Source organism: Pseudophryne corroboree, chromosome 4 (assembly GCF_028390025.1).
Source record: "Pseudophryne corroboree isolate aPseCor3 chromosome 4, aPseCor3.hap2, whole genome shotgun sequence".
In the NCBI taxonomy this organism is placed as follows: Eukaryota; Metazoa; Chordata; class Amphibia; order Anura; family Myobatrachidae; genus Pseudophryne; species Pseudophryne corroboree.
Window position 1 is genome coordinate 602,564,211 of NC_086447.1, and position 576,716 is coordinate 603,140,926.

The 576,716-nt window shown below is 45.8% G+C and overlaps 2 protein-coding genes and 1 long non-coding RNA gene across 5 annotated transcripts in view; 1 reads left to right on the forward strand and 2 right to left on the reverse strand.

Moving 5' to 3' along the window:
- The first annotated feature begins 103,549 nt into the window (after positions 1-103,549).
- On the forward strand, positions 103,550-195,197 carry LOC134910030 (uncharacterized). The gene is made up of 4 exons (XR_010176097.1): positions 103,550-103,676; positions 162,569-162,722; positions 163,569-163,666; positions 194,910-195,197. It is a non-coding gene; the product is annotated as an uncharacterized LOC134910030 (long non-coding RNA).
- On the reverse strand, positions 122,922-400,840 carry QPCT (glutaminyl-peptide cyclotransferase). Of its 2 annotated transcripts, XM_063917570.1 has the most exons (8): positions 400,648-400,840; positions 397,957-398,304; positions 335,070-335,216; positions 306,022-306,303; positions 293,389-293,565; positions 216,235-216,334; positions 162,368-162,484; positions 122,922-123,168 (listed from the first exon to the last, which is right to left on the reverse strand). In XM_063917570.1, exons 2-8 carry the CDS (start codon positions 398,077-398,079, stop codon positions 123,023-123,025), a joined length of 1,092 nt encoding a protein of 363 aa, XP_063773640.1. In that variant the 5' UTR covers positions 398,080-398,304; positions 400,648-400,840; the 3' UTR covers positions 122,922-123,022. The 2 variants fall into 2 exon arrangements, with proteins under 2 accessions (XP_063773640.1, XP_063773641.1); XM_063917571.1 differs by lacking the exon at positions 306,022-306,303 and having other exon boundaries at positions 400,648-400,838.
- Positions 400,841-516,556: 115,716 nt separating this feature from the next.
- Positions 516,557-576,716, reverse strand: part of MOCS3 (molybdenum cofactor synthesis 3) — a 279,116-nt gene continuing 218,956 nt past the window's right edge. For both annotated transcript variants that reach the window (XM_063917574.1, XM_063917573.1), the window contains 3 exons: positions 556,972-557,068; positions 556,490-556,594; positions 516,557-516,786 (listed from right to left, as the gene is read on the reverse strand). In XM_063917574.1, the coding sequence (XP_063773644.1) occupies positions 516,629-516,786; positions 556,490-556,594; positions 556,972-557,068 (360 nt within the window). In that variant the 3' untranslated portion in view covers positions 516,557-516,628. The remainder of the gene's footprint in view (positions 516,787-556,489; positions 556,595-556,971; positions 557,069-576,716) is intronic.

The window sequence follows — 576,716 nt, forward strand, 5'->3', positions numbered from 1 at the left end:
GGTAACAGGGCCAGCATAAGGGTGACAGGGCCAGGATAAGGGTGAAAGGGCCAGGATAAGGGTGAAAGGGCCAGAATAAGGGTGGCAGGGCAAGGCCAGGGGTGACAGGGACATGACAGAACACAGGGCACGGGGGAGAGATTGGTATTAGGGACAAAACAGTGGTGACAGACAGATGTGTCTTACCGGAGTCACTGCTGCTGGCTGCTGCTGTTCCATTCCAACCTGTTGGGATCTGCTGCTGCTGGAGACTTGGCATGGCTGACTCTCTCAGGCTGGAGTCCTGCTTTCTCTGCCAGTCCGCATCCCTCCCCCCCTCCTCAGTCACACACCGCAGACCTCGCGCAGCTGCCGGGCACTGTGGTAAGGTGAGACTGGAAATGACTGGTTAGCCCCCAGGAGATGCTGCGGCTGGAGGGAGGAGGGGGTCATAGCATGCACGTGGCGCGGACCTCACGGCTTCCGGGCACTGTGGTAAGGGGAGACTGGGAGTGACTGGTTAGCTCCCAGGAGACGCTGTGGCTGGAGGGAGGAGTGGGTCAGAGCCTGCAAGCAGCTCGGATTTCTGCAGCGCTACCCGCCAGCTAAAGTGTGTGAATGAGCTGGGCGCACTCCACTGCGGGTGGCAGCGCTGCAGCTAGCGGTAGGGTTGCAGGGGCTGGAGATAACAGAGGCAGTATGGAACCTGCACAGCGGCAGGTGCCCCACTAAACTGCAGCTAAGAAGCGTGGAGTGTGTCAGAAAGTGACGCTCCTCCGCACCAGAGAGACCCTGCTGAGTATGCCGATGTGGGGGGTCAAGCACACAGTGAGCCGGTGCCCGTCTGTCTGTATGACATACCCCTCACACACCCCCATACCTCCCAAATGTCCCGATTTTCGCGGGACAGTCCCATTTTTTGGGGTCTGTCCCGCTGTCCCACCCGCGGGTCGCAGTGTCCGGCGGTGGGGGGGGGGGGCAGTTGGAAAGCTCCTGTACTCGCTGTTCTGCTTAGCAGAGCAGCGGTGAATAGTGGAGACAGAGGGAGAGGGGGCATCAGGGGGTACGGATTACGGGGGGGTTTCCAGCAGCAGAGCCGGATTAAGGGGGGGGGGGGTGGCCAGGGGATACGTACCGTTGGCCCCACAGTTTTAGGGGGCCCCCCGGCTGGAGTAGCTCTGTCCCAGCTCAGAAGCTCCCCCCGTCCTGCCAGCAACAGCGGCAGCATTGTGCTACAGTCAGCACACGCTGCTGCATATTGGCAGGTCTGTGGTGTTGCAGGGAGGCAGCAGTCTCCCTGCTTTCTTCTGCCTGTGCGGGTGTGTAGGGGGAGCGACCACGTCCTCTGGATTTAGCCCTAGCTGAGGGGCCAAAATCCCATAAAAAAAATAAAAATAAAAATCGGAATTTGCATAAGGGGGCGTGGCCGCGCGGGCCGCGATTAGGCCACGCCCCCAACCCACAGCAGGCACAGCAATAAGATAGGGCTCCCCTGTCTCAAGTGCCCTGTGCCCCCCGGACTCATAATCAGCCCCTGGGGGCATGCCAGCAGCTCACAGAGCGCTGGGCAAGCCCCCTCACTGACGAAAACGGGGGCCCTCCCGTGAAGCCATGCCCCCTTTTCGCCGAGTGTGTTTCCCTCCTTCTGCCTGGAGAAAGCTCCTGCAGAAAGCTGGGAGGTATGCAGCCCTGTCTGTGACATGCCCAATGTCCATGCTATCTGCTTCTGCTCCTAGTCTCCTGTAGATTTGGCCAGATCTCTGTGACTCATTTGAATAACTCCGCCCACTGTTGTGACTCCGCCCAGCGTTAGCAAATGAATCACAAGGTCACAGAATAGGGCTATTATATAGGAGATTGGCGTCACCTGTGTTAAACTATTTAATTGATAAGAAAGGTATTTCAACACAGGTGATTGCAATCATAAATTAAGAAGGAATTCCAGGTAGAGAGTATTCTGTCCCTCCTGGAATGGGTCATGGTGGGAGGTATAGATTGTGTATATTACATTTAAACCAATGGTGTAGATTAGTTTTAACTAATAGTTTAATAATGCGTGGGAACTGTTTATAGCTCCACCTAATTGAAAGACAACTATTTTATAAACTTTTCTTGTAGTGGAACATAGACAACTTAACATAAAATACACATAGAAAAATAAAATAATTTATTATGCAAGAATAGCAGCAGCCTCTGTACTACTTACACACTGGGACAGGACTCAGGAGGATTCCCTGTGTATATCTCTATCTCTAGACCCAAGTGGTTTAGTAGCATAACAGTTTACACCGGACTCAGAAACCCAGGTGGGGAGGAGGAGAAGCTGGGATCCCTGTGTCACTTACAGCTCTCGCCACTATTCTCTCTCTCCTCTGGTCAGAAATCTCCATCGGTAGCTCATGAAACATGTTATTCCTGTGTCTGTGCCTGCACTACATACTGTCCTGCTCGCATTATGGCTGCTGGTTTTGTTACTGCTTAAGAGGGAAAGCTAGTGATGTTAGTGTGCTCTGGCCGGGGGCCTCCTGATAAAGGGGGGGGCCCGGGGTACAGTATGCCCTGCATCCCCCCCTTAATCTGGCTATGCTGGGGCTGGACCTCTCCCCTTCTGTGGGCAACATACCCCTCTGCCATGGGTAGAAAGCAGATAGCACCCAACAAGTTTTAGGCTGCTTCTGCAGAACTTCTGCAACATGAGTCTACTGTTGCACCTTTGTATAATGCCCACATAAACCATCAGGTTCATATAAGCATATGTAAATCATACTTGCCTACCTTGTAACTTTCCTCTCCGAGAGACTCCTGGAGAGGAGATGCAGTTGGGAGGTGATGGGGGTGGGCAAATCTTGTCATTAGGTCCTGCCCCTCACAGCAAAAGTGCAGTGATTGGTGTGAATTTGCATAGGGGCGGGATCAGAATTACGCACTTCGAGTGAGACACGTCACTAAACCCCACCCCCTCCCCGAGTACACAGGTAGTCTCTATATTAATCTCCGCATTCTGCCCACTTGACCAGGAAGTGGATGGGATGCGAAAGGGTTGCCCACTCTTCTGGGGATGCAGTGGGACTACCCGAAAAATCGTGTGTTTCCTGTAGATTCCAGGAGAGTAGGCAAGTAAATCTGGCTCAGTGTCTACTCAGCCATTAACCTCACCGCACGGCATTGCAATGGAGTGCAGTTTGTAAGTGCTAGATCTTGGTGGCCAGGGTAGTGCGGTGCAGTAGTGAGGGATTGTAGCCTGAGAGAGTGGAGTTAGAAGTAAGTTGGCTAATAGTTAACTTTAAACTGAGGTCAGAGAGTTCAGACAGAAGTCAATAAACATGGCCATGGTCTGCAGTAGTATCCAAAGTTCTAAGTAAAGTTTAACCTATAATAGGTACTTAGTAGCACAAACCTGAACTCATATAAGTGCTATGTCATGTTACAGAGGCTGGACCTTACAAATGCACTCCATGATGACAAGAGCATAAATGACGACAGTGGAGGCATGTCCCCTGTGCCCGACACTCTCTGTTTGCTGTCAACTTTTCCTGGACCAGGCTACCCAGTTGCCTAACAACTTTGTTACACTGTACACTAAGCTAATGACATGCATACTTTATTTTACCATATGCTGAGTTCTCCAAAGCAAACAATAGCTTTAAATAAGTGATATACTTTATTTTGATATTTGAACTTCTTGGTTTTATATTTTTATTTAGTTAATGGTAACTTTTGTAGAGTTTTTCTCCAAAGAATTAGGCCCTCATTTAGAGTTGAAAGTATGCCAGTTTTGTTGCATAAGAAACACATTTCTGTGCTGTTCCCAGGGGCAGAGCCTAGGGGGCGACACTGTCACTGCCCCCCAGCACCTGCTTCCAGGTTGTGGGGTGCCTGGGGTTGCATCCTTCAGAAAGTAGAGCTAACCAGGGCGTCCAGACAGTGTTGATGGTCCTGCACCCCACCCCCTCCTGTCATGACATTACATGTACGGGGTTATCTATATATTAATAGCAGAAGGACTTCTATTATCAGTGGCATATTTCTATGATGCTGTTGTGTGAGCAACATATACCAAAATAAAGGCATTGGTCAGTAGTTTGGCATTGTGATTGGTTGCTACGTTTTGGAGTTATGCGGCAAAACATCCACCTGCCATTTGCAATGCATCACCATTGTGCTCTGGAAAATGTGACAGTTCGTGAACTCTCCCTGTGCATCTGCTGGGTGACCTGGAACATGTGACCTGCTTGGTTGTCCAGAATTTGTGACAATTATTTGCAGCTACCCACTAAGCAGGGATTTTTCGAAACTAGATTCCTAAGGGAGTAAAAATAAGATTTTACTTACCGGTAAATCTATTTCTCGTAGTCCGTAGTGGATGCTGGGGACTCCGTAAGGACCATGGGGAATAGACGGGCTCCGCAGGAGACAGGGCACTTTAAGAAAGAATTAGGAATACTGGTGTGCACTGGCTCCTCCCTCTATGTCCCTCCTCCAGACCTCAGTTAAGGAAACTGTGCCCGGAAGAGCTGACAGTACAAGGAAAGGATTTGGAATCCAGGGTAAGACTCATACCAGCCACACCAATCACACCGTATAACTCGTGATAAACATACCCAGTTAACAGTATGAACAACAACAGAACATCAGCCAAACCTGATGTAACCATAACATTACCCTTATTTAAGCAATAACTATATACAAGTATTGCAGAAAAAGTCTGCACTTGGGACGGGCGCCCAGCATCCACTACGGACTACGAGAAATAGATTTACCGGTAAGTAAAATCTTATTTTCTCTAACGTCCTAGTGGATGCTGGGGACTCCGTAAGGACCATGGGGATTATACCAAAGCTCCCAAACGGGCGGGAGAGTGCGGATGACTCTGCAGCACCGAATGAGCAAACACAAGGTCCTCCTCAGCCAGGGTATCAAACTTGTAGAATTTTGCAAAAGTGTTTGAACCTGACCAAGTAGCTGCTCGGCAAAGCTGTAACGCCGAGACCCCTTGGGCAGCCGCCCAAGAAGAGCCCACCTTCCTTGTGGAATGGGCTTTTACTGATTTTGGATGCGGCAATCCAGCCGCAGAATGAGCCTGCTCGATTGTATTACAGATCCAGCGAGCAATAGTTTGCTTTGAAGCAGGAGCACCCAACTTGTTGGATGCATACAGGATAAACAGCGAGTCAGTTTTCCTGACTCTAGCCGTTCTGGCTACATAAACCTTCAAAGCCCTGACTACATCCAGTAACTCGGAATCCTCCAAGTCACGAGTAGCCACAGGCACCACAATAGGTTGGTTCATAAGAAAAGATGACACCACATCTGGCAGATATTGCAGACAAGTCTGCAATTCTGCCCTGTCCATATGGAAAACCAAATAGGGGCTTTTATGTGACAAAGCCGCCAATTCTGACACACGCCTAGCGGAAGCCAAGGCTAATAGCATGACCACCTTCCACGTGAGATATTTTAACTCCACGGTTTTAAGCGGCTCAAACCAGTGTGATTTCAGGAAACTCAACACCACGTAAAGATCCCAAGGTGCCACTGGAGGCACAAACGGGGGCTGAATATGCAGCACTCCCTTTACAGACGTCTGAACTTCAGGTAGAGAAGCTAGTTCTTTTTTTTTTTTGAAAGAAAATGGATAGGGCCGAAATCTGGACCTTAATGGACCCCAATTTTAGGCCGAAAGTCACTCCCGACTGTAGGAAGTGAAGAAAACGGCCCAGCTGGAATTCCTCTGTAGGGGCATTCCTGGCCTCACACCAAGCAACATATTTTCGCCGAATACGGTGATAATGTTTAGCCGTCACGTCCTTCCTAGCCTTTAGTAGCGTAGGAATAACCTCATCCGGAATCCCTTTTTCTACTAGGATCCGGCGTACAACCTCCATGCCGTCAAACGCAGCCGCGGTAAGTCTTGGAACAGACAAGGTCCCTGCTGCAACAGATCCTGCCCTAGAGGCAGAGGCATGGGTCCTCTGTGAGCATTTCTTGCAGCTCTGGATACCAAGTCCTTCTTGGCCAATCCGGAACAATGAGTATTGTTCTCACTCCTCTTTTTCTTACGATTCTCAGCACCTTGGGTATGAGAGGAAGAGGAGGAAACACATAAAACCGACTGGAACATCCACGGTGTCACCAGTGCGTCTACAGCTATCGCCTGAGGGTCTCTTGACCTGGCGCAATACCTCTGTAGCTTTTTGTTGAGGCGGGACGCCATCATGTCCACCTGTGGCAGTTCCCACCGACCTACAATCTGCGCGAAGACTTCTTGATGAAGTCCCTACTCTCCCGGGTGGAGGTCGTGCCTGCTGAGGAAGTCTGCTTCCCAGTTGTCCACTCCCGGAATGAACACTGCTGACAGTGCTCATACGCGATTCTCCGCCCTTCGAAGAATTCTGGTGGCTTCCGCCATCGCCACCCTGCTCCTTGTGCCGCCTTGGCGGTTTACATGAGCCCCTGCAGTGATGTTGTCTGATTGAATCAGCACCGATTGGTTGCGAAGCAGGGTCTCCGCTTGACTTAGGGCGTTGTATATGGCCCTTAGTTCCAGGATATTGATGTGAAGGCAAGTCTTCTGACTTGACCACAGCCCTTGGAAACTTCTTCCCTGAGTGACTGCCCCCCACCCTCGGAGGCTTGCATCCGTGGTCACCAGGACCTAGTCCTGACTGCCGAACCTGCGGCCCTCGAGAAGGGGAGTACTCTGTATCCACGACAGAAGAGACACCCTGGCCTTGGGGGATAGGGTGATCAGCCGATGCATCTGTAGATGCGATCCGGACCACTTGTCCAACAGATCCCATTGAAAAGGTCCTCGCATGGAACCTGCCGAAGGGAATGGCCTCGTATGACGCCACCATCTTTCCCAGGACTCTCGTGCAGTGATGCACCGACACCTGTTTTGGTTTTAAGAGGTCTCTGACCAGTGTCATGAGTTCCTGAGCCTTCTTCGTCGGGAGAAAAACCTTCTTCTGGTCTGTGTCCAGAATCATGCCCAGGAAGGGCAGACGCGTCGTAGGAATCAGCTGCGACTTTGGAATATTCAGAATCCAGCCGTGCTGTTGTAACACTTCCCGAGAGCGTGCTACACTAATCAGCAACTGCTCTCTGGACCTCGCCTTTATGAGGAGATCGTCCAAGTATGGGATAATTGTGACTCCTTGCTTTCGCAGGAGCACCATCATTACTGCCATTACCTTGGTAAATATTCTCGGTGCTGTGGACAGACCAAACGGCAACGTCTGGAATTGGTAATGACAATCCTGTACCACAAATCTGAGGTACTCCTGATGAGGTGGATAAACGGGGACATGAAGGTAAGCATCCTTTATGTCCAGAGACACCATAAAATCCCCTTCCCTTGCGATGACCGCTCTGAGCGATTCCATCTTGAACTTGAACTTTTCAAGTATATGTTCAGGGATTTTAAATTCAATATGGGTCTGACCGAACCATCTGGTTTCGAGACTACAACATGGTCGATTAATAACCCCCTCCTTGTTGAAGGAGGGGAACCTTGACCACCACCTGTTGAAGATACAATTTGTGAATTGCAGTTAACCTTGTTTCCCTCTCGGGGGGGGGGGGAAGCCGGCAGGGCCGTCAGTGAGGAGGCATCTTCTCAAAGTCCAGCTTGTATCCCTGAGACACAATATCTATTGCCCAGGGATCTAACAGGGAGTGAACCCACTTGTGGCTGAACTTACGAAAACGTGCCCCCACCGGGCCTAGCTCCGCTTGTGGAGACCCAGCGACATGCGGTGGATTTTCGTAGAAGCCGGGGAGGACTTCTGTTCCTGGGAACTAGATGTGTTGTGCAGCTGGTTTCCTCTGCCCCCCCCTCTGGCAAGAAAGGACGCACCTCGGACTTTCTTGTTTCTTTGTTCGAAAGGCTGCATTTGATAATGACGCGCTTTCCTAGGCTGTGCAGGAATATAAGGCAAAATATCAGAATTACCAGCTATAGCTGTGGAGACCAGGTCCCAGAACCCTTCTCCACACAATCCTCAGCCTTCCATATGCCACTTAAGTTGGCATCATCTGTCCATTGCATATTCTACAGGATATGTCAAGCAGAAATCGACATAGCTTTGCCTCTAGGACCCAGTATACTCATGTCTCTCTGGGCATGTTTTATGATATATATCTTTTAAGACAGCATCTTAATATATATATATATATATATATATACATACTAGGGTTTCAATTTCTGCTGATAAGGTACCTGTCCACGCCGCCACAGCGCTATAAACCCATGCCGACACAATCGCCGGTCTGAGTAGTGTATCAAAATGTGCACGCTATCTGCAGGATCCCTGAGAATAGCTAGGGCTACCTTTTGGGCAAACGTGACACCCTAGGGGAAGATTCCCATCACATCCTGGCCCTAGTGGGGAAAGGATACTGCCTGAGAATTCTTTGTGGGAAGCTGCAGTCTCTTGTCTGGAGATTCCCGCTCTTTTTCCTCATGAGAGGAGGGAAATTTACCTCAGCTTTCTTCCCCTTAAAATGTGTACCCTTGTGTCAGGGACAGATGAGTCATCAGTGATATGCAAATCATCTTTATTACAATAATCATATATTGAATACTTTTCTGCCATTTTGGCTGTAACTTTGCATTATCGTAGTCGACACAGGAGTCAAACTCCGTGTCGATATCAGTGTCTATTATTTTGGATGGTGCGCATTGTGAGACTCTAAAGGTCTCTGCGCCATAGGGACAGACATGGGTAGATTTCCTGTCTGTTCTCTAATCTTTTGTGCAATAAATTCACCTTAGCACTTACACATATCCAAACAGGTGTCGGCGTTGTCGACGGAGACACCCTCTCACACACATATTAGTTCCATCTCCTCCTTAGGGGAGCCTTTTACCTCAGACATGTCGACACACACGTACCGACACACCACACACACAGGGGATGCTCTATTTGAAGACAGTTCCCCCACAAGGCCCTTTGGAGAGACAGAGAGAGAGTATGCCAGCACACACCCCAGCGCTATATGACCCAGGAATCACACAGTAACGTAGTGTAAACCCAGTAGCTGCTGTATACATTGTTTTTACGCCAAATTTATGTGCCCCCCTCTCTTTTACACCCTCTTCTATCGTGCTTCTGCAGGGGAGAGCCTGGGGAGCTTCCTCTCAGCGGAGCTGTGGAGAGAAAATGGTGCTGGTGAGTGCTGAGGAAGAAGCCCCGCCCCCTCAGCGGCGGGCTTCTGTCCTGCGATTTTGTGTAAAATAATGGCGGGGGCTCATGCATATATACAGTGCCCAACTGTATATATGCCCACTTTGCCAAGAGGTCTCTAATTGCTGCCCAGGGCGCCCCCCCCCCCCCCCCCTGCGCCCTGCACCCTACAGTGACCGGAGTGTGTGGGTGTAATGTGGGAGCAATGGCGCACAGCTGCAGTGCTGTGCGCTACCTCATATGAAGACTGGAGTCTTCTGCCGCCGCTTTCGAAGTCTTCTTGCTTCTCACGCCGGCTTCTGGCTCTGCGAGGGGGACGGCGGCGCGGCTCTGGGATCGGACGACCAAGGGTGCGTTCCTGTGTTCGATCCCTCTGGAGCTAATGGTGTCCAGTAGCCTAAGAAGCACGACCTATCCGCAGTTAGTAGGTCTGCTTCTCTCCCCTCAGTCCCACGTAGCAGAGAGTCTGTTGCCAGCAGATCTCTCTGAAAATAAAAAATCCTAACAAAATACTTTCTTATTAGCAAGCTCAGGAGAGCTCACTAAAGTGCACCCAGCTCTGTCCGGGCACAGATTCTAACTGAGGTCTGGAGGAGGGACATTGAGGGAGGAGCCAGTGCACACCAGTATTCCTAATTCTTTCTTAAAGTGCCCTGTCTCCTGCGGAGCCCGTCTATTCCCCATGGTCCTTACGGAGTCCCCAGCATCCACTAGGACGTTAGAGAAAAGGTGTAAAATGTTCCGCCCAGCAAACCTTTGCCCAGTTGAAACCAGGCAGATCAGCTAGTATTCATCCGTGTCCATCTATAATCATTACTAATTCTTTATTTCATTATTCTTTATTTCTATTTCCATTGCAAAATGGTTCCCACTGGATATTTATAGTGGTAAACAATGGGATTGTGTATATTTGTATTTAAATACATTTTATATAGAAAATTGGACTTTTTAAATTAACAGTTAAAACACAATTGTTTCTACTGTATATGGCGCTTCATGATATTATCATATTATGTATAAATGTAGTAATTCATCTTGAATAAACCACTCTTTGCTATCTTGGGTAAAGAGTTACCAATCTACAGTATCTGTAATGTTTCTTATTTACTGAAATGGAATATTTTGGAATATAGCAGATAGGCCAGATGATTAAAACTAATCTACTGTACATCTGATATTGTATTCTGTCCTATTTATCTGATATGTTTGTATGTCTGAAAGCAGAAAGTGCAAAGGTTTAAATGATGGGAGCAGTGGTGAGTAAGACAGATTACTATTGTTCTGGTGTAATATGATGACCCAGATCTTCTTCCCATAAAGTTATGCCTATATGACACTTCTATAGGCTGTCTGCAATGGAGACAAGCATACAGCCAAAGGTGGTTATTATTTTATTTATATTTATTTAGGGATGTGCTATAATAGATAGACAGTGTCTAGTTAGACAGTCAATAGACAGACACCCCATGTTAGACAGTCAAAAAGGTCGACAGGGTGAAAAGGTAGACATGAAAAAAGTAGACTGTACAAAAGTTCGACAGGGTCAAGAGGGAGACAGGGTTAAAAGGTCGACATGAAAAAGGTAGACACCTTTTTTTCTCTTACATCTAAGGCAGTGGTGGGATTCAGCCGGTTCGCACCGGTTCTTCAGAACCGATACCTAAAGTTAGGTATGGTTCTTAGAACCGGTTGCTAATTGCGTGGGTGCTCCCGGGCCCGAGCACCCATGGACCGCGAGGAGCACCCATGGAATCCGCCGCTGCCCCAGTAGCGCTAGCCGCCGCTGCCCCCGCAGTAGATCGAGACACGCTGGGGGCTGCGGAAGTGCTTCTGTACCATAGCAATGTAAAAAAAAACAACCAAAAATGGCCGCCGCCAAGGAGGAGACAGATGCTAGAGGTCACATTTGACCTCTAGCACCTGTCTGCTCGGCGGCGGGCATTTTAAGAGGGTGTTTTTTTTACACTGCTGTGACTGCTATGGTACAGAAGCGCTTCCGCAGCCCCCAGCGCATCTCAATCTACTGCGGGGGCTAGCAGTAACCACTGAAGTCCGCCTCCACCCTTCTCAACTTTACTGGGGCAGCGGCCAGGAGATACCTGGCAACGCGCAGGAAACCCCTGACAACGCACAGGAGACCCCTGGCAACGCACCTGAGACCCCTAGCAACATGCATGAAACCCCTGGCAACGCACAGGAGAACCCTAGCAACGCGCATGAAACCCCTGGCAACGCACAGGAGACCCCTAGCAACGCGCATGAAACCCCTGGCAACGCACAGGAGACCCCAGGCAAAGTAAGTGGCATTATTGTGTGTGGGCATAAAATGGTGTCAGGACCATAACTGTGTGTATCATAATATGTAATTTGCATTACAGTCTGTGGCATAATGCATAATGGGTGTTATTTGAGTATTAAATGCATGAATTATTAAACTACCTTTCGGTATACTTAAAATGGTCATTAGGACATAGAACCGGTTGTTAATTTATTTGAATCCCACCACTGGTCTTAGGTGATAATGGGAATCCATTGAGTACCATGGGGTATAGACGGGTCCACTAGGAGCCATGGGCACTTTAAGAAATTGATAGTGTGCACTGGCTCCTCCCTCTATGCCCCTCCTACCAGACTCAGTTTAGAAAATGTGCCCGGAGGAGACGGTCACGTCTCTTGAAGATCCTAAAAAGTTTTCTGCATTTATTTTCTGTGTTTGTTGTTTTCAGGCAGGACTGGATGGCAGCAGCCTGCCTGCTTCGTGGGACTTAGGAAGTGGGGGGAACGGTCCAACCCCTTGAAGGGTTAATGGTCCCGTTCCCCGCTGACAGGACACTAGCTCCTGAGGGAAATATTTGCAAGCCCCACCACGGCGAGCGTACATTCCCGCAGTGTGCCGCCACCCCTAACAGAGCCAGAAGAAAGAAGAGTAGTGAGTACTAAGCAGGCGCCCTGGTTAGCGGGTTGCCGGCCATTATGACGGCATGAGGGTATGGAGACACACGGCTTCTAAACGGGGTGGACTGCGTCTCTGACTGTGTAAGGAACAGACGCTAAACAGCGGACACAGGGCCTCATTCCGAGTTGAGCACACGCTGCCAATTTTCGCAGCGCAGCGATCAGGTTACTACTGAGCATGCGTATGTCCCGCAATGCGCAGGCACGTCGTATGGGTACAAACAGCATTGTTGCTGTATAATGCTTCTAGCGACGATTCCATTCGCACAGCCGTTCGCAAGGAGATTGACAGAAAGAGGGCGTTTACGGGTGTCAACTGACCGTTTTCTGGGAGTGGTAGGGAAAACGCAGGCGTGTCCAGGAGTTTGCAGGGCGGGTGTCTGACGTCAATTCTGGGGACCGGACAGGCTGAAGTGATCGCAAGGGCTGAGTAAGTTCAGACCTGCTCAGAAACTGCACAAAACTTTTTTCTCCCGCTCGGCTGTACATGTGATCGCACACTTGCAAAGCGAAAATACACTCCCCCGTGGGCGGCGTCTATACATTTGCACAGCTGCAAAAAGTAGCTAGCGGAATGAGGGACAGACATTAGGTCGACAGGGTCAAAAGGTCAACATGAAAAAGGTAGACATTACAAAAGGTCGACAGGGTCAAAAGGTCGACATGAAAATGGTCGACATAAAAAAGATAGACATATTTTAAAAACATTTTTTGCATGTTTTTGGACTATTTCATACCTTCTCTATCCATGTCGGCACAGAGTTGGTCATAAACCTTGTGGCGAGCGCAGCGAGCCACCGTGCCTTTCTACAATTGGGGGTCCCAGATGACAAAACTATCCACACAAAACAAAAAATGCAAAAAACATGGTGTCTACCTTTTTGTGTCGACCATTTTCATGTCGACCATTTGACCCTTTTCCATGTCGACCCTTTGATCTGTCGACCTTTTGACCCTGTCGACCTAATGTCTGTGTAACATATGGTGTCTATCTATTGACTGTCTAACTAGATACTGTCTATCTATCAACCCACACCCATTCCTACAGCATATACAGGACTCTGCAAATTTTATAATGGAAGCCATAAAAGAAATAAGCTTGCTTAATGCACGCACTACGGCTGTGGCAGTGTCTGCACGCAGGGGTCTATGACTACGCTAGTGGACTGTGGATGCGGACTCCAGGAAAGGCGTGGAAGGCCTACCTTTCACAGGTGAGGCCTTATTTAGAGATGAACTAGACAAATGGATCTCCAAAGCTACTGCGGGTAAGTCCACATACCTTCCTTCTGCAGCTTCCCCAGCTAGGAAGGCCTACTTAGGTCCCAATTTACATTCTTTTCGGACTGACAAGTTTAGGGGAAAACCCAGAGGTCCTTCTACAGCCACCAGAGGCACTAGAGGTAAACCACACAAACCAGCAAGTGCTGGTTCACAGGAACAGGGCTCAAAAAACCTTCAGCATGACGGTGGACCATGATGCCTGGAAGACTGGCAGGTGGGAGCCCGGCTAAAATTCTTCAGTCACATCTGGACAAGTTCGTGCCAGGATCCCTGGGTCATAGATTTTATTTCCCAGGGCTACAGACTGGAGTTCCAGGAGCTCCCACCTCACAGATTCTTCAAATCATGCTTACCAGTTTCACAAGAGGCAAGTATAACTTTACGGGATGCCATTCAAAAACTGGTACAGACCCAGGTGATTGTTCCAGTTCCACCTCATCTGCAAAACAAGGGGTACTATTCCAACTTGTTTGTAGTACCAAAACCGGATGGTTCAGTAAGACCAATTCTGAACCTCAAGTGGTTGACTCGTACTTACAAGTGTTCAAATTCAAGATGGAGTCTCTGAGAGCGGTGATCTCAGGTCTGGAGGAGGGGGAATTCCTAGTGTCTCTGGATATCAAGGAAGCGTACCTTCACATTCCGATCTGGCCGCCTCATCAGGCTTATCTACAGTTTGCACTGCAGGACTGTCACTACCAATTCCAGGCCCTGCCATTTGGTCTCTCCACGGCCCCGAGGGCGTTCACCAAAGGGATGGCAGAGATGATGTTTCTACTCCACAAACAGGGAGTGAACATAATTCCGTATCTGGATGATCTTCTGATAAAGGCACCGACCAGGGAGCGGTTATTGGACAGCATTGGCCTCTCAACCAGACTACTCCTGGATCACGGGTGGATTCTGAACTTACCAAAATCTCATCTAGAACCAACATAGAGGCTTCCTTTCCTGGGAATGATACTGGACAGAGAGTTTCAGAAAGTGTTCCTTCCCTTGGAAAAGGCAATGGTAATCCAGTCGATGGTTCGTGCTGTCCTGAAGCCAACCCGGATCTCGGTGCATCTGTGCATTCACCTTCTGGGAAAAATGGTGACCTCTTATGAGGCAATTCAGTATGGAAGATTTCATGCGAGGCCCTTCCAGCTGGAACTGTTGGACAAATGGTCGGGATCGCATCTTCACATGCACCAGAGGATCCGTCTGTGCCAAAAGCCAGGATCTCCCTCCTGCGGTGGCTACAGGGTCGGAGGTTCGGGATTCAAAATTGGATTCTGCTAACCACAGACACAAGCCTCAGGGGTTTGGGGCGCAGTCACTCACGGGGTGCAGTTTCAAGGAAGATGGTCAAGTCAGGAAGTCGTCCTTCCAATAAACATCCTGGAACTCAGGGCTATATACAACGCCCTTCTGCAGGCTTCATCTCTTCTTCAGGATCAAGCCATTCAGGTCTAGTCGGACAATGTGACGGCAGTGACGTATATAAACCGACAGGGCGGAACGAAAAAGCAGAGCCGCAATGTCATAGGTGTCAATAATTCTCCTCTGGGCGGATAAACATGCCGTGGCATTGTCAGCGGTCTTCATTCATGGAGTAGACAACTGGGAAGCAGACACGACTTGCACCCGGGGGAGTAGGGCCTTCACCCTAAGGTGTTTTCCGGTGGTTGACACGTCGGTGGGGATATCCACAAATCGACATGATTGCCTCTCGACTCAACAAGAAGTTCAAGCGGTATTGTTCCAGGTCGAAGTACCAGTTGGTGTACGTTTCCTCCACTTCCGCTAATCCCAAGAATTCTAAAAAGAATAAAAAGGGAAAATGTTCAAGCAATCCTCACTGCCCTGGACTGGCCACGAAGGGCCTGGTATGCGGATCTTCTCGAGATGCTGCTTGAAGATCCATGGCCTCTACCTCTTCGCGAGGATCTTCTGCAACAGGGCCCGTTCGTCTATCAAGACTTACCGCGGCTACGTTTAACGGCATGGAAGTTGAACGGCTGATTCTAGCCAGGAGAGGGATTCCTGACAAGGTTATCCCGACTATGATCCAAGCCAGGAAGAGGGTAACGTCTAAACATTACCACTGTACTTAGAAGAAATATGTCTCTTAGTGTGAGAGCAAACAATATTCTGCAGTGGAATTTCATCTGGGACGTTTCCTGCAGTAGGCAGTGGATGTGGGCCTACGTCTAGGTTCCATAAAAGTACAGATTTTGGCTTTGTCTATTTTCTTTCAGTAATAATTGGCTTCTCTCCCTGAGGTCCAGACGTTCTTGAAGGGTGTTCTACACATCTAACCTCCCTTTGTGCCTCCCACGGCACCTTGGGATCTCAATTTGGTGCTGTATTTCCTCCAATCGGACTGGTTTGAACCATTACAGGAGGTTGACTTATAGTACCTTACGTGAAAGACTGTCACACTATTGGCCTTGGCTATGGGCCTTGTCTCACAAGAGCACCTACCTAATTTTCCATGAGGACACCTCTGCTACTTCAAAGTTTTGGATGTTGTGAGGGCTTTGAAGGTGTATGTAAAGAGAACAGCTCGTCACAGGAAATCAGACTCACTGTTCGTTCTTTATGATCCCAATAAAATTGGGTGTCCTGCTTCAAAGCAGTCAATTGCATGCTGGATCAGGCACACTATCCAGCATGCTTATTCCACGACAGGCTTGCCGGTTCCAAAATCTGTTCAGGCACACTCTACTAGGTCGGTGGGTTCTTCTTGGGCGCCTGCCCGGGGTGTCTCAGCTTTACAGCTCTGCCGAGCAGATACTTGGTCAGGTTTGAACACGTTTTACAAGTTCGATACTTTGACCTCTGAGGACCTTCAGTTTGGTCAATCAGTTCTGCAGGAACCTCAGTACTCTCCCACCCGATTTGGGAGCTTTGGTACTTCCCCATAGTACTATTTGGATTTCCAGTATACCCTAGAACGTAAGAGAAAATAGGATTTTAATTATCTACCGGTAAATCCTTTTCTCGTAGTCCGTAGGGGATACTGGGCGCCCGTCCGGTGCTTCATTCTTCCTGCACTGTTACTTGGTTAAGTATTCTGGTTTGTTCAGCTGTTGCTGTTCCTGTTTCAAGTTTGGTTAGCATGGCTTTCTTCTTGTTCTGTGTGTGCTGGTTCGTAATCTCACCACTTTCCTTATCTATCCTTCTCTCAAAGTATGTCCGTCTCCTCGGGCACAGTTTCCTAGACTGAATCTGGTAGGAGGGCATAGAGGGAGGAGTCAGCGCACACTATCAATTTCTTAAAGTGCCCATGGCTCCTAGTGGACCTGACTATACCCCATGGTACTAAATGGATTCCCAGTATCCCCTATGGACTATGAGAAAAGGATTTACTGGTAGGTAATTAAAATCCTTTTTTTTTTTTTGCATTTTTGGGTTTTGTGTGGATAGTTTTGTCATCTGGACCCCTAATTGTAGAAAGGCATCCCCTCGCGGGGCTCGCTTTGCTTGCCACACTTTGGGCTTGGTGGCTTGCTGCGCTCGCCATAAGGTTTATAACCAACTCTATGCCAACATGGATAGAGAAGGTATGAAAAAGTCCAAAACATGTAAAATTTGTAAAAAACAAAAACCCTGTTTTTTATGTTGACCATTTTCATGTCGACCTTTTGACCCTGTCGGCCTTTTGAACATGTCGACCTAATGTCTGTCTAACATGTGGTATTTATCTACTGACTGTCTAGCTAGACACTGTCTATCTATCATCCGGATACCTTTATTTAGAGAGCACAAATAATATATGTAATGCTTTACAACTGGGGATAAACACAGGGGGGAAAAACAGATTGTGATAAGAAAGAGATAAAGCGGTAAGAGGGCCCTGCATGAAAGCTTACAATTTCTATTCAAAATCAGTTGAAAAAAACAACAACACAAATAACACTTCAAATGCATTGAAAGGACTTAATTGTGCTCACTTTGGGCATACCTCCCAACTTTTGTCTTCTGTGAAGAGGGACATATGCGCGGCGAAGCCGCGCGCGTTCCCGAAAAGGGGAGTGGCCTGTGAAAAGGGGTGTGGCCTGTGAAAAGGGGGCGTGGCTTCGCGGAGGACCCGCGATCGCGAGCCATGCCCCCTGTTTTCGTCACTGAAGGGGCATGCCCAGCGCTCTGTGAGCCGCTGGCATGCCCCCTCTCCCTCTGTCTCCAATGAATAGACGCTGTGCGCATGCGCACAGCGTCTATTCTCCGCTGCTCTGCTAAGCAGGGCAGCGAGAGACAGAGACTCCCAACTGCCCCCCCCCCCCCACCGCGGGACACTGCGGCCCGCGGGTGGGACAGCGGGACAGTCCCCAAAAAACGTGACTGTCCCGCGAAAATCGGGACAGTTGGGAGGTATGCTTTGGGGGTAATTCCAAGTTGATCGCAGCAGGAATTTAGTTAGCAATTGGGCAAAACTATGTGCACTACAGGGGAGGCAGATTTAACATGTGCAGAGGGAGTTAGATTTGGGTGGGGTGTGTTCAATCTGCAATCTAAATTGCAGTGTAAAAATAAAGCAGCCAGTATTTACCCTGCACTGAAATAAAATAACCCACCCAAATCTAACTCTCTCTACTCGTTATATCTGCCTCCCCTGCAGTGCACATGGTTTTTCCCAATTGCTAACTAAATTCCTGCTGCGATCAACTTGGAATTACCTCCTTTATCTGGTCATGGGTACATAAAGTGATTTATGTGCTGGAACTGCCAAATCTGTAGACTGATCCAGCCCTTTCTATTTCGGTGCAAGAATTCCCTTTTGTATTTGGCTTACAAATGCTAATGCCGTCAATGCCAATGGGTCTCCCACCTGTACACTCCAGAGGGGAGATGTATCAAACTTTTGCCATAGCCAGGGTCAAACACAGGATTTGTGGAGGGGGCTTTCCAAATGTTTGATTTTAGAGCGATTGTCACCAGCCCATGAAGGATGCATAATTCGCGTGCAACAAGCTATAGTCTGGCCCAATTCACAGTGTACTTTATGTAATACAGTATATTAGATACAGGGGTGTAGCGAGGGTGACTTCGGTGGAGTGCAAGCTCCGGGCGCCGAAAAAATTAGAGGGCACATCCCCACCCTCCCTCCTCACACTGCACTGTAGACTGCTGTATACTGCACACTGAGTCAAACTCAGAAAATACAGGGCAGGCCAGAGGCACTGACAGCTGTCACATGCCAGAGCTCTGTCTCACTGCCTGCAGCACCATTCTCTGCCCCTGTTTCTGTAGCCCCTCTCTCTCTCTCTCTGCCACACCTTCTGCATCATCTCTCTCTTTTCTGGAAGCTGCTGCACATGTATCTATTTCAGATGCTGCAGCACCTCTTTCTGCCCACTCTCTGCCCCGGCAGCTGCAGCACCACTCTCTGTCCTCAGGGATAGATTTAGGTTTGAGTGCACCCCTAGTCACAACAGTAATGGCCACCCCCACCTGCGTAATTGTATTATTTGTATTGATTGGTTAAAGCCTTAATTTGATGATAGTCAATTTATTTGAAGAATAAAAAAAAAAACACCAACTAACATTTTAATTATGTATGCATATTTACTAAGTAGGACAGTTTACAGGGACAGTATGTACATGTCCTAGCCATTTACACTCCATTCAAGATGTCATATGGTACAGTACACTGGATATAATTTGCAGTTACTGGTATTTTTTGGGCTGACAGTACCAACACATGCATCCAAGTGCCGCCCCCCCAAAAGGTGCCGCCCCTATGCACGTGCCTCACATACCTAATGAGAAATTCGCCACTGTCTGTCCTGTGTATAAGTGGCTGTACTGTGGTGTGATGTGTATAAGGGCCTCTACTGTGTGGTGCAACATGTATAAGGGGCTTTTCTGTGTGGTGTATTATAAATAAGGGTCTCTACTATGTAGCATAACGTATATAAGGGATACTACTGTGTGGTGTAATGTGAATAATGGACACTACTGTGCTGTGGAATGTGAATTGGTACTATTCTGTGGCCACACGCCATCCCCACTCCTATATTTTTGATGTACCCTGAGTTCTACAAGGCCTAGAACTGGCCCTATCACCAATTTAGGATTTTAAAATATTTTTTTTATTTCAAATGTAACATACCACCACATGTTGGCTAAGCTCTTAATTCAGTACAGGGGTGGGGGCGCTAAAACATACCCTTGCTCCGGGCACCATGGCACCTAGCTACACCTCTGATTAGATATACACAGGCCAGCCAAATGATCACGGTATGCCACTTACCAGATTTTTTCTCTGGTGCGATGATTGAACATTGCGATCCACAGACACACACACAGCAGTCTTGGTAGGAAAATCTGCTGCAACTGGGTATGTGCAGAAGCTCCATTCCGCCCTTCATACTGCATGTAGTAGTCGCTGGCAATGCTGTAGGGAATGGGGTTTCAAGACAACAGGAAACCCCTTTGCGTAGGGGCGGCACTCTGTTGGTGGGAGGCACAGCAGGCTGATGGTAAATATTTTATTTAACAAATGAAAGGAGTGGGACAATGGGCAGCAAATTGTGGTCCAGGAGGTGATATAAGGGTGAGGTTGTGGCAGGGTCAGACTGGCCCGCAGAGGCACAGGGGCAACCCCCCCGATGAGCCCCACTCTAGTGATCGGGTTCCAGACTATGTTCCTGAATTATACATTATACATATGTTACCTTGTACTGTACTGTATTTTCTACAGTGTATTGCCAATATTTATCTGGTACATTATCATGTATGCACTAACAGTATTTATATATTTGTCAAGGGGCCCAACCCATGCACTCACTAATGGTTAAGCAAACCAATGTGGTGGCTGGCCACACCCCCTCTGGAGACTGACCACACCCATAAACACGGACCCAGTAGCGTCACAAGGGGGCGTGGGGGGTGCGGCCTGCTCCCGGGTGTCACCCTCCGAGGGGTGACACCAAAATGCCGGCTCCTGCACAGTGACAAGAGCCGAGTGCTGCACTGTTATATTATATTATGTGCAGCACTCGGCTCCTGTTACTGTGTAGGAGCCAGCACTGCAGGGACAGCATTTCCCGGGAGTCAGCCCTCACCCCCCACCCGCCCCAAGTGACAAAAAAAATGGGTATCGGGACACGAAGCCGCGCCCCTTCCTGCAAAGCCCCGCCCCCTTTTCAGTCCTTCAATGGCCTAAAACGGGTGCCACCCGCGAAGCCCCGTCCCTCTAATTAAGCCCCGCCCATTCCAACAAAGCCCCACCCCCTTTTCCCCACCGCCGCACCGGGTGTTAATGAGGTGAGTGACGCCTCTGCATGGACCCTTACCACGGCATTCCTCGGTGGGCCTTTCATGCCCCAGTCCGACACTGGGTTGTGGCTGCTTTGGCGGTCTCAAGGCATCCATACTGGGCCTGAAATGAAGGGGGCAATGACGTGATTGTGTGTGTGTGGGGGGCGGGGAAACGGCATCCAATAATGTGCCTAGCCATACTCTGGTAGCTATACAGTAAGGTCCTTATTGGCACCTTCAGTTAGTCAGAAAATTTACTGAATTCTCCTGAAAGCCCTTAAATTTAAGTTTTGGGTCTTGGGTTGGATAGCCGGCAACGCATGCAGTCACACGCTCAGGATATTTTTCATGAAACATGCGGTGACAGGATTCGCAGGGACATAGCTTTTTCGCAAGTTCTGTCCCTTCATGCATTATTTCATATATCTTTGCGATGTATTCGAATATTACAAAGTGAATTTGGCCAAATTTATCACATCCCGTCCGCATGCCAGATGTGGATTGTGATTCTTCCAGATGTAGATTGGGAGGTAGAGTCCTGCATTTGCCCTGCAAACACCTGTGTGACATTCCTATATAACTGCTTTCATTTAGGTCATTCTTTTAATTTACCTCTTTGTAGATAAAATAATATTTAATTTGCTGTACTCTAACGTCAATGTGCTGTGGTCTCCTCTCTCACTCTCAATCAGACGTCTAAAATATTTTTTGGGTGCCAGTAATTTATAGTTCAAATGTGATTTTACCCAATTTTAGCAGAATCTAGGACATCTTGGAATTAACATTGGTGGTCATTCCGAGTTGTTCGCTCGGTAATTTTTTTCGCATTGCAGCGATTTTCCGTTAACTGCGCATGCGCAATGTTCGCACTGCGACTGCGCCAAGTAAATTTGCTATGCAGTTAGGTATTTTACTCACGGCATTACAAGGTTTTTTCTTCGTTCTGGTGTTCGTAATGTGATTGACAGGAAGTGGGTGTTTCTGGGCGGAAACAGGCCGTTTTATGGGAGTGTGTGAAAAAACGCTACCGTTTCTGGGAAAAACGCGGGAGTGGCTGGAGAAACGGAGGAGGTTCTGGGCGAACGCTGGGTGTGTTTGTGACGTCAAACCAGGAACGACAAGCACTGAACTGATCGCACTGGAAGAGTAAGTCTCGAGCTACTCAGAAACTGCAAAGAAATGTCTATTCGCAATTTTGAGAACCTTTCGTTCGCAATTTTGATAAGCTAAGATTCACTCCCAGTAGGCGGCGGCTTAGCGTGTGCAATGCTGCTAAAAGCAGCTTGCGAGCGAACAACTCGGAATCACCCCCATTATACCTAAAGAAAGCATAATAATTATTGTCTATTGCCCCCATATGGCCAGTTATGAGAATTGCAAGTTAATACTCAAAATATATTTTAAAATATGAAACACTAGTGCTGTTTAACAATAGTCATTTGATGTTTACTAATTTCAGGACTGTATTAATCTGTACATCTCTGTCTGGCTGTGGGGTGGTGTCGGTGTATATCTTCACGCAGCTACATCTGGAGATGATTTGATCTAAGGGAAAGGTAAATGTATGATTGCTGCTGGCTTTCAATAGAGCAATATTATTTATAAATTATGTAAAAGGAATAATATTAATAAATTGTTCACTAGTTTTTAAAAATGTTTTTATGACAGAGGCAGCATTTATTATTTTATGTCAGTACCATTTTTTTAGCCATAAATTAATAAATATTGCTCCTGTCATAAAAGCATTTTTAAACACAAATTAACAATTTATATTTCACCCTTTACATAGTAAATAGTATTGCTCTGTTAATAAAATGATACAATTTTCTTTCCTAATGTATTAATAAATTAGTATTCTCCCATAAGATAATTATCAATGTTATCTCTCTCCTTATTGAACACATAATAAATGTATTGTAGAATGCCGCATGCTTTTTGAGGTATCCTGTCTGTAACAACTACCTGATGTTTTTCACCAGGCTAATGGCGGATTCTAAATTGCCATTTAGTAAATTTGGGTGTTTTTTATACCTGTAATGGTAAAAACATTGATATTCTATTCTTTTCTAAAAAGTGGCTTTTAGTCAGATTTTAGTAAATCTGCAGGATATATGGGGGATCTTGAACTGCACACCCTAATTACACATATAGTAGGAGGTGCAACTACCATGCTGGGACTTGTAGTTCTGCAAAGAAAGAGAAAACAATTGGCCAAAAAGAATACCAAGAACCTCAAATTTGCTGTATGTGAGATTGCAGAGTTGATTATAATTATTCTTACTAGCAATTCTTGGTATTGTGGAGTGTGCAATGATACTAGGGGGGTAATTCCAAGTTGATCGCAGCAGGAAATTTTTTAGCAGTTGGGCAAAACCATGTGCACTGCAGGGAAGGCAGATATAACATGTGCAGAGAGAGTTAGATTTGGGTGTGGTGTGTTCAATCTGCAATCTAAATTGCAGTGTAAAAATAAAGCAGCCAGTATTTACCCTGCACAGAAACAAAATAACCCACCCAAATCTAACTCTCTCTGCAAGTGTTATATCTGCCTCCCCTGCAGTGCACATGGTTTTGCCCATCTGCTAAAAAATTTCCTGCTGCGATCAACTTGGAATTACCCCCTATATTCTCTTTCTTTCTGGAACTATAAGTTCCAGCATGGTAGCACCTCCTACTATACATGTAATTAGGGTGTACAGTCCAAGATCCCAGTAAGAATACTGATGCATATCACAAGGCAGAGCCGTAACAGGGCTCAAATGTGTCCTTTGCGACTCTGCTACTTGAGCGCGTGACATCATGGCGTTGCTCATATAGCGGTATGATATCGCGCAAATGGGGGAAGGTCAGCAGCATTGATAAGTGCAGTACTGAAAGGGGGAACCTTATGATGCTCCATCCTGCTGCACAAACTGCAGGGTGCAGGATACCCCAGAGACACTGCAGCAGTGATTGCTGCTAGCCAGAAGCAAGGGTCGTGGGACAGTGATGGTGCCGCCCTATTCCTCTGCAATGGTACCGGCAGTATAACCCTAATTACGGCCCTGTCATAAGGGTTCAGATGTCAGTATCTATATTAGATCTCTTCCCCAACGTGATTGGTAGAACAAATCAGTTACAGTGGTGTATCTATAATGGGTGCAGGGTGTGCAGTGCACATGGGCCTCTGTTTCCAGAGGGGCCCAGACCGCACACCCTGCACCCATGTTTTCTAATACTTACCTCTCTGGAGTCCCGCTTTGGCAGGGGCAGCACTGCACAAATCACCAGCAAAATGCAGTGGGCGTTGGCTATATCCCTGTAATCTGTGCATGCACATTAGACTCTTGCACAGCACCAGAGTCTACTCACTTTCGTCACTAGCTAGAGAGGATGGGTCTGGGTGTGTGGTCTGGACTCCCCTCTGGACCAGGGACTGTACAGGACCCCTGATAAGCTGCCTGTTTCTGGATCATGTTATTACTTTTGAAGAATTATATGCCTTTAGAAAAGCTGCAACTAATTGAAGGTAAAGGAAGGAACTCATGTATAGTTGGATGGAATTTGCATCTACATCACAAGTGTAAAATATGCCATAAAAAAAATAGTTTTTTGATACTAAAATGAAATCTCTTTGTCGGAATCCATTTGGGGGACACTGCTACATTGGGTGTAGGGGGTGCATTCTGGGAGCAGGGTCACATCTTCAAACTCAAAGTATTTGTGGTGTTGGCTCAGCATAGAATCTTACTCCAACTGCCAGTTTGAACTACATTAAGACCAGAGAAGCATAGAAGCAACACTCAACCTAGAACAGTAAACCAAACAAAATCAACTTTAACAGTAATAACAATAGCACAAAAGAGGAGGGGGCGTGGCCTGGCAAGCTGTGAGGAGGACGTGCGGTGTCTGTGCTCTCCCGCTTCAACACCTAAATTGTGCTCCCAGCCTAAGTTTTTGGGCATCTCCCTGACGCTGCACATCTCCTGTGGTGTTCCTGTCTGCCCCTGCATCGGGTGACCCGGTGTCGCGGAGCCGGGGGACACGGACGATTGTCCCTGCAGGTTGCGGCCTAGTCACTCGCTGGGAGCCAGGACCCGACGTGATCGCTGTGGTCGGGCGGCGGGATCCGAGGCGCGGACGCCGCCACAGTTACCCGCAGCCAACTGTGATCGTTCACTCAGAGCCTTCCTGCTATCAACCGGGACCCGAAGCGAAACAGGTGAAGCGCTGTGCTGCGGCTGCCCGTGACCCGACTTTCAGAGGCCACCGCTACAGCTGAAGACGGGTCCTGGATCTGACGTCCCGTCGGAGCTGTGCGGGCGGCGCACTTCCTCCTCTCCCTGCGGCTGAATCTCCCTGTTGCCCTGGTGACCGGCGGGGGCTCCCGCTGACTCGGATGCCGGGGAACACCTCAGCCTGCACTGAACGGAGCTAGGAGTTGTCTGCTGTGGAAATACGCTCCGGATACGATCTTCTCTGCTAGGGACTGGTGGAGAGGTGAGACCCTTTCTGCTATAATTAAATTACCCCCCCCCCCCGCTAAATTCAGCCCCTGCTGCTGTAATAACCCCTGAAGGGGCTGTAAACCACCAAGGCCCCCACTATTATTATTACTACGCCTGACCCCCTATACCACTCCACGTGCCGGGTGGCTTTTTTAGACAAGACCCAGCTCACGCCGCCCACTGCTGCTCATCATCAGCCCACCCGCTCTGTTGCGGTGCCCAGTGGGGAACTCTGGCCATCAGCCTTTCAGAAAGCTGGGGGTTCCTACCTCTTGGGTCCTCCTGTGTGTCCAGCTGCGGTGACGCCTAGGTACGCTGGACTGCCTGGTGGTCACTGCTTTTCCCCCTCTTACGCAGCTCAATCACTACGCAGCCCCAACATTTTACCAGCTGTTGTTTAGGGCTTTTCATCCCGCAAAGGGGGCACCGGGCTCTCATCCTGCGGCCAACACTGCCAAATTATATTGACGGACCTGGCGGAGATCCAACGCAGTCCTGGCAGTCCTTCCGAGGCTTTGATATACTGTTATCTTATGATGTCCTAAATACCTCCGTCCGAGGCCCTCATATTTCTATTTGCATTGCACGGATCCTTCCTCAAGCTTTTAAGGTCATGCCGTCTTCTTATTATGCCCTACAAAGTGAAAAAAGGCTCCACTGCTACAACTCCCGCCATGTTCACCCCCAAGAACAAAAGTTCCTCACAAATGGTCGATAGGATCAACCCGTCTTCTCCGGAGTCCCCACCCGACCTATCGGTCGATCCAAGTATTCAGGCCATGCTTTCCACTCTTGTGGAAGGGATCAAAACAACGTTTCAGCAGGAACTCAAGAAGGCCGTGGACGACTTTAAGGTTGAAATGACCTCTCTTGGTTCACGGACCGATGCCTTGGAATCCAAAACTGATGATTTATGCAGATATCAAGGAGTAGTGGACAGAGAACTCTCTCTCCTACGATCAGAAGTCAACGATCTCAAGGAAAAACAAGAAGATTTAAAAAATAGATTGAGGAGAAACAATTTGCGAATCAGAAGTGTCCCAGAGTCAATTTCTCCGTCCACCCTCGATTCTTTTCTTCGAGATCTCTTCAAACACATTGCTCCTAACCTTCAGGATAACGAATTGCTCTTGGATAGAGCTCATCGGGCTCTCCGGGCGAAACCTACATTTGGTCAGCAGCCGAGAGATATCATTGCTAGACTACACTATTATCGCACTAAAGAGAAATTGATGTCGGCAATTAGAGACACCCCGGATATCCTATACAAGGGTATGAATATTCAAATTTTCCAGGACCTGGCCCCGTCGACTATACAAAAGAGGAGAGACTTGCAACCGATCACAAGAGTACTCCGTCAAAACAATATCAAATATCGCTGGAACTTTCCCTTTCAACTTCAGGTCCTTGCGAATACCACCATTTGCACGGCTAAAACCTTGGAACAAGGACAGAAGCTGCTTACGGACTTGAATATTCTTCCGGACCCTGCCACGTCTGCCTCCTCACAAGGGTTGCCTAGGCCTCAGCGTCCCCACCCGCCGCAACCACAATGGTCTACAGTCCGTCGAGGCAGACTGGATGACGCCAATCCTCCTTGAACTACTGTTATGGTATTGCTTGGGAAGTAATTTTTCTCATAGTCTCGCTCTCCCTTTGTGATGTTTGGAACTGTTTGAGTTTATTGGTTTCCTACTATTATTGCTTAGGGTTTACTGTAGATCTGCACCTCTTACTGCGGATCCGTTGATTCTTTTATGTTTCTAGTATTGACTTGAGGGCCTCGCACAGGTTTGTAATCTGTGATATACACCACCCTCTACCCTGATATATGCTTATGTTACTTCTAATGTTTGTTCTGGTTAGGCCCCTCCATTGGGGTCTCTTTTCTTACAGGGTTTTGGCCTCTTTAGGCCGCCTTTTGCTGTTTCTCTTTGTTCCCTTCTCTTCTCTTACTCTTTCCCTGACTCTTCTGCTTTTCTTCCCTTTCCCTGAATCCGACTGGTCTCCCCTGCTGGGGCCTAGACTGGTATCTGAGTCTTACTTAGAATACTCATATTCTACGCAACATGGGGTTTAAAATACTTTCCATAAATGTTAATGGTCTGAATTCACCTAAACGTCACACTCTAGTCTTGGGAGCATGCCGGCGTGAGAACGCGGATATCGTATTGTTGCAAGAGACACATCTCACGGGTGAACACTCTCAATTACGGAGTAGGCGCTTCCCCCACACTTTTTTTGCCTCCGCTCCATGTAAAAAGAGGGGAGTGGCGATCCTGATTTCTAATAAAGTACCCTTTGTCCTTTCAAATTGCATGTCAGATGATGATGGACGGTATCTTATACTGGTGGGTTCCATAGGGGCGGAACGAGTTACTCTGGTTAGTCTCTATGCGCCCAACACAGGTCAGAGCATGTTTTTCTCCAAATTATTCAAACGGATAGAAAAGCTTATACTCGGAAATTTGATACTAGGTGGAGATTTTAATTCTGTGTTAGACCCCACCTTAGACAAATCTACTTCACGGAACTTAAAACATTCTCCTGAAGTCATTCGTACCTCATTTAATCTTTGCAAGGGACTGACGAGGCTAGAAGTTTTAGATACTTGGCGTCTTAAAAATTCGACAGCTAGAGACTACACTCATTATTCTGGCCCCCACCAACTGTACTCTCGCATTGACATGATCTTTGTATCAAGGCCGCTTGCTTCTAGGATAGCGTCAGCAGGTATTACACCCTTCTCATTTTCCTAGATACATTCTCATCCCTACGCAGATCCCGCTCGTGGCGTTTGGATAATAACATGTTATTAGACCCCTCCTTTTTTGAGGAAGTTGGGTCTGCCATTTCGGAGTACTTTGATCTTAATTTGTCTGATGAGGTGTCGACGGGGATTATATGGGAAGCATACAAAGCAACACTCCGGGGTAAATTTATTAGCAGGGCAACGTTTCAATAGAAGCAAGCCCAAAGAGAAATTTTTCAACTCGAAAATGAAATTTCCGCTCTTCTTACTCAACATAAGCAAAATCCCACGGCACCTCTGCTAATTCAGATCAATTCTCTGAGGGGTAGACTTAATACCATTCTCTCCCGCAAATCTGCTTATATTTTAAAACGGCTCCAACAAAAATATTATGATAAAGCAGACAAGGCTGACTCTGTTCTAGCTAGCAAACTTAGACAAAAGAGGGCTTCTGGTCTGATTGTAAAACTTGAGGAATGCAGTTCCGGAATGATTACTTACGACCCGATGCGCATAGTTACAGAATTTCAAACATATTATGAGAAATTATATAATTTATCTTGCTCCTCCCCTCCTCTAGACCTATCACCTACTCCCTCTCTGTCCACCTTTTTCTCTGACAAATTGCTCCCCCTCTTAAGCGACCAACAAGCTTTAGACTTGAATGCAAATATAACGGAAGAGGAGATTCTGTCGGCCATTAAGGGACTTAAGTCTTCTGCTGCTCCAGGCCTGGATGGCTTCACATCTCAATACTATAAGAAATTTGCTCCTGTTCTCATTCCCTTCTTACATTTTTTTTACAATGATCTTCTTAATGGTGCTTCCACTGACCCTTTAACCTCCTTGGCCAGCATAGTTGTAATCCCTAAATCGGGCAGAGACCTAGAATTGGCCTCTAACTATAGACCTATCTCCCTGTTAAATGTGGATATGAAAATCTATGCAAAAGTACTGGCGAATAGACTGGGTCCCCTCCTACCCCTCCTGGTCCATCCGGACCAGGTCGGTTTTATATCCGGTCGACAGGCATTTGACAATACCCGTCGCACGATAGACATAATACACGCAATTCATAAACAAAAATTACCGGCTCTAGTCCTGGGATTAGATGCTGAAAAGGCTTTCGACCGGATTCAATGGTCCTTTATGTTTCGTACTCTACAATCCATTGGGATACACGGTCAGTTTCTACAAGGTATCAAGGCGTTATATATCAAACCTAGGGCAACAGTACTTGCCAACGGGGTTGCATCCCCCCCTTTTCCCATATCTAATGGGACCCGTCAGGGATGCCCTCTGTCCCCTCTTATTTTTGCACTATCTATTGAACCTTTGGCCGCGCGCATTCGGGCTAACCCAAATATAAAGGGTATCACAATAGGGACTAAAGAATATAAGATCGCTCTCTACGAGGACGACGTCTAGCTAACCATTTCAGACCCACTTCATTCCCTTCCCCACCTCTTCCGTGAAATTGAGGAATATGGTGCCCTCTCGGGTTATAAGATCAATACAGGAAAGACTGAGGTGCTAGATTTCTATATTCCTCAAGCTGTTAAAGACTTATTAAAACACTCTTTCAATTTTCATTGGAATAGTCGACACCTTTCTTATTTAGGGGTTTCCATAACCAAGAATTATTCCCAACTTTACCAGGCTAACTATCCAAAGTTGCTGACTCAACTTCAGACGGATCTTGAGGACTGGGGAAAGTACCATATTTCTTGGATTGGGAGAATTACTGCTATTAAAATGAATTTATTGCCAAGGCTTCTTTACCTATTTCAAGCGTTACCAGTCCGAGTTCCCCCCTGTGTCTTCAAAGGTCTCCAACATAATATAATGTCATTCATTTGGTCAAAGAAGAAACCCAGAGTGAAACGCTCAGTGATTCAAAGACGCACTTCCGAGGGTGGTCTGGGTGTCCCTAATCTAAACTCCTATTATTTAGCAGCCAGACTAGCACAAGGCATCCTCTGGAATAGGCCTAATTCAGAGAGAGTATGGGTTGAGATAAAATCAAATGACCTCAATCTCCGCACCATATCCTCTCTTTTGTGGATACCTAGATCGTCCCGACCTAAAACGATTATTGGTCACCCTATTGTTTCACACACATTAGATGTGTGGGATACGGCAAATAGGCAATTTCACTTAGCCCCTGCTCCTAGTCCTCTGATTCCGCTGTTTGATAATCCTAGTTTTCGACCGGGATGTTTTGGCTCTTCTTTCAATTGTTGGTTGAATAGCGGAGTCAGACTACTTAATGATATTACCCAAAATGTATCTTTCCCCACATTCGCGGACCTGCAAACTAAACATTCTATCCCTCATAAATTCTTTTATCAATACTTACGGATTAGACACTTTCACTCTGTGGCCTCTTCTCAGCTGTGTGCTAGACCTCTCTCCTCAGTGGAAAATTTAGTGTCTTGTAGAGCTTCCACTAAAGGGCTTATATCCACCCTAGTTTCTTTATTATCTCCCTTATCCCTGGGGTCTAAAGATTCTCATGAACGGGCATGGGAATCCGATTTAGGGGAAACACTAGATGAGGATGACTGGTCTACAATTTATTCCAGAGTGGCCTCTAGCTCTCTGTGCGTAAGATTAAAGGAGAACGCCTATAAACTTTTCTACAGGTGGTATTATATTCCAACTAGACCTAACAAAATGAATCCTGAGATTTCCCTACTGTGTTGGAGATGTAGAAAAATGGACGGCACGTTCCTACATATTTGGTGGACTTGTCCAGCTCTGGTTCCCTTGTGGAGGGAGATGGCGGCCTAGGCTTCTGCGATTTTATCCATCCCTATTCCTTTCAGGGCCGGCTATTTCCTTCTATCAATGGATATTCCTGAGTTTACGCGTCACCAAAATAAGTTGTTCACTCATATGGTCCTGGCAGCCAGATGTTGTATAGCAGCACAATGGCGGTCCCCAGAACTTCCCAAATTAGACGCGATCATAGCTAAAATATGGCATATCTACTCAATGGAACATGTCACTAGTATACTGAAGAACTCTTCTCTGTCATTCATTAAAGTTTGGAGTCCATGGACTTCCTTTTATAACATCCCACTGGCTTTTACTTTAGGTGATGGCTCACCCTTTAATATATACTAGACTAGTTTAAAACCCTATAGCTGTCCGGACTTACTGTCTGGACTTTAGGCTGACCAGTCGGATTGATTCCCCCCCTCTCTTCTCTCTTCTTTACCTTTCATTCTCCTCCGTCTTCTCTCTTTCTTCTCTCCTCTTTTTTGTTCTCGATATGGTACTGTCATAAGAGCTTTAGTAGCTCTAGTGACTCCTTGTTTTTTAATTGTTTTTGTTTTGTTTTGTTGTTGTTACATTTCGGAAAAAAGGAAAAAAGTGTTGACGACTTAATGGAGTTGCAACATCTATTTTATTATTTACAAGTGTAGATATACTGTATTTTCTGATCTGTGTTCAGTAGGCCCAGATGTTTATTCTATATATACTTTGTTATGGGCTGTTAGTTCACACTGTAGATGACCTCTGCGTAGGTGGTTTGTGATCCCACTCTTGTCCAAATCGTCTCACTAATAAAATTTCTATTTAAAAAACAATAGCACAAAAGAAGGGTATGATTACAGTCTTCCCCAGGTGGATTCAGAGAAAGAGATTTAAGGATAAGTACCAAAACTATATCCTCTTTTATAGGCAAACGTGGGGTGGGGGGCAAAGTGGAGTTGCTGCATATGCCTAGTGTAGCAGCTTCTTCTGCCACGTTTGCTGTGCGCGTAGATCTGAGTGCTCAATCACTGCACTATACCAGAAAGTAACTACCAGGAAGAAGAAACAGGCACCTTACCTGAGGTGGGAGAATGTGTGCTTATTATGTTTTATTATGTTTATTTATTATGGAAAATGTAACCTTTTCCTGACCACACATGTTTATATTATATATTGGACCAGTATGGCTTGGCACAATAGATCCAGATTGGACCGGAGTGGCTTGGCGCAATGGAACTGGACTAGAACGGAATGGCTTGGCACAATGACACTGGTCTTGAACCGATATGGCTTAGAATAATGTGTTCGGGCTGGACTGGATTGGCTTGGCACAGTGTACCCTGAAAGGACTGGAATAGCTTGGCACAATGGTTCCAGGCTGGACTGGAATAACTTGGCAAAATGGATCTGGGTCAGACTGGAAAAGCTTAGCAGAATGGATCCAGGCTGGACCGGAATAACAAGGCACAAAGGATCTGGGCTTGAACAGGTATAATTTAGCACAATGGATCCGAGCTTGACCGGAATAGCTTAACACAATGGAAATGGGCTTGAAGCAGTATGGCTTGGAACAAGTCACAGCCACACTAGCTGGACAGTGAGCTGAGACTGAAATTCAGGTACACAGGGAGACCTGGTGACTGGAACCACAGAATGCCTAAAGGCAAACGTTGCTCTGGTGCCTTCTGAGTGTCAGAAGGTGCCTTTTATCAGGAGGATATGCTTGCATCCTATTGGTGGACATGGTCAGCTGGTCAGAGTTTAGAATCCGATTGGTTCATCCGCAGTCAGCTGACTGGGACCAAGATGGTGGTGTCCAGCAGTCAGAGCTTGCAGGAGAACACACGATCAGACGCTGTAGAAGCGTTGGAGAGAAGACTGGCAGACACTCCCAGAGCACAGCAGTGATGCAGACCATGGGACAATATGCTGGGAACCAGATCCCAGCACCCGCAACCAGCGGGTTGGTAAGTGTTTAAAATGCTGAATCCTGACAAGCTCCTTATGGGTGGGTACTTACAGCCCCAGCTACCTGCAACACCTTGCATCTATTTATGGCTTCCTAGCCATAAACACATTAAAGTGATAAAACTTTGTAAAGGTGTGAATGGAAGACTAGGTTTCTGCTTTGCATAACTGTTCCACCGAAGCCACATGCTATGCCGCTTAGGAGGCTCCCACCAATCTGGTCGAATGTGCAACCAAGCGCTCAGAAACTGGAATTCCCTCCAAAATGTACTGTATGCTTGACAAATCAAAGAAGTAGTCCCTCTAGCCTACTTTAAAGCTGCCAACCTCTTTTTTGAGCATTATAGAGGGTTAACAAACTGTCCGTTTTCGTTACAGTAGTTGATCTATTCACATATATAATGCACAATGGGTGTGCAGTAAGAGTAAACACAATCTGGTTGTCTCTTCTGAACTGTAATCTTTGACTAAAATTCCAGTGAAATGTCAAGGCGCAGAACCCTATATGAGCAGCACTGCACACTGAAGAAGTCAGCATGTTCACTTCTTTCTCAAACTCATTATGGAGGTCAACAGTGGCGGTCACCCAAACTCTGTCTGGGAGATCATCAGTGCTGGGTTGGGTCAGTATACAGACCGTGGCATCCCACTGTTTAGAATCTTGACAGGGGTCAGGAAGAAAGCTACCCCTCACCCCCTTACCCTAACCCTCCTAAATTGCAGCCTAACCCTAACCCTCCCCACCCCCCTGCAGCCTAACCCTCCCCTGTATGTGGTCCCCAGCGCTTGACTGAAGTCCGCGGTGTATGTGCAGAGGGAGGGCGCTGCTCTATGCATTGTCCATGAGCCATACAATTGATCCGGTATTAAAAACTTTCAATTACCGGATCAATTGCATATCATAGAGCTGCACCCTCCCTCTGCACCTACACCGCGAACTTCCGTCTAGCGCTGGGGACCACATACAGTACCAACGAAAGTGTGCATAATTACTGGATTCCGACAGTTACCACACACGTTGATTTCCAGCACAACGGGGAGCCCTATACATCATCAAGCAGTGAGAACATCTTCTTTTGGTGTGAGGTAGTAGCATAGCGCAGGACCCTCTTTGCTGAGCTATTATAAAATACGTAACTCTTTACTGTGATTCTTATTATAAGCTAACCAGCTGGAACTGAATTCTGCCTAATGAATTTATACCTTGCAAATTAGCTTTACATTTTTTATATAAAATTAAATGTGTTTCTATTTTTCCTATTTGCACTCTCTTTCTTCTATTGTATTGGCAAACTTATTGATAATTGTAGATTATCTATTGGGAGCTGCATATTAATTGTCCAAAAAGGTGTCCTTACCTTTTTTTTATTATTTTGTTTTTATGTGATTATTTTGTGTTTGCGCCCGAATAGTATACCTAATTACAGTTAGGAACACTACTTTTGTCTCATTTTCTTGTGCTAAGAACTCGCGCTCCTGGTGCTCTTCTCCATCATGACAATGCACCTGCCCACAAATCCAGGAAAGAGGTGGATTTTCTGTCCCATGCATCCAGGAGCTTGGTTGTCCACTGTACAGTCCAGAACTGACTCCCGGCAACTTTTTCGTGTACCCATAAATCAAGTGCAAAATGCGTGGCTCATTTTGAATCACCGGAAGCTGCAGCAGAGACCTTCATTCAGCATGTAAAAACATACCTTCTTCAGACTGGTCCAGCTGCTTCACCATGTTGTTTGACACTCCTCTGATGGATACTTTGAGACTCTGAGACTGCTCTGATGAATACTTTCAAAAAAAGGTAATGTTCACTTTGTTTTTAAACATAATACTGTACTTTTTGTGCAAATTAAACTTATTGCACACTCCTCGTACTGCATCCAATGAGGAGAAATCCTTAGCATTTAGTCTGATTAGAAGAAAATGCTGGAATAACTATGTCCTGATTTGGAATCAGAATGAGATCCCACCGCCCGGGATGCTGAACGTCAGGGTCCTGACATTGGCATCCCGAGTGGCGGAATGCCGTCAGGGTGGTGAACGCAATGAAGCCCCTTGCGGGCTCACTGCGCTTGCCACGCTGCGGGCTCGGTGGTGAGCTATGCTTACCACAGCTTCTGTTCTCCCTCTATGGGTGTCGTGGACACCCATAGAGAGACGAATCACTTACCTTGCCGGTATACCGGTGGCTGTATGGTGGCCCTGTCGGGATCCAGTATTGTGACAGCCAGGATCCCGATTATCGGTATACTGACTGCATACCCCTGATTTAAATAAAAAATAGACACAACCATTTGGAATAAATTTATGTATACTTTTTTGTGGATTGCTTTATACTTATTATTATTGAACTCTAATTATAGGCTTGCTTATTTAAGCACTTCCATATGCATTTTTTGCAGTTCTTAAGTACTATGTTTTGTACAGTATATACAACTGCTATAAGTAGTGTGGCAGCGGTGGCCAGTCTTGCGAGACATAGAAAGCTGGGATAAAAAAAAAACATTATTTTCAGCACATTTAAAGCTACATTTTTGTCATATAACTATTTCCCTACCTCACTTCCTTATGACTGAAATGTAAGGTCAGTTAATCTCAGACAAGATAGATAACTCAAAATTTGTTTGGCAAATATTTGAGTATATAACTATTCCCCAAAAAATTACAGCTCTGAAATTGTATTCCTTCCCACTGAAATGCAATCCAAAAAACAGACTTTTTAAAAAAAAAATCTGACAATTAACTTTGGCCTTAAATTTCAGTCATAAGGAAGTTGACATATTTTTATACATTTTTATCAATTCCTTTACTGTGTTGAAAGTTGTTTCTTTCCACAGCTAGGCTACAGTATCATATTGTACTGCATAGTCTGCATTGTTGTATTGTGTTGCATTTTTTCTAAAGGTAACAGGGAGTTAGAGGTTTTTGTTTTTTTCAAAATGGGTGGGCCGTGATCGAGAATTTCACTCAGTGCATGTCGTGCAAGATGTATGTACACCTGGAGCAACCATCCCAGTGTGAATACATCTGCGTGAGGTGTGTGCGAATGGTTGCCCTGGAAGCCCAGGTAACTGATCTAGCGCAAACCGATACATGACTGAGAGATATTCACAATCTCGAGCAGAACTTAGATAGAATGGTGGAGAAGTTGCAGGGGGGGACACCGGTAGAAGAGGATGAGGACAATCGGGTAGCTAGCTGTGTCACGGTTAGAAGGAAGAAGAAGCGGGGGCGACAGAACATCTCCGATCTACCAAACCCCAATAAATTTGCCTGATTGGACGAAGATTCTGGGGATGGCAGTGAGGAAATGACGGAGCTGGAGGATACCGTTCCCTCTAGCAACCGGAGGATTGGTCCCTCCAGGACAAAGAGAACAAGAGAAAGCGAGGTACCTTGTCAGATTGTGGTGGTAGGGGATTCTATTATCAGGAAGACAGACAGCGCAATCTGCTACCGGGGCCGTGATCGCCATACAGTCTTGTCTCCCGGGTGCTCGGGTATGGCACATTGCGGACCGGGTAGAAAGATTGTTGGGAGGGGCCGGGAATGACCCGATGATCTTTGTGCATGTTGGCACCAATGACAAAGTTAGTGGTAGGTGGGATGTCTTTAAGAAAGACTATAGGGACCTAGGCCAAAAACTAAAGGCAAGGACATCTAAGGTAATATTCTCCGAAATATTACCTGTGCCACGCGCTAGTCCAGGGAGGCAGAGGAAGATTAGGGAGGTAAATGTGCAGCTCAGAGACTGGTGTAGGAAAGAAGGGTTTGTGTTCCTGGAACAATGGGCGGACTTCTCAGTCAGGTGCCGTCTTTTTTGTCACAATGGATTGCACCTGAATGAGGAGGGGGCAGCGGTACTGGGGGGAAGGATGGTTAGAAGGTTGTAGGAGATTTTAAACTAGGTGCCTGGGGGGAGGGATTAGTAACAACTTGAGGGACATCTAAAGAGTGAAGAAAAGAGGGATGTGTAAAGTATAATGGGGTGGAGAGGGGGGAAGGAGAAAAATAGTCAGCGATAGTAATGTGCACCGGACATTTTTCGGGTTTTGTGTTTTGGTTTTGGATTCTGTTCCGCGGCCGTGTTTTGGATTCGGACGCGTTTTGGAAAAACCTCACCGAAAATTTTTTGTCGGATTCGGGTGTGTTTTAGATTCGGGTGTTTTTTTCAAAAAAAACTAAAAAACAGCTTAAATCATAGAATTTGGGGGTCATTTTGATCCCATAGTATTATTAACCTCAATTACCATAATTTCCGCTCATTTCCAGTCTATTCTAAACACCTCACACCTCACAATATTATTTTTAGTCCTACAATTTGCACCAAGGTCGCTGGATGGCTAAGCTAAGCGACACAAGTGGCCGACACAAACACCTGGCCCATCTAGGAGTGGCACTGCAGTGTCAGGCAGGATGGCACTTCAAAAAATTGTCCCCAAACAGCACATGATGCAAAGAAAAAAAGAAGCGCACCAAGCTCGCTGTGTGACTAAGCTAAGCGACACAAGTGGCCGACGCAAACACCTGGCCCATCTAGGAGTGGCACTGCAGTGTCAGGCAGGATGGCACTTCAAAAAAATTGTCCCCAAACAGCACATGATGCAAAGAAAAAAAGAGGCGCACCAAGGTCGCTGTGTGACTAAGCTAAGCGACACAAGTGGCCGACATAAACACCTGGCCCATCTAGGAGTGGCACTGCAGTGTCAGGCAGGATGGCACTTCAAAAAAATTGTCCCCAAACAGCACATGATGCAAAGAAAAAAAGAGGCGCACCAAGGTCGCTGTGTGACTAAGCTAAGCGATACAAGTGGCCGACACAAACACCTGGCCCATCTAGGAGTGGCACTGCAGTGTCAGGCAGGATGGCACTTCAAAAAAATAGTCCCCAAGCAGCACATGATGCAAAGAAAAAAAGAGGCGCACCAAGGTCGCTGGATGGCTAAGCTAAGCGACACAAGTGGCCGACACAAACACCTGGCCCATCTAGGAGTGGCACTGCAGTGTCAGGCAGGATGGCACTTCAAAAAAATTGTCCCCAAACAGCACATGATGCAAAGAAAAAAAGAGGCGCACCAAGGTCGCTGTGTGACTAAGCTAAGCGACACAAGTGGCCGACACAAACACCTGGCCCATCTAGGAGTGGCACTGCAGTGTCAGGCAGGATGGCACTTCAAAAAAATTGTCCCCAAACAGCACATGATGCAAAGAAAAATGAAAGAAAAAAGAGGTGCAAGATGGAATTGTCCTTGGGCCCTTATGTTGTATAAACAGGACATGCACACTTTAACGAACCCATCATTTCAGTGACAGGGTCTGCCACATGACTGTGACTGAAATGACGGGTTGGTTTGGGCCCCCACCAAAAAAGAAGCAATCAATCTCTCCTTGCACAAACTGGCTCTACAGAGGCAAGATGTCCACCTCATCATCATCCTCCGATTCCTCACCCCTTTCACTGTGTACATCCCCCTCCTCACAGATTATTAATTCGTCCCCACTGGAATCCACCATCTCAGGTCCCCGTGTACTTTCTGGAGGCAATTGCTGCTGGTGAATGTCTCCACGGAGGAATTGATTATAATTCATTTTGTTGAACATCATCTTCTCCACATTTTCTGGAAGTAACCTCGTACGCCGATTGCTGACAAGGTGAGCGGCTGCACTATACACTCTTTCGGAGTACACACTGGAGGGAGGGCAACTTAGGTAGAATAAAGCCAGTTTGTGCAAGGGCCTCCAAATTGCCTCTTTTTCCTGCCAGTATACGTACGGACTGTCTGACGTGCCTACTTGGATGCGGTCACTCATATAATCCTCCACCATTCTTTCAATGGTAGCAGAATCATATGCAGTGACAGTAGACGACATGTCAGTAATCGTTGGCAGGTCCTTCAGTCCGGACCAGATGTCAGCACTCGCTCCAGACTGCCCTGCATCACCGCCAGCGGGTGGGCTCGGAATTCTTAGCCTTTTCCTCGCACCCCCAGTTGCGGGAGAATGTGAAGGAGGAGATGTTGATGGGTCACGTTCCGCTTGACTTGACAATTTTCTCACCAGCAGGACTTTGAACCTCTGCAGACTTGTGTCTGCCGGAAAGAGAGATACAACGTAGGTTTTAAATCTAGGATCGAGCACGGTGGCCAAAATGTAGTGCTCTGATTTCAACGGATTGACCACCCGTGAATCCTGGTTAAGCGAATTAAGGGCTCCATCCACAAGTCCCACATGCCTAGCGGAATTGCTCTATTTTAGCTCCTCCTTCAATGTCTCCAGCTTCTTCTGCAAAAGCCTGATGAGGGGAATGACCTGACTCAGGCTGGCAGTGTCTGAACTGACTTCACGTGTGGCAAGTTCAAAGGGTTGCAGAACCTTGCACAACGTTGAAATCATTCTCCACTGCGCTTGAGTCAGGTGCATTCCCCCTCCTTTGCCTATATCGTGGGCAGATGTATAGGCTTGAATGGCCTTTTGCTGCTCCTCCATCCTCTGAAGCATATAGAGGGTTGAATTCCACCTCGTTACCACCTCTTGCTTCAGATGATGGCAGGGCAGGTTCAGGAATGTTTGGTGGTGCTCCAGTCTTTTGTACGCGGTGCCTGAATGCCGAAAGTGGCCCACAATTCTTCGGGCCACCGACAGCATCTCTTGCACGCCCCTGTCGTTTTTTAAATAATTCTGCACCACCAAATTCAATGTATGTGCAAAACATGGGACGTGCTGGAATTTGCCCAGATGTAATGCACGCACAATATTGCTGGCATTGTCCGATGTCACAAATCCACAGGAGAGTCCAATTGGGGTAAGCCATTCTGCGATGATCTTCCTCAGTTCCCGTAAGAGGTTGTCAGCTGTGTGCCTCTTATGGAAAGCGGTGATACAAAGCGTAGCCTGCCTAGGAACGAGTTAGCGTTTGCGAGATGCTGCTACTGGTGCCGCCGCTGCTGTTCTTGCTGCGGGAGGCAATACATCTACCCAGTGGGCTGTCACAGTCATATAGTCCTGAGTCTGCCCTGCTCCACTTGTCCACATGTCCGTGGTTAAGTGGACATTGGGTACAACTGCATTTTTTAGGACACTGGTGACTCTTTTTCTGAGGTCTGTGTACATTTTCGGTATCGCCTGCCTAGAGAAATGGAACCTAGATGGTATTTGGTACCGGGGACACAGTACCTCAATCAAGTCTATAGTTGCCTCTGAATTAACGATGGATACCGGAACCACGTTTCTCACCGCCCAGGCTGCCAAGGCCGAGTTATCTGCTTTGCAGCAGGATGACTGCTGTGATATTTCATCTTCCTCGCAAAGGACTGTTGGACAGTCAATTGCTTACTGGAAGTAGTACAAGTGGTCTTCCGACTTCCCCTCTGGGATGACCATCGACTCCCAGCAGCAACAACAGCAGCGCCAGCAGCAGTAGGCGTTACACTCAAGGATGCATCGGAGCAATCCCAGGCAGGAGAGGACTCGTCAGACTTGACAGTGACATGGCCTGCAGGACTATTGGCTTTCCTGGGTAAGGAGGAAATTGACACTGAGGGAGTTGGTGGTGTGGTTTGCAGGAGCTTGGTTACAAGAGGAAGGGATTTAGTGGTCAGTGGACTGCTTCCGCTGTCATCCAAAGTTTTTGAACTTGTCACTGCCTTATGATGAATGCAATGCAGGTGACGTATAAGGGAGGATGTTCCGAGGTGGTTAACGTCCTTACCCCTACTTATTACAGCTTGACAAAGGCAACACACGGCTTGACACCTGTTGTCCGCATTTGTGTTGAAATAATTCCACACCGAAGAGCTGATTTTTTTTGTATTTTGACCAGGCATGTCAATGGCCATATTCGTCCCACGGACAACAGGTGTCTCCCCGGGTGCCTGACTTAAACAAACCACCTCACCATCAGAATCCTCCTTGTCAATTTCCTCCCCAGCGCCAGCAACACCCATATCCTCATCCTGGTGTACTTCAACACTGACATCTTCAATTTGACTATCAGGAACTGGACTGCGGGTGCTCCTTCCAGTACTTGCAGGGGGCGTGCAAATGGTGGAAGGCGCAAGCTCTTCCCGTCCAGTGTTGGGAAGGTCAGGCATCGCAACCGACACAATTGGACTCTCCTTGGGGATTTGTGATTTAGAAGAACGCACAGTTCTTTGCTGTGCTTTTGCCAGCTTAAGTCTTTTCATTTTTCTAGCGAGAGGATGAGTGCTTCCATCCTCATGTGAAGCTGAACCACTAGCCATGAACATAGGCCAGAGCCTCAGCCGTTCCTTGCCACTCCGTGTCGTAAATGGCATATTGGCAAGTTTACGCTTCTCCTCAGACGCTTTCAATTTAGATTTTTGGGTCATTTTACTGAACTTTTGTTTTTTGGATTTTACATGCTCTCTACTATGACATTGGGCATCGGCCTTGGCAGACGACGTTGATGGCATTTCATCATCTCGGCCATGACTAGTGGCAGCAGCTTCAGCACGAGGTGGAAGTGGATCTTGATCTTTCCCTATTTTACTCTCCACATTTTTGTTCTCCATTTTTTAATGTGTGGAATTATATGCCAGTATCAATAGCAATGGCCTACTACTATATATGCTGCGCACAACTAAAATGCACCACAGGTATAGAATGTAGATGGATAGTATACTTAATGACGACACAGAGGTAGGCACAGCAGTGGCCTTCCGTATCGTACTGCTATATATAGTATACTGGTGGTCACTGTGTCAGCAAACTGCAAAACTAAAATGCACCACAGGTATAGAATGTAGATGGATAGTATACTTAATGACGACACAGAGGTAGGCACAGCAGTGGCCTTCCGCATCGTACTGCTATATATAGTATACTGGTGGTCACTGTGTCAGCAAACTGCAAAACTAAAATGCACCACAGGTATAGAATGTAGATGGATAGTATACTTAATGACGACACAGAGGTAGGCACAGCAGTGGCCTTCCGTATCGTACTGCTATATATAGTATACTGGTGGTCACTGTGTCAGCAAACTGCAAAACTAAAATGCACCACAGGTAGAGAATGTAGGTGGATAGTATACTTAATGACGACACAGAGGTAGGCACAGCAGTGGCGTTCCGTATCGTACTGCTATATATAGTATACTGGTGGTCACTGTGTCAGCAAACTGCAAAACTAAAATGCACCACAGGTATAGAATGTAGATGGATAGTATACTTAATGACGACACAGAGGTAGGCACAGCAGTGGCCTTCCGTATCGTACTGCTATATATAGTATACTGGTGGTCACTGTGTCAGCAAACTGCAAAACTAAAATGCACCACAGGTATAGAATGTAGATGGATAGTATACTTAATGACGACACAGAGGTAGGCACAGCAGTGGCCTTCCGTATCGTACTGCTATATATAGTATACTGGTGGTCACTGTGTCAGCAAACTGCAAAACTAAAATGCACCACAGGTATAGAATGTAGATGGATAGTATACTTAATGACGACACAGAGGTAGGCACAGCAGTGGCCTTCCGTATCGTACTGCTATATATAGTATACTGTATAGTATACTGGTGGTCACTGTGTCAGCAAACTGCAAAACTAAAATGCACCACAGGTATAGAATGTAGATGGATAGTATACTTAATGACGACACAGAGGTAGGCACAGCAGTGGCCTTCCGTATCGTACTGCTATATATAGTATACTGGTGGTCACTGTGTCAGCAAACTGCAAAACTAAAATGCACCACAGGTATAGAATGTAGATGGATAGTATACTTAATGACGACACAGAGGTAGGCACAGCAGTGGCCTTCCGTATCGTACTGCTATATATAGTATACTGGTGGTCACTGTGTCAGCAAACTGCAAAACTAAAATGCACCACAGGTATAGAATGTAGATGGATAGTATACTTAATGACGACACAGAGGTAGGCACAGCAGTGGCCTTCCGTATCGTACTGCTATATATAGTATACTGGTGGTCACTGTGTCAGCAAACTGCAAAACTAAAATGCACCACAGGTATAGAATGTAGATGGATAGTATACTTAATGACGACACAGAGGTAGGCACAGCCAGTGGCCTTCCGTATCGTACTGCTATATATAGTATACTGGTGGTCACTGTGTCAGCAAACTGCAAAACTAAAATGCACCACAGGTATAGAATGTAGATGGATAGTATACTTAATGACGACACAGAGATAGGCACAGCAGTGGCCTTCCATATCGTACTGATATATATAGTATACTGGTGGTCACTGGTCAGCAAAACTCTGCACTGTACTCCTCCTATATAATATTAATTATACTGGTGGTCCCCAGTCCCCACAATAAAGCAGCACACTGAGCACAGATATGGAGTGTTTTTCAGGCAGACAACGTATACTGGTGGTCACTGTCAGCAAAACTCTGCACTGTACTCCTGCTACATAATACAGCTGCTCCCCAGTCCCCACAATTAAGCAGTGTGAGCACAGATATATTATGCAGCACACTGAGCACAGATATGGAGCGTTTTTTTTCAGGCAGAGAACGGATAAAACTGGTGGTCACTGATCAGCAAAACTCTGCACTGTACTCCTCCTAACAGCTGCTCCCCAGTCCTCCCCACAATTAAGCAATAAAGCAATCAAGTTCAACAATAAACGGAGAGGACGCCAGCCACGTCCTCTCCAGTGGCATAACTACTGCCCCCGCAGTCCTCGCGGTGGCTTGGGGGTGAGGGGCTGCGGGGGCGCCACTGACTTTGCACAGATTGACATGCGGACGAGCGTCCGCATGTCTATCTGCGGTCTCCCTCCCTGCTGTAAGGACTTGGAGGGACACGGAGCGCATAGCGCGTCTCTCCTGTGTCCCTCCTGGCTCTCCCCCGACCGGTCTAAGTGCCGTTCGTGAGCTCTGATTGGCTCACGAACTGGCACTTCCTTTATTAGACTTGTCGGGGGAGAGCCAGGAGGGACACAGGAGAGACGCGCTATGCGCTCATTGTCCCTCCAACACAAAGGTGCGGGGGGGGGGGGGGAGAGGAGAGCAGGCACTGGGCACATATACCTGGCACTGGGGGCATATACCTGGCACTGTGGGGGAAGATCTAGCACTGGGGGGCATATACCTGGCACTGGGGGCATATACCTGGCACTGTGGGGGTAGATCTGGCACTGGGGGCATATACCTGGCACTGTGGGGGTAGATCTGGCACTGGGGGCATATACCTGGCACTGGGGGCATATACCTGGCACTGTGGGGGAAGATCTGGCACTGGGGGCATATACCTGGCACTGTGGGGGAATATCTGGCACTGGGGGCATATACTTGGCACTGTGGGGGAATATCTGGCACTGGGGGCATATACCTGGCACTGTGGGGGAATATTTGGCACTGGGGGGAGCAGGCACTGAGGGGGCATATGTGGCACTGTGGGGGAAGATCTGGCACTGGGGGCATATACCTGGCACTGGGGGCATATACCTGGCACTGTGGGGGAAGATCTGGCACTGGGGGCATATACCTGGCACTGGGGGCATATACCTGGCACTGTGGGGGAAGATCTGGCACTGGGGGCATATACCTGGCACTGTGGGGGAAGATCTGGCGCTGGGGGCATATACCTGGCACTGTGGGGGAGCAGGCACTGAGGGGGCATATGTGGCACTGTGGAGGAATATTTGGCACTGGGGGTAGCAGGCACTGAGGGGGCATATGTGGCACTGGGGGAGGGGTATATTTGGCACTGGGGGCATGTACCTGGCACTGGGGGCATATACCTGGCACTGTGGGGGAATATCTGGCACTGGGGGCATATGTGGCACTGGGAGCACGGCACTAGCAACAAGCACTACCCCCTAGCAACGAGCATGACACCCAGTGCATGAAACCCTTGGCAACGAGCATGACACCCAGTGCATGAAACCCCTGGCAACGAGCATGACACCCTGAGCATGAAAACCCCTGGCACCATGCATGGAACCAAGAGCATGAAACCCCTGGCAACGAGCAGGTAATTTAAAAGTAATTATAAGCCTTACTGTAGAACTTAATGTGTAATGGGCATTACGGTGTGTGGCATAATGTATCACGGACATTGCGGTGTGTGTCATAATGTGTCGGGCATTACGGTGTGTTGTATACTATATCACGGGCATTGTGGTATGTGGTATAATGTCTCAGGATCATTGTGGTGTGTGTCATACTGTGTCACAGACATTGTATGTGCTATAATGTATCAGGGGCATTGCAGTGTGTAGCATAATGTATAACGGGCATTGCGATTCCTGTCATAATGTGTCACAGGCATTACGGTGTGTGGCATAATGTGTCGGGGGCATTACAGTGTGTGCATATTGTGTCATGTGCATTGTTGTGTGTGGCATAATGTCTAAGGGCCATTGCAGTATGTGGAATAATGTATACTGGGCATTACTATAAGGAGGAAAAATGACAAATAATGTAAGGGGCATGAATCAGGATTATTTTTCTTTCCTGTGGTAGCTAACGTCTGGGCGTGCAGGTTGCAAAACTGGGGTATAAGGTAGTTTTTTCCTGCAATACCACGCCCCTTTACGCGAAGCCACGCCCATTTTAACAAAGCCACACACCCTTTTTGGCGGCGCGCGCCTACGGCGCGCACATATTTGTCCCTTTGCTAATGCCAATTATGGGGGGTATGGGGGGGGGGGGGGGCGCCGAAGGATCTTTTGGCTTGGGGGAGGAAAATTTCTAGTTACGCCACTGGTCCTCTCCCTATCATCTCCAAAGCACGAGTGAAAATGGCGGCGACGCGCGGCTGCTTATATAGAATCCGAATCTCGCGAGAATCCGACAGCGGGATGATGACGTTCGGGCGCGCTCGGGTTAGCCGAGCAAGGCGGGAAGGTTCGAACCTGCCTCGGACCCGTGTAAAATGGGTGAAGTTCGGGGGGGTTCTTTTTCCGAGAAACCGAACCCACTCATCACTAATTATCTACAACAAAACTTGCGAATCAGGGAATTAAGTGGACAAAAACAAATGTTTCCGCACAGGTACAGTACGACTAGATCCCCGTCTAGTATAATAACCTCAAAAACTGGGTATATGTGGGGGGATGTGCTACCAGCTACCTAAGAGACATGTATTTTACCAAAAAGAAAAAGGGAGGTGGCCCTATGGTGCACTCAGTCGATAGGTTAACAATTATTTATTAAATGTGTACCAAAGAAGCCGTCAGCGCCAACAGATGCAGTATCTCTAATTTCAACACTAGTATCAGGACCAAAAAAAGTAGTAAAATGACCAAATAACTTAAAGGTATATAAAAATACGAAAACTGCTTTAGTGGGCACTCCCTATATTTCGTTAGGGCGTCAGCCTAGTTACCTCAAGTAGAATAAGGCACCGGTATAAGTGCCTTGAGAAAAGGTGTGTGGACAGGGAATGAGGTAATGAAGGCGACCACTGGTGCCAAATAATATTAAAAAAGGTCAGGCAGTTTAAATTTAAAAAAGGAACAACATTTATTTATAAGATACTAATAAAAAACTCAGTACTAAAAAGGTGGGGGTCAATATAGGAGAAAACATACACAACAAACGTGAAAAAATGCTCATAAAAAGGCTTCAATAAAAAGGAGCATAAAAAATAGGACATAAAATCTATGGGAATAAAAGCAATTGAATTTAAAAGTAAAGAGGAGTAGATATCTTAACTTAGTGTTTGAGGTTAGATCAAGGTAGCACCCAACGCGTTTCATCCTATGTGGACTTCATCAAGGGGTCCCTTGAAGCCTTTTTATGAGCATTTTTTCACGTTTGTTGTGTATGTTTTCTCCTATATTGACCCCCACCTTTTTAGTACTGAGTTTTTTATTAGTATCTTATAAATAAATGTTGTTCCTTTTTTAAATTTAAACTGCCTGACCTTTTTTAATATTATTTGGCACCAGTGGTCGCCTTCATTACCTCATTCCCTGTCCACACAATTATTTATTAAAACATAACTTTTAATAGTATAATAAAATATAATAAACTCCCCACCTATCTATAAAAAGCGAAATATTAAAATATAGAGATAGAAAGAGATGAAATAATAAAATCAGGCGTTGGAGCACCCGATATGACTCCTGTTATTATTAAATAATCGATCCAAACATCGATAGTAATGTTGTGTCTGAAACGTGATATTCTGTTAAATCTTAATCACTGAATATATTGTCAAGTGATCCACTAATAATGTCCAAAATCACTCCTCCTGTTTTCTAACAATCTAATTTTGTAGTTATGGAGTGATTAGCAAATAAAGATGGGGGGAAAAAAAGGATATATGTATATCACTGAATAATTAGATAGGACAGTATACAGTCTTATATTAATTACAGTTCAACTGTCCACTCAGTTAAATAGTGTATTTCCCCATACGATATTGTAAGACTGAGACAATGTATTCATATTATGCTCAGTCCTACACTGTTATAACAGTGTAATTTACACACTAACACTTTTTTTTAAAACTTTAATAAAAAAATGGTCAAGTAACCAGGGCTGTACCTCTCCACATGGATTGACCCTAGTCTGCCCCGCATGTCAGGTCCTACCCCCTACCACCCCCCAACTTCCCCCCACGGCAGCAATGCTTTTGTACCTGGCTTTTGTACCTGCGCACTGGCAGGCCGCTACTCGCCAGGTCCCGAGTCGCAGCGGCTGCGTGTGGTCATGCAGCCACCGCGTCCCCCAATGGTCCAGATACGCCTCCGTTGTCCGGATCGCACCCCACCAACTGCGTTATAACGCCATTGGCACGACCCCTCCCGCCCCGCAACTGCCTCTGCCTGTCAATCAGGCAGAGGCGATCGCACCAGCGGAATCCTGTTAGCATCTCACTGGGCTCCTGGGGTGCGCGGACGTACGCCACAAAGTGATTCAGACTGTGAACACTGCCACTGCAGCATTGCAGTCTGAATTACCCCCTCACTCTGTGTTTGAAAACTGACAGTTATTAGCTGATTGGTTGGTACATTATCTCTCTCCACTTTATAACTCTCAAAGACTTACAGTATAGTAAATAGGCCCCTAAGTCTTTTGACAGTGAATACATAAGATTATACTTCAGTCAATCAGATTATGTATATTTACCTTTTGACACTACATAGCTGGCATTATGCCAGTGCCACAACTTATTAAGCACTTATAACACACTAGTGTTAAAAATGTGGTAAATTTATAGAGCTGTAAATTTGAGACATTTTAGTGTAAGTAAATGTTAATCCATGGTTGTTGGCGTTACCCAAGGAGCACCCGTAGCAGATATGGTAAAAAGTGACAGGACCATTTCTGTAGTTTATTAAATTCTACACACTGGAGGTGCATCCAAATTTTGTGTCAGGAATCAGCGTTCAGCGGTATCTCACTTACCAGTGCGCTGGTGCGCGGGCCACCGGAGGTCAAGCTCCCAGCTTGATGCTGTGTGTGTACCCTGTCCGCGATGCACAGAATCCACTACCCCTATGCATCCCTGAATTCCATCTGACATGTACCTTGCTAGGTACTGGTGGTCAGCTGATTCAGTAATATCCAATCCTGCGCTGTGTCTGCACACATGACTCAATCATCCAATGGCTGCTGACCAGGGGGTATAAAGCCAGAACACCGGCTCAGTATCATTGCCTTGAATGTGTCACATCTGGTGCACAGCGTCTCCTGGCTCCAGTCTCCTGTCTCCTGAGACTGCCTTGTGTCAACTCTTCCGTGAAACTACAGGCACCAGCCATCCAGTTCGTCATCAGCTTCAGCTACACTCTGGGCCTAATTCAGACCTGATCGCTAGGCTGCATTTTTGTACAGCCAGTGATCAGGTCTGAACTGTGCATGCGTATGCACCGCAATGCACAGGCTCGTCGGTCCACAGTGACGGGGAGCGCCTGGCAGCGACGGAATGGTACGAGAAAAGCGATCACATGGGCGATCACAGGATGACTGACAGGAAGAGGCCGTTTGTGGGTGGCAACTGACTATTTTTAAGGAGTGTCCGGAGAAATGCAGGAGGTATCAGGCGTTTGAAGGGAGGGTTTCTGATGTCAGCTCTGGCCCCGATCATCGCACTGGAAGAGTAAGTCCTGGGGGGAAATTTACTAAGCTCCCGATTTTGACCGAGATGCCGTTTTTTCATCAAAGTGTCATCTCGGTAATTTACTAAGCAATAATCACGGCAGTGATGAGGGCATTCGTAATTTTTTGCAAGTCCAAGAAAAAAATTACGAATGAATACACCATCGGTCAAAACGCGGCTGTTTAAGTATGAATCTCGGTAATTTACTAAGAAGTGCAAAGCAAAAAACAAACAAACACTGCCGTGAAAAATTACAACTCGTAAAAAAGTGCTAAAAAAAAACAGACCTACTTTTTTTTTCCGTGATTGGATAGGCATGCAGGGATCCATGAGATCCGTGCATGTATATCAGTGGGAAGGGGTGGGAAAGTTGTTATTTTATTAAAAAAAATTGCGTGGGGTCCCCCCTCCTAAGCATAACCAGCCTCGGGCTCTTTGAGCCGATCCTGGTTGCAGAAATATGGGGAAAAAATTGACAGGGGTTCCCCCATATTTAAGCAACCAGCATCGGGCTCTGCGCCTGGTCCTGGTTCCAAAAATACGGGGGACAAAAAGAGTAGGGGTCCCCCGTATTTTTAAAACCAGCACCGGGCTCCACTAGCTGGACAGATAATGCCACAGCCGGGGGTCACTTTTATATAGTGCCCTGCGGCCGTGGCATCAAAAATCCAACTAGTCACCCCTGGCCGGGGTACCCTGGGGGAGTGGGGACCCCTTCAATCAAGGGGTCCCCCCCCCCAGCCACCCAAGGGCCAGGGGTGAAGCCCGAGGCTGTCCCCCCCCATCCAATGGGCTGCGGATGGGGAGGCTGATAGCCTTTTGTGATAATGAAAAGATATTGTTTTTAGTAGCAGTACTACAAGGCCCAGCAAGCCTCCCCCGCATGCTGGTACTTGGAGAACCACAAGTACCTGCATGCGACGGAAAAACGGGCCCACTGGTACCTGTAGTACTACTACTAAAAAAATACCCAAAAAAACACAAGACACACACACCGTGAAAGTATAATTTTATTACATACATACACACATACATACATACTTACCTTATGTTCCCACGCAGGTCGGTCCTCTTCTCCAGTAGAATCCAAGGGGTACCTGTTGAAGAAATTATACTCACGAGATCCAGGGGTCCAGGGTCCTCGGGGAATCCAGGTGTAATCCACGTACTTGAAAAAAATAACAAAACGGACACCCGAGCCACGCACTAAAAGGGGACCCATGTTTGCACATGGATCCCCTTTTCCCGACTGCCAGAAACCCACTCTGACTGATGTCTAAGTGGGTTTCTTCAGCCAATCAGGGAGTGCCACGTTGTAGCACTCTCCTGATCGGCTGTGTGCTCCTGTACTGAGTGACAGGCGGCACACGGCAGTGTTACAATGTAGCGCCTATGCGCTCCATTGTAACCAATGGTGGGAACTTTCTGCCCTGCGGTTGACCTAAAGTGACGTCACCGCTGAGCAGAAAGTTCCCACCATTGGTTACAACGGAGCGCATAGGCGCTACATTGTAACACTGCCGTGTGCCGCCTGTCACTCAGTACAGGAGCACACAGCCGATCAGGAGAGTGCTACAACGTGGCACTCCCTGATTGGCTGAAGAAACCCACTTAGACATCAGTCAGAGTGGGTTTCTGGCAGTCGGGAAAAGGGGATCCATGTGCAAACATGGGTCCCCTTTTAGTGCGTGGCTCGGGTGTCCGTTGTGTTATTTTTTTCAAGTACGTGGATTACACCTGGATTCCCCGAGGACCCTGGACCCCTGGATCTCGTGAGTATAATTTCTTCAACAGGTACCCCTTGGATTCTGCTGGAGAAGAGGACCGACCTGCGTGGGAACATAAGGTAAGTATGTATGTATGTGTGTATGTATGTAATAAAATTATACTTTCACGGTGTGTGTGTCTTGTGTGTTTTTGGGTATTTTTTTAGTAGTAGTACTACAGGTACCAGCGGGCCCGTTTTTCCGTCGCATGCTGGTACTTGTGGTTCTCCAAGTACCAGCATGCGGGGGAGGCTTGCTGGGCCTTGTAGTACTGCTACTAAAAACAATGGCCCTCATTCCGAGTTGATCGGTCGCAAGGCGAATTTAGCAGAGTTACACACGCTAAGCCGCCGCCTACTGGGAGTGTATCTTAGCATCTTAAAATTGCGACCGATGTATTCGCAATATTGCGCTCACAAACTACTTAGCAGTTTTAGAGTAGCTCCAGACTTACTCTGCCTGTGCGATCAGTTCAGTGCTTGTCGTTCCTGGTTTGACGTCACAAACACACCCAGCGTTCGCCCAACCACTCCCCCGTTTCTCCGGCCACTCCTGCGTTTTTTCCGGAAACGGTAGCGTTTTCAGCCACACTCCCATAAAACGGCCTGTTTCCGCCCAGTAACACCCATTTCCTGTCAATCACATTACGATCGCCGGAGCGATGAAAAAGCCGTGAGTAAAAATACTATCTTCATAGCAAAGATACTTGGCGCAGTCGCAGTGCGAATATTGCGCATGCGTACTAAGCGGAATTTCACTGCGATGCGATGAAAAATACCGAGCGAACGACTCGGAATGAGGGCCAATATCTTTTCTTTTACAACAAAGGCTATCAGCCCCCCCATCTGCAGCCCATTGGATGGGGGGGGACAGCCTCGGCTTCACCCCTGGCCCTTGGGTGGCTGGGGGGGGGGACCCCTTGATTGAAGGGGTCCCCACTCCCCCAGGGTACCCCGGCCAGGGGTGACTAGTTGGATTTTTGATGCCACGGCCGCAGGGCACTATATAAAAGTGACCCCCGGCTGTGGCATTATCTGTCCAGCTAGTGGAGCCCGGTGCTGGTTTTAAAAATACGGGGGACCCCTACTCTTTTTGTCCCCCGTATTTTTGGAACCAGGACCAGGCGCAGAGCCCGATGCTGGTTGCTTAAATATGGGGGAACCCCTGTCATTTTTTTCCCCATATTTCGGCAACCAGGATCGGCTCAAAGAGCCCGAGGCTGGTTATGCTTAGGAGGGGGGACCCCACGCAATTTTTTTTTAAATATTTGACAGTGTTTAATTTAAAATAAACAAAAAAAATGAACCCCAGCACGGATCACACAGATCCGGCCGAGATTCATTATAAAAAAGTCGGCAGTGTTTTGCTAATCACTGCCGTAAAAATAGAAAAAAAACCACGAATGACATCGACATCGGAACAAAAGAAAAACCCGAATACGACAGCTTAGTAAATTAGTCGTAATCAATTCAAAAAGTTGCAGTTTTACACTTTCGATGTCATTCGTGATTGAACTTTGACCTGAAACGGGAAAATACGAATCTTAGTAAATTTACCCCCTGGTCTGTGCAGAGACTGCACAAACTTCTGTTTATGCAGCTCTCCTGAACATGCGATCACATCCCTGCACAGCGATTTCCCCCTCCCCCTGTAGGCGGCAACTACCTGATCGCAGGGATGCAAAAAACACACCCTAGTGATCAGGTCTGAATTAGGCCCTCTGCTCCTACAATCACTTGCAGTAAGAGACTCTCTCAAGGTGCTGCATATCATACTCACCTGTCTGTTACTACTCTGCATCAGCAATGTGCTATTCAACCTGCACTAAAGCATCCTGCTTAAAGTTCAGCTGTCTCCTGCAATAACCAAACCTGGTTCTGTTGTTGTATGCAAGCATTGCCTATTGACTGTGTAGCTCTGTTGCAATTTCTTGTTGGTTTTCAGGCCGATCATCTGTATTACCAATTGCCTGTACAATCCGGTTTCAATTCACTATCGATTTCCAGGCCGATCATCGGTGTTACCAACTGCCTATACAAAACCTGTTTCAAGTTACCATCAGTTTCCAGGACGATCATCGATATTGCCAAGTATTTGTGTTAAGCTCTGTTTCAAGTCATCATCGGCTTCTAGGCCGACCATCATTTATTCCATGTTGTAACCGGTTTCTAGACCGACGTATAGTATGTGACTGTATTTGCTTATAGAGACTCTATCAGTTTCTATCGCTGAACTGCAGTTGTATTTACCATTGCTCCAGTTATATTTATATATTTTTTGTGTGCTTCAATAAACATCATTGCGCGCAGGAACTTACTCTAGCCTCCTCATTTCCTCCACCGCACCATTACTGACCCACTAGTGCCCCCTCCAGGAACAGACACAGACCTGACAGTTTGTTCAAGGCCCATGGACTCAGACAGCGGTCAAGGGGCAGGGGCCCTTCAAAGTTTAATGACACGACTTGATGGTCAAGAGGCTGCACAACAGCAAATTATACAGTTCCTGCAAGGGATATCTTCCCGAATGGACACTCTACCACAGTCCCTTCCAAGTTCTGTCTCTCTAGCTTCAGCTTCCAGTTCCACAGCTTCAGTTTCTCTAGTTGCTACCGTTCCAGTATCTCGCCTCCATCTTCCTATGCCAAGTAAATTTGATGGCAACCCCAAAATGTGTCACTGTGTTAGGATCTCCTGCTCTGTGCTGCCACGTCGCCATGGCAACCGGGAGGCAAGTGTTAGCGAAGTAACCTGAGCGCAGCTGATACTCCGGTCCGGGTTTTTACTGTGTAGTGGTTACAGGCTCTGTGCACGGCAGGGAATCCGGCGCTGGTTTTGTGCTCACAGTCTGTGAGGTCTGAGTGGGGCGTGGACAGCACCTGCTATATAAACCATCCTCTCAGGATAGGCAAATGCTGCTGAATCTTTGTTTGTTAGTCAGTTCCAGAGAGTTAGCTAGTACTGTGTGACTTTGTATTTACTTGTTGCTTACTGCGAATAGGCCTTGGGATTCGGTACTTCATTCTGCCAATCCGGACCTAGCAGTAAGACTGGAGTCAGTTGTTTGACCTGCTGGGGTTCTTTTGCTATTCTGTGAACCCAGCAGGTTTGCGGCTGTACTCTCAGACCTGCTTGCTTAATCCTCCCTCACTGTGCAGGGCGTCCAGGTGTCAGTTTAGTGGCAGTAAGCTGAACCTGTGCCCTGCAAGTGGGGGTTAGGATTGTGGATACTCTCCTTGTGTCTATATTTCTATCTCTGACCAAGGAGTTTATTCCCACACCCGTTGGTAACCCTTTGGGGGTTTTTCTGTTGCTCTTAGCAACATCATTTCAGGTGCTCCACATGTTAAATCACTACACATCGCTTCATTGTCCGCTCTATTCCATCTGAGCATTCCTGACACTAGGGAGACACCCAATTCCTGAGCCTTTGGGCTTCTCCGTTCACTTTGTGTTTATTAGTTATTCCATCACCTCCTGTGTATGTTATGTTATACTGTCTGTGAGTTCGTTTGCTTCGCTTCCCTCTCCGTTCATACACCGGTATACTCCTGTTAGCACTGGTGTGCGTAACATATTCAGCAGCCCTACTCCTGTTGAAATTTTGTGGGAATATGGAGCATACCCCTCAAAATACTTTGCAACAGGTGGTCGATCAGGTGCAGGTCCTGACTCGACAATTTAATGAGATGTTTATTAAAATGAACACCCCGCAGGCCGCTAGCGGAGCTCCCGCAGCAGCAGCAGCAAGTTCAGGGGTTAAGGAACCGAAAGTAAATCTCCTGGATAGTTTTTCTGGAGATCGCTCGCAGTTCTTTTGTTTCAAGGAGAGCTGTAAGCTATATTTCAGGCTTAGGCCCCAGTCTTCTGGGTCGGAGATTCAGCGGGTGGGCATGGTGATTTCCTTGCTACAAGGAGACCCACAGGTCTGGGAATATGGGTTACAGCCTGACTGTCCGTCGCTTAAAAGTGTTGATGCTTTTTTTACGGCACTGGGCATTTTGTATGATGACCCTGACAAGATGGCTTCAGCCGAGGCTCAGATTACGGTTCTTAAGCAAGGGCGACGGCCAGCTGAGGTTTATAGTACGGAGTTTCGGAGGTTGGCTCATGATACCCAGTGGAATGACCCAGCCCTGAGAAACCAGTACCTAAGGGGCCTTTCTGACCAGATAAAGGACCAACTGGTACAATATCCCTCGCCTGATAGCTTAGATCAGCTCATGCAGTTATCCATCCGGGTGGATAGATGGCTGAGAGAGCGTAGGCTTGAAAGGGAGACCGCAGTTTCCTTTTTTCCCAAGGGAACCTCAGACTCTGAGGAATATTCCGAGGAGCCTATGCAGATTGGGGCTACCCGCCTCTTCTCGCGTGAGAAGACGCGGAGGAGACAGCAGGGTTTGTGTTTATACTGTGGGAATAAAGGTCATGTTGTAGTATCATGCCCAGAAAAACCGGAAAACTTCAGGGTCTGAGGGTGATGGGAAATATCCTGTCAGGCCAGAAGTCAGAATTTCCTAAAAAGACTTTTCTCATTCCGGTGACTTTGGAGATCCTCGGTCAAACTGTCAAGACTGAGGCCTTTGTTGACAGTGGGGCCGATGGGGTTTTCATGGACCGTCAATTCGCCCTGGAACACTCTGTTCCCTCAGTACCTTTGGCATCAGAGATTGAGATCTGTGGGTTAAACGGGGAACCACTGTCCCAGGGTAAAATTACCTCCTGCACCAGCCAAATTCCTTTGTTTATTGGAGCCACACACTCTGAAAAATTGTCTTTTTATGTGCCTGTCTGTTCTTTTGCCCCATTGGTTTTGGGGTTACCCTGGTTAAGGGCCCATAACCCTCAATTTGACTGGGTCTCTGGGGAGATTCTTAGTTGGGGTAGTGATTGTTTCAGGAGTTGCTTGAGCCTTCCAGTCAGGCTCTCGCAGCTAAGTTTGCCAGGATTGCCAGGATGTTATGCAGATTTTGCGGATGTGTTCTCCAAAAAAGTTGCGGAGGTACTACCTCCCCATCGCCCCTATGACTGTGCCATTGATTTGTTGCCGGATGCTAAGCTTCCCAAGAGCAGGTTGTACTCCCTGTCACGTCCTGAGACTCAGGCTATGGCAGAGTACATTCAGGAGAACTTGGCTAAGGGATTTATCAGACCCTCACAGTCCCCAGTTGGGTCGGGGTTCTTTTTCGTGGGTAAAAAGGATGGTTCGTTGCGACCCTGCATCGACTTCAGGGAATTGAACCGTATCACGATTAAAAACTCGTACCCACTGCCTCTCATTTCGGTTTTGTTTGACCAGCTTCGTACTGCCACCATTTTTTCTAAGATTGACCTACGCGGTGCTTACAATCTAATCCGAATAAGAGAGGGGGATGAATGGAAGACTGCCTTTAATACCCACTCAGGGCATTATGAATATTTGGTGATGCCTTTTGGGCTCTCTAATGCCCCGGCAGTCTTCCAGGAATTCATGAACGATGTGCTCAGGGAATATTTGGATAGATTCTTAGTTGTTTATCTAGATGACATCCTAATCTTCTCTCATTCCCTGGAGGAAAATCAGAAGCAGGTACGCTTAGTCCTCCAGAAAATCCGAGACCACCAGCTTGGGGCGAAGCTGGAGAAGTGCGAGTTTGAAGTCCAGCAAATCGCATTTCTAGGGTATATTATCTCCTCAGAAGGTTTAAAAAATGGAGGGTTCTAAGGAACAGGTAGTCCTGGATTGGGTGCAGCCCACTAGTTTGAAGGCGCTTCAGCGTTTTCTGGGCTTTGCAAATTTTTATAGACGGTTTATCGCTGGATTTTCGTCTATAGTGGCCCCCTTGGTGGCACTCACTAAGAAAGGGGCGGATGTTGCTCACTGGTCTTGTGAGGCCAAAGCGGCCTTTGCCCGTCTCAAAAGGGCATTTGTCTCGGCCAAGGTGCTGCGACACCCAGATCCAGAGCGTCCTTTTGTGGTAGAAGTGGATGCCTCTGAGATAAGTATTGGGGCAGTGCTCTCTCAGATGGGGGTGTCTGATAATCGCCTTCATCCCTGTGCTTACTTTTCCCGTAAATTTTCGTCTGCCGAGATGAATTATGATGTGGGTAACCGGGAATTGTTGGCTATAAAGGATGCACTCGGGGAGTGGAGACACTGGCTTGAGGGGGCTAAGTTTGTGGTCTCAATTCTCACGACCATAAGAATCTGGCATATTTAGAGTCAGCGAAGCGGCTCAATGCCAAGCAGGCACGATGGGCTTTGTTTTTTGCTCGCTTTAATTTTTTGATAACATATCGCCCTGGGTCAAAAAACATCAAGGCTGATGCGCTCTCGCAGAGTTTTGCTCCAGTTCAAGAGACCACCGAGGAGCCATTGCCCATTGTGTCCCCATCATGTATTAAAGTGGGCATTACCCAGGACCTCTTGTCATTAGTCCTTAGAGCACAGGAGCAGGCTCCTCCAGACCTTCCGGTAGGTCTCTTGTTTGTGCCTCCTAGGTTAAGACAGCGAGTGTTCCTGGAATTCCATGCCAAGAGGTCGGCAGGGCATCCGGGTATTGCCAGAACTCGGGAGTTGCTGTCTAGGGCGGTGTGGTGGCCCTCGGTGGCTAGGGATGTGGATCAGTGGGTTCGGGCATGTGACGTTTGTGCCCGAAATAAAACTCCTAGAGGGGTTCCTGTCGGCCCATTACATCCACTCTCTATTCCGTCTAAGCCATGGACCAACATTTCCATGGATTTTGTGGTGGACTTGCCCAAATCCTCGGGGATGACAGCCATTTGGGTTGTCGTTGACAGGTTTTCGAAGATGGCGCATTTCGTTCCACTGGTTGGGTTGCCATCGGCCAGACGCCTGTCTGAGTTATTTATGCAGCATGTTGTGCGCCTCCACGGGTTGCCACTTGATGTGGTCTCTGACCGTGGATCCCAGTTTGTGGCCAAATTCTGGAGGGCATTTTGTTCTGATCTCCAGATTTCTGTGAGCTTGTCGTCAGGCTACCATCCACAGTCTAATGGGCAGACTGAGAGGGTGAACCAGTCCTAGGAGCAGTTCCTCAGGTGTTATGTCTCCAAGTGTCATACTGACTGGGTTGCTCATCTGTCCATGGCGGAGTTTGCCTATAACAACGCGGCTCACTCTGCTACAGTGATCTCTCCCTTCCACTATGTGTATGGGCATCATCCTAAGGCCAATTCTTTTGACCCCCTGGATTCCACGTCTGGTGGTTCCTCTGTTGTTTCGGTCCTTAGGGGTATTTGGAGGAAAGTGAAGAAAGCCCTTGTGTCTGTGTCATTAGTGACCAAAAGGGGTTTTGATAAGCAGAGAAGACCCTGCAGCTTCAAATTAGGAGACTTCGTCTGGTTGTCCACCAAGAATTTGAAGTTGAGACAGCCATCTCATAAGTTTGTCCCCCGGTTCATCGGCCCTTATAAGATCACCAGGGTTATCAATCCGGTGGCATTTCAGTTAGATCTGCCCCGTTCATTGGGTATCAATAAAACATTTCATTGTTCCCTTTTAAAACTGGCGGTTAGTAATCCTTCTTCCAGTGGAAGACCTTCTCCTCTTCTGATACGGGGTCAGAGGGAGTTTGTGGTTGAAAGGGTTCTTGACTCCAAGATGGTTCGGGGTCGGCTGTCATTTTTGGTGCACTGGAAGGGGTATGGCCCGGAGGAGCGGTCGTGGGTGCGCAGTTGTGATCTTCATGCCCCCAGACTGATACGCTCTTTCTTCTCGCAGTTCCCCGATAAACCCGGTGGGAGGGGTTCTTTGACCCCTCGTCAGAGGGGGGGTACTGTTAGGATCTCCTGCTCTGTGCTGCCACATCGCCATGGCAACCGGGAGGCAAGTGTTAGCGAAGTAACCTGAGCGCAGCTGATACTCCGGTCCGGGTTTTTACTGTGTAGTGGTTAAAGGCTCTGTGCACGGCAGGGAATATGGCGCTGGTTTTGTGCTCACAGTCTGTGAGGTCTGAGTGGGGCGTGGACAGCACCTGCTATATAAACCATCCTCTCAGGCTAGGCAAATGCTGCTGAATCTTTGTTTGTTAGTCAGTTCCAGAGAGTTAGCTAGTACTGTGTGACTTTGTATTTACTTGTTGCTTACTGCGAATAGGCCTTGGGATTCGGTACTTCATTCTGCCAATCCGGACCTAGCAGTAAGACTGGAGTCAGTTGTTTGACCTGCTGGGGTTCTTTTGCTATTCTGTGAACCCAGCAGGTTTGCGGCTGTACTCTCAGACCTGCTTGCTTAATCCTCCCTCACTGTGCAGGGCGTCCAGGTGTCAGTTTAGTGGCAGTAAGCTGAACCTGTGCCCTGCAAGTGGGGGTTAGGATTGTGGATACTCTCCTTGTGTCTATATTTCTATCTCTGACCAAGGAGTTTATTCCCACACCCGTTGGTAACCCTTTGGGGGTTTTTCTGTTGCTCTTAGCAACATCATTTCAGGTGCTCCACATGTTAAATCACTACACATCGCTTCATTGTCCGCTCTATTCCATCTGAGCATTCCTGACACGAGGGAGACACCCAATTCCTGAGCCTTTGGGCTTCTCCGTTCACTTTGTGTTTATTAGTTATTCCATCACCTCCTGTGTATGTTATGTTATACTGTCTGTGAGTTCGTTTGCTTCGCTTCCCTCTCTGTTCATACACCGGTATACTCCTGTTAGCACTGGTGTGCGTAACACACTGATTTTTGAACCAGTGCAAAATCCACTTTGAATTGCTGCCTCATAACTTCCTGACACCCAGAGCAAAGGTCACGTACATTGTGTCTCTCCTGACTGGTCCTGCATTGAATTGGGTCTCCCTGTTGTGGGAGCAAGCAGATTCTCTTCTAAACAACTATACGACATTCTGACGCATCTTTGATGAACCTGGGCGTACAACATCTGCTTTCTCAGACATCCTCCAGATTCGCAAGGGAACACCGTAGGACAATATGTCATCCAGTTCCAGACATTGGCATCAGAGGTTAAGTGGAATAATCAGGCATTGGTTGCTGCATTCTGGCATGGACTATCCGATCGTATAAAGGATGAGTTGGCTACTCGAGATCTACCAGAGCAACTGGAAGCTTTGATTTCTTTGTGTAAAATTGGATTTGCGTTTACGTGAACATACCAATGAATGCTCCCGAAGTGACTTTCACAAGTATCGAGTTATGCCTCAAGTACAGTTCCAGTCTATCGCTTCTGATGAGCCTATGCAAGTGAATAGGTCCCGCTTAACCCATGAGGAGCGGTCAAAAAGGTTTATATTTGTTATGATTCCAATACTCTGGTCTGGGGAGATCTTATAGCAAGAACCCGAGTACTGGAACGTAATGCTGGGAGATGGAAGTGGGAACGGGAATAGCCCCGGGCGCCCTATCTCCGTTGTCTCGCCCGTGTTGTCAGAAATCTCTTGCGAGACTATGGTTGCTTGAGCCCATGGCAGCCGTGTTTGAAGGGCGGATTACGTCTGCCCAACTCCGATGCTCCCTCAGGTCTTAATGGGAGACAAAGAGAAATCCAAGACAGGGTGATAACAAGGGGCCCTCTAACTAAACAACAAAGCCAGGGGCTATACACTAACTTTAAACTAGAGTATGTGCGGAAAAACCGCCAGGGAAAAGGACAACCAAAATACCCACTTGTCCACTCTCCTACTCGGCACCGCCGAGTTCCGGAGAGGACTGTGGGAGCGGAAACCTCCGCAAATGCTCCAAAACAGAATACGAGATGAAGCGACCTAGGCCGCAGCACGCGGCAGAGCCACCACTCACGAAAACCACTCAAGATCCTCTAGCGACTGTGGCGGGTAATAGAGGACCGGAAGGCTCCTTGGGATGAGATGACAACTCCAAGATTCAGGAACTCTGAGGACAGGAATGACCGGACACAGCCGAACTGGAACAGACGTTCAGCAAACCAAAGCAGCATGCAGGAAGCTATAACCGGCGTCTGTGTGAAGCACTGAGAAGGCTTTAAGCACTGCATCCTCCAATCAGGGATCAGAGGCCCATTAACATAAATGTCGTGCAGTTGCCTTGCTGCACGACCAGAAGACCAGTGTGTTTAATTACTTGATTGACCCTGCAACGGGGAACGCGGTCCGCCCGTGGCGTCCCCGTTGCTAGGGTCCTGGCGGCTGAGCGCGCCCGGCGTCCTAGCGTTGCTAGGGACCCGGCGGCTCAGCACGCACGGCGTCCCAGCGTTGCTAGGGACCCGGCGGCTCAGCACGCTCAGCGTCCCTAGTTGCTAGGCGCCGGGCCGCGAAGGGAACCCGGACCGCGGCGCCTAACAGTACCCCCCCCCATTGAGGAGGGGTCAATGAACCCCTAAAGCCAGGTTTCTGAGGAAATTCCAGAAAAAATTATCTCTTGAGTTTAGGGGCATGAAGATCCTTTTCCAGGACCCAAGACCTTTCCTCCGGACCATAGCCTTTCCAGTGGACCAAAAAATAAAGCCGCCCCGGGACACTTTAGAATCAAGAACCTTCTCCACCAAGAACTCCTGTTGTCCCTGTACATCCACCGGAGATCTACCCTGAGAGGTCCTCCGAGGAAATCTACTGGAAGAAACATATTGTTTCAACAGGGAACAGTGAAAGGTATTTCCAATTCTGAGAGATCTAGGTAAACGTAGCCGAAAGGCAACTGGGTTGACCTTCTTAATGATAAGAAACGGTCCAATAAATTTGGGTCCCAGTCTAGCAGAGGATTGTCGAAGCTTGATGTTGCGAGTTGACAACCACACCTTATCTCCCACCTTAAAAGTGCAAGGACGTCGGAGCCTATCAGAAAATTTCTTTTCTCGGAAGGCCGCTTTTCTGAGAGCAAAACGCACTTTTCTCCAAATTGCTCTGAGATGGGAGGTTAAGGTCAACGAGGAGACTGGAGAATGATGAAAAAAAGAATTGGCTCTAGGGTGAAAACCAAAAACTGAAAAGAATGGAGACTCTTTGGTGGAGGAATGACAAGAGTTATTATAAGCAAATTCATCCAAAGGAAGAAACTCGGACCAATCATTCTGGAGTTTGGCTGAATACAAACGTAAGTACTGTTTTAATGACTGATTGACTCGTTCGGTTTGCCCGTTAGATTGTGGGTGGTAACCAGACGCTAAAGACAGTTTCATCTTCAATGAGGCACAAAAACGTTTCCAGAATTGTGCGATGAATTGTGTACCCCCCGATCAGAAACAATATCAGTGGGCAAACCATGAAGCCTGAACACATGGCGGAGGAACAAAACCGCCAACCCTTGAGCAGAAGGCAAACGAGGAAGAGCAATAAAATGAGCCATTTTACTAAAACGGTCCACTACCACCCAAATGACTCGGAATCCGGCTGAAAGGGGAAGGTCAACCACAAAATCCATGGAAATATGAGACCATGGCCTAAGAGGAACAGTTAAAGGCATGAGTTGCCCGATAGGCAAGGACCGAGGAACCTTATGCTGTGCACAAACCTGACAGGAATGGACGAATTCCTTAACGTCTTTAGAAAGACTAGGCCACCACACTGAGCGAGAGACTAACTCCAAGGTCTTAGTGATACCCGGATGCCCTGAGACTTTGTTGTCATGAAACTCAGTTAAAACAGTGCCTCTCAAAAATTCAGGAACATAAAGACGACCAGCAGGAGTAAGTCTAGGAGCTTGGTGTAGAAGGTGGTTTAACTGGGTAAATAAATCCTGTGTGAGGCCTGCCCGGATGACCGAAGATGGAACTATGGATGGATGTAACAACAGGATTGCTATTGTGAACCGGAAGAAAGCTACGAGACAGGGCATCAGCTTTAGTATTTTTGGAACCAGGCCTGAAGGTGATTATAAATCTGAAACGAGTAAAAAATAATGCCCAACGTGCCTGCCGAGCATTAAGCCGTTTAGCAGATTCAATATATTGCAGGTTCTTATGGTCAGTAAAAACCGAAATAGTATGTCTAGCTCCATCCAGCCAATGCCTCCATTCCTCGAAAGCCCATTTTACTGCCAGTAACTCCCGATTACCAACGTCATATTTGGATTCAGCGGAGGAGAATTTCCTGGACATGAAGGCACAAGGATGTAACTCCAGAGACTCCGGATCTTCCAGAGAAGGGATAGCCCCCACTCCAACCTCTGAGGCATCAACCTCCACAATAAAGGGCAGTTCCGGATTAGGATGTCTGAGGACAGGAGCCGAGACAAAGGCTTGTTTCAAGGCCCGGAAGGACAACTCAGCTTCATGCGACCAATTGGAGGGATCCGCTCCTTTTTTAGTCAGAGCTACTATGGGAGCGACCAGGTCAGAAAATGAATGAATGAACCGCCTATAATAATTCGCAAACCCTAAAAAGCGCTGAATTGCTTTTAAATTAGTGGGTTGCGCCCAATTAAGGATGGCCTGGAGCTTCTTCGGTTCCATGGAAAACCCCTGGGGAGAAATTATGTACCCTAAAAAAGATACCTCTGTGATATGAAAATCACACTTCTCCAGCTTGGCATATAAATGATTCTCACGTAACTTTTGAAGAACCAGACACACCTACATGTTGTTCAATCGACTCAGAATAAATCAAGATGTCGTCTAAATAAACGACCACGAATTTCCCTAGGAAGTCACGGAGGACATCGTTAATGAGGTCTTGAAAAACCGCCGGAGCTTTTGACAGGCCGAACGGCATCACCAGGTATTCATAGTGACCCGACTGAGTGCTGAAAGCCGTCTTCCACTCATCCCCAGATTTAATTCGGATGAGGTTGTAAGCTCCCCTAAGGTCAATTTTAGAGAAAATCACGGCGGAACGTAACTGATCAAAAAGCACAGAAATTAACGGCAAAGGATAGGTGTTTTTAACAGAGATCTTATTCAGAGCCCTAAAATCAATGCATGGTCTAAGCGAACCATCTTTTTTCTCCACAAAGAAAAAACCAGCACTCAAGGGAGATTTTGATGGTCTAATAAATCCCTTCTTTAGGCTTTCCTGAATATAATTATTCATGGCCGTGGTTTCTGGCCCGGACAAGGCATATAATCTTCCCTTAGGCAAATTGGCACCTGGAACTAGTTCAATTGCACAATCATAGGACCGATGGGGAGGCAGAATGTCCGCATTGCCTTTAGAGAACACATCAGCAAAATCCTGGTATTCCACAGGAATGAGCTCTGGGACAACTGCTGCAACCCTGACTGGATAAGAAATACATTCTTTAGCACAAAAAGAACCCCATTGGGAAATCTCCCCGGACCGCCAATCAATGGTGGGATTATGAAAAGTAAGCCAAGGGTGACCCAAAACTACAGGAACTGCCGGGCAATGTGTAAGGTAGAATTCAATATCTTCAGAATGTAAGGCTCCTACTGTAAGTACTACTGGAGGTGTACAGCGAGTAATTACCCCATTGGAAAGCGGACCCCCATCTAAGCCGTGCAAGGTGATACATCTATCTAACGGTAAATGTGGAATGCCTAAGGCCTTAGCCCAAGTTAAGTCCATAAAGTTTCCTGCAGCTCCACTATCGACAAAGGCAGACACCAATAAACTGAGGCTGCCAAAGGAAACCTTAACAGGGACTAATAGAGAATTGTTTGAGGAGATAAGCTGCAGACCTAAGTGAACCCCCTCACAATTCACCTGGTCAGAGCGTTTCCCGACTTGTTCGGGCAGTTACGAGCAAAGTGTCCCTTACCATCACAGTACAGACAAAGACCGGAATTTTGTCTTCTGGTTCTTTCCTCAGGAGACAGCCGCGAGAGACCCATCTGCATGGGCTCCTCGACGTCCTCTGGGAAGGTATAAACACAAGGACTAGGCCTTACAGTTGTTCCTCTTTCAGCCCTCCGCTCTCGGAGATGACGATCAATCTTTATAGCAAGCTCCATGAGTTTATCGAGAGTCTCAGGAGCGGGGTACTGGAGGAGACTGTCTTTAATAAATTCAGATAAACCGATGCGAAACTGACTGCGCAGGGCCGGGTCATTCCAGCCACAGTCGTTCGACCAACGGCGAAACTCGGTACAATAAACTTCCGCTGGATTTCTACCTTGTTTGAGAGCGCGCAGATGACTCTCAGCTGACGCCTCTCTATCAGGGTCATCATACAAGAGCCCTAATGACTTAAAAAAGGCATCTACAGATAACAACGCAGGATCCTCAGCTTTTAAACCAAACGCCCAGGTCTGAGGATCCCCCTGGAGTAATGAAATAATAATCCCAACCCGCTGAGATTCAGTACCAGAGGATGTAGGTCTTAAACGAAAATATAGCTTACAAGCTAAACGGTCGGGTAAATGCATCTTTGGTTCAGGGACAACCCTCTGGGAGGCTCGCAAAAGATCTTCCTGCGATCTCACCCGAAGAGAAAGATCCTGGACCATCTGAGTAAGTTCCTGAATCTGGTTAACTAAAACCTGACCGGGATTAGGTCCTAAACCTGTCGGATTCATGAGGCCGATAAACTCTCACAAAAACAGAATGAGAAAAAATTAAACCCCCTTTAATTTTAAGTTTTGGTGTGGCCGGTTATTATGTTATGATTCCAATACTCTGGTCTGGGGAGATCTTATAGCAAGAACCCGAGTACTGGAACGTAATGCTGGGAGATGGAAGTGGGAACTGGAATAGCCCCTGGCGCCCTATCTCCGTTGTCTCGCCCGTGTTGTCAGAAATCTCTTGCGAGACTATGGTTGCTTGAGCCCATGGCAGCCGCGTTTGAAGGGCGGATTACGTCTGGCCAACTCCGATGCACCCTCAGGTCTTAATGGGAGACAAAGAGAAATCCGAGACAGGGTGATAACAAGGGGCCCTCTAACTAAACAACAAAGCCAGGGGCTATACACTAACTTTAAACTAGAGTATGTGCGGAAAAACCGCCAGGGAAAAGGACAACCAAAATACTCACTTGTCCACTCTCCTACTCGGCACCGCCTAGTTCCAGAGAGGACCGTGGGAGCGGAAACCTCCGCTAATGCTCCAAAACAGAATACGAGATGAAGCGACCTAGGCCGCAGCACGCTGCAGAGCCGCCACTCACGAAAACCACTCGAGATCCTCTAGCGACTGTGGCGGGTAATAGAGGACCGGAAGGCTCCTTGGGATGAGATGACAACTCCAAGATTCAGGAACTCTGAGGACAGGAATGACCGGACACAGCCGAACTGGAACAGACGTTCAGCAAACCAAAGCAGCATGCAGGAAGCTATAACCGGCGTCTGTGTGAAGCACTGAGAAGGCTTTAAGCACTGCATCCTCCAATCAGGGTTCAGAGGCCGATTAACATAAATGTCGTGCAGCTGCCTTGCTGCACCACCAGAAGACCAGTGTGTTTAATTACTTGATTGACCCTGCAACGGGGAACGCGGTCCGCCCGTGGCGTCCCCGTTGCTAGGGTCCTGGCGGCTGAGCGCGCCCGGCGTCCTAGCGTTGCTAGGGACCCGGCGGCTCAGCGCGCACGGCGTCCCAGCGTTGCTAGGGACCCGGCGGCTCAGCACGCTCGGCGTCCCTAGTTGCTAGGCGCCGGGCCGCGAAGGGAATCCGGACCGCGGCGCCTAACAATATTGTGCTGCTGCCGGTTACTTGATTAGTTCCTATCCTACTCGTTCGGGAAAAGCCAGGTCCTAACTTGTAAAGGAGGAGTCAAGTCAGGAACTTCGACCAAAGTTCCTTCTTCCTGAGATCTCCTTTTTCCTGCTACCTTGGATACACAGAGTGGTCTTCAGTCTTTTTCTGCTCTAGTGGACTGTGGTGCTGCCAGGAACTTTATTACGCAGGATGCAGTTAACAAAATCCATGTTCCTGTTTCAAAGTTGTCTCGTCCAGTCTATCTCACTGCCATGGATGGCAGTCATATTGCTGAGGGCTCCATCGTTAGGCAAACTAAGCCAGTGGTCCTGGGAGTGGGCTTTCTCCATTCTGAGCTCATTGAATTCCTGGTCATCCCTAAAGCCACTTATGAGATTGTGCTAGGAATGCCCTGGCTTCAGTTACACAATCCGCAAATGACTGCTCCACGTTACAGCTTTCAGCATGGGGTTCCTCATGTTTCCATTCCTGTCTAGTTCAAGTCCATCCTATGAGATCTTCAGTGTTAAAGCCCCAGTACAATCTTCCTGAGGCATATAAAGACTTTGCTGACATCTTCAGTGAAAAGGCAGCTGATGTTTTGCCTCCCCATCGGGAATGGGATTGTCCCATCAACCTCATCCCAGGGAAAAAGCCACCCAGAGGGTGCACGTATCCTCTTTCTGTTCCTGAGACTCAAGCTATGATTGAGTACATAAGGAGAATCTACAGAAAGGGTTCGTCCATCCTTCTTCATCTCCAGCAGGGGCGGGGTTTTCCTTTGTTAAGAAAAATGACGGAAGATTATACCCTTGCATTGACTATTGAGGTTTAAATGACATCCCTATTTAAAACAGCTAGCCCTTGCCATTAATTACGGATCTGTTTGACAGAGTCAAAAGTGCCAGTATCTTTACCAAACTGGATCTCTGTGGGGCATACAATCTCATCAGAATCCGAAGTGGCGATGAGTGGAAGACAGCTTTTAACACCCGCAATGGCCACTATGAATATCTAGTGATGCCCTTCAGATTGAGTAATGCTCCAGCTGTGTTCCAGAACTTTGTCAATTAAATATTTACGAGATGTTCTGTACAAGTATGTGGTAGTCTACCTCGATGACATCCTGATCTTCTCCCGAGATTTGGTTTCCCATCACCAACAGGTAAAAGAGGTTCTCTGACATCTTCGACAGAATCATCTTTATGGAAAATCATCAAGTGTCCTTTTGAAGCTTCATCAATGCCCTTCCTAGGGTATATAATTTCCAGTTCCGATCTTCAAGTGGATTCAGTCAAACTAGAAACAATAAAGAACTGGTCTCTTCCCACTACACTTAAGTCTGTTCAGTGTTTTTTTGGTTTTGCCAACTATTATAGAAAGTTCATCAAAGAATTTTCTACATTGATAGCCCCAATTACTTGCCTCACATGTAAAGGGGCAAATCCTTCTCAGTGGTCTGAGGAAGCACTTTCTGCCTTTCAAAAAATTAAGCAAGCTTTTGTTTCAGCTCCTGTGTTACAGCAACCAGATGTCAACAGAGCCTTCGATCTGGAGGTGGATGACTCGACAGTTGGCGTTGGCGCAGTGTTGTCCCAAACTGGTTCGGATGGTAAGACTCAACCTTGTGGGTGTTTTTCTCATAGATTTCTACCTGCTGAGATGAACTACCCCCATCAGTGACCAGGAGCCCCTGGCAATTAACTGGCCCTCGAAGAATGGAGGTATCTTTTGGAGGGGTTCCTATCACCATCTAAACTGACCATAAAAACTTTATTTACTTAAAGGCAGCGTCGTATCTAACTCCACGTCAAGCAAGGTGGGCTTTATTTTTCTCTCGTTTTAATTTCAAGTTGCAGTTCCGTCCTGGTTCTCAGAATGTTAAAGCGGATGCTGTATCATGCTCCATGAGTTCCATTGAAGAATCTTCAGGACAAGTCTCTTGTCCAGTTCTCAATCCTGTAGTCTTTGTTTCCATTCAAGTGTCTCCTGCCCCACCCCCTGGCAAGATGTTTGTTTCTCCTGAGCTCCGCCCAAATCTACTCATACAATCCATTCTACTCATACTGGACATTCTGGGGTCCTAAAGACTTATAAGCTCTTATCTCAGTCCTACCGGTGGCCTCAAATGAAATCTGATATCCAAGAATTTGTGGCTTCATGTCCCAAGTGTGACCAGTATAAAGTTCCTCATCAGGCTCCTGCAGTTCAACTGCTGCCGAATTCTATACCAAGTCGTCCCTGGTCTCATCTGACGATGGATTTTATTTCTGTCCAATCTCCCTCTAAAGGGTACGACACCATCTGGGTAGCGGTCGATAGGTTTTTTGAAGATGTCCCATTTTGTTCCACTCATTGGCTTGCCTTCCACTCCAAAGCTTGCACAAATCTTTTTACGTGAAATCTTCAGGTTACATGGACTTCCAACTGAATTTATATCTGACCGCGGAGTTCAGTTTGTTGCAAGATTCTGGAGGGCTTTATGCTCCGCGTTGCAAGTCAAACTCAAGTTCTCCACAGCATGTCATCCTCAAATGAATGGGCAGACAGAGAGGGTAAACCAGGAGCTTGAGACCTTTTTAAGACTCTATATCTCTTCGTCACAGGATGACTGGGTAGATTTATTGCCTTGGGCAGAATTTGCTCATAACTTTCATTATCATATAGCCATCAATACTACTTCTTTCTTTGCAGTTTATGGTCAACATCCCAGAGTTCAAGATTTCCAAGATCTTCCAGTTGTTGATGTGCCTGCAGCCACTTCAGTTCTTCAGCAATTCTCCCAGGTTTGGAAAAAGATTCATCTTTCTCTCAAGAAAGCATCTTGACAGTACAAGGTCTTCGCTGATTGGAAAAGGTGAGCAGTTCCTAGTTTAAAACCAGTTGATAAAGTCTGGTTATTTACCCGTACTCTCCGTCTCAGAGTTCCTTCAATGAAGTTCGCTCCCTGATTCATCAGTCCATTTCCAGTAGAGCGTGTCATCAATCCGGTGGCCTACAAATTGAAATTGCCTCCATATTTAAAAATCCCCAACTCATTTCATATTTCTCTTTTTCGACCCTTGATTTTAACCGTTTTCAGAAATCTTTTCCAGCGGCTCCAAGGTTTAAACTGATTGGGGCGTAGAGTTTGAGGTTGAGAAAATCCCAGATTCCCGTTGTCGGTATGGCCATCTACAGTATCTGATTGGTCCGGATATGGGGGGTAATTTCGAGTTGATCACTCGCTGGCTAGTTTTAGCAGCCGTGCAAACGCTATGCCGCCGCCCACTGGGGAGTGTATTTTAGCTTAGCATAAGTGCGAACACATGTGCAGCCGAGGTCTGCAAAAACAATTTGTGCAGGTTCTGAGTAACTCTGAACCTACTCAGCGCTAGCGATCACTTCAGCCTATTCGTGTCCGGATTTGACGTCATACACCCGCCCAGCGAATGCCCAGCCATGCCTGCGTTTTTACAGACACGCCTGTGTTTTTGCAAACCCTCCCTGAAAACGGTCAGTTGACACCCAAAAACGCCCACTTCCTGTCAATCTTCTTGCGGCCGTCAGTGTGACTGAAAACTTTGCTAGAACCTGTGCAAAACAACAACGGGCTTTGTACCCGTACGTTGCGCATGCGCATTGAGGGGCATACGCATGTGCAGAAATGCAGTTTTTTAGCCTGATCGCTGCGCTGCTAACAACGGCAGCTAGTGATCAACTCGGAATGACCCCCATGGTCCTGAAGAGTGGCTGAATGCCACAGATGTTTATTTTTATATATATTTTCGTGTGCTTCAATAAACATCATTGCGCACATGCACAGGAACTTACTCCAGCCTCCATATATCCTCCACCACACCACCACTGACCCACTAGTGCCCCCTCCGGGAACAGACACAGACCTGACATTTTGATCCTATTTTCTATTTGGGCGTTATCTTTCCCGCAATGCAAGCCACGCATTGGTAATGATGTCATTATGTTAACCCCCTTTTTATCCTCTTAGGGAAGGTTTTTTTAAATAGTTTTCCTATTTCCCACCTGCAGAATACCTATGTTAAATTTCATCTTCCTAACATATTGGGAAGCGAATTAGTGATGAGTGAGTGAGTGAGTGAGTGAGTGAGTGAGTGAGTGAGTGGGTGAGTGAGGGTTTTCACATTTTTTTAGTTTATTAAATTCTACACACTGGAGGTGCAATCCAAATGTTTATCTGATTGTCCATTTGGGCGTTATCGGTCCCGCAATGCAAGCCATGCATCTGTAATGAATCATTATGTTAACCCCCTTTTCATACCTTAGAGGATATTTATTAAAATTATGATTACGTAGTTTTCCTATTTCCCACCTGAAGAATACCTATGTTAAATTTCATCTTCCTAACATATCTGGAAGTTAGAGAATTAGATATGAATATACACAGCTGTATTTACTAATATCCAGAGATATGTAACATATAACATAATGCAGATCTGCTCTAAAACTGGGCACAGCTGACCTCTGTCACCTTAGAGCATTTCAGCACAGAGAGAATGGGATGGATTAACATCAACACCAGAATTCACCTCAAATCCTCATCTGGCTACATATCACAGGGGGCAGGCGCTCTGCTTATATATATATATATATATATATAAATGTAGTATATAATGCACAATTCAAGGGACTTGAAAATGTAAATCAATGCAGTGTGATGTGCGTCTTTGCTTTTTGGCACAACTGACACCAACCTACAGGTCAGCTATTTAAACCCCAAGTCAGACAGCACCCCCATCCAGTATCTATTCAGAGCTGCCCTTTGCTCTCCAACCAGTTAATTCATACACATATAGCAGAACCTGCAGCATCAGCCCGCAGACAAACCACTGAGTACTTACATGGATCACACACATCCCCACCACACACCCCAATTTCCAACAGTCCTCACTCAGCTCAGTAACGTTACAGCAATTCTTCTCTCTGCAGTGATTATCAACCAGTAAGCAATACATATGTACAGTTTAAGTACAAAACTAGAGATGAGCGCCGGAAATTTTTCGGGTTTTGTGTTTTGGTTTTGGGTTCGGTTCCGCGGCCGTGTTTTGGGTTCGACCGCGTTTTGGCAAAACCTAACCGAATTTTTTTTGTCGGATTCGGGTGTGTTTTGGATTCGGGTGTTTTTTTCCAAAAAACCTAAAAAACAGCTTAAATCATAGAATTTGGGGGTCATTTTGATCCCAAAGTATTATTAACCTAAAAAACCATCATTTCCACTCATTTTCAGTCTATTCTGAATACCTCACACCTCACAATATTATTTTTAGTCCTAAAATTTGCACCGAGGTCGCTGGATGACTAAGCTAAGCGACCCTAGTGGCCGACACAAACACCTGGCCCATCTAGGAGTGGCACTGCAGTGTCACGCAGGATGTCCCTTCCAAAAAACCCTCCCCAAACAGCACATGACGCAAAGAAAAAAAGAGGCGCAATGAGGTAGCTGTGTGAGTAAGATAAGCGACCCTAGTGGCCGACACAAACACCGGGCCCATCTAGGAGTGTCACTGCAGTGTCACGCAGGATGTCCCTTCCAAAAAACCCTCCCCAAACAGCACATGACGCAAAGAAAAAAAGAGGCGCAATGAGGTAGCTGTGTGAGTAAGATAAGCGACCCTAGTGGCCGACACAAACACCGGGCCCATCTAGGAGTGGCACTGCAGTGTCACGCAGGATGTCCCTTCCAAAAAACCCTCCCCAAACAGCACATGACGCAAAGAAAAAAAGAGGCGCAATGAGGTAGCTGTGTGAGTAAGATAAGCAACCCTAGTGGCCGACACAAACACCGGGCCCATCTAGGAGTGTCACTGCAGTGTCACGCAGGATGTCCCTTCCAAAAAACCCTCCCCAAACAGCACATGACGCAAAGAAAAATTAAAGAAAAAAGAGGTGCAAGATGGAATTGTCCTTGGGCCCTCCCACCCACCCTTATGTTGTATAAACAGGACATGCACACTTTAACCAACCCATCATTTCAGTGACAGGGTCTGCCACACGACTGTGACTGATATGACGGGTTGGTTTGGACCCCCACCAAAAAAGAAGCAATTAATCTCTCCTTGCACAAACTGGCTCTACAGAGGCAAGATGTCCACCTCATCATCATCCTCCGATATATCACCGTGTACATCCCCCTCCTCACAGATTATCAATTCGTCCCCACTGGAATCCACCATCTCAGCTCCCTGTGTACTTTGTGGAGGCAATTGCTGCTGGTCAATGTCTCCGCGGAGGAATTGATTATAATTCATTTTTATGAACATCATCTTCTCCACATTTTCTGGATGTAACCTCGTACGCCGATTGCTGACAAGGTGAGCGGCGGCACTAAACACTCTTTCGGAGTACACACTTGTGGGAGGGCAACTTAGGTAGAATAAAGCCAGTTTGTGCAAGGGCCTCCAAATTGCCTCTTTTTCTTGCCAGTATAAGTACGGACTGTGTGACGTGCCTACTTGGATGCGGTCACTCATATAATCCTCCACCATTCTTTCAATGTTGAGAGAATCATATGCAGTGACAGTAGACGACATGTCCGTAATCGTTGTCAGGTCCTTCAGTCCGGACCAGATGTCAGCATCAGCAGTCGCTCCAGACTGCCCTGCATCACCGCCAGCGGGTGGGCTCGGAATTCTGAGCCTTTTCCTCGCACCCCCAGTTGCGGGAGAATGTGAAGGAGGAGATGTTGACAGGTCGCGTTCCGCTTGACTTGACAATTTTCTCACTAGCAGGTCTTTCAACCCCAGCAGACTTGTGTCTGCCGGAAAGAGAGATCCAAGGTAGGCTTTAAATCTAGGATCGAGCACGGTGGCCAAAATGTAGTGCTCTGATTTCAACAGATTGACCACCCGTGAATCCTTGTTAAGCGAATTAAGGGCTCTATCCACAAGTCCCACATGCCTAGCGGAATCGCTCCGTGTTAGCTCCTCCTTCAATGTCTCCAGCTTCTTCTGCAAAAGCCTGATGAGGGGAATGACCTGACTCAGGCTGGCAGTGTCTGAACTGACTTCACGTGTGGCAAGTTCAAAGGGCATCAGAACCTTGCACAACGTTGAAATCATTCTCCACTGCGCTTGAGACAGGTGCATTCCACCTCCTATATCGTGCTCAATTGTATAGGCTTGAATGGCCTTTTGCTGCTCCTCCAACCTCTGAAGCATATAGAGGGTTGAATTCCACCTCGTTACCACTTCTTGCTTCAGATGATGGCAGGGCAGGTTCAGTAGTTTTTGGTGGTGCTCCAGTCTTCTGTACGTGGTGCCTGTACGCCGAAAGTGTCCCGCAATTCTTCTGGCCACCGACAGCATCTCTTGCACGCCCCTGTCGTTTTTTAAAAAATTCTGCACCACCAAATTCAAGGTATGTGCAAAACATGGGACGTGCTGGAATTTGCCCATATTTAATGCACACACAATATTGCTGGCGTTGTCCGATGCCACAAATCCACAGGAGAGTCCAATTGGGGTAAGCCATTCCGCGATGATCTTCCTCAGTTGCCGTAAGAGGTTTTCAGCTGTGTGCGTATTCTGGAAACCGGTGATACAAAGCGTAGCCTGCCTAGGAAAGAGTTGGCGTTTGCGAGATGCTGCTACTGGTGCCGCCGCTGCTGTTTTTGCGGCGGGAGTCCATACATCTACCCAGTGGGCTGTCACAGTCATATAGTCCTGACCCTGCCCTGCTCCACTTGTCCACATGTCCGTGGTTAAGTGGACATTGGGTACAACTGCATTTTTTAGGACACTGGTGAGTCTTTTTCTGACGTCCGTGTACATTCTCGGTATCGCCTGCCTAGAGAAGTGGAACCTAGATGGTATTTCTTAACGGGGGCACACTGCCTCAATAAATTGTCTAGTTCCCTGTGAACTAACGGCGGATACCGGACGCACGTCTAACACCAACATAGTTGTCAAGGCCTCAGTTATCCGCTTTGCAGCAGGATGACTGCTGTGATATTTCATCTTCCTCGCAAAGGACTGTTGAACAGTCAATTGCTTACTGGAAGTAGTACAAGTGGGCTTACGACTTCCCCTCTGGGATGACCATCGACTCCCAGCAGCAACAACAGCAGCGCCAGCAGCAGTAGGCGTTATACGCAAGGATGCATCGGAGGAATCCCAGGCAGGAGAGGACTCGTCAGAATTGCCAGTGACATGGCCTGCAGGACTATTGGCATTCCTGGGGAAGGAGGAAATTGACACTGAGGGAGTTGGTGGGGTGGTTTGCGTGAGCTTGGTTACAAGAGGAAGGGATTTACTGGTCAGTGGACTGCTTCCGCTGTCGCCCAAAGTTTTTGAACTTGTCACTGACTTATTATGAATGCGCTGCAGGTGACGTATAAGGGAGGATGTTCCGAGGTGGTTAACGTCCTTACCCCTACTTATTACAGCTTGACAAAGGCAACACATGGCTTGACACCTGTTGTCCGCATTTCTGTTGAAATACTTCCACACCGAAGAGCTGATTTTTTGGTATTTTCACCAGGCATGTCAGTGGCCATATTCCTCCCACGGACAACAGGTGTCTCCCCGGGTGCCTGACTTAAACAAACCACCTCACCATCAGAATCCTCCTGGTCAATTTCCTCCCCAGCGCCAGCAACACCCATATCCTCCTCATCCTGGTGTACTTCAACACTGACATCTTCAATCTGACTATCAGGAACTGGACTGCGGGTGCTCCTTCCAGCACTTGCAGGGGGCGTGCAAATGGTGGAAGGCGCATGCTCTTCACGTCCAGTGTTGGGAAGGTCAGGCATCGCAACCGACACAATTGGACTCTCCTTGTGGATTTGGGATTTCGAAGAACGCACAGTTCTTTGCGGTGCTATTGCCAGCTTGAGTCTTTTCAGTTTTCTAGCGAGAGGCTGAGTGCTTCCATCCTCATGTGAAGCTGAACCACTAGCCATGAACATAGGCCAGGGCCTCAGCCGTTCCTTGCCACTCCGTGTGGTAAATGGCATATTGGCAAGTTTACGCTTCTCCTCCGACAATTTTATTTTAGGTTTTGGAGTCCTTTTTTTACTGATATTTGGTGTTTTGGATTTGACATGCTCTGTACTATGACATTGGGCATCGGCCTTGGCAGACGACGTTGCTGGCATTTCATCGTCTCGGCCATGACTAGTGGCAGCAGCTTCAGCACGAGGTGGAAGTGGATCTTGATCTTTCCCTAATTTTGGAACCTCAACATTTTTGTTCTCCATATTTTAATAGGCACAACTAAAAGGCACCTCAGGTAAACAATGGAGATGGATGGATACTAGTATACAATTGTGGATGGACTGCCGAGTGCCGACACAGAGGTAGCTACAGCCGTGGACTACCGTACTGTACTGTGTCTGCTGCTAATATAGACTGGTTGATAATGAGATGTAGTATGTATAAAGAAGAAAAAAAAAAACCACGGGTAGGTGCTATACAATTATGGATGGACTGCCGAGTGCCGACACAGAGGTAGCTACAGCCGTGGACTACCGTACTGTACTGTGTCTGCTGCTAATATAGACTGGATGATAATGAGATGTAGTATGTATAAAGAAGAAAGAAAAAAAAACCACGGGTAGGACTAGGTGGTATACAATTATGGATGGACTGCCGAGTGCCGACACAGAGGTAGCTACAGCCGTGGACTACCGTACTGTACTGTGTCTGCTGCTAATATAGACTGGATGATAATGAGATGTAGTATGTATAAAGAAGAAAGAAAGAAAAAACCACGGGTAGGTGGTATACAATTATGGATGGACTGCCGAGTGCCGACACAGAGGTAGCTACAGCCGTGGACTACCGTACTGTACTGTGTCTGCTGCTAATATAGACTGGATGATAATGAGATGTAGTATGTATAAAGAAGAAAGAAAAAAAAACCACGGGTAGGTGGTATACAATTATGGATGGACTGCCGAGTGCCGACACAGAGGTAGCTACAGCCGTGGACTACCGTACTGTACTGTGTCTGCTGCTAATATAGACTGGATGATAATGAGATGTAGTATGTATAAAGAAGAAAGAAAAAAAAAACCACGGGTAGGTGGTATACAATTATGGATGGACTGCCGAGTGCCGACACAGAGGTAGCTACAGCCATGGACTACCGTACTGTACTGTGTCTGCTGCTAATATAGACTGGTTGATAATGAGATGTAGTATGTATAAAGAAGAAAGAAAAAAAAACCACGGGTAGGTGGTATACAATTATGGATGGACTGCCGAGTGCCGACACAGAGGTAGCTACATCCGTGGACTACCGTACTGTACTGTGTCTGCTGCTAATATAGACTGGATGATAATGAGATGTAGTATGTATAAAGAAGAAAGAAAAAAAAACCACGGGTAGGTGGTATACAATTATGGATGGACTGCCGAGTGCCGACACAGAGGTAGCTACAGCCGTGGACTACCGTACTGTACTGTGTCTGCTGCTAATATAGACTGGATGATAATGAGATGTAGTATGTATAAAGAAGAAAGAAAAAAAAAACCACGGGTAGGTGGTATACAATTATGGATGGACTGCCGAGTGCCGACACAGAGGTAGCTACAGCCGTGAACTACCGTACTGTGTCTGCTGCTAATATAGACTGGTTGATAATGAGATGTAGTATGTATAAAGAAGAAAGAAAAAAAAACCACGGGTAGGTGGTATACAATTATGGATGGACTGCCGAGTGCCGACACAGAGGTAGCTACAGCCGTGGACTACCGTACTGTACTGTGTCTGCTGCTAATATAGACTGGTTGATAATGAGATGTAGTATGTATAAAGAAGAAAGAAAAAAAAAACCACGGGTAGGTGGTATACAATTATGGATGGACTGCCGAGTGCCGACACAGAGGTAGCTACAGCCGTGGACTACCGTACTGTACTGTGTCTGCTGCTAATATAGACTGGATGATAATGAGATGTAGTATGTATAAAGAAGAAAGAAAAAAAAAACCACGGGTAGGTGGTATACAATTATGGATGGACTGCCGAGTGCCGACACAGAGGTAGCTACAGCCGTGAACTACCGTACTGTGTCTGCTGCTAGTATAGACTGGATGATAAATAATGATATAAAAAATATATATATATCACTACTGCAGCCGGACAGGTATATATTATATAATGACGGACCTGCTGGACACTGTCTGTCAGCAGAATGAGTTTTTTAACTTTTATAGAATAAAAAAACACCACACAAGTCACACGACGAGTGTACTTTTTCAGGCAGACATTCAATCACAATATACTATACTGGTGGTCAGTGTGGTCAGGTCACTGGTCACAGTGGTCAGTGGTCAGTCACACTGGCAGTGACACTCTGGCAGCAAAAGTGTGCACTGTTTAATATGTACTCCTGGCTCCTGCTATAACCTATAACTGCTCCCCAGTCTCCCCCACAATTAAGCTGTGTGAGCACAGTCAGATATTATACATAGATGATGCAGCACACTGGGCTGAGCACAGATATGGTATGTGAGTGTGACTGAGTCACTGTGTATCGTTTTTTTCAGGCAGAGAACAAGAACAGAACGGATTATTAAATAATAATAAATTATAAAACTGCACTGGTGGTCAGGTCACTGGTCATCAGTCACTAGTATAACTCCTCCTAAGCTCCAGTAAGTAAATGAAGTGTCTCACTCTCACTCTCCTATCTATTTTAATTTCTAAACGGAGAGGACGCCAGCCACGTCCTCTCCCTATCAATCTCAATGCACGTGTGAAAATGGCCGCGACGCGCGGCTCCTTATATAGAATCCGAGTCTCGCGATAGAATCCGAGCCTCGCGAGAATCCGACAGCGTGATGATGACGTTCGGGCGCGCTCGGGTTAACCGAGCAAGGCGGGAAGATCCGAGTCGCTCGGACCCGTGTAAAAAAACATGAAGTTCGGGCGGGTTCGGATTCAGAGAAACCGAACCCGCTCATCTCTATACAAAACATCTCAAACACACAATTATATATTGTATACATAGCCAGATCAAGGGGGGGATGCAGGGCATACTGTACCCCGGGCTCCCCTTTGTCAGCCCCCCCCCCCCGACCATAGCACACTGACATCACTAGCTTTCCCTCTTAAGCAGCAGCAGAGCCAGCAGCCAGAATGCGAGCAGGACAGAGACAGAGCTCCGATGGAGCTTTCTGATCAGAGGAGAGAGAGAATAGTGGAGAGAGCTGTAAGTGACACAGGGATCCCCGCTTCTCCTCCCTGCCTGGGTGTCTGAGTCCTGTGTAAGCTGTTTTGCAACTAAACCATTTGGGTCTAGAAATAGAGACACACACAGAGAGTCCTCCTGAGTCCTGTCCCAGTGTGTAAGTAGTACAGAGGCTGCTGCTATTCTTGGCATGTGACAAGATAAATTATTTTATTTTTCTATGTGTATTTTAAGGTTAAGTTGTCTTTGTTCCACTACAAGAAAAGTTTATAAAATAGTTGTCTTTCAATTAGGTGGAGCTATAAACAGTACACGGGCATTATTAAACTATTAGTTAAAACAAATATACACCATTGGTTTAAATGTAATATACACAATCTATACATCCCACCATGACTCATTCCAGGAGGGACAGAATACTCTCTACCTGGACTTCTTAATTTATGATTGCAATCACCTGTGTTGAAGTACCTTTTTTAATCAATTAAATAGTTCAACACAGGTGACACCAATCATATAGTAAGTGGGATGTCCAGGTAGAGAGCATTTTGTCCCTCCTGGAATGGAACATGTAGGGAGGTATGCAAAATTTAATATACATCCCCTACCTTCCATCGGGGACCCATGTCTTAAGTACCCCGGGCACCTCCAAGGCTTAATCCGGCCCTGGCAATCATTTATACTGCCACACAAAATACTTATTTAACTGACTTTATGTGCAGTTTATATGTACCTCTGTGGTGTTGTCTAAACAACATAGTTTTATGTTTTAACAATTTAATGATTTTAGTTGTAAAAAAAAGCCTGGAAAGTAAAAGCTCATACAAAAGCTAATATCCTTATTTATGGTAGGAAATTCAGGTAAATGTATTGACTTTTATACTCCTCAGGAGAACAAATCAAAACAACTTAAAACAAATGCACAGCAACATTTTTCCTGTCAGCTCTAGAAAAATGGATGGGCCTCTTTAGGATTAACAGTAAATCCATTTTAGTAGTTGTCATTAGCACTACCTTATACCATACATCTTTGAATCTTCTTCTGCAAATCTGGCCACCAGTACAGCATTCTTTGATGAAATTCTATGTTACGCCATTGTGTTATGATATTGTGAGGGTTTGGAGATAGTTCTTCCTTTTTTTCTTCATGAGGGCTTTTTCCTCTTCTTGAGCATAGGTACCATAACCTGTCTGCCTCCTGTGGGGACAACTATTTCTCCTTAGAGTGGATCTTTAGGACATTATGGGGCTTATTCAGAGTTGTAGAATATATATATATATATATATATAAATGGTATCTATAGTGAGCGCTATTCTTTTTGAGGGAGATTGCAGTCTGAATTAATGAGTCTGATTTGTATTGGAACAAAATGACATATATTTTATTTGGACAAACTACCATGAGTATAAAGTGACACAGTGCACATAATCATGGATATGACATTAATACATTTAAAATATAAAGATAAAAAATAAAGTCTTGCACAGACCCTTTAGTAAACAATAGCATGTAAACATTTGAAGGCAGTCTTAGTGCTCAGAATTTTGAAAGAAAAAAATATATATTCTGAATACCTTGGTCCCAAATGGCTTGAATTCAGACTTCGAGTTGAAATGGTTTATGATGTGATGTTTTAAAATTTAGTATTCTTCTAATCTGTTTTTTTTTCTTTTATGGACAAAATGGAAAATCATCATTATACAACGTTGCCGTTAGGGATGGACTTCATGGGAATACTAAGTACCATGTAGGTATTGAGGCAACTTGTAACTGGCGCTAAACGGTATCTCCAATAACAAAGCTCACACCATACACAAAAAACATGTCGGCTAACATGGCCTTTAACATAACTCATGCCAACCAGCATGTATAACGCAACAGCAACAGATGTCAACATCTAAACACATGTGTGCAAAAGGATAAACGTAATTTGCAGAAAAAAAAGCACTGGGCGGGCGCCCAGCATCCTCTACGGACTACGAGAAAAGGATTTACCGGTAGGTTATTAAAATCTTATTTTCTCTTTCGTCCTAGAGGATGCTGGGGTCCATTTTAGTACCATGGGGATGTACCAAAGCTCCCAGTACGGGCGGTAAGGTGCTAATGTTCTTGCGGACTGACTGACCAAAATTTAGGTCGTCAGCAGCCAAGGTGTCAAACTTATAAAACTTAGCAAATTTGTTTGCACCTGACCAAGTAGCAGCTCGGCAGATTTGCAAAGCCGAGACACCCCGGGCAGCCGCCCAGGATGAACCCACTTTCCTTGTAGAGTGGGCTTTTACCGAAGTCGGTAATGGCAATCCTGCCGTGGAATGAGCATGCTGAATGGTACCCATGATCCAACGCGCAATAGTCTGCTTAGAAGCAGGACCCCCAATCTTGTTGGGGTCATAGAGAACAAACAAAGATTCTGTTTTCCTTATCCTAGCCGTTCTTGCAACATAAGTCCTCAACGCTCTGACGACATCCAAGGACTTTGAGACGGCTGAGGTGTCAGAAGTCACTGGCACCGCCACTGGTTGGTTGATATGAAAAGAAGACACAACCTTTGGAAGAAAGTCCTGATGTGTTCTCAGTTCAGCCCTATCTTCATGAAATATTAAATAAGGACTCTTGTGTGACAGAGATCCTAACTCAGACACTCGTCTGCCTGAGGCCAAGGCCAACAGCATGACCACTTTCCAAGTGAGAAACTTCAACTCTACCTCTTGTAGAGGCTCAAACCAGTCTGATTTAAGGAACTGCAACACCACATTAAGATCCCATGGCGCCGCAGGAGGCACAAAGGGAGGTTGGATGCGCAGAACCCCCTTCACAAACGTCTGGACCTCAACTGTTTCTGAAAGAAAACTGACAAGGCCGAAATCTGAACCTTGATAGATCCTAATCTCAATCCAGCATCCACACCCGCCTGTAGAAATAGGAGAAGTCGTCCTAATTGAAACTCCACCGCAGGAGACTTCTTGGATTCACACCAAGATACATATTTTCTCCAAATATGATGGTAATGTTTGGAAGTTACCCCTTTCCTGGCCAGAATAAGTGTGGGAATTACTTCATTGGGAATATCCTTACGGGCTAGGATCTGGAGCTCAACATGCATGCCGTCAAACGCAGCCGCGGTAAATCCTGATAAACTAACGGCTCCTGCTGAAGCAGGTCCTCACAAAGAGGAAGAGGTTGAGGATCTTCCAGTAATAACTCTTGAAGATCTGTATACCAAGCCCTCCTTGGTCAGTCTGGAGCAATGAGTATTGCTCAAACTCTTGTTCTTCTGATGATCTTGAGAACTTTTGGAATAAGTGGAAGTGGAGGGAACAGATACACCAACTGAAACACCCACTGGGTCACCAGTGCATCTATCGCTATTGCTTGTGGGTCTCTTGACCTGGAACAATATTTCTGAAGCTTCTTGTTGAGGCATGATGCCATCATATCCACTTGAGGAATGCCCCAATGACTTGCCACCTCCGCAAAGACTTCTGGGTGGAGGCCCCATTCTCCTGGATGGAGATCATGTCTGCTGAGGAAGTCTGCTTCCCAGTTGTCCACTCCCAAAATTAAAATTGCCGACAGAGCTTTTGCATGTCTTTCTGCCCAGAGGAGTATCTTTGTCACCTCTGCCATTGCCGCTCTGCTTTTTGTTCTGCCTTGACAGTTTATGTAAGCTACTGCCGTTACATTGTCTGACTGGATCTGTATGGGACGACCTTGAAGAAGGTGTACCGCATGATGAAGACTGTTGTACACAGCTCTCAACTCCAGAATGTTTATGTGAAGGCAAGTTTCTTGACTTGACCATCTTCCTTGGAAGCTTTCGCCTTACGTGACTGCTCCCCATCCTCGGAGACCTGCGTCCCTTCAGGAGGTGAGACATTTGTAGCCACCACAGGGGCGAAATTCTGGCTTTTGGTGACAAGATTATCTTTTGATGCATGTGGAGATGCGACCCGGACCACTTGTCAAGTAGGTCCCACTGGAAGACCCTGGCATGGAATCGGCCATATTGTAGCACCTCATAAGCCGCTACCATTTTCCCCAACAGGCGAATGCACTGATGAATTGATACTGTTCTTGGTCTCAAAAGTTGTTTGACCATGCTCTGGATCTCCTGAGCCTTTTCCACTAATAGAAATACTCTCTGTACCTCAGTGTCAGTATCATTCCCAAAAATGATAACCTCATCGTCAGTTCCAACTGAGATTTTGGAAAGTTGATGATCCAACCGTGCTGTTGAAGTACCGTCAGGGATAACGCTATGTTTTGGATTAGCTTGTCCCTGGATCTTGCTTTTATGAGGAGATCGTCCAAGTATGGAATTATGTTGACTCCTTGTTTGCGATGGAGAACCATCATCTCCGCCATCACCTTGGTGAATATTCTCAGAGCCGTGGAGAGCCTGAATGGTAATGTCTGGAATTGGTAGTGGCAATCCTGAACTGCAAACCTCAGGTATGCTTGATGTGGCGGGTAAATGGGGACATGCAAGTAAGCATCCTTGATGTCCACTGACATCAGAAATTCCTTTTCTTCCAAGCTGGAAATCGCCGCTCTAGAATAACCTTTTTCCTCAGGTGGAGGTGTTGTGTCAGGAAATTCCAACACCTCTTTTATAGCGACTATCATACATTGAATGCTCTTAGCCAGTTTGGGGTCTACCCCCCTCATATCCCCAGTGTCGACGTCAGTGACGGAATCTGTGTCAGTGTCCCTTTGCATAATTTGGGCCTGGGACCTTTTCCAGTCTGTTCTTCAGACTCAGAGAATTTCTTTGCTAGTTTAGACATATTACTCTGCAGCTTTCTCACCCACACAGGCTCAGAACACTCTTGTGCCTCCAAAATGGGTTCCTCTGGGGAAGAGCTTTCTCTAGACATGGTACAAACATGTACAGTGACACCACTCACACACAGGGGAGCTAATGGGGACAGACCTACACTAATGTCTGTCAGAAGGACCCAGAGGGAATTGCCAGTCCACACCCCCTGCACCCTATATGTATTGCATACAATGAATATATATATATATATATATATAGATAGATAGATAGATACAAACACAGCGCTTTATATCCAACATGAAGCCCGCAGACTTCACTAAATTATGTGCTCCCCTCCCCTCTATAACACCCTGGTACTTGTATCAGCGATGTGTGAGGAGAAGCAGTGTGCAGGAGCAGCGCTCCGGCGTCTCTGTGAGGAGAAAATGGCGCCATGGAGTATTACCAGCAATTCTGAGGAGAAGCCCCGCCCTCTGTAATGGTGCGGTTCAGCCACAGTAATATAATATTTATACTGGCAGGGGTATGTACACCAGCGGCTCCCTTGTGTGTACTTTAATGCCAGTGAGAGTAAGAATTTTATCATGTCCCTCAGAGCGCGCCCCGCGCGCTCTGAACCCTGCGCTGAGAGACATGTTTTTGTGCAGCGTCCCGCACTGTGCTGGTACCTTTATGCCGCCATGATGACTGGAGGGCCCCTCTCTGCAGGTCTCCGGTAAATACTCACCAGCCTTCAGACTTCTGGCTCTGTTAGGAGGTGGCGGCAGTGCTGTGGGAGTGAGCAGCAGCCAGGCAAGGGCTACGTTCAGTACCCTTCAGGAGCTAATGGTGTCCTGTCAGCAGAAGCAGAGCCATTGAACTAATGAAGAAGTTGGTTCCTACTTCCCCCCTAAGTCCCACGAAGCAGGGAAGCTGTTGCCAGCAGCTTCCCTGTAAAATAAAAAACCTAACAAAGTATTTTCCAGCAGAACTCTGTAGAGCTCCACTGGTGTGCATCCAGTCTCCCGGGCACATTTTCTAAACTGAGGTCTGGAGGAGGGGCAAAGAGGGAGGAGCCAGTTCACTTTGTTAAAAAGTCTTAAATTGCCGAAGGCTCCTGCGGAACCATCTATACCCCATGGTACTAAAATGGACCCCAGTATCTTCTAGGACGTAAGAGAAATCAGATTTTTTTCCAATAAGTGTGAAAGCAGTAATATTGAAGCCTTCTATCGTATTACACTAGAGGACTTCAAAGAACTGTGCTATAAATACTATGAGGGAAACCACTCTTCCAATTTGGGTAAAAAAGAAAGAAAAGCACTTAAAGCGCTGACGGATGATACATCCATTATTATTGAAGATGCGGATAAAGGGGGGGGGGGGTTTGTCATCCTTAATTGGGTGTACTATATTTCTGAATCGCATAGACAATTGAAAAATGTAGACTACTATCGTGTACTCAAGGGTGACCCAACGAGAACATTCCAAACAGAACTAAAAAGTTTATTAGATGGGGTGTTGGATTTGGGGGTCATATCCAGGGAGATCTATCAGTTTCTTTTTTCCACACACCCCACCACCCCAGTTTTTAATTATCTTCCTAAAATGCACAAATCCATCACTACACCACCTGGGCGCCCTATTATTACTGGCATTAGCTCTTTAACTTCTAATCTTTCATTCTATGTAGACTCTTATTTTACAATCTAGAGTATCCACGCTGAGGTCTTACATTAATGATACAACTCATTTTCTCAACCTAGTAGAATCAGTTGTTTGGAAGGAATCTTATGCATTCCTCACATTAGATGTTTATGCCCTTTATACACATATTCTGCATACATTAGGTAGTGATGTAATCAAAAGATGATTGATTAGTGATGATGACCTCAGCGAGGAACAAATATCTTTTCTTCATTCTATCTCACAATTATTTTCTTTTTCTGGGTGATTATTATCTTCAGGTGATGGGCATGGCCATGGGAACCAGGTTTGCACCCAGCTATGCCAACCTCTACATGGGGGAATTTGAACAAACCCATGTGTGGGGGTGGCTGGGCGTCGAACCTGGTCCTCTATGGCCTTTACATTGATGATCTGTTTATTATTTGGGATGGGGATTTATCTTCTGCCACTGCTTTTGTTCACTCGCTTAACACTAGTATTTATAATTTAACTTTTATTTCCACCTTTAACACTACACAAATAGATCTTCTGGGTGTGACCCTTGAGGTCATCAATAACACGATAGTTACATCTACATTTAATAAAGAAACAAATACAAATTCCTATCTCCATTTCACCAGCTCTCATTTTAAACCATGGAAACAAAACATTCCAAAGGGCCAACTTATACCCCTGAGGCGAAATTGTTCTAATGTCGACACTTTTTTAGAACAGGCGAATACCCTATTAACATTTTTTAGACAATGCGGGTACCCTGAAAATATCCTATGAGAGCCACTTTCAGATGTGTCAGATATGGATAGAAATTAGAGACTGAAGGTGATACACATTTTTCTTTTGTCTTTAAATATAATAGCTGTGCCTGGCAAATTAAGAATATAATAACTAAAAATGATTGGATACTCAGAGGTATTCTCCCTGTAGTTCCACAAGTAATCTATAGAAAATAGATTACTCCCTGTAGTTCCACAAGTAATCTATAGAAAAAATAGATCGCTAAAAACCATATTAGCACCAAGCTTACTGAAACAGGTTGAGAACCCTAGGGACGATAACAAAAATAATAGCAATCACAATAATAATAATAAAAAAAATAGGTGTAGGCCTTGAGTGGTTGGCAAAAAAAACCTACTGGTTTCTTTCATTGTGGTAAAAACAAATGCCAAATGTGCTTACACATGGCCAGAAAAACTGTGTCAATTGAATTACCCATAACAATGAAAAGGGATACCCACCATATCAAGTCCTTTATCAACTGCGACTCTTCATATGTCATCTATCTTTTAAAATGCAGTTGTAATCTATATTATGTTGGGCGTACAACTAGGAAACTGTGGACGAGATTTATGGAACATAGACGAAACATTAGTAAGGGATATCTTAAACATAGTTTTTCCCGTCACTTTTACGATATACATCAGGGTGACCCTAAACATCTTTCTATTCTAATGTATGGAAAAAGTAGTTCTCTACTTGCGCCAACCAAAGACTGCAGCCAGGTTTTGTTTCAGAGCTCACCTAGCTCACATACAATCAATAAAAACAACAAAGAAACAAAACCACGGCGCCGTCAACATATACTGTTGTTCCTCTTGTTTGCAGCGACTGACATCCAAACAAATTCAGTTCAGGAACGTTGATTTAGGATCACACAACCATGAGGTATCTTCACTCCACCGTTAGGGAAAGTGTACCCAAAGAGAGGAAGATATGAAGTAAGTGAGGTACAATCCTTCCCACCAATATATGATGAGATATAAGTACCCCTTCAGGCACTGACCTTAAAATAGTGCCCTATGTGCACCAAAAGGTTTCTTTATAGGTTTGTCCCACACTCCTCCTCCTCTCCTATTACTTCGTATGGAATAAAGGATCAAGGACAGAGATAACCTGTCAAGCACTGACCTTCAATAAATGCCCTATATGCATTGAAAGGTATCTTTGTCCGTAGTTTTCAAAGATTCTCTTTTATCTCCAGACATGTACAGCCAATATATAGTCACACACGATAAACTGACCTTCAGATAATCCCCATATATTCACATAAAGGTTTCTTTTGTGCTGGGGTCAGTAATTCATGCGGAGAAGATATACTCAAAAAGACTTTTAATAATCGCAGTTCTCAATTGATATATAAGGCCATATAGTATCCCAAAAATGATTTAAAAAATATATTTTATTGGTACAAAGACCATAAAAACAAACATTAAAAAAATATATATCAACCTTTGACCAGAGACCACCGCCACTGGCTGAGCAGGCAAGAAATGATAGATGACAATACTCCTAGGTCCGGAATCATAGGAGAAACTTATATACCATAAGAATCATACTATACCCAACAGCCAATGGAGATGTCCTCAGTCAAAAGGCCACAGCACACTAACGCGTTTCGGATAACTGTCCTTTTTCAAAGTGTGCTGAGATATCCCCCGGAAGTCATATTTATACCTCCTCAATCCCGGTCACATGATATATAATTAACAAATAAATCAAAATCTTTATCCTATATAAAAACTATTATATAAATCTATAAGAAGATCAAGCAACATTTAAAAGTCGCTGTTAATATAGTATATTATAATTATACATTCTGTTCATAACTGACCGCTGTATGACAATAATAGTGTGACGTCATCAAAAGGCACACGTCACACTTAACCCCTATCCGGACCATATATTATCAAAAAGATCTTATGCCATTATTCAGAGCACCAATATGTATAAGTCCAACTTTATATAACTCCGGAGAAAAGTCCATAACATATGTTAAAGTTTAACATCCGGTATTTGGCACGCACTCCATTAGGATAGCCGGGACGCTTCGTCCGTGATCACTTCCGGTTAGAAGCCGCTGACTCAGGCAGTGATTCAACTTTACGTCACGGTTCAGTCTGTCGAGGATGCGTTGCTAGGCAATCTCAAAGCGTCCTGTTACGCTCTCCTTATTGGTGACTCGTGAATATGTAAAGATGCTCTTATTGGTCCAAATAGAAACATTAAAGACACCGTCAGATCCACTTCTCCCAGGTCCCATATTATAATATACTATATTAACAGCGACTTTTAAATGTTGCTTGATCTTCTTATAGATTTATATAATAGTTTTTATATAGGATAAAGATTTTGATTTATTTGTTAATTATATATCATGTGACCGGGATTGAGGAGGTATAAATATGACTTCCGGGGGATATCTCAGCACACTTTGAAAAAGGACAGTGATCCGAAACGCCTATTTGGTATCCTAATAGTCTGCAGCAAAATTCTCTTTAAATGCGCACTACTCCATCTAAAAATAATTCCATAGAGTATTCAGAGTTGTTAGCAAATCAAAAAAGTTAGCAATTGGGCAAAACCATGCTACGCTGCAGGCGGGGCAGGTGTAACATGTGCCGAGAGATTTCAGTGGGATGTGTTCAAAGTGAAATTGAATTTGCAGTGTAAAAATAATGCAGCCAGTATTTACCTTTCACAGAATCAATATCACCCACCCAAATTTAAATCTCTCTGCACATATTACGGGTGTAATATGGCTGACCGCCGGTCAGCTTACCGACGCCGGGATCCCAGCAGCATACCGACGCCGGGATCCCGGCGGGGAGGGGCGAGTGCAGCAAGCCCCTTGCGGGTTCGCTGCGCTCACCACGCTGCGGGCTCGGTGGCGACCTGCGGTCGCCACGGGTTCTATTCCCACTCTATGGGTGTCGTGGACACCCACGAGTGGAAATAGTCCCTGTTGGTCGGCATGCCGACCATCGGGATACTGAGCCGGCGGGATGGTGTCGGTCAGCAGACCATATTACTTGTGCCCCACCTGCAGTTCCCCATGGTTTTTCCTAATTGCTAACAACTCTGAATAACTCCGTATGTTTAACATTTTGGGAAAAACTGTTTTTCTATAGTCTGGAACATATAGATCTCCAGTGTTTCTAGTTGCTGTTCATTCTTAGAGGAAGAAAGTATCATACCTTCAATAGATAAAGTGGAGAATCTGCCCATAGAAAGCCAGTGGCAAACGCAGGATTTCTAGACGGGGGGGGGGGGGGGGGGGGGGTTCAAAATTAAGTCTACAATCTACTACCCATTGGTCTTTTAATACACTGGATACAGTATTAATATTTGACACTATAGATGGTCTCTAGCATAGGTTGGTGGTCAGGAAAAGTTAAACATACCATAATAAATTAATGCACAAACATAATAGAACCAGTACTGCACTTTCTAAACACACATTCTCCCACCTCATGATAAGGCTCCTGTCTCTTCTTCTTGGCAGCTACTCTCTGGTCAAGTGCACTTATTGAGGACTCATATCCACACACACAGCAAGCCTGGTGGTGGAAAAAGAAGCTGCTACCACTGGGCATGTGCAGCAGCTCTGATCTGCATGTTGTGGTGGCAGCTCTAGTAATCGTATTTTATACCATTTCTATTGTCATAATTTGAGTCACTTGCCAAGAAGAGGGAGGTTTCTGGGCAACAAGAACCCCCCCCCCCTGCGTTTGCCTATGAAAGCAATCACCTTTTCACTCTCATGTATGTAGCACAGTCTATAAAATGACATTTACAAGTTGATTTGTTACTATGGGCACTTTTCTCTCTCAAAGGTTGACAGTTTGCATGATGTTTTGGGCATACTAGCTGCCCTTGAAAATTAGGGCTGAAGAAGTGAGGTAGTACCCTGAATGGAGGCTAAGTTGTTTTTGAATTTCTGTTACTTTATGCAGGCAACATTAAACCATTTATTTCTGAAAACCAAGAGAAGCTGTATGGTGACCCAAATACTGCATCACTGACCACTCTACTGAGCAAAATACCTCAGAATGTTACTATATATTTATACATATACTTAAACTGTAAGGGTTGTGTCTGTAGAAATATTCATTAACGGACGGTTAATGAACTATGAGATGAAAAAAATCTGATATTCTGGCATCATGCAAAAACTACTGGATGAATTTTGATTGCGTTTTCACTGTTGTATAGCTAAGTGACCTAGAAAGAAATTGAAGTATGTACAGTATGATCTCGATATGACATCAGGGAGAGGAGCAAGAAACCAGACGCTTGACACTCGGTGCATGCAGTGCGCAGTATCCTCAAGTCCAAAATTACTATATATATATTAATGTATTGCACACCCTGTAAAATGCTCAGGGCTGCAGGCGTAGATCTCAGGACCATCTGCTTCTCCCATGGGCAGCTTTATGTGACTTGCTCACAAGTTAGTAGTGCAAAGTATATTTTTTTGTAAATCCCTGAAGGAAAAACTGCAAATATTGTTTAAAAATAAATTTTGTGTTCAAGGGGGTATATTTACTAAAATTCGTATTTTTCCGAATGAGGTTAAAGTTCAAACACGAATGACATCAAAAGTGTAAATTTGCAACTTTTTGAATTTATTACGACTAATTTACTAAGCTGTCGTATTCTGCATTTTCGTATTTACCGATGTCGATGTCATTCGTATTTTTTGGCAGTGTTTTACGGGAGTGAATTGTAAAACACTGCCGACTTTAACACAATGAATCTCGGCCGGATCTGTGAGATCCGTGCTGGGCTTCATTGTGCACCTTTCGTAAAAAATAAAACATTGTTAAAATTTTTAAAAACAAATGCGTGGGGTCCCCCCTCCTAAGCAAAACCAGCCTCGGGCTCTTTGAGCCGGTCCTGGTTGAAAAAATATGGGGGAAAAAGTGACAGGGGTTCCCCCATATTTAATCAACCAGCACCGGGCTCTGCGCCTTGTCCTGGTTCCAAAAATACGGGGGACAAAAAGCGTAGGGGTCCCCCGTATTTCTGAAACCAGCACCGGGCTCCACTAGCCAGATACATAATGCCACAGCCGGGGGACACTTTTATATAGGTCCCGGCGGCCCTGGCATTACATACCCAACTAGTCACCCCTGGCCGGGGTACCCTGGAGGAGTGGGGACCCCTTCAATCAAGGGGTCCCCCCTCCAGCCACCCAAGGGCCAGGGGTGAAGCCCGAGGCTGTCCCCCCCATCCAAGGGCGGCGGATGGGGGGCTGTTAGCCTTTTTGTCAAAATGTGGATATTGTTTTTAATAGCAGTACTACAAGTCCCAGCAAGCCTCCCCCCGCAAGCTGGTACTTGGAGAACCACAAGTACCAGCATGCGGAGGAAAACCGGGCCCGCTGGTACCTGTAGTACTATTACTAAAAAAATACCCCAATAAAAACAGGACACACACACATTGAAAGTAAAAGTTTATTACATACATCCACACCTCCAAACATACATACTTACCTATGTTCACACGAGGGTCGGTCCTCTTCTCCATGTAGAATCCATGGGGTACCTGTTGGAAATATTATACTCACATAATCCAGTGTAGATCGGTCCTCTTCTGTTCTATTTGTAATCCACGTACTTTGCAAAATAAAAAAACGGACACCCGACCACGCACTGAAGGGGGCCCCATGTTTTCACATGGGACCCCTTTCCCCGACTGCCAGGAACCCCCCCCTGACTTCTGTCTAAGAGGGTTCCTTCAGCCAATCAGGGAGTGCCACGTCGTGGCACCCTCCTGATTGGCTGTGTGCTCCTGTAGTGTCTGTCAGGCAGCACACGGCAGTGATACAATGTAGCACCTATGCGCTACATTGTAACCAATGGTGGGAACTTTGAGGTCAGCAGTGAGGTTACTTTCGGTCAACCGCTGACCGCAAAGTTCCCACCATTGGTTACAATGTAGCGCATAGGCGCTACATTGTATCACTGCCGTGTGCTGCTTGACAGACACTACAGGAGCACACAGCCAATCAGGAGGGTGCCACGACGTGGCGCTCCCTGATTGGCTGAAGGAACCCTCTTAGAAAGAAGTCAGGGGGGGGTTCCTGGCAGTCGGGGAAAGGGATCCCATGTGAAAACATGGGGCCCCTTTCAGTGCGTGGTCGGGTGTCCATTTTTTTATTGTGCAAAGTACGTGGATTACAAATAGAACAGAAGAGGACCGATCTACACTGGATTATGTGAGTATAATTTTTCCAACAGGTACCCCATGGATTCTACATGGAGAAGAGGACCGACCCTCGTGTGAACATAGGTAAGTATGTATGTTTGGAGGTGTGGATGTATGTAATAAACTTTTACTTTCAAGGTGTGTGTGTCCTGTTTTTATTGGGGTATTTTTTTAGTAGTAGTACTACAGGTACCAGCGGGCCCGGTTTTCCTCTGCATGCTGGTACTTGTGGTTCTCCAAGTACCAGCTTGCGGGGGAGGCTTGCTGGGACTTGTAGTACTGCTACTAAAAACAATATCCACATTTTGACAAAAAGGCTATCAGCCCCCCATCCGCCGCCCTTGGATGGGGGGGACAGCCTCGGGCTTCATCCCTGGCCCTTGGGTGGCTGGAGGGGGGGGACCCCTTGATTGAAGGGGTCCCCACTCCTCCAGGGTACCCTGGCCAGGGGTGACTAGTTGGGTATGTAATGCCAGGGCCGCAGGGACTAATATAAAAGTGTCCCCCGGCTGTGGCATTATGTATCTGGCTAGTGGAGCCCGGTGCTGGTTTCAGAAATACGGGGGACCCCTACGCTTTTTGTCCCCCGTATTTTTGGAACCAGGACCAGGCTCTGCGCCTGGTGCTGGTTGATAAATATGGGGGAACCCCTGTCACTTATTTTCCCATATTTTTTCAACCAGGACCGGCTCAAAGAGCCCGAGGCTGGTTTTGCTTAGGAGGGGGGACCCTACGTATTTTTTAACAAAAAATTTAACACTTTCCCACCCCTTCCCACTGATAAACATGCACGGATCTCATGGATCCGTGCATGCCTATCAGAACACGGTAAAAAAAAGCAGGTCTGTTTTATTTTAGCACTTTTTTACGATTTGTATTTTTTCACGGCAGTGTTTGGCTATTGCCGGCAGTGTTTGTGAATTACACTTTTTAGTAAATGACCGAGTTCTACCAAATTACAGGCGTATTTGACCGATGGTGTATTCATTCGTATTTTTTTTCTTTGAGTTCCAAAAAAATACGAATGCCCTCATCACTGCCGTGATTTGAGTTTAGTAAATTCCCGAGATGACACTTTGAAGAAAAAACACCATCTCAGGCAAAATCGGGACCTTAGTAAATATACCCCAATGTGTACAATATAAAACATACATCACAATATTAGATGGCACTACTGTCTTTGTCAAATTAGTTCTGCTGAGCAATAACAGACATCCACGCAACCAAAGCTAGTAAATACAGAGAGATTATTGACAGACAAGTAGTAGATCACTACCACACTGATAAAAATACAGATTTCTGAGAGAAAAATTTCTTCTAGTTTAGTCACTTACACTGTTATCCAGTTAAATATTTATTTATTAAAAATAATTCAAATTAAACAGCCAATTCAGAACTATTTTTTCTTCCTATTCTGTATCTTTTTCATCCTATTTTGCCACAAGAGGGGCCACTTTATAAGAAAGACATGCTATCCTTGAGCGTGTGGTTGCGCTCTGAAATACGTAGACCTTGGGTGGTTAAACGCAGTTGGCCTTCAGCCTTGTGGATGGTAACGCACACCAACTATTCTTATCACTAAATGGTGCTGTGTTTTATAAATGAAGGATAATAATAATAATAATAATAATAATAATAGTAGTAGTTGTAGTAATAATTAGAGATGTGCACCGGAAATTTTTTCGGGTTTTGTGTTTTGGTTTTGGATTCGGTTCCGCGGCTGTGTTTTGGATTCGGACGCGTTTTGGCAAAACCTCCCTGAAAATTTTTTGTCGGATTCGGGTGTGTTTTGGATTCTGGTGTTTTTTTTCCAAAAACCCCTCAAAAACAGCTTAAATCATAGAATTTGGGGGTAATTTTCATCCCATAGTATTATTAACCTCAATAATCACAATTTACACTCATTTCCAGTCTATTCTGAACACCTCACACCTCACAATACTATTTTTAGTCCTAAAATTTGCACCAAGGTCGCTGAATGACTAAGCAAAGCGACCCAAGAGGGCGGCACAAACACCTGGCCCATCTAGGAGTGGCACTGCAGTGTCAGACAGGATGGCACTTAAAAAAATTGGCCCCAAACAGCACACAATGCAAAGAAAAGAGAAAAAGAGGTGCACTGTGGTCGCTGGACGGCTAAGCTAAACGACACAAAGACCTCAATATCACAGGAATTATTTGTTCTAATCAATGGTATTATTGGTCCAAATCAATGGAAGAAAATGACAAAATCACTGGAATTATTCGTTCTAATCAATGGTATTATTGGTCCAAATCACTGGAATTATTTGTTCTAATCAATGGTATTATTGGTCCAAATCACTGGGAAAAAATGACAAAATCACTGGAATTATTCGTTCTAATCAATGGTATTATTGGTCCAAATTACTGGAAGAAATTACAAAATCACTGGAATTATTTGTTCTAATCAATAGTATTATTGGTCCAAATCACTGGAAAAAAATGACAAAATCACTGGAATTATTGGTATTATTGGTCCAAATCACTGGAAGAAAATGACAAAATCACTGGAATTATTCGTAAACATTTGTAGAAAGTCGCTGCTTTCTGACTACAGAAATGCTCAGATATTCCTGCGAATCCACAATCCCTTCCCAGAGGAAAAAGAAATTGAGAAACCGTTGTTTGAGAACATTTGTTCTCTTTCCCTTACAAAGGAACAAACCACTTTCCAAGAAGACTGACGTTTTGGGGATTATGGAGACATAATGTTTTTGAATATAAATCCTAAAGCAGGTGGTGTATTAGAGCAAAAGAGTGCAAGAGACCAGCCATGCAGTTTCTGAAATATTGTGACAAAATGTTACTGTATTTCTTAAGCACTCATTCCTAACTCTGCTAAGTACTGTTTGGTATACTGTATCTGGCTTCCATGAGGTAGTTGTCCATTATTTCAGCTTCCATTGACCTTTTTGAAAGCGGTAGAAGTTATCGATTCTTTTTATTTTTATTTTCCCCTATTTTTTATTTTCTCCTGCATAGCCCAGTAAAATGTTGCAATGTTAAGTATTGACTTGTGCCTTCTGGGGGTCCACTTCTTCACCAAACCCAGCCAAATCTCATCCTAACCCTCTGTTCCACGTTCTCTATGTACCCCATCTGTGTCACCCATGTCTGTCTACCCCTCCCCTTTAGATTGTAAGCTCTCACCTCGTGTGCTTATCCTTTGTCTTACTTTAATAATCTTCAACTGTACCACATCCAGCAGTCTTCTGCCACCTGATACTTATTCCAGTGTCATCTGCTGATGTAACTATGTGTATTTACCCTGTACTTGTCCTATACTGTCATCACCTGTAAGTTGCTGTTTTCCTGTTTGACTATTTATGTACTCTGTAATTGGGCGCTGTAGAACCCTTGTGGCGCCATATAAATAAAGGATAATAATAATAATAATAATAATAATAATAATAATAATATAGGGTGTATAATCCCCAGGTGTAACTCACACATCACACAGTACAGTATATAGGGTGTATAATCCCCAGGTGTATCTCACACATCGCTCAGTACAGATTACAGGATGTATAATCACCAGGTGTATAACACACGTCGCACAGTACAGTATACATACTGGTCACAACAATGCAGCAGATATTGAGCACTGATCAGGATACTAGAAGTGACACAGAGCTGCAAGATACAGCAATGGCCTACTGTACTGTACTATATATGTATACTGCTGGTCACCAAAATGCTGCACTGTCCTACTATTTACTGCTCACAAAAATGCAGCACAGATATGGAATGGAAACTTGCAGTGACACTGAGCTGCAAGATACTACAGCAATGGCCTAATGTACTGTACAACTATATACTGTTGGTCACCAAAATGCTGCACTGTAATACTATATATACTGCTCACAAAATGCAGCACAGATATGGAATGGATACTTGCAGTGACACTGAGCTGCAAGATACTACAGCAATGGCCTAATGTACTGTACAACTATATACTGTTGGTCACCAAAATGCTGCACTGTAATACTATATATACTGCTCACAAAATGCAGCACAGATATGGAATGGATACTTGCAGTGACACTGAGCTGCATTATACTACAGCAATGGCCTACTGTACTGTACAACTATATACTGTTGGTCACCAAAATGAAGCACTGTAATACTATATAATTATACTGCTCACACAAATGCAGCACAGATATGGAATGGGTACTTGCAGTGACACTGAGCTGCAAGATACTACAGCAATGGCCTAATGTACTGTACAACTATATACTGTTGGTCACCAAAATGCTGCACTGTAATACTATATATACTGCTCACAAAAATGCAGCACAGATATGGAATGGATACTTGCAGTGACACAGAGCTGCAAGATACAGCAATGGCCTACTGTACTGTACAACTATATACTGTTGGTCACCAAAATGAAGCACACTGAGCACAGATATTTGCAGCACACTGAGCACAGATTACGGAGCTTTTCAGGGAGAGAACGCAGCCACGTCCTCTCCATTTAATCTCCAATGCACGAGTGAAAATGGCGGCGACGCGCGGCTCTTTATATAGAATACGAATCTCGCGAGAATCCGACAGCGGGATGATGACGTTCGGGCACGTTCGGGTTAACCGAGCAAGGCGGGAAGATCTGAGGCTGCCTCGGAACCGTGTAAAATAGGTGAAGTTCGGGGGGGTTCGGATCTCGAGGAACCGAACCCGCTCATCTCTAGTAATAATAATAATAATCATAATAATAACAACCTGTTGCCTTTGGAAGGCAAGTAGGATTTCTATGCAAGGTATCGCTATTAACTTGATTTCTTACTGGACAATATTGGTTTGTGAAGTTAAATAGATGAGCTACTGTAGACCTCTATAGTGCTGAGTATAGCTGATTCCAAATCAATCAGGATGTTGTTATCAATCACAACTTCATAGGTAACAGCCATTACGTAGTCAGCAATCGTCTCAGCCACTCTCAAAAACTTCAACTAAAAGAAAAAATAATTCTCCAAATTCTATTCAGTTGTTTGACAAGTTTATCTTTTTTATGTTGTTGTACCAGTAAAGTGCCGAGACCACTTTTGACTTCATCAGTATAAACAAAATATAGTTTCTTGTAGTCAGCATAAGCTACAGGGCACAATTATTCATAAGATGGTAAAGGCGGCAGCCTAGAGCCTGATGAGCCCTAGGGAGCCCGCCTGACAACCACCACCTTCATGTATTTCAATCCGTTTTTTATTAAGTTTCCAACTACAGGTTCGTCGCATATATAAAACTAATCAGCGCACTCTCCTTGTGTGTCCTAGTTGCACTGCATTGTGACTAAGAAGTATTTTTGGCAAAAAAAAAAAGAAGTTAAAAAGATGTCCGACGCTAGAAGATTCTCACGTGACCTGGCGTGCCAAGATGGGCTGATTGGCATGACTGCATCAAAGATAAAAAAACATAGACACAAAGAATTTGACGGCAGATAAGAAGCACTTGGCCCATCTAGTCTGCCCCTTTTTTTAAATTCTTTAGGCAATCTCAAACCCTTTTGAACCTTAGTTCTTTGTAAGGATATTCATATGCCTAACCTATGCATGTTTAAATTGCTCTAATGACTTACCTCTACCACCTCTGATGGGAGGATATTCCACTTGTCCACTACCCTCTCTGTGAAGTAATTTTTCCTTAAATTTCCCCTAAACCTGCCTCCCTTCATTATCAAGATGTATGAGAAAATATCCGTACCCTCTGATGTAAACAAGTGTGAGCTTTTCTTGGGATGTTGTCACCATCTTTTCCAATGAATGTTGTGAGAAGGATAACGTCTTCATAAAAAAATGTGGCTGTGGATGCTGCAGGTATGAAAGCATGGAATTTCTAGGTCACAGGAATTGGAACTGTATTTTTAAAGATATTAGTAAGAAATATTGCTATCTTAATATGTTGTTCTTGTGCTGAAGTTGCTGTGGTGTAAAAATCTGATTATCATATGGACATTGCAGGCTTGCCTGGGCTGATAACCTCTTCACTCTGCCACCTACACCATTGCAAGGCCCTTTGCCATGAGCAGTCGCTGAAAAACGCCAATCTGCTTCTATACCAAAATCATCTTAATGAGAGCATAAGTTGGCCAAATTTTTTCTTGTTCTTAAATTGTGCAGCTGACCCATCGGAAAAGTAGAAAATCTTTTTTGGTCTTATCTCAAATGTTGTCTTCAAGAAGTTTATGAGTTTCCTCTGTAAGCAGTAGACTGCAACTGTGTTGTGTTCCTGAAAGTCTGAAATAACAACGTAGCTATGATGCTCAGTTTTTGTTTCTACTTGTAATACACCACCATTTGGAGAATTATAGCTTGAACACTGGTCCAGTGATAGCTCTGGGCTTCATCCTGCGTGACAAAAGAGTAGTTCTTGGCAAAATCAAAATCTGAAATGGCAATACTAAAAAAAAAATGAAGCCTTCTGCCAGTTCCAACCCATCAAGTAGCCCCACCTAGAGTAGCAGCAACAAATGGTGATGATCTATAGTAATCTATCTTAAAATATGTGAAAGACATAACATTATCTTAAACTTTTAAATATTTTAGTATTAACATACTGTGTCATTGACCATGCGGGAGAATATATTCTTTTGGATGTCTATAGGACTCACCGTGGGGCGATCAAGTGGCGCATCGATGACTCCCTTTTGTTGCCTCCCTCGACTCTCTCAGCCACCAAGTTAACTTTGATGCATTAATTTTCTCCTGTAGTTCTCTGGGAAGCACAAAAGGCCGCTATTCGAGGCCATCTTATAGCTAAAGCATCCGTAACACGAAAAAAGGCAACTCAGGAAATTTTGGGGAAGATGTATTAAGTCTAGAGAAGGGATAATGAAGTGATAAAGCAGTGATAAGTGCAAGGTAATAACGCACCAGCCAATCTTCACGGATTTGAAAAATGACAGTTATGAGCTGTTTGGCTGGTGCATTATCACCCTCCATTTATCACTGCTTTATCACTTCTTTATCCCTTCTCCAAGCTTAATACATCTGCCCATTGTCCTTAGACTATAAAATATCTGCCTCATTAGCTCAAGATAAAAGTTCCCCCACTGCATGTCTTCTGACCGAGATAGAACACCTTAAAGGTCAGTTGAGCACCCTCCTGTCTCGCCGGGAAGCAGCCATTTTGCAGGAGTTACGTCAGTGGTTCTATGATAAAGCTGACAAAATAGATACCCATTTAGCAAATAAATTGTGACTTAAATAAGCCTCGGGTATGATAAGTTGTATTCCCGTAAACTAGGTACTACCTTCTATGATCCTTAAGTAATGGTTGAGGAGTTCAGGTACTTTTATAATTCTCTTTATGATTTACAAGAGTACATTCATATTTATAATTTACAAGAGTACATTCATACTTATCGACCCCTTCTTGGCTATGTGTATTGGAATTCCATCTTTCTCTGCTTAATTAAGACATCTAGGTAGAGTGTCAGATCCGAACGGCTTTGTGGATCCGGATCGTGGTTTTTAGAAGATGGCTGGACTGTTTCTTTAAACAAGAGTTGAGCAGGACGAATAATAGTCTTTTTAATAGGTTTATTCAAACAAGGAAAAATCACCCTGTACAGCAAGCATAAGACAGAGTGGGTTATCCAGAAGAATGAGCCCTCGGGAAGTCACTACCATAATCAGGTTGAAAGAATCACTCTGGGAGGGTTGATAACTGTGGAGATCTTGAGCAATGAGAGGTTTTAAGCAGACTGTGGTGCATTCACTAAGGTAGACTAACTGGGTTGTCTGATGCCGCAGAGAGACCGGGCTTGTATCACTGGAATGGTCAGACAACTGAGACTGGAACTGAGACTGAGAAAGCACTGGCCGATTACCGACTACAGAAAAGTCCCAACGCCCCCCAGAGCACTGGTCCCTGGAGGATGACATAGAGATGACTGCTGCTATAAAATCTATGTGATCCTCAGCTGCTCCGGGTCTGGCATGCCCTCCAAATGTGATTCCAAATAGCACTACAGGAACTAGCATGCCCTCCCAGGGGTGGCTGCTAGGCTCTCAATTTGGGTGTATTTCTGTATGTGCCAATATCATGAGGCCTTACAATAGACAATTACATCGCCCAGAGTGGGACCTGTTATTATGCAGTGTAGGGACCATCAGAGGCGTCACTAGGGTTGGTGTCACCCGGTGTGGTAACTCATGGTGTCACACCCCACGTACTTCCTCCCATATTATAGCACACGGAATCTTGGCGGGGGGTGGTGACGGGGCGTCGATGCACCGTTTCAGGGGCGTGGTCCGGACAACGCAGACGTTTCTGGACCATATGTGGGGCGGGCTGCAGCGGCTGCATGACAGCACACGCAGCTGCTGCGACCCAAAAGATGGCGGCCAGGCGACTGCCTTCACAGCTAGGCTGCGGAGGGAGAGGGCCACCCTTAAAATGCGAGCGCATCTATGTATAGCAAATGCAATGTGCTCGCATATCAGCGGGGGGGGGGGGCGGACTTGGCATGTGGGGTGCCCTTAACCTGTGCTGGGGAGCCCCCCCACATGCTAGAGAAAGCAGTTGTAGTTTTGCTACTTTTAGCAAAACTACTACTGATGCTGAATTAGGCCCAAAATCCATTGATATGTCAACAGTCATGGATGAGTGCATACACACGCACCCGCTAGCGACCCAAATATTAAAGCAAAAATTACGGGTAGCTGGAGCACTGCTTCCCACTACCCCTTATTATTCCCCCTTACTGCTCTGGGCAGTGGGAGCATCACTCTCCCGCTGTCTGCGTCCACAATTGAGGCGTTCTATTTCTGTCTGTGTAGTGGGAGCGTGCTACGGTACGCTCTGCTGCTCCAAACTGGCAGCTGAAACGACTGACAGCCAGCCAGGGAGTGACAGCAGCAGCCAGCAGGAGACTCCAAGTTCAATGAACTGCACACTGCATTACAGGTCCTCCCTATTGTAACGCAGCGGCAGCACTACATAATGCAGTCTCCTCCCACTTCTCCCTCCCAGTATTGCTAGCGGCGCTGGTGGGCATGGTAACATCACGAAGACTGATGTCATAGCCAGTGCCAGATTAAGGTTCACATGGGCCTGGAGCTGAAATTCATGAAAGGCCTATTGTGTGCTGCCGCAGGGGATGTGACTAGTGATGTGGGGGGCATGACCAGTGGTGTGGTGGTGTGACCTGCATCATGGGTTGTATCAAGAGCCTTCCTTTAATTGCCCTGCCCCTACACATTATCATCCCTCAGCTTGGCATATTTGCGTCAATCACGACTAGGGTGCACGTGTGCGTCTAAGTACAAGCACCCATAGGAATACATGAGCAGCGTACTAAACCGCAGCTCAGCTGGTGAAATGTGGTGTCATGTGGTGACATGTGGGGATATGGGGTATCATGTATTGAAATGTGGTGTCATGTGGTGACATGTGGGGATATGGGGTATCACGTATTGAAATGTGGTGTCATGTGGTGACATGTGGGGATATGGGGTATCATGTATTGAAATGTGCTGTCATGTGGTGACATGTGGGGATATGGGGTATCATGTATTGAAATGTGCTGTCATGTGGTGACATGTGGGGATATGGGGGTATCATGTATTGAAATGTGGTGTCATGTGGTGACATGTGGGGATATGGGGTATCATGTATTGAAATGTGGTGTCATGTGGTGACATGTGGGGATATGGGGTATCATGTATTGAAATGTGGTGTCATGTGGTGACATGTGGGGATATGGGGTATCATGTATTGAAATGTGGTGTCATGTGGTGACATGTGGGGATATGGGGTATCATGTATTGAAATGTGGTGTCATGTGGTGACATGTGGGGATATGGGGTATCATGTATTGAAATGTGGTGTCATGTGGTGACATGTGGGGATATGGGGTATCATGTATTGAAATGTGGTGTCATGTGGTGACATGTGGGGATATGGGGTATCATGTATTGAAATGTGGTGTCATGTGGTGACATGTGGGGATATGGGGGAATCATGTATTGAAATGTGGTGTCATGTGGTGACATGTGGGGATATGGGGTATCATGTATTGAAATGTGGTGTCATGTGGTGACATGTGGGGATATGGGGTATCATGTATTGAAATGTGGTGTCATGTGGTGAATTGTGGTGTTGTGGTGAAATGTGGCATCTTGGTGGTGACATGTGGGGATATGGGGTATCATGTGGTGTCTTAGAGGTGGCATTAGATGTACTTGGTGGTGGCACTGATTAATCTCCCCTACACAGCAACCGCAAACATATCCCTGTCCAAGAACCCATTACTGAAGCACCCCATCCACGTACATCCATTACCCCATCTCTCCCCAATTCATTATCAATCCCTCCTCCCAACACCCATTAGCACATTCATCCACCCACTCTTTCAGCTCCCATAAAGCTACCCTCACAGCAGCACCCACACTACACACACAGCACCCATACTACGCTCACACAGCAGCACCCATACTACGCTCACACAGCACCCATACTACGCTCACACAGCAGCACCCATACTACGCTCACACAGCACCCATACTACGCTCACACAGCAGCACCCACTCTATGCTCACACAGCACCCATACTACGCTCACACAGCAGCACCCATACTACGCTCACACAGCAGCACCCATACTACGCTCACACAGCACCCATACTACGCTCACACAGCAGCACCCACTCTATGCTCACACAGCACCCATACTACGCTCACACAGCAGCACCCACTCTACGCTCACACAGCAGCACCCACTCTACGCTCACACAGCAGCACCCACTCTACGCTCACACAGCAGCACTCATACTTCACTCACACAGCAGCACCCATACTACTCTCACACAGCAGCACCCATACTACACTCACACAGCACCCATACTACGCTCACACAGCAGCACCCACTCTACACTCACACAGCAGCACTCATACTACGCTCACACAGCAGCACCCACTCTACGCTCACACAGCAGCACTCATACTTCACTCACACAGCACCCATACTACGCTCACACAGCAGCACCCACTCTAATCTCACACAGCAGCACTCATACTACGCTCACACAGCAGCACCCACTCTACGCTCACACAGCAGCACTCATACTTCACTCACACAGCAGCACCCATACTACTCTCACACAGCAGCACCCATACTACGCTCACACAGCAGCACCCATACTACGCTCACACAGCAGCACCCATACTACGCTCACACGGCAGCACCCATACTACGCTCACACGGCAGCACCCATACTACGCTCACACAGCAGCACCCATACTACTCTCACAAAGCGGCACCCATACTACGCTCACACACCGGCACCCATACTACGCTCACACACCAGCACCCATACTACGCTCACACACCAGCACCCATACTACACTCACACAGCGGCACCCATACTACTCTCACACAGCGGCACCCATACTACACAGCACCCATACTACACTCACACAGCGGCACCCATACTACACTCACACATGGGCACCCATACTACAAAGCACCCATACTACACTCACACAGCTGCACCCATACTACACAGCACCCATACTACACTCACACATCAGCACCCATACTACACAGCACCCATACTACACTCACACAGCGGCACCCATACTACGCTCACACAGCACCCATACTACACAGCACCCATACTACTCTCACACAGCACCTACACTACATTCACACAGCACCCATACTACTCTCACACAGCACCCATACTACATTCACACAGTGGCACCCATACTATGCTCACACAGCACTCATACTACAGTCACAAGTGGCACCCATACTACATTCACACAGCCCCAATTAGCTCTCCCCCCCACCTAACACTCAGTAACCCAACAATTTCTACATCCCAATGCCCATTAACAAATTCAGCCTCATACACACACACGCACACCTCATAAATCGATTCTGCTAATCATGGAGCATTTATAGAAGTTACCTGGCTGGCATCATGCAGCACATCACCAGCAGCTCCTTCCTCCTGTAGTATAGTGTGGGAGGCGGAGCTTGTGTGTGTCAGGCTCAGGACCCGAGTGAGGAGAGAGTGTCCGGACTCTGGAGGAAAGGGGAGGGTCGGCCACTGCACTGCCTGCACGGCTCTGTACTGCGCTGCCTGCTGATCTCACTAAACAGGTGAGAGTGTCGGACTTTAGGAGGCGGGGCCTGGAAGGAGGGGGTATGGTCTCAGCCGTGGACCAGTGTTTCTCATGTCAGGGGATGGGGGTGCGTGTGAGTGCGCGGCTCGTTTTGGTGTCACCCTATTGAAGGGTGACACCCGGGTGCGGGCCGCACCCCCCGCACCCACCTCATGACGCCACTGGGGACCATCGGTATCAGAGAAGCATTGAAGTTGGCCCGGTGGCTTACTATGTATTTGCAAATGCATGCAACAAATATCTCTAAATTTCTATTACTAAATAGTTTTTCAAGTATTGTTGCAGGTAATATTTAGTGTGTGGGGGACAATCCCCCTTTCTGTTTACTGTTTGGTATGAACCCTCCCTTACATGCTCCTGAAGAGTACTGCCAGATTGATTTGAGCAGCTTCCACTGTGTTTGGTTGCTGTTATGAGAGTTATGGATGGAATCAGCATTTAAAGGGCATGCTGGTTCCTGTAGTGCTCTTTGGAGATCCCAGGGGTGGCTCCTAGGTAAGCTAGCTCTCAATTTGGGTGTATTTCTGTATGCGCCTTTATCATGAGGCCTGACAATAGACAGTTACATGGCCCAGAGTGGGTACGGTTATTTTGAAGTTGACCTTGTGGCTAACCATGTATGCATGCAACAAATCTCTGAATATCTATTACCATATAGTTTTTCAAGGATTGTTGCAGGTACTATTTAGTGTGTCTGGGGGTACAACCCCCGTTTCTGTTTTCACTACTGGGGCTGCCCAAGGGACAGGGTCGGACTGGCCCACAGGGCTACCAGGGAAACCATCGGTAGGCCCCATGGCCTGAGGACCCAATCCTTCCTCTAGGGATCAGGTTCAAGACTGTGCACTTGTATTATACATTGTATATATGTTGCATTACACTGCACTAAACTATTGTGTATTTCAAGCCTCTGTGGAGGCTGGCCACACCCCCTTGGTAGGCTGACCACACCCCTAAGTATGGGTCCTATCACAGCATTCCTCCGGGGGGCCAATCATGCCCCAGTCCGACACTGTCAAGGGATGGCACTTTCATGTATCATTTCATTCTTTAACATTTGTTGAAGCTCAAATATCTTGCAGTAGTTTTTTTAATCTCTTTTCTGCTTCTGGTAACTGGTGAAATATCACCAAACCAAGCCTCCCACATTTCCTATACATGTGCATGTGAGGGTAATATACAGAGTGGGTGTAGCTCAATGTCCTGTAATCGTGAAAGGGGGCAGTTAATGAGTGTGGATGAGTGAGGCACAGTTTGCTGAGAAAATTGTATTTATTTGTGTAAATCTTCACGTGTGCCATAATACTGTTCTTACAAAGTTTAAATCATCTGTACTAAGGGGGTAATTCAGATCCAACATACAGTGACAGATCACAACAAAGAGTCAGAGGAAACAGGTGGGTGGGTAGGTAGGCATAATGGAGAAAGGTGTCAATTAAAGAACCAGGCCTCTGTCATACAGGACAGGGGGCAAGGCAGAGTGGAGCCACAGGGTGGTTGTAAGTCCCAGCCAATGGGAATACCAATATGGTGACAGGGGAGATCAGTGAAGCAAAGTATAGGGCAGGCACTCACTGGCAATGCACAGTTGCAGTGGAGGTCCCCATTGCTGTATCATCATATAGGCTACACTGCATCCTCAGACAGAAAGAACCAGCAGAGAGGGACACTCTGCGGGAGCACCGTGAAGTATGGAAATGCAAGAAGCCTCAAATGCGTTATGTATTCAATTGTCAATAAATTTGATGCTGATGGCTGGAATTTACTGAATCTGATAAGTATAAAAATATATGCAATGGTAGTTAGTTATCAGATTCAGCATGTTCTCCTTGACTTTCTCCTCTAACGCTGGAGCGCCCCTTAAACTAAATTATCAGTTTTCCTCTCTTGGGTTGGGTCTTGGTTGCCTTGTACCCACCCTACAAATCCCCTTGGATCTTTCCCACACCCCTCCATGTTTTACCCTGTTATCATTCTTCTCTGCTTTGTTTATCATTATAATCCAACTAGGTGATTCATTGCGCCCTACGGGCGCTCTTCACACCGTCGTGAGGGGCTACGCCCCCTTAACCCTTGCACACCCTTGTGGTGTGCAATATTTTTATTATATGGAGTATTACATCCAATCATAATTGTGTGAGTGGTTAAAAATTGCACGGACAAAGGGCGTGCAATGGTTAAGGGGTGGAAGCCCCTTGCAACGGCATGAACAGCGCACGCAGGACCTGGTGAATCACCTAGTAGGTGCTTTGGTTGGGGGAGTAGGGGGTGTAAGGAAGAGGCGGATGGGATCCTGGGGCGTCGCGGGAGGGGTGGTTGCGGTTGTGCCGCAGGTGGGGGAGGGGCTGGTGCCGCAGGTGGGGGAGGGTGCACGGGTGCCGTGGGTGGTGATCCGGAGCCACTGCGGGTGGGTGAGGAGCAGTTGCGGGGTGGGGCAGGGGTGGATGCGGTGGGAGGTACGGGTGCGGGGTCGCTGCGGGTGGGGGAGGGGGTCCGGAGCTACCGCGGGTGCTGGAGTGGGTGTGGGGGGGTGCCGCGGATGGGGCCTGGAGGTAATGTGAGTGGGGAAGGGGCGGTAATGCTTATCCTGCTCCTCCTCCTGTCAGCAGCTAAGCTGCTGTCCTCCCTTTGGCAGTGGCTCTCCCGGAGACTCACACAGCAGCCAGTCAGTTAGCGCCGGTGTCCCAACGCGCCGCATTACAGGGAAGAAGATGCATGCAATAAACTACAGCTCCCAGCAGCCCTAAGGGCCGGAATGCTTCGGCAGTAAGGACTGCTGGGAGCTGTAGTTTATTTAGTGCGTCTACTTCCCTGTAATGCGGCACGTTGGGACACTGGTGCTAACAATAGTGACTGGCTGGCAGAACTGAGTGACTGGCTGAATCAATGTAAAAGGTGAGAGTGCTGTGCAGTGTCAGTGACACTGCACACAGGTCCGGCGCTAGCCGTTCAGCAAAGGGATGCAGTGCAGGGAGGCACCAGGAAGGAGAGGCATTCTCCCTGCTCTGTATCCCTGTGCTGAGCTGCTGCTGCTATCCCTGCTGCTGCTGTCACACATGCAGCGGCGCCGGCAGCACAAAACCTCCTCTCCCCCTCGGCGCCTGCAGCACAAATCCTCTTCTCCCCCTCCCCTCCTCTGTGTGAAATTCAGTGGCCAGGCAGGAGCCAAAGGGGGCGGAGCTAGACGGGACCATGCTGCGGCAGGAGGATGAGCTGCTACAGCTTCGGCCAGCCAGACTTCATTAGGTGTCTGGAAAGAGAGTGAGTGTGTGTGTGTGTGTGTGTGTGTGTGTGTGTGTGTGTGTGTGTGTGTGTGTGTGTGTATACAGTGTCTGTGTATACTGTATATATGTGTATGTGTGTAATGTATGTACAGTATGTATGTGTGTGAGTTTGTATATATATATATGTGTCTGTTGTGTGTGTGTATGTGTGACTGCTGCATAATGTGTGTAAGCATCACTGGTACAGGAGGCGTTACGTGTGTAAGCGGCACTGGTACAGGGGGCGTTACGTGTTTTTGTCACTGGTACAGGGGGCGTGACGTGTCTAACTGTCACTGATACAGGGGGCGTTACGTGACTAAGCATCACTGCTACAACAGGGGGCGTTACGTGTGTAAGCGACACTGGTACAGGGGGCGTTACGTCTCTAAGCGTCACTGGTACAGAGGGCGTTACGTGTGTAAGCGTCACTGGTACAGAGGGCGTTACGTGTCTAAGCGTCACTGCTACAACAGGGGGCATTACGTGTGTAAGCGGCACTGGTATAGGGGGCGTTACGCGTGTAAGCGGCACTGGTACAGGGGGCGTTACGTGTGTAATCAGCACTGCTACAGGGGGTGTTACGTGTGTAAGCGGCACTGCTACAGGGGGCGTTACGTGTGTAAGCGGCACTGGTAGAGGGGGCGCTACGTGTGTAAGCGGCACTGGTACAGGGAGCGTTATGTGTGTAAGCGGCACCGGTACAGGGTTCGTTACGTGTGTAAGCGGCACTGGTACAGGGCGCGTTACGTGTGTAACTGGAACTGCTACAGGGGGCGTTATGTGTGTAAGCGGCACTGCTACAGGGGGGCGTTACGTGTGTAAGCGGCACTGGTAGAGGGGGTGCTTTGTGTGTAAGTGTCACTGGTACAGGGGGGCGTTACGTCTGTAAGCATCACTACTACAGGGGGTGTTACGTGTGTAAGTGTCACTGGTACAGGGGGGGCATTACGTGTCTAAGTGGCACTGCTACAGGGGGCATTACGTGTGTAAGCGTCACTGGTACAGGGGGCGTTACGTGTGTAAGCGTCACTGCTACAGGGGGCATTACGTGTGTAAGTGGCACTGGTACAGGGGGTGTTACGTTTGTAAGCGGCACTGGTATAGAGGGCGTTATGTGTGTAAGCGTCACTGCTACATGGGGCATTACGTGTGTAAGCGTCACTGGTACAGGGGGGCGTTACGTGTGTAAGTATCACAGGTACAGGGGGCATTGTGTGTAAGCAGCACTGGTATAGGGGGCGTTACGTGTGTAAGCGTTACTGGTACAGGGGGGGTTACGTGTGTAAGCGTCACTGGTACGGGGGGCGTTACGTGTCTACGCGTCACTGGTACAGAGGGCGTTACGTGTGTAAGCGTCACTGCTACAGGGGGCATTACGTGTAAAAGTGGCACTGGTACAGGGGGTGTTACATTTGTAAGCATCTCTGCTACATGGGGCGTTATGTGTGTAAGCGGCACTGGTACAGGGGGCGTTACTTGTGTAAGCGGCAGTGGTACAGAGGGCGTTATGTGTGTAAGCGTCACTGCTACATGGGGCATTACGTGTGTAAGCGTCACTGGTATAGGGGGCGTTATGTGTGTAAGCGACACTGCTACACGGGGTGTTACGTGCGTAAGCGGCACTGGTACAGGGGGGCGTTACGTGTGTAAGCGTCACTGCTACAAGGGGGAATTACGTATGTAGGCGTCAATGGTATAGGGGGGCGTTACGTGTGTCAGCGTCACCAGTACAGGGGGGAATTACGTATGTAGGCATCAATGGTATAGGGGGGCGTTACGTGTGTAAGCGGCACAGGTACAGGGGGTGTTACGTATGTAAGCGTCACTGGTACAGGGAGCGTTACGTGTGTAAGCGTCACTGTTACAGGGGGGAATTACGTATGTAGGCGTCAATGGTATAGGGGGGCGTTACGTGTGTAAGCGGCACAGGTACAGGGGGTGTTACGTATGTAAGCGTCACTGGTACAGGGAGCGTTACGTGTGTCAGCGTCACCGGTACAGGAGGCGTTACGTGTGTAAGCATCACTGTGAGTGCCGCGGGTGGTGATCCAGAGCCACTGCGGGTGGGTGAGGAGCAGTTGCAAGGTTGCCCCGGGTGGGGCAGGGGCGGATGCGGTGGGAGGTACGGGTGCGGGGTCGCTGCGGGTGGGGGAGGGGGTCCGGAGCTACTGCGGGTGCTGGAGGGCGTGTGGGGGGGTGCCACGGATGGGGCCCGGAAGTAATGTGAGTGGGGAAGGGGCGGTAATGCTTATCCTGCTCCTCCTCCTGTCAGCAAGCTGCTGTCCTCCCTTTGGCAGTGGCTCTCCCGGAGACTCACACAGCAGCCAGTCAGTTAGCGCCGATGTCCCAAAGCGCCGCATTACAGGGAAGATGCACGCAATAAACTACAGCTCCCAGCAGCCCTAAGGGGAGCCGGAATGCTTCGGCGCTAAGGGCTGCTGGGAGCTGTAGTTTATTTAGTGTGTCTACTTCCCTGTAATGCGGCACGTTGGGACACTGGTGCTAACAATAGTGACTGGCTGGCAGAACTGAGTGACTGGCTGAATCAATGTAAAAGATGAGAGTGCTGTGCAGTGTCAGCGACACTGCACACAGGTCCGGCGCTAGCCGCTCAACAAAGGGATGCAGTCCAGGGAAGCACCAGGAAGGAGAGGCATTCTCCCTGCTCTGTATCCCTGTACTGAGCTGCTGCTGCTATCCCTGCTGCTGCTGTCACACATGCAGCGGCGCCGGCAGCACAAAACCTCCTCTCCCCCTCGGTGCCTGCAGCACAAGGCCTCCTCTCCCCCTCCCCTCCTCTGTGTGAAATTCAGTGGCCAGGCAGGAGCCAAAGGGGGTGGTGCTAGACGGGACCATGCTGCGGCAGGAGGATGAGATTCTACAGCTTCGGCCAGTCAGACTTCATTAGGTAAGTGTCTGGAAAGAGAGTGAGTGTGTGTGTGTGTGTGTGTGTGTGTGTGTGTGTGTGTGTGTGTGTGTGTGTGTGTGTATATACAGTGTCTGTGTATACTGTATATATGTGTGACTGTGTATGTGTGTAATGTATGTACAGTATGTATGTGTGTGAGTTTGTATATATATGTGTGTCTGGTGTGTGTGTGTGTGTGTGTGTGTGTGTGTGTGTGTCTGCTGCATAATGTGTGTAAGCGTCACTGGTACAGGAGGCGTTACGTGTGTAAGCGGCACTGGTACAGGGGGCGTTACGTGTTTTTGTCACTGGTACAGGGGGCGTGATGTGTCTAAACGTCACTGCTACAGGGGGCGTTACGTGTCTAAGTGTCACTGCTATAGGGGGCATTACGTGTGTAAGTGGCACTGGTACAGGAGGCGTTATGTCTCTAAACGTCACTGGTACAGAGGGCGTTACGTGTGTAAGCGTCACTGGTACAGGGGGCGTTACGTGTCTAAGCGTCACTGCTACAACAGGTGGCGTTACGTGTGTAAGTGGCACTGGTACAGGGGGCGTTACGCGTGTCAGCAGCACTGGTACAGGGGGTGTTACGTGTGTAATCGGCACTGCTACAGAGGGTGTTACGTGTGTAAGTGGCACTGCTACAGGGGGCGTTACGTGTGTAAGCGGCACTGGTAGAGGGGGCGCTACGTGTGTAAGCAGCACTGGTACAGGGGGGCGTTATGTGTCTAAGCGGCACTGCTACAGAGGGCATTACGTGTGTTAGCGTCACTGGTACAGGGGGGGCATTACGTGTGTAAGCGTCACTGCTACAGGGGGCATTACGTGTGTAAGCGTCACTGCTACAGGGGGCATTACGTGTGTAAGCGGCACTGCTACAGGGGGCATTACGTGTGTAAACGGCACTGGTACAGGGGGCCTTACGTGTGTAAGCGGCAGTGGTACAGAGGGCGTTACGTGTGTAAGCATCACTAGTACAGGGAGGGCGTTACGTGTGTAAGCAGCACTGTTACGGGGGGCGTTACGTGTCTAAGTGGCACTGGTACAGGGAGCGTTACGTGTGTAAACGGCACTGGTACATGGGGAGTTACGTGTGTAAGCGGCACTGGTACAGTGGGCGTTACGTGTGTAAGCGGCACTGCTACAGGGGGTGTTACGTGTGTAAGTGGAACTGCTACAGGGGGTGTTACGTGTGTAAGCGGCACTGGTAGAGGGGGGCGTTACGTGTGTAAGCGGCACTGGTACAGGGGGCGTTACGTGTGTAAGCGTCACTGGTACAGGGGGCGTTACGTGTATAAGCGTCACTGCTACGGGGGTGTTACGTGTGTAAGCGTCACTGGTACAGGGGGCGTTACGTGTGTAAGCGTCACTGGTACAGGGGGTGTTACGTGTGTAAGCGTAACTGGTACAGGGAGCGTTACGTGTTTAATCGGCACTGGTACAGGGGGCGTTACGTGTGTAAGCGGCACTGGTACAGGGGGCGTTACTTGTGTAAGCGGCACTGAACAGGGGGCGTTACGTGTGTAAGCGGCACTGAACAGGGGGCGTTACGTGTGTAAGCGGCATTGGTAAAGGGGGCGCTACGTGTGTAAGCGTCACTGGTACAGGGGGGCGTTACGTGTCTAAGCAGCACTGCTACAGGGGGCATTACGTGTGTAAGTGTCACTGGTACAGGGGGGCGTTACGTGTGTAAGCATCACTGTAACAGGGGGCATTACATGTATAAGCGTCACTGCTAAAGGGGGCATTACGTGTGTAAGCAGCACTGGTATAGGGGGCTTTACGTGTGTAAGCGTCACTGGTACAGGGGGCGTTATGTGTGTAAGCGGCACTGGTACAGGGGGCGTTACGTGTGTAAGCGGCACTGGTACAGAGGGCGTTTACGTGTCTAAGCGTCACTGCTACAGGGGGCATTACGTGTGTAAGCGTCACTGGTACAGGGGACGTTACGTGTCTAAGCGTCACTGCTACAGGGGGTGTTACGTGTGTAAGCGGCACTGCTACAGGGGGTGTTACGTGTGTAAGCGTCACTGTTACAGGGAGCATTATGTGTGTAAGCGGCACCGGTACAGGGGGCGTTACGTGTGTAAGCGGCACTGGTACAGGGGGTGTTACGTGTGTAAGCGGCACTGCTACAGGGGGCGTTACGTGTGTAAGTGGCACTGCTACAGGGGGTGTTACGTGTGTAAGCGGCACTGATACAGGGGGCGTTACGTGTCTAAGCGTCACTGCTACAGGGGGCAATACGTGTGTGAGCGTCACTGGTACAGGGGGGCGTTACGCATGTAAGCATCACTGCTACAGTGTGTGTTACGTGTGTAAGCGGCACTGGTACAGGGGGCGTTACGTGTGTAAGCGTCACTGCTACAGGGGGCATTACGTGTGTAAGCAGCACTTGTATAGGGGGCGTTACGTGTGTAAGCGGCACTGGTACAGGGGGCGTTACGTGTCTAAGCATTACTGGTAATGGGGGCGTTACGTGTGTAAGCGTCACTGGTACAGGGGACGTTACGTGTCTAAGCGTCACTGCTACAGGGGGCGTTACGTGTGTAAGCGGCACTGCTACAGGGGGTGTTACGTGTGTAAGCGTCACTGTTACAGGGAGCATTATGTGTGTAAGCGGCACCGGTACAGGGGGCGTTACGTGTGTAAGCGGCACTGGTACAGGGGGCGTTACGTGTGTAAGCGGCACTGCTACAGGGGGCGTTACGTGTGTAAGCGGCACTGCTACAGGGAGCGTTACGTGTGTAAGCGGCACTGCTACAGGGGGCATTACGTGTGTAAGCGGCACTGGTAGAGGGGGTGCTACGTGTGTAAGCGTCACTGGTACGGGGGCATTACGTGTGTAAGCGGCACCGGTACAGGGGGCGTTACGTGTGTAAGCGGCACTGGTACAGGGGGCGTTACGTGTGTAAGCGGCACTGCTACAGGGGGCGTTACGTGTGTAAGCGGCACTGGTACAGAGAGCGTTACTTGTGTAAGCGGCACTGCTACAGGGGGCGTTATGTGTGTAAGCGGCATTGGAAAAGGGGGCGCTACGTGTGTAAGCGGCACTACTACAGGGGGATTACGTGTGTAAGCGTCACTGGTACAGGGGGGCGTTACGTGTGTAAGCATCACTGAAACAGGGGGCATTACATGTATAAGCGGCACTGCTACAGGGGGCATTACGTGTGTAAGCAGCACTGGTATAGGGGCGTTACGTGTGTAAGCGTCACTGGTACAGGGGGGCGTTACGTGTGTAAGCGTCACTGGTACGGGGGGGCATTACGTGTGTAAGCGGCACCGGTACAGGGGGCGTTACGTGTGTAAGCGGCACTGGTACAGGGGGCGTTACGTGTGTAAGCGGCACTGCTACAGGGGGCGTTACGTGTGTAAGCGGCACTGGTACAGAGAGCGTTACTTGTGTAAGCGGCACTGCTACAGGGGGCGTTATGTGTGTAAGCGGCATTGGAAAAGGGGGCGCTACGTGTGTAAGCGGCACTACTACAGGGGGATTACGTGTGTAAGCGTCACTGGTACAGGGGGGCGTTACGTGTGTAAGCATCACTGAAACAGGGGGCATTACATGTATAAGCGGCACTGCTACAGGGGGCATTACGTGTGTAAGCAGCACTGGTATAGGGGCGTTACGTGTGTAAGCGTCACTGGTACAGGGGGGCGTTACGTGTGTAAGCGGCACTGGTACAGGGGGCGTTACGTGTCTAAGCGGCACTGGTACAGAGGGCATTACGTGTCTTAGCGTCACTGCTACAGGGGGCATTACGTGTGTAAGCGTCACTGGTACAGGGGGGCGTCACACGTGTAAGCATCACTGCTACAGGGGGTGTTACGTGTGTAAGTGGCACTGGTACAGGGGGCGTTACGTGTGTAAGCGTCACTGCTACAGGGGGCATTACGTGTGTAAGCAGCACTGGTATAGGGGGCGTTACGTGTGTAAGCGGCACTGGTACAGGGGGCGTTACGTGTCTAAGCATTACTGGTACGGGGGGCGTTACGTGTGTAAGCGTCACTGGTACAAGGGACGTTACGTGTCTAAACGTCACTGCTACAGGGGGCGTTACGTGTGTAAGCGGTACTGCTACAGGGGGTGTTACGTGTGTAAGCGTCACTGTTACAGGGAGCATTATGTGTGTAAGCGGCACCGGTACAGGGGGCGTTACGTGTGTAAGCGGCACCGGTACAGGGGGCGTTACGTGTGTAAGCGGCACTGCTACAGGGGGCGTTACATGTGTAAGCGGCACTGGTAGAGGGGGTGCTACGTGTGTAAGCGTAACTGGTACGGTGGGGGCGTTACGTGTGTAAGCATCACTGCTACAGGGGGTGTTACGTGTGTAAGCTTCACTGGTACAGGGGGGCGTTACGTGTCTAAGTGGCACTGCTACAGGGAGCATTACGTGTGTAATCGTCACTGGTACAGGGGGCGTTACGTGTGTTAGCGTCACTGCTACAGGGGGCATTACGTGTGTAAGTGGCACTGGTACAGGGGGTGTTACACGTGTAAGCATCACTGCTACAGGGGTGTTACGTGTGTAAGTGGCACTGGTACAGGGGGCGTTACGTGTGTAAACGTCACTGCTACAGGGGGCATTACGTGTGTAAGCAGCACTGGTATAGGGGGCGTTACGTGTGTAAGCGGCACCGGTACAGGGGGCGTTACATGTGTAAGCGGCACTGGTACAGGGGGCGTTACGTGTGTAAGCGGCACTGCTACAGGGGGCGTTACGTGTGTAAGCGGCACTGCTACAGGGGGCGTTACATGTGTAAGCGGCACAGGTAGAGGGGGTGCTACGTGTGTAAGCAGCACTGGTACGGTGGGGGCGGTACGTGTGTAAGCATCACTGCTACAGGGGGCATTACGTGTGTAAGCAGCACTGGTATAGGGGGCGTTACGTGTGTAAGCGGCACTGGTACAGGGGGCGTTACGTGTCTAAGCATTACTGGTACGGGGGGCGTTACGTGTGTAAGCGTCACTGGTAGAGGGGACATTACGTGTCTAAACGTCACTGCTACAGGGGGCGTTACGTGTGAAAGCGGCACTGCTACAGGGGGCGTTACGTGTGTAAGCGTCACTGTTACAGGGAGCATTATGTGTGTAAGCGGCACCGGTACAGGGGGCGTTACGTGTGTAAGCGGCACCGGTACAGGGGGCGTTACGTGTGTAAGCGGCACTGCTACAGGGGGCGTTACATGTGTAAGCGGCACAGGTAGAGGGGGTGCTACGTGTGTAAGCGTCACGGGTACGGTGGGAGCGTTACGTGTGTAAGCATCACTGCTACAGGGGGTGTTACGTGTGTAAGCGTCACTGGTACAGGGGGGCGTTACGTGTCTAAGTGGCACTGCTACAGGGAGCATTACGTGTGTAAGCGTCACTGGTACAGGGGGCGTTACGTGTGTAAGCGTCAGTGCTACAGGGGGCATTACGTGTGTAATACCCCTTTTCCACTAGCTTAAAAAACACGGGTAAATGCACGGGGGCGCGCATTTACCCGTGTTTTTTGCAAGTGGAAAAGGGTAAACCCGGATCAAGTGACCCGTGAATCCTACCCGGCTATTTACCTGGGTAGGACACGGGACTGATCCGGGTAGGGTTGTAGTGTAAACGGGAGCCGTGTCGATGCGACACGGCTCCCATTTACACTGTATGGAAGGGCGGCGCTGGGAGATCATGTGATCTCCCTGCGCCGCCCCTGCCGCGTCACTAGAAGCGTCACCAACCCGGCATATGCCGGGTTGTGACTGCTGATGGGAAAGGGGCCGAGCACGGGTCGCAGCAGGGGGCAGCTCCCGTGTCAGGCTCCCGGCTGCGACCCGTGCTCGTAAGTGGAAAAGGGGTGTAAGTGGCACTGGTATAGGGGGGCGTTACGTGTGTAAGCATTACTGGTATAGGGGGGCGTTACGTGTGTAAGCGGCACTGGTACAGGGGGCGTTACGTGTCTAAGCATTACTGGTACGGGGGCGTTACGTGTGTAAGCGTCACTGGTACAAGGGACGTTACGTGTCTAAACGTCACTGCTACAGGGAGCGTTAAGTGTGTAAGCGGTACTGCTACAGGGGGTGTTACGTGTGTAAGCGTCACTGTTACAGGGAGCATTATGTGTGTAAGCGGCACCGGTACAGGGGGCGTTACGTGTGTAAGCGGCACCGGTACAGGGGGCGTTACGTGTGTAAGCGGCACTGCTACAGGGGGCGTTACATGTGTAAGCGGCACTGGTAGAGGGGGTGCTACGTGTGTAAGCGTAACTGGTACGGTGGGGGGCGTTACGTGTGTAAGCATCACTGCTACAGGGGGTGTTACGTGTGTAAGCTTCACTGGTACAGGGGGGCGTTACGTGTCTAAGTGGCACTGCTACAGGGAGCATTACGTGTGTAAGCGTCACTGGTACAGGGGGCGTTACGTGTGTTAGCGTCACTGCTACAGGGGGCATTACGTGTGTAAGTGGCACTGGTACAGGGGGTGTTACACGTGTAAGCATCACTGCTACAGGGGTGTTACGTGTGTAAGTGGCACTGGTACAGGGGGCGTTACGTGTGTAAACGTCACTGCTACAGGGGGCATTACGTGTGTAAGCAGCACTGGTATAGGGGGCGTTACGTGTGTAAGCGGCACCGGTACAGGGGGCGTTACATGTGTAAGCGGCACTGGTACAGGGGGCGTTACGTGTGTAAGCGGCACTGCTACAGGCTGCGTTACGTGTGTAAGCGGCACTGCTACAGGGGGCGTTACATGTGTAAGCGGCACAGGTAGAGGGGGTGCTACGTGTGTAAGCAGCACTGGTACGGTGGGGGCGTTACGTGTGTAAGCATCACTGCTACAGGGGGCATTACGTGTGTAAGCAGCACTGGTATAGGGGGCGTTACGTGTCTAAGCGGCACTGGTACAGGGGGCGTTACGTGTCTAAGCATTACTGGTACGGGGGGCGTTACGTGTGTAAGCGTCACTGGTAGAGGGGACGTTACGTGTCTAAACGTCACTGCTACAGGGGGCGTTACGTGTGAAAGCGGCACTGCTACAGGGGGCGTTACGTGTGTAAGCGTCACTGTTACAGGGAGCATTATGTGTGTAAGCGGCACCGGTACAGGGGGCGTTACGTGTGTAAGCGGCACCGGTACAGGGGGCGTTACGTGTGTAAGCGGCACCGGTACAGGGGGCGTTACATGTGTAAGCGGCACAGGTAGAGGGGGTGCTACGTGTGTAAGCGTCACGGGTACGGTGGGGGCGTTACGTGTGTAAGCATCACTGCTACAGGGGGTGTTACGTGTGTAAGCGTCACTGGTACAGGGGGGGCGTTACGTGTCTAAGTGGCACTGCTACAGGGAGCATTACGTGTGTAAGCGTCACTGGTACAGGGGGCGTTACGTGTGTAAGCGTCAGTGCTACAGGGGGCATTACGTGTGTAATACCCCTTTTCCACTAGCTTAAAAAACACGGGTAAATGCACGGGGGCGCGCATTTACCCGTGTTTTTTGCAAGTGGAAAAGGGTAAACCCGGATCAAGTGACCCGTGAATCCTACCCGGCTATTTACCTGGGTAGGACACGGGACTGATCCGGGTAGGGTTGTAGTGTAAACGGGAGCCGTGTCGATGCGACACGGCTCCTATTTACACTGTGTGGAAGGGCGGCGCTGGGAGATCATGTGATCTCCCTGCGCCGCCCCTGCCGCGTCACTAGAAGCGTCACCAACCCGGCATATGCCGGGTTGTGACTGCTGATGGGAAAGGGGCCGAGCACGGGTCGCAGCAGGGGGCAGCTCCCGTGTCAGGCTCCCGGCTGCGACCCGTGCTCGTAAGTGGAAAAAGTGGCACTGCTACAGGGAGCATTACGTGTGTAAGCGTCACTGGTACAGGGGGCGTTACGTGTGTAAGCGTCAGTGCTACAGGGGGCATTACGTGTGTAAGTGGCACTGGTATAGGGGGGCGTTACGTGTGTAAGCATTACTGGTATAGGGGGGTGTTACGTGTGTAAGCGGCACTGGTACGGGGGGCGTTACGTGTCTACGCGTCACTGGTACAGAGGGCGTTACGTGTTTAAGCGTCACTGCTACATTTGTAAGTGGCACTGGTACAGGGGGTGTTACGTTTGTAAGCATCTCTGCTACAGGGGGCGTTACGTGTGTAAGCGGCACTGGTACAGGAGGCATTACTTGTGTAAGCAGCAGTGGTACAGGGGGGCGTTACGTGTGTAAGCATCACTGTTACAGGGGGACGTTAAGTATGTAGGCGTCAATGGTACAGGGGGCGTTACGTGTGTAAGCGGCACTGCTACAGGGGGCGTTACATGTGTAAGCGGCACAGGTAGAGGGGGTGCTACGTGTGTAAGCGTCACGGGTACGGTGGGGGCGTTACGTGTGTAAGCATCACTGCTACAGGGGGTGTTACGTGTGTAAGTCACTGGTACAGGGGGGCGTTACGTGTCTAAGTGGCACTGCTACAGGGAGCATTACGTGTGTAAGCGTCACTGGTACAGGGGGCGTTACGTGTGTAAGCGTCAGTGCTACAGGGGGCATTACGTGTGTAAGTGGCACTGGTATAGGGGGGCGTTACGTGTGTAAGCATTACTGGTATAGGGGGGCGTTACGTGTGTAAGCGGCACTGGTACGGGGGCGTTACGTGTCTACGCGTCACTGGTACAGAGGGCGTTACGTGTTTAAGCGTCACTGCTACATTTGTAAGTGGCACTGGTACAGGGGGTGTTACGTTTGTAAGCATCTCTGCTACAGGGGGCGTTACGTGTGTAAGCGGCACTGGTACAGGAGGCATTACTTGTGTAAGCAGCAGTGGTACAGGGGGGCGTTACGTGTGTAAGCATCACTGTTACAGGGGGACGTTACGTATGTAGGCGTCAATGGTACAGGGGGCGTTACGTGTGTAAGCAGCACTGCTACAGGGGGCGTTACATGTGTAAGCGGCACAGGTAGAGGGGGTGCTACGTGTGTAAGCGTCACGGGTACGGTGGGGGCGTTACGTGTGTAAGCATCACTGCTACAGGGGGTGTTACGTGTGTAAGCGTCACTGGTACAGGGGGGCGTTACGTGTCTAAGTGGCACTGCTACAGGGAGCATTACGTGTGTAAGCGTCACTGGTACAGGGGGCGTTACGTGTGTAAGCGTCAGTGCTACAGGGGGCATTACGTGTGTAAGTGGCACTGGTATAGGGGGGCGTTACGTGTGTAAGCATTACTGGTATAGGGGGGCGTTACGTGTGTAAGCGGCACTGGTACGGGGGGCGTTACGTGTCTACGCGTCACTGGTACAGAGGGCGTTACGTGTTTAAGCGTCACTGCTACATTTGTAAGTGGCACTGGTACAGGGGGTGTTACGTTTGTAAGCATCTCTGCTACAGGGGGCGTTACGTGTGTAAGCGGCACTGGTACAGGAGGCATTACTTGTGTAAGCAGCAGTGGTACAGGGGGGCGTTACGTGTGTAAGCATCACTGTTACAGGGGGACGTTACGTATGTAGGCGTCAATGGTACAGGGGGGCGTTACGTGTGTAAGCGGCACAGGTACAGGGGGTGTTACATGTGTAAGCATCACTGGTACAGGGGGTGTTACTTGTGTAAGCGTCACTGGTTCAGGGGGTGTTACATGTGTAAGCGTCTCTGCTACAGGGGGCATTACATGTGTAAGTGTCTCTACTATAGGTGGTATTATGTGCGCTGTTCGTTTGTAAAGTATGCAAGGGTGCAAATTTATAGTCTGTAGGGGGGCGCCGAACACTGTAGCACCAGCCCTGACTGCACACCCACCGCACTGTACAGCACTGTCACCTTTTACATTGATTCAGCGTCTATACATCACCCTCCGCGATACCACCCACTCTATCCGTTACATTAGTCATCTCGGGGCTTCCAGGCCGGCAGCCCAGGTGCTATGTTGCAGAGTCAGGGCCTCTGGGGATCTGGGTGCGGATGTGGCGGGGAGGCACTTCTGTGACTTCACACAGAGAAGGCTCCGGGGCTCAGAGAGTATGCGGCGCAGGGAGGGCTATGAAAGCCTTCCGCTGCGCCGTTTTCATACACATCTATGCCGGTGGCCGCAGCAGCTTTTGTTCCACCTGCGCTGCGGCTAGGGAGTGGGGATGGTTGATGGCGGAGGGGGCAGGCGGACTGGCAGCAGGACATTGGTGGTCATTCAGAGTTGTTCGCTAGCTGCTTTTGTTCGATGCGCAGCGATCAGGCAAAAAAACGGCACTTCTGCGCATGCGTATGCGGCGCAATGCGCACGCGCGTTGTACTATTACGAAAGATGTAGTTTCACACAGGGTCTAGCGAAGCTTTTCAGTCGCACTGCTGGCCGCAGAGTGATTGACATGAAGTGGGCGTTTCTGGGTGTCAACTGACCGTTTTCAGGGAGTGTTCGAAAAAACGCAGGCGTGCCAGAAAAAACGCAGGCGTGGCTGGCCGAAGGCAGGGCGTGTTCGTGACGTCAAAACAGGAACTGAACAGTCTGCAGTGATCGCAAGAGCTGAGTAGGTCTGAAGGTACACTGAAACTGCACAAAATTATTTTGTAGCTGCTCTGCGATCCTTTCGTTCGCACTTCTGCTAAGCTAAAATACACTTCCAGTGGGAGGCGGCATAGCGTTTGCACGGCTGCTAAAAACTGCTAGCGAGCGAACAACTCGGAATGACCACCATAGGACGCTGCAGTAAAATTGTTTTGTTTTCTCTATCTACAGCGCAGAGACTTGCTGCAGATGCAGTGGCATACTCTCCAGCTGCAGCTTTTTGGCAGGTACAGTCCCTTTTTTTTATGGTCTGTACCGTTTTTTGACTCTCCAAGCTTCCATTGAAAGTATAGGGAAAGGGGCGTGGCCACGCCACTGTATCTGTGACCACGCCCCCTTTTCGGATGTGCATCAATGTTTAGGTGTAACTTGTTGGAGGGTGTGTTGCTGCAGATGCAGGTGGTCTATTTTGGGGTGTGGAACTGGAGCTGCAGCTCTATCAGTCCCATTGATAATCCTGCTCTGTGAAAACACAGCAGGCAAAGGGCAGAGCCTCCCATTGGATGTAACCTGTGTGGGAGGGCGTTTCTCACCCAATCAGCTGTGGACTGGGTGTGATAGACCTGCCACTATCCCAATGAGAGCTCCTAGCCACGCCCAGCGGTCCAGGCAGAGTCGCAGGGCTATTATATAGGAGATGGCAAATCAGAGTGCATGGCCTAATGCTGTTTTATATATATTGCTATTTTGATCCTTTCACTTCACCGTATTTCAGTCTCCGTAACCGCTGAGCTCTATACAAGTATGCCCAAATGACCCAGAAACAGGTGCTGTTTATGACATAGTCAGTCTGTATTCCCCAACTTATGTCTGCCTGTCCTTTGTCTCCATTTATTTGGATGCATTTTTGTCTTTAAACCAAATAGAACCAGAATGCAAAGAAAAAAATGAAAGAGCAGGGATTGCTGAAATTCTTTAATACAGATAATGGAGCAGATTTAACAAGTGATATTCTTGTTATCATTCGTTACTAATCTTAAATGGTGCACCAAACAATCAGCTCCTGTCATGTGTTTGAAAAATGACAGGAGCTGATTGGTTGAAGGACCATTAGTAATGAATCACTCGTTGTTAAATCTGCCCCAATGTCTTAAAGAATCACGTAAATGTGCTTTATTTCCATGTGAAAGTGTCAGAGAATCAACAAAAAACACAATTTTAAGTTTCTCCTATTACCAACCTCCATAGCATTTGTAATTGTAGGCTTATCTTTAGAGTGCTATTGATTTCCATTCTGTACATTAATCATACTAAATATGTGTTTCTGTTTACCTAGCATAAATATTTAATTAGGAAAATATAAAAAAATAAGTTTATGTAAGGCAGCAACAGTTTTTATTCTTTTAAAACTAACAACATGCACACATTACATGACAATTGTAGATATAAAAATGTAGTATTAGACAACATTTTCTGTATTCATATTGAGTAGTATATACAAAAAGCACAGTACAAAGGTTTACTGCAGTATTCAAACATCAGAAGAATTTACTAATGCGTAGTCATGTAGTAACATGATGCAAACCTGAAAGATTTTAAAATATACAAATAAAGACTGGATTAAAATAGTGTCGATAAACAGAAATTCTAGTATTACATTTTATTCATATTGCAACAATAAGTTACATAGGGGTCTATTTACTGATTCTTGGACAGAAATAAAGCACCAGCCAATCAGCTCCTGTCATTTTTCAAACATAGCCTGTGACATGGCAGTTAGGAAGTTGATTGGCTGGTACTTATCTCCGTGTAAAACTATAGCTCTAAGGTTATACATGTTAAAGCTGACCACACACTTTGAGATCTTGTTGACTGCCCATATGTGGCTGTTACCAGGCCATGGTGCCTTATGTCAGGTGGATTATTGACTGTGGCTACTTCAGTCACTACAATCTGCCTTGTTCTGCATGGCCAATGACACCATACATGCTAATGTGACTCAATACATTCATTCTCTCTTCATTGGATTTATATTGTGGAGGAAGGGTCACATATGATACTTTACAGCGGTATGCTGTTAACATGCCGCAGCACGGGATCCCGCAATGCAGTACAATGCCAGCGCCACAGACTTTTCTCCCTCTATGTGTGTCCATGACACGAGCGCAGCGAGCCCACAAGGGGCTTACAAGCGCTCGCCACTCTGCCAGCATCCTGGTGGCCGGGACGCCTGCGTCGGTATAATGACGGACGACATCCCGGCTATTGGTAACTCATACCGATCCCTTTTCAGATCATAAGTTTAGTAAATTTAAGGTTAGCAGAATGTGGATTATAATTTTGGAATAAAATAATGAATTCCCTCACTTTTACTGACTTGCTGTGACGTGATTTAGCTGTTATTGCAAGCAAGACCGAAAACATCACGGATAAAGCTATTTGATAAATAGCACAGGAAATGTACATATTCATATGATATGGCGAATGAATGGCTTCAGGTAACTAAAGTTACTGAACTTAAAGGTCTACATGCTTTTTCTAACAAACACTGTGAATATGACATTAATGTGCTAAATAAAATAAAGGCATAAATAGGTGCATTATATTTACCTGTCATTATGAAATAGACTTAATATTTAGGGGTTCACAAACTTTTTTTTAACGCTACTTCCCATTTTGTAGCCTCTTCCAGTAGCATCATATATTAAGGTATTCAAGAACAAACACTTGTACAATTTTATTGATATTGTTTATAGTTGAAGAATCAAGATTTTCTTCAGTATCTTCCATTGTGTGCCAAACATCAGGAAAGGGGGAAGGAATAAGGTGTAGGACTGGAACACCTGCAATAGAACATGTTTATTGTATGCATAATAATTAGTAGTACATAATTATTTAAAATGTTCCATTAACAACCTTATATATCTGATCAGTATAAAGTAATTGCTAATTCCATTTATTCAGTGCAAAGTGTTTTTACTTAAGGGGTCTATTAACATTATTTTTACTAAAATAATGTGAAAAAGGGTGTTTTCACACCCTTTTCACATTATTTTAGTATCACCTGAATGTATTAAAGGGCATTTGGAGCACCTTCTAATTCACTTTTTTTTTAGTAACCCACATCGCATTCTCCATACTTATAATGGGAAATGTGATGTGGCCAAATTTACTAAAAAAAATGTGAAAAAATACAGAAGTGTGCCCTGTGATAATCCAAGTTCACAGGGCAGCACTGCGATGTGTCATTTGCCCAGCTACCCCGATGATGCTGCGGAGTATCATCGCAGGGACAGAGCTTGACCGCAAGCTCTGTCCCTGCACGTGATAATTGATACAGCCCTGCAATGTAATCAATTATCGCAGTGCGAGTTTGGGCGATTTAATCACCTGTCATCCGCATCCTGGATGCGGATGGTGATAAATAGGCCCCTAAAAGCCGTAAATGCCACAATGTACAGCACTTAAATTTGCGGCTGCATCTTTCTGGTGTGGCGACGCCGGGAGCGTTTTTGGGGTGGCTATGTGATGTTCTGGTTAAAAAAATGGCGATGGACCGTCTGACAGCGCAACCAGAGTTCAACCTTAATTTGATGCGTCCGCAATTCATTGTGAGGCGGGACCACACATGATGGATGCAGATCTTGCTGCGTATGGAGCTATCTGTGTCCTTCTCTGAATCAGGTCTTATGTGCGCACGAGTGTGTACATGCACACACACACGCACACACATATATATATATATATATATATATATAGATATACTGTATATATATATATATATATATATATATATATATATATATACACACGTTACATAGGACACATACACACAAACGCACACAAGAACACACAAACATACATATAAACAGTACACACACTCATAGAACACATAAATACATACATATACATACACAGAACACAAACACATAAATACAGTGTATACACTCATGAAATATACATATACACACAGATGCATAGAACACAAACACACATACATACAGTACACTTACTGTTGGAGACTGCCCTGCCCTGAGGGAAGAGGAAGCCGCAGGGGTCATTAATGCAGGGCTGGGGCACTTTTAATCACTAAGCCCCCCGTGGCATACCTAGTCCAGCAGCTGTAGCCCCCCCCCCCCTTCCTCGCAGCTATATGCCGTGATTTGTGGGACAGCAGGAGGGGGCGGAGCTGATATGATATGCTTATATGAGAATATCATATTGGCTCCGCCCCCTCTCCTGACACGCAATTCGCGGCATATTGCCGTGAGGGGGCAGGGCTACAATTGCCAGCCGTCAGACCATGGCTGAGATTTTTTTTAAATAGGTCCATCAGAGGGGGTTTCTTGGTACTCAGAAACCCCCCTGCATGCACCACTGTGGCAGCATCTTATACTTGCAACTCCTTTTAGAAACAGAAAGGGGGGTGGGGAAGTTATGGGTGAGCATAAGCCTAGGCAGAGTGCAGTTAAGTTGTGTTCTTGTAAATGCAAGCGTGCATATTACAAGATATATATAAGTGTCAGGAGACTATTGCACAGTGTTGCAGCCAGAATCAGGATTTGACAGACTGAGCTGGGTATATTATAACAGACCCCCACTAGGAAAATCCAGCCCTGTGTGGATATCTCCGGGATTCAACTCAACTCCCTTCGGCAGTGAGTGTTGCAGTGATTATTGTTAAAAGTAAAAATACAGTATTTTAATATTTGGTATTCTTTCTTGGTATGCTGACTTGTGTAGAACTACAAGTGACAGAATACCAATTACCCATCAGAGCATATTGGTTCTTATAGAAGTACAAACATCAGTATGTCCTGGCATTCAGGACCTGTTGTGACAAATAGTAAAATCTGTTTTAATAAAAACAACCAAAGAAAAAAACAAACACTTAAAATGCATTAAAATTCCCTTAATTTAAATAGACACTCCCCTGACCCTTAGTAACCCCTTTCCCCCAATACTAAGGGATGTTCTTCTTTCTTTTCTTTTCCATCTTTTTTCTGAAACACAAATGCAAGGGATGTCCAAAAGTAACCAATCTAGACCTGCTTCAGTAGGCCACTCTGATTTACTACTTGTGTGCAGGCCTAAAGTGGGCTATGAATGAACGTCTTTGAGGTTCATTCATGAACTGTATCATTGAGGTTCATTAATACAATGAAATCATTGATACAATTCAAGTTAATTTCTTTATATTCTAAAGCAAAATGCTGTTGTATGTTTCTTAATATATGTGCAGTACAACATATCCCTGTAAGAACACAATTTTTGGTGCCTGCATCTGTGAATATATTTGAGACACAAATTGTGCTCAATTCGAAATGAGAGCGAGAGAGAGAGCGCAACATATGCCAACTGAAACATGATGAAAGGAGTTTATTTACTAAACATTGGTTTGGTGTTTTTAAGCAGTTTTCCAGTTTACTAAAGCCCAAACCAACAGAACACCACTGAAAAGCCAGACAATCAACTCACCATCTATATTTTTAACATTAGAAGTATAGTCTACAGTGGCGGCTTCAGGAATTGACGAGCAACTTCAGCTAAACCTATGGATTCCCTTATGTCTGTTTGAAATTAGGTTTTTCGTTTATTATTTTATTATTATTCATTTTTATTATTAGCCCCTGGATGCCTACATGGACCGAAGAGGACCGATCTACACAGGAAATAGGTGAGAATGTTTTTTGTTTTTTTACAGATTACGTATGGATTTCTAAAGGACAAGGGGACCAAAGGGCTACAGGAGATTGTAGGTAAGTAGGTGTGTGAGTGTGTGTGTGTGTGTGTGTGTGTGTGTGTGTGTGTGTGTGTGTGTGTGTAAGTAAGTGTGACTGTGTGTGTGCAAGAGTGTTTTATTAAAGTTCTACTTTGAACGGTGTGTGTGCAGTGTCTTTATTGTAATATTAGTTTTTTTCTAGTGGGACTATAAGTACCAGTGGGCCCTTTAATGCCCCGCATCCTGGTACTTATGGTTCTCAAAGTACCAGCATGCAGGGAAGGCTTGCTGGGGCCTGTATTTCCACCAGTAAAACACAATATTACATTTTACTTTTACACTTAATTGCTATGAACTCATCACCCACAGCCTACAGGTGGCGGACATAGCCCTGGCCATTGGGTGCCCTGGGGGGGATGACCTTTATTGAGGGGGTCCCCACTCCTCCAGAGAACCCCGGCCAGGCTGACTAGTTGGGGATGTAATGCAGGGACCAGCATAAATGTGTTATACGGCTGTGGCATTACCTCCTTGGCTAGAGGAGCCATGTGCTGGTTTTAAAAAGACAGGGGTCTCCTACATCCTTTTTTTCCATGTAGTCAAAGAGCCCGGGGCTGATTCTTTAAATACACAGGAATCGCACGATCCACCCCTTGTATTTTTAGAACCAGGACCAGCTCATAGAGCCCGGGGCTGGTTATGCTTAGAAGGGAGGACCACAGTTTTTTTATTTAACATTTAGACAGAGAAGCACTGCACTGATTTCACTGGTCTGTGCAGGCTTCAGTTCGGGAGTGTTTGGCTGCAGCAAACCCGGCAGCCAAACATGATTGCATACACCATCGGAAAACACAATTCCATAAAACACAGGAGCTTAGTAAATGACTGAGATTTCTTTAACAAAGTACACCTGTGTACGACCGTAACCACCAAAGTCTGAACTTTGGCAAAACTTAAATCTTAGTAAATTTACCTGGCAGCCAAACAAGACTGCATACACCATCGGAAAACACAATTCCATAAAACACAGCAACTTAGTAAATTACTGAGATTTCTGTAAGAAAGTACACCTGCGTATGACCGTAACCAGGCACGGCGCTACCCGCTCAGCAAAGGGATGCAAAGCAGGTAGGCGCCAGGGTGGAGAGGCGCTCTCCCTGCTCTGCATCCACGCTGCTGCACCTGGGCCCCCTGCTGCTGCTGCCAGCTGCTGTGCCTGTCACACAGTTTAACAGGCAGCGGCGCCGGCAGCTTGAAGCTTTCCCCTACCGGCCCTGCAGTGGCCAAAAAGGGGGCAGAGCTACACAGCACAGAGGAATGGAGCTACACGGAACCAGGCTGAAGAGGACAGAAACTGCTACAAATTTAGCCAATCAGATGGTATGCTGAAGGAGCGTGAGTGAGAATGTGTGTGTATCTGTGTGTATATCTATCTATGTGTATCTACAGTATGTGTGTGTGTGTGTGTGTGTGTGTGTGTGTGTGGAAGGCAGTGTATCTGGCACTGTGGGGCAATGTGTATCTGGCACTGTGGGGCACTGTGTATCTGGCACTGTGGAGCATGTCTGGCACTGTGGGGCATATGTGTATCTGGCACAGTGGGGGCGTATCTGGCACTGTGGGGGCATAGATGGCATTGCTGGGGGCATTTGTGTATCTGGCACTGTGGGACATTCGTGTATCTGGCACTGTGGGGGCATATCAGGCACTGTAGGAGCATATCTGGCCCACCATATGTGTATCCTGCCCCCGTTTTCATTGGCCACACCCCATGTGTCATTTGGCCACACCCATTTTTTTGGCACCTGCGCCTTCGGCGCGAGCACACATTACCACTATCACATTTTTTATATTTGCACCACTGGTGGGAGGGGGAAAAAAAATAATTTGTATAAATGGCACTTCTGAGGGCATTATATATAACCGGCGCTACTGTGTATAACTGGTGCTACTACAGGGGCTATTATGAATATAACCGGTGCCACTACTGGGGACATTATGTGTATAAACAGCACTACTATGCGCAGGGTAATGTAAATAAGATTGTGCTATTGTGTGGCGTAATTGGAAATGGGGGTACTATTGTCTGGTCACACCCCTTCCTTGTGAGACTACACCCCTTTTGCTGCACACTGTCCCTTTGTAAAATATGGGAAGGCACAAATTTATCATTTGCAGGGGGGCACCGAACACCCTAACACCGGCCCTGACCATAACCACCAGAGTCTGAACTCAGGCAAAACAAGAATTTGAGTATATTTACCCCTAAGAGTGTTGTATTCAGCAGGGATATTAGTTTATTATCAAAGCAAGACAAATGACATCTTTGAATTGCCAGGTAACTTTGAAAATACAACATTTATAGAATTCTCATATTCAGCTTTATCCACCAATCAGCACTGTGGAAGACAACAAAAAACTCCCTCCATGTGACTAAAATATATTCAGGAACCATTGAAAAGTGGTGCCCAGCAAAATGTTGTTGGGTAGTCTGCTTTATGCATCGTGGACTTCAGATGTTACTGCAGGCACAGGAAGTCAGGTATTTACAATCTATGGGATGACAGTCAGGTGTGAGTGGACAACCTGTCTTTTTAATAGATATGGGATCTATCAAAGTCTGATGTTCACCACATATGTTTGTAGTAGTGTATCATGCCACTAATAAAGGAGATTTCTGAGGACCGCAGAAGAAGAGTTGCTGATACTTATCAGGCTGGATAGGTTAAAAAAACATATCTTAAGAGTTTGGACTCCACCAATCAACAGTTATATTGTATAAATAATAGAGGAAATTCCAGACCATTAGTACCCTCCCCAGGAGTGGTTGATCAACATAGATCACGCCAAAAACAAGGTGCCTAATAGTTTGAAAGGTCACAAAGGAACCCAAGGTAACCGCTAAGCAACTGAAAGCCTCTCTCATATTTGCTAATGCTAATGTTCATGAGTCCACCATCAGGAGAACACTGAACAAAAATGGTGTGCATGGTAGGATTGTAAGGAGAAAGCTGTTGCTCTTCAAATAGAACATTTCTACCCATCTGCAGTTTGCTAAAGATCACATGGACAAGCCAAAAGGTTATTGGTACAATGTTTTGTGGAAAGAGGAGTCCATAATAGAGCTCTTTGGATTAATGAGAAGCATTATGCTTGGAGAATAGAGAACGCTGCATTTCAGCATAAAACCGTCATACCATCCGTGAAACACAATGTTGGTGGTATCATGGTTTGGGCATGTTTTGTTGCATCTGGCGCTGGACAATTTGCCATTATTGATTAGACAATGAATTCTGAATCATACCAGAAGATTCTAAAGGAAGATGTCAGGACATCTGTCCATGAGCTGCATCTCAAGAGAACATGGGTCATGCAGTAAGACAATGACCCAAAGCACACGAGTCATTCACACAAAGAATGGTTAAAGAAAAATACATTTTTAGTTTTTGAATGGCCAAGTGAAAGTCCTGACCTTAATCCAATTGAAATGTTGTGGACGGACCTGAAGTGAGCAGTTCATGGGAGGAAATCCACCAACATAACAGAGTTGAAGCTGTTTTGTACGGAGGAATGCAGCGTGCGATCAGTGCGATTTCCCCTTCCTCCCGCACAGGTACAGGAGACTGCATGTGCAGTGCTGGGGAGAAATTCTGAAGACAAGAGGGAGAGGAGGCAGCAAGTAATTTGTATCCGCTCCCCCCTCCTCGTCGGCCATGTACAGTGGTGCTTGAAAGTTTGTGAACCCTTAAGAATTTTCTATATTTCTGCTGAAATTTGGCCTAAAACTTCCTCAGTTTCACAAAAGTCCTAAAAGTAGATAAAGAGAACCAAATCAAGCAAATGAGACAAAAAAAGTAGGGTATTCAATGTCTCAGCAAAGGTCTTGATCTCTGAAGGGGCAACCGATGTCCTGACTCCTGAAGGGGACTCCGATGGTCAGGCTTCAGAAGGAATGCATGGCGCATTGATTCCAGGAAGAGTGTACAATGTGCAGACCCCGGGAGGGGAGTCTGAGGTACTCACCCCAGGTGAGGGGTACAATGTTCGGACCCCAGAAGGGGCATCCAAATCTCCAGTGCTAAGAGGGACATCTGGTAATGCAGCCTCAGGAGGGGCATATGATCCTTCTACCCAAAGAGGAGTAATTCTTGCTGAGAGCTCTGGAGAGGTATTATCACCTACGATCCCTGAAGGAGAAATTCCAGTAGAGGCCCTAGGAGGGGTAGATGCTGCCGAGCCCCCAGAGGGGAAGATTCCATCTGGGACTCCAGAAGGGAAAATTCCAGCTGAGACCCCAGATGGGGTAGATCTTGCCGTGTACGCAGAAGGGAACATTCCAGCTGTGACCTAGGGAGAGTTTGTTCATGTCATGTCCATTAAAGAGACTCATGTTTCTGTAGCCCTTGGTGGGGCATCTGACCCTGTGATTCCTGAGAAGTCCCAACCAATTATTTCAGCAGGGAAATCACAACCTCCTCTTAAAGACAAAGATCCAGACTCTTATTTCCAGTTCCAGTCAAGATCTTCCTGCTACAACCCCTAAAACCATTCTGACTGTTCTTGCCTGTCCCACAAGAGGGACTCATGCCCTGCTGGTTCTAAAGAAGAACCTCATGTCCTCCCGCTCCCAGAAAAGAACCTTCAATCCTGTCAATCCCAGGGAGGGAGTTCACGCCCTGTTGGTCCTGAGGACCAAGATCCAGGTCCTGTCATCTTTTACAGAAAGCTGGAACAGTTTCATGATTTAATGTTGCAGTCCTTAGATGTGGCTCTACTTTGTTCTCCAGTGGAGATTGTTACGCTTCTTCTTATTTCCTTCAGAGGGGAGGCTACGAAGTGGGCTGACAAGTTAATTGCGTCCAGCGATCCGATTCTGCAGGACTTGGGGGCCTTTAGCCAAGCTGTGGTCATGAGGTTTGGTGGACCGGAGATCGTTCCATCTGCAGCTCCTGAGGGTTCTGTTTTACTAGCCAAGGACTTGGTTACTAACAAAAAGAATCAAGTTCGCAGGAACCGAGATGCTAAGGGTCTTCAGTATATTCACCAAAACCTCATCTCAGAAATGTAACTGTTGGGTATGCCTCACTGTCCTCATCTTGCAAAGGAATTGTGAACAAGTCTGAGCCACTGTATCCAGTACCTGTCCAGTCTGTCAAATATCCTGCCTGTGTCCACTCAAAAAATGTTTCTGCCGAGCCGGTACCATCTGTCTCTAAGAAGAATACCATAATTCTTCCTTTGGACGTAGACTCCTACTCAGATTATGATATTGAAGCCGGTGAAATCCCTTTGATGGAGAGCACCATCAGTACAGAAAATGGTGTGATTCAGACCTGATAGGCGATCAGGTACTAACTGCGCATGCGTATGCACCACAATGCACACGCACATTGGATAGCAGCAAAGGGCATCGCTGGTCAGCGACGGGATGGTGCAAAAAATCCGATCGCACGGGCGTTTGCAAGGTGATTGACAGAAGGAAACCCTTTGTGGATGTTAACTCACCATTTATTGGGAATGTCCGGAAAATGCGAAGGCGTTCCCAAGCATTTTTAGGGAGGGTGTGTGACATCAACCTGTTGTGATCGCACTGTAGGAGTTAGTCCTGGGCTGCACAGAGACTGCACAAAGTGGATTTTAACAGATCATTGTACACATAGGATCGCACACTTGCCTGGTGAATATACAGTCCCGCTGGAGGCTGCAACTATCTGAACACAGGACAGCAAAGTTTGCAGTCCAGCAATCAGGTCTGAATTACCCCCAATGTATTTGGGCATACCTTGGTCAGACCCCTGAAACATCGCAGACAAAAAAAGAAGTCTCGTTGAAAATTCTGAAACCTGCCTTGTTTATGTGTCTGGTCATGTCAAGTCCCCAGATCCACCTTGGACTTACAATAGTGTTTGGGGTCCACCCTCAGAGGAGGAGGGGGGGGGGGGGGGTTAGGGAGTCTGCTGCAGCTCATTTCTGTTTGTATATTTGTCTGTCTCCTAGCAACTAGGATGCTGCACACCTGTTAGGAATGCCTCGTTACATGATGCCAGCCTGAGGACTCCTGTGATTGGTCGCTCTCCCTTTCATTAGCGAATCTGCCCAGTTCCTGTTGCCATTTATATTCCCTAGTTCCTGCACCTACTGAGCTTGTCACATGGTTGCTGTACCCTGTACAGTTTCCAGCCTGCTTGTCTGTTCCTGCGTCCTGGTACCCAGCCATTGTGTTCCTGCATCCTTGTATCCTGCCTCAGTCTGCTGTGTGTTGTCCCTACTAGTCCTGCACCCGTGCCCTGTTGAATTCTGCCCTGCACTTGCTATCCTGTGTTCATACCTGCTACGTATCCTAGTCTTGTCGTGGCCCTCCAGTTATGATCCATATCACAGCGCCTGTCAAGTCTCTGTGAACATACTCTGCCAGCCCTGGTTCTGTGTGCTTCCAGCTTATTTGTCCGTGGTTACCACCAGCAGAGTTTATTCACTCCAGCCATGCCTGTAGTCACAAGCATGCAGCATTCCAGCATACCTGACTCCATACTCAAGCTACATCTTAGCCATTGTGTGTTATTACAGACTGCAGCTTAGTCACTATTCATCTAGCAAGTCTCTCTGCTACTAGGTTCAAGCTGCCAGCACTCTGCTTTCAATCACAGTACACACCCAGCACCTGTGTGCTTCCCACCAGTTAACCCTCACCTGGTTGTTTTCACCTGCAACACTTTGTTACTTCAGTTTTCATTCTTCAGTTATCAGTGCAAATTCAGTCCTGCAGTTTTCAGTCAACATATCCTGTCAAGCCTGTCTGCATTTACCATTCCAGTATCCAGTCTATCTGCTCTTAACCCTTGCCTTGCCAGTCATCCTGCAGCTACACTCCAGGTTTATTACCTTGTGGTCTCCAGCCTATTTGTGAGCACCTATTGCTAGAGGTTTAAGACCAGATGGCATCTCAAGTACCGGTGAGTGCATACACCTCTGTGTGAACAGGAGCTACTGTTATTGGTAGAAGACCCTATCACCGTCTCGAGGGGTCTCACACATATAGTGCTGGAGTTTCCTAACACACCTGAGGAGGTTGAATAACTATTTTCATGCACCAATTATCAAGATGTACAGTACCTCTCTGGTCCATTATTCTGGCTTCCTCCTAGGTAATACCAGTAGCATTACGTGCCAGGCTTCAATTTTCTAAACCTCTCCATTGTGTGCTGTATTGCAGTGTCCTTATCTTACTCCTGTGTGCTGTTCTTCTCTACCACAACATTGTATGCTCTGTGTTGTGCTCCAGTGTTCCAGTTATATAAATGTGTGTTGTGCTCCAGTGTTCTAAGCATAGCCACTGTGTGTGGTGCTCCATTGTTCTATTTCCCTCCCGTGTAGTCTCGAGTACACGGTTTCTAGGGGATCAGTACGTAATCCCGCTGGATGGGATCCCGGCGGTCGAAATACCGATGCCGGAATCCTGACTACACAATCCCGACAGGGGTGTCGAGCGGAACGCAGCCCCTTGCGGGCTCGCTTCGCTCGCCACACTATTATATTCTCCCTCTATGGGTGTCGTGGAGACCCACGGAGGGAGAATATGTCGGGATTGTGGCGGTCGGGATTCCGGCGTCGGTATTTCGACCGCCGGGATCCCGTCCAGCGGGATGTTGACCGCATCCCGTTTCTAGGGGTCTAGTCATTCTCTAGACTTTAGAGCTTATGTCTTGTTACTATGCATCTACTATTTAGGGCCCCATTTAGGAATGTGTCTTAATACCAGTGGCATACGTTTAGCATCGTATTGAAACAATATACTATTGGTATTTAACATTACTTATTTTGCTGATGAGGTCCAATGTCCATCTTTACAGTGGCATCCACCTTTCTGCAGCTGGAAGGCTATCACTGCTAGCAATGGGCTTCTGTGTCATTCACATGTGAGACGGCCAGTCTGCGCAAGTGCATGACTGTTTCACCCAGTGAGGACTCCCTGTGCCTGAAGGCTTTGCTGAAACCAGAAAGGCAGCCCCGTGCCCCCATTGCCGGCAATGGGGACTGTATCGATCTCAACATCTATTGATGGCGAGAGCGATACAGTGACAAACAGCTGTAAAATTAGTTTACCACTGTTTGTTAAATTCTAAAAGGATGACATGACCCATTTAGCGATAGGTTATGTCTCATACTTATATGGGGCCCTTAGTCACTTCTTACAACGTTCACACAGCTGTACCTTAGTACCTTCTTCCACTCCTACTGTGTCTCTATTCCATTCTCCCTACAGTCCCATCTGATGCTCGTCCGGAGTGCCATGACATGTGGGATATCTATAGCGGAGCCAAAACCCCCTTGTGGGGATCCCAGGTGAAGACCAGTGCCCTGACTCTGTACCTCTGAGAAATCATCATAATAGAAATGAAAGCACATTCCAGTGCCATGCTGAAACTAATATATATATATTCAGAATGTATGCTTGATTACATTGCTAAAAAAAAACCACCTAATTTTCTGTTGTAGAGCTGCAGGGTTTGCACTAAAAGGTTTCTGTTTGCCACTGCCTTTAGAATAGAACAAACTCCTTGTTCTTCAGTCTCTACAAATGCAGGGTTTGTACTTTCCCATTGCATCACTCAAACTTCTGTAATGGTTTTAAGACATAAACAACAAAGCATCGTAAGCCTCATACACACGGGGAGAGATGTGTGCTGAGCGATCTATCACAGACCGCTCAGCACACATCTCTTCCCCGCTCAGCACAGTGCGATGTGTGCTGAGCGAGGGGGGTGGATGGGGGGCCGCTCATTCACCCAGCGGTGAAATGAGCAACCTGCTAGAGTGGGCCTGCATGCAGGCCAATCTAGCACCGGCGATAGTATCGCTGTGGGGCATACACACGGAGAGGTCCGTGCTTAACTTCTAAGCAATCTGGTCAGATTGCTAGAATTTAAGCACAGATCTCTCCATGTGTACCCCCCTTTACTTAACATTGCAAGCTGGGGTGTAATTACCTTTAGTTTGTATAGCGTGATTAAATGTAATTAGATAAAGACAGGGCACAAAGTTCCTGAATGAGCCTGGACTACAAAGAAACCGTCCATGGATGTCTTCACTCTGTTATCTTATCTTACTGATAATAGTAGAGCTATAGAGTTGGATCTGCACATTGTTTCTTTTTGTAAGATTGTGAAATCCACAGATGTGTAGAATATTTATGTTTTACTTTTATGTTTTTAGTGACCTTTGGCCACCAAAAGTGTTCAAAACAACTACTCCAAGTACAAAACAGAAAATCCCTTTGTCATTGACACTTATCTTGAATGAAAGAAGATAAAATATACAGTGCTATTGATCTCATTATTAAAATAAATACAGTCTGTGACAGTTGAAAGATGTTTTGAATCAGGTCCTCTGGTCCCTAGTGAGGGGCCACCCACCAGAATGCAAACTAATTCTTGGGCCCATGGCCAGGCCCTGATTAGTGCATGGTCACGTCATTGAAAAATAAATATATCATCCGGAAAAAGAAAGTTTAAAAAAATAAAAGTGAGTGTTCCAGGGGGTGGACCCAGGAACATGGGTGCATTCTCCTAAAGCTCCCCGCTGACCTCCACAACCTTACCATCTGTTGCTGGAGTGAGGCAGGTTACCCACACCATCCCGGCACCTGCAGAAGACTCCGGCTGTGTGCAGCGGCTGCTGCTGGCCCCCAACGCATCTTCTTAACCCTTGGAGTCCGGATCTGTGTGTATCGGGTGCTGCTGCTGCCATCTTTGATTTGTCCTGGCGCTACTGCACAGCCCCCTCAACAGTGTTAATGGACTGGTGCTGCTTCCCTCTCCGTCCTCTGGACAATGGACCATGGGAGGATCTTCACTACATCAGGTAAATTCTCCTTTACCCAAGGCTGGCTGGCCAGCCACTCTGTCTTCTTTCTCACTCTGTGGCTCTGCTCCTTCTCCTCCACAGCTGCTTGCTTCCTGGCTGTTTAAAGTGTAGCTGGATAACCGCAGACCTTGCTATTAACTGCTCCCTCTGTTTAAAGATTTAGGACCATGGTTAAATTTGTGGCCGAGTAGGCCAAAGTTCTCAAGGGAAACCAGGCGGGTAGGGGATATGGGAAACAGAACTCGGTGACACCACCCTCTCCTGCATCTGCTTCCAGTGGCAGCCCCCAGCAGCATGTTTTTAATATTAACTCCTGCCTGCCTCTTGCTCAGCCCAAGAAATTACCAATATCATATCTAATTTATTGGACCAAAACTGGCCCCTTTAAGAGATCATTTGGACACTGCCCTCATCCATTTTAACCAACACTCCCAATGTATCTTGGAGGCTAGGCAACAGATCTCTGACCTAGAGGTCACTGCAGTGCAATAAGTGATTCGTACCCAGGAGACTCCCCTCACCTTCATGCAAGACAAACTAGAGGACCTAAAAAATAGGAACACTAAACAATGTTTGCATTATTGGCTTATCCAAGTGCGTCAAGTCTAAGGATTCAATGGAACTGGTCTCTTCCATGAATTGGGGTGCTCACTTCCCAGTGGATCTTTGCTTGTGGAGCGTGTTCACCAGGCCCAGACTGCCCTAATCAACGGGTGTCCCACTTGGTCATCATGCAAATCCTTCATTATGCGGACAAAGTTTTGCTACTGGAGGCTTACCGGAAACATCTGGGATTCTCACACAGTGATGATCAGCTCCTTTTGTTACAGGACTTCTCCTAAATCAGTGGTTTCCAAACTTTTTTGAATCACGGCGCCATAGTGTATAATAATTTTTTTCACGGCACCCCTAGGCCAAAAGTTTCTTATTGAGAAATTTGGAAAGAAATATTAAATTAAGTAAATTGTGTTTATATGTCATCCTTATGTTCAACTGTGTTGAGGGGAAAGATTTGCTTCTGTCTGTCTACATATTTTATGACTGGCAGCCACCAGCACTGGTTTTGCCTATTATATTGACCATGAATAATTTGAATTGGTCCTGGACCACAAATCCAAGGCACCCCTGCAAGTGTCCTGAGGCACCCCAGGGAGCCACAGCACACAGTTTGGGAACCACTGTCCTAAATGTTATCAATGAAACAATGTGAACTCTTTGAAAAAGGTCTTCGTTTCGCCCTTCTATAACTGGCTAAATTGTGGCTCTCTCATGCTGGAAAGCCTTACATTTTGGATACCTCCCTTTCCACCAAGAACTTCATGAATTCACTTCCTGCGGATACCACTACGGGGATAGATGCTGCTGACTAAACAGCTACGAAGGTTCCACATATCCATACTATTGGCATTTTCATGTTTTCTTATGCTTTATTTTTGTTTTTCTTAGGCATTTCCACGATTTGCACTGCATTATTGTGTTTTGCTATTGTTTCCCCTCCCCTTCTTTTTCCCCCCATTCACTACTCTTGTTACCCTCATTTCCCTCAACCCTGTTCCTTTTTTATTTTCTCTCCTGTCCTTGCTGCCTTTCTTGCGCTCCCTCTTGACTCCGGAGGTCCCGCTGTTCCCTCTCTCTTTCCACTTTCTTCTACCTAATTCGAGCCAGTATTACTTTTGCCTCTGTTTTGAGCAGCCAATTGGGCTCCGAGACTTGGTTCTTATAATTTACATAAAAAGTTATACATAGTAATTTTTGTTGTTTTTGTTGTTCTTTACACATTGTTTCACCCTAAATTGTTTCTCCCGCACACTGTTATCTCCTCACCCGCTCTCTGAGACTGGTGAGGACCCTAGGTTATTTCTATATCTGGTGGTTTTGTGGTCTAGAGTGGCAGCGGGTTAAATATGAGTACACATCCATTACGTCCCACTAGGCCTAAGACTACCCTTAAATTTATTAGAAAGAATGCTGAGGGACTCATTACCCCATTTAAATGTTAACGTGCTACAGCATCTTAGGCAATTTAAGCCTGATATAGCCTTGTTACCGGAAACTCAATGGTGTAGGTCTGACCCAAATGTTCTACGTCCCACCTGCCTCCTTTACTTCTAAACATAGGTGGTGATTTTGTTTAACAGGCACCATTAGCATCAAATTAAGGATAGTTTTGTAGACCCCGATGGGAGGTTCCTTTTAATAAACTGTCTTTATTTGGTAAATTATTTGCAATTGCCACAGGTTATACTCCCCAAGGCCCTAACTCATAATCTTATGAGGAAACTGCAACATGGTTCAGTGCTCTGGCCTCAACCGTTCTGCAGGAGAGGTGGGAATTAGGGAACACCACTTTCCTTAAGCTTTTTGACTAGCACGCTGTGGCTATGTGACCCATGGTGATGCCAACAGCCCACATCTCATGAATATACATTTTCCCACACCCACCACACCTAATCTCATATTGAATTGTCAAAGTCGAAAAATATAGCGACCTATGATGCCTTGTACTAACCCCATGCGCTTGCCCGCTGCACATGCACATTCTCTCCCGTGCATGCGGATATTCGCAGTTGCGTGACGGCGCCTCCACGGTCGTGCGCTCAGGCGCGTGGTATGCGCATTTACGGTAGAGTTTGTGTGCGTCTGGCGGGCGACTCGATCCTTACATAGTTAATCCAAATAGTATATTTTATAGGTTATGGTCCCCTTAATAATATCAGTAAGTTTGTTTAGTGTAACTGGTTCATGGACAGAGAGATCCCTCTTTACATGATACGAAGGGTCAGACAGGTTTTGAGCAGTGGTGTTTAGTATGCAACGGAAGAGTATATTATTAGTAACATTCCGGTGTTGGTTAGAAAGAGATTAATCGCTCCTCCGTATAGTTATGTTTATGGACATTTACTGTATTTGCAGTTCATTATCCATGCGGCGGGAAACTTGAGATTCCCTCCCACCTGAGCAGTTTGAAATAGTCACAGCCCACCTGTTCGAACCAACCTATGACCTTTTGTTATAATGTGAAGACAGATTCCTGTGTCCAATGAACAATGAGATTGTAGGGCCCTTTGTAGTGTACTGTATGTTGTGTATATAAGAACAGCCAGGCTGGGCCAGCTCAGTCTTCTCTCCACAAAGGTTTTCATCATTGACTAACTAGAGAGCTGGTTTCCAGGACTGCGCAGCGATCATTCCCCACGTGTGTAAGTTCTCTGTGGCCATTTCATTCTCCTTCTGTGTTAGCCTTTTACTCTCTCTCATTGTATGTTATTGTTTGCTACTATACCGCCATTGTATATTTAGTATAGTTATCCTGTTTAGGTATTAATGTTAGTTTTGTAGTGTATAAGCTGTACTGTATATTCTTTACATTGAACGTCTCTCTCTCTTAAAGGTTTTGGAACCTAACTAGGTATTGTGTGTTTATTACATTGCTAAGGGTATTCGGAGCGTCTTAATCGCTCACACAGGTTTTATATTACTAAGGTCAATAAGCGTTACATTATTACGGTGTTACAGGACTAAGGTATACAGTGTAAGCATATTCTGTGTTTAAAGTTTATAAAGGTTACTGTCTGTGTGTACGCTCGCTGTGTGTATTCCGTACACCCAGCGCAGCGTGTGTACGTAATTTGCGTACCACGTGCGAGGTCTTCATACGCAAATAGCGCACGGAGTGCGTAGCACGTGCACGTGGTTTAGCGGCCATTACGGCTATACAGTGTTAGGAAATAGCTTGTGTTATACGATAAATAATTAGCTTTATCAATTGGGGGCTCGTCCTTCCTCCACATATCCGCACTAGCGAACACAAGCAGACTTTATCTGTCAGCAAAGGGCGGGAAGGTAGTATCCCTTCGTATCCGTGTTGGTGGTTGGGGATACGGTAGTGCTGACTAGATAAGCGTCTGCATCGCTACGTTGTAGGAGTGCTGGTGGAATCCGGAACCGGAAGGTAAGAACAGTACGCTATTGTCCTTTAAAACTGTTTATTTCTGCTTGATACACATTGCGTACGCAACACACGCACACACCTGCATTTTTCATTTGCGTAATTTCACATCTCGCCTTCCTGTTTGCCATTTATCATTGATAACGTGCTGAGAAAGATTTGTTGCCATTGGTAGTTAAATGTAAAATTAATACGTAAGGGAGTAATTTGTAAAGCACGCACACGGCTTTGCCTAAGATACAAGGAAGATCTGTGTGGTGCTCGGTAGATGATTACAGTTAAAGATCATTTGCATTGATATTAACGTGTTAGTTGTGTTACTGTGGACATATCTGGCCTGCGTACACGTGTCTCTAACAAGGGGCGGGACAAGCGTACGCGACGCAAAGGCCGACTATATGTATATATGTATGTATATATATGTATATATGACTATATGTATATTACGCAACGAAGCGTACGGATACGCCCACGTGATACAAATCACACGATAGTATTGTTTTAGTAGGCGATACGGAGGCAACGCGATAATAACGCAAGTCAATCTCAGTGTCCTAAATTTTAGCGTAATAAATCCTTCTCTAGTTGTAACTCCTCTGGGACTAGACTGCGATACTGAATGAAAGGGATTCTGTACAGAAACGAAAGTAAAGAGTATATGAGGTGAAAGAGTGTGTGCATATATATATATATATATAAGTTTCTCATTTTGGTTGGAACCTAGAAATCGAGTTCTCGTAGAGGTACATCCGTGAAAGTGACAGCGCGTGTGTCACAACTGAGGGCCTGAGCTGACGGGAGGCAGCCTCAGTTGTAGGGGCTGAGATGTACCGGAACCTGGGAGGTTGTATCAGACCCCTGGACATGTAAGTAACATGAATAATAACTGCCCGAAGGCGTGACCACGACAACTTGGATAAAAGTCAATGATGTTTATTATGACAACTCCGCAACACAGCAGCAGTAAAAGAAAACGTAAAAGTCAGCAAAGAATAAATACAGTTCCTGGGTACTACAGGATGGCAGGAGCCACAGGGCACTGGTAGTGTGAGATAGTTCTTATGATCTTCTAGATGGAAAGTCCTTACCAGGCCCGACTGTAGCAATGGAGATAACCCAGGATTGTGCCAGCTGGTGTTCCAGGAAAAGCTGGGTTGCTGAAGATAAAACAGCTGCTGTGGATACTGGCTGGAACCAGACTGTTGTTAGCACGGAGTGGATACTGGCTGGAACCAGTTAAATAATAAATGAACTTGGGAGCGATGAAATATGAACTGAAATGTAGAACTTGAGAGCGGAGAAATAATAATACCGGTGGAGAGTGGTAAAGTGTAGAAAGGACACCGGCCCTTTAAGGGAAGCTGTACTCTGCTGGAAGCTGAGCTGGAAGCAGGTAATGTTGTAGCTGGAAACAGATGAATCCACAATGGATTGGAGAGTCAGGCTACACCGCAGGTGGAATGCTGGTGCGGGTCTCTATGGAGGAAGTCTTGAGACAGGAGCTGGAACCTGGAAGACAATCACAGGAGAGAGACAAACAGGAACTAGGTTTGACAACCAAAGCACTGACGCCTTCCTTACTCAGGCACAGTGTATTTATACCTGCAGCAAGGAAGGGATTGGCTAGGCAATTATGCAGATTATCAATACTGAGAACAGATTGGTGGAAATGATCAGCTGACAGAATCCAAGATGGCTGCGCCCATGCAGACACTTGGAGGGAAGTTTGGTTTGTAATCCATGTGGTAATGAAAACAGTAATGGCGGCGCCGGCCACCGGAGACAGGAGGCGCCAGGCTGACAGATGCACATCCAACCACGCGGACACAGCGGAGGCCGCGGCTGACGTAATCGCCACTCAGACACTCTGCATGCAGAAGTTCAGGGACGGCGGCGGAGGCCGCGGGAGACGCCATGCCAGGTGTAATATGGCGTTTACTGTGACAGCGTCCCAGAGTGACAGGAGAGGATACAGGAATGTACACATCAGGATAACAGATGGGATCCGGTCCTGGAGCGCTGAGCCAGCCTTAGGAGGCATCTGATGGGTAAGAAATGGCGTCCAGATACCCGGATCGTGACAGCACCCCCCCCTTTAGGAGTGGCCCCAGGACACTTCTTTGGCTTTTGAGGAAACTTGGAATGGAATCTCCGGACCAAGGCAGGAGCATGGACATCAGAAGCATTGGTCCATGAACGTTCCTCAGGACCATAACCCTTCCAGTCAATAAGATATTGTAGTTGACCGTAACGGTGACGTGAGTCCAGGATCTTGGCCACTTCATACTCAACGCCTCGTTGAGTTTGGACTTTCGGAGTTGGAGGAAGTGAGGAATGAAACCGATTCAAGATCAGCGGTTTCAACAGGGAAACATGGAATGTCCTGGGTATTTTTAAGAAGGGAGGCAACTGGAGTCTGTAAGCAACAGGATTGATGACTTGTTCAATCTTGAAAGGACCGATATAGCGAGGTGCAAACTTCATACTGGGAACTCTTAACCTCAAATTCTTCGTGGATAACCATACCCGATCACCCACCTTGAGAGCAGGAACTGCTCGACGCTTCTTATCCGCAAACTTCTTGTACCTGAACGATGCCTTGAGCAGAGCTGATCGTACGCTCTTCCAGATATTGGCAAACTGATGCAAGGTGATATCCACTGCGGGAACAGAAGTTGCTGGAAGCGGTTGGAACTCAGGGACTTTAGGGTGGAATCCAAAGTTAGTGAAGAATGGTGTTGAAGCAGATGAAGAATGATACTGGTTGTTATGACAGAACTCGGCCCAGGGAAGTAATTGAACCCAGTCATCTTGAGAGGAGGACACATAGATGCGGAGGAAGGCCTCCAAGTCCTGATTCACCCTCTCGGTTTGACCATTGGTCTGAGGATGGTAAGCCGTGGAAAACTTTAGCTTGACTTGGAGGACTTGACATAAACTTCGCCAGAATTTGGCTGTGAATTGAACTCCTCGATCTGAGATAATTTCTTCAGGAAGACCGTGGAGTCGGAAGATCTCTTGTATGAATACTTGAGCCAACTTGGAAGCTGACGGAAGACCGGTGAGAGGAATGAAGTGTGCCATCTTGGTGAACCGGTCAACTACCACCCAGATGGTATTGAACTTGTTGCACATGGGTAAGTCTGTAATGAAATCCATCGACAAGTGGGTCCATGGTCGACGGGGAACGGATAGTGGAACCAGTTGCCCCGCAGGCGACTGGCGGGATACTTTATGTTGGGCACACTTTGGGCAAGATGCAATAAACTCCAAGACGTCCTTTTTCAGAGTTGGCCACCAATAGGACCTAGAGATAAACTCCAGGGTTTTTTGGATACCTGTATGTCCGGCAAAACGGGAAGCATGGGCCCAATGCATGAGCTTCTTCCTTAGCATCGGCTTCACAAAACTTTTCCCTGATGGGGGCGTAGAGTCCATCCCTACCGTGGAGAATGCCAACGGATTTATAATAGGATGCTTGTCTGAAGACTCTGACTCATTTTCTTGCTCCCATGAGCGGGAAAGGGCATCGGCCTTGCGATTCTGAGAGCCCGGACAGAACTGGAGTTTAAAGTCGAACCTGGAAAAGAAAAGTGCCCATCTGGCCTGACGAGGGTTGAGACATTGTGCGCCCTTCAGGTATAAAAGGTTCTTGTGGTCTGTAAGTATGGTGATTGAATGAGAAGCTCCCTCCAACAGATACCTCCACTCTTCTAGAGCGAGCTTGATGGCTAGCAACTCCTGGTCGCCAATGGCATAGTTGCGCTCAGCTGGGGAGAACTTCCGGGAGAAGAAACTGCAAGGGTGTAAATGGCCATCTTTAGCCCTCTGAGATAACACCGCTCCTACTCCAACGGAGGAGGCATCCACCTCTAAGATGAAAGGAGAGTCGATGTCAGGCTGTTTCAGAACAGGCGCAGAGATGAACCTTTGTTTTAAAAGATGAAATGCTTGCATGGCTTCTTCAGACCACTTGGACGGGTTAGCACCCTTCTTAGTGAAAGCAGTAATAGGCGCCACAATGGTGGAAAAGTCTCGTATAAACTTTCGGTAATAGTTGGCGAACCCTAAGAACCTCTGGACCCCTTTGAGGGTTAAGGGTACCGGCCAATTTTGGATTGCTTGTAGTTTCTCAGGATCCATCTCTAGTCCGGAACCGGACACAATGTACCCTAGAAACGGAATGGACTAGACTTCAAAGACGCATTTTTCTAATTTGCAATAGAGATGATTGACACAGAGACGGGACAGAACCTCTTTAACCCAAAAACGATGTTCCTCTAAATCGTTGGCAAAAATGAGGATATCGTCTAGATAGACCACGACATGACGGTATAGAATGTCTCTGAAGATCTCATTGACAAAATGCTGGAAGACAGCTGGAGCATTGCTCAATCCGAAGGGCATGACGAGGTACTCATAATGTCCGTCACGGGTGTTAAAGGCGGTCTTCCACTCGTCACCCTCACGAATCCGGATGAGATTGTATGCACCTCGCAAGTCCAGCTTTGTAAAGATGGTAGCTCCGCTAACTCTGTCAAAGAGCTCAGTAATCAGGGGTAAAGGATAACGGTTCTTGATGGTAATGTCGTTCAAACCTCTGTAGTCGATGCACGGCCGCAGACCACCATCTTTCTTTTTTACAAAAAAGAAGCCTGCGCCGGCTGGAGAAGAAGAAGGTCGAATGAACCCCTTTGCTAGGTTCTCTTTAATATATTCCTCCATAGAATGCGTCTCAGGCAGAGACAACGGATAAGTTCGGCCTCGAGGTGGAACCTTCCCTGGAACGAGATCAATCGGACAGTCCCATTCTCTATGAGGAGGAAGGATATCAGCAGAAGCTTTACTGAACACATCCGTGAAATCTTGATATGGAGGAGGTGGAACATCAGACGACCTGGGGGAGGAAGAACAGACAGGCAATACTTTAAACAAACATGTCTCAGCACAGGAGGAACCCCATGCCAGGATTTGCGTAGTCGTCCAATCAATTGTAGGATTGTGAAGACGGAGCCATGGAAGGCCCAGGACCACAGGATGTGTGGCTCTTGGAATCACTAAAAAAGAAATAAGTTCGGAATGAAGAACTCCCACTCTCAGACGAACTGGTAGAGTCCTTAAAGAAATAACTGCATCAAAAATTTTGCTGCCATCCACGGCAGTTAAAGAAATGGACGAAGGAAGTCTCTCGGTGGGTAGGGACCACCGTTTAACATAGGCTTCGGTAATAAAGTTCCCAGCTGCTCCGGAATCAAGGAGGGCAATGACGTTCCGATAACGTTGAGCAACTTGAAGCGAGACTGGGAGATTACAATCTTGAGGAGATGGAGAGGAGATCATTACTCCTAGCCGGCCCTCTCCTTGGCGAGCTAGGATTTGGAGTTTCCCGGACGTTTGGGACAGGCATTAATGGTGTGAGACGGAGCTGCACAATAGAGACAGAGAAACTCGGAGAGACGTCTTCGGCGCTCAGCAGGAGTTAAACGGGAACGGCCAAGTTGCATGGGCTCATCTTTAGATGGTGACAGTTGACGAGGAGGAGGAGCAGAAGATTTTGGAGCGGATGATCTTCCACGCTCAGTTGCTCTCTCTCTGAAACGTAAATCAACTTTCGTGCAGAGTGAGATTAGCTCATCTAACTTAGAAGGTAAGTCTCTGGTAGCTAACTCATCTTTAATACGCTCAGATAAGCCATGCCAGAATGCAGCATACAGGGCCTCGTCGTTCCATGCCAGTTCGGATGCCAGGATCTGGAACTGTATCAGATATTGTCCTACAGTACGTGACCCCTGGCGTAAACGGAGAATCTCGGATGAAGCTGAGGTTACCCGGCCTGGCTCGTCGAAGATGCGTCTGAATGTTGACACGAAGGCAGTGTAGGAAGATAGCAGGGTGTCGGACCTCTCCCATAACGGTGATGCCCAATCAAGGGCTGAGCCACTGAGAAGAGAAATAATGTAGGCAATTTTTGTACGGTCACTGGGAAAATTGCCAGGTTGTAGCTCAAACTGAATCTCACACTGGTTGAGAAATCCCCTGCAGAATCTTGGAGATCCGTCAAATTTTGCTGGCGTTGGAAGATGAAGACGTGGAGCAGAAATGGGTAAGGTGGGTGGGGTTATAGCTGGAGTCACTGTGGTTGACGCACCAGACGCGCCTGATCCACGGAGAGTTGTCTGAATCCCATCCAGCCGAGTAGAGAGATCCTGGAGACAGCGGATGATGTGGCCCTGTACAGCCTCCTGATGTTCTAGTCGGGCTGCCAGTTCTTGCATCGGCCTGGCCGCTTGATCCTGGTCTCCGGCTGGATTCATTAGGTCAGTGCTTACTGTCACAACTGAGGGCCTGAGCTGACGGGAGGCAGCCTCAGTTGTAGGGGCTGAGATGTACCGGAACCTGGGAGGTTGTATCAGACCCCTGGACATGTAAGTAACATGAATAATAACTGCCCGAAGGCGTGACCACGACAACTTGGATAAAAGTCAATGATGTTTATTATGACAACTCCGCAACACAGCAGCAGTAAAAGAAAACGTAAAAGTCAGCAAAGAATAAATACAGTTCCTGGGTACTACAGGATGGCAGGAGCCACAGGGCACTGGTAGTGTGAGATAGTTCTTATGATCTTCTAGATGGAAAGTCCTTACCAGGCCCGATTGTAGCAATGGAGATAACCCAGGATTGTGCCAGCTGGTGTTCCAGGAAAAGCTGGGTTGCTGAAGATAAAACAGCTGCTGTGGATACTGGCTGGAACCAGACTGTTGTTAGCACGGAGTGGATACTGGCTGGAACCAGTTAAATAATAAATGAACTTGGGAGCGATGAAATATGAACTGAAATGTAGAACTTGAGAGCGGAGAAATAATAATACCGGTGGAGAGTGGTAAAGTGTAGAAAGGACACCGGCCCTTTAAGGGAAGCTGTACTCTGCTGGAAGCTGAGCTGGAAGCAGGTAATGTTGTAGCTGGAAACAGATGAATCCACAATGGATTGGAGAGTCAGGCTACACCGCAGGTGGAATGCTGGTGCGGGTCTCTATGGAGGAAGTCTTGAGACAGGAGCTGGAACCTGGAAGACAATCACAGGAGAGAGACAAACAGGAACTAGGTTTGACAACCAAAGCACTGACGCCTTCCTTGCTCAGGCACAGTGTATTTATACCTGCAGCAAGGAAGGGATTGGCTAGGCAATTATGCAGATTATCAATACTGAGAACAGATTGGTGGAAATGATCAGCTGACAGAATCCAAGATGGCTGCGCCCATGCAGACACTTGGAGGGAAGTTTGGTTTGTAATCCATGTGGTAATGAAAACAGTAATGGCGGCGCCGGCCACCGGAGACAGGAGGCGCCAGGCTGACAGATGCACATCCAACCACGCGGACACAGCGGAGGCCGCGGCTGACGTAATCGCCACTCAGACACTCTGCATGCAGAAGTTCAGGGACGGCGGCGGAGGCCGTGGGAGACGCCATGCCAGGTGTAATATGGCGTTTACTGTGACAGCGTCCCAGAGTGACAGGAGAGGATACAGGAATGTACACATCAGGATAACAGATGGGATCCGGTCCTGGAGCGCTGAGCCAGCCTTAGGAGGCATCTGATGGGTAAGAAATGGCGTCCAGATACCCGGATCGTGACAGCGTGGTGGCTTGGGAGGCATCCCTTGTTAGTATTGAAATAAGAGCATTAGAGTATAGCAGACCAGGAGGTCACGGACCAGGAGGTCCAGAGAGACAGACCAGGAGGTCTAGGTACAGCAGACTAGGAAGTCCGCTATAGATAGTACAAAAAGGAGCACAACCACAGGAGGGTTGGTGCGGTACCCATATAGGCCATCAAGCTCTGGCTGAAGGAATTCGCAGCCGTAATTTTCGATTCCGTTGGTCGTTCCGCACATAAGATTAGTTGCTTATGTGCAGTACGATTGTACCGCATGTAATTATGTGCATTAGTTTGTAACTTGACCCAGTACCGTTTGCGTACGCTAGAGGGGTCATAAACGCTATTTGTACATTCTAACGTGATTTGTGTAAATTTTTTTATTTTAAGGGAGGTTCGCTGGTCACTCAGGAATTCTCTAACAACCGATACTTGCTGGGGATGGGTAACCTACTCCCACACGCCCCAGTAAATAAAGGTTTATAGGGGCCCTAGGTTGGGTACAGCAGCTCTGAGTCAGTGATTGAAGTACTGGCCAACGTGGGCGAAGAGTGGGTGAAAGCACTCGGTCGATTTTTCACCGTCGGCCTACCCCGGACATCTTGGTTTTTGTAAGGGTTCGCTGAAGACCCTGATTTGAAGGTCAGAGGTAGTGAAAGCAACACCTGCAAAGATGGGGGCCAGTTGTTCAGGTAAGGGACGATCAACCCTGGTTCAGGTTGATTTAGTAAACCGGCCAATAGGGTCGGCAAGGTATATCATGTGTGAGAAATACGGTTCACACACAGAGGTTTTGTGCGATGAATGGGAAAGAATGACTGTGCATGACGTGGAAAAGTTCCCACGGGTAGGCAGTTTTAGCCCTGAGGTGTTACAAAATCTAAGGAGAAGGATATGTCTCATTAAATCTGCGAAGAGACGGATCAAACATTATGATTATTTACAATTATGGCAACAGGAAAGTGAAATACAAAGAGGATTGGCTCAAGCGGCTGGATCTAACCCTATCAGGAAACTGATAGCCACCGCTCCCCCACCACCATACATAACAGGAGAGAAATTGGCTACAGAGAATGGCACACTGGTGTATGATAAACATGCACTTAATAAATGTATAGAGGTTAAGAATAATGTAACTAAAATCATTGATGTTAATGCTAACCCATGCAAGCTGTACCCTGTTTTAAACTTTCCCCAGGATTGCGACCAAGAGGATGAGCCCACCACAATATCGGTACTCTCTCTAGCAGCCACCATAGCAGAAACGACAGTGGGCACGGCCCAACCCGCAAGAGTAGTATCAAAGGCCCCTAGTGGAGGGACAGGTGAGGTCGTATCAACTGGTAAGTACGGCACTGTACACTATGCAGAAACCATTACACCACATGTTGTAGAATCTACTCAGAATGATGTTATTGAACTTAATCCCGTTAGGGTAATTGCAGTGCCAAATGGGAAAACTGACACTTCAGGAGTCACTCCTGTCAGAAACATCGCCATGCACTGCCCTTTTTCCCGAACGGAATTAAGATCAATGATGTCTGAATTCCCTGATCCTAGGAAAGATCTAGCTGCAAGCCAGAGATACATTAGAGAGCTAGGTAACTCTGCAGAGCCCACTAACAAAGATTGGCGGACATTGCTGAGGGCATGTTTACCCTCCAATGTCGACTCAGTGAAATTTATCGCTGACTGTAAATTAGACGAAGAGGTACCCCTTACGGATGCGTACAACCAAGATAATGTAAAAAGAATCAATTTACAGTTAGGAGAATATTTCCCAGCTGTTGTCAAATGGAACAAAATTTTCTCCATCAAGCAAAAAGAGGGAGAAGTAGCTGCTGATTATTTCCATCGGGCACTGCAGGAAATGGCTAAGTATACAGGGATAGAAGACATTAAAACAAATGTGAATCATAGAGAAGTAGCAGTATCCGTGTTAATGGATGGTTTAAAGGAAGTATTGAGGACGAGGGTACAGACCACCCAACCATGTTGGCGAGGTTTGTCGGTGGCTACTTTGAGAGAGGCCGCCATTGATCATGATCGGAACATCACCAGACACAGGGAGTCGCAGAGTGATAAGCTGATGGCCGTAAGTATACAGGCCCTTACCACAAGACCAACTCAGCATAAGTCTCAGACCCCTGTGGGTAAGTCAAATGTGGTAGTTTGTTATAATTGTCACAAAGAGGGACATTTTGCACGAGACTGTAGAGTGAAAAATATACAAAAATCATACCAAACCCCTAGACAACGACATGACACACGAAATTGGGATCAAGGACCGCAGAGACGGAGTTATGAGCCACACGCAGGGGAAACAAGAAGGTATCCCCCAAGAAGAGACTGGCAAGTCTCTGATAGTTCCCATTTACCCCCTTCACAGGTAATAGCTGCCAGTGCGATACAGGGAGGGCACCACACACCATAGGGGTGGGGCCATACCTGTAATCTGCAGCCAGTGAAATTAATTGCGAGCCTTGGAAGTGAACCCGAGGTCACAATTGATGTAGCTGGTAAATCACTAAATTTCCTTGTAGATACGGGGGCGGCCAAGTCAGTGATAAATTTGACCGTGGGCATGAGAACCACTGGTAAAACAATTCCAGCCATGGGAGTAACAGGAGTAGTACAGCACTATCCTTTAAGCAAACCAGCAGAGATTACGATAGGGCCCTTGCATACCAAGCATTCCTTTTTGCTAGCTGCATCGGCTCCGACTAATCTCCTAGGGAGAGATTTACTGTGCAAAATGGGATGTGTCATATATTGTACTCCTGAAGGTGTGTTCTTGGACATACCCGAAAACCACGCTCAGGAAGTGCAGGATATGCTAAACTCCCCAACAAGATTAATGTCACACACTGTTGTTGTAAATAGGTGTCCGTCCAAGGTAGAGGAAATGATTTCCCAGATACCGGAATCACTTTGGACCAAGGATGGACAAGACACTGGATTAATGGCAAATGTAGCCCCAGTAGTTGTACAAGTAAAAGATGGTAGGATAGCTCCAAAAATCCCACAATACCCTCTGAAACCAGAGGTGGAGTTAGGAGTTTACCCTGTAATAGAGTGCTTGCTACAACAGGGCATTCTGGTAAGGACGTCCAGCACTGCCAATAGTCCCATCTTCCCTGTTAAAAAGAGTGGGGGGAGGGGTTACAGACTAGTGCAGGATCTAAGAGGGATCAACAAAATAGTTGAGAGTCAATTCCCCGTAGTGCCAAATCCAGCTGTCATCCTTATGCAAATCCCTCCCACTGCCAAATTTTTCACTGTGATTGACCTCTGCTCCGCTTTCTTCTCTGTACCTCTGCACCCTGACAGTCAATACTTATTCGCATTCACATACAGAGGAGTTCAGTACACCTGGACTCGGTTACCACAAGGTTTCATTGACAGTCCAAGTATTTTCTCACAGGCCTTGCATGATTGTTTACAGTCTTTTCAACCTGAGAGCGGATCAATATTAATACAGTACGTAGATGACCTACTGCTGTGTTCAGATTCGCTTGAATCGTCCCTGAGAGATACGAAACAACTCCTGTTTCATCTTTCAGACACCGGACACAAGGTTTCCAAAGATAAGTTACAATTATGCCAGACCAGGGTGAAGTATTTGGGACACTGTCTGACACAAGGACTGAGACACCTCACCGCTGATAGAATTCAAGCAATTCATGACATGACTCTGCCACAAACCCAGCAACAGATTAGAACGTTTTTAGGAATGTGTGGGTGTTGCCGTAACTGGATCCCAGGTTTTTCCATACTGGCCTTGCCTTTGCAGGAGATGGTCTGCTCAAACAAACCTGATCGGATTTCGCACACAGACGAGTCTGAGATGGCATTTGAGAGACTTAAACAGTGCCTAACGCAGGCACCAGCATTAGGTATGCCAGACTATGGGAAACCCTTTGAGCTGTACGGAACAGAGAGTGCTGGGTGTGCGGCAGGTGTCTTAACCCAGAAGCATGGTGATGCCAGCAGGCCGGTAGCCTACTATGCTGCTCAGCTAGACACGGTAGCGCGATCCCTCCCCACATGCTTGCGAAGTGTTGCAGCGATAGCATTGCTAGTAAGTAAAAGCGAAGATGTAGTGCTAGGACACAACCTCACAATTCATACACCACATGCAGTGTCATCCTTACTGAATTCTGCCCAAACCAGACACGTCTCATCAGCACGGTTTACAAGATAGGAATTGGCATTAATGGCTCCGGTAAACATTACTATAAAGAGATGCAGCGCACTAAATCCTGCAACGTATCTCCCAGGTGTGCCTGGGCAGGCACAAAGGGTGGAGGATGAGAGTGATGGTGAAGGAGGATTTAGTAAAGACAATGACACACATGATTGTATGGAATATTTGACCCAAAATTTCACGGCAAGGCCTGACATCAGTGACAACTTACTAGAAGATGTAGATTTTACGTTCTACACTGACGGTAGTTGTCACAGACAGACGGACTCGGGAGACTTGTGTACTGGATACGCAGTCGTAGATAACCAAGGTACCATAGAAGCGGAACCCTTAGGCCCACCACACTCAGCACAAGTTGCTGAGCTGGTTGCCCTAACCAGAGCATGCGAATTGGCTAAAGGCAAGTCAGCCAATATCTACACTGATTCTAGGTACGCCTTCGGAGTAGTCCATGATTTCGGGGCCCTATGGCGCCTTAGAAATTTCATGATGGCAGCTGGCACACCCGTAGCGCATGCAGCCCACATCAAAAGACTTCTAACAGCGATACAGGAACCCAACAGAGTGGCTGTTATCAAGTGTAAAGCTCACACGTATAGCCAAGACCCGGTATCACTTGGTAACAGCCAAGCAGACGAAGCTGCCAAATCAGCAGCCGGCACCCCCATACAGACAGACATCACACAACTGATGGTATCTAATACTGTCAACACACAGAAATTGTGTGAAATGCAACATTTGTGTTCACCATAAGAGAAGGCAGTCTGGAGGTCAAAAGGATATGGCAAGGAGTCCTCAGGACTCTGGACAGATGGACAGGGTAAGCCAGTGGCACCAAGAGCATACCTTCCAAGTCTAGCGGAAGCGGCACATGGGCTGACTCATCTAGGCAAAGAAGGAATGTGTAAGTTGGTAAGAGCTTATTGGTGCGCCCCAGGATTTTCTTCCCATGCGGGTAAATGAGCGATGACATGTCTCACCTGCTTGAGGAAGAATATCGGAAAGACAATACCAACAGAGCCATCCCATATCCCTCCTACAGATGGCCCTTTCCAGGTAATACAAATTGATTTCATACAATTGCCACCGTGTAGAAATTTAAAGTATGTATTGGTTTGTATTGACGTGTTCTCAAATTGGGTTGAAGCATTTCCCGCGGCCACAAATACCGCTGTGTTTACTGCAAAGAAAATTGTGCAGGAATTTGTGTGTAGGTACGGTATCCCTAGAATCATTGAGAGTGATAGGGGTACCCATTTTACAGGTGAAGTTTTTCAAGTAATGTGTAAGTTGATGGGAATTAATAGTAAGCTGCACACTCCGTACCGCCCCCATGCGAGTGCGAAAGTGGAAAGAGTAAACAGCACTATTAAAAACAAATTAAGCAAGGTAATGGCTGAAACAGGATTGCCATGGCCAGAAGCTTTGCCCCTCGTATTATACAGCATCAGAACCACTCCCAGGTCCCCTCTTAATCTGTCTCCTTTTGAAATTCTGTTTGGTCGACAACCCCATGTTATGATTAACCCCCAGGATGATTTGAAGTGTAACAATGAAGTAACCGTAAAGTACTTGGTTAAGATGAGTAAACAATTGAGGAATCAGAATGATAATCTGAAGTTGGTGATTCCTGATCTGCCAGACAGTAATTGTCATGACATTGAACCTGGGGATTATGTAATGATACGGAATTTTCTACGCTCAGGTTGCCTTATTGACAGATGGGAAGGACCATACCAAGTCTTATTAACCAGCACAACAGCATTGATGGTTGCCGAGAGGGAGACTTGGGTCCATTCGTCTCATTGTAAAAAGGTTGCTGACCGAGAGAAGTCCCGTGACAAAGAACAGACGGTAGAGGTTGTATCACTAGAGTGTCTGTTACGGGAAGGTTGAGACGACACCTGAGCGCTGAGAATAATAAGACCGGAGGCGTTTGTCGAGCCAGATTTCTTTTTCCCTTTTGTTATTTTCTCCAGTTCCCATCTCCCTCTTATTTTCCTCCCCCCTTCTCATTCTTCTCCTTTTCCTCCTATAAGATGGACTTACCCCAAGAGACTGTGATACGGATTTTCCTGTTGACCCTGTTGTTGACCAGAGCAGTCTGTTTCGGAGAGAGTACCATGGAGGTCGAGAAAGGATCTGGAATGGGTTCTGATGACCAGGATGGAGGCGTAGTTTTCCAAGAGCAGCACAATCACCGAGTAAAGGCGAGTATCAGAAAACGATCTGGTAGCATTGACAATAGAAGGAATTGTGAAGGATTGTTAGCTGAAGAGAACTGCATCTGTAGGCATTGTGACAATATAGTTGAGGATGGGTGCATCAAGAAATGTCAGTCCAGTTTTAATATCCACATGGACCGGCATCCATTGAGTGACTATCACTCCTTAGTGGGTAAAGTGTTAAACCAGACAGACTGTTGGGTATGCTCTCAAGTACCTCAAGGTCATAGCAAATCAGGACTAGTACCATTCCCTTTAACTATAGGAGAGGTACTTGAGTTAAGTGGTGGGAGGCCGGTGGACAAGAGGTTTAATATCTCTAGTCCTCCTAGTTTGAAGCTCCACCAATATCATGTGGATAGGTCCTTATTATGCTTTAACATTTCCAATCCCCGAAAGCCGGGAAATTGGGAAGTGTCATGGAGTAATCAAACCATGACATTTTCACATAGAGCCGATAGAATGCCCATAGATCCAAAGCTTATACGCCAGATAGCCGACAGTGGAAAATTTTTCCGGTTTAGATATACTCTAGGAAGTAGGACCATGCGAGTTGGAGAAGTATCACCAGGATACTGTGCACATATCGTACAACCAGATACGTGTACTAGACAGATGGGAGAATTAGGGTTAGGAGATTTCACATGGAAAGTTTGTAACATGGTTATGTCATACTCCGTCCCATATGTTCTCCCCGATGATGCATATTTCATATGCGGGAGGAAGGCGTATAAGTGGCTTGCCCCAAACTCAGAGGGATTGTGTTACATTGGAAAAGTACTGCCTGAAGTAATGACTGTATCCCATATCAAAATGAAAGACATTCACCGCGGTGCCTAACTCCTTTTACTCACACTCATTACGAGCACGTCGTTAAACGGCACCTGATAGAGAGGACAGAGCATCCGGCCTCTGATTTGATCCATGAATCCACCGGGATTCAATTCCTACTCGCGTTAGATATCACTCGTGCCGCCAGAGGAGTGATAAATTATAGGTATATATCTGCGCTAGCAAACTTGTTAGACAATATCACCGAAATGTATGACGACACGTTCAGGTACACTGGGAGAGAGTTACAAGCCTACAAAACAGAGCTGGTTCAGCATAGGATGATTCTCAATTACCTCACGGCAGTGACAGGTGGGTATTGTGTTACCCTAGCAACTCAATATGGTGTAAAGTGCTGCACGTATATTACAAACAGCACTGAGGACCCGGCCGAGGTCATAGACCAAAAGATGGATGACATTTTGCAATTGAAGTGGGAGTTTCGAAGGAGGCATAACCTCACTCTCGCTGCTGTGGGTAATGAGCTGACCGGTTGGGTGTCATGGTTGAACCCACGAAATTGGTTCTCTGGTTTAGGAGAATGGGCCCAAGGCATTATCATGGATGTAGGGAAATTTCTCTTGTGTATTTTGGGAGTCGTCATATTGGTTGGTCTGATATTTAGATGCGTTCGGACTTTAACGAAGTGTAAAGATAATACCAGAGTGATGAGTCTGAGGAGCGAGGACACTGTAATAACAACTACTAATTTAATTTATGACCCAACGATAGAGACAATGTTGTGATGAAAATGTGATTCCACGGTCCGTTTCTTTCACCCGTTTCTCCTTTGTTTTCCTCCAAGGTACAAAGACATCCGCTTGGAAGAAGAATTTGACAATCTCTTTTATACAGACCATTGATGAACTGTGTCACAGACACCCAATACTTTTAGTGACTTTAACTTTCTACTGGAAACCCAATACTTTAGAGACTGTAAATTTATGGACACTGGAACAGCTTTTGTTCGCCACTCACAGCAAAAGCACCGAGAGACATCAGACAACATGTACATCAAGACAAGACATCAACAAGACCTCAATCGGCGACTGTACGTTAAAACTCACATAGTTTATGACTGCATTTATAACGATTGTTTCTTATCTTCATCCCTACAACCCCCAGGTAGTATCTCACATAGTCGACAGGTGATTCTCACATATTAGCATCCACATATTCTCCCCCTTCATGTATCATCAACTAATGTGCACCCCATTTGTTACAACCAAAAGCCGATAAGAGCTCGGTAGAGTTTGACAGCCCATCCACAGACCCGTAATACGGGATAAGAAGGATTCAAATGTATACTTCGCAATACCTCGAAGCTTGATTTAAAACACGTACGGCACGATGATACATGACCCCTCAGACACGGATTCATACACACATGCTTTACTATCTCACTAGGTCACATCTTTCCCACCTTCTCCTCTCCTCCCTTTACCCAATCATAAAAAGGTATTTACATGATGACATATATTTTTCTGTTTGAACTGTTTAGGAAGTGGCAGTTATTGGTGACTGCTAAAGGGTGGACTGTCAAAGTCGAAAATATAGCGACCTATGATGCCTTGTACTAACCCCATGCGCTTGCCCGCTGCACGTGCACATTCTCTCCCGTGCGTGCGCATATTCGCAGTTGCGTGACGGCGCCTCCACGGTCGTGCTCTCAGGCGCGTGGTATGCGCATTTACGGTAGAGTTTGTGTGCGTCTGGCGGGCGACTCGATCGTTACATAGTTAATCCAAATAGTATATTTTATAGGTTATGGTCCCCTTAATAATATCAGTAAGTTTGTTTAGTGTAACTGGTTCATGGACAGAGAGATCCCTCTTTACATGATACGAAGGGTCAGACAGGTTTTGAGTAGTGGTGTTTAGTATGCAACGGAAGAGTATATTATTAGTAACATTCCGGTGTTGGTTAGAAAGAGATTAATCGCTCCTGCGTATAGTTATGTATATAAGAAGTTTATGGACATTTACTGTATTTGCAGTTCATTATCCATGCGGCGGGAAACCGGAGATTCCCTCCCACCTGAGCAGTTTGAAATAGTCACAGCCCACCTGTTCGAACCAACCTATGACCTTTTGTTATAATGTGAAGACAGATTCCTGTGTCCAATGAACAATGAGATTGTAGGGCCCTTTGTAGTGTACTGTATGTTGTGTATATAAGAACAGCCAGGCTGGGCCAGCTCAGTCTTCTCTCCACAAAGGTTTTCATCATTGACTAACTAGAGAGCTGGTTTCCAGGACTGCGCAGCGATCATTCCCCACGTGTGTAAGTTCTCTGTGGCCATTTCATTCTCCTTCTGTGTTAGCCTTTTACTCTCTCTCATTGTATGTTATTGTTTGCTACTATGCCGCCATTGTATATTTACGTATAGTTATCCTGTTTAGGTATTAATGTTAGTTTTGTAGTGTATAAGCTGTACTGTATATTCTTTACATTGAACGTCTCTCTCTCTTAAAGGTTTTGGAACCTAACTAGGTATTGTGTGTTTATTACATTGCTAAGGGTATTCGGAGCGTCTTAATCGCTCACACAGGTTTTATATTACTAAGGTCAATAAGCGTTACATTATTACGGTGTTACAGGACTAAGGTATACAGTGTAAGCATATTCTGTGTTTAAAGTTTATAAAGGTTACTGTCTGTGTGTACGCTCGCTGTGTGTATTCCGTACACCCAGCGCAGCGTGTGTACGTAATTTGCGTACCACGTGCGAGGTCTTCATATGCAAATAGCGTACGGAGTGCGTAGCACGTGCACGTGGTTTAGCGGCCATTACGGCTATACAGTGTTAGGAAATAGCTTGTGTTATACGATAAATAATTAGCTTTATCAGACTTTTGGCTGATTTCTCCCACTCTCCTTTCTCGTGTAGTGGGATCTGGAGTTCAGTTGATAGCTGTTTCAGATAACACCCCTGTTTGGTTTTCTCTGGCTTTGAGTTACCCCCTTGCCAAGTCTTATAATTGCCATTTTCCTGCTTACCCGGCAACATTGGCTGATATTGGGACTCAGTTGGAACATGCATGGAGCATGTCTCCAATATTAATTTGTTCTGGACAGCCACTAAATCTGCATTATTGTGTTTTGTTGTTTTTTAGAATACACGGCCATGAAACATAAATCTTTATCCTTTTGGGCTGATTAACTTAGTCTGGCTTTGTCAGACATCTATGATGCAGTCCATTTACCATGACTCTCCAACCACTAGACAATACTATATGGATGCTAAGAAAAATTCTGATACACTGTGCACTGAGCGAGCCCAGTTTAATTTAGATCATCGGCAAAATAGATACTTCCGCTTCGGCAATAAGTCTGGTAGGCTGTTAGCTCATTTGGTGGGTTATTCAGAGATGGACGCAGATCTTGCTTCCCACAGCAAGATATGCGTCCATCTACTCACATGCTGGGGGCCGCCCAGCACAGGGCAAGTCTGCCCAGTATGTGTGTGGTGTCGCCCTGTGATGCGTTTGCAATTTAATTGCGAACACATCTATAAGAGGTTGACCCCTGCCTGCACTGGAAGGTAGTCCGGCACCTTTTTTCCTGAAGCAGCTGCGTGTGACGTCACACAGCCACCCCGAAAACACTCCCGACATGCCCCTGTTTTGCCTGCCACGCTGCGTTGATGCCTCCCCACCGAATGCTGCCACTGTCAATCACCTTGCTGCCACATCCGCCACATGGTTAAGGGTCACGCACGTGCACTATAGATGCTGCACGTGTGCAGAACCCTGGATGTGGCCGCTGCATGCAAACATGTGTCTGCGTCCAGGTCTGAATAGACCCCTTAGTTTGGTCCCATTCTCATCATCTCCTATTCTCCAATTTATGATGGCATCTTCTAATGTTACTGACCCAACAGACATTTATGAGGCCTTCATCCACTATTATCATTCATTATACAAATCCCCACCCAATGCTCCTGCGCTTGGAATGCAATTCCTCAGAGAAACGCTCCTGCCGACCCTCACTGAGAATTATAGAACTTCTCTGACAACCTCCAAACTGATTTAGAGCACCTTTCCTTGCTTATATCTTTATGAAAAGGAAAGTCTCCGGGAACAGATGGTTTTGGAGCAGAGAATTTCCAAATGTTGGCCCCTCATCTCCTTTATTATTTAACCTCTCTCTTTAATTCTATTCTGGAAGGCAATGAGCCTCCGATAATTTTAATGAGGCCCGCATTATTGTATTGCCTAAACCAGGAAGGCTCCTGCCCTAATACAATTTTACAGACCTATTTCCCTTTTGAATCAAGATTTGAGGTTGTTTACAAAGCTTATTGCACTCCACTTGCTATGGCTGCTGCCCTCACTGTTGCATTCTGCACAGAATGGGTTTGTCCAGGGTCACATCTGCAATATTTGTACATTGTTTGAGCCATTAGCTCAATCTCAATTACAGGGTAATCAATCTGATATTATGGTTAGCTGTGATGCTGATAAGGCTTTTGATCGGGTTTCCTGGTCGTATATTGTATGGGTCCTTCATTGGCAACGGTTTTTATACGCATTTTCCGATTATTGAACCACAAGCCGATGACCTTTTTAAACGATTGACTTAAATACTTCCTCTTTTCTGCTCCAACGGGGAACCAGACAGGGCTGTCATTATTCACACTGCTCTTCAACTTAGCTTTGGATCCCGTTATTAGGCACTTTGTAATGGACTCATGGTGGAAGGGCATCCCGGTGGTACACACAACATCAAAGTATTGCTTTTGCAGATGATTTGTGGTTATATTTTAGTGATCCCCACAGAGTTGTTCCCTTCTTATTAGATGTTCTTTGTGACTTTAATTTGATTTCTGTTTTTCACATTAAACCTGGCAAAAACTGAGACTCTAGCATTTCAGCCAAGTGCAATGTAGGGATGGAGTGATCCCTTTCCCTTCCAGTGGTGTGAAAATCATATCACCTATTTAGGACTGCACATCCCGCCCTCTCAATTATACTCTGCAGTTTTCCGAAATGTATACGCTGTATGCTTGTTGATTTCTAGAAAGGGTACATCTTCCCTTCTCTTACGTAGGTCACGGTCACCTGTTTAAAATAATTTAAGGGTGGTATGGCTAAATGGCAAAACGTCTTTTCGGGGGTAACTTGCAAACTATTGTTAATTCCTGTGCAGGGACGGATCCAGAAAAAAATGACAGGGGGGGCACCATCAGTAGTAGGGCTACAGAGGAGGGGTGGAGTTAGAAGTGGAGTATGCGTGACCAAGTTTGAGTGGGTGCGAGTACAGAATTGATATAGCAAAATCAATTAAAAGAGAATGTCAAATTTATAACACAAAATATGTTACTCTATTAAATCGGGTATCCGGTCTTTAGGTCGACAGCACTTAGGTCGACACTCATTAGGACGACCACTATTGGTCGACATGCATTAGGTTGACATGGTCATTAGGTCGACATGGCAAAGGTCTACACATGAAAAGGTTGACATGAGTTTTTCACATTTATTTTATTTTTTGAACTTTTTCATACTTTATGAGCCATGTGGAAAACGATTGAGAATAGTAACCTGTGCCGAGTGCAGCGATAGCAGAGCGAGGCACCTTGCCCGAAGCATGGCGAGCGTGCACGGTGTACTAATTGGGGTTCCCGGTCACTTTACGAAGAAAACGGCACCAAAAATATCTAAAAAACTCATATTGAACTTTTTCCATGTCGACCCAATGATTGTCGACCTAGTCACTGTCGACCCTTTGATCCACACCCATTAAATGGCATAACAGTACATAAAAGACAATACGTCTGTATGAAATGAGAGTCAATGAAGTTGATCATACCATGTGTAATAACTTAACATATTCTTTTATTTGATTTTGCTAAATTAATACTGTACTCCATCAGCTCACTCACCTAGTATTTTGGTTCCCTACTGGTTAACACCCAATACGGACACTACTTTTATATAGCAGCACAGCTAATCAGCTCACCACCCTCCCCAGCAGCAGCCAGCCTCCGTCCTCGCCCACTCCGGACTACCCTCCCCCAGCAGTATCCAGCCTCCATCCTCACCCACTCTAGACTCTCCTACTCAACAGCAGCCTCCTAACTCCTGGACCTTCTCCCCTTATCTAGCAGCACCGCTACTCACCGACCACTGCATCCTCCTCTGGCTTGCTCTGCGCCTGGACCGTGTTATCGGCGTCCTCGGGGGCAACATCGGCTGGACTGGCTGGGAGTCCCTGCGGCATGTTGTCCCTCGGCGGCACTATATTTGATTTAGTCCGCTGGGCTGGATTGTCAGCGGAGATCACTATGATGGCGTCAGCGTGGTGGCTGCTGGGTTCCTGTGCGCAGCAACACTGCATGTCACGTAGTGCAGGGTGCCAATAGCCCAGCAATCCTAATAATGGAGGTGGAACTGCTGACAGGGGAGGGCTGACAGCGGCTGACTGGCAGCCAGCAGCCATCATCGTGTCAGGTGGACGGGTGTTATTTCTTAATGCTGTTAGCTTTACTCAGGGTTAAATAAAAGTTCCTAAATGACAGGGGGGGCATGTGCCTTGGTGCCCCCCCCACCCCCCCGAATCCGCCACTGTTCCTGTGTACGACTTAACAAGCAACTTGTATCCTCTTTATACACTGGAATTCACTGCAAATTGCTCCCTAGGGCCTATTACACACCAAATTTAAGATGCCTGAAAGGGGTCTCATCTAACTCCAAGTGCTTTTAGTGCTCTCTACCAGATGTGAATTTACTGCACTGTAAGTGGTCCTGTGTTAAAGTGCACAACTTTTGATTAAAGGTACAGAATTACATAATAAGTGATTTAGGTATAACTTTTGCTATGAGTATAGAATGGGCACTGTGGGATATCCGATCTTCCTCTGCTTCTTGCCACTTTAAATTCACTTCAATGCTTTTGTCCCACATAGCGGCTGCAGCAAGGAAGACAATTCTCTCTGAGGAGGTGTTCCTTAATGTTTCTAGATTGTCATTCCTTTACCAAATGGATTGGGTAAAATACTCACTTGACGTAGAAGCTAGAGCGGCTTTTTTTTTTGCCATTTAGCTTCCCTACTTTATCACTGTACTCCCCTCTACAAAAGAATACACATGACAAGTGGTCAAATTGACTTCTTGGTACAATTTAGAAACTTTGTCAAGGAGGGTCACCACCATTTTAGGGCCCTGGAGAAGAAGGTTATTGATTTTGGTGTCATGCTCTTCCCCCAACAAACATTATTATTATCATAGTTCATGCATCACAACAGTGTTTATTCTTTATATATTCTGTACATCCATGTATTTTAGCTGTTTGCACTTTCCCACTCTTACTCTTTTTATATCTGTATTTTGTGTGACTTTTCTAATAAACACATTTTCCAAGGGAAAAAAAAAACAGTTGGCAACCCTATAACCAATTGGACCGCCAGGAATACTCCTGATGAGTTATGGCCAATTTGCCCATGAAGGATGTTCTTTTTTACAGATTTCTGTTTCACTTTTTATTTAGTGCTATATTCATTAACATTTATTTTTTATTTATTTTTTTACCAAAAAATTCTGCAGAATCATCACTACAGATATGCAGGTTATTTTGCTTACCCCTTTGTAAAAATGGAACATGGTCATCATCAACTTGTCTAGCTCGCAAACTGCTTAGAAAATATAAGGTTTCAGTAGAATGATCTTTGAGTAAACCAAGATCATGGAGTCTTCTCTCTAAGCAGAAACAAAATACAATCACATTAATAGTTTTCATTCACTAGGAAGTTGTATGAACATTAACTTTTTGTGTTGTTACAGGTTATACAGTAGCTTACTACAGGGACGTGTGGTGAGCTAAATGGCTCAGGAGGCACTGGCAGGCCCCAGAGACAGATTTACATGCAATATACGAGCCAAAGGGTACATCTGGGCATTATACACAGGTGCAGCCGTATAAACTCCTGGAAATTTGGTGAGTTTTGATCAGAGATGTACGGAAAAGATAGACAGGTGAGGCACTGCCGCACCTGCCATAGACTTTTTACTCCAGAGATTTGGCTATAAAAATCAATAGAATAATGCAAAGACGATATTTCAAACACATTCTTTGTATTTTTCATATACTTTATACAGTCAAAACTCTGGCACAAACGATATTAAGACAGGAAAGGCTCTGCCTCACCCCACCACACGTCACTGGCTTACTAGTGTAATGCTGTGCAGAGCCAGCCCTAGGCATAGGCATTATAGGCAAATGCCAAGGTGCATCTGAAAAGCCTTAGGGGGGGTGGAATTTACTGTGGCTAATTGACTCCCCCCCCCCCTCCAGGGCTATCCAAATAGCCCCCACACCGTCACTGATCCTGGATTTTTCTTTTCACCCTCCAAAAATTCACTGATAAACAGCCCCATTTTCGCGATTGCAGTCGCGTAAACACATAGGTCTGGGAACTTATCTTGGGTCCTATGTGATTTCACGCAAAAATGGGTAATTTTTAGGAGAGGAAAAAAAGGGCTACAATTGAATTGCCCCAAAAATACATAGGAAAAAAATCACGGTAAAAGCCCGTTTTTCCTCCTGAAGAAAATTCAGGGTTAACTGAATCCCCTCCTTCGTGAACATTCATTTTCTATTTTAGCTTGTGTGGAGTTGTCTTTAAAGAGACTTTTCACCTCTATAATGTACAAATCTACTAAAAGAAGAAGCTGAAGAATATTGGATGTGTTGTGGTTACTGTTTCAGCAGTTGTAGTGGCATTCATCTGGGTTTACACATTGAAAATTTTACATTTGTCTCAAAGAAAAATTACTGTTGCAGGAGTTCAGTATGGAAAGTATCTGACATTGAAAATCCAGAACATTAGACACTATTTTCTGCTGGAACAAAGGAAGTTTACTGTACCATGAAGGGTCAAGGTAAATGCTTGCAAAATAAAACATTGCTTTTAAATTAATGTTAAGAAACTTCTGCGGAAAATTAATACAGCTTCACTGCAGTGTTACATTGGTGCTTACGTTATATATAGGTGGGGATCATTAGGTCGACCCTAATTAGGTCGACAGTCAATAGGTTGACCCCATATGGTCGACATGATCAAAAGGTCAACAGGGTCATTAGGTTGACATATAAAAGGTTGACACATGAAAAGGTCAACACAACAATCGTAGTCCACGTGGATAGTTAAGTATGAAAAGGTGTAAAAAATGAAGGAAAAAGTAAAGAATTGCGTCGACCATATGTGTGTCGACCATTGTCATGTTGATCATGTGAACCTGTTGACCAGAAGCACTGTTGACCTTTTACATTTCGACCTCTTGACCATGATGATCATTAGTGTGGTCTGGACAATGGAGGCGTGTCCGGACCATTGCTGGGGAAGGTCACACGCAGCCGCTGCAGCCAAAACCATGGCGGGTAGCCGTTTGCCTTCGCAGCCTAGGTTGCGTAGGCAGAGAGCTACTCAGCATATGGGAATGTAATAGGGTGTGAGAATCAGGAAGTGAGAGATTTTGGTCAAATTCTCCTGTTTTTTTTTTAAAGTGGCAATCATTTACATGGCAAAACCAGGTTGATTTTACCATTTAAATGATTGCCACTATAAAAAAAAAATTAGGATTTTAATACCTACCGGTAAATCCTTTTCTCCTAGTCCGTAGAGGATGCTGGGGACTCCAAAAGGACCATGGGGTATAGACGGGATCCGCAGGAGACATGGGCACACTAAAAGACTTTGACTGGGTGTGAACTGGCTCCTCCCTCTATGCCCCTCCTCCAGACCTCAGTTATAGGAACTGTGCCCAGGGGAGACGGACATTTCGAGGAAAAGGATTTTTGTTAAACGAAGGGTGAGAAACAAACCAGCTCACACCACTAACACACTGTACAACTGGATTAGCAAGAATACCAGATAACAGTATGAACGAAAAAACAGCAACAAGCTGAACATAACCGATACACAACTATTGTGTAACCGAAAACAACAACCAATAATACAACTGCAAGTAACAGTACGCACTGGGATGGGCGCCCAGCATCCTCTACGGACTAGGATAAAAGGATTTACCGGTAGGTATTAAAATCCTATTTTCTCTTACGTCCTAGAGAATGCTGGGGACTCCAAAAGGACCATGGGGTCTATACCAAAGCTCCAGACCGGGCGGGAGAGTGCGGACGACTCTGCAGCACCGATTGAGCAAACATGAGGTCCTCCTCAGCCAGGGTATCAAACTTATAAAACTTAGCAAAAGTGTTTGAACCCGACCATGTAGCTGCTCGGCAAAGTTGAAGTGCCGAGACCCCTCGGGCAGCCGCCCAAGACGAGCCTACCTTCCTGGTAGAATGGGCCATTACTGACTTCGGCAATGGCAACCCAGCCGAAGAGGGAGCATGCTGAATCGTATTACAAATCCAGCGTGCAATAGTCTGCTTGGAAGCAAGATTTCCAATCTTGTTGGACGCATACAGGACAAACAGTGTTTCCGTTTTCCTAACAAGAGCTGTTCTGGCAACATAAATTTTTAAAGCTCTTATGACATCAAGAGACTTTGGGACTGCGACAGCCTCCGTAGCCACAGGTACCACAATAGGTTGATTTATGTGAAACAACGAATCCACCTTCAACAGATATTGTTGACGAGTCCTCAATTCCGCTCTATCCACATGAAAAATCAAATATGGGCTCTTGTGAGACAAAGCCGCCAATTCAGACACTCGTCTGGCAGACGCCAAGGCCAAAAGCATGACCACTTTCCAAGTGAGAAATTTCAACTCAACCTTTCGCAAAGGTTCAAACCAGTGAGACATAAGAAACTGTAACACCACTTCAAGATCCCACTGGGCCACGGGTGCAACAAACGGAGGATGGATATGCAGCACTCCGTTCACGAAAGTTTGAACTTCAGGAAGGGCGGCCAATTCTTTCTGAAAGAAAATAGATAAAGCCGAAATCTGCACTTTGATGGAACCTAATTTCAGGCCTGCATCCACGCCTGCCTGCAAAAAATGGAGGAACCGACCCAAGTGAAACTCCTCCGCAGGAGATGCTTTGGTTTCACACCACGACACATATTTTCTCCAAATACGGTGATAATGTTTTGCCGTGACCTCCTTTCTAGCCTTAAGGAAAGTGGGGATGACTTCCCCGGGAATACCTTTCCGAGCTAGGATTTGGCGTTCAACCTCCACGCCGTTAAACGCAGCCGCGGTAAGTCCGGAAACACGCATGGCCCCTGCAGTAACAGGTCCTCTCTTAGAGGAAGCTGCTGACAATGTTAAATTCCTTTGTCGTATAAACTAGAGATGAGCGCCTGAAATTTTTCGGGTTTTGTGTTTTGGTTTTGGGTTCGGTTCCACGGCCGTGTTTTGGGTTCGAACGCGTTTTGGCAAAACCTCACCGAATTTTTTTTGTCGGATTCGGGTGTGTTTTGGATTCGGGTGTTTTTTTCCAAAAACACTAAAAAAACAGCTTAAATCATAGAATTTGGGGGTCATTTTGATCCCAAAGTATTATTAACCTCAAAAACCATAATTTACACTCATTTTCAGTCTATTCTGAATACCTCACACCTCACAATATTATTTTTAGTCCTAAAATTTGCACCGAGGTCGCTGTGTGAGTAAGATAAGCGACCCTAGTGGCCGACACAAACACCGGGCCCATCTAGGAGTGGCACTGCAGTGTCACGCAGGATGTCCCTTCCAAAAAACCCTCCCCAAACAGCACATGACGCAAAGAAAAAAAGAGGCGCAATGAGGTAGCTGTGTGAGTAAGATTAGCGACCCTAGTGGCCGACACAAACACCGGGCCCATCTAGGAGTGGCACTGCAGTGTCACGCAGGATGTCCCTTCCAAAAAACCCTCCCTAAACAGCACATGACGCAAAGAAAAAAAGAGGCGCAATGAGGTAGCTGTGTGAGTAAGATTAGCGACCCTAGTGGCCGACACAAACACCGGGCCCATCTAGGAGTGGCACTGCAGTGTCACGCAGGATGGCCCTTCCAAAAAACCCTCCCCAAACAGCACATGACGCAAAGAAAAAAAGAGGCGCAATGAGGTAGCTGACTGTGTGAGTAAGATTAGCGACCCTAGTGGCCGACACAAACACCGGGCCCATCTAGGAGTGGCACTGCAGTGTCACGCAGGATGTCCCTTCCAAAAAACCCTCCCCAAACAGCACATGACGCAAAGAAAAAAAGAGGCGCAATGAGGTAGCTGTGTGAGTAAGATTAGCGACCCTAGTGGCCGACACAAACACCGGGCCCATCTAGGAGTGGCACTGCAGTGTCACGCAGGATGGCCCTTCCAAAAAACCCTCCCCAAACAGCACATGACGCAAAGAAAAAAAGAGGCGCAATGAGGTAGCTGTGTGAGTAAGATTAGCGACCCTAGTGGCCGACACAAACACCGGGCACATCTAGGAGTGGCACTGCAGTGTCACGCAGGATGTCCCTTCCAAAAAACCCTCCCCAAACAGCACATGACGCAAAGAAAAAAAGAGGCGCAATGAGGTAGCTGACTGTGTGAGTAAGATTAGCGACCCTAGTGGCCGACACAAACACCGGGCCCATCTAGGAGTGGCACTGCAGTGTCACGCAGGATGTCCCTTCCAAAAAACCCTCCCCAATCAGCACATGACGCAAAGAAAAAAAGAGGCGCAATGAGGTAGCTGTGTGAGTAAGATTAGCGACCCTAGTGGCCGACACAAACACCGGGCCCATCTAGGAGTGGCACTGCAGTGTCACGCAGGATGTCCCTTCCAAAAAACCCTCCCCAAACAGCACATGACGCAAAGAAAAAAAGAGGCTTTTTACTGATATTTGGTGTTTTGGATTTGACATGCTCTGTACTATGACATTGGGCATCGGCCTTGGCAGACGACGTTGCTGGCATTTCATCGTCTCGGCCATGACTAGTGGCAGCAGCTTCAGCACGAGGTGGAAGTGGATCTTGATCTTTCCCTAATTTTGGAACCTCAACATTTTTGTTCTCCATATTTTAATAGGCACAACTAAAAGGCACCTCAGGTAAACAATGGAGATGGATGGATTGGATACTAGTATACAATTATGGACGGGCTGCCGAGTGCCGACACAGAGGTAGCCACAGCCGTGAACTACCGCACTGTACTGTGTCTGCTGCTAATATATAGACTGGTTGATAAAGAGATAGTATACTCGTAACTAGTATGTATGTATAAAGAAAGAAAAAAAAACCACGGTTAGGTGGTATATACAATTATGGACGGGCTGCCGAGTGCCGACACAGAGGTAGCCACAGCCGTGAACTACCGCACTGTACTGTGTCTGCTGCTAATATATAGACTGGTTGATAAAGAGATAGTATACTCGTAACTAGTATGTATGTATAAAGAAAGAAAAAAAAACCACGGTTAGGTGGTATATACAATTATGGACGGGCTGCCGAGTGCCGACACAGAGGTAGCCACAGCCGTGAACTACCGCACTGTACTGTGTCTGCTGCTAATATATAGACTGGTTGATAAAGAGATAGTATACTCGTAACTAGTATGTATGTATAAAGAAAGAAAAAAAAACCACGGTTAGGTGGTATATACAATTATGGACGGGCTGCCGAGTGCCGACACAGAGGTAGCCACAGCCGTGAACTACCGCACTGTACTGTGTCTGCTGCTAATATATAGACTGGTTGATAAAGAGATAGTATACTCGTAACTAGTATGTATGTATAAAGAAAGAAAAAAAAACCACGGTTAGGTCACTGGTATATACAATTATGGACGGGCTGCCGAGTGCCGACACAGAGGTAGCCACAGCCGTGAACTACCGCACTGTACTGTGTCTGCTGCTAATATAGACTGGTTGATAAAGAGATAGTATACTACTAATATTATATACTGGTGGTCAGGTCACTGGTCACTAGTCACACTGGCAGTGGCACTCCTGCAGCAAAAGTGTGCACTGTTTAATTTTAATATAATATTATGTACTCCTGGCTCCTGCTATAACCTATAACTGGCACTGCAGTAGTGCTCCCCAGTCTCCCCCACAATTATAAGCTGTGTGAGCTGAGCAGTCAGACAGATATATAATATATATAGATGATGCAGCACACTGGCCTGAGCCTGAGCAGTGCACACAGATATGGTATGTGACTGAGTCACTGTGTGCTGTGTATCGCTTTTTTCAGGCAGAGAACGGATTATAAATAAAAGTGGTGGTCACTGGTCACTATCAGCAAAACTCTGCACTGTACACTACTGAGTACTCCTAATGCTCCCCAAAATTAGTAAATCAAGTGTCTCTCTAATCTATTCTAATTCTAAACGGAGAGGACGCCAGCCACGTCCTCTCCCTATCAATCTCAATGCACGTGTGAAAATGGCGGCGACGCGCGGCTCCTTATATAGAATCCGAGTCTCGCGATAGAATCCGAGCCTCGCGAGAATCCGACAGCGTCATGATGACGTTCGGGCGCGCTCGGGTTAACCGAGCAAGGCGGGAAGATCCGAGTCGCTCGGACCCGTGAAAAAAAACATGAAGTTCTGGCGGGTTCGGATTCAGAGAAACCGAACCCGCTCATCTCTAGTATAAACAACCCTTAATGAAGTCTAAGAACACAGTACGCTGTTTACTTAAGAAGTCCCGTAAGGGTACGCTAGTTGCGTAACGATCGCTTAGCCGTAGGCGAGACGCTCAAGCGTCACGTTCGCTCACGGCCCAGTGATCACAGGACAGCAAGTTATTGGTGATGACTAGAGTAATGATTCGCTATGGCGTAGCGGACGCTCGAGACCACGAGGAGATCACCAGCGGCGCAGACGCTCACAACGCTATACCTTTATGTCTAAACCTTTTATCAATGAAATACACAGAATACCTTAATGTGAATACAGGGTGTAAGTGCAACCTTGTGTAACCTGACTAACCACAAAGCTGCTTGAGCGTCACCGACGCTCAAGTGAACACTTAAAACTATAGGAAATACACAGATACTGGTTTAGGGTCCAAAGCCTATTATCTGTATTATAACTATTATACTTGCAAAAAGAATCACAGTACAAATGATACACTACAATATAACAGAGACTTCCTAACCGAATAACTATACAAGAAATACAATACAATACTATGCTGATCTAATACAATACAATATTAGTCAATGGGAGATACGAGAGAAAGAGAAGGGAGAGAGAGAGAGAGAGAGAGAGAGAGACGGAGAGAGAGAGAGATTGGCTCACAGTAAGACAATATGATTACGGAGAAAAACTTACGCACAAAGGGTATGATCGCATGCGCCTCTGGACATCCAGCTTCCCGATTATCAGCAATGAGAACCGTTTGATGAGAAGTGCAAGCTGGATGCCACAGGCCCGTCTTTTATGCTACTCACACAATGCAATCTAATGGTCCCTACAACCTCATTGTCCATTGGACGCAGGAATTCGGCTTCGCACTATAACAAAAGGTCATAGGGTGATTCATACAGGTGGGCTGTGACGATTTCAAACAGCTCAGGTGGGTGGGAAACTAGGTTTCCCGCCGCATACCTGAGTATGAGTAAATAATAGAAATGGACATAAACTTCTTATGTCCATAACTATCCGCACGAGCGATTAATACGCTCCAAACCAACACCGGAATATTGCTATTTAAATACTCTTCCGATGGGTACCAAACACTGCTGTATGATTCCTGTTAGACCCTTAGCACAATACAAAGAGGGATTCCTCCGTTCAGGGACATTCCATATTAACCAAACTTTCAGAATCTATCAAAGGGACCATGGTCTACAAACTACATTAATTGTGAAAATATGTAACGATTGGGTCGCACACTACGACTACATACTCTTTACCGTAAATACGCATACCGATGCGAGCGGGTGCACGCATCAGCGGGTATGCGCTATCACGGGAAAGCGCACGCATGCGCAGCGCGGACCAGCGTGAGGTGCAAATATGGCAGCGTGTATAGGGATATTTTTCTGACTTTGACAGTCCACCCTTTGGCAGTCAATAATAACTGCCACCTTCAAAACAAAAAAAGGAGAAAAATATAAGTCAGGGGTTAATTCATTGCATGGTTGGGTAAGGAAGAAGAGAGGAGTAGGTGTGAAGAAGGTATGACCTAGTGAGAAAGCAGAAGCATGTGTGTATGAGTCCATGTTTGGAGGGTCATGTATCATCGTGCCGTACGTGTGGTAAATCAAGCTTCGAGGTATTGCGAAGTATACATTTGAATTCCTTCTTATCCCGTGGTACAGGTCTGTGGATGGGCTGTCAAACTTTACCGAGCTCTTTTCGGCTTTTGAACAAAATGGGGAGCACATTTTAGTTGATGATACATGAATGGGGGAATATGTGATTGCTGATATCTGTGTCTGTATTCCCTATACTATGTGTGTTATTACCTGAGGGTTGTAGAGATGAGGATGAAGAACACTTATGGAAAATGCAATGATATTCTATGTCAGGTAAATGTACATCTGTCGTTGAAGTTTTGTTCGGTATCTGTTGAGAGTCGTCTTCTTTGCGCTGTATTGCTCCTTGGGCATGAGCAAATAGCTTTGTCAGTGCCATCAGATTTACAAAAATGTTGGGCTAGCGTGAGTTTAAAAATACTAGGGAAACTGGGGATCCATGGCAAAGTTCATCAAATGTCCATTTCTCAAGTGGTCAAAACTTCATCTTTGGTGCTTGTCTGTTGTCTGTATAGCGTCTCGTCAACTTCCTCGTCCAAGGGGGTCTTTGTATCTTGGAAAAAAGCAGAAAAACAGGTGAAAGAAACGGACCGTATAATCACATTTTTCATCACATCCTGGTTTCTATCATTGGGTCATAAATCAAATCCAGGTTAATTACAGTTTCCTCACTCCTCAAACTCATCACTCTTGTACTTTGTTTGCACCTCATTAAAGCCTGCCCGCATCTAAATATCAATCCAATAAATATAACAACACCTAAGATACATAGTAGAAACTTTCCAACATCCATTATGACTCCTTGAGCCCAGTCTCCCAAACCGGAGAACCAATTTCGCGGGTTCAACCATGACACCCAACTAGTCAGCTCATTACCTACAGCAGCAAGGGTGAGATTGTGTTTTCGGCGAAATTCCCACTTTAATTGGAGAATATCGTCCATCTTTTGGTCTATGACCTCTACCGGATCCTCGGTGCTATTTGTGATATACGTGCAACACTTTATACCGTACTGTGTTGCCAATGTAACACAATATCCGCCTGTTACTGCTGTAAGATAATTAAGAACCATCCTATGCTGAACTAGTTCTGTTTTGTAGGCTTGAAGTTCTCTTCCAGTGTATCTAAACGTGTCATCATACATTTCAGTGATATTATCTAACAAATTTGCAAGCGCAGAGATGTATCTATAATTCATCACTCCTCGAGCGGTACGAGTGAAATCTAACGCCACCAGAACCTGAATCCCGGTGGATTCATGGATTAGATCAGAGGCCGGATGCTCTAACCTTTCTGACAGGTGTCTTTTAACTCGGTGCTCGTAATGAGTGTGAGTATAAGGAGTTTGGGCACCACGGTGTATGTCTTTCATTTTGTCATGTGTTACAGTCATCACTTCAGGCAATACTTTTCCAATATAACACAATCCTTCAGAGTTTGGGGCAAGCCACTTGTACGCCTTTCTCCCGCATATGAAATATGCATCATCGGGGAGAACATATGGGACGGAGAAGGACATGACCATATTACAAACCTTCCAGGTGAAATCTCCTGACCCTAATTCTTCCATCTGCTTAATGCACGTATCAGACTGTACGATATGTGCACAGTATCCTGGTGATACTTCTCCAACTCTAGTAATTCTATTTCCTAGGGTGTATCTATACCGGAAAGATTTTCCTCTACTGGCTATGTGGCGTACAAGCTCTGTATCTGTAGGCATTCTATCTGCTCTATGCGAGAAGGTCATGGTTAAGTTGCTCCATGACACTTCCCAATTTCCCGGCTTTCGGGGATTGGAGATGTTGAAACATAAGAGGGACCTATCCACATGGTATTGGTGGAGCTTCAAACTAGGAGGGCTGGAGATATTAAACCTCCTGTCCACCGGTCTCCCACCACTTAGCTCAAGTACCTCCCCTAACGTTAAAGGAAATGGTACTAGCCCTGATTTGCTATGACCCTGAGGTACTTGAGAGCATACCCAACAATCTGTTTGGTTTAATACGTTACCCACTAAGGAGTGATAGTCACTCAATGGATGCCGGTCCATATGGATATTAAAACTGGATTGGCATTTCTTTATGCACCCATCCTCAATCAAATTGTCACAGAGCCTACAGATACAGTTTTCTTCAGCTAACAATCCATCACAATTTCTTCTATCGGATCGTTTTCTGATACTCGCCTTTGCTTGTTGGTTTGGTTGATCTTGGAAAACTACGCCTCCATCATCATAATCGGAACCCATTCCAGAACCTCTCTCGACCTCTATGGTACTCTCGCCGGAACAGACTGCTCTGGTCAACATCATGGTTAACATCAAAATCCGGATCACAGTCTCTTGGGGCAAGTCCATCTTCGAGGAGGAAATAGAGAAGAATGAGAAGGGGGAAAAAGAAATTTTAAGGGAGAGGGGATGGGAAGTGGAGAAAAACAATAAAAGGGGGAAGGGAGTCAACAACTGCTTTCGGTCTTCAAGGCTCAGGTGCCGCCTCAGTCCCCCTGGAACAGACACTCCAGTGATACAACCTCTACCGTCTGTTCCTTATCATGGGACCTCTCTGGATCAGCAACCTTTTTGCAGTGGGATGAATGGACCCAAGTCTCTCTCTCAGCAACCTTCAATGCTGTGGTGCTAGTCAATAAGACCTGGTATGGTCCTTCCCATCTATCAATAAGACAACCTGAGCGTAGAAAATTTCGTATCATTACATAATCCCCAGGTTCAATGTCATGACAATTACTATCTGGTAAATCAGGAATCACCAACTTCAGATTATCATTTTGATTCCTCAACTGCTTACTCATGTTAATCAAGTATTTTACAGTTACTTCATTGTTACATTTCAAATCATCCTGAGGGTTAATCATGACATGCGGTTGTCGACCAAACAGAATTTCAAAAGGGGACAGGTTAAGAGGGGACCTGGGAGTGGTTCTGATGCTATACAAAACAATGGGTAAAGCTTCTGGCCACGTCAATCCTGTCTCTGCCATTACTTTACTCAATTTATTTTTAATAGTGCTGTTCACTCTTTCGACCTTCGCACTCGCCTGTGGACGGTACGGAGTGTGCAGCTTGCTATCAATACCCATTAATTTACACATTCCTTGAAAGACATCACCGGAAAAATGGGTACCCCTATCACTTTCAATGATTCTAGGGATACCATATCTACATACAAATTCCTGCACAATTTTCTTAGCTGTAAACATAGCGGTATTTGTAGCTGCTGGAAATGCTTCGACCCAATTCGAGAAAACATCTATACAAACAAGTACATATTTCAAATTTCGACATGGGGGTAATTGAATGAAGTCAATTTGTATTACCTGGAAAGGGCCGCCGGCAGGTGGGATATGGGATGGTTCTGTAGGTATTGCTTTTCCAATATTCTTTCTCAGACAGGTAAGGCATGACATTGCTCTTTTACCCGCATGAGAGGAGAATCCTGGGGCGCACCAGTATGCTCTTACCAATTTGCACATTCCCTCCTTGCCTAGATGAGTCAACCCATGAGCTGCTTCAGCCAGACATGGAAGATATGCTCTGGGGGCCACTGGTTTACCATGTCCATCCGTCCAGAGCCCTGAGGACTCCTGGCCATATCCCTTTGCCTTCCAGACTGCTCTTTCCTGTGTGGAACACAAATTCTGCATCTCACACAACTTCTGTGTGTTGATGGTATTAAATACCATCAGTTGTGTGGTGTCTGTCTGTATGGGGGTAGCAGCTGCAAGCTTAGCTGCTTCGTCTGCTCGGCTGTTACCAAGTGACACTGGGTCTTGACTATATGTATGTGCTTTACATTTGATAACAGCCACTCTGTCGGGTTCCTGTATCGCTGTTAGAAGCCTTTTTATATAAGCTGCATGCGCTATCGGTGTACCAGCTGCCGTCATGAAATTTCTGAGGCGCCATAGGGCTCCGAAATCATGTACTACCCCGAAGGCGTATCTAGAATCGGTGTAGATATTGGCTGACTTACCCTTAGCCAATTCACATGCTCTGGTTAGGGCGACCAGTTCAGCAACCTGGGCTGAGTGAGGTGGACCTAGCGGTTCCGCTTCTATGGTGTCTTGGTCATCTACGACTGCGTATCCAGTACACAAGTCTCCCGAGTCTGACTGTCTATGACAACTACCGTCAGTGTAGAACGTGAGTTCTGCATCTTCCAGTGGATTGTCACTGATGTCAGGCCTTGCGGTAAAATTTTGGGTCAAATATTCCATACAATCATGTGTGTCTTCCTTTGTATTAAATTCTCCTTCCCCACCACTCTCACCTTCCACCCTTTGTGTCTGACCAGGCACACCTGGGAGAAATGTTGCAGGATTTAATGCGCTGCATCTCCTTATGGTGATGTTTACTGGGGCCATTAATGCCAATTCCCATCCTGTAAACCTTGCTGATGAGACGTGTCTGGTTTGGGCAGAATTCAATAAGGCAGATACTGCATGTGGTGTATGGATTGTGAGGTTGTGGCCTAGCACGACATCTTCGCTTTTTGTCACTAGCAATGCTATCGCCGCAACGCTACGCAAGCATGTGGGGAGGGATCGCGCTACCGTGTCTAGCTGAGCGCTGTAATATGCAACTGGCCTGCTGGCATCACCGTGTTTTTGGGTTAGTACACCTGCTGCGCAACCAGCACTTTCTGTTCCGTATAGTTCAAAGGGTTTCCCATAGTCTGGCATACCTAGTGCTGGTGCCTGCGTTAGGCACTGTTTGAGTCTCTCAAATGCTGTTTCGGATTCGTCTGTATGCGAGATCCTATCAGGTTTGTTTGAGGAGACCATTTCCTGCAAAGGTAACGCCAATATGGAAAACCCTGGGATCCAATTACGGCAATACCCACACATTCCTAAAAACGTCCTGATCTGTTGCTGGGTTTGTGGCAGTGTCATGTCTCTAATGGCTTGGATTCTATCAGCGGTCAGGTGTCTCAGTCCTTGTGTTAGACAGTGTCCCAAATATTTTACCTTAGGTTGGCATAATTGCAACTTGTCTTTGGAAACCTTATGTCCTGTGTCTGAAAGATGAAACAGGAGCTGTTTCGTATCCTTCAGGGAAGTTTCCAGCGAATCTGAACACAGTAGTAAATCATCTACATACTGTATCAATACTGATCCACCCTTTGGTTGGAAAGACTGTAAACAATCATGCAAAGCCTGAGAAAATATACTTGGACTGTCTATGAAACCTTGGGGTAACCGAGTCCACGTGTATTGGACTCCTCTGTATGTGAATGCAAACAAATATTGGCTGTCAGGGTGCAGAGGTACCGAAAAGAATGCGGAGCAGAGGTCAATAACAGTGAAAAATTTGGCAGTGGGAGGAATTTGCATTAGGATGACAGCTGGATTTGGCACTACGGGGAACTGACTCTCAACTATTTTGTTAATCCCCCTTAGATCCTGCACTAGCCTGTAACCCCTCCCCCCACTCTTTTTAACAGGGAAGATGGGACTATTTGCTGTGCTGGACGTTCTCACTAGAATGCCCTGTTGTAGCAAGCGCTCTATTACTGGGAAAACTCCTAACTCCACCTCTGGCTTCAGAGGATACTGTGGGATTTTTGGAGCTATCCTACCATCTTTTACTTGTACAACTACTGGAGCTACGTTTGCCATTAATCCAGTGTCCTGTCCATCTTTTGTCCAAAGTGACTCTGGTGTCTGAGATGTCATCTCTTCTATTTGGGATGGATTCCTATTTGTCATAATGGGATGTGACATTAATTTTGATGGGGAGTCTAACATGTCTCGTACTTCCTGAGCGTGATTCTCAGGAATGTCCAAGAATACACCTTCAGGAGTACAATAAATGACGCAACCCATTTTACATAGTAAGTCTCTTCCCAGGAGATTGGTTGGTGCCGATGCAGCTAGCAAAAATGAATGCTTGGTATGCAAAGGCCCTATTGTAATCTCGGCTGGTTTGCTAACAGGGTAGTGCTGGACTACTCCTGTTACTCCCATGGCTGGAACTGTCCTACCAGTGGTTCTCATGCCCACTGTCGAATTTATCACTGACTTGGCCGCCCCTGTGTCTACAAGAAAGTTTAAGGTTTTACCAGCTACATTGATTGCAATCTCTGGTTCACTTCCAAGACTGGCAATCAATTTCACTGGCTGCAGATTACAGGTATGGCCACACCCCTATTGGGTATGCTGACCTCCCTGAATCCCGTTGGCAGCAACTACTTGTGGGGGAGTTAGCTGGGAACTACCAGAGGCATGCCAATCTCTGTTCGGGGGGTATCTTTTTGTTTCCCCTGTATGTGGCTCAAAACTCCGCCTCTGTGGACCCTGATCCCAATGTCGTGTGTCGTGTCGTTGTCTAGGGGGTTGAAAAGATCTTTGTACACTCTTTGTTCTACAGTCTCGTGCATAGTGTCCCTGTTTGTTACAAGAAAAACATGTTATTACACTTGACTTACCCACAGGATTCGGTGGTACATACACAGGCTGCCTTGTGGTCAGCGCCTATATACTTACTGCCATCAACTTATCACTTTGCGACTCCCTGTGTCTAGTGATGTTTCTGTCGTGATCAATAGCAGCCTCTCTCAATGTGGACACCGACAGACCTCGCCAACATGGTTGCGTGGTCTGAACCCTAGTCTTTAATGTTTCCTTTAAACCATCCATCAGTACAGATACTGCTACTTCTTGGTGGTTTGGGTTGGTCCTAATGTCTTCTATTCCAGTGTACTTTGCCATTTCTAATAGTGCCTGATGAAAATATTCTGTTGCCGTTTCGGACTCTTTTTGTCTAATGGAGAATATTTTGTTCCATTTAACAACGGCTGGGAAATACTCCTTTAGCTGTAAATTTATCCTTTTTACGTTATCTTTGTTGTACACATCTGAAAGTGGTACATCTTTATCTAGTCCACAATCAGCTAAGAATTGAACTGAGTCGACATTTGAAGGTAAACAAGCTCTTAGCAGTATCTTGCCAATCCTTGTTGTTGGGTTCTACAGTGTTACCTAGATCCCTGATGTATTTTTGGCTAGCAACTAAGTCTTTCCTGGGGTCAGGAAATTCAGACACTATTGTTCTTAATTCCATTCGGGAAAATGGAGTGTACATGGCAATGTTCCTTATGGGAGTGGCTCCTGATACATCTGTTTTCCCATTGGGAACTGCTATTACTCTAACAGGGTTAACTCTAACAACCTCATTCTGTGTAGATTCTACAACTTGTGGTGAAATTGTTTCAGTATAATGCATGGTGCCGTACTTACCCGTTGACACGACCTCACCTATCCCTCCGCTAGGGGCCTTCGCTAATCTCGTGGGTGTTGCTGTGCCTACTGTGGTCTCTGCTATGGTGGCCGCTAGAGAGAGAGCTGAAATTGTTGCTGGATCGTCTTCTTGATCACACTCCTGAGGAAAGTTCAAAACAGGGTACAACTTGCACGGGTTAATACTTGCATGAGTTACTTGGTTAACATCATTAACATTTACAGGGTTACTAAGTGTTTGTGTTTTACAACCCAGTGCGTTTCTCTCCGTAACCAACTTCTCTCCTGCTATGTATGGTGGTGGTGGGGCTGTGGCTATCAGTTTCCTGACTGCCCCAGATCCCGCCGCCAGAGCCAAACCTCTCTGTATCTCACCTTCCTGTTGCCACAACTGTAAATAATCATGATGCTGAATTCGTCTCTTTGTTGATTTTATGAGACATATCCTCCTCCTTAAATTTTGTAACACTTCTGGACTGAAGCTACCTATTCTTGGGAATTTCTCCCTGTCTTGTACAGTCATTCTCTCCCATTCATCACATAAAACCTCTGTGTGACTTCCGTATTTTTCACACATGATGTATCTTGCCGACCCGACTGGTCGGTTCTCTGAATCAACCCGAACCGAGGTTGATCGCCCCCTACCTGAACAATTGGCCCCCATAATCTGCAGGTGTTGCTTATTCCTCCTTGGATCTTTATATCAAGGTTTTCAGCGAACCCTTACAAACAAACCAAGATGTCCTGGGCAGGCTGGCGGTGGCGGTTTACCAAGTACCCCACTCACTTCTCGCCCACGTTGGCCAGTACTGCAATCACTGTATCCAGAGCTGTTGTACCCAACTCAGGGCCCCTGTGAACCTTTATTTACTGGAACATATGAGGGTTACCCGCAGGACACTTACTCTTTCCAGTAAAGGTGAGGTTGTTAGATAGTTCCTGAGTGACCAGCGAACTTCCCTTTAAAAATAAAAAATTACACAAATCACGTCAGAATGTACAAATAGCGTTTGTGACCACTTTACTCTAATGGTATTAGGTCAGATTACTAACTACTGCACACAATTACGTGCGGTACAATCGTTCAGTACATAAGCACTACCTGTTATGTACTGAGAGATCAATGGAATCGAAAATTGCGGCTGCGAATTCCTTCAGCCAGAGCTTCCAATGGCCTATATGGGTTTTAGCACCAACCCCCGGGGTTGTGCTTCTTGTACCTTTATAGCGGACCTTCTTGTACCTTATGACCTCCTGGTCTTGTTACCTTGTGACCTCCTGGCCTTGTTACCTTGTGACCTCCTGGTCTTGTTACCTTGTGACCCGCTATACTCTAATGCTCATATTTTATTTAACCAAGGATGCCTCCTTAGCCACCGTATATGTCACTTACACGTATGTCCTACCCGATTTCTTTTTGGTTCAACCTCTAAGTTATATAAACTTATGTAATAAAAACACACTCACTCAACACATGTACACTTTCGTTTCTATATCTATTTCTGCGCAGAAATTTTCTTTAGCCCAGCTGTGTTACCAATTAGGAGCAGGATCTGTTAAACTAAATTTCAAATTTTTCAAAAATAGATTTGCGTTATTTACCGCGTCGCGTTATCTACCGCTTTGCGCTAATTATCGCTTATCGTGACTTGAGCTACGTGGGCGTAACCGGACGCTACGTTGCGTAATGAACGCTGCGTGCGTCGGCCTTTGGATTGCGTACGCTAGTCTTTGTTAGAGACACGTGTACGCAAAACAAAGATCCACCGTAACACAATATACTTTTATCAATGTAAATGATCCCTGATCATCTACCGCGTACCCCACTGGCTTTGCCTTATCTCCCAGGCAAACCTGTGTGTTTGTCTACACTTTTAACTATTACCTCTATTATGAAATAACAGCAAATCTTTTTTTTTTGCACTTTCTATCAACTATAAAAATTGGCAAACAGGAATAGTGATATACGAAATTTAGAAAGAAATGCAGATATATATGTATGCGTGCGTGTATACGCAAGACAGTTTTAAAAGACACAAGCGTTTTGTTCTTACCTCCGGTTCCCGGATTCCTTCAGCACTCTTTATCTAAGTGAAGCAGACGCTTATCCCGTCAGCACTGCGAGACAACCTCCCACCCTTTGCTGGGGGATAATGTCTGCTGATCTACCTAGTGCAGATATGAGAGGGCAGGACGAGTCCCCCAATTGACAATGTTAAATTCCTTTGTCGTATAAACAACCCTTAATGAAGTCTAAGAACACAGTACGCTGTTTACTTAAGAAGTCCCGTAAGGGTACGCTAGTTGCGTAACGATCGCTTAGCCGTAGGCGAGACGCTCAAGCGTCACGTTCGCTCACGGCCCAGTGATCACAGGACAGCAAGTTATTGGTGATGACTAGAGTAATGATTCGCTATGGCGTAGCGGACGCTCGAGACCACGAGGAGATCACCAGCGGCGCAGACGCTCACAACGCTATACCTTTATGTCTAAACCTTTTATCAATGAAATACACAGAATACCTTAATGTGAATACAGGGTGTAAGTGCAACCTTGTGTAACCTGACTAACCACAAAGCTGCTTGAGCGTCACCGACGCTCAAGTGAACACTTAAAACTATAGGAAATACACAGATACTGGTTTAGGGTCCAAAGCCTATTATCTGTATTATAACTATTATACTTGCAAAAAGAATCACAGTACAAATGATACACTACAATATAACAGAGACTTCCTAACCGAATAACTATACAAGAAATACAATACAATACTATGCTGATCTAATACAATACAATATTAGTCAATGGGAGATACGAGAGAAAGAGAAGGGAGAGAGAGAGAGAGAGAGAGAGAGAGAGACGGAGAGAGAGAGAGATTGGCTCACAGTAAGACAATATGATTACGGAGAAAAACTTACGCACAAAGGGTATGATCGCATGCGCCTCTGGACATCCAGCTTCCCGATTATCAGCAATGAGAACCGTTTGATGAGAAGTGCAAGCTGGATGCCACAGGCCCGTCTTTTATGCTACTCACACAATGCAATCTAATGGTCCCTACAACCTCATTGTCCATTGGACGCAGGAATTCGGCTTCGCACTATAACAAAAGGTCATAGGGTGATTCATACAGGTGGGCTGTGACGATTTCAAACAGCTCAGGTGGGTGGGAAACTAGGTTTCCCGCCGCATACCTGAGTATGAGTAAATAATAGAAATGGACATAAACTTCTTATGTCCATAACTATCCGCACGAGCGATTAATACGCTCCAAACCAACACCGGAATATTGCTATTTAAATACTCTTCCGATGGGTACCAAACACTGCTGTATGATTCCTGTTAGACCCTTAGCACAATACAAAGAGGGATTCCTCCGTTCAGGGACATTCCATATTAACCAAACTTTCAGAATCTATCAAAGGGACCATGGTCAACAAACTACATTAATTGTGAAAATATGTAACGATTGGGTCGCACGCTACGACTACATACTCTTTACCGTAAATACGCATACCGATGCGAGCGGGTGCACGCATCAGCGGGTATGCGCTATCACGGGAAAGCGCACGCATGCGCAGCGCGGACCAGCGTGAGGTGCAAATATGGCAGCGTGTATAGGGATATTTTTCTGACTTTGACACTGCCAAGGATCTTCTACGAGTAATTCCTGAAGATCCGGATACCAGGCCCTCCGTGGCCAATCTGGAACGACAAGTATTGCCTGAACCCTTGTTCATCTTATAATCCTCAACACTCTTGGAATGAGAGGAAGTGGAGGGAACACATACACCAACTGAAACACCCACGGAGTTACCAGGGCGTCCACTGCACTGGCTTGGGGGTCCCTCGACCTGGAACAATACCTCGGAAGCTTCTTGTTGAGGCGAGACGCCATCATGTCTATTTGAGAAATTCCCCAACGCCTTGTCACTTCTGCAAATACCTCTTGATGAAGGGCCCACTCTCCTTGTTGGAGATCGTGTCTGCTGAGGAAATCTGTTTCCCAGTTGTCCACGCCCGGAAGGAAGACTGCTGACAGAGCGCTCATGTGCTGTTCCGCCCAGCGGAGAACTCTTGTGGCCTCCGCCATTGCCGCCCTGCTCCTTGTTCTGCCCTGGCGGATTACGTACGCCACCGCTGTTATGTTGTCCGACTGGATCAGGACAGGTTCTTTGCTTGCAGGAGGCCGTTGTAAATGGCTCTTAACTCGAGAACATTTATGTGGAGACAAGATTCCTGGTTTGACCATTTCCCCTGGAAACTTCTTCCTTGTGTGACTGCACCCCAGCCTCGGAGACTTGCAACTGTGGTCAGTAGGACCCAATCCTAGATTCCGAATCGGCGTCCCTCTAGAAGGTGAAATTCTGGTCCTGGAAGATAGACTTATTTTCCGGTGCATGTGCAGGTGAGACCTGGACCATTTGTTCAGCAGATCCCACTGAAACACCCGGGCATGAAACCTGCCAAATGGAATGGCTTCGTAAGCCGCAACCATCTTCCCTAGCACTCGAGTGCATTGATGAATCGACACTCTTGACGGTTTCAGAATCTCCTTGACCATGGTCTGGATTTCCAGAACTTTTTCCACCGGAAGAAACACCCTCCGCAGTTCTGTGTCTAGAATCATGCCCAAGAAGGGCAGCCGATTTGTCGGAATCAAGTGAGACTTTGGCAAATTTAGAATCCAACCATGATGTTGCAGAACAGTCAGGGAGAGTTCCACATTTCTTAGCAACTGCTCTTTTGATCTCGCCTTTATCAGGAGATCGTCCAAGTACGGGATAATTGTGACCCCCTGCTTACGAAGGAGTACCATAATTTCCGCCATCACCTTGGTGAAGATCCTCGGGGCCGTGGAAAGCCCAAACAGCAACGTCTGAAATTGGTAATGACAATCCTGTACCGCAAATCTTAGGAAGGCCTGATGAGGAGGATATATTGGGACGTGTAAGTAGGCATCCTTTATGTCGACTGACGCCATAAAATCCCCCCCTTCTAGGCTGGAGTTCACAGCTCGAAGAGATTCCATCTTGAACTTGAAAGTTTTCAAGTACGGATTGAGGGATTTTAGGTTCAGAATTGGTCTGACCGAGCCGTCCGGCTTCGACGCGACGAAGAGGCTTCCCCCCGTTGGGACGGGGGAACCGGGACAATGACCCTCTGTTGACACAGCTTTTGTATCGCAGCATTTACCACTTCTCTTTCTGGAAGAGAAACTGGCAAGGCCGACTTGAAAAAGCGGCAGGGGGGGGGGGGGGGGGGGGCGCATCTCCTGAAACTCCAGTTTGTACCCTTGGGACACTATGTCTAAGACCCAAGGATCCAGGGCAGATTGAAACCAGACCTGACTGAAGATTCGGAGATGGCCCCCCACCGTCACGGACTCCCGCAAGGGAGCCTCAGCGTCATGCGGTGGACTTGGTAGAGGCTGGGGAGGACTTTTGGTCCTGGGCGCCAGACACAGCAGGCGACCTTTTTCCCCTTCCTCTACCCTTTGAAGCGAGGAAGGACGAGCCCTTTCCTTTCTTGTATTTATTAGGCCGAAAGGACTGCATCTGATAAGGGGGCGCCTTTTTCTGCTGTGTGGGAACATAAGGAAGAAAAGATGACTTACCCGCAGTAGCGGTAGACACCAGGTCAGCAAGGCCGTCACCAAACAAGACACTACCTTTAAAAGGGAGAGCTTCCATAGCTTTCTTGGAGTCGGCATCAGCATTCCATTGATGAATCCATAGCGTGCTCCTGGCCGAGACCGCCATGGCATTGGCCCTTGATCCCAAGAGGCCAATATCCCTCGCCGCATCCTTTAGGTAATCTGCAGCGTCCTTGATATAACCAAGAGTCAAAAGAATGTTATCCTTATCAAGGGTATCCATATCAGAAGCTAAATTATCAGCCCACTTAGCAATAGCACTACTCACCCACGCTGACGCTACAGCAGGCCTGAGTAGTACACCAGTACTATCGAAAATGGCCTTCAATGTCGTCTCCTGCTTGCGATCTGCCGGATCCATGAGGGCAGCCGTGTCAGGAGACGGAAGCGCCACCTTTTTGGACAGTCAGGACAGAGCCTTGTCCACATTTGGGGACGACTCCCATTTCTCCCTGTCATCAGAGGGGAAAGGATATGCCATAAAAATTCTCTTGGAAATCTGCCACCTTTTGTCAGGCGACTCCCAAGCCTTTTCACAAAGAGCGTTCAGTTCATGAGAGGGGGGAAAAGTCTCCTCAGGCTTTTTTCCGTTATATAAACAAACCCTCTTATCTGGAACAGGAGGCTCTTCAGAAATATGTAAAACATCTTTAATAGCCACAATCATGTACTGAATACGCTTAACCACTTTCGGATGTAAACTGGCCTCATTGAAGTCGACACTGGAATCAGAGTCTGTGTCGGTATCTGTATCTGCCATCTGGGTAAATGAACGTTTTTGTAACCCTGAGGGGGTCTGTACCTGAGACAAAGCGTCCTCCATGGATTTCCTCCATGTTTGTGTCTGAGAATCAGATTTATCTAGCCTCTTAGACAATAATGCCACATTTGCATTCAACGTACTCAACATATTTACCCAATCAGCAGTCGGCTGTGCAGACAGAGTCATTCCCAAATCTTTCTCCGCGCCCCCAGTAACCTCCTCCGGGGAGGAACACTCAGCCTCAGACATGTCGACACGCAGTACCGACACACCCACACTCACTCCGGCCAAAAGGGGACAGACCCACAGGGAAGCCTGTAGAGAGAACACAGAGGGAGTATGCCAGCTCACACCCCAGCACCCATATACTACTAAATAAATAATATATGATGGCAGCGCTGTAAAATATTCACATATATAGCACCAAATTGTCTGTCCCCCCCCCCCCCCCGTTTTGCTCCCTTGTACTTGAAAGGAGAGTGGAGGTCCGGGCCAGCATCTCTGCAGCGGCTGTGATGAGATAAAATGGCGCTGGTAAGCTGTGCAGCTAAGCCCCGCCCCTTCCCGGCACGCTGCAGTCCCGCTTAAATTTGAATTTTTTTATACTGGCGGGGGTATCGTACACGGTGCCCGGGCACCGAATATGCCTCTTTTGGCAGTTAAAAGTCCCTCAGTAACTTGCTGCCCAGGGCGCTCCCCCCCCCAGCGCCCTGCACCCTGTGAGTGCCGTTGGTGTGTGGGAGCATGGAGCGCAGCGCGACCGCTGCGCTGTACCTCCATTACTGAAGTCTTCTGCCGTCACTGAAGTCTTCTGTTCTTCTAATACTCACCCGGCTTCTTACTTCTGGCTTCTGTGAGGGGGGTGACGGCGCGGCTCCGGGAACAAGCAGCTAGGCGCACCAAGTGATCGAACCCTCTGGAGCTAATGGTGTCCAGTAGCCTAAGAAGCAGAGCCCTTAACTCAGAAGAAGTAGGTCTGACTTCTCTCCCCTCAGTCCCACGATGCAAGGAGCATGTAGCCAGCAGGTCTCCCTGAAAATAAAAAAGCCTAACAAAGTCTTTCCAGAGAAACTCAGTAGAGCTCCCCTAGTGTGTGTCCAGTCACTCCTGGGCACAGAATCTAACTGAGGTCTGGAGGAGGGGCATAGAGGGAGGAGCCAGTTCACACCCAGTCAAAGTCTTTTAGTGTGCCCATGTCTCCTGCGGATCCCGTCTATACCCCATGGACCTTTTGGAGTCCCCAGCATCCTCTAGGACGTAAGAGAAAGAGGAGAATTTGACCAAAATCTCTCACTTTCTGATTCTCACACCCTATTACATTTCCCCCCAAGATGTTTTTTGTCCAAAGTAGGCAACATCCAGCTAATGGATCATTATCTCAAACTTATAGATAAAATGTTTTATATTTCATAGGGCCCGAATATAAAGAAAATAAGAATTGTCCTATGACAGTAAGTATAATTGGAGTGGAACCCTAATAGACCTCAAATAGATTGTTGGTCCTTTTCCTGCGTAGATGCAGCAAAGCTGTGTGCTGGTCTCCAGCTCCAAAGTAAGATTACTTTGGAGATGGAGACCATTACACAGGTGTGGTATGTTTTTAGCTGCATCCAGTTGTTAGGCCTGCCATTCTGTCCTGTAACTTTGGAAATAATGTTCCACACACCATGCACATTCGTGCGGCATACCGTCTGTCACTCAACGGGTACTGTAACACATAATATACAAAAGATACACATAAAAGGGACTTCTGGTGGCCAGACCTACCTGACTGGCAGCATCTTAAGTGAGCTCTCCGTCCTGTCGGTAAAATAGCCCCTTACCATCGGCTGTACCAGGACCCCAGCTTTAACATTGGCAGAATCTAGAGATATTGCTGGGCAAAGAGGCTCTGCTTTCCGGCTCACCCCTGCACAACGCACACCACCGAAGTCCGCACACGCTGTGTGCAGTGGACGGCGGCATCCATTTTGGATCCCGGCCGTGCCTGAGCTCCAGCAGCGGGAGGACGCGCTGTTCAAGCGGGTATTGCTCTGGTCGCTACCCGCTTCATGGATAAGCAGGATCAGAGTTCTGAGGACTTCCTGCCTTCCTCCCCCGCTATAAACAGGTTCCTATCTTCTGAGCAGACAGACACACTACACACTGTCTTTGCATATTGGCAGCATACAACTTGCTGCTGTTGGAGTGAGTGTCCCTGCACATTTTTTGCTCCTCTCTCCCTAAGTGAGGCACAGCTATCCACTTCAGCCTCAAACCCTGCAGCAACCACGATACCTAAGTACTTAAGTAATATCATTCTCTGGTACTTCTTACCTATTTTGTGTCATACTACTACTATACTATAGTCTCTCTGCCATGGGCAATCAACCATGGAGTGTTACGTGGCAAAGACGCCCAGGACCACTAAAGGTTCCTAGAATAAATATAAAGCCGGAAACAAAGATAAAGACGTCTACTCAGATCACTCACTTTGCCCTGCCTCACCCAGAGGGTGAGAATCCATGGACGTACTGGCTGAAGCTGATAAATTCAGCCCTTTATCTGTTCAGAAAGCCAAGGAAATCTCGGCCATTATTTTGCCTCTTTTGGATACAAAGCTAGCCCTGTTAATGGAGGCCATTCATTCAGCTACAACTCAAACAGTGCAACACACTAAACGTCTCGTAGAAGCGGAAGACCACATCTCCACATTAGAGGACGACCAGCATGAGGCTAAATCACAGTTGCAGTCACAAGACGCCACTCTTGTCGCTCTAAATGATAAAATCGAAGATTTGGAAAACCGCAAACGGCTAAATAATCTGTGCTTCATTAGCCTTCTGGAAACGGTTCAACCCAAAGATCTTCTGGCTCTGGTTTCCCAATGGCTCCCTGACACTCTGGGGCTGTCTTCAACACCCACTTCCTACATGGTGGAAAGGGTGCACTGACCCTGAGAAACAGTCTTCTCCACACCGCCCCAGACCGGTAATCTTTAAACTCCTAAATTACCTGGACAAGGTGAAAATTATGGAGGCCTACTGCAAAACCAACAATCTCTGCTATGAGGGGTCCAAGTTACTCCTCTTCCAAGACTTTTCATTTCAAGTTTCTTCATGGCAACGGGAGTTTTCCCTGGTCTGCAAGGAACTTTTCTCTAAGGACATCCGATTTTCACTTCTCTACTCCACAAGGAGGTGGGATCTTCTACGTGGGAAAACCGCATTATTTCAAACAAGAAAGGTTCATTTTAGCGTGCATTTACGCTCCCACAGGGCCAAACACCGTATTTTTTTCAGACCTTTTTGTTAACCTACAGGGTTAGATGGAAGGCTCCTTGATTGTGGGGGGTGATTTGAATGTAGTCCTTGACCCCTCCCTAGAACCGCTCCACCCACCTTATCACTGCTGATGCATTCCTTACAAATAATGGATCCTCGGCGGTTCTTATATCCTTACTTTAGGGAATACTCTTTTTCTCATCCCAATAAAATATTCTCACGTTAAGACTATTGGTTGCTATCAGGTTCATTAATTCATAGAGTGGAGGATTCGACCATAGCCAACATTCTTTTGTCTGACCATGCCCCCATCACCCTCACACTTATCTTGACGACATCTCGCCTGTATTCCTGTAATTGGCGTTTACCAGACTACCTAGCTTCCTCTGAAGACTTTAAACTTAATTTAACGCAGTCCTTTTATAATTACGCCCCAGACAATAGTGCCCATTCTGATTACATCAATCTTTTTTGGCAGGCCGCCAAACCAGAAGAAACAGTTTCAGGAGAGGCTATCCCATGCAACCCAAAAAGTGACCTCATCATACTCTCAACTGCTAGCTGACCCTCCCAAATCTAATAGGCCACTATACAAAGATGCCAAATCGATCTATGGCGCCCTTTGTTCCGAGCAGGCTAAATTATTTTTGTGCTTTCAATCTAATAAATACTTTAGAGATGGAGTAATTGCCCTGGGAAATTACTAGCAAACTTAGTGAAAGCTTCATCAGCTTCTAAACATATCCCATCTATTCAAACTAGTCGGGGTACATTAACACTGGCTCAGGATAAAATTAGTGATATCTTTCTCAAATTTTTGAAAATCTATATACAGCGCCTCCTGACCAACCCGCTAAGGGTCTTGACTTTCTGACTCAGTCAGGCCTTCCTACTCTTTCTGCTGACGATAAGGAGGTTCTCAGTTCCCCCATCACTGATATGGAGCTAGAAGAGGTCATTAAATCCTTACCCAATGGGAAAACTCCAGGTCCAGATGGCCTGTCAGCCACGTACTACAAACTCCTCTCCCCACAAATAAGACCACATCTCTCCAAATTTTACAATTCCGTTCTTACAGGTCACTCGGCCCCACCTGATTTTAACACTGCTAGGGTAATTGTCCTGCCAAAACCAAATGAGGACACCACATTGGTTTCCTCTTATAGACCAATATCTCTATTGAATCAGGACTTCAAGATTTTTACTAAAATTCTGGCTTCCCATCTTTAATTGGTTTTACCTAAATTGTTGCACCCAGCTCAAATGGGTTTTCTGTGTAACAGACATTTCGTTCATAACGTCCGCTCAGGGGTGTATTTAGGGGTCCGAGCGCCCCTGGCAAAGTAAAGGACTGGTGTCACCCCCCCATATTTGAAATAGGGAAGGCACGCGTGACAAAAAAAGGGACACCACAATAGTGTGCCTTACATTACACAGCACAGTAATGTACAGTACAATATTCACGTTATGCTACACAGTAGTACCAGGGGCATCTCTAGAGAGGAGGGGACCCGTGTGCAGACTCCATGTTTGGGCCCCCTCCTCTCTCGTAGCAGTCACCACTGCTGCTAGTGCTTTGAGTGCCAGAGTCTACAGCGCATGCGCAGGACTCAGAAAAATGGCCACTGCACACTTTTTCCGAAGTCCTACGCATGCGCTGTAGACTCTGGCACTGTGCCAGAGTTTCTAGTGCTCAGTTCAATAGCAGCGGCGGTGACGGCTACAAGAGAGGAGGGGGCCCACACACAGTCAGCGATGGACTCTGGAAAGGTAAGTATAGGAGAAATGGGTGCAGTGTGTGTGTACACACTGCACCCATTATACTGTAGATACGCCACTGAGTACTACCCCTTATACACATTATGCCACACAGTAGTGCCCATATATATGAGAAGGCGTGCAGGATCCTGGGAAAATGGGCATGGCCTCACAATTTTTTTTATTATATCAAACTATAAATATACAGTACTGTATAATCACACCCCCTACACACACACAATTAGCAGCCTTACACACAATACCCACAGTAGTTCTCCATACACATAATATCCCAAGTACACTGTAGTGTCAGATGCTCATACAGTAATATCCCCCAGTATAGTGCCAGTTACACATAATGACCCCAGTAGTGCAGTGCCAGATACACATACTGTAATGAATCCAAGTATAGTGCCAAATACACATACTGTATGCCCCCACAGTGCCAGATACACATACAGTATGCTCCCACAGTACCAGACACTTGTATGCTCCCACAGTACCAGATATACATATGCCCCCAAAGTGCCAGATACACATATGCCCCCAAAGTGCCAGATACACATATGCCACCACAGTGCCAGACACGCATACAGTATTCCCCCATGTTGATTTTACTATTAAAGGCAGCACTTTTAGGTACTGTAGAGTCACTTTTAGAGGTGGCAGCTACTGTATCCCCCCACCCCCATGTAGCTCCTCAACAGCAGGGATGCCCATTAATGATCAAAGAATGCAGCAACAGCCACTGTAATTGGCGCCGGGGTCCAGCACCACACCACAATACAGACAAGAAACTCTATATACTGTACACTACACCTCCCAGCAGCTGCTGCTGCATGCTGTGATCGTTACTGGGCATCCATGCTGGTGAGGAACTACACGGGGGTGGGGGTATAGCTGCTGCCTCTAAAAGTGAATCTACAGTACCTACTGCCCATGGGTGGCACCTCTGGATGGCGCTCCTCCTCGATTGGCGCCCCTGGCAAGTGCCATCCTGGCCAATAGGAAGATACACCCCTGAGTCCGCTCATTATTGGTGGCCATGATCAAAACACATAACTCTCTGGAGGAGGGAAATTTAGTTGCGATGCCGATAAGGCTTTTGATAGAGTCTCCTGGGCCCATCTAAGCAGGATTCTTCAGTACCAAGAATTTGGTCCTGAATTTTTGCATGTATTTCAAACCCTGTATCAACAGCCACTAGCTTACGTAACAATTAATGCCCATAATACTTGTTACTTTGCTTTACATCATGGCACAAGACAAGGATGCACCCTATCCCCGCTACTGTTCATTGAGGTGTTATACCCCCTCTTTAGGCATTTTCTAAAAGAAGATAGATGGCATGGAATCAAGTTAGCCCATTTGGAACTTAAGTTTTCAACATTTGCTGTCATACACTGCTTTATTTTAATAACCCGCACACGGCACTGCCACATTTACTCTCCATTTTGAACTCATTTGAATTAGTGTCTGGTTTTAAAGTTAACCATTCGTAGACTGAATCCTTGGCTTTCTTTTCTTCTGCCAAATCTGGCTGGGGCACCTTGTTTCCATTCCATTGGGCAACTGGTGATTGTATAATTTATCTAGGGATTAAAATCCCTAATCATCCTTCAAAACTATTTACCTCAAATTATTCTCCACTAAATGGGCTCATCTCCCTTTGACATATACTGGCCCTTGTCATTTATACAAAATGATTAGTTTTCCACGTTTCTTATATATATTGAAAATGTTCCCGATAATCCCACCCAAAAGTGCATTTATAAAACTCAATACAACATTGACCAAATTTATTTGGGCAGATAAATGGCCGAGGGTTTCCCTATTTAAACTGCAACAACCAAGGACTCTGGGAGGATTAAACCTACCATGCCTGTGCACTTATGCTTTGGCCGCAAACTATAGAGTAGCTTTAGATTGGATTAATGGTCGTGATGTTTATGCTAACCAACACTTAGAACAAACCTTTGCACCAAACTGGGAGCTAGTTTCTCTCTTGCACACTACACCACACTCCTTGCCTAATACTGTGAATGATAATGTCTTATTATCATCTGCCTGTATGGCGTGGAGGGTGGTGCATTCTAAACTGAAAATGTCACGGAATACCTCTCTATTTTTACCCTTATGGGGTAATCCTAACTTCGCCCCACACAAAACTTCTCAGATATTTCACACATGGTATAAAGGGGGCCTTAAGTATGTCTATCACTTTTTACGCAAGGATGACTTAGTCCTACTCACACAATGAAGGATAATAGAAAGATTCCCATCCTTGGTGATCCCCCTATTCCCGTTTTTGCAAGCGAATAGGTATGTACAAAGGGTTGTGTCCTCTTTGACAGCGACGGATAGGGTTAATGTCTTAGATAGAGCAATCTGACATGATTCGGGAGGCCATTTCTCCAGCGCTTTCATACACACCCATTCACGACACTTGCTTAATCTAGATTCTGGTAATACAGGTTTGTTGCGATGGAAACTGGGGTTTCCTGACCTCACACTGAAATCTTTCTAGATGCTACTATGCACCTGGATAAATTATTGGTCTCGATCTCATATACCGAGATGCACCAGAAAATCTTACACAGGGCCTACTATACGCCTAAATTTAAATTTCTCACTAGACACGCCGATACTTTTGACTGTTTTAAATGAGGTTCACCCGAGGCAGACATTGTTCACTGCTTGTGGTCTTGCCCGAAGTTGCAAGTCTTGTGGCAGGAGCTCCAAACATATATTATAAATGACTTAAAAATTCCGTTCACTATTGATAAAAGCTGGGCATTTTGGGCCATTTACCCTAAATCTCCTTCCAATACATTATCTAAAGGGAACAAGTATCTTACTTATCAAACTGGCTGCAGCCGCAAAAAAAACGATACTTTCACAATGGGTTTCCTCTGAATCTGTTCCCATTTCACTGCTACACAGCAGACTCTCATATTTGTTCTATTTAGATTGGACCAATACCACATAGAAACATAGAAACATAGAATTTGTCGGCAGATAAGAACCACTTGGCCCATCTAGTCTGCCCCTTTTTTTTTTTTTTATATTATTTTTTATCTCTAACCTTATTTGATCCTTATTTCTTTGTAAGGATATCCTTATGTCTATCCCATGCATGTTTAAATTGCTCTACTGTCTTAGCCTCTACCACCTCTGATGGGAGGCTATTCCACTTGTCCACTACCCTTTCTGTGAAATAATTTTTCCGCAAATTTCCCCTGAACCTCCCCCCCTCCAGTCTCAGTGCATGTCCTCGTGTCCTTTTGCTTCTCTTCATTTGGAGAATGTTTCCCTCCTGGACTTTGTTGAAACCCTTGATATATTTGAAAGTTTCTATCATGTCCCCCCTTTCCCTTCTCTGCTCCAAACTATACATATTGAGATTTCTTAGTCTTTCTGGGTATGTTTTGTGATGTAGGCCATGCACCATTTTAGTTGCCCTCCTTTGTACAGTTTCTAATGTATTAATATCCTTTTGAAGATATGGCCTCCAGAACTGAATACAGTATTCTAGATGAGGCCGTACCAATGACCTATACAGTGGCATTATTACTTCTTTCTTTCTGCTGCTGATTCCTCTCCCAATGCAGCCAAGCATCTGACTAGCTTTCCTCATTGCCTTGTTGCATTGCTTACCTGCCTTTAAGTCATCCACAATTCAGAAAAAAAAGTTGATTGGGCCATATTTTGATACGTGGCTTCCATATGTTCATATTTATCCCCGTTAGCTAGGGAGGCCTTACGGAAATGCTTCCAATCTACAACTTGGAAGTGTTAGACTCTGGTGTTCCGATATGAAATATCCCGGGCGAGATATGGAACTTTATTTACCTACTGTATGTTGTGATTATTACATATTGTAATCCATATTTGTCATTTACTGTTTACCACCTTGAATGCATTTTCATCTTCTGTATGGTTACTGTTATTTATACTGCCGATGTGATCTAATGCAGATTCACTCTGTTTCTTGTAACATGTATCTGTACCGTATGTGTGTATTGCTTAACATATTGTTATCACTTGTCAATAAAAATACTAAAAAAAAAAAGATACACATACAAGTTTCAGTTACCTTTTTTAAACACCCTGTACAAACAAATAATAGGGATGATAAATGCAGGGTAAAAACAGTCTGCTTTTGCTTGTAGCCTACATATGCAGAACATGCCTCTCTTACATTTACATCTTTCTGCACATGGTTTTACCAAGGTTCAAAGTTACTTTTTGTTTTGCACCCAACTCTGAATCATCCCCAGTATTATAATTTGGAGATGAATTAGTCAGATATCAGATATCATCCCACAAAGTCCCAAATTCTATGATGCTTGTCAGATCATCATTATTTAGCACAAAATGATAGTACATGATCAATAGCCATTAGAAATGTTGTAGATCAATAGTTCCCCATTATGCAGTGCAGGGAGAATTTCAGCAACACTGTCACAGATAATTAGAAATACAGTACATCAGACTTCCTCATACTTCAACAGAATATCACCAGCTCAGAAGAGTGTGACCAAGTTTTAAGAGGTTTGATAGCCTCACCTGGCTCACTCCCATGATTTACACAATCAGCTGATCACTGAGTGTTCACCAATGGCTGTGTCTATAACAAAAGTTCCTGGTAACCATGGCATTACAAACAATGCACTCCCCAAAGAGGATGTACAGCACATAGTACTGTACCTGATGATTATTTCAGTGCCGCAGTGTCCTGAATTATATAGCCCCTCCCGCAGGTTCTAACACAGTCACAATCCGTGGGATGTTTCAATTACTATATTTCAACCAGCTGGTGTTCCTGGAAAAAGTGACGTACTCTACTATGTTGTTTCTCATGGTGGTTAGAAGACTTTAAGAAGGAATCAAGCAGAGGTTGAAAAGGCCAGTTAAGATCACCACCCACCACCAGGATTAACACCTTCACTGAGGAAACTTGCTGCAAAATTTGGTCTACAAATGAGGGCTGGTTTTGATTTGGGGCATAAATGTTGACAAAAGTAAAAGCCTGATTAAAAATAATACATGGAACGAAGGAGAAGAGAAAAGTATCTGATTCTGGTGCACTAACTAAGAAAGTGGATTTTAAAACCTACCTTTCATTTCATAATCTAAGAAAGAAGACAAATTTTCTTATATGTATATACTGTGTATCCTCTTAAAATGTGTCTTATATGCTATTTATTCAATATATTGCCGCCAATACATACAAGTTTATAATAATATATATTTCTCCAACAATGTTGTTTTTATTCAGGATTATTAGATCGAGGTAAACTCCTGTGGAGATTCCAAGCATGTTCATAAAGATGTCTTTCCTCAGCTCGCATTTAGACTGCTTTCCTGAAAACTGTGGTGATCTCAGTGAAGAGCAAGGAGAGCGGTTCATCACGACATTCGAGTGATGGACGAGAGGTACCAGGTCCGCTGGGATAGACTATTTCTGGTACCTCAAGAGAAGTGTTCTAGGTGCAAAACACACGCACAAGTCTTTTTTTTCCCAGAATAACTGCATTTGTGTACCATTTCATATATACTGTACAACTGATCCGAATGTAAGTTTGCTTTGAAAACAATAAACATTATAATTTACAAACTATTAAATATTCTTTTTATGAAATATTAACTTTTTTAAGCTTGAGAGAGCAAAAAAACCTGACCTAATTGAGCAAAATAAGTTATATTTTTGAATTCACCAGGCTCTAAATATAAAAGAAAACCTTAACCTCAAAAATTATGCAGACCAATGTAATAGTTTAAATATATGTAATGGTAAGGACTTACCATTGATAATGGTATTTCTCCTAAGGCCACAGGATAACATTGGGATATGATGAAGCAACTGAGGATTTGCACCAATCGGTCAAAGCTTTTTCGGCCTCCCAGCATGCAACGGGCCCGTCCATATATCCCCGCCTCCTGGCTCAGACAAATCAGTTGTTTTTCCAAAGCTTAAGGCAGGAGCATCATAGATAGCCCTAATCAGGCGAGAAGAACACACATGCACACCCTTCCGTACAAGAAGGAAGAGATTAGGGAGTAAAAGGATCCTCAAATCAGGTGTGTCAGGGTGGACTTAGGAGAAATGCCATTATCAACGGTAAGTTTTTACCATAACGTATATTTCTCCGGCATGGTCCACAGGTGATCCACAGGATACCATTGGGATTTCCCAAACCAATTTAGTGGTGGGGATGCTTCTGACTGGACAGGAGAATCCTTCGCCCGAATTCAGCGTCCTGAGAGGCAAATGTATCCACGGCATAATGTCTAATGAATGTGTTAATGGAAAACCATGTGGCTGCCTTACATATCTGTTTTGCTGAAGCACCACGTTGTGCTGCCCATGATGGACCTACCTTACGAGTACGAGACATTAGCCGGAACAGGGCAATCAGTGTGTTTCTGAATTAGTCATCCGAAGGAACCTTGCCAGTGTCTGCTTATGAGCAGGCCATCCTCTCAAGTGAAATCCGTAGAGAATGAAGAGAGAATCTGTCTTTCTGATGGCACTGGTACAATCTACGTAGATCCTTAAGGCACAGACCACGTCCAGCGATGCATCTCCCACAGAAAGGCCTGGTTCCTGGAAAGCCGGGACTACAATTTCTTCGTTAAGGTTAAGACACCACCTTGAGAAGATACCCAGATTTAGTTATGAGAATCCCTCTATCTGGATAAAAGATCAGAAATGGAGGACAACATAACAATGCCCCTAAATCTGATACTCTTCTAGCTGACGACATGGACAGTAGAAAGAGAACTTTAGCTGTCAACCATGTAAGATCCGCTTTAGTAAGTGATTCAAATGGGGCAACTTAGGACTAGACTTAAGTCCCAAGGCACTCTAGGAGGAAAAAAAGGAGGTGGAATGCGCAGCATTCCCTGGAAAAAAGTATGCACATCCTGTAAGTTGGCAATTTTCTTTTGGAACCATACAGTCAATGCTGACACTTGCACTCTCAAGGAAGCCACCTTCAAACCTTTATCCATTCCTGCCTGAAGGAATGCTAAGATCCTGGAAACTCTAAAAGACCTAGGGTCCATTTTCCATTCACTGCACCAATAAATATAGGTTTGCCATATTCGGTGATAAATTCGAGCTGAAGAAAGTGTCCTTGCTCTGAGCATTGTTTGAATTACCTGTTGTGAAAATCCTCTTGACTTCAGGATAGAGGTCTCAAGAGTCACGCCGTCAAAGACAGTCGATCCAGATGTCAGTAGATCTGGACATTGAGGGAGCAGGAATGCAGCATCCATCGACATTCTCTGCAGATCTGTGTACCAATGTCTTCTGGGCAAAGCCGGAGCTATTAGTATCACGGGACCCTTTCCTTGCTTTATTTTTCCCACCACCATGGGTAATAAGGTGATTGGAGGAAACACAAAGACCAGATGAAAGTCCCATCTCACCGACAGGGCATCTACATAGATCGCTCTCTGATCCTTTGTTCTTGACCTGTATGCGAAAACTTTGTTGTTCTGACGGGACGCCATAAGATCTATCTCTGGCAACCCCCACTTGTCGACTAGAGTCTGGAAGACCTCCGGGTGTAGAGCCCATTCACTTGCCTGAATGGCATGTTGACTGAGAAAATCCGCTTCCCAGTTTAGGACTCCCAAAACGAACACTGTGGACAAGGATGGATGATGAAGTTCTGCCCACTTTAATGTGTGACTTACCTCCTTCATAGCTTTTTGGCTGCGAGTTCCTCCCTGCTGGTTGAGGTACGCTACTGCCGTCGCATTGTCCGAGCGGATCTGAACTGGTTTTCCCTGAACGATGTCCTTTGCCTGAATCAGTGCCATGTATATGGCCCGAAGTTCCAATATATTTATTAGCAGTCAACCTTCTTCCTTGGTCCATTGCCCCTGGAAACAAAACCTTCCTGACACTGCTCCCCAGCCCTGGAGATTGGCATGTGTTGTCAGAATTTCCCAATCTGATATCCAAAAAGGGTCTCCCTTTGTCCAGATGAGATGTCTGTAGCCACCAGGCTAACGAACTCCATACTTCCACCGTAAGGACCATAGTCTGCGTTTTTATTATCTGATGAAATCCATTCCATTTTGCAAGGATCAGATACTGTAGAGGCCTCAAGAGGAACTGAGCATACTCCACCATGTCGAATGTTGACACCATCAATCCCATCACACGCATTGCTGCGTGAATGGATACCCTTTGACTGTGTAGCAGCTCCTGAATCCTTGACTGAACTTGTTCAGAGGTAAAAATACTCTTTGGAGGCTTGAATCCAGTAGAGCTCCCAAGTGAGTCATCCGCTGTGACGGAACCAGAGACAATTTTGCCCAATTTATGAGCCACCCGTGCTTCTGCAGGCACGTTATTGTCTGTTGCAGATGACACAGGAGCAATTCCTGAGACTATGCCAGGATTAAAAGATAGTCGAGGTATAGAAAAATTCTTATCCCCTACTGGCGGAGATAAGCTGCCATTACCACCATAATCTTTGTAAATACTCTGCGGGCTGTGGTTAACCCAAAAGGTAGGGCCTGGAACTGAAAATGCTGTTGGGGGATAGTGAACCTGAGATAGCACAGTGCTATAGGAACATGGAGGTAAGCATCCTGGATATCCAGGTATACCATATAATCCCCTGGCTCCATGGCCAAAATGATGGAACGTAAAGTCTCCATATGAAACCGAGATACCCAAATGTACTTGTTCAGCACTTTGAGACTAAGTATATATATATATATATATATATTTATTTATTTTTTTCCCACCCATTTACCTCACCCATACTATGTCCAGGTTTACATAAACCCTCCCCATCACCCCTTGTCTACCTAATTCTTGCTTCTGTACCTTCCTTCCACAGCTATCCCTCCCCCCTAGTCTCCTACATCTCCTACTCTCTCCCCTCCTCTGTTTCCCATCCACCCCTCTCCCTCCCTTCCTTCTCTCTTCCTGTCACCCCACTTTCAGTCACTTCTGCCTCACCATGGTCCAACTACCCCACCACTCAGCCCAGTTCCCTCCCTCCATTCTCTGTCACCTCACCTCATCTACATCACACTGCATTCCCTCCCTGTCCTCCTCCTGCAGTTTCCCCTCTTAGCTCAGAAGCCCGCACTAACACTATGCCCGCTTTATCCCGTCCATCTAAATCAATATCACCTCAACGCTACAGCAACCATGATAATCTCATTTGCATCTCTCCCTCAAACTCACACCCCAAATCCTGTGCTCTATGGAATGCCAGATCTGTTTATAACAAACTGGTCCCCACCCATGACCTTTTCATCTCCAACTCCCTGCATCTCCTGGCCATTACAGAAACCTGGATTACCCCCACTGACACAGTTTCTCCTGCTGCTCCCTCTGCTGGGGGACTCACATTCTCACATACACCCCGACCTGGGGGTCGCCTAGGTGGTGGTGTTGGGATCCTTTTACTTTCTAGCTACTCCTACTAACTCATCCCCCCAGAACCATCTCTTACATTCTCTACATTTGAGGTCCATGCTATACGACTCTTTCAAACTGTCCATCTACGAGTAGCTGTCATTTACTGCCCCCTTGGCATGCCCTCCAAATTCCTGGACAGCTTTGCTTTTTGGCTTCCTCACTTCTGATATTCACTCCATTATCTTAGGATCCCAATTGATATCCCTACAAAATCCTCTGCCTCTAAACTCCTTAACCTTACATCTTCACTTGGTCTCTCCCAGTGGACCTCCTCCCCCTCCCATGTGAATGGGAGCTCACTGGATGTGGTCTTCACTCACCGCTGTGATATTTCTGATTTCTCCAACTCTCCATTTCCCCTCTCAGACCACCACCTGCTCTCCTTTAACTTATCTCTCTCTGCTACTCCATCTCTACCTCCTAAGGCTACCATCACTAAGCACAACATTGAGGCTATCGACACCACTTCCCTATCCTCTCTACTCAACTCACTTCTCTCTCCTATACTGTCTCTCTCATGCCCTGAACAAGCCACATCCCTATACAATGCTTCCCTTACTTCTGCTCTTGACTCTGTCGCTCCACCAACCACTATTCACCCTCGCAGATCAACACACCTCAACCCTGGCACATGAAATGCACCAGATATTTGCAAAATGCTCACATACTGCTGAGCAACACTGGAGGAAATCACGCTCTAAGGCAGACTTCCTCCATTTCAAGCTTATGCTCTCATCTTTCAGTGCTGCCCTTTCCCTCGCTAATCAGTCATACTTCAAGAACCTCATATCCTCCCAGTCTTCCAACCGCCGGTGCCTCTTTGCCTCTCTCAACTCCCTCCTCTTCCCATCCCCACCTTGTCTCCCCTCCTCACTCTCTGCTCTTGACTTTCCCACTTACTTCACATCCAAAATTGACTCCATGACATCATATCCCACCAAAAAATCAGCAACCAGCCACCTCCTATCCCTTACCACCCCTCTCCTTCCCTCTTACCAGCTCTGACATCTTTCTCCCATGTATCTGGTGAGGAAGTCATAGCCCTCATTCCTTCCTCACCCTCCTCCACCTCCCCACTTGACCCTATCCCCTCCCACCTCCTCTGCTACCTCTCTCTCTCTGCCTGCTCCAATCTTCCCCACCTTCTTGTTAGGCACTGTCCCCTCTTCCTTCATGCATGCACTCATTTCCCCTATTCTTAAAAAACCTACCTTGGCACTGCGGATAACATGTGGCGCCATATAAAGGATAATAATAATAATAATAATGTCTTCCGGCCTAAATTTCTCAGATTTATATACTGGGAGTGAGGCTTGCCCATTAATCTTCACAGATTTGCTCCAGGTTATACACATTGGTTGAATGACACTTGTGGACTATAATCTGTAATCCAGAATCTCAATTGGACTCAGATCTGGAATTTGACTTGGCCATTATAGAACATTCACTTTTTCATACCTCCCAATATTGGGAGATTGTAAAGAGGGACTCCCTGTCGTGGCGAAGCCACACCCATCCAAAAGGAGGCATTTCTTATAGAAAAAGTGGTGTGGCTTCATGAGAGTGCAGTGAACGCGAGCCATGCCCCCGTTTTCCTTCAATGTGCGGGCATGCCCAGCACTCTTTGAGCTGCTGGCATGCCACCAGTCCCTCTGTCTCCCATGAATAGACGCCATGTGCTTGTGCACAGCGTCTATTCACTGCTGACGGGAGATCCCAACTGCCCCCCACCGCGGGACACTGCGGCCCATGGGTGGAACAGCAGGACAGTTAAAATAAAACTGAACTGAACTTTCACGGGACAGTTGGAAGGTATGCTTTTTTGTTATTCAACCATGCAAATGCTGTTTTGGGTATCTGGTCTCTAGGTCGACAGTAACTAGGTCGACACTATCTAGGTTGACCACTATTGGTCAATAGTAACTAGGTCGACAGGGTTTCTAGGTAGACAGGGTCTCTAGGTCGACATGTTCTAGGTCGACAGGTCAAAAGGTCGACATGAGTTTTTCACAATTTATTTCTTTTTTTTAACCTTTTCATACTTACCGATTCACGTGGACTACGATTGGAATGGTAATCTGTGCCAAGCGAAGCGGTAGTGGAGCGAGGCACCTTGCCCGAAGCTCGCGAGCCATGCAAGGGACACGGTGCACTAACTGGAATTCCCGGTCACTCTACGAAGATAACGACACCAAAAAAACATAAAAAACTCATGTCGACCTTTTGACCTGTCGACCTAGACCCTTTCGACCTAGTTACTGTCTACCAATAGTGCTCGACCTAGACACTGTCGACCTAGTTACTATCTACCTTCCATACCACACCCGCTGCTTTGGTCTTTGGCTCATTTAAAAACATCTGCAAACCACTGTATATACACTGTATTATTACAAATTCATCCAGAAGCCTTAAATAGAAGCATGGCACATTTTTTGTCCTTTCTTAAAATTTGCAATATAAAAATGCAGAATGCATGATATGGTCAATAATGCTGCATATATTCATGCAGGAGAAAATTATTTTTAAGAAATAAAGGTGACAATATAAAAAGAGATTAGAATTTAACAATACAAAAGCATCATAGGAGACGTAATCTCTGAAAGTGGCATTGTGCCTCAGAAAAAAATAAAACGGCTTGAAATGTGACACTGATGTGTCATGTCATATGAACATTAAACTATAGTTTGTTGACACAATCAATGTTTTCGTGTCAAAACCATCTAGTTTCAAAAATGAGGCATACCATGATAAGTTACAGCAGTGGCTGTACTTTACTCTAACCGTATTCTGCATATCCAACGCTTATCAAGTATTTTATATATACGTTTATGAACACTTATTTGTATAGCACCCGCTATCCCATTGTCCTTTACAAGTAGATATATTTTACACAACACTTATGCACAAACATATGCACGCAACATATTTCAGAGAGCTTATTAAAATGTAAAAATTTATTTTGTGAGCCACACATTAATTTTTACTAACAAGAACAGAGTAATAACTGACTGACCAGGGGCGTTTCTACAGAGGAGGGGGCCCGTGTGCACCTCCCGGTGGGCCCCCTCCTCTGCACGGCGCTGTAGACTCCGGCATTGTGCCAGAGTCTACTGCATATGCGCAGGTCTCCGGAAACATGGTGCCGGCCATGATACGGAGACCAATTTGGCTACCGCGCATGTGCGGCGGCCATTTTGGCTGCGTTTTCCGGCGCGATCACAGCTCCCAGCGCTGGACTCCGTAAAGGTAAGTATTAAAATGGGTGTGGTGTGGGCCCCCCCTGGACCCAGGGACCCGTGTGCACCGCACCCATTGCACCCATTATAGAAATGCCAATTTCACTGACCAATAAATACGTAAGAAATCTGATTTATTATCATTGCAAAATTTATCAAGCTGCTTAATTTGATGGGGACAGGAAATCTGAAGTCTTGCCAAATATTATCATGGGAACTGAGATTCGAACTGGGCCACTTAATGACATCTGTTTTCTTCATTTGATCTACTCCAGTGTTTCTGCTGCAGTGTGCTCTGGATCACTCTACGTCACAGTTGCCTACCTTAATGAATTTCTCTCTGGTAGATGCCTGGAGAGGAGAAGAAGGTGGGAGGTGACAGGGAGGGACTAATCATGTCATTATGTGATTAGTATAAAATCTCAACATTAGGCCCCGTCCCCTCCACCGGGACCGCAGTTTCACTGTATTTATCTCCGCATTCTGCCCACTTCACTAGGAAGTTAGCAAAATGTGGGAGGGGTGCCCACTCTTCTGATGTTGCGGGGGACTAACCAAAAAACTGTGTGTCTCCCCCAGGATCTGGGAGAACTACCTCCACAAAAAAATTTTTTGCAGAGAACCAAAGAATTTTCTTCAAGATTTGATTGTAATGTAGTGCACAATTTAACCTCTCATGAATTATGACAAGATTGATATTACTTTCCACGAAAATCATACGTTTATATATCTATACTAATAGCTCGTCAAAATGATGAACACCAAATCCGGATTATAGGGTGGGGAGTCGCTATTCACACAGGAGCTGCTGGGTTTCTGGAAATCCTGCTGTTGGGAGCCGTGGATCTATTAGTGAGCAGGTGTGTGTGTGTGTGTGTGTGTGTGTGTGTGTGTGTGTGTGTGTGTGTGTGTGTGTGTGTGTGTGTGTGCCGTCGGTACACCATAGAGGTGAGGCGCAGCATTAGCTTTTTATTATACAGAATAGATGGTGTATATCTGTAATGGGCAGGCTATAAAGATCAGAGCCGACCCTAACCAATATGATGCCCTACGCAAGATTCTGGCTGGTGCCCCTAGCACCGCCGCTAATTCCGCCTCTGACCCTGCACATTTTTCCCGACACCGTTACCCCTCACCCACAGCAGTCCTCATTTTGGTGCTCCTACCCCCTATATTTTAAATAGGAACAGTGCGTACATTTGGCGCACAGCCCCAAAAGGGGCGTGTCCTTGCTGGGAAGGGGCATGGCCACACAATAGTACCCTAATTCACGTTACATCACACAGTAGTACCACTTTACCTTATATAAGTTACTCCTTACAGTAGTGCTCCTTATTCACATTACATCACACTGAAGGCTCCTTAATTACATTACGCCACACCATATTGCTCTATATTCACAACATTAGACCACACAGTAGTGCCCTTTCTATACATAACACCACACAGTAGAGAACCTTGTACACATAATGCCGCACATTAGTAATGCCTTTATACACATAATACGACACAGTAATGTCCTTTACACATATGACACACATTATTAATGTCCTTAAAAACATAATATGCCTTACACATTATAGCAGCCTTTATTAATGCCATTACACACATAATGACACACATAATGCCCCTTACACATATGCTGCACATTATTAATGCCCTTATACACATAATGACACATTGTGCCCCTTACACAATTTGCTTTCAAATTCGGTATGTTGACCTATCATCCGGATACCTTATAACATCAAGAGTGCCATGCAATTGTAGCCATAGATACAATATATAATCTATGTGAAGTACATAACATTGAAATGGTGTGGTCCCAAGTAGTGATGAGCGGGTTCGGTTCCTCGGAAACCGAACCCCCCCGAACTTCACCCATTTTACACGGGTCCGAGGCATACTCGGATTCTCCCGTATGGCTCGGTTAACCCGAGCACGCCAGAATGTCATCATCATGCTGTCGGATTCTCGCGAGATTCGGATTCTATATAAGCAGCCGCGCGTCGCCGCCATTTTCACTCGTGCATTGGAAATGTTAGGGAGAGGACGTGGCTGGCGTCCTCTCCGTTTATTAATGTTGATGCAAATATTTGTGCTTATTGCTTAATTGTGGGGACTGGGGAGCAGCTGTATTATATAGGAGGAGTACAGTGCAGAGTTTTGCTGACAGTGACCACCAGTATACGTTGTCTGCCTGAAAAACACTCCATATCTGTGCTCAGTGTGCTGCATATATCTGTGCTCACACTGCTTAATTGTGGGGACTGGGGAGCAGCTGTATTATATAGGAGGAGTACAGTGCAGAGTTTTGCTGACAGTGACCACCAGTATACGTTGTCTGCCTGAAAAACACTCCATATCTGTGCTCAGTGTGCTGCATATATCTGTGCTCACACTGCTTTATTGTGGGGACTGGGGACCACCAGTATATTATATAGGAGGAGTATAGTGCAGAGTTTTGCTGACAGTGACCACCAGTATACGTTGTCTGCCTGAAAAACACTCCATATCTGTGCTCAGTGTGCTGCATATATCTGTGCTCACACTGCTTTATTGTGGGGACTGGGGACCGCCAGTATATTATATAGGAGGAGTACACAGTGCAGAGTTTTGCTGACAGTGACCACCAGTATACGTTGTCTGCCTGAAAAACACTCCATATCTGTGCTCAGTGTGCTGCATATATCTGTGCTCACACTGCTTTATTGTGGGGACTGGGGACCACCAGTATATTATATAGGAGGAGTACAGTGCAGAGTTTTGCTGACCAGTGACCACCACTATACGTTATCTGCCTGAAAAACACTCCATATCTGTGCCCAGTGTGCTGCATATATCTGTGCTCACACTGCTTTATTGTGGGGACTGGGGACCAGCAGTATTATATAGGAGGAGTACAGTGCAGAGTTTTGCTGACAGTGACCACCAGTATACGTTGTCTGCCTGAAAAACACTCCATATCTGTGCTCAGTGTGCTGCATATATCTGTGCTCACACTGCTTTATTGTGGGGACTGGGGACCACCAGTATAATATATAGGAGGAGTACAGTGCAGAGTTTTGCTGACAGTGACCACCAGTATACGTTGTCTGCCTGAAAAACACTCCATATCTGTGCTCTGTGTGCTGCATATATCTGTGCTCACACTGCTTAATTGTGGGGACTGGGGACCAGCAGTATTATATAGGAGGAGTACAGTGCAGAGTTTTGCTGACAGTGACCACCAGTATACGTTGCCTGCCTGAAAAACACTCCATATCTGTGCTCAGTGTGCTGCATATATCTGTGCTCACACTGCTTTATTGTGGGGACTGGGGACCACCAGTATATTATATAGGAGGAGTACAGTGCAGAGTTTTGCTGACCAGTGACCACCAGTATACGTTGTCTGCCTGAAAAACACTCCATATCTGTGCTCAGTGTGCTGCATGTATCTGTGCTCACACTGCTTTATTGTGGGGACTGGGGGCCACCAGTATATTATATAGGAGGAGTACAGTGCAGAGTTTTGCTGACAGTGACCACCGGTATACGTTGTCTGCCTGAAAAACACTCCATATCTGTGCTCAGTGTGCTGCATATATCTGTGCTCACACTGCTTAATTGTGGGGGCTGGGGACCAGCAGTATTATATAGGAGGAGTACAGTGCAGAGTTTTGCTGACAGTGACCACCAGTATACGTTGTCTGCCTGAAAAACACTCCATATCTGTGCTCAGTGTGCTGCATATATCTGTGCTCACACTGCTTTATTGTGGGGACTGGGGACCGCCAGTATATTATATAGGAGGAGTACACAGTGCAGAGTTTTGCTGACAGTGACCACCAGTATACGTTGTCTGCCTGAAAAACACTCCATATCTGTGCTCAGTGTGCTGCATATATCTGTGCTCACACTGCTTTATTGTGGGGACTGGGGACCACCAGTATATTATATAGGAGGAGTACAGTGCAGAGTTTTGCTGACCAGTGACCACCACTATACGTTATCTGCCTGAAAAACACTCCATATCTGTGCTCAGTGTGCTGCATATATCTGTGCTCACACTGCTTTATTGTGGGGACTGGGGACCAGCAGTATTATATAGGAGGAGTACAGTGCAGAGTTTTGCTGACAGTGACCACCAGTATATATAGCAGTACGGTACGGAAGGCCACTGTTCTACCTACCTCTGTGACGTCAAGTATACTATCCATCTAGATTCTATACCTGTGGTGCATTTTAGTTTTGCAGTTTGCTGACAGTGACCACCAGTATATATAGCAGTACGGTACGGAAGGCCACTGCTCTACCTACCTCTGTGTCGTCAAGTATACTATCCATCTAGATTCTATACCTGTGGTGCATTTTAGTTTTGCAGTTTGCTGACAGTGACCACCAGTATATATAGCAGTACGGTACGGAAGGCCACTGCTCTACCTACCTCGGTGTCGTCAAGTATACTATCCATCTAGATTCTATACCTGTGGTGCATTTTAGTTTTGCAGTTTGCTGACAGTGACCACCAGTATATATAGCAGTACGGTACGGAAGGCCACTGCTCTACCTACCTCTGTGTCGTCAAGTATACTATCCATCCATACCTGTGGTGCATTTCAGTTGTGCGCAGTATATATAGTAGTAGGCCATTGCTATTGATACTGGCATATAATTCCACACATTAAAAAATGGAGAACAAAAATGTGGAGGTTAAAATAGGGAAAGATCAAGATCCACTTCCACCTCGTGCTGAAGCTGCTGCCACTAGTCATGGCCGAGACGATGAAATGCCATCAACGTCGTCTGCCAAGGCCGATGTCCAATGTCATAGTAGAGAGCATGTAAAATCCAAAAAACAAAAGTTCAGTAAAATGACCCAAAAATCAAAATTGAAAGCGTCTGATGAGAAGCGTAAACTTGCCAATATGCCATTTACGACACGGAGTGGCAAGGAACGGCTGAGGCCCTGGCCTATGTTCATGGCTAGTGGTTCAGATTCACACGAGGATGAAAGCACTCATCCTCTCGCTAGAAAAATGAAAAGACTTAAGCTGGCAAAAGCACAGCAAAGAACTGTGCGTTCTTCTAAATCACAAATCCCCAAGGAGAGTCCAATTGTGTCGGTTGCGATGCCTGACCTTCCCAACACTGGACGGGAAGAGCTTGCGCCTTCCACCATTTGCACGCCCCCTGCAAGTGCTGGAAGGAGCACCCGCAGTCCAGTTCCTGATAGTCAAATTGAAGATGTCACTGTTGAAGTACACCAGGATGAGGATATGGGTGTTGCTGGCGCTGGGGAGGAAATTGACAAGGAGGATTCTGATGGTGAGGTGGTTTGTTTAAGTCAGGCACCCAGGGAGACACCTGTTGTCCGTGGGACGAATATGGCCATTGACATGCCTGGTCAAAATACAAAAAAAATCACCTCTTCGGTGTGGAATTATTTCAACACAATGCGGACAACAGGTGTCAAGCCGTGTGTTGCCTTTGTCAAGCTGTAATAAGTAGGGGTAAGGACGTTAACCCCCTAGGAACATCCTCCCTTATACGTCACCTGGTCCGTATTCATCAGAAGTTAGTGACAAGTTCAAAAACTTTGGATGACACCGGAAGCAGTCCACTGACCACTAAATCCCTTCCTCTTGTAACCAAGCTCCTGCAAACCACACCACCAACTCCCTCAGTGTCAATTTCCACCTTACACAGGAAAGCCAATAGTCCTGCAGGCCATGTCACTGGCAAGTCTGACGAGTCCTCTCCTGCCTGGGATTCCTCCGATGCATCCTTGAGTGTAACGCCTACTGCTGCTGGCGCTGCTGTTGCTGCTGCTGGGAGTCGATCGTCATCCCAGAGGGGAAGTCGGAAGACCACTTGTACTACTTCCAGTAAGCAATTGACTGTCCAACAGTCCTTTGCGAGGAAGATGAAATATCACAGCAGTCATCCTGCTGCAAAGCGGATAACTCAGGTCTCGTCAGCCTGGGTGGTGAGAAATGTGGTTCCGGTATCCACCGTTAATTCACAGGCAACTAGAGACTTGTTTGAGGTACTGTGTCCCGGTACCAAATACCATCTAGGTTCCATTTCTCTAGGCAGGCGATACCGAAAATGTACACAGACGTCAGAAAAAGAGTCACCAGTGTCCTAAAAAATGCAGTTGTACCCAATGTCCACTTAACCACGGACATGTGGACAAGTGGGGCAGGGCAGACTCAGGACTATATGACTGTGACAGCCCACTGGGTAGATGTATTGCCTCCCGCAGCAAGAACAGCAGCAGCGGCACCAGTAGCAGCATCTCGCAAACGCCAACTCGTTCCTAGGCAGGCTACGCTTTGTATCACCGCTTTCCATAAGAGGCACACAGCTGACAACCTCTTACGGAAACTGAGGAACATCATCTCAGAATGGCTTACCCCAATTGGACTCTCCTGGGGATTTGTGACATCGGACAACGCCACCAATATTGTACGTGCATTACATCTGGGCAAATTCCAGCACGTCCCATGTTTTGCACATACATTGAATTTGGTGGTGCAGAATTATTTAAAAAACGACAGGGGCATGCAAGAGATGCTGTCGGTGGCCCGAAGAATTGCGGGTCACTTTCAGCATTCAGCCACCGCGTGCCGAAGACTGGAGCACCAGCAAACAATGTTGAGAAGATGATGTTCATCAAAATGAATTATAATCAATTCCTCCGTGGAGACATTCACCAGCAATTGCCTCCAGAAAGCACACAGGGATCTGAGATGGTGTATTCCAGTGGGGACGAATTAATGATCTGTGAGGAGGGGGATGTACACAGTGAAAGGGGTGAGGAATCGGACGATGAGGAGGAGGTGGACATCTTGCCTCTGTAGAGCCAGTTTGTGCAAGGAGAGATTGATTGCTTCTTTTTTGGTGGGGGCCCAAACCAACCAGTCATTTCAGTCACAGTCGTGTGGCAGACCCTGTTGCTGAAATGATGGGTTCGTTAAAGTGTGCATGTCCTGTTTATACAACATAAGGGTGGGTGGGAGGGCCCAAGGACAATTCCATCTTGCACCTCTTTTTTCTTTCATTTTTCTTTGCATCATGTGCTGTTTGGGGACAATTTTTTTGAAGTGCCATCCTGCCTGACACTGCAGTGCCACTCCTAGATGGGCCAGGTGTTTGTGTCGGCCACTTGTGTCGCTTAGCTTAGCCATCCAGCGACCTCGGTGCAAATTTTAGGACTAAAAATAATATTGTGAGGTGTGAGGTGTTCAGAATAGACTGAAAATGAGTGGAAATTATGGTTATTGAGGTTGGTTATTGAGGTTAATAATACTATGGGATCAAAATGACCCCCAAATTCTATGATTTAAGCTGTTTTTGAGGGTTTTTTGTAAAAAAAACACCCGAATCCAAAACACACCCGAATCCGACAAAAAAATTTCAGGGAGGTTTTGCCAAAACGCGTCCGAATCCAAAACACGGCCGCGGAACCGAATCCAAAACCAAAACACAAAACCCGAAAAATTTCCGGTGCACATCACTAGTCCCAAGCAGTGTAGCGTAAGCTTGCACACAATTAAGATGCAATGTATATTAAATGTAGTTATGGGCCCTACACACTGGCAGATAACAGTGAACGTCGGGTCGCCTGCCGGCCATATCAGCCTTCGGCACCTCTGCAGCACATCGCCGTGTGTGTAGGACCCTTTACACTTCTGAAAATTCTACCAAATTGTAGAACCAAACTGTATTAGGTTTTAGATGAAAGATAGAAGCAAAATCACTGAGTATGTCAGCTAACCACAGCAGCTGTTCTAATGAAACCTGTACTCAAAAAACATATAGTGCAAAAAGAAAAGCATCAGTTCTACTGGAAGCTGTGCAAATTAATGATATATCTCTGGATGTAGAATCACTACAATATTATGTTTTCCAAAGAAATAATACATACATGTTAAACCCATGAAAACAAGACTATTTGATTAATAAGGGTACCTGCAATTCATACTGAACTGGTGGCTACATTGTACCCATTCCAGCTACTGCCATGTCCCTGATAGCATTGTGATTGCCACCAGTTTGTTTTTTTAACCATGAGTATATATTCACAGCTGCATGTTTACGTTGGAAAGATAATTTGCCATGCAGTATATATTGCTATAGCTAAGATGATTGCTACATATCAAATAAAAACTGTCCAAAACAGAAGGATAATTATCCTCATTGTGCAGTAGGATGTACAATGCAAGTATACTCATGCGCATATCTTTAGTGGGTGAAGGGGGTACCATTTTTATAGGGCCCAAAGACTTAGGGGGCCCACCTGGAGGGCCTGGATCCCCTGAACACAGGTCATAAAGTTGTCCTTCAAACTAAGCAACTGAGTTAGTTCCATTTCCTGGCCTGAAAAGGGTGACTCAATGGCGGTCACATAGGTGGTATTCTCTGTCACTCCCTTTCAGTAAAGCACCACATTGATATGATCCATCTCCCAGTGAACTAATTGGTGAAGTTCTCCTTGATTACAGCATTTGTGAAGTTAACTGGGGCTAGGAATTGAGCTCTGAGATTAGCACTTTCCCAGAAAGGGACAGTGTGCCAAAATTAAGATCTCCACTCAGAGTGGAATTGCCTACATTAGGAAGTATTTCCCTCAGGTAGGAGCTGCCCCCTCCTTCCCTGTCTTTAAACTCAAAGGAAACTGCCTTTGGGCTCTGCAGATGTGGGGCTGCCATGAAAGATTCAAAAGCAGCCAATAAGGATGGAGCACTTGAATCATCGCCATTGACAAATAAGGTGAGATAACATAAGGGTCAATAGAATATATTATTTTACCAGACTTCTATGTAGGATAAGGCTGGCTAGTGTGGTGACATGCCATCTTCAGTGAGTAGTGTGAAGTGGAAGTTAGAATGGTGCAGTAAGGATGGTGTGTGTAATGGATGTTATGCTGATAAGATAGGTGTGCATAGTGGCTGTTATAATGTACTGGAGGTACTGTCATTTGGCATAATATGAACAGGAAGCACTGTAGCATGGCATAATCTGAATCTACAATGTTGAATAATATGAACTAGGGCACTATTATGGGTCATAAAATTAACTAGCACACTACTTTTCAATGTGTTCAATTGTAAAGCGCAACGGAATTTGCTGAGCTATATAAGAAACTGTTAATAAATAAATAAATAAATACATCTAGGGCATTATTGTGGCTTATAAATGAACTACTATGAACTAGGTGTTACCATAGGGTTACTTATTTCATTTCTACATAAGCATACATGTTGTAATACAGGGTCAGATAAGACATCAATTGAAAGACTTACTTCTACCTGCCATTGGCATTAGATGTATAGTGGGTTTCTAAGAAGTATTAACTTATATGGTGTTAGCAGGAGACAGTGAGCCACATTCCAAGAATGAGCATTAGTGAAGCAAAGTATTATGGGTCAATTCTAGACAAAAGAGCTTTGAAACCGATGGTAGCTTCAGACATCTGTGTCTTGGTTATGTATGTAAAGGCCCGTATTAGTCAGATTGCTTAGATTATCACTCCGTGAGTACCCCCCTTTAGAGCTTGCTGCGCATGTGTTACAGATAAGTCCATGCTATGTTGTACTAGCCAGTGACTGGTACATCTGAATATGGGTTAATAACCGGCAGCAGAGCCCAGCTTTTGGTATATAATGCAAGATCCAAAGAAAAGCCCTTCATCTTCTAGCAGCACCTAAAGAACTGCAGTAAATGGCGTCTGCATGTATATGGACTGATTCGAGCATCGACAGATGATGGGGCTTCTCGGATATGAACTACATCTTATGTTAAGAAGATGAATAACCAGTGTTGTCTGATAACTTAGACGAAAGTTGAGTATTACTCTGGTTTGTTTGTTACTTTTGTAAGTTGTGTAAGTTTAATTTTTACCCACTCATTTGGTCACCTGAAGTACTATTTCATTTTGATATGAAAACGACAGCCACACAGTACACCAGGGCACTAACATAACAGGAGCATAAAAATTACTTGGTCACTACTATGGGGCAGAAAGAGGTGTCTCTCAAGAAGCATTGGATTGGAGTGTTATTCCAGATATAAGGATCTTTGTTTGAAGACTAATAATAACACTACAGTGCATCCGGAAAGTATTCACAGCGCTTCACTTTTTCCACATTTTGTTATGTTACAGCCTTATTTCAAAATGGAATAAATTAATTTTTTCCCCTCAACATTCTACACACAATAGCCCATAATGACAATTTGAAAAAAGTTTTTTTGAGATTTTTGCAAACTTATTTAAAAAAAAAAAAACTAAGAAATCACATGTACATACGTATTCACAGCCTTTGCCATGAAGCTCAAAATTGAGCTCAGGTGCATCCTGTTTCCACTGATCATCCTTGAGATGTTCCTACAACTCAATTGGAGTCCACATGTGGTAAATTCAGTTGATTGGACATGATTTGGAAAGGCACACACCTGTCTATAAAAGGTCCCACACTTGACAGTGCACGTCTGAGCACAAGCCAAGCATGAAGTCAAAGGACAAATCTGGGGAAGGGTACAGAAAAATATCTGCTGCTTTGAAGGTCCCAATGAGCACAGTGGCCTCCATCATCCGTAAATGGAAGAAGTTCGGAACCACCAAGACTCTTACTAGAGCTGGCCGGACGTCTAAACTGAGCGATCAGGGGAGAAGGAACCTAGTCAGGGAGGTGACCAAGTACCTGATGGTCACTCTGTCAGGGCTACAGAATTCTTCTGTGTAGAGAGAAGAACCATCCAGAAGGAGAACCATCTCTGCAGCAATCAACTATTCAGGCCTGTATGGTAGAGTGGCCAGACGGAAGCTACTCCTTAGTAAAAAGCACATGGAAGCCCGCCTGGAGTTTGCCAAAATGCACCTGAAGGACTCTCAGACCATGAGAAACAAAATTCTCTGGTCTGATGAGCAAAGAATGGATTCTTTGGTGTAAATGTCATACTTCATGTTTACAGGAAACCAGGCTCCGCTCATCACCAGGCCAATACCATCCCAAAAGTGAAGCATGGTGGTGGCAGCATCATGCTGTGGGGATGTTTTTCAGCGGCAAGGACTGGGAGACTATTCAGGATAGAGGGAAAGATGAATGCAGCAATGTACAGAGACACCCTGGATGAAAACCTGCTCCAGTGCGCTCTTGACCTCAGACTGGGGTGACAGTTCATCTTTCAGCAGGACAATGACCCTAAGCACACAGCCAAGATATCAAAGGAGTGGCTTCAGGACAACTCTGTGAATGTCCTTAAGTGGTCCAGCCAGAGCCCAGACTTGGATCTGATTGAAGATCTCTGGAGAGATCTGAAAATGGCTGTGCGCCAAACGTTTCCCATCCAACCTGATGGAGCTTGAGAGGTGCAAAGAGAAATAGGCTAACTGTCCAAAGATAGGTGTGCCAAGCTTGTGGCATCATATTCAAAAAGACCTGAGGCTGTAATTGCTGCCAGAGGTGCATCAATAAAGTATTGAGCAAAGGCTGTAAATACTTATGTACATGAGATTTATTTTTTTATTTTTAATAAATTAGCAAAAACACTTTTTTCACATTGTCATTATGGAGTATTGTGTTTAGAATTTTGGAGGAATACATGAATTTATTCCATTTTAGAATAAGGCTGTAACATAACAAAATGTGGAAAAAGTGAAGCGCTGTGAATACTTTCTGGATGCACTGTATATCATGGAGCAATTCAATTATGCAGGATGATGGCCTGCCACATGAGAGGAATAGTTATTACTAACTTGGGGGTAGCTAACAGCCTATCAGTAAGTGTATCATAAAGCCCAGATTGGAATTTATTCCATGGGCCACACTGAAGAGTGAAGAAATTACTATGTTATCATCCTCTTTGTATGCAAAGGAATTGTGCCAACCTCCTATATCATGGGTCTTCAACCTGCAGCCCTCCAGCTGCTGTGGAACTACCCATCTAAGCATGCCATTCCTCAGTTTTAGTATGACTTAACAGGAAAACTGTGTCAGGGCATGCTGGGATGTGAATTTCCACAGAAGCTGGAGGGCTGCAGATTGAAGATCCATGTCCTATATGATAGCTACCTGAATCTAGTGTATAGATTTACAGTCAGGAGTAGATGTACCTGTATGACTAGGCATTATGGAGGAGAAGCGGTATCAGCCTGCATTATGTGTGCTATACCAATTCTCTCCAATGTAATAAAGCAGTTTTTAACGGCAAATGCCAGGGGTGCTGTGCACCCCTGTCATTATTGGCACTGCTATCTACAAGATAGCACACCAATATGGCAGGCAATGTATGAATGGTCATTGGCACTGACTGTTCTGACAACTGCAGCTATCGATTCGACAGCTGCAGCTGTCATTGCCTGGCGCACAGCTCTGTGCCTAGCTGTCAGCTCTGACAGGTAGGGACTGTGCGCATACAAAACAATAAAGTTTTTTTTCTTCAATAACCCCAGTTGCTGCTGGCTGTGAAAAAATATGACCAGCGTATGCGCACAGAGGTAGAAAAGCTGGCAATAGAGATGATAGTGGGAGAGCATTAATCACTAGGCAGGTGATTTAATGCTCTCCCACAGCAGCTAGAACTGGTAAAATACTGTACATTCCACCGATATATGATAGACAAGACTTGAGGTGAGTTATCAGATTTATTAATACATTTTTTTGATAGAAATTCGCTCACACAATAAAACACAGGACACAGGTACACTATAAGTAACTTGAGTTCTAATAAGGAATGAGGCAAAGAATAAACTGTTATACAGTAAGTATGAAATGATCTTCATTACCTACTTTACCTAGAAATTGTTAAGATTGTCTAATGTACAGTATGTTAGTGAATTTGTAAAATTAATTGGCAACTTTGCCTATAAAATGTAGGACAATTGAAATGTCTACTTTGTGTGGGAGCCACCTGGTCTACCAGAACCACCCTACAAAGCTAACATGAAACGGAATCTGCTAGAAATGTCAGAGCGCCATTCATGATCCAGTCAGTAAATGGAGCTTGCAAAGAGCATTTTCCAAGTTGCCTAAAACCTTCAGTAATTCGGTGCAATATATATATATATATATTTTTTTAGAAAATCAGGTTGTGGAAAGAGAAGAAAAGAGGCCAGAATATGATCCACTCTCCAGTGAGAGTCTATGAAGAAGATGACATCAGTTATGATGTCTACATTGTTAAACTTTTGCCAGGCAATGTGCTAACATTCTCAGCCAGTCAACGTGAAATGTCAATATTGTCAGAATGTCGAAATTAGTGTTAGGCTGCGGGCGATGGGAGCGTAGGGTAAGTCTATGGGGAGATGTTAGGATTTTGCATTAAAGGGCGGGTTAGGTATAGGGATTAGGCTTAGGGGAGGAATACTCACCCAAACGCTGGAGGATTGGATCTGTTCCGGAAGTGATGGTCACATGACCACTGGTACACAGAAGATGCCGCTGAAGCCACTGCAGCTGTCGGGAGCATGTAGTCACTGCTGGGCCTCCATGGATGATATGTTGACATTTCATCACTGTCTATATGATGAATGTCAACATGGTCAATGTCGACATGATGACTGTCAACATTATGACTGTCGATATATCATACCCAACCAGAATACATGCAAAAGATGCCCCATTGAAACTACAGAACACCTCCCGATTACTGAACATTTACACCAAATATAGATTAATAAATGAACCCTATATTGTATTTTTTTTTCAATTATGGGAAATTGTCCAAATACACTATTTTAGATTGCTGCATTCACTCATATCTTTTTTTTTTTTTTTTTAAAGGAGATCTGAGAAACCAGGGAGTCACTTACAGAATGTTACTTATGTGCCACTAAATTGAAAGACCTTTTTAGGGCATTCACAAAGTTCCTAACAAGCTCAATGAACACTTCACTTTAACATTTTCTAGTACAAAACACTTACCAATAGATTGTAGCCTGTTATACCATCGATTGGTGTTTTGAAAGTAGTTTGGAAAAGTAGCATTTGCAGCTCCAATTAAATCAAGTAAAATAAGTAAATCCTAAAAGAAATAACAAAAGTCAATGTTAAAACAGAATGTTCATTTTATTGTTAATATTAGCATACACAGCAATATCAAGATGAGTCAATATTACATAAAAAAAACACTGTACCTAGAACATTATAATCAAATAAAGACTTTCATTTTCTGTAGCGTAATGCCGGAAATCAATGACATTAATTTATCTTAATTTGTTTAATTGATTTAACTATAGACTTAACATTACCTTGTTTAAATCACTCATTTTCTTTACATATTTTTTCCACAAAATTGCTATACTTTCTCATCTATACAGTGGATAACACAATGCCAGCATTCTCCTAGTAATCTGCATAAAATGTAATTGAAATTAACTTCAATTAATTCCTTTAAAGAACGAACAAAAATAGCTCTGATACTAAATTGTCTTCTTGGAAAAAAGTCTTGGATAATGTCCATATATTGATATTGGTAATACTCACAGTTACATCACTTCCAAAGGGCAAGATGTACTAAGCCATGGAGAGTAATAAAGTGGAAACAAAGCACCAGCCAGTAAGCTACTAACTGTCATGTTACAGGCCCTGTTTGAAAAATGACAGGAGCTGGTTGTCTGGTACTTTACCTCTCTCCACTCTACAAGGCTTAGTATATCTGAACCTTTCTGGTACCCAGTTCTATTCACTCACTTGCAAAATTCTTATTTCTGGAAACATAAAAAAAAGTAATCTTTCCAGTAGAAGATGAATAAAAGAAGTAGAACTCTCCATGCTTCTAAATAAAATACATCCTAGTGTCTGCTTGTATTGTGGCTTTGAGGGTACACTCATTCAGCAACACAATGGGGAAATAAAGGCTGTCCAAAGGCATCTAGGTGGCTCTGCCAAGTTTAGCACTACACAAAAGTACAAATACAATAAATAAATAAATAAATAAATAAATGAGAAAAAAAGGAGTTGAGCGGGTACATTTTTAAAAAGACCAGTTTTAGCAAGGCCACGTAAAAAATCTGTGTGTATATCTTGGGAAGTTTAAAAGTGCTATAAGAACAGGGGATACACGTCATGCCAACAAACAGAGGGGGGAATTCAGTAGTTTTCTGGGCGGACCATTAGCAATGGGTGCCCGATGAAGCAATTCAATTCATTCTGCATGTCTGCATGAGCGCCGCAACCAGTACTTCAAACAGGTTTAGCAACTCTCTGCACCTAAACACAGTACTTTTGTGCACGACAAGAAAGATAATTAATGGGCACCCAAAAATATTAAATTGCTCTTTCAGGCAGCCATTATTTATTGCCATCCTAAAAAACAATTAAATCACCTTCAGAATGCTATTGTACCACTCTTTTCTCTTTATTTCCCATATCACACAGAACCCTATGATTGATGCAAGTCTAAAACTGCACATAATCTCAACCATAAAGAATGCTTGTGGTAACATAGGGGCAGATGTATTAACCTGGAGATGGCATAAGGAAGTGATAAACCAGTGATAAATGGAAGGTGATACATGCACCAGCCAATCAGCTCCTAACTGCTAATTTACATATTGGAGCTGATTGGCTGGTGAGTGTATCACCTTGCATTTATCACTGGTTTATCACTTCCTTATGTCTTATCCGGGTTAATACATCTGCCCCATAATGCTTTGGGAAAGCTTCTTTGTTTCAGTGACTGGGAAATTAGTGAAAATACTGTATAGGGTAAAATGAATTGTGCAAGATACAAATCAGTTGTGTTAATCTAATAAATACATTCCCTGGATTGGGCCAGTCAAATCCTAGACCTCAATGCATCTAACCTGATGGAACTCAGACAAGACTGCTAAGTAGAATGGGCGGTATTGACAGTGGCCCTCATTCCGAGTCGTTCGCTCGGTATTTCTCTATCGTCCTAGTGGATGCTGGGGTTCCTGAAAGGACCATGGGGGGATAGCGGCTCCGCAGGAGACAGGGCACAAAAAGTAAAGCTTTAGGATCAGGTGGTGTGCACTGGCTCCTCCCCCTATGACCCTCCTCCAAGCCAGTTAGATTTTGTGCCCGGCCGAGAAGGGTGCAATCTAGGTGGCTCTCCTAAAGAGCTGCTTAGGAAAGTTTAGCTTAGGTTTTTTATTTTACAGTGAGTCCTGCTGGCAACAGGATCACTGCAACGAGGGACTTAGGGGAGAAGAAGTGAACTCACCTGCGTGCAGGATGGATTGGCTTCTTGGCTACTGGACATCAGCTCCAGAGGGACGATCACAGGTACAGCCTGGATGGTCACCGGAGCCTTGCCGCCGGCCCCCTTGCAGATGCTGAAGTAAGAAGAGGTCCAGAATCGGCGGCAGAAGACTCCTCAGTCTTCTAAAGGTAGCGCACAGCACTGCAGCTGTGCGCCATTTTCCTCTCAGCACACTTCACACGGCAGTCACTGAGGGTGCAGGGCGCTGGGAGGGGGGCGCCCTGGGAGGCAAATGAATACCTATTTTGGCTAAAAATACCTCACATATAGCCTCCGGAGGCTATATGGAGATATTTAACCCCTGCCAGAATCCGTTAAGAGCGGGAGACGAGGCCGCCCGAAAAAGGGGCGGGGCCTATCTCCTCAGCACACAGCGCCATTTTCCCTCACAGAAAGGCTGGAGGGAAGGCTCCCAGGCTCTCCCCTGCACTGCACTACAGAAACAGGGTTAAAACAGAGAGGGGGGGCACTAATTTGGCGATATCCTTATATATATATTAAGATGCTATAAGGGAAAACACTTATATAAGGTTGTCCCTATATAATTATAGCGTTTTTGGTGTGTGCTGGCAAACTCTCCCTCTGTCTCTCCAAAGGGCTAGTGGGTCCTGTCCTCTATCAGAGCATTCCCTGTGTGTGTGCTGTGTGTCGGTACGTGTGTGTCGACAGGTAGGAGGACGATGTTGGTGAGGAGGCGGAGCAATTGCCTGTAATGGTGATGTCACTCTCTAGGGAGTCGACACCGGAATGGATGGCTTATTTAGGAAATTACGTGATAATGTCAACACGCTGCAAGGTCGGTTGACGACATGAGACGGCCGACAAACAATTAGTACGGTCCAGACGTCTCAAAAACACCGTCAAGGGTTTTTAAAACGCCCGTTTACTTTAGTCGGTCGACACAGACACAGACAGGGACACTGAATCCAGTGTCGACGGTGAATAAACAAACGTATTCCTTATTAGGGCCACACGTTAAAGGCAATGAAGGAGGTGTTACGTATTTCTGATACTACAAGTACCACAAAAGAGGGTATTATGTGGGATGTGAAAAAACTACCATAGTTTTTCCTGAATCAGATAAATTAAATAAAGTGTGTGATGATGCGTGGGTTCCCCCCGATAGAAAATTATGGGCGGTATACCCTTTCCCGCCAGAAGTTAGGGCGCGTTGGGAAACACCCCTTAAGGTGGATAAGGCGCTCACACGCTTATCAAAACAAGTGGCGGTACCGTCTATAGATAGGGCCGTCCTCAAGGACCAGCTGACAAGGCTGGAAAATATAATAAAAAGTATATACACACATACTGGTGTTATACTGCGGCCAGCGATCGCCTCAGCCTGGATGTGCAGAGCTAGGGTGGCTTGGTCGGATTCCCTGACTAAAAATATTGATACCCTTGACAGGGACAGTATTTTATTGACTATAGAGCATTTCTATATATGCGAGATGCACAGAGGGATATTTGCACTCTGGCATCATGAATAAACGCGATGTCCATAACTGCCAGAAGATGTTATGGACACGACAGTGGTCAGGTGATGCAGATTCCAAACGGCACAGTATGGCCGTATAAAGGAAGAGGACTTGTTTGGGGTCGGTCCATCGGACCTGGTGGTCACGGCAACTGCTGGAAAATCCACCGTTTTTTACCCTAAGTCACATCTCTGCAGAAAAAGACACCGTCTTTTCAGCCTCAGTCCTCTCGTCCCTATAAGATCATATCTGCCCAGGGATAGAGGAAAGGGAAGAAGACTGCAACAGGCAGCCTATTCCCAGGAACAGAAGCGTTCCACCGCGTCTGACAAGTTCTCAGCATGGCGCTGAGACCGTACAGGACCCCTGGATCCTACATGTAGTATCCCGGGGGTACAGATGGGAATGTCGAGACGTTTCCCCTTCGCAGGCTCCTGAAGTCTGCTTTACCAAGTCTCCCTCCGACAAGGAGGTAGTATGGGAAAAAATTCACAAGCTGTGTTCCCAGCAGGTGACAATTAAATTACCCCTCCTACTACAGAAAAGGGGTATTATTCCACACTATATTGTGGTACTGAAGCCAGAAGGCTAGGTGAGACTTATTCTAAAAAATTTTTTTTGAACACTTACAAAGGTTCAAATTAAGATGAAGTCACTCAGAGCAGTGATAACGAACCAGGAAGAAGGGGACTATATAGTGTCCCGGGACATCAGGGATGCTTACCTCTATGTCCCAAATTTGCCCTTCTCACTAAGGGTACCTCAGGTTCGTGGTGCAGAACTGTCACTATCAGTTTCAGACGCTGCCGTTTGGATTGTCCACGGCACCCCGGGGTCTTTACCAAGGTAATGGCCGAATTGATGATTCTTCTTCGAAGAAAAGGCGTCTTAATTATCCCTTACTTGGACGATCTCCTGATAGGGGCATAGTCCAGGGAACAGTTGGAGGTCGGAGTAGCACTATCTCGGATACTGCTACAATCAGCACGGGTGGATTCTAAATATTCCAAAATCGCAGCTGATCCCGACGACACGTCTGCTGTGCCTAGGGATGATTCTGGACACAGTCCAGAAAAAGGTGTTTCTCCCGGAAGAGAAAGCCAGGGAGTTATCCGAGCAAGTCAGGAACCTCCTAAAAACAGTGCATCATTGCACAAGGGTCCTGGTAAAAATGGTGGCTTCCTACGAAGCAATTCCATTCGGCAGATTTCACGTAAGAACTTTTCAGTGGGATCTGCTGGACAAATGGTCCGGATCGCATCTTCAGATGCATCAGCGGATAACCCAATATCCAAGGACAAGGGTGTCTCTCCTGTGGTGGTTATAGAGTGCTCATCTTCTAGAGGGCCGCAGATTCGGCATTCAGGATTGGATGCTGGTAACCACGGAGCCCAGCCTGAGAGGCTGGGGAGCAGTCACACAAGGGAAAAATTTCCAGGGAGTGTGATCAAGTATGGAGACTTTTCTCCACATAAATATACTGGAGCTAAGGGTAAATTTATAATGCTCTAAGCTTAGCAAGACCTCTGCTTCAAGGTCAGCCGGTATTGATCCAGTGGGAAAAACATCACGGCAGTCGCCCACGTAAACAGACAGGGCGACACAAGAAGCAGGAGGGCAATGGCAGAAACTGCAAGGACTTTTCGCTGGGCGGAAAATCATGTGATAACACTGTCAGCAGTTTTTCATCCCGGGAATGGAAACTGGGAAGCAGACTTCCTCAGCACGACCTCCACCCGGGAGAGTGGAAACTTCATTGAGAAGTTTTTTCCACATGATTGTAAACCGTTGGGAAATACCAAAGGTGGACATGATGGCGTCCCGTCTGAACAAAAAACGGGACAGGTATTGCGCCAGGTCAAGGGACCCTCAGGCAATAGATGTGGACGTTCTGGTAACAACGTGGGTGTACCAGTCGGTGTATGTGTTCCCTCCTCTGCTTCTCATACCTAAGGTGCTGAGAATTATAAGACGTAGAGGAGTAAGAACTATACTCATGGCTCCGGATTGGCCAAGAAGGACTTGGTACCCGGAACTTCAAGAGATGCTTACAGAGGTCTTATGGCCTCTGCCGCTAAGAAGGGACTTGCTTCAGCAAGTACCATGTCTGTTCCAAGACTTACCGCAGCTGCGTTTGTCGGCATGGCGATGGAAAGCCGGATCCTAAGGGAAAAAAGGCATTCCGGAAGAGGTCATTCCTACCCTGGTCAAAGCCAGAAAGGAGGTGACCGCACAACATTATCACCACGTGTGGCGAAAATTTGTTGCGTGGTGTGAGGCCAGGAAGGCCCCACAAAGAAATTTCAACTCGGTCGTTCCTGCATTTCCTGCAAACAGGAGTGTCTATGGGCCTCAAATTGGGGTCCATTAAGGTTCAAATTCGGCCCTGTAAATTTTCTTCCAGAAAGAATTGGCTTCAGTTCCTGAAGTCCAGAAGTTTGTCAAGGGAGTATTGCATATACAAACCCCTTTTTTGTGCCTCCAGTGGCACTGTGGGATCTCAACGTAGTTCTGGGATTTCTCAAATCACATTGGTTTAAAACCAGTCAAATATGTGGATTTGCAGCATCTCACATAAAAAGTGACCATGCTCTTGGCCCTGGCCTGGACCAGGCGAGTGTCAAATTGGTGGTTTTTTCTCAAAAAAGCCCATATCTGTTTGTCCATTCGGACAGGGCAGAGCTGCGGACTCGTCCCCAGTTCTCTCCCTAAGGTGGTGTCAGTGTTTCACCTGAACCAGCTTATTGTGGTGCCTTGCACCTACTAGGGACTTGGAGGACTCCAGGTTGCTAGAAGTTGTCAGGGCCCTGAAAATATATTCCAGGACAGCTGGAGTCAGAAAATCTGACTCGCTGTTTATACTGTATGCACCCAACAAGTTGGGTGCGCCTGCTTCTAAGCAGTCGATTGCTCGTTGGATTTGTAACACAATTCAACTTGCACATTCTGAGGCAGGCCTGCCACAGTCTAAATCGGTTAAGGCCCATTCCACAAGGAAGGTGGGCTCATCTTGGGCGGCTGCCCGAGAGGTCTCGGCATTACAACTCTGCCGAGCAGCTACGTGGTCAGGGGAGAACACGTTTGTAAAATTCTACAAATTTGATATCCTGGCAAAAGAGGACCTGGAGTTCTCTCATTCGGCGCTGCAGAGTCATCCGCACTCTCCCGCCCGTTTGGGAGCTTTGGTATAATCCCCATGGTCCTTTCAGGAACCCCAGCATCCACTAGGACGATAGAGAAAATAAGAATTTACTTACCGATAATTCTATTTCTCGGAGTCCGTAGTGGATGCTGGGCGCCCATCCCAAGTGCGGATTATCTGCAATACTTGTACATAGTTACAAAAATCGGGTTATTATTGTTGTGAGCCATCTTTTCAGAGGCTCCGCTGTTATCATACTGTTAACTGGGTTTAGATCACAAGTTGTACGGTGTGATTGGTGTGGCTGGTATGAGTCTTACCCGGGATTCAAAATTCCTCCCTTATTGTGTACGCTCGTCCGGGCACAGTACCTAACTGGCTTGGAGGAGGGTCATAGGGGGAGGAGCCAGTGCACACCACCTGATCCTAAAGCTTTACTTTTTGTGCCCTGTCTCCTGCGGAGCCGCTATCCCCCCATGGTCCTTTCAGGAACCCCAGCATCCACTACGGACTCCGAGAAATAGAATTATCGGTAAGTAAATTCTTATTTTTTCATCGCATCGCAGTGAAATTCCGCTTAGTGCGCATGCGCAATATTCGCACTGCGACTGCGCCAAGTATCTTTGCTATGAAGAAAGTATTTTTACTCACGGCTTTTTCATCGCTCCGGCGATCGTAATGTGATTGACAGGAAATGGGTGTTACTGGGCGGAAACACGGCGTTTTATGGGCGTGTGGCTGAAAACGCTACCGTTTCCGGAAAAAACGCAGGAGTGGCCGGAGAAACGGGGGAGTGGTTGGGCGAACGCTGGGTGTGTTTGTGACGTCAAACCAGGAACGACAAGCACTGAACTGATCGCACAGGCAGAGTAAGTGTGGAGCTACTCTAAAACTGCTAAGTAGTTTGTGATCGCAATATTGCGAATACATCGGTCGCAATTTTAAGATGCTAAGATACACTCCCAGTAGGCGGCGGCTTAGCGTGTGTAACTCTGCTAAATTCGCCTTGCGACCGATCAACTCGGAATGAGGGCCAGTGTGCAGATGTGCAAAGCTCATATAGAGTAACAGCTGCATTAAAACAAGTGGTGAAATATTATTATTAAATCAATTAGTCTCTTTTTTACTGCTGCCTTAATTTGCTGTTACTTAAATATAATGATAGCTAACAAAACTAAGTATAGAAAATAAAAAAAACACCAAAGCGAAAAGGGTCATTTTACATGATTTCAAATAACTAGAAAAATAATACCTAATCATGGTCAAATTTCCATGTACAGTAAGTAGGAAAAAACAAAACCTGTGTGAAGCTGTCGGGAATTGGGATGGGTGAGAACCAATCAGAAGGTGAAATCACAGAGTTTATTGCATATCATGACTGGTGCACCCACTCAAACCATCCACAACCACCTACTGTACCTAATGCTTAAATGGAAATGCTGCTTTAAAAGAATCTTGCAACATCATATACTGTAATAGATGCACACAGTAATAACTGCAACAGAACTAATGAGGTGCATGACTATATAATCAGACGCAAAATAGCTGCATTGAAATTATTATATTCCTCATATAGGGAACTATTCATAAAGCAGTGAAACAGTGGAGAAACAGACCAGTGGAGAAGTTGCCAATGGCAACCAATCAGCACCTCCCTTACATTTGTTAAAATGTACTTTATAAAGGTATCTTTCAAAGCTGATTGGCTGCCATGGGAAACTTCTCCACGCGTCCTTTTCTCCACTCTTTTCACTGCTTCGAGAGCAGACCCCATATTCACATAATATTTTTTACATTTTGTACTCCTATATCCCTCCCACAGGGTGGTATTCATGTGACCGGCGGTCTGCTGACCGACAGTCACATGACCTCCTCCACCATCCCGCCGGCTCAGTATCCCGATGGTCGGCATGCCGACCAACAGGGACTATTTCCACTTGTGGGTGTCCACGACACCCATAGAGTGGGAATAGAACCCGTGGCCACCGCAGGTCGCCACTGAGCCCGCAGCGTGGCGAGCGCATCGAGCCCGCAAGGGGCTTGCTGCACTCGCACCTCCCCGCCGGGATCCCGGTGTCGGTATGTTGCCGGGATCCCGGCGTCGGTAAGCTGACCGGCGGTCAGGAGACCGCCGGTCAGCCATACTACACCCCTCCCACATACCTCTTTATTTTGACTGTGAAAAAAACAAAGAGTGGAAATTAAGGTCCAAAAAAATATTCTGATCTACAACAGAACGCAATCATTTTGTTTATAAGAAAATCATGCAACCACTTTGAGTACATGTAGCAAATATAAGAATTATCGTGTACAGTTTAGATACTGTATGCCAATTACTGCTGTGAGCCAGAGGTCCACGGACTAAATGCATACTTGTATAATCTCTATGGCAACAGTGTGGTTTGAAAATGTAGGTCATGTTAGAGTATGAAACAGTCAAAGAAAATGCACACATGTTACTGAATGTGTTATTTTACAGTTACTTAATGCTGGAAATTCACACTTTAGACTAACACTTAATGCTTCAGTGACTAGAAAACTGCTGGCAGGCATAAAGCTTACATTAAATAGTGTCAAACAACATACTTTTATTTGATCCTATAATTTAATGCTATAGATAATGTAATATAAGGTTTCTTTATCTCCTGAATAAGAATACTTTTGGGGGAATTCAATTGAGGGTGAATAGATTTGCCTGGGTGAATTAGCGCAACAACAGTTGCACTCTATGGCAACATGATCTCTCCCAAAAGTGTCCGCTGCCCCATAAAGGCACCAAGCACTTTTGAGTGAATAGGGGTGCGAATCGGCGAGGCAAAGGGGGCGGCAATGGCAGCCCAACTCGCATCCTTCGCCACGGCCGATGCGAGTTGAATTCCCCGGCTTATTGGGTTTTCCACTTTATAAAACAATTTTACTAAATCCCCTCCTTTGAAATAATAGTACATTGGTAGCTGTCCTTCCGGACAGCCAATGCTACCAATTTTTTTACAGAAGCCTGCACTTCCATCAAAATGTAGATGCTAGAATCAAGTGGCCTAAAGGGACTATGATGACAGGGGGAGGGGCCACGTCACCAGGGGGAGGAGCTATGCCAGCGGGATAGTTCTTCTACTATCCACACCACCAACTACTACCTTTAGTAACCCAGTGGCGACCGAAGCCTGAAGCTTGGCGAGCGAAGCGAGCCCGCGAGGGCATGGCTCCTCCCCCTGGTGACGTGGCTCTTCTCTCTGGTGACGTCAGAGGTCCCTTACCCAACTTGGATTTAGAACTAACCATGCCTAGAATGCCCGGGTTTTGGAAGGGCTTCTGTTTTAAAGGTACCTAGTGTGTTAACTCTGGCAGATTGCTGCTGAACCCTCTATACCTGGGAAATCTTAAGAGAAGTCCTTGAAGTGCCTACATTTTTTACTTTATATTCAGCATTACTTTGTTATTGATGTGCATTGTGCACCCAGGCTTGATATGTTTGGTGTGCCGTTCTTTTTTATATTTATTATCTATATCACTATCTATCATCTCCAAGTTATATAGTAGTTATAATTAGAGATGTGCGTCGGAACATTTTTGCTGCATTGGTATTTGGATTTGGCTCTGATTCGTCATCCAGATTTGGATTTACTAAACCTCTGTGACTGGTTTTGGATTTGGATTTGGATATGCATTTTTTTGAAAAATGAACAAAAAAAGCAAAATTCACATAAATTGGGCTTTTTTTGTTCCTAGAAAATTATTAATCTCAATAACACCTCACAGCTCACAATAATGTTTTCACTACTATTAGCCAAAGGCTACAGCGAGCTGGCTGGTTTCTAAGCAACAAAGCAGTGGCACAAACACACGGCAGTTTATAGCACATTGCCACAGCGTACTGCAGGGCAGAAACTAGGATTTTCGGCACCCGGGGTAAAGCAATAATTTGTTGCCCCCCCTCAACACACACACAAAATCAAATAATTTTACACTACGTTATATCACACATTAGAGTCCCTTTTCACTATATGCCACACAGTAGTAATGCCCTTTGACTCAAGTTCATAACATGGGACCATGGGAGAAAGATGGGGGGAGAGAGATAGGAGAGAGAGAGGGGTGTGGTAGAGACGGGGGGGGGGGGGAGCAAGCACAGTCTTGGAATGGAAATAAAGGTAAACAACCAATTACCACACTGCGTCACTGATGAAGATGCAGGCTGCCACCAGTCACAACATACAGCACCTCACTCACGCCAACAGTAGCAGGCAGAATCCAGGAGCAGATCCCCCCACACAGCAACCCACAGCCCCTACAGGCTCATGTTTTTTGTTTATCAATCGATTCATTCAGACTGTGGCACACTTTACAGTCAATCTAAAATCCTGATTGTCATGCCAGACGAGGTCTCATTGCCCCCTCAAATCATCCCACCCCACCTAGTTGTGGCCCTGTGTACTGGGGTACAATGCAAGGAGCAGTACAAACAATAGATGTATATATTTTATTTGTATTTTTTAAACTGGCAGCTCGGTCCAAAACTGTGTGGAGTCTCAAGGCTTGAACAAAGGGAACTAGGGTAAAGCACATCAAACAGTACAAACAATATATATATATATATATATATATATATATATATATATATATTTATTTGAACTTGCAGCTCTGTTCAAACTACATGGATCACTGGGCTTATAGATGCACGTGAACAAAGCACACCAATGCCACCAACCAGTACAAACAATACATATTTATTTTTTATTTTTCTATTTTTAAACTTGCAGCTCCGTAGAAACTGCATGGATCACAGGGCTTGTAGATGCACGTGAACAATGCACACAAAGGTACAGCACACCAAACAGTATAATTTACAGGAGAGTACAGCGCAACATACAGTAGCATGCAGCATGCTCCCTATACACAGTCACTTTGTACAGCACAGCCACTTGTGAGTTCAGATTCTCAGCAAAGCTAATTCAGCAGAGTATAGAATAGCAATCAGCAGCGTGCATTAGTGTTAAATACCGGCAAGTCCCGGCCGCGGCGCCTTATACAGAATCCAAACCTGTGAGTAATCGACAACGGGAGGATAGAAGTTGTCCTTGACATGGGAGTCTGGCGGGGACTCGGATCCACAATGTTCGGAGCAGTCTGGATTCCAAGGAATCTGTTCACACGCAGTCCTTGAACATCGGCCAAATGCAGTAAGGATCGTTTTATGCGATCCTTACTGAATTAGTCTCAGAGTTTGCTGTATTGGAAAGACCCTCATTTCTAAGTGAATTGTATCTGTTGAGAGACAATACCATCCCTTCACTAGTTGCATCCTCTTTGCATGCAACTGTGAACAACTGACTCTGATATCATCCAGGTTTACACCTTTCATTTGTGTCCCAATTCCCCAATTACATAATGTGGCACAGCAGACTTCTACCTGAGCTACAACATTAATTGCCAGTGATTTACGCACCTTGGCTAGGTAAAGCTAAAAAGTTAGTATTGATTATTGCTAATTGCATTTTTTATCACTCTCCTCATCACCACATAATATGATTCCAATATATTTGATGCCAGTATTTGTGATTCTAATTAATATGTTCATCTGTGATTTTAATATTCTGCTATTCTCATATGATTCCAATTAAGTGTCTTTTGCATATTCAATGCTTCTTTGAGGTGTGAACTGTAGCCAACTGTCTTCTCTTTTTTCATCTTTTGCAAACCAAATTCTTCTTTTTTGTGATTAATCCAAATTTAGTGCCATTTAATCATCAGCTACAATCCAGAGATCATTGCAGCTCAATAAAAGACATCCTATTTCTAATTGCTGACTCACGTTTTCATATCAATCTATCCTACTTCTCTGAACATGGTACTGCAGGACAAGGTACGGGGAGCAACATTTCAGTGGAAAGGTCCCTCACATAGCCACCCAACACCTGTGATACCTCTCTCAACCACTTAAACATACAGTACCTGCCAATCCAGGGGTGTAACACATTCAATGTGGCTCCATCAATCACAACATCAAAGTGTTCCTGCGAGTCTCGACCCTGTCACTCTCAATATATTAGCCACCTAGCTAGTCACTGGCCAGCTGGTCCAGCATTTGTCCCCCTGACCCAAACCCAAGACAGTCCATTTAAGCCTCCTCCCCAACCACTAACCTTTAATTACTCATAACCAAGTGATGCACCTGTGTGTGTGCTGTGTGTGTAGACTAATTGGAATCTTAACCCTGTAGCCTGCCAGAGAAGGCATTAGTCTCTTTCACAAGAGACCAGGACAAACTACCTTTTTGTCACATACCCCCCCACCACCACCCTTCACCAACCCAGGTGAGACGGACAATGCGGGGAGCGCACACTTACAGTAGAAAGTGTCTGCATTTTTACTTATGTCTCCTGGTCTCCTGATGTATGTTCCCCACCTAGTGGAAACATATTTCCAAATTCATGCTTCACTCTAGCTCTGGGTATATGGTAGGGCTGTTGTTTAACTATTTACTACAGGGAATGAGACTGTATCGTGCTCTTTATGAGTAGTACACCAAGGAGTAGGGAAAAAAATCGCTCCTGTTTCGAGTCACCATTTTTTCCACCTCTTGCCTCAGGGGCAGCATCCAAAAGGAATTCATTTGGAGATATTTGCTGACATAATGGGTATGTCCCATAAACAGTACCCTTTTACTGCCATACATATTCCTGGCCAATTAAATCACAGTAACTGACGTACCTGCTGTATGGTATCAATAGTTGACCAATATTTTTCCCTTGAACAATCACTGCACAAAATTTCTCTTAACAAAAAAACATGGTTCACCTTCTACCGACCTGGCAGCTCTCACTACATTATTAACTGTAACAACTGCTTTAAATGCATATTTTAGGGTAACATCATTAAATTGATCCCTCACACATTCTTATAATGAAACAAGTCTTGTAATTGGGGACCAGTTCTCAGTACCATCTGGTGGCACCAAAGTTTCCAAAACAGTATTCGCAACAGTGTTCCTGGCCCAGGCTTGTCTTCTTGGCCAAGACTTGAGATGCGTAACAGTTGTGGACCTATATCCAGAATCCATACAGTAAATTACAGTTCTGTTGGCTCTTTTCCAAATCTAGAGAGAGTTGTAGCGGTTCCTTTAAGGTTGGATGCTGCTGTATCAGTTGCCGCCATGTCCGGCTGGATCCAATCAGCAATAATTTCCAGGATTAACCGAATGTCTTGACCCAGAATAAGAAGGTATTGTAATTTTAGGTCTACAGCAGTAACTACCGTACATGTTGCCCTTTTACTGTAAGGCAGGGGTGGGGAACCTTTGGCCCTCCAGCTTTTGAACTACACATCCCATCATGCCTTGCAACAGTATTAGCAAGGCCAAATGCCAAAACTGTAGCAGGGCATGCTGGTTCAACAACAACTGAAGGACCAAAGGTTCCACACCCCTGCTGTAAGGGGTAAACAAACTTGCTCATATTCCTTGGTAGTTCCATGAATGCATAGCACTTTCACCTTAGGGAACCTTGCTGACATTTCTTTTGGAACAACATAACTAGAGACTAATGTCAGCTCACTCACACAGTCCACCAAGACTAACACAGCCTGTTGGTTTATTTGAACAGTCACCCAAAACTGTAAAGGCCTCCTTGTAGAAGGGAACATAGTGCAGCAACTAGGAAAGGAGGAACCTAGCCGAGCAACTGTACAGTCCATGGGTTCCTCACTGTTGGCAGAGTCACTCTTTTTCCAGGCATCAGCTTTGGATTCCCCTCAGGAGCCCTTGACATGTGTTGCAGTGCCAAATATCAGTCTATCATCATGGCAAGTCCCTCATCATAAGACACTTGCAGCACCCACCACTGTAAGCTTTGGTCAAACCCATGGATACACTGATCAATGTCTAGATTCTCCATCATACTGTATGGTCAGGTGTATTCATTTCTGGATGAAACCAGCTCTTTAGCACTTTAGAGAGTTCTGCCAGCTATGAACAAATTGCTTTACCCCTAAATAAAATGCCATTCATGAAAGCACAGGGCTTTCTCTGGTCCCGTCACTCCTATCTGGGCCAGTATTGCAAATTTAACCTGCTGATAATTAGACATCTCAAATACGGTGCCAGCTTTTCTGCCCAGACTTCTGGTAGTCATTTAAGCCTTGTAACAGTTCTCTCAAAAGCTAAGAGATTTGCCTCCACATCATCTGAGGAGCTAATTTTCTGAGACCTCATGTCCCTGCCTTGCTTGAACCAGCTCCACACCCAGCGTTTCAGGGCATTCTTTTCAAGTTGCTCTACAGTGAACCATGTTCACTGCATAGCACCTTGAAAATAAATGCCCTGCGTGGCGTTGCTGTTCAACTAGTGCTCAACTATACACACACACATATAGTACTGTGCAAAAGTTATAGGCAAGTGTGGAAGTATTGGCATGGCCCCCACAGAGCCATGATCTCAACATAATTTAGTCAGTCTAGGATTACATGAAGAGAAAAGGATTTGAACAAGCCAACATCCACAGAAGATCTGTGGTTTGTTCTGCAAGATGATTGGAACAACCTCCTTGCTGAGTTCCTTCAAAAACTGCATGCAAGTGTACCTAGAAGAATTTAGGATATTGATTTGATTTAGATTTCTCTTCTGTTCATTCACTTTGCATTTTGTTAATTGATAAAAATAAAACTATTAACACTATTTTGAAAGCAATCTCACTTTGCAGCATTTTTCTCTTACGTCCAAGAGGATGCTGGGGACTCCGTAAGGACCATGGGGATAGATGGGCTCCGCAGGAGACATGGGCACTTTAAGAAAGACTTTAGGATTTGGGTGTGCACTGGCTCCTCCCTCTATGCTCCTCCTCCAGACCTCAGTTGATTACTGTGCCCAGAGGAGACTGGGTGCTTTTCAGAAGCTCTCCTGAGTTTCTGACAGAAAGTATTTTGTTAGGTTTTTTATTTTCAGGGAGCCTGCTGGCAACAGACTCCCTGCATCGTGGGACTGAGGGGAGAGAAGCAGACCTACTTCTGTGAGTTGAAAGGCTCTGCTTCTTAGGCTACTGGACACCATTAGCTCCAGAGGGATCGGTACGCAGGTCTCATCCTCGCCGTCCGTCCCTGAGCCGCGCCGCCGTCGTCCTCACAGAGCCTGAAGGTAGAAGCCACGTGAGTATGAGAAGTTAGAAGACATCAGAAGCGGCAGAAGACTTCACTGTTCTTCACTGAGGTAACGCACAGCACTGCAGCTGTGCGCCATTGCTCCCATTCACCTCACATACTGTGTCACTGTAAGGGTGCAGGGCGCGGAGGGGGCGCCCTGGGCAGCAAATAAACCTCTCCTGGCAAAAGATGGGTATATACAGCCGGCCACTGTATATACCTACGAGCCCCCGCCAAAGTTTTGTGTTTTAGAGCGGGACAGAAGCCCGCTGCCGAGGGGGCGGGGCTTCTCCCTCAGCACTCACCAGCGCCATTTTTTTCTCCACAGCACCGCTGAGGGGAAGCTCCCCGGACTCTCCCCTGCTTAGATCACAGTGACAAGAGGGTTTTAAAGTAAAGGGGGGGGGGCACATAATTGGCGAATTGAGTATAAAAGCGCTATCTGGGTTAACATAAATATTGTGTTTTTGTCCTGGGTTATTATAGCGCTGGGTGTGTGCTGGCATACTCTCTCTCTGTCTCTCCTAAGGGCCTTGTGGGGGAACTGTCCTCAGATAAGAGGGTTCCCTGAGTGTGTGGTGTGTCGGTACGTGTGTGTCGACATGTCTGAGGTAGAAGGCTTTTCGAGGGAGGAGGAGCAAATGAATGTGGTGTCGCTGTTGACGGCGCCGACACCTGACTGGATGGATATGTGGAATGTTTAAGTGCCAATGTAAATTTATTGCACAAAAGATTGGATAACGCTGAAGCTAGGGAACAGTCAGGGAGTCAACCCAGGCCTGTACCTATGTCGCAGGGACCTTCGGGGTCCCAAAAGCGCCCACTATCCCAAATAATTGATGTGGATACCGACACGGATTCTGACTCCAGTGTCGAATATGATGATGCAATATTACAGCCAAAGGTGGCTTAATGTATTCGATATATGATTATTGCAATCAAAGAGGTTTTGCATATCACAGAGGAAACTGTATAAGGGAAAGGAAACTGAGAAATTTTCTCCCCTCACATGAGCTGAACGAGTTATGTGAAAAAGCTTGGGAATCTCCAGACAAGAAACTGCAGATTCCCAAAAGGATTCTTATGGCGTATCCTTTCCCGCCAACGGACAGGATACGATGGGAATCATCCCCTAGGGTGGACAACGCTTTGACACGCTTATCCAAAAAGGTAGCGCTGCCTTACCAAGATACGGCTACCCTCAGGGATCCTGCTGATCGCAAGCAGGAGGTTACCCTGAAGTCCATTATACACATTCAGGTACCTTACTCAGACCGGCTATTGCGTCGGAATGGTTGTGTAGTGCTGTAGCAGCATGGACAGACACCTTATCAGCGGAAATTGATACCCTGGATAAGGATACCATCCTATTGACCCTAGGACATATAAAAGATGCTGTCTTATATATGAGAGATGCACAAAGAGACATTGGTCTATTGGGTTCGAGAATCAACGCTATGTCGATCTCGGCTAGAAGAGTCCTTGGGACCCGACAATGTACAGGTGATGCTGACTCAAAAAGGCATATGGAGGTTTTACCTTAGAAGGGTGAGGAATTGTTTGGGGAAGGTCTCTCGGATCTGGTCTCCACTGCTACGGCAGGCAAATCAAATTTTTTTACCTTATATTCCCTCACAACCTAAAAAAGCACCGCATTATCAAATGCAGTCCTTTCGATCAAATAGAAACAAGAAAGGTCGTGGATCGTCCTTTTTTGCCAGAGGTAAGGGCAGAGGGAAAAAGCTGCACAACTCAGCGAGTTCCCAGGAACAGACGTCCTCCCCGGCCTCTGCAAAATCCACCGCATGACGCTGGGGCTCCACTAAGGGAATCCGCCCCAGTGGGGGCACGTCTTCGAATTTTCAGCCACATCTGGGCCCACTCACAGGTGGATCCCTGGGCAAAAGAAATTGTTTCCCTAGATTACAAACTGGAATTCGAAGAGGTGCCTCCTCGCCTGTTTTTCAAATCGGCTCTGCCAACATCTCCTCAAGAACGGAAGATAGTGTTAAATGCAATCGACAAATTGTATCTTCAACAGATGGTGGTCAATGTTCCCCCGCTTCAACAGGGCAAGGGATATTACTCAACCCTGTTTGTGGTCCCGAAACCGGACGGTTCGGTCAGACCCATTTTAAATTTAAAATCCCGGAACCTATACTTGAAAAGGTTCAAATTCAAGATGGAATCGCTCAGGGCAGTCATCACCAGCCTGGAAGGGGGAAATTTTATGGTGTCTCTGGACATAAAGGATGCATACCTTCATTTTCCCATATATCCACCTCATCAGGCGTACCTGAGATTTGCGGTACAGGTTTGTCATTACCAATTTCAGACGTTGCCGTTTGGGCATTCCACGGCCCCGAGAATTTTCACCAAGGTAATGGCGGAAATGATGGTGCTCTTGCGCAAGCAAGGTGTCACAATTATCCCGTACTTGGACGATCTCCTCATAAAAGCGAGATCAAGAGAACAATTACTGAACAGCGTGTCACTTTCACTGAAGGTGTTACAGCAACACGGCTGGATTCTCAATATCCCGAAGTCGCAGCTGGTTCCTACGACTCGTCTACCCTTCTTGGGCATGATTCTGGATACGGACCAGAAAAGGGTGTATCTGCCGATAGAAAAGGCTCAAGAACTCGTGACTTTGGTCAGGAACCTATTGAAACCAAAACAGGTGTCAGTGCATCACTGCACGCGAGTCCTGGGAAAGATGGTGGCATCTTACGTGGCCATTCCATTCGGCAGGTTCCATGCACGGACCTTCCAATGGGACCTACTGGACAAATGGTCCGGGTCGCATCTACAAATGCATCGGTTGATCACCCTGTCCCCCAGGGCCAGGGTGTCTCTCCTGTGGAGGCTGCAGAGTGCTCACCTTCTAGAGGGCCGCAGATTCGGCATTCAGGACTGGGTCCTGGTGACCACGGACGCGAGCCTCCAAGGTTGGGGTGCAGTCACACAAGGAAGGATCTTCCAGGGTCTTTGGTCAAGTCAGGAGACTTGTCTTCACATCAACGTCCTGGAGCTAAGGGCCATATTCAACGCCCTTCGTCAAGCGGAGACTTTGCTTCGCGACTTACCAGTTCTGATGCAGTCAGACATCACCGCAGTAGCTCATGTAAACCGCCAGGGCGGCACAAAGAGCAGAGTGGTAATGGCGGAAGCCACAAAGATTCTACACTGGGCGGAAAACCTTGTAAGCGCCCTATCGGCAGTGTTCATTCCGGGAGTGGACAACTGGGAAGCAGACTTCCTCAGCAGGCACGACCTGCATCCGGGAGAGTGGGGACTTCATCAGGAAATCTTCACACAGATTGCAAGCCAGTGGGGCCTGCCCCAGATAGACATGATGACGTCCCGCCTAAACAAAAAACTGCAAAGGTATTTCGCCAGCTCAAGAGACACTCAGGCGGTAGCGGTGGACGCACTAGGGACACCGTGGGTGTTCCACTCAGTATATGTTTTTCCTCCTCTTCCTCTCATCCCAAAGGTGTTGAGAATAATAAGAAAAGGAGGAGTTCGGACAATTCTCATTGTTCCAGATTGGCCACGAAGGGCCTGGTACCTGGAATTGCAGGAGATGCTCACAGAAGATCCGGGGCCTCTTCCTCTAAGACAGGACTGTTGCAACAGGGGCACTGGCTGTTCCAAGACTTACCGCGGCTGCGTTTGATGGCATGGCGGTTAAATGCCGGATCCTAGCAGAAAAGGGCATTCCGGATGAGGTCATTCCTACTCTGATAAAGGCTAGGAAGGATGTGACAGCTAAACATTATCACTGTATATGGCGTAAATATGTTACTTGGTGTGAGGCCAGGAATGCTCCTACGGAAGAATTCCATCTGGGCCGTTTCCTTCACTTTCTACAAACGAGTGAATTTGGGCCTAAAATTAGGCTCCATTAAGGTTCAGATTTCGGCATTATCCATTTTCTTTCAAAAAGAATTGGCTTCACTTCTAGAAATACAAACTTTTGTAAAGGGAGTGCTTCATATTCAGCCTCCTTTTGTACCTCCAGTGGCGCCTTGGGACCTTAACGTGGTTTTGAGTTTCCTTAAGTCGCACTGGTTTGAACCACTTCAGACAGTAGAGTTAAAATATCTCACTTGGAAGGTGGTCATGTTGTTGGCCTTAGCTTCGGCTAGGCGAGTGTCAGAATTGGTGGCTTTGTCTCACAAAAGCCCCTATCTAGTTTTCCATATGGATAGGGCGGAATTGCGGACCTGTCCTCAATTCTTGCCTAAGGTGGTGTCATCCTTTCATATGAGCCAACCTATTGTGGTGCCGGTTGCTACACGAGACTTGGAGGATTCCGAGTATCTGGATGTAGTCAGGGCTTTGAAAATTTACGTGGCCAGGATGGCCATAGTCAGGAAAACTGAAGCGCTGTTTATCCTGTATGCAGCCAACAAGGTTGGTGCTCCTGCTTCAAAGCAGACTATTGCTCGCTGGATCTGTGCCACGATTCAGCAGGCGCATACGACGGCTAGATTGCCATTACCTAAATCAGTCAAGGCCCATTCCATTAGGAAAGTGGGCTCTTCTTGGGCGGCTGCCCGAGGGGTCTCGGCACTACAGCTGTGCCAAGCGGCTACTTGGTCAGGGGCAAACACGTTTGCGAAATACTACAAATTTGATACCCTGGCTGAGGAGGACCTCCTGTTTGCTCAATCGGTGCTGCAGAGTCATCCGCACTCTCCCGCCCGTTTGGGAGCTTTGGTATAATCCCCATGGTCCTTACGGAGTCCCCAGCATCCTCTAGGACGTAAGAGAAAATAAGATTTTAAACCTACCGGTAAATCTTTTTCTCGTAGTCCGTAGAGGATGCTGGGCGCCCGTCCCCAGTGCGGACTACTTCTGCAAGACTTGTTTATAGTTTTGCTTACATAAGGGTTATGTTAGGGTTGCTTTCAGTTTCCGACTGAAGCTATGTTTGAATTTCATACTGTTAACTGGTTGGTTTATCACAAGTTATACGGTGTGATTGGTGTGGGCTGGTATGAATCTTGCCCTTGGTTTAACAAAAATCCTTTCCTTGTACTGTCCGTCTCCTCTGGGCACAGTTTCTCTAACTGAGGTCTGGAGGAGGGGCATAGAGGGAGGAGCCAGTGCACACCCAAATCCTAAAGTCTTTCTTAAAGTGCCCATGTCTCCTGCGGAGCCCGTCTATCCCCATGGTCCTTACGGAGTCCCCAGCATCCTATACGGACTACGAGAAAAAGATTTACCGGTAGGTTTAAAATCTTATTTTTTCCACTCCTGTCTAAAGCTTTTGCACAGTACATTTTATATATATATATATATATATATATATATATGTGTGTGTGTGTGTGTGTGTGTGTGTGTGTGTGTGTGTGTATGTGTGTGTGTATATATATATATATATATATATATATCTAAAAACACATTGTATATATATATATATATATATATATATATATATATATATATATATATACACACACACATACACAGTGCATCCAGAAAGCATTCACAGCGCTTCACTTTTTCCACATTTTGTTATGTTACAGCCTTATTCCAAAATGGGATAAATTAATTTTCTCCCTCCAAATTTTACACACAGTACCCCATAATGACAGTGTGAAAAAAGTTTTCTTGAGATTTTTGCAAATTTATTAAAAATAAAATACTAAGAAATCACATGTACATAAGTATTCACAGCCTCTGTTATTCAGTTGATTGGACATGATTTGGAAAGGCACACACCTGTCTATATAAGGTCCCACACGTGACAGTGCATGTCTGAGCACAAACCAAGCATGAAGTCAAAGGAATTGCTGTAGACGGGGTACAAATCTGGGGAAGGGTACAGAAAAATATCTGCTGCTTTGAAGATCCCAATGAGCACAGTGGCCTCCATCATCCGTAAATAGAGGAACTTCGGAACCACCAGGACTCTTCCTACAGCTGACCGGCTGTCTAAACTGAGCGAACGGGGGAGAAGGGCCCTAGTCAGGGAGGTGACCAAGAACCCAATGGTCATTCTCTCAGAGCTACAGCATTCCTCTGTGGAGAGAGAACCTTATAGAAGGTCAACCATCTCTGTAGCAATCCACCAATCAGGCCTGTATGGTAGATTGGCCAGACGGAAGCCACTCCTTAGTAAAAAGCACATGGCAGCCCGCCTGGAGTTTGCCAAAATGCACCTGAAGGACTCTCAGACCACAAGAAACAACATTTTCTGGTCTGATGAGACAAAGATTGTACTCTTTGGCGTGAATGCCAGGCATCACGTTTGGAGTAAACAAGGCACCGCTCATCACAAGGCCAATACCATCCCAAGTAAAAGATAAACACCTGTGCTCCTGTGCTCCTGGCCGCAGCTCCACTCCGTTTCTATCTGTAATCCCATGGAGCAGGGAGACGTGCCGGACGTGTATCTGTGGAGGAGCTGCTGCCCTAGCCGGTGAAAGACTTTGGGACACTGGGACTTTTGTGGTGACTATACCCGGGGCCAGCAGCCCAAACCATGTGGACGTCTTCAATACTTTTTGCTGTTTTTAAATTAGATATTTTGTGAGTGCATTCTATTAAATTATTTGTCTTTATCCTAAAGACGGTGTTGCACTATTATTATTATTTTTTATTCAAAGTGTACTGAGGAGGAAGATTCTGCATAAAGTGAATACCATCCTTCATTCTCTTTGATGGTCTACATGCGTTAAAATTACATCCTTATGTGAGTGGGACTGATACAACCCAAAAAACCCATACAAATTTTAAACAGTTTTGCACTATGTATTGTACATTTTATATCTTTTAGTTCTGTTCTTAAATCAAGCCAGCTGTTAGATCTGCAATCTCCATGTGACTACATTGGCTATGGTCCCAATTGATACAATTGCGAGAATCTGAAATTGCATGTGATTATACCGTGTAAGTTTTTTCCTGATGGTATTTAAATAGCGCCACGTGGAGTTCCAAGTTTTCCATTTCTAGTGTAATCCCATGGGTGACTAATCATCTGTTCAAAAAAGCATATGGAAGGAGGGCTTCATAGTGTAAAACCGCATTTAATAAAAGTTATTGACATAACATTAAAACATATAGTAGGTATTGCTCGTACCAGACGGCAACCAGTGTGGACTGGTTACCACAATTCCAAATAAAATCCCCAGGCTGTGACTGAAACCCTGCTCCTGGCTGTAACGGACTCCACAAATCCGCCGTCGACCACCAGAGAAGCCGCTGTGGGTGGGATCACAAATGCTGGACACTCCGATACCAGCACTGCTAGGGATCAAGATTGTGATTTGTGAATGTCATGCTGTGAATAAAAATATAATTCCAAGGTGCAGTCCAGCACTCTCCTTCCTCCTAGGGTACTTGCTCCAGTGCCCTCCAAAAAAGGTGGCACTCGGAGTGTACCAAATACAGGTGAATCAAACCAGTGTTTTTAATAATCTTCAATGTTTCGGGGGACGAACACCCTTCATCAGGAAACAACAGAAGTGCAAACAGTGATAAAAAGCATTTAAATATCTTACCATCCCTTGACCGCCAACACCATGGTAACTCCGCATGCTGACGTAGACCCCGCACTTCCGGTCTCGTCTGCCGGCCGGACCTGGAAGTGACGTCATCCCGCAGCCAGCTGTCATCTCCGCAGCGGCTGTGAGCTCAGACCAAGAGGGGGTAACCATGGAGACCATGCATAAACAATAAAATACACAACAACATGTGTATGCATCTTGTAATAAACGTGCACAGTAAAAATATATGTAAGTGACCCTAATATATCATTAATATATACAAATACTACTAAAAACATTATATGATCCCATGATCAATGTAAGACACGCACTGCTCAAATTAGTGTGTGATAAAACCGGTAGGTGAAAAAAGTGAAAATATCCCCCAGTATTGCTGAGCTGGACACAGCCATTATAATTTAGTGAAGAAAATGCTATCTGTTGCATATTAAAAAATCTAGGCTACAAATTGGTCACGTAAACAGAGCAGAAGAAGGGGCAAATACATGGCGAGCTAGCATACGATACCTATACATCACACAAAAAAAGTACAGCTTAACCATACATTATAAAAAACAATTCAAGCTTAAATTCTCATTAAGACCTTTTGGATAAATCATATCCAACTTGTGGATCCAGCGGGCCTCCAGTTGTAATAACTTCTGGGGTCTATTCCCCCTATGTAGTGTGGCTGGTATCTGATCAACAATTTTATATCGCAGAGAGGAGAGACTATGTCACATCTGTGAGAAATGGCGTGCCACAGGTTGATCGCTGCTGCCTGATTGCAAGGCATCCCTGATGGCTGACTGGTGTTGGGCCATCCTTTCTTTAAATTGGCACTGTGTTTTGCCCAATGTGCAGGGTCAGATTAACACATATATAACAAAAGCAGAACTGCATGTAAGTGGCCATCTAATGGACACCTTTTTACCTGTATGGGGATGGCGTTAACATATAGCTACATGTGGTGCAGCCTAAACATTTGTGGGACCCTGGCTTATGGCTCAGGAAATGCGAGGGCGTAGGCGTGGCTCTAAAGCCTGTCACATCATTTTTGACAATTAAATCCCTCAGGTTGGCACTCCGCGTAAAACAAGGCCTTATCCTACTCCAACTTAAAACATGTAAATTAGGATCTGATGTAATCATAGGCCAGGTGTAGTATGGTATGCCGGCGGCCGGGCTCCCGCCGACCAGCATACCAGCGCCGGGAGCCCGACTGCCGGCATACCGACAGTGTGGCGAGCGCAAATGAGCCCCTTGTGGGCTCGCTGCGCTCGCCACGCTGCGGGCACGGCTACGCTATTTATTCTCCCTCCAGGGGGGTCGTGGACCCCCACGAGAGAGAATATCTTTCGGTATGCCGGCTGTCGGGATTCCGGCGCCGGTATACTGTGCGCCGGGATCCCGACAGTCGGCAACCCGAAGACCACCCCATAGGCCACATCTATTTTATGCGTCTACTTGTCCTCTTACTGGTGGTGTTGTATTCATTAACCCAAGTGACAACCGGATTGGTGGCTTTAAGACTTTCCCCATGCAGTAATTCTGCTCTACTTTTGGACATGGCCTTTAATCTGGCCTTCTTAACTACTTAACTGACAATTTTTTTCGCCAAAAACCGCTCCGAAATTGTCGGGGTGTTTTATGAGTGAATTAGGTGAAGAACATGAATTTAACCCTATCCAAAATGATTTTAGTAAAAAAAAAATATATTTTTTTTAAAATTATGTTTTCAAACATCGAAACATTGATCGGGAACATCGTGACCATCGGAACATCGGTAACATTGCGACCATCACAACTTTACTTTTTAGATACCCAGACAGCCTCCAGGTATATAGGGGAGGTCTGGGGTTGGCTTGGGGGGTTAATTTACACTCCCCAGCGGCTGCTATTGCCTGCAGCCGCGGGGGGTGGGGGATCCTGCCATGCTGACCAATCAGCAATGATCGGTAGCACGGCAGACACAGCGGGAGGGTGCAGGTTTCCTTCCCTGCCGCTGCTAACACATTTTATCTGACTGGTCGCATCCTGTGCGACCAGGTCAGATAAAGCATTTGCAGGCATGGTTGCATCTGATGCGACCATGCCAGGCAAGTGTTAAGTAAGTCTCTGGGATATCCTCTGTAAAAATGTCTCAGTCATTTTATTAAGTTGTATCTCCAGTTCCTCTGGTTCGCTGGTGATTCTGCAGACACTGAAGAATTGGGAGAATGGTAACCCACGTACCGTGGCCACTGGGTGGAATCTGTCATGTTGTAACAAAGTGTTACGGTCGGTGGGTTTGGAATATACAGATGTTTGTATATTCCCCACACAGATCATGATTTTGAGGTCTAAAAAGCACATCTCTGTCGTGTGGGTAGACACGGTTAGTTTGACCGGACTAGAGAACTTATTATGATCATCTATCAATGTTGTGTTTATGCCAACATCTTCATTCCAAAATAACAGTAAGGCATCTATGTATGTGAAATACAATGCAATATGACGTGCAATGGTGGGATTCTCAAAAAAGAGTAATCTTTCTACCTCCCACATATATGCATCAGCTAGCGAAGGGGCCACAGCCGACCCCATCACACACCCAGTGTTTTGTTTAAAGAACTTACCATTAAATAAAAAATAGTTATGTGTTAGCATAAACACAAGTAATTGCATAAATCACATCCTGTCCCTCATACAGTGTGTTATGTGTAATCCAACGTTGTACTGCAGTAAGCGCTGGTGATAGAGGAGTTCATGAAAGACTAAAAATCAGGTCCGGCCCATCCTGGGGGGACGTCCTCCCTTCTTTCCTCCTTGTGTGGCCACCTCGTCTAGTGGTTTTTCTTCTGCCTGATGTGATGACCCAGCTGGTAAACCCTAAAGGGCTCCCTGTTTGGTAGTGGCTGATTCTGTGATAGCAGTATCATTGGTCTCGCTAGCAGATGTGCTGTACTGAGATCTTGGTGGTCTACGTCTTCGGTACTCCACACAGGCCGTCCTTTGGCTTGATTAATCGGCTTGCTCGATAGCCAAGTATAAACTCGATATTGTTCGGTCTGCTTGCACTTTACGTAATTTTTCTTTTTTATATTTGACCAATTTGACCCTGTAAGCATCCACTTGCAATTTTAATTTGTCCAGCCAATTAACGGATTTATCTTCCACCAATGGCCCTCATTCCGAGTTGATCGCTAGCAGCCGTTGTTCGCAGCGCAGCGATCAGGTTAAAAACAGTACTTCTGCGCATGCGGCTCAATGCGCACACGCGATGTACTTTCACAAAAGCCGATGCAGTTTCACACAGGGACTAGCGACGCTTTTCAAACGCACTGCTGGCCGCAGAGTGATTGACAGGAAGAGGGAGTTTCTGGGAGGTAACTGCCCGTTTTCGGGGAGTGTGTGTAAAAACGCAGGCATGTCAGATAAAAACGCAGGAGTGGCTGGGGAAACGTAGGCGTGGCTGGACGAATGCAGGGCGTGTTCGTGACGTCAAATCAGGAACTAAATAGTCTGAAGTGATCGCAAGCTAGGAGTAGGTCTGGAGCTACTCTGAAGCTGCACAAAACATTTTTGTAGCCGCTGTGCGATCCTTTTGTTCGCACTTCTGCTAAGCTAAGATACACTCCCAGAGGGTGGCGGCTTAGCGTTTGCACGGCTGCTAAAAGCAGCTAGTGAGCGATCAACTCGGAATGAGGGCCATTGAACGTAGGTGTAACTCCTACAATTTTTTTTATTTTTCTTTGGTAAGGTTGACCTCACGAGTAGATTCTTCTATCACAAGCAACATGAGATCCATTGCACATTTATTTAGGACCGAGATCCAGTATTTACAAAAGGTGGCATTGTGTCTCCTGATCGTAGGGGTATTCTGCACATGGAATCCACACGGTATTTGTTTGCTTCTATAATAATCGGACAGGGTTTTGCCGTGATACATGAAATCCATTTCTCTTTTCCTCAGTTTCAATAGTTCCCGGAACAAATCCTCATTGGAGGCTTCTATGTTGTCATCAAACACAGGCTCTTTTTAGCAATACGAGTGCTCAGCCTCAACATCCGAGAAAATGAGGGTGTCATAATTGTCGCACTGCAAAATATATGACATGGCGTCCCCTGGATCCAGTTCTGTGGCCGTCATGGTGCCCACTTGGTGAATCTGTCCACGTGCAAAGAAAGCGCTCAACAATCTGTGGCAGCAAAGCACGCAGTGATTAAAGTAATGAAGTTCAAAAGTACAGAGCAAATCTTACAAAAGAAAAAGCTTTTGGCACTCAAGACCTTGAGGGACAGACAAGACATAGTTGTCAGGGGAGCAGATAAAGGGGGTGCCATCGTAATTCTGGATACCATCAACTACATAGCAGAATGTGACCACTTATTAGCGGACAGCAACACTTATAGTTTACTGAAAGGGGATCCCACGAGTGACTATAAAACTGAACTGGACACTATTTTATTAGAAGCGAAGACAGAGGCTCTTATTTCATCTGAGATATACAGTAAATTGGTTTGTTCACATCCGGTAGTTCCTGTGGTTTATGCCATACCAAAAATTCACAAGGACGCACAGAGACCCCCTGGCTGTCCTATCATCTCAGCCAGAGGGTCTCTGTGCGAACCTATTTCTATTTTCTTAGATACATATTTGCAGGCATGTGTACAGGATACTTTCACACACCTAAAATATTCTAATACCTTACTGAGAACATTGTTAACGTTTGAGTCCATTCCGGAAGGCATGGTACTAACAACCCTTGATGTAGCAAGTTTATACACTTGCATACCTCATCAGGCAAGGCTTACTGCGGTACGTCGTTTGGTTACACATGACACTGCATGAAGGCCAGGATGTGAACCTATTTATGCAATCACTTGAGTTTACGCTAACACACAACTATTTTTTATTTAATGGTAAGTTCTTTAAAGAAAACACTAGGTATGCGATGGGGTTGGCTGTGGCGCATTCGCTAGCTAATGCATATATGTGGGAGGTAGAAAGATTAGAGAATCCCACCATTGCACGTCAAATTGCATTTTATTTCAGATACATAGATATCTTACTGTTATTTTGGAATGAAGATGTTGACATACAACATTGATAGATGATCATAATAAGTCCTCTAGTCCGGTCAAACTAACCATGTCTACCCACATGACAGAGATGTGCTTTTTAAACATCAAAATCATGATCTGTGTGGGGAAAATACAAAAATCTGTATATACCAAACCCACCGACCGTAACACTTTGTTACGATATGACAGTTTCCACCCAGTGGCCACGGTAGGTGGGCTATCATTCTCCCAATTCCTCAGGGTCCGCAGAATCACCAGCGAACTGGAGGAACTGGAGATACAACTTAATAAAATGACTGAGAAATTTGTAGAGAGGATATCCCAGAGACTTACTGTACTTAAGAAGGCCAGATTAAAGGCCATGTCCAAAAGAAAAGCAGAATTACAGCATGGGGAAAGTGTTAAAGCCACCAATCCGGTTGTCACTTGGGTTAATGAATACAACACCGCCAGTAAGAGGACAAGCAGACGCATAAAACAGATGTGGCCTATGATTACATCAGATCCTAATATACATGCTTTAAGTCGGAGTAGGATAAGGCTTTGTTATACACGGAGTGCCAACCTGAGGGATTTAGGGCCTAATTCTGAGTTGATCGCAGCAAATTTGTTAGCTAATGGGCAAAACCATGTGCACTGCAGGGGGAGCAGATATGACATGTGCAGAGAGAGTTAGATTTGGGTGGGTTATATTGTTTCTGTGCAGGGTAAATACTGGCTGCTTTATTTTTACACTGCAATTTAGATTTCAGTTTGAACCCCACCCAAATCTAACTCTCTCTGCACATGTTATATCCGCCCCTTGCAGTGTACATGGTTTTGCCCATTAGCTAACAAATTTGCTGCTGTGAACAGATCTGAATTAGGTCATTAGTTGTCAAAAATGATGTGACAGGCTTTAGAGCCACGCCTACGCCCTCGCATTTCCTGAGCCATAAGCCAGGGTGCCACAAATGTTTAGGCTGCACCACATGTAGCTATATGTTAACAGGCGACTATATTTCCCATCCCCATACAGGTAAAAAGGTGTCCATTAGATGGCCACTTACAGGCAGTTCTACTTTTGTTATATAGGTGTTAATCTGTCCCTGCAGTTTATACTACATTGGCAAAACACAGTGCCAATTTAAAGAAAGGGTGGCCCAACACCAGTCAGCCATCAGGGATGCCTTGCAATCAGGCAGCAGCAATCAACCTGTGGCACGCCATTTCTCACAGATGTGACATAGTCTCTCCTCTCTGCGATATAAAATTGTTGATCAGATACCAGCCACACTACATAGGGGGAATAGACCCCAGAAGTTATTACAACTGGAGGCCCGCTGGATCCACAAGTTGGATATGATTTATCCAAAAGGTCTAAATGAGAATTTAAGCTTGAATTGTCTTTTATAATGTATGGTTAAGCTGTACTTTTTTTTGTGTGATGTATAGGTATCGTATGCTAGCTCGCCATGTATTTGCCCCTTCTTCTGCTCTGTTTACGTGACCAATTTGTAGCCTAGATTTTTTAATATGCAACAGATAGCATTTTCTTCACTAAATTATAATGGCTGTGTCCAGCTCAGCAATACTGGGGGATATTTTCACTTACCGGTTTTATCACACACTAATTTGAGCAGTGCGTGTCTTACATTGATCATGGGATCATATAATGTTTTTAGTAGTATTTGTATGTATTAATGATATATTATGGTCACTTACATATATTTTCACTGTGCATGTTTATTACAAGATGCATACACATGTTGTTGTGTATTTTATTGTTTATGCATGATCTCCATGGTTACCCCCTCTTGGTCTGTGCTCACAGCCGTTGCGGAGATGACTGCTGGCTGCAGGATGACATCACTTTCGGGTCCGGCCGGCAGACGAGACCGGAAGTGCGGGGTCCACGTCAGCATGCAAAGTTACTGTGGCGGGTGTTGGCGGTCAAGGGATGGTAAGATATTTAAATGCTTTTTATCACTGTTTGCACTTGTGTTGTTTCCTGATGAAGGAGGTTCGACCAACGAAACGTTGAAGTTTATTAAACACACTATGGTTTGATTCACCAGTATTTGGAAGACTGAGTGCCACCTTTTTTGCTTTGGATATATATATATATACATTGTCAATAGTTACTACATACAGAGTCTGATTTACTGAATTAGGATGTCCTGTTAATATTACAGTTAGCACTCCATGACGTGAATGAACGTGGGTGCTATCTAAAGTTTGTAGGAGAGAGATACCACAATGTTTTGCTCTGTATAGTATAAAATTACACAAAAAAAATTGAAAAATTTCACAAATCTTTCAAAAGAACAAAGGTACAAGTACACATGCGGCACCAAAAACAAAACCCAATGATAGAACTGAACCCAATGATAAAAATCCCCTAGATAATAGAACTGAACCATAACCATATGCATAAGAACAAGGTGGATGCTACTGTTGGAGAGTAGCAGTCACAATTCTTGGTAGGATAATATTGATGCTAACCATGCAAGTAGAATTGGCATGTACCCACAGCAGAGTGTTAGGATCCTCAGGTAGCGGATCAGTTTGCTGGCAGGTCCCGGTTATTTGTTGCCATGGGTTATGGCTTCAAACATGGTTCTGTTTTCATGCATCTTAGCTGGTCTTTCCTGCCTCCCTGTGTGTTCACATCATGTGTTCACTAATTAGCTGTCTGTCTACAGAGCAGGTACTCACATGCCTTTGATTTAGATTACTCTCCAGGAGCTGTCTGATTGGGCCCTGCCTTCTTTAAGTTACTGCCAGCCCTGTACTCAGAGCTGATTATACTGTCTCCAAACTCAGACTTTCCAGAGGCTTTTTAGCCTGCAAGTTCCAGTGAGATTATTGCTTAATCCTTCCAGTAGTCAGCTCTGCTGGAGTGCCACCTTTTCCATCTGAAGGTTGGTGAAACCAGATACTTCACCTGCAGTGAGCTCCACCTCGTTTTATCCAGATTATGTACCTGCATCTTCCAGATCTGCCCAACAATTGTCTGAATCCTGCATTTCCAGCCTCCGGTCGCACCTTCAGCAAACAAACTACTATATCGGCTTATTAGCCGCAACATCGGCGCAATCGCCGCACCTTCTGTAAACTAACTACTAGATCGGCTCACTAGCCGTAACATCAACAGAACTGCCACACTGTTTGATTACAAACTATTATAGTGGCTACCTGGCCGTAATATAGACTCACTAACCACTTCCACAGCTCAATAGTCACTCTACATTTCGTTTATCATCACAGGGGTTCAGTTTTGGACTCTGAGTGATTATTATTTGTGTCCAGGGGGCAGATTTTTTAAGCCTGGTGAAGTGATAAAGTGGAAGGTGATAAAGGACCAGCCAATCAGCTCCTAACTGTCATTTTTCAAACCCAGCTTGTGTCATGGAAGTAAAGAGTTAATTGGCTTCACTAGGCTTCATAAATCTGCCCCCAGGGTCTTTTGTGACAATAAAGTCACAAATTCTTATTTTATTATCACTTTGCCCGTGTCTCTCTCCATTCAGGTAACTTTGGTCGTCTGGGTACTGACAACCGTAACACAGAGAAAAGGGGGTAAATGTAATAAGGGGCGAGAAGCCAGGGGTGTTGGACTTTGTGTGAGAATGCCTGTATTTTTAAAGCAGCAATCATTTACAAGGCAAAACCAGCAACTATCTGGAACCCCAAGAAACATCTAAGCAAGGGTAATGGGGCATCTGTACTAATGTTACAGAAACTTGAATTGTGTCTCAATCACGGAATAACTTGCAGAACTAGCAAATGTGCCTTGTAAAATACTGTTCTAATCACCATCCCCCCAGATGTAGCTGGAGATCAAGCTCCCTATCTCTAGCATATTTATGGGAGGCTGAATACATGTGTTCAATCAGAAGTTTGTATCCCCACGAAAGAGAATGAACCAAACGCAAAGGTGGCCAGGCATATATCCTCAAAGGAAGCCAAAGGTCTGTTACAGGCCGCACTGAAGTCCCCTCCTTGTACAAAGTGCTTCAATTGTACTTATCGCCCGAATTCAGCTGCAGGTAAGTCCCAGGTGGCCTGCAGCACAGAGAAGTAAGAAGTTTATATAATTGGGTATAACAGCAGTGGAATGCTGCACCCCCCACCCCACCCAACCCCCAGAATCCTTCACCATTTGGATATATAAGGTGGCTCTCTAGCTATGTAGAGTCCTTGTAACAAACTGCCTAGCTTATTTCCCCATTCATAAAACCAGTTCCTGCAAAGGTGGTAGTCCCTCATCTCACTGGTAGAAAAATAATCATTAATCAACTCAACTATTTGAGACTTACAACGCAAATCAGAAAGAATTTGCTCATTGAGTCGCCACGTACACTGTTTGCAGTTCGAGTAAGAAGTCTCAATGGTCAGAGAAATGGGAGTGAGGTCCAACCAGGTGGTAAGGCCTACGGTGGTATCTTGAATCAAATGTAAAAATCTATGCAGGAGAAGAAAATAATCCAACCTGTAATACACATCATGGGGACGTGCGTAAAAAATGTTTAGTCCCTATCCCCCAAGTGTTGGAGTCGGCAAGTGTCTACCAGTTTGTTTTCATGGAGAGTGTGCCTTACTTTACGATGTGTGGCCAACGAGGGTCTAGTAGAGGTCCCAGAAACATCAATTTCTGTCTGAAAAGACTAATTCAATTCCCCATCCACGACCAGGATACCCATAACCAGCGGGGCTATCCGGTCAAGAACTTTAGAGAGGAAAGCTGGCTTATTCTAGTTGGAAAGGTTAATAACTGTGTAAGACTAATCAAACAATATACACTTAACCAAAAGTGTTCTGCCCTCCTCCAGAGCTATCGAACATACATCTTTAAATGGAAGTTGTTTGTAAAAGAGAAGAGCTACCCCTAGGGATTTTCCCTTGCTATTATTATAAAAATAAATAGGGAAATTACAATCTTTGAGAATATGAGTGGTATCCAACCTAAAATGAGAAACGCCATGTCTACCTTAACGGCAAACAGGTCCCAGAGGGCCCTAAATATCTTTTCAGGTAAATTAAGACCTTTCACATTACGCAAGACTAACTTAATAGTCGTGGCTTCGGCACTAACTGCCATCATCAGCTAGATGTGGAATGAAGAACAAACTGAGGAGGAGTGAAGGAAAGAAAGGAAGAGACAAGACACGCAGAACACATAATGAGAACCATACAGCAATGAAATAACAAACAAAAAACACACTACTGCTGCTTGGGAGCCGGGGTGTGAGGAACACGACCAAGGCCATGAGAAATTCAGGCAGTAAGGGGGTCAAGGGGAGGGGGTTTATGTGGGTAGGTGACAAAAACAACCTTAATAACAAGACCAAAATGTAGAATATACCAGAACACATGTCTAAAAGAACAATTAGGAACAAGGTAAATAATTACCTTATGATTCAAAAGTAGGCAGTTAGATGGACTAGCAATACAAAGGTGCTGAGAAAGAAGAGCATACATTACCCAGCCTAAACACGTACAAGAATGTAACAGAACATATACAGTATAAGGTAACCTCAGGGAGGCATGTCCAGAGGGAAAGCAGTAGTTCCAGTAACCGGTAGGAACCTGAAACAGACATGGAAGAGGAGTCCCCTCCCGCCCCCTACTGAAGCAACAGTAAAGGTCCACATCCACTACTCAGACTAGTCTGAACTGCAGATCGCATCAGATTTCTCTTGAACTCTCCCGGGAGCTTCCTGGGAATCGGATTGGAGCCTGGCTGTAATTTTCACTACATTCACTTCAGATATATCTGATGCGATCTATCATGTGTCAGATCGCATCAGATATATCTGATGCACACATGCTACATGCGATTGATCTGATGCTGCTGCTGCCTCGTTCTGTGGTGGGTGGGAGTGGCCAGGGAGATGCCAGTCAAGTGACGCTTCAGATGAACCTGATCAGATACATCTGAAGTAAAAAACACGCCGACGTGCACCTGATTTCTTCAGTAATAGCTAGGGCAGCCTCAGAGAACTGTACTTTAGACATATCTGACACGGGAATGCGCATCGGATCGGAAGAGACATCCGATGTGACACTTTTCTACAGATTTGAAGGTCAGATGCGTCGAAATCTGAAGAAAACTGCCCAAATCGGACTAGTGGATGGGGGCCTTAAGGCACAGAAATTTCCCTCATAAGAGGAACATTATGGAGACTGTGAAGGCCATGGAGAAATCATCATAGTGGAGTCCTAATGCTGGGCATACACTATACAATTATCTGGCAGATAATCTGCCAGATCTGGCTGGTTGGAAAGAAAATCTGATAATGGATGAGAGAAAGTGACAATCGAACATTTGCTCCCAAACACTAGAAAACTGACAAAACCTGTCGTTCAGACAAATTGGTTATATCACGGATTTCATCAATTTGTATGAATGACCGTTTTCATACGTTTTCCAGTATTTGGGAGCAAATGGTCAGTAGTCATTTGCTCTCATCTATTACCAGATTTTCATTCCAACCACCCAGATCTGGCTGATTATCTGCCAGATAATTGTATAGTGTATGCCCAGCTAAAGATGTGCAACGTTTCACAGGATAGTTGTTAGGGTGAGCTCTGGTGGAAAAGAACATACTAGAAATTACTGCCAGTCCGGGAGGGGCACTAGAGGAATGGCCAAGGTGGAGCAGAAGGGAGCATGGTCAGCGGGATCCTTGAAGGCACACAATCTGCCATCATTTCTATTTATACCCAAGCTTAGGCAGCTCAGAGGTCAATGGTTGCAATGCTCTGCATTTTTGAAGGGTCGCCCTGGATAAATCTTTGAAAACCTGTATACTCTGACCATAAGCAAATTTGCGTATGCAGTCACATAACTGCGATGCTGTATACGCAGAAAATGAGCACCATCGACAGTTGCGGCTGACTCATGCCTACTCAAAATAATGCAATTGCATTTGCACCGGGCACAATGTTTTTCAATGCAGCGATTGCAGCTGACGTCCTATGCATGCCCCAAAAAACGTCCATGACAAACCTGCGTTTTCCCAATCACTCAAATGCCATGTTGCCTCCCACAAACGGTCACTGCCAGTCAATCACGTTGCACTTGCATTTCACTGGGCCTGCAATTGCAGAGCGATCACACTTTGGTGTTCGTGCACGCTCACAGCGTTCACAGCACATGCGCAGTCTGCCGATAGACAGACAATTTGTATTTTTGCATTTTAGCAATCCATACTGAATTAGTCCTTCAGCCCGGTTATTATCATTGCAAGCTCTTATCTATTTCGTTTCTGCATGTATCTATCCATTTATCATTCAAGTGCGTCACAGAGAATTCTTCTCCTGGTTGTGTCTCCAGCGCATACTATCTCCCAGCAACCAGTACTACACCAATCACCAGCATATCTTTAACCCTTATTACCATAGACCACAGGTTCTCAAACTTGGTCCTCGGGATTCCAAACAATTCATGTTTTCCAGGTCTCACAAGTGAAATAATGAGCTCCACCTGTGGATATTTTGAAATGTTTGAGTAATGAATGCACCTGTGCACCTGCTAGGTGACCTGCAAAACATGAACACTGTGTGGGGTCCTGAGGACCAAGTGTGAAACCACTGCCATCATTTCTGGGTCTACTTCAAACTGGATCGCGGCAGCAATCACAGGGGGTCATTCTGACCTGATCGCAAGCTGCCATTCATCGCAGCATAGCGTTCAGGTCAGAAATGCGCCGGTGCATGGCTGACAGCCGACAGCTGTCGTTGCCTAGCAATCGCCTCTGCCTGATTGACAGGCAGAGGCGGTCGCTGGGCAGGAGGGGGCGGCACCTGTGGCCGCGGGTCCGGCCAACGCAGGCGTGGCCGGACCGAGCGGGAGGCGGGCCGCAGCGGCTGCGTGACTTCACACACAGCCGCTGCGACCCGGGCAGAAATGAGTAGCTCCTGGCCAGCACGCAAAAGCTGCACTTGCTGGGAGCTACTCCTGAAGTGCAAAAGCATCGCCGCTGTGCGATGCTTTTGTACTTCTGGGGCAGGGGGGCGGGCCTAACATGTGGGGCAGACTAGCCCTGTGCTGGGCGTCCCCCCGCATGTCAGTGTGCCTGATCGTTGCCCTGCAAAATTTAGCAGGGCTACGATCAGGTTTGAATTAGGCCCGCAGTCTGTAAGCCCTTTGACGCGTGCACACCCCGGGAGGCCCAGTGAGATGAAAAGCATCTCAGGGCTGTGATTGACAGGCAAAGGTGGTCGCAGGGTAGGAGGGGGCATACCATCGGTGTTAGAACGCTGTTGGTGGGGCGCAGTCCTGACAATGAAGGTGTGTCCGGACCATCGCGTGGGCGGGCCGTGGCGACTGCATGACGTCACACGCAGCCGTTGTGACCCTGGACGTGATGGGTAGCCGCCTGCCAGTGCAGCTAGGCTGCGTAGGCAGGGAGCTACTCGGCGGGTGCAAAAGCATCGCCGGCGTGCGATGCTTTCGCACCCATGCAGGGGGGCAGGGTCTGACATGCGGGGCGGACTAGCCCTGTGCTGGGCGACCCCCCGCATGTCTGAGTAACTGATCGTAGATGTGCTGAATTTAGCAAATCTACAATCAGTTCGGAATCATCCCCTCTACATACCTCCCAACATGACCCTCTTCCAGGAGGGACACAATGCTCTGTTCCAGAACTTCCCTCTTAATTTAAAATTGCCCTCACCTGTGATGAAACAAGTTTGTTAGCGATTAACCAGCTCAAAGCAGGTGAGGGCAATCCTAAATTAAGAGGGAAGTCCAGGAACAGAGCATTTTGTCCCTCCTGGAAAGGGTCATGTTGGGAGGTATGCCTCTATTCATTCCTGCACATGTGCAGAACATTCATTAAACCAGCCAGCTTTTTCATTTCTCACACAGATCCCAGTCCAGCCCATTACCTGACTCCTTATCTACAAATAAACTAGAACGTGACACAGAGGCATACAGTACCTCCCAACATGACCCTGTCCAGGAGGGACACAAGGCTCTGCTTCTGGACTTTTCTCTTAATTTGTGATTGCCATCACCTGTGTTGAACAGGTTAAAGGATAAGAAAGGTGTTTCAGCACAGGTGCCGGCAATCATAAATTAAGAGGGAAGTCCAGGAGCAGAGCACTCTGTCCCTCCTGGAGAGGGTCATGTTGGGAGGTATGCAGAGGGACACTGTGGGAATGGCTAAATGTTATCTAGAAATGTGTACTTCTTACTTTATCCTCTCTCCACAAATAAAAAAAAAATTACTACATATGAAAATGAGAAAGATATCCTGATAATAAGTGCATACCCTCCAACATGACCCGCCCCACTAGGTACAAAATGCTCTGTTTCTGGACTTCCCTCTTAATTTATTATTGCCATCACCTGTGAAGAAACAACTTTCTTATCATTTAACTAGTTCAACTCAGGTGATGGAAATCATAAATTAAGAGGCAAGTCCAGGAACAGAGCATTTTGTACCTAGTGGGGCGGGTAATGTTGGAGGTTCTGTAAGTGTTATGAAAGTCTGCAACGGATAATTGAAATTCCTTAGCACAGAAATGGTGCAGTCCACAAAACCATTTGTACCAGTTTCAATGTCATGCGATTATGATCAATGCATTTCATTATAAATAATTAAAAGGCATGTCTAGCAAAGGATTATGGTCAATTATAGAACACACAAATCCATTCAGTGGATTTGCATAACCATTGGCAAACCATCTCGGAGTTGGAATGATGACATTTGAGCTTTGGAGAGCTGAAGGCAAATATAGCATTGTAAGAAAGTGACTAAAACTTGTCTACTACATTAAAACATTAATTTCATTTTATATAATTAATATTTAACAGAAATCAAACACAGAAATCAAACACAATTACTATCCTAATACCTACCACCATAGCCTACCAACTATATTGAGAAACACATCAGTGACTTGGTAATAATTTACTATATTGAGAAACACATCAGTGACTGTTGGTAATAATTTATCTCAATATGGAAGTATTGTGAGCAGTTTTATCAATGTGGGGAATCCACAAACATGGAGGTTATAAGTGCACTTTTATTTTGCATATATAGGTGGTTTCACTAACCTGACAAGTTCTTAAACCACTGAGTGCAATTTATTATATACTAGTATAAGCTGACCTGTCCCATGGCAATACATGGATGGCCACAAATATATGATAAGGGACAAGAAACAGCTATAATCTAGATCAACGGTACCATATTAGTATACTGTTTTATATTGCGCTATATCCTGAAAAAATAGTCGCATATAATACAGCATAGATAAACTGACTCGTGGCGGAAAATAGGATTTTAATACCTACCAGTAAATCCTTTTCTCTTAGTCCGTAGAGGATGCTGGGGACTCCGTAAGGACCATGGGGGTATAGACGGGATCCACAGGAGACATGGGCACACTATAAGACTTTGAATGGGTGTGAACTGGCTCCTCCCTCTATGCCCCTCCTCCAGACCTCAGTTAGAAAACTGTGCCCAGGGAGACGGACATTTTGAGGAAAGAATTTATTGTTTAAACACGGTGAGTGTCATACCAGCTCACACCACGAACATACCGCAGAACGTGGCATTCAATAGAATACCAGCCAAATGGCATGAACAATACACAGCCACATGCTGAGAGAATATGTAACACAACCAGTGTGTCAACACAATCAATAGTAAGACACCGCATGGCATGGCATGCACAACGTCAGCAACAGCCTGACCGAAAATAAACACCACAAGAGTGTAACCATGACCAATAACTGCAGACACAGTACGCACTGGGACGGGTGCCCAGCATCCTCTACGGACTAAGAGAAAAGGATTTACCGGTAGGTATTAAAATCCTATTTTCTCATACGTCCTAGAGGATGCTGGGGACTCCGTAAGGACCATGGGGTTTATACCAAAGCTCCAGACTGGGCGGGAGAGTGCGGACGACTCTGCAGCACCGATTGAGCAAACATGAGGTCCCCATCAGCCAGGGTATCAAACTTGTAGAGCTTAGCAAAAGTGTTTGAACCCGTTCAAGTATCCGCTCGGTAAAGTTGAACTGCCGAGACTCCTCGGCATCCGCCCCAAGCAGACCCCATCTTCTTAGTAGAAATGGGTCACCTCCGACTTTGGTAATGGCAATCCAGCCGTAGAACGAGCATGCCGAATCATATCACAGAGCTAGTGTGTAACAGACTGCAAAGATGCAGGCGCCCCAATCACGCTGGGAGCACACCGGACAAATAGAGCCCCTGTTTCTCCAAACTGAGCCAAATTGGCGAGATAAAAATGCAAAGTCCTGACTACATCGAGAGACCTTGAATCAGTCAATACTTAAGTAACCACAGGCATCAAATAGGCTGGTTTTTGCGAAACACCGAGACCACTTTCGGCAGAACTATTATCCGAGTTCTCAATTCCGATCTAACCACCTGGAAGATCAAACCGGGCTCTTGTGAGACAGAGCCACTACTTCCGACATCCACCTTGCGGACGCCAAAACCAAAAAACATGACCACTCTCCAAGAGAGAAAGTTTAACACAACCTTTCATAAAGGTCCCAATCATTGTGACACAAGAAAACAGCAACACCACATCAAGGTCTCTCGGTGCCAATGAGTGTACAAATGAAGGTTGGATGTGCAGTACTCCTTCCACAAAGGTCCGAACTTCCGGAAAGGTTGCCAATTCTTTCTTGAAAGAAAATTTATAAGGCCAAAACCGCACTTAAATGGAGCCTAACTTTAGGCCTGAACCCACACCTGGTTGCAAAGAATGGAGAAGAATGACCCAGCTGAAAACTTCCGTAGTAGCCTTGTTGGATTCACACCAAGACCCATATTTTCTCCAAACACGGTGGTAAGGCTTTGCCAGTACTTCTTTTCTAGCCTGAAGAATTGTGGAACCGACTTCACTGGGAATACCCGTTCTTGCTAGAATCTGGCGTTCAACTGCCACGCCGTCAAATGCAGCCGCGGTAAGTCTTGATACACGCCCAGATCTTGCTGTAACAGTTCCTCACTTAGAGGAAGAGGCCAGAGATCTTCTATGAGTAAATCTTGAAGAACTGGATACCAAACCCTCCTTGTTTTGACCGGAACAATGAGGATCGCCTGAACCCTTGTTCTTCTTACGTTTATCACCTTCAGAAGAGTGAAAACGCAGGGGACACTTTCACAGTATTCTATCCGCGGCGGGAAACGAACAACATTCGGACTCCTTGAGAGGATCTGAGACCAACGCGTTATGGCCGACCTAGAGCTTTATCAACAGAGCGACCAGCACATGAGAAGGAATACTATTACTTCAGCATTCAGTATAAATCATAATATGAATATACATAATGTAATACACAAATACACACATCCTATATATATATATATATATATATATAACATACATATACGCGGATTGTCCTGAACCATTGGGTCCCTAGTGACATTAATGTGTTCTGAATGTGTATGACCATGTACTGACATGCCCCAGTTGTGGCTCTACCAGGAACTTTATGGCCGACAGAAAACCTAGTATTCGTCGACAGAAGGGAGTAGTAACCAGGCAAAATGACATTCTCGCAACCCCGAGGGGTCCGAGGGAAGCATACCTGTATAATTTAATAACACTCCCCCACATATCGCATGGAACCGTACCATACCTATAAATATATATACAGGTATAAGGCAGTTACAGCATGTTAATTTACATCCAGTAATAACAGTTGGTGCCGACAGGCTCACCCACATACTACTGTGTCTCCCATACAGTGTTTACTTTTGACAAGGAAACCACTAACGACCTGCTGATACTGCATATCTTGAATCAAGTACCAACAGACGTCGGCGATGCCGACAGTGATCCCCACAGCTGCTTTTGACAGAGCACTCACGCACGTCGACATATGTTGACTAAAAAGCTACAGTGGGTAACTCTGACAGGAACAACAGAGATATATGCACAACAATAATGATTATCCGCCCATTATCGAGAATAGTGCTATATTTCTCTCTATACAGCACTAAAACACTGTGCCCCCCCTCGATTGCACTGCTTTGGCGGGGACATAGAGAAAAATGGCGCTGAATCTGTTGTTAGGGCTAAGCTCCGCCCCTTCCCGGCGCGCTTCAGCCCCGCTACTAATATATATACTTTAAGCTGGCGGGGGTCCATATATAGTATCTAGACACTATATATATTGACAATGTCTATAATATTTGTCCTATTAAAAACACGTTAAAGGTTAAAGAACACAGTACGCAATTGGCGCAAAAGGTACCGCAAGGGTATGCGCAGACGCTGTGCACAGGGTGTGAACACAGGCATTGCAGATACTTACAGAATTAAACTAGAATAACTATACCTTAAGGAATGTACTTATACTGTAAACCTCTGTGCAGTGACAATGTGTAGATGTAATGCAGTGTAACCTTGTTAGCTTAAAAGCTGTATGTGCGACTATGATGCTCTGAGAAACCTTTATGCATTTATAATAACCAATCAAATACCGGTCTAAGGTTCTAACGCCTTTAGTGAGAGAATGAACGTTCAAAAAGAATAATACAATACAAGCTATGCACTACCAAAATAACATAGAATATCTAACCAAGTTACTACACATAAAATACAATAAAGACATAATATACTTTTAAAAGGGGAAGGAGAGAGAGAATGGCTTATAACATTAAATAAGAGACAATATGGTTGCAGATAAAACTACACATGTGAGAGACAATCGCTGTGCAGTTAGTCAATGCTGAATACCGCATGGGATGGAAGCTAGACTCCATTTTGAGAAAACTCCCATGATTCCAAAGACTGCAACACATGGTTGAAAGGGGGAGGGGAAAACACCCGGCAGCAGCCATTTTAGATTTGCAGGTCCAAACACATGGCACTCTCTGCTACACCACAATCACATAGCAGAAGACACAAGACTCCATTTTATTCCAAAATGTCCAAGCCTCAAAACAATGCATATGTTCTGATTTTACAATTCCAACCCATCTAAATCACCTTTCACAATTTCAAGCAAACACAGTATCTCAATAACCAGAGCATATGAGCTATCACAAGACCAGACCACCAGGTACCCACAAGTATCAGCCTGCCATTGCTACAAGCACATATTCAAAAGTACTGCATGGTGGTAATCATGATTAACAAGATATATTATAACAAACCAGCACAATCTATTTTAAATCACCATAGGCAAACAAATACCACAAATACTATGCTACAGATTGTCTACTGTTCCAATTCATCACAGACTTCACAGAGTATCAACACAAACACCCAACAATCACACAACTGCCCAAACCTCGTTAACCTTAAGCCATTTGTATCTCCAAACTAACTAATCTATGCCAATCATTCTACAACTACTTTACCACAAACACATATTTAAAACTATTCTATGCCAATCAGCCATGAGATATTGAGATTATGATACTTAGCCTTTTGTAAGGAGCCTGGTGATGATCCAGCCATGCTTGCTGTGTGTAAGGTAGCTGTGTGAGTGAGTTACAGTATATCTGTCCTCAGAGGCCCCAAGCAAACTGCCCACTGAACTCTCTTTTTGGCCAGCCACTCCCTTCCTGTTTGACCAGTCCCTGGGGGAGGGGTCGCTCTTGCTTTGTATATGCTGATCAGGTTCAGCCCTGAAAACTGGCAAAAGGGTTGGCTTGATCATTCATTGTTCTAACAAAGTGATCTTAGCTTTTATACATATAATCATATCTATCCGCTGCAATGTCCCACAACTTCACAACAAGCATCAAACTAACCCACACATCAATCTGTTTGCTTCAATACCAAACATGACGGGCGCATCTGGTTCTGTTCAAATAATACACATTCATGACATCAATTCATCAGCCAATTCTAAATCTCCATGATGTCTGGTGCCCGACATTATTATAACCATGTACTGTATGAAACAAGCGCCGAATCCATCTACGTGCCATGTCCGAGCAAATGCGTGTGTTACCATATATTGCTGTGCTCGCTGCGCATATTTGCAAGTATAGCGACTTAAATGTGTGTAGTTTGTATGTTCTCTCTATGTAATATTTTTGACTTTGACAGTCCACCCTTTGGCAGTCACCAATAACTGCCACTTCCTAAAACATTTCAAAAAGAGAAAAATATATGTCAAGTGTAAATACATTTCCATGGTTGGGTAGGGGAGGAGAGAGGAGAAGGTGTGAAGAGGGTATGACCTAGTGGGATAGCAGAAGCATGTGTGTATGAATCCGTGTTTGGGGGTCATGTATCATCGTGCCGTACGTGTTTTAAATCAAGCTTCGAGGTATTGCGAAGTATACATTTGAATTCCTTCTTATCCCGTGGTACGGGTCTGTGGATGGGCTGTCAAACTTTACCGAGCTCTTTTCGGCTGTGGTTGTAACAAAATGGGGAGCACATTTTAGTTGATGATACATGAATGGGGGAATATGTGATTGCTGATATCTATGCCTGTATTCCCTATCGACTATGTGTGCAATTACCTGAAGGTTGTAGAGATGAAGAAAAGACATAATTACGGTAAATGCAGTGGTATTCTATGTCAGGTTAATGAACATTTGTCAGTTGAAGTCTTGTTCGGTGTCTGTTGAATGCAGTCTTCTTTGTGCTTTTGCCAAAAGGCGTGTGGGCAAAAAGCTTTGTCAATGTCCATAGGCTTACAAAAGTGTTGGGCTAGCGTAATTTTAAAATTTCTAGGGAAACTGGGGGTCTATGGCATTGTTCATCAAATATCTGTGTCTAAGGTCGTCAAAACTTCTTCTTTAATCCATCCGTTGTCTGTATACAGGATCATCAAATTCCTCGTCAAAAGTGGGTCTTTTTACCTTGGAAAAACCAGAAAACAGGTGAAAGAAACGGACCGTTGAAATCGCATTTTCATCACATCATTGTTTCTACATTTGGGTCATAAATCAAATCCATTGGAATTACAGTTTCCTCACTCCTTAGACTCATTACCCTGGTACGCCGTTTGCACTTCATTAAAGCCTGACCGCATCTAAATATCAAGCCAATTGATATAACAACACCTAAGATACATAGAAGAAACTTCCCAACATCCATTATGACTCCTTGAGCCCATTCTCCTAAACCAGAGAACCAATTTCGCGGGTTCAACCATGACACCCAATCAGTCAGCTTATTACCTACAGCAGCAAGAGTGAGATTGTGTCTCCTGCGAAATTCCCACTTCAATTGGAGAATATCGTCCATCTTTTGGTCTATGACCTCGACCGGGTCCTCGGTACTATTTGTGATATATGTGCAACATTTCACGCCGTACTGCGTTGCCAGTGTGACACAATATCCGCCTGTCACTGCTGTGAGATAATTAAGAACCATTCTATGCTGTACCAGTTCTGTTTTATAAGCTTGAAGTTCTCTTCCAGTATACCTAAACGTGTCATCATACATTTCAGTGATATTATCTAACAAATTTGCAAGCGCAGAGATGTATCTATAGTTCATCACTCCTCGAGCGGTGCGAGTGAAATCTAACGCAAGTAGAACCTGAATCCCGGTGGATTCATGGATCATGTCAGAGGCCAAATGCTCTGTCCTCTCTGTCAGTTGCCTTTTAACTACGTGCTCGTAATGGGTATGAGTATAAGGAGCTTGGGCACCACGGTGTATGTCTTTCATTTTGTCATGTGATACAGTCATTACTTCAGGCAGTACTTTTCCAATATAACACAATCCTTCAGAGTTTGGGGCAAGCCACTTATACGCCCTCCTCCCGCATATGAAATATGCATCATCGGGGAGAACATATGGGACGGAGTAGGACATTACCATATTACACATCTTCCATGTGAAATCTCCTAACCCTAATTCTCCCATCTGTTTAGTACACGTATCAGTTTGTACGATATGTGCGCAGTATCCTGGTGATACCTCTCCAACTCTCGTAATCCTACTTCCTAGGGTATACCTATACCGGAAAGATTTTCCTCTACTGGCTATGTGGCGTATAAGCTCTGTATCTGTAGGCATTCTATCTGCTCTATATGAAAAGGTCATGGTTTGGTTACTCCATGACACTTCCCAATATCCCGGCTTTCGGGGATTGGAAATGTTAAAACATATTAGGGACTTATCCACATAATATTGGTGGAGCTTCAAACTAGGAGGGCTGGAGATATTAAACCTCCTGTCCACCGGTCTCCCACCCTTTAGCTCAAGTACCTCCCCTACCGTTAAAGGAAATGGTACTAGCCCTGATTTGCTATGACCTTGAGGTACTTGAGAGCATACCCGACAATCTGTCTTATTTAACACACTACCCACTAAGGAGTGATAGTCACTCAATGGATGCCGGTCCATGTGGATATTAAAACTGGATTGGCATTTCTTAATGCACCCATCCTCAACTACATTGTCACAGAGCCTACAGATACAGTTTTCTTCAGCTAACAATCCTTCACAATGTTTACAAATAACATGGCTGCTAGATCGTTTCCGGTACTCGCCTTTGCTTGGTGGTTGTGTTGCTATTGGAAATTTACACCTCCGTCTCAGTCATCAGAACCTTTATGGATCCTTTCTCGACCTCACTGGTACTCTCACCGAAACAGACTGCTCTGGTCAACATCAGGGTCAACATGAAAACACGGATCACAGTCTCTTGGGGCGAGTCCATCTTACAGGAGGAGAAAAAGGAGAAATTTGTAATGGGGGTACAGGAAAACAGTTTGAGGGGGAGAGAAACTTGTTACGATAATTAGTTCTCTAGTCTTGTTGTTCTTCTTGTTCTGCTGTCATCTCAAAGGTGCTGTCTCTCAGTCTTCCAAACGAACATTCTGGTGATACAATATTCCTTCCCAACCAGCGATCTTTCTGTAAGGAGCAAAAATCTGGCATTACCATTTGTCTAACTGATGTGTGACATACCATCTTTAAAACATGAAAACATGAGTGAGAAGAGAGAAAACAAAAAAAAGAGAGAGAGAGCAATTCATATATAACATATATATATATATAACATAACACATCAATAAACAACAACAGGAAAAAAAACATTTTTCAAACATTTTAAAACATTGTCAGATCATCAGGCTGTCATATCTACATGTCCAATGGTATCCTTGTATAGTCTCTCCCACCAGCATTTCCATACCTACACTGTATCTGGCCAGGATACATCGATGCTGGCAGGTCATACTGGGGTGTGGTAGACTTCTGCAAGGACCAAATAGCTATGTGATATTTGGGTCCTGCCGATGAACGTCAGAGATGGGGAAAAGAACATTTACAGATAAATGACGTCGTCTACCCGGCCGTCCTTGTGCCTGCAAGGAACTGACCTCCCATTTCATTAACTGTAACCTCAGGCTTACTATCAGTCCTAGTGATCCCCTTTCCTGACTATATATTATGGGTGTGGCCCAAAATTCTTCCTATATGATCCCTGATTATAATTTGGTGTGTCATATTCATGCTCATATTCATGTCTAGGGGGTCTGACTTTATGTGGGCTGTTGCAGTTACTGGCATAATGCCCTTCTCTTTTGCAAAGATCACAAACCCTGGGCTTCCTCCAAGTGTCAGTGAAATGGGGTCTTGGTTGATTTGATGCCTCCTCTAATGCTTGGATGCTCATCACCATCAATCGCTTTCCCTGTACCTACCTGATTCCTTGGATACCATGATTATGTCGTTGTCTAGGGAGTTGATATACCTTCTGTGAATCTTTGATCATACACTTAGATCTTTCCTAGGATCTGGGAAATCAGACATGATTGATCTCAATTCTGTCCGGGACCAGGGATTGCGCATTGCACTGTCCTTGACGGGAATGGTTCCCTGATCGTCAGTCTTCCCATTGGGGACTGTGATCACCCTGACAGGACTAAATTCAATTACATCACCTTGTGTTGGTCTTACAATATAGGGTACATTTGTTTGCGCGTGATATATAACACCGTACGTACCTGTGGACACGACCTCACCTGACCCTCCGTTAGGGGGTTTGATTATTGCCTTTACCGATTCGGTCGCGTCCACCTGGATGTCTTGTGTGATGGCTGCTGGAAGAGGTGCCGACATCATGCTGAGCTCACTTTCTTGCTTGTATTCCTGAGGGAAGTTTAACATGGGGTGCAACTTGCATAGGTTAATAGTTGTACATTTAACAGTATTACAATTATCATTGTTATGTTTATTACAATTATTCTTATCATCTATAATACAGTTGCTAAGTGCATTTTTATTGTACAACATTGTGCCTTTCTCCGCAACCATAATCCTCTCCATTGCCATGTCTCTCCTCCCAAGATGAGGGTCAGATATGTCAGTTAACTCTCTTTGCATTTCACTTTCCTGTTGCCACAATTTTAAACAATCATAATGTTTGATCCGTCTCTTTACTGATTTAATGAGACCTATCCTTCTCCTTAGGTTCTGTAACACTTCTGGGCTAAAGCTGCCTACTCTTGGGGATTTCTCCCCATCATGTACAGTCATTCTTTCCCATTCATCACATAAAACCTCTGTGTGTGACCCGTATTTTTCACACATTACGTACCTTGCCGACCCGACTGGTCGGTTCACTGAATCAACCCGAACCGAGGTTGATCGCCCCCTTCCTGAACAACTGGCCCCCATAATTTGCAGGTGTTGCTTGCTCTACCTCTGACCTTTATATCAGGGTCTTCAGCGAACCCGTACAAAAAACCAAAATATTCAAAGATAGGTTGACGGTAAGGTTTACCGAGCACCTCACTCACTCGCCCACGCCGACCAATATGCCCACACACTGATATAGTGCTGGCGTACTCGACCCAGGGCCCCTATTAACCTTAGTTTACTGGAACATGTAGGTATGATCCGAAGAGCATTAACCCTTTCCAGTAAAGGTGGGGTTGTCGGATAGTTCTAGAGTGACCAGCGAACTTCCCTTTTTGAAAAAATAAAAAATTACACAAATCACGTTAGAATGTACAAATAGCGTTTGTGACCAGGTTTGTACACAAATGGTACTGGTCAGGTTACTAACTAATGCACACAATTACGTGCGGTCCAGTCATTCAGCACATAAGCAACTAATCTTATGTACGGAGCGACCAGTGGAATCGACATTCAGCAGCTGCGAATTCCTTCAGCCTGAGCTTTTATGGCCTATATGGGTGTTGCACCAACCCTTCTTGGTGTTGTGCCTTGTCTCTATAGCGGACTTCTTTGTACCTAGACCTCCTAGTCTGTTCCTGGTATGACCTCCTGGTCTGCTATACCTCCTGGTATGACCTCCTGGTCTGCTATACCTCCTGGTCCGCTACACTCTAATGCTCAAATTTTATGTTTAACCAGAGATGCCTCCCTAGCCACCGTGCATGTCACTTACACGTATGTACCTTCACGAGAACTCGATGATTTCTGTGGTTCAATCCCCAAAATTGTAAAAACAAACACTCACTCACCACATATACACTTTTGTTTCTATTTCTATTTCTGCGCAGAAATTTTCTTTAGACCAGATGTGTTGTAAATTTGGAGAAGGATCTGTTAATTTAAATTTCGAATACTAAAATAAACTTGCGCTATTTATCGCCTGTTGCGCTATTTATCGCGTTGCCGCCTTTTCGCTTGTTAAAAATCAACACTATCGTGTGACTTGAGTTACGTGGGCGTACCCAGACGCTCCGTTGCGTAATTTACGCTGCGTGCGTCGGCCTTTGAGTTGCGTACGCTCTGTCCTTGTAAGGACACGTGTACACAGACCAAGTACGTTCACAGTAACACACTACACGTTTATCAATGTGAATGATCTTTAAGTGTAATCATTCACTATACACCACCCAAATCTCCCTTGTATTCTTAGGCGAGACTGTGTGCGTGCTTTACAAATTACCCCTTAAATGTATTACTTTTACTCTTTAACTACTAATAGCAACAAATCTTTCTTAGCACGTTATCAATGCAAATGGCAAACAGGAAGGTGAGATATGTGAAAGTACACAGATGAAAATGCAATTCTAAATTTAATCTAATAACATACATTAATGTAAGCACACGCATATAGATTTTACATATAAGTACCAATCACTATTACTTATGATTGACTATGATATAGATTAAATAAATGCATTAAAAAAAAAACTCATTAAATGATGATTTCTTTTTGACAATGGATGGCCGATTATTTCCTGAGTCAACTGAAAATCAGCCGTTCAAAAAATAAAATAAAATTGACCTTCCCAAAATGGCCACTGCTCCTCCCCCTTTCACCTCCATGAGGGTCACACAAAATGGTGGACAGACCATGCTGCTTCTTGTCACAAAGAAAGTCATCATTCAAACTCCTAAAGTTATTCTAGGCCTGAGTTTTTTTTAAAAAAAACTATATCAAGGCTATGCAGAGCGATTAAAAATAATTTTAAACCTATTTAAACAGACAAACCATCCAATCTGCGTGTGTAGTTGGCACCAAATAGAAATAAAAATAAAAAAAAACAGATTTTCAAAGACAATAACGTACTGTTCCTACCTTCCAGTTCCCGAATTCCCTCAGCACTCCTTACCAAGTGAAGCAGACAATTAACTGGTCAGCACTGCAGTATCCCCGACCTCCAAACGGTTTAACGAGGGATACTACCTTCCACTCTTTGCTGACCGATAATGTCTGCTGAAGTTACCTAGTGCAGATATGTGAAGACCGGAGGAGCCGCCAATTGACAATGTCTATAATATTTGTCCTATTAAAAACACGTTAAAGGTTAAAGAACACAGTACGCAATTGGCGCAAAAGGTACCGCAAGGGTATGCGCAGACGCTGTGCACAGGGTGTGAACACAGGCATTGCAGATACTTACAGAATTAAACTAGAATAACTATACCTTAAGGAATGCACTTATACTGTAAACCTCTGTGCAGTGACAATGTGTAGATGTAATGCAGTGTAACCTTGTTAGCTTAAAAGCTGTATGTGCGACTATGACGCTCTGAGAAACCTTTATGCATTTATAATAACCAATCAAATACCGGTCTAAGGTTCTAACGCCTTTAGTGAGAGAATGAACGTTCAAAAAGAATAATACAATACAAGCTATGCACTACCAAAATAACATAGAATATCTAACCAAGTTACTACACATAAAATACAATAAAGACATAATATACTTTTAAAAGGGGAAGGAGAGAGAGAATGGCTTATAACATTAAATAAGAGACAATATGGTTGCAGATAAAACTACACATGTGAGAGACAATCGCTGTGCAGTTAGTCAATGCTGAATACCGCATGGGATGGAAGCTAGACTCCATTTTGAGAAAACTCCCATGATTCCAAAGACTGCAACACATGGTTGAAAGGGGGAGGGGAAAACACCCGGCAGCAGCCATTTTAGATTTGCAGGTCCAAACACATGGCACTCTCTGCTACACCACAATCACATAGCAGAAGACACAAGACTCCATTTTATTCCAAAATGTCCAAGCCTCAAAACAATGCATATGTTCTGATTTTACAATTCCAAACCATCTAAATCACCTTTCACAATTTCAAGCAAACACAGTATCTCAATAACCAGAGCATATGAGCTATCACAAGACCAGACCACCAGGTACCCACAAGTATCAGCCTGCCATTGCTACAAGCACATATTCAAAAGTACTGCATGGTGGTAATCATGATTAACAAGATATATTATAACAAACCAGCACAATCTATTTTAAATCACCATAGGCAAACAAATACCACAAATACTATGCTACAGATTGTCTACTGTTCCAATTCATCACAGACTTCACAGAGTATCAACACAAACACCCAACAATCACACAACTGCCCAAACCTCGTTAACCTTAAGCCATTTGTATCTCCAAACTAACTAATCTATGCCAATCATTCTACAACTACTTTACCACAAACACATATTTAAAACTATTCTATGCCAATCAGCCATGAGATATTGAGATTATGATACTTAGCCTTTTGTAAGGAGCCTGGTGATGATCCAGCCATGCTTGCTGTGTGTAAGGTAGCTGTGTGAGTGAGTTACAGTATATCTGTCCTCAGAGGCCCCAAGCAAACTGCCCACTGAACTCTCTTTTTGGCCAGCCACTCCCTTCCTGTTTGACCAGTCCCTGGGGGAGGGGTCGCTCTTGCTTTGTATATGCTGATCAGGTTCAGCCCTGAAAACTGGCAAAAGGGTTGGCTTGATCATTCATTGTTCTAACAAAGTGATCTTAGCTTTTATACATATAATCATATCTATCCGCTGCAATGTCCCACAACTTCACAACAAGCATCAAACTAACCCACACATCAATCTGTTTGCTTCAATACCAAACATGACGGGCGCATCTGGTTCTGTTCAAATAATACACATTCATGACATCAATTCATCAGCCAATTCTAAATCTCCATGATGTCTGGTGCCCGACATTATTATAACCATGTACTGTATGAAACAAGCGCCGAATCCATCTACGTGCCATGTCCGAGCAAATGCGTGTGTTACCATATATTGCTGTGCTCGCTGCGCATATTTGCAAGTATAGCGACTTAAATGTGTGTAGTTTGTATGTTCTCTCTATGTAATATTTTTGACTTTGACAGTCCACCCTTTGGCAGTCACCAATAACTGCCACTTCCTAAAACATTTCAAAAAGAGAAAAATATATGTCAAGTGTAAATACATTTCCATGGTTGGGTAGGGGAGGAGAGAGGAGAAGGTGTGAAGAGGGTATGACCTAGTGGGATAGCAGAAGCATGTGTGTATGAATCCGTGTTTGGGGGTCATGTATCATCGTGCCGTACGTGTTTTAAATCAAGCTTCGAGGTATTGCGAAGTATACATTTGAATTCCTTCTTATCCCGTGGTACGGGTCTGTGGATGGGCTGTCAAACTTTACCGAGCTCTTTTCGGCTGTGGTTGTAACAAAATGGGGAGCACATTTTAGTTGATGATACATGAATGGGGGAATATGTGATTGCTGATATCTATGCCTGTATTCCCTATCGACTATGTGTGCAATTACCTGAAGGTTGTAGAGATGAAGAAAAGACATAATTACGGTAAATGCAGTGGTATTCTATGTCAGGTTAATGAACATTTGTCGGTTGAAGTCTTGTTCGGTGTCTGTTGAATGCAGTCTTCTTTGTGCTTTTGCCAAAAGGCGTGTGGGCAAAAAGCTTTGTCAATGTCCATAGGCTTACAAAAGTGTTGGGCTAGCGTAATTTTAAAATTTCTAGGGAAACTGGGGGTCTATGGCATTGTTCATCAAATATCTGTGTCGAATCCATCTACGTGCCATGTCCGAGCAAATGCGTGTGTTACCATATATTGCTGTGCTCGCTGCGCATATTTGCAAGTATAGCGACTTAAATGTGTGTAGTTTGTATGTTCTCTCTATGTAATATTTTTGACTTTGACAATATGCACGCAGCGCGACCGCTGCGTTACACTGGCGGGGGTATCGTACACGCTGCCCGGGCACCGAATATGCCTCACTTGCCAGCAGTTTTGACCTTCAGTAACTTGCTGCCCAGGGCGCTCCCCCCCCCGTGCCCTGCACCCTGTGAGTGCCATTGGTGTGTGGGAGCATGGAGCGCAGCGCGACCGCTGCGCTGTACCTCCGTGACTGAAGTCTTCTGCCGTCACTGAAGTCTTCTTGTCTTCTAATACTCACCCGGCTTCTTTCTTCTGGCTTCTGTGAGGAGGGCGACGGCGCAGCTCCGGGAACAAGCAGCTAGGCGAACCAAGTGATCGAACCCTCTGGAGCTAATGGTGTCCAGTAGCCTAAGAAGCAGAGCCCTTAACTAAGAAGAAGTAGGTCTGACTTCTCTCCCCTCAGTCCCACGATGCAGGGAGCCTGTAGCCAGCAGGTATCCCTGAAAATAAAAAACCTAACAATAAAGTCTTTAGAGAAACTCTGTAGAGCTCCCCTTGTGTGTGCCAGTCACTCCTGGGCACAGAGTCTAACTGAGGCCTGGAGGAGAGGCATAGAGGGAGGAGCCAGTTCACACCCATTCAAAGTCTTATAGTGTGCCCATGTCTCCTGCGGATCCCGTCTATACCCCATGGTCCTTACGGAGTCCCCAGCATCCTCTAGGACGTATGAGAAAATACAATAAGAGCAGATTTCTTGACAACCGCCTTGGTTGAGATCCCATAAAAAGGTGACACACTCAGAAGTAATATAAAAGCCTAAATAAATAAATAAGACACAGTGAATCAAATTTTAATTGTTAGAATATTTTTGTTTATTGTACAATTTTTCCTATATTTTTCACATCGCATTTTAATTGATTAATATTAAAAGTTATATTTTATAATAAGAATTTACTTACCGATAATTCTATTTCTCGGAGTCCGTAGTGGATGCTGGGGTTCCTGAAAGGACCATAGGGGGGGTAGCGGCTCCGCAGGAGACAGGGCACAAAAAGTAAAGCTTTAGGATCAGGTGGTGTGCACTGGCTCCTCCCCCTATGACCCTCCTCCAAGCCTCAGTTAGGATACTGTGCCCGGACGAGCGTACACAATAAGGAAGGATTTATGAATCCCGGGTAAGACTCATACCAGCCACACCAATCACACTGTACAACCTGTGATCTGAACCCAGTTAACAGTATGATAACAGCGGAGCCTCTGAAAGATGGCTCACAACAATAATAACCCGATTTTTGTAACTATGTACAAGTATTGCAGATAATCCGCACTTGGGATGGGCGCCCAGCATCCACTACGGACTCCGAGAAATAGAATTATCGGTAAGTAAATTCTTATTTTCTCTATCGTCCTAGTGGATGCTGGGGTTCCTGAAAGGACCATGGGGATTATACCAAAGCTCCCAAACGGGCGGGAGAGTGCGGATGACTCTGCAGCACCGAATGAGAGAACTCCAGGTCCTCCTTAGCCAGGTTATCAAATTTGTAGGATTTTACAAACGTGTTTGCCCCTGACTAAATAGCCGCTCGGCAAAGTTGTAAAGCCGAGACCCCTCGGGCGCCGCCCAAGATGAGCCCACCTTCCTTGTGGAATGGGCATTTACATATTTTGGCTGTGGCAGGCCTGCCACAGAATGTGCAAGCTGAATTGTATTACACATCCAACTAGCAAAAGTCTGCTTAGAAGCAAGAGCACCCAGTTTGTTGGGTGCATACAGGATAACAGCAAGTCAGTTTTCCTGACTCCAGCCGTCCTGGAACCTATATTTTCAGGGCCCTGACCACATCTAGCAACTTGGAGTCCTCCAAGTCCCTAGTAGGCGCAAGACACCACAATAAGCTGGTTCAGGTGAAACACTGACACCACCTTAGGGAGAGAACTGGGGACGAGTCCGCAGCTCTGCCCTGTCCGAATGGACAAACAGATATGGGCTTTTTTGAGAAAAAAAACACCAATTTGACACTCGCCTGGTCCAGGCCAGGTCCAAGAGCATGTTCACTTTTCATGTGAGATGCTTCAAATCCACAGATTTGACTGGTTTTAAACCAATGTGTTTTGAGGAATCCCAGAACTACGTTGAGATCCCACAGTGCCACTGGAGGCACAAAAGGGGGTTGTATATGCAATACTCCCTTGACAAACTTCTGGACTTCAGGAACTGAAGCCAATTCTTTCTGGAAGAAAAATTGACAGGGCCGAAATTTGAACCTTAATGGACCCCAATTTGAGGCCCATAGACACTCCTGTTTGCAGGAAATGCAGGAATCGACCGAGTTGAAATTTCTTCGTGGGGCCTTCCTGGCCTCACACCACGCAACATATTTTCGCCACATGTGGTGATAATGTTGTGCGGTCACCTCCTTTCTGGCTTTGACCAGGGTAGGAATGACCTCTTCCTGAATGCCTTTTCCCTTAGGATCCGGCGTTCCACCGCCATGCCGTCAAACGCAGCTGCGGTAAGTCTTGGAACAGACATGGTACTTGCTGAAACAAGTCCCTTCTTAGCGAGAGAGGCCATAAGTCCTCTGTGAGCATCTCTTGAAGTTCCGGGTACCAAGTCCTTCTTGGCCAATCCGGAGCCATGAGTATAGTTCTTACTCCTCTACGTCTTATAATTCTCAGTACCTTAGGTATGAAAAGCAGAGGATGGAACACATACACCGACTGGTACACCCACGGTGTTACCAGAACGTCCACAGCTATTGCCTGAGGGTCTCTTAACCTGGCGCAATACCTGTCCCGTTTTTTGTTCAGACGGGACGCCATCATGTCCACCTTTGGTAATTCCCAACGGTTTACAATCATGTGGAAAACTTCCCCATGAAGTTCCCACTCTGCCGGGTGGAGGTCGTGCCTACTGAGGAAGTCTGCTTCCCAGTTTCCATTCCCGGAATGAAACACTGCTGACAGTGCTATCACATGATTTTCCGCCCAGCGAAAAGTCCTTGCAGTTTTTGCCACTGCCCTCCTGCTTCTTGTGCCGCCCTGTCTATTTACGTGGGCGACTGCCGTGATGTTTTATCCCACTGGATCAATACCGGCTGACCTTGAAGCAGAGGTCTTGCTAAGCTTAGAGCATTATAAATTTACCCTTAGCTATATTTATGTGGAGAAAAGTCTCCAGACTTGATCACACTCCCTGGAAATTTTTTCCTTGTGTGACTGCTCCCCAGCCTCTCGGGCTGGCCTCCGTGGTCACCAACATCCAAAACTGAATGCCGAATCTGCGGCCCTCTAGAAGATGAGCACTCTGTAACCACCACAGGAGAGACACCCTTGTCCTTGGATATAGGGTTATCCGCTGATGCATCTGAAGATGCGATCCGGACCATTTGTCCAGCAGATCCCACTGAAAAGTTCTTGCATGAAATCTGCCGACTGGAATTGCTTCGAAGGAAGTCACCATTTTTTACCATGGCCCTTGTGCAATGATGCACTGATTTTAGGAGGTTCCTGACTAGCTCGGATAACTCCCTGGCTTTCTCTTCCGGGAGAAACACCTTTTTCTGGACTGTGTCCAGAATCATCCCTAAGCACAGGAGACTTGTTGTCGGGATCAGCTGCGATTTTGGAATATTTAGAATCCACCCCTGCTGTTGTAACAGTATCCGAGATAGTGCTACTCCGACCTCCAACTGTTCCCTGGACTTTGCCCTTATCAGGAGATCGTCCAAGTAAGGGATAATTAAGACGCCTTTTCTTCGAAGAAGAACCATCATTTCGGCCATTACCTTGGTAAAGACCCGGGGTGCCGTGGACAATCCAAACGGCAGCGTCTGAAACGGATAGTGACAGTTCTGTACCACGAACCTGAGGTACCCTTAGTGATAAGGGCAAATTTGGGACATGGAGGTAAGCATCCCTGATGTCTCGGGACACCATATAGTCCCCTTCTTCCCGGTTCGTTATCACTGCTCTGAGTGACTCCATCTTGATTTGAACCTTTGTAAGTGTTCAAATTTTTTTTAGATTTAGAATAGGTCTCACCTAGCCTTCTGGCTTCAGTACCACAATATAGTGTGGAATAATACCCCTTTTCTTGTTGTAGGAGGGGTAATTTAATTATCACCTGCTGGGAATACAGCTCGTGAATTGTTTCCCATACTGCCTCCTTGTCGGAGGGAGACCTTGGTAAAGCAGACTTCAGGAGCCTGCGCAGGGGAAACGTCTCGACATTCCAATCTATACCCCTGGGATACTACTTGTAGGATCCAGGGGTCCTGTACGGTCTCAGCGTCATGCTGAGAGCTTGTCAGAAGCGGTGGAACGCTTCTGTTCCTGGGAATGGGCTACCTGCTGCAGTCTTCTTCCCTTTCCTCTATCCCTGGGCAGATATGACTCTTATAGGGACGAAAGGACTGAAGCTGAAAAGACGGTGTCTTTTTCTGCAGAGATGTGACTTAGGGTAAAAAACGGTGGATTTTCCAGCAGTTGCCGTGGCCACCAGGTCCGATGGACCGACCCCAAATAACTCCTCTTCCTTTATACGGCAATACACCTTTGTGCCGTTTGGAATCTGCATCACCTGACCACTGTCGTGTCCATAAACATCTTCTGGCAGATATGGACATCGCACTTACTCTTGATGCCAGAGTGCAAATATCCCTCTGTGCATCTCGCATATATAGAAATGCATCCTTTAAATGCTCTATAGTCAATAAAATACTGTCCCTGTCAAGGGTATCAATATTTTTAGTCAGGGAATCCGACCAAGCCACCCCAGCTCTGCACATCCAGGGTGAGGCGATCGCTGGTCGCAGTATAACACCAGTATGTGTGTATATACTTTTTATGATATTTTCCAGCCTCCTGTCAGCTGGCTCCTTGAGGACGGCCCTATCTATAGACGGTACCGCCACTTGTTCTGATAAGCGTGTGAGCGCCTTATCCACCCTAAGGGGTGTTTCCCAACACGCCCTAACTTCTGGCGGGAAAGGGTATACCGCCCATATTTTCTATCGGGGGGAACCCACGCATCATCACACACTTCATTTAATTTATCTGATTCAGGAAAAACTACGGTAGTTTTTTCACATCCCACATAATACCCTCTTTTGTGGTACTTGTAGTATCAGAAATATGTAACACCTCCTTCATTGCCCTTAACGTGTGGCCCTAATAAGGAATACGTTTGTTTATTCACCGTCGACACTGGATTCAGTGTCCCTGTCTGTGTCTGTGTCGACCGACTAAAGTAAACGGGCGTTTTAAAACCCCTGACGGTGTTTTTGAGACGTCTGGACCGGTACTAATTGTTTGTCGGCCGTCTCATGTCGTCAACCGACCTTGCCGCGTGTTGACATTATCACGTAATTCCCTAAATAAGCCATCCATTCCGGTGTCGACTCCCTAGAGAGTGACATCACCATTACAGGCAATTGCTCCGCCCCCTCACCAACATCGTCCTCATACATGTCGACACACACGTACCGACACACAGCACACACACAGGGAATGCTCTGATAGAGGACAGGACCTACTAGCCCTTTGGAGAGACAGAGGGAGAGTTTGCCAGCACACACCAAAAACGCTATAATTATATAGGGACAACCTTATATAAGTGTTTTCCCTTATAGCATCTTTTTTATATATTTCTAACGCCAAATTAGTGCCCCCCCTCTCTGTTTTAACCCTGTTTCTGTAGTGCAGTGCAGGGGAGAGCCTGGGAGCCTTCCCTCCAGCCTTTCTGTGAGGGAAAATGGCGCTGTGTGCTGAGGAGATAGGCCCCGCCCCTTTTTCGGCGGCCTCGTCTCCCGCTCTTAACGGATTCTGGCAGGGGTTAAATATCTCCATATAGCCCCCGGAGGCTATATGTGAGGTATTTTTAGCCAAAAATAGGTTTTCATTGCCTCCCAGGGCGCCCCCCTTCCAGCGCCCTGCACCCTCAGTGACTGCCGTGTGAAGTGTGCTGAGAGGAAATGGCGCACAGCTGCAGTGCTGTGCGCTACCTTAAGAAGACTGAGGAGTCTTCATGCCGCCGATTCTGGACCTTCTTCTTGTTTCAGCATCTGCAAGGGGGCCGGCGGCGAGGCTCCGGTGACCATCCAGGCTGTACCTGTGATCGTCCCTCTGGAGCTAATGTCCAGTAGCCAAAGAAGCCAATCCATCCTGCACGCAGGTGAGTTCACTTCTTCTCCCCTAAGTCCCTCGTTGCAGTGATCCTGTTGCCAGCAGGACTCACTGTAAAATAAAAAACATAAGCTAAACTTTTCTAAGCAGCTCTTTAGGAGAGCCACCTAGATTGCACCCTTCTCGGCCGGGCACAAAAATCTAACTGAGGCTTGGAGGAGGGTCATAGGGGGAGGAGCCAGTGCACACCACCTGATCCTAAAGCTTTACTTTTTGTGCCCTGTCTCCTGCGGAGCCGCTACCCCCCCTATGGTCCTTTCAGGAACCCCAGCATCCACTAGGACGATAGAGAAATATAATTAATCTTTTCTCTATTGTGCGCCAACTAAGAGACAATCTTTCCTTTCACTTTGTCCCAGCCATACAGCATAAAGGTAAGAGCAGGATGAGGGGGAAATAAATGGTTCCGGTATGAATGGTCGACCATGTTATGGTCGACAGTCATTAGGTCGACCACTATTGGTCGACATTGACATGGTCGACATGGACACATGGTCGACACACGAAAATGGTCGACACGTGAAAAGGTCGACATGAGTTTTTTTACTTTTTTTGGTGTCGTTTTTTGCGTAAAGTGACTGGGAACCCCAATTAGTGCACCGCGTCCCCACGCTTGGTGCCTTCGCTTCGCTACCGCTTCGCTCGGCACAGATTACCGTTCCAATCGTAGTCCACGTGGATCGTAAAGTATGGAAAAGTTCCCCAAAAGAAAAAAAAGTTAAAAAACTCATGTCGACCTTTTCATGTGTCGACCTTTCATGTGTCGACCATGTGTCCATGTCGACCATGTCAATGTCGACCAATAGTGGTCGACCTAATGACTGTCGACCATAACATGGTCGACCATGTGAACGGATACCAAATAAATACATACAGTATGTGGAGTGGGTGCTCAGAGGCTGCTATAGGGGAAGACAAACACTTAATGGGAGTGGATTCTCATGGAGCTGATGATGCTACTATTGGGAGGGGGGGGGGGCAAATACATATATGGAGTGGGTGCTCAGGGAGCAGATGAAACTGCTATGGGGGAAAGGCAGAGATATGGGGGGGTGAGATCTCAGGGGATTTATAATATTGCTATTACGGGGGAGGGCAGGAGACAGATACATGGAGAGTGGGGGTCAGGGGGCTGATGAAACTGCTATGAGGGGGAGAGGGAGACATATAGGGAGTGGGGGCCTAGAGGGATGACACTGCTATGGGCACGGAAGCAGTGCCGTAACTAGGTGTGTGCAGAAGGTGCAGCATTGCCCACAGCGCATTTGCCCTGTGGGCGCACCTTGTACATGCACCCCAAGTGGTCGCATATTCCCCCTGCCCCCCCCCCACCCCCTTGACTGACGCTCCTCCCGCTCCTGCTTGCCTGGCGTCCGCAGCCCTAAGCTCCTTGTCTCCGCCTCCGTTCCGGACAGGCACAGGGTGAGGCCTGTCACTGCACTTCCCCCGGGACCGCATCTCAGCGTGGCTGCACCAGTCATACCTGACCTCTGGCGTTCTCTGCCGCTGCTGCCACTTCCCTGCTGGATCCGCCTCTGTCTCCATCAGGAGCAGGTAAACCCTGGGGAGGCATGAGTTCCTGGAGCCTGTCAGCGCTGCAATAACTCGCAGCGCGGCTCCTTCTTTCAACATATCACCTCAGCGCTGGCTTTGCTCACACTGCCACCAATGTCTCGCAGCCTCGGTGAAGCAGTATAAGCTGCATACTATGAATAACCAAAGGTCTCTTTCTGTTTAACCCCCTCCTCTCCTGGATCAGGGTAAATGGAACTGTTTAGGAAGGAAATTATAACAGTGGGCTAGCACATCTCCTTTCCAGGTATCACCTGGAGGGAAGGCAGAATGTGCCTACACACTACAGTACTCTACACTATACTACAGTACACTTCAGTACTCTACACTACACTACACCTTAAGAGTAGGGCGGGGGATGTTAGGTGCTCTTACCTGCCCTAATGTGTAAAAAGAGGACTTTACCTGCCATAATGTGTAAAAAGGGGACTTTACCTGACGTAATGTGTAAAAGGGGGACTCTATCTGCTGCCTGTTGTAATGTGTAAAAAGGAGACTCTACCTGCCGTAATGTGTAAAAAGGGGACTGTTCCTGCCGTAAGGTGTAAAAGCGGACTCTATCTGCTGCAATCTGTAAAAAGGGGACTCTGCCTGGCGTAATGTGTAAAAAGGGGACTTTACCTGCCATAATGTGTAAAAAGGGGACTCTACCTGCTGTAATGTATAAAAAGGGGACTCTACCTGCTGTAATGTATAAAAAGGGGACTCTACCTGCCGTAATGTGTAAAAAGGGAATTCCACCTGGCGTAATGTGTAAAACAGGCTCTACCTGGTGTAATTTGAATGGAGACTACTGTGCAGCGTAATATGAATTGGTACTATTTTGTGGCCATGCCCATTCCTCATGAAGCCACACCCCATATTTTTGGGGCAGGCCTATGGTGCGTACTGGCCCTATTTTAAATAAGTGGGGGCGCCGATGCTGTTTCTTGCACATAGCGCTAAAATGTCTAGTTACGGCAGTGCACGGGTGGACTCCATCATCCACATTGATGAGAAGGGACCCAGCATGTGGACTAGTGATGATGATGGTCACCAAAATGGAAGTGGGTAGGGAGCAACATCTCACTGCTCTGCCTTCAGCAGACTGCACTGCAGCCACCAAGTCAACATACACACAGCTAAGGTGCCAGGAAAAGCAGGGTCGACCACTGCTGCCTGTACCTCTTAACTTAACCACTTGCCTGGCATGGTCGCATCAGATGCGACCATGCCTGCAAGTGCTTTATCTGACCTGGTCGCACAGGATGCGACCAGTCAGATAAACAGTGTTAGCAGTTGCCGGGAAAGGAAACTTCCCTCTGTTGCTGTTGTCAGAGGGACCGGAAGGTCCCTCTGCCTCCCTGCACTCTCCCCTACTGATTGCCGTGCTGTTGATCACTGCTGATCGGTCAACACGGCAGGACCCCCCCCCCCCCCCTCCAGCGGCTGCAGACAATAGCAGCCGCTGGGGAGTGTAAATTAACCCCCCCCCCAAGCACCCCCTGTGTACCTGGAGGCTATCCCCGCTTTCAACATGAAAGCTGCGATGTATCCAATGTTCCGATGGTCACGATGTTCCCGTTCGATATTTCGATGTTGGGAGCGAAAAAAATTAAAAAATATATATATTTTAATTTTTAACTAAAATCATTTTGGATAGTGTTAAATTCATGTTCTTCACCTAATTCACTCTTAAAAAAATAACCCCGACAATTTGGGAGCTTTTTTTTTTTTTTGGGGGGGGGGAATCATCAGTTAAGTGGCTTAGAGTCTTAAATCAGCTTAGCTGTCAGCATGTACTGTGACTTGAGGGATGTTGACTGTACTGTGCTGGGTAAGGGGTGATGGGTGCTGCTGCTGGGTGAGGAGGGGTGCTGTGGTGGGAGAGGTTTCTGGGTAATGGGTGCTATGCTGTGATCTGTGCTGGGTGAGGTGTGCTGTGCTGGGAGAGGTTTCTGGGTAATGGGTGCTATGCTGTGATCTGTGCTGGGTGAGGTGTGCTGTGCTGGGAGAGGTTTCTGGGTAATGGGTGCTATGCTGTGATCTGTGCTGGGTGAGGTTTGCTGTGCTGGGAGAGGTTTCTGGGTAATGGGTGCTATGCTGTGATCTGTGCTGGGTGAGGTGTGCTGTGCTGGGAGAGGTTTCTGGGTAATGGGTGCTATGCTGTGATCTGTGCTGGGTGAGGTGTGCTGTGCTGGGAGAGGTTTCTGGGTAATGGGTGCTATGCTGTGATCTGTGCTGGGTGAGGTGTGCTGTGCTGGGAGAGGTTTCTGGGTAATGGGTGCTATGCTGTGATCTGTGCTGGGTGAGGTGTGCTGTGCTGGGAGAGGTTTCTGGGTAATGGGTGCTATGCTGTGATCTGTGCTGGGTGAGGTGTGCTGTGCTGGGAGAGGTTTCTGGGTAATGGGTGCTATGCTGTGATCTGTGCTGGGTGAGGTGTGCTGTGCTGGGAGAGGTTTCTGGGTAATGGGTGCTATGCTGTGATCTGTGCTGGGTGAGGTGTGCTGTGCTGGGAGAGGTTTCTGGGTAATGGGTGCTATGCTGTGATCTGTGCTGGGTGAGGTGTGCTGTGCTGGGAGAGGTTTCTGGGTAATGGGTGCTATGCTGTGATCTGTGCTGGGAGAGGGGTGTTGGTTCAGATGATATGTGCTGTAATCCGTCCTGTAAGGGGTGCTATGCTGGGTGAGGGGTGTTGTACTGTGATGAGTGATGCAATGGCTTACACTGGAGTACCAATAGCAATTCAGGAACATAAGTGTACAGTTTACAAGAAATAGCATACACAGGACTGCAGCAAACCGTAAGTCAGGATCTGTAGTATCCAGCACCTAAAGGGGTGCTACAGGTGCATACCCTCCTGTCTCTCCCCCGCTGACTGACAGACACACAAGCAGGTTTATGTAATTGAATAAAGGGTTTGATTCTTCACTGAGCCACCTAAGATTAACACTTTCTTCAAAAGTGGGAGATTTCCACCCTGCCACAGTAACCAATCAGCTTCTAGCTATCATTTATCTAGCGTATCTAGAGTCTATAAAATGAGAGGTGCTGATTGGTTGCTATGTTATTTTTCTGCAGCGGGGTATATTGTGTTCCACAGGGAATACATTGGGAGTGTAGAGATGGATCTTGATCCAGAAGCACCAACAGGCTTAGCTTTGAGTGTTCCTAGGATGCATTGCGTGGCCTCCTCTATAACCCCGCCTCTGGGCGCTGGGGCTCAGTTTGTAAGTTGGTGCCTGCAGTGCAGGTCACTAACAGGTGGGGCTGCACTAGGCAGCCCTGAAGAGAGCTTTTAGAAGACTTCAAGAGCTACAGCACTTTATATGTCATTTTAACATACTGTAATGCGGCTCCATCACCTCCCCAGCAGCGTTGCATACTCCCGCTGGCCGAGTTCCCGGGTACTTGCGGCGGAGGCGCACCAGTTACCAGGCACACCACTGCTGATGCTCTCCAGGATCGCGTGGCTGCTTCTTAGGGAGGAGGTAAGAGGGTCCCCCAGGTGGGACCCGCCACTAAATCGCGTTCCAGTCTCGGTCCCAGGAGAAGGGCCGCGCCAGGGCAGGGCAGGGATCACAGGTCGGATTATGTAAATCCGTTTTAATAAGGCTCCACAGTACCCGGTGGTGAGGACCAGCATAGGGGATAAGGCGCTGACCTGTAGCCCCTCCCTCAGCTCCGGGCACCATCTACTGCCGGTGTTCCCGCCCTGGAGCTGCTTCTCACTCTCCCTCACTCCCTGGCTGAGATTTAGGCACCATCTTCTCAAGTAGCTGCGTCTGGTCTCCGGGACTGCAGGGCTTTGTCTCCACTGTAAATCCGCCTGCTTTATCAGCGCTGTGATTTCTGCAGCGGGGTACTCTGGGATTCCACAGGGAATGACATCGGCGTGTAGAGTTGGATCTTGATCCTGGCTGTTCCCAGGATGCACCGCCTCCTCTATAACCCCGCTCCCATGCACAGGAGCTCAGTTTTTAAGTTGGTGCCTGCAGTGCAGGTCACTAACAGGGGGAGCTGCACCAGGCAGCCCTGAAAAGAGCTTTTATGAAGACTTCAAGTGCTGCAGCACTTCTTATGTCCTGGGGACGTGCTGTGCTGCGGCTCCATCACCTCCCTCCTACGGCGCTGTATACTCCTGCAGCCAAGTTCCCAGGTACTTACAGCGGGGACGCACCGATTCATTGGCACACCACCACTGCTGCTCTCCAGGGTCGCGTGGCTGCAAAACGTCAGGGAGGAGGTAAGATGGTGGATACTGTTTTGTACAGGGACCCCACTATATCCACCAGGACAAGGAGCACAGGTCGGTTTTACTAAAAACCGTTTGTCACAGGCTCCATAGTACCCTTTGGTGAAGTCCAGCAGAGGGGATAAGGCGCTGACCTGTGGCCCCTCCCACAGCTCCTGGCGCCATCTACAGCAGGTGTTCCCGCCCTGGAGCTACTTTCACTTTCTCCCTCACTCCCTGAAGAGATCTGGCGCCATATCCTTAGCTGGGCTGCTCTGAACGCGATTGCTGGGTTCTGTCTCCTCTGTAAAGCCGCCTGTCGCAGTGCCGTGCTATTACAGACACTTAAGCATTCTACATTTTAGACAGTGTTAGTTAAGAACAAGTGTGCTTACTTCAGAATAGGTTGTACAAATATTCTGTGATATACATCCAGTATCTACTGTGCATTGTTATATCTCTGCATACACATATCTATTGTTATATGTAAACTTGCTGGTCCAGTGCAGTATTATTATTTTGTACCTTATATCTGCATTGTACTTGTGACTGAAGTGTGCCTGTAGCTGCTGTGTGATTTTTCATTTAGTGTATCACCCTTGCTATCACTATATTCTGTGCCCTGAAGAGGATGAGTGTGTCAGGATCCATATATATATATATATATATACACACATACATATATATTATATATATATATATATATATATATATATATATATTGCTACACAGAATATACAGCTCCGTGTATTTTACTGTGTATTCAGTCACCTCATACTGATTTGATTCTCTGTTTGTGTCCTACCTTTCATAGAGCATAATCCAGGGGGTTATCTACTGTATTATTTTGTCTGGCTATATTGTACTATTGTGCCCCACGGCTACATTCCTCATAATGTCTGCCGCGCAGAGCGGGAATTCCGCAGACGCTCCTGCCTCAGGCAGTGTTGTTCCCACGGATTTACCAGGGGGGCAAATTGCAACTGGGGACGTGGGTGTAGGGTCCCATACCTCTCCCAGTCAGCCTGCAGCTCCTGTGGTCAATCAAGAGCCACCCTGGGCTGCTTGCTCCAGTATGCTGAATACATTTGTGACACGTATTACGCCCCCTGTGGGACTCCCTGTGCCATTACAGCCACAAATTGTCCCTGTAGCAAATCCGCCTTGGACGGACACCCTGTCCACTCAGATTCAAAATTGAAATAAATTTCTAGTAAACATAAGTCTACACCTCAGCCCTCTGGGGCTAAGGGGCCCTCCAAGTGTGTAGTTTCCTCCTCTCAGTCCACACATATTTTGGATACTTCTTCGGATGAGGATGGCGCTTATACTGATCCAACTGACTCTGATTCAGTGGCCTCTGACGGGGAGCCTGCAACTCAGATTGATGTCCCTTACTTAGTGGAAGCTATCAAAATGGTTCTCCAGATTGATGATGAAATAGATCCCACTACTGTGTCAAAAAAGCCTGATAAATTCAAGCGTCAGAAGGTGGTTAAAGTTTTTTAATTGACATATGTCAGGAGGCATGGGTTTCACCAGTTAAGAAATTCTCCCTCTCTAAGAAGATATTAGCTCACTATCCTATCCCTGCGGAGTTAAGTAACAAGTGGGAAACTCCACCCCCAGTAAACTCTCATGTCGCCCGGATTGTGGTATCCTCTTCTCTGCCTGATATCACTGTCACCTCCTTGAAGGAAATGACAGATAAGCGTGTGGAGGGATGCCTGAAGTGTATTTATTCCCTAAGTGGGGCAATACATAGGCCTACTATTGCGGCCTCCTGAGCTGCAAAAGGTATTGAAGCATGGGTCCAGGTATTGGAGGATGAGCTACCTTCGGATATTTTTTACATTGCCAGACAGTGTCTGTCTCACATTACCACCGCCTCCCAATATATTCAAGAGATGTCCGCTGAGGCGGGCATCATGGACTCCAAAGCGGACACTACATCTAGTTTGGCTCGCCGTATTCTATGGTTGCGGTCCTGGAAGGTGGACCTGGATTCCGAGAAAAAGCTGGAGGTGCTCCCTTTTAAGGGAGACATCATTTTTGCAGAAGAGCTAAACAAGATCGTGACTGACTTAGCCTCTGCTGCCTGCCTAATACTAATCCTCCTGCTCCGAAGGCCAAGGGTACTACTTTTCGTTCCTTTCGGACCTCAAGTAAATCAAAGGGTCAGTTGTACTCGAGACAGACTCGTACTACCAAGACCAGTAAGCCAAAATCTAAACAATCCTGGGCTGCCCGTCAGCCTGCTTCCAAACAGGACAAGCCTGCAGCATGACGGGACGGCCTCCCCCTGGGGGATCCCAGGGTGGGAGGCCGACTCCTGTAGTTCACCCGGGTCTGGTTAAAGACCACTTCAGACACGTGAGTGCAGGAAGTTGTCTCTCATGGGTACGCGGCCTCGTTCAGGAGACGTCCCCCTCGCTAGTTCTGCACAATGGTCATCCCCCCGGATCCGTTGAAGGCGCAAGTTCTACACTTGGTTGTGCAATCCCTCCTGGAGACAGTAGTGGTGGTGCCAGTGCCTACCTCTCAGAAAGGCAGAGGTTACTACTCGACCCTGTTTCTAGTATCGAAACCCAATGGGTCTTTCCGGCCTATTCTCAACCTAAAATCACTGAACAAGTTTGTGAGAGTTTCCAAGTTCCGTATGGAAACACTGCGCTCAGTTGTACTGGTCATGGAACCTGGGGACTACATGGTATCCCTGGATATACAGGATGCTTACCTGTATATTCCTATTGCCATTTCACATCAGCAATATCTGCGGTTTGCTATTGGCAACCTCCATTATCAATTCAGGGCTCTGCCGTTTGGACTGACCACGTCACCTCGGATATTCACCAAGGTCATGGCCATGATGACAGCTCATCTCCGTCAACAGGAAATCAGGTTCCTGCCATATCTGGACGACTTGCTGATCCTGGCAAACTCCCAAGATGTCCTCCTCTGTCATCTACAACTGACGGTGCAATTCCTACAAGCCCACGGGTGGTTAATCAACTGGAAGAAGTCCCTGCTGGTCCCTGCTTGGAGCATGGTACACCTGGGGCGCTGCTGGACACACACAGCCAAAGACTGTTTTCTGTCTCCAGAGAAAGTTCTGAAGCTTCAGGACAGGATCAAATGCTTCCTCTCTCGCCCAAGAGTGTCGGAACACTCGGCGATGCAAGTACTAGGCCTGATGGTGTCGGCTTTCAACATGGTGGAGTACACTCAATTTCATCCTCGCCCTAGGCAATGGTTAATCCTTTCCAAGTGGGACGGCCTACCTCATCGGATCAGATCTCATATGATCTCTTTGACTCCGGAGGTTCGTCTGTCTCTGTCCTGGTGGCTACAGGACCAGCAGTTGAGCAGGGGCCATCCCTTCTGGATCCCCAACTGGGTCTCCTGACTATGGGGGTTGGGGTGTGGTGCTGGAGCAACACTCTCTCCAGGGTCGGTGGACCCAGGAGGAATTTCTCCTCCCCATAAACATTCTGGAACTGGGGGCAGTGTCCAACGCGTTAACTCTTGCCCTACCCCTTCTACTGGGCAGGCCTATTCAGGTACGGTCGGACAACGCCACCACGGAGGCATACATAAATCATCAAGGCGGCACTCGAAGCCGCACGGCAATGATGGAAGTGTCAAAAATCCTTCGTTGGGCAGAACGCCATCTGCCAGCATTATCGGCAGTGTTCACTCCGGGAGTCCTCAACTGGGAAGCGGATTTCCTCAGTCGTCAGGACGTACACGCCTGAGAGTGGAGTCTTCATCCGGAAGTCTTTCAACTCCTAGTGGACAAGTGGGGCCTACCTGACGTAGACCTGATGGCGTCTCGACACAATCACAAGGTTCCAGTCTTCGGATCAAGAACAAGGGATACGCAAGGAGCATTCGTGGATGCACTGGCAATTCCATGGACCTTTTCGCTGCCCTACGTGTTCCCTCCAGTGTCACTCCTGCCCAGGATACTACGGAAATTCAAACAAGAAGGAGGAATACTACTGCTGGTCGCTCCAGCGTGGCCCAGACGGCATTGGTTCTCAGACCTGCAGGGTCTGACGATAGACCGTCCTCTTCTACTTCCTCAATGCCCTGACCTCCTCGTTCAGGGCCCTTATGTCTACCCAGACCTGGCCAGGCTGGCTTTGACGGCGTGGCTCTTGTAGCTTCACTCCTGAGGACCAAAGGTTTCTCTGAGGCAGTTATCCAAACTATGCTAAAGGCCCGAAAACCGGCTTCTGCACAGATTTATTACAGGGTCTGGAATTCTTACTTCACCTGGTGTGCTGGTAATAATTAAGACGCATACAAATTCAAAACTTCCAGACTTTTGGCTTTTCTGCTACAATGCCTGGCCCAGACGGCATTGGTTCTCAGACCTGCAGGGTCTGACGATAGACCGTCCTCTTCTACTTCCTAAACGCCCTGACCTCCTCGTTCAGGGCCCTTATGTCTACCCAGACCTGGCCAAGCTGGCTATGACGGCGTGGGTCTTGAAGCTTCACTCCTGAGGGCCGAAGGTTTCTCTGCGGCGGTTATCCAAACTATGCTAAAGGCCCGAAAACCGGCTTCTGCACAGATTTATTACAGGGTCTGGAATTCTTACTTCACCTGGTGTGCAGGTAATAATTACGATGCATACAAATTCAAAACTTCCAGACTTTTGGCTTTTCTGCTACAGGGCCTGGGCATAGGCCTTCGTTTGGCCTTCCTCAAGGTTCATATTTCTACCTAGTCGGTGTGGTTTCAGAGGAAAGTCGCGTCTATTCCTAACGTTCATACTTTCACTCAGGGTGTTTTATGGATTCAGCCTCTCTATGTCCCTCCTTTGGCTCCATGGGATTTGTCTGTTGTCCTGAATGCCCAGCAAGAGTCTCCATTTTAACGTCTTGACTCTGTGGACCTTAAATGGCTTACGTTTAAGGTCTTGTTTCTGCTGGCTATTGCCTCGGCTAGGGTGTCGGACTTAGGCGCTTTGTCCTGTCGTCCGCCCTTTATAATTTTTCACTGTGACCGGGTTATTTGCCTAAGGTGGTGTCATCTTTTCACCTTAACCAAGAGATTGTGGTTCCGGCCTTCATCTCTTCTGGTTTGTCATCCAAAGATCGGTCTTTGGATGTAGTACGGGCTCTCCATATATACGTGGAGAGGAATGCCTCTATCAGGAGGTCAGATTCCCTTTTTGTACTTTTTGGTTTTCACAAACGTGGCTGGCCTGCGAATAAGCAAACCTTGGCCAGATGGATTAGAATGGTGATTGCACAAGCTTATGCACAGGCTGGACTCCCGGCTCCTGCTGCTATCAACGCCCATACTACTTAGTCTGTTGGACCTTCTTGGGCGGCCCAACGTGGCGCGTTCGCTGAACAATTGTGCAATGTGGCTACATGGTCCTCGGTGAACATGTTTATTAGGTTCTATGCCTTTCATATTTCCGCCTCCCAGGATGCTTCCTTTGGACGCCGGGTTCTTGTACCTGCTACTGTGCTTCCCCTCCCATGAGGAACTGCTTTAGGACATCCCAGATGTATTCCCTGTGGAACACCATGTACCCCGCTGCAGAAAAGGAGATTTATGGTAGACTTACCATAGTTAAATCTCTTTCTGCGAGGTACACTGGGTTCCACAGGATGCCCACCCTGATGCACTTAGTTTCTTTGAGTTTGTATGACATTAGCCGCTGGTCCCTTCTCCTGTCGTGAGAACGTGGTTCTTTGTGACTAACGTCTGCCTGCTCTTTTACCTGCTTCTGCATTGGACTGGTTAACGAAACTGAGCTCCAGTCCCCGGAGGCAGGGTTATAGAGGAGGCCCCGCAATGCATCCTGAGAACAGTCAAAGCTTTAGCCTGTTGGTGCCTCTGGATCAAGATCCAACTCTACACCCCCGATGTATTCCCTGTGGAACCCAGTGTACCTTGCAGAAAGAGATTTAACTATGGTAAGTCTACCATAAATCTCCTTATCTCAATACTTTACTACATCTCCTCCTGTTAGAGGATATTTTAGAATGGAATCAAAACCCTGCCTGCTTTATCTCCCTGTTACAGACATTATTTGTGCCACAAAGTTTACAAATTATTACAAATTTGCTGAGCGTTATTGGCCATAGACAAAGACGGATCTACAACTCTGGGTGTGATGTGAAACTGTCTACAACTACTTCCCAGGAGCAGCAGCCGCCTCTGCTTTCTTCCCGCCTGTTGCACTGTTGAGCAGCTATACATCTGCCAGTGGTAGTGGGCAGAGGATAAGCGTCATATCTCCCAACATGACCCTCTCCAGGAGGGACAGAATGCTCTGCTCCTGGACTTCCCTCTTAATTTATGATTGCCATCACCTGTGCTAAGACACCTTTCTTATCCATTAACCTGTTCAATACAGGTGATGGCAATCATAAATTAAGATAAAAGTCCAGAAGCAGAGCATCGTGTCCCTCCTGGAGAGGGTCATGTTGGGAGGTATGAAGTGTCACAACCAGAACCCCCACCACCTGGATTCACCACTTGAGGGAGATAAAGTACCCAACAATCAGCTGCAGTGCTAACAATCATTTTTCAAACACAACCTGTAAAATGACAGTTAAAAGCTGATTGGTTTGTACTTTATCCATACCTCCCAACATGACCCTCTCTAGGAGGGACAGAATGCTCTGCTCCTGGACTTCCCTTAATGTATGATTGCCTTCACCTGTGCTGAAAAACCTTTCTTATCCATTAACCTGTTCAAAACAGGTGCTGGCAATCGCAAATTAAGAAGAAAGTTCAGGAGCAGAGCATTTTGTCCCTCATAGAGAGGGTCATGTTGAGAGCTATGCTTTATCTTTCTTCACCTTCTCTTTCTCCGGGATTTGGTAAATCTCCCCCATAGTGAGACCACCTAACCTAGCAGTCAATGCTAGTCAATCTGTGATCCTGCGCTACTGTGCACACCTCGCATACATTTGAAAGACATGTTGGCTTCTGAACTTTTGATTGTTTTCTGACTTACTCTCCTGTATACATTCATATTAGATTAATCATGGTCCAACCTGGTTTCCTACTGCAATACCTATGTCTGGCTTTCCCAATTTGCAATACCCATGTCTGCTAAAATACCCTGAAGTGAACAGAAAATAGGACTTGTCTCTGGATCACATATTTGTCTCACTCCTACCTGTCATTTGGACCTCACTTTGCTTAACACTTGTCTGTTACTTTGCGTATCTATAATTCAGTGCCGTTTCTAGCGGCGGGCGAGCCGTGCAACCGCACGGGGCGCCCGCCGCGGCACTTTGTGACTACTCCTCTCCTCCCTCTCTCATCCCCCGAGCGCTCCTGCTCGGGGGGCGGGGCTTCGCGGAATGACGCGTTTGCGTCGTGACGTCATGACGCAAACGCGTCATTTCGCGAAGCCCCGCCCCCCGAGCAGGAGCGCTCGGGGGAAGAGAGAGGGAGGAGAGGAGGACTGGAGATAACCATCGACAGAGGAGGCGGCCGGGCACGCGGGACCCGAAGAGCGGCAAGTTGTAAGCATACTATTCTCTCTCTCTCTCTCTCCCTCCCTCCCCCCCTCCCCCCACTTGACACCTGCCGCACTGTGTAAAATGGGGATACCTGCCGCACTGTGTAAAATGGGGATACCTGCCGCACTGTGTAAAATGGGGGCACCTGCCGCACTGTGTAAATGGGGATACCTGCCGCACTGTGTAAAATGGGGGCACCTGCCGCACTGTGTAAAATGGGGATACCTGCCGCACTGTGTAAAATGGGGATACCTGCCGCACTGTGTAAAATGGGGATACCTTCCGCACTGTGTAAAATGGGGACACCTGCCGCACTGTGTAAAATGGGGGCACCTGCCGCACTGTGTAAAATGGGGATACCTGCCGCACTGTGTAAAATGGGGGCACCTGCCGCACTGTGTAAATGGGGATACCTGCCGCACTGTGTAAAATGGGGATACCTGCCGCACTGTGTAAAATGGGGGCACCTGCCGCACTGTGTAAATGGGGATACCTGCCGCACTGTGTAAAATGGGGGCACCTGTCGCACTGTGTAAAATGAGGATACCTGCCGCACTGTGTAAAATGGGGATACCTGCCGCACTGTGTAAAATGGGTATACCTGCCGCACTGTGTAAAATGGGGACACCTGCCGCACTGTGTAAAATGGGGGCACCTGCCGCACTGTGTAAAATGGGGATACCTGCCGCACTGTGTAAAATGGGGGCACCTGCCGCACTGTGTAAATGGGGATACCTGCCGCACTGTGTAAAATGGGGGCACCTGCCGCACTGTGTAAATGGGGATACCTGCCGCACTGTGTAAAATGGGGATAACTGCCGCACTGTGTAAATGGGGATACCTGCCTGCGTACTGTGTAAAATGGGGATACCTGCCGCACTGTGTAAAATGGGGACACCTGCCGCACTGTGTAAAATGGGGGCACCTGCCGCACTGTGTAAATGGGGATACCTGCCTGCGTACTGTGTAAAATGGGGGCACGTGCCTGCGTACTGTGTAAAATGGGGACACCTGCCTGCGTACTGTGTAAAATGGGGACACCTGCGTGCGTACTGTGTAAAATGGGGACACCTGCCAGCGTACTGTGTAAAATGGGGACACCTGCCTGCGTACTGTGTAAAATGGGGATATCTGCCTGCGTACTGTGTAAAATGGGGACACCTGCCTGCCGCACTTTGTAAAATGGGGACACCTGCCTGCCGCACTTTGTAAAATGGGGACACCTGCCTGCCGCACTTTGTAAAATGGGGACACCTGCCTGCCGCGCTGTGTAATATGGGGACACTTGCCTGGTGTAATGTGTAAAAAGGGGACTTTTTTATTTTTATTTTTTCCCCCTGTGGTGGGTGTGATATCAGACGAGGCCACGCCCACTGTAATGAGACCACGCCCATTTCAATCAGGCCACACAGCCTTGTCGGGAGCGCGCGCGCATGCTTTTTTTCTGGCTATATGGGGGGGGGCACGCAATTTTTTTTATAGCAAGGGGGGGGGGGGCGCATTTTGAAATCTCGCACTGGGAGCCAAATTGTCTAGAAACGGCCCTGCCTCCACCATTCCTTTTTATCGTTGCTAAATGCTATCGCTACTGTGTTCGCAGATACCTAAGTATGATCACAGAAACCAGACTTGCGCACTGTATACTGTTTGGTTGTGTACGCATACACAGTGTGCCAATAATCGCTCATTGCGTGATTATTTGCATTTGCAACTGACACTGAATGAGGTTCTATATGTATTGTTTTTGATGTCTGTAAAGCACCTTGAGTACTGCTGGAGAAAGAGCCCTATATAAACAAAATTATTATTATTATTATTATTATTATTATTATTAATAATAATAATAATAATTAATACTACAAGACAAGTGAGCAACACTTAAAGATATATAAATTTGTGGTTGTTCACCATAAATTGGCATATTAATGCTAAGTGTCCTTGCCACTGCGGACATATATTAGAAGTTGAGGATAAGAAAACCTAATTGCATGTGAAACTCTCTCGTCAAAGTACTCAAGTAGGTCTGTCTAAGGGGGTGATTCAGACCTGATCGTAGATGTGCTAAATTTAGCACATCTACGATCAGCTTCCCTGACATGCGGGAGAATGCCCAGCACAGGGCTAGTCCGCCCCGCATGTCAGGCCCAAGTCCTCCCCCCGCAGAGGTACAAAAGCATAGAACAACGGCGATGCTTTTGTACTTCAGGAGCAGCTCCCTACCAGCGCAGCTCCTGTGTGCGGACATGGAGATATCCGTCGTTGATCGGGTCGCAGCGGCTGCGTTCGACATCACGCAGCCACCGCGGCCCACCTCCCCAACAGTCCGGGGAGGCCTGCGTTGCCCGGACCGCGTCCCCTAAACGGAGGCCAAATGCCGCCGGGTTGCCCCCTCCCGCCCAGCGACCGCCTCTGCCTGTCAATCAGTCAGAGGCAATTGCTAGCCTAAGACAGCCGTCGGCTGTCTGACATGCGTCGGCGTATGTTCAGTTCAGACCCGATTGCTGCTGTGTCAAAACGCACAGCAGCGATCGGGTCTGAATGACCCCCTAAGCCATCTGAGCTTGTTAGCAGCCTGGTTTTGGATAACAGAAGGATCACTAGAGTATTTTATGCTGAGCTTTCCGTTGTTGTAGAGCAGAGGTGGCCAAAAGGTAGATCGCGATCTACCGGTATCTCGCGGAGCATCCACCGGTAGATCGCGACAGACTTAACAGAAAATAACTGTAAGGAGCCTTTCGCCGCTGCTTCTCTTCACAGTTCCCAGGAATGCAGTGTGCGGGTACGCGGGTGACGTAATGACGTTACCTGCGATGTGAGGAGCCTGGGCACTAGTTGGATCCAGTTAGAACCAGTTAGATCCAGCCGGCGGTGGTGACGACAGGAGAAGCAGCCAGCGGGAGGCCATGCAGCGTGAAAGCACGAGCCGTGACTGCAGGGAGAGGGAGGACTGAAGCTAGGCAGCGTGACAACTTGTCAGGTAAGTTATGCAAAGGGGGTTTCTTCACAAGGGGAGGGACGATCTGTAAAGGGGAGGATCTGCACTGAGTGTGGTATCTTCACAAAGGTTTTTTTTTTTACACAAGGGGGGATCTGCAAAGGGTGGAGGGATTATTGTACAGGGGGCTATTATGCATGGAACGGTAAGGGGGGTATCAGCAAAACGGGGGAATTGTACGGAGGAGGGTATTGCACAAGGGGCTATTATGCAGGGGAGTGGAAGGGGATTTGCACAGAGGGGGGTTATTTGATGTTGTCATTCTTAATGCTATTTTTAAATGTGCGCATTATTATTGGTGCTGTTATTTGATGGTATCATTATTAATGCTATTTTTAAATGTGAGCGTTATTATTATTGCTTTTATTTGACGCTGGTAGTTCACCGTTAAGTGAGCGAACAAAAAGCAGATCCCAGGTCCCAAAAGCCCGTCCACCCCTGTTGTAGAGCATTGTTTAATGGGATTGTTTTAGATAACCTTTCCTGAAGAAATTAGGTGGTCTATTAACCACTTGCCTGGCTTTGTCGCATGTGATGCGACCGTAGTCAGGTATACATTACCTGGCCATGCAATGCGCTGCCCACTGTGTGCCCCCGTTATGTAGAATAGGAGATCTTATGTAGAATAGGATCTTCTCTGGGTCCCCGGATTCCCCGAGTGATGCAGCGGCCTCTGACCACCGACATCACTTACGGAATCTTGCCCCAGAATGCCGTGTGGCCGGGAGTGGGAAGTTATTTTATAATGGGGGCCAATGGACACAGGAGGATAAGGGGTGCAAAACACCTCCTAAATATAGATTTATTTATTTTTAAAGATATTTTTATATATATATATATATTTTTTTTTTTTTTTTAAAGATATATATATATATATATATATATTAGTAAAAAGGATCCCGGCGGTGGCCATACCGGCACCGGTATCCTGGCAGCGAGAATGCCGGCAGGGGGGGGGGTTGGGGCAAGTGCAACAAAGCCCCCGGCCTGGTGGCTAGCTGTGTTTGCCACAGGTTCTATTCCCCCTCTATGGGTGACATGGACACCCACGAGTGGGAATAGAGCCTGTGGATCGGCATTCCAATGGTCAGTATTTTTAACGTTCGGGATTCCGGCGTTGGCTTACTGACCTCTGGGATCCCGTGCGCCGACATATGAACTACATCCCATTAAAAATACTTTTAACCTTTATTAAGTAATAATAAAAAAGTTATGAGATTAAGGTCATGCAATAACAATTCATTGGTTCTCCAGTTGACCAGGGTGGTTTAAGAGCCAAGTTGGAACCCATGGCTGCTGCTGCCACTACAGGATCAGACTAGACTAGGGTCAAAATACAGGCGTCACATAATTTAAGTATGAGAACATGGCTGAGCAGGACATCATTTAATTTTAAATGACTGAATCTGCAGCCTTGGTGGTCTGAATAGAGATAACGGTCATTTGCAGTAAATGCAAACACAGCAAAATAGCAAAGACCTTCAAGTGACTAAAAGTTACCTAATCTCAAACCACAGACGCAACACTGTGTATTAAAACAATATGTTAAACAGTCAGCATTCACCTCCCCTAATCCTCAACCTACCCCATCAGTGGATAGATTCTCGACGCAAGCAGAATAGCGTAGGATCTGGCTGCTCACTCACACTGCGTGGTATAATGTGGCTGAATGTATGAAGACTCATCTGTAAGAGCAAGAAAATTTCCATATACACACTGTGAAAATTAAAATATAACATATAATACTTACAATGCCATGAAGCTGATTTGTGCTGTCTGCATTGGGTGGGTGGGGAGTATTTTCCATCTTCTGTGCTAAATGTTGAGAGCCATAGAGGGAATCATAAGGTGACCACTGACGAAATGCTTCCTCGCCATCAAAGAATATCAATTGAAGAGAGAGATCTGGTTTTGATCCTGAGCTTCTCTGTTGGAAAATAAGTATTATTAGGGCTTATGTGGGTAGAGAAGTATTATCAGGGCTTATGTGGGTAGAGAAGTATTATTAGGGCTTATGTGAGTAGAGAAGTATTATTAGGGTTTATGTGGCTAGAGAAGTATTATTAGGGCTTATGTGGCTAGAGAAGTATTAAGGTTTATGTGGGTAGAGAGAAATGTGTTGCCACTGCTTTGTACTGTTTTAATATTTGCAATTTTATCCATAAAGATCATCTCAACCAGCAGATCTTTATGCAACAGTCAGTATATTTCTATGGGTTATTCTCAGGAACCTCAGAAATTTCTTGTGCATAAAGTAATATGCTAGTACATATTATTTATCTCTACAAATGGACGTAGCTATAGTGGGTGCAGGGGATGTCACTGGTATGGGGCCCAGAGGCTTAGGGCACCCCAGACCCAGGTCATATAGTTGTCCACAAATTTCCCAGAATTAGCTGCTAAGCAACTGAGTTCAGCTTGTTAGACAGCCTGAAAACAGGGTTACTGGAATTTCCTGCATTAAGAAGGTAAGACCTGGCTTGGTACTTTCACTCTCCTCTCTTGTCTTTACAGTTACTGTAATATACCATTTTCTCACCCTGAAGGCCTTGTTAACATGGTGATTCAAAAGATGCCAATAGGGATGGAGCACTTGAAGCATTGCCATTGCAAATAAGGTGGAAAAAATGTAAGGCAAAAAACTAACTAATGTACTGCTATGGGTCATGACATTAACTAGGGCAATCCAATCCAATGGGGTATAACATATACTAGGTCCCTAAAATGGGGTACAACATTAGCTAGGGCATACTATGGGTCATAACATTAACTAGAGCACTATTATGGGGTATAAGGCAGTACTATGAAAGGTGTCACCAAGAAGCATTGTGGGCTCTTTCAAAATGTTGCTATTGGGCTCATAATGCTCTGTCTATGTCAACATATATGAGGGTGGTTCAATAAGAAAGGTAACAAGACATCTCACGTGTGTAATGCTATCTATTTCATTCTAATTTCCCACCAGGCTGTAGCAGGAAGACCATTGATTCCCCTCATGGCTATTAGACTGCATCTCATATCAGTCATACTGTCCCAACATCAGTTGTAAGATGGAGGGGCTGGAGGAAACATGGTCAATCATTGAGGTGCATGTGATCAGATTTCTGCATTTGAAGGCACATAAAAAGCAGTTGGAATTCATCACCAACGTCATGTTACAGAAACAGGTTTGGGTTTGGTGCACTGGTGGACATGCTTGGCTGACTGGATCGCTGCTCATCTTGAATGTCTGTCTTGCTGCTATCAAAGCCTGTGCACCAAACCAAAACCTGTTCCCTTGACATTACATTATCACCGTACACTTTGACAAGTTGGCAATTAATTTCAGTTGCTGAAATACTCAGCTCAATGTGTGACCATGTTTCCGCCAACCCCACCATCTTACAACTGATGTTGGGACAGTATGACTGATATGAGGTGCAGTATAATGGTCGTGAGGGGGAGCTGTGGTCTACCTGCTCTGGCCTGGTGGGAAATTAGAATGAAATAGAGAACATTACACATGTGAGAGGTCTTGTTGCCTTACTTATTGAACCACCCTCGTATAAAGTGAAGAGGTGCAATGTGAATCTCACAGGCCAAGAACGGGTCCTAACCTTGGCAGGATTAGTGTGGGACATTTTGGGACCTGTCCATCCATTTTAGGGTAGGCTGTTAGGTTAAAATGTCATCCAACAATAAGATTAGAGTCAGAATGCAGATATAATTTAGACAACCATTGATAAAAAAAAAAACCTGACTGCAAATTTTAGGTGCATAAATGTATATTGGATTGTATAAACAGTTGTAATTTTTTTTTTTTTTTAACAAGCATAACCATGGAGCCAAAATAATTCTTTGACAAAGGGCTTGGCAAGGACAGGGGCTAAAGGTAGTCCTTTGAGAGGAACAAAATATGCCAGTTTTGAAAATCTGTCGGCTATGACCCAAATGGTGTAAACATGTGACAAAATACATAGAAATATGAGCCAAGGGTTTAGTTGAAATATATAACAGAAGAAGAAGGACATACAGAGTTTCATGTGGTAGTTTCTGTTAAGCACACTTGGAGAACCTAGACGCAAATTAGGTGATGTCTTGCCAGAGAGTTGGCCAACAGTAAGTGTGATGGAAACGCTTATATGTTTCCTTAACTCCAGGGTACTCAGAAAAGCGAGAACAATGAATCCGAGTAAGAATGTAGAAATTAGGAGCAACAAAAGTTTTACCCAATGGCATGGGATTACGGTTATGACAGACCTCAGGCATTTTGGATGCATGACTGAACGAAAGTCTTTCTCAATAGTTCTAGAGAGGAGTCCACAGATTGAGATCAGGCATAACACCATGAGCTTCCTAGATCCAGAATGGAAAGAAATTCAGGCGTCAAACTAGGAAAAGAATAATTACCATTAGGTTGCCTGGGATTCACACATTGCATTGTCTGAAGGCATATAAGATTTTCAGTATGTAAAATAAGTAACTAGGAATCTCGCTCCCTCAAGGAGGTATCGCCACTCCTTCAAGGCTAGCCGCATAACCAGCAGCTCCTAATACCTGATTGTATTGTTTTGTCCCATGGGTATAACATTTTTGGAGTAGAAATCACATGTGAGTAGCCTTTGTAAGATCTTTGCTAGAGTATGGCACCCATTCTGACAGAGGAAGCATCCACTTTCAACTAAAAAGGTTTGGTCACATTTGGCTGCATCAAAGTAGGAGCTGAGAAAAAGGTTTCTTAGAGTTTTTTGAATGCTGAGGTAGCTTCTAAAGTTAGAACCTTCCTTAGTAAGGTCTGCAAGAGAGGCCACCAAAGATGAATAACCTAGAATGAATTTTCAGTAATCGTTGGCAAAGCCCAGGAACCATTGTACTCCTTTGAGGTCACTGGTTGACGCCATTCTATGATAGTGTGGACTTTTTCTAAGTCCATGCCAGGTCCAGAGTCAGAGATTGTGTGTCTAAGGAAAGGCAGGGGATCTTATTTGAAAAATGCATTTTTTCAAGTTTAAAATGAAGTTGGATCTGAGAGACAGAACTTCATGAACATGAACTCTGTGGGCAGATAGGTCTTTAGAAATCAGAATATTAAAAGGTTTTGATATGAAATTCTGGCAGTCAGAATACCTATAGACAAGAAAACTGACTGCCAGAATCCTGACACATCCCGATTTTCTCCCTACCCCTAACCCACCCCTCCCACAGCCTAAGCCTAACCTGTCTCTCCCACAACCTAACCCTAACCTCCCCCTCCCACAGCCTAACCTTATCCTCCCCCTTCCACAGTCTAACCCTCCCCCTAGTACCTAACCCCAACCCCAGATTCTGTCCGTTGGGATGCCGCTATCTTCTGCGGGATACGAACTACTGGTATTTTGACCAGATGCCCATCAACATACACTGCCACAGCAACAATTCAAGGAAAATTCAATTGATGAATTCCAGAAAGCTGAGGCATTACAAAAGGTGACTGGTATTACAGTACAAGGTACTTACTCACAGTGGCCAGCTCGAGTACTGAAGGTCATCTTCCACTAATCCCAACTAACTTATACAGGCATCAGGGATCCAGTTTACCATTAATACAGTCAAAAAGTTCAGCGATCACTGGAAGAGGATAGCGATTCTTTATAGTAATTAAATTGAGCCCCCTATAATCAATGTATAGGCGTAAGCTCCTGCCTTTCTTTTTCACTATGAAGAATGCATCTCCAGTTGGGGAAGTGGAGTGGCGTATGAATTCCCTATTACAATTTTCTTTGTTAAAGTCGAGCATTGACTGGGTCTCAGGAAGAGAGAAAATAATCCCTATCTCAGGAAGCAGTTTCACTGGGGAGTAAATCTGTGAGATAGTCCCATTTATGATGAGGAAGAACAACCCTGGCTCCATTTTTACTAAAAACATCTTGGAAATTCTGTTTTGAGGTAGGATACCCGGTTTATTATTTCCATTATTTAACAGACAGGCACTGATGGGTATGATCTTTATGAGGCATCGTCCGAAACAAGATGAACCTCAACAAAGAATCTGATTGAAGGGTAAAGCTAGTCTAGAAACGATTGCTACCAAAATGAAATTGTTGGCAACTCCTGAATCAACCAGGGCTGGCAGGAACATTGAAACCAGTAGGATATTCCAAGGTTTAATGGAATAAGCTTGTTTACATGAGTTCCTAGAAGCGTAAGAAAGTATTCCTAATTGAACCTCTCCTGAATAATTTAGGATCGGGCGTTTCCTGAACGCTTATGGCATTGGAAGTAAATTGTCGGAATAAGCACAGTATATATAGAGCTTTTCTCAAAATCTTCTCCCATTCTTTGGGAGTGCCATAACTGCATGGGTTCTTCGAGAAAGAAGGAGTATGGAAACAAAGAAACAACTTGAACTTGGGATGGTCCTGTTTATACTTTCTAAGGTTCTCTCTCTGAAGTGTACAGTAGGTCAATTTTACTACAAATAGAGACTAGCTCATCTTCGCTCACAAGCAAACAGCAAGCTCATCTTTTAGCCTGTCAAAAATGCTTGCCATAAGACTGCCACATGAGCTTTGTTGTTCATTTGTAATTCATAAGACAGAGCATGAAACTGGACAACATACTGTCAGACCATCTGTGTCCCTTGACATAAAATATGGATGTCAGTAGCCAAGGAAACTGGGCTCATCAAAAAATAGGATTTTAATACCTACCGGTAAATCCTTTTCTCTTAGTCCGTAGAGGATGCTGGGGTCACCATTAGAACCATGGGGTATAGACGGGATCCGCAGGAGACATGGGCACTTTAAGACTTTGAAAGGATGCAAACTGGCTCCTCCCTCTTTGCCCCTCCTCCAGACTCCAGTTATAGGAACTGTGCCCAGGGAGACAGACATTTCGAGGAAAGGATTTATTGTTAAACTAAGGTGAGATTCATACCAGCTCACACCTCAAGCATGCCGCACAACATGGCATTCAACAGAACACAGGCCAACGGCATGAACAATTGCAGCAACATGCTGACAATAAACGTAACACAACATATGTGTAACCAGAACTATTAACTACGGATACAGTACGCACTGGGATGGGCGCCCAGCATCCTCTACGGACTAAGAGAAAAGGATTTACCGGTAGGTATTAAAATCCTATTTTCTCATACGTCCTAGAGGATGCTGGGGTCACCATTAGAACCATGGGGTTATACCAAAGCTCTAGAACGGGCGGGAGAGTGCAGACGACTCTGCAGCACCGATTGACCGAACTTAAGGTCTTCATCGGCCAAGGTGTCAAACTTGTAGAACTTTGCAAAAGTGTTTGACCCCGACCAAGTAGCTGCTCGGCAAAGTTGCAATGCCGAGACCCCCGGGTAGTCGCCCAGGATGAGCCCACCTTCCTAGTGGAATGGGCCTTCACCAATTCCAGTAATGGTAATCCAGCCGTGGAATGGGCCTGCTGAATCATGTTACAGATCCAGCGCGCAATGGTCTGCTTGGAAGCAGGATACCCAACCTTGTTGGGAGCATACAGGACAAACAGAGCCTCTGTTTTCCTAATCTGAGCCGTTCTGGTGACATAAATCTTCAAAGCTCTGACCACATCCAGAGATTTTGACTCAACGAAGGCGTCTGTAGCCACAGGAACCACGATAGGTTAGTTTATGTGGAAAGAGGAAACCACCTTCGGTAGAAATTGCTGACGTGTCCTCAATTCAGCTCTATCTTCATGGAAGATCAAATAAGGGTTCTTGTGAGACAAGGCCGCTAACTCAGACACCTACCTTGCAGATGCCAAGGCCAACAGGATGACCACTTTCTAAGTGAGGAATTTTAACTCCACCTTCTGTAAAGGTTCAAACCAATGTGTTTGAAGGAACTGCAACACCACTTTAAGATCCCATAGTGATACTGGAGGCACAAATGGAGGTTGGATGTGCAACACGCCTTTCACGAAAGTCTGAACTTCTGGAAGGGAGGCCAATTGTTTCTGAAAGAAACCGACATGGCTGAAATCTGAACCTTAACTGAGCCCAATTTTAGGCCCGCATCCACACCTGCTTGTAGAAAATGGAGAAACCGTCCTAGCGGAAACTCTTCCGTAGGAGCCTTCTTGGATTCACACCAAGAAACATATTTCCTCCAAATACGGTGGTAATGTATGGATGTTACCCCTTTCCTGGCCTGAATGAGTGTGGGAATGACTTCACTGGATATACCCTTACGGGCTAGGATTTTGCGTTTAACCGCCACGCCGTCAAATGTAGCTGCGGTAAGTCCTGATACACGCACAGCCCCTGTTGTAACAGGTCCTCGCGCAGAGGAAGAGGCCAAGGATCTCCGATGAGTAATTCCTGAAGATCTGGATACCAAGCCCTCCTTGGCCAGTCTGGAACAATGAGGATCGCTCGGACCTTTGTTCTTTAGAACTTTTGGAATGAGAGGAAGTGGAGGGAACACATACACTGACTGAAACACCCACGGTGTCACCAGAGCATCCACTGCAATCGCTTGAGGGTCCCTTGACCTGGAACAATATCTCTGAAGCTTCTTGTTGAGACGAGAATCCATCATTTCCACTTAAGGAACTCCCCAACGACCTGTCACCTCTGCGAAGACTTCTTGGTGGAGTCCCCACTCTCAGGGATGGAGATCGTGTCTGCTGAGGAAGTCTGCTTCCCAGTTGTCCACTCCTGGAATGAAGATTGCTGACAGAGCGCTTGTATACTTTTCCGCCCAGTGGAAAATCCTTGTGGCTTTTGCCATCGCCGCTCTGCAGTTCGTTCCACCCTGACGGTTTATGTACGTTACTGCTATTACATTGTCCGACTGGATCAGTACAGGCAGACCTCGAAGAAGATGTTCCGCTTGTAGTAGGCCGTTGTAAATGGCCCTGAACTCCAGAACGTTTATGTGGAGACAAGTTTCCTGGCTTGACCATCTTCCTTGGAAGTTTTCCCCCTGTGTGGCTGCTCCCCAGCCTCGGAGACTTGCATCCGTGGTTATTAGGATCCAGTCCTGGATCCCGAACCTGCGCCCCTCTAGGAGGTGAGAGCTGTGCAACCACCACAGGAGTGATACCCTGGTCTTGGAAGACAGGATTATCCTCTGGTGCATGTGTAGATGGGACCCGGACCACTTGTCCAACAGGTCCCACTGGAACACCCTAGCATGGAACCTGCCAAACTGAATGGCCTCGTAGGCCGCTATCATCTTCCCCAGCAACCGAATGCATTTATGGATTGACACTCTTGCTGGTTTCAGAATTTGTTTGACCAGACTCTGAAATTCCAGAGCCTTTTCCACAGGAAGAAAGACTCTCTGTAGTTCTGTGTCCAATATCATTCCCAAAAACGACAACCGCGTCGTCGGAATCAACTGTGAGTTTGGCAAGTTTAGGAGCCAACCATGTTGTTGAAGAACTGTCATGGAGAGTGCAACGTTTTGGACCAACTGGTCCCTGGATCTTGCCTTTATCAGGAGATTGTCCAAGTATGGGATAATTGTGACTCCTTGCTTGCGAAGGAGAACCATCATCTCCACCATCACTTTGGTGAAAATCCTCGGAGCCGTGGATAGAGCAAACGGCAACGTTTGAAATTGGTAATGACAATCCTGAATTGCAAATCTCAGGTAAGCCTGATGCGGAGGATAAATGGGAACATGTAAATAGGAATCTTTTATGTCCACCGACACCATAAAATCCCATTCCTCCAGATCACTGCTCGGAGAGACTCCATCTTGAATTTGAATCTCTTTAGGTAGAAATTCAGGGATTTCAGGTTTAGGATTGGTCTGACCGAGCCGTCCAGCTTCGGGACCACAAACAGGCTCGAATAAAAACCTTCTCCCTGTTGTGACTGGGGAACCTTGACGATAACCAGATTTTTACACTATTTTTGTATTGCGTCGCAAACTACCTCCCTGTCCGGAAGAAAAGCTGGTAAGGCAGATTTGAAAATCCGGCGAGGGGGGAAGTCTTGAAACTCCAGCTTGTACCCTTGGGATACTATTTGTAAAATCCAAGAGTCTAGGTTCGAACGAACCCAAAACTGACTGAAGAGTTTTAGACGGGCCCCCACCGGTGCGGACTCCCGCACAGGAGCCCCAACGTCATGCGATGGAATTGGCAGAAGCCTGGGAGGACTTCTGCTCCTGGGAGCCTGACAAGGCTGGAGATTGTTTACCTCTTCCCCTTCCTCTAGTAGCAAGGAAGGAAGAACCTCAGCCCTTTCAGAATTTATTGGGCCGAAAGGACTGCATCTGATAATGGTGCTGTTTCTTTTGTTGTGGAGGAACATAAGGTAAAAAGGATTACTTACCCGCCGTAGATACCAAATCATCAAGGCCGTCTCCAAATAAGGCCTTACCTTTATATGGTAGAGATTCCATACTTTTCTTGGAGTCGGCATCAGCATTCCATTGGTGAATCCACAACGCAAGCCTAGCTGAGACAGCCATGGCATTGGCCTTTGATCCCAAAAGACCAATATCTCTTGCAGCTTCCTTAAGGTATGCTGTAGCGTCCTTGATATAACCCAGCGTCAAGAGGATGCCATCCCTATCTAGGGTATCTATATCAGATGACAAGTTATCTACCCACTTTTCGATAGCACTACTGACCCACGCAGACGCAATGACAGGTCGGAGTAGTGTACCCGTGGTCACATAAATGGACTTCAACTTAGTTTCTTGTTTACGATCCGCAGGATCCTTAAGGGCCGCCGTGTCAGGTGACGGGAGAGCCACCTTTTTAGACAAACGAGACAAGGCCTTGTCCATGGTGGGGGGTGACTCCCACCTTTTCCCTATCCGTCGAGGGGAAACGAATAAGCTGCCATAATTCTTTTGGGAATCTGAAACTTTCTGTCAGGACCTTCCAAAACTTTTTCAAATAGCGTGGTCAGTTCATGAGAGGGAGGAAACGTTATCTCAGGTTTCCTTTCTTTATACATACAGACCCTTTTATCAGGGATAGCTGGGTCCTCAGTGATATGTAATACATCTTTAACCGCCACAATCATGTACTGAATGCTTTTAGCCAATTTTGGGTCTAACCTGGAATTACTATAGTCGACCCTGGAATCAGTGTCCGTGTCGGTATCAGTGTCTGCCAACTGGGCCAACGTACGTTTTTGTGACCCTGAGGGGACCTGACTTTGGAATAACATATCTTCCACAGATTTCTTCCATGCCTGGGTCTGCGACTCAGACTTATCTAGCCTCTTACTAATAAGAGCCACATTGGCATTCAAAGCTTTCAACACATTTACCCAATCAGGTGTCGGCGGTGCCGACAGGGTCACCCCCACAGCCGTCTGTGTCCCTAATACAGCCTCCTCCTGGGAAGAGCCTTGAGCCTCAGACATGTCAACACTCGTGCACAAAACACCCACAGACACTCCGGTCATATAGGGGACAGACCCACAGTAAAGTCTGTCAGAGAGACACAGAGGGGATTTGCCAGCTCACAACCCTGCGCTGAGAAAACGGGTCTGAAAGCGCCAAGACAATGCTTCAGACCTATAGCGCTTTTATCACATATATATATATTGCACCAATTATATGCCTCCCCCCCATCCCCGTTTTGCACCCCTGGTACTTGTCTGAGGAGGACCAACGTCTCTGCTGTGGAGAGGAAATGGCGCCATGAGCTGTGAGGAAGAAGCTCCGCCCCCTTAATGGCACGCTTCTATCCCGCTTTTCTCAATATTTATACTGGCGGGGGTTGGGACAGTGCCGCGGCACTAATGTTCCTTCTTGCCAGTGGGCTTAATGAGGATGTTTTTTCAGCTGCCCAGGGCGCCCCCCCCCTCCGCGCCCTGCACCCTGCAGTGCTGTGTGAGTGGGCGTTTGTCACGCAGCGTCTGCCCGCTGCGCGGTACCTCATAAAATGCTGTCACTGAAGTTGAAGACTTCCTTTCTTCGGTTACTCACCTGTCTTCTGACTTCTGGCTCTGAAAGGGGGTGACGGCAGGCTGTGGGAGCGAGCATCTGAGCGTACCCAGCAATCAAACCCTCAGGAGCTAATGGTGTCCTGTAGCCAGAAGCAGAGCCCTTGAACTCACTGGAAGTGGGTCATACTTCTCTCCCCTAAGTCACACGAAGCAGGGAGACTGTTGCGAGCAGCCTCCCTGAACATAAAAAACCTAACAAAAAAGTATTTTCAGAGAAACTCAGTAGATCTCCCTGTAGTGCGTCCAGTCTCACTGGGCACAATTCTAAAACTGAAGTCTGGAGGATGGGCATAGAGGGAGGAGCCAGTTCGCATCCTTTCAAAGTCTTAAAGTGCCCATGTCTCCTGCGGATCCCGTCTATACCCCATGGTCCTCTAGGACGTATGAGAAATATTAAATGGAATATTAACAAGAAGTAATAGTTTTGTAGGAGTGGATCAGATTTCCCCAAAGGGTTCGGGACCAATGGATCGATAGTCAATAGGTCAACCACTATTGGTCGACATTAACATGGTCGATACAGAAAAAAAGGTCCACCTGTTAACACATAAAAAGGTTGACATGATATTTTTAAACTTTCTTGGTGTCGTTTTTTGTGACACATGACCAGGAACCCCAATTAGTGCATCGTGTCCCCTTGCATAGCTCTCGCTTCGCTCGCCATGCTGCGGGCACATTGCTAATCACAATCTAAGTCCACGTGGATGGTAAAGTATAAAAAGGTTAAAAATCAATTTAAAAAAAAAAGTAAAGTCAACCTTTTCATGTGTCGACATGTCCTACCCCGACAATTTTAACATGTTGACCTTTTTCCTGCATCAACCAACAGTGGTCGAACTATTGCCTGTCGACTTAATCCATGTCGACCTACCATCCAGCTACCTCCAAAAGTGAGACGATCCAGAAATGAGTGAAATAATATAGGCAATGTTAGTCCAATCCCAAGGAAAACTTTCTGGCAATAATTTACATTGGATGCCACAATGACTGAGAAATCCTCTAAAGTGAGTATCAGAAAGTATACTAGTATGGATGATGCCCTACAGAGTAAACAAGAGTTGGTGCACAGATGACACAGATGATGCTGCCGAATTGCCGAAGTAGTGAAATGTACTACACAGATGTAGCTGCAGAACTGCATGAGCAGTATGAGAGACTTTGCACTGGAGATACTGCAGTCCTGGAGAAGTGCAGGAGTTAAAGCACAGTGTGAGACAATGTACCGTATACTGGAAAGGCTGCGGTCAAGTCATAGGAGATTTCCAAGAGGAGACTCAGAAGTTGAGCTCTTAATGCCAGGGATTGATGACTGAACAGGAGTGCAAGAGACTTCCAGAAGGATTCCATGGAGAGTTGCAGGAATACTGGAACACAGTGATACCACAAACCAGGGCCTGGAGATCTGATGACAAAGTTGGTTAGATGAAGTCCAGGCAATGAGGAAATGTAGACAAGCTGCTTAAATAAGCCACCTAAAGAGTACTTATTTAGGATTGACTGGCAGCACTTAGGTGACAACAAGTTCTGGGATTGGTCATTTGTGGAGAAATCCAAGATGGAAACACCCATGTACCAGCGCCGTCGTATAGCATGCTGAAATAGCCACTAGCAGTTGATGAAAGGAGAAAGCTGCTACACGGCATACACTGCAGTGAAACAAGAATCCAGCCAGCAACTGAGCCCGGGAAGCTGGAGCCGCAGTTCTGCCGTTTGTGACACATACAAATGCAGGTTCACTCAAAGCACTAGTGTTTCCCCTGAGTCTCTATACTCTCTCATCTTACAAGTTGAGTACTGTAGTTATCACTCTGGTCCAGGGACTGCAGCAGCTCCACCTCCTCTGGTCTTCCTTGATGCCTACAGCATCCTGTGAAACAGCAACCTTTGCTTGGAGGAGTTCACCCTGCCTCTTCTTTCTAGCTGATATACAGGGCTGTCCTACTCTCAGCAGCCTATAAAGACTGTAATGGGAGTGGCCCTGGGGCAGATTTCCTACTGCCCTCTGGTCAGCCTGTCACTTCTATCAATGGGTGTGAGCCCTGCAATATGGTGCCTAGTTTACCTTGGCCCAAAGACTTTTCACTATACTTCCTATTATATAGTATTTCTAGGGAAGCTACATGCAGAGATAGTAGATGATGCTGTCTGATATGTTGTTACAGTGTACTCTGTTGTAGAAAATTGTTGGTTAATCCTCACTGCATGAATGATGCTTTAATAGAGATGAATATTGTGCAACAAATTAGTGAGGAGCTTTCTAAAGGCCAATAATTAAATCTCACAAATTACTGTACATTTCTTCAAATGAATGTTGTTTTGTTAAATGTATAAAAATTTCTTATTTGCTTCAAAAATAGGAACTCAAACCACATTATGGACAAAAAGAATTTCAGACAGAAATAAGGAATATCTCAGGAATGTTGAAGTTATGTTTAGCTTTACACATTTGCACATAAATGTCAAATAAGGACAAACCTTTAATTGTTGTAGACGATAATCTAGAGCACGAGCTAGCTCTAATAGCATTGCACATGGTACAGCGGAATCTGTAGCGCCAACAAATATTTTGCCATCCCATTGAGGACTGAAGTATTTTGAATCGTAATGGCAAGCCAATACCAAATGACGCTTAGCTGAAGGATTCAAGGTACTGATAATATTGGAGAATGACACATATCCAAAAGGAGTTTGGCTTTCAAATGTATCTTCTTCTATGTGCCAACCAGCCCGAAGTCTTTGCAAACGCTGTTTAATGTGCTGTTGATTAGAACAACAATATAGCATTACAGAGGCTTACCAAGGTGATTAGAGAGGCACACTAGTGCATGTAAAATAAAGTAGGCATTATTTTGTTTGACTATGTTGTTTAAAGTGCATATAACTAGTTCACAAACTGTAAACAAAAATGTAATAGACATATTACCTATCCTTAAATAGTCCTGCTTATTGTGCCACTGACACAATCTAGTGTAAAATGACAGGTCCGACAGTGTCCAACGCTATGCATCGTTATGCCTCATCTTTGACTTTATACCGATAATTTGTACACTATGGGTTTAATTCAAGGTTGATTACAAAATAACATTTTCCCCTAATAGGCAAAACTATGTGCACTGCAGGGGGAGCAGATATAACATGTACAGAGAGAGTTACATTTGGGTGGGGTGTGTTCAAACTGAAATCTAAATTACAGTGTAAAAATAAAGCAGCTAGTATTTACTAAGCACAGAAATAATACAACCCACCCAAATCTAACACTCTCTGCACGTTATATCTGTCCCATCTGTTCCCCTCTGAAGGGTAAATTTACTAAGAATCGTGTTTGGCCTGAGTGTCTGCAGGCAACAATGAAGCATGGTGGAGGTTTCTTGCAAGTTTGGGGCTGCATTTCAGCAAATGGAGTTGGGGATTTGGTTAAGATTAATGGTGTCCTCAATGCTGAGAAATACAGGCAGATACTTATGCATCATGCAGTACCATCAGGGAGGCATCTGATTAGCTCCACATTTATTCTGCAGCGCACCAATGACCCAAAACATACAGTCAATGTCATTAAGAACTCTCTCCAGTGTAAAGAACAAGTAGTCCTGGAAGCGATGATATGTCCCCCACTAAGCCCTGATCTCAACATCTTCGAATCTGTCTGGGATTACATGAAGAGACAGAAGGATTTGAGCAAGCCTACATCCACAGAAGATCTGTGACCACCCTTTGCTTTCAAAACAGCACCAACTCTTCTAGGTACACTTGTACATAGTTGTCGAAGGAACTCGGCAGGCCGGTTGTTCCAAACATCTTGGAGAACTAACCACAGATCTTCTACTTGCTTAAATCCTACTGTCTCTTCATGTGATCCCAGACATACTTGATGATGTTGAGATCATGGCTCTGTGGGGGCCATATCATCACTTCCAGGACTCCTTGTTCTTCTTTATGCTGAAAACAGTTTTCACTGACATTGGCTGTATGATTGGGCTGCAGAATAAATTTGGAGCAAATCAGTTGCATCCCTGATGTGGTACTGCGTGATGGACAATTACCTGCCTACATTCTGGCACCCACATACACGGGGGTACTCTTGTCCCTACTTTCATTTGATCCCTGAGAAGCTATCCTTTGATAATCATGTGTGATCACAAGAGAACACACCTGCACTGCACAAAGTTTCATGAAGTCCAGGGAAGGAGGAAAATCTCTCCCAACTGGGCTTCAATAAACTTTGGGACAGACTTTTTGAAAGAATGGAGTCCCCCTTACTGTATATTGTATGGTTGGTGACCATTAGACAATAACACCCTATACTACAGAAAATATAAGGGAGGCTAGAGTTCTCCCAAAATGGCCATTACAATATATGGGGTCATCATTTGATGCAGTAGGTTGTAGTGCTTTGAATGCTTTGTTTACCACCATATTATTCCTTATTATGCATGTCAGTCAAACACATAAAAAGAAAGCACACATTATACAGTACTTTGTGTTTATTTTATTATGAAAACCTTTGTGTAGAATCTGTTTCTGCTGTTTTGGAAAGGAAGCAAGAACCACAAAGTATTTCTTGGTGGTGGGCAGAAACAAAGTAAGTACATTTGCTTTTTTGTTCACTTTATTTTATCAAATAAAAAAGCATCTTTCTCTGGACTGTCTTTGCGGTGTGAGGCGAAATAAGCAGTTTAATTCTATTCTCAGAAAGCTTAAAGTTTTCTTAAAATAAAATATGGTATCATGTGTGTGTGTACTGAATAAATAGTTACTGATATTGATGTTAGAATTTGACCAGCCCTACGAGTGCCAAAGGAGATTAATGAAGATCTATGATCAACCTTTCCCCCTTTCATTTGTTCTTCCTAAAAAATGTATACTGTAGCTTTCTATATTTGCTACATAGTCTAAAAATTGGGAGTGGTTCACAAGGTTGGAATTCTTCATGTTGACATTCATAATGTTGACACGAGAATGACGTCATGCATAGCCAACACTGTGTAAATATTGAAATGATAGAATGTTGGCAAGCTTGTGGTCTAGTGGTGTCTTGCCTGGTCCCTGCAACACTGTCTTCAACAGCAGCTTCCATGTCCCGGCGGTCATGAGAAGGGCAGTTTTGACGCAATTATGTTATGTGCCAGCATTCTGGTGAGTAGTCCCCCTACCCCTAATCTCTACTACAAACCCTACCCCTCCCTCTAGTGCCTAGCCCTAACCTCCTGCCCCAACGTAGACTAAGGCTGCATATACACTATGAGATATTGCATACAATATTGCTGATATTGTATGATTGCATAAAATATTGCATAGTGTGTACACACGATTTATCATATAAAGCACGCCCCCGCGGGTCACATTCAGTGTTGGACTGGCCCAAAGTGGTACAGGGGAAACCACCGGTGGGCCCCACCTTCCCCTCTAGGGATCAAGGTTCCAGACTGTGGACTTGAATTATACATTACATGTGTTACCTTATACTGCACAGGACTTTGTTGTATTTTCTACAGTGCATTGCTGTTATTAATCTGGTACATTATCATGCATGCACTAGCTGTATTTACTATATAAATATATCAAGGGGCCCAGACCATGCACTCTCTAATGGTTAGCCAAGCCTCTGTGAAGGCTGGACACCCCCCTCTGGAGAATGGCCACACCTCTAAACATGGGCCCCCACCACTGCATTTTCCCGGTGGGCCCTTCATGCCCTAGTCTGACACTGGTCACATTTGACATCCAACATCTGACCTGCATGCAGTCTTGATGGTGCAATATCGTGAGCTTTTTTGTAGTGTGTACATACAACTATTCGATTTTAGGGCGTTGACATCAGCCTGGACCCTCCTCCTCCTTCTTGTGCTGGAGCTCCCTACAACTCCAGCCCGATAAGATCTCATTTCATGTTATTGTTTCATTGTATAATGTGTATGCCCGATATCGTATGTTGGGACATGGTATACAATATCGCATGGGGCGCACATCATACTAGTGTGTACATAGCCTTACACTAACCTTTTCCCTAGTGCTTGCAGCCTAACCCTAGAATATTGAGAATATTGTGGTGTTGACATTATGATTGTCGACATTGTGAATGTCAACCTAATGACAGCAACCCCTAAAAACCATATTTCAGGTATCCCCACTAAATTGTAATTTATATTTCAATATTTAAGCACTTCTTCATCACCTCCCACAATATTTTTGTGTTTGCATAATCAGCCTGTCTCCAGTACCTTGTTTACAATTTTGTCCATTTAGGTGCAACCTGTCTCCATTGCAGCCCAATTCAAAAAGCACAGTTTATTGTAGCCCACTTCAAAAATCTAATCTTGATAATAATTTTGGAGCCACTTATTAATCCCATAAGCACCTACTTTCTGGTGAAGCACAGGAAGTATTAAAAAGATGTTACCCTAGACACTTGGGACGGATGTATGAAGTCCGAGTTCGCCGGCCATGCGGGATGCCGTCCTAACTCAGACATTTTTTTAAAGGAGCAATCACTTACAAGGCATAGTTTTGCCTTTGTAAGTGATTGCCCCTTTAAAAAAATGTCTGAGTTTGGCCAGCATCCTGCACGGCCGCCGAACTAGGGCGTCATTACAGTTGGCTCTTATCCTTAAATTTACAACCTGATCTGATTTCCTGAAATAATTTTTGAGACCATCACATTTTTCGTTGGTACCAAGGTGTACTAAAACAGACAAGTCCAGCCAAATCTCACCCAACAGATTAACCTAAACCATCAAATGGCAAACCAGACTATAAAACCTAGGTACCGCAGCGTGCTTTGATCCTTATAGCAGCAGACTTTTTTTAGATGCACCACCAATGCAAGCAGACTGCGACAGAGGGGCAAACGAATCGACTTCCCCTTTTTAGCAGACTTAGAACCACTCGTTGTAAGTCCAATACAATTTTATTGTTTACAATGAATTTTGTTGGTGATCGACAACCTCTAGATTTCAAGAAAAACAATGTATATACAGGAGGAAATAAAGAAACAGGTTTAGTAACAGGTTCGGCTCAGGTATGGACACTTATTTGCTGTAAGCAGTAACAATAAGCTCTTTAAACGCAGCACACAGGTAAGACATATGAATGCCTTTTTTAGATTTCTCACAAATATTTAAAATGCCCGCTCTAATATATATTGCAGACGCCAGGCACATCTTATTACCATATATACGATAAAAGTGCGCTGTACATCGCAAACGCTGTATCCCTTAAGAGAAAACACTACACCCACACATTGTCACAACTGAGGGCCTGAGCTGACGGAAGGCAGCCTCAGTTGTAGGGGCTGAGATGTTCCGGAACCTGGGAGGTTGTATCAGACCCCTGGACATGTAAGTAACATGAAGATCAGCAGAGAAATAATAATGCAGTTCCTGGGTACTACAGGGTGGCAGGGGCCACAGAGCTCTGGTGGTATGAGACAGTTCTTATTATCTGCAAGTTGGAAAGTCCTTACCAGGCTCAACTGTAGCAATGAGGAAAGCCCAGGGTCGTACCAGCTGGTGTTCCAGGGAAAGCTGGACTGCTGTAGATAAAATGCTGCTGTGGGTACTGGTTAGAACCAGACAGGTGTTGGCACGGAGTGGATACTGGCTGGAACCAGTTAAATAATAAATAAAGCTTGAGAGCGATGCAATGTAGATGAAATGTAGAATTTGAGAGCGGAGAAATAATAATACCGGTGGAGAGTGGTAAACTGCAGAAAGGACACCGGCCCTTTAAGAGAAGCTGTACACTGCTGGAAGCTAAGCTGGAAGCAGGTGATGTTGTAGCTGGAAACAGGTGAGTCCAGAATGGATCGGAGAGTCAGGCTACACCGCAGATGGAATGCTGGTGCGGGTCTCTATAGCAGAAGTCTGGAGACAGGAGCTGGAACCTGGAAGACATTCACAGAAGAGAGACAAACTGGAACTAGGTTTGACAACCAAAGCACTGACGCCTTCCTTGCTCAGGCACAACCTATTTATACCTGCAGCAAGGAAGGCATTGGCTAGGCAATTATGCAAATTAATAATACTGACAACGGATTGGTAGGAATGATCAGCTGACAGAATCCAAGATGGCTGCGCCCATGCAGACACTTGGAGGGAAGTTTGGATTGTAATCCATGTGGTCTGGAAAACAGTAATGGCGGCGCCGGCCACCGGAGACAGGAGACGCCAGGCTGACAGATGCACATCCGACCACGCGGACACAGCGGAGGCCGCGGCTGACGTAATCGCCACTCTGAATGCAGAAGCTCAGGGACGGCGGCGGAGGCCGCGGGAGACGCCATGCCAGATGTATAAGGCGTTACTGTGACTGCGTCCAGAGAGACGGGAGAGGATGCAGGAATGTGCACATCAGGATAACAGATGGGATCCGGTCCTGGAGCGCTGAGCCAGCCTTAGGAGGCATCTGATAGGTAAGAAATGGCATCCAGATACCCGGATCGTGACAGCACCCCCCCCTTTAGGAGTGGCCCCAGGACACTTCTTTGGCTTTTGAGGAAACTTGGAATGGAATCTCCGGACCAAGGCAGGAGCATGGACATCAGAAGCATTGGTCCATGAACGTTCCTCAGGGCTATAACCCTTCCAGTCAATAAGATACTGAAGTTGACCGTAACGGTGACGTGAGTCCAGGATCTTGGCTACTTCATACTCAACGCCTCGTTGAGTTTGGACTTTCGGAGTTGGAGGAAGTGAGGAATGAAACCGATTCAAGATTAGCGGTTTCAACAGGGAAACATGGAATGTCCTGGGTATCTTTAAGAAGGGAGGCAACTGGAGTCTGTAAGCAACAGGATTGATGACTTGATCAATTTTAAAAGGACCGATGTAGCGAGGTGCAAACTTCATACTGGGAACTCTTAACCTCAAATTCTTCGTGGATAACCATACCCGATCACCCACCTTGAGAGCAGGAACTGCTCGACGCTTCTTATCCGCAAACTTCTTGTACCTGAACGATGCCTTGAGCAGAGCTGATCGTACGCTCTTCCAGATATTGGCAAACTGATGCAAGGTGATATCCACTGCGGGAACAGAAGTTGCTGGAAGCGGTTGGAACTCAGGGACTTTAGGGTGGAATCCAAAGTTAGTGAAGAATGGTGTTGAAGCAGATGAAGAATGATACTGGTTGTTATGACAGAACTCGGCCCAGGGAAGTAATTGAACCCAGTCATCTTGAGAGGAGGACACATAGATGCGGAGGAAGGACTCCAAGTCCTGATTCACCCTCTCAGTTTGACCATTGGTCTGAGGATGGTAAGCCGTGGAAAACTTTAGCTTGACTTGGAGGGCTTGACATAAACTTCGCCAGAATTTGGCTGTGAATTGAACTCCTCGATCTGAGATAATTTCTTCTGGAAGACCGTGGAGTCGAAAGATCTCTTGTATGAATACTTGAGCCAACTTGGAAGCTGACGGAAGACCGGTGAGAGGAATGAAGTGTGCCATCTTGGTGAACCGGTCAACTACCACCCAGATGGTATTAAACTTGTTGCACATGGGCAAATCTGTAATAAAATCCATCGACAAATGGGTCCATGGTCGACGGGGAACAGATAGTGGAACCAGTTGCCCCGCAGGCGGCTGGCGGGATACTTTATGTTGAGCACACTTTGGGCAAGATGCAATAAACTCCAAAACGTCCTTTTTCAGAGTTGGCCACCAATAAGACCTAGAGATAAACTCCAGGGTTTTTTGGATACCTGTATGTCCGGCAAAGCGGGAAGCATGGGCCCAATGCATGAGCTTCTTCCTTAGTGTCGGCTTCACAAAACTTTTCCCTGATGGGGGCGTAGAGTCCATCCCTACCGTGGAGAATGCCAACGGATTTATAATAGGATGCTTGTCTGAAGACTCAGAGAGTCCAGAGAGACAGGAGAGGATGCGGGAATGTGCACATCAGGATAACAGATAGGATCCGGTCCAGGAGCGCTGAGCCAGCCTTAGGAGGCATCTGATAGGTAAGAAATGGCGTCCAGATACCCGGATCGTGACACACATTATCTGAGTTCCAAAGCTCATTGATGTATATATTTGTTATTAAAAAGGATATGCAGGAATGAAAGCTATACCTTACACACACTTAGATACACTTTCAACCTTCGCAGTAATGCAATGCAATGATATTACACTTTAAACCTTATGCAGCAATGCAGTGTGATGCTATTACACTTTAAACCTTATGTAGCAATGCAGTGTGATGCTATTACACTTTAAACCTTATGCAGCAATGCAGTGTGATGCTATTACACTTTAAACCTTATGCAGCAATGCAGTGTGATGCTATTACACTTTAAACCTTAGCAGGGAAAAGAGGACACAACACCGATTTGTAGTTAATCACTGGGTTCCGACACCACAGAGTAATATTTCTGAAAGGGGGTTAACAATACAAATTATGCACTACAATACACAGAGTAAATGGCTACAGTCTATGTACATACGTGAGTAAATTCGCTTGCGCAACCCGGCCCGGTCCTCCGCAATCAGGTTGATTGCGTTGAGAGTCTTGTGTGACCAAGCCTGCTGCAGGCTCTCTTTATTCACTTCATCCAAAACATAACACAATGGATACTGTAATCTCTTTGTCCATTGGACACAGGGATGGTCATTTACAGTACAGGAGAGGTCATAGGTCTGTTTGAATAGGTGGGCGATGTCTATTTTCACTGCTCTTGTAGGTGGTCTCCTCTGGATTCCCGCTGCATACATAATGTACAGTAAATACAGTTTATATCTATATTCTGCTTCTGCACATAACTATCCTCAGGAACATGCGATCTTCCGCAAACCAACACCAGAATGTTTCCCTTAAAATACCCTACAGCTGGATACCAAACACCACCTTGTAACCTTGTTCTGTCCCCTCCTATCCTTTAAAGGTGAATCCCTTTGTTCTGTTACCATTTAAACAGCTATAATTTTCTGATGTGGTGCAAGGGGACTACGTGTACAATGTGCACTATTTGGATTAAATATGTAATATTTTGATAGCCCTCCATGCGTTCACAAACTCTGCCGTAAATACCCACACCACGCGCAGGACCGCGGGAGCGACCGTACGCAAATTGCGGATATGTGCACGTACGGCAGAACAAGTACACGCGCAGCAGGCCATCTGTATGTAATTTGTACGTGATGTGTGTACTGCAATATTTTTCGACTTTGACAGTCCACCCTTTCGCAGTCACCAATAACTGCCACTATCTAATCACTAAACAGAAAAATATTAAAGCAATATTTACAGACGATGATGATCGGGGGAGAGTTGTAGGTGGGAAATGTATGACCTAGTGGGACAGTAAAAAGTATGTATGTATGAATCCATGTCTGAGGGGCATGTATCATCGTGCCGTAGATGTTCTAAATAAGCTTCGAGGTATTGCGAAGTATACATTAAATCCTTCTTATCCCATATTAAGGGTCTGTAAGTGGGCCAACAAACACTACCGAGCTCTTTTCGGCTTCTTGTTCCAACAAATGGGGTGCACATTTAGTTGATGATACATGGAAGGGGAACATATGTGAGTGCTAGTACATGTGGATATCACCTGTCGACTATGTGTGTCATTAACTGAAGGTTGTAGAAATAAAGATAAGACACATATCTAAAATACATTCACATAACATTTTCATAAACATTCTTGGGTAGGGTCGATGTCTTTTCCGGATGGGTGGATCTGGGCAGAGGGGGAGACAAAGGAAAAACGGGTGAAAGAAACAGGCCATGGAATTCATTTGCAATCCTTATCACAACACTGTCTCTATGGATGGGTCATAAATTAAATCTGCTGCTGTAACAGCGCCCCCGCTCTTTAGACTCATCAATTTTGTGCCGAGTTTGCGCCGCGTTAGAATTCGAACACATCTAAATATCAAGTCAATAATTATGACGACTCCCAGGATACAAAGGAGAAACTTTCTCACACTCATAATAACATTTTGAGCCCACTCTCCTAATCCTGAGAACCAATTTCGTGGGTTCAACCATGAGACCTAGCCGGTCAGTTCATTACTCACAGCAGTCAGGGTAAGGTTGTGTCTCCTTCGGAACTCCCACTTCAACTGCAAGATATCGTCCATCTTTTAATCGAAAATCTCCGTGGGGTCGTTAGTGCTGTTTGTAATATACGTGCAGCACTTCACACCATATTGAGTTGCCAAAGTGACACAGTACCCTCCCGTCACGGCTATGATATAATTGAGGACCATCCTATGCTGGATCAGTTCTGTCTTGTAAGCTTGCAACTCCCTACCCGTATACCTGAAGGTGTCGTCATACATAGCGCATGGATATACCTATAATTTATAATTCCTCTGGCAGTACGGATGATGTTTAATGCGAGAAGGAATTGAATCCAGGTGGATTCGTGGATCAAATCAGAGGCTACGTGCTCTGTCCTATCTATGAGGTGTCTCTTAACGATGTGTTCATAGTGAGTATGAGTATAAGGAGCCTGAGCACTGCGGTGAACGTCTTTCATCTTATCATGGGTTATGGTCATGACCTCTGGCAACACTCTTCCAACATAACACAATCCCTCTGAGTTCGGGGCAAGCCACTTATACGCCTTCCTCCCACATATGAAATAGGCATCATCGGGGAGAACATATGGGACAGAATATGACATTACCATATTGCAAACTTTCCAAGTGAAAAACCCAATCCATAGTTCTCCCATCTGCTCAGTACAAGTATCGGGCTGGATGATATGAGCACAGTACCCTGGTGATACTTTTCCAACCCACATGGTCTTGCTTCCTCGAGTATACCTATACCGGAAATACCTTCCACTGTTGGCTATTTGGCGTACAAGTTCAGAGTCTATGGGTATCCTATCAGCTCTGTGTGAAAATGTCATTGTTTGGTTATTCCAGGTCACTTCCCAATTTCCCGGTTTTCGGTAATTGGAAATGTTGAAACACACTAAGGATCTATCTACATGATACCGGTGGAGCTTCAAGCTAGGGGGCTTAGAAATATAAAATTTCTTGTCCACCGGTCTCCCACCCCGTAATTCGAGTACCTCATCTATTGCTAAAGGGTATGGTACTAATCCTGACTTGCTCTGACCTTGAGGTACTTGTGAGCACACCCAGCATTCTGTCTGGTTTAAGACCTTACCCACTAGTGAGTGGTAATCACTCAATGGTTGACGGTCCATGTTGATATTAAGGCTGGACTGACACCTTTGGATGCACCCATCCTCGACTATGTTCTCACAATTTCTACAAATGCAATTTTCCTCAGACAATAACCCTTCACAGTGCCTCCGAGCTCCTTGACTACCAGAGCGCTTTCTGTTCGAGTGATGTGTTGTTCTTGAGATTCTACAAATCCGTCCTCGCCATCAGAACCCATTCCAGATCCCTTCTTGACCTCTCTGGGACCCTCACCGAAACAACAGGATTAACAGGAAAACCCGGAACGCAGTCTCTTGGGGTAAGTCCATCTTGTTAAGGGAAGAGAAGGAAAATGAGAAGGGGGAGAAAGAGAAGGAGAGAAGGAGGGTAGTGGGAGATGGAGAAAATAATATAAATAAAAAAAAACTGGTGCGACAACCGTCTCTGGTCTTGTTGTTCTCCGCGCTCAGGTGCCGTCTCAACAGTCCTGCCTCTCAACCTTCCCGGAACAGACACTCCAGTGATACGATGTTCTCTACACTCTGCTCTTTGTCACGGGTTCTCTCCGGGTCAGCGACCTTTCTGTAGGGAACATAAATCTTGCATTTCAATGTGTTTAACTGTTGTGTATTATCAGTTGTGTGAAGTAAACCATCTGTGGAAAGTGAAAAGAGAGGGGAAATAATAAAAAGAAAATTTGTCAGATTTGCATTCACCATCAGGCTGTCACACCATCATGTATATCGGTATCTATGCACAGTCTCCCTTCACCAGTATTCCCATTCTCCACCCTTTCTGCATGTCCAGGCACACTGATACTGGTGTCCCTATGCTGGTGAGATATACTGGGGTTGGGCAGAACTCTGAAAAGACAGAGTAGGCATGTGACGTTTGAACTGTAATCCTGTCGGTGAACGTAAGAGGATGTAGAGGAAACTTTGAAGACAAATCACAGAGTTTAGTAACAGATAAGTTAGTAGAGGCAAAGAAAATTTTACAAAGTTTGACATCTGGATTAGGCACTACAGGGAATGATTCCCTAATCGGTCTGTTCCCCAAACAAAAATTCTATGCGTGTTATATCTGTACCGGGACTATCCCAGCCATCAATCCAGTGTCTTGTCCATTCTAAGTTCATAGGGAACCCGGTATCCTTGAGATAATTTCCTCTACCTGTGATGGACATGCATCTAGAACAGTGAAATGCAACATTAGTCTTCGTGGGTATCTAACATATTTTGTGCTTCCTTGGTGGGAGCACTCTATATGTATACCATCTCTAACAAAACTCCTGTTAAGTTACTTAGAGGTCACTTCTGCTAGAGAGAGAAGCAGAAGTTTAGAGGCCTCCTCCTAACCCCAGTAAATTCTGTCAAAAGGGTAAAGTTGCATTTATTCTGTTCTTCCCATTAACCGAATCTGTGTTTTATATATGTGGCTCGTAATTCCTTAATATATGTCCCTTGATCCCGTTTATGTGTTTAATAACGTGGCTTGTTTACTCTGTCTAGGGGTCTATATTGGCTATGTGCTGTACTACTCGTACAATTTCTAGCAAAATGTCCTTTATTTTTACAAATGTAACATATTCTCGGTCTTTTGTTACTACTAGGGTTTTGAGGATTGGGCTGATGAGACTTTGGTGTAAGTGCCTGCATACTTTCAATCCTCAGCCTCTCCTCTTGCAGTTTCCTACGCCTAGCAATATTCCTATGGTGTTCAATTGCGCACTCTCTAAGGCAAGCTACTGTGACCCCTCTCCAACCAGGCAAAGAGGTTTGTACTCTGTCCCTCACTGTCTTATCAAGTCCGTCCATCAGCGCAGAAACAGCCACCTCTCTGTAATTTTTATCGTTCCCTGCATCTGATACCCCTATGTATCTATCCATTATGTGCAGGGCCCGATGGAAATATTCAGATGCCATTTCATTTTCCCTCTGCTTTATGGAGAAAATTTTTCTCCACTTAGCAGTTGTGGGGAAATACAACTCTAGTTGTCTGTTAATTTGCTCTAAGTTCTCCTGATTGAGTTTGTCAGTCATACGACTATCCGACTCTAATCTACAATCAGTGATGAATTTTTGGGTGTCAATATAGGTAGGCTTTTAAAAATATCCGCCAGTGTTTGTTTGTTGGTTCATACGCAGTACCCAGATCTCTGATAAATTTCTGACATCTGGCTAAATGCTTCCGAGGGTCGGGGAATTCTGAAATGATTGATTGCAGCTCATCTCTGGGCCACGGGCAATACATTGCATTATTCCTGGTGAGGATTACTCCCTGACTATCGGTTCCCCCATTGGGAGTTACTATTTCCAAAACAGGGTGTAATTCTACCATTCCGTTCCTAATCTGTTTACAGTGAGGTGTTGTTGTCTCTGTGCAATGAACTGTCTCACACTTACCGGTAGCTGTGACCTCACCCACTCTTTCATTGGGGAATATTGTTACTGCACTACCTGGTTGGACAGGCCCCACCTGAGTTTCTTGCAAGGTGACTGCTTGGAGGAGAGCTGCGATTTGGCTGAATCCTTCATCTTCCTGTGACCTAAAACCTTGGAGAGACTTCAAAACAGGATACATTTTGCAAAAGTTAGGGTTAATACATTGCTCTTTCATATTATTATCATTTATGGATGTATCATTGACTGAAGCCTTCTGTTCCCCTTCGACCTGTGTCGACAATGGTGTGTTTGTGTTCTCATTCCCGCTAGGTTTAGAACCTGCTGCGTATGTTAATTTCCCTTGCATATCCCCTTCTTGTTGCCATAAGTTTAAACAATCTATGGGGTATATGCAATTGCGGTCGAATTCCCGAAATTGTCGAATTTCGGGTCATTTTCGCCCAAAAAAAAAAAATTCGCCTATGCAATTCAGTGCTTTCCGACCAAAAAACGGACTTTCAAAATTCGACTTTTTGAAATTCGAATTTTTGCAAATTCGACTTTTCTGCAATGATACAAGTGCTGCAATTCGACCAAAGCATATTCAATTCAAGTTTGGAAATTCGACAGCAGTGCTTTTAGACAGCAAATTCGTCATTTTCAATCCGCCACACTTTGGAGGGTGAAAACAATAAAAAACATTTTAAACATGTTTTTTTTGGTGTTTTTTTTTTTAGGAATAGCATATCTATTTATATTAGAAGGGATTAGGTACTTTTTTTTTTTTTTTTGGAGGCACAAATATTATTTATATATTTTTTAAAATATTTTTTTTTTTTATTGCTGGAACGGTAAAATCCTTTAAAAAAATGGCGTGGGGTCCCCCCTCCAAAGCATAACCAGCCTCGGGCTCTTCGAGCTGGTCCTGGTTCTAAAAATGCGGGGGGAAAATTGACAGGGGATCCCCCGTATTTTTAAAACCAGCACCGGGCTCTGCGCCTGGTGCTGGTGCAAAAAATACGGGGGACAAAACGAGCAGGGGTCCCCCGTATTTTTCACACCAGCATCGGGCTCCACTAGCTGGACAGATAATGCCACAGCCGGGGGTCACTTTTATGCCGTGCCCTGCGGCCGTGGCATTAAATATCCAACTAGTCACCCCTGGCCGGGGTACCCTGGGGGAGTGGGGACCCCTTCAATCAAGGGGTCCCCCCCCAGCCACCCAAGGGCCAGGGGTGAAGCCCGAGGCTGTCCCCCCCCATCCAATGGGCGGGCTGATAGCCTTTTGTGATAATGAAAAGAATATTGTTTTTTCCAGCAGTACTACAAGTCCCAGCAAGCCTCCCCCGCAAGCTGGTACTTGGAGAACCACAAGTACCAGCATGCGGGAGAAAAACGGGCCCGCTGGTACCTGTAGTACTACTGGGAAAAAAATACCCAAATAAAAACAGGACACACACACCGTGACAGTAAAACTTTATTTCATACGTCGACACACACATACTTACCTATGTTCACACGCCGACATCGGTCCTCTTCTCCATGTAGAATCCACGGATACCTGAAAATAAAAGATCAATATACTCACCTCAGCCATGGTCCAGAGATAAATCCACGGACTTGGCAAAAAAAGAAAACGAACACACGGGCCACCGGACTGAAAGGGGTCCCATGCTGACACATGAGACCCCTTTCCACGAATGAGACCTGTCAGTGACAGCTGTCACACAAAGGTCTCTAAAGCCAATCAGGAAGCGCAACTTCGTTGCGCTCACCTGATTGGCTGTGCGCTGTGTGAACTCAGACAGCGCATCGCACAGCCCCGTCCATTTTATTCAATGGTGGGAACTTAGCGGCTAGCGGTGAGGTCACCCGCCGGTCAGCGGCTGACCGCGGGTAACCCCACCGCTAGCCGCTAAGTTCCCACCATTGAAAGTAATGGAGCGGCTTTGCGATGCGCTGTCTGACAGCTCAGACAGTGCACAGCCAATCAGGTGAGCGCCACGGAAGTAGCGCTTCCTGATTGGCTGAAGGGACTTCAGTGACAGGAGTCACGTGATGTCCCGGCATTCGGGAGAAAGGGGTCTGATGTGAAAGCATGGGACCCCTTTCAGTCCGGTATGGAGCGGGTATTTGCGGTTTGTTTTTTTGCCAAGTACGTGGATTATCTCTGGACCTGGATTTACCTCTGGACGCTGGAAGGTGAGTAAAAAATTTTCACAGGTACCCTCGGATCGTCGGAGACCGTGGCAGTCGGCGTGTCAACATAGGTAAGTATGTGTGTGTCGGTAGTGTGTAATAAAGTTTTACTATCAAGGTGTCTGTGTACTGTTTTTATTTGGGTATTTTTTTTCCAGTAGTACTACAGGTACCAGCGGGCCCGTTTTTCTCCCGCATGCTGGTACTTGTGGTTCTCCAAGTACCAGCTGTGGGGGAGGCTTGCTGGGACTTGTAGTACTGCTGGAAAAAACAATATTCTTTTCATTATCACAAAAGGCTATCAGCCCCCCCATCCGCAGCCCATTGGATGGGGGGGACAGCCTCGGGCTTCACCCCTGGCCCTTGGGTGGCTGGGGGGGGACCCCTTGATTGAAGGGGTCCCCACTCCCCCAGGGTACCCCGGCCAGGGGTGACTAGTTGGATATTTAATGCCACGGCCGCAGGGCACGGCATAAAAGTGACCCCCGGCTGTGGCATTATCTGTCCAGCTAGTGGAGCCCGATGCTGGTGTTAAAAATACGGGGGACCCCTACTCTTTTTGTCCCCCGTATTTTTTGCACCAGCACCAGGCGCAGAGCCCGGTGCTGGTTTTAAAAATACGGGGGATCCCTGGCCAATTTTTCCCCGGATTTTTAGAACCAGGACCAGCTCGATGAGCCCGAGGCTAGTTATGCTTTGGAGGGGGGACCCCACGCCATTTTTTTTTCCGGGTTTTTCCCGTTTTTTCCCGTTTTTTAAAATCGCGGCAAAATCCGCCAAATCGGCCGATTTTCGCCCGCGGTTCTGGCGAATCCGTTTTTCATTGAATATGGTGAATTCCGGCAGCCACCTTCCGGAATTCACCTGTCGAATTAAGTCGAATTAAAAAACGGCGAAAAATTGCCGCGATTCGCCGTGAATTGCATATACCCCTATATGTCTAATCCTTTGTTTTCTGGATTTTATTAGACATATCCTAATCCTTAAATTCTGCAATACCTCTGGTTCAAAACTGCCTACCTTAGGGAATGGTTCCCTATCTTCCGCAGTCATACATTCCCATTCATTGTAAAAAACTTCTGTGTGTGGTCCATGCTTCTCACACATTATGTACCTCGTGGACCCCCTGGGCCGCGGAATGTCAACCTGAACCCTGGTTGCACGTCCCTTACTTGAGCAACTGGCCTCCATAATTTGCAGGTATTACCCCTTTGGCTAATCCCACAAAAAACCGAAATACTCAATATAAGGCAACGGTGAAAGTTCTCCGAGTGCTTTCACCCACTCACGCCCACGTTGGCCAGTACTACCATACACTGTTGATAGCGCAGGCAATGTACCCAACCTAGGGCCCCTGTGTAACCTCTATTTACTGGAAGTTTCTGGGAATAACTTACCCTTTCCAGTAAATATTGGCCGTTGGAGATTTCCTGAGAGAGACCAGCGAAAACTCCCTTAACCTTTATTATACACAAATCACGCTTGCGTATGCTATATACAGCGCTAATGATCCCGCGATTTTACGCAAAGCTCGTAAAAAGGGTATCACATTGCGCTAGATATTGCACCCACTCACGCGCGGTCCAATCGCACAGCGTATAGGTACTTGTTACTTATCCGCCGTACGACCAATGGAATCGATTTTCAGGCTGCGAAACCTCAGCCGGAGCATATCAAAAAAGGCCTATATGGGTATCTTCGCTGACCCCCTCGGCCGCGGTACTCTACACATCACTGACCTCCACTGACCTCCTGGGCCGCGGTACTTTAAACTTCGCTGACCTTCTGGTCTGCGGCACTCTGCTACCTTGCTCCTTTGTACTTCAATCTATATTAACATGAGTCAGCTGCCTCACGCCACCGAGTCTCCACTCACTCGGTGTACCACTTCTACGGGATCCCGAATTCCTGGGGTCCACTACGTTCAATGTTACGTTCGCTCACTCACGTTCGCTCACTCAAATACACTTTGGGTGTTTTTCTGTACAGAAAATTAACTTTCATTCAGATAAAACAGCTTTATTCCCAGAGGCAATACAGTAAAAAAGGTTTTATACTAAAATTTGGAAACTGGGCAATCTTGTGTTATTGTAGCATGGCTACTATCCCACCTTTAAACTAAACGACACTATTGTATAATTTGTACTCAGTGCCTGCATTCTTACGCACTTTGCGCAAACACGCGACCGTGTGTGTCCCTTACTTTGTCCGAGACACGTGCGTGTCCCTTACTTTGTCCGAGACACGTGTACAAAAACCGTACGTCCGCAATAGCACAAATCACACAATTCTATCAATGTGAGCAATATTAACTATAATCGCTCACTTAACACAACACACAGTTTCTTCTGTATAAACCTTTACAACTAGGCCAGGCTGCGTGTGTGTCTTACACTTACTTCCTTAAATATTTATTTTATTTTTTTAACTATATAGCATCAAATATCTCTGGTTTTCACATAGTTCTAAATGAATCTAGCAATAATCAATAATTCAAATGCTATGATTCAGATTGGATAGCTATCTTGCAGAACATACACGGATATAAATATATACATAATTATTATAATAAAATTATATATAATATATATTTATATAATATATATCAGTTGACTCTCATAGAACCCCCACACAGTACACACCTACTGAAATTAATGCATTTCCTTTAAAGTCTCTAATTTGCATATTAATGCTGTGTGCTTTTGACTGCCTGTTCAAGAGGGTTGTTCACTGCTAAGAAAAAGCAGTTACACAGGTTAATTTGCATTTCAATGGCTATCTTATAGTAAGCAGAGTTAGCTAAATCTTAGAGGTGAAAGAAAAAAACTTTTTTTCTTTCTTTTCCTTTTTCTGTGTGTACTTCTTACATCAAGTATTCATCTCACTATTAACTTTTATTAAGCCCCATCTGAAACTATTTGTAAATTGAGTATGGCATGGGTTAAATAAATGCATTGGTAACTCATAAATGGTGATTGATGTGACCATGGAAAGCTGATTTTTCTGAGAAGACTGAAAATCAGCCATTTAGAAAAATGACCTTCCCAAAATGGCCACTGCTCCTCCCCCTTCCACATCCATGAGGGTTACACAAAATGGTGGACAGGCCATGTGGTTAGTCCAAAATGGAGGACAGACCATGCGGCTTCCTTTGTCACAAAGAAATCACGCACCATGCAAGCACCTGAAGTTATTTTAGGCCTGAGTTAAAAAAACACTATATCAAGGCTATTGCAGCAACTTTTAAATGTACTTTTAACCCTACTTAACAGATAAGCAATCCAATCTGAATCAAACACAATATGACTCATTTGAACCATGTTTTGCAACAATAAAAATAAATTTTAGCATCTTAAATATTATGAGAAACATATTGTCCCTTGAATTTCATATCAGCGTCTTACTAATAACACGACAATACACACGGATATGATGATTTTCTCAGCTTCTCAATGCGTCCATTGGAGCCAGTCAATTTCAGCCGCATTTGTAATGTACAGTGCATTATCAAGAACGTGACATCGCGGACCAGAGCCCCCATCTATGAATGCCATTTTTAGATTTCTCACAAATATTTAAAATGCCCGCTCTAATATATATTGCAGACGCCAGGCACATCTTATTACCATATACGATAAAAGTGCGCTGTACATCGCAAACGCTGTATCCCTTAAGAGAAAACACTACACCCACACATTATCTGAGTTCCAAAGCTCATTGATGTATATATTTGTTATTAAAAAGGATATGCAGGAATGAAAGCTATACCTTACACACACTTAGATACACTTTAAACCTTATGCAGCAATGCAGTGTGATGCTATTACACTTTAAACCTTATGCAGCAATGCAGTGTGATGCTATTACACTTTAAACCTTAGCAGGGAAAAGAGGACACAACACCGATTTGTAATTAATCGCTGGGTTCCGACACCACAGAGTAATATTTCTGAAAGGGGGTTAACAATACAAATTATGCACTACAATACAACAGAGTAAATGGCTACAGTCAATGTACATACGTGAGTAGATTCGCTTGCGCAACCCGGCCCGGTACTCCGCAATCAGGTTGATTGCGTTGAGAGTCTTGTGTGACCAAGCCTGCTGCAGGCTCTCTTTATTCACTTCATCCAAAACATAACACAATGGATACTGTAATCTCTTTGTCCATTGGACACAGGGATGGTCATTTACAGTACAGGAGAGGTCATAGGTCTGTTTGAATAGGTGGGCGATGTCTATTTTCACTGCTCTTGTAGGTGGTCTCCTCTGGATTCCCGCTGCATACATAATGTACAGTAAATACAGTTTATATCTATATTCTGCTTCTGCACATAACTATCCTCAGGAACATGCGATCTTCCGCAAACCAACACCAGAACATTTCCCTTAAAATACCCTACAGCTGGATACCAAACACCACCTTGTAACCTTGTTCTGTCCCCTCCTATCCTGTAAAGGTGAATCCCTTTGTTCTGTTACCATTTAAACAGCTATAATTTTCTGATGTGGTGCAAGGGGACTATGTGTACAATGTGCACTATTTGGATTAAATATGTAATGTTTTGATAGCCCTTCATGTGTTCACAAACTCTGCCGTAAATACCCACACCACGCGCAGGACTGCGGGAGCGACCGTACGCAAATTGTGGATATGTGCACGTACGGCAGAACAAGTACACGCGCAGCAGGCCATCTGTATGTAATTTGTACGTGATGTGTGTACTGCAATATTTTTCGACTTTGACAGACAGATAAAGCAGGTACATAAGATGGAGTTGGCTTTGAAGATGCAGCACTAGTAACCAGCAGTAAAAGCAGGTAGCACACAGGTGAAACGGCTGTAGCAGGTATACAAGTTGGTTTTGACTTTGAGAATGCAGTCACTAATAACCAGCAGTAGCAGTTAGGTAGCACACAGGTGAAGCAGGTATACAAGCTGGCTTTGACTTTGCGAATACAGTCACTGTTAACCAGCGGTAGCAGTTAAGTAGCACACAAATGAGCAAAGATAGCTGCAGAGGTGGGGCAGCAGCTCAGTTCAGAATTTAAATAGGGGATCCACACCAACTGCCAGTGAGTCAGTTTGAAATGGCAGTTGGTGACAGTTGGTGTGGCTCCCCTATTTGAAATTTGAATCTACCTGCAGCTAGTGATGAGCGGGTTCGGTTTCTCGGAAACCGAACCCCCCCGAACTTAAGCCTTTTTACACGGGTCCGAGGCAGGTTCGAACCTTCCCGCCTTGCTCGGCTAACCCAAGCGCGCCCGAACGTCATCATCCCACTGTCGGATTCTCGCGAGGCTCGGATTCTATCGCGAGACTCGGATTCTATATAAGGAGCCGCGCGTCGCCGCCATTTTCACACGTGCATTGAGATTGATAGGGAGAGGACGTGGCTGGCGTCCTCTCCGTTTATAGAGAAGAGAGTAGAGAGTTAGAGACACTATTTGGTATTTACTAATTCTGGGGAGCATATTAGGACTGGAGTACTACTACTTGCTGATAGTGTGACCATTGACCACCAGTTTAATTAAATCCGTTCTCTGCCTGAAAAAAAACGATACACAGTGTGACACAGTCACATACCATATCTGTGCTCAGCCTCAGTGTGCTGCATCATCATATGTAATACTGTATATCTGACTGTGCTGAGTGCTCACTGCTCACACAGCTTAATTGTGGGGGAGACTGGGGAGCAGTTAGAGCAGGAGTACATAAATAAATAATATATTTTAAGTACAGTGCACACTTTTGCTGCCAGAGTGCCACACTGCCAGTGTGACTGACCAGTGACCACACTGACCACCAGTATATTGTGATTGTCTGCTGACCACCAGTATATTGTAATTGTCTGCCTGAAAAAGTTAAACACTCGTCGTGTGGTGTTTTTATAAACGCATTCTGCAGACAGTGTCCAGCAGGTCCGTCATTACATAATATATATACCTGTCCGGCTGCAGTACTAGTGTGATATATATATAGATATATATATATATATATTTTAATTTTATCTCATTATCATCCAGTCTATATTAGCAGCAGACACAGTACGGTAGTCCACGGCTGTAGCTACCTCTGTGTCGGCAGTCGCTCGTCCATCCATAATTGTATACCACCTACCCGTGGTTTTTTTTTCTATCTTCTTGATACTAGTAGCTTACTTTAGGAGTCTGCAGTGCTGACAGACAGTGTCCAGCAGGTCCGTCATTACATAATATATATATACACCTGTCCGGCTGCAGTACTAGTGTGATATATATATATATATTTTATTTTTATCTCATTATCATCCAGTCTATATTAGCAGCAGACACAGTACGGTAGTCCACGGCTGTAGCTACCTCTGTGTCGGCAGTCGCTGGTCCATCCATAATTGTATACCACCTACCCGTGGTTTTTTTTCTATCTTCTTGATACTAGTAGCTTACTTTAGGAGTCTGCAGTGCTGACAGACAGTGTCCAGCAGGTCCGTCATTACATAATATATATATACACCTGTCCGGCTGCAGTACTAGTGTGATATATATATATATTTTATTTTTATCTCATTATCATCCAGTCTATATTAGCAGCAGACACAGTACGGTAGTCCACGGCTGTAGCTACCTCTGTGTCGGCAGTCGCTGGTCCATCCATAATTGTATACCACCTACCCGTGGTTTTTTTTTCTATCTTCTTGATACTAGTAGCTTACTTTAGGAGTCTGCAGTGCTGACAGACAGTGTCCAGCAGGTCCGTCATTACATAATATATATATACCTGTCCGGCTGCAGTACTAGTGTGATATATATATATATTTTATTTTTATCTCATTATCATCCAGTCTATATTAGCAGCAGACACAGTACGGTAGTCCACGGCTGTAGCTACCTCTGTGTCGGCAGTCGCTGGTCCATCCATAATTGTATACCACCTACCCGTGGTTTTTTTTTCTATCTTCTTGATACTAGTAGCTTACTTTAGGAGTCTGCAGTGCTGACAGACAGTGTCCAGCAGGTCCGTCATTACATAATATATATATATATACCTGTCCGGCTGCAGTACTAGTGTGATATATATATATATTTTATTTTTATCTCATTATCATCCAGTCTATATTAGCAGCAGACACAGTACGGTAGTCCACGGCTGTAGCTACCTCTGTGTCGGCAGTCGCTCGTCCATCCATAATTGTATACCACCTACCCGTGGTTTTTTTTTCTATCTTCTTGATACTAGTAGCTTACTTTAGGAGTCTGCAGTGCTGACAGACAGTGTCCAGCATGTCCGTCATTACATAATATATATATACCTGTCCGGCTGCAGTACTAGTGTGATATATATATATATATTTTATTTTTATCCCATTATCATCCAGTCTATATTAGCAGCAGACACAGTACGGTAGTCCACGGCTGTAGCTACCTCTGTGTCGGCAGTCGCTCGTCCATCCATAAGTATACTAGTATCCATCCATCTCCATTGTTTACCTGAGGTGCCTTTTAGTTGTGCCTATTAAAATATGGAGAACAAAAATGTTGAGGTTCCAAAAATAGGGAAAGATCAAGATCGACTTCCACCTCGTGCTGAAGCTGCTGCCACTAGTCATGGCCGAGACGATGAAATGCCAGCAACGTCGTCTGCCAAGGCCGATGCCCAATGTCATAGTACAGAGCATGTAAAATCCAAAACACCAAATATCAGTAAAAAAAGGACTCAAAAAATCTAAAATAAAATTGTCGGAGGAGAAGCGTAAACTTGCCAATATGCCATTTACCACACGGAGTGGCAAGGAACGGCTGAGGCCCTGGCCTATGTTCATGGCTAGTGGTTCAGCTTCACATGAGGATGGAAGCACTCAGCCTCTAGCTAGAAAAAAGAAAAGACTCAAGCTGGCAAAAGCACAGCAAAGAACTGTTCGAAATCCCAAATCCACAAGGAGAGTCCAATTGTGTCGGTTGCGATGCCTGACCTTCCCAACACTGGACGTGAAGAGCATGCGCCTTCCACCATTTGCACGCCCCCTGCAAGTGCTGGAAGGAGCACCCGCAGTCCAGTTCCTGATAGTCAGATTGAAGATGTCAGTGTTGAAGTACACCAGGATGAGGAGGATATGGGTGTTGCTGGCGCTGGGGAGGAAATTGACAAGGAGGATTCTGATGGTGAGGTGGTTTGTTTAAGTCAGGCACCCGGGGAGACACCTGTTGTCCGTGGGAGGAATAGGGCCATTGACATGCCTGGTGAAAATACCAAAAAAATCAGCTCTTCGGTGTGGAAGTATTTCAACAGAAATGCGGACAACATTTGTCAAGCCGTGTGTTGCCTTTGTCAAGCTGTAATAAGTAGGGGTAAGGACGTTAACCACCTTGGAACATCCTCCCTTATACGTCACCTGCAGCGCATTCATAATAAGTCAGTGACAAGTTCAAAAACTTTGGGCGACAGCGGAAGCAGTCCACTGACCAGTAAATCCCTTCCTCTTGTAACCAAGCTCACGCAAACCACCCCACCAACTCCCTCAGTGTCAATTTCCTCCTTCCCCAGGAATGCCAATAGTCCTGCAGGCCATGTCACTGGCAATTCTGACGAGTCCTCTCCTGCCTGGGATTCCTCCGATGCATCCATGCGTGTAACGCCTACTGCTGCTGGCGCTGCTGTTGTTGCTGCTGGGAGTCGATGGTCATCCCAGAGGGGAAGTCGTAAGACCACTTTTACTACTTCCACCAAGCAATTGACTGTCCAACAGTCCTTTGCGAGGAAGATGAAATATCACAGCAGTCATCCTGCTGCAAAGCGGATAACTGAGGCCTTGGCATCCTGGGTGGTGATAAACGTGGTTCCGGTATCCATCATTACTGCAGAGCCAACTAGAGACTTGTTGGAGGTACTGTGTCCCCAGTACCAAATACCATCTAGGTTCCATTTCTCTAGGCAGGCGATACCGAAAATGTACACAGACCACAGAAAAAGACTCACCAGTGTCCTAAAAAATGCAGCTGTACCCAATGTCCACTTAACCACGGATATGTGGACAAGTGGAGCAGGGCAGGGTCAGGACTATATGACTGTGACAGCCCACTGGGTAGATGTATGGACTCCCGCCGCAAGAACAGCAGCGGCGGCACCAGTAGCAGCATCTCGCAAACGCCAACTCTTTCCTAGGCAGGCTACGCTTTGTATCACCGGTTTCCAGAATACGCACACAGCTGAAAACCTCTTACGGCAACTGAGGAAGATCATCACGGAATGGCTTACCCCAATTGGACTCTCCTGTGGATTTGTGGCATCGGACAACGCCAGCAATATTGTGTGTGCATTAAATATGGGCAAATTCCAGCACGTCCCATGTTTTGCACATACCTTGAATTTGGTGGTGCAGAATTATTTAAAAAATGAGAGGGGCGTGCAAGAGATGCTGTCGGTGGCCAGAAGAATTGCGGGACACTTTCGGCGTACAGGCACCACGTACAGAAGACTGGAGCACCACCAAAAACGCCTGAACCTGCCCTGCCATCATCTGAAGCAAGAAGTGGTAACGAGGTGGAATTCAACCCTATATATGCTTCAGAGGTTGGAGGAGCAGCAAAAGGCCATTCAAGCCTATACAATTGAGCACGATATAGGAGGTGGAATGCACCTGTCTTAAGCGCAGTGGAGAATGATTTCAACGTTGTGCAAGGTTCTGCTGCCCTTTGAACTTGCCACACGTGAAGTCAGTTCAGACACTGCCAGCCTGAGTCAGGTCATTCCCCTCATCAGGCTTTTGCAGAAGAAGCTGGAGACATTGAAGGAGGAGCTAACACAGAGCGATTCCGCTAGGCATGTGGGACTTGTGGATGGAGCCCTTAATTCGCTTAACAAGGATTCACGGGTGGTCAATCTGTTGAAATCAGAGCACTACATTTTGGCCACCGTGCTCGATCCTAGATTTAAAACCTACCTTGGATCTCTCTTTCCGGCAGACACAAGTCTGCTGGGGTTCAAAGACCTGCTGGTGAGAAAATTGTCAAGTCAAGCGGAACGCGACCTGTCAACATCTCCTCCTTCACATTCTCCCGCAACTGGGGGTGCGAGGAAAAGGCTCAGAATTCCGAGCCCACCCGCTGGCGGTGATGCAGGGCAGTCTGGAGCGACTGCTGATGCTGACATCTGGTCCGGACTGAAGGACCTGCCAACGATTACGGACATGTCGTCTACTGGCACTGCATATGATTCTCTCCCCATTGAAAGAATGGTGGAGGATTATATGAGTGACCGCATCCAAGTAGGCACGTCAGACAGTCCGTACTTATACTGGCAGGAAAAAGAGGCAATTTGGAGGCCCTTGCACAAACTGGCTTTATTCTACCTAAGTTGCCCTCCCACAAGTGTGTACTCCGAAAGAGTGTTTAGTGCCGCCGCTCACCTTGTCAGCAATCGGCGTACGAGGTTACTTCCAGAAAATGTGGAGAAGATGATGTTCATTAAAATGAATTATAATCAATTCCTCCGTGGAGACATTGACCAGCAGCAATTGCCTCCACAAAGTACACAGGGAGCTGAGATGGTGGATTCCAGTGGGGACGAATTGATAATCTGTGAGGAGGGGGATGTACACGGTGATATATCGGAGGATGATGATGAGGTGGACATCTTGCCTCTGTAGAGCCAGTTTGTGCAAGGAGAGATTAATTGCTTCTTTTTTGGTGGGGGTCCAAACCAACCCGTAATTTCAGTCACAGTCGTGTGGCAGACCCTGTCACTGAAATGATGGGTTGGTTAAAGTGTGCATGTCCTGTTTATACAACATAAGGGTGGGTGGGAGGGCCCAAGGACAATTCCATCTTGCACCTCTTTTTTCTTTAATTTTTCTTTGAGTCATGTGCTGTTTGGGGAGTGTTTTTTGGAAGGGCCATCCTGCGTGACACTGCAGTGCCACTCCTAGATGGGCCAGGTGTTTGTGTCGGCCACTAGGGTCGCTTAGCTTACTCACACAGCTACCTCATTGCGCCTCTTTTTTTCTTTGCGTCATGTGCTGTTTGGGGAGTGTTTTTTGGAAGGGCCATCCTGCGTGACACTGCAGTGCCACTCCTAGATGGGCCAGGTGTTTGTGTCGGCCACTAGGGTCGCTTAGCTTACTCACACAGCTACCTCATTGCGCCTCTTTTTTTCTTTGCGTCATGTGCTGTTTGGGGAGTGTTTTTTGGAAGGGCCATCCTGCGTGACACTGCAGTGCCACTCCTAGATGGGCCAGGTGTTTGTGTCGGCCACTAGGGTCGCTTAGCTTACTCACACAGCTACCTCATTGCGCCTCTTTTTTTCTTTGCGTCATGTGCTGCTGTTTGGGGAGTGTTTTTTGGAAGGGCCATCCTGCGTGACACTGCAGTGCCACTCCTAGATGGGCCAGGTGTTTGTGTCGGCCACTTGGGTCGCTTAGCTTAGTCATCCAGCGACCTCGGTGCAAATTTTAGGACTAAAAATAATATTGTGAGGTGTGAGGTGTTCAGAATAGACTGAAAATGAGTGAAAATTATGGTTTTTGAGGTTAATAATACTTTGGGATCAAAATGACCCCCAAATTCTATGATTTAAGCTGTTTTTTAGGGTTTTTTGAAAAAAACACCCGAATCCAAAACACACCCGAATCCGACAAAAAAAATTCGGTGAGGTTTTGCCAAAACGCGGTCGAACCCAAAACACGGCCGCGGAACCGAACCCAAAACCAAAACCCGAAAAATTTCAAGTGCACATCTCTACCTGCAGCCCCTCCTCTGCAGCCGCCACTACAGGCGAGACAGGTGAAGCAGGTATACAAGTTGGCTTTGGTTTCGCGAATACAGTCACTATTAACCAGCGGTTACAGTTAGGTAGCACACAGATGAGACAGATGAAGCAGGTATACAAGCTGGCTTTGTGAATACAATGACTAATAGCCAGCAGTAGCAGTTAGCTATCACACGGATGAGACATGTGTAGCAGGTATAGAAGCTGGCTTTGCGAATACAGGACCTAATTCAAACTGGATTGTGGCAGCGATCGCATTCTGATGCCCTTGCGTGTGTGCACCCTGGGAGGCCCATTGAGGTGCTAAAAGCCTCTCAGGGCTGCAGTCGCCTCTGCCTGATTGACAGGCAGAGGCGGGAAGGGGCGTGCCAATGGCGTTAGAACGCCGTTGGTGGGGCGTTGTCCGGACAACACAGGCGTATCCGGACAGTTGCGGGGGCGGGACATGGTGGCTGTGTGACATCACACACAGCCACAGTGATCTGGGACTCATTGGGGAGCCACCTGCCAGCGCAGCTAGGCTGCGCAGGCAGGGAGCAGTAGCGGATCTTGCCACGGGCAAGCAGGACTTTTGCCCGGGGCGCCGCCTTCCGCACCATGGCAAGATCCACTACTCTGTGCCCCCCGCTGGCCGCTGTGTCCCCCGCTGGTCCCGCTGTCCCCCGCTGTGAAGGGAAACTAGACGCTACGCGTCTAGTTTCCCTTCGTGTAGAGGACTTTTGCTGTGCGGTGCGCGATGACGTCATTGCGCACCGCACAGCATTGTGGGACTGACAGATGCTAGGGGTCATAATTGACCTCTAGTGTCTGTCATCCGAGGAAAGGAGCGGCGCCGGCGGAGATCTGCAGCGGTCGAAAGCGGGGATAGTAAAGTTGTTTTTTTCCTTTCAGCGGCGCTACTCCACCGTACAGGGGGCGTAACTGACCACGCCCCCTGTGTGAAGCCACGCCCCCATTTTCCGCCCAGGGTGCCAAAGGGTCTTGAACCGGACCTGACAGGGAGCTAGTCGGCGGGTGCAAAAGCATCGCCGCTGTGTGATGCTTTTGCACCTGTGTGTGTGGGGGGGAGCCTGGCATGCGGGGCGGACTAGCCCTGTGCTGGGTGTACCCCTGCATGTCAGAGTAACTGATCATAGATGTGCTAAATTTAGCATATCTATGATCAGATCTGGTTAAGCCCCACAGTCACTAATAGCAGTTAGGTAGCACACAGGTGAGACAGGTGAAGCAGGTACACAAGCTGGCTTTGGCTATGACAGTACAGTCACTAGATATCGACAGGGCAACCCCGGTCTTCAGGCTCCATAAGTGTTTCTCTTTTCCACCCCGGTAAGCAGTCCGTCACAGCTGTCCAGTCTGTTCTTTGTCTCCACAGGATTTCACACTCTCACCATGTTGCAGTGCTCCGTAAGTAGATCCCAGCTCTCCTGGACCACCCCTGTCCTCAGTGGTCACTGGCTCCTGGAGCTCCAGGATATCCCTTCCCCTGGCCACTCTGCCCTGCAGCACAGGGGGCCCAAACAGCTGATGGGTGAACTGACAGGGTCACTGAAAGTTCAGCCTAGACACTGCTACAGGGCTGTGTTGGGGCAGCACTTCACTTATGTGATCCTTAAAAAAAAACAAAAAACAGGGGGTCCCCTTTATTTTTATAATACCTATGGGGTATTACATAAGTGTCGGGCAGCTCACAACCGACATAACTGCCACTGTCAGAGACTGCCTGACTGAGTGCAAAACTGAGGAAAGTACGAGTGGTGGGGGCCCCTGTCACAGAAAGAGCAGAGGCAGCTGTGTTTTTGCCCCCACTAGGGTATATGCCCCCTGTTCTCCACACCACACAGAACATTGTGCTTGTACCCATCAAACACTGTCCTGTCACCAACTGTCTCTCCGTTTCATCCACTGCCTTCCGTTGTTACCTGCTGCCTCCCCCTGCATCTCTCTGTCACCCACTGCTGTGTGGCATATTGTGAACTTGGGGTGGAGAGCCAAATTATATTTTTGAACCTGGGACACCACTCACAGGTTCCGCCACTGCTCTTAGTATGCTAAATGATTTGTTTGAATATTACTCACTTGCCGCACTGCGTAATTTCCTGGTGATCCAGAAAATCTTTCAATAAGAATAGGTTTTAGATCCATCTTCCACATTTGAGAAATATCTGTCTGGGACAAAACGCGTCGGACATCAGCTGTTCGCAAAACAAGTGGGCGATGTGAACTCTGCATAAAGAAATAAATTAATAAATAAGATTGTTAGCATATTTTATGTATCACTTTTCAGTTATAATATTACAGCAGATGCAATTATCCACTGTCACAGCTTTTGTGCACTTCAGTTTGTAAAAATATTCACTTATGACCCTTTATCATGCAGTAGATGATCTATTCTAGGGGAATTTGAGGCTAGGACAAAAGAGTGTATACAATCTTTGCAGACACTGAGAAACATGTGGGCATAGCCTGCAGTTAAAGATGAACTGTGGCAGCGAATGAATAGGACTGTACGGTATTTCTGTGGAATTTAAGATGCTTATTATCTACAAATAATCTGGGCACTTAAAGATATCCAATGGTACAATGTCTATTAAAGATTGCTGCTCCCAAATATGAGGCTCTGACCCTCATTAAAATGGAACAATAAAAAAAAAAAAACATGGAGGGAGTGCTTCTGAAGAACAAGTAACTTCACAGAAAATCACATATATAATATACACATCTATACTATTAATAAAATTGTTCATTTGTATGTATATTTGTGATAAACTTGAGAACTACTGAAACAATTTTGATCAGGTTTTCACTGAAATGCACCTTGAGATCTTTCAAATAACATAGGCCAGAGGTTCCCAAACTGTGTGCCGTGGCTCTCTGGGGTGCCTCAGGACACTTGTAGGGGTGCCCTGGGTTGGTGGTCCAGGACCAATTCAAATTATTCATGGTCAATATAATAGGCAAAACCAGTGCTGGTGGCTGTCAGTCATAAAATATGTGGCCAAACAGAAGCAAATCTTGTCCCTCACCACACAACTGACCCTAAGAATGACATATAAACGCGATCTACTTAATGTAATATTTCTTTCTAAATTTCTCAATAAGAAATTTTTGGCCTAGGGGTGCCGTGAAAAAAATTCTGATATTCTAGGGTGCCGTGATTCAAAAAAGTTTGGAAACCACTGACATAGGCTCTGAATCATCTCATTATCATGTTAATTGGCTAATTAGCAAACAAAATCATCAACTTATTGAATCGTCTCTGAGGTCGTGCCACAGAACAGGTAATACCGGGGTGAGAGCCATACATGGGTAATAAAAGGAAGGGGAAGGGGGGCGGCAGAGGCACCTGTCTTGCGGCTCCTGGCTGGCTGCTCATGGTCCCCACTGGCTCCGCCATCTGTCAGGACCCTGAGCAGCCAGCCAAAAGCCGTAAGATGGCACTGCAGTCAGGGATGTGCAGGCAACGGCCAAATGGTATTAGTTCCATCAGCACACTGCACCCCACCACACTGATTTGGAATGACAAACAAAGCGAAAAGCCTGTCCTTTAATGTCTTCAGTGTGAGCTTGTGCAGTTAGGTCCTCTCACGTAGTTAGTTATATGTGGGTATCTCCTGTATCGGTAATGCCACCAATAAAGTCATACTCATAACGGATGACAGTAATAAGACCCGTAATGTGGTTTACAACGAGATATTTACAGACTGCAGGAATTGGTAAACAATAAGAAAATTTAAAATAATTTTTACTACAGAAGATGAGTACTAAAAAAATGGTACGGAAAAAAAGTATCACTGAATAAAATTAATAATCACTAGGCATCATTGAATAATATTAATAATCACTCAACAACTATGGTTAGGCACTGCTAGTTATAATATACAATAGTATTATCCCAAAATGATGGACGTGTACATATGTTGATGAAAAAAATTGTGCACAAAAAATAAATTTCTGCAGCGGGGTACACTGTGTTCCGCAGGGAAACATCGGGGTATAGAGATGGTTCTTGATCCAGAGGCATCAACAAGCTAAAGCTTTAGACTGTCCCAGGATGCATTGCGGGGCCTCCTCTATATAACCCCGCCTCCAGGCACTGTGAGCTCAGTTTTAGAGTTGGTGCCTGCATAAGCAGGTCACTTAACAGGGCAGGCTGCGCAGGCAGCCCTGAAAAAATAGGATTTTAATACCTACCGGTAAATCCTTTTCTCTTAGTCCGTAGAGGATGCTGAAGTCACCATCAGAACCATGGGGTATAGACGGGATCCGCAGAAGACATGGGCACTTTAAGACTTTAAAAGGGTGTGAACTGGCTCCTCCCTCTACGCCCCTCATCCAGACTCCAGTTATAGGAACTGTGCCCAGGGAGACGGACATTTCGAGGAAAGGATTTATTGTTAAACTAAGGAGAGATTCATATCAGCTCACACCTCATGCATGCCGCACAACGTGGCATTCAACAGAACACAAGCCAACGGCATGAACAATTTCAGCAACAGGCTGACTATAAACGTAACACAACATGTGTGTAACCACAACTAATAACTGCAGATACAGTACGCACTGGGACGGGCGCCCAGCATCCTCTACGGACTAAGAGAAAAGGATTTACCGGTAGGTATAAAAATCCTATTTTCTCATACATCCTAGAGGATGCTGGGGTCACCATTAGAACCATGGGGTTATACCATATCTCTAGAATGGGCGGGAGAGTGCGGATGACTCTGCAGCACCAATTGACCAAACTTGAGATCATCATCGGCAAGGGTATCAAACTTGTAAAACTTTGCAAAAGTGTTTGAACCCGACCAAGCAGCTGCTCAGCAAAGTTGCAATGTCGAGACCCCCTGGGCAGCCGCCCAGGACGAGCCCATCTTTCTAGTAGAATGGGTCTTCACCGATTTCGGCAACGGCAATCCAGCCGTGGAATGAGCATGCTAAATCATATTACAGATCCAGCGTGCAATGGTCTGCTTGGAAGCAGGACACCCAATCTTGTTGGGAGCATACAGGACAAACAGAGCCTCCGTTTTCCTAACCTGAGCCGTTCTGGCGACATAAATCTTCAAAGCTCTGACCACATCCAGAGACTTTGATTCAATTAAGGCGTCAGTAGCCACTGGCACCACAATAGGATGGTTCATGTGGAAAGATGAAACCACCTTCGGCAGAAATTGCTGACGAGTACTCAACTCTGCTCTATCTTCATGGAAGATCAAATAAGGGCTCTTGTGAAACAAGGCCGCTAACTCAGACAACCGCCTTGCGGATGCCAAGGCCAACAGAATGACCACTTTCCAAGTGAGGAATTTCAACCCCACCTTCTGTAAAGGTTCAAACCAATGTGATTGAAGGAACTGCAACACCACGTTAAGATCCCATGGTGCCACTGGGGGCACAAATGGAGGTTGGATGTGCAACACACCTTTCACGAAAGTCTGAACTTCTGGAAGGGCGGCCAATTGTTTTTGAAAGAAAACCGATAAGGCTGAAATCTGTACCTTAATTGAGCCCAACTTTAGGCCCGCATCCACACCTGCTTGTAGAAAATGGAGAAAACGTCCTAGCTGAAATTCTTCCGTAGGAGCCTTCTTGGATTCACACCAAGACACGTATTTTCTCCAAATACGGTGGTAATGTTTAGACATTACTCCTTTCCTGGCCTGAATAAGTGTGGGAATGACTTCACTGGGAATACCCTTTCGGGCTAGGAATTGGCGCTCAACCGCCATGCCGTCAAACGTAGGTAAGTCTTGATACACGCATGGCCTCTGCTGCAACAGGTCCTTGCATAGAGGAAGAGGCCAGGGATCTCCTATGAGTAATTCCTGATCTGGATACCAAGCCCTCCTTGGCCAGTCTGGGACAATGAGGATCGCTGGAATCTTTGTTCTTCTTATGATCTTTAGAACTTTTGGAATGAGAGGAAGTGGAGGGAATACATACACCGACTGAAAAATCCATGGTGTCACCAGTGCATCCACTGCTATTGCTTGAGGGTCCCCGACCTGGAACAATATCTCTGAAGCTTCTTGTTGAGACGAGATGCCATCATGTCTATTTGAGGAATTCCCCAATGACTTGCCACTTCTGTGAAGACCTCTCGATGGAGGCCCCACTCTCCTGGATGGAGAGCGTGTCTGCTGAGGAAGTCGGCTTCCCAGTTGTCCACTTCTGGAATGAAGATCGCTGACAGAGCGCTTGTATGCTTTTCCGCCCAGCGGAGAACCTTTGTGGCTTCTGCCGCTTTGCTTTTTGTTCCTTCTGGCGGTTTATGTACGCTACTGCTGTTACATTGTCCGACTGTATTAGTACAGGCAGATTGCGAAGAAGATGTTCCGCTTGTAGAAGGCCGCTGTAAATGGCCCTTAACTCCAGAACGTTTATGTAGCTTGACCATCTTCCTTGGAAGTTTTCCCCCTGTGTGATTGCTCCCCAGCCTCGGAGACTTGCATCCGTGGTTACTAGGATCCAGTCCTGGATCCCGAACCTGCGCCCCTCTAGGAGGTGAGAGCTGTGCAGCCACCACAGGAGTGAGATTCTGGTCTTGGAAAACAGCATTATCCTTCGGTGCATGTCCAGGTGGGATCCGGACCACTTGTCCAACAGGTCCCACTGAAACACTCTGGCATGGAACCTGCCAAACTGAATGGCAACCATCTTCCCCAGCAACCGAGTGCACTGATGGATTGACACTCTTGCTGGTTTCAGAATTTGATTGACCAGACTCTGAAGTTCCAGAGCCTATTCCACTGGAAGAAAAAAACTCTCTGTAGTTCTGTGTCCAGTATCATTCTCAAAAACGACAACCGTGTCGTCGGAATCAACTGTGATAATGGCAAGTTTAGGAGACAACCATGTTGTTGAAGAACTGTCAGGAAGAGAGAAATGTTTTGCACCAACTGGTCCTTGGATCTCGCCTTTATCAGGAGATCGTCCAAGTACGGGATAATCGTGACTCCTTGCTTGCGAAGGAGAACCATCATTTCCACCATCACTTTGGTGAAAATCCTCGGAGCGGTGGACAGACCAAACTGCAACGTCTGAAATTGGTAATGACAATCCTGAATTGCAAACCTCAGGTAAGCCTGATGCGGAGGATAAATGGGAACATGTAAATAGGCATCCTTTATGTCCACCGACACCATAAAATCCCCTTCCTCCAGACTGGAGATCACCGCTCGGAGAGACTCCATCTTGAATTTGAATTTATTTTTTTTAGGTAGAAATTGAGGGTTTTTAGGTTTAGGATCGGTCTGACTGAGCCGTCCAGCTTCGGGACCATGAACAGGCTTGAATAAAAGCCTTCTCCCTGTTGTGACGGGGGAACCATGACAATGACCTGATTTTGACACAACTTTTGTATTGCGTCGCATACTACCTCCGTGTCCGGAAGAGAAGCTGGTAAGGCCAATTTGAAAAATTGCGAGGGGGAACGTCTTGAAACTCCAGTTTGTACCCTTGGGATACTATTTGTAAAACCCATGGGTCCAGGTCCGAACGAAACCAGAACTGACTGAAGAGTTTTAGACGTGCCCCCACCGGTGCGGACTCCTGCTCCTGGGAACCCGACAAGGCTGGTGATCTTTCACCTCTTCCCCTTCCTCTAGTAGCACGGAAGGAAGAACCTCGCCCTTTTCTGTATTTATTGGGCCAAAAGGACTGCATTTGATAGTGGTGTGATTTCTTTTGTAGTGGAGGAACATAAGGCAAAAAGGATGACTTACCCGCGGTAGCCGTAGATACCAAATCAGCGAGGCCGTCAACAAACAAGGCACCACCTTTATATGGTAGAGATTCCATATTTTTCTGGGATTCAGCGTCAGCATTCCATTGGTGAATCCACAATGCTCACCTAGCTGAGACTGCCATGGCATTGGCCTTTGATCCCAAAAGGCCAATATCTCTCGCAGTTTCCTTTAGGTACGCTGCAGCGTCCTCGATATAACCCAGCGTCAAGAGGATGCTATCCCTATCTAGGTGCAATGATAGGTCTGAGTAGCGTACCTGTGGTCGCATAAATGGATTTTAACGTAGTTTCTTGCTTACGATCTGCAGAATCCTTAAGGGCTGCCGTGCCAGGTGACGCGAGAGCCACCTTTTTAGACAAACGTGATAGGGCCTTGTCTACAATGGGGGGTAACTCCCACTTTTCCCTATCCTCAGAGGGAAACGGATAAGCCACCGGAATCCTTTTGGGAATCTGAAACTTTCTGCCAGGGCTTTCCCAGACTTTTTCAATAGTGTTCAGTTCATGAGAGGGAGGAAACGTTATCTCAGGTTTCTTTTCCTTATACAAACAGACCCTTTTATCAGGAACAGCAGTGTCCTCAGTGATATGTAATACATCTTTAACCGCCACAATCATGTACTGAACGCTCTTTGCCAATTTTGGATCCAATCTGGAATCACTATAGTCGACACCGGAATCAGTGTTCGTGTCGGTACCAGCGTCTGCCAACTGGGCAAAAGTAAGTTTTTGTGACCCCGAGGGGTCCTGAACTTGTAATAACACATCCTCCACAGATTTCTTCCATGCCGGGTCTGAGACTCAGACTTATCTAATCTCTTACTAATAAGAGCCACATTAGCATTCAAAGCATTCAAAACATTTACCCAATCAGGAGTCGGCGGTGCCGACAGGGTCACCCCCACAGCCGTTTGTGTCCCTAATACAGGCTCCTCCTGGGAAGAGCACTCATCCTCAGACATGTCGACACACGTGTACCAAACACCCACAGACACACCGGGCATATAGGGGACAGACCCACAGTAAAGTCTGTCAGAGAGACACAGAGGGGATTTGGCAGCTCACAACCCAGCGCCAAATTGACGGGTCTGAAAACACACAAAAATGCCCCAGACCTGTAGCGCTTTTAATATTAAGTATATTGTGCCAATTATCGTGGGACCGGCTTCTCTGCAGCCTGAGGAGAGGAAATGGCGCAGAGTGAGCTGTGAGGATGAAGCTCCGCCCCCTTAATGGCGCGCTTCTGTCCCGCTTATTTCAATAAATGATTATACTGGCGGGGGTTAGGACTGCCTTGGCACTAATGTCCCCTCTTGCCAGTGTACACTGAGGATTTTTAGCTGCCCAGGGTCCCCCCCCCCCCGCGCCCTGCACCCTGTGGTGCTGTGTGCGTGTGTGTGTGTGTGAGCCAGATGCGCAGCGTCCGATCGCTGCGCGGTACCTCAGAAATGCCGTCACTGAAGTCTTCTTTTCTTCTGCTACTCACCTGTCTTCTGACTTCTGGCTCTGTAAGGGGGTGACGGCCGGCTGCGGGAGTGAGCAACTAGGCGTACCCAGCGATCAGCACCCTCAGGAGCTAATGGTGTCCTGTAGCCAGAAGCAGAGAAATTGAACTCACTGGAAGTTGGTCATACTTCTATCCCCTAAGTCCCACGAAGCAGGGAGACTGTTGCCAGCAGTCTCCCTGAACATAAAAAACCTAACAATAAGTCTTTTTTCAGAGAAACTCAGTAGAGCTCCCCTGTAGTGCGTCCAGTCTCACTGGGCACAATTCTGAAACTGGAGTCTGGCGGATGGGCATAGAGGGAGGAGCCAGTTCACACCCTTTCAAAGTCTTAAAGTGCCCATGTCTCCTGCGGATCCCGTCTATACCCCATGATTCTAATGGTGACCCCTAGGACGTATGAGAAAAGCTATTTAGAAGACTTCAAGGGCTGCAGCACTTCATATGTAAGTGTGACATACTGTGCTGCGGCTCCATCACCTCCCCAGCAGCGTCGCATACTCCCACTGACTCTGTTCCCAGGTACTTGCGGCGGAGATGCTCCGGTTCATAGGCACACCACCGCAGACGCTCTCCTGGTTCGCGTGGCTGCTTCTCAGGGAGGAGGTAAGAGGGTCCCCCAGGCGGGACCCACCATTAAATCACGTTCCAGTCATGGTCTCGGGAGACGGAACGCGAGGCTGGCGTGGACACTGTGGCCGTACAGGGACCCCACTATATCCACCAGGGCAGGGGAGCACAGGTCAGATTATACATTATCCATTTTTAATAAGGCTCCATAGTACCAGGTGGTGAGTACCAGCATAGGGGATAAGACGCTTGACCTGTTGCCCCTCCCCCAGCTCTGGGTGCCTTCTACTGCTGGTATTCCCACCCTGGAGCTGCCTCACACTCTCTCTCACTCCCTGACTGAGATGCTGGGCACCATCTTCTAATAGTAGCTGCGACTGGTCTCCGGGACTGCAGGGCAAGGTCTCCTCTGTAAATCCAGTGCAGTTTTATTGTCTGACTAAAATAATTATCTGCATTGTCACTGTGGCTGTGTGTACCTGTATATGCTGTGTGATATTCACTTTTAGTGTATCCCAGTTGTATCTATCACTGTATTCTGTACCCTAGGACTAGGTGCGTCAGGGTCTCATATATAGTGTTGCACAGTATTTACCGTTAAGTGTAATCTACTGTGTACGCAGTCACTAGTACCGGATTTAGACGCTGGTGTTGTGTACTGTGTACGTTGTCACATACTAGGGGATTTATTCGCAGGTATTGTACTCTGTCTGGCTGTATCGTACTCATACTCTCTGTGGTTACATTCACTGAAATATCTAACACAGGGTGGGAAATCCGTGGACGCTCCTGTATCATCCAGTGCATGTGCCAGGGATTTGCCTGTGGGGGAAGCTTTGAATGATGGTCTGTGTAATATGTGCCATATATCTCCCAGTCAGCCAGCTGCTCCGGGAGCCACTCAGGAGCCACCTTGGGCGGCGTTCTCCGCAATGCTGAATACGCCTGTGACACGCCTTACGCCCCTATGGGACCTACTGTGCCAATGCAGCCACATATTGTCCCTATGGTTAATCCGCCCTGGGTGGATACTCTGTCTACCCGGATACAAGAATTGAATCAATCTTTGGTAAACCTACCTCACGTCCCTCTGCGGTCAAGGGGTCATCTAAGCGGGCCACCTCCTCCTCACAATCAACTAATATCTCAGATGATGCTTCTGATAAGGATGGGGAGTATACTGATCTGTCAGACACTGATACAGTCGCATCTGACGAGGAAACTACAACGCAAGTTGATGTCCCTGACCTGGTGGAGGCTATTAAGCTGATTCTACAAATTGATGGTTATGTAGATTCCACTACTGTGTCTAAGAAGCCTGATAAATTTAAACGTCAGAAGGTAACTAACATAATCTAACCACATTCTGACCATTTGGTAGACATATGTCAGGAACCCTGGTTTTCTCCAGGAAAGAAATTCTCCCCGTCTAAAAAGATGCTAGCTCATTATCCTCTCTCCGCTGAGTTGTGTAACAAGTGGGAAAATCCACCGCCGATGGATTCTCATGTCACCCGTCTCGTGGTGTCATCTACTCTGCCTGCCACCACTGTCACCTCACTGAAGGAACTGACAGATAAGCATGTCGAAGAATGCCTGAAGTCTATTTACTCCCTTACAGGTGCTGTACATAGACCCACTATAGCAGCCTCCTGGGCTTCAAAAGGAACTGAAGCATGGGTTCAAACACTAGAGGAAGAGCTGCCTCAGGATTTATCTGACATCGCCAGACAATATCTGTCTCATATTGCCACCGCCTCCCATTACATTCAGGAGGCGTACTCTGAGGCAGGTGTAATGGCAGCCAAGACGTCGACTACGTCCATCCTGGCTCTCCGAATTCTGTGGCTGAGGTCATGGAAGGTGGACCTGGACTCCAAAATTACCTTGGAGGTACTCCCTATGAAAGGGAGACATCTTTCTTGGGGAGGATCTGAATAAGATTGTGACTGACTTAGCGGCTGCTAAGACTGCGTTTCTCCCAAATACTAATCCTTCTACACAGAAGGCAAAGAGTACCACTTTTCGTTCTTTTCGACCTCAAGGGAAAGCAAAAGGTTAGGCATACCCGGGACAAGCTTGTTTTCCCAAAACTACTAAGCCCAAAGCAAAACAATCCTGGGCTGTCCGTCAGCCTGCTTCCCAAAAAATAGACAAGCCTGCTGCATGAAGGGCGGGCCTCCCCCTGGGGGATCCAAGGGTGGGAGGCCGACTTCTGCAATTCACTCAGGTCTGGTTAAAAACCACTTCAGACGCGTGGGTGTGAGAAGTCGTCTCTCATGGGTACGCAGTCTCTTTCAAGAGACGTCCCCCTCGCCAGTTCTGACTGTCGGTTGTCCCTTCGGACCCACTGAAGGCGCAAGCTCTACACCTGGTTGTGCGTTCCCTCCTGGATACAGGAGAGGTAGTACCGTTCCCTCTGTCCCAGAGAGGCGGAGGATACTACTCGACCCTGTTTCTAGTCCCGAAACCGAATGGGTCTTTCCGGCCTATACTCAACCTCAAATCACTGAACAAATTTGTGAGAGTGTCCAAGTTCCATATGGAAATGCTGCACTCGATTGTACTGGCCATGGAACCTGGAGATCATATGGTATCCCTGGATATACAAGATGCCTATCTGCATATACCTATTGTCATATCGCATCAGCAATATCTGCGGTTTGCTATTGGCAACCTTCATTATCAATTCCAGGCACCGCCGTTTGGACTGGCCGCGGCCCCTCAGATCTTCACCAAGGTTATGGCCATGATGATGGCTCATCTGCGTCATCAGGGAATCAGGATCCTGCCATATCTGGACAACTTACTGATCCTGGCGAACTCCCAAGATGTCATTCTCAGTCATCTACAACTGACTGTAAACTTCCTACAAGCCCACGGGTGGCTCGTCAATTGGAAGAAATCCTCTCTGGTCCCTGCTCAGAGCATGGTGCACCTGGGGGTGCTGCTGGACACACACAACCAAAGACTGTTTCTGTCTCCAGAGAAAGTCCTGAAAATTCAGGACAGGATACGATGCTTCCTCTCTCGCCCAAGATTGTTGATACACTCGGCGATACAATGACTAGGCCTCATGGTGTCGGCGTTCGACATGGTAGAGTACGCTCAGTTTCATTACTGTCCTCTACAGAGGTTAATCCTTTCCAAGTGGGATGGCCAGCCTCATCAGATCAGGTATCAAATGATCTCCTTGACTCCGGATGTTTGTTTGTCACTGAGCTGGTGGCTACAGGACCAACAGTTGAGCAGTGGCCATCCCTTCTGAATTCCCAACTGGGTCCTCCTGACTACGGATGCCAGTCTGAGGGGTTGGGGCGTGGTGCTGGAGCAACACTCTCTCCAGGGTCGGTAGACCAGGGAGGAATCTCTCCTCCTGATAAACATTCTGGAATTGTGGGCAGTGTTCAATACTTTGACTCTTGCCCTGCCTCTGATACAGAAGAGGCCTGTTCAAGTACAATCAGACAGTGCCACCACGGTGGCTTACATAAATCATCGAGACGGCACTCGAAGCCGCATGGTAATGATGGAAGTATCAAAAATCCTTTATTGGGCGGAACGCCATCTGACAGCAATATCGGCAGTGTTCATTCCGGGGGTCCTCAACTGGGAAGCGGACTTCCTCAGTCATCAGGACATACACGCCGGATAGTGGAGTCTTTATCCGGAAGTCTCTCAACTCCTAGTGGACAAGTGGGGCCTACCAGATGTAGACCTGATGGCGTCTCGATACAATCACAAAGTTCCGGTCTTCAGATCAAGAACAAGGGATCCTCAAGCAGCGTTCGTGGACACACTGGCAATTACATGGAACTTTCAGCTGCCCTACGTGTTCCCTCCAGTGTCACTCCTGCCCAGGGTACTATGGATATTCAAGCAAGGAGGAATACTACTTCTAGTCGCTCCAGCGTGGCCCCGACGGCATTGGTTCTCAGACCTTCAGGGTCTATCGATAGAGCGTCCTCTTCTACTTCCTCAACGCTCAGACCTCCTCGTTCAGGGCCCTTGTGTCTACCCGGACCTGGCCAGGCTGGCTTTGACGGCATGGCTCTTGAAGCATCGCTCCCGAGGGCCAAAGGATTCTCCGAGGCGGTTATCCAAACTATGCTAAAGGCCCGCAAACCGGCATCTGCACGGATTTATTATAGGGTCTGAAATTCTTACTTCACCTGGTGTGCTGCTAAGAATTTTGATGCTTACAAGTTTAGTACTTCCAGACTTCTGGCTTTTTTGCAACAAGGCCTGGATTTAGGACTTCGTCTGGCCTCCCTCAAGATTCACATATCTGCCCTGTCAGTGTGGTTTCAGAGGAAAATTGCGTCTATTCCTGACGTTCATACATTCACTCAGGGCGTACTGTGGATTCAGCCTTCCTATGTCCCTCCTGTGGCTCCATGGGATCTGTCTGTTGTCCTGAATGCCCTGCAAGAATCTCCATTTAAACCTCTTGAGTCAGTGGACCTTAAATGGCTTAAAGCCAATGTCCTGTATCTGCTGGCTATTGCCTCTGCTAGGAGGGTGTCAGACTTAGGCACTTCGTCCTGTGTACACCCTTCCTGATATTCCATCTTGACCGGGCAGTTCTGAAAACTCGCCCAGGTAATTTACCTAAAGTGGTGTCATCTTTTCACCTTAACCAAGAGATTGTGGTTCCAGCCTTCATCTCTTCTGACTTGTCCTCCAAAGAGCGGTCTTTGGATGTGGTAAGGGCTCTCTGTGTTTATGTGGAGAGGACTGCCTCTATCAGGAGGTCAGATACCTTTTTTGTACTTTTTGGTTACCACAAGTGTGGCTGGCCTGCGAATAAGCAAACCTTGGCCAGATGGATTAGAATGGTGATTGCACAAGCTTATGCACAGACTGGGCTCCCGGCTCCTGCTGCTATTAAGGCCCATTCTACTCAGTCTGTTGGACCTTCTTGGGCGGCCTGTCGTGGCGCGTCCGCAGAACAATTGTGCAAGGCGGCTACGTGGTCCTCAGTGAACACGTTCATTAGGTTCTATGCCTTTGATACTTCTGCCTCCCAGGATGCTTCCTTTGGATGTCAGGTTCTCATACCCACTAAGATGCGTCCTCTACCTTGAGGAACTGCTTTAGGACATCCCCGATGTATTCCCTGTGGAACACAATGTACCCCGCTGCAGAAAAGGAGATTTATGGAAGACTTGCCATGGTTAAATCTCTTTATGCGAGGTACACTGGGTTCCACAGGGCACCCACCCTGATGCACTTAGCTTCTTTGGGTTTGTATGGCATTAGCCGCTGGTCCCTTCTCCTGTCATGAGAACGTAGTTCTATGTGACTATCATCTGCCTTCTCTTTTACCTGCTTCTGCATTGGACTGGATAACTAAAACTGAGCTCACAGTGCCTGGAGGCGGGGTTATATAGAGGAGGACCCGCAATGCATCCTGGGACAGTCTAAAGCTTTAGCCTGTTTGTGCCTGTTGATCAAAATCCATCTCTACACCCCGTTATATTCCCTGTGGAACCCAGTGTACCTCGCAGAAAGATTTAACCATGGTAAGTCTACCATAAATCGCCTTATCTCATCACTAATCTTCTACATACAGCTTCTCGAATTCCACGCCACAGCTCCAATATGCAGTTAGAATCAGTATCAGCCAGCAGTCACCAAAAATGAAAATATAGCAATATCTGTTATACCAAGATCAGAAAACTCAAAAGCCTGACCCAGATTGTCTAAGCTTTTAACTGACATCCATAGACAGACAACTTGTTAGAAGTATAGTATTATAGGGCCAATAGATCTGTAATTATTTGGGACATATCCCCATTTTTCCGAGGACTGGGTCAGGTCATTAACAAAATCTAACATGTTGGAAATCATGTCGGCTATCCACATATTGGAGACGTGGTTTGTTACAGTTCACTGAAATTCAAGAGGCTGAAATTATAACAAAGGACTTAAAATAAGAATTTACTTACCGATAATTCTATTTCTCGGAGTCCGTAGTGGATGCTGGGGTTCCTGAAAGGACCATGGGGAATAGCGGCTCCGCAGGAGACAGGGCACAAAAAGTAAAGCTTTCCGATCAGGTGGTGTGCACTGGCTCCTCCCCCTATGACCCTCCTCCAGACTCCAGTTAGGTACTGTGCCCGGACGAGCGTACACAATAAGGGAGGAATTTTGAATCCCGGGTAAGACTCATACCAGCCACACCAATCACACTGTACAACCTGTGATCTGAACCCAGTTAACAGTATGATAACAGCGGAGCCTCTGAAAAGATGGCTCACAACAACAATAACCCGATTTAGTTAGCAATAACTATGTACAAGTATTGCAGATAATCCGCACTTGGGATGGGCGCCCAGCATCCACTACGGACTCCGAGAAATAGAATTATCGGTAAGTAAATTCTTATTTTCTCTATCGTCCTTGTGGATGCTGGGGTTCCTGAAAGGACCATGGGGATTATACCAAAGCTCCCAAACGGGCGGGAGAGTGCGGATGACTCTGCAGCACCGAATGAGAGAACTCCAGGTCCTCTTTTGCCAGGGTATCAAATTTGTAGAATTTTACAAACGTGTTCTCCCCCGACCACGTAGCTGCTCGGCAAAGTTGTAATGCCGAGACCCCTCGGGCAGCCGCCCAAGATGAGCCCACCTTCCTTGTGGAATGGGCCTTAACAGATTTAGACTGTGGCAGGCCTGCCACAGAATGTGCAAGTTGAATTGTGCTACCAATCCCACGAGCAATCGACTGCTTAGAAGCAGAAGCACCCAGCATTGTTGGGTGCATACAGGATAAACAGCAAGTCAGATTTCCTGACTCCAGCCAACCTGGAAACTATATTTTCAGGGCCCTGATAACATCCAGCAACTTGGAGTCCTCCAAGTCCCTAGTAGCCGCAGGTACCACAATAAGCTGGTTCAGGTGAAACGCTGACACCACCTTAAGGAGAAACTGGGGACGAGTCCGCAGCTTTGCTCTGTCCGAATGGACAATCAGATATGGCTTTGTGAGATAAAGCCGCCAATTCTGACACTCGCCTGGCCGAGGCCAGGACCAACAGCATGGTCATTTTCCATGTGAGATATATCAAATCCACAGATTTGAGTTGTTTAAACCAATGTGATTTTTTAGGAATCCCAAAACTACGTTGAGATCGCCCAGTGCCACTGGAGACATCAAAGGGGCTGTATATGCAGTACTCCCTTAACAACTTCTGGACTTCAGGAACTGAAGCCAATTTCTTTCTGGAAGAAAATCAACAGGCCGAAATTTGAACCTTAATGGACCCAATTTGAGACCCATAGACACTCCTGTTTGCAGGAAATGTAGAAATTAACCTAGTTGAAATTCTTCCGTGGAGCCTTCCTGGACTCACACCCTGGCACATATTTTCACCTAAGTGGTGATAATGTTGTGCGGTCACCTCCTTCCTGGCTCTGACCAGGGTAGGGATGACCTCTTCCGGAATGCCTCTTTCCCTTAGGATCCGGCGTTCACCCGCCTTGGCGTCAACGCAGCTGCGGTAAGTCCCGGAACAGACACGGTTCTTGCCGAATCAAGACCCTTCTTAGTATCTCTTGAAGTTCCGGGAACCAAGTCCTTCTTGGCCAAACCGGAGCCACGAGTATAGTTCTTACTCCTCTCCTTCCTATCATTTTCAATACATTGGGTATGAAAAGCAGAGGATGGAACACATACACCGACTGGTACACCGACGGTGTTACCAGAGCGTCCCAGCTATTGCCTGAGTGTCTCTTGACCTGGCGCTTCAGGTGGGACGCCATCATAACCACCTTTGGTCTTTCCCAACGGTTTACAATCATGTGGAAACTTCCAGATTAAGTTTCCACTTTTCCGGGTGGAATTCATTTATGCTGAGAAAATCTTCCCAGTTGCCCACTCCCGGAATGAACACTGCTGACAGTGTTATCACATGATTTTCCGCCCAGCGAAGAATCCTTGCTGTCATTGCCCTCCTGCTTCTTGTGTCGCCCCGTCTGATAACGTGGGCGACCGCCATGATGATGTCCTACTGGATCAGCACCGGTTGACTTTGAAGCAGGAGTCTTCCTAGGCTCAGAGCATTGTAAATTGCCCTTAGCTCCAGTATATTCATGTGGAGAGAAGTCTCCAGACTTGACCACACTTCCTTGGAAATTTTTTCCCTGTGTGACTACTCCCCAGCCTCTCAGGCTGGTATCCGTGGTCCCCAGAACACAGTCCTGAATGCTGAGTGTGCTGCCCTCTAAAAGATGAGCACTCTGCAGCCCCCACAGAAGAGACACCCTTGTCCTTGGAGACAGGATTATCCGCTGATGCATCTGAAAATGCGATCCGGACCATTCGTCCAGCAAATCCCCTGAGATCTGCCGAATGGAATCGCTTCGTAAGAAGCCACCATTTTTCCCAGGACTCCTGTGCATTGATGCACTGATACTTGGCCTGGTTTTAGGAGGTTTCTGACTAGGTCGAATAACTCCTTGGCTTTTTCCTCCCGGAGGAACACCTTTTTCTGGACTATGCCCAGAATCATTCCTAGGAACAGCAGACGTATCGTCGGAAAACAGCTGCGATTCTTGGAATATTTAGAATCCAGTCGTGCTGTCGTAGAACTACTTTAGATAGTGCTCTTCCGACCTCCAACTGTTCACTGGAACTTGCCCTTTTCAGGATATCGTCCAAGTAAGGGATAATTTAGATGCCTTTTTTCTTTGAAGAAACATCTTTTCGGCCATTACCTTGGTAAAAGGCCCGGGGTGCCGTGGATAATTCAAACGGCATCGTCTGAAACTGATATTGACAGTTCTGTACCACGAACCAGAGGTACCCTTGTTGAGAAGGGCAAATTTGGACATGGAGGTAATCCTTGATGTCCAGGGACACCATATAGTCCCCTTTTTTCCGGTTCGCTATCACTGCTCTGAGTGACTCCATCTCGATTTGAACCTTTTATGTAAGTGTTCAAAGATTTCAGTTTAGACTATGTCTCACCAAGCCGTCTGGCGTCAGTACCACAATATAGTGTGGAAAAATAATACCCTTTTCCTTGTTGTAGGAGGGGTACTTTGATTATCACCTGCTGGATATACAGCTTGTGAATTGTTTCCAATGCTGCCTCCCTGTCGGAGGGAGCCGTTGGTAAAGCAGACTTCAGAAACCTGCGAGGAGAAGATGTCTCGACTCTCCAATCTGTACCCCTGGGATAATACTTGTACTATCTAGGGGTCAACCTGCGAGTGATCCCACTGCGCGCTGAGACTCTTGAGACTACCCCCCCACCTTGAGTCCGCTTGCATGGCCCCAGCGTCATGCTGAGGACTTGGCAGACGCGGTGGAGGGCTTCTTTTCCTGGGAAGGGGCTGCCTGCTGCAGTCTACTTCCCTTACCTCTATGTCTGGGCAGATATGACTGGCCTTTTGCCTGCATGCCCTCATGGGAAAGGAAGGATTGAGGCTGAAAAGACGGTGTCTTTTTCAGCTGAGATGTAACTTGGGGTAAAAAGTTTGGATTTCCCAGCTGTTGCCGTGGTCCCCAGGTCCGATGGACCGACCCCAACTAACTCCTTCCCTTTATACGGCAATACTTCCATGTGCCGTATGGGATCTGTATCACCTGACCACTGTCGTGTCCATGACATCTTCTGGGTGATATGGACAACGTACTTATCTTGATGCCAGAGAGCAAATATCCCTCTGTGCATCTCACGTACATATATATAGAATGCATCCTATTAAATGCTCTATATGAATAAAATATTTTCAGTCAGGGAATCCGACCAAGCCAACCCAGCACTGCATCTCCAGGCTGATGGCGATCGCTGGTCGCAGTATAACCACCGTATGTGTGTATATACTTTTTAGGATATCTTTCCAGCTTCCTATCAGCTGGCTCCTTGAGGGCGGCCGTATCTGGAGACGGTAACGCCACTTGATAAGCGTGTGAGCGCCTTATCACCCTAAGGGGTGTTTCCCAACGCGCCCTAATTTCTGGCGGGAAAGGGTATAACGCCAATATTTGCTATCGGGGTAACCCCACGCATCATCACACACTTCATTTTATTTTATCTGATTCAGGAAAAACTACAGGTAGTTTTTTCACTCCCACATAATACCCTTTTTTGTGGTACTTGTAGTATCAGAAATATGCAACACCTCCTTCATTGCCCTTAACGTGTGGCCCTAATGAGAAATACGTTTGTTTATTCACCGTCGACACTGGATTCAGTGTCCGTGTCTGTGTCTGTGTCGACCGACTGAGGTAAATGGGCGTTTTTAACGCCCCTGACGGTGTTTCTGAGACGCCTGGACCGGTACTAATAGTTTGTCGGCCGTCTCACGTCGTCAACCGACCTTGCAGCGTGTTGACATTCTCACGTAATTCCCTAAATAAGCCATCCATTCCGGTGTCGACTCCCTAGAGAGTGACATCACCATTACAGGCAATTTCTCCGCCTCCTCACCAACATCGTCCTCATACATGTCGACACACACGTACCGACACACAGCACACACACACCGGGAATGCTCTGACAGAGGACAGGACCCACACTAGCCCTTTGGGGAGACAGAGGGAGAGTTTGCCAGCACACACCAAAACGCTATAATTATATAGGGACAACCTTATATAAGTGTTTTCCCTTATAGCATCTTTATATATATCTCAATATCGCCAAAATCAGTGCCCCCCCTCTCTGTTTTAACCCTGTTTCTGTAGTGCAGTGCAGGGGAGAGCCTGGGAGCCTTCTCTCCAGGCTTTCTGTGAGAGAAAATGGCGCTGTGTGCTGAGGAGATAGGCCCCGCCCCTTTTTCGGCGGGCTCGTCTCCCGCTATTTAGTGAATCTTGGCAGGGGTTAAATATCTCCATATAGCCTCTGGGGGCTATATGTGAGGTATTTTTCGCCAAAAAAGGTTTTCATTTGCCTCCCAGGGCGCCCCCCTCCCAGCGCCCTGCACCCTCAGTGACTGCCGTGTGAAGTGTGCTGAGAGGAAAATGGCGCACAGCTGCAGTGCTGTGCGCTACCTTTAGAAGACTGCAGGAGTCTTCAGCCGCCGATTCTGGACCTCTTCTTACTTCAGCATCTGCAAGGGGGCCGGCGGCGCGGCTCCGGTGACCATCCAGGCTGTACCTGTGATCGTCCCTCTGGAGCTGATGTCCAGTAGCCAAGAAGCCAATCCATCCTGCACGCAGGTGAGTTCACTCCTTCTCCCCTAAGTCCCTCGTTGCAGTGATCCTGTTGCCAGCAGGACTCACTGTAAAATAAAAAACCTAAGCTAAACTTTCTCTAAGCAGCTCTTTAGGAGAGCCACCTAGATTGCACCCTTCTCGGCCGGGCACAAAAATCTAACTGGAGTCTGGAGGAGGGTCATAGGGGGAGGAGCCAGTGCACACCACCTGATCGGAAAGCTTTACTTTTTGTGCCCTGTCTCCTGCGGAGCCGCTATTCCCCATGGTCCTTTCAGGAACCCCAGCATCCACAAGGACGATAGAGAAAGGGGGGAATTAAATTGTTACTTGCCCTGGCTACAACTATATGGTGCTCAACGGAGCAATTCAGTTGTTGTTCCATTTAGGCAAATGCAGCTTGGGGGCACAAATTTCAGCTCAAAGCCTCCTGAGGTGCAAGCTGAAATGTGCGAAAACACTATGGTTTTGGCTCTCAAATGGGAGTTTGAGCGCCCTAACCAGGACTTTGTGCCTAATTCAGAACTGATCACAGCAGCAAAACTGTTCTCTAATGGGCAAAACCATGTGCACTGCAGGTGGGGCAGATATAACATGTGCAGAGAGAGTTCGATTTGGGTGAGTTATTTTGTTTCTGTGCAGAGTAAATACTGGCTGCTTTATTTTACACTGCAATTTAGATTTCAGTTTAAACACAGCCCACCCAAATCTAACTCTCTCTGCACATGTTATATTTGCCCCACCTGCAGTGCACATAGGGGTTAATTCAGAGTTGACTGCAGCAGCAAATATGTTAGCAGTTGGGCAAAACCATGTGCACTGCAGGGGGGGGGGCAGATATAACATGTGCAGAGAGAGTTAGATTTCAGTTTGAACACACCCCACCCAAATCTAACTCTCTCTTTACATGTTATATCTGCCCCCCCCCCCTGCAGTGCACATGGTTTTGCCCAACCGCTAACAAATATGCTGCTGCGATCAACTCTGAATTAACCCCATGGTTTTGCCCATTAGAGAACAATTTTGCTGGTGCGATCAAGCCAGAATTGAGCTCATTATACGGTTTTAGCCATCCTAATAAGCTCGCACCCTGAGCATGCGCCCCCAACGGAGGGAACAATTGAATAGCTTTGGTGGGCACCAATTATATTTGGGCGCCCACAAAACAATTGAATCGCCCCCAAAGAATCATCACATACTGTATGATTAATTTGAGAGTATGCTATTGTGTATATAATGTGTATACTTTAATGTGTATATTATATACAGTATGTGTGTGTGTGTGTGTGTGTGTGTGTGTGTGTGTGTGTGTGTGTGTATGTATGCGACTTTCAGTAAAGTTAGTTGTTTTACATTAGCTATAAGACCACCAATACAAAGCTAAAGAACTATTCCAAGAGGCTTATAAAACAAGAACTAAATTCCCTTGTAAATGAAGAAACAAATTGAAGGATTTTAAAACAGACAATATGAAAGCTAAATTATTCTTTCACTGCAACAGTTATTTATGGCCCAAAATAACGAACATGGGGGGTTATTCAGAGTCCTAAGCATTTTTTGCGAAATTAGCAAAAACTGCTAAGGATGAAATCGTATGCTAGGGGCTTCCCAGCACAGGGCCACCCCGCAATGCGATCGCAATTCAATTGCAGTCACATCATTGGAATCAAAATAGAGCATGACCCCTTGTATACGCAGCCAGGCTGTGTATACAGACGCTATGTTTACATTTGCAGGAAACTCAGGCAACGTCATTGGGCCACACCCCCGAAAAAACTGCTATGATACCTGCGTTTCCTGCTCCATTCCCCCCCAACGCCCGCCGCCTGTCAATTATAAAGCGATCACATCCTTCCGGGATGCAATTACATCAGTATAGCCCGTGCACATGCACTGCGGCCGCTGCGTGTGCGCAGATGGACAAAAATTGACCGTTTGCAATTTTTGTCCGTCTGCGTCCATCTCTGAATAACCCCCATATTCAGCGTATGCTAACTTTTTTCTTTGGTTAAAAATGAATCCTTGCTTTAAAAGATACAACATGAGTAAAAAAATTTCTAGACTTTTTAATTAATTAAATAATGCTATTTATCTTGTGACCAATGATTTGACCTCTTTATTCCAAGAATATTAGCAAAAAAAACATTAGTAAAGGAGCATTAAGAATATTCAACAATGCTGTCTATACATTGACTGACCATGCGACTAAAAGTGGAAAATCATGTTGTCGTACATTGTTGTTTGTCACAGATCACTGTACATATGATACACTGTACAGTATGCACATGATCTTCCATGTTTAGCCACATTGTTAGTCTTATGGATAGACAGCAATGTTGATTAGTCTTAACCCTATTTGCTGCTTTTTTGCAAATATTCTGCTATAAGCCCTCATTCCGAGTTGTTCGCTCGCTAGCTGCTTTTAGCAGCAGTTCAAACGCTAAGCCGCCGCCCTCTGGGAGTGTATCTTAGCTTAGCAGAAGTGCGAACGAAAGGATCGCAGCATTGCTACAAAAAAAGATTGTGCAGTTTCAGAGTAGCTCGAGACTTACTCCTAAGCTAGCGATCACTTCAGTCTGTTTAGTTCCTGTTTTGACGTCACAAACACGCCCTGCGTTCGGCCAGCCACTCCCCCGTTTCCCCAGCCACTCCTGCGTTTTTATCGGGCACGCCTGCGTTTTTACACACACTCCGCGTAAACGGTCAGTTACCACCCAGAAACACCCACTTCCTGTCAATCACTGAACGAACAGCAGTGCGACTGAAAAGCTTTGCTAGACCTTGTGTGAAACTGCATAGTCTTGTGTGAAAGTACGTCGCGCGTGCGCACTGCGCACCGTACGCATACGCACAAGTGCCGATTTTTAGCCTGATCGCTGCACTGCGAACAACGGCAGCTAGCGATCAACTCGGAATGACCCCCATATTTTTTCAAATATTCAGCTTTTTGCAAATTTTGCACAATTGAATATACTGTAGTTAGAATTCTCATGCTTCCTATACAGGAGCAAATAGCTTCATCAGTAAGGTGTCTGCTTCCAGTGTAATAGGTCGTGGTTTCTAATCCTGAGTGTGACACTTGTAAAATGTGTATAATAAAGAGGGTGTGACTTGTAAGGTGCAGGGATCAGTGAGGAAGTCGGCCACTTAAAAGACAGCGGCAGCTATCAATTAACTTAATTCAATGGTGTCACAGAATGGGAGGAGAGGTGCCCCCCTTCAGAGCAGGAGCCCGGCGGCAGATGCCTCCGTTGCCTCCCAGAGTTCTGCCTCTGACCATAACTCCACATAAGGATCCAACGCATATGTGGGGCACTTACTTGTTTGTATTTAAGCTGGTACAATTTACCAGAGCTATTTCTTTCTGCAAGTGTGGGACTCCATTTTGTGGTGATGCAGCTGTCACTGTTGAACGTCACAATGTTGTCTGGATGTCCTCACTGACATTGTGCTCATTGAGGAGCACAATGCTGAGAGTAGGGGCCTCGTCCACTCGTCATAGAACCACAGTTTGTGGCATTATGCTCTGAGGTAGCGTAGCCTAATGGCACAAAAGCACCTGGTCCATCAGCAAAAGGGCCGGGCAAATGGTACAGGGGGAGGCTAGGTTCCCAGTGCCCATTAGCCGCTGTTACTTTTTCCATCTGTATATAACCTTTTATAATATCACTCATGGCTTTGAAATTATTACAGTGTGCCATGTACGGTACAGTATGCTTTGCTTGTGCTTCACACACTTGTGTTAAAGTAAGATTTATTACCTGAAGTATTATCAGTAGTAGACCTTGAGATGAACTGGTTTCTTATATGAAAAAAAGGCCTTCCTAATTTTCTTGGTGCCAACTACAGTTCTTTCCCCATTTTGTGTCTTTGCTGCTGACACTGATCTTTCGGTGCTTGCTTGCTCTGTTTTTCACTTGTATTTTTCCCAATTTTAACTTTGACGTATTCTAATATGAGTTTGTATAGCTACAGAATAATATACAGTTCAACAAATGTTTGCAGGGTAAAGACATGTTTTGTAAGCTGTGTACTTTCTTTTCACAATTAGGATTTGTAAATTGAAATGGCAATTTGACAACAATGCATGTTTTCAATTTGCATATATTTAAATCACATGGATATAATAAATCATGTTAAAAAATATAAATACATTAAAACAGAATTATTGCACAGGATATGCAATAAGATATAGCAGATACATATAAATGAGCAAATTTGTACTTAAATAATTGAGACATGAGAGTATAAGGAAAGACACTTTGATCTTTTTATTGTTGGAATGCCAAAAGCAAGAGAAAAGATGACAATCATACAAGCAGTGTAAGTACTTGCAATGGGAAATAATGACTATCGTAAAAGCATACTTGCCTACCTCCTGGAAGCTGCGGGAGACGCAGGATTTTTCGGGTAGTCCCTCACAGGTTATCAACTCTGACTTTGTCTTAGGCTTTGACCAATTTTTGTGTTATGATTCCAGCACTCTGGTCACAGGAGATCTTATGGCAAGGACCGGAGCACTGGAACAGAATGCTGGGGAAGGGAGCAGGACAGGAAAATAGCCCCTGGCGCCCTAACTCTGTTGTCTCACCCGTGTTGTCAGAAATCCCCTGCGAGACTATGGTTTCTTGAGCCCTTGGCAGCCGCGTTTGAAGGGCGGATTATGTCTGCCCAACTTCGATGCCCCCCGGTCTTAATGAGAGACAAAGGGAAACCCGAGACAGGGTGATAACAAGAGGCCCTCTAACTAAACAACCAGGCCAGGGGCTAAGCAAACTCAAAACTATAATATGTGCGGAGAAACCGCCAAGGAAAAGGACAACCAAAATATCCACTTGTGCAATTCTCCTACCCGGCACCGCCGAGTACCAGAGAGGACTTGTGGAAGCGGAACCCTCCGCAAATGCTCCAAACACAAAATATAAAAGGTAAATCGGCTGAGCCGCAACACACGGCAGAGCCGCAACTCACGAACACCACTGGATATAAAACGGTGATCAGTCAGGACTCCAGGGACGAGATGGTAACTCCCGAGTACAGGACTTCTGAGGACTGGAATGACCGGATACAGCAGGACTGGAAACAGACTCTCAGCAAACAAAGGCAGCATGCAGGAAGCTATTACCGGCGTCTGTGAGAAGCCCTGGGAGTGTACTTAACAGGGAGTCCTCCAATCAGCTGTTTAGAGGCTGATTGGACTAAATGCCGTGCAGCTGCCTTGCTGCACGGCCAGAGAACAGGTGAACGCATTAAATCCTAAAACCCAGCAACGGGGAACGCGGTCCGCCAGTGGCGTCCCCGTTGCTAGGGTCCGTGCGGCTTCAGCGCGCCCGGCGTCTAGCGTTGCTAGGGAGCCGGCGGCTGTACGTGCACGGCGTCCCTAGTTGCTAGGCGCCGGGTCGCGCGGACAAGCGGACCCCGGCGCCTTACATTTTGACTGCCTAAACCTTTTCTATCTGAGGATTCACCTGACCATGTCAACCTACGTCACCCAAATATTTAGCTTGTCTTAGGGTCACTGCACATTCCTCAGGGTTAGCCGTGAAACCCATGGATCTCAATGAGACCAGTACTGCCTCAACCTTTGGAAGATGCTATTCCCAGTCTTGCAGACAAGCGGACCCCGGCGCCTAACAGTACCCCCCCCTTGAGGAGGGGTCAAGGAACCCCTAAAGCCAGGTTTCCGAGGAAATTCCCGAAAAAATGCCCTCTTGAGCCTCGGGGCATGAAGATCCTTATCCAGGACCCAAGACCTTTCCTCCGGACCATAGCCTCTCCAGTGAACCAGAAAATAAAGCCGGCCCCGGGACAATTTGGAATCGAGAACCTTCTCCACCAAGAACTCCTGTTGTCCCTGTACATCCACCGGAGATCTACCCTGAGAGATCCTCCGAGGAAATCTACTGGAAGAAACGTATTGTTTCAACAGGGAACAATGAAACGTATTACCAATCCTGAGAGATCTTGGTAAACGTAACCGAAAGGCAACTGGGTTGACTCTTTTAATAATAAGAAATGGCCCAATAAATTTGGGTCCCAATCTAGCCGAGGATTGTGGAAGCCTGATGTTACGAGTCGACAACCATACCCTATCTCCCACCTTAAAAGTGCAAGGACGTCGGAGCCTGTCAGAAAATTTCTTCTCTCGAAAGGCTGCTTTTCTGAGAGCAAGGTGCACTTTTTTCCAAATGGCTCTGAGATGGGAGGTTAAGGTTAGCGAGGAGACTGAGGAATGATGAAAAAAAGAATTAGCTCTGGGGTGAAAACCAAAAACTGAAAAGAATGGAGACTCTTTAGTGGAGGAATGACAAGAATTATTGTAAGCAAACTCCGCCAACGGAAGAAACTCGGACCAATCATTCTGGAGTTTGGCAGAATACAAGCGCAAATACTGTTTCAATGATTGGTTAACTCGCTCGGTTTGCCCGTTGGATTGTGGGTGGTAACCGGATGTTAACGACAATTTCATCTTTAATGAGGCACAAAAACATTTCCAGAATTGTGCGATGAATTGTGGACCCCGATCAGAAACAATATCAGTAGGCAACCCATGAAGTCTGAAAACATGGCGGAGAAACAAAACTGCCAACCCTTGGGCAGAAGGCAATCGGGGGAGAGCAATAAAATGAGCCATCTTGCTAAAACGGTCCACTACCACCCATATGACTCGGAATCCGGCTGAAAGGGGAAGGTCAACCACAAAATCCATGGAAATATGGGACCATGGCCTGAGAGGAACATTTAAGGGCATAAGTTGCCCGATAGGCAAGGAACGGGGAACCTTATGCTGTGCACAAACCTGACATGAATAAACAAACTCCCTAACGTCTTTAGAAAGACCAGGCCACCATACTGAGCGAGAGACTAACTCCAAAGTCTTAGAGATTCCCGGATGCCCGGAAACTTTGTTATCATGGAATTCCGTTAAAACAGTAGCTCTCAAAAACTCAGGGACGTAAAGACGACCAGCAGGAGTATTTCCAGGAGCTTGGTGTTGAAGCTGTTTTAACTGGGTAAGTAAATCTTGTGTGAGGCCTGCCCAGATGACCGCAGATGGAAGTATGGGAGTAACAGGACTGTTATTGTGAACCGGAAGAAAGCTGCGTGACAGGGCATCAGCCTTAGTATTCTTGGAACCAGGCCTGAAAGTGATTAAAAATTGGAAACGAGTAAAAAATAAAGCCCAACGTGCCTGCCGGGCATTAAGCCGTTTAGCCGATTCGATGTATTGCAGGTTTTTATGGTCAGTCAATACTGAAATAGTATGTTTTGCTCCCTCCAGCCAATGCCTCCACTCCTCGAAAGCCCACTTTACCGCCAGTAACCTCCGATTACCAACGTCATAGTTGGATTCAGCGGAGGAGAATTTCCTGAACATAAAGGCACAAGGATGTAACTCCAGAGACTCCGGATCCTTTTGAGAAAGGATAGCCCCCACTCCAACCTCCGTGGCATCAACCTCCACAACAAAGGGCAATTCCGGATTGGGATGTCTGAGGACTGGAGCCGAGACAAAGGCTTGTTTCAAGGCCCGGTAGGACAACTCAGCTTCACGCGACCAGTTGGTAGGATCCGCTCCTTTCTTTGTCAGAGCTACAATGGGAGCAACCAGGTCAGAAAAAGAATGAATGAACCTCCTATAATAATTCGCAAACCCTAAAAAGCGCTGAATTGCTTTTAAATTGGTGGGTTGCGCCCAACTAAGGATGGCCTGGAGCTTCTTTGGTTCCATGGAAAATCCCCGAGGGGAAATAATGTACCCTAAAAAAGATACTTCCGTGACATAAAACTCACACTTCTCCAGCTTGGCATATAAGTGATTCTCACGTAACTTTTGAAGAACCAGACGCACCTGGGTAACATGTTGTTCCATTGATTCAGAGTAAATCAGGATGTCGTCTAAGTAAACGACCACGAATTTCCCTAGGAAGTCACGGAGCACATCGTTAATGAGGTCTTGAAAAACTGCTGGAGCATTAGACAAGCCAAACGGCATCACCAGGTACTCGTAGTGACCCGACTGAGTACTGAAGGCCGTTTTCCACTCATCTCCATATTTAATTCGGATGAGGTTGTACGCTCCTCTAAGGTCAATTTTAGAAAAAATCACAGCAGAACGTAACTGATCAAAGAGTACAGAAATCAACGGCAAAGGATAGGTGTTTTTAACTGAGATCTTATTCAGGGCTCTAAAATCAATGCAAGGTCTAAGCGAGCCATCCTTTTTCTCCACAAAGAAGAAGCCTGCACTTAAAGGAGATTTTGATGGTCTAATAAATCCTTTCTCAAGGCTCTCCTTTACATAATCATTCATAGCCGCAGTTTCTGGCCCGGATAATGCATATAATCTTCCCTTTGGCAATGCGGCACCAGGAATTAACTCAATAGCACAATCATAAGGCCGATGGGGAGGCAGAATGTCCGCATTGCCTTTGGAGAAAACATCAGCAAACTCCTGGTATTCCACCGGAATGGGTTCTGGAATGATAGCTGCTACTCTGACTGGAAACGTGATACATTCCTTATCACAAAAAGTACCCCACTGTGAAATCTCCCCCGACCGCCAATCAATGGTGGGATTATGAAAGGCCAGCCAAGGGTGACCCAGAACAACTGGAACTGCTGGGCAATGTGTAAGAAAGAACTCGATTTTCTCGGAATGTAGAGCTCCTACTGTAAGTAGTACAGGAGGTGTACGGAGAAAAATAATCCCATTAGACAGCGGACTCCCATCTAAGCCATGCATGGTGACACACCTACCCAAAGGTAACTGAGGAATGCCTAAGGCCTTAGCCCAAGTTAAATCCATAAAGTTTCCTGCAGCTCCACGGTCAACAAAAGCCGACACCGAAGAACTGAGGCTGCCAAAGGAAACTTTAACTGGGACTAAAAGGGAGTTATTTGAGGAGATAAGCTGCAGACCTAGGTGAACCCCCTCACAATTCACCTGGTCAAAGCGTTTCCCGACTTGTTCGGACAATTACGAGCAAAATGTCCCTTACCCCCACAGTACAGACAAAGACCAGAATTTTGCCTTCTGGCTCTTTCTTCAGGAGACAGCCGGGAGAGACCCATCTGCATGGGCTCCTCTACGTCTTCAGGAATGGAATATACACACGGAGTTGACCTTACAGGTGCTCCTTTTTCAGCCCTCCGCTCTCTGAGACGACGATCAATCTTAATAGAAAGCTCCATGAGTTTATCGAGAGTCTCAGGAGCGGTGTACTGAAGGAGACTGTCTTTTAGAGACTCTGATAAGCCGAGGCGAAACTGACTGCGCAGGGCTGGGTCATTCCAGCCACAGTCGTTCGACCAACGGCGAAACTCCGTACAATAAACCTCCGCAGGATTTCTACCCTGTCTGAGAGCGCGCAACTGACTTTCAGCGGACGCCTCTCTATCAGGGTCATCATACAAGAGCCCTAAAGACTCAAAAAAAGCGTCAACTGACAACAATGCCGGATCCTGTGCTCTTAAACCAAATGCCCAGGTCTGAGGACCCCCCTGGAGCAAAGAAATAATAATCCCGACCCGCTGAGATTCAGTACCCGAGGAAGTCGGTCTTAAACGAAAATAAAGTTTACAGGATTCTTTAAAATTAAAAAACTCTTTTCTATCACCAGAAAAACGGTCAGGCAAATGCATCTTTGGTTCAGGGACTACTCTTGGGGAAGCTCGCAAAAGATCTTCCTGCGACTTCACCCGAAGAGAAAGATCCTGAACCATCTGAGTAAGTTCTTGAATCTGGCTGACTAAGAGCTGACCAGGATTTGGCCCTAAACCTGTTGGATTCATGAGGCCGATAAACTCTCACAAAACTGAATGAGAAAAAAAATTAAACCCCGTTTAATTTTAAGTTTTGGTATGGCCGGTAATAATGTTATGATTCCAGCACTCTGGTCAGAGGAGATCTTATGGCAAGGACCGGAGCACTGGAACAGAATGCTGGGGAAGGGAGCAGGACAGGAAAATAGCCCCTGGCGCCCTAACTCTGTTGTCTCACCCGTGTTGTCAGAAATCCCCTGCGAGACTATGGTTTCTTGAGCCCTTGGCAGCCGCGTTTGAAGGGCGGATTATGTCTGCCCAACTTCGATGCCCCCCAGTCTTAATGAGAGACAAAGGGAAACCCGAGACAGGGTGATAACAAGAGGCCCTCTAACTAAACAACCAGGCCAGGGGCTAAGCAAACTCAAAACTATAATATGTGCGGAGAAACCGCCAAGGAAAAGGACAACCAAAATATCCACTTGTCCAATTCTCCTACCCGGCACCGCCGAGTACCAGAGAGGACTTGTGGAAGCGGAACCCTCCGCAAATGCTCCAAACACAAAATATAAAAGGTAAAGCGGCTGAGCCGCAACACACGGCAGAGCCGCAACTCACGAACACCACTGGATATAAAACGGTGATCAGTCAGGACTCCAGGGACGAGATGGTAACTCCCGAGTACAGGACTTCTGAGGACTGGAATGACCGGATACAGCAGGACTGGAAACAGACTCTCAGCAAACAAAGGCAGCATGCAGGAAGCTATTACCGGCGTCTGTGAGAAGCCCTGGGAGTGTACTTAACAGGGAGTCCTCCAATCAGCTGTTTAGAGGCTGATTGGACTAAATGCCGTGCAGCTGCCTTGCTGCACGGCCAGAGAACAGGTGAACGCATTAAATCCTAAAACCCAGCAACGGGGAACGCGGTCCGCCAGTGGCGTCCCCGTTGCTAGGGTCCGCGCGGCTTCAGCGCGCCCGGCGTCTAGCGTTGCTAGGGAGCCGGCGGCTGTACGTGCACGGCGTCCCTAGTTGCTAGGCGCCGGGTCGCGCGGACAAGCGGACCCCGGCGCCTTACATTTTGACTGCCTAAACCTTTTCTATCTGAGGATTCACCTGACCATGTCAACCTACGTCACCCAAATATTTAGCTTGTCTTAGGGTCACTGCACATTCCTCAGGGTTAGCCGTGAAACCCATGGATCTCAATGAGACCAGTACTGCCTCAACCTTTGGAAGATGCTATTCCCAGTCTTGTGGGTGTATAACTATGTCCTCAAGATAGACTACCACATAGGCAATATGGGGTTTTAGTATCTTGTTCATCACCCTTTGGAAAGTTTCTGGTGCTCCATGCAAACCAAAGGGACATTTCACTGGAAAAGGCCTTCAGGAGTAGAACAAACTGTCTTTTCCTTGGCTGTTGCTATAAGAGGGATCTGCCAATAGCTCTAGGTGAGATCAAGGGTGGCCAAATATTTGCTGCCATCCAAACTTTCCACCAGTTTGTCCACCAGTGGCATCGAATAGGCATCGAATTGGGACATGCTGTTTAATTCTCTGAAATTGCAGAACCGTAAGATGCCATTTGGTTTTGTAACCAGCACAATCTTGCTACACCACTCACTGGTAGACTCCTCAATAACCCCCCCAGTAGGACCATGCTCGCTACCTCCTTTCTAACAGCACTTCGTTTAGCCTTATGGATCCAGTGGGACTTTTGTTTCACTAGTACCCTGGGCATGACACTATCATGTTCAGTCACGGCCATGCACCCTAGTAGGGAAGAGAACACATCCTTGTTACATTGTACTATCTCCTTGTCACAACTGAGGGCTGGTGCTCACTACTGGAAGCCTCAGTTGTAGGGGCTCAGGTATACTTAAATGTGAGAGGCCAGATAGGACTCCTGGACATGCGTGAACCTGCAGTACCTAAAGCCCAAAGGCGTGACCACGACAACAGAGGATATGTTCAACAGGTTTATTAAATGAACTCAGCTCACAAATGATAGCGATAGTTAGCAGTATGGTAACAGGATGACAACTCACAGCTCTCAGAGATGCACATAGGAAGTCTCTAGGTGTGCTATAAAAGAACAGTCTTAAAGGACCTGGAGATGGTGAGTCCTTTACCACACCAATGCACTGAAGAGCTGTGTTAATAATGTTGGAATGCAAACTGTAGCTTGAGAACTTAGAAGCATATACTGGTGATGCTTGTGAGCGCAGATACAGGAGATGTTTGAGAGCATATACAGGAGATGCTTGTGAGCGCAGATACAGGAGATGCTTGAGAGCATATACAGGAGATGCTTGAGAGCATATACAGGAGATGCTTGAGAGCATATACAGGAGATGCTTGAGAGGTAGCTAGAGATCGATGGCGGAACACCGATGGTGACTGGAGATCGATGGCGGAACACCGATGGTGACTGGAGATCGATGGCGGAACACCGATGGTGACTGGAGATCGATGGCGGAACACTGATGGTGACTGGAGATCGATGGCGGAACACCGATGGTGACTGGAGATCAATGGCGGAACACCGATGGTTACTGGCAGGGCAGAGCACCGCTGGAAGCTGGAAGCCGGTGTCAGGTAACTGGCGGTCACAGGATGCAATGATGAGACACTGCAGAGTCAGGCTGCACCATGGAGAGTGGAATTGGTGTGAGTCTCTAGTGGAGTTTGCAGGCAGGAATGACCACAATAGGAAGAGACTGGTTTCACTAGGATGACAACTGAAGCATTGACCACTTTCCAGCCCAGGAACAGGATATTTATACCAGCTGGGAAGCAGGGATTGGCTGGCTGATTAAGCAGAGTCTAGAGTGCAGCTGCTGGATAATTAGGCAGAAACCAGAGTGCAGCTGATAGGCTGAAAAGTAACATGTGATCAAAACAAACATGGCTGCGCCCATGTTTGAACTTGGAGGGAAAGACCGTTTGTAACTTGCATATGAGTTTTAACCATGAAGCTGCCAGAATCACAGTGAAGAGACTTGAGACAATGAGATGCAGCGTGCTCCATGCAGACAGTGCAGATGGAATCCAGGCTTGGAATGCTGGGACAGTCTCAAGAGGTATTTGGAAGGTAAATACTGATAAGGAATTACCTGGATCATGACACTCCTCCACCTGCCACCTTTGCTCTGAGGACAAGGTAAGTTCAGTGGTAATTAAGGACTTTTCTACTACCGTACTCAATACCTCTTGGACTGACTCTGCATCATGCCATGGTAAATGTCCTTACTCATCCTGGCCGGTCTGAACTTATAGTTCACAGGATCAACCACCTCTACCACCTCATAGGGACCCTGGCAATGAGCGAAGTGCTTACTTTCTTGGGTTGGCCCTAGAACCAAGACCTTATTCCTGAGACAGAAGTACCGGGTTATGGCAGTAGTATCATCATTTTTCTTCTGTTGACTTCTTCAAAAAGCTTATCTTCCCCAACCCTTCAAACATTTGAGAAACAAATTGTATTATGTTTGGTTCTCTAGGACCCTGTTGTTCCCAACCTTCCTTTAGCATATCCAAAATGCTACGGGATTGTCTTCCACACAGTAGCTCAGAAGTACTAAACCCTGTTGAGGTTTGGGGAACCTCTCTGCCAGTGAACAACAGGTAAGGAAAAAGGGTGTCCCAATCCATCCTTTTCTGTGCCACTGCTTTTCTGATCATATGCTTCAGAGTCCAATTAAACCTCTCCACTGGCCCATCCATTTGTGGATGGTAAACAGAAGTGCAGAGGGGTTTCACATCTAGCAGCTGACACATATCTTGCATTAGCCTGGACATGAATAGTGTACCTTGATTGATAAGAATTTCCTTAGGAATCCTCAATTGGTATACAAATATACCAACTCCCTAGCTATCGTGCTAGACTTTATATTTTGTAAGGGTATTGCTTCTGGATAGCCTGTTGCATAATCTAGTACCACCAAAACATACTGGTGGTTTTAAGTTGGCTTTTGTAGGGGCCCAACCACACCCATGCTGATTCGCTGAAAGAGTACCTGTATCAATGGCAGTGGAAAAGGAGGGCACGGTATGAATATTTAGGGCAGGTTCTCTGGCAGAGAGCACAAGCCCATCAATACTTTCTCATGGCCATATGCACCCCTGGCCGACAAAATCTAAAAAGGACCACCCCCCCTTAAAAAAAACCATGGGTACAGTATGTGCTGCTTTTAAAACCAGCGGGACATGTACTTGGGGCACTACGAGCTGTTCCACCACTCTCTCCTGTACAGTACTTAATCTATACAGGCTATCATTCTTAATCACAAAGTAGGGCTCTCCCACTGACGATTTACCTCCATCACTGCCTTAAAGGCTTGTTCCAGGGTAGCATTATAAACTTGGTCCTGAGCAAAGTCTTGTAATGGAAACAGCCGCGGTATCGGTGACCAGTCTGTGTCCTCATTGGGCCCCAGGATGGGCTTGTCTGTGGGTTTCCCCAGGACAACTGTCAACAGTTGGCCTGTATCCTTTGATCAGGGTGATTTCCATGTTACTTTGTTTGCAGTCACTGGAGCAGCTCCCTGTTGTCCCGAGGTGTAGATCTTTTTCTCCCTTGGGCATATCCTTTAAAACCAAAGACCCGGCCGGTGAATCAGTTGCTATATGTCCAGTCGGACTTGTAAGATCACCCCCTGGAATAGCTGAAAATCACATCCCAAGATGAGTGAGCTTAGGAGCTATTGCTGCCATTGTCCACACCGTCTGGCCCCTCTTAATCACCCCCGGGCATTTCCCGGATAACCCTGGTTTTCGTCTTGGCACCGGTTTGGGTACAAAACCGAGAGGCTTGGCCATTTGCTGAAATGCCCCATATCTCTCCACCACTGTGGCGAGTTCCACAGGAGTTTGGGGGTCTGCCAACTGAGTTCTGACCTCAGTTTCTTTGGGGAAACACCACTTGGAGCGCTAAGTTTGGCCTGGCCCGGTAATGCTAACACAGGCCAGTATCTTGGTCTTTAAGGCCTTTCCTGGAGGTCCATATAAACTTGCTAAGCCTCCCCTGGACAAATAAAATGTCAGCTTCTCCACCCAGACTTCTGGTGGCCATTTCATCCTATTTGCCATGCTCTCAAAGGTGGTGAGGTAGGCTTCTATGTCATCATGAGCTAACATTTTCTGAAGCTTTGGCTCTTCCTTAGGACCTGGCTGTTGTTGCTGGCGTTGCAGGAGCAGCTGTTCATACGCAGTTCTTGCTGCTGTTGCATCTGTATCAGGTGCTGATGGAATTGCTGCTGCTGCCTGCTCACAGGCATTTTCAGTATTTCCTTCATTTTGGTTTCTTTGTGGGTTGGGAATTGTAAAACTAGCTTCCCTTAGTATCTCATGCACTGACACCGCTTGTGATAACAAAGCTGTGTAGTGGAAGCACACAGTATCACGTTATTTCATCAGGATGATCGCAGACCAGCAACCATTACACAGTAAAATGTTCATGGCCCCGTAACTGACTGAGATCTACTCCCTAGTCACCGGCCAACTTTCCTGCTGTTGGTCATCAACATAAATTCACCCAAACAGTAGAGGTAATTCAGATCTGATAGCTGGGCTGCGTTTTTTGCTGTCCTGCATTCAAATAGTCGCCTCCTACAGTGGGAGTGTATGTTCGCCGTGCAAGTGTGTGATGCTATGTGTATGCTGAGCTGCTTAAATTCTGTGTGTGCAGTCTTGCGCAGCCCAGGACTTACTCTTTCAGTGCGATTGAATCAGGCTGATCAGGGCCGGAGCTGATGTCAGACACCCTCCCTTAAAACGATTGGGCACGCCTGCATTTTCCAGAACACTCCCAGTAAACGGTCAATTACCACCCACAAACGGCTTCCTCCTGTCAATCACCTTGCGAACGCCCGTGCAAACTGATTTTTCCCACCATCCCATCGCTGACCGGCGATCCCCATTGTTGTTGTCTGATTCGCGTGCGCATTGCGGTGCATACGCATGTGCTGTTATGACCTAATCGCCCGCTGTGCGAAAACACATCGCAGCAATCAGATCTGAATTACCCCCAGTCTTTTTATACCTTAGACTCTTCCACCCCATCCCAGACTGACAGGCAAATGACAATCCCACCTTGTCTTTAAAAGGGAGTGCTTCACAGAGCTGCTCTGGTTGATTAATCACATGCTTTCAGCTGAAGCAGGCTGGAGAGAACTGCACTGATATTAATGAAGCAGGTAAAACATACATTTCCTATCCTCCAAATGCATGGTTTCCTTGTGCTTAACAGATAAACACGCCTGGTTTCTTTGTAGCACACTGCCCCTACTGCCACAATAGCCATCAGTTAAAAGTCCAGCCGATTATGCAGTGTAACTGAGTTAGACCAGCATTCAATAACACTTCTTATTATAACCACTTATTATAGACTACAATACATTATATAAACCTACTTAACCATGGGGCCCCTTAGAAAATATTAGCACAGTTCAGATGAGTTGAGCTCAGTGGTGCACATTCCAGATTTACTATTTGCTATAAGTTCCTGTTTTCACAGTTGCTAAACTGGTAATAGATATTTAATAGCAAGGATTCGGGAACTGTCAGGCTTTGTCCATATAGAAGCTAATGTTCCTCTTCACAAACTAGAAACAGTGTCTATTCACAGCTGCTGTTTTAACTGGTACTTTGTATACAATTCTTTACATATTCTCTAGGATTACATATTCTTTACCGGTGGACTGAATGCCGGTTGTCAATATCCCGACAGTGGCATCCTGCCCGCCAGAATGCCAACAGCGGGGCAGGCGCTAAGACATCACATACTCCAAAAATAAAACCTCATCGGCGGAATGTAATGAAGTCCAATATCGCTGGAGGTGTGGAATGCCGGCTGATCTCAGACTTTTTTTTAAAGGGGCAATCACTTACAAGGCATGGTTTTGCCTTGTAAGTGTTTGCTCCTTCAAAAAAACATCTGATATCAGCCAGCAGTCCGCACCCTCTGCAATCTTGGACTCCATTACATTCTGCCACCTGTATCTTAAATTTATACGTGTGCAGTTTTTCAGAGTTGGTACTCAACTCCTGCAATACCTGTATCATTCAAATATACAGTGCCACTGAATGTTTTCTCAGAAACTCTCTCAAATCATCATTGATGAGGTCCTGAAATACGGCTGGAGCATTACTTAACCCAAATGGCATAACCATTACATAATGTACTGTATGGGTTGTGAATGCCATCTTCCACTTATTACCATGGCGTATACGTATTATATTGTAAGCACCCCATAGGCCAATCTTGGTAAATATCCCTTTAACTAATCAAGTAGTTCTGGGATTAATGATAGTTGATACATATTTTTTATGGTGGTTGGGAACCTTAGAACTTCGATTGATATCAAGCGTACAGTCGTAGGGATGACAAGGAGGTAAAGAATTAGCAGCTCTTTTACAAACAAAAATATCAGCAAAATCTTGACAGCTATAATGTATAGCATTAATAGGCACTTTGGGCATATGTACAGACAAGACAATAATTACCACAACTTCCTATGATATGTCAATCATATCAGTTGAAGAATTATGTAAACATATCATGTGGATCCCAAAATGACTGCGTTATCTAGAAAATGGAAAGTGTAAATGGTCACAGATTCAGAATGAAGGCATCCAACTTATAAACGAACAGAAAAAAAGTTCCCCGAGCTTGTATAAATAGGACTAGTTAATTTGGCTTGGTCAATGTCTACAAGTTATGATAAGAAAAAAAAAAAAATCATTGGAATTCCCAAATAAAAAATAAAAATAAAAACAATGCACATATTGAATAACAACATTGAAGGCCCCACTGGGTGAATAAACATGAAATAACAATTATGTAGAGGATGGTCAGCCATTGGAAGGTGTATGGCAATCCAACAGAGGACATGCACACTGGGTGGGCCATGCCCCCCAGGGATTGTGAAAATTCTGCCTTGGGTGGGTGAGTACACAGTACACAATGCATTAGCAGCGAGTCATATCTTAAAGTAGTTTTAGGTACCAGAGTATAGTCAAAATTCTAATTTAAGTGTATCATATGTGGTTGGTTGTATACCAGTGTAACCTTTGGCTCTACAAATATTTTTAATCTACAAGTTCCAGCGTGCCCTTTAGAAGGACGCGCCATGCTTTGTAGTTTCAGAGCACTGAACATCCAAAAGCACAAGATAAGTGTGTATGTTGACCGGTCTGCTTCGCTTCCTAAACTTTTTTGAAGCAGCAGTGTCCATCCACATGGGAAGCTTGCATACATAAAAGTATATATATATTATGTAATTAAAAGTATGATTTTTAAAGTATCTTACTATACTAAAATAAAAACTCCTCACAAGAATTCCTTTAAAAAAAAAAGGAGCGTTATGGTAGACTTACCATAGTTAACTCTCTTTCTGCGAGGTACATTGGGTCCCACAGGGAAACATCTGAGTGTAGAGTGGATCTTGATCCAAAGGCACAAACAGGCTAAAACTTTAGTCCCAGAATGCATTGGGGCCTCCTCTATAAACCCTGCCTCCAGGCACTGGAACTCAGTTTCATTAACCAGTCAAATGCAGGAGCAGGCAAGAGAGAAGTCAGATGTTAGTCACATAGAACCACATTATCACAGGAGAAGAGACCAGCGGCTAATGCCATACAAACCCATAGAAGCTAGGTGTGTCAGGGTGGGTGCCGTGTGGAAACCAATATACCTCGCAGAAAGAGAGTTAACCATGGTAAGTCTACCATAAATCTCCTTTTCTGCAGCAGGGCACATTGTGTTCCACAGGAAAACATCGGGGATGTCCTAAAGCAGTTCCTGAAGGGAGGGGACGCGCCTTAGCGGGTATGAGAACCTGGCCTCCAAAGTAAGCATCCTGGGAGGCGGAAGTATCAAAGGCATAGAACCTAATTGATGTGTTCACTGAGGACCACGGAGACGCCTTGCACAATTGTTCTGCAGACGCGCCATGGCAGGCCGCCCAAGAAGGTCCAACAGTCCGAGTAGAACGGGCTTTAATAGCAGCAGGAGCTGGGAGTTAACGCTGCGCATAAGCTTGTGCAATCACCATTCTAATCCATCTGGCCACGGTTTGCTTATTCGCAGGCCAGCTACGTTTGTGAAAACCACGGCAGCACAGATGGTGTAATGCTTAGTATTACTGCCTCACAGCACTGAGGTCATGGGTTCGATTCCCACCATGGCTCTAACTGTGTGGAGTTTGTATATTCTCCTCGTGCTTGCGTGGGTTTCCTCCAGGTACTCCCGTTTCCTTCCACAATCCAAAAATATACTTGTAGGTTAACTATAGCTTAATTGGCTCCCAACAAAATTAACCCTAGTGTGAATGTGTGCATATACATGTGGCAGGGAATATAGGTTGTAAGCTCCTCTGGGGCAGGGACTGACGTGAATGTCCAAATACTCTCTGTGAAGCGCTGTGGAATATGTGTGCGAAATATACATAACTGGTAAAAATAATAATAATACAAACCAAACAAGACAAAAAGGGAATCTGACCTCCTGATAGAGGCAGTCCTCTCCACATATATATGGAGAGCTCTTACCGCATCCAAAGACCACTCTTTGGAGGACAAATCAGAAGAGATAACCACAATCTCTTGGTTAAGGTGAAAAGATGACACCACCTTAGGTAAATAACCTGGGCGAGTTCTAAGAACTGCTTGGTCATAATGAAATATCAGAAAGGGTGGACGACAGGACAAAGCGCCTAAGTCCGACACCCTTCTAGCAGAGGCAATAGCCAGTAAAAACAAAACCTTGCCTGTAAGCCATTTAAGGTCCACCGCCTCAAGAGGTTCAAATGGGGACTCTTGCAGGGCATTCAGGACAACAGACAGATCCCATTGAGCCACAGGAGGGACATAGGAAGGCTGAATCCGTAAGACAACCTGAGTGAATGTATGACGTCAGGTATAGATGCAATTTTTCTCCGAAACCAAACCAACAAGGCAGATATATGAACCTTGAGGGAGGCCAGACAAAGGCGCATTGCAGAAAAAAACAGAATTCTGGAAGTTCTGAATCTGTATACATCATAATCCTTTTTTTTTTTCATCAATAGTTTTTATTGAATTTTCGTGTTGCAAAACAGGGGTACAGAAGGAAGAAAAAAAGGGGGGGGGAGTAGGTACATAAATACATGAGATAACGCAATGGCAAACATGTACAGACAGGTCAAAGTCAATCAAACAGGTACATCAGAGAAGTACATCAAAGAAATTTGCAGTGAACCTAGTATAATGAGAAATAGTAATACAGGGAAAAGAAAAACAAAAATAAAGGAGAGGCGGCAATGGGCATATTATAAATACAACTCTGAGGAGAAGTTCATCCCTGGCTTAGGAGGGGGGGGAGGGAGCCTCATCAGCTGAAAGGGCTGGAGGATTCATGTCCAGGGGAGGGGGGCGTAGTATGAGTATAGCACCCTCACCCTCCGTGATAAACAGATGCCAGGGCATCCAACGCACAGGGGGAGATTTAGCGGTGAAGGAGTATGTGATGTGCTCAGTCTCCATCAAGAAATGCAGCTGTATTTTGTGTAACACCTTCAATAGGGGAGGCGGTGTGGGCTGTTTCCAGTTTTGGGCTAAAGCCGCTCGTGCAGCGAGACAGATATGTCCTAAGACATAGTGTAAATGTGCACCCACGGATCGAGGGTATACATTCAATAAAGCTATAAGGGGGGAGGGGGACAAATCAAGATTCAAAACTTTGTTGATAAGCCCAAATACCTCCACCCAGTACAATTGAATATGGGAACATGTCCAAAAAATATGGAAGAGGTGGCCTACCTCTCCGCACAGACGCCAACAAAACTTCGAACATGCAGGCCAAATCGTATGCAACCTTTCCGGTGTGAGGTATAATCTATGAAGTAGCTTGACATGCATTTCGGAGTGATTCAGGCATTTAGACATAGTAAAAGATGACATAAAAATGTGCTGCCATTGAGAATCATGAAGAACACAGCCAACATCCGCCTCCCACCTGATTTGGGCTCTAGATTTAGAAACGGGGATCATTGACAGTAATGTTCTATACCAGAAGGAAATCTCCCCCTTTGAAGTAGCACTAGAAAATCGGCCTATGGCATGCAGAATACCAGGGGGTGGTGGGGTGGGGGTAAGGTGGAGGCTAGTCCACCAGTGCTGGATTTGATAATACTGAAGCCTCTCAGAGTCAGGCAAAGAGAAGCGTCCCTGAATATCAGAAAAGGAGGCGAGCACAGACCCATTAAACAGATCTCCCAGGACAGACAGCCCCCTGGACCGCCAGCCCGCCAAATTAAGGTTAGGGACTAGGGCGGCCACCGTACGTAGTGATATCAAAAACATATTATGGTATGAGGGGGGATATGGCCACAGTCAATTTATCCCAAACCTGGAGCGTGGCTCGGGTAGAGGGAAGGAGGTTTAAGCTCTGTGGGCGAAGGGGTTTGGGCAGCCAAAAGAGATCTTTCAGGGGAAAGCGGGGGCAGGTCGCCTCCTCCAGACACGTCCACCCCGGACACATATCTCTGCAGAATTCTTTAATCTGGGCCAAGAGGCAGGCCTCCTGGTACAATGGTAAATTAGGCATATCCAGGCCACCGGCTCTCCTCGGTAGAGACATCCTCGCGCGGGCAAGTTTAGGCGGGCACGAAGACCATATATAATTGGTGAGGATTGTAGTGGCCTTATCTAGATATTTCTTGGGGAAAATAAAAGGGTTAGTTCGGAACAAGAACATTAATTTAGGGAGCAACGACATCTTAAAAGCGGCCAGACGCCCCAACCAAGAAACTTCATAATTGAGCCATGATTTGGTGAACAGCTGAAGGGAGGACAACAGAGAAGGAAGATTAACCTCAAAAACAGAAGAGGTAGATGGGGGGATGGAGATACCTAGATATCGTATCGAGGAAGTTTGCCAGTTGTATGGGTACTGAGCGCGTAATAGGGGCAAGGAGTGTGTGAGATTAATGGGCAAAGCATCAGTCTTAGAGGCGTTTAATTTCTAATAGGATGCTGCAGAGTACATATCTAAAATATTGTGCAAATGGGGAAGTGTAGTGCAAGGGTCCGTTACAAATAAAAGAACATCGTCCGCGAACATACATAGTTTGTGTAACGAGGCGCCTAATCGCAATCCAGGGAACTGCGGGACCGCTCGAAGCCTAGCTGCCAGTGGCTCAATGGCCAGTACAAAAATGAGAGGGAAGAGAGGGCAGCCCTGGCGGGTGCCATTGTAAATTGGAAAAGAACGAGATAAAAAAACATTACTGAAGACCCGGGCCGACGGGGAGCTATACAGAGCTAATATCGAAGAGAGGATGCGATCGCGCAGGCCAAATTTTAGTAGGACTTCTCGCATATAAGACCAGTTTAAACTATCAAAGGCCTTCTCTGCGTCCAAAGATAGCAGAAGGAGACCATGCTTAGGGGCTAGGGAATCGACAAGGTTAAAAACCCTGCGTGTATTATCAGACGCTTGTCTTCCCGGGATGAAGCCAAACTGGTCCGAATGTATCAGGGAGGGGAGGAGGGCGTTCAATCGAGAAGCTATTAATTTAGCATATATTTTAATGTCCCCATTCAGTAACGCAATGGGACGGTAATTTTGACAAGAGGTCACATCTTTGCCCGGTTTAGGGATCGTGACAATACGCGCCTCGAGCATCTCCTCAGGGAGGATGCCTTGAGAGGTAATGTCGTTGTAAACTGCCACTAAAGAGGGAGCTAGGAGGTCTTGGAGCGAAACATAGAAGTCATTAATAAAGCCATCGGGGCCCGGCGCCTTACCTTGATGAAGGGACTTGATCACTTGGAGGGTTTCCGATAAGGACCATGGGGCATTCAGTAATGCTAATTGAACGTCTGAAATAGTTGGGAGGTTTATATCAGCTAAGAAGGAGTTGATAGAGGAGGGGGTAGGCTGGGGGATAGAAGGATCAGTCGAGAGGTTATAAAGTTAGGAGTAGAAGTTGGCAAACTGATTCGCTATCTCCCTTGGATTAGAAATTTTGGTGCCTGTGGGGGATACAATGAGCTTGATCCTATTCCAAGCCTGCTGAGCCCTAAGCTTACGTGCAAGCATTTTCCCCGGCCTGTTCCCTGCCATATAAAACTTTTGACGCATCCTATTTAGTGAGGCCTGGGTGCGCGCCATAAGTAATTTCTGGAGTTGGGACCTAATGTCGGCTAACTGCTTCTGTAGGGTTTTCGTAGGTCTAGATTGATTTTTGTCCTCTAAGTCCTTCAGCTTGAGCTCCAAATCGGCCTGGCGTTGTAGGTTAAGTTTCTTAAGCTGCGCTCCTGCCTGAATCGCTGCCCCCCCCCCGGGTGACGGCCTTAAGTGCGCACCAAAAGTTCAGGGTGGACGTGTCCGAGGGGGAATTAAATTCCATATAGGACGAGATACTGTCAACTATGATTTTTTTTGAGACTGGGTTAGACAGCAAGTGAGGAGAGAGTCTCCAAGGGCGGGGGGGAGAGTGTTGACTAGCATCATCCCATTTAAGAGTCAGCGGGGCATGGTCTGACCAAGTTATAGGGAGAATGTCCATGGATCTGGTAAACTGGAGGGTCCATTTGTCCGAAAACATAAAATCAATACGGGAGTAAGAGTTGTGGACGGGGGAATAATAAGTATACTCCCGACCAGTAGAGTTTTGCACTCGCCAGATGTCATAGAGGTCAAATTCAGCTAAGAGGTTACGAAAGGCTAAAGAGGGGGCGTTGGGGGAGGTTGTAGAGGAAGGAGAGGGCCTAGGAGACCTGTCCAGTTTAGGGTCAAGGACTAAATTAAAATCCCCCGTGAGCAGAATCTTCTGAATAGCTACACATAACTTACGGATAAAAGCAACTTGGTTTGAATTCGGGGCATATGCAGAGACCAGAGTAACCGGCTTATCGTTTAAAAGGCCGCTCAATATAATATACCGGCCATTTTCATCAGCTATCTGAGAATGCAAAATAAAGGAGATGGAGTCCCTAAACAATATGGCCACACCGTTCCTTTTAAAAGGGCCATTAGCAAAATAACCTAGAGGGAATCTGCGATCTTTAAAAATAGGGGGTGCTACAGATGAAAAGTGTGTCTCCTGCAGCGTGACGATATCTGCTTTATGCCTAGCAAAATAACCCAAAGCCAGCCTTCGCTTATTAGGGGAGTTCAGCCCCTTGACATTCATGGATAATACCTGAACCATCAGAGCAAACTAATGCACGTTGTGGGTGGTGAAAGACCTTGACACATACAGAGGTAGGACTGTCTCAAACAACAAATACCTACATCATAAAATAGGGGGTGGGGGGGGAGAGGAAGGGTGAAGGGAGGGGAGAGGAAAGGAACAAACCAAAATGACCCAGTACATCGGGTCGGCATAACTACTGAAAGGAAAGCAAAAAAATGCAGTAGTATATTACCAGGGGGGAACATGTGGCCTAGCGCCACCACCCATGAAACTGAACGGGAAAAATAAAAGTAAGCAGGAGCTAATATGCCTACCAACAATACAAATTAGAACAAAAGAAAAAACAGATGCATATAAACTGAGATATAAACATGGAGAGATGGGACACCATTAACACAGCTGCAAGCAGGGCAACTCACGTGACCCCAACAAGGATAATGGCTGAGTCCATTCTGTGATATCGGTACAGGATAAAGTCCAACGTGAAAACCACAGCTGAAGGTGTCAGGCGGTGACCCATTCCGATTGCAGGGCAGGCTGTTTCTTGGATCCAGGAAGGAGCGTGACAGAGATATCCCACTCCGCCAGTAGTAATGAAGTCACTGTGTAGAACTTATTTTCATACGAGATGACGAGCTTCACCGGAAAACCCCATCTATACGTGATGTCTTGGTCGCGAGGTGCCAAAGTGATAGGGAGGAATGCTCGTCGTTTGGCCAAGGTCAGAGCAGAGAAGTCCGGAAACAGTTGTAATCCGCCAAGCACATCCGAGTCGGAGTCGCCCGCTTCCCTGGCCGCTTTCAGGATGCGTTCTTTGGTTGTGAAGAAATGCACCCTCATGAGCGTATCTCTCGGGAGCGAGGGAGCAACTGAGCGAGGTTTAGGGAGTCTATGAATCCTGTCTATAAGCAGCTCTTTAGGGTCGGCTCTAGGCAGAAGTTTCTGGAACAGCACGGTAGCGTAATTCTCCAACTCTGCACGGAGTCGGGGATGCCTCGGATCTTAATATTATTACGTTGGGATCTGTCCTCTATATCTGCAATCTTGAGTTTAAATGCCTCAAGGTCACTTTGCTGCTGGTCGTGGGCCGTTATGAGGTCATTATGAGACGAGACCAGTTCCTCTACTTTCCTCTCTAAATGGTCCGTACGGTCTCCTATAGCGTGCAGCTCCGTCTTAACCTCCCGAAGAGCGGCTGTGAGATCTTGAGTCAACTCAGATTTAAACGCTGAGAGGGCCTGATACAGAGTTTTGACCGTGAGAGGTGCATCAGAATCAGGGTCAAATCCCGACATAGAGGCAGGGCTGCAGGGGGTATCTTGTGGGGAAACGGCAACCGAGGACGTCCGTAGAGAAGAGGCGGCAGGGGTCGTCTTCTGAGGCGGAAAAGATACTCTGGGAGGCAGCCCCCTTTGACCTTTTTAGGAGGCATTCCAATGAGACGAGGGTCCGTAGGCAGAATGACGGTGATAAAGAAGCTCAGGATCTCGCAGAATGTATGGCGGAAAGTTAGGTAAGCATAAAGAACACGGGTGGTGGCGGACAAGCGGTCTGGACTACATCAGAAGATCGGTATCACACAGGGCCAGGCAGGGGGTCATCTCCAGCCTGCGGGACCCAGATGGTAAGCTCCCAGCCGGGAGAGAGGTGTGAGAGGTCAGGCACACAGCCAAGGTCCAGCAGCACTGCAGCTTAAATAAATGAAGCAGGACTGGACTGATAGGGCACACTTCCCTCTAGGCACTTCCCTGTTGCAGAATGCAGGGATCCGCAGGTAGGAGAGGAGTAGCTGATTGAAAATTGTCACCCAGGAGTGTAGGTAGGCTGGGAGGGGGGAAGCTCCAGGTTTCCACGGTGATATGGCACTTCCGGTGGGGGGAGGCCCAAATCTGGGCCGCGGCTCCCGGTTCTAATATAGGCCGTGAACGGCTGGAGCTCCGAATGAGGCAGCCAGCCACTCCACTCCACCTTAGGAGGGCGTCTAGGTAATCTGGGGTGCGGAGGAGCGCGTCTGGCGCTCGCCGGAGCGGGACGGGGCAGCAGGAGAGGGAGTCGTTCAGAAGAAGATGGCCGCCGGGAGGAGAGGGGCAGACGCAGGCCCGCCGCAGCCGCGACTCAGGAGGGCAGCTAGAGGAGCCCCGATCTCACCTCCGGTCCCAGAGCCTCAGCGCAGGTGATAGGCAGCGGGGGAACTTCGTCCGGGGCGGGAGGGAGCCACCACCGATCCCGGTCCGGCTCCAGCACGTCCCCGGAGCTCACGGCCGGGGAGTTGCCAAACTCAACGCCCCGGTCTCAACAGGGGTGGTAGGCCTCAGTCACCAAACGTCACGGGGGGCCACTTTGAAATCTTCTCTGAGACCCGCACGCCAAGCAGGGCCACAGGTGGGGTAGGTCAGGAGGAAAAAAGCCGTAGGGGACAGTTATTAAGCAGGAATCTGAAACTGCACGTCTGTTCAAAGCCAGGTCCAGGCCACGCCCCCTATACATCATAATTCTTATCAGCACACCAGGTGAAGTAAGAATTCCATACCCTGCATCCACGAACGCTGCTTGAGGATACCTGGTCTTTGATCCGACGACCAGAAACTTGTCATTGTGTCGAGACGCCATCAGGTCTACATCTGGTAGGTCCCACTTGTCCACTAGGAGTTAAAAGAATTCTGGATGAAGACTCCACTATCCGGCGTGCACATCCTGGCGATTGAGGAAGTCCGCTTTCCAGTTTAGGATGCCCGGAATTAACACTGCTGATATTGCTGGCAGATGGCGTTCTGCCGAACAAAGGATTTTTGACACTTCCATCATAGCCATGCGGCTTCGAGTGTCGCCTTGATGGTTTATGTATGCCGCCATGGTGGCATAGTCTGACCGTACTTCAACCAGTCTGTTCTGTACCAGAGGCAGGGCGAGAGTTAATACATTGAAAACCCCTGCAACTCCAGAATGTTTATTGGGAGGCATGATTCCTCTTTGTCCATCGACCCTGAAAAGAGTGTTTCTCCAACACCGCACCCCATCCCCTCAGAATGGTGTCCATTGTCAGCACGACCCAGTCGGGGATACAGAAGGGACAGCCCCTGCTCAATTGCTGGTCCTGTAGCCACCAGGTCAGCGACAGACGAACCTCCGGAGTCAAAGTAATCATGTGAGATCTGACCCGATGAGGTAGGCCGTCCCACTTGGAAAGAATTAACCTCTGCAGAGAGCGGGAATGAAATTGAGCGTACTCCACCATGTCAAATACCGACACCATCACGACAAGTACTTGCATCGCTGAGTGTATCGAAACTCTGAGGCGACAAAGGAATCATCTTATCCTGTCCTGAAGCTTCAGGACCTTTTCTGGAGACTGAAACAGTCGCCCACTGTGTGTGTCCAGGAGTGCCCCTAGGTGCACCATGCTCTGAGCTGGGACCAGCGAGCATTTCTTCCAATTGATGAGCCACCCGTCGGCTTGTTGGAAGCTTACCGTCAGTTGCAGATGACTGAGGAGGACATCGTCGGAGTTTGCCAGAATCAGCAAGTCGTCCAGATACAGCAGGATCCTGACTCCCTGGAGACAAAGATGAGCCGCCATTATGGCCATGTCCTTGGTGAAGATCCTAGGAGCCGTAGTCAGTCCAAATGGCAGAGCCTGGAACTGATAGTGGAGGTTGCCAATAGCAAACCGCAGATACTACTGATGCGACATGGCAATAGGTATATGCAGGTACACATCCTGTATATCCAGGGATACCATATAGTCTCTGGGTACCATAGCCAGTACAAATAAGCGCAGTGTTTCCATACAGAACTTGGACACTCTCACAGACTTGTTCAGTGATTTGAGGTTGAGGATAGGCCAGAAAGACCCATTGGGTTTCGGAACTAGAAACAGGGTCAAGTAGTAATCTCTGCCTCCATGGGACAGAGGTACCAGCACCACCACTCCTGTATTTAGGAGGGAACTCACAACCTTTTGCAGAGCTTGCGCCTTTAACGGATCCGAAGGGATAACCATGGTGCAAAACTGGTGAGGGGGACGTCTCTTGAATGAGAATGCGTACCCGTGAGAGTCAACTTCCCACACCCATGCGTCTTGGTGAACTGCAGAAGTCATCCTCTCTCCTTTGGGTCCCACAGGGGGAGGCCTGCCCCGTCATGCGGCAGGCTTGTCTTGTTTAGAAGCAGGCTGACGGGGCCGCCCAGGATTGTTTAGCATTGTGCTTTGAGGTTTTGGGAGCACAAGACTGTCTCGGGTATGCCTGACCTTTTGCTTTCCCTTGAGGCCGACAGGAACGAAAAGTGATACCCTTTGCCTTCTGTGCAGAAGGATTAGTATTTGAGATAAAAGCAGTCTTCCCCAAACAAAATGTCCCCCTTAAAAGGGAGTACCTCAAAGGTCTTTTTGGAGTCCAGGTCCACGTTCCATGACCTCAACCACAGAAAACGGCGAGCAAGGACAGACGTAGGCCACACCTTGGCTGCCAACACACCCACCTCAGAGGACGCCTCCTGAATGTAATAGGCGGCGGTGTTAATGTGAGACAGGCATTGTCTGGCATTGTCAGATATATCCTCTGGCAGCTCTTTCTCTAATGCCTGAACCCATGCTTCAATACCTTTTGCAGTCCAAGAGACTGCAATAGTGGGTCTATGTACAGCACCTGTAAGAGAGTAAATAGATTTCAGGCATCCCTCCACACGCTTATCTGTCGGTTCCCCCAGTGAAGTGACAGTTGTGACAGGCAGAGTGGATGACACCACTAGGCGGGTGACATGAGAATCCGCCGGCGGTGGATTTTCCCACTTGTTACATAACTCTGCAGGGAGAGGATAGCGAGCCAAGGCCCATTAAACAGAGGGAATTTCTTTCCTGGATTAGACCAGGGTTTCTGCCTGATGTCCACCAAATGGTCAGAGTGAATTAATAGGTTTTTAACCACCATCTGCCATTTAAACATATCAGTAAGCAGCCCACTTAGATGACCCAGATACACTGGAGTGACCTGGAGTAGATTTTTGTCTGACCAAGGATTGATTTAATTGCTGCAACTGGTTAAACAACCATAGGGACAATTTGTGGCTGAAGTGGCCCCCTAGGGGGCGTAAGGCATTCCACCAGAGTACCTAGTAGGTTTGTGAATGCAGCCCAGGGTGGCTCCTGATTGGTTACAGGAGCTGCGGACTGACTGGGAGATGTATGACACATAGTGCACCAGACCATCATACAAAACTTCCCCCTCTAGTAAATCCTTGGCGCATGCTCTGCAAGATGCAGGAGCATCCACAGACTTGCTGCCCTTCTTGTTAGACATTGTACACAAATACAACAACAGAGCAGTTTAGTACGATAAAGCCAGAAAGAGTACAATACCTGTGAATAAATCCGTTAGTATGTTACTGAATACACAGTACACAACACCTGCTAATAAATCCGGTATTATGTGTACATCGTAGAATACACATAATGGGTAAATACTGTAAAGCACTATATATCTGACCCAGATGCACCTAGTCCTTTAGGGTACAGTATATAGTCATAGATATATCTGGAAAACACTGAAAGTGAAACCACACAGAAGATACAGGAACACACAGTCACAGGTAATGCAGATAATTATTATGACAATAAAACTGCACTGGACTAGTATATGTACAGATATATATGTACAGATTATTTATTTATATATATATATATATATATATATATATACATACATACACACATATATATATATATATATACACATATATATATATATACACACACATAGAGATATATATATATATATATATATATATATATATCTCTAACACAGTGCCTCCTAGACCAGAGGTATACATCAGAATACTCGTACAATATATCCTGTAATAGGTACACTCTTTCTTAAATAATGCTGTTTGTATAAAGACATGTAGAATACTCAAGTGTTTGTAAAGTCACAGCACTGTATACAGGTGGCTTTACAAGGGAGACCTTGTCCTGCGGACCCGGAGACCAGCCGCAGCTATGCTTAGAAGATGGCGCCCAGCGTCTCAGTCAGGGAGTGAGCGAGGGTGTAAGGCAGCTCAGGGGTGGGAAAATCTGCAGTAGACGGTGGCCGGGGGAGGTGCAACAGGTCAAGTGCCGGCTCCCCTATGCTGGTCCTCACCGCCGGTACTACAGAGTCTTATTAAAATGGGCGTTAGTACACCCGACCTGTACTCCTATGCCCTGGCGGTCTAGTGGGGTCCCTTCTCAGTGACAGTGTCCACACCAGCGTCGTGGTCCATCTTCCTAGACCGCGACAGGAACGTGAATTAATGGCGGGTCCCACCTCTTACCTCCTCCCCGTAGCAGCCACGCGAACCAGGAGAACATCTGCAACCGTGTGCCTAAAGCTGGAGTGTCTCCGCCGCAAGTACTCGGGAACAGACAGAGGAAGTATGCAACGCCACTTGGGAGGTGATGGAGCCGCAGCACAGAATGTCACACTGACATATCAGCACTGCGGCCTTTGAAGTCTTCTTAGAAAGCTTTTCAGGACTGCCCAGTACACCCCCCCTGTTAAGTGACCTGCCGCTGCAGTCACCAACTCGAAATTGAGCTCCAGTGCCTGGAGGTGGGGTTATAGAGGAGGCCCCAATGCATCCTGGGACAGCCTAAAGCTTTAGCCTGTTGGTGCTCTGGATCAAGACCCACTCTACACCCCGATGTTTCCCTTGGAACACAATGTACCCTGCTGCAGAAATATAGATATATTTATTGATTTTTTTTATTTTATAGCAACATAATCATGGTACCAATAAACTAGCAGTGTTCTTTAAGATTTTTTTGCGGGGGGCGATATGTGCCTTTTAGCTATTACTGCTAATTAAAATGATTAAAAATATACCTTATTGCCACAGTTTATCAATAAAACTATTGCAGAAACTTGCACAAAGTGGTAAAGGGTTAATTTACTACATTACTAGGCCAGTCTTTGAGCCAACATGTCAGATTTAGGTTGTAATTTCCACTATAGTGGAAATAAATTAAATGTTACAAAAACTTTTCAAATAAATAAAAAAAAAATATTTTTAAAAATGAATACTTCTACATATAATAATGATTTTTTCAAAGAATAAAACTGTTTAAAATTAGTAGATGTACAACCACTGCCATACTTCTTGTACAGTATAATTTACATGGGAATCCTTCGCTGAGGAAGTTTACTACTGTCAGGGTTATTGCTGGCAGCATGATTCATCAGCTCTATTACAGGGCAAAAACACCAGCTAGAAAGATGAAGAGGGGAGGGGTAGTCCATAGAGGATGTTGGGGTCCACATTAGTACCATGGGGTATAGACGGGTCCACCAGGAGCCATTGGCACTTTAAGAGTTTGAGAGTGTGGGCTGGCTCCTCCCTCTATGCCCCTCCTACCAGACTCAGTCTAGAAACTGTGCCCGAGGAGACGGACATCTTCGAGAGAAGGATTATACACAGATAGTGGCGAGATTCATACCAGCTCACACATACAAGGCACATCAAGCTAACGAGCTTGAAAAACTTCAGCCACAACTGAAACATTACTTACCTAGTAATAAATTTAATGCAGTACATAACTAACAACAAAGTTGTAATGAACCAGATAACCACTGCAGGAAAACGAAGCGCTGGGCGGGCGCCCAGCATCCTCTACGGACTACGAGAAAAGGATTTACCAGTGGGTAATTCAAATCCTATTTTCTCTTACGTCCTAGAGGATGCTGGGGTCCAGATTAGTACCATGGGGATGTACCAAAGCTCCCAGAATGGGAGGGAGAGCGCGGAGGCTCCTGCAAAACTGATTGATTGAACTTCAGATCATCAGAGGCCAAAGTATCGAACTTGTAGAACTTTGCAAACGTGTTCGACCCACACAAAGTTGCTGCTCTGCAAAGTTGTAATGCCGAGACACCCTAGGCAGCCGCCCAGGAAGACCCCACCTTTACGAGTAGAGTGGGCCTTAACAGACTTAGGACATGACAATCCCGCCGTAGAATACGCATGCTGGATAGTGAATCTGATCCAGCGAGAGATAGTCTGCTTAGAAGCAGGACACCCAATTTTCTTGGGATCATATAGGACAAAAAGAGAGTACGATTTTCTGTGACGAGCAGTCCTCTTCACATAGATCTTCAGAGCCCTTACCACATCTAAGGACTTTGATGAAATTGAGGAGTCAGTAGCAACTGGCACAACAATAAGGTGGTTGATATGAAATGCCGACACAACCTTCGGAAGAAACTGCTGACGTGTCCAGAGCTCAGCTCTATCTGCATGGAAGATCAAGCAGGGGCTCTTACAAGACAAAGCCCCCAACTTCAACACACATCTAGCAGAAGCTAAGGCAAACAAAGTGACAGCCTTCCACGTAAGAAACTTGACCTCCACCACTTGCAGAGGCTCAAACCAGTCAAACTGGAGAAACTGCAACACCACGTTAAGATCCCATGGCGCCGTAGGCGGTACTAAGGGAGGCTGGATGTGCAGAACACCCTTCAAAAAGGTCTGAACCTCAGGGAGGGCAGCCAACTGTTTCTTTAAGAGAATGGATAGGGCCGAAATCTGGACCTTCACAGATCCCAACCTCAGGCCCATATCCACTCCTGCCTGCAGGAAGAGGAGAAACCGTCCCAGTTGAAACTCCACAGTAGGAAACCTCTTGGACTCACACCAAGACACATATTTTTTCCAAATACGATGGTAATGTTTAGACGTTACTCCTTTCCTAGCCTGTATCAGGGTAGGAATAACTTTGTTCGGAATGCCCTTCCAAGCTAGTATCAGGCGTTCAACCTCCATGCCGTCAAATGTAGCCATGGTAAGTCCTGATAGGCGAACGGCCACTGCTGCAGCAGGTCCTCTCGAAAAGGAGCCTTGGCTCTTCTTGTAGTAGATCCAGAAGGTCCGCGTACCAAGCCCTTCTCAGCCAGTCTCGAACAATGAGGATCGCTTGTACCTTTGTTCTCCTTATGAGCTTTAGGATTCTTGGGATGAGTGGGAGTGGTGGAAACACGTACACCAACTGGAACACCCACGGTGACACCAGGGCGTCCACTACCTCTGCCTGTGAGTCCCTCGACCTGGAACAATAATGCCAAAGCTTCTTGTTGAGACGAGAGGCCATCATGTCTATTTGGGGTAATCCCCAAAGGTCTGTTATGTCTTTGAACACCTCCGGATGGAGACCCCACTCTCCCGGATGGAGATTGTGTCTGCTGAGGAAGTCTGCTTCCCAGTTGTCTACTCCCGGAATGAAGATTGCTGACAGCGCCAACGCGTGTTTTTCTGCCCAAAGGAGGATTCTTGTTACCTCCGCCATGGAAGCTCTGCTCTTCGTTCCACCCTGTCGGTTTATGTAAGCCACTGTTGTTACGTTGTCCGACTGTACTTGAATGTCCCGATTTCTTAGAAGATGGGCCGCCTGAGGAAGACCGTTGTATGCAGCTCTTAATTCCAGAATGTTGATCGGAAGGCCGACTTCCAGAATTGACCACCTTTTTGGAAGGTCTCCCCTTGAGTGACTGCGCCCCAGCCCCGGAGGCTTGCATCCATGGCTAGAAGGATCCAGTCCTGAATCCCGAACCTGCGGCCCTCAAGAAGGTGAGGTAATTGGAGCCACCAGAGGAGCGAAATCCTGGCCTTTGGCGACAGACAAATTCTCAGGTGCATGTGCAGGTGAGATCCTGACCACTTGTCCAGGAGATCCAGTTGGAAGGACCGAGCATGAAACCTTCCGTACTGGAGAGCCTCGTAAGAGGACACCATCTTTCCCAGAAGGCAAATGCATTGATGAACAGACACCCGGGCTGGTTTCAGGACATCTTGGACCATTGTTTGTATCACCAACGCTTTTTCCAGAAGAAGAAATACCCACTGTACTTCCGTGTCGAGGATCATCCCCAGAAAGGACAACCTCCTGGTTGGTTCCAAGTGTGATTTTGGAAGGTTCAGAATCCAACCGTGGACACTGAGAAGATCGGTCGTGAGAGCAATGGACCGCAATAGTTTCTCTCTGGACGATGCCTTTATCAGCAGATAATCCAGATATGGAATGATGTTCACCCCCTGTCTGCGAAGGAAAACCATCATCTCTGCCATCACCTTGGTGAATACCCTCGGTACTGTTGAGAGGCCAAATGGCAGGGCCTGGAACTAGAGATTACAGTCCAACAAGGCTCAAGCGGAGATACGCCTGAAACGGCAGCCAGGTCGGAATGTGGAGGTATGCATCCTTGATATCCAGGGATACCAGGAATTCCCCCTCTTCCAGACTTGATATCACCACTCTTAGAGACTCCATTTTGAACTTGAACTCCTTCAGAAAGAGGTTTAGTGACTTTAGGTTCAGAATGGGCCTGACCGAACCATCCGGTTTCGGTACCACAAAAAGGATAGAATAGTAATCCTTGTTGTGCATATGAGGTGGTACGGGCACACTGACTTGTGACTCCACCAACTTCTGGACGGCGGCTTGTAGGACCATCCTGTCTGCCAGCAGAGCTGGTAAACCTGATTTGAAAAATCGGTGAGTGGGGAGATTTTGAAACTCCAGCCTGTACCCCTGGGACACAATATCTTGCACCCAGGGATCCAGGCTGGACGACACCCAGACGTGACTGAATTGCCTGAGTCTCGCTCCCACCGGCCCCACCTTCAGGACCAGCAGTCCACCGTCATGCGGAGGACTTTGGTGTACCTGAAATAGGTTTCTGTTCCTGGGAACCTGCCGATGCGGGTCTCTTGGACTTGGGCCTTCCTCCCCAAAAGAAGGTGTTGGACAGCCTGGCCTTTCTGGGCTTCGTAGTCCGAAAGGGCTGTGATGTAGGTGAAGAAAACGGTTTCTTCGGAGCAGGACCACCTGAGGGAAGAAAGGGAGACTTACCCGCTGTAGCCATGAAAATCCACACATCTAGCGCTTCCCCAAAGAGAGCCTGACCTGTATACGGTAGGGACTCCACACTTTTCCTGGATTCTGTGTCGGCAGACCATTGACGTAGCCACAGTCCTCGCCGCGCTGAGACTGACATCGAAGAAATTCCTGCAGCCATGGAACCCAGATCTTTCATGGATTCTACTAGAAATCCCGCTGAATCCTGAATGTTGCGCAAAAATAAGCCAACATCATCCTTATCCATAGTATCCAAATCTTCAAGTAAGGTGCCAGACCACTTTACTATAGCTTTGGCAATCCAAGCACTGTCAATAGTGGGACGCAGTATAGCCCCTGAAGCCGTGCACATGGATTTGAGCGTATTATCAATCTTACGATCAGCCGGCTCTTTCAAGGCGGTAGATCCCGGAACAGGCAACACCACCTTTTTTGAAAGTCTGGATACTGACACGTCAACAATAGGTATCCATAGTACATCAGGCTTCTTTGGATGAAAGAATGATGGTGAAGGTCCAGCTGGATGGAAGATCACTTTTAAGTAGAGATGTGCGGCAGGCACTTTTCGTGTTTTGGTTTTGGTTCTAATTCCCCGCTCGTGTTTTAGTTTTGACTTGGTTTTGCCAAAACCACCCTTTCGTGCTTTGGTTTTGGATCTGGATGATTTTTGAAAAAACATAAAAACAGCTAAAAATCACAGAATTTGGGGGCAATTTTGATCCTACGGTATTATTAACATCAATAACATTCATTTCCACTCATTTCCAGTCTATTCTGAACACCTCACAATATTGTTTTTAGGCCTAAAAGTTGCACCGAGGTGGCTGTATGACTAAGCTAAGCGACACAAGTGTGCGGCACAAACACCTGGCCCATCTAGGAGTGGCACCAGGGTTGGACTGGCCCACAGGGGTACAGGGGAAACCACTGGTGGGTCCTACTGCCTGGGGGCCCACCCCCTCCTTTTGGGATCAGGTTCCAGACTGTACCGTTACTAATCTAGTACATTATCATTCATGCACTACAGTATTTACTGTATATATTTATCTAGGGGACCAACACTTGCAAAATGGTTAGGCAAATCAATATGGCGGCTGGGCATACCCCCTGTAGAGACTGGCCACATCCCTAAAGATGGGCCCCTACCACTGTATTTCCCCGGTGGGCCCTACATGCCCCAGTCCGACACTGAGTTTCACTGCAGTGGCAGACAGGATGGCAGATTTAAAAAATAGGCCCCAAACAGCACATGATGCAAAGAAGAAAAAGAGGCGCAATGAGGTAGCTGGATGACTAAGCTAAGCGACCCAAGTGGTCGACACAAACACCTGGCCCATCTAGGAGTGGCACTGCAGTGTCAGACAGGATGGCACTTTTAAAAACTAGTCTCCAAACAGCACATCATGCAAAGAAGAAAAAGAGGTGCAATGAGGTAGCTGTATGACTAAGCTAAGCGACAGAAGTGTGCGGCACAAACATGGGACGTGCTGGAATTTGCCCAGATGTAATACACGCACAATATTGATGGCACAGGATAGCGTACCCCTAAACCAAACACACACACGGCAAAGCCTGTAAAATTAATTTTGATAATAATAACCCTTTTATTTGAAGCTATTATAATAATATGCAGCACAGGCGATCGTACCCCTACACCACACAGGGCAAACCCTGTAAAAATTATTTGGATAATAATATAAGTAATGTATATAACCCTTTTATTTGGAGTAAATAATATACAGCGCAGGACACCACCACTGGACTTATGGCAGCAAAAGACACCACCACTGGACTGATGCAGCACAAGACAGCACCACTGGACTGGACTTATATGGAATTATATGGACTTATATGGAATTATTCGGCAGGATCACTGGACTTATACGGCAGGATCACTGGACTTATACGGCAGGATCACTGGAATTATATACGGCAGGATCACTGGAATTATATACGGCAGGATCACTGGAATTATACGGCAGGATCACTGGAATTATACGGCAGTACCACTGGATTTATACGGCAGTACCGCTGGACATATACGGCAGTATCAATGGACATATACGGCAGCATCAATGGACATATACGGCAGCATCAATGGACATATACGGCAGCATCAATGGACATATACGGCAGCATCAATGGACATATACGGCAGCATCAATGGACATATACGGCAGCATCAATGGACATATACGGCAGCATCAATGGACATATACGGCAGCATCAATGGACATATACGGCAGCATCACTGGACATATACGGCAGCATCACTGGACATATACGGCAGCATCACTGGACATATACGGCAGCATCACTGGACATATACGGCAGTATCACTGGACATATACGGCAGTATCACTGGACATATACGGCAGTATCACTGGACATATACGGCAGTATCACTGGACTGGATTTATATGCCAGTACCACTGTAATTATATGGCAGGATCACTGGAATTATACGGCAGGATCATTGGATTTATACGGCAGTACCGCTAGACATATACGGCAGTATCAATGGACATATATGGCAGGATCACTGGACATATACGGCAGTATCAATGGACTGAACTTATACGCCAGTACCACTGTAATTATATGGCAGGATCACTGGATTTATATGGCAGGATGATTGGAATTATACAGCAGTATCACTGCTATTATACGGCAGGATCATTGGAATTATACGGCAGGATCATTGGAATTATACGGCAGGATCACTGGAATTATACGGCAGGATCACTGGAATTATACGGCAGGATCACTGGAATTATACGGCAGGATCACTGGAATTATACGGCAGGATCACTGGAATTATACGGCATTATACGGCAGGATCACTGGAATTATACAGCAGGATCATTGAAATTATACGCAGTACCGCTGGACATATACGGCAGTATCAATGGACATATACAGCAGGATCATTGGACATATACAGCAGTACCACTGGACATATATGGCAGCACAGGGACACCACCACTGGACTGATGCAGCACAACACAGCACCACTGCACTGGACTTACACAGCAGCACTTGACATATGGCAGCAGAGGACACCACCACTGTGACTGGACTGATGCAGCACAATACACCACCACTGTACTGATGCAGGACAACACAGCACCACTGCAATGGACTGGACTTATACAGCAGCACTGGACATATGGCAGCAGAGGACACCACCACTGTGACTGAACTGATGCAGCACAATACACCACTGAACTGATGCAGCACAACACAGCACCACTGGACTGGACTTATACAGCAGCACTGGACATATGGCAGCAGAGGACACAACCACTGTGACTGGACAGATGCAGCACAAGACACGGACACTGAGGACGGAGACAAGTCCTCTCTCTACAATCTCCAATGCCGGAGTGAAAATGGCGGCGACGCGCAGCTCCTTATATGGAATCCACACCCCGCGAGAATCCGACAGCGGGATGATGACATTTTGCCTCGTTCTGGTTTCCGAGTCAGACGGGAAGACCCGAGCCTGACTTGGATCCGGGCTCGTGACGCGAAGTCCGATAGGGTTCGGTTCTCTGGGAACCGAACCCGCTCATCTCTGCTTTTAAGTAGTTTTCATCTTCATTCTTGTCATCATGTAAGCAAGCCACTACATCAGAGCAATGACAAGTAATCTCTAAACGGAACTGAGAGAACAGGCCTCGCACTAATATGATTGACACGACTGAACAGAAGCTAAATGAAGTATGCTCTTACCAAAACATATCTGCATTAAAATCTGAATATTAATCTTTCAAGAACCACCTTGTAGAAATGAAACAAAAGAAACAATATCAGAATTAAAATAGTAATTTACTAGTGGCTTTCTTCTTGCATATTTATTATGATGGGATCCCTTGCATCTTGTATACAGAAAACTCTGATATTTCAGTTATCTCAGTTGGCCCTTGTAACAATAAAGTTCCCTGTATGCTGACTTCAGATCCTAACCAAACTCCACATTTCACTCTCAACCCCACCAAAGGAAATTTGGACATATGACATCCTTTCTAATAAGCCTAGTCTTAGGCATAACCGTGTCACTTGTCACTTGACAAGCCCTTAAACTCAACTTTTGACAACCTCGGATACTCATATATCTTGGGGTGTTTCTTACTAAGTCTGTATGCCGGCAATTTTCCCAGAGTAATTAATTCACTAAAAACAGGCCTTTACCACTGAAAAAGTATAGCCACTACTAAAATAACTATATTCCACCAACATTTACATTTCTGGCCACGCCTCCTGATTCCTGTTACTTCTTTTATTAAAATGTTCTAACAAGTTATCTTCAAGTTTATATGAGCTGCCTGGAAGCCCAGAATGAAAATGAGAATCCTGTATAAATTTTATGTGCACAGAGGACTTTGTGATCCCAACTTCATTAAATATTATCAAGCAACAGCCTTAACTGTGTACTTTGACACTCCCCAGCTCATCTCCAGCTCTGGACATCCATCGAGGTTGATTTTCTCAACATGTTTCTCTATCCAAAATACTGTGAATTTATCCTCACAATCACCACAGAGCTGTCCCTTCTGAAAGAACATGAAATTTCCTTCAGGTCTAAATCATAGGTTAATTCGAGCTTAGATACACCACAATCTCCTCTTCCTCCTCCAGCTAGCTGCCCTGCGCTTGTTTCCTAACTACAGGTCTCCAATCTCGCTTTGATCTCCCCCACAAGACTTTTATTCAGTGTCTGAAACGACAACACTCCTATTTTTTTCATGAGCCTTCGCAGCTTCCGCAAACCTCAGAGGCAGAATCGGGTTGTTCAAATGAAGTGTCCTCCAAGAGCTTGAGCTCCTTTCTTTACTACGTTTTACTCCTAACCAACCTCAGAAGGAGATGCATGAGCTTGACTGGGAAAGAAACATGCAGAAGATACTGAACCCTGATGAATTAGATAAAATAATTGTAAACGTAACAGAATGATCTAGGGCCCAGGTTCTCAAACTCGGTCCTCAGTACCCCACACGGTTCATGTTTTGCAGGTCACCTGTACATTTTTAAAATGTGACAGTTGGTGATACACAGTGCAGCTGCTGGGTGACATGGAAAACGGGAACCGTGTGGGGTCCTGAGGACAGAGTTTGAGAACCATTGATCTAGGGTGATTAACTTGGCAGAGGGGTGCATTGGTTCAGTGATGGCATTACTGCCATCACCAGAGTGGTAATAGTTTCCCAATGGCATAACCCCACACCACCACTCTCCAGTGTCCATAGGTCTCCACCGTGGCATATTTTAAGATCCCCTTTTGGTACTTTTGTTATCAGAACATGCTAGGATGCAAAATAGTCAGTGATCAATAGTGGGGAAAATACTGGAAGGAATATTAAGGGATAGTATACTAGAATACTTAGATACCTCCAAGGTTATTAAAAGGCACCAACATGGTTTTGTGTAGGACAGGTCATGCCAAACAAACTTAATAAGCTTCTATGAGAAAGTGAATGACAATACTGATCAGGGTAAAGCAGTGGATGTGTTCTTTTTGGACTTTGCTAAGGCCTTTGACACGGGTGTAGTATGGCTGACCGGCGGTCTCCTGACCGCCGGTCAGCTTACCGACGCCGGGATCCCGGCAGCATACCGACGCCGGGATCCCGGCGGGGAGAGGCGAGTGCAGCAAGCCCCTTGCGGGCTCGCTGCGCTCGCCACGCTGCGGGCTCTGTGGCGACCTGCGGTCGCCACGGGTTCTTTTCCCACTCTATGGGTGTCGTGGACACCCACGAGTGGAAATAGTCCCTGTTGGTCGGCATGCCGACCATTGGGATAGTGGGGCTCGGGAGGCTGGAGGAGGTCATGTGACCATCGGTCTCCCGACCGTCGGTCACATGAATACCACCCTTTGACACAGTGCCACATAAGAGACTAATTTTCAAATTGAGAGAACTTCGGGTGAAAAACACTATTTGTACTTGGGTGAGTAATTGGCTGTATAACAGAAAACAGCGAGTGGTGATAAATGGGATGTTTTCTGAATGGGCCTCAATGCTTAGTGGAATACCGCAGGGTTCAGTACTCGGGCCATTGCTGTTTAACATATTCATTAATGACCTGGGAGTGGGCCTAGAAAGCACAGTGTCAATTTTCGCAGACGACACTAAACTGTGTCAAGTAATTAATTCAGACAAGAATGTTGAGTCTCAGCGGAATGATTTATCCAGACTGGAGGTCTGGGCAGACAAATGGGGAATGAGTTTCAATATAGAAAAATTTTAAGTTATGCACTTTGGGACTAAGAATAATCAGGCAGCCTATAAATTAAATGGGGAAAATGTAGGGATAACCGTAGTGGAAAAGGATTTGGGAGTGCTCATCGATAATAGACTTAGTAGCAGTACACAGTGTCAAAATGCAGCAACAAAAGCAAATAAGGTGTTAGCATGCATAAAACGGGGTATGGACAAGGGGTGAGAGTGTAATCCTGCCACTGTATAAATAATTGGTGCGGCCGCACCTGGAATATTGTGTACAGTTCTGGGCACCATACTATAAAAAGATATCTTGGAACTCGAAACGGTTCAGAGAAGAGCCACCAAACTGGTTAAGGGGTTAGAGGCACTAATTTATGAGGAAAGACTAACAAGGTTAGATATGTTTACACTGGAAATGAAGAGGCTGAGAGGGGACATTATTAACATTTATAAATACATTAAGGGACAATACAAGGACTTAACAGATGATCTGTTTATCAAAAAAACGCTACTCAGGACACAAGAACACCCCCTGAGGTTAGAAGAAAAAAAATTCATACACAACGGAGGAAAGGGTTCTTCACAGTAAGAACAATAAAGATCTGGAATTCCCTACCAGAGAAGGTAGCAAATTGTGGACTCACTAAATAAGTTCAAAAATGGATTAGCTAAATTTCTAACTGATAGAAATATCCAAGGCTACAGCATCTAAGTGATTTATAATTTAAAATACAGGTTGAACTCGATGGACATCTTGTCTTTTTTCAACCTCACCAACTATGTATCTATGTTAGCCATCAGAGACCGCTACATTGCTGCTAAAGGCCGTACAAGCAGAAGAAAATCCATGATTAAAGGGGGGTACTCACGGAGCGATATTCTAAGCAATCTGACTAGATTGCTTAGAATATCGGCAGGATCGCTCCGTGTGTAGCCCCCTCGGCGATAGCGATGCGCGGTCCTGCACATCGCTATCGCCGCTGCTAGATTGGCCTGCATGCAGGCCAATCTAGCGGGTCGCTCACTTCACCCGCTGGGTGAAGTGAGCGGCTCCCCCGTCTCCCCCCGCACGCTCAGCACAGATCGCGCTGTGCTGAGCGGCAGGAGAGATGTGTGCTGAGCGGTTCGCTCAGCACGCATCTCTCCTTGATCGGCCCGTGAGTACTGGGCTTTACTCTTAAAATGTTGTTGAATAGAGCAAATTACTGAGAAAGAGAAAAAAAAAAAAGGTTTCCACACAAGATACAAACAAATTGTAGTCACCTTTGCATAGGCAGTATATGCTGCTATTGTATGACAAAGCATCAACATCAGTGTGTTCTTTCACTTTCCTGTAGCAGGTGCAAAAAATACTCCTCTTAACGTGTATTTATAAATATTTGCAAGTCGGTATGAACCGCATATAGAGTACGTGAATACTGTTGAAGTTGGACAGCGCTGCTTCATATACTTCATATTGGTTCCTACAGGGAGGCTTCAATCCCTAACCAAAATGTTAGAGCGCCATAGTGGCAGATGTCTCCTGTTGACTGACTCAGGGCAACCGCTGATGTGTACACTCACTCTGCCATGGGTGTGGTTCATCAAATCGACAGTATCTAGGTCGACAATGTTTAGGTCGACCACTATAGGTCGACAGTCACTAATTCGACATGGATGGAAGGTCGACAGGGTTTCTAGGTCGACATGTGCTAGGTCGACAGGTCTAAAGGTCGACATGAGGATTTTTTTTTTTTACGTTTTCTTCGTAGAGTGACCGGGATCCCAAATTAGTGCACCGCGTTCGCTCGCCATGCTTCGGGCATGGTGCCTTCGCTCCGCTACCGCTTCACTCGGCACAGATTACTGTTCCAATCGTAGTCCACGTGGATCGTTAAGTATGAAAAAAATGCAAAAAAAGAAAAAAAATGGGAAAAACTCATGTCGACCTTTAGACCTGTCGACCTAGCACATGTCGACCTAGAAACCCTGTCGACCTTCCATCCATGTCGACCTAGTGACTGTCGAGCTATAGTGGTCGACCTAAACATTGTCGACCTAGATACTGTCGATCTTCAGACCGGATCCCCTCTGCCATACCACCGTCACTTCTACACACATATTCCAACTAAAACTTTCAGTGAACTTTACCTATGTGAGAACACCTCTTCCCACTCCCAGATTGGGTATGACACTTAACGTGCAAGGGGTCATTTTCTGAGCATGTGTGAATTACGCTAAGCAAACAAGTATACGTTTAACTCTGCAACAGGCCCGATGTGTGTTAGCAATACTAGAAAATATTTTGTTTGGATAAAATGTATAATTTCTAACAAGAATAATGATACTTTGTAATCCTTGATGATGTACCACCTAAATTACTGTAAGAAGTTTGAAGTAGATTAATGAAAACAATGTTTCCCACATAAACCATGTAAGCGAAGTAACTAGTAGGCTGTTTTCTGAAGGTAAACTTGTATTGCAGATTTTGCAATGATTATCACATTATAACTTCCTCTTCCACACAGTTGCAATATTCAACTTTACCTCCAATATAATGTAACACTTATATCAGGATAAATTCACATTTGCCATAACTATGAACATTATTATTTTATGATGGGCGGTAAGTAGTTTGTGACAATAGCAATATACAAGTATAACTGAAATACAACTAAATACACTATTGGCAAAAGTGGAGGCAACAAAAAACTAAAAATAGAAAATACTTTACATTTAAAATGATTTATGGGATAAGTGGACAGAAATAAAACAAATGTCCAAGTTCTGATAGATGTTACTGTATTAGGATTGCAAGAAAAAATAGATGCAGTTTTGAATGAAATTGGTGTAAGCACAACAGGATGTGGCTCATCATACTACACATATAACACACCCGAGAGATGACGGTCATTGTACTGTATACAGTATATAGAAATGTGCCTACTTTTTCTGTTGTCCACTGAGTGTCTGCGTTCTGCCCAGAGACCAGACTGAGGAGAGCAGACAGGAAGAGTATCCCCACAAGGCAGGCGGCAGGCATTGCTCTGCTCTCCATCCTGCTCTCCATATGTGACCGATCAACGGCAGTGCTTCTCCTCCGGCAGCAGCAGCAGCATTCCTCTCCCTCTCTCTCTCCCCCCGCTGGTGTAATATCCCGCACCGCAGGAGGGAAGAAGTCATAGGTAGGCGGGGGAAACAAATCCTGCAGACGTAGGATGGGGTATGTTTGCTTAATCACATGCAGTCAGATGGACACATCTGTGCGTCATCCTAGCATGTAATGATGTGACATCTGGGAGAGAGAAGTCTGAGTTAATAATTTGATGTAACCACTAGTAAGTTTATCAAGGCACCACTTCTAGGTGTTTATGTTAAATAAACGCACTGTATTGTTTCACCAATAAACGACACTTTAGGTTTAGAAGATGTTTCCATTTTAAAGAAAAGTCCAGTTCTAGACGATGCTGAAGTTAGCTTCTTATTCAGCCAGCTTCTTATTCACTTCTTATTCGAGCTCCAGCTTCTTATTCAAAAAATTTAGTTTTGCAAGGGTTAACTAGTCTTGGGCCACAAATTTGACACCTGAAATCAACAGAGGGTGGTCACTTACATATCCCCCACTTGTATTTTGTTTGGCCCAACGCTGTTTTGGGCATGAAATACACAGGCAAAGTGGGCACACACCATATTTTGACATTTTGAATAAGTAGCTGTAGTTTTGCAAGGGTTAACTAGTCTTGGGCCACAAATTTGACCCCTGAAATCAACAGAGAGTGGTCACTTGCATGTGACCCACTTGTATTTTGCCTGGCCCAACGCTGTTTTGGGCATGAAATACACTGCAAAGTGGGCACACACACCATATTTTGCCATTTTGAATAAGTAGCTGTAGTTTTGCAAGGGTTAACTAGTCTTGGGACACAAATTTGACACCTGAAATCAACAGAGGGTGGTCACTTACATATCACCCACTTGTATTTTGCTTGGCCCAACGCTGTTTTGGGCATGAAATACACTGGCAAAGTGGGCACAAACACCATATTTTACCATTTTGAATAAGTAGCTGTAGTTTTGCAAGGGTTAACTAGTCTTGGGCCACAAATTTGACACCTGAAATCAACAGAGGGTGGTCACTTACATATCACCCACTTGTATTTTGCTTGGCCCAATGCTGTTTTGGGCATGAAATACACTGGCAAAGTGGGCACAACCACCATTTTATAAATTGACATTTTGAATAAGTAGCTGTAGTTTTGCAAGGGTTAACTAATCTTGGGCCACAAATTTGACCCCTGAAATCAACAGAGACTGGTCACTTGCATGTGACCCACTTGTATTTTGCCTGGCCCAACGCTGTTTTGGGCATGAAATACACTGGCAAAGTGGGCACAAACACCATATTTTACCATTTTGAATAAGTAGCTGTAGTTTTGCAAGGGTTAATTAGTCTTGGGCCACAAATTTGACACCTGAAATCAACAGAGGGTGGTCACTTGCATGTGACCCACTTGTATTTTGCCTGGCCCAACGCTGTTTTGGGCATGAAATACACTGCAAAGTGGGCAAAAACACCATATTTTACCATTTTGAATAAGTAGCTGTAGTTTTGCAAGGGTTAATTAGTCTTGGGCCACAAATTTGACACCTGAAATCAACAGAGGGTGGTCACTTACATATCACCCACTTGTATTTTGCTTGGCCCAACGCTGTTTTGGGCAAGAAATACACTGGCAAAGTGGGCACAAACACCATATTTTACCATTTTGAATAAGTAGCTGTAGTTTTGCAAGGGTTAACTAGTCTTGGGCCACAAATTTGACCCCTGAAATCAACAGAGAGTGGTCACTTGCATGTGACCCACTTGTATTTTGCCTGGCCCAACGCTGTTTTGAGCATGAAATACACTGCAAAGTGGGCACACACACCATATTTTGCCATTTTGAATAAGTAGCTGTAGTTTTGCAAGGGTTAACTAGTCTTGGGACACAAATTTGACACCTGAGACTGGAGGAGGCTGCAAAGGAGAGAGCTCTTAGGCCCTGGTCCTTTTCTGAAGCCTGCAGTGTTTCCCCTGGGAGCCTCCCAGGGGAGGATGGATCCTCCTGGGGAGGACGATGATGGCGAGTCCCGGGCTGCTGGGCCCGAAGGAGGCCCCAGGATTTCTGGCCTGCATACAGCCGTGGAAGTTCCAGCATTGGGAGATTCGGTCAGTGTGGCAGCCCCAGTGATTGTGGACCCTGTGAAGAAACAGGATCCCCAACTGGGGACCCCCAAATTACGGGACGCTGGCTCTCCAGGTGAGGAAACCCGGGGGGGGGGGGGGTGAGTGATATGGCGAAGGTACCTGCCTGTGGTGAAGCGGGAGATGCTGTGGTCTCTGATAGTAGCTCAGAATCCTCTATGGATGAATATGTGAATATGAGCCTGGAAGAGTTAAAAACAGAGCAGACTCGTTTAACCTCTCGTCTTTCCCTCAAGAGAAGGAAACGAAATACTTGTAGCAGTCGTGAGAGAGCTCTCCTAAAGGATGAGATTTGGGAGCTAAGTACTAGCCTGGCTGCAGTAAAGGAAAGAATTAAAGTGTTATGTAATCTGGCTCTTTCTCAGGAGAAAGAAGTGTTGATAAAGTCCTTACCTGAGCAATGTGGGGGCAGTAGAAGCTCGGTCCCAGCAGTTTCTGTGGCTGCATCAGCATTGTGTAGTCAGGTTCTGTCTCAGTGGAAAAAGGAGTTGCAGGAATCTCTGCCTGAACAGGATGGCGGTGGCGGCCTGGTCCTGGCAAGTTCAGTAGCGGCATCAGAGCCTCCAGTGGAGTGTATGGAGGTGGGAGTTCAGCCTATGGAGAAGGAAGTGGCTGTCGGGAGATGTGATGGAAGTGATGTTTCTAAGATTGTGCATGATGCTGCAGATATCGTGGAAAGGCCAATGATGGCAGTATCTGGTGGCTTCCAAACGGGGGAGGCGTCTCTCCTGGAGGGAGTGCTGGGTGGTGATGGTGCAGGGGGCGTGGTGGTTTCTGGGGTAACGGTGGATGCTGGGACTCTTGTGACTGTCTCTGCTCCCTGTGGACTTGTCCCCGAAACGCTCGCCTCTAAAGTTGCAAGTGTGGGTGCGGCGCGGGCCGTGGTTGATGCTGAGGCTGGCCATCCCTGTAAGCCTGCAGTCTCTGGCTTAGTCGCCGTGGTGGCTGAGGGAGGCGGGGCCAAAGACGCATCGGGTATGACATCACAGGTGACATCATTACCCACATCGATGGGTGTTTCAAAGTATGAAGCCATGCCGAAAGAGGGGCAGAGATTGGCTCAAGGACTGCCAGCTGTAGATAAGAGCAAATTAACCCCTGAAGAAGTTATGTTGGTAGAAACTGTATATGGTAACATGGATATGCCGGTAAGGGCTCTAGCAGCTGTGAATTTGTTTCATGCGAACCAGGTCAGGATGACTGGTGGGATGGGGAGTGTGGGAATAGGGGCTGGTAGTGGTCTGGCACCTGAAGGGCTCCCTGTAACTCCCTCTGAGGTTAGGCCGGGTGCTGGTTCGTATGCTAATTCTTTGGCAGCTCCTGGTCGGCCGAGTGCTGGTCCTCAGTTCGGGGTGAGTGGGGGTCAGCCCATAAAAAGAAGAAATGTGGTACAGTTCAGATAGGTAGGGGATGGGGAGGCTCCTTCGAAGTCTGAGTTCTTAGGTATGATCTTCTCACTGGGGTTTGAGGCTGCAGATCTTTTCGCATGCATTCACCCAGGGAGAACTCCAGATTTCGACCTGAGCTTCCTCTCCCTGAATGGCCTGCAGGCCTTTGGCTCCCGTTGGGAGAAAAACAAGATGAAGGAACCATATTGTTTTTTCAAAGCCCATACCATCACGAGGCAGGACAGGGTTAAGATCACTGTGTTGGTGCGTAACGAATCACTGCCCCCTGCTGATATTCTATATTGGTTGTCTAGGTCTTGTACAGTACTCTCTCCTTTGGTAAAGTTTGATCATACTAGGGGGGTCTGGGGTGGTGCCTATTCGGCCTTTGTGAGGTTACACCAGGTAGGGGCTGAGACTAGACACATACCTTCCGCCGCTTACATTGGCAGTGATCGGCTCCAGTGTTTTTACCCTGGGCAACCCAGAACCTGTCATAAGTGTGGTGACTTTCGTCACCTCAGTAGCGATTGTGGGGTGATTAAATGTGCTTTGTGTGGCCAGTTGGGGCATGGGTCCCGGGAATGCAGCAAGGTCAGGTGTAATCTTTGCGGTACAGTTGGTCATCCCTACAGTCGATGCCCAAAGGCTTCGCATAATTATAGTGCAGGGGTGGAAGAAGTGGTGCCGGAGGTTGGTCCTGGTCGCGAAAGTAGCGTACCGGTTACTGTGCAGCATCAGGACATCTCGAAGAGAATAGAAGATAGTGGGAAAGAGAAGGTGCAGCCTGAAAAGGGGGAGGCATCCTTTCAGATCGTCAATAAAAGGAGGAGGAGGAAGCCTAAAAAAAAGGAGGCAGATTTTATTTGCTCAAATAGGTTCGATGTCCTGTCTTCTTCTGATGATGAAGAAGAGGGGGAGGTGGTCATGGTTGGCGGAAAATAATTAGTTTTTGTCCCAAATGTCTCAAAAAATAGAAAGCCAAAGCAGGCCTCTAATCTGTCAGTTGCTGGGAAGGAGGTTGTAGCTAAGGATAAACAGGGAAAAATGGGACAAGGTAAAGCCCAAAGCAAAACTAAGCACTTGTAAAGAAATGGTTCTCAGGGGGAGCTAGAGTGGGATCCTGTGGTGATAGAGTTGAGCCAGGCTGTAGAATCCCTGTTAGACGTGGTTGAAGTAGCTGTGTCCAGAAGGGGAAGTCCCTCATTCTTCAGATGAGGTGTTGGTGGTTGATGAAACTCCTGGGTCCCCTGGTGGGGGTGGTCCCGGAGGCGGCTCCTTTCTTAGTACCCCAAATGCCCCTGATCCGGATCCTCCCCCGGACGAGGTGGTAAATGTGGAGGGGTGTGTTGTTGGGGAGGGGATTGGTAGGAAGGGGTCCGAGAGTCTACTTAGTGAGACTGTGGTCCCTGTTGCTGATAGTGTGAGTGAGGAGGAGGGGAGGAGGAAGAGATCTCCCTGTCTGACGAGGATGCTATCCCTTTTGGGGTGGCATGTAAAAGAGTTGGATCCTCGGATGAGGACTCTAAAAGACCAGCAAAGAAAAAGTGAATGGGATCCTACTTCTATAATCCAAGAAACATGGATCCCCAACCTATGTGATGTGCCACCATTGATGTGGCTTCCGTGTTTTCCGAACGTGCTAGTTTCTTGGCCTTTGATTTTTTCAACACGGTTGATGTTGATTTTTTATTTTTGCAGGAGACCAGGATAGGTGACCTGGCCACACTTCATTGGGCCAAGGGTCAGTGGAGGCGTGGGCCTTCCTTCTGGTCTCTTGCGGCCGAGCCGTATGGTGGGTTGGCATTGCTGTTTACTGATATGGTAAACGTGCACAGGATTATAGAATTACAGGTAGGTAGGTGCATGGTTTTGGATGTCAACCTGAGAGGACATGACTTGAGATTAATAAACATCTATGGGCCCCAAACAGCTTGGGACAGGAAATGTCTTTTCAGGGAGATAAAACCGTTTCTCTTTACGGCCCGGCAAATCATCTTTGGCGGTGATTTTAACACCGTCATTAGGCCAAAAGATAGGGGAGTCACAAAGATGACCCTGGACTATGATTCCAATTTTTTAGTTAGCATGATTAGAGAGGCTGGTCTGGTCGATGTGCATGTTCGCCATTTCCCAGACCTCACTGGTTTCACCTATCATTGTGGTAGCCGTAGGTCTAGGATAGATAGGTTTTTTGTTAAGGAGTCCTCGAAAACTTTGCCTCCTGAGACAAAGCCAGTAGAGTTCTCCGACCACGTTTTTCTGTGTGTTGCTTTGAACGTCTCAGAAACCTACTCAGAAAGGGCGGGGCCTTTGGCGTTTGAATTCCAGGCTCCTGAAGGAGGAGGGAGTTAGACAGTCCTTTAGAGACTTTTTTCAACTGCAGGAAACACTTCTGGAGGCTGGTTGGAGTAGATCTGAGTGGTGGGAGGAGTGTAAAAAGAGGACTCAAAGGTTTTTTGAAAGGCTGGTAGCCAGGAGAAACTTGACAAAAATATGTATCTACCAGAGCCTGAGAAAGGAACTAGATGTCTTGATCTCTGGGCATGGGGATTGTGGGGAAATCTCCCGGGTGAAGGCTCAGATGAGAGATTATCAGTATGATCGTCTGGCTTCTTTGATTTTGGTGAGGGATTATGGAAAATACCACTCGCCTGATCCCTACCAGAGTTGCAGAAAATCAGTTGATTTGAGGGAGGTCCGGGGCCTGTTTGATGACCAGGGTACTCTTCATGGAGACAGGGAGGGTATTTTGGGAGTCATCAGGTCTTATTACTCCGATCTTTTGTCTGAGCAGCCACTCATTAGAAAGAGGATGGATCGGTTCCTGGGGGAGACACCTGGGCTTGAGCAGCTTGATCCTTCTTTTGACTCTTTGGGGAATGATGTGACAGTGGAGGAGGTCAAGAAGGCTATAGACGGTTTGTCTATAAAAAAAATCTCCAGGCCCAGATGGGTTAACATCTGAATTTTTTAAAGTTTTCTCAGACATCTTGGCTCCTCGTCTTGTAGAGGTATTTAATGAAAGCCTGGGTGAGGGAGTGCTCCCTCCCTCTATGAGATCCTCTGCTCTCATAAGATTGTCTAAAGGTAAGGACCCAGCCCGTATTGAGAATTGGCGCCCCATCGCTCTTCTCAATACGGACAGAAAGATTCTGGCAAAGGTACTCTTTAATCGCCTGATGGAAGTTTCCGGGCTGTTACTTTCCCCGTCTCAGCATTGCACTGTAAAGGGTCGAAGCACCTTTAGTGCTGTCCTTGGCATCCGGGAGGCCATGGAGCAATGTCGTGCTGAAAAATGGGGTAAGTATTTGCTGGCATTGGACCAGTCCAAGGCTTTTGACCGAGTTAATCATCAGTACCTGTGGGCTGTGCTGGAAAGGTATGGTTTTCCAGTAAGGGTGGTAGCTTGGCTACGTGTCATTTACAATCGGGCTGAGAGCTTCCCGCTTGTCAATGGTTGGGTTGGGCCCACGTTTTCGGTTGACTCGGGTGTCCGTCAGCGGTGTCCCCTGAGCCCCCTTCTGTACGTATTTGCAATTGACCCCTTTGTGCAGAGGATTGAGTGCGGTACTGTTGCAGGGGTGCAGCTGGGCCCTGGGCTACCACTGAGGGTGGCGGCCTACGCGGATGACGTTACTGTGGTCGTGTCGTCTGTGGCAGAGGCGCGTGACATGGAACGACTTATCTGCGAGTATTCTGAGGCTTCGTGCTCCAGGATCAATCAGGACAAGTGTGAAGCTTTCTGGATGGGGGAGGAAGGTGACGAGTTTGCCCTTCCGGATAGTCTCCCCCCGCGCCAGTCCAGAGATTAAAGTTCTACGTATTAAATTTAGCCGTGGTGATTATGCCACTCAAAATTGGGATAAGAGGCTGGAAGATGCTACTAGAAAGGTGCAGTCCTGGAGAGGGTGGCAGCTCTCTTTCAGGGAAAGGGTTGATTTGTGCAAAACCTACTTGGTTCCGCTTTTCTTGTATGTCAGTTATGTGTGCTTTTTGCCACAATCTTTGTGGACCAGGATGTATTCTTTATTCTTCCTGATGTTATGGGGGAATGGAATGAATCTGGTCAAGAGAGGGATTACCTACAGATCATGGGAACAAGGGGCTGTGTATGGTCAACCCTGTAGTGTTTTTCGCTACAACTTTTTTAAAGCTAAATCTAGGGAGTTTGTTTCTAGAAACTTTCCCTCGATGGGTAGAAAGTTTTAGGGCCTGGGTGTCTCCCTTCCTCGGGTTATGGATGGATGGTGGCCGAGTAAAAACCCTTGGAGTCCGGCATGGCTACCTCCCGATCTACGTTATACTGTGCTTGAAGATGACAAGGCTTTGGGGGCTGGAGGTGGGTGAAGTCAAAAACTTCTCTAGAAGGGAGTTGGAGAGAAGAATTTTACAGACTCACTTCTATGCTCCGCTGTCGTTAAGGGACTGCCCGGGCAGTGTCTGCTCAGATGGGTTGTCTCTGATTAATTCTCAGAGAATCCTTCCAAGGGAGACTTTATGTGCGGGGTAATCTCAAGTGTCGAAGTGCCGATGATCGTGGTTGCCCACGTGAGGAATGTCTAGGGGAGGAGGAGACAATGGACCACTTCCTCCTTGAGTGTCCCTTCAATATAAATGTTTGTAAAGCGGTTTCAAGGGCCTTATGCATCCCGTGCCTTTCGGGGCATAGTTACCCTGAGTGGGTTTATGTGACGTTCAAAGGGTATAAAGGATATGATTTAACCACAATTTTTTTAGTTAGTTTAGCAGTTAGGTTTCACACATGGGGTGCACGGTGTCAGGTTTCCCTCAGAGCAAAGGTCCTCCCCTGTGAAGTGGTGGTGGGAAATATTCTACACGAGATTAGGGGGATGATGGATATGGACAGGAGGAGGTTGGATGCTGTCGAGTGGTCCAGGCTCTGGCGCCACTTGAAACCCCCTTGAGTGGGCAGCAGAAATCCTTTTCTTGTTCATCTTTTGGCTTTCTGTTCTTCATCTCCCCGTAGATTTTCTTTTTCTGGTTCTTTTGTTGAGACGGTTTACATGTGGCTAAAAGGTTTCATTCATTTTTTCATTGCTTCTGGTTATGATGTGTATTGTTTGTCTAGTAGGTTGGTTTTGTCTAGATGATATATGTTAAGCTGTACTGGCAGTATGTGCAGCCATACAAGCTTTGTTGATTTCTGTTTGGTTAGCTAGACAACAATTCAGTGTATACTCTGTCTTGTTTTATGAATTTTACCATATTTATATACTATATGTTGCAATTTTCTTATTAAAAAGATACCCACTTGTATTTTGATTCCCCAACGCTGTTTTGGGCATGAAATACACTGGCAAAGTGGGCACACACACCATATTTTGCCATTTTGAATAAGTAGCTGTAGTTTTGCAAAGGTTAACTAGTCTTGGGCCACAAATTTGACACCTGAAATCAACAGAGGGTGGTCACTTACATATCACCCACTTGTATTTTGCTTTGCCCAACGCTGATTTGGGCATGAAATACACTGGCAAAGTCGGCACAAACACCATTTTATAAATTGCCATTTTGAATAAGTAGCTGTAGTTTTGCAAGGGTTAACTAGTCTTGGGACACAAATTTGACACCTGAAATCAACAGAGGGTGGTCACTTACATATCACCCACTTGTATTTTGTTTGGCCCAACGCTGTTTTGGGCATGAAATACACTGGCAAAGTGGGCACACACACCATATTTTGCCATTTTGAATAAGTAGCTGTAGTTTTGCAAGGGTTAACTAGTCTTGGGCCACAAATTTGACACCTGAAATCAACAGAGGGTGTTCACTTACATATCACCCACTTGTATTTTGCCTGGCCCAACGCTGTTTTGGGCATGAAATACACTGGCAAAGTGGGCACAAACACCATTTTATAAATTGCCATTTTGAATAAGTAGCTGTAGTTTTGCAAGGGTTAACTAGTCTTGGGACACAAATTTGAGCCCTGAAATCAACAGAGAGTGGTCACTTGCATGTGACCCACTTGTATTTTGCCTGGCCCAACGCTGTTTTGGGCATGAAATACACTGACAAAGTGGGCACACACACCATATTTTGCCATTTTGAATAAGTAGCTGTAGTTTTGCAAGTGTTAACTAGTCTTGGGCCACAAATTTGACACCTGAAATCAACAGAGGGTGGTCACTTACATATCACCCACTTGTATTTTGTTTGGCCCAACGCTGTTTTGGGCCTGAAATACACTGGCAAAGTGGGCACACACACCATATTTTGCCATTTTGAATAAGTAGCTGTAGTTTTGCAAGGGTTAACTAGTCTTGGGCCACAAATTTGACACCTGAAATCAACAGAGGGTGGTCACTTACATATCACCCACTTGTATTTTGTGTGGCCCAACGCTGTTTTGGGCATGAAATACACTGGCAAAGTGGGCACACACACCATATTTTGCCATTTTGAATAAGTAGCTGTAGTTTTGCAAAGGTTAACTAGTCTTGGGCCACAAATTTGACACCTGAAATCAACAGAGGGTGTTCACTTACATATCACCCACTTGTATTTTGCCTGGCCCAACGCTGTTTTGGGCATGAAATACACTGACAAAGTGGGCACACACACCATATTTTACCATTTTGAATAAGTAGCTGTAGTTTTGCAAGGGTTAACTAGTCTTGGGCCACAAATTTGACACCTGAAATCAACAGAGGGTGTTCACTTACATATCACCCACTTGTATTTTGCCTGGCCCAACGCTGTTTTGGGCATGAAATACACTGACAAAGTGGGCACACACACCATATTTTACCATTTTGAATAAGTAGCTGTAGTTTTGCAAGAGTTAACTAGTCTTGGGACACAACTGTGAGACCTGCAATCAACAGAATGTGGTCTCTTACATATCACCCACTTGTATTCTGCCTGGCCCAACATTGATTTATGAATGAAATACGCTGGGAAAGTGGGCACAACCACCATATTATAATTTACCATTTTGAATATGTAGCTGTAGTTTTGCAAGGGTTAACTAGTCTTGGGCGACATATTTGATACCAGAAATCAAGGGTTATATTAGCTCCTTATCGCACAAGGGAGTGATAGAGAGCCTATGTTGAGTTAAAGTTGTCTGAAGTCAGCTCCTATCCTTGCTTGAAGGAAGCTATACTCAGCAGGATTGGGGTGACGGGTCCCAGCAAAGCCCAAGAATATTATGAGTTGCAGCTGAACCCATCTGAGCCTCCAGTGGTCAAACTGGTATAATTGGCCAAACTGAGTAAAACCTGGTTACAGACAGATAAAAACTCTTCTCAGTGGGTAGTGGAAGTGATGGCTCTAGACGGGTCTGGGACTCTAGGTCGACAACAAAAAGGTCGACACACCTTAGGTCGACGCCAATTGGTCGCCACACCTTAGGTCGACATGGACAAAAGGTCGACAAGAACAAGGTCGACATGGAAAAAGGTCGACATGAGTTATTTATGGGGGGTTTTGTGTTCTCTTCGTAGAGTGACCAGGAACCCCAATTAGTGCACCGCGTCCCCTCGCATGGCTCGCTTCACTCACCATGCTTCTGTCATGGTGCCTTCACTCCGCTCCACTTCGCTCGGCACAGATTACCGTTCCAATCGTAGTCCACGTGGATGAAAAGGTTCCAAAAAAGAGAAAAATTGTGAAAAACTCATGTCGACCCTTTTGTCCATGTCGACCTTTTGTCCATGTCGACCAATTGGCAGTGACCTAAGGTGTGTCGACCTTTTTGTTGTTGACTTGGAGTCCGGATACCCTCTAGACCAGGCTATACAGATATTAGACCGTGGTGTAAAACACTGGGCCTTTGCAGGCTGACCCCAGACAATTGAGGAGCTAGCAGTGGGGATTGAGAGGTACCTGACCCTGGGAAATTTTAATAAAGCCAAGCAAGGGTTACAGCCAGTACCTAAGCCCAATACCCAGATCCCCATTGTTAAACCAAACAGCCCGTCTCCAGTCATATGTTTTGAGTGCCGAGAGCCCAGTCATGCACAGCGGTACTTCCTAAAGCAGGGTGAGCTAGTGGATTGCAGCTCAGGGAAAACAGCACAACCTGTATTCAGTATGGCACCTGGAATTATTTCCCCAGCTGAAACTACCGTTTCATCTGATGGTACAGATTTAAGGCTGGGATATCTGGGCCTTGGTTGATACTGGCAATGAATTGTCTATCATCTCTGCTAACCTGGTTCTTCCCGGGTCTGGCCAGGTTGTGCTTCTGGTAAAGATGCTATGTATACTTGGTGACATAGAAGAATGCCCATAAGTGCACCTGCCTGTGGTGATTAAAGTAAGACCAGTAAAAATGGTAGTCACAGTAGCTTCCAAACCTCCTTATCCACTAATCCTGGGCCAGGACTTCCCACTGTTGCAGGAGTTTACCTGGCATGACATTGGCAGACAAACAAAGGTTAAGCTGTCGCAGGGGCCAAGATCTACTGGAAGCCTAGGTTGTATGACTGTAAAGCCCTCTCTTGCCAGTGAGATTGAGACACATTGGTCCCCCATTTACGAAAGAGTGTCTTTGCAGGACTTTAGGCGAGATCAACATAACGATGGCAACTTGTCCAATACTTTTTAAAATGTGGTAGTGGTAAATGGTAAGGTAAACTCTGCTTTACCACCTGAATGTGTACCTTACTTTATGTGAAAAACAATTTGTTTTACCTTGTAACTTATTTGCAAGGTAAAAGGGTAGACCAGTTGCTGATTCCCCGAAAACATGAGCAGCTGGTATTGAGGGCGGCTCACATGCATTTATGGGGTGGCCATTTAGGGGAGAGGAAAACTCTCCAGCGTATCCAGCTATGGTTCTCCTGGCCAGGCATTCATGCTGCAGTAAAAAAATATTGTCAGGAATGCCCAGTGTACCAAAAGAATGCACCCCAGACAGAATTTAGGGCGACCTTGGTTTTCCTGACTATAATTTCCATGCCTATTGAGCCAATTTTTATAGATCTGATAGGGCCAGTAGAAAAATCGGATCATGGGCATCAGTATATATTGGTGACGGTGGACTACTCCTCTGGGTACCCGGAGGCCATACCACTATGTAACATGAAATCTAGCACTATTGTCCGGGAGTTCTTGATGCTGTATACCCGTCTAGGAATACCAATAGAGGTCCTGACCGACTAAGGTACCCCTTTTGTGTCTAAATTAATGAAATACCTGTTAAAGGTGGATAGAATTACCATTTCGGTTTACCACCCGCAGACAGACGGCTTGGTTGAATGCTTTAACAGAACCCTTATGCAGATGATGAAAAGGGCAGTGTCACAGGAGAAGCGATATTAGGACCTACTCTTACCTTAGCTAATGTTGGCAGTTTGAGAGGTACCCCAAACCTCTTTTATTATTATTATTATTATTATTATTATTATTATTATCCTTTATTTATACAGAGACTTTATATAGAGACTGTATGGGGTTTAGACCCTTCAAACTCCTCTATGGTAGACAACGCAGAGGGATACTAGATCTATTAAAAGATGGGTGGGAGCAGCAATTGTCCCAAGGGAATGCGGTCAGAATCCCAGCGGTCGAAATACTGACGCCGGAACCCCGACCGGCACAATCCCAACATATTCTGCCTCCGTGGGTGTCCACGACACCCATAGAGGGAGAATATAAAAGTGTGCCGAGCATAGCAAGGCACCGTGCCTGCAGCGTGGCGAGCGAAGCGAGCCAGCAAGGGGCTGCGTTCTGCTCTCCACCCCTGTCGGGATTGTGTGGTCAAAATTCCGGCATGGGTATTTCGACCGCCGGGATCCCGTCCAGCGGGATTTAGTACTGATCCCGTCCCAAGAGCCTAACATCGTTCAGTTTGTGTTCTAATTGTATGGCTGTCTAAGGCAAATTGCACCACTTCTGACCAAGCATATGGTAAGAGCTCAACAGGATCAAAAACGCAATCATGGCGTTACTGCTGTCAACCAGACTCTCAATAGGGCAACAAGGTACTGATACTTGTGTCTAGGTATGGCAGGAAGGTAGAAGGAAAGAGGTAAAAGTCTACCATGTGAATTTGTTGAAGCCTTGGAAACCCCAGAATGTCAGGTGCCTACTGAAGTAACTTTGAGTCCTAGCCAGAAACAAGAAGTGGTAAACTTAGTAGCACAGTACCAGGTTGTGTTCTCTGCCCTCCTGGGGAAAACTCAAATCATACAGCATGACAATGTTACTCCACCCGGGGGGGGTGGGGGGGGGGGTGATAAAACAAAGGCCATATTGTATATCTGAGGCCCAACAGGCAGCAGTAAAACGGGAACTGGAAGTGATGCGGCGCTTGGGGGTCATAGAGTAGTCAAACAGTGAATGGAATAATCCCATTTTTTTTAGAGCCCAAGCCTTTTGGAGCTTTGAGATTCTGTAATGACTTCAGAAAGTTAAATAAAGTTCCTCAGTTTGATTCCTATCCTATTCCCTGGGTTGATGAACTAGTACAAAACTTAGCAATAAGCCAGTATCTAACTACGCTAGATTTACTGAAGGGGTACTGGCAAATTCCTCGGATGGAAGCTGCCAAAACAACAACAGCCTTCTCTACCACAGTGGGTTTGTTCCAGTCGAACCTTGCAAAGGTGGATGCAGTGTTACAGTCTCTACAGGCACAAGGGTTCACAGCTAACCTGGAGAAGTGTGCCATCATAACTGTGGAGGCAAAGTATCTGGGGTATATTGTATGCCAAGGGTAAGTTAAACCTCAACCCAGCAAGGTGGAAGCAATCTACACATGGCCTAAGCTAAAATGTATGTCGCAACTCAGGATATTCTTTGGTCTGGTGGGCTATTATCGTAGGTTCAGGGGTGGAACTTGCAGCGGTGCAACCAGTGCAATGCACCAGGGCCCCTCCACGATGAAGTGGCCCACAGACTGACTCCTTACATGCCATCTGCCGGCGCGCTGCAAGCCGTCGGTTCCCCTAAACAGAATGAGGCTGAGCTGGTGTGCAGAGCTGCAGTCTGGCCAGAGGGGGAGGAGGATGCAGTGGAGGAGTATGGAGAAGAAGAAGGGGCCATCTTCCCGTCTCATTCACAGGCAGCCCAGCTGTTTCTTTTTGCTACCGGAGCCGGAGCATCACGTGACCATGCGGCTAAACTGTAGAGTATCTGAGGTAGTGCAGCAGCATGCCTTGTAAGGCGGTCAGGCAGCTGTGTGTTTATTTTTATTTTATTATACATTTTTCTAATTGTACATTTCATCCTGCAAACTCAGAATCGCGGACCTCGAAGAGGCGGAGCCTACATTGAGGGGGCGGAGATTGGGAGGTGGTGGGCGGGGTTGTTACAGTAAGCTGGTCTCTCTGCAAATAGTAATGGTGACTGTGCAGTGACATATAACATACAGCACAGCATAGAGTGACCCCACTAAGGCAGCCAGGCACAGGGTCATGTGTTTTTACCCAGGGTGCATGTGCTGCTGCTGGCTGCATGATGCATAGTGTGGACATCTGTCTCCATGGGCCTTGTGTATCCTTGTACAAAGGAATTGTCCCATCTTTATACAGTGAGAAGTCTCCTGAGTTTTTGTGGGAGTTGGATACAATTGGCCGACAGTTATCATATTTATATTCATTATGTCGACATGAAGAACTGTCAACAAACAGTCCCTTGTGATATAGCAGTTTCGTACTTAATACCGGTGACAGCAGTGCCTTTTTCTGGATCACATTGCATTGGCGATGTCTCAGCAGTGTTCTGGTGAGTATTTTCCCCATTATCCCTAATCCCTAAACCTTTCCCTAGTAGCTAACCTTAACCTTTTCCCCTACCCACAGCCTAACCTTAGCCACCACCCCAGTGCCTACCCCCTCCTCCCCAGCAGCCTAACCCTAAAACTTTACCGTAGTGCCTACTATATTGGCGTTACGTGTAAAAGTAGCTCTACTGTGTGGCGTAATGTGTATAAGGAGCTCTACTGTGTGGCGTAACCTGTATAAGGGGTATTACTGTGTGGTGTAACGTCTATAAGAAGCACCACTGTGTGGCGTAACGTGAATAAGGAGCACTATTGTGTGGCGTAAAGTGTATAAGGACCATTACTGTGTGTTGTAACGTGTATAAGGAGCTCTACTGTGTTGCGTAACATGTATAAGGAGCAGTACTGGGTGGAGTAACGTGTATCAGGAGCACTACTGTGTGGTATAACGTATATTAAGAATACTACTGTGTGGCGTAACATGCATAAGAGGCACTACTGTGTGTTGTAATGTGTATAAGGAGCACTACTGTGTGGTGTAACGTGTAGAAGGAGCTCTACTATGTGGCGTAATGCGTATAAGAAGCAGTACTGTGTGGCATAACGTGTTTCAGGAGCACTACTGTGTAGCGTAACGTATATAAGGAGTACTACTGTTCAGTGTAATGTAATGTAAATCGGTGTAATGTAATAAGGTTGCACTACTGTGTGACATCATTTGAATTGGTGGTACTATTGTGTGCCCACACCCCTTTTCAATGAGACCATGCCCTATTTTTTGACACACATGTTTTGGATCTTGGGGGGGCTGGGGATATGCATTTTGTTGCACCTGGGCCCACCATGGTCTTGTTCCGCCACTGCGTAGGTTCATGCGTGAATTTGCCACAGGGCAGCATCATTCACTGAATGTCTGAGGAAACAGTCCCCAGACAAGATCTAATCAAGAATGTGCTAAATGTAGCACATCTACAATCATGTACTGACATGCGGGTGGATGCCCCGCATGACTGGCCCTAGCCCCCCCCTCGCACAGGTACAAAACCATTACACGGTGTCGATGATTTTGTACCTGATGAGTAGCTCCCTGCCAGCGAAGCTCTTGCAGTAACACCACTCAGCTGCCTCGGGCCGCCCCCCCCCCCCCCCCCCCGCCCCAACGGTCCAGATAGGCCTCTGTTGTCCGGACCGTGGTTCTAAAGCCGGTGGCATGCCCCTTCCCACCACGTGACCGCCTCTGCCTGTCAAGAATAGAATCTCACTGGGCTCCAGGAGTGCGCACTCCACAAAGTAATTCTGACTGCGATCGCTGCCGCTGCAGCATACTTGCCTACCTGACCCTCTCCATGAGGGAGAAAATGCTCTGTTCCTGGACTTTCCTGGTAATGTATGATTGCCATCACCTGTGGTGAGCTAGTTAATTGATAAGAAAGGTGTTTCACCACAGGTGATGGCAATCATACATTACCAAGAAAGTCCAGGAACAGAGCATTTTCTCCCTCATGGAGAGGGTCAGGTAGGCAAGTATGCGCTGCAGTGATGCAGTCTGAATTACCCCCTAGGCCCGCAGAGACTACTTTGCAGAATTTAAGAAAAGCTTTGTGCGCAGAGCCTGTATTGCAGGCTCCTGATTTCAGGTGTCAAATTTGTGGCCCAAGACTAGTTAACCCTTGCAAAACTACAGCTACTTATTCAAAATGGCAAAAAATGGTGTGTGTGCCCACTTTGCCAGTGTATTTCATGCCCAAAACAGTGTTGGGCCAGGCAAAATACAAGTGGGTGATATGTAAGTGACCACCCTCTGTTGATTTCAGGTGTCAAATTTGTGGCCCGAGACTAGTTAACCCTTGCAAAACTACAGCTACTTATTCAAAATGGCAATTTATAAAATGGTGTTTGTGCCCATTTTGCCAGTATATTTCATGCCCAAAACAGCCTTGGGCCAAACAAAATACAAGTGAGTCACATGCAAGTGACCACTCTCTGTTGATTTCAGGGGTCAAATTTGTGGCCCACGACTAGTTAACCCTTGCAAAACTGAATGATCTGATTAAGAAGCTGGAGTTTGAATAAGAAGTGAATAAGAAGCTGGCCGAATAAGAAGCTAACTTCAGCCTCGTCAGTTCCAGTCCCTTGCCATGTACCACCATTGGGAATATTGTGCATCACCAGTTCCACCCAATCACACTGCTGCAAAACTTTTGCTAGCACTCACTAGGAGCTTGTGATGTGTGACAGCCAGGCCACCCCGACCTAATGCGTGAGATGTGCATCAGTCTATAACAATGACTAGCCCCATCTGGCTCGACTACAGTAGGTGTGAGAGGGAGTACTTATGCACACACCAGCAGGGTTACCCAGCCAGAACTAGTTTTATCTATTTATTTATTTATCTATCTATATATATATATATATATATATATATATATATATATATATATATATATATACATATCTATATCTATCTATCTATATATATATATATATATATATATATATATATATATACATACCCTCCAACATTTTACACATACAAATTAGGAAAGGGGCGTGGCCACATGTAAAGGGAGCGTGACCACGACCCTTTTCCTATACTTTCAATGGAAAAATGGAGAGTCAAAAATCGGTACAGACCATGGATAAAAGGTACTGTAACTGCCAAAAAGGTACAGTTGGAGGGGGTATATCTATCTATATATATATATATATATATATATATATATATATATATATATAATAGAAAGAATGGAGGCGGCACTCACGCAGATATATATAGTAACAAGGTCAGGGCACAGCAGGCAGTATGCAGAGTTTTTGCGAGAATTTAATGGCATACCAGCAGCAAACAAACTTCACACCAAACAAAAGAAATACATTGTCCAATCCGCTGACCGTATGCACGATCTCTCAGTGCGTCCGGGCACTGATAGTCCAAGTCCCTAGCACTAGTGGAAACGTTCCCTGCTTGCTGGCCGCTTATCGGCACCAGTGTGTTGAGTAGTAGACTTTGCAGGCTTTAAATCCCTGCCAGTACAATTAGACCAATTCCCAGCTGTGGCTGTGAAGGTTCAAAAACCTGGATCAGAGCCGTGTGGTTGAAAGCCCACCCTTCTCTCCCTCAACCACACCTCAGAGTCCCTATCCGGGCTTTGCACTGAACCAGGTTCTTTTACCAGGGAAATTGTGACCAGGGAAATACTGCATTTCCTGGTGAAACTAACCCTGTCTCACCACAATATATATCTATATATATATCTATATATATATATCTATATATATATCTATATATATATATATATATATATATATATATATATTTATATTAGTGTATCTAGCTATATACGTAGATGCTAGCATGTAAAAGTTTTTGGCTAAAGCTTATATGAAGTTGCGGTTTTAGGTTTGTGCTAGCAGGACGGCCACCTGGAGCGCTGAGCCTGAGGGAGCATAGTTGAGTTGAAACAAGGCCAAGCGACTCGACTATGCATGAAAACATAGGAACTGGGGTGCAGAAAAATGGCAGCAGGTACTCTGGACTGATTAGTCAAAATTAGTGATGAGCGGGTTCGGATCCTCGGGATCCGAACCCGCCCGAACTTCACCTTTTTTTTCACGGGTCCGAGCGACTCGGATCCTCCCGACTTGCTCGGTTAACACCCGAGCGCGCCCGAACGTCATCATCCCGCTGTCAGATTCTCGCGAGATTCGGATTCTATATAAGGAGCCGCGCGTCGCCGCCATTTTTCACTCGTGCATTGGAAATGATAGTGAGAGGACGTGGTTGGCGTCCTCTCACTTTGTTTCAGGGGGCTGCAAATATCTTTATTCTGGGGACCAGCAGTATTATATAGGAGGAGTACAGTGCAGAGTTTTGCTGACCAGTGACCACCAGTATTATACGTTCTCTGCCTGAAAAACTCTCCATATCTGTGCTCAGTGTGCTGCATATATCTGTGCTCACACTGCTTTATTGTGGGGACTGGGGACCACCAGTATATTTTATATAGGAGGAGTACAGTGCAGAGTTTTGCTGACCAGTGACCACCAGTATTATACGTTCTCTGCCTGAAAAACGCTCCATATCTGTGCTCAGTGTGCTGCATATATCTGTGCTCACACTGCTTTATTGTGTGGACTGGGGACCACCAGTATTATATAGGAGGAGTACAGTGCAGAGTTTTGCTGACCAGTGACCACCAGTATTATACGTTCTCTGCCTGAAAAACGCTCCATATCTGTGCTCAGTGTGCTGCATATATCTGTGCTCACACTGCTTTATTGTGGGGACAGGGGACCACCAGTATTATATAGGAGGAGTACAGTGCAGAGTTTTGCTGACCAGTGACCACCAGTATTATACGTTCTCTGCCTGAAAAAACGCTCCATATCTGTGCTCAGTGTGCTGCATATATCTGTGCTCACACTGCTTTATTGTGGGGACAGGGGACCACCAGTATTATATAGGAGGAGTACAGTGCAGAGTTTTGCTGACCAGTGACCACCAGTATTATACGTTCTCTGCCTGAAAAAACGCTCCATATCTGTGCTCAGTGTGCTGCATATATCTGTGCTCACACTGCTTTATTGTAGGGACTGGGGACCAGAGGTATTATATAGGAGGAGTACAGTGCAGAGTTTTGCTGACCAGTGACCAACAGTATTATACGTTGATCTATTACTGGCATATGATTCCACACATTAAAAAATGGAGAACAAAAATGTGGAGGGAAAAATAGGGAAAGATCAAGACCCACTTCCACCTCGTGCTGAAGCTGCTGCCACTAGTCATGGCCGAGACGATGAAATGCCATCAACGTCGTCTGCCAAGGCCGATGCACAATGTCATAGTAGAGAGCATGTAAAATCTAAAAAAATAAAGCTCAGTAAAATGACCCAAAAATCTAAATCAAAATCATCTGAGGAGAAGCGTAAACTTGCCAATGTGATATTTACGACACGGAGTGGCAAGGAACGGCTGAGGCCCTGGCCTATGTTCAAGGCTAGTGGTTCAGCTTCACCTGAGGATGGAAGCAGTCATCCTCCTGCTAGAAAACTTAAGAGTTAAGATGGCAAAAGCACAGCAAAGAACTGTGCGTTCTTCTAAATCACAAATCCCCAAGTAGAGTCCAATTGTGTCGGTTGCGATGCCTGACCTTCCCAGGTTACTGGTGGAGGCGCTGCTGCTGCTGCTCCTCTGCTTCACTATAGGCTGTCTTCCGAGAACAGCCTATAGTGAAGCAGAGGGGCAGCAGCGCCTCCACCAATAACACAGCGCTGCTGCGGCTCCCTCCTCCACCTCCCTCCTCCTCCTTCTCTCCTGCCCGGGAATCGTCAAGCTGCACCGAGGAGCCTGAGCCTGCGGAGAGGGTAAGTATAATTCTTTCTTTCTTTCTTTCTTTCTTTCTCTTTGTTGGGACTGCCTGCCGCAATGTGTAAAAAGGGGGAATCTGCCTGCCGCAATGTGTAAAAAGGGGGAATCTGCCTGCCGCAATGTGTAAAAAGGGGGAATCTGCCTGCCGTAATGTGTAAAAAGGGGACGCTGTCTGTCGTTATTTGTAAAAAGTGTACGCTGTCTGCCGTAATGTGTAAAAAGGGGACGCTGTCTGCCGTAATGTGTAAAAAGGGGGTTGCTGTCTGCCGCTATGTTTAACAAGGGCACGCTGTCTGCCGTTATGTGTAAAAAGGGTACGCTGTCTGCCGCTATGTGTAACAAGGGCACGCTGTCTGCCGTAATGTGTAAAAAGGGGACGCTGTCTGCCGTAATGTGTAAAAAGGGGGACGCTGTCTGCCGTAATGTGTAAAAAGGGGACGCTGTCTGCCGTAATGTGCAAAAAGAGGAATCTGTCTGCTGTAAGGTGTAAAAGGGTCTCTACCTGGTGTAGTGGTGCTACTGTGCGGCGTAATTTGAATAATGGAGACTACTGTGCACAGTTTTATGAATTGGTATTATTTTGTGGCCACACCCCTTCCCCACGAAGCCACGCCACTATGTATTTTTGCGCGCGCCTACAGCGCGCACTGCCCCTGTTTTGCATGCAGGGGTGGGGCTCCAATGCCGTTTCTTGCACACAGTGCTAAAATGTCTAGTTACGGCACTGTTGCTAGGTATCCATTTCTCTGGCCCTGAGCAGGTCCCCCTCACCAGATCCTCTTTAGGGGTGAGGGGGTGGACTTGGATGGGAGGTGGGGGGGGCAAAGCATTTTGTCGCACCTGGGCCCACCGCTCGCTAGTTCCGCCACTGCTGCAGGCCATGTCACTGTCAAGTCTGACGAGTCCTCTCTTGCCTGGGATTCCTCCGATGCATCCTTGAGTGTAACGCCTACTGCTGCTGGCGCTGCTGTTGTTGCTGCTGGGAGTCGATCGTCATCCCAGAGGGGAAGTCGGAAGACCACTTGTACTACTTCCAGTAAGCAATTGACTGTCCAACAGTCCTTTGCGAGGAAGATGAAATATCACAGCAGTCATCCTGCTGCAAAGCGGATAACTCAGGCCTTGGCAGCCTGGGCGGTGAGAAACGTGTGTCCGGTATCCACCGTTAATTCACATGCAACTACAGACTTGATTGAGGTACTGTGTCCCCGGTACCAAATACCATCTAGGTTCCATTTCTCTAGGCAGGCGATACCGAAAATGTACACAGACGTCAGAAAAAGAGTCACCAGTGTCCTAAAAAATGCAGTTGTACCCAAGTCCACTTAACCATGGACATGTGGACAAGTGGAGCAGGGCAGACTCAGGACTATATGACTGTGACAGCCCACTGGGTAGATGTATTGCCTCCCGCAGCAAGAACAGCAGCGGCGGCGGCACCAGTAGCAGCATCTCGCAAACGCCAACTCGTTCCTAGGCAGGCTACGCTTTGTATCACCGCTTTCCAGAAGAGGCACACAGCTGACAACCTCTTACGGAAACTGAGGAACATCATCACAGAATGGCTTACCCCAATTGGACTCTCCTGGGGATTTGTGACATCGGACAACGCCAGCAATATTGTGCGTGCATTACATCTGGGCAAATTCCAGCACGTCCCATGTTTTGCACATACATTGAATTTGGTGGTGCAGAATTATTTAAAAAACTACAGGGGTGTGCAAGAGATGCTGTCGGTGGCCCGAAGAATTGCGAGCCACTTTCGGCGTTCCTGGGCATCACCGGACCGTTGCCTGCCATTTTCGCAGGTATTGTACTCTGTCTGGCTTTATCGTACTAAACTGCTCTGTTGTTGCATTTGTATACATTATCTAACAAGAAGGGCAGTAAGTCTGTGGATGCTCCTGCATCATGCAGAGCATGTGCCAAGGATTTACTAGAGGAGGAAGTTTTGTATGATGGTCTGGTGTACTGTGTGTCATACATCTCCCAGTCAGTCTTCAGCTCCTATAACCATTCAGGAGCCACCCTGGGCTGCATTCACAAACCTACTAGGAATCTGGTGGAACTCCTTACGCCCCCTATGGGTCCACCTGTGCCACTACAGCCACAAATTGTCCCTATGGTTAATCCACCTTAGGCAGAAAATTTGTCTAAACAGTTGCAGCAATTAAATCAATCCTTGGTCAGACAAAAACCTACTCCAGGTCACTCCCGTGTATCTGGGTCATCTAAGCGGGCTGCATCCTCCTCACAATCCACAAATCTCTCAGATGTTTCATCTAAGAAGAGGGGGGCATACTGTCCTCTCAGACACTGAATCAGGTGTTTCTGATTAGGATTCTCCATTGCAAATTGATGTCCCTGCCCTAGTGGTTGCTATTAAGCAGATCCTACAAATCACTGATGAGGATTCCACTACTGTGGCTAAGAAAACTGATATGTTTAAATGGCAGAAGGTGGTTAAAAATCAATTACCCCATTCTGACCATTTGGTGGACATCAGTCAGGAACCCTGGTCTAATCCAGGGAAGAAATTCCCTCAGTCTAAATGGGCCTTGGCTCGCTATCCTCTCCCTGCAGAGTTATGTAACAAGTGGGAAAATCCACCGCCGGAGGATTCTCATGTCACCCGCCTAGTGGTGTCATTCTCTCTGCCTGTCACCACTGTCATTTCACCGTTGGAACTGACAGATAGCGTGTGGAGGTATGCCTGAAATCTATTTAATCCTTACTGGTGCTGTAGATAGACCTCTTGGGCCTCTTGGGCTGCAAAAGGTATTGAAGCATGGGTGCAGGCATTAGAAGAAGAGCTGCCGAGGGTATAACTGATAATGCCAGATAATACCTGTCTCACATTACCACCACTGCCTATTACATTCAGGAGGCGTCCTCTGAGGCGGGTGTGTTGGCAGCTAAGGCGTAGAATACGTCTGTCCTGGCTCGTCGTATTCTGCGGTTGAGGTAATGGAAGATGGACCTGGACTCCAAAAAGACCTTGGAGGTGCTGCACTTTAAGGGGGCCATTTTGTTTGGGGAAGACCTTAATAAAATTGTGTCTGAGTTAGCAGCTGCTAAGACTGCTTTTCTCCCAAATAATAATCCTTCTGCACAAAAGGCAAAAGGTACCACTTTTTCGTTCCTGGTTAAAGACCACTTCAGACGCATGGGTTCGGGAAGTTGTCTCTCACGGGTACACAGTCTCATTCAAGAGACGTCCCTCTCGCCAAAAAGGTGAGGGGTGTGAGGTGAATGACTGCACTGTAATGTTGGACTGTAGTTTTAAAATATTAAAAACAGAATTTATTGTACAAACAAATGACATAAATGAAGTGGCAATGGAAATAGATCCTACCAGTGCAGGTAGAAAGAACCGCAGGTGTTGTAATGCAGAGTACCCCGGGAAATACCCTGCATTGGCTCCCAGTGATTGTTTCCCAAAGCGATACCAGCGTCAAGAAAGTCCAGTAATCCATGATGGCACAACAGGATAATGCCAGTTTTGCACCACGGCTATCCCTTCGAATCCGTTAAAGGGGCAAGCTCTGCAAAAGGTTGTGCGTTCCCTCCTGAATACAGGAGTGGTGGTGCCGGTACCTCTGTCCCACAGAGGCAGAGGTTACTACTCGACACTGTTTCCAGTTCCAAAACCCAATGGGTCTTTATGGACTATACTCAACCTCAAATCACTGAACAATTTGTGAGAGTGTCCAAGTTCCGTATGGAACACTGCGCGCAATTGTACTGGCTATGGAACCCGGAGATTATATGGTATCCCTGGATATACAGGATGCGTACCTGCATATACCTATTGCCATGTCACATCAGCAGTATCTGCGGTTTGCTATTGGCGACCTCCACTATCAGTTGCAGGCTCTGCCATTTGGACTGGCTACGGCTCCTAGGATCTTCACCAAGGACATGGCCGTAATGACGGCCCATCTCCGCCGCCAGGAAGTCAGGATCCTGCCGTCTCTGGACGACTTGCAAATTCTCGCAAAAACCCACGATGTTCTCTTCAGTCATCTGCAACTAACGGTAAGCTTCCTACAAACCCATGGTTGGCTCATCATTTGGAAGAAATCCTCGCTGGTCCCAGCTTAGAGCATGGTGCACCTAGGGGCACTCCTGGACACACACAGTCAGCGACTGTTTCTGTCTCCAGAAAAAGTCCTGAAGCTTCAGGACAGGATAAGATGCTTACTTTGTCGCCTCAGAGTGTTGCTACACTCGGCAATGCAATACTTGGCCTGATGGTGGCAGTATTCGACATGGCAGAGTACGCTCAATTTCATTCCCACCCTCTGCAGAGGTTAATTCTTTCCAAATGGGATGGTCTACCTCATCGGATCAGATCTCACATGATCACTTTGACTCCGGAGGATCGTCTGTTGCTAACCTGGTGGCTACAGGACCAGCAATTGAGCAGAGGCCGTCCCTTCTGGATCCTCAACTGGGTCCTGCTGACAATGGACACCAATCTGAGGGGATGGGGTGCGGTGTTGTAGCAACACTCTTTTCAGGGTCGACGGACCAAGGAGGAATCACTCATCCCAATAATCATTCTGGAGTTGCGGGCGGTTTTCAATGCATTGACTTTCGCCCTGCCTCTGGTACAGAACAGGCCAGTACAAGTACAGTCAGACAATGCCACCACGGTGGCATACATAAACCATCAAGGTGGCACTCAAAGCCTCATGGCTATGATGGAAGTGTCAAAAATCCTTTGTTGGGCGGAACGCCATCTGCCAGCAATATCGGCAGTGTTCATTCCGGCCATCCTAAACTGGGAAGCGGACTTCCTCAATCGCCAGGATGTGCACGCTGGATAGTGGAGTCTTCATCCGGAAGTCTTACAACTCCTAATGGACAAGTGGGGACTACCAGATGTAGACCAGATTGCGTCTCGACATAATGAGATGGTTCCGGTCTTCGGATCAAGAACCAGGGATCCTCAAGCAGCGTTCGTGGACGCACTAGCAATTCCATGGAACTTTCGGCTGCCCTACGTGTTCCCTCCAGTGTCACTCCTGCCCAGGGTCCTGCGGAAGTTCAAACAAGAAGGAGGAATACTACTTCTAGTCGCTCCAGCGCGGCCCAGATGGCCTTGGTTTTCAGACCTACAGGGTCTAATCGACAGAGCGTCCCCTTCTACTTCCTCAGCACCCAGACCTCCTCGTACAGGGCCCTTGTCTTTATCCAGACCTGGCCAGACTGGCTTTGATGACGTGGCTCTTTAAGCATCACTCCTGTAGACCAAAGGATTCTCTGAGGCAGTCATCCAAACTATGTTGAAAGCCCGCAAACTGGCATCTGCCCGGATTTATTACAGGGTCTGGAATTCTTACTTCACCTGATGTGCTGATAAGAATTATGATGCATACAGATTCAGAACTTCCAGAATTCTGGCTTTTCTGCAATGTGGCCTGAATTTAGGCCTTCGTTTGGCCTCCCTCAAGGTTCATAGATCTGCCTTGTCGGCTTGATTTCAGAGGGAAATTGCGTCTATACCTGACGTTCATACATTCAGTCGGTATATTACGGATTCAGCCTCCCAATGTCCCTCCTGTGGCTCCATGGGATCTGTCTGTTGTACTGAATGCCCTGCAAGAGTCTCCATTTGAACCTCTTGAGTTGGTGGACTTTAAATGGCTTACAACCAAGGTCTTGTTTATACTGGCTATTGCCTCTGCTAGAAGGGTGTCGGACTTTGTCCTGTCGTACACCCTTTCTGATATTTCATCGTGACCAGGCAGTTCTTAGAACTTGCCCATGTTATTTACCTAAGGTAAATCATCTTTTCACCTTAACCAAGAGATTGTGGTTCTGGCCTTTATCTCCTCTGATTTGTGCTCCAAAGTGCGGTCTTTGGATGTTGTAAGGGCTCTCCATATATATGTGGAGAAGACTGCCTCTATCAGGAGGTCAGATTCCCTTTTTGTCTTGTTTGGTTTTCACTAGATATGTGCGGCGGGCATTTTTCATGTTTTGTGTTTTGGTTCTAATTTCCCACTCGTGTTTTGGTTTTGGATTGGTTTTGCCAAAAACACCCTTTCGTGTTTTGGTTTTGGATCTGGATGATTTTTCAAAAAAACATAAAAAAGGGCTACAATCACAGAATTTGGGGGTAATTTTGATCCAACATTATTATTAACCTCAATAACATTCATTTCCACTCATTTCCAGTCTATTTCTATTCTGAACACCTCACAATATTGATTTTAGGCCAAAAGGTTGCACCGAGGTGGCTGTATGACTAAGCTAAGCGACACAAGTGTGCGGCACAAACACCTGGCCCATCTAGGAGTGGCACTGCAGTAGCAGACAGGATGACACTTACAAAAACTAGGCCCCATACAGCACATCATGCAAAGAAAAAAAGAGGTGCAATGAGGTTGCTGTATGACTAAGCTAAGTGACACAAGTGTGCGGCACAAACACCTGGCCCATCTAGAAGTGGCAGTGCAGTGGCAGATAGGATGGCAGATATAAAAAAAGGCCCCAAACAGCACATCATGCAAACATGTAAAAGAGGTGCAATGAGGCAGCTGTATGACTAAGCTAAGCGACACAAACAATTGGACCATCTAGGAGTGGCACTGCAATGTCAGACAGGATGGCACTTTAAAAAACTAGTCCCCAAACAGCACATGATGCAAAGAAGAAAATGAAGTGCATCGAGGTTGCTGTATGACTAAGCTAAGCGACACAACCACCTGGCTCATCTAATAGTGGCATGCAGTGGCTGAATGGTGAAAGTGGCCCGCAATTTTTCAGTCCACTGACAGCATCTCGTGCACGCCGCTGTCATTTTTAAAAATTTCTGCAATTGGTGGACTTGTACAGCAGTACCCCTGGACTAATACAGCAGTAACCCTGGACTTATACGGCTGTGTCAGAGAGGATGGCACTTTAAAAAACCATGCCCTAAACAGCACATGATGCAAAGATGAAAAAGAGGTGCACCAAGGTTGCTGTATGACTAAGCTAAGCGACACAAGTGTGCGGCACAAACAACTGGCCCATCTAGGGTTGACACTGCAGTCCCACTGCACTAATGGCGGATACTGGACGAACGTCTAACACCAGCATAGTTGTTATGGCCTCAGTAATCCGCTTTGCAACAGGGTATACATATCCGGCAGTATCACTGGAATTATATGGCAGTACCACTGGACATATACGGCAGTATCACTGGATTTATACGGCAGTACCACTGGACATATACGGAAGTATCAGTGGACATATACGGCAGTACCACTGGAATTATATGGCAGGATCACTGGACTTATACACCAGTACCACTGGACTTATACGGCAGGATCACCACTGGATTTATACGGCAGTACCGCTGGACATATACGGCAGTATCACTGGACATATACACCAGTACCACCGGAATTATATGGCAGGATCACTGGAATTATACAGCAGGCTCACTGGATTTACACAGCAGTACCGCTGGACATGTAAAGCAGTATCAATGGACATATACGGCAGTATCACTGAACTGGACTTATACGCCAGTACCGCTGGAATTATACAGCAGGATCACTGGATTTATACGGCAGCCTTATTCCAAAGTGGAATAAATGCATTTTCTCCTTCAAAATTACCCTATACTGACAACATTAAAAAAAAGTTTTTTTTTTAGATTTTTGCAAATTTATTAAAATATATAAAAAACTAAGAAATCACATAAGTATTCACAGCCTTTGCTCAATACTTTGTTGATGCACCTTTGGCAGCAATTACAGCCTCAAGTGTTTTTGAATATGATGCCACAAGCTTGGCACACCTATCTTTGGGCAGTTTCGCCCATTCATCTTTGCAACACCTCTCCTCAGGTTGGATAAGAAGCATCAGTGCACAGCCATTTTCAGATCTCTCCAGAGATGTTCAATCAGATTCAAGTCTGGGATCTGGCTGGGCCACTCAATGACATTCACAGAGTTGTCCTGAAGCCACTCCTTTGATATCTTGGCTGTGTGCTTAGGGTTGTTGTTCTGCTGAAAGATGAACCGTCGCCCCAGTCTGAGGTCAAGAGCGCTCTGGAGCAGGTTTTCAGCCAGCATGTTTCTGTACATTGCTACATTCAACTTTCCCTCTATCCTGACTAGTCTCCCAGTTCCTGCCGCTGAAAAACATCCCCACAGCATGATGCTGCCACCACCATGCTTCTCTGTAGGGATGGTACTGGCCTGGTGATGAGCGGTGCCTGGTTTCCTCCAAACATGACACCTGGCATTCACACCAAAGAGTTCAATCTTTGTCTCATCAGACCTGAGAATTTTGTTTCTCATGTTCTGAGAGTCCTTCAGGTGCATTTTGGCAAACTCCAGGCGGGCTGCCATGTGCTTTTTTACTAGGGAGTGGCTTCCATCTGGCCACTCTACCATACAGACCTGATTGGTGGATTGCTGCAGAGATGGTTATCCTTCTGGAAGGTTCTCCTCTCTCCACAGAGGAATGCTGTAGCCCTGACAGAGTGACCATCAGGTTCTTGGTCACCTCCCTAAGAGATCTTTTGGCCCTAGGCCTTTGTTTTGTTTCCACAGTGAAGCATAACACCTCTGATTGGGTAGTAAATCATTATATTTTTTGCAGGAAATTATCCACAGGGCACCTACCCTGACGCACCTGGTTTCTATGGGTTTTCTTCTTGGTCATGGTTCCTTTCTCTATTGTTTGAGAGAGCGTAGCGCCACTGTGCCCGCAGTGTGGCAAGCACAGCGAGCCTGCAAGGTGCTCTTTTGCGCTTGCCCCGCTGCTGCCATGCCGGCATTCGGGATCCCAGCGCTGCTATGCTGGGCGCCGGGATCCCTCCCACTGGCATAACATACTACAGTGTTCTTTATCTCCTATCCTACTCTTGCCTTTGGCATGTTCACAAAGCTGGTTCCCAGTCTCTCCAACCACCTACACCTCAATGTATTCCCTGTGGATCCTATGGACCTCAAAGAAAGAGAGTTAACCATGGTAAGCCTCCCATAACTCTTATTTTTGCCAATTCGGCTAATGTATTAGCGGCCGCAAAGATGCTTTTGGCTCTAAAGTAGAGTGCCCAACAAAAAGACGGATCCAGATGTTTTGTTTATATATATAAAACTCAGCCAAAATAATGGAGTCTGATATTGCAAGTCAGACACAAAACGCTCAAAGAATTTAGAGGGTTTTTTTGGGCAAGTTGTTGGAAATCAATTATAAGTACACTTTTCAAGCACATTTGCAATAAATAAACACTTTTCAATACATTTTGACAAACAAAAAACAACTTTGATTTGTAAAAATAGTCCATGTAGTGCACATGTCATTTTTGAACATTTTGCACAGGAAAACGTGTCTGATACACAAATTAATTTATTAGGATGCACAAGCAGCTTGTGCTGATTTAAATAATATGCAGCAAGACTATATTCAGTGTATAATTGTGACTATATCAGCATACCTAATTATGTTACAGTGTTTGACTGGAATACACTGTAGCATAACATTTTGTATGCAGATACAGTTGCTATTACACACAGAATATAGGCATGCTGCATATCATTTTAAACAGCAGAGCTGCTTTTGCGTCCTATTCACATAGTTTAATTTTAGAAGCAAAATGATGCGAATAGGATGCACAAGCAGTTCCTGCTGTTTAAAATGATATGCAGCATGCCTATATTCTGTGTGTAATAGCAACTATATCTGCATACAAAATGTACAGTGTATTGCAGCCAAACAATGAAACATAATTAGGTATGCTGACACAGTTGCAATTACACACTGTATATAGCCATGCTGCATATCATTTAAATCAGCATAAGCTGCGCGTGCGTCCTGGAGGACTGGGGTTTATTTAAAATGTGTGTTGCTTTAATAACGCATTTCGTCCTACGAAGGGGTTTATCAATACAACTTCAACAGATTTTTCAATCCTCACTCCTACGAGTGAGATGGGTATTATTAATTTGTGAAATCAAGAATCCAAATCACGGATAGATATAATTGTAGTACCTCAGATAAAAACAAACACAATAATTTTGTGTACAGAGCCTGAATCCTCTAGTGATTTCTCCAATGCAGCAAGTGAAAATTGTATTGATAAACCCCTGATGAAGTCCTTAGGATGAAATGCGTAAGGTTAAAATGCATTGTTCATATATTCAGCTGGATTTCAAATCATCTACAAATTCTGCCTCCAAAGAGAGCAATATCTACCTATATCTAGCTGATTGTGCACATGTATATTGAACTTTTATAATTTTAAATGTACCTTTTTAAGAGGCTATTGTTTTTGTGTCAAATAAATCCAAGATTTTAAGGGGATAATGCCATCATGTATAAGAATACAACTAATTCTTGATAACCATATGTATTGAGGATACCATTGGCAGATCACCCCATCTTGACACAGATTGGTCTAACTCCCTGTCTTTAAAGGACCTAAATCACCATTTAAGAAATCTGTGGTAACTAACCAATTTTGGGCGCTCCCCAGACATAATTTTCCATTACAATTACATTGGTCCCTACTTGCAGGGGACCTTTTGGGGATAGCAGCCTATCCTCATAAGGACATTTCCTAATTTATTTAATTCTGTTAAAATTTATAATAATTGTGGTGTTTCAGGGCTATTCGGATTTATTTGTTTAATTAATATATATATATATATATATATCAAACAAATACTCTCCCTCTGCGCTAATAAAGGATAAGAATGTAAATGAAAATAGGAATGGGCTGCCTAATTCTACTAAGTCCCCTGTTAGGAGGAACTAAATGTATGAAAATGTATAACAATAGGAGAATTGGCGCCCTGGGGTCGTATCAACACCCAATATTCAATCAAACCCTTAGAGGATTTTACAAATTTGACTGATCAATACCTTAAAACATAAAAATCATAATAACATGTTCCACAATAAAATTTATTATAAAAACATAAAGACAGATTCAATGTCCGCGATTATACAGGGATAACAAAGTATCCTTCTTCCACAATATACACAAATCGGTTGTTGCACAGAGGAAATGTAGATTTATCTTTACAGTCTCTTCCTTCTCCTTATTGTGCATTCAGAGTTAGCGTCATAAACATAGATTACCCTATAATACATTTTATTGTGGAACATGTTATGATTTTTATGTTTTAAGGTATTGATCAGTCAAATTTGTAAAATCCTCTACGGGTTTGATTGAATATTGGGTGTTGATACGACCCCAGGGCGCCAATTCTCCTATTGTTATACATATATTTATGTGCATATATATATATATATATATATATATATATATATATATATATATATATATATATATATATATATATGAAAAAAATGTGTGGGTGGTAATTGGCGCTACTCCTTTCCTTACAGCTTGAAATGTCCTTTTCCTTTTTGTGGTAGTCGGACGTCCTATACTTTTTGTTGCACTCCCCCGTTTTTTATGGGGTGGCAGCCCTTTTCTCCAGTGGTTTGCTGTTCAGGCTAACCGTTTTGGAATCTGGAAAACAAATGTGAGAATAGGCGCCTCCTAGTGCAATATTTCATATATATTACGACCTCCACCTTTGGTATCACCCCAGTGAATTCAAGGTGTACCGTGAATGGTGGAATTCCAACCACCTATTTGAATGGCACAATATCACGACTTCAATGTATGATAGGAATAGTTTTCATCAATGTTATCTTGGTGAAGCTTCTCCCCGGTTTTTACCTCACAATACAGCGGCCTGTCTGTGTGCTCATACACTGATGGAAGCATTACCATATATATATATATATATATATATATATATATATATATATGTATATATCATCATCACATTTATCGTGCCTCTAAATCTCTTTTTGTATAATATATATATATATATATGTAAATATACAAATCACAGAGTAGTGCCCGGCACTCCAGTATCCCCCAGGGTTTAGTGCTGTGGTGCCTTCCCGGTGGCCAAAGGTCACAAGATAATGCAGCAAGAAAACTTGGCGGCACTCAGCAGGCTTCTTTCAATCCTTTAATATGGTCTTAGAGCCGACATGTTTCGGGCTTGTACCCCGTCCTCAGGGCCGAGAGAGGCGTGCGATGGAGCCAATGGATGACAGCCAGTATCTGGCTGTAACCAAGGGGACGGAAACACAGCTAATCGCGCCACGGACGTCATCAAGCCGGGACCGGGCACTGACGCTGGACCAGAGCGGGCGAGCACGGCGTGGAGCAGGTGAGTACACTTAGCTACTTAGTGTCTTGTTTGGTGGGGGTATTTAAATGTGATATGTGCACTTGATTCATTTCTGTTCTGGCCCTGAGGACGGGGTACAAGCCCCGAAACATGTCGGCTCTAAGACCATATTAAAGGATTGAAAGAAGCCTGCTGAGTGCCGCCAAGTTTTCTTGCTGCATTATATGTAAATATATATAGATCGCAACAGGGTTCTATTACAAAGAGAATTGCAATAGATACATAGACTAAGGACCTTGGCCCTGGGTGGCCTCAATGTGGAATTCAGCCTTGGATGTTTTCTTTAAAATAACATCGTCCTGATCTTTATCCCATTACCTTCACTGCATATTGCAATCAGCAACATTGCCGTGGGTTCACTGATACTTTACAGACTTGAATGTTGTTGTTTTTTTAAACAATAGCACCCCTGTGTGTTTACTGATTTCATTATGTACCATCCACGTATACTCCAATGGGTTACCGCCGTGTGACCTTTTTTTAATAATTTATTGTGTATGCTTTCATGTTGGTTGTTTACAAGGTTCGACACCGCCATGTGTCCTGTCACTTTACACAAACGTGGATGGGCACTGATTAACCAATAAAATGTACAGAAAAATTACCACTGTTTATATGGGCGCTTACTACCAAACCAGATATACATGATACTCTCTTTAATAATCACAGAGTATTTTGTATCCTTTAAGAAAAAACAAACACACAATATAGTGCAGATGGTACTATTCAAATGATGAAATATGTGAAGGGTACTAATATCAGACTCCTACCAGAAGGAATGGTCTACTAGATTGTAGACAACAAGGCATAAAGGGAGCGGACCAACTGCCAGTCACGTGATCTTCCTTATATTTTCACCGTACTCCATATTTATATATAAAACATGAAGAGAAAACTCCACATAGTGCAATACAGTTTTATGCACATAAAAGCTAAAAAATAAATCATAAAATCTTCATAGAGAATATGAAATGGACTCTCACCAGAGATACCAGTCTACGTACAAAGTAGACTAAAATCGCATGTGTGATTATATCCTAGGCGTCCCTGGATAGATGTTCCGCACACCAGTGGGTCCAGTAAATATTCTCCTTTCCTCCTCACCAACGCGTTTCGATACCACCCAGGGTATCTTTTTCAAGGTATGAGGAGGTCTGTTACATGTGCCAGTATTTAAACCCCCACTAAATTATGTGGGGATACGGTTTCTATAGCCTAATGCCAGACATGGAATTCCTAACCAGCTAAAATCCTATATTAAATATACCACACAAGAAGTCCAGTCAATCCATCTTTTCTAAAAAGCTCTAATCCTTTAGGTGAATGTAATTCTTCTAATGTCCCCATAGCCGCCGGAGATCACGTCTCCGTTTTGCGTTCCAGATGATGCCACTTCCGTACTCTCGTGCGTTCCAGTTGAAGTCACTTCCGGTGACGCACTTCCTCCTCATATTATGCATATTTGGAAGACTCCAGTGTAGCGTTCCCGGTGACGTCACTTCCGCTATTCCGTGCGTTCCATCAGACATCGATTCCGGTGATGCACTTCCTCTTTACATAGTTTACATTGGTATGATGGACAATTTAGATGCGGCGGCCATTTTATTGGGTTGTAATAGCCGATGTCATCCAGCAGCATTACAAAATAATGAAATATCGAAAAAACAAGTATTAATTGCTCGGCAACTTCAATGATATATTCTTTATGACAAAATAAAATCACTAAAACAGCATTATACTACAAACAAGAAGTTGATTCTTGATGTCTAATATTCTTATTTATTTTCTTGAGACCATAGAAATTTAAAATATGTTTTGTATCGCATTGATGTGTTTCTTTGAAATGGAGTGATAAGGCATGTGTTTCTATGCCTTTACGAATATTTCGTAAGTGCTCACCAATACTCACTTTTAGTGGGCGGTTAGTTCTTGCTATATAGAATTTATTGCACTTACATTCTATTCCATATATGGAACAGAATGAAAGTGCAATAAATTCTATATAGGAAGAACTAGCCGCCCACTAAAAGTAGAATATTAGACATCAAGAATCAACTTCACAAAAAACACAGACCAAATATTGCGCTTGGGCGCTCACAAGACAATAGTACACTTCCCTCTGATTTTTGATGCAGTAGATCTGGGGTTTCCTTCCTTTCAATTTTCACGTTGTATTCATATGAAAGAAAACACAGAACATGCACCCCGATCCTCGTGTATTATTGTGAGGTATTATGGATATTCACTCTATACAATTCCCCATAGACCAATGAGAGAATAACGGGGATTTCCCCCTTTCCAAAACACTTACAGCAGTGCAGAGGGAACACACATATAAATCTGATCTTTGTGGTTAATCATCCATCACCATATGAGCAAAGAATACCGGGGTTGCCCCCTTCTTATAGCACTCACGATTTTGCTGATATACAATATGCATGTAAGGTGGGTCTTTTTCTTCTCCACGCCTTAGTTTAAAAAGGCCATGCACTTTTTCTCCAAAAGAAATATATCGGAGAAGGATGTTGAAGTAAAAATTATTTTTAATAACAAACAAACATCAGATAAAAGCAAATGGTGATCATACCCAGGTGGATAAAGGTGATAAGATGTTATGCAGAAATAACGGGGCCCCGTTAGTCTGAGCTCCTTTAGTCTCCACAAGGGTGCGTCTAATCGTCCAGTGCAGGCCTGGTGGGGAGGCCTGCACTGGACGATTAGACGCACCCTTGTGGAGACTAAAGGAGATCAGACTAACGGGGCCCCGTTATTTCTGCATAACATCTTATCACCTTTATCCACCTGGGTATGATCACCATTTGCTTTTATCTGATGTTTGTTTGTTATTAAAAAGAATTTTTACTTCAACATCCTTCTCTGATATATTTCTTTTGGAGAAAAAGTGCATGGCCTTTTTAAACTAAGGCGTGGAGAAGAAAAAGACCCACCTTACGTGCATATTGTATATCAGCAAAATCGTGAGTGCTATAAGAAGGGGGCAACCCCGGTATTCTTTGCTCATATGGTGATGGATGATTAACCACAAAGATCAGATTTATATGTGTGTTCCCTCTGCACTGCTGTAAGTGTTTTGGAAGGGGGGGACTCCCCGTTATTCTCTCATTGGTCTATGGGGAATTGTATAGAGTGAATATCCATAATACCTCACAATAATACACGAGGATCGGGGTGCATGTTCTGTGTTTTCTTTCATATAAATACAACGTGAAAATTGAAAGGAAGGAAACCCCAGATCTACTACATCAAAAATCAGAGGGAAGTGTACTATTGTCTTGTGAGCACCCAAGCGCAATATTTGGTCTGTGTTTTTTGTGTACTTGTTTTTGTGGAATTGGTGTGACTCCACATCCAAATAGTGTTTAGGCTGCAACACAGTAGCGCACCAAGGTACCCCGAACTGTTGCATATTGATCAAGAATCAACTTCTTTACTAGCACGTACTGAAATGGAGATGATTTTCAATTACAAAACTTTAATACCAAATGGTCTCAATAAAGATTTTGAGACCAAGTGGTTTCTCTGACGTTTTTTGCACCTTCGTTTTTTCACTATACCTCTAATGTACTCTTGTTTGTAGTATAATGCTGTTTTAGTGATTTTATTTTGTCATAAAGAATATATCATTGAAGTTGCCGAGCAATTAATACTTGTTTTTTCTATATTTCATTATTTTGTAATGCTGCTGGATGACATCGGCTATTACAACCCAATAAAATGGCCGCCGCATCTAAATTGTCCATCATACCAATGTAAACTATGTAAAGAGGAAGTGCATCACCGGAATCGATGTCCGATGGAACTCACGGAATAGCGGAAGTGACGTCACCGGGAACACTACACTGGAGTCTTCCAAATATGCATATTATGAGGAGGAAGTGCGTCACCGGAAGTGACTTCAACTGGAAAGCACGAGAGTGTGGAAGTGGCATCATCTGGAACGCAAAACGGAGATGTGATCTCCGGCAGCTATGGGGACATTAGAAGAATCACATTCACCTAAAGGATTAGAGCTTTTTAGAAAAGACGGGTTGACTGGACTTCTTGTGTGGTATATTTAATATAGGATTTTAGCTGGTTAGGAATTCCATGTCTGGCATTAGGCTATAGAAACCAGATCCCCACATAATTTAGTGGGGGTTTAAATACTGGCACATGTAACAGACCTCCTCATACCTTGAAAAAGATACCCTGGGTGGTATCGAAACGCGTTGGTGAGGAGGAAAGGAGAATATTTACTGGACCCACTGGTGTGCGGAACATCTATCCAGGGACGCCTAGGATATAATCACACATGCGATTTTAGTCTACTTTGTACGTAGACTGGTATCTCTGGTGAGAGTCCATTTCATATTCTCTATGAAGATTTTATCATTTATTTTTAAGCTTTTATGTGCATAAAACTGTATTGCACTATGTGGAGTTTTCTCTTCATGTTTTATATATAAATATGGAGTACGGTGAAAATATAAGGAAGATCACGTGACTGGCAGTTGGTCCGCTCCCTTTATGCCTGGTTGTCTACAATCTAGTAGACCATTCCTTCTGGTAGGAGTCTGATATTAGTACCCTTCACATATTTCATCATTTGAATAGTACCATCTGCACTATATTGTGTGTTTGTTTTTTCTTAAAGGATACAAAATACTCTGTGATTATTAAAGAGAGTATCATGTATATCTGGTTTGGTAGTAAGCGCCCATATAAACAGTGGTAATTTGTCTGTATGTTTTATATGCTAAAGGGTTTTGGTGTGACCTTTCTCCACTGGCTGTGAGCTGCTTTTCATCTTAAGCGCAACTTTTTCTTCTCAACACTTCTGTTCTATTCTAACCAATAAAATGGTTCACATGCCTTTCAACAACCCTCTGACAGTAGTTGTGCTTGGATCACTTTGGCAATATTCTCTCTTTCTAAAGAGCCAGCTGTATGCAGTCCTACTACACTGTCAACTCCCAGCATTGGTTGCTGGTGGGAGTGTTCACTGTGTTATGTGATCTGACTATCTTGATAAAAGTGCTGCCACGCACTGAAACGTTGATAAAATGAAGATGTTGTTTTAGTCTTTTCTTCAGGCCGGAGTGCCGCTGGTTTCTTGTATGGCTATGAATGACTGCTTAAACAGGTAATACGGAGGGCACCTGGCAAGTTTTGCATTGGGACTTAGAAGAGTGCCGGATTTTGTGGTTTTATATGGAACATTCTCACTATTGACACAGGACAGTGAGTATAGAAGAAGCTCATTAATCAAGGCACCGATTCCCTTATTTTATTTCAACATATCAAGGCTCAGTGAATCATACCGGTTTCATTTTTTCCTTTTCTTTTTCATTTATGCACGGGACTGCACTTTATTGCACGTTTATCTATGTGGCATAGAGACATTTTATGGTAAAGACGCGTTTGTCTTTTTAAAGATTATATATACCACTGGTATTTTTTTTTGTCTGCCCCATAATGTCTGCAAAAGATTCTGACAAGGCTGAGGTGGTTCATCAGAGAGTGGTGATTGCACCTGGGACGTTATTCAGTTTTTCTGAGTCAGAGGCGGAAGGTATTCTGTTCACAGATGAGCTGTTGGAACATGCAGTTATTGACAACTTGCAAGATCATTATAGAGATTTACTTAAATTAAAAAAATGTGAACTGGGTTTCTTTTTCCATGGACTTATATTGTCTAATTTCTATTGTGACAAAAGGATTCCCCGTGGTTTTAGGATAAGAAATATCCCAACCATCGGGAGATATGATGCTGAATTTTGTATTAAATAGACTTTCTATTTTAAATACATTTTCGTTCGATTTATTGCTTCTGGTGATCGATGAATCAAGGGGTGAGGTGGAAGTTGGTAAAAATAAGATCAAAACCTGCGAAGCGATGCATTTAAGTAAATTATCTGCAGATAAGGATGGGGATTGGATTAATAAATTGGATAAAGACATTGAAAAGTATAAACAAGATTTGACCCGATATAAGAAAGAAAAACGGGTTAAAGTTGACCAAGATTATGAGCATCAGAGGGTCTATGGCTGGCTGACTGGTGCCTATGCTAAAGATGAAAGAAAACCCCTCTTCAGGAGTAGATTCAATCGCAAACCAATTCCAATCTGACTTTGCCACTACGGGCAGTAATAGCGACATGTACAATGCGGGCTCCTTCTCAACCCAAAACCCTTTAGGGATACAGACGAGAGCGCAACTGCTGAACCCAAACGGAAATACACCCGCCATGGTACGCAAAACACGTGTCAGGGGAAGATCAAACAGGAGACTGCTGGTTCAACGCAGGACTTAATTTTCAATCTGTTCACACGTACACTGTCTCAAGACAAAATAAAAGTATTACAAAAAGGTCTCTCTTTTGTCCCTACAACCCAATTTGATCATCTGCAATGGAAGGCTGATTTTTTTTAAACATAATAGGAATATCAAATTTAGAGAGCACTTTGCAAAATCTACATCTCTGCATTCGGTTGAGGCATTGCCACTGCATTTAACGGCTTTCAAAACACAATCTAAATTTGATCCAAATAGTAACAACGCTTCTTTAAAAACTTTTACAAGACTTTTGAATCATGAAGTTTTTAACAACTCTGAATCATTTAAACCTAAATATTGGAATTTTAGCAAGAATGAAAAGGCAGCATTGGAATCCTTATCGTCCTATGATGACATTATCATTTGCCAATCAGACAAAGGAGGTTCAATTGTTAACCAAGTCTTGTCATTTTATTGAATAGAATCTATAGACAACTTTCTGATATGAATACCTAGAAGCTCTTGCCTCAGGATCCAACATTTATTTTCAAAAGGGTATTTGACACTGTGTTGGATAATGCTTATAATGATAATCTAGGCTGACCATAATATCCCTTTAAACTGGGACACTCATAAATTACACAGGTTCTGGGGCTGATTAAAACCAGGTGACATACAGACTTGAAGTCAGCCAGCCACAGAACCTGTGTAATTCATTAGTGTCCCAGTTTAAAGGTATAGTATGGTCAGCCTAGATAATCTTATCTCTGAACAGATTAGGAATCGTTTGACCACTGCTTGTCCTATTAAGCCTACACTATATACCCTACCCAAGATACACATGCATCCCACTAGACCACCAGGTAGGCCGATTATGGGGGTTATTCCGAGTTGATCGCTAGCTGCCGTTGTTTGCAGCACAGGGATCAGGCTAAAAAACAGCTTTTCTGCACATGCGTATGCACCGCAATGGGCACGCACGTCATACAGGTACAAAGCCCGTTGTTGTTTTGCACAGGTTCTAGCAAAGTTTTCAGTAGCACTGACGGCCGCAAGAAGATTGACAGGAAGGGGGCGTTTCTGGGTATCAACTGACCGTTTTCAGGGAGTGTTTGCAAAAATGCAGGCGTGTCTGAAAAAATGCAGGCATGGCTGAGCATTCGCTGGGCGGGTGTATGACGTCAAATCCGGACACAAATAGGCTGAAGTGATCGCAAGCACTGAGTAGGTTCAGAGCTACTCTGAAACTGCACAAACTGGTTTTGCAGAGCTCGGCTGAACATGCGTTCGTACTTCAGCTAAGCTAAAATACACTCCCCAGTGGGCGGCGGCATAGTGTTTGCACGGCTGCTAAAACTAGCTAGCGAGCGATCAGCTCGGAATGACCCCCTATATCGGCTAGAGGATCTATTTTTCAGCTGGTGTTTGTGTATCTTGATGGCTATTTGCAGCCTCTTATTCAATCTAAAACTACCTTTCTAAAAGGTACCACGACTCTTCTGCTTGCTATAAAAAATTTGCCTGCTTTACCTGTTGATTGTTTACTGGGTTCGGTTGACGTTTGCAATCTTTATACTTGCATTCCACATAATTTAGACTTACTGTCTGTTAAGATGCTGTTGACCAATAATGCTAAGTGTACAGGGCCGGATATAGATTTGTTTTTGATGTTACTTGAATTTATCCAGACTAGAAATTATTTTGACTTTGATGGTAAATTTTATTTACAGACATCCTGAGTGGCAATGGGGTCTTCTGTGGCTCCGTCGCTGGCTAATTCTTTCATGTTTATTGTTGAACAAGACCATTTTTCACTGATCCAAAAATTGCCAAAAATATATTAGCTTATTATCGTTATATAGATGACGTGCTAATTTTTTGGCAGGGCTCTGAAAGTGAATTTAGGAACAGATGTATTAAGCCTGGAGAAGTGATAAAGCAGTGATAAGTGCAAGGTGATAACGCACCAGCCAATCAGCTCCAATACGGAAATTAGCAGTTAGGAGCTGATTGGCTGGTGCATTATCACCTTGCGCTTTTCACTGTTTTATCACTTCTCCAGGCTTAATACATCTGCCCCTTAGTTCTTTAATTGATACACACAATCTGTCTAATAGTCTAGTTAAGTTTACTTATAAGCTTAGAAAGGATTCTGTGGATTATTTAGATGTTACAATTACTAAGAAAGGAGATGCATTACAGACTTCTCTGTTTACTAAACCTACGGATAGGAATAATTTACTTATGGCATCCAGTGCTCACCCAAAGTCACTTAAAGATGCTTTGCCCTATAGCAAATTTCTTCGGGTATTACGCATTACCAGCAACAGGGCTCATTCCCTGGCTCAGGTAGATTTGATGTATTCTAAATTTGTGGAGAAAGGATATTGTCCCAAAAATCTTAATGCCATGAAATTGAAAGCTTTGTCTATCAGAAAAGAGTTTTTGTGCACCAGATTATGAAAAGTTCTTTTGGGGAACAATGATCTCTATAGCTGGGACAATAAAATCCCCTTGTGTTATCGGATCATCTATGTTGGGTGCTACCCTCCAATTATAAATAACAATGCAGAAAAGAGAAAGAAATTGGATTTGGTCTGGTGCACTCCGTCCCCTTATTTTAGTTATTATTAAAATACTTTTATTAATTTCAATTTAAAAAGCAGGCATCCACAAGACACTCCATTTGTTAGCCTGTACGGCTTAGAATTTTTATATTTTTACATGTTTTTATGTGTTTCTAATTTGCCTATAATTGGCTAAATGAGCGAAGTACAAAATAAAAGTGAGAAGAAAAAAAAGTGTGAAAGAAATATATACGTGAATAAAGATAATTAAAATTATTCCATGTCACGTCCCTCCTTATACAGTATGTCTTTTTAATGAATCTAATTACTTTGTGTATATTCCTCAATAATTTCTATTGTAAAAAGACCAGTATTACGTCTTTATTAAATGTTTTTATTTATGGTTTACAACTGCATGCTTGTAAGTAAACGTTCTGTAACAGTGTAACCTGAAATGGTTATATTGTTTGCAACATCCAGGAACAGAGCATCAAACTGTTACTTTGTATCAGCTACAGCCTTTACAATTTCTTTGGCTTGTAGCTGGTATGTATAATAGCCAGTGAAGGTAATACTGTGCTGAGCCTTGCTAATGATAGATCTGTGGCTTGATAATTCAACCCTGCAGCTTGTATGCAATATTAAATTACGATCACTGTAACAACTCCATCTACGTAGATTTAATTGTACTTGGGATTATAGTTCCCATACATATGTCATTTAGTTTTCATAAAGTGACAATAATCATATGCATACAGGGCTGGTTCTAGACCTTGTGGCGCCCAGGGCGAAAGTTTCCTTTGGTGCCCCCCTCCACTCCGACAGCAAAATAGGGGTAGTGCCTGTCGCAGGGGTTGTGGCTTCATAGGAAAGGGGTGTGGCTTCATAGGAAAGGGGCGTGGTCAGTTTTGCTCCCTGTAGTTTTGCCCCCTGTAGAGTTGTGCACCCTGTAGAGCTGTGCCCCCTGCAGCTGTTGTGCCCCCTGCAGCTGTTGTGCCCCCTGCAGCTGTGCCCCCAGTAGCTGTTATGCCCCCAGTAGTTGTGCCCCCTGCAGCTGTGTCCCCAGTAGCCGTTATGCCCCCTGCAGCTGTGCCCCCAGTAGTTGTGCCCCCTGCAGCTCTGCCCCAGTAGTTGTGCCCCCTGCAGCTGTGCCCCCAGTAGCTGTTATGCCCCCAGTAGTTGTGCCCCCTGCAGCTGTGTCCCCAGTAGCCGTTATGCCCCCTGCAGCTGTGCCCCCAGTAGTTGTGCCCCCTGCAGCTCTGCCCCAGTAGTTGTGCCCCCTGCAGCTGTGCCCACCAGTAGCTGTGCCCCTAGTAAAAAAAAAATACTTACCAGCCCCGTTCCTGCTTCCTGTCCACTGCACTCCGTCTCCGCCGCCACTCCTCTGATCTATGTGAGAGACGTCATGACATCTCTCTCATAGAGCTGCACAGAAAGGTCCTCTCCGCGTAGGGAAACTAGAGGATACCTCACTGCACGTCTAGATTCCCTTCGCAGAGAGGACCTTTTCATAACCACCGCCATCCTAGTTAGTAGCGGCTCTTGCCACGGCAGCGGCGCCCCGGGCAAAAGTCCTGCTTGCCCGTGGCAAGAGCCGCTACTGTATGCATATACCCCTGCCACTGCAGGTCACGTAATTGTAGAATGCAATACAACATTGCAGCCTTTCTTCCTTCACTGCTATATATGCTCTGCTTGTTATTGGTTATGTCCACATTCACGGGTGAATAGCTGCAGTACAGACATGTATTTAAGATCTCATTTCAATGTTGTAATTCACAGTTTTACTGATCGAATGTATAGATCCCTGTGTGTCCTTTCTATTCTATATTGCGGGCATCCCCACTAGCTCGGCCGTTATGATCGGACCTGCTATGGACTCCTGTGTTCTCAGGAGAATGTATCCGCTGCTATCTTTTTTTTTTTTTTTTTCAAAATGTTTTAAATTCCGATTTCTCACATTACAAAAATGAAAATATAGAAATTTGAGACAAAGAATATTGATATAGTAAGGTATAACAGTGTGAACACAGGGTCATCCTGCCAGAGGATAGTGGGATATAGAATATTCAATCTCACATTAGAACAAGGAGAAATCAAAACACATTTTCAAAATTTTCCACAAATAAAACATTTAAACATTCCAACAAAAAGAACGTATGTGTAAAATGTAATGGTGGAGAATGAAAAATGTGGTCACAATGTAAGAAGAAAAAGAATATATAGAGTGATGGTTCTCCACCGGTACAGATACATCACATCAATTTCTCCAGATATAAACACAATAACTAAAATAAAATAAAACCGAAAGTACGTAATACCTGCCAGAAGTCACGGGCCGTCGATCCATCCACAGAGATATCCCCAAATCTAGGAGATCAATCTCCCATTCAACCCGGTATACAACAGAATATAGAAAGAAGTGGAAAGAGAACTAAAAGAAGAAATTAAAAGGTATAGTATTCAAAGGCCCAAGAGGTTTGGATGGTCTATAGTGTGGAGTAGATACCATGAAGTAGACTGGAAGCATTTTTGAATTGCCTGTTTAGTGGTTATGGGAAGTATCTGCATATAGTTATCACAGCATTGGAATAGATTTGGAGTAAGTTTTTCTTTATGGATAGATGCCTCCAGCCAGTCCATGGTAAATAAAAAAAATAATCTAGAGGTTACCATTGAGAGAGTGCGAGTAGAGTTATGAATCCACTGTTGTAGAATTGCTTTCCTACTAGCCGCTGACAATATCACAAGAAGCTTTTTGTTGGTCCTAGGGATGTCTGTCTGGTCCGCTAAATATCCAAATAGTGCCCAGGATATAGTACAATGGAAGGATATGCCTAGGGTCGTAGTTCCATATCGATGTACCTCATGCCAAAACCCTTTTACCGAACCACAATCCCAAAAACAATGCAGAAGATCCGCCCCATCCGTTAAACATTTAGTACATCTCGCCTCTTCCAAAATGCCCATTAAAAATCGGCGTTTAGGTGCTATATAAGCTCTATGGAGCATTTTGTAGGCCATTTCTTGGTATGAGCTAGCTGGAATAAGTTTCAGAGTTAACTGGAAATGGTCTAAAAGGGAGTCAGGGGTGACTGATGAAATAAGGGAGGACCATTGGGACAGTTCCAGAAGATCCGTGTCTGGGTCTATTTCTATGTGAATACGTGCATATATAGTCGAGATAGAGTAGAAACCAAAGTGGAGAAGTGTGTTAAGGGGATCAAGAAAGTCATAATCTGTCAATTTGGGCAAAACAGTTTTAAGATAGTGGACTGCCTGGAAATAAGAAAACTCTTGTTGGGGATGTAAGCCATATTTATCCTTTGCTTCTGCAAAAGATAGCGGGAGGTGGGAGGTATTACGTAAGTTGCAGAAGTTACGGATACCAGAAGAATACCAGGTAGTAAAGGGCCTCAAAGCCCTCCCCTCCTGAAACTCCAGGTTACCGACTAGAGGTAGCGAAAGTGAATAAAAATATTGAAGCTTAAGAGGTTTCCTCGCCATTCTCCATGGTAGGAACTAACAATAAATTATTAGTTATATTCAAGGTCAGTTTGGAAGGTCTGGCATGGAGAAGATAGCTGAGGGATAGAGGAGCGCAGAATTGAGAATCCAGAACGGAATCCGTATAATAATTATTATCGCCAAGCCAATCCATAGCAATGCATCGCTACTATCTTGATAAAGACCGTGATGATACAGCAGTGCACACAGGATTTATCAACATACATTAATGTGATTAGAAATGTATTATTTCATTATGTATGCGTTTAGGACGTGACACACTGTCCACCTATGCACATTTCGCTCCGTTATAGGGCTTCCTCAGGGCTATAGTCCTGAAGACCAACTTCTATGAAGCAGTAAGAAGGTTCTTTTACTCACCTGAGTCCACATATAACAAAAACGGCAAAGAAGCTATGGCCACTTATACATACTGACCCTGAGTTAAATTTGACTAATTCTGCTTTGATGCCCTGTTATCGCAGGGGAAAGAATTTAAGAAATTATGTGGTCCATGATGATATAATTGGCATGGGTAAAACTAAAGGATCCACTTTCTTAGATTCCCCGAAAAATGGTTGCTTTCATTGTCCTAATTGTACAACTTGTGTATTTTTGCAGACTGGGGCTTTTTATAACCATCCATACTCTGGTAAGAGATTTTCTATCAGGTATCACCTTACATTTTCTAGCCAATTTGTTATTAATGTAATAACTTGTCCCTGTTGCTTGTAATATGTTGGAAAGAATGGTGCTCCATAGATCTGCTATTAAAGCTGCTATTCTAAAAGGGGGTGGTCTTCTGTATGCCGGCGGTCGGGCTCCCGGCGCTCAGTATACCGGCGCCGGGAGCCCGACAGCCGGCATACCGACACTTATTTTCCCTCGTGGGGGTCCACGACCTCCATAGAGGGAGAATAAAATAGTGTGGCGCGCGTAGCGTGCCACCGTGCCCGTAGCGTGGCGAGCGCAGCGAGCCCGCAAGGGGCTCATTTGCGCTCGCCACGCTGTCGGTAAGCCGGCGGTCGGGCTCCAGGCGCCGGGATGCTGGTCGCCGGGAGCCCGACCGCCGGCCAGCCGTAGTGAACCCTCTAAAAGGTACAAGTGAACAGTCACTAGCCCCTCATTTTTCGCAAGCGAAACACAGTATCACAGCCATCAAGTACTGGATGATTGATCACATACTGATTCTATCTAGAGTAGGTGACAGGAGAAAGTTGCTGCTTCAACGTGAGACCCAGTGGATAGAGAGACTAGGGACCATGACTCCTAGGGGGTTAAGAGAGTCTCTTGGTCTACATTGCTAGTTATAAATTGTCTAATACAGTGTACATTGTATCTTGTGATTCAGAATTTGATTATGTCTGTGTAGTGAGCTATTGGCTAGCTGCATATATATATATATATATATATATATATATATATATATATATATATATATATATATATATATATAGGGATCCACTGCACTCGCCATTCCCAGGAGAGGGGTGCATTCACATACAGAGTGCAAGGTTCTCTGTAGATGTATATTTGAGTTAGGTGGTCACAGCCCACCGCACCCTAACCTAGGGGTGGAGAGTACGTGAGTGCACCCCTCTCCTGGGAATGGCAAGTGCAGAGGATCCCTGTATATGTATTATAGGGTTCATTTTTAATTGGCCCATTTGTGATCATATATCTCTCTCATGCACCCCTAAGCTCATTTACTTTTGCCTGGGTCAGCCGCTGTTTAGGTGACTGTCTCACTTTTGAAAGCCAGAAGTCAGTTGGCAGGTGAGCGTTAAACCAGGTAAGCACATTTTCCCTTATGAGACAGCAGTGCAGGCTCTTATCTGTGACTGGAACAGAGTGCTGCAGGAGATTATCACACTGCAGCACTCAACTCCTGTCACTGCAGAAGAGTTGGCACTTTGGTGTCAACCTTTGCGAGGGTGACACCCCCTCCCACCACCTTCTGACGCCACTGTGTATAATAGATAGATAGATAGATATACACATACATATCCGGAATGGGCCAGAAAAGACCAGCACACCAAAGTATGATGAAAAAATAAATATTATTGATTGCCATTATACTGTACATCTCAGTACATCTCAATGGTTCTTCATTCACAAGTCATTAAAGAACATTTTAAATAAGCAAAATACAGTAGGTACAAAAAAGCATATGTGAGAAACTCAGCAGCATAAATACTTATAAATTCATAAGCACCAATTTAAAAAGTTATTCAGCATGTACTCGGTGGCTTATGGTTGATATGGTAGACAGAGATTAGGGTTTGTCCTTCACAAAGTTGTAGGCACAGCGAAACAGTTGTTGGACATGCTATGGACAATACATCTTGAATTTCTACTTCATAAGTACTAATTTTTTGCAAGTTTTTGCATGCTTTTACTGCATTAGATTTGTATAGTGACTGTTTGTATCAAGCTTGTGTGCTAGTCAGTCCATTATTACTGAGCCCCCTGATGGAAAGGTACCTTGTCATTCCATCAATACGACTAATCATAGAGAAGGAAAACAGGCACAAAAGTGTGATAACAATTGCACACTTTAAGAACACATGAAACATATGTATATGCCAGTACATATAAAAGATAAATCGCTTATCTAAATATTTCCTCAATGGAATGTCCCATCTAGGATTAGGTGGAGTGGAGGTTCAGTCATCCCTTCCTGTTCTTCCCCAGAAGTTTTATATGTTTGCTAGCAACTGAGTGACATCACGCACCTCGTGAAGAGGCCGGCGGGGCCCGCATGTGCATGTGTGGGTATTATCTAGTCACAGTACTGGCTATTATATTTCTATTTTTTTTTCTGATTAGTAAATAAAACCAAAATAGTTTCTGGTGCGATGGGTCATTTTTGGGAAGTAAGCTACTGTATTTGTAGCTCAACCAGTTTTTAAATAGAGCTTGATAAAAATAAAAAAAAACCTTATAGGACATACAATTGTTTGTGTGCTATGAAATAGTTTTTGGGATATACAGTAAATAAATAAATATATATATATATATATGTATATATATATATATATGTGTGTGTGTGTGTGTGTGTGTGTGTGTGTGTGTGTGTGTGTGTGTGTGTGTGTGTATATATATATATATATATATATATACACACACACACACATTTATTATATATCACCATTAAAGATTAATAGTAGTGTCATTATTTCATATACATTACAGGTACAAACAAGTAAACAGCCACATATGTTCCTTTTAGTTAATGCCAAGATCATTTGATGTAAGTAAAGGAGTACTATATATTGTTGGACAGAACAAGTCTGACAATCCAAAGTCAAGTAATTGACAATTTCAGTGCAGTAGCACTATTTATAAAACGGCTAGTAATTTTATTACAGTATATATGCTCAATTTTCGTTGCCAGTCCATTTTCAATGTCCTGGGTTTGAGCTTGCATATTATTCTTTTGGTGCTTTTCCTCTTTCATCTATTTTTGCTTCTCCTAATTGCTAATATCGTTATCTACTTCATCGCTCGACGCTTTGAAGTCGAGTTGCATCTGGTTACCATAGAAACATCATGTCCAAGTGCAGCAAAACAGGCTCAGACCATGTAACAAATATTCATTGATACAGAAGCCTGCCAGCTTATTTAAGACCTTTCGTACTGATAGCAAAATACAAACACCCAATCACTTATAACAGGACTCTTCAAACTGTCAATTGAGCAATATTTTACTAGTATGATCAATTCAACACATACACAGAAATATTTAAAAATATTTTAGAATATAAAAACATTACCAAGAATATTATCAGCCATTCAAATAAATAGCAGCCTTTAAGGGATGAATGGTAGAAAATAAAGCATATGTACTTATAGAGATGCTGGCAGAAAAACTATCATTACAAGTCCTGTCCGCAAGATCCTATAGTGTAATTGAGAAACATGTTTTCTTTCTACATCATTTACATTGTAATATATGAAATCACCAGTGTTTTGGTTCCTGCTACTTTCCTGCTGGAGTATCTGGTGCTCATTTACATGCTCAAAGCCACCATGGCCTTTTTATTCTCTGAATTGTACACAGTCTTGTTGTATATATGCCAAATACAGTATTAGCACTGTCTGCACATATTATGATGTGATGGCCTAAGCATAGAGAAGCTATATTAAAAAAATAAAAACTTGGGACACATTAGGAGCGTTGCTAAGCCCCTCCTAAAAAATAAATAAATAACCATTAAGCTCGGTACTGCTAAGTAGCATCAGAAGCTCAGCCCTGGGGCGGCTTCTGTTGCATTGCCCCCTACTATTTTTTGTAGAGTGAAGGGAGCAGAAGGATGGACGAAGATAAAACCAATCAGCTCCTGTCATTTTTTAAACACACCCTGTAATATTACAGTTAAGAGCTGATTGGCTGGTGCTTTATCTCCGTCCACTTTATCACTCTCCAAGCAGGGGCATTTAAAGAGAGGAGGGGGCCTGTGTGCAGACTCCGGGTGGGCCCCCTACTCTCCACAGCGCCGTAGGCTCCGGCATTGTGCTGGAGTCTACTGTACATTCGCAAGTCTCCGTAAAAATGGCGCCTGCCATGATCCGGAGGTACTGCGCATGCACGGTGGCTATTTTGGGTGACATTTTGCTGTGGCTGCAGCACCTGTCGCGGGACTCCAGGAAAGTAAGTATTTAAACAACATGGGTGCAGTATGCACTTTGACCCAGGGGCCCATGTTCACCACACATATTGCACCCATGATAGAAATGCCAATGTCTCCAAGAGTTAGTACATCTCTTCCAAAATGAGTTTGCACTCACCCACCCTACTACAAGGTAAGCTGTAGAAACGTCCGGTTAATCCCTTCCCTTGTATAGAACTTAACATAATTATGCTATCTGCTCTCTGCCTCAGACCAATCGGAATCCCTATAGTGTGTTTGACTGATGGTAGGTTATGACTAGAGAATGTATAAAGTAGGTTTACAAAAACCAAATGTGTGTGTGTTAACCTTTACTTTAAACATGCTGTAATACAAATTCTAAACATATAGCCAGTACTAAAAATGTGCATGCATAAGCTGGTTAACACTTGTTTGTAATCATAAAACAGTTTTGGTGCAGTATCCAATTAGCCGTGAAATCACGGCAATTGTTCTCGCAAATTTATTTGTGTTGCGTGAAAATTGCAGAGAAAACGGCTTTTTGCGGTTATTTGCGCTCCTTTTTTTCACCCTATCCTATTCCAAAGAAACGGGACTTGAGTGAAAAAAAAGGGAAAAATCAGTGTGAAAATGGGAAAATCAGCCTGTACCTAAAAAAAAAAAATGCCAAACATAGGACAACAGTATAGATCATATTAAGCATATTTGAAATACTTCAGTTGGTTCAAATGGCTGGTAAATGCATTTTTTTTAAAATGGGAAAACATTATAAAAACATTTTTTTTCTGCAAAATACGTGCTCAAATTGAATTTGGGGTACATAAAATTGGGTATAAATATATATTTCGGTCATTTTTAAAAGTGTAAACCGACCAACTACTCCCACCTGCAAGCCTAAAAACACTTGTTCCACTAAAAGCACCCCAATATACCTATCCTATACATTGCACACCAAATTCCATCACTTTACACTTTCACCCCAAAAACTGATATGTCATTATTGGCCAATTAAAACTAATGAAAAACTTTTAAGTACCCAATTAGTCATTAGGGAGGATGTCCTAGGGGTTTGGAACCAACTTCCAACATTTTTACATTAAAATAGGAATTTTCAACAACTTTTAACCTGCTCAGAGTAGGTGAAGTGAAATTTGAGGTAAAGTTGTTGGGTGAAAACTTTTCACGGCTAATTGGATAGTAGTTTTTTTGAAATTTGCTCTAAAAGTCTTGTTTTTTCTTGCGAAAATAGGTTATAGCAGGTAATAGGATACCCCCATGTGTAGCACAGCCAGCAGTAGTATGCTTAATTATGTCTCTGAGTCTGAAGTGGCTTGGTGATCACACATAGGGGAAAATGTACTAAGCCTTTAAAACTGATAAAATGGATAATGATAAAGTACCAGCCAATCAGCTCTTAACTGCCATATTAAAGGCTGGGTTTGAAAATTGGCAGTCAGGAGCTGGTTGGCTGGTATTTTATTACTGTCCATTTTAGCACTTTTCAAGGCTTAGTACATCCAGTCCACAGCCACAAGTTAGCAATAGAGCACTATCCACCACTCTTAGCCCACTAATGACGGAAAGAGGCCCTTTTTAGCAAGTCATGCACAGAAAGCACAATTAACAGAAAACAGGTGCAGGGAGAAAGAAGACCACTTTATATACTGTTCAGAATATATGTTTCCTGCACCCATATTACACTGATACACAAAGTTTAACACTATAACCATTCAGTCCTATCATAAGGGGTCCAGATTTCTCTGACAATTCCTCCCTCTGACAAATTCCTTTGTCACTCATTACTATCCACTTTCTCATAAATGGCCCTTGGGTCACTTATTACATTTGCTTGAAAGACCTGAATGGTGCTAACGGGAGGTGCTTCAAGCTCAAGCGGCAGAAAATTTTGACTAATGGGCATCACCCTTTTGGACATTGGAACATAGACAGGGGGCTGAAGAGCAGAGGGAAGTGGACGAATTGCAGATTTTTAACTACTCTGACACCCCTTACTAAGGAAAATCGGTATACACATCAAACACAGGTAAAAAAGCAATATTATGAATCCACCGATTACTACATACTGTAAGAATCCGGCTATCAGAGCTGATATGCCTCTCCCTAGGAATCTAAAAGGATCCCATCCTTCTCCTCCTATCTTCCTTATTCCTTCCTGCATCTTTTCCACTTCCCTAATGTGTCCTTCCACTATATCTTAATTATCTGCAATGTAAGTACAACACTCCTGTCCTATCAAGGCACATGTTCCTCCCTCTGAGGCCAGCACTTGGTCTAAAGCAAACCTGTTTTGCAAAGCTACTTTACGCACTTGAGCTAATTCTTCATTAATTTCTCATATGTCGCAACTGGTTTCATTTACTATCTTGTCCATATAGTGAGTATAAGCTTCCAGACTTTCTGACAGAATTCCTACCCCTACCTGGGGGAAAAGCGAATAGAAGAATTGCTCCCATCTATTTTTATACACTATACCTCTCCTTACCCTATAAAACACTTCCCTATAATCAATATTACGTGGGACTCCGTGTAATTTTCTTGTGTCTCTTAACATGGGGCTACCTTAGAAAGGACACACTTACCTGATCCTCCTAATGCTAACCACAAGTAAGCATTTTCCCCACAGAACCAGTAAACACCTCTAGGCAGTGCGACACCCGTTACTCTTATTTTAGTGAGTAGTGCTGAGAGGAAAGAGTGGGTGCTGTTACCGATCTTACTATAGGGGTTCTGGCCATGAATGTCCACACTTCTTTCCCAAGTTCTAAATATGGAGTTATTGACATTACCATAAATATCTCTAAATGTAGATCTTCCCCCATCCTTTCCGTTCAATACTAGGATTTCTCAGGAACACTCAGTGTCCCCCATCTTTTGTCTGTTGACTAGGCATAAGGACTTTGTCCCACCATCGTCTGATGTTCCTTGAGCTAAATAATTCTGAACCACACAAATGGCAGGCTGTCCTACCCTGGCTACTATCACTAAGGGGCTGAATTTACTCTCCTCTGAGGACTAATTCTGGCGCAAAAATTGGTTCCAGAGAAATTCTCTTCCCAGTATAAACAGTCAAATCTCATGGCTTCTTCCCAAGTTACCGGAATGGCTATTAAGGGTATCCCTGACTTAGCTGTGTACAGCTTAAATGTGTACACACCCAACAGTCAGTCTCATTGTTAACTCTAGTAATGGCCTTATGGATGGCAAGTATAGCATTCTTTCCTTTTATCTCATGTCCATAGTCTGTGATGTGAGTCTCCAGTATGATAGGAGTTAAGACAGAGAACAGGATCAAAGTATCTTAATTTTCTTCACGGGTAGAGAAGCTTTGCTTCTTTCTGACTTAGGTGGCAACTCACCAGGGGCTTTATTGAATCCTTTCTGGTGGTCATGGTCCTGTGAGCAACACAGGTGAGGTGGTCTTCAGGATGTCCTCAGGTTCACTTCGGGACGGTTAGAACGGACCTTTTTGCAATGCACCCAGGTGGATCTTTCGCTGACTTTCACCACTGTTGGAGTCGTTAACAGCAACTGGAATGGTCCTTCCCACCGTTCGGACAAAGAACTGCAACGTAAAAAGTTTATCATCACAAAGTCATCAGGCATCAAATCATGGCAGGCCACAGGACTGCTTGGCTGCTGGGAAATAACAGCATTGTGAATTGTCTTGATCTGTCTACTCATGTTAATCAAATATTTAACAGTCACATCTTGGGCTGTAGAAAGTTCTGGGGCTGGGACCATCATAAGATTAGGCAACTTCCCAAATAGAATTTCATATGGGGAAAGGCGTAATGATCCAGTGGGCGTGGTTCGTATAGAATGCAAAACAAGTGGCAAGGCCTCAGGCCACAGGAGTCCAGTTTGATTGGTACACTTTTGCAATTTGTTCTTTACAGTCTGATTTAATCTTTCAATTTTTGCACTTGACTGAGGGTGATAGGGCACATGTAGTTGTTGCTTAATGCTCATCATTTCACACATTTCTTTGAATACCCTTCCTGTAAAATGTGTACCTTGATCAGAAGAGAGAACCTGGGGAAGTCCATACCTACAGACTAATTCCTGCACTATCTTCTTGGCTGTAATATTAGCTGTTACCGTGGCTACAGGCCACGCTCCACCCACCCGCTAAACAGGCCTGTTAAAGTCAGAACATACTGCAATTGTCTTACCTTTGGGAGCTCAATGTAATAAATTTGTAGCACCTGAAATGGTCCCTGTGTGGCGGGAAGGTGTGATGCTATTGTAGGCACTTTTCTACCTGGATTGTTTTGGAGACAAATTAGTCAGCTCAACAAAATTTAGAAGCCAATGTAGAGAATCCAGGGGCGTACCAGTAGACCATGACTAAATTGGTCATTTCAGTTTTAGATGCATGGGTCAGACCATGAGTGACCTGAGCCAATGCAGGTAAAAGTGATCTGGGTGCCACTGGCTTGCCTTCTTTGCTGCACCACAAAACATCAGTGTCTGGCTGGCACCCTTCCCGCTCCCAGGTGGAGATTTACTGTGGACTGGAAGTTAATTGCATAGAAATTAGTGTTTGTGTATGAGGTATACATATTTCAGACATTACATATACTTGTTCTTTTGACATGGCAGTGGATTTTGCTACTTTGTCCACTCTGGCATTGGCTTTAGACACCTCGTCTCTGCCAGCAGTGTGAGCCTGACACTTTAATACAGCAATTTGTTTAGGTTCCATTACTGCTTCTAAAAGTTCTCGCTGCACCTTTTCAGCATGCACGATAGGTGCACCATTAGATGATAAGAAAATACTAATTTTCCATAGACTACCAAAATCTTGCACAACCTCAAACGCATAGCGTGAATCAGTATAAACGTTTACAATTTTGTCCTTTGCTAGTTTGCAAGCTCTGGTTAAAGCTACAAGCTCAGCACTTTGAGCTGAGTGAGGAGATGGTAGGGGTCTGGTCTCCAACGTATCAGTCTGTGTGCATACAGCATATGCAGACCCGAGGTTACCATCCTCTCATCTTAGGCAGCTTCCATCCACGAACAATGTTAAATCTGCATGAGGGATAGGTTCATCAGTAAGGTCAGCATGTGGAGAAAAGTTCTGTACCACAATTGTAAGACAATCGTGTGTATTTTGTGTGTCCCCACCTTCCCCCTCCTCTCTCTGAGACTGTAAAGACTCATCCCTTATAGGCAGATGGGTGGCGGGATTCAATGTATTGCAACGCTGGATAATGAGATTACTGGGCACCAGCAAAACTAATTCCCACTTCGTGAGCTTTGAAGTGGTTAAATGCTGTGTTTGTTTACATGTAAGTAGGGTCGCTACTGCATGAGGCACATACAGATACAATGGTTGATTCAGGACAATATCTGCAGATTTGTGAACTAAGGTAGCGGCGGCAGCTACTGCCCGCAAACAAACCAGCAAGGCCCTGGCGACCAGGTCCAAAACAGCACTGTAGCATGCTACAGGCGTTGTTTATCGCCATGCCGTTGAGTTAACATGCCTGCAGAATGTCCCATCACTTCATGACAAAGCAGGGAAAAAGACTTGTTATAATTTGGAAGCAAGTGGTGATTCTTTTTGGAATGAGGGTGGACTTGCTTAGAACATTGTATCTCTTCACATTGGTGGTATCAGGAACTTCCAGAGTTTATCCCTGATGACATCTTGGGAGGATAACTGATGAGATCTGATGCAAGGACCTCACTCCTATCCACAACTGTGTGGTGATATGCTTTTTAAACGTTTGTCTATTGTGAGTGTTCTGTGAAAATAAATACCTTTGTCTCTGTGAAAATGGTCTGCTCTATGATCCTTTCTCTTGCCCTGAAATAAGAACTTGTTCTTTTGGATGAAGTACAGAGAAACGGCACAAGGATATTGAACCATTTATTTGACTCATTCTTTTGGATGAAGTACAAAGAAATTCTATAAGTATACAGAACCCTCTATTTTGTAGGTTATTTGATTACCTTTATTTATTGCATGATTTTTGCGCCTACTGTTAACCATTCTCTTTTTTTATTTTATTTACTGTTTCTTTTAGAATTGTTGTGAAGATTCCTGTGATATTGGTGGGCAGCATTTATCTGAGGCAGCGCATCTGTCTAAATTTTCTTATTCCCATAATTTGGTATGCCTAGTGCTGGTGGTTGTAACAATGACTCAGTCATTTTGTTTCTTCCCTGTGCTGCAAAGGTTCTGTAACAGCGTGTTTCATTAATTCATAAAGTGGAGCTACTAATTGTGAGTAATTAGGTATCCATTGTCTGCAGTAACTGGTCATCCTTAGAAAAGCATGCAGCTGCTTGTTATTTCTGGGCAACTGTACCTGTTGAATTGCCTCTACTCTCTTTGTGGTTACGTGTTGGCAACCCTGTGATATGCAATGTCCTATGTATTCCACTTTTGGAGAGCATAGTTGCATCTTTTCCTTGGACACTTTGGGGTAAATTTAATAACATGGGAGTTCTATTTAAGATGGGATGTTGCCCGTACTCATGCAATGCTTGGCCAAATACTGACGGAGCATCCGTATAACCCAGAGGTTCTCAAACTTGGTCCTCGGGGGCCCACACAGTGCATTTTTGCAGGTCTCCTCACAGAATCGCAAGTGAAATAATTAGCTCCACCTGTGGACCTTTTAAAATGTGTCAGTGAGTAATTAATACACCTGTGCATCTGCTGGGTTACCTGCAAAACATGCACTGTGTGGGGTCCTGAGGACCGAGTTTGAGAACCTCTGGTATAACCCATTGGGAAGTGGACCGTCCAGGTGTACTGCTGTCCCCTGTAGGTGAAAGCAAACAAATACTGGCTGTCTGGGTGAATAGAGACAGAAAAAAATGCTGAGCATAAATCGATGACAGAAAAATGTGAACTATTGGGAGGGACTTGCATTAGAATGCTAGCTGAATTTGGGACCACAGGCAATAGGGAGAGAACTGCAGTGTTTACAGCTCTCAGGTCCTGCACAAACCTCCATGAAGTGGTCTGTTTTTCCCCTTGTTTCCCTTCCTGCCCCCCTTTTCTTTTTTTTATTGGTAGAGTCGGTGTATTTGCTGGACTCAAGGTTTTAACAATCACCCCTTGTTCCAAAAGCCTTTGGAGCACGGGGAAAATGCCTTGTTCTGCCTCTGGCTTAAGGGGGTACTGGGGCAGTCTTGGAGGTTGTTTATGAGGCTTAAGTTTGATATGCACTGGCTCTACCAATTTTTGGAGCCCTACATCTGAGATATCTTTTGTCCACAATTGCTCAGGGATTTCTGACAGCCAGCTTGGTAGTATCTGTAAGACAGGCATAAGCCTGTTGTATTCATGCTGCCACAATGCATCTTGCACGGTATCAGCGTGTTGTTCTGGTACATGCAGATAAACTCCATCAGGCGAGCAGCTGATAGAACATCTAAGCTTTGCGAGCAGATCGCGGCCAAGCAAACTGACAGGGACACTAGTGGACAACAACAAAAAAAGTGTGTATGTTTGTAAGAGGACCTAGCGTGACAGTCAAGGGCTCTGAAAGCACCATTTCAATGGGACTGTTTGATATTCCTACTTCAGTGACCGTTTTGTCAGAGGTAGGAAATTCTTGGCTACCTGCTCTTAATGAAACAGAAGCTCCAGTGTCTATCAAGCAAGGTATTGGTTTATTATTTATGATTACATTTACCATGGGATCATGTTTATCAGTAGCTAATACTGGATACACCGGAGCATTGACCTCATGTCAATCTCTATTCCCGGGACACTGTCTAAAATCCCTGCGATTTTCAGAGGATTTTAGTCTCCCTTGCATGGGGGGTCTCTTGAAATCAATGGACAAGTGTCCTGTTTCATGACAGTTTTAAAGAATTTGGCAGTGTAATCTGCAATTGATTCTTTTGGGTCCTGGGCAATTCCCATAATCTTTGTCCAATCAATTATGGCAGGGAATGTTTTGTTAAATGCCGTTTCTAATTCTAACCATTTGATAACCAGCTGATTGCTATTAAGCACATCAGCAGTAGCATCCCATTTTAATTGCTGCATCAGGGACGTGTAATCATTGGGTTTAAACAAGGTAGGTAATAATTGTAAAACATCTCTATAAGTGGGCTGGTGAATGTTTCTAGTTAGAATGAAATGACCCCAAGCAGCTTTGGGATCCTTCCTGGGATCTGGCATCTTCTCTGCTAGGGCTGTAAGTTCTGATGCTGTCCAGGGGACATGCATTGAGTATAGTATGTAACAGCCGGCCCTGCACCCCCCAGCTAGAGGGGCTGTAATAAGCCTGACTGGGTATAGGGTTGGCTGTGACACACCAGGATCTGCAGGGGTCAAGGTCTGCGGTATCATGCGTTGACCTCTACCTCTGCCTAAAGGTGTTACAACGTAGTCTAGTGTCCGTGCACCAGAAGAATCTGGTGACTGAACACGAACTGAAGATTCCTGTAGTGTAGTGTTATCAAAGAAGGAAGAAATGGCAGCAGCAACTTGGGGGTTTCTGCTGACCATACACCCTCTGCTCTACTTACAGAGAAAGGAGCAGTGGCAATGATCTGGGAAGTTTCTATTGCCTGTGCCCCCTGACTCTGTGGGTTCTGCATAATCTGATGCAAGTAGGGGTATAATGCCTCCTCCCTTTCTCCAGTTTCCTCGTCTGTCTCTGTTTTCAAGACCATAGTTCTTGCCGCATAGGCGGGGAAGTGTTCTTTTGGAGGTGACAATAGAAGTACTTCAGCTACCCACAAACAATAAAATTTCCATTCATTACAACTTTTCAACTTATTTCCTAAATTATTTAAAACATTATTCCATTCTTTCAAATATTTCACCGCAATTTCCCCATGCTTACAGCACATAACATTAGCCGTGTACTCAGAGGAATCTCCCTCTTTGTGGACTGATTTTGCCCCATTTGCCGTTCACTTGTGCACATAAATCTCCTCAAAAACTGACTCTCACAAGCAAATGGAGTCTCCTGCCACAGCAAGGAGATGAATCAATTATTTCAATACAGTTAAGTATACCCACAAGCGTCACGTCTGACGGAGTACAAGCTCCCTTTCTCCTCAGGCTTTTATAATTTCTCGACAAGAAAACTCACTTAGATCTATTTCCTATCAAGTCCTTACAATACCTGCTATGAGAACGGCCTCACACCGTTCTCCTCATGCCTTCATCATACCTCGTGCAAGAAAAACTCACACATATTTCTTTCTTTCCCTGGCTCCTATAAATGCTGACATGAGAAGTGTACTCTCTCGTTCCTGGTACGGGAACAGAGTTCAGTTTACATTTGCACACATTTACATTAGTGTCATTCATCTCTTACACACATACATTGCAACACAGAATATATAGCAGTTATTGCATTAGTTCAACCCATTATACTTAGTACGTTATGTAAATGCAATTTATACCATTTATATCATCAAATTATGGGAAAAGCATAAGGTTAAAACCTGAAAATCTTGTAAATCACAGAAAGAGAGGGAAAAACAATATATGCACAAATTTGAGTATTACAATAATCAAAATAGCAGTGATTTCTGGAAAGAATGGTATTAGATATTAGTCCTAGGAAAAAAGTATTAATTATAGAGAAAACAAAAAGATATGCTTTGTTGTCTGTTCCTTATCTCGAAACGAGGTTCTTTTTGGAGCGAGCACTGGATACACGGGACAGGTCTACCGTACTGTTGTGCCACAGAAAGAAAAGGTAGAAAAGTTTCTCACCTTACAGCACTGTTTAGTTTCTGTGGTAGAAGATCCAGTAGCCATGTTGTCCCGTGCAGGCAGTGTGAAACGTCCAACCGGGCAGGAAACAACAAATGTGGTAGCAAGATAAATAAGATATGCCAGGATCAGATGAAACAGCATATATGGTTTATTCTCATCTAGGCCCAGATGGGTGTGTAAGAGCGTGCAGGCTCAGAGAGACCATTTGGTTACAGGGCTCACAGTTTATATAGTATACAATACACATTACATCAGAAATGGCTACATGACAGAGAACACAATCCATCTTTATTACTGACATCCAGATACGATACTTATTCCTTATTATGAGCATGGAAAGACCCCTTGGCAGTCACTTAGGGGCCACGAGTTAGCAATAGAGCACTATCCACCACTCTTAGACAACTAATGATGGAAAGAGGCCCTTTTTAGCAAGTCATGCACAGAAAGCACAATTAACAGAAAACAGGTGCAGGGAGTAAAAAAGAACACTTTACATACTGTTCAGAATATATGTTTCCTCCTGCACCCATATTACACTGATACACAAAGTTTACCCCTGTAACCATTCAGTCCCATCAAAAGGGGTCCAGATTTCTCTGACACACTGAGTGTTTTGTACAGAGAGAGAGGAGGTGAGACGAGACACCTGCCACACTGCTGTCATGGTCAAGCAGGAGTCAGACACTGACTCTGATGCAGATGAGCCACCCTGCTACTCAAGAAGCAAAGGTGCAGATCATCCATAGCAGCCACTTCATGGTGTCCTCGCTATGGCTGCACAGTGCTCCTCCTGATGTTGGCAGAGAAGTCACTGTACAAGGCTGCCGTACGATGCGGGAACTCTGTGCTGGAGCAGAGCTCGGAGCTGTACTGATTTGATACAGATTTCTCTTCTGTTCATTCACTTTGCATTTTGTTAATTGATAAAAATAAACTATTAATACTTCTATTTTTGAAAGCAATCTTACTTTGCAGCATTTTTTCCACACCTGCCTAAAACGCTTGCACAGTACTGTGTTGTATTATATAATATATTGTTTGAGGAAGGGGGTGTCCTGCTGAGGGCCCCATGAGGTCTAAACTCACCTCTGCTGGGCGGCATTTAAATGCCTACCTACAGTAGCTGTGATGTCAGTCTATGCAGCCAGTGTATGGGTGGTCGGCAGACATGTAGATATACCTGCAAGATATATAGGCAGTGCTGCAGGCCTGACGCAATATGTCTGCGGATGTACAAACCTGCCGATGACTTACAAAGACATATTATAAGTATGTTTCCAGCTGAAGACACTTACGAGTAACAAATGACAGTTGTAGCTGCATCTACATTTAAATCTGACTCAATCACAATTATGCATGCCCTTACTGCAACAAACATATAACATGTCCTTCCTTCTTCTTTGTCCTAATCACATCTACAATGATATATGTGAGGCAACATTTGTTGCCCCAGGTTACTGATGCTTTTAAATTATTATTATTATTATTACCAGTTATTTATATAGCACACACATATTCCGCAGCATATTTTTCCAGAGAATATTTGGCTATTCACATCAGTCCCTGCCCCAGTGGCACTTACAACCTATGTTCCCTATCACACATACACACTAGGGTTAATTTATTTATTTTTTGTCGAGAGTTAATTAACCTATCAGTATATTTTTGGATTGTGGGAGGAAACCCATTCAAATATGGGAAGAATATACAAACTCCACACAGTTAGAGCCGTGGTGGCAATCAAACCCACAACCTCAGCGCTTTGAGGAAGTAATGCCAACCATTACACCATCCGCATGCTCTCAGAGACATTAGTGATAGGCGTTCACCGACAAGTGGCTCAATTTTTTGGGGGGGACTACCACAGATCAACAGAAGATTTTTTTCCCCCGCTATTTAATAGATTGTCACAGGTTTGTGTTGGCTTTTTTTCAGCATAATTTGTATTTAAGGTACTCTTTTGGAATAAGAAGTAGGGATCTTAGAAACCATAGTTCATAGTACTGGGTCCCCTAGAGTGGCAAAAATGCCATTTCAAAAATCCAAACACTAGCACCCTTGAGGAGTACTGGGCTTGTAGCGCCCGTGTGTAGGGTTCAAAAGATTTAGCTGCTTTCAAGTCTGCACTGACCGATCCTGTTATATTGCAAACCAGCCCAGGTTTTTTAGCAAGAGTGCTGGTTACGGACCTAGGGGGTAATTCAGATCTGATCGCTGCTGTGCGCTTTCGCACAGTGGGTGATCAATTCCGAACTGCGCATGTATCTGAGCCGCAATGCGCACGCGCGCCGGACGGCTACAACAGGCATTGGCGGTTAGTGCTGGGATGGTGCGAAGGAGCCATTCGCACGGGCGTTCGCAAGGTGATTGACAGAAAGAGGCCGTTTGTGGGTGGCAACTGACCGTTTTCAGGGAGTGTACGGAAAAACGCAGGCAGGCTCAAGCGTTTTCAGGGAGGGTGTCTGACGTCAGCTCCAGCCCCGATCAGCAGGATTCAATCACACTGGAAGAGTAAGTGCTGGGCTGCGCAGAGACTGCACAAACTGATTTTGAGCAGCTCTGCACACTTGCACAGTGAAAAAACACTCCCCCTTTAGGCGGCGATTATCTGATCGCAGGGCAGCAAAAAAATGCAGCCCAGCGATCAGATCTGAATGAGGCCCCCTAGTGAGGACTGTATTGTATTTTCTTTTAATGATTTATTATTATTACTACACAATATGTAGTTTATACTATATACTGCATGTACAGATGTAGGTATAGATTGTCATAAACTAAAAGGCGCTTATGTAGGCTGACAATATTATCCCTTTAACCTGGGTCACTCATGAATTACACAGGTTCTGTGGCTGCTTAAAACCGGGTGAAATGCAGGCTTGTAGTCAGCCAGCCACAGAACCTGTGTAATTCATGAGTGTCCCAGGTTAAAGGGATAATATGGTCAGCCTAGCTAATGACGGCACACGTGCAGCAGGCACACATGTAAAATGCAGTGTCATATTAACGCCATCTATCATGCAACATTATTATTCCATGCACGTCAAAGATTACTACAGGATGCGTTAATGCAAACTGGTTAACTACACAACATTCTCTTGAAGTTATGCTGCAATGAAAGTATATTTAAAGATGAAGAAATCATATGTGCCTAAACAAACCCCTTGAGATCTCCTCGTCTACTCTCTCCCAACATTAAATTCTTCAGTAATTGGCTATTCCATGTTATAATTTCTGGAGCCTTCTTACTATATATAGCACAATATCTGCCCATAGAACTGTCCTGGTGCAGACTAATCTCTAATAGAACAGTTATTTGTATGAATCATTTACAACAGTTTCATGTTCAGAGCAGAAAAGCTTCAAGGTGAAACTACAATCTAGTGTTTATTTTTTCAGTATTATTTTTACTAAAAACTACTGATTTTATGATGTATATATAAAAATGGATATATATTTACACGTTCACACTGCATTCCTATTCATTACAGAAAAACAGCGCTGTGATCTCTGTGGATAGAAAATGTTTTTATCACAGAGGACCCTGAGAATACTCTTCAAGACCTTGACATCTAGAGCATTGCCTAGCAACAGTTTCTCTCAGCAGAAATTCTGCTTCTGTTTCACAGCTTACATGAAAGACTTGAAAGAAGGTTCCATAGGTATCTTATATTTGATTTCAGGGTCCACAGAACTGTTTTATATAATACTTGTAAACTGTATTTAAAAAAAATTCTTAAAACAGTTTTTGTATGCAAAATACCTTGAATTTATCAGAGTTGTTTTTAAACCTGAATTAAGACATGGTCATGTTTCCAAGGTAAATCTGTGCATACAAATGCCTTAACCATCTAAAAGCACAGCGCAGCAAAATAATACATTGTGCTACAGTACTTAGTCAAGCATAAATGTAAAAGGCAAGAATATACATTTTTACATATACAGAAAAATATATACAAAGTACACACAGTATATATCTTGGTGCTACTGAGTAGATATAAGCTAAATTGCTATCAACCCTGTGTGACAGTAAATGACTAAAAGCTCCTTGCAACTATTATACGGTAACTATATAGTGTAAATCGGGTACTTGAAATAAGGTCGGGTACTTGAAATAAGGTCTCTTAGGCAGGTTTTCCGGTAAAACACAGTGTCATTACTGGCGTCAAACACTGGACATAGCATACACAGGCTTGGGCCTGGTCACACAGCACACAGGTACATAACTCAAAATGAACAAATTAAAGTAAATGTCTTAGCACTCCCCATGCTCAGCAGTCATTCTAGCGCAATGACTTCCGGCTACCATTCGCCATGCTCTCCTGGCACAGCCAACGTCCACTGTCCCTGGCACTATAAAACTGCAGCCTACCTTCTGGCCTCTAACAGGCATTAGTGCAATGTGCAGTGGATGGGAGTTTTAAACCCCTCTCCTGCTTCTGACTTCCTGCTGCCTCTGGGTGAACTGGAAAACCTGGACTTCTATTTTGTCCCTTGGAGCTGTGCAATCCAGAAAGCCCGGAATTCCACACGTCTACTGTAGGTGCAGTATGTGCAGGTTTTGTTTTCCTCTCCCTTGGAGGGAGCTGATCCCACAGAAATGTGGCCAATTGTGGTGAGACAAAAGCCCTCTCAATATATATAGGGCACTTACCAAATCCATAAGAAAAGTTCAGTAGGTAATTTCTTCAATATAGAGGTACATAGGTCTGGTCGACGTTTCGATCAATACAATGATCTTTTTCAAGACATTATTCAATTGTAGAAATGGGATAACCCCAGAGCAGCATAAGCAGCATGGACCCAGGTAGAGGTATTTATACCCTGTACTAATGGAGCTAGACCACTCCCTCTCTCTGTCCATACTTCTTGTTACACCAAATACAGAAAGTTGCACTAAAAGACCATAACAACACAATTTTAGTGTCATGACTGAGGTTTTTGTGAACCCGGTGTAGTGAAGTCTGTGCGGGCGACTGGAGGATTATGTGAATACTACCACTGACCTGGTTTGGAAATGCTGTGGACTCTGGGTTTCCTCCGGTGACTGGGAAGAGGAACCGCAGCAGAGATGGCCGAATCTAGGTTCTCCTCATGCAGGATTAGGTCGGCAGACAGGAGGCATGCTGAAGGTCTCCTGAAAGACAGAACTGGAAAGGCACTGATGAATCAGTGAAGAATACCAGGTATAATTGTGCTAAAGGGCACGGGGTGCTTGGAGACACTGAGGTGCTTGCGGACACTGAGGTGCTTGCGGACACTGAGGTGCTTGCGGACACTGAGGTGCTTGCGGACACTGAGGTTCTTGGAGACACTGAGGTACGTGGAGGCACTGAGGTGCGTGGAGGCACTGGGGTGCGTAGAGACACTGGGGTGCGTAGGGGTGCTGAGGCACGGAGGTGCTGGAAGCACGGAGATGCTGTGGCACGGAGGTACTGAGGCACGGAGGTGCTGTGGCACGGAGGTGCTGTGGCACGGAGGTGCTGGAAGCACGGAGGTACTGAGGCACGGAGGTACTGAGGCACTGAGGTGCTGAGGCACGGAGATGCTGAGTCACGGAGATGCTGAGGCACGAGGTACTGAGCCCTGGAGATCCCAACTACAACAGCAGTAAAACTGAAACACGACAGCTGTGGTTTTCAGGGGAGAACACGGAATTCAGTACTGTGCCTTTAAGACGAAACATTGCAGCTGTACCTTTACATTGAGACTCAGGGAAATGGTGAAATCAAATGGCAACACACAAGTAAACCAAACGGTAACAAGGGAGCAGAGTTTCCACAGGAACTTAGGTACAAAGGTTACCTTTAGGGAGCTCAGCTTAAGACCCACACAAGGCTGTATGTGACACAAGGAACTGGCCCAGATTCCAACTCAGCCTCCTGATTTATACTTCCTGGTCCTTGATGATTGGTGGGCAGGATTAGGTGATGTCACTGTCATGTGACTACTCTAGCCAAGGCTGTGATGTAGAATGAGGCCTAGCAGGCCAAGAGAACACTGAAGCCTGGACTTCTGCAAAACACAGGATGCTTGCTTTTAGATTACTGAATTCAGCCTCACACAGGAGATCACCACAGGTGGAGCTGATTACCTCTCAGGCAGAGAACTCAGGAAAACTCATAGTGCTGACAAGCTGTTTAACTCCGTGAGTGAAAAGACACAGGATCCAGGACAGATGGCAGGGGTAAGTCACCAAATATAAACCTACAGTCAGGATTGTGACAGTATCCCCCTCTTCAAGGGTGGACTCCGGACACCCATCTTGAATCTTAGAGGAACTTGATGAATAACTTGTACACAAAGCTTCTAAAAAGTGGAAACCAGAGGGTCCAGAACAAAACTTAAGCTGGATTCTTTAGAAGTCTTCCTGATCTTCATCTTCAGAACAGGTAGACCATCCATCATAGACAAGACTGGAATTTCCTTCATCCGAAAGGACTGAGGAATAAACTGTAGAAGGTTCCTCTCCTCGTTTTGTAGTGCGAGAAGATTGTGCTTTCGAAGCTAGCACTCCACTGAGGCTTAAATTAAATCTTGTTCTATAACGAGGACTTTTCATACAGAGACCTGTAGAGCTTTTTGGTGATTCTGGAACCTCTTCATGCATGGAAGCATAACAGGAAGGAACAGCACCTCCCAGGAAAGGAGTAGCATCATAAACTGGATCAAATTCAGAGTCTGAGTCCAAGTCTAACGGAAAATACGAATCTCCTTTAGATACACAGTTTGAAAATGACCTAGAAGTGCACTGTAACTTTAAATTCTTTGGCGGAGAACTTAGTATTGAGCTAGGAGAGACTCCTACATGACCAACCTGAATGGTCGGATTCCTACGGAAGGAGATACTTGGACTATCTTTGGCAGGCTTAGAGGATGAAACTGAAGAAAGCTTTGGCTGGACGAGTAGGACTGGATTGGATCCGAGGATACTTGAATTGGCTGGAGCCAAAGGAGACGGACCAGGCTGGTCCTGGAGTATTGCTGGACCGGCTGTAACCGGGACGGACTGACCAGGCAGAACCTGGAGTATTGCTGGACCGGCTGGAACCGGGACGGACTGACCAGGCGGAGCCTGGAGTATTGCTGGACCGGCTGGAACCGGGACGGACTGACCAGGCTGGGCCTGGAGTATTGCTGGACCGGCTGGAACCGGGACGGACTGACCAGGCAGGGCCTGGAATATTGCTGGACCGCCTGGAACCGGGACGGACTGACCAGGCAGGGCCTGGAGTATTGCTGGACCGGCTGGAACCGGGACGGGCTGAGCCCTCTCTTCACGGGGCTGGGCTGAGGCAAGAGCCCCCACTTCACGGGGCTGGGCTGAGGCAAGAGCCCCCACTTCACGGGGCTGGGCTGAGGCAAGAGCCCCCACTTCACGGGGCTGGGCTGAGGCAAGAGCCCCCTCTTCACGGGGCTGGGCTGAGGCAAGAGCCCCCTCTTCACGGGGCTGGGCTGAGGCAAGAGCCCCCTCTTCACGGGGCTGGGCAGCACTCTGTAGAATCTCTGGCTGGGCAGCACTCTGTAGAATCTCTGGCTGGGCAGCACTCTGTAGAATCTCTGGCTGGGCAGCACTCTGTAGAATCTCTGGCTGGGCAGCACTCTGTAGAATCTCTGGCTGGGCAGCACTCTGTAGAATCTCTGGCTGGGCAGCACTCTGTAGACTCACTGGCTGGGCAGCACTCTGTAGACTCACTGGCTGGGCAGCACTCTGTAGACTCACTGGCTGGGCAGCACTCTGTAGACTCACTGGCTGGGCAGCACTCTGTAGACTCACTGGCTGGGCAGCACTCTGTAGACTCACTGGCTGGGCAGCACTCTGTAGACTCACTGGCTGGGCAGCACTCTGTAGACTCACTGGCTGGGCAGCACTCTGAAGACTCTCTGGGGCTGGACGCTCTGAAGACGCCCCTCCTGGGGCTGGACGCTCTGAAGACGCCCCTCCTGGGGCTGGACGCTCTGAAGACGCCCCTCCTGGGGCTGGACGCTCTGAAGACGCCCCTCCTGGGTCTGTGGACACGGACTCCTCTGTGACTGTAAATGGCTTGAACATTCTTCTCTGGACACCCAACTTGGGATAAGGTCTTTTAACCACCGGACCCCAGTCATAAATTTGAGTCTCTCTCAGAAGAGTAGCCTTCTTGATACCCCCGTCAGCAGCAGAAGGATCGGATACTGTGGATGACTTGTAAACATGAGCACTATGATACTGAGATTTGTCACTATTACCTGGCTTGCGAAGAATGCAGTCTTTAACAAAATGACCAGAATTTCCACAGTAAAGACAGAGATGTAGCTCCTTACGCCGCTGACGTTCAGCTTCAGAGAGCTTGGGCCGTGGATAGCTCTGATGAAAAACTTTCCCTTGCGCAGAGGAAGAGACTCTATTAACTGGATGGGACAAAACAGGATCAACAACGTTGGTAGTATTCCTGAGGAGATCAGGCATCACAGAGAGAATACTAGGCAAAAGTTCTTGTAACTGTAGTAACATCTGGTAGAAAATCTGCAGTTGGTCAGGAGTCTTAGAGCAGAAGGTCATAGAATCTCTGGAGGACGAATTCCGCTGCAGACACTGTGCCAATCGACGCTGAGTCGACTCCAGACCTTCCAAGCGTCCTGCAATATTGCTTAGGAGGTCATGCGTCAGACTAACACTTTCGGCCGGGTCCATGTGGCCAGTTCCTACTGTCATGACTGAGGTTTTTGTGAACCCGGTGTAGTGAAGTCTGTGCGGGCGACTGGAGGATTATGTGAATACTACTACTGACCTGGTTTGGAAATGCTGTGGACTCTGGGTTTCCTCCGGTGACTGGGAAGAGGAACCGCAGCAGAGATGGCCGAATCTAGGTTCTCCTCATGCAGGATTAGGTCGGCAGACAGGAGGCATGCTGAAGGTCTCCTGAAAGACAGAACTGGAAAGGCACTGATGAATCAGTGAAGAATACCAGGTATAATTGTGCTAAAGGGCACGGGGTGCTTGGAGACACTGAGGTGCTTGCGGACACTGAGGTGCTTGCGGACACTGAGGTGCTTGCGGACACTGAGGTGCTTGGAGACACTGAGGTACGTGGAGGCACTGAGGTGCGTGGAGGCACTGGGGTGCGTAGAGACACTGGGGTGCGTAGGGGTGCTGAGGCACGGAGGTGCTGGAAGCACGGAGATGCTGTGGCACGGAGGTACTGAGGCACGGAGGTGCTGTGGCACGGAGGTGCTGTGGCACGGAGGTGCTGGAAGCACGGAGGTACTGAGGCACGGAGGTACTGAGGCACTGAGGTGCTGAGGCACGGAGATGCTGAGTCACGGAGATGCTGAGGCACGAGGTACTGAGCCCTGGAGATCCCAACTACAACAGCAGTAAAACTGAAACACGACAGCTGTGGTTTTCAGGGGAGAACACGGAATTCAGTACTGTGCCTTTAAGACGAAACATTGCAGCTGTACCTTTACATTGAGACTCAGGGAAATGGTGAAATCAAATGGCAACACACAAGTAAACCAAACGGTAACAAGGGAGCAGAGTTTCCACAGGAACTTAGGTACAAAGGTTACCTTTAGGGAGCTCAGCTTAAGACCCACACAAGGCTGTATGTGACACAAGGAACTGGCCCAGATTCCAACTCAGCCTCCTGATTTATACTTCCTGGTCCTTGATGATTGGTGGGCAGGATTAGGTGATGTCACTGTCATGTGACTACTCTAGCCAAGGCTGTGATGTAGAATGAGGCCTAGCAGGCCAAGAGAACACTGAAGCCTGGACTTCTGCAAAACACAGGATGCTTGCTTTTAGATTACTGAATTCAGCCTCACACAGGAGATCACCACAGGTGGAGCTGATTACCTCTCAGGCAGAGAACTCAGGAAAACTCATAGTGCTGACAAGCTGTTTAACTCCGTGAGTGAAAAGACACAGGATCCAGGACAGATGGCAGGGGTAAGTCACCAAATATAAACCTACAGTCAGGATTGTGACATTTAGCAGCCAAAAATATTCTCAGAGGAACACTGGAGCGATGAATAGGGACTGAACCAGATTATATACTCAAATACTGAAAATATATGTATGAAAATACTGAAAATATATGTATGAAATTGTGTATGTGCCACCGGACCGGAAGTAGTATATGTCCCGCACTGTGGAAGGCATACCGGAAACAGAAGTCATGGCGGTGGAATGCAGACCAGAAGTGACTACCTGCAAACTCTGGTCAATGCACAAAGTAAATAGTAACTGGTGCTCATGGAATAGAGTCCCCGGCTCGACCTGGCTAAATAGTTCCACTGTATATCATATATTTACATTGTACCATTCATTTATAGCGAATTAGCTATAAAGCTAAAGTAATTTTTCACCATAAAACAGGGAATAACTGCTCTACATGGGTCCATAATAGCCCAGAAACAACTTTTATTCATAAAATATAACTTTTAATTAGAAATTTAAAATAGACAAAGTGAAGTCAGGAGATTAATCTCATATTAGGGGCATCATCTATCATGACCCCACATGTATCACCAAGTCACAAATTAATAAAAAAGGAGATTTATGGTAGACTTACCATTGTTAAATCTCTTTCTGTGAGGTACACTGGATTCAACAGGGAATAACAATGGGGTGTAGAGTTGGATCTTGATCCGAGGCACCAACAGCCTCCTCTATAGCCCCGCCTCCAGGCACTGGAGCTCAGTTTTGTTAACCAGTCCAATGCAGTAGCAGGTAAGAGAGATGGTAGATGTTAGTCACATAGAATCACATTCTCACGACAGAAGGGACTAGCGGATAAAGCCATACAAAACCCAAAGAAGCTAAGTGCATCAGGGTGGGCGCCCTGTGGAATACAGTGTACCTCGCAGAAAGAGATTTAACAATGGTAAGTCTACCATAAATCTCCTTTTCTACAGTGGGGTACACTGGTATTCCACAGGGAATAACATTGGGGTTGTCCTAAAGCAGTTCCTCATGGGAGGGGATGCACTGTAGCAGACACAAGAACCCGGCATACAAAGGAAGCATCCTGGGAGGCGGAAGTATCAAAGGCATAGAACCTGATGAACATGTTCACAGAGGACCATGTAGCCGCCTTGCACAAATGTTCAGCGGATCCGCCACGGTGGGCCTCCCAAGAAGGTCCAACCAACCAAGTATAATGGGCCTTGATAGCAGCAGGAGCTGGGAGCCCAGTCTGCGCATAAGCTTGTGCAATGACCATTCTAATCCATCTGGCCAAGGTTTGCTTATTCGCAGGCCAACCACGTTTGTGAAAACCAAAAAGTACAAGAGGGAATCTGACCTCCTGATGGAGGCAGTCCTCTCCACATCAACACGGAGAGCCCGTACCACAGCCAAAGATTCTTCTTTGGAAGATAGACCAGAAGAGGTGAAGGTCGGAACCACATTCTCCTGGTTAAGGTGAAAGGATGATACCACCTTAGGCAAATAACCAGGGCGAGTTTGAACAGCCCGGTCACGGTGAAAAATCAGAAAGGGTAGATGACAGGACAAATCGCCTAAGTCCGACACCCTCCTAGCAGAGGCAATAGCTAACAGAAATACGACCTTAAGCGTAAGGCATTTAAGGTCCACAGACTCAAGAGGCTCAAATGGAGACTCTTGCAGGGCATTCAAGTCAACAGACAGATCTCATGGAGCCACAGGAGGGACATAGGGAGGCTGAATCCATAAGACACCATGAGTGAAAGTGTGAACGTCAGGAAGAGACGCAATTTTTCTCTGAAACCACACCGACAAGGCAGATATATCAACCTTGAGGGAGGCCAGACGAAGGCCCAAGTCTAGGCCTTGCGGTAGAAAAGCCAATAGTCTGGAAGTTTTGAAAGTATATGCATCATAAGTCTTAGCAGCACACCAAGTGAAGTAAGAATTCCAGACCCTGTAATAAATCCGAGCCGAAGCTGGTTTACGGGCTTTCAACATAGTGTGAATGACCGCCTCAGAGAATCCTTTTGCTCTCAGGAGTGATGCTTCAAAAGCCACGCCGTCAAGCCAGTCTGGCAAGGTCCGGGTAGACACAAGGGCCCTGAACGAAGAGGTCTGGGCGTTGAGGAAGTAGAAGAGGACGCTCTATCGAGAGACCTTGTAGGTCTGAGAACCAATGCTGTCTGGGCCATACTGGAGCGACTAGAAGTAGTATTCCTACTTCTTGCTTGAACTTCCGTATTACCCTGGGCAGGAGTGACACTGGAGGGAACACGTATGGCAGCCGAAAGTTCCATGGAATTGCCAGTGCGTCCACGAACGCTGCTTGAGGATCCCTTGTCCTTGCTCCAAAGACCGGAACCTTGTGATTGTGTCGAGATGCCATCAGATGCCGTAGGCCCCACTTGTCCTCTAGGAGTTGAAAGACTTCTGGATGAAGACTTTACTCTCCAGCGTGTACATCCTGACGACTGAGGAAGTCTGCTTCCCAGTTGAGGACTCCTGGAATGAACACTGCCAACATGGCTGGTAGATGGCGTTCCACCCATTGGAGGATTTTTGACACTTCCATCATTGCCATGCGGCTTTGCGTGCCACCTTGATGATTTATGTACGCCAACGTGGTGGCGTTGTCTGATTGTACTTGAACAGGCCTGTTCTGTACCAAAGGCAAGGCCAGTGTCAACGCATTGAACACTGCCCGCAATTCCAGAAGGTTATTGGGAGGAGAGATTCCTCCCTGGTCCACCGACCCTGGTGAGAGTGTTGCTCCAACACCGCGCCCCAACCTCGAAGACTGGCATCCATTGTCAGAAGGACCCAGTTGGAGATCCAGAAGGGACGGCCCCTGCTCAACTATTGGTCCTGTAGCCCCCAGCTCAGTGACAGACGAACCTCCGTAGTCAAGGAGATCATTTGAGATCTGATCCAATGAGGCAGGCCCTCCCATTTGGAAAGGATTAACCTCTTTTAGAACCTTCTCCGGAGACAGAAACAGTCTTTGGCTGTGTGTGTCCAGCATCGCCCCCAGGTGCACCATGCTCCGAGCAGGGACCAGCGAGGACTTCTTCCAACTGATTAGCCACCTGTGGGCTTGAGGGAAGTTGACGACATCTCCAGATGACTGAGGAGGACAGAATCAGCCAGTCGTCCAGATATGGCAGGATTCTGATTCCTTGATGACGGAGAAAAGCCATCATCACGGCCATTACCTTGGTGAAAATCTGAGGCGCCATGGCCAGTCCAAATGGCAGAGCCTGGAATTGAAAATGAAGGTTGCCAATAGCAAACCACAGATATGCTGATGCAAAATAGCAATAGGTATGTGCAGGTAAGCATCCTGTATGTCCAGGGATACCATATAGTCCTCGGGTTCCATGGCCTGCACAATAGAGCGCAGAGATTCCATACGGAATTTGGATACTCTCACAAACTTGTTCAATGATTTGAGGTTGAGTATAGGCCGGAAAGACCCATTCTGTTTCGGAACTAGAAACATGGTCAAATAGTATCCACTGCCTCTCTGGGACTATTTACAGGAGGGATTGTACAACCAGGTGCAGAGCTTTCGCTTTCAACGGATCTGAGGGGATAACCGTTGAACAGAACTGGCGAGGGGGACGTCTCTTGAAAGAGATTGCGTACCCGTGAGAGACAACTTCCCATACCCAGGCATCTGAAGTGGTCTTTAACCAGACCTAGGTGAACTGCAGAAGTTGGCCTCCCACCCTGGGGTCCCCCAGGGGTAGGCCCACCCCATCATGCAGCAGGCTTGTCTTGTTTGGAAGCAGGCTGACGGGCGGCCCAGGATTGTGGGTTTTGGAAGTACGAGCCTGTCTCGGGTACGCCTAACCTTTTCCTTTACTTGGAGGTCGAAAGGAATGAAAAGTGGTACTCTTGGGGGTGTGGCTTGCCAACTAATCCAGGCAGACATGTGGAATTGGGGCTCCTGCCTTGAACGCCCCAATATTCCTCTCCTGCTGCCTCTGCTTGGTCCTGGGGTGCCCTCCCTACTTATCAGGGTCCCCCTGCACTGGGTGTTGAGGTCCACAGAGCCGACAGACGCCTCCTGCTTCTGTGCGGGATGCGGCCCAGCAGCCCGGGAGAAGCCGGGACCTAGATTTCCTGAGGGAGGCGGATCATCGATCGAAATCCGGGCTGCGGACACCCCTCCCTCCTCTGCGCTGACACTGCTGCAGGAGTCTCCTACCTTTGTGGAGGTGAGTGCAGCTCGCAGCTCCGTCCCTCCGTGAGACTCCCGCTACTGACCGCGGGTTGAGGAGAGACCCGCTGACGATCTCCACCGCTGACCGGCGCCTGACCGGTGGATCCCTCTGTGGCATCTTGGTGCGCGCCGGGACTTGCTCGTCAGTGCGGCTGGCGGGTCCCCGTAGCACGGCGCCTCTGTACTGGACAAGGGGCTCTCTGGGCTGGCTGCCGGGAGTACTGTAGATCGTGTGTGTGCAGGGCTGTGACAGCCTATTCTACTACTGTCCCTGATTGTGCTTTGAATAGTGCTGCTTCTGGGCTGATTGGGGCTGAGCTGGCTGCCATCGGGGAAGTTGGGGAATGTGCTGGACTGCCTGCAGCCTCCTGTGTTTAACCTGGGGTGAGCACCCCCTGAGAGTGATTTATTGCCATATGCTCTATCCTGGCTCATATTGTGTTCCTGCTTGAGCCCCTGCTTACACTGCTTGCACTTGGAGGTTGTTGTGGGGCACCCCAGTCTCTGGCTGGTCCGTGACCGGGGCCCACCGCATCCTGGCCCCTACTGGGCGATTCCTAGAGATCCCTGATGCGCTATACAACGGGAGGTGTCGGAAAGTAGACGCGGCAGCCTCAACTCTGTATTGCAGCCGCCTATGAATCCCCGCTCCCTCTCGCCACTGTCGGATGTCCCACCACTTTAAGTTCCAGTGTCCTGACCCTGGGACGATCCCCTGGGCTGTGCTCTGACTACGCTGTTGTGGCTCCTCTGATTGACAGCGATAATTGTTTCCCACAGCTGCGCTATATTCTCTTCGTCCTTGCCACTGCCACGGTCTGGCCCTGGTGCTCCTCGTGGCCGTGATGGTATCTGGATGAATAGCACCCCATGGTCGGCCTGACCGCCTCATAACTTTCCTGTGTCAACTACCACTCTCTACCTCCCTACTCCTCTCCCCTTTATATTGCATCTTTACCGGAGAAGATAGACCTCTCCCCTCCTCGCTTTCATTATGTCACAAAGGAACAAGAAGGCTCCCCAAGCACCCACAAATTCTTTGGCGGCAAGACTAAGGGTTCCCAGAGCCAGGCACACTCTCCGGAGTCTCCTTCATCCCCGCGATCTTCGGAGCTGGGTATTGACCCTCAGATACAGGCAGTGATGTCTGGCCTCTTGGAGGGCGTGCAAACAGCTTTCAAACAGGAATTATCCAAAGCGGTCCTGGATTTCAAATCAGAGATTGCCTCGCTTGGTAATCGTACAGATGCCTTGGAAACTAAGACCGACGATTTATGCCGCTCGCTACTGCGCCTAGAAAACGAGCTCTCAAGGCTCCACGCCGAAGTGGAGACCCTGAAGGAGCGCCAAGAAGACCAAGAGAACTGGTCCCCTCGCAATAATGTGCGGATACGTAATGTGGCGGAATCAATTTAGAGCTCTATGTTGCCCTCCTTTTTGAAAGACCTTTTCCAGCATTTGGTCCTGGATCTATCTGATGAAGATTGCCTCTTTGACAGGGCACACAGGGCCTTGCGGGCTAAACCATCGACATCCCAGCCTCCTCGGGACATTATAGCCCGTCTCTATTATTACCGCTCGAAGGAACAAATAATTGCTTCCTTCCGGGACTCCACTGACATAGTCTTCCGAGGCATGCAGTTGCAGATTTACCAAGACCTGACGCCCTTGACCATTCAGAAACGACGGGACCTCCAACCGATTACTAGGCTTCTACGTCAACACCAAATTTGATATCGCTGGGGATTCCCCTTCCAATTGCAGCTCTCTTGTAAAGGCACCAATTATGCAATTAAAACCCTGCCACAAGGGCAAGAACTGCTTCACAAGCTTGATCTTCTCCCAGAATCATCGTCCGCTTCTGTTGACCCATCTGCTTCCCCGAAGTCACAACGACCCCGTCCGCCCCAACCGGACTGGACGAGAGTGTCTCGTCATGGGGACGAAGATGGTACTCCCCCCTGATCTCCCACCCTTTGCTCTCCCATTGTTCTCATTGTGCAATTGCATCTATGTGCTGGAGGCTCCCCCCTGGACTAGACTGTTCGTCCTTTATTCTCCGGTCCTCCTTGTTTTTTTTAATGATTGACTTGATATAATGCTGTTAATGTTATATATCTAATGACAATAGATTTTTTTGAAAGCTGAGGGCCCTCCTCAGAGCGGGTTAACCTGGTCCCTGCTCTGTGGACCCCCTTGGTTTATTTCAGGCACTATGTATGATGGCCCTATAGATGCCTCATCCGTTATGTCTATAACTGTTCACTTTGCCTCTAGGTTTCTGGTCAATAGTTGACTGGTCGTTTTGCGGTTTGGTCCTTTGGGACTTGGCCTACTGTACGGACCACATGCTGTTGCTTTTCTACTTCCTTTGATGTTCCCCCTCCCCTCTCCTTCCTTTCCAATTCTCCCCCCCCCCCCCTTTTTTTTTTTTTGCCCTCTCTTTTTCCCTTCTCCCTCCCCTTTCCCTCCCTTCCTGACACAGGTTTTGTCTTCATGTTGCATACTTCTTTGGCCTCGCCCATTTTGTTCTCGGTCAGGCCGCCAACCTGATGTGTTGGTGCGTGCCCTTACCCCCATGCTCCCCTTTTTGAATACTCTATTGATTGTATTTTTCCTTTGTTTGGCGGCCCTGTTACGGGCCCCATTGTTACAGGGTTTCTGCCCGAGTGGGCTTTTTCTTCTCTCTTCTTGCTCTTCCTTGTTTTCTTTCTGTGGCCTTCCTTTTCCCTCAATTCCTTTTTCTCCCATTGTCCTTGTGGTGGGTTCCGGGTATCCATTTTACTTGCCATCGTTCTTTCCTGGGTAGCTTGGCCCCGGGAGGCCTTTGTTTTTGTACCCCCTTTTTTATGATTTTAAATGAGCTATTGATTCTCAGGCCACAATGCCCCTAAAGATATTATCTGTTAATGTAAACGGCCTCAACTCCCCGAAAAAAACGGACGGTGCTCCTGAGTGCCTGTAGACGTGAGAAAGCTGATGTAGTTTTTCTCCAAGAAACTCACCTTACGGGCTCCCACACGCAACTCCGTGGTAAGCAATTTACACAAACTTTCTTCGCCTCAGCGGATTGTAAAAAACGTGGGGTTTCAATTTTAATTAATCGTCACATTCCATTCACACATAGTAAAACTGTGGCGGATCCAGACGGTCGATACTTGATGGTTATTGGTACACTCCGTTCTGAAATCCTGACACTTATCTCTGTATATGCTCCTAACCAAGATCAACCTCAGTTTTTCCACTCCCTTTTCCGTCACATTGGTAAAGTTGCACAGGGTCACATCGTATTGGGTGGGGATTTTAACACTATTCTTGACCCCTTATTAGATAAAACTGCCCCCCCCCCTGCCTCTAGAGCTTCACGCACGCTCACAGCCTCCCTTAAATCTCACGATCTCCGAGACTCATGGCGTCTATGCTACTCGGTCTCCAGAGACTATACCCACTATTCAGCCCCGCACCAACACTACACTCGGATTGATATGCTACACATCTCTTCCTCCATTGCCTCTAGAATTACTGATGTGGTAATAACCCCTTTCACTTGGACTGACCATTCTGGTGTTTATATTTTCATAGATCTATATCATTCCGCACACACTGTTTGTACATGGCGATTCGATGAATCCATGTTGCTTAACCCGTCAGTTTCCGCAGAAATACAACTGGCGATAGAACAATACTTTACTGAGAATACCACACCTGACATCTCTTCTGGTATTATTTGGGAGGCTCATAAGGCCACCTTGAGGGGTCTTCTTATGGCACGGACCTCCTCGCTTCGCAAAAAAGCGATGCAGGAGATACACTTGCTAGAATCGCAAATTGCTACCCTAGCCACCCAACATAAGCTAAATTCCTGCCCTGCTTTGCTTGCACAATTGACTAACTTGCAAGGCCAATTGAATGCGCTTTTGTCTGGTCGTGCGGCTCTCATTCTCCGTAAATTAAATCAGTTCTATGATAAAGCGGACAAACTCGATTCCCTACTGGCGAATAAACTGCGATGTAAGCAAGCGAGTGGCGCAATTGACAAATTGTACTCCCGAATCTTGGGGGATCTCACTTACGACCCTAAACAAATGGTCGAGGAGTTTAGGGACTACTATAGCTCTCTTTATAACTTGCCGATCCCAACGCACTCCCCTCCCCTCGACCCAGGGAGACTATGTTCCTACCTGTCCTCGACCCCTCTCCCTGGCATTTCCGCAGCCCAATTAAATAAACTGAACCAGGATATCTCAGTAGAGGAGACGTTAACAGCCGTGAAATCTATGCGGCCCTCGGCTGCCCCCGGCCCTGACGGTTTCACGGCACACTATTACAAACACTTTGCTAAAGTATTAGCCCCTCACCTTACCGCCCTCTTTAACCAGATCTTGGGTGGCGCATCCTTTGCTCCGGCAACCACTCAAGCTGATATTGTTGTGATCCCAAAACCTGACAGAGACCCCACCCAGTGTGGCAATTATAGGCCTATCTCACTACTCAATGTTGATTTGAAAATTTACGCCAAAATCCTAGCCTCCCTTCTTTCTACATTGGTACATCCCGATCAGGTCAGATTTATTCCAGGCCGGCAGGCCTCTGATAACACTAGAAGGGCCATCGATATTATCCACTCTATCCATCGTCAAAAGTCCTTTTCCCTGTTATTAGCCTTGGACGCAGAGAAGGCGTTTGATCGCATTTCGTGGCCTTTTGCCTTCTCCGTTCTTCAACGCATGGGCTTTTCCGGTAAGCTTTATGATGGTGTCTCGGCATTGTATCGCAACTCCTCAGCGCGGGTCTCTGTCAATGGGGTCACTTATTCAAGTTTTGCGATATCTAATGGGACCAGGCAGGGATGCTCACTCTCGCCCTTGATTTTTGCCCTCGTCATGGAGCCTTTAGCGGCCAGGGTTCGTCTCAACCCAAATATCAAAGGGGTTCAAATCGACCATACGGAACACAAAATTGCACTTTATGCTGACGATGTATTGGTTTCCCTTACAAATCCAACATCGTCACTCTCTCCTCACCTCTCTGAGATAGACCTATATTCACAATACTCTGGATATAAGATTAATACTACTAAAACAGAAGTACTTGACTTTTATATTACTTCTGCGTCTAGGACGCAACTTGAAGCAACATAACCATTCTCCTGGCATAACCATAAAATGAAATACCTCGGAATTTACCTTACCCACAGACACCACCAACTTTTTCAAGTGGACTTCCCACGACTTTTGGACCAAATTCGTTCGGACCTCCAAACTTGGTCCTCCTATTTCATTTCATGGATTGGACGTGCCAATTCTGTAAAGATGAATGTCCTTCCTAGGATTATATACCTTTTCCAAACGCTCCCGATCTATATTCCCCCCTATGTCTTTAAATTCTTGCAGCATCAAACTTCCCGTTTCGTTTGGGCCAATAAACACCCTAGAATTAAACTGTCATTGTTACAACGGCCTTCTTGGTGCGGAGGCTTAGGCATACCCAATTTTAAACACTATTACTATGCGGCTCATATAGCCTCCTGTGTTCAGTGGTGTGGTTTTGGGACGGACAAGGTTTGGATAACTATTGAAGCCGGTGAGCTAGGACTCTCCACACTTTCTTCCCTCCTATGGCTTCCGAGATCCGCCCGTCCCCGTGCCACCTCACTTCACCCAGTGGTGGCCCGCTCTCTGTGTATTTGGGATCTCGTGCTGAGGAAACTACAATTGGCCCCTAACCCTTCCCCCCTTATACCTCTGTTCCATAACCCAGCCTTCCCTCTGGGAATGGTTAAATCTGCTTCTTCACTCTGGAAACAGGGGAACATTTACTTTCTCAATGACATCACCTCTAGTACACCTTTTCCTTTGTTTACCCAGATTCAGACACAATACTCTCTCCCTGATAGTGAATTTTTTCGATACCTCCAACTTAGACACTTCCACTCCGGGGTTCATTCCACTCTCTCTTCTAGGCCTCTCACCACTCTTGAAAATATATGTCTGAGACGCTCTTCTACGAAAGGTCTTATCTCTGACCTCTATGCTTTGCTATTGCAGGGCTCTGCCGCACCCAAAGATAACAGAGAGTTGGCCTGGGAGAGAGATCTGGGTGTCACTTTGGATGAGGAGGAATGGGGAGAAATGTGGAGTAATGCGTCCTCCAGTTCTGTTTTCGGATAAAGGAAAATGTATATAAATTATTATACCGTTGGTACTATGTACCTTCTCGTTTAAAGGCGATGTACCCCGATGTTACAGACAATTGTTGGAGGGGTTCCACCGCACAGGGGACATACATGCATATATGGTGGATTTGCCTGAAGTTAGTACCTTTATGGAAAGACGTTGTTAGACTTCTCTCGTGCCTATTCGCTGTCCCAATCCCCCTTGACCCTAAATACTTCCTACTGCCTCTAGACCTCTCGACCCTAACTAAACATCAGAACAAGCTATTGCGTCATGTGGCTACTGCTACGACATGCCAAATAGCGAAAGCCTGGAAATCTCCCACTTCATCCCTGCAATCCGTTATCTCTTACATTTGGTATGTGTATAAGATGGAATATATGACCAGTTTTATCAGGCAATCTACTGGGGCATTTGAAAAAGTCTGGACACCCTGGCTAGCTTCTCAAAATGCCCCCTCCCCATTCTGTAGCTAATTAAGTTACCTTCCCTTCTTTTTGTGTTGACTGCCTGGACCCCGCCACTCGGACCCCTCTCCTCTCTATTTCTCTCTTTGTTCTCGACCTTGTTCTTTTTTTCTCCCTGTCTCTTTTCTTTCCGCTCTCTCACTCCCCTAGGCGGGTTGGCCACACCATGGGCCTGAGGGACTCTCTACTCTCTTACACTGTTCCTGTCATCTTGCTTAAATAAGAAACAAAAAAAAAGATTTACTCAATTGTTTGCTAGATTATCCCCTTTCTGGGTTTATATGTGTACCGTAATTGTTACTGTTCGTGTACAACATTCTGATTTGGTGTTTCACTGTAAATCGACTAATAAAACTTTACTTAAAAAAAAAAAAAAGAAAAGTGGTACTCTTAGCCTTCGAAGCAGAAGGATTAGTACTTGGGAGATACTCAGTCTTGGCCGTCGCCAAGTCAGTCACAATCTTATTCAGTTCTTCCCCAAACAGGATGTCTCCCTTGAAAGGGAGTACCTCCAAGGTCATTTTAGAGTCCTGGTCCACTTTCCAGGACCTCAACCACAGAATCTGGTGAGCCAGGATAGACGTAGTAGAAGCCTTGGCCGCCATGACCCCTGCATCAAAGGCCGCCTCCTGAATATAGTGAGAGGCTGTGGTAATATATGACAGATATTGTCTGGCAGTGTCAGAAAAATCCTGAGGTAGCTCATCCTCAATTGCCTGAACCCATGCTTCAATTCCTTTTGCTGCCCAAGAGGCAGCCATAGTGGATCTATGTACAGCACCAGTAAGAGTGCAATAGACTTCAGGCATCCCTCCACACGCTTATCTGTCGGTTCCTTCAGTGAGGTGACAGTGGTGACAGGCAGAGTTAGAGGACACCACAAGACGGGTGACATGAGACTCCACCGGCGGTGGAGTTTCCCACTTGTTGCTCAACTCCGCAAGGATAGGATAACGAGCTGGCATGTTTTTAGACAGGGAAAACTTATTTCCTGGAGATGACCAGCAACCTTCTGACGTTTAAACTTATCAGGTTTCTTAGATGTAACAGGAGGCTCAATGTCATCTTCAATTTGGAGAATCAGCTTGATAGCCAGCACAAGGACAGGAACATCAACCTGGGTTGCAGATTCCTCATCAGAAGCAACTGTATCAGTGTCTGACGGATCAGTATATTCCCCATCTTCATCGGAAGAATTATCAAAAAAATGAGTGGCTTGTGAGGAAGAAATGGCCCGCTTAGAGGACCCCTTGGCCCCATAGGGACATGGGGTGGACTTTGTCTAACCAAAGTCTGATTTAATTGCTATAATTGGGTAGACAAAGTATCCGCCCATGGTGGATTAACTACAGGGACAATATGTTTAATGGCACGTGAGAAGCGTTACAAGCGTAGTCAGCATATTTGAAAAAGCTGCCCAAGGTGGGTCTTGATTGACCACAGGTGCCACAGACGGACAGGGAGATGTATGAACCCCAGTGCCTGAACCAGCAGCTAACACTTCCCCCACTGGGGAATCCGTGACGACAGCACTGCATGATGCAGGAGCGTCCGCGGATGTCTCACCCTGTGTAGCAGACATCATGTGGGATGTAGCCTTAGGATGTAATAGTACAATATAGCCAGACAAATACAAAAACCAGCAAATAATCCCCTGTGTTTTGTGACAGTAAATACAGAGCACAAACAGAGGATATAACTGGTGTGGGGTGACTGAAAAACACAGTGAGAAATACAAACAGTATACCCTGTGTAGCACTATATATTATATGAGACCCTGATGCACCTAGTTCCCCAGGGTACAGAATATAGTGTTAGCAAACGTGTGATACACAAGAGTGGAAGCCACACAGCAGCTATAGGCACACTCAGTCACAGGTACAATGCAGAAATGATCACATATAAACAATAAAACTGCACTGGACTAGAATCGCATATACAGTAGTTATATACAGCTGTGCTCATAAATTTACATACCCTAGCAGAATTTGTGATTTTCTGGCCATTTGTCATAGAATATGAATGATAACTCACAAACTTTTCTTTCACTCATGGTTAGTGGTTGGGTGAAGCCATTTATTATCAAACAACTGTGTTTACTCTTTTTAAATCATAATGACAACAGAAACTACCCAAATGACCCTGATCAAAAGTTAACATACCCCAGTTCTTAATACCAGGTATTGCCCCCTTTAACATCAATGACAGCTTGAAGTCTTTTGTGGTAGTTGTGGATTAGGTTCTTTATTTTCTCAGATGGTAAAGCAGCCCATTCTTCTTGGCAAAAAGCCTCCAGTTCCTGTAAATTCTTGGGCTGTCTTGCATGAACTGCACGTTTGAGATCTCCCCAGAGTGGCTCAATGATATTGAGGTCAGGAGACTGAGATGGCCACTCCAGAACCTTCATTTTATTCTGCTGTAGCCAATGACAGGTTGACTTGGCCTTGTGTTTTGGATCATTGTCATGTTGGAACATCCAAGTACGTCCCATGCGCAGCTTCCGGGCTGATGAGTGCAAATATTCCTCGAGTATTTTCTGATAACATGCTGCATTCATCTTGCCATCAATTTTGACCAAGTTTCCAGTGCCTTTGTAGCTCACACATTTCCAAAACATCAGCGATCCTCCTCTGTGTTTCACAGTAGGAATGGTGTACCTTTCATCATAGGCTTTGTTGACTCCTCTCCAAATGTAACGTTTATGGTTGTGGCCAAAAAGTTACATTTTGGTCTCATCACTCCAAATGAAGTTATTTATGGATTTTTCTTTGCATCCCGAACAAATTTCCTGGCAATTGTGGCTGAAATTGTTGTTGGTCTACCTGACCGTGATTTGGTGTCCACAGAATCCCTCATTTTCCACTTCTTAATTAGAGTTTGAACACTGCTGATTGGCATTCTCAATTGCTTGGATATCTTTTTATATCCCTTTCCTGTTTTATACAGTTCAATTACCTTTTCCCGCAGATCCTTTGACAATTTGTTTGCTTTCCCCATGACTCAGAATCCAGACACGTCAGTGCAGCACTGGACGAAAGATGCAAGAGCCTTTCAGGAGTCCAGAAACTCACTGACCTTTTATACACACACACTGATTACAAGCAAACAGATCACAGGTGAGGATGGTTACCTTTAGTAGCCATTCAAATCCATTTGTGTCAACTTGTGTACATGTTATCAGGCCAAAATCTCCAGGGTATGTAAACTTTTGATCAGGGTCATTTGGGTAGTTTCTGTTGTCATTATGATTTAAAAAGAGTGAACACAGTTGTTTGACAATAAATGGCTTCACCCAACCACTAACCATGAGTGAAAGAAAAGTTTGTGAGTTATCATTCATATTCTCTGACAAATGGCCAGAAAATTCTGCTAGGGTATGTAAATTTATGAGCACAACTGTATGTATACAGATATAACAATGTACAGTAAACACTGGATGTATATCACAGAATACCTGTACTAAATATTCAGATAGCAGTACACTTGTTCTTAACCAACACTGTCTAAAATGACATGTAGACTACTTACGTGCCTGTAAATGCACAGCACTGATGATACAGGCGGATTTACAGAGGAGACAGTGCCTAGCAGTCCCGAAGATCAGCCCAGCTATGTAATGGCACCAAACTCTCTTCAGGGAGTGAGAGAGATGCAGCTCCAGGGCGGGAACACCAGCAGATGGCGCCCGGAGCTGGGGGAGGGGCTACAGGTCAGCGCCTTATCCCCTCTGCTGGACTTCACCACCGGGCACTGTGGAGCCTTTTGCAAATGGATTTTAATAAATCCGACCTGTGCTCCTGGTGGATATAGTGGAGTCCCTGTGCGAAACAGTGTCCAATCCAACGGCACGGTCCGTCTCCTGGGACTACGACCGGATCACGATTTACCTTACCTCCTCCCTTCAAGTGCAGCCACAAGATCCTGGAGAATAACAGCGGTGGTGTGCCTGAAGAAAATCGGTGTGTCTCTGCTGCAAGTACCTGGGAATCAGGCCACGGGAGTATGCAGCGCTGCTGAGGGAGGTGATGGAGCCGCAGCATAGCATGTCATAAAGAAATAGAAAGTGCTGCGGCCCTTGAAGTCTTCTAAAAAGCTCTTTTAAGGGCTGCCTAGCGCAGCCCTACCTGTTAGTGACCTGCACTGCAGGCACCAACTTACAAACTGAGCTCCAGTGCCTAGAGGCGGAGCTAGAGGTGGCGGTGCAGTGAATCCTGGGAACAGTCAAAGTTTTAGCCTGTTGGTGCCTCGGATTGAGATCCAACTCTACACCCCGATGTTATTCCCTGTGGAATACCAGTGTATCACGCTGCAGAGATTCAACATACATATTATTATATACTGATTAACATAACTCTGCTTAACATTTATGAAAAAAAATGTCATTAAGAATTTTTTTTTTATGTTTTGTTCAAAAAGAATTTAGGATTATTGCAAAAAAAAAAAAAGGGCCACCGTTCCAAGATCAAAAATCCATTTTGCCTCTCGACGCTTTAACAATTTTCTCTATCACCGCCACAAATAGGTATAGGAATCTGGTCTATCAACATGCAGTTTAAGCTTGATACTGAGTGTCCATACTGTAAGAAATGTTTTGCAACAGGTTTGTCAGTTTCCAATGCCACACGTATAGAATACCGGTGATTTGCCATCCGGTCTCTGAAAGTGCGTGTTGTCATTCCGACGTAGTAGAGCCCACAAGGGCAGATGACAATGTAGATCACAAAGTCATAGGTACATGTTAATTTATGCTTGCAAATGTGGGAACGAAGGGCCAGACAGCATAGATTTACACATAGTGCAATCGGCACAACGGAAACAGCCCATCTTACGCATTGTCAACCATGTGCTATTGCTCTTTTGTGGCTGTAGCATTGGTCTCATTAGCAGTTGTTTTAGATTTGGACCTCTGCAATATGAGTGCATTGGATGGTGAAGATTGATGCCCACAAATTTCGGATCCGACACAATAATTGCCCAGTTTCTCTTCACTATCCTTTCTGCCACATGTGATGTCGTATCAAAGGTAGAAGTGAAGATAAGCCTTGTTAGATCCAAAGTACGGGCAACTGCTTTATCCGACTGCGCAAACCTACTTTTAGCTTTTATCAAGCAACTCTTAATGGACTTATGCGAGTTATTTCGAGCAAGGAATCTTTCTTCCATTTCAGCAACTTGGTCATGAGCCTCTGCAGGAGATGAGTTGTTCTGCAAGACCCGTAAATACTGGGAGATGGGTAGACTTTCCTTGAGTGTGTTCCGTTGATGGCTTGTTGCATATAGCAACGTATTACGGTCAGTCTCTTTGCGGTATAGAGTAGACCCCAGCTGTAGTTGGTCATGGTAGATAGTAACATCAAGAAAGTTCATTGTATTACGATCAATATTGAAAGAAAAACGGATTGGACTATCCAGGGAGTTAAGGTGTTGAACTAATGTGCAGAACTCACTCTCAGTACCCCTCCAAATTATAAAAATATTGTTGATATAGCACCTGTAATAGGCTATTTTTGGTCTATACTCAGGCATAATATGACAATTCTCATATTGGTGCATATAAAGGTTTGCGTAGGAAGAGCTAGGTTAGATCCCATAGCAGTCCCCATGTTTTGGACAAAAGTATTTGTCATAACAAAAATGTTTTTTACTTAGGACCAGCCATGCAAGCACGAGAAGGAATTCAACAGGGGGACCACTATGGGAATCATCCAAAAAGGCCCACTTTATTGCCTCCAAACCGCCATCATGGGGGATAACGGTGTATAAAGAACTGACATCCATGGACACAATATCTCGCAGTTTAGCAAGAAAGTCTGTAGTATCTTTTGTATAACTCCACGTCTGCTGGACAAGAGGTTGAAAAAAAGCTATCTACAAATCTAGCAATAGGTTGCAAAACTGATTCCCGTGCAGAAATAATAGGGCGGCCTGGAGGGGCTACCAAGGTTTTATGTATCTTAGGCAAAGAATAGATCAGGGGACAGATAGCTTCCTATCTAAAAGTAGATCATCCTATCTTATCATCTATCCACCCCTGTTGTACAGCCATATTGATTGTGGCATCAACAGTTTTCTTAATGTCATACATGGGGTTAGTAGCCAATTTAGTGTATGTTGTTACATCTGATAATTGGCAGCGTATCTCGCAATCATATGTATGCCAGTCCTGCACCACTAGAGCTCTGACCTTATTGGCTTGCATATTACCAGCTGATTTTGTAAGGCTTTCCTCTGGGTAACAGACAGGTTGTCATATACAAAAAGTTGTTTATATGACCGCATTTCATGTTCTGTCACTCTCAGGAATGTCTTTATACTGGCATTTGAGGACTGGGGGTCAAAAGATCTTGGTCTAGAGAAATTCATAGGACTCTGGGTATTAGTGGTACTGTTAGTAAGAAACTCCCTTAGTCTAAGTTTTCATACAAATTTTTAATGGTCTTCAGACCAGTCAAAAGCATTATGTCTGACTGTGGGGACAAAAGAAAGGCCAAGAGCAAGTACCTCTTTTTCTTCATTAGTTAAGGGAATACTAGATAGGTTATAGACAACCTCTAGGTTGTCCTGCCTCTTTTTATGCCCCCTCCCCCCCCCCCCCCCCCTCCTCGTGAGGTACTGGTGGTACGGTTTCCTGGGGGATTCGTAGTGTTGCATGTGACCCAACCTAAAAAAGTATCCCTAGGGGGTCTTGCATCAGTGGAATCACTATCAGAATTCGATTGTGAAGAGCTATCTAAATTTCTTGGTGATCTATAGCTTGACCCTCATGTATTTCTATGGTAAGACTTAGGCCTAGTTTCACCTTTCAACCATCTATATACTTGATGATTAGAATAATCTGAATTTACCACATTGAGTTTCTTGCGTTTGAAAGCAATCAAATCCCTTTGGTAGAAGGCCACCTGACTTTTCAATTTGTCAATCCAATGATCAGATTTTTCCCGTGTAAGAATGGTTAAATTCAGAGATCTCCTGTCGAACCTTACAAAGCTCCACTCCTACTTCCTCTATAACCAACAAGATGAGGTCTAATGAACACTTATTCAACACCCCACACCACCGGGTGCAAAAAGCCGAAATATTACGCCCGATGGTGGGGATGTTGTTTACATAGAAACCGCATGGATTTTTTTTTTCTGATAGTAATCGGACAGAAACTGTCCATGTAAGGTTAAATCAACCTCCCTTCTCTTGAGCCTGAGGATTTTGTGATAAAGATCAACAGAAGTCTTGTCAGGTAAAGTCAAACAGTACTTTATCAGCATCATCATCTGTAAGGGAAACAAGATTGCTTTGCGCTACATTTAGTATGGCTTCATCCAACACATTACCTAATCCCTGAGACATCATCCAAAACAAAGGGAATAATCGCACAGTATAAAGATAGATGATGATAAAAGTACTGTCCAGACTTCATTGAGAATGAGTTCCACACATGGCCATCATATAACACCCAAATGTACAGCAGAGTTTACAAAGAAACACATTTAAAAAAATATACAAAACACAAAAAAATCAGCATATAGCATCCCACAAATTGAAGAAGTGGCTTGCGTGCTTAAATCTAGGCAGTACAGAGCAAAGTATATATTCAGTCAATGAAAAACTCACTATAGAATATCCACATAAGTGCTGGATCAAAGGACTATCCTACAGGGCAGGCAGGAGATCCAAAAATATGTATTCAATATCCGCACACTTTGTCTTGCTTTAAATACATCCAGATAGAGGGTTCAGGCAGGGAATTGTGCACTAACACCTTCTCTTCATTTGACCCTACAAATGAAGATGAAGTATCTGCACTCTTTTCATCTGCCTACTCTACTTCCTCTCCCCTTGACTCTATACCCTCACAAATTAGTAAAGCTCTGTCTGCTGTGCTCATCCCAACCTTAACTAAAATCTGTAATCTCTCTCTGTCTACTGGTATCTTTCAGTGATTACTCCCATTCTGAAAAAAAAAAAAACTCTGACCCTAACTCTCTCTCAAACTACTGTCCCATCACTCAGCTCCCATGCCCCTCCAAGCTACTTGAGAGACTTGCCTACACTCGCCTCACACACTTTCTTAACTCACACAGCCTACTGGACCCACTTCAGTCAGGATTTCGTGCCCAATACTGCAGAGACAGCCATAGGCGTGCGCAGCTAATTTTATTAGGGGGTGCACCACCGGAGGGGCGTGTCTAGCACCGCCTTTTGGGCCTGTCTAGCACCGCCTTTTGGGCGTGTCTAGCACCGCCCAGGGTCATGTCTAGCACTATTTCACATTTCCTCAGTAAAATCACATGGCTTAATCTAATTTCTCCCTAGTTCCTAATAAAGTTAATATAATACACCCCAGAGAAATAAAATAAAACATAATGGTGCAACCACCAGTCGGTACTGACTGTCTGCTACGGCATAACCCTGAGTTCTAGCTGCCGCCGCACCTTATCATTGCTTACACTTCCCCAACCTATCCCTGATCCAGTGGCGGAAATATAGAGTGGTGGGCCTAGCTGCATATGCATTCCCCTCCCCCACTACACCCCAACCCTTGCACCCCCCAGCACTAACATCCTGATTTTGAGTGGGCCACTCTGAAAAGTACGGGAGATTTAGGGGGCCAAACATTTGAGCTTTAATACAACACAAGTAAAGTTTAATATTTACACATGCGCCATGAGAGTCACATCTGCCTCTTTCTATGCCACCAGACTCCTCCTCCGCAGTACATGTGTGACATTTGTCGAAATTTATATTACGCCACACAGTATGAGCTGAAATTCACATTACGGCACACGGGGGTGGTATTCAGTATGCCGGCTGTTGGGATCCCGGCGCTCAGTATACCGGTGCCGGAATCCCGACACCCGGCATACCGACAACTATTCTCCTTCTTGGGGGTCCACAACCCCCCTGGAGGGAGAATAAATAGCGTGGCGCCGGCATACCATACTACACCCCCACACGGTATGAGCTGAAATTCACATTAAAGCACACAGTATGAGTGGAAATTCACATTACGCCACACGATATGAGCGGAAATTCACATTACGCCACACAGTATGAGCGGATATTCACAATACGCCACACATTATGAGTGGAAATCACATTACGCCACATGGTAACAGCAGAAATTCACATTAAGCTACACGGTATGATCCAAATTCACATTACGCCACACGGTATGAGCTGAATTCACATTATGCCACATGGTATGAGTGGAAATTCACTTTACACCACATGGTATGAGCTGAAATTCACATTACGCCACACAGTATGAGCGGAAATTAACATTACTCCACACAGTATGAGCCAAATACACATTATGTCACAAGGTATGAGCAGTAATTCACAATACGCCACACAGTCTGAGCCAAATTCACATTACACCACACGGTATGAGCCAAAGTCACATTACGCCACTCGGTATGAGCCAAATTCACATTATGCCACACAGTAAGCCCCCAGCAGTGCCAGATAGGTTGTGTCTATGTTGCCTTCGTGCTAAGGACCTGGACGTGACAAAACGAGAGGGCAGGAGAGCACTTCCGCCCTTACAGCATCTAAATGTCTCCTTCGTTCTCCGATCGTTTGGGGCAAATTTATTTCTCTATGCAGCATTGGACGCTCGCCACGCATCGGGCTCGGTGTCTCGCTCCGCTCCGCTCGCCACACTTTACTATTCCAAATAGATTGTGACATGGACCCAGGGGGTTATGGAAAAGGTCCTTAGCGCGAAGAGAATCTAGACGCTACCGTGCCGGATACCCTTAAAACCCCACTCAGGAAAAGGAAGGGGACATAGGCACATAAGGGGGAGGAGCAAACACAAAGGGCAGGGGTGTATAGGAGTAGAGACGCAGATGGGGAATGTCTTCTGAGTGACTCTGTCCAGCCTACCCAGGGGAAGCATGGGGGCAAGGGATAGGGAGGGAGCTGAGACTTTGGGGCGTGGCAACATATGGAGATGGAGCAGAATTACTCCAAGTCCGGACTGAAGTTCCCTGGAAAGAGGGGGGAGCACACAACCCCCATGCCACCTTGTTACACCTGTACCTGATGATCAACTGACAGAGGAAGCCACTGGTGCTGATGACACTTGCACAGGCAGACATTTGCCTGTGAGTGAGAACTTAGATGCAGACTGGATCATCAGAATCATCAGCACCAGCGGACCTCTCTGTCAGTGGTACTTACTTCCCACTGAGTCTGCACTGCAGGATATAATCCTCGTGCATCTCAGGATCGCCTCCAGCTGCTCCTCAGTCAGCCCGGCCTCTCAGCACTACAGCACGGCCAGCTGCCTAAGATCACTGTGCCGCCCCCTCAGTTCCGGCCGCCACACGCTTTGTCAGTCATCTAGCTGAGCTCCGGCGGCTGGCTGATACAATATAGCTGGCCTGCCCGCACACCCGTGATCCCTCATCAGCGGCCGCCTGTCACTCTGCGGTCCGGCCCCACAGCACATCTGAACGGCTGCCTGGCTGTCCTGCAGAACTGACATGAGCCAGCAGCCGCGGGGACAGCAGCAGACACATGGGTGACACGTCACTAGGGTCTGTGCACTAAGGCAGGTGGGGGAGGCCGCGTAAAACTGCGGCAGGGCATGTAGGGCTGAAGTGTACCTTGCGGCTCCGATCACGGTGCTGCAGTCCTGGCGTGCGGGGTGTGACGGACATTAGGGGGTGCCTGTGCGCACCAGGCACCCCCCGTGCGCACGCCTATGGAGACAGCACTGACAAAGGTAGTGAATGATCTGGTCACTGCTAAATTTAAAGGCCATTACTCACTACTTATTCTCCTTGATCTCTCTGCGTCTTTTGACACTGTTGACCACTCTCTTCTCATAAGAACACTACAATCTCTAGGTATTCAGGACACAGCCTTTCTTGGTTCTCATCCTACCTATCTAATCGCTCCTTCAGTGTTCGTTTCTCTGATTCCACCTCCTCTTCGCTACCTCTCTCAGTTGGAGTACCGCAAGGCTCAGTCTTAGGTCCTCTGCTTTTCTCTATCTATACCACATCTCTTGGCAAACTAATCAACTCTTTCGGATTTCAGTACCATCTGTATGCGGATGATACTCAAATCTACCTATCCTCCCCATCTGTATTGAGCCCCGTCACTGAATGCCTTTCTGCCATTTCATCTTGGATAACATATTGCCATCTCAAACGTAATATTTCCAAAATTATATTTCCACCGGCCAATAGTAGTTACCAACCTGATATCTCTATCACTGTTGATAATTCAGCAATCATCCCTACCCCACAAGCTTGCTGCCTAGGTGTCATTCTTGACTCTGAACTGTCCTTTGTTCCCCACATTCAATCTGTCTCAAGATCATGTTACATACATCTAAAAAACATATCCAAAATACGACCATATCTTACACAAGACACAGCAAAAACTCTAATCCATGCTCTCATTATCTCCTGCATTGATTATTGTAATAGTCTCCTGACCGGTTTTCCCAAGCAGGCTCTCACCACTACAATCCATTTTGAATGCAGCTGCGAGGCTAATCTTCCTTGCTAGACGTTCATTGTCTGCAGATCCGCTCTGTCAGTCCCTCCATTGGTTACCGGTATTCTACCGTATTAAATATAAAATACTTTTACTTACATACAAGGCTACTAACCAAACTGTACCAACATACGTCTCTTCACTCATCTCAAAATATCTCCCTACCCGACCTCTCCGCTCTGCACAAGACCTGCGTCTCTCCCATCCACACGCATTACTTGTTCACACTCAAAATTACAGGACTTTATCTGGGCTTCACCCACTCTGTGGAATGCCCTCGCACAATAAGACTGACCTCTTGTCTTTAAACGTTCCATGAAAAAATATATGATATGCAGTGGAACGACTTAGCCAGGTCGAGCCGGGGACTCTATTCCATGAGCACCAGTTACTATATACTTTGTTCATTGACCGGAGTTTGCAGCCGAGGTGAAAGGTGGTCACTTCTGGTCTGCCTGCACCGCCGCGACTTTCGGTTATGGTATGCGTTCCACAGTGCGGGATCACATACTACTTCCAGTCCGGCGGCACATACACTGTTTCATACATATGTTTTCAGTATTTGAGAATATAATTTGGTTCAGTCCCTATTCGTCGCTCCAGTGTCCCTCTGAGAATATTTTTTGCTGCTAAAATTGTGTTATTATGGTCTTTTAGTGCAACTTCCTGTTTTTGGTGTAACAGGAAGTGTGGACAGAGAGGGAGTGGTCTAGCTCCATTAGTACAAGGTATAAATACCTCTACCTGGGTCAGTGCTGCTCTGGGGTTATCCCCACTCCACAATTGAATGATGTCTTGGAAAAGATCATTGTATTGATCGAAACATCGACCAGACCTATGTACCTCTATATTGAATAAATGACCTACGGAACTTTTCTTATAGATTTGGTAAGTGCACTCTGTTCCTACATATATATCAATGGATTAATCTCCATGGAGCTGTGCACCATCTGGATGTATTTAAAGCAAGACAAAAAGTGTGCGGATATTGAATATGTGTATATCTATCTCCAGTGCACCGGCACTCCTATGGTAGCTAAAGCTTACTTCTCAGGGTGCCATCCTAGGGAAATGCCTATCCAGGGCCGGCCCAAGCTTATTTTTTTAGTAAGCAAAAATCTATTTTGGCGCCCCTTGATGGGATAAAAGGGATGTGGTCTTACAAGAAAGGGGTGTAACTACACAATTGTACTCCCCGTGGTACAGGGTGATAGTGGGTGACAGGGAGATAATAGGTTACTGGTGAGGCAGGGGTGACAGGGAGATGGTGGGGGACTGAGACAGGGGTGACAGGGAGATAATGGGTGACTGAGGCAGGGTGACAGACATAGTGGGTGACTGATGTCCCCAGTGCTAGATACACATGTCCCCACAGCGCTAGATATAACCCCAGTGCAGATACACATGCCCCCACAGCTCCAGATATGCCCCAAGTGCCGAATACACATGTACTCACCGCGCAAGATATGCCCCCAGTGCCAGATATACATGTCCCCACAGCGCAAGAAATGCCCCAAGTGCCAGATAAACATGTCCCCACAGCGCCAGATATGCCCCCAGTGCAGATACACATATCCCCACAGCGCCAGATATGCCCCCAGTGCAGATACACATATCCCCACAGCGCCAGATATGTCCCCAGTGCAGATACACATATCCCCACAGTACAAATATAGAAAAAATGGGGTAACCCCTTCTCTGCGCCTCCTAATGAAATTAATACCATATGTTTCTACTTAACTTATGGATGGGTGGAGCTCTCTCAATCTGCTAACTTCTTCTTAATTAATGAGAGATGTGGTGTCCAGATAGGTAAACATGTAAAAATAGAAAAGAGCAATCCAGTGTAGCATATTTTGCAAGCGATATCAGTCATATAACTTTATCAACCTGTGATTCACTCATAACAGATAAGCATATATTTCTTTAAAACAGGTTTTTTAATAATAAAAATTTGTCATAAAATATCCAGGCAAGGAAATTATGAATAATCCACAGATGTTACATCCATACGAACATTTATGAGGGTGGCTTCCTACCAGATTTACGGAGTATAAGGTAACAATGGATGTAAAGCATTTGTTTGGAAAGAGGCAGTGTGGAGACTCGGCTGCTGTCCAATCTGTGAGCAATTTTCTCTGCTGAAGGAGGAGATAGCAAAACTGCATGCTGAGATTTGTAGGATGTCTGTGTCTTTGAAGCCTCCACTGCCTCAGAGAGCCACCAGAAGACATTCTGCCTGGACTACTGTGGGCTCTCAAGGGCAGAGATTTCCAGAGGGACACAGACACCTCCCGCAAGCGGTGACACTGCAAAACTCGTATGCTACTCTTGCAGAGCTGGAAGATACAACTAATAGAGGCACTACAGAACAGGAGGATATGGGGACTTCTACCAACTATAGGAACAGGAAATGGAACAGGAAAATTGCATCTCCAAAAAAAACCTGCACTTCTCTTGGGAGATTCCATTATTAGAGGAATACATCTGGGAAATGCAAATGAAGTAGAGAAACAAGTAAGGTGCTTACCTGGAGCCACAGCTCCAAGGGATAAAGAGCGCATGCAAAGAATTGTAAAGGCAGCAAGAAAAGATGGGGAGGTGGATGTCATTGTCCACCTAGGGACAAATGACCTGGCAAATGCTGAAATCATGGCCGTAAAAGATGAATTTAGGAAGTTAGGGACTGCTCTGAAGCAGGTGGCAACCACTGTATCTTTTTCAGAAGTATTGCCAGTACACAGAGGGGAAGACAGAACTCATCGCATCAGAAACTTCAATGTTTGGCTAAGGACATGGTGCAATGAGGAGAGATTTGGATTTATAGGCCACAGTCACACCATCTGGCAAGATAGGAGATTATACAAAAGTGGCGGCCTGCACCCATCTTCAAGGGGAACAAGAATACTAACTGAACAGTTTGGATGCTTCATCAAGAACTATTTAAACTAACAAAGGGGGGCAGTGAACCAAACAGGAATAAAGAAATCTGCTCCCCCAACACAGAGGTACTGTTTCTGCAGGCAAAGGGAATAGGAAGCATATCCACAGCAACAGAAGATAATTCAGATCAAAACCAAATAAAAATAGGCAGAGAGAAGAACATAGCTAGGAACAGAAAAAGCACAAACAAAACTCTAAAAGCTTTGTGTACAAATGCTAGGAGTTTAGGAAATAAAATCCCAGAACTAACTGCAATAATGACAAGGGATGATCTAGACATTGTGGCAATTACAGAGTCATGGTACAATGAAAATCATGACTGGGACATAGCTATACCGGGATATACTTTATTTAGGAAGGACAGAATTGGAAAAATCGGAGGAGGGGTAGCAATGTATGTAAAAAATGCCATAAATACTACATTAATACAAAGTATTGAAGAAAAAACTGAGGCCCTTTGGGTGACCATAGAAACAGGGGAAAAGTTGATTATTAGTATTGGCGTGATATACAGGCCACCAGGTCAGGAAGAGGAACTTGACAAGAACCTATTGCAGGACATAACTAAAATGGCATTAAAAGGAGAGGTAATAATCATGGGAGACTTTAATCTTCCTGATGTAAACTGGGAGGTGTCTGTTGCTAGTTCCACTAGAAGTAGGAACATTTTAAATTCCCTTCAGGGAGCATCCCTCCACCAATTGGTGAGGGAGCCCACTCGGAAAGACGCAATATTAGACTTAATACTTACAAATGGAGACAGATTATCGGACGGAAAAGTGGGTGAAAACCTGGGATCCAGTGATCAAGCAGTATGGTTCAGCATTAAGACAGAGACTGACTCGTCCCATACAAAAACAAAGGTGTTGGATTTTAGGAAGGCTGATTTTGTAGGGATGGGAAAATGTGTAAGCGATTCTTTGGCAGAGTGTGTTAGGCGCCGAGGGTCCGCCCGTCAGTGCGGCCCGGCGCCTAGCAACTAGGGACGCAGCATGCGGACAGCCGCCGGCTCCCTAGCAACGTTAGACGCCGGGCGCACGGAGCCGCTCAGACCCTAGCAACGGGGACGCCACTGTCGGACCGCGTTCCCCGTTGCTGGGTCTAGATTAATCACCTCATTGGTATCCTGGCCGTGCAGCATGCAGCTGCACGGCATGATTGTTAATTACCCTGTCTGGCTCCTGATTGGAGAGCTCCCAGTTAAAAGCACTCTCTGGACTTCTCACAGACGCCGGTAATAGCTTCCTGTTTGCTGTGTCTGTTGCAGAGAGTTTTCCAGTCCTGTCTATCCGGTCGTTCTTGTCCTCAGTGGTCCAATACTCGGAAGTTGTCATCTTTTCCTGGAGTCCTGACCGAGCACCTTTAACATCCTGTGGTGTTCGTGAGTCGCGGCGTAGCCGTGTGTTGCGGCTTGACCGCTTACCATTTATTATTTGGTTATATTGTGTTTCGGAGCTTTTGCGGAGGATTCCGCTCCCACAAATCCACTCTGGTATCCAGCGGTGCTGGATAGGAGTAACGGATTCGTGGATTTTTGGTTGTCCTTTTCCCTGGCGGTTTGTCCGCACATACTTCTGGTTTAAGTTAGTTAGCTTGTAGCCCCTGGCCTGGTTGCTTAGTCAGAGGGCCCCTTGTTATCACCCTGTCTCGGATTTCCCTTTGTCTCCCATTAAGACCTGAGGGGGCATCGGAGTTGGGCAGACATAATCCGCCCTTCAAACGCGGCTGCCATGGGCTCAAGCAACCATAGTCTCGCAGGGGATTTCTGATAACACGGGCGAGACAACGGAGTTAGGGCGCCAGGGGTTACTAGGCTATCCTGCTCCCGTAACCAGCATTCCATTCCAGTACTCTGACCTCCGTCATAAGATCACCTCTGGTCAGACGTACTGGTATCATAACATTATTACCGGCCAGACTAAAATTTAAAATTAAACAGGGTTTGATTTTTTCCCTTATTTCACTTTGGAAGATTTGGCGGCCTCATGAATCCCACTGGTGTAGGGCCAAATCCTGGCCAGCTTCTAGTTAGTCAGATTCAAGAACTTACTCAGATGGTTCAGGATCTATCCCTTCGGGTGAGGTCACAGGAAGATCAGTTACGGACTTCCCCGAGGGTCGTTCCTGAACCAAAAATGCATTTGCCTGACCGTTTTTCTGGGGATAGAAAGCAGTTTTTTAATTTTAAAGAGTCTTGTAAACTTTATTTTCGTTTAAGACCAGTCTCCTCAGGTACGGAATCTCAGCGAGTCGGAATTATTATTTCTTTACTTCAGGGGGATCCCCAGACCTGGGCTTTTGGTTTAAGAACAGACGATCCGGCATTGTTGTCTGTAGACGCCTTTCTGGGGTCTTTAGGGCTATTGTATGATGACCCTGATAGAGAGGCATCCGCCGAGAGTCATTTGCGTGCTCTCAGACAGGGTAAGAATCCCGCAGAGATTTATTGTACGGAGTTTCGCCGTTGGTCGAACGACTGTGGATGGAATGACCCAGCCCTGCGCAGTCAGTTTCGCCTCGGCTTATCTGAGTCTATAAAAGACAGTCTCCTTCAGTATCCCGCTCCTGAGACTCTTGATAAACTCATGGAGCTTTCTATTAAGATTGATCGTCGTCTCAGAGAGCGGAGGGCTGAAAAAGGAGCATCTGTCGGGTCTACTCCTGGTGTTTTTTCCATTCCTGTGGACATAGAGGAGCCCATGCAGATAGGTCTCTCCAAGCTGTCTCCGGAAGAAAGAACCAGAAGGCAAAATTCTGGTCTTTGTTTGTACTGTGGGAGTAAGGGACATTTTGCCCGTAATTGTCCGAACAAGTCGGGAAACGCCTCGACCAAGTGAATTGTGAGGGGGTTCACTTTGGTCTGCAGCTTATCTCCTCAAATAATTCACTGTTAGTCCCAGCTAAAGTTTCCTTTGGCAGCCTCTGTTCCTCGGTGTCGGCTTTTGTTGACAGTGGAGCTGCAGGGAACTTTATGGACTTAACGTGGGCCAAGGCCTTAGGTATTCCTCAGTTAGCCTTGGGTAGGTGTATCACCATGCATGGTTTAGATGGGAGTCCCTTGTCCAATGGGGTTATTTCTCTCTGTACACCTCCTGTACTATTTTCGGTAGGAGCTCTTCATTCCGAAAAAATTGAATTTTTCCTTACCCATTGCCCAGCAGTTCCAGTGGTTCTGGGTCACCCTTGGCTGGCCTTTCATAATCCCATCATTGATTGGCAGTCGGGGGAGATCTCACAGTGGGGTACCATCTGTAATAAGGAATGTATTACGCTTCCCATCAGAATAGCTGCTGTCATTCCCGCACCCATTCCTGTGGAATACCAGGATTTTGTTGATGTATTTTCCAAGGGCAATGCGGACATTCTGCCTCCCCATCGGCCTTATGATTGTGCTATTGAGCTAATTCCTGGTGCCACTTTGCCTAAGGGAAGGTTATATGCATTGTCCGGACCAGAAACTGTGGCCATGAATGAATATGTTAAAGAAAGCCTAGGGAAAGGATTTATCAGGCCGTCTAAATCCCCTTTAAGTGCAGGCTTCTTCTTTGTGGAGAAGAAGGATGGATCACTCAGACCTTGCATTGACTTTAGAGCCTTGAATAAAATGTCAGTAAAAAATACTTACCCTTTGCCGCTGATTTCTGTCCTCTTTGATCAGCTACGTTCGGCTGTGATTTTTTCTAAGATTGACCTGAGAGGAGCATATAACCTCATCCGAATCAAGTCAGGGGATGAGTGGAAAACGGCATTCAGTACTCAGTCGGGTCACTATGAGTATCTGGTTATGCCATTCGGCCTGTCTAACGCTCCGGCAGTTTTCCAGGATCTCATTAACGATGTGCTCCGTGATTTTCTTGGAAGATTCGTAGTTGTCTATTTAGACGATATCTTGATATATTCTGACTCTATTGAACAACACGTTACCCAGGTGCGTCAGGTTCTAAAAAAATTACGTGAAAATCACCTATATGCCAAGCTGGAGAAGTGTGAATTTCATGTCACGGAGGTATCCTTTTTAGGGTACATTATTTCCCCTCGGGGATTCTGTATGGAACCGAAGAAGCTCCAAGCCATCCTTAGTTGGGCGCAACCCACCAACTTAAAAGCAATTCAGCGCTTTTTAGGGTTTGCGAATTATTATAGAAGATTTATTCATTCTTTCTCCGACCTAGTTGCTCCCATTGTGGCACTGACTAAGAAGGGAGCGGATCCAACCAACTGGTCACGTGAAGCTGAGTTATCTTTTCAGGCCTTGAAACAAGCCTTTGTCTCAGCCCCGGTCCTCAGACATCCCAACCCAGAATTGCCTTTCATTGTTGAGGTTGATGCCTCGGAGGTTGGAGTAGGGGCTATCCTATCTCAGAAGGATCCGGATTCTCTAGAATTACATCCTTGTGCCTTTATGTCCAGGAAATTCTCATCTGCTGAATCCAACTACGATGTTGGTAACCGGGAATTACTGGCTATTAAATGGGCTTTCGAGGAGTGGAGGCATTGGCTTGAGGGAGCAACACATACCATTTCAGTTTTGACTGATCACAAAAATCTTCAGTACATTGAATCAGCTAGACGGCTGAATGCCCGGCAAGCTCGTTGGGCTTTATTTTTTACTCGTTTCAAGTTTATTATCACCTTCAGGCCAGGTTCCAAGAATGCCAAGGCGGATGCCCTGTCACGCAGTTTTCTTCCAGTTCATGATAACAGTCCTGTTACTCCCATACTTCCGTCTTCAGTCATTCGGGCAGGCCTCACACAAGATTTATTTACTCAGTTAAAGCAGCTTCAACATCAAGCTCCTGGAAATACTCCTGCTGGTCGTCTTTATGTCCCTGAGTTTTTGAGAGCAACTGTTTTGACGGAGTTTCATGATAGCAAAGTTGCCGGGCATCCGGGGATCGCTAAGACTTTGGAATTAGTCTCCCGCTCAGTATGGTGGCCTGGTCTTTCCAAAGACATTAAGGAGTTTGTTTTTTCGTGTCAGGTCTGTGCACAGCATAAAGTTCCCCGTTCCTTGCCTATCGGTCAACTTATGCCCTTGAATGTTCCTCTCAGGCCATGGTCTCATATTTCCATGGATTTTGTGGTGGACCTCCCTCTGTCAGCCGGATGCCGAGTCATATGGGTGGTAGTTGACCGTTTTAGCAAGATGGCCCATTTCATTGCCCTTCCCCGATTGCCATCTGCCCAGGGATTGGCAGTTTTGTTCCTCCGCCATGTTTTCAGACTCCATGGGTTACCCACTGATATTGTTTCTGATCGGGGTCCACAATTCATTGCACAATTTTGGAAGTCTTTTTGTGCCTCTTTAAAGATGAAATTGTCGTTAACGTCTGGCTACCATCCCCAATCCAACGGGCAGACTGAGCGAGTTAATCAATCATTAAAACAATATTTGCGTTTGTACTCGGCCAAACTCCAAAATGACTGGTCCGAGTTTCTTCCGTTGGCGGAGTTTGCTTACAACAATGCCTGTCATTCCTCCACCAATGTGTCTCCATTTTTTACAGTTTTTGGTTTTCACCCCAGAGCTAATTCCTTTTTTCAACATTCCTCTGTCTCCTCACTGACCTTGACCGCTCATCTCAGACTCATTTGGAGAAAAGTGCACCTTGCTCTCAGAAAAACGGCATTTCGGGAGAAAAAATTTTCTGACAGGATCCGGCGGCCGTGCACTTTTAAAGTTGGAGATAGGGTGTGGTTGTCGACTCGCAACATTAGACTTCGACAAACCTCAGCCAGATTGGGCCCTAAATTTATTGGACCATTTCATATTATAAAAAAAATCAATCCAGTTGCTTTCCGGTTACGTTTACCAAGAACTCTCCGGATCGGAAATACTTTCCATTGCTCCTTGTTGAAACCATACGTTTCTTCCAGTAGATTTCCTCGGAAGATCTCTCAGGGGAAATCACCAATAGATGTACAGGGTCAGCAGGAGTTCTTGGTGGAGAAGGTTCTCGATTCCAAGTTGTCCCGGGGTCGGCTTTATTTTTTGGTACATTGGAGAGGTTATGGTCCAGAAGAAAGGTCTTGGGTCCTGGATGAGGATCTCCATGCCCCGAGGCTCAAAAAGGCATTTTTTCGAGAATTTCCTCAGAAACCTGGCCTTAGGGGTTCCTTGACCCCTCCTCAAGGGGGGGGTACTGTTAGGCGCCGAGGGTCCGCCCGTCAGTGCGGCCCGGCGCCTAGCAACTAGGGACGCCGCATGCGGACAGCCGCCGGCTCCCTAGCAACGTTAGACGCCGGGCGCACGGAGCCGCTCAGACCCTAGCAACGGGGACGCCACTGTCGGACCGCGTTCCCCGTTGCTGGGTCTAGATTAATCACCTCATTGGTATCCTGGCCGTGCAGCATGCAGCTGCACGGCATGATTGTTAATTACCCTGTCTGGCTCCTGATTGGAGAGCTCCCAGTTAAAAGCACTCTCTGGACTTCTCACAGACGCCGGTAATAGCTTCCTGTTTGCTGTGTCTGTTGCAGAGAGTTTTCCAGTCCTGTCTATCCGGTCGTTCTTGTCCTCAGTGGTCCAATACTCGGAAGTTGTCATCTTTTCCTGGAGTCCTGACCGAGCACCTTTAACATCCTGTGGTGTTCGTGAGTCGCGGCGTAGCCGTGTGTTGCGGCTTGACCGCTTACTATTTATTATTTGGTTATATTGTGTTTCGGAGCTTTTGCGGAGGATTCCGCTCCCACAAATCCACTCTGGTATCCAGCGGTGCTGGATAGGAGTAACGGATTCGTGGATTTTTGGTTGTCCTTTTCCCTGGCGGTTTGTCCGCACATACTTCTGGTTTAAGTTAGTTAGCTTGTAGCCCCTGGCCTGGTTGCTTAGTCAGAGGGCCCCTTGTTATCACCGTCTCGGATTTCCCTTTGTCTCCCATTAAGACCTGAGGGGGCATCGGAGTTGGGCAGACATAATCCGCCCTTCAAACGCGGCTGCCATGGGCTCAAGCAACCATAGTCTCGCAGGGGATTTCTGATAACACGGGCAAGACAACGGAGTTAGGGCGCCAGGGGTTACTAGGCTATCCTGCTCCCGTAACCAGCATTCCATTCCAGTACTCTGACCTCCGTCATAAGATCACCTCTGGTCAGACGTACTGGTATCATAACAGAGTGGAGGAACTTGGAAACAGTGCAGGAGAGGTGGGAAACATTAAAATGTGCAATATTGAAGGCAACAGACCTTTGTATCAAAACTGTTAGGAAAAACACAAGGAAAAGGAAGCCAGTGTGGTTTGCAAAAGAAGTAGCAAATATTGTGAGAGCAAAAAAGATGGCTTTTAGGAAATATAAGCAGACACAAAATAATGAAGACAAAAAGATATATCTTGTTAGACAGAAGGAGACAAAGAAGGTAATCAGATGTGCAAAGGCACAAGCTGAGGAGAAAATGGCCCAGTCAGTGGGTAAAGGAGGCAAAACTTTTTTTAGGTATATAAGCGAAAGGAGAAAAACAAAAGGCGGAATTATAAAACTAAAGACGGACACTGGGAGTCTTGTTGAAGGAGACAATTTAATAGCAAATCATCTTAATGATTATTTTTGCTCAGTATTTACTACTGAAAGAGAGGGGAAGGGGCCACAGTTAAGTTGCAGGGATATTCAGGAAAATGAAACAAGTACATTTACAGAGGAGAAGGTCCTAACAGAACTCTCAAAGCTGAAAGTGGACAAATCTATGGGGCCAGATGGGATACATCCAAGGATACTAAAAGAACTTAAAGAGGTGCTGGTAGCACCATTGACAGAATTATTCAACCAGTCATTCGCTACAGGAGTAATTCCAGAGGACTGGAAAAGAGCAAACGTAGTCCCACTGCACAAAAGTGGAAGCAAGGAAGAGGCAAACAACTACAGACCAGTGAGTCTTACATCAGTAGTAGGGAAATTGATGGAAACACTCTTAAAAGAAAGAGTTGTAGATTATCTCAAATCTGGCAATTTACTGGATCCCAAACAGCATGGATTCACTGGGGGGAGATCATGTCAAACAAATCTTATTGACTTTTGTGATTGTGTGACTAAAGTGATGGATAAAGGTGGAGCCATGGATATAGCTTATCTAGACTTTAGTAAGGCTTTTGACACTGTTCCACATCGCAGACTGCTAAATAAACTTGAAAGTTTGGGATTGGATATTAGGATTATTGAATGGATAAGATCTTGGTTGAAGGATAGAAAACAGAGAGTTGTGGTAAATGGAGTGCATTCACAGGAGGGAAATGTTACCAGTGGAGTACCCCAGGGATCTGTACTTGGACCAGTGCTTTTCAATATCTTTATTGGTGACATTGCAAATGGCATTAAAGGGAAAGTATGCCTTTTTGCAGATGACACAAAGGTATGCAACAGGGTAGACACACCAGGTGGGGTAAAACAAATGATTGAGGATCTAGGTAGACTAGAGCACAGGTTCTCAAACTCGATCCTCAGGACCCCACACAGTGCATGTTTTGCAGGTCTCCTCACAGAATCACAAGTGAAACAATTAGCTCCACCTGTGGACCTTTTAAAATGTGTCTGTGAGTAATTAATACACCTGTGCACTTACTGGGTTACCTGCAAAACATGCACTGTGTGGGGTCCTGAGGACCGAGTTTGAGAACCCCTGGACTAGAGGAATGGTCAAGAGTCTGGCAATTACAGTTTAATGCCAAAAAATGCAAAATCATGCACTTGGGTCTCAAAAATCCTAAAGCTAAATACAGTATTAATGGCACTATACTGGAAACTACTGAGGAGGAAAGGGATCTAGGAGTCACTATTTCAGATGACTTAAAGGCAGGTAAGCAATGTAACAAGGCAATGAGGAAGGCTAGTCAGATGCTTGGCTGCATTGGGAGAGGAATCAGCAGCAGAAAGAAAGAAGTAATAATGCCACTGTATAGGTCATTGGTACGGCCTCATCTAGAATACTGTATTCAGTTCTGGAGGCCATATCTTCAAAGGGATATTAACACATTAGAAACTGTACAAAGGAGGGCAACTAAAATGGTGCATGGCCTACATCACAAAACATACCCAGAAAGACTAAGAAATCTCAATATGTATAGTTTGGAGCAGAGAAGGGAAAGGGGGGACATGATAGAAACTTTCAAATATATCAAGGGTCTTAAAGTCCAGGAGGGAAACATTCTCCAAATGAAGAGAAGCAATAGGACACGAGGACATGCACTGAGACTGGAAGGGGGGAGGTTCAGGGGAAATTTGCGGAAAAATTATTTCACAGAAAGGGTAGTGGACAAGTGGAATAGCTTCCCATCAGAGGTGGTAGAGGCTAAGACAGTAGAGCAATTTAAACATGCATGGGATAGACATAAGGATATCCTTACAAAGAAATAAGGATCAAATAAGGTTAGAGATAAAAATAATATAAAAAAATAAAAAGGGGCAGACTAGATGGGCCAAGTGGTTCTTATCTGCCGACAAATTCTAAGGTGCACATAAAAGGAACCAATAGATGTTCCAAAAAATCCCCGGGGAAGATTTCAGCTCCAAGAATGGATCACCCGTCTTCTCCTCGTCTGGTCAGGTCGCCGTTCTGTCCCTTTCATCACCAACGCGTTTCAATCAGTGATTCTGATCTTTTTCAAGGCATAGTTATGAGTGCCTCCTATCCCAGGTATATATACCCCTCAGATTGTCTCCCTTAATTACTGGGAGGAGCCACTCTCATTTACAAATTAAATTACAACAGAATAAAACATAAAAATCCCATAACAACTCAGATCTAATTTCATTTTTTATAGTGCTCCAGGTTTGGTTTTAGCATAAAACACACAATCCCTCATTTGGGGGGTCATTCCAAGTTGTTCGCTCGTTGCAGAGTTTCGCTATATTGCGATTAGTCGCTTACTGCGCATGCGCAAGGGTCGCAGAGAGCATGCGCTTAGTAATTTTACTCAAAAGTTAGGTATTTTACTCACGGCATAACAAGGATTTTTCATCGTTCTGGTGATCGGAGTGTGATTGACAGGAAGTGGGTGTTTCTGGGCGGAAACTGGCCGTTTTATGGGAGTGTGGCGTTTCTGGGAAAAACGCGGGAGTGTCTGAATAAACGGGGGAGTGTCTGGGCGAACGCTGGGTGTGTTTGTGACGTCAAACCAGGAACGAAACTGACTGAACTGATCGCAATGGCTGAGTAAGTCTGGAGCTACTCAGAAACTGCTAAGAAATTTCTATTCGCAAATCTGCTAATCTTTCGTTCGCTCTTCTGCTAAGCTAAGATACACTCCCAGAGGGCGGCGGCCTAGCGTGTGCAATGCTGCTAAAAGCAGCTAGCGAGCGAACAACTCGGAATGAGGGCCTTGATTCATACTATTATTCTCCGGGGACAGGAAGTACAATCTCTGTACAGGGTGTCCTCAAAGCTCCTTCCCCGATATTCCTTTAACATTGGTTCCGTCCCTATGTTACTAATAGGGTACTGAATCCCAGAAGTCCTCCCACAGTCATTCTTATTAAAATCGATCCGGTCACATGATCGGGCATATCAGGAAACAGTCTCTAATTTCTAAACAAGTTACAATCCCCAAAGTCCCCCCATTCGGAATACCGGTTCCCGTGCCCCACTATCTTATAATCCTCCACAGTTTTAATATTGAAATAGGTCACGTGATCGGACCGGATAACCGGAAGTGTGGTTTCCACCATTTTTGTTCTGGTCACTCACTAGCTACAATATACATCACGTGACCAGTAGGTCACATGATCGGGACTCAGCATTAGGGATGCAAATACCTCCATTTTTGTTATGATATCGCTTGCAAAATATGCTACACTAGATTGCTCTTTTCTATTTTTACATGTTTACCTATCTGAACACCACATCTCTCATTAATTAAGAAGAAGTTAGCAGATTGAGAGAGCTCTGCCCATCCATAAGTTAAGTAGAAACATATGGTATTAATTTCATTAGGAGGCGCAGAGAAGGGGTTACCCCATTTTTTCTATATTTGTATTGTTTTTGGGTTAGGATAAACACCCAAGGGGTTACTCTGTTTCTTGCTGCCTCACATATAGCGCGAATTGGTGGGGGTCCATTTCTGTTTTTGTTCATTGGTAATTAAGTTATATCCCCACAGTGCCTCCCCCCCAAAAGTGCTGCTCACCGCACAGCTGTGAGGGGAGGAGAGCGCAGTGTGCACCTCTCCTGCCCCGGGCCCTCAGTCTCTGGTGGCGGTGTCTATCTTCAATTCGGCGCCGGCCCGTGAGCCAATCAGCAGATTGGCACCAAATCGATCAAGAGCTCTGTGGCCTCCCAGGATGCACCGGCCTCGTCCATATAACCCCGCCCACCGACTCAGTCAAATCAGTTGTTTCCACAGCATATAGGCAGGAGCATTATGTAGAACCCTATTCAGGTGAAAAACCCACATGCACACTCTTCCATGCAAGAGGGAAGAGTTTTAGTGAGTATACAGATTCTTCAATCAGGTGCGTCAGGGTGGGATCCCTGTGGACTTAGGAGAAATACCGTTATCAACGGTAAGTTCTTACCATAACGTACATTTCTCCGGCAGGGTCCACAGGTTATCCACAGGATAACATTGGGATTTCCCAAAGCAATTTTTAGTGGTGGGGACGCTCCTGATTAATAGGAGAACCTTACGCCCAAATTGAGCATCAAGATATCCCAGGCATAATGTCTGATTGAATGTGTTTATTGGAAGCCATGTGGCTACCTTACATATCTGTTCTGCTCAAGTACAATATTGTGCTACCCATGAAAGACCTTCCTTACATGTAAAGTAAGCAGAGACATTAGCCGGGACAGGGAGATCAGCTTAAGAATATGCTTCTGAAATCGTAATTCGAAGCCATCTTGCTAGTGTCTGTTTAGTAACAGGCCATCTCCTCTTGTGAAAACCGTAGAGGATGAAAAGAGAATTTGTCTTTCCAATGCCACTGGTACAATCCATGTAGGTACTTAATGCCTGGACTACGTCCAGCGACGCATCTCCCGCAGAAAATCCCGATTTCTGAAAAAAACGGGACCATATTATCTTCATTAAGGTGGAATATATATCACCCCCTAGGAAGATACCCAGACCCAGTTCTGAGAACTACTTTATCTGGATAACATCAGAAAAGGAGATTAGCATGAAAGTGCTCCTAAATCTGACTCTCTTCTAGCTGATGCCATAGTCAGCCGAACGAGAACTTTAGCTGTCAACCATTTCAAATCCACGTCTCTCAGTGGTTTAAACAGAGCAACTTGACAGGCTTTTGAGGACTAGATTTAGATTTCCTGACCCTGTAGTAGGAAAAGGAAAATGTTGAATGTGCAGCATTCCCTGTGAAAAAGTGCACAAATTCTGCAATTTGGTATTTTTCTTTTCGGAACCATACAGTCAAATGCTGACACTTGTATTTCCAAGGAAGCCACCGCTAAACCTTTATCTATTCTTGTTTGAAGGAATGGCAAAAACCCGGGAAACTCTGCAAGATTTCGGGTCCATACCTCTTTTATTGCACCAATGCATATAAGCTTGTCACATTTGGTGATAAATACGAGTTAAGGAAGTTTTTCCTTGCTCTGAGCCTTTGTGAGAATCCTCTGGACCTCAGTATTTAGATTTCAAAAGCCACGCCATTAAACAGTTGATCCAGATATTTATGATAATCAAGGACCCTGTCTTAGCCTGGGCGTAGAGGAAATAGAAAAGGTATTCACCATTTTCTGCGGATCTGTGTACCAACACCTTCTGGGCCAAGCCGGGGCCTATTAGGATCCCAGCATCTTTATTGTGTTTTCCTCACTATCCTGAGTAACAGGATGATTTGAAAACCACATAAGAGAAATAAATTCCCATTAAAAAGATATCCACAAAGATCACTTCTTTTGTTCCTGACACGATTATGGCTTTTGTTGTTCAGACGGGACTTCATGAGAATGATCTCTGGCCAAACCCATTTGTCTACCAGAGTCTAAAATGACTTTAGGGTGCAAAGCCCATTCATTTACCTGAATGGTGTGTCGACTGAGAAATCAGGTCCTTAGTTTAGGACTCTCGGAACAAACCCTAAGGACAAGGCTGGAAGATGGAGTTCTGCACATTTTAGTATGTGATTTACCTCCTTCCTTGCTGTTTATCTGCGTGTTCCTGTCTGAAAGTTAAGGTACACTACTGTCCTTTCCTTGTCCTTGCAGATTTGGACCGATCCTCCTTTAGAAATGTCACGTGCCTGAATCAGGACCCAGTATATGGCCTGAAGTGCTAACAGATTTATTAGCAGGCACCTTTTTTATGTGGTCCATAATCCCCAGAATCATATTTTTCCGGAAAAATGGCCTCCATAGTCGAGAAGACTTGTATTTGTTGTCAGGATTTCTCCCCCTAATATCCAAAAAGAAAAAGGTATCCTCTCATCTAGATGGAATGTCTGTAGCCCCCAGGTACCTTTTTTTGCCAGTACCACATACTTGTTTGTGTACTGTCCCTCTGGCCCGTCTACATCACCTGGTATTCACAGACGGTCTTACGCTCTGAGAATTTAACCAGGTACAACACTGCTTAACTTCCAACATCAGTGAGATTGGACCTATTCAGTGTGATGCGGGCTTAGATGGAAGAAATGCTGAAAAAGTCTTGAGTGGGATTATGCCCACTCCATCATGTGTATTGTTATCTAGTGATGAGCGGGTTCGGATCCTCGGGATCCGAACCCGCCCGAACTTCACCTTTTTTTTTCACGGGTCCGAGCGACTCGGATCCTCCCGCCTTGCTCGGTTAACCCGAGCGCGCCCGAACGTCATCATCCCGCTGTCGGATTCTCGCGAGATTCGGATTCTATATAAGGAGCCGCGCGTCGCCGCCATTTTCACACGTGCATTGAGATTGATAGGGAGAGGACGTGGCTGGCGTCCTCTCCGTTATAGTAGAAAAGACTGAGTGACTTAGCTATAATTGTGGGGAGGATTGGGGACGGGGAGCAGCTGTTAGGGAGTACAGTGCAGGGTTTTGATTATACCACCAGTGAGTTTAATCCGTTGTTTCTCTGCCTGAAAAAAAAACGCTCCACCATATCTGTGCTCACTCAGTGTGCTGCACTGCTGCATATATCTCTGCTGAGTGCACTGCTCACACTGCCTAATTGTGGGGACTGGGGAGCAGTTATAGCAGGAGTACAGTGCACAGTTTTGCTGACAGTGACCACCAGTCCAGTATACGTTTGTCTGCCTGAAAAACACTCCTGTGGTGGCTTTTTTTTTCTTCATACTAGTTTAGCAGTCTGCTGACAGTGTCCACCAGGTCCGTTATTATTATACAGTATATTATATATATATATATATATATATATATATATATAGCAGTACGGTAGGCCACGGCTGTACCTACCTCTGTGTCGTCAGTGCACTCGTCGTCCATAAGTAATATAATACTATACTATAGTATCCATCCATCTACATTGTATACCTGTGGTGGCTTTTTTTTTCTTCATACTAGTTTAGCAGTCTGCTGACAGTGTCCAACAGGTCCGTTATTATTATTATACAGTATATTATATATATATATATATATAGCAGTACAGTAGGCCACGGCTGTACCTACCTCTGTGTCGTCAGTGCACTCGTCGTCCATAAGTAATATAATACTATACTATCCATCCATCTACATTGTATACCTGTAACCTGTGGTAGTTTTTTTTTCTTCATACTAGTTTAGCGGTATGCTGACAGTGTTCACCAGGTCCGTTATTATTATTATACAGTTTATTATATATATATATATATAGAAAAAATATATATACAGCGCCACTTGTGGGATGGATTCCAAAGTTATGTCAAACTGATTAAAAAAGAGAAAATCTTTAAAAACACACACACTACCTTGTTATAGGTGTCTGCCACCCCCTAAAAATGCAATGCTGGTAGAGTAATGCTAATAAGTATGGAAAAAGTGGGGGATAGGGGTACCGGCGACCTGTGTTGTTTAAAAAGTATGTACTAAAAAACTTTGAATTTATGAGCCAAAAAATATATATATATATATAAAAATAAACAAATTTTAATAAAATATAAAAGTTAATAGATAAAAAGTACAAATTTTCAAGAGATATATAAATATAAGGTAGGAGATTAGACTTAAAAATAGAAAAAAAACTATGCGCTCAGGTGGATAGCACTGCACTATGGTTGTCAGCAGCCTCTTGAAGAAGGGAATTGCCAGTCCCTTAAAACAGAAACTATGAAACGCATTACAAGTGGCGCTAGACAACCAGAATGTGATAAAATATTTATTTTCTAAAATGCATATAGAAGTTACAACAACCTCCCGGGGGTAATAAATCTTAAAACATCACAATATATGAATTAGCACTAAATATGCCTCATTTGTTTATAAAAAATAATAATTAAAGCATCAATAGTGGATAATCCTATTAACATATAATTAATTTTTTTTAACGCGTTTCAACGCCAGCAGGGCGTCTTTTTCGAAAGGCAGGTATACCTGGGAGTAGGGGTGGTCTGATCTTATACCTATTCCACAGGTGGAGCTAATTATCAGTAATTACATGCAACTATTTCAGAGCATCAGATTTGAATATGCTGTTTATACTCCTATTGTTTTGAAATAGTCATACATCTTTATAATAAACATCACTATATTAATTCTAATTATATGTTAATAGGATTATTAGAAAATAAATAAATATTTTATCACATTCTGGTTGTCTAGCGCCACTTGTTATTCGTTTCATAGGAGATTAGATTTAGCTTTAAAAATAGGCAGGGGGTCAGTGCAGGGAACCCAACGCGTTTCGTCACATATGACTTCTTCAAACGCGTTGGGTTCCCTGCACTGACCCCCTGCCTATTTTTAAAGCTAAGTCTATTCTCCTACCTTATATTTATATATCTCTTGAAAATTTGTACTTTTTATCTATTAACTTTTATATTTTATTAAAATTTGTTTATTTTTATATATATATTTTTTGGCCCATAAATTCAAAGTTTTTTAGTACATACTTTTTAAACAACACAGGTCGCCGGTACCCCTATCCCCCACTTTTTCCATATATATATATATATATATATATATATATATATATATATATATATATATATATATATAGCAGTACGGTAGGCCACGGCTGTACCTACCTCTGTGTCGTCAGTGCACTCGTCGTCCATAAGTAATATAATACTATACTATCCATCCATCTACATTGTATACCTGTGGTGGTTTTTTTTTTCTTCATACTAGTTTAGCAGTCTGCTGACAGTGTCCACCAGGTCCGTTATTATTATTATACAGTATATATATATATATATATATATAGCAGTACGGTAGGCCACGGCTGTACCTACCTCTGTGTCGTCCGTGCACTCGTCGTCCATAAGTAATATAATACTATACTATAGTATCCATCCATCTACATTGTATACCTGTGGTGGTTTTTTTTTTCTTCATACTAGTTTAGCAGTCTGCTGACAGTGTCCACCAGGTCCGTTATTATTATTATACAGTATATTATATAAATATATATATATATATAGCAGTACGGTAGGCCACGGCTGTACCTACCTCTGTGTCGTCAGTGCACTCGTCGTCCATAAGTAATATAATACTATACTATAGTATCCATCCATCTACATTGTATACCTGTGGTGGTTTTTTTTTTCTTCATACTAGTTTAGCAGTCTGCTGACAGTGTCCACCAGGTCCGTTATTATTATTATACAGTATATTATATATATATATATATATATATATATATATATAGCAGTACGGTAGGCCACGGCTGTACCTACCTCTGTGTCGTCAGTGCACTCGTCGTCCATAAGTAATATAATACTATAGTATCCATCCATCTACATTGTATACCTGTGGTGGCTTTTAGTTGTACGCATTAAAATATGGAGAACAAAAATGTGGAGGTTAAAAAAATAGGGAAAGATCAAGATCCACTTCCATCTCGTGCTGAAGCTGTGCCACTAGTCATGGCCGAGACGATGAAATGCCATCAACGCATCAACGTCGTCTGCCAAGGCCGATGCCCAATGTCATAGTACAGAGCATGTAAAATCCAAAACACGAAAGATCAGTAAAATGACCCAAAAATCAAAAGCGTCTGAGGAGAAGTGTAAACTTGCCAATATGCCATTTACGACACGGAGTGGCAAGGAACGGCTGAGGCCCTGGCCTATGTTCATGGCTAGTGGTTCAGCTTCACATGAGGATGGAAGCACTCATCCTCTCGCTATAAAAAAAGAAGAGTATTTTTTTGAAGGGCCATCCTGCGTGACACTGCAGTGCCACTCCTAGATGGGCCAGGTGTTTGTGTCGGCCACTAGGGTCGCTTAGCTTAGTCACACAGCTACCTCATTGCGCCTCTTTTTTTCTTTGCGTCATGTGCTGTTTGGGGAGTATTTTTTTTGAAGGGCCATCCTGCGTGACACTGCAGTGACACTCCTAGATGGGCCAGGTGTTTGTGTCGGCCACTAGGGTCGCTTAGCTTAGTCACAACAGCTACCTCATTGCGCCTCTTTTTTTCTTTGCGTCATGTGCTGTTTGGGGAGTATTTTTTTGAAGGGCCATCCTGTCTGACACTGCAGTGCCACTCCTAGATGGGCCAGGTGTTTTTGTCGGCCACTTGGGTCGCTTAGCTTAGTCACACAGCTACCTCATTGCGCCTCTTTTTTTCTTTGCGTCATGTGCTGTTTGTGGAGTATTTTTTTGAAGGGCCATCCTGCGTGACACTGCAGTGCCACTCCTAGATGGGCCAGGTGTTTGTGTCGGCCACTTGTGTCGCTTAGCTTAGCCATCCAGCGACCTCGGTGCAAATTTTAGGACTAAAAATAATATTGTGAGGTGTGAGGTGTTCAGAATAGACTGGAAATGAGTGGAAATTATGGTTATTGAGGTTAATAATACTATGGGATCAAAATGACCCCCAAATTCTATGATTTAAGCTGTTTTTTAGGGTTTTTTGAAAAAAACACCTGAATCCAAAACACACCCGAATCCGACAAAAAAAAATTTGGTGAGGTTTTGCCAAAACGCGTTCGAACCCAAAACACGGCCGCGGAACCGAACCCAAAACAAAAACCTGAAAAATTTCCGGTGCACATCACTATTGTTAACACCATCAAACCCACCATCCGCATTGCTGCGTGAATCAATATTGTTTGACATTGTAACAACTCTCCTAGTTTTGCCTTGGATATCTTGTTCCGAGGTAACTACTTTCTGCAAACTCGAATTCAGTATAGCCCCACCGTGAGTTATGTTCCGGAACCAGAGATGATCCCATTTACGAACCACCCGTGCCTCTGCAGACGTTATTTGTATGTTGTAGATGACACAGAACCTTTCCTGTATTTGTGTCAGGATAGGAAGGTGGTCAAGGTATGGCAATTTTTCTTAACCTCTACTAACGGAGATAAATTGACAAAATCATTTTGGTACTCTGAGGCTGTGGCTAACCCAAAAGGTAAGCCTACCTGAATTTTGCTGAAGGATGGTAAACCTTGCGATAACACTGATGGACAGTGTTATAGGAGTCTGAAGGTAAAATTTCTGACTTATCCAGGAATACCATGTATTATATTGGCTCCTCACCCAAATATGGAGTTGCCTCCACGTGAACCGTGTTACCCTAATTTCTCTGTTTTTGAAATTGATATTGGGGCGAGGGATTGTTTTTGACCCAGGTGGGAATAAACCCTCCATTGTGCATGAGTTACTGGAATGACAATTCCCGACAAACATTTTCTGAATTGCTTCATGCAAAACCCTCGCCTACGCCTTTACCCGAGACGGGCTGAAACCGGTTACCTTTTAGGAGAATGGGAAAATATAACCTTAGAGATACTGCTTCTTGCACCCAGGCATCTATTTGTAGACTGCTATCAATCTGTGCAACTGAAGTCGGCCCCTTATCCTTCTGGAATCAGCCAGAAGGAGACCTGCACCATCATACTGATGGCCTCTGGTGGAAGCTGGCCTTATGGTTGCCTTTGCCTTACCAAACTTATTGTATTAAGGCTGTTACGATCCTTTATTACCTACAAGGCCGAACCAGACCCCTATTTTGGGGTTATATGTGGAAGGGAACGTGACCTTCTTGGACTCTGGAATAACTGTTAAAACAGAAACTTCCATCCATCTTAGATTCTGAATCAGCTTCCTATATACAGATGAAGGATTTATACTATAAGTCATGTTGTGCCTAGGCACAAAACTAGTCAAGATAACTGAGGACCTATCTGTACGTGACCCAAGCTGTTCTTGAACAGCGATTGTTATGCTGATGCCCTAGAACATTAGTGTCCATATGAGCTATATGGGATTCTTACTCCCTTGCAGGCGCAGAAACCTGTCTTCCAGTACCTCAGCCTAATGTACCTACAGCACCTGGTATTTCAAGGTGGTTCCCCTCCAAGAACTAACCAGGCCGAACACTGCTTAGCTTCCAAATCTATTGAGATTGGGCCTATCCAGTGTGGTGTAGCCGTAGATTACCAGGTGAAGTCCTGGCTGGCTTTATGACTGCCCCGGACAAAGACAATATGGTCTTATTCTTTTGATGATAGAGGCCCTATAGATTTTTGCATTATCAAATGATATGCCTATCTATTTTGGGAGGCACTTCCCTATTTAAAACAGTCCCTAGCTTGAAAACGATATTGGAATCCCATTTACTGGGCTTCTACTTTATTGGGTGTAACCCAAACCTTTTTCCTGAACTCTGCCCTCGTGCAGAAACCCTTCTGGGACGTTTAAACTGAAGTGCCTTATTTCCCCAGGCTCTGCTGCCTCTATTGACAGATAGCCCATTTTTGCTCTCATTTAGTCAGCTTATTTATTTAGCTGATATCTTTTACCTGTTCTTCGTATACTGAAGTAGAGTATATGGAGCTTTCATCATCTGATGATTTCATGTGTAGCCTGTGATAGTCGATGGATTTATTTACATTCGGTTCATCAGCTTGTCTTTATTGAAGACGCTGTTGGGGATATACCACAATCAGTGAGCAGCATGTGTTAATATTGTAAGATTTAACATTTCAGCTAAACTGTACAAGGTCTGTGCAACAGTCTATACCTGATGTAATCAGGAATGTATTATGCTAAACAGCAAATCATTTTTACACATAACCATCCTGTACCAAATCATATAGGATAATCCAGTTTTTGCCGAACAATAACATAAGTGTTTTGCTGCCCTTAGACATGATAAATACTCAGCACTTTCACAGTGTACTACACAATTTTGTGACTGTACTCACTTTTCTCTAAAGTGATGTGTGACCCTTACCATGCACCTGCATTAAGGATCAGAAATATCAACCGACAATCATTTATTATAAAGTCAGCATCACACTAGCGGTCAGTCACATATTATATATATATATATATATATATATACTCTCCCAATCAAAGAGTCACTCCTGGGCTGCCAATACGGAGAATCATTAAGGTGCTTTATTCAACGTTTCGGGGTACTGCCCCCCGTCATCAGGCACACGTTGTGTGTCCTGATGACGGGTGGCAGTACCCCGAAACGTTGAATAAAGCACCTTAATGATTCACCGTATTGGCAGCCCAGGAGTGACTCTTTGATTGGGAGAGCATGTGTGAGGTTGGCAAACCTCTGGAGCGCACCCTGGCAAATTACTGAAATATCCTGTGGAGTGCCGGCTGAGCAGGTTGGATATATATATATATATATATATATATATATATACATATATACACACACACACACACTGTACACACACATCATGAGCAGATTATCAACTACGAACACATCTCAAAGCATGTAGGAGTACATATTACTGAATTCTGTCTTATACAGATATTTAAAGTATTCAGACGCATTGCGAAGAAAACCACAGTATTGTACATAAAACTCATATGTAATAGGCACTAAAGTTAACTATTCATACTACAAAGGTAGATAGAAATTTAGTGCAGTATAACCCGTACTCAGTAGAGTGGTATACAGGGAGACTTACCCCACTTCCAGGATCGATCAATACGTTAGCGTCTAGACCCACTCAGCGCTCGCTACTAGTGTACACTACCGCTCCGGTCATTATTTGTGGACACAGACGCTCAGTGAACGTTAGTGCATGCAGACGCTCCCGTCTGCGACCCCGTCTCTTAGCGGCAAACCTTAGTGTACACAGACGCAGCGGCCTAGGCTGCGACCGAGTCCCCGCATGGTAGCATCTCAGACGGAAGTGAGGCAATCAGTTCATGGTGGGAGACGCACGGTAACTGGTCATGAACTGGGGGGAGGGGCGACCAGGAGAGCGTCTGACTCCCCACTGCCGACATCAACCCTAGGGATCGCAGCCTCAAACTAATCCTGGCGCCTTATGATCCCTAAAGCCTAGCGCTAGAGCACCCGTGGTGGTGGCGCGCCAGCTACTGTTTGGTAGTCTCCTCCCAAATCAGTGCGGCTGTGTCCGTATTCCCCCTCTAAGCGGAACCGATGCCTTACCTTCTCCCCGTGCTCCAGCCACAGCCTGGTAACGTCTGCTGGACCTGCTAGTAACATCCGACACAGACGCCCGTTGATACAGCACTTGTACCGTGGGTAAGCGTTGTTGTGACCCAGCGGAGAGTTGTTAGAGCGACTCTTTCCAATATGCGTGTTAGACGCTGTTAGGAAAGATCACTCAAAAAATGGTAAGACTATAAAAATAAATAAAATTTAAAGCTTAGCCCTGTGATCATGGTCCAACTCCTGCCGCACCAAACAAAAAACTGATTTGACTGAGTCGGTGGGCGGGATTATATGGACGAGCCCAGTGCATCCTGGGAGGCCACAAAGCTCATGATCGATTTGGTGCCAATCCGCTGACGCTCCAGCATATCCCAATGTTATCCTGTGGATAACCTGTGGACCTTGCCAAGAAAAAAAAAAAATCTTGGCAATGAGTACCTGTTTGTGGGGGTATAAACGTATACTTTGTGTGCTTTGTATTCGTGTATGATTTGTCCCTGAAGACGGGGCACAATCCCCGAAACGGCGTAGGACCGTATTAAAGACTCTTTTACGTCAATATCCAGTCTGCTGAGTGCCGCTGATTTTTCCTTCAATATATATATATATATATATATATATAGAACAATTGTGGAATGAATGGGTTTATGTTGATTGTCTGTTTGGGTCCAAAATACCAAAATATGTGTGGTCCTTGAAAGATTGTCTAATGGAAAAATCCTTAAAGTACTGTACGTCCCACACCCTAATTATTTATTTATTTAATTTATTAACAGTTTCTTAAATGGTGCAGCAAATTCAGTTGCACTTTACAATTGGAAACAACAGTGGGAAAACAAAACTGGGTAATAACAGTCATAGAGGTAGGAAGGCCCTGCATGCAACCTTACAATCTATAGGGAAATAGACATTCATACACAAGGATAGGCATTATCTATATAGCATAATGGTCTACCACACTGCAAAAGGTTCTTGGTGGGCTGTATGATATGGTCACACAGCAATGTTGGCCAAGGGTCAGGAGGATGTGAAATTGAAGAAAGAGAAAATATGTGAGGATGTGTGTGCAGACTGTACAGTGGGGATGTAATTGGATATGAAAGATGTGAGAGGTTATGTGAGCGGTGTGCTGAGTGGGGGAGAGATGTGTGCTGAGCGGTCTATGCTAGATCTCTCTTTTGGTGCCTGAGCAATGGAGATTGTTACTACTTTATAGATGCTTATTTGATCATTCATTACTATGACAATCATAGTATACTTGTGATCAGCTTGTGCTGTGTTCTGAACAGGAACCTTTACTGTATGTCATGAGACTTGGCCCACTACATTTGCTTCTTAATCCATTGTACTCTCGATCATGCACATTTAGTAGCAGCATAACAGAGCTAGGGCCTGATTCATAGTTGTACGCTAATGCCGCTGCATACAGTACGTGACTTTTTACTCAGAGGAGCAGTGAAAATACGCTAAATGATTTGTAGAGAGACGCCCACTGGAGCCTTCACAGCTGCCCGCAACTGTGTACACATTCGCAGCAAACATCGAACTACTGTGTCCGTCTATGCCCACTCCGAATGGCCGCAGCAACAGAGACGCCAGAGACATGGTTCCGGTGTACAGGATCATAGACTGCAGCTGATAAATTCACCGAAAATGGTCCAACATGTCCATGTTTTTGCCACCACTCCACATTACCTCCCACAAAATGGCTGTACCCTATCAGTCACTTGTGAATGAATCCTCACTGCGACTGTAAACCCAATTCAATTGTTGCAATTGCGCATTGCGGCAGTGACCTACACACAGACCACTAATAATCACTTGCGTGAGCATCGGAATAGTGTACAACTCTGAATCCGGTGCACAGCCTGATGGCTGCACACAATACCTTCCTGCTGGAGTTCCTGTGAACAGCGTTTACCCAATACACAATTTGCTACGTATGAGCCAGGGTCAACTGCTAACAGTACAGTGTGACCATACACACTGGCTAACCAGAGACACCTAACAATAATTGCCAATGTTAGTTATTTTGAGCAGTTGTAAAATACACTATTGACTATTTCTTCCAATGGAACTCTGTCTCCTTTCTCCTGCTGTTATTTTAATTCTAAGCATTGTATTATATACAAAATAAATAAAATATAAATCCTTGCCAAAATAACATACCAGCAAATAAAATGTGAAGATGCTTTATTTACAAGTGCACAAAGAGTTAATGTACACATTTCTAAAAGGTATTGAAATGTTAATATTGAGGAAATGTAAGATCAATCTTCTCAGACCAAGCCATCAAGCCACCTTTAATATCTTTTGCTGTGAACATTTCTGTTTCTTTGCCAGATACTCTCTGTAGTATCTTCACAGCTTTTTGTGAATCATTTCCAAGTTTGCAGATCACAATCACTGTAACACAATAAAAATAGTCAGACATAATTTTTTTGTTTAAATATTGGCAAGCATGTTTGTTGACTGAGCTTCTTGCAAACAGCTTTCCTACAAGGAAGGAAAATGGACTTGGCGTGGTTAAACACATTTTTGCTATACATGTGGACAGTCATGCAAAAAATATTGGCAAAGAAAAATGTTTAAAATGCTATAATTTGGATCTCATGAGGTCTTAAAATGAATAGTCTCATGCAATTTGCTTTCATAAAGCAAAACAGAAGAGAAAACTATGGCCATATACCAGAACTGATATATTATGCCACTGCTCTGCTATTTTCTCCTGGATGAAAAAGTTCAAAACAAAGTGGAAAAAAAAAAAGCAATACATTCTAACAATAATTGAAATTAGATTTTTACTGTTTAATAAACAATGGAAGCAAAAGGTTTCTTAGTACTCCCAAACATAGAAGACCGGAAATATTTCTAGCAACAGAAACAGGATAATGACCCAGACCCACACAGCTAAAAGCACCCAAGAATGGGTAAGAACAGAACATTGGACTATTGTGAAGTAGCCATCTATGAGCCCTATCTGAATCCTATCGACCATCTATGGAAAGAGCTAAAACATGCAGTCTGGAGAAGGCACATATCAAACCTAAGACAGCTGGAGCAGTTGGAAGAGTGGGACAAACTACCTGTTGACATGTACATAATTCTCATTGAGAGTTACAGAAATCACATGATTGCCTCCAAAGTTTGTATAACATTATTTACTTTAAATATTCTGTTGAAATAAAATTCTAATGCAATGTCGGATTTGTATTAAATAATGGAATAAACAATGTTGGATCCAATTCCTCATGCTATTTCAGAGAAAAAACGGCAAACAGCAGCAACTGTAACAGCATTTACCAGCAACAGTTGTAACAGCATTCAGCAGCAACAACAACTGTAACAGCATTTAGCAGCAACACAACATTAATAGATCTTAAGACTTAACGAAACTAAATGGATACACCATATTATATTGTATTCCCATATGAGCTATACAGATACCAAATTTAATCGTTTTACCCTAAAGATTGATGCTTTTGATAAAATCATAGAATTTGATAGCAGATAAGAACCACTTGGCCATTCTAGATCGCCCCCCTTTTTTTATAACCTTTAGGTAATCTTAACACTTTTTGATATTCATATGCCTACACAAAGCATGTTTAGATTGCTCTACTGTCTTAGCCTCTACAACCTCTGACCGGATGCTATTCCACTTATCCACTACCCTTACTGTGACACTATTTTAGGGTTTGTTTTATCTATATTTACAAACTGCAATGCTATTTTTGACTAACATTTATTAAACTTAGAAAACAAGATTTGTTTGTATTTCAGTTAAATCTCTTTCTCAAGCACTTACCCGCCAACCTCTCCTCAGTTTGAGCTTAAAAAGCCTCTAGGATGGGTTGAATAAAAAGCTATTAACATCTTTCTCCTATACACAACCAACAAGAGAGGGATCGCAGTTTCCTCCAGATGAAATCAGAGAGATTTAATAGGTAAGTACCAAAAAAAACTTATTTTCTCTTTTCTTCATCTGGGGAACACTTCTTAACCATGGGGATGTACAAAAGCTGCCCCTAGGGAAGGGTGCATCCAGACTTATATGACCTTAATACTGTAAGTCCAAAGTCAGATTCACTGGACACGAGGTCATGAAAACTGTAAAATGTGATGACTGTATGAGCTGAGGACCATGTAGCTGCTCTACATAACTGCTCCGCCAGTGCCCCATTCCGGGCTGCCCATAAAGTACCTACTAATCGAGTGGAATGAGCTGAAATCTTAACTAGAAAAGGCATATCAGCCTGCTTAATCACGGCCATAATCCATGTGGCTATTACCTGCTTAGATGCTGGCCAACCTCTTTTCTTAGCAGAATTAATAAACTGTTTACCGATTACTTGCAGTCCTGTCCAAGTAAATTTTCCAAACTCTAAACTAAATGCAACAATGACAATTTTTCTTTACTAACTGCCTTTCCTGCTGTAGAAAAGGACGGAATGACTATTTTCTGATTTAAATGGAAATCCAACACTACTTTAGTTTGCAAAGAAGTACATGTACAAAACACTGCCCTAGCCTCATGGATGACTAAGAATGGAGAATTGCAGGCTAAAGCTCCAAATTCTGATACCCTTCAAGCCAATGTAATGGCTAGGAGAAAAGCCAATTTCCAAGATATCTACTTCCTTTACAGCATGGGTCTTCATCCTGTGGCCCTCCAGCTGCTGTGAAACTACACATCCCAGCATGCACTGCCACAGTTTTGCTATTAAGGTATGCTAAAACTGAGGCAGGGCATTCTGGGATGTGTAGTTCCACAGCAGCTGGAGGGCCGCAGGTTGAAGACCCATGCTTTACAGGCTTACAAGGTGGTGCTTGAATAGCTGTCAATACAAGAAGTCCCATGGCTCTATATAGAATGCCTATGTAGTGTTTGTATGTGTAAAACACCATACATAAAAGTATTTACTTCTTGAATAATTGACAACCTCGTCTGAAACTAGATAGAAGACCTGAACCTATAAAAGATCCTAATGAGAAACCAGCCTGTAAGAAAGAAAGGACTCTAGCCAATGAAAAACAAGAATGTGAAACCTTCTCCTTCTTTACACCAATATATTTATTTCCAGAATCTATGATAATTATCTGTAGAAACATTTTCCTGGCTTTCTTCTTTCAAATCTTGGCTTCTATTAAATTTAGACTCTTAGGAGAATTCAATTGGGCGCAAGGTAAAAAAAAAAGCGTTGCATACAATTTTGTATTACCACTGGTATGCACACTCCCGATACCTGTGGTATTCAATTCCCCCAAAAAATGGTCACAGAGTTTTCAGTGCTGAGTAAAAAAATAAACTAACAGTTCTTAACTGTCCAGTGGTCTTCTCTCCATCTCCCTACTGGGGAGGGGGCTGCTGGGAGTCTCAGAGGCTGCTGGAAGATGCAGTTCTGGGGAGAGGACAATGCACAGGGAGGGAGTGGGGGGGGGGGGGGGGAGAGAGGTTGAGTTACACATACTCACCGCTGCTGCACAGGATCAGATCCCGATGCTGTAGAAGACACCACTTTAGAAGGTGAAAAATTATAGACTCATTTGGCTAAATGGAAACCTTCAATTGCTTAATTAGTCCTCGGGGAGGAGGAGGTGCCGCCAGAGTGCCAAAGTAAGTAAAATTTATAATCTTAAGAAAAAGCAGACATGCTCTGGAGGTGTGTGAAAAAAAGATGCAGTGATTTTTATAGAAATTACTGCGTCACATTTTCTGTCCTTCAATTGAATAGCAAAACATTGCGGCTGCATAAAAACCCTGCACCAGGTCTTTTTTGAATTTCCCACCCACAATTGAATGTCCTTTAATGTCCTGACACAGAATTGGCTCTGTGACAGCAGAGCCTGATGTAGAGAAAGCCTAACTCCCGAACCCATGCCCATTTTCACTATGTCTGGGTACAAACACTTCGAACATTACCGGAACCCTTTCCTTTTTTATTTTTCTTAGAACCAGCAGAAGTTGAACCAAGAACCCATCAAATCTATCTCTGGTTGTCCCCACTTCACTACCACACTCTGGAAAACTTCCAGGTGTAGAGACCATTCTCTTGTCAGAAGAGTCTGGCGACTTAAAAAATCTGCCTTCTAATTTTCTATCCCCAGAATAAAAATTGCTGATATAGCTAGGATCCTGCTTTCTGCCCAAGATAGCATTTGAAATGGCCACCATACTTCTTGTCCCTCCCTGGTGATTTATATATGCTACTGCTGTAGCAATGTCCGACCGAATACTTAATCAGAATCACTTTTCGCTCCAACACATTTATGGAAAGCATTGTTTCCTTCCTGGACCATAGGCCTTGAAAGTGGTGGTTCCCTAGGACCACCCCCATACCTGAAGACTGGCACCATCCAGTCAAGGGAAAGGAAGCTCCTGCCTTGTTCAGATATTCCTCATGAGTGACTTTCTTGTCTCTGTGTACAGAGTAATGAACTGTTTTGATAGCTATTGGTTGGATATTGACCAACTCTTTAGAATATTTAACTGGAACGTTCTGGAATCGAATTACATATTGGATAATTTCGAATGAATAACCATTTTCTTCAACAGTTTAATGCAATAGAGAACTGATGGAAAATCCTTTTGACTAACTATTGAATGTGAGTTTTGAGACCCCAAAATTCACATCTGATTAGGAATCAACCTGGACTTTTTCCAATTGATAATCCAACCATGGTACTGCAACACTTCCAGTGCCCATAATAAATCTGTCTGAAATGCCTCTTCTGTCCGCACTGAAATCATCTAAGGGATCATTTTTATTTAGGTTTTCCTCAGAATATTCAACACGACTGCTGTAAACACACAAGGAACTGTTGCCAACCCAAAACGCAGGGCACTGAACTGGAAATGCCTTTTCTTAATCATAAATCTTAATGGCCCTCCCAAATGGGTATATGTAGATAGGCATTCTTTATGTCCATACACACAAGCACCTTGTTTGTCTCCATATCGTTTATGACTGACTTTATAGACTCCATTCTGAATTTGTCTATCCTTAACTTTAAAACCTTCCAGTTTTTGTACCAAAAATAGGTAGGAATAAAAGCATATCTTTCTTTGGCAGTAGGGTACAGGCACAATTACCCCTGAATCCTGAAGGCCTTTTATGGCCCGATTTAATTCTATACATTTCTGCTTGTTGTTCAGTCATTTTGTTGCAAAAAAAACTTCTCGGAGTTGAACCCAAGATGATAACCTCTTTCTACTATGTCTGTAACCCATTTGTCTGTTGAAGACCTCTTCCATTGGTCCATGAATGACAGTTAATAGGCACCTACATAAGAAATCTGTGGGTGTATGCCCTCCCCGTCAAACAGATTTATTTTGGACCTGTGAAGTCTGCTTTCCTAGATCCTTTTCAACTAACCTAGGTTTACCTCTGTAACAGAAACCTCTGGCCGAGGAAAACTACCCCCCTGCTTTGAAAGGACTAAGTTGGACCCCTGCCCTTATGGCCCAGACCCTTGTGGAGATTGATTGTCTAAAAGTATAGTATCCAGGTCTACCTTGGATACACCCTGGTGTGAACCAGATTTATGAGGTCATTCGTATCCAAACGCTGCACATCTGTACGCAGCGGTGGTCTGCGCACGCAAACCGGCCACAGTGCTCATGCATGACACGTTATCCTTTTGGTTAGGGTAGGCACAGAGCGCACCTACTCCTACTGTCAACTCTTTCACTAGAGTAAGAGGAGTCAGTTGCCATCAATCCAGCCACTTCCCCCTTCATTAGGCAGGGTGGTCTGCTCCAGTTCTACTTCCTTGTTGCACATGACGTCATATGTAACAGCCGCCGCCGGCATCCTGTGTTCCTTCCCGGCTGTCAGTCTCTCCAATCCAGCATTCTGCCGAGATACCAGCGCGACTGGCAGGATTTCCTCCAGTGTCATCTACTCTGCATGCCACTCCCCCCCAATTCTGCATTCAGCGTCACCTCGCTGGCTCAGTTCCCGCAATTATGTCACCCCACCGCTCAACGCTGCACCGGACTGCAGCAACCCAACTCTGTTTCAGAGCCAGATGCCGTTTGTATAGGTAAGGAGAAGGCTTCTGAGCCACATCCTACTAGGGTGGGGATATACTAAGTTTGGAGAGTGATAAACTACCAATCAGCTCCTGTCATTTATCAAACCCGGTTTGTAAGATGGTTGTTATTGACTGGTAGTTTATTTCTCTCCACTTTATCACTCTCCAAGGCTTAATACATCTCCTCCTTTGACCCAAGCCACACTAGGGGTGAAGCCGGGGAGAAAAAGAGAGGAACAGAAATCCTCAGAAAAAGCTGCTGATTGTGGATACAAGCAGGGAAATGCATTAAGGAATCATATTTGTAGCTCCAGCCGATATTTGCCACTCTCTGCCCGGGACCCCAAGCAGGAACTGCAGCTCACTGAACTCCAGATAAGGCTGCAGCATTGGAGTGCACAGCAGCCGGGAGGAAGAATTGCTGTCCATATATATGAGTGGATCTAGGAGCACAGTGGAGGTTTGCCTGTTTACAAAAGGAGAACAGTGGTATATCAAGTTATTTCCTGACCAGTAACTGATATACAGATGTGTCCGTATACACAAAGAATTCCGGCATAGTGTGGCATTCGCGTGTGCATATGTACGTACGCACTCGATCCAGCATACACAAAGTCGTTATGCAAATGCTGGCTGCGGGAGCAGGATGCTCTCGCTGCCATACACAAAGGGGGTGTTAGCGCCATGGTATGGGCTCGGGTAAAGGTTCTTGTGATGCGAAACGCCATGCTGCAGTTTTTAACAAAGGTGTGTGAGGACACATCTCTAGCAGCAAGTTATAATGCTACATCTATAGACTTATAGCAATGATATTAAGCATTCTATATAAGTGACTATTATTGCATCTATACTGCTTCCACTAACAAGACTGCTTTATTATGCCTTACTAATATCATCTTGGAAACCAGACTGTCAATGTTTTAAGCTTTGGAATAAGACCAGTAACATCTAACAAATAAGCAGCATCTGCACACTTTTACCTGAATGGTGAATACATAAAAAATTTGCTCTAATAACCTATGTGCTTTTGCTTGAGTATATAGTGGCATTCAGGAGTGAATATACAATCTTCATTGACTAGTTATACTTTACTACTGTGATATTGTTGGTGTATATGTATTTTCAATATTAATTTTTATTGTTTTGCGGGTAAACAAAGCAAAAGGGAGAGGGGTACAGAAAAGAGAGAAGGGGAGGACGTGGGTGGTACACAAACTGTTCAGCAAAAAACAAACAATTACATAGTGGATAATAAGGAGGGCATTGTACAGAAAAATCACGTGAGGCTAAATCCAACCAACCGTAAATACATCAGAAAATGATAACAAATATTCCTAAGTGTCGTGGGGGGGTGTGGGGTCTGGTGAGCGATTATGCCAATAGTTAGACCACGAATACCAGCGGAGCAGTGGGCATGATGGGTTAGTGGCATAGGCCACTCCCGCTGTCTCAAATTCGAGACTGTACGGCCATCTCTATCTCTAATATATGGGGAACCCTTGTGGAACGCCAATGGCGAGCAATTAGTAGTTTGGTTGAGATAAGTATATGTCCTAAGATGTATCGATCGCCTGGCGATAAACCACCATAATATATGTGAAGGAGAGCCAGACGTGGGTGGGGGATTACCGAGAGGCCCAACACAAGTTCTAAGGGGTAAAAAACAGAGGTCCACAGCGGGGTAAGCATTGGACAGTCCCAAAAAATATGCATTAACCTTACCACAGTTACGCCAACACATTAGGTGTGAAGGGCCGCATCGCATGTAAGCGGGATGGGGTGAAGTATAAGCGATGGAGCAGTTTATATGATAGTTCTACATGTGATATACATTTAGATACTGTGTAGCAGGACCTAAATATCATCTCCCATTCCTCCTCTGAGACTGAGCACCTAAGGTCCGCCTCCCATTTCACTTGAAAGGGGCTTTCTGTGGGGGTTGTGGATTAACAATGTAAGTATACCATTTAGTAATGCCTCCCCTGCCTTCTCCATTATCCAGGAACTTCTGAACAAGTTTAGGTAAGGAGGATAAGGTGTGTGGGGGGGGGGGGGGGGGGGCGTTCAGACCCCATGGAGCCAGTGTCTGAGTTGAAAGTATCTATAAAATTCCCCAAGTGGCAACAGAAATTTTTCCTGAATCTGGGCAAAAGAGAGAAGAGTATCATTCACCATTATATCCGGTAAAGACAGGATTCCCTTAATATCCATGAATCGAATCGTAAGTCTGGGATACGATATGTATTTTATTAAAATTTATGGGATAATTAAAAAACACCTGCTCATCAGCACTGTCTGGTTATATTTATGTTTACATTTTTGAATGGTGGATTACTTCCTTTTTTGATGGCTGCAGCTGAGCTGGATGATAAGTATTGGACTTCAGCGCCAAGTAATTTTGTTGATGGAGATAAGTACCAAGCAACCAGCTCCTGTCATTTTTCAAACCCACCCTGCTACATGGCAAGTTATGAGCTGACCGGCTGGTACTTATCTCCGCCCATTTTCTCTCTCTCCAAGGCTTAATATATAGGCCCCTTAGTGAGTTACAATTCCGTATTTAAAGTACATTTTACAGTATCTATTTCAGCCCAGTATGCTGTAATAAGTTTGGACGCGTTCAGCTTCCCGGCAGTTGGGATGCCAGCGGTCATGTGACAGACACCAGAATCTCGACAACACTCACAAGACCAGTGCCGGATCACGGACATCTCAAAAGTAAGTATAGGGGCTCAGGGATGGGGAGGGTTAGGCATTAGGAGGGGTTAGGGATGGGGAGTTAGCCATAGTCGCCTCCCCGAGGGTTAGCCATAGCCATCACTACCTGAGGGTTACCCTTTCTGATGACAAAATTTTCAGTGTCGGGATGCCGCAGTCAGTCATGTGACCAATAACTTAAATCGCGGTCATAATGATGAAGGAATCCTGTAAGATCCCACTGCTTCCCTCTTACAGCATAGAGAGAGGGGGATTTTTGATTACTAAACTTACACTTTACTTACAATCTATAGGGAAATAGGCACTGATACAAAAGGATAGGTGCTATCTATTGCATAGTTGCCCACCAGATTGGAAATGTTCTAGGTGGGCTGTATAATATCACAGCAATGATGAACCATGGTCAGAAGGAAGGGAAAGTGAAGAAAGAGAAACTATACGTTATGGCAAGAACTTACCGTTGATAACGGTATTTCTCCTAAATCCACAAGATCCACAGGATAACATTGTGATATGATGAGGCGACAGCGGATTTGCACCAATCGGTCAAAGCTTTTCGGCCTCCCAGCATGCAACGGGCCCGTCCATATATCCCCGCCTTCTGGCTCAGGCAAATCAGTTGTATTCCCAAAGCAGGAGCATCATAGATATCCCTAATCAGGCGAGAAGAACACACATGCACACCCTTCCGTACAAGAAAAAAGAGGTTAGTGAGTAAAAGGATCCTCAAATCAGGTGCGTCAAGGTGGGATCCCTGTGGACTTAGGAGAAATACCATTATCAATGGTAAGTTCTTACCATAAAGTATATTTCTCCGGCAGGGTCCACAGGTTATCCACAGGATAACATTGGGATTTCCCAAAGCAATTTAGTGGTGGGGACGCTCATGATTGGACAGAAGAATCCTACGGCCGAATTCAGCGTCATGAAATGCAAAGGTATCTATGGCATAATGTCTAACGTGTTAATGGAAGACCATGTGGCTGCCTTACATATCTGTTCTACTGAAGCACCATGTTGTGCTGCCCATGATGGACCTACCTTACGAGTAGAGTGAGCACAGACATTAGCCGGAACATGGAGATCAGCTTGAGAATATGCTTCTGAAATAGTCATCCAAAGCCATCTTGCCAGTGTCTGCTTATCAGCAGGCCATCCTCTCTTGTGAAATCCAAAGAGAATGAAGAGAGAATCTGTCTTTTTAATGGCACTGGTATGATCCACGAAGATCCTTAAGGCACAGACCACGTCCAGCGATGCATCTCCCGCAGAAAGGCCCGGTTCCTGGAAAGCCGGGACTACAATTTCTTCATTAAGGTGGACTTTAGACACCACCTTAGGAAGATACCCAGATCTAATTCTGAGAACGACTTTATCTGGATAAGAAATCAGAAATGAGGAACGATATGACAATGCCCCTAAATCTGACACTCTTCTAGCTGACGGCATTACCAGTAGAAAGAGAACTTTAGCTGTCAACCATTTAAGATCCACTTTATTGAGTGGTTCAAATGGGGCAACTTGAACGGCCTTTAGGACTAAACTTAAGTCCCAATGCACTGTAGGTGGAACACAAGGAGGTTGAAATCAAGGTATTCCCTGGAAAAAGGTACGCACATCCTGTAAGTTGGCAATTTTCTTTTGGAACCATACAGTCAATGCTGACACTTGCACTCTCAAGGAAGCCACCTTCAAACCTTTATCCATTCCTGCATGAAGGAATGCTAAGGCCCTGGAAATTCTGAAAGACCTAGGGTACATTTTCCGTTCACTGCACCAATGAATATAGGTTTGCTATATTTGGTGATAAATGCGGGCTGAGGAAGGCTTCCTTGCTCTGAGCATTGTCTGAATTACCTGTTGTGATAATGCTCTTGACTTCAGGATAGAGGTCTCAAGAGCCAAGCAGTCATAGACAGTCGATCCAGATGTCTGTGATAACAAGGACCCTGCGTCAGTAGATCTGGACGTTGAGGAAGCAGGAATTGAGCATCCATTGACATTCTCTGCAGATCAGTGTACCAATGTCTTCTGGGCCAAACCGAAGCTATTAGTATCATGGCACCCTTTCCTTGCTTTATCTTTCTCACTACCCTGGGTAATAAGGTGATTGGAGGAAACACATAGGCCAGATGAAAATCCCATATCACCGACAGGGCATCCACAAAGATCGCTCTGGGATTCTTTGTTCTTGACCCGTATGCGAGAAATTCGTTGTTCTGACGGGACGCCATGAGATCTCTCTCTGGCAACCCCCACATTTCGACTAGGGTCTGGAAGACCACCAGATGTAGAGCCCGTTCACTTGCCTGAATAGCATGTAGACTAAGAAAATCGGCTTCCCAGTTTAGGACTCCCGGAATGAACACTGCGGACAAGGCTGGATGATGAAGTTCTGCCCACTTTAGTGTGTAACTTACCACCTTCGTAGCTTTGTGGCTGCGAGTTCCACCTTGATGGTTGAGGTACGCGACTGCCGTCGCATTGTCCGAGCGGATCTGAACTGGTTTTCCCCGGAGGATGTCCTCTGCCTGAATCAGTGCTATGTATATGGCCCGAAGTTCCAATATATTTATTGGCAGGCAACCTTCTTCCTTGGTCCATTGCCCCTGGAAACAAAACCTTCCTGACACTGCTCCCCAGCCCTGGAGACTGGCATCCGTTGTCAGAATTTCCCAATCTGATATCCAAAAGGGTCTCCCTTTGTCCAGATGGGATGTCTGTAGCCACCAGGCTTACGACCTTCTTACTTCCATCGTAAGGACCATAGTCTGCGTTTTTATCATCTAATGCAACCCATTCCATTTGTCAAGGATCAGATGCTGCGGAGGCCTCGAGTGGAACTGTGCATACTCCACCATGTCGAATGTTGACACCATCAATTTTGACTGTGTAGCAACTCTTGAATCCTTGACTGAACTTTGGATATCTTGTCAGAGGTAAAATTACTCTCTGAAGGCTTGAATCCAGTACAGCCCCCAAGTGAGTCATCCGCTGTGACGGAACCAGAGACTCTTTTTCCCAATTTATGAGCCACCCGTGCTTCTGCAAACACGTTATTGTCTGTTGCAGATGACACAGGAGAAATTCCTGCGACTGTGCCAGGATTAAAAGATCGTCGAGGTATGGAAAAATTCTTATCCCCTGCTGGCGGAGATAAGCTGCCGTTACCAACATAATTTTGGTAAATACTCTGGGCGCTGTGGATAACCCAAAAGGTAGGGCCTGGAACTGAAAATGCTGTTGGAGGACAAAGAACCTGAGATAGCACTGATGGAACCGAGCAAAAGGAACATGTAGGTAAGCATCCTGGATACCATATAATCCCCAGGCTCCATGGCCAAAATGATGAAACAAAGTCTCCATATGAAACCGAGGTACCCAAATGTATTTGTTCAGCACTTTGAGATTGAGAATGGGCCGAGAACTAGAAACAGGTTGGAGTAAAAACCCTGTCCTCGTTGTGCAGGAAGAACTGGAATGATTACTTTTGACTGAAGCAATTTCTGAACTGCCTCTTGCAAAGACCTGGCCTTCGTCTCTACCCGAGATGCGCTGATACAAAAAAACCTTCGAGGAGGGTGCTTCTTGAAGGCAAATGCATAACCTAGAGATACCGCTTCCTGCACCCAGGCATCTGTTGTAGACTGCTGCCAGATCTGTGCAAACTGAAGAAGTCGGCCCCCCACCCTGGGATCCCCCAGATGAAGGCCCACACCATCAGGCTGATGGCTTAATTTCTGTTTTACCACCCGGTCCTCTGGTAAGCCTATTGCTTTTTAGTCTTACCAGACCTGTTGTATTGGGGCTGCTTGCCATCACTTTTTCCTTTAGCTTTTACTTGAGACCGAAAGGGCCGAAAAGTTGGAACTTTAAGTTTGAATTTGTATGTCAAAGGAAACTTTACCTTCTTGGAGTCTGCTTTTGACTCCAAAATATCTGTCAATTCTTTACAAAAAAGAATCTCAAGAAAAAGGCAAAGATTCCAAAACCTTCTTAGATTCTGAATCAGCTTTCTACGTACGTAGCCAAACTGCTCTGCGAGCAGCTATTGTTGAAGCTGATGCCCTGGAGGCAATAGTACCCATATCCAATGCTGCTTCTTCCAAGAACTTCGCAGCCTTTTTCATATGTGCTATATGGGATTTTTGCTCTGTAGATTGCATTGAAAAAAATAGGATTTTAATACCTACCGGTAAATCCTTTTCTCCTAGTCTATAGAGGATGCTGGGGACTCCAAAAGGACCATGGGGTATAGACGGTATCCACTTTGACTGGGTGGGAACTGGCTCCTCCCTATATGCCCCTCCTCCAGACCTCAGTTATAGGAACTGTACCCAGGGGAGACGGACATTTCGAGGAAAGGATTTTTGTTAAACTAAGGTGAGATACATACCAGCTCACACCACAAATATACCGTACAACTGGATTAGCAGGAATACCAGATAACAGTATGACAAAAAACAGCAACAAGCTGAACATAACCGATACACAACCTTCGTGCAACCGAAACCAACAACCAACAATACAACTGCAAGTAACAGTACGCACTGGGATGGGCGCCCAGCATCCTCTACAGACTAGGAGAAAAGGATTTACCGGTAGGTATTAAAATCCTATTTTCTCTTACGTCCTAGAGGATGCTGGGGACTCCAAAAGGACCATGGAGTCTATACCAAAGCTCCAGACCGGGCGGGAGAGTGCGGACAACTCTGCAGCACCGATTGAGCAAACATGAGGTCCTCATCAGCCAGGGCATCAAACTTGTAGAACTTAGCAAAAGTGTTTGAACCCGACCACGTAGCTGAGCGCCCAGCCGCCCAAGATGAGCCCACCTTCCTGGTAGAATGGGCCTTTACTGACTTCGGCAACGGCAACCCAGCCGTAGAATGATCGTGCTGAATCGTATTACAAATCCAGCGCGCAGTAGTCTGCTTGGAAGCAGGATTTCCAATATTGTTGGAAGCATACAGGACAAACAGAGCCTCCGTTTTCCTAACAAGAGCGGTTCTGGCGACATAAATTTTCAAAGCTCTCACGACATCAAGAGATTTTGGCACTGCCACAGCATCCGTAGCTACAGGCACCACAATAGGTTGGTTTATGTGAAACGAAGAAACCACCTTCGGCAGAAATTGTTGACGAGTCCTCAATTCCGCTCTATCCACATGGAAAATCAAATATGGGCTCTTGTGAGACAAAGCCGCCAATTCCGACACCCGTCTGGCGGACGCCAAGGCCAAAAGCATGACCACTTTCCAAGTGAGAAATTTTAACTCAACCTTTCGCAAAGGTTCAAACCAGTGAGACATAAGAAATTGTAACACCACTTCAAGATCCCACGGTGCCACAGGTGGCACAAACGGAGGATGGATATGCAGCACTCCCTTCACGAAAGTCTGAACCTCAGGAAAGGTGGCCAATTCTTTTTGAAAGAAAATAGATAAAGCCGAAATCTGCACTTTGATGGAACCCAATTTCAGGCCTGCATCCACGCCTGCCTGCAAAAAATGGAGGAAACGACCCAAGTGAAACTCCTCCGCACGAGCTGATTTGGTTTCACACCACGACACATATTTTCTCCAAATACGGTGATAATGCTTCGCCGTGACCTCCTTTCTAGCCTTAAGGAGAGTGGGGATGACTTCCCCGGGAATACTTTTACGAGCTAGGATTTGGCGTTCAACCTCCACGCCGTCAAACGCAGCCGCGGTAAGTCCTGAAATATGCATGGCCAAAGCAGTAACAGGTCCTCTCTGAGAGGAAGCGGCCAAGGATCTTCTATGAGCAATTCCTGAAGATCCGGATACCAGGCCCTCCGTGGCCAATCTGGAACGACGAGCACTGCCGGAACCCTTGTTCGTCTTATGATCCTCAACACCTTTGGAATGAGAGGAAGTGGAGGGAACACATACACCGACTGAAACACCCGCGGAGTTACCAGGGCGTCCACTGCACTGGCTTGGGGGTCCCTTGACCTGGAACAATAGCTCGGAAGCTTCTTGTTGAGGCGAGACGCCATCATGTCTATGTGAGGAATTCCCCAACGCCTTGTCACTTCTGCAAATACCTGTTGATGAAGGGCCCACTCTCCTGGATGGAGATTGTGTCTGCTGAGGAAGTCTGCTTCCCAGTTGTCCACGCCCGGAAGGAAGACTGCTGACAGAGCGGTCACGTGCTTTTTCGCCCAGCGGAGAACTCTTGTGGCCTCCGCCATTGCCGCTCTGCTCTTTGTTCCGCCCTGGCGATTTACATACGCCACCGCTGTTATGTTGTCCGACTGAATCAGGACAGGTAGACCTTGAAGAAGGTTTTTCGCTTGCAGAAGGCCGTTGTAAATGGCTCTTAACTCCAGAACATTTATGTGTAGATAAGATTCCTGGCTTGACCCTTTTCCCTGGAAACTTCTTCCTTGTGTGACTGCACCCCAGCCTCGGAGACTTGCATCTGTGGTCAGCAGGACCCAATACTGGATTCCGAACCTGCGTCCCTCTAGAACAGGGGTGTCAAACTCAAATTCATCGGGGGCCGCATCAGCAGTTTGGTCCCCATCAAAGGGCCGGTTGTATCTGTAGGTCTATCCAAAATTTACCGCTCCACCTGCCTTATATGTGCCCAGCCATCTGCCCCCTTTTAAAGTGCCCAGCCATGTGCCCCCTTTTATAGTGCCCAGCCATGTGCCCCCTTTTGTAGTGCACAGGTCCCCATTTTACACATTGCGGCAGGCACAGGTCCCCATTTTACACATTGCGGCAGGCACAGGTCCCCATTTTACACATAGCGGCAGGTACAGGTCCCCATTTTACACATTGTGGCAGGCACAGGTCCCCATTTTACACATTGTGGCAGGCACAGGTCCCCATTTTACACATAGCGGCAGGTACAGGTCCCCATTTTACACATTGTGGCAGGCACAGGTCCCCATTTTACACATTGTGGCAGGCACAGGTCCCCATTTTACACATAGCGGCAGGTACAGGTCCCCATTTTACACATTGTGGCAGGCACAGGTCCCCATTTTACACATTGTGGCAGGCACAGGTCCCCATTTTACACATTGCGGCAGGCACAGGTCCCCATTTTACACATTGCGGCAGGCACAGGTCCCCATTTTACACATAGCGGCAGGTACAGGTCCCCATTTTACACATTGTGGCAGGCACAGGTCCCCATTTTACACATTGTGGCAGGCACAGGTCCCCATTTTACACATAGCGGCAGGTACAGGTCCCCATTTTACACATAGCGGCAGGTACAGGTCCCCATTTTACACATTGTGGCAGGTGGTGGAAGGAGGGAGAGAGAGAGAAAGAGAGGAAGGGAGAGGGGCTGACTTACATTTGAAGCGGTTCTCGCCGCTCTTCAGCCGCCTCTCCCTCCTCGTCTGCGCGGCTCCCTTCTCCCTCCTCCGACGGGGTTTCGTTGAATGACGCGTTTGCGCCGTGACGTCACGACGCAATCGCGTCATTCCGCGAAACCCCGCCCCCCCCGAGCTGGGCACTCGGGAGAAGGGGGTTTCATGGCGGCGGCACCGCGGGCCATCAGACGAGGTCTGGCGGGCCGGATTTGGCCCGCGGGCCTTGTCTTTGACACCCCTGCTCTAGAAGGTGAGAACTTTGCAGCCACCACAAGAGAGAAATTCTGGTCCTGGAAGATAGACTTATTTTCCGGTGCATGTGCAGGTGAGACCCGGACCATTTGTTCAGCAGGCCCCACTGAAACACGCGGGCATGAAACCTGCCAAATGGAATGGCTTCGTAAGCCACAACCATCTTCCCTAGCACTCGAGTGCATTGATGAATCGACACTCCTTGACCATGGTCTGGATTTCCAGAGCTTTTTCCGCCGGAAGAAACACTCTCTGTACTTCCGTGTCTAGGATCATGCCCAAGAAGGGCAGCCGAGTTGTCGGGATCAACTGAGACTTGGCAAATTTAGAATCCAACCATGATGTTGCAGAACCGTCACGGAAACTTCCACATTTCTTAGCAACTGCTCTTTTGATCTCGCCTTTATCAGGAGATCGTCCAAGTACGGGATAATTGTGACACATTGCTTGCGCAGGAGTACCATCATTTCCGCCATCACCTTGGTGAAGACCCTCGGGGCCGTGGAAAGCCCAAACGGCAACGTCTGAAATTGGTAATGACAATCCTGCACCGCAAACCTCAGGAAGGCCTGATGAGGAGGATATATCGGGACGTGTACGTAGGCATCTTTTATGTCGACTGACGCCATAAAATACCCCCCTTCTAGGCTGGAGATTACAGCTCAAAGAGATTCCATCTTGAACTTGAAAGTTTTCAAGTACGGATTGAGGGATTTTAGGTTCAGGATTTGTGTGATCGAGCCGTCCGGCTTTGGCACGACAAAGAGGCTCGAATAGAACCCTTCCCCCCGTTGGGACGGGGGAACCGGGACAATGACCCTCTGTTGACACAGCTTTTGTATCGCAGCATGTACTACTTCCCTTTCCGGAATAGAAACTGGCAAGGTTGATTTGAAAAATCGGCAGGGGGGGCATCTCCTGAAACTCCAGCTTGTACCCCTGGGACACTATGTCTAAGACCCAAAGATCTAGGCCCGATTGAAACCAGACCTGACTGAAGATTCGGAGACGGGCCCCCACCGGCACGGACTCCCGTAGGGGAGCCCCACCGTCATGCGGTGGACTTGGCAGAGGCGGGGGAAGACTTTTGGTCCTGGGCGCCAGACACAGCAGGCGACCTTTTTCCCCTTCCTCTACCTTTTTTTTTTTTTAAAGTTAGAGTTTTTATTGAGAGTGATCAGTAACCAAAACAATATCAAAGTTATACAGGTTAAGATATTGAACATGCAGATAAAAGTTTTTACATACCACATCAGAATAAAATATACAGTTCTATGACAATATAGGCTATCAAGTAATAGCAGTATGCACCCTGCTTAAATCCAAACGTGTGCATGATCAGTCTCATTTTATTTTTCATTTATAGTATAGAATCTATACCAAAACAGAGAAAAATCTTGTTAAAAGTAAAAGCAAGAAAGAGAAAGAAGAGGAAAGTAGAGAGAAAAAAAAAAAAAAAGGAGCAAGAAAAAGTACACGAATAGAAGGGGAACGTTGAAAAAATTACATATAGGGAAGCGAGAGGTTGGCTACAGTCCTATGCATTGACAATAGAGGAGGAAATAACAGAGGTATTAGAGGTACTAGCAGAGTCCGGGTATTAATAAAGAGCGCGCGAGGTACCATGGAGACCAAATGTTGTGGAATTGGGCCACAGTGTTATTCCTCAGGCTTGTAATGTACTCCATATTGGCTATATAATTAATCTTGGTCATCAGTAAAGCCTTGGAGGGTGGTTTATGGTCTTTCCAACATTTAGCGATCAGAGATTTAGCCGCCATGCAGAATTGCTTAGCATGCTTGTCTTGGGTTTTGGGTAGTGACGGTATGGGGGCATGAAGTAAAGCAATTTCAAGGGAGAGATCTAGGTTATGCCCGCAAGTTTGAGCAATAAGTGCTCCAACTGTGTTCCAGAAGGGGCGAATAGAGGGGCAAGCCCACCATACGTGGAAAAAGGTGCCCTCCTCTCCACAGAGTCTCCAGCACAAATTCGAGGTCGCGGGGAAAATGGAATGAAGTCTGGAGGGGACCAGATACCACCTGGTGTAGACTTTATAACATGTTTCCCTAAGTGTCACACTAATAGAAGCTTTAGCAATGCGCAATCTAATTTCTTCCCATTGATCATCTTCCAACGGATGGGAGAGATCTGATTCCCAAGCCAGTTCATGGGGTTCATGGGTAGGAGGATCTGGAGTTAAAATGGAGTTATATATTGTAGAGATATTCCCCTTTTTGCCAATCGAAAGTAGACATATGTTCAAAGGAGGTGGGTGGTCTCAAAGGAGTAATTTTAAGTTGTGATTTAAGAAAGCTAAGAATTTGAATATAATGGTAATGACACGAGGATGGAATACCGAAGCGTTCTTGAAAATCTCCAAAAGAGGTCGGTGCTGAGTGGCCTTTAACATGGATAAATCTCGTGACACCCTGAGATTGCCATGGGGCCGCTATTTTTCGTTCGCTGCCTGGGGGGAAGGCAGGGTGACCCCAGATAGGTGATAAAGGTGAGGGGTATGAAGAGAGATTATGGGTGCTGCGGAGTTTGTCCCACAATCCAAGGGTGAATTTAATCGTGGGGACTGAATAGGCCAAGGCTGGTCTGCAGGACCTGGGGAGCCACAGAAGAGAGTCGAGGGGGATACCCTGATATATTGAGTTCTCAATATCGACCCATTTTCTGTTCCCTTGGGGGGAATGCCAGGACACTATGTGGTTAAGGTGACAGGCGTTAAAATAAGCCTGAAGATTAGGATATCCCAAGCCGCCTGAGGTAGCACTCTTAGTCAACAGTGTTAGTCTTAATCGAGATTTACGGTGAGCCCAAATAAATTTGTTGCACAGTGTTTGCAGGGAAGCCAAAGTCACTCGGGGCACCATTATCGGAATGGTCTGAAACAGGTAAAGAATACGGGGAAGGAAATTCATTTTTAGGGCGTTAATCCGTCCAATCCACGAAATGAATAATCGATCCCAATTATCTAGGTCTTGAGTGAGAGTTTTAATCATAGGAACATAATTAGCCTGATATAGGCTGGTGTAGGATTTAGTGATAAATATGCCAAGGTATTTGATAGCCGAGGGCCTCCAGAGAAAGGGGAAGGAGGTTAAAATCAAATAAGTATGGGATGGAACATTAAATGTGAGGGCCTCATATTTGGTATGATTTATTTTGTAACCAGAGAGGGAACCATACAGGAGTAATTCTTTCTGTAGATTAGGGAGAGAAATCAGAGGGTTAGAAAGAGTCAAGAGCACGTCATCCGCAAACAAAGATATTTTATACGAGCTCTGCCCCACAGTAACACCCCCAATGTCAGTGTTGAGCCTAATACGGGCTGCAAGAGGTTCAATGCATAAAGCAAAAAGTAGGGGTGAGAGAGGGCAGCCCTGTCGAGTACCGTTCTTCAAACTAAACCGAGGCGAGCTTAATCCATTGGTCAGGACCGTAGATGAGGGGTTAGAATAGAGGGCCGCTACTGCAGTGATGAAATGACCATGGAGGCCAAACGTAGATAAAGTAGAAAACAAAAAGGGCCAAGAGATGCGATCAAATGCCTTTTCGGCGTCTAGCGCCAAAGCAATCGCTGGTGTTTTCGTCGAGTTTATTTGATGAATTAAATTAACAATACGTCTGGTGTTGTCCGAGGCTTGGCGGCCGGGAATAAATCCCACTTGATCAGGGTCTATTAATGACGGCAACACAGTATTCAGGCGAGACGCCAGTATTTTGGCAAAAAGCTTGAGATCGGTATTTATCAAAGATATGGGTCTATAATTTGAGCAATACGAGGGATCCTTTCCGGGTTTCGGAATTACTATAATGCGGGAGGTCGTGGAGTCAGTGTGAAAAGGGGTGCCCTGCAATATTTTTTTAAACAAAAAGACCATATGAGGAATGAGTTGAGGGGCGAAGGTTTTGTAGTATACCATCGGATAGCCATCCGGGCCAGGTGCTTTAGAAGGTTTCTGGGTTTTTAGTGCAACCTCAATCTCTTCAGCAGAAATATCAGCATTGAGAGCAGAGTTAGTTCCTCGTCTAAACGAGGAAGAGCGCACGAATCTAGATACTGTTGTGCCTGGTCGGCTTGTGCCAAGGGGTCGGACGGGGGATCAAGGTTATAGAGTGCTCTATAATAGTCAAAAAAGATACCATTAATTTTCTTGGGGTCGTAGGTAATGTTGACTGTGGGTTTTCTAATAGTATGGATGCATTGGTTAGCCTTCTTGGCACGTAAGCGATTAGCCAACAAAGTATGTGCCTTGTTGCCTTTGTCGTAAAACGATTGATTAGCCCACCGAAGTGAGCGCTCAATATTCTCCGCCAAAAGAGATTGTAGGTCATCACGTGCTTTAGAAAGTTCGGCTAGTGTTTTCTTAGAGCGTGTGCGTTTGTGTTCCTGATCTAACGTTGCAATGTTGTCTGTTAATAGAGCAATTTGATTTTCCCGGTTTCTCTTACGGCGGGATGCAAATTGAATAATGGATCCTCTGATAACCGCCTTATGGGCTTCCCATATAGTGGCTATACTGCAGTCGTCCTCTACATTAACCGCAAAATATTCCTGAAGCTTAGTTTTAATTAAGTCCTGAAACTTAGGGATCTTCAATAGCGTTTCGTTAAGTCTCCATGTCGGTCTACCGTCAGGGATATCAAATATGTCAAATGTCGCAGCTAAAGCCGCGTGGTCAGTCCAAGTAAGTGGGACTATCGAGGAAGAGCGAGCTGTCCGGGAGAGAGGTGCACATCTCAAGAACATATCAATGCGAGAGTACACATCATGCGGATTGGAATAAAAAGTGTAGTCCCTGGTGGTCGGATTAAGGAAACGCCATACATCGAACAAACCAGCCTCGGCCATACTCCTGTGTAGTACTGAGGAGTTTGGGGTTTGCCTACTACGTAAGGGGCCGGACCTGTCCATGCACGCGAGAGCCATATTGAAATCACCACCAAGTGTCTTACCTCGTCTATATGAGTAAAGGTTGTGAAAAAACTTGCGGAAGAATTTGGATTGGGCAGTGTTTGGAGAGTACAGATTAGCCAAGGTAACCTCCTCGTGTCCAATTTTTCCTCTCACCATTACATAACGACCTTCATTGTCGCATTTACAGTCTAGGAATTGGAAAGGAACGGACCCTCTGACTAGGATAGCCACCCCGTGTCTTTTTGCTGTATTATTGGAGTACCAGGCCATGGGAAATTGTTTAGATGTCAGGGAGGGATGGGAGGCCGATTTCAGGTGTGTCTCCTGTAAAAAAATCACGTCACCTTTTAAAGTTTTAAGAGACCTGTGGAGATGAGAGCGCTTCTGGGGGGTGTTCAGCCCCTTGACATTAATGGACAGGCATGGTTGAAGAAAAAAGAGGGAGTAAGTCGCTGGAAATCTTTAGGGTCCCGGACTCTGCTAGGATGGACGAGAGAAAAAGAAAGAAGAAAAAGAGAAAAATAGAAATGTATAATTCTATATACGAACAATATTAGATAAATGGATCTATCTATCTGTGAATACAGAAATGTCAACTTGCACATGTACTGTAACAGGGGTCTAAAAGAGGAGGAGAGCAAGAGAAAGAAAAACAAAAAACAAAAGAAAAAAAAACAAAAAATCAAGAAAAAGAAAAAAGAAAAAAGCAGACGTAGTATCCAATAGGCAGGATACTCGACTGCCAAGATTGAGCTCTAAAAAAAAAAGAAAGAGCTCGCTGGCGGGATACAAATGCAGTATAACAGATGAGGGTATTGACCCACTGCGTTTGGAAATATCTTTAATCCCTAGATTTCGGGGGAGGAAGTGTCAAGTCAAGGCACTGACGCCCCCCACCCAAAGCCAATAGTAAACAAAGAGGATGGACCGTCGTGTAGCAAATTAAGACCCACCACAGGGGCGGGACAGTCCTAAATACAGAATACTAAAGAAAAAGTGATTATATAGCAAACAGAATCAATATAGTAATAACAATAGAGCAAATGGCAAAGTCGCAGAACAGGTCGGTAGCCAGAGACAGGCCCCAGGGCACCAGAGAAGAATCTAATCCAGTACCCTATCTATAAGGCAGTGTCTCCGAGCCATCGACCAGAGGGAGTATGCCAGCTCACACCCCAGCGCCCATATACTACTAAAACCAATAATATATGATAAATTGCGCTGTAATATATATATATATATATATATATATATATATATATATATATATATATATATAGCACCAAATGACTGTGCCCCCCCCCCCCCCGTTTTGCTCCCAGTACTTGAAAGGAGAGTGGAGGTCCGGGCCAGCGTCTCTGCATGCACTGTGAAGACAGAAAATGGCGCTGGTAAGCTGTGTGGCTACGCCCCGCCCCTTCCCGGCGCACTGTAGTTCCGCTGAAATTTAAATTATTATACTGGCGGGGGATTCAAACATAGTGCCCAGGCACCCAATATGCTGATTTTGCCAGTTAACAACCCTCAGTAACTTGCTGCCCAGGGTGCTCCACCCCCCAGCGCCCTGCACCCTGTGAGTGCCGTTGGTGTGTGGGAACATGGAGTGCAGCGCGACCGCTGTGCTGTACCTCCGTTATTGAAGTCTTCTGCCGTCAGTGAAGTCTTCTGCCTTCTGCATACTCACCCGGCTTCTGCCTTCTGGCTACTGTGGGGGGGGTTGATGGCGCGGCTCCGGGAACAAGCAGGTAGGCGCACCAAGTGATCGAACCCTCTGGAGCAAATGGTGTCCAGTAGCCTAAGAAGCAGAGCCCTTAACTCAGCAGCAGTAGGTCTGACTTCTCTCCCCTCAGTCCCACGAAGCAGAGAGCCTGTAGCCAGCAGGTCTCTCTGAAAATAAAAAACCTAACAAAAAAGTATTTTCCAGAGAAACTCAGTAGAGCTCCCCTAGTGTGTGTCCAGTCACTCCTGGGCACAGAATCTAACTGAGGTCTGGAGGATGGGGATAGAGGGAGGAGCCAGTTCACACCCAGCCAAAGTTTTTTAGTGTGCCCATGTCTGCTGCGGATCCCGTCTATACCCCATGGTCCTTTTGGAGTCCCCAGCATCCTCTAGGACGTAAGAGAAATAGGATTTTAATTACCTACCGGTAAATCCTTTTCTCGTAGTCCGTAAAGGATACTGGGGTCCACATTAGTACCATGGGGTATAGATGGGTCCACTAGGAGCCATGGGCACTTTAAGAAATCAATAGTGTGCACTGGCTCCTCCCTCTATGCCCCTCCTACCAGACTCAGTCTAGAAACTGTGCCCGAGTAGACGGACATATCCTGAGGAAGGATGTAGCAGAACAGTGGTGAGATTCGAACCAGCACACACAAACAAGAGGAAAGCCATGCTAACCAAACAGGAACAGGAACAGCAACAGCTGAACCAACAACATTACTTAAAGTAACAGTGCAGGATAAACGAAGCACTGGGCGGGCGCCCAGTATCCTCTACGGACTACAAGAAAAGGATTTACTGGTAGATTATTAAAATACTATTGTCGCTTATGTCCTATAGGATACTGGGGTCCACATTAGTACCATGGGGATGTACCAAAGCTCCCAAACCGGGTGGTAGAGTGCTGAGGTTCCTGCAGAACTGATTGACCAAAGTGAAGGTCCTCAGAGGCCAAAGTATCGAACTTGTTCGAAACCGACCATGCAGCTGATTGGCAGAGCTGTAAAGCCGAGACACCCCGGGCAGCGCCCAGGAAGAACCCACCGACCTAGTAGAGCGGGCCTGTACTTTAGGAACCGGCAATCCTGCCGATGAATAAGCATGCTGGATAGTAAGCCTGAACCTGCGAGCAATAGACTGCTTTGAAGGAGGACACCCAATTTTCTTGGGATCATAGAGAACAAACAGCGAGTCAGATTTCCTGTAACGAGCTGTCTGCTTCACATAGATCTTCATAGCCCTCACAACATCCAAGGACTTTGAGGTAGCAGAGGTGTCAGTAAGCACCGGAACCACAATAGGTTGATTGATAAGAAATGCAGACACCACCTTAGGAAGAAATTGCTGACGAGTTCTGAGTTCAGCTCTATCTTCAAGAAAAATCAAATAGGGGCTTTTGTGAGACAATGCCCCCAGTTCTGACACACGCCTTGCAGAAGCTAAGGCCGACAGTGTAACGGTCTTCCACGTAAGAAACTTTACATCAACCTCCTGTAAAGGCTCAAACCATTCCGTTTGTAGGAACTGCAACACCACGTTAAGATCCCAAGGTGTCGTAGGAGGCAAAAAGGGCGGTTGGATGTGCAGAACCCCCTTCAAGAACGTCTGAACCTCAGGGAGGGAAGCCAATTGTTTCTGGAAGAAAATGGATAAGGCCAAAATCTGGACCTTCAAGGAGCCCAAACGTAGGCCCACATCCGCACCCGACTGTAGAAAAGGGAGAAAACGTCCTGGCTGAAATTCCACTGCAGGAAATTTCCTCTTTTCACACCACAAAACATTTTTTCAAAATATGGTGGTAATGTTTAGACGTTACCCCTTTCCTGGCTTGGATCAGGGTTGGAATACCCTTGTCTGGAATGCCTTTCCGGGCTAAAATTTTAACTTCCATGCCGTCAAACGTAGCCGTGGTAAGTCTTGATAGACGAACGGCCCCTGTTGTAGAAGATCCTCTCGAAGACGTAGAGGCCACGGGTCCTCTAGGAGCATCTCCAGGAGATCCGCGTACCAGGCCATTCTTGGCCAATCCGGAGTAATGAGAATTGTTTGAACCTTTTCACTTTTTATTCTTTTGAGAATTCTTGGGATCAGTGGAAGAGGTGGAAACACGTAAACCATCTGGTAGACCCATGGAGTCACCAGAGCGTCCACCGCCAGTGCATGCGGGTCCCTCGACCTGGAACAATACCACTTTAGCTTCTTGTTGAGACGAGAGGCCATCATGTCTATTTGTGGAATTCTCACCGACGTGTTAAGGATTCGAACACCTGCGGGTGAAGGCCCCCGCTCTCCCGGGTGGAGATAGTCTCTGCTGAGGAAGTCAGCTTCCCAGTTGTCTACTCCCGGAATGAAGATTGCCAAAAGAGTGTCTTTCTGCCCAGAGGAGAATTCTTGTTACCTCTGACATTGCTGCTCTGCTCTTCGTTCCGCCCTGTCAGTTTATGTACGTTACTGCCGTCACATTGTCCGACTGAACCTGAAAGGCTTGATCTTGAAGATGCGATACCTGTAGAAGGGTGTTGTATATGGCCCTTAGCTCCACAATGTTGATTGGAAGAATGGCTTCCTGACTTGACCATTTTCATTGGAACTGTTCCTCCTGGGTGACCGCTCCCCAACCTCTGAAGCTTGATTGAATTTTGAATCCCGAACCTTCGACCCTCGGTCAGGTGAGAAGTCTGAAGCCAACACAGAAGAGAAATCCTGGCTTCTGGCGACAGACGTATCCTCTGGTGCATATGGAGATACGATCTGGACCATTTGTCCAACAGATCCAGCTGGAAGTGCCTTGCGTGAAACCTTCCGTACTGTAGCACCTCGTAGGCTGCCACCATTTCACACAGAAGGCGAATGCATAGATGCATCGATATCCGGGGTGGTTTCAGAAAATCCCGCACCATCGACTGGATTACCAATGGCTTGCCCAACGGAAGGAATACCTTCTGTTCCTCCGTATCCAGTATCATCCCCAGGAACGGAAGCCTCCATGTTGGTTCTAGGTGGGATTTTGGTAGGTTCAGAATCCATCCGTGATCCTGAAGTAGTCAGGTTGAGAGGGCAATGCTGTCCAACAACCTCTCCCTGGAAGGCACTTTTAATCAGCAGGTCATCCAGGTACGGTATTATGTTCACTCCCTGCTTGTGGAGGAGAAACATCATCTCTGCCCTTACCTTGGTGAATACCCTCGGTGCCGTGGAGAGGCCAAATGGCAGGGCCTGAAACTGGTAGTGATAGCCCTGTAGTGCAAACCGTAGAAAAGCCTAATAAGGTGGCCAAATCGGAATATGAAGGTACGCATCCTTGATGTCCAGAGACACCAGGAATTCCCCCTCCTCCAGACCTGAGATCACCGCTCTCAGAGACTCCATCTTGAACATGAACACCCTTAAATACGGGTTCAGTGATTTGAGGTTTAAAATGGGCCTTACCGAACCATCCGGTTTCGGTACCACAAACAGGTTGGAGTAATAACCCTTGTTGTGTAGTTGAAGTGGAACTGGGACAATAACCTGAGTCTGTACCAGTTTTTGAATTGCTGCCTGTAAAGTCGTACTTGCTTCCGGAGAAGCTGGTAAGCCTGATTTGAAGAATCTGTGAGGTGGGAGTTCCTGAAACTCCAGTTTGTATCCCTGAGTGATAAGGTCCGTTACCCAGGGATCCTGGCAAGATGTTGCCCAAACACGACTGATATAACGTAACCCAGCTCCCACCTGCCTGTCTTTCAGGCAGTGCGGACCACCATCATGCTGAAGGCTTTGAGGAAGCAGACCCGAAGGTCTGCTCCTGAGAACCTGCAGCTGTTGGTTTTCTGGGTTTACCTTTATTACCTTTGAAGGCTGTAGATGAACCTTTGGATTTGCCCTTAAATTTCGCTGTCCAAAAGACTGCAGAGTTGGGGCAGAGTAGGTGCCAATCAAACCTGCCTGAAAACAACAAACAGAAAACAAATGCAGAAAACGCTTCTGGAGCCTTCCTAAGCGGGACCGGCTCCTCCGGGCACATTTTCGAAACTGAGTCTGGTAGGAGTGTCAGGCTCTGGAGCCTTACCTCCGGCGGGTGCTCCCGCGGGTTACCGTCCCGCTGGTTGGCGCGGCAGGGAGCTGCTGGCGGCGGGTCCTCCTGGACGGATGTGCCGCTGCCAAGGGCTGGGGGCCGAGGGGCTGGAGAGCCAGGTGCTGCGGCGGGGATCGCCGTGGTAAGGTCCTCTAGTGGTGACACAGTATTGTGTGTCAGAGACAGAAGCTGGCTAAAGCTGTGTGCTAACAGCTAAGTATGTCTCCTATGCTGGGGGCAGCCATGTTGGAGACCAGAGTATTACCAATGAAGTTCCCAATCTGTGTCCAGCCAATCCTGCGTGTTCGCACCTTAAAAAAGGGGGCTGGCTCAGAGGGAGAGTGCCAGTGCTTCAAGTTACCTCCTTGTGAAAGGTTCTCCAGCTCTGTGCTCCCAGGTTACTTCTGGTTCCCTGGTCCTGGTTGCTCTCTTCTATCGGTTACCTAAATGCTGCTGCAGTCCTGCTGTCTAAGTCCATTGCCACTCGTGGAAGCGCTCACGGGGTCCCAGGTCGTAGAGGAGCTCCAGGTGCAGTTCCAGTCTCCAGTTCCCGCAGACATCTTCATTTCTTCAAAGTCCAAGTTCTTCAGCCTCGTCTTTCAATCACAAACCACAGTCTTCATTTCTTCAAAGCCCAAGTTCTTCAGCCTCATATTTCAATCACAAACCACGTCTTCATTTCTTCAAAGTCCAAGTACTTCAGCCTCGTCTTTTTATCATAAAACACAGTCTTCAGTTCTTCTTTACTGGAGTTCTTCAGCTTCACTCTTTAAGTCATTTAACCATAGACTCTAATTCTTCAAGTTTCTTCTATTTCTCCAATATTCGTGTACAACCTGATTATTCATTAAAACTACAGTTATCTTCCTACGAAGTCCTCCTTTTCTTTACGCCCTCCGGCCAACGTTAACACTTAGTTTGGCTTCCACCCCATGAGGAGGAATTACATTCAGCCACCTCGTTTACTCTCCTCACAGGTAGCTGTCCCTTCAGCCAAAACTCGGTTGTCGGAACCCCAACTTACGCCGAGCGTGACAAGGAGGGGCATAGAGGGAGGAGCCAGAGTAAACTATTGATTTCTTAAAGTGCCCAAGGCTCCTAGTGGACCCGTCTGTACCCCATGGTACTAATGTGGACCCCAGTATCTTCTAGGACGTAAGAGAAATCCCCTTCCAATGCATCAGCCCAGGCAGCCACTGCCTTTGCCATCCAAGCTGAAGCCGTGGCTGGTCTTATGACTGCCCCAGACAGGTAAAAATAAGATTTTAAACCTACCGGTAAATCTTTTTCTCCAAGTCCGTAGAGGATGCTGGGGACTCCGTAAGGACCATGGGGATAGACTGGCTCCGCAGGAGACATGGGCACTAAAAAAGAACTTTAGATATGTGTGTGCACTGGCTCCTCCCTCTATGCCCCTCCTCCAGACCTCAGTTAGAGAAACTGTGCCCAGAGGAGACGGACAGTACGAGGAAAGGATTTTTGTTAATCTAAGGGCAAGATTCATACCAGCCCACACCATCCACACCGTATAACATGGAATATAAGAACCAGTTAACAGCATGAAACCAAACAGCATCAGTCCGAGACTGATCAAAACTGTAACATAACCCTTAAGTAATCAAAAGCTATATACAAGTCTTGCAGATGTAGTCCGCACTGGGACGGGCGCCCAGCATCCTCTACCGACTAGGAGAAAAAGATTTACCGGTAGGTTTAAAATCTTATTTTCTCTTACGTCCTAGAGGATGCTGGGGACTCCGTAAGGACCATGGGGAATATACCAAAGCTCCAAAACGGGCGGGAGAGTGCGGATGACTCTGCAGCACTGAGTGAGTAAACATGAGGTCCTCATCAGCCAGGGTATCAAACTTGTAGAACTTCGCAAAGGTGTTTGAACCCGACCAAGTAGCAGCTCGGCACAGCTGTAAAGCCGAGACACCTCGGGCAGCCGCCCAAGAAGAGCCCACCTTCCAAGTGGAATGGGCCTTTACAGAATTTGGTAACGGCAATCCAGCCGTAGAATGAGCCTGTTGAATTGTGTTACAGATCCAGCGAGCAATAGTCTGCTTCGAAGCAGGAGCGCCAACCTTGTCGGCTGCATACAGGACAAACAGTGCCTCTGTTTTCCAAACCCGGGCCGTTCTGGCCACATAAATTTTCAATGCCCGGACTACATCAAGGGACTCGGAATCCTCCAAGTCCCGTGTAGCCACAGGTACTACAATAGGTTGGTTCATATTTAAAGAAGAAACCACCTTGGGCAAAAATTGAGGACGAGTCCGCAACTCTGCTCTATCCACATGGAAAATCAGATAGGGGCTTTTGTGAGATAAAGCCGCCAACTCCGACACTCGCCTTGCCGATGCCAAGGCCAACAACATGACCACTTCCAAGTGAGATATTTCAATTCCACCGTTTTAAGTGGTTCAAACCAGTGAGACTTAAGGAACCGCAACACCACGTTAAGGACCCAGGGTGCCACTGGAGGTAAAAAAGGAGGCTGGATATGCAGCACTCCCTTCACAAAAGTCTGGACTTCTGGGAGAGAAGCCAATTACTTCTGAAAGAAAATGGATAGGGCAGAAATCTGAACCTTAATGGAGCATAATTTTAGGCCCAAATTCACTCCCGTTTGTAGGAAGTGAAGAAAACAGCACAAATGGAATTCTTCCGGAGGAGCATTCCTGGACTCACACCAAGATACGTACTTTCTCCATATACGGTGATAAAGTTTCGCTGTCACGTCTTTCCTAGCCTTTATCAGAGTAGGAATGACCTCATCCAGAATGCCCTTTTCCGCTAGGATCCGGCGTTCAACCGCCATGCCGTCAAACGTAGCTGCGGTAAGTCTTGGAACAGACAGGGCCCCTGTTGTAACAGGTCCTCTCTGAGATGAAGAGGCCACGGATCTTCTGTGAGCATTTCCTGCAGATGCGGATACCAGGCCCTTCGCGGACAATCTGGAACAATGAGAATTGTCTGTACTCCTCTTCGTCTTATGATTCTCAATATCTTTGAGATGAGCGGAAGAGGAGGAAACACATAGAACGACTGAAACACCCATGGTGTCAAAGAGGGCGTCCACCGCCACTGCCTGAGGGTCCCTCGACCTGGCGCAATACATCGGTAGTTTCTTGTTGAGGCGTGACGCCATCATGTCTATCTGAGGCAGTCCCCACCGACTTGCAATCTCTGCGAAGACTTCCTGATGAAGTCCCCACTCTCCTGGATGTAGATCGTGTCTGCTGAGGAAGTCTGCTTCCCAGTTGTCTACTCCCGGAATGAAGACAGCTGTCAGGGCGCTTACATGATTTTCTGCCCAGTGAAGAATTCTGGTGGCTTCCGCCATTGCCACTCTGCTCTTTGTTTCCGCCTTGGCGGTTTACATGCACTACTGCGGTGATGTTGTCTGACTGGATCAGAACCGGTAGGTCGCGAAGCAAATTTTCCGCTTGTCGAAGGGCCTCGTATATGGTCCTCAACTCCAGTACGTTGATGTGAAGACGAGCCTCCTGGCTTGACCAGAGACCTTGGAAGTTTCTTCCCTGTGTGACTGCACCCCAACCTCGGAGGCTCGCGTCTGTGGTTACCAGAACCCAGTCCTGAATGCCGAACCTGTGACCCTCCAGAAGGTGAGCACTCTGCAGCCACCACAGGAGAGATACCCTGGCCCTGGGGGACAGGGTGATCATCCGATGAATCTGTAGATGTGACCCGGACCACTTGTCCAGAAGGTCCCATTGAAATGTTCTCGCATGGAACCTGCCGAATGGAATGGCCTCGTAAGTCGCCACCATCTTTCCCAGAACTTGAGTGCAGTGATGCACCGACACCCTCGTTGGCTTCAATAGGTCCCTGACCAAAGACATGAGTTCTTGGGCCTTTTCCATCGGAAGATAAACACTTTTCTGGTCTGTATCCAGAATCATGCCTAGGAAGGGCAAACGAGTCGTTGGAATCAACTGTGACTTCGGGATATTGAGAATCCAGCCGTGCTGCTGCAACACCCTCAGGGAGAGTGATACGCTGTTCAGCAGCTGATCTCTCGATCTCGCTTTTATTAGGAGATCGTCCAAGTACGGGATAATTGTGACACCCTGCTTGCGCAGGAGCACCATCATTTCCGCCATTACCTTGGTGAAAATCCTCGGGGCCGTGGAAAGCCCAAACGGCAACGTCTGAAATTGGTAATGACAATCCTGTACGGCAAACCTCAGGAACGCCTGATGAGGCGGATATATGGGGACATGAAGGTATGCATCCTTTATGTCCAGGGACACCATATAATCCCCCCCTTCCAGGCTGGCGATGACCGCTCTGAGCGACTCCATCTTGAACTTGAACCTTTTTAAGTATAGGTTTAAGGATTTTAAATTCAAAATGGGCCTGACCGAACCGTCTGGTTTCGGGACTACAAACAGGGTTAAGTAATACCCCATTCCCTGCTGCAGCAGGGGGACTTTGACCACCACTTGTTGAAGACACAATTTTTGAATAGCCTTTAACATTATCTCCCTCTCTGGGGGAGAAGCCGGCAGGGCCGATTTGAAAAACCGGCGAGTAGGCACCTCTTTGAATTCCAGCTTGTAACCCTGGGAAACAATGTCTATTGCCCAGGGATCCACCTGTGATTGAACCCAGACGTGGCTGAAAAGTCGAAGACGTGCCCCTACAGGGCGGACTCCCTCAGCGGAGCCCCAGCGTCATTTGGTGGATTTTGTAGAGGCCGGGGAGGACTTCTGCTCCTGGGAACTAGCTGTGGTTGGCAGCTTTTTCCCCTTGCCCTTACTTCTGGCAAGAAAGGAAGATCCCCGCACTCTCTTGGGTTTATGCGACCGAAAGGACTGCATCTGGTAATGTGGCGTTTTCTTAGGCTGTGAGGAAACATAAGGCAAAAAAGTTGATTTACCTGCCGTAGCTGTGGAAACTAGGTCCGTGAGACCTTCCCCAAATAATTCCTCACCCTTGTAAGGTAAAACCTCCATATGCCTCTTCGAGTCGGCATCGCCCGTCCATTGTCGGGTCCATAGGGCTCGCCTAGCCGAAATCGCTTTAGCATTGGCTCTGGAACCCAGTAGGCCAATGTCTCTCTGAGCAGCTCTCATATATAGGACCACATCTTTAATATGACCTAGGGTCAATAAAATGTTTTTCTTATCCAGCTAATCTATATCAGCCGATAAGGTATCTGTCCACGCCGCTACGGCGCTACAAACCCAAGCAGACGCTATCGACGGTCTGAGTAAGGTACCAGTATGTGTGTAAATAGACTTCAAAGTAGTCTCCTGCCTGCGATCAGCAGGATCCTTGAGGGTTGCCGTATCTTGAGATGGCAGCGCTACCTTTTTGGATAAGCGTGTCAACGCTTTGTCCACCCTTGGGGAGGATTCCCACCGTATCCTGTCCTTAGCCAGGGAAAGGATACGCCATAAGAATCCTTTTGGGAATCTGCAGTTTTTTTATCTGGAGATTCCCAAGCCTTTTCAAATAATTCGTTCAGCTCATGAGATGGAGGAAAGGTTACCTCAGGTTTCTTTTCTTTAAACATGTGGACCCTCGTGTCAGGGACAGAGGGTTCATCCGTGATATGCAACACCTCTTTTATTGCAATAATCATATAATGAATACTTTTAGCCAATTTAGGCTGCAACTTTGCATCATCGTACTAGACACTGGAATCAGAATCCGTGTCGGTATCAGTGTCTACTATTTGGGATAGTGGGAGCTTTTGAGACCCAGAAGGTCCCTGTGACATAGTGAAAGGCAAGGCTAAACTTGTACAGTCACTGGACTCAGCTTTGTCCAACCTTTTATGCAATAAATTCACATTTGCATTTAACACATTCCACATATCCAACCAGTCCGGTGTTGGCGTTGCCGACGGAGACACCACACTCATTTGCTCCACCTCCTCCCTAGAAGAGCCTTCCGCTTCAGACATGCCGACACACGCGTACCGACACACCACACACTCAGGGAATTTTCTATCTGGAGACAGTTCCCCCACAAGGCCCTTTGGAGAGACAGAGAGAGAGAGTATGCCAGCACACACCCAGCGCCAATGACCCAGGGAAATAAATTACCCAGATAGTGCTTTTTTCAATTATATATATAACCCTGCGCCAAATTATGTGCCCCCCCCCCTTCTTTCAAACCCTTTGTCACCGTGTTCAGCAGGGGAGAGTCCGGGGAGCCAGCTTCTCAGTGTGTGCTGTGGAGAAAATGGCGCTGGTGAGTGCGGCGGGCTTCGGTCCCGCTTGATTGCTTTCAAAAACTGGCGGGGGCTCTCCTATATATCGAGCAAAGCCCATATATATATCCTAATATGCCAGAGAAGAGGTTTAATTGCTGCCCAGGGCGCCCACCCTGCGCCCTGCACCCTTACTGTGCCTGCCGTGTGTGTGCTGTGTGGGAGCAATGGCGCGCAGCGTTACCTCAGTGAAGATCCGAAGTCTTCTGCCGCCTTTAAAGTCTTCTTTCTTCTTATACTCACCCGGCTTCTATCTTCCGGCTCTGTGAGGAAGACGGTGGCGCGGCTCCGGGACGAACTGCAAGGAGAGACCTGCGTTCCAACTCCCTCTGGAGCTAATGGTGTCCAGTAGCCTAAGAAGCAGAGCCTAGCATTTAAGTAGGTCTGCTTCTCTCCCCTCAGTCCCACGATGCAGGGAGCCTGTTGCCAGCAGGCTTCCTGAAAATAAAAAAACCTAACAAAATACTTTCTTTCAGGGAAACTCAGGAGAGCTCCCTGTAATGCACCCAGTCTCCTCTGGGCACAGTATCAAACTGAGGTCTGGAGGAGGGGCATAGAGGGAGGAGCCAGTGCACACCCATATCTAAAGTTCTTTTTAGTGCCCATGTATCCTGCGGAGCCCGTCTATCCCCATGGTCCTTACGGAGTCCCCAGCATCCTCTAGGACGTAAGAGAAAAATGTTTTTTAAAAAACCATCCACTCTCCTATCCGTGACATCATTTAATGATGTTGAAGGCAGAGGTAATGTAGATTTTCGCACCAATCGAATCACATGCGTATCTACTTTGGGAGCCACCTCCCTTTATAACAATCCCCAGCTGGAAGAGGATAATTGGAATTCCATTTCCTATGAATTCTAAACTTCTTACTGGGCGTAGCCCAAGCCTCTTCCATGATTTCTGTTAGCTGTTCTGACCCAGGAAACTTAGTCTTAACTGTTTTGGGACGTTTAAACACAGGCGCCTTGGTTTTTAACACAGACTCTGCTGATTCCTCTAAGGATAGAATGGCTTTCATTGCCTTAATTAACTCCGCTATATCCACTGAGCTAAGACCTCCTCCTCCTCTTCGTATGCCGAACCAGAGATTATTGAGCTTTCATCCTCCGATGAATCCTCATCTGAAACACGTGTCGCCTGTGAGGATAAAGATTTACTTACCACTGGCTTATCAGCCTGTTTCTTTTGAGAGGCTGCTGCTGGAAGTGATGAACCGCAGGTGGGAAGCTTTTTAAGAGACCCTGGTGAAAGCTAAAACAATTTGCACACAACCCATTCTGAACCAGATCCTAAGAGGTTAACACAGCTTTGCAAGACAAACATGATATGAGTGTTGGTGTTGCTGTGAGTGTATCTTCCTCACCTTTGTCGTTCTTAGACATGATAAATAATCAACCCTTACACAGTGTACTACACAATTTGGGACTGTAATCACTTTAAAAAGCTTAAAGTGACATATAATCCGACCCTACCCATGCACCGGCATTGAGGATAGGAAGAGAAAAAAACAGACAGAATATATAGTAAAGTCAGCAATCACACTAGCAGTCAGTCACATGTTATACATTAGTATAATAAGCAATATGAGCACATCACAACTACATTTCAAGTATGTAGGAGAACATATTACTGATTCAGGTTTAAACAGATCTAACGTATTCAGACGCATAGCGAAAGAAACAACAGTAATAAAATACAGACTCATATGCAATAGGCACTTATCTAACTATTCGTACTCAAAAGGTAGATAGAGATTTAGTACTGTATTACCCGTACTCAGTAGAGTGGGATACAGGGACTCACCCCGCTTCCAGGACCGATCAATACGCTTGCAAACGCTGATTGTATCCAGACGCTACTAGTGTACACTGCCGCTCCATGAACCTATAGTGAACACAGACGCACCAGTCACACAGCCGCCTATGCTGCGACTGGGTCCCCTTCGTGTACAGCGTCTCAGACGGAAGCGGGAAAACAGTTCATGGTGGGAGACTCGGAGGAAACTGGTCATGAACCTAGGGGAGGGGCGAAAAGGAGAGCGTCTGACTCCCCACTGCTGACATCAACCCTAGGGATCGCGGCCTTATACTATTCCTGGAGGCAGCTAGTATATCCGACACAGACACCCGCCGAAACAGCACTGTACTCGCGGATAAGCGTTGTCGCGACTCAGCGGATAGTTGTTGGAGCGACTCTTTCTAAAGGTACGTTAAAAAACGCTTTTTAGAGAGATCGCTCAAGAAAAAATAGTAAGACTATAAAAATAAAATAAGAAAACTTAGGGCTGCTAAAAACCAGCAGCCCTCTGACCATGGTCCGGCTCCTGCCGCACCAAACAAAAAACTGATTTGCCTGAGCCAGGAGGCGGGGATATATGGACGGGCACGTTGCATGCTGGGAGGCCGAAAAGCTTTGACCGATTGGTTCAAATCCGCTGTCACTTTATCATATCCCATTGTTATCATGTGGATAACCTGTGGACCCTGCCGGAGAAATATGTGGGGGATATGTGTGGACTGTACAGTGGGGACATAACTGGATAGGAAAGCTTATGAAGGTTGAGTGAGAGGTTCTGGAATGTGATAAGCTAGCCTGAAGAGGTGAGTTTTCAGGGGACCCTTGAAGGTTTGGAGACTAGGGGAGAGTCTTATTATGAGTGGTAGGACATTCCACAGAGTGTGTACAGCCTGAAGAAAGTCCTGCAATTGTGAATGGGAGCAAATAATGAGTGTGGATGAGACACGTAGATCTTGTGAAGAGCAGAGAGGTTGGGTTTTGAGATATTTTGAGATAACCGAAGAGATGTTCATTGGTGTAGTTTGGTTAATGGCCTTGTGTGTGCGTAAAAGCATTTTATATTGAATACAGCAGAATACAGGAAACCAATGGAGGCACTGACAGAGTGGATCTGCAGCCGATGAACATCTAGCGAGGAAGATTAGCCTTGCAGCTGCATTCAGAATGAATTGTAGTGGAGAGAGTCTCTTTTTCGTAAGACCAGTAAGAAGACAATCAATGCGAGAGATAATGAGATCATGGATTAGAGTTTTTGCAGTGTCTTGTGTAAGGTATGGTCATATTTTGGATATGTTTTTTAGATGCATGTAACATGATTTTGAGAAAGATTGAATGTGGGGAGCAGAGGACAGTTCTGAGTCAAGGATGACACTGAAGGCTTGCACAATCTGCAATCTAGTTAAGCATTAAAATAAAAATTGGGACTTTAGATCCCACTACTAAATCCCCAAAATGTAGCATCCTATAGGACCCAGAGCTAGAATAAGAATTTGGTGGGCCCAGGGCACTTAAGACATCTGGGATACAGAGTTTGGATCATAGTGCGCAAGCCTTCAGTGCACTATGGGGGTTATTCAGGTTTGTCAGCAAACCAAAAATACACACTAATAGGCAAAACCATGTTGCACTGCTGGTGGGGCAGATGTAACATGTAACAGGGAAATTCAGATTTGGGTGGGTTACACTGTTTCTCTGCAGGGTAAATACTGGCTGCTTTATTTCCACACTGCAATTTAGATTTCAGTATGAACACACCCCATCCAAATCTCTCTGCACATGATACATCTACCCCACCTGCAGTGCAACATGATTTCGCCCATTATAGTGTGCTTTTTTTGGTTTGCTAACAAACCTGAATAAGGCCCTATGACCCATTTCACTTTACACTGGGGGCATGCACATCACTTCCCAGCTGCTGGGCTGCCCACAGTTTCACCTTTCCTCCAGCCCACAGATGGGATAGTATCCAAAAGACAGGACTGTTCCACCAAACCGTGATGATTGGTTGGAATGCATAAATAAATACATATATTACTGTCACACACATGCAAATATACAGTCATATGCATACATAATACATACAGTCACACACATACAAACGTATAGTGACACACATATACACATACAGACAAACTTATAGTGCTCCCCCCTCCTCCCTCTTAATTTACACCTTCACTGGGTGGGCAGACTGTCTACAGCTGCCTCCTCCCCTACCTCATCATGTTGCTAGCACTGAAACCACGTAGTACAGTTTGTGTGAATGCTAACTATAGTGGTGAAGGCTGACTACCACATACAGTAGTTGTCCGTTGTTCCATGTGTATTTCTGTTGGGATTGTGATACAGGCGGTTGGGATCAGTTTGATGGCGGAGGGGAGGGGGGGTCGAACGCAACGAAGCACCTTGTTAGTCGGGATGCAGACTGTCAGAATGTGTGGTGGTCGGGATGACTGTGTCATATGGTAACATCACTACATCACCTTCTGTTGACCCATGATTTTGCTGTAGGTATAGTATGTATAGATAACACACAGGATTTGAGCAAGCCTACATCTACAGAAGATCTGTGGTTAGTTCTCCAAAATGTTTGGAACAACCTCCCTGCTGAGTACATTCAAGCACTGTGCAACTGGACCTAGAAGAATTGATGTTGTTTTGAAGGCAAAGGGTGGCCACACGAGATATTGATTTGATTTAGATTTCTGATCTGCTCATTCACTTTCCATTTTGTTAATTGATACAATTAAACCATTAATACTTCTATCTTTGAAAACATTATCACTTTGCAGCATTATATCAACACCTGCCTAAATCGTTTGCAAAGTACTGTATATATTTGTATACATATGGGGGATGTGAGGGGGGAAAAAGGGTTCTGAAGCAGGTCCCAACATTTTTACATTTGGAAAAAAAAAATTCCCTACCCTTTCACCTGCTCAGGTGAGTGCGAACAAAAACTGGCACATTTACTCAGAGAAAGAAATGCGAGTTTAGAACTGAACTGCATTCACCTCGTGGGACCACACTTACACCAAACTGAATTCCCCCCTAAGAGTCTGTTAAGATTAGGGGTCAGAGGCGCTTTGAGAGAGGAGAAGGCCCATGTTCATTTTCATCCGTTCGGGCCCCCTCCTCTCTACCGGCAGCACTACAGAGTCTGAGCTCTAGAGTGCTGCACCATTTGCACGGGGATTTAACACCGCTACTGCCGTCGGTGTGGGACTCCGGAGGATGAGTATTGAAAAAAAAAAAATGAAAAAAAAGTGCAGTGTGTGCCGGTGCACCCATTACAAATACGCCAATGTGAGGTGTTGTGAGGTTTGTTGAGAAAAACCTGGTGCATGATTTCGGAGTGGACATGAAGTCAGTGATAGTATTTGGTAAAACAAGAACAGATTTATGGGAAAGCTATTCTTACTTCATCTTAAGGGCCATACACACTAGACGATTATTTTGACCAATATGGCAGATACCTACGATTGTGAATGATATATCGTTCACATCGTCTAGTGTGTATGGTTCTAGCAATCAACGATGCGTGCACCAGCGCTCGTTGATTGCAGGTCGGCGGTGCAGACAGCTCAATGTGAGCGATGTCACTTGTAACATCGCTCATCACGGCCTGTTTGTATGGAGCCGCGATGAGCGATGTACATAATGTGACATTGCTCACCTCCACACCAGCGTCTCCCTCTACGCTAGCGGCTTCATTCTGAGCTTTTGACCGCTCAGCAACTCCGTCCACTGCCCCACCAATGAAGTTTTTATACACCCACTGGCCCACACAATATTTCCACTATGCCACCAACGTAATAAAAAATTAACTGTAATGGGTTCAATATAATATTATATATATATTTATATATTTACACACAGCAGCATGTGTTTGCAGCAGCGGCACTCAGAGACTGGAGCGGCATATATAAGTGGAAGAAAAACTCTGTGCTTTAATTCATAACGTCAGCTTGTAATCCAACGTTTCGGGGCGCAAACGTCCCTTTGTCAAGGTGAGCATAGCAACACGCCCCAAAACGTTGGATTACAAGCTGACGTTATGAATTAAAGCACAGAGTTTTTCTTCCACTTATATATGCCGCTCCAGTCTCTGAGTGCCGCTGTTGCAAACACTTGCTGCTGTATGGATGGACTTTTCCAGAGGGCACCGGAGCAAGTATACCCCATTCAGGCGAGTGTTTGTGAAATTTATATATATATATACATACATACATACATACATACATACATACATACATACATACACACACACACACACACACACACACACACACACACACACACAGTATATTATACCAAGTCCAAAGGTGCGGCTTGAATAAAGAACAACAGCAAGGCATGCGTGTAGACATTTCAATGCCTTTATTGCGGCATTGTCATCAGGTCTTTTTTGCTGCAATAAAGGCATTGAAACGATGTCTACACGCATGCCCTGCTGTTGTCCTTTATTCAAGCCGCTAGGAGTGCTGCACGTTTGGACTTTATGTGACTATTATTTGTGGAGGCACCCGACGCAGTAACGCGGTCTTAATGGGAGAGACGGGCACTCTGGTGTGTGTGTATATATATATATATTACTATTGAACCCATTATAATTAATTTTTTTATGAAGTAGGTGGCACAGTGGAAATTGGTGGGGCTGTGGGTGATTAAAAAAAAAAAACTTCATTGGTTCCACCTTCTACAGCCCTGCCCATACACCCAGAAATGCCTCCCCAATATTAAAATATGTAAAAAAAGGTGCAAATTCCAAACATATCTTTCGTCTTTCAAATTGTTTGAAAAATTGCTTAGTGTGTACACTCAATTTCGTTTGTTAGGTAGGGATCTGGGAAGTTCAAGGGTAATTGCTCATTTTCCACATTGTTCATGTCTTCTAGTGTGAAGGGCCCTTTAGAAATATAATTTTATGTTGTATCCAATGAAAAAGACCACTGACAAGCAGTGAACACTTGCAGAAGATAGTCATTGTTACTTACCTCTTTTTTCTAATTCATTGCAGCCACTGTTTATTTCAGCAAGACTTTTATTTAGAAAATCTATCCAAGTGATATTCTTGTCCTCCATTTGACTTAAAGGTATATCTTTATATGTATCTTTAAATAGGAGAAATAATTATAGATGGCAATGCTTTATACAATTTGTATTTGCCATATTCTATTTAAAAGTAAGCCAATATTTCAAATTAATATATAACACTGCCGAGCTGAATAAGATACACAAAATAGCCTAGTGTTCACACTTATGTAAATATGTCTAGATGACCTCTTGCACATCTTTTACAGCAGGTTGCTATATTACCTGTGTTACGTGGAGGTAATCCAAATATATTTGCGTGTCTAATTTGTTGCGCTATTATAAAAATGTTTATTATTTTAAAATGTGGTCTTTGAAATTAATATATTTCTGTACGGTATAAGCTAACCACTTCATATACTGTATATTGTTTAGGGAAGGATACGAACAGAATGCCCCAGGCGACATATCTCTACTTCAGGCTGTGGTCGCACATCAATGAGTAGGTGAGGAAATCGCTTATCCAGAATCTGTTTATAATCCTGAAAATGCAAACATGAAATAAGTTAATATTTAACAGGAACCCCTAAAATGATGCCAACTAAAATAGTAGACACTCCAAGGTATCTATTAGTGGACATTTACATAGATTTTTGTTTTAATCTGGAAAATATACAAAATAAAAAAAAGGTTTTGTTTTTTCCCCCACTCCATATGAGACTGAAGCAGGCAGCCTCACACATTTTGCCATTTCCTGCTGAATGGGCACAGCATGTGATTGGCTATATTTGTGCATAGACAGGTCATGTGCGAACAGACACAATGTAGTGCATTTTGGCTCTCATGGTATGCTGCTACAATTACATAATTTCTATATTCATATATGAATTGCAGAGGATGCATAATGCACAAAATTATTCAAAGTAGAAAATACAGTCTATACTTTGGCGCGACCTAGCAATGTGATGTAATGATACATCACCAAACACACTACACGATTCGCCGTGTGTGATACATCGTCACATGCTTAATGTAACAACACCATGTTGTCTGTGGCATCATCCCATCTGATGTAGAGCACGTCAGTTGTGATGATGTGATGATCACTCAATTCATTAAAACGATGACTTGGATGGATTGGGTGTACACACTATATGATGGTTGTTGCAATACATTGCAGATTGTATACATGATATAGTGAGACTTTTGTAACTTTTCAGTTTAACAGGTATTATTATTATTGTTTTACCAATACAAAGAGAGCAGACTCCGAATTGTAATCAGGCGCAATGGATAAAACAATTATATATTATGATTTCTGATCAATCCCTATTTTTCCATATAATATGCAGCTCCTACTAGGTAACCCAGAATATTACCCTTAAACCATACAAATTATGTTTAATACTACAATTAGTATAAATTTAGGAGCGCAACAAAAAAGGTTAATACATTTTTAATCAATTACATTTCATATATAAAGAACAAAAATATAAAACAGGCAATTTGCCACAAAAATTCAGTGTGTTACGTCTATTGATTACTATATAATTGTTATCACATAATATAAACCGTGTTTAAAACTTCATTTTGGAATATACTATATCCACCAGTTCTAATTAGCTCTGCGCTATGCTCCACCTCCAATATTGATCTTGTCTCTCTTAGTTTTAGAGGAAGAATAAAGTTGCCACCAATATCCTGGTCCAATACTTTTACTTGTAGGAATCTTTTACTTTGTAAAGGTGTCGCTGTTTTAATTGGATACAGCGCTGATACTCAGAGTTCCACAATGGTTCAGGTTCGAGTGTTGGGACTTGCGGTCCGTCCATGGGCGGCGACTGACCGCGAAATTGCCTGTTTTATATTTTTATTCTTTATTTATATGAAATTTAATTGATTAAAAATGTATTAACCTTTTCTGTTGCGCTCCTAAGTTTATACTAATTGTAGTATTAAACATAATTTGGATTATTATTATTGTTATTAGCAATTTCTTATATAAAGCAGTATATTCCGTTGCGCTTTACAATTAGAACAACAGTTATAGAACAAAACTGGGCAAAAACAGACAGACAGAGGTAGGAAGGCCCTGCTCGCAAGCTTACAATCTATGTTAAACAAAACTACAAAGAAAAAAACAATCTGATGCGACAAATACATGCCCTCACATGCAATATAAGCAAATGTAAAATATATAAGAGAAAAAAAGAAAAAATAGGAATTTAATACCTCCTAGTCCGTAGTGGATACTGGAGTCTTGTACTTTAGTACCATGGGGTATAGATCGGGTCCACTGGAGCTTGGCACTTTAGAAACTTTTATAGTGTGCATGTGTGTGCTGGCTCCTCCCCTATATGCCCCGCCTATCAGACTCAGTCTAGGAAATTGTGCACAAGGAGACGGACATACTTTGAGAGAAGGAAATACACAGACAGTGGCGAGATTCATACCAGCTCACACACACAAGGCAAACCAGGCTAACTAGCCTGAAAACTCAGCAACAGCTGAAACATTACTGAACCCAGTAAAGAAACGCAGTACTTAACTAAGAACAACGCATTACTGAACCAAAGAACCACTGCAGGATAACGAAGCACTGGGCAGGTGCCCAGCATCCTCTATGGACTACGAGATAAGGGTTTACCGGTAGGTCTTTAAAATCCTATTTTATCTTACGTCCTAGAGGATGCTGGGGTCCACATTAGTACCATGGGGATGTACCAAAGCTCCCAGAAAGGCAGGGAGAGCGCGGAGGCTTTAGGTCCTCAGAGGCCAAAGTATCGAACTTGTAGAACTTCGCAAACTTGTTCGACCCAGACCAAGTAGCCGCTCGGCAAACCGCCCAGGTAGACCCTACTTTACGAGTAGAGTGGGCCTTAACAGATGTTGGACACGGCAATCCTGCCGTAGAATATGCATGCTGGATAGTGAACCTGATCCAGCGAGAAATCGTCTGCTTAGAAGCAGGAAACCCAATTTTCTTGGGATCATAAAGGACAAACAGAGAGTCCGATTTTCTGTGACGAGCAGTCCTCTTCACATAGATCTTTAAAGCCCTCACAACATCCAAGGACTTTGATGCAATTGAGGAGTCAGTAGCCACTGGCACCACAATAGGCTGGTTCATATGAAAAGCAGACACAATCTGTGGAAGAAACTGCTGACGCGTCCAGAGCTCAGCTCTATCTTCATGGAAGATTAAGTAGGGACTTTTACAGGACAAAGCCCCCAATTCCGACACACGTCGAGCAGAAGCTAAGGCCAACAAAGTGACAGCCTTCCACATGAGAAACTTGACCTCAGCCTCCTGTAAGGGCTCAAACCAATCCGACTGCAGGAACTGCAACATCACGTTAAGATCCCAGGGTGCCATCGGCGCCACAAAGGGAGGCTGGATGTGCAGAACCCCTTTCAAAAAGGTCTGAACCTCAGGGAGGGCAGCCAATTGTTTCTGGAAGAAAATGGATAAAGCTGAAATCTGGACCTTTATGGATCCCAAACGCAAGCCCATTTCCACACCTGCTTGCAGGAGGAGAAGAAACCGACCAAGTTGAAACTCCACCGCAGGAACCTTCATGGATTCACACCAAGACACATACTTTTTACAAATGCAATGGTAATGTTTAGACGTAACTCCTTTCCTAGCCTGTATCAGGGTAGGAAAAACCTTGTTCGGAATGCCCTTCCGAGCCAATATCTGGTGTTCAACCTCCATGCCGTCAAACGTAGCCGTGGTAAGTCTTGATAAGCGAACGGCCCCTGTTGTAGAAGATCCTCCCGAAGAGGAAGAGGCCTTGGACCTTCCAGCAGTAGATCCAGCAGATCCGCGTACCAAGCCCTCCTTGGCCAGTCCGGAACAATGAGGATCGCCTGAACTTTTGTTATTTTTACAAGCTTTAGAATTCTTGGAATGAGTGGAAGTGGAGGTAACACATACACTGGCTTGAACACCCACGGTGTTACCAGGGCATCCACCACCACTGCTTGTGGGTCTCCCGACCTGGAACAGTACCTCCGAAGTTTCTTGTTGAAACGCGAGGCCATCATGTCCTATTGAGGTACGCCCCAACGACGGGTCACCTCCGTGAATACCTCTGGATGGAGGCCCCATTCTCCTGGATGGAGATCGTGCCTACTGAGGAAGTCCGCTTCCCAGTTGTCCACTCCCGGAATGAAGATTGCTGACAGCGCCATAGCGTGCCTTTCTGCTGAGGAGGATTTTTGTTACCTCTGACATTGTAGCTCTGCTCTTCGTCGGTTTATGTAGGCCACCTTCGTTACATTGTCCGACTGCACTTAAATGGCCTGATCTTGCAGAAGTTGTGCTGCTTGTAGAAGACCGTTGTAGATGGCTCTTAGCTCCAGGATATTTATTGGAAGAAGGGATTCCTGACATGACCACCTTCCTTGGAAGGTTTCCCCTTGGGTGACTGCGCCCCAACCTCCGAGACTTGCATCCGTGGTTAGAAGGATCCAGTTCTGAACCCCGAACCTGCGGCCCTCCAGAAGGTGAGGCAGTTGCAGCCACAAGAGGAGTGAAATCCTTACTTTCGGCGACAGACGTATCCTCTGTTGCATGTGTAGGTGAGATCCCGACCACTTGTCTAGAGATCCAGTTGGAATGACAAAGCATTAAATCTTCCGTACTGTAGTTCCCCGTAAGAGGCAGCCATCTTCCCCAGAAGGCGAAAGCACTGATGAACCGATACCCGGGCTGGTTTCAGGACATCCCGGACCATTGTTTGAATCACCAACGCTTTCTCCTCAGGTAGAAACAACCTCTGCACCTCTGTGTCGAGGATCATTCCCAGGAACGACAATCTCCTTGTCAGCTCAAAATGTGACTTCAGAAGGTTCAGGATCCAACCGTGCTCCCTGAGTAGATGAGTCGTGAGAGCAATGGACTGTAACAACTTCTCCCTGGATGATGCCTTTATCAGCAGCTCGTCTAGATTTGGAATTATGTTCATCCCCTGTCTGCAGAGGAGAACCATCATCTCTGCCATCACCTTGGTGAACACCCTTGGTGCCGTGGAGAGGCCGGCTGGCAGCGCCTGGAACGGATAGTGACAGTCCAACTGTGCAAATCTGAGATAAGCCTGGTGTGGCGGCCAAATCGGAATGTGGAGGTATGCATCCTTGATATCCAGGGATACCAGAAACTCTCCCTACTCCAGACCTGAGATCACCGCTCTCAGACTCCATTTTGAATTTGAACGCCTTCAGATAAGTGTTTAACGATTTCAAGTTCAAAATCGGTCTGACCGAACCATTCGGTTTCGGTACCACGAAAAGGTTTGAATAAAACCCCTTGGTTTGCATATGAGGTGGAACAGGAACAATGACCTGTGACTTTTCCAATTTTTGGATGGCTTCCTGTAGGATAGCCCTCTCTGCCAGCAAAACTGGCAAGCCTGATTTGAAGAATCGGTGCGGCGGAAGTCTTGAAACTCCAGTCTGTACCCCTGGGACACAATATCCTGTACCCAGGGATCCAGGCCGGACGACACCCAGATGTGGCTGAAACGTCTGAGCCTCACACCCACCAGCCCATCTTCCAGGCTTCGCAGACCACCGTCATGCTGAGGATTTTGAGGAACCAGAAGCCGGTTTCTGGTCCTGGGAGCCTGCGGGTGCAGGCTTTTTGGATTTTGCACAACCACCTCTAAAGAAGGTGGTAGGAGGCTTGGACATTTTTGTGTTAGTGGTCCGAAAGGATTGCGATGCAGATGAAGAAAAGGGTTTCTTCGTAGAAGGCGTAGCTGAGGGAAGAAAAGGTCACTTGCCTGCAGTTGCCGGTAGCATCCAATGCTTCCCCAAATAGAGCCTGACCTGTGTAGGGTAGGTTCTCCGCACTTCTCCTAGATTCCGCGTCTGAGGACCATTGGCGTAACCAGAGACCCCTGCGAGCTGAGACAGACATGGAAGATACCCTTGCAGTCAGCGTACCCAGGTCCTTCATGGATTCAACCATGAACCCCGCAGAATCCTGTATGTTACGTAAAAATAGCTCAATGTCACTTTTATCCATTGAATTCAAATCCTCTAGTAACGTGCCTGACAACTTTACTATAGCTTTAGAAATGCATGCACAGGCAATAGTGGGCCTCAACACCACGCCTGTAGCAGTGTATATGGATTTGAGCGTAGTGTCAATGTTACGATCAGCCGGTTTCTTTAACGCGGTAGACCCAGGGACAGGTAAAACCACCTTCTTTGACAGTCTGGAAACAGATGCGTCAACTATGGGTGGGTTTTCCCAATTTTTCCTATCCTCCTCAGAGAAAGGAAAGGCAACCAAAACCCTTTTAGGGATCTGGAATTTTTTCTCTATGTTCTCCCAGAATTTTTCAAATAAAGCGTTTAATTCTTTAGATGCAGGGAAGGTTAGCAAGGCTTTCTTATTATCTGTGAAGTAAGCCTCCTCAACCTGCTCAGGTGTTGTGTCAGAAATGTTTAACACATCTCTAATAGCCTCAATCATGAGCTGCACCCGCTTAGCCAGGGATGCCACCCCCCTCCTCAGCATATCCCCATCACCGTCAGCCGTGTCAAAGTCGGTTTCCGTGTCATCTTGCATAATCTGGGCAAGTGGACGTTTTTGTGGGTGTATGCTACAGGATTTTGAAAGAATAAGGACAGAACCTTACCAAACTGACATAGACTTCTTTAATACCGGAGTTTTAGTCTCAGTATGAGCTACCCTAGTAGAGATCTGAGAGATCATTCCCTAAATAGAGGTCAAGCACTCAGGCTTCTACAAGTTTGATACCCTGGCTGATGAGGACCTCATGTTTGCTCAGTCGGTGCTGCAGAGTCATCCGCACTCTCCCGTCCGGTCTGGAGCTTTGGTATAATCCTCTATGGTCCTTACGGAGTCCCCAGCATCCTCTAGGACGTAAGAGAAAATAAGATTTTAAACCTACTGGTAAATCTTTTTCTCCTAGTCAGTAGAGGATGCTGGGCGCCCGTCCCAGTGCGGACATATTTCTGCAAGGCTTGTATATAGTTATTGCTTACATAAGGGTTATCTTACAGTTAAGATCAGTGTTTGGCTGATGCTGTTTTGTTCATACTGTTAACTGGTTGTGTATATTACATGTTATATGGTGTGGATGGTGTTGGCTGGTATGAATCTTGCCCTTAGATTAACAAAAATCCTAACCTCATACTGTCCGTCTCCTCTGGGCACAGTTTCTCTAACTGAGGTCTGGAGGAGGGGCATAGAGGGAGGAGCCAGTGCACACCCATCTAAAGTTCTTTATAGTGCCCATGTCTCCTGCGGAGCCCGTCTATACCCCATGGTCCATACGGAGCTTTCCAGCAACTGATCTCTTGATCTCGCCTTTAACAGGAGATCATCCAAGTGCGGGATAATTGTGACTCCCTGCCGGCGCAGGAGCACCATCACTTCCGCCATTACCTTGGTGAAAATCCTCGGGCCGTGGAAAGCCCAAACGGCAACGTCTGAAACTGGTAATGACAGTCCTGTACAGCGAATCTCAGGTACGCCTGATGAGGGGGGTATATGGGGACATGAAGGTATGCGTCCTTTATGTCCAGTGACACTATAAATCCCCCCCCCCCCCTCCAGGCTGGAGATAACTGCCCGGAGCGATTCCATCTTGAATTTTCAAGTACAGGTTTAGGGATTTTAAATTTAGAATGGGTCTGACCGAGCCATCCGGTTTCGGGACCACAAATAGGGTTGAATAGTACCCCTTCCCCTGTTGAACTAGGGGAACTTCGACAACCACTTGTTGCTGACACAGTTTTCTCTGGGGGAGAAGCTGGTAGAGCCGATTTGAAAAACCGGCGAGGAGGCACGTCTTCGAATTCCAGTTTGTAACCCTGGGATACAATTTCCCTTGCCCAAGGATCCACGTCTGACTGAACCCAGACGTGGTTGAAGAGTCGAAGACGTGCCCCCACCGGCGCAGACTCCTTCAGTGGAGCCCCAGCGTCATGCGGTGGATTTAGTAGAAGCCGGGGAGGACTTCTGCTCCTGGGAAATAGCCGTAGCAGGCTGTTTCTTCCCTCTTCCCCTACCTCTGGCGAGGAAGGAAGAGCCCCGACCTCTTCTGGACTTACGCGACCGAAAGGACTGCATCAGATATTGTGGCATTTTCTTTTGCTGTGGGGAAACATAAGGTAAAAAAGTAGATTTGCCCGCGGTAGCTGTGGAAACCAGGTCCGTGAGACCTTCCCCAAATAAATCCTCACCTTTGTAAGGTAAAACTTCCATATGCTTCTTTGAGTCGGCATCACCCGTCCATTGGTGGGTCCACAGGGCTCGCCTAGCAGAAATCGGCATGGCGTTGGCTCTCGAACCTAGTAGACCAACGTCTCTCTGTGCGTCTCTCATATATAAGACTGCGTCTTTAATGTGACCTAAGGTCAATAAAGTGGTATCCCTATCCAGGGTATCAATGTCAGCTGACAAAGTATCCGTCCAAGCCGCAACAGCGCTACAAACCCAAGCCGATGCTATTGCCGGTCTGAGCAAGGCCCCCGTATGTGTATAAATAGATTTTAAGGTAGTTTCCTGTCTGCGATCAGCAGGATCCTTGAGGGCTGCCGTGTCTGGAGACGGTAGCGCCACCTTTTTGGACAAGCGCGTTAACGCCTTGTCCACCCTGGGTGAGGATTCCCACCGTAACCTGTCCTGCGCAGGGAAAGGATACGCCATAAGAATTATTTTGGGAATCTGCAGTTTCTTGTCTGGAGTTTCCCAAGCCTTTTCAAATAACGCGCTCAGCCCATGAGATGGGTTACCTCAGGTTTCTTTTCCTTAAACATGTGTACCCTCTTGTCAGGGACAGAGGGGTCATCTGTGATATGTAAAACATCCTTTATTGCAATGATCATATAATGAATACTTTTGGCCACCCTTGGGTGTAACCTCGCATCATCGTAGTCGACACTGGAGTCAGAATCCGTGTCGGTATCAGTATCTGCTACTTGGGACAGGGGACGTTTCTGAGACCCTGAAGGGCCCTGTGACACAGCCAAAGCCATGGATTGACTCCCTGTTCTATCCCTGGACTCTGCTTTGTCCAACCTCTGATGTAATAAAGACACATTTGCATTTAAAACATTCAGCATATCGAACCAATCAGGTGTCGGCGTTGCCGACGGAGACACCACAATCATCTGCTCCACCTCCTCCTTAGATGAGCCTTCCGCTTCAGACATGCCGACACACGCGTACCGACACCCCAACACACTCAGGGATATATCTATATGGGGACAGTTCCCCAGTAAGGCCCCTTGGAGAGACAGAGAGAGAGTATGCCAGCACACACCCAGCGCCAACTGACACTGGAAACAAAATTCCCAGACAAAACAGCGCTTTTATATAAATATACACTCACTGCGCCAATAAAAAGTGCCCCCCTCCCTCTCTTTTTTGCCCTCTGTCACCGTGTTCAGCAGGGGAGAATCCGGGGAGCCAGCTTCTCTGTAGTGTGCTGTGGAGAAAATGGCGCTGGTTAGTGCTGGAGGATCAAGCTCCGCCCCCTCAGCGGCGGGCTTCGGTTCCGCTCAAATTTACTATACTGGCGGGGGATTATATAATATACTGCCTCCGCAGCCTATATATATATATATATATATATATATATATATATATATATATATATTAGCCAGTCCCTAGAGGTTTATTATTGCTGCCCAGGGCGCCCCCCCTGCGCCCTCTGTGTGTGTTGTGTGTGGGAGCAATGGCGCGCAGCGTTACCGCAGAGAAGATCTGAAGTCTTCTTTCTTCTTATACTCACCCGGCTTCTATCTTCCGGCTCTGTGAGAAGGACGGCGGCGCGGCTCCGGGACGAATGGCAAGGGTGAGACCTGCGTTCCGAGCCTCTGGAGCTAATGGTGTCCAGTAGCCTAAGAAGCAGAGCCTATCATTTAAGTAGGTCTGCTTCTCTCCCCTCAGTCCCACGATGCAGGGAGCCTGTTGCCAGCAGTGCTCCCTGAAAATAAAAAAACCTAACAAAATTATTTTTCAGAGAAACTCAGTAGAGCTCCCCTGTAGTGCACCCAGTCTCCTCTGGGCACAGGATCTAACTGAGGTCTGGAGGAGGGGCATAGAGGGAGGAGACAGTGCACACCCATCTAAAGTTCTTTATAGTGCCCATGTCTCATGCCCGTCTATACCCCATGGTCCATACGGAGTCCCCAGCATCCTCTAGGACGTAAGAGAAAATTAGAATATTACATAAAATCAATAAAAAAAGGATTTTAAATACAGAAATATCAGCCCTCTGAAAAGTATAATCATGCATATGTACTCAGTACTTGGTTTAGGCCTCAATGCGGCGTGGCATGGATTCTATCAGCCTGTGGCACTGCTGAGGTGTTGTATCAGGATGCTTCAATAGCGGCCTTCAGCTCTTCTGCATTGTTCGTTCTCATGTCTCTCATCTTTCTCTTGTCAATGCCCCATAGATTCTCTTTTTTCTTTAGCCCAGGTAAGACGCTTCTGACGTTGTTTGTTGTTCAGGAGCGGCTTAATAAGAGGAATACAACATTTGAAGCCCATGTCCCAGATCTGTCTGTGTGTGGTGGCTCTTGGTGCACTAAATCCAGCCTCAGGTCACTCCTTGTGAAGCTCCCCCACACTTTTAAATGACCTTTTCCTGACCAGAAAGAAAGAACTGGTCTGTTGTTCAGTGGTACAAAGTCCTCTTTTCTGATGAGAGCAAATTTTGCATTTCATTTGGAAACCAAGGTCCCAGAGTATGGAGGAAGAATGGAGAGGCACACAATCCAAGATGCTTGAAGTCCAGTGTGAAGTTTCCACAGTCTGTGTTGATTTGGAGAGCCACGTCATCTGCTGGTGTTGGTCCACTGTGCTTTATTAATTCCAGAGTCAACGCAGCCATCTACCAGTACATTTTAGAAAATTTCATGCTTTCTTCAGCAGACAAGCTTTATGGAGATGCTGACTTAATTTTCCAGCAGGACTTGGCATCTGCCTACACTGCCAAAAGTACCAAAACCTGGTTCAATGACCGTGGGATTATTGTGCTGGATTGGCCAGCAAACTCGCTTGACCTGAACCCCATAGAGAATCTATGGGGCATTGCCAAGAGAAAGATGAGAGACATGAGACCGAACAATGCAGAAGAGCTGAAGGCCGCTTTTGAAGCATCCTGGTCATCCATAACATCTCAGAAGTGCCACAGGCTGATACAATCCATGTCACGCCGCTTTGAGGCAATAATTAATGCAAAAGGGGCCCAAACCAAGTACTGAGTACACATGCATGATTATACTTTTCAGAGGGCCGACATTTCTGTATTTAAAATCCTTTTTTTTTATTTTTTTTTATTGATTTTATGTAATAGTCTAATTTTCTGAGTTTCACCTGTATGGTAACTTTGGTAAATTAGTCAGACAAATTACAAGATCCACAGCAACATGGAGTTGTCAAACAAATGTAGTGGATTTTGAATCTGTAATATCATTGATAAACTAGTGCCTGTATAGACATGTGGTTATTAAGAAATCAGAAAGTTTTGTAATGAAGTATTGAGACACTAAATGTCTCCTGTTAGCAGGGGCTGGCTGGCAACTTTTAGCCTGGGGGCAAAAGCATGGAAGTGGCCCTGGCTTTTCCACCTGTGCACAGCGTGAACCAAGTGTGCGCAAGTATAAAAGATGCAGAGTCGTACACATCTCAAGTGCATCTCCAGTTATGGATGAAGGGGCATAATGGGTAATCTCACCTAGATAAAGTTCAGTGAGGGTGGATTGCCAGAAGTGCAGCCATAAGTGTAATAATATGAGTTTTCAGGTGCATCTTCTGTAACAAGTGTAGGCTGATGGGCACTGTAACAAACCAAACATAAGAATAGGGGCAGGTGCATCATGCTGCGTATGGGTGAATTTACAATTTTTTTTATGTACACTAAAAGAGGAGCACGTGCCCAATTCCAATTGCAATTCTTACACCGGACGTATCATTGAGCACTGGCAGGGACAGGGGCTCTGGAAGGAGTCTGTCCCTATGATGTGCTATGAGTGCTGCCAGGGCTCCTGTGCCACAGCCATTGTTGTGGAAGGTTCCATGGGAACCCTCACATGGCTGGCTATGCGGAGTGTATCCCAGAGGCTACAGATGGTGGTAACGACGGGGGCCAATCTTCGGAATGCTTTGAATTCCGGAAGTTGGCAAACCTGGCACCACTGCCTTCCCCATCGGGACCTATGAAGGGATGCAGTTAATATAACGTCGGGAGACAGATGCTGGAATCCAGTCAGTCTGTGAAATGCCGACAGCCGGAATCCCGACCAACACCGGGTATTCCCACTCGCTTGGTGGGTCCACGCTACCAAACTAGTGTGAATACAACCTCTGTGCCTGAAGCGCGGCAAGTACCCCCCACGAGGGGACTCAGTGCCTTGCTGCTGGCATTCTGACAGATGGGATGCCGCTGTCGGTATAGTGATAGCCGGCATCCCGTCTGCCGGTAAAACATATGTATTCCCCTATGAGGGTTGTGGCTGCCAGCAGGAATGAAGGGATTGCAGCAGATACCAAAGTTATCTGCTGCGATTCCTCAGTGATACATTTGGGGACTACTAAATATTTGCAGTTACCTCCCGAAAACAGGCGTTTGAGGATTAAACTGCAAATATTCAACGATAGATGGGCCCTTTACAAACAAAACTATCTAAAATCAAGGAAGTCCCTGGAAGCTCAGCCCTTCTCCCGGGTACAGCCACCACACCCTGCAGCTGTCCCTGCTACACTCTCACCTGGGCTGTCTGTTAGCAAAGCCTCAGCTAGACATTTTATTGTGCTGGCTGAGAGCACTGGAATGTGTAGGGACTTGATGACATAAAAAATAAGATTTTACTTACCGGTAAATCTATTTCTCGTAGTCCGTAGTGGATGCTGGGGACTCCGTAAGGACCATGGGGAATAGACGGGCTCCGCAGGAGACATGGGCACTTTAAGAAAGAATTTAGATTCTGGTGTGCTCTGGCTCCTCCCTCTATGTCCCTCCTCCAGACCTCAGTTAGAGAAACTGTGCCCAGAAGAGCTGACAGTACAAGGAAAGGATTTTGGAAATCCAGGGCAAGAGTCATACCAGCCACACCAATCACACCGTATAACTTGTGATAAACATACCCAGTTAACAGTATGAACAACAACAGAGCATCAGTTCAACCCTGATGCAACAATAACATAGCCCTTATTGCAGCAATAACTATATACAAGTATTGCAGAAGAAGTCCGCACTTGGGACGGGCGCCCAGCATCCACTACGGACTACGAGAAATAGATTTACCGGTAAGAAAAATCTTATTTTCTCTAACGTCCTAGTGGATGCTGGGGACTCCGTAAGGACCATGGGGATTATACCAAAGCTCCCAAAAGGGCGGGAGAGTGCGAATGACTCTGCAGCACCGAATGAGCAAACACAAGGTCCTCCTCAGCCAGGGTATCAAACTTGTAGAACTTTGCAAAAGTGTTTGAACCTGACCAAGTAGCCGCTCGGCACAGCTGTAGTGCCGAGACCCCTCGGGCAGCCGCCCAAGAAGAGCCCACCTTCCTAGTGGAATGGGCCTTAACTGATTTTGGCAGCGGCAATCCAGCCGCAGAATGAGCCTGCTGAATCGTGTTACAGATCCAGCGAGCAATAGTTTGCTTTGAAGCAGGCGCACCAAGCTTGTTGGAAGCATACAGGATAAACAAAGAGTCTGTTTTCCTGACTCTAGCCGTTCTGGCTACATAAACCTTCAAAGCCCTGACCACATCAAGCAACACGGAATCCTCCAAGTCAGTAGTAGCCACAGGCACCACAATAGGTTGGTTTATATGAAAAGATGAAACCACTTTTGGCAGGAATTGTGGACGGGTCCGCAACTCTGCTCTATCCGCATGGTTCAAACCAGTGGGATTTCAGGAGACTCAACACCACGTTAAGATCCCAAGGTGCCACTGGAGGCACAAGAGGGGCTGAATATGCAGCACGCCCTACACAAATGTCTGAACTGCAGGTAGAGAAGTCAACTCCTTTTGAAAGAAAATGGATAGGGACGAAATCTGGACCTTAATGGAACCCAATTTTAGGCCCAAAGTCACTCCTGACTGTAGGACGTGAAGGAAACGGCCCAGCTGGAATTCCTCCGTAGGGGCATTCCTGGCCTCACACCGAGCAACATATTTTCGCCATATACGGTGATAATGTTGAGCTGTCACGTCCTTCCTAGCCTTTATCAGCATAGGAATGACCTCATCCGGAATGCCTTTCTCCGCTAGGATCCGGCGTTCAACCGCCATGCCGTCAAACGCAGCCGCGGTAAGTCTTGGAACAGACAGGGCCCTTGTTGCAACAAGTCCTGTCTTCGAGGAAGAGGCCATGGGTACTCTGTGAGCATTTCTTGCAGATCTGGATACCAAGTCCTTCGTGGCCAATCTGGAACAATGAGTATCGTTCTCACTCCTCTTTTTCTTACTATTTTCAGCACCTTGGGTATGAGAGGAAGAGGAGGAAATACATAGACCGACTGGAACACCCACGGTGTCACCAGGGCGTCTACAGCTATCGCCTGAGAGTCTCTTGACCTGGCGCAATACCTCTGTAGCTTTTCTGTTGAGGCGGGATGCCATCATGTCCACCTGTGGCAGTACCCACCGACTTGCAGTCTGTGCGAAGACTTCCTGATGAAGTCCCCACTCTCCCGGGTGGAGGTCGTGTCTGCTGAGGAAGTCTGCTTCCCAGTTGTCCACTCCCGGGATGAACACTGCTGACAGTGCGCTTACGTGATTTTTCGCCCAGTGAAGAATTCTGGTGGCTTGCGCCATCGCTACCCTGCTCCTTGTGCCGCCTTGAGCCACTGCGGTGATGGTGTCTGACTGAATCAGAACCGGTTGGTCGCGAAGCAGGGTCTTCGCTTGACATAGGGCGTTGTATACGGCCCTTGGTTCCAGGATGTTGATGTGAAGGCAAGTCTCCTGACTTGACCACAGACCTTGGAAATTTCTTCCCTGTGTGACTGCTCCCCACCCTCGGAGGCTTGCATCCGTGGTCACCAGGACCCAGTCTTGAATGCCGAATCTGCGGCCCTCGAGGTGGTGAGCCCTCTGCAGCCACCACAGGAGAGACACCCTGGACCTGGGGGATAGGGTGATTAACCGATGCATCTGAAGATGTGATCCGGACCACTTGTCCAGTAAGTCCCATTGAAAGGTCCTCGCATGGAACCTGCCGAAGGGAATGGCCTCGTACGATGCCACCATCCTTCCCAGGACTCGAGTGCAGTGATTCACTGAAACCTGTTTTGGTTTTAATAGGTTCCTGACCAGTGTCATGAGCTCCTGAGCTCTCTCTATCGGGAGATAAACCCTTTTCTGGTCTGTGTCTAGAATCATGCCTAGGAAAGGCAGACGAGCCGTAGGAACCAACTGCGACTTTGGAATATTTAGAATCCAGCCGTGTTGCCGTTACACTTCCAGAGAAAGTGCTACGCTGATCAGCAACTGCTCTCTTGATCCCGCTTTTATGAGGAGATCGTCCAAGTATGGGATAAATGCGACCCCTTGCTTCCGCAGGAGTACCATCATTTCCGCCATTACCTTGGTAAATATTCTCGGTGCCGTGGAGAGACCAACGGCAACGTCTGAAATTGGTAATGACAATCCTGTACCCCAAATCTGAGGTACGCCTGATGAGGTGGATAAATGGGGACATGAAGGTATGCATCCTTTATGTCCAGAGGCACCATAAAATCCCCCCCCTCCAGGCTTGCGACGACCGCTCTCAGCGATTCCATCTTGAACTTGAACCTTTTCAGGTATATGTTCAGGGATTTTAAATTCAATATGGGTCTGACCGAACCATCCGGTTTCGGGACTACAACATGGTCGAATAATAACCCCCTCCTTGTTGAAGGAGGGGAACCTTGACCACCACCTGTTGAAGATACAATTTGTGAATTGCAGTTAACGCTATTTCCCTCTCGTGGGGGGAAGCCGGCAGGGCCGTCGGTGAGGGGGCATCTCCTCGAAGTCCAGCTTGTAACCCTGAGACACAATATCTATTGCCCAGGGATCCAACAGGGAGTGAACCCACTTGTGGCTGAAATTTCGAAGACGTGCCCCCACCGGGCCTAGCTCCGCCTGTGGAGCCCCAGCGACATGCGGTGGATTTTGTAGAGGCCGGGGAGGACTTATGTTCCTGGGAACTAGCTGTGTTGTGCAGCTTCTTTCCTCTGCCCCTGGCTCTGGCAAGAAAGGACGCACCTCGGACTTTCTTGTTTCTTTGTGATCGAAAGGACTGCATTTGATAATGTCGTGCTTTCCTAGGCTGTGCGGGAATATAAGGCAAAAGATCAGAATTACCAGCCATAGCTGTGGAGACCAGGTCCGAGATCCCTTCTCCACATAATCCTCAGCCTTGTAAGGTAAACCTTCCATATGCCTCTTAAGTCGGCATCACCTGTCCATTGCATGTTCGACAGGACACGTCAAGCAGAAATCGACATAGCGTTGACTCTAGAACCCAGTAGACTAATGTCTCTTTGGGCAATGGTTTATATCTATATCTATCTCAGACAGCATCTTCTATATATATATCTATATATATATACATACTAGGGTCTCAATCTCTGCTGATAAGGTATCTGTCCACGCTGCTACAGAGCTATAAACCCATGCCGACACAATCGCCGGTCTGAGTATTGTACCAGAATGTGTGTAAATGGACTTCAAAGTACTTTTACTGCATGCTATCTGCAGGATCCCTGAGGATAGCTGTTAAGTCAGCGCTACCTTTTGGGCAAACGTGACACCCTAGGGGAAGATTCCCATCGTATCCTGGCCCTAGTAGGGAAAGGATACTCCCTGAGAATTCTTTGTGGGAAACTGCAGTCTCTTGTCTGGAGATTCCCGCTCTTTTTCATCATGAGAGGAGGGAAATTTACCTCAGCTTTCTTCCCCTTAAACATGTGTACCCTTGTGTCAGGGACAGATGAGTCATCAGTGATATGCAAAACATTTTTTATTACAATAACATACCCTCCAACATTTTACACACAAAAATCGGTACAAATAAGAAAAAGGGGCGTGGCCACGGGTAAACTTTTCCTATACTTTCAATGGAAGTTTGGAGAGCCAAAAATAGGTACAGACCATAAAAAAAAGGTACTGTACCTATTAAAAAGGTACAGTTGGAGGGTATGCAATAAACATATATTGAATACTTTCCTGCCATTTTGGCTGTAACTTTGCATTATCGTAGTCGACACTGGAGTCAGACTCCGTGTCGATATCAGTGTCTATTATTTTGGATAGTGAGCATTGAGAGACTCTGAAGGTCTCTGCGACATAGGGACAGACATGGGTAGATTCCCTGTCTGTTCTCTAATCTTTTGTGCAATAAATTTACCTTAGCACTTAATTTCACATATCCAAACAGGTGTCGGCGTTGTTGACGGAGACACCACTCACACACACATTTGCTCCATCTCCTCCTTAGGGCAGCCTTTTACCTCAGACATGTCGATACACGTACCGACACACCACACACTCAGGGAATGCTCATCTGAAGACAATTCCCCCACAAGGCCCTTTGGAGAGACAGAGAGAGAGTATGCCAGCACACACCCCATCGCTATAAACCCAGGAATAACACAGTAACTTAATGTTAACCCAGTAGCTGCTGTTTATATTGATTTTTGCGCCTAATTATGTGCCCCCCCCCTCTCTTTTTACCCTCTTCTACTGTGTATCTGCAGGGGAGAGCATGGGGAGCTTCCTCTCAGCGGAGCTGTGGAAAAAAATGGCGCAGGTGAGTGCTGAGGAAGAATCCCTGCCCCCTCGACGGCGGGCTTCTGTCCCGCTTAAATATACATTTTCTTGGCGGGGGCTCATACATATATACAGTGCCCAACTGTATATATGAGTACTTTTGCCAACAGAGGTCCATATGCTGCCCAGGGCGCTTCCCCCTGCGCCCTGCACCTTTACAGTGACCGGAGTATGTGAGGTGTGTTTGGAGCAATGGCGCACAGCTACAGTGCTGTGCGTTACCTCATGTGAAGAACGGAGTCTTCTGCCGCCGATTTCGAAGTCTTCTTGCTTCTCATACTCACCCGGCTTCTGTCTTCCGGCTCTGCGAGGGGGACGGCGGCGCGGCTCTGGGATCGGACGACGAGGGTGAGATCCTGTGTACGATCCCTCTGGAGCTAATGGTCTCCAGTAGCCTAAGAAGCAGGACCTAGCTTCAGAGAGTAGGGCTGCTTCTCTCCCCTCTGTCCCACGATGCAAGGAGTCTGTTGCCAGCAGAGCTCCCTGAAAATAAAAAACCTAACAAAATACTTTCTTACAGGAAGCTCAGGAGAGCTCACTGAACAGCACCCAGCTCGTCCGGGCACAGATTCAAACTGAGGTCTGGAGGAGGGACATAGAGGGAGGAGCCAGAGCACACCAGAATCTAAATTCTTTCTTAAAGTGCCCATGTCTCCTGCGGAGCCCGTCTATTCCCCATGGTCCTTACGGAGTCCCCAGCATCCACTAGGACGTTAGAGAAATAAGAAGTTATGGTAGACTTACAGTTGATAACTCTTTTTCTCCTAAGTCCACAGTATCAACAGGATATACCTTGGTATATTATGTAGCGACAGCGGAATGGCACAAACGATCAAAGCTTTTCAGACTCCCAGGATGCAACGGGCCAGTCTCCTATATCCCCACCTTGTGGCTCAGGCAATTCAGTTGTTTTCCCAAAGTTTAAGGTAGGAGCATAATGGAGAGCCCTAATCAGGCGAGAAGAACACACACACACACTTCCATACAAGAAGTAAGAGGTTAGTAAGTGTAAGGATCCTCAAATGAGGTGTGTCAGGGTGGGATCCCTGTGGATACTGTGGACTTAGGAGAAAGAGATATCGACTTTAAGTCTACCAAAACTTCCTTTTTCTCCTGCAGGGTCCACAGTGGTATTAACAGGATATACATTGGGACATCCCAAAGCAGGATTCAGTGGAGGGGACCCTCCTGATTGGACAGGAGAATCCTCTGCCCGAAAGCAGCGTCATGAGAGGAAACGGTATCAAAGGCATAATGTCTAATGAATGTGTTAATGGAAGACCATGTGGCTGCCTTACATATCTGTTCGGCTGGGGCACCACGTTGTGCTGCCCATGAAGGACCTACCTTACGAGTAGAGTGGGCAGAGACATTAGCCGGTATAGGGAGATCAGCTTGAGAATATGCTTCCGAAATAGACATCCAAAGCCATCTCGCCAGTGTTTGCTTGTCAGCAGGCCATCCTCTCTTGTGAAATCCGAAGAGAACGAAGAGAGTGTGTCTTTCTGGTGGCACTGGTAGAATCCAAGTAGATCCTTAAAGTACAGACTACGTCCAATTATGCATTTCCCGCAGAGAGGTCCGGTCCCTGAAAAGCTGGATCAACAATTTCTTTGTTAAGGTGGAACTTAGAGACCACCTTAGGAAGATATCCACATTTAGTTCGGAGAACTGCTCTATCTGAATGAAATATCAGAAAAGGAGGGCGACATGATACCACCCCTAAATATGAGACTCTTCTAGCTGAAGCAATTGCCAGTAGAAAGAGAACTTTAGCTGTCCACCATTTCAAATCCACTTTATTCAGTGGTTCAAATGTGTCATCTTGAAGCACCCTAAGGGCTATTTCTAGATCCCAAGGGGCTGTAGGGGGAACAAAAGGAGGTTGAATGTGAAGCATATCGTGATAAAAAGTGCGATCATCCGGCAGGTTAGCAATATTCTTTTGGAACCATACAGTTCGTGCCGACACTTGTACCTTCAAGGAAGACACATGTAGACCTTTATCCATTCCTGCTTGAAGGAATGCTAGAATTCTTGAAACTTCTGGCAGTGCACCACTGAATATAAGCATGCCATATCTGGTAATAAATACGAGCAGAAAATGGTTTCCTTGTTCTAAGCATTGTTTGACTTACCTGTTGTGAAAACCCTCTTGCTTTCAAGATGGATGTCTCAAGAGCCACGCCGTCAAAGACAGTCGATCCAGGTGTTTCTGGAGACAAGCACCCTGGGACAGTAGATCTGGACGTTGAGGCAGTAGAAACGGCATGTCCGCTGACAGCCTCTGCTGATCCATGTACCAATGTCGTCTGGGCCACGCCGGAGCTATTAGTATCACGGTGCCCTTTTCTTGTTTGAATCTT

Bases quoted from the DNA above. Each gene is read 5' to 3' on its own strand.
- QPCT (XM_063917570.1), bottom strand. From the start codon at position 398,079: ATGGAGAGCAGGATGGAGAGCAGAGCAATGCCTGCCGCCTGCCTTGTG. The intron at 162,485-216,234 runs GTAAGTGTTTTG...GTTTCTGCTTAG, and splicing joins TAACAGGCTACAATCTATTG to AGAGAAGACTCCATGATCTT. The intron at 123,169-162,367 runs GTAAGCAAAATA...GTTCTATTGCAG, and splicing joins TGTTCCATTTTTACAAAGGG to GTGTTCCAGTCCTACACCTT.